The sequence below is a fragment of the Microplitis demolitor genome, chromosome 5 (genome assembly GCF_026212275.2).
Source record: "Microplitis demolitor isolate Queensland-Clemson2020A chromosome 5, iyMicDemo2.1a, whole genome shotgun sequence".
In the NCBI taxonomy this organism is placed as follows: domain Eukaryota; kingdom Metazoa; phylum Arthropoda; class Insecta; order Hymenoptera; family Braconidae; genus Microplitis; species Microplitis demolitor.
Window position 1 is genome coordinate 12555924 of NC_068549.1, and position 576716 is coordinate 13132639.

Below are 576716 nucleotides of genomic sequence, written 5' to 3' on the forward strand. Positions count from 1 at the left end.
CGATTCCTGTTGTCGAAGGATTTTGAAGCAAGAAGCACGAGTGTTAACGACTCTAAAGATTTGGATTCAGATTCGGGGGACTCATTGATGGAATTAGATACACCGGATGGACATAACGCAAATCCGGAAGAAAGATCAAAATTAGTACACACAAAACAGCATGCAACAGACGTCAATGACACTTTTGCTTTTTTTGCACCAGTCAACGGGGATGTGAATTCGAGCTTAACGGATGTGTTGCTCGAGATGAAGTGGATAAATATGACAAATCCGCAAGGAACTCAACTGGAACAAGGCGATATTCTAATAATAAATAAAAGAAAGAGACACGGATTGGGATTGGTCTATACATTGGATGCTGGTGGTCGTACATCAGAGAAAATAATAGATATGATTATGGTGTCATTGGGAATATTGATTAAGCGAGGGTATAGGACATTGAGAGTCCCGGCGGGAAATGAACATTTGAATAAAGCATTACAAGATTATTACATTCGGAAGTCACGTGAGATTGTAAAGGAACAGGATATAGAAATAACAGTGTGCGGTGGAAAACTGGAGGTACCCAAAGTCATTAACAGAAGGTCATTAATGAGAGAGTATCATACTTCCGCGGTTGGAGGACACAAAGGAATGACAAAAACATATCGCCGAATAAGAACTCGATTTTATTGGAGAACGATGCAACAAGATGTGAGGAATTTTGTAAAAAATTGTTTTATTTGTCAGCAACGAAAATCAGTGCGTGTAAAACCTAAGAAGCCGATGATGATTACTGATACGCCAGAGAACAGCGTTCGAAAAAATCTCCATGGATATTTATGGGCCAAGAGAAGAGACGCGACGGGGTTATAAATATATTTTAACTGTGCAGGATTGATTAACAAAATTCGGGATAGCAATTCCACTCAGACAGCAAGAATGTGAAGATGTAGCAAAAGCGTTGGCAGGAAAAGTAATTTGCTTGTTCGGGGTACCAAGAGCGATTCTGACGGACTAAGGAACAAATTTTATGAGTGATATGATACAGTGCTTATACAATTTGTTTCTAATAAGACATTTAAATACAACAGCGTATCATCCGCAGTCTAATGGATCAATTGAGAGGAGCCACCACTCTCTTACGGAGTACCTGAGAGCTTTTATAGACAAATATCGAGAATGGGATGAATGGCTTGATTTTGCGATGTTTTCATACAACACGGGAGTACACGAGGCGACAAATTATACTCCTCACGAACTCGTTTTTGGATGACCCGCGTCAGTGCCATCTGAATTTTCACGAGAAGGATCGACAGGAGGAAGATCGTATCATGATTACCTGAATGAATTGGTTGACACGCTGGAAACAACTCGTAAGTTAGCGGAAGAAAATTTGAAAAAAGCTAAGGAGAGATCAAAGAAATATTACGACAGAAACGCAAAGGAAAGAATTTTTGAGGTCGGCAACTGGGTGTGGCTGTTGAAAGAACCGAGAGCGGATAAAATGAAAGATCATTATGACGGGCCATATGAAATAGTCAGAATATTTGACAACAAGAACGTCGAATTAATCGAAAAAAGTGAAAATAAGAAGAAATAGTGGTAAATAATTCACGATTAGCAAAAAATAAAAAATTATATAATAATGGAACATGATTATTGAATGTATTAATAGTTGCGTACAAAATTAATAAAGAATATAATTAACTTGAATTTGACCCTCCGATTTTTTTTTCTTGTTGTAATAATAACAAGTAAAGCTAGAATGAAGAGAATGGGAAGAAGAATTTAAATATTTCATTGCATGAAAACCCGGTACCGGTAACCTATTCTTCTACTTTTACTTTCTGTTATTTTCTATTGCATGGCTTCAGTTCGTATACTTGAAACTTCAATAGTAATAAATTTATATTAAAAATTGGTAGTATTATTTAGGTTTAGAATATAAATTACGAATACTGTGCATAATTCCACGGGGTATTTAAATAAATTAAGAGGGGAATAAATAAGAGAAGGAATGTAAGTATAAATAAAAGATACATTTTATGCTAAAAAGCGCTGGGGTAAAGGGGGAGTAAAAGAATTATATAATTTTAAAGATAAAATTATTACGAAGATAGATGCAAATGATAGTGGTAAGTAGTGATGATAATTAATTAGCTAGTATACGACTATTTGTGGACAGAGTAACGTTGCAGTCTGGTTATCCTCGGTACACATGGTTCCAAAATTAACGAGTGACGACAGTTTAATTCATCTAAATAAAACATTTTTTTTTATTTTTATGATTAGGTTAATCTGGAAAAAAGAAATTTAAACAACTTACCGATCTTGCGGAATTTTACCTCCCTCACCTTTTTCCTTCGCCATACAGGCTTGTTTCATCTCCTTTCTCCCCAGTTATCTTTTCTCATTAAGTTTGGTTAGTTGTTGATGTCTCTCTTACTTTTCTCGTTCGTAAACCCATATTTTCCTCCCTTTCATTTAAAGTCAATGCGCGTCAGAAATAGATGTTATTCGCACCTATACCGTGGGTATATTAACAAATTAAGGTAGTGATAATATAGCTGATTAAAAAAAAATGATATTGAAGTATAAGTTATAAATTACTCACATTGTATTGGAAAAAGAATCAACCTTACAAATGAATGGGAAATGTACACAGTAGAATTATTTTAACTACAAATTTTAGTTGCTGTTGTGAATTAAACGCCTATAAACGCGGATAATCGTCAATAACGAATTCAATAAATCGGGTCAGAGAAAACTATGTTTTTAGGATTGGCGAGTAAATCAAATCTTTTCCCTTGCTAAATTCACTATTTTTCTCGCAGCATGCGAACAGGTGCGATTGGGGCGGTTATATTAAGTAAAATGTTAATTAAGCAAAACTAGAAAAGTATAAACTATTAATCTTCTCGAAAAAAAGGGGAACAAGAAAAATATTATCACAAAACAATTAAATTTTATTAATAATAATAGGTAACGAGCTATGTACAATTTTTATCGTTATAAATAGACTCATTACAATGATCACTTTAAAAGCACACCAACATTATTTTTAACTTCCCGCTAAGAAAATCGACGATTTTCAAAAATTTCGGGAAGTTATTGTTTTCACCCCGATTTTCAAAAATCGAGTTTTCATCAGATGTCGACGTTTCGAGGTCCTAGGAAGCTATTCTGACTATTTTCAGAATGATGTCCGAGTGTGTGTATGTATGTGTGTGTGTGTGTGTGTGTGTGTGTATGTATGTAAACTCTTTGTAACTTTTGAACTAATGAATCAATTTGGATAGTTGAGGTAGCAATCGAAAGAGCTTGTTGGCAATCAACTTTCCTGGAGATTTCAGATTATTTGATCGAATAGACTCGAAAATATTTGCGAATTACGAAAAAAAAAAAATTTTTTTTTTAGTTTTTTATTGATTTCTCAAAAAACGACTTATACGATCGATTTCAAAATCTAATCAGCTCTAGTACTCAATAAAACGCGTCGATTGCCACCTCAAACATCAAAATCGGATAATTCGTTCGAGAGTTATCGCAGGAGAAAGAAATGGTGAAAAACGGTTTTTTCTAAATATTTTCGAAACGACTGACGCGACCGATTTCAAAATCTAATCAGCTCTAGTACTCAATAAAACGCGTCGATTGCCACCTCAAACATCAAAATCGGATAGTTCGTTCGAGAGTTATCGCAGGAGAAAGAAATGGTGAAAAACGGTTTTTTCTAAATATTTTCGAAACGACTGACGCGACCGATTTCAAATTTTAATCAGCTCTAGAATTCAATAAAACGCGCCGATTGCCGCCTTAGACATCTCAATCGGTTAATTTGTTCGAGAGATATCGCGGGAGAAAGAAATGGTGGATAACGGTTTTTTCCAAATATTTTCGAAATGACTGACCCGATTAATGCCAAATTTTTTTTTTTTTAGTATTTCAAAAGTATTTCAAAAACGACTTGATGAATCAATTCAAAAATCTGATCAGTTATAGAACTCAATAAAACATGTCGATTGTCGCCTTGAACGTTTTAATCGGTTTGTTCGTTTGAGAGATATCGTTTGAAAAAAAATCGTAAAAAACGTTTTCTTTCGAAAACAAAGGCATACAAAAGTATTTTTGAGCTCGAAGAGAGAATGTATCTACAACAATTTTCTGAGCTCAAGGAGCTCGAAATAGGCGGGAAGTTTTGGGGCTGGCCCGGAGGGTCAACCGACAGACCGATTTTTTTTTGTTGTATTGTTGTTACGCGTTAATATAAGGAAATATTGATTAAATATAAGGGAATTCATCTGCTTGCAGAAAAAAGGGGAATTTTTTTTTATTACCCAAATTAGTCAAAAAAAAAAAATTTTTTTTTTCCTCCTCTATGATTTCATGTCTACACTCACTAATGAAGTTATAGGGAAAGAGGGTGCGAAAAAAAAGGGGAAGAGGGAGAGAGAAAGGAAAAACTAGGCGGTTCTATCCAGTAAGTCCTGGATGTTGGTTAGAAGATTTCGGAATGGGCTCAGGTCACCTAAGTAGTGGTAAGGGTGGTGGCATTCCTCCAGGGCAATCTCGGCCCGAATCCACCGCCTTCTCTACACCGCAACTACGCGATTGATGGTGGTGAATAGGTCCTCGAGAATGACTGGAAGTTGTAACCCGGTGAGGCAGGATACGTCATCCAGGAAAGTCAAACCCACAATCGGCGGGTAGCGGGCACGGCACAGGTACCACAGGGTATCCCTAAGCTGTTCAAGGATCTGAAAAGAAATAGAAATATTTAAAGGCATCTTTCAAAACTGTATAGGAATAAACACAATACTTACACTTCGGGGAAGATGAAGCACGCGATGGTTAAAATCTCGCATCGAAACAAAATCCGGCATATTTTTGGTAATTAGTAAACTGTAAAAAGTAGAAGAGGATGGATCAATTTTTTTTTGTCATTTGAAAAAAGGGAAGAAAATAAATAGGCAATGGGAGACAAAAGTCATTCATGTATATAAAGTAGATGTAAGCGTAAATTATATTTAAGCAGTAACAGTTTTCTGCTCGAATTGAATTGATAACAATTAAATTTTTGTAGCGAATGTTCAAATTATTAAGGAAAATTCTATTTTATGAGAACGAAAAATTAGAAGCCGGCAAAATTTTGTTTAGAAATTATTTGAATAAAGAAAAGTACTAAATTTATTTTATCATGGTGATAAGAGAATAATATTTCAATAAATGAGGAATGGGAAGTCGAAAAGAATTTTTGTAGGAAATTAGAGGTATTGATTGAAAATATTAGAAAAAATGAAATGACCTTTTTTTTTCTCCCTCTTCGGGAGATAACAGAATTTTTTTTTTTGAATTATTAAAATTTCGATGAAACGGTTAACAGAAGGTACAAAATTTTAGGGAAAGGAAAAAGAAAGAGAGAATTTTCTCGCTCCTTTCTCCTTTTGAAAAAAAATCATCAGTTAAAGACATGTTAATCTTAAATTCATTAGAGAACTCTAAGCTGTTGTAGAGTTAAAAATAAGGAAAATATGTATTACCTTACAAGATGCCCAGATTTCAAAATATCGTAAAACAAGTTGTATCGCTGAAATGGTCTTAAAAGTTAAACACAAATACTGACACTAAAAAACTAATTTATTTTCCTTTACACAATGGGGAAAACTTGATCGCACCAACTGGTATCATTGAAGCACTGAGCGAGGACGTTTGAAGATTTCATTTTTTTTAATTGGTAGAAATGAATTATTTTTCTTTATATATACATATATTGTAAATTTATAATCACAACCGATGCAATAGTAAGACTTGTTGCTGGCAGCGTTGTGAGTTGGATCTGAATAATGCCGAAGGAATTTGGAAATAGGATATGGATACAATAGATAAGGAAATCATGCAGCGGGAGATGAAGTTAAATAAAATGACGCAGAGAATTAATGATATAATTAGCTATATCGCTCTACATTTGCATGTTTCGATATCAAAATAGATAAATTTTAAACTAGGTAACACAAAAAAAATAATAATAATAATGTACTGGTGCAGTTATTTTCTGTATAGCAAAAAAAAGGGGGGAGGGGTAATAGTCCAATTCCAACAGTTATGATGAAATCATAGCACGTGTTTAAATTTATAATTTTTTCTATATATGCAAGAAATAATTCAATCATCTAAACCAAGATCCCAACAACGGAATCGAGGTGAAAAAAAAAAACATGTGTATGAATATCTATAATCCAAATAGCACAGTTCAATGATATTCACAAAGCGAAGAAATTAAATTATCAAAAAAAATAATATCTGTTCAAAAAGCTTGGGAAGTGCCGACAAAAGAGTAAGTCGCAAATAGTAGTAATTTAAAAATCTAATGTCAATAAATATTCTACAGACGAAAAAAAAATAAAAATCCTTAACCTTAAAATTTATATATATACTTAGGAATAAATTTTTGTACTAGCAGCGAATATTGACTATCAAATTGTAGTCCAAAAAGAGGGAAAATGAAAAAAAAAAAAAAAAGAAAAATTAATTAAGAGAATAAATAAAAGACTTTAGTATGAAATTATAAATTTCAGTTGACTCAAGACTGTTCTTCATTATTATGAATAGTTATTCCATTTAATTAAAAGATTTAGTCTGATGGTAATATTTTTTTTTATAAGAGTCGTCCCCACTACCTTGTTTTGAATCCAGTAGTATCATGAAATAGTAAATCATGAAATAAGATACAATCTATTCCATCTTAATGATTGAAATACGTACATCGTAGTATAATATCAGCTAAGCTGAACGTTACTTGGAAGTAAAACGTTAAAGATTTATAAGAATATATAAATGATAGTAGTAATAGAGTGATGGTTGGGCTGAATATACCTCTTAAATTAATTGAACTATTCAATATACCTTAGTCACAGTAAGGAAGGAGAGCAAATTGGAATGAATAATATAAAATATCGATTGCGATTATCTTGGATGCAAAAAAAAAAAAAAAAAAAAAAAAATAGAGAAAAAAAAAGAAGAAAACTACGAAAACGTTGGGGAGAAATAAATCTATCAAGATCAAAGAGGTCCGTTCGCCACAAATGAAAGAAAAAATTTTTTAGATTATAATGGAAATAAAATTTTGCGATGTTTATAGATTTTTTTTTGATCAATCTATTTGATTCAATTGAAGTAGAGAGGACCTCGTTAAGGGAAGTTTAATGAAATGACGGTAATAGGAAAATTTTGAATACAGAATAAAGGAGGAATCAATTATAAATAATTAAATAGGCAATACCGGGAGGCAAAATAAACAGTCGGGTGCATTAAAACAAATTTGGCTAGTATTAATTGATTATGATTTTTTTTTAATATCTAAATGTAACAATTTTTTTTTGAATAAAAAGAAACAATAATCTCTAATTGTCATAATATAAAAATATTTAAATCTATAATTAGTTAATTTTACAAATATGAAAAAAAATTAATGAACTGATAAATTGAATAAATTATATAAAAATAAAAAAGTAGTAATCATAAAAATTGAGTCAAAGACTCCAAGATAATTAACGAAACAAATTGTGTATATTAATATTAATAATTGCGTTTAAATGTAAAAAAAAAAAAAAGAAAAAAAAATTTTTTTTTTAATTTTTTAAGATGGTATTTGGTTAGCTGACTCTCAGGCCGTCTTATCCAGCAGATCTTGGATCCGGTATAATAGATTCCGGGTGGGGGTTAGGTCGCCCCCGTAGTAGTACGATCTATTGTACTCCTCCATTGAAATTTGAGCACGAGCATGACGGATGGTCCGGAGTTCATCTACGCGCTCCACATGATCGTATAGATCGGACAGGATGGCAGGAAGATGGAAGCCGGTAAGCCGCTCGATCTCGTCCATCAAATTAAGGACCACCAGCGGTGGAAAGTGACCCCGACATAGGACCTCCAAAATTTCCACGAGTTGTCGATTGATCTAAAATATCAAAAAGGGGTGTATTAGGGGATAAATTTAAAAAAAAAAAAAAGAGAGAGAGAGAGGAAAAAGAAAAGCATTAAAAAACTTACATCTCGTGGAGAGTGTAGCACGCGGTGATAGAAAAACCGCATATCCATGAGAACCGGCATGATTAGATTATCTGAAAAAGAGAAAAATGCAATTTTGTTGGTTCCTAGTTCAAAAGAAATGAAAGAAAAAAAAAAAAAAAGGGAATTGTAATTCTTTTATTTCGAGTTTTGGAAAATAGTTACGGTGGAAAAAAAAAAAAAAAAAAAAAAAAAATTCTTTTTAACTTTAAAAATAATTTTATCAAGAAAAAAGAAAAGGAGGTCGGGGGTATTTTAAATACATTTTTTTAAGGAATCCAAGGTATTTTGAAATTTTAATTGCAGTCAAAAAAAGAAAAAAAGGGAAACATGTGATTTTATACCCGATCAAGGTGATAAAGATCTAAATATCAAGTTGTAATTGTTACCTTGTATGGAGAAGAATTGATTTTTTTTCCCTTCAGACCTGGTACCTCGCGTTCACCTCTTGTAATTTATGTCGTACTTGTAGGAGGCACAGAAAAATTGCACTTGAAGCACAGTTCAGTATTTCACTCCAAATAAAAAAAAAACGACGACAAAATAAGAGAGGATTTTTTTCGTTGAATGCAGTGGCAATGAGAGTCATAGCTCGAATGAAGTCATTTTTCTGACTTCGGAATTTAGTAATACGATACGTTTCGGAAAAGATAATGGGACCATTCAACGACCTTGAACGAGCAAATGTAACGAAGAAAATATTTTATTGGATATTACAAAAAAAAAGGAATAATATATTTTTCTTCTCTCTTTCCCCTTGATCTTAATAGTGGTAGGGTCTTATAAAATCACAAATTTTTATAAATTATAATTACTATTAATTAACTTGGACACTAAGAATTTAGAGTAAACTTTTTATGTTAAATGAATCCTTCTTCCTAATAATACATCTTGAAATACCTTAGTTATAATCTTATTTATGTAAGACAGAAAAAAAAGAGACGAACCGGGTTATTTTTAGCTGCTAAAGATTGTTATCAAATACAAATTTTTTTTAACACCATTACGATATAAAGCTATCCAATTTATTAATTAGAAATTTTCGATAAATTATAATTTGGTCATTCGAAAATTTTAAATATTGTCACTTGTAAATGTGCCCATGAAGGATATAAGAAAATTTCATTTTAAAGGCATTTTTATCATAGAGCAGGTACAACATTTCTATTTTTTTATTTTTATGCTGTATAAAAAAAAAAAGGGGGAAGGTCTAGTTACGTTTTTCCATTTCAACCATGACTCCTTAGAATTTTAAATTTGGAAGTTAGGAAAAATAATGAGTACTTGATTTAGCTTAAGAAGCATGGAGTTTCAACATACATAAAATATCTTTTCAGGCAAATTATAAGTGATAGGATAAAATAAAAAAGAAAAAAAAAGTAGTAATTATTTTGACGAAGGATTGTAGATAGAAATTACGATCCAGACAGTAAAATTTTTAATTAAAAATTTATAAATCGTCGTACAATTTTTTTTAAATCGTAATTTTTCATCTGAGAATAGCGAAATTACAGTCATGGAGTTATAAAAAAAAGAAATGTAAATTATTTAATTATTGTAGCGCGAATAAACATGTTAAAATTGGACATTGGAACAAATTGATGAAATATTGAGGAAACCTTTTAACCGACAGAGGACAAAGAGCGAACGTTCTATGCATGCGGGATCCAGTGATCAATAATACCATCCGATAAGTACTAGTCCTATAAGTAACTTCCCCTCCAATATACATGATAGTGTCGCCGAAATCGAAGCAACTATTCGATTGTTCACAATCGAATAGAATCGACTGAAGACAATCGATTATATAATTAATCGCTTCTGAACAAACGTTTATTGACATAATTGAAAAAAAAACCCGAATTTTCTCTCTCCCAACTTTATAGTTGTAGAATCGTTTGAATAAAAATCGATTGTTAAAATCGATTATTTTTTTTTTAATTTTTCAAATAGCGTAAAATTTTAATCTATAAAATTATAAATAGATATCGAACTTTAATCATTTCGCTTGAGTTTTTTATCATTTGTTTGCCGGTATTAGTCAAAAAAAAAATCTTTATAATGTTGAGTTAATTTTTGTGTAAACTATAAAAATAAAAATAAACTATCAATGACAGTAATGACTTTTAAATAATTTTTTTTTAGTTTCAAAATTATTGTCTTACAATTACAATTATAACTATTGTATTTTTGATTTTTGGTATAAAAAAAAAGAGGTTAAAAGAAATAATGAGCGGCTGTTTCCAGATTTTGAGCAGTGAGAAATTGTAACTCAATCAATTTTTTTTTAGTAAACCATTAACGATATGGTTGAATTTCTGAATGCTTGTTAACTCGCAATTAATTCTCTTATAATTCTCTTATAATCATAATATTCTAGGGCTTGGAGTTAAAAAGTTAGGGAATGATAAGAATCACCTGCTTTTAGGTTTCGGGCGACGTAGGACGTAATTGGAATTTTTTTTAAACAAACTATGAATCTTAAGAGTAATTTTTTTTTGTTGATACTTCCAAGTCAATAATTACTTATCGTTTAATTATTTTAATAGTTATCACATCCTAAAAACCTTAGACGAAAGTTAAGGAAAAACAGCGAGTGTCCATGTTGGATTAAAAAAAAAAAAAAAAAAAAAAAAAAGAAAATTTTTTTTCTCTCTGAAATTTATTTTCCTTTAACCTTACAGATTTTTATTTTTACAAGGAAAGTAGGAAATATGTGTAAAGACCTTAACTAATCGACTGCGTCTAATACAGCGAGACGGGAAAACGAGGCCCTGGAAAACACAAAAAAAAGAGGAGTCGAAATTTTTACTTTTGTCTTTCTCCCTATGTTATTTTTATTTTTATTTTTTTTCTCTTTCGAAACTTACTGTTCGCTGAAAATCTTATTGACAGCAATAACTTCAAGGTCGGATGACAAGCGATGCAAACCTTGGAACTCGGTAGTTCGACGAGGTGTAGCCCCCGGTTGTAGTGTTTGAGCATTGAAAAATAACCGCGTTCGAATGACTGACCCTGACAATTCATACTGCTGACCGGGAGGAAGGCACGAACGAATAAGTTGGTCGATCTGGTCACACAAGAAAACACCCCATTGGGGAGGATGTCGATCGTAAGTTAGGGTTCGGAGATAAATGAAAACACGGAGAATGATCTGGAGAGTATATAAAATAATAAATATGTAGTAGTAACTAGGCTTCATTGTACTTTAGATGAATTACCAAGTTAGGAAAAACAGAAAAAATAAAAATGTAACTTACGTCGACAGGGACGAATCACTCGCAACATTGTTCAAGAGTAAGGGGTTGATCCATGTTAATATTTTGTTTAACTTTCACCAGCGTATTAGAACAATTAACTCGGTAGAACGAATGATTGCAATGGTAAAAGACATGGAGAGCAGGCAAAGATATCGCGAAAACCGCAGCATCAGCTCAGGAGGCTGATAGCAACGGACAGATTGTCGAGACGCACACGTGCGAATAGACAATTGAAAAAGAGAAATTAATATCCAGATAAAATTTTTTACTCTCCGAAGAAAAAAATCGAGTAAAGTTACACAAAAACTCATAAAATTTTAAGAATATTAATCTAGCATTAAAGATCGTATTTTATAGTTATGAAAAAGTTACGTGAAAATTCCAGAAGGAAATCAGGATGGTTTTTTATATATTTCTTTTGCCTAAATCACTTTTCCTTGAAAAAAAAAACATAGACATTAGTAAACTGTATGAATTTTCTTTTCTCTCTTCTCTCCCCAGACCAGAAATAATAATTCGAGCAAGTTACTCATATAACTATTTCTAATAAAATTTTAACTTACAAATAAGTTATCAATGAAAAAGGACAAGAGGAATTGGTTGTTAGATTTCGGGAGGAAATAGAATAATTTAAAACGACTATAGAATTTTTTTTTACTTAGAGCGGATTTATTTATATATTCTCACACTTTCTATTTTTGTACGTACATTAGATGTTTTCTTAGGTAGTAAATACGCATACATGAAAGTTGTGGGTAGCACACTTTTTTTAAAAAAAAAAATATATATATATATATATAGATTTTTCTGGAAAAATGATGAAATGATGAATTTTTGTTAGAATTTTTTTTTAATTTAGAGAAACCACTATTCAATTTTAAACCCAAGGGGTTCTATTAATACTTGAGAGAACCAATTTGGCGAAAGCAATAGTTCATTAAACTAGGTCAGGAATATCGTGAGGGGTACAACAAGGATACTTACCTGTAAAATACACTGTAAGTAAGAATAAAATAACGTCGGGCGTGGATGAAAAAAAGTGGTATTTGTAACATTCAAGATCAGGACATTGAATCAGAGGGATTGATTCCATTAAGTAAAGAGAAAACAGGTTCATGCGGACTTCAAATTTTGTTTCTCCCTCTATTTGTTTTCCCCTCCCCTTTTGCCCTTTCCAAAGTTATTTAAAGAGCATTTAAATGAGGAAATCGGGGTAATTAATTTTGAGATAGATAATAAAATACAATAAAATTTGGGATAAATAATATAATATAACAGAATAAAGTAATAAATAAATTTTAGAGAATAGGATAAATCAATGGAATTATGCACGGTTGCAATTAATGATAATAATTTGCTAGATAACAGAGGCTAAAAATTATAAGTTAATAATAAATTAATTGTAACAAGTATACATATTGAATCGCGAAGTGTAGAAACCTTGCTAATTTACAAAAGATTTGTTTGAATAAAGGATGGGGCGCAGGAACGAAATGGTACCGCTCGCTATAATTCTGTTAGCTCAACCCCTACAGGCACTATTGGGGTACGATTGCGGAGGCATATCTATGAACGTCACTACCATATCGGCAATTAAGGTAGGCGAGTGTGACATACCGTTGAAAAATCCAGAGGAAAAGGAGGTATCGCTTCAATTACTCCAGTTAGCAGAGTTCGGCAATACGGAAGTATTTGAATGTCGTGTCACGATCGAAGTGAGTGGAGGCGATGGGCGAAAGGGTAATTTTAAATCTATTATTTGATATCAGAATGCTAATTTTTCCCTTTCTATAACTCAGCCAAGGAGTTCCATTGAACCTCACGTGGTTAGTGTGAGAATATAGGGATTTGAGCACCGATTATTAATTAATAGATTAATGTATGAAATTATTTTTATTCTGTTATCTAACTAAGGAACTGCAATCACGTGGCTGATATAAAAATGTTATAATTTCGTGTTGCTTTACAACTTATTTGTCTATTTGTATCGAGCGGATGTACTATAGACGGTCCCGTTCAATGACCTGCGTGGCGTTAGGGTAGGTCAGGGATTTTCTAAGCGAGAGGGATATTGGGTCGATGAATATGGGCCCTCGAGAAGACCGTGTTCTTTCTCTGTCTTCCTTTAAAGTTACTATGACTTAGTTTACTAGCACTCGAATGCCAGAGAAAAGGACAGTAAATGAAAAGACAAATGTATACAAAAACATGTGTAGTATATTGACAGATTTAATTTTTCAAAATATTATAATAATGAACTTACCGCAATGGGTTAGTATACCTGCACACACACTCACTCCAGATTCACCAATTCGAATTTGTGTACACAGGAATTTTACAATGTTTTATAACAGTCTTTAATTGAGATTCACAGGATGAATCTATTCACACGAACGCACTGCACGCTGAACCGAGAGGCCGGCTTTGCCTTCAAGTTAATTTATAATGATTTTTAGGATTTTATTAACAGGATTAACTGTTCCCGAACAAGGACTCCGGTTGCCTAGGCGGTGGACGTCACGTGAAAGAGTTTGGTTAATTCTATTGCGAACTCAAATGATTTTACTCTAGGTATCCAACCTAGGATTCCAGATGCCGAGGCGCAAGACCTCACGAGGAAAGGTTTTGAGAATCAAATTCAAGTCGCGTAATTTATATTTTAAGTAAAAGAATCGAGTTGCGATTATTGATCTAGGACCCCCGGTTGCCTAGGCGTGGAGCGTCACGAGAACGAATTTTGAAGTCGACTCAGTGAGTCTTACTCGTGGATAAGTCCGATTATCGATCTAGGACCCCCGATTGCCTAGGCTGTGGAGCGTCACGAGAACGAATGTTGGAATCTTACTCGCGGATAGATCCGACAAGGGTTTTAGTAGCTGAAGTAATGACTGACTCTAATTATTTTCCCTGGGTTTATATATGAAAATTTTGGGAGAAAAGTGGGGCTAAGAATATTGAAAGCGTGAGAATAAAGGGGGTAGGTCATAATTTTGAGTGACATTTATTTGCATTCTCGGAAACCTATGTTATGTTAGAACATTTACTAATTATAGGGGACTCAGAGATACAAGCGCTTGATTCATTAGCGACCTACTATTAATTACTTAAATCCATTAGTGGTACATATTTTTACGAGTGATAACTTAATTTTTAAGAAAAGATTTTATAATTTACCTCTGATCTCCGTATTGTAGAATAGTATGGAGATGATAGAAAATAACAGGAAGTCGTAAATTTAAGTGACATTTATCTCAAATTTGGGCCTCTGAAAATTATATCGTAGAAAATTATTGACTACCAGAGTCCATGGGAAACCGTTGAATTCATTAGCAGGCGGATATGAACTCTTTAATTCCATTAGTAGTGAGACAGAAAGGAATAAAATTTTGATTTAAACGACAGGAGCCCCTTACTCTACTTTCCGGGTAAATAATATCAACAGAGAATTCGTGGGAACTGTAACATTCATCGATGTTAGATGATGTTAAATTAAGTGCTCGGGTAATAAAATTTTAAATTCTCCCTCTTTGGGAGAATTTTTGAGCTCACTTAGTTTGGACATTAAAATTTACTTAAGGCTCAAGTGAGGAGTATTAAAAAGAGATCGGTATGGTTCTATATATAGGTTTGCTGTTGAACACTTCATCTAGTAAACCGGCCATCGCGGTGCAGATGCGCTTATGAAAGAGAGAGACAGATATTTGCCTATCCACTTGTTTTTCTTCTATTTCACTCTCTCTTTCTTCATGCCTTATAATATTATATTTTGATATTAATAATCATTGTTCATTTCAGAATACCCTCAACTGATTCAGAGCAAGTCCAACACCTCTCCCTTTTTTCCTGGAATTCATTGGATGTGCTCTGAATAGCAGAAATATTTCAAAAAATAAAAATTTTAAATAATTTGGAATTAAAAGCAATTCATGTGTATCAGTTGTTACAGTCAAGTGGAAATAAATCGAGTGGTAACATATTGTGGGAAGTGGTACCGTGCATTTGTGGTGATAAACGGAAGAAGAGAATACATTTTGAAATTAGAATATAGACAATGCAAGAGGTTACATGAAACTGGCAGTCTGAAGATGGGCTATAATGCAGAATTGGAGGGATTAACAAGAAACGCAACGCACTATAGGACGATCATGTTAGCAGGAACTACTGCGGTGGATGGAAAGTGTGCAGGAACGCACTATAGTGATCCATTTGGCACCTGGGATAACGTAATTGTAGAGGCGACCGTTAGGATAACGGTCAGGAATTACGTTGCCACAGTGGAGCGTACAAGCAATAGGGTAGTTCTTAGCGGTGGAGCAAGATGCGACTGGGCTGAAGGAGGGTGCATAGATCACACAGGAAGTAACACATTTTGGGAAGTCATAAGAGAAGAATCATGTCAAACAGCGAGTCATATAATTTTGTACGAGGGACCTGGTACGTTATTGTCCGGAGAAAAAGGAGAACCGGAAATCTATACAATCAATACAGAAGAGATAACATTTGCTCTAGCGAAAAAGATGGAAAAAAAGATATGTGGGTACACTTTGATACAAACAGAACATCTAAATTATTAACTAGGGTATTCAATACAGGGGAAGAAACAACGAAAGTAAAATCAATCTCGACGCAAAACCTCTATATATATTCACATACATAAATTCGAAATTTGTGTATGTAGAAAAACACATTAAACGGCAGATGAGATCTCTTTATAGAGATATATTGACGCACAATTGCAAAGTTGAACGACAGGTAATATTGAATGCACTGATGTTGTCAGGATTGAAGCCGGAGGAATTCGCTTACGCGATAATGAAAAGGCCAGGATACTACGCAACAGTTGCAGGAGAAATCATTTACGTTATCAAGTGCATACCAGTAGATGTCCAGTTAAGGAAAGTAGAAGAATGTTATCAGGAGTTACCGGTGACTTATCAAAATCAGAGCTGGTTTGTCACAGCTAGATCAAGAATGTTGATTAAACAAGGTACTATTGTAGACTGCAACCAGTTACTCTCGGTTGGACACGAGGTGGATGGGACATGGATTATTATGAGGCCCGGATTCGAAGACACGAAAGAACCACAAATTTTAAAGCCAACGACCATACCAACTTGGGATTACGAGGATACAAGGTATTTAGCAACAAGTAGGATATATACGGAAAAGGATTTGGAAAAATTGAGGAATAGGATAATGCCACCAATAGAAACCCCAGTTTTGGTTAACACTATAGTAAGAGGGGCAACGGGTCGCACAATTGTCGGTAGCACAGGAATATCAATGACACAGTTTATGGATGAATCTGTTATTAAAAGTTATGCAAAGAAACAATGGGATAAATTTCGGGGAGGATTTTTAATGTTCGGAACAGCAAGCGCGGGCCTGATAGGCATAATGATAAGTATAAAAATGCTGAAAATAATAATCGACACAGTAGTACATGGGTACATTTTGTATTGAGCATACGGCTGGAGTTTGTATTTAGTGGGTGCAGTTTTATTATCAGTAACGCATTTATTGTTATAGTTGGCAGAAGAACCGTTGAGAAGCAAGAAAAAGAAAAAGTCAAAGGAACGTAAAAATAGAAGAAAGACGGTTTCAGAAACCGCAAATTAAAATGAGCGGGTGAAAGATAAACGAGAGAGAAATTAATTTAGGGATCGGTTATTTGATTCGGAAATTTCTTTTCTGTCTCACAAAAAAAAAAAAAAAAAAAAAAAGGAGGGAAGGGTGATTATGATTTTAAATTTGATGGTTACAGTGCCACGGTGAGGACGGGAAGAGGGACTACACGAAGGATGATAAGACTGGACAATAAACGGGGATTGTACTTGGAGGATATCGGGGAGTATAGGGTCTTTTCGCACGAGTGGAAGATAATAACATTCATAGACATTTATGAGGAAGAGGCTGAGACGGAACGGTTAGCGAAGAGTTGGGACGAGTTGAAGGAACATGTAAAGAGCAAAGAGCACCTCATGGAATTAGAAAAATGAGTTAAGCTAGTAAAAACCCAGGTGGAGGAGAGTAACGATTGGTGTAAGTTGAAAACAGTGGAATCAACGCCCGAACTAATGAGTTATTATGAGGAAATATCTAAATTCGCGGGGGGTAATAGTAGTTTAGCAAAAACAAAGGGTAACAAAGTCATACTCAAACTCCAAGAGGAATTCATCATTGGAAAAGGGAATGAAGGAGCCGGGATCGACTTGGATCAGTTTGAAGGGGAGTTGGAAGTGCGCAAGTCTGCTAGTAGAAGAGTGTTTTTCGCCTCCTTCATGGTAGCTGAAGGCCAAATTTACAATGGGATATTGTCAGTGTCAGATTTTCAGCGTGCCATCGACGTCATTTTGGAAGACAGTAAGGGGATGGAACTTCCAACTGGAACGGATTCGGACGGGATGAAAACATTGCTGGCGGTTATAGATGCAGAAGTATGGGTTTATAACAAAAAAATCATATACATTTGGAGGGTGCCGTTGATGCTGAAACCAAAACATAGATTGATTAAACACTACCCATTTCCCGCCATGCTGTCAGCAGCGTCAAGGTACGGGATGATCATAATGCCAAATACACCATACACCGCTACAAAGGAAGGCGAATATGTACCACTTACGGAAAACGACATAAGTAAAAGTAAACTAATCGGTAATCGATTATTTGGGGTGGGAAGAGTTGTTACACATGAAATGGAAGACGGAAAAGAGTGTGAAGCAAGGCTGTATGCAGGGAAGAACGTCGATATCAACGAGTGTGAATTGAGGGTGGTCAAGTTGGAAAAGACATTTTGGATGAAGTTATGCAATACAAATGTTTGGCTGTTTGTTGCAAGGGGCGATGATTTGGTAAAAGTTAGCTGTGCGAAAAATAAGACCGAGGAATTGACAGTGAACGGAACGGGAGTTATGTGGATGCGGGAAGAGTGTGAGGGAGTAACGGGCGAAATATTTTTGACTCCAACTCGAGAGGTACATGCTGTGGCCAAAGTTATGGATAGAGAACTCGGTTGGCCAGAGATTGGGAAGGAGTTGGAAGGGATACTGGAAGGAACTCATACTGTCCCTGACGAATTAATGGCTGCGGTAGGACAAATGCAGGGTGATGGGGCCACCATGGAAAAAGGAGGTGTTAAGTTCGCAGAGGTGCGGCAGGAGCTGCTTCATATGGTAGAGATTGAGGGAATACGAGCTGAAATTTTGGAGATCAAGACCTTGGCCGTGTACTTCTGTGTGGGACTGGGCGTCGTAATATTTTTGATTTCATGTGGATGGTGCTCAAGATTATACATAAAACGGAACATTCAAGTAGAGACTGAGAAGCAGGCAGAAGAAGGAAAAATTGCAACAGCAAGGGAGTCAGAGGTATGTACAGATCGAAGTGTCCGGGTGAAAAATGAAAAACGGACAGAAGAAGGGACGACATCGATAGATAAACCTAGGATGGAACCAGTTCGGCAAAAGAATACCGAGTCGGACATTCGGAAAGCGCTGTCAAAATCGAGGCGAACAAAAAAGGGAAAAAGAGTGGATATTATCGGATAACACGACGAGCAGACGTTTTGCGTGGTCAGCAGTTTTGACTGTGGGAAGAAAAGAGTTCCCGTTGGAGACTGCGGAGGGATATTTCCTTATGCAGCAAGAAAAGAGCTCTCATGGGAAACGGCGGAGTGATATTTTCGAGGTAGAGGATGCAATCTCAGGAAAGAGTTAGTTACCATAGTAAAGCTGATTCGAATAGTCGTCTGCTCGCGCATAATTATTGTATCTCCCTTATTTTACCGCTATAATTACAGATCACTATAAGAACACAATTAAGTTTGCTATCGCTAAGTAAAAATACTGTATTTGTATCCATACGATTTATGCTATTTTAGATTTGTAAAAGAGACTCTCAGGGCCTTTTCTGAGTAATCCCATATTTGGGGACGCCCAATAAACAAATATCCATACAATTCACATATAGTCATTCCTTCACTGAGCGACCCACACCCTTTATAACATCCTATTAAATTTCTAGAGACGCTGAGCTAGGCACGGTAAGTTCGGTTATGTAGTAAGAACATTAAGGTGTAAGCTCACTCGTAACATTTTTTTTTTTTTTTTAAGTTTTCTTTTTTAATAGCTGTAACATTTTCATCATCATCATCATCATTATTTGATTTGAACTCCCATGGCAAAGTGTCAGTTCAGTTGTCCAAAAGTTTTCGTTTGTCATCTGTCCAGCTTAAGGCAATTTTATGCTGTGTTACTGTCATCACGTCATGTTTTGAACTTTTGATTAAGTACTGTTTTTTCGTCAAGTTTACGTGATCGTGAAGACATCTCTCGAAATCATCAAACGTGATAGTTTGCAACGTCGGACCTTGGATTACCTTTGCTCGTTTTTTAGTGTTGCTATCATTCATAATTTTGTACGCATATAGTTTGGTCCTAAGTCCGGTGAAATGAGTCATAATTTTCCACATTATTCTCATCTTTCATCAGAACTGGGACCTTTTTGTTTGCAATCGGCATATTGTACGAATTTTGTGGGGGGTAGTCCGACAATCAAATTTTGAAATATCACGTTTCATGATTTCGTAGACGTCTGGTACTGTAAAGTGGTGAATTAAACTCTCAGTGTCCGTGTACATCAACTTAGATTGGTGGTTTGTGAAGTTCTGTTTGACGTACACTACTGGAAAAAATTGAAGGATCAAAAAATAATTCCAAATTTTTGTGTGATTTCCAACAGGCCGTAACTTCGAGAGAAATAGTCATACAAGGAAGCAAAAAAAAGAAATTGTAGCTTCAAGAGCCTTTTATTTGGATTAGAACTTTAAAAATTTTTAGCGTCAGCGGTATTTGAGTAATCTTAGAAAAACCGACGACAAAAAAATTTTCAAATTTTTTTTATTTCTTTTTTTTTGGTCTATGGGCGGGGAAAAATTTTTTTTTGTTTAACTACTCTAAGGATCGGATACCCTTGTTATTTAGCTTTAATTTCATTTTTTATAGACCTTGATACGTACAGTTCAATATGCCCACAGTAATCCTACAAAGAGCCAAATCAACCCCACCAGCCTTTTTTTTGTTTCACTCGATCGAATTTTTGAAAAAAATAAAGGGTCACGTTTTTTGCTCTGAAAAGCTCATAATCTTCAACAAAATGAAAAAAAAATTTCCGAGCTTTGTCCACATTTTCATTCCGAAGAGTGCTCAAATTTTGAAGAAATAAAAAAAATTAAAAACGAAAAAATTTTGTTTGAAAATTTTTTTTTTTGAACAAATTGAAGAAATTTAAGAGACCAAAGCCGAACCATTTTTAACACGTTCCCTTCGCTGCATTTCGTGGTCTCTTAAATTATTGAAAGTCGTTCAAAAAAAAAAATTTTCAAACAAAATTTTTTTTTTTTAATTTTTTTATTTCTTCAAAATTTGAGCACGTTCGGAATGAAAATGTGGATGAAGCTCGGAAAATTTTTTTTTTCGATTTGTTAAAGATTATAAGTTTTTCAGAGCGAAAAACGTGAACATTTGATTTTTTCAAAAATTCGATCGAGTAAAACAAAAAAACGGCTGGTTGGATTAATTTGGCTCTTTGTAGGATTACTGTGGGCATATTGAACTGTAAAATGCACACTCAACATTATTGATTTCCACAATATTTTTGATCCAGCACTTGGTTTTCTAAAAAAACCAGCAAAAGCCCTTTTTTTGTTGCATTTTCAAATTCATGTGACAAAAGAAAAATTTTTTTTTTTTCGAAAAAACAATGGCTAATCATTTAAGAGAATTTATTTAAGTTTTTGAAACCCACCATTAACTTTCGGTGCGATCATTGGTTGCTGAGATATCGATAATCAAAGACAAAAAGATCCTTTTGCATTTGACGACCGATATCTCGGCGACAAGTGGACGTATCAAGGTCTATAAAGAATAAAACTAAAGCTGAATAATGTAGGTATCCGATCCTTAGAGTGGTTAAGCAAAAAAAAAAATTTTCCCCAGCACGTAGACCAAAAAAAAAAGTAAAAGAAATTTGAAGTTGAAAATTTTTTTGTCGTCGGTTTTTATAAGATTACTCAAAAACCGCTGACGCTAAAAATTTTTAAAGTTCTAATCCGAAAAGTAAACTCTTGGAGCTACAAGTTCCTTTTTTTTTCTTCCTTGTACGACCATTGCTCTTGAAGTTAAGGCCTGTTGAAAATCACCCGAAAATTTAGAATTTTTTTGATCCTTCAATTTTTGCCAGTAGTGTAGAACACCACGTCTTATTTAACAACAACGCATTCCTAGTATTAATCAAGCTACATCTCGCTAGTTACTAGACGTCGTAATTAAAATCTACGGAATTCATACTCGCTGAATTATCAGGTATTTCTTCTCATTTATATTTTATCAACTCTCTCTTTTGTTTCCTTTAAGTTAACTCTGTAATCTTTTTGTGTTGACCGCGTGCTAAACTAAACTGCTGGTATATATATATATATATATATATATATATATATATATATATATATATATATATACATTATCTATATATCTATATAAACAATTGCTATCACATGACTTTGCAGTCATAAATAATTATTACTCAAATCACAGTTACATTCTAATTATCTTTTACTTATCACTTATCACTCGACTATTTTTTTTGTACTATGTACTAACTTGTGTGGTTGATGTCATCATTTAATCCACTCAGTTATGTCTATAATATCAAAAATCAATAGCAAATTTTATTTGTAACTGCAAATCATTCAATTTGCGACAAAACTCGACACTCGACTCGTCTCTATAAATTCTTACTCGGTTCAAATTTACATACAACATGTCGCATAATAAAAATTATAATTATAATTAGAAAATAATTGTTATGTCTGTGAACTCTTAGTTGTTAATTAATCACTGCTACTCTGCGCTCCTTATATATCTTTAATTCACGGGTATGGTGCCGCTTAAATTCTTAAAACCTCTACTGAAATCAATCTCATATATAATGTGCTCTGTACAATAAACTCATGATCGATTACTCTACAATAACTTTATTTCAATCAACTTAAACTTATAGCTGTGCTCTGTTAATTGTTCTAGTACTTAATTATGTACTCTGTACTATGATCTGTGATATAATTTTATTAAACATTGAGACAATGTGAATTGTCTTCATCGTCCTCAGCCTCGCGTTTCCCAATTTTCTCCGTCTCGTTGCCGACTGAATTCAGTATGTCATAGTGCCATGGTCACATGACTTAATTTTCACGTCGATGCATGTCCGTAAGGGTGAAGTGGGGACAGAGTCAGAGGCGAGTCCCAGACCCTCAATTATCGGTCAATCACTTCAATCCTGGATCACTTAGTATTTAGACGTACCTTTGTTATCAATTTGCGATACTTAGTAATTATATTGCTATATTTTCTATTATTACTCTGGCAATTTTACTTGCAATCTTATTTCATAACTTTTTATGAATTGTTATAAATATTCTAAATCAATAATTTTAATAGAATTTTTAATATTGTACGTTACCGAGAATTCACTCACGATACTAAATATTCTAATATTCAATAAAAAATCCGGTGTAAAACTGCGTCATTCCACGTGGAGGAATACTGTATCCGGCATCTACGAGGATATTCTGTATATTGTTAAGTGCGGAGCGTTTATTGTAAGTAGCTGAACTTTATTATAATTGGCAATAAAACTTGCATCTTTCTAATTAATTCCTTTCACTCTATCTTTCACTCATATTATTTATTTTCCTATTTTACTGGTAAGAATTATTAAATCGTCTATTAAGAATATTATTAAGTAAGAATTAATAAATCTATTCATTTTAAGAAATCTATTGATAAATCATAGGCCGTGAGGTGGGTTAATAAATTTTACATACGTTGCCGAGTTTGAATAAGTGCGGGTCTTTGCTTTGCAAGAACCCCAGCTCACTGCTCTATCCAGGTAAAATCAAATATTGTTAGAGGCCAGCCTAAGCCAGGGTTCAACCCGCGAATTCTAGTGGCTGCTGGTTAAAATCGCGAAAGTAAAAAGCGATTTGTCTCAACATGAACAAACCACCAAATGAGTGATTTATTATTTCTTCCACCATCCCAATCCAGCACAAATAAATATTTAGAGTAATTTAGTTTAAGTTAATATTTTACACTATTCAATATTAATGTTTGCAGCGTTGCCACAGTTATTGTACTCATCAGTGTGATTGTATTAGTGTGTATCTGTATACTTAAAACTAAAATGTATTGGATACAGTCTCTTACAAAAATAAAGTATTCTGGCATGTACTATCTCTAACTTATTGTAGTTAAGATGATGCTATTCTTTTGGCTACGAATGTGGCGAGTGAACTATCTTAGCGAATTACTTGTTTAAAAATATACGCTTTTACTATTATTGTTTCTTTTTTATTTTTTTTTATTTTCATATTTATAAAAGCAATTAAACTATTGATTGATAAGAACATTAGGCATATTTTATGAAATAAACAGATAAACAATTAGCAACCAAAACAAAGAAAAATTTTCTCCACTTTTATTAATTTTAAACGTATGAATTAATTATGACTAGCACCACCATTTATTGCTGACTTTCTTAACTAAAAATTTAAGTAATTTCTTTGATGAAAATAGAATAATTTAGATGACAAAATTAGTTAAATAAGAAACAACAAAAATATTAAACTTATCATAGCAAGTATACTCCAAAGTCTTCTTTTTAAAGAATTAATCCATATTTTGATGTTGTTTCAACATCTATATAAATAAAAATCAATTGCTGATCGTTAGTCTCACTAAGACTCGAGAACGGCTGAACCGACTTTGCTAATTTTGGTCTTGAATTATTTTTGGAAGTCCAAAAAAGTTTGAAAGGTGAATAAATATGAGTTTAGTATAGTGCCGCATAGCTTAATTGGTAGAGCACTCGGCGCGATACCGACATGGTCTGGGCTATGTTCCCAGTTCGGGCTATCTATATTTTTCGTAATTTATCCATAAATTGTCTTATTGAGACGGTTAGCATGTTTAGGTTTCCACTATATTAAATTGGCCTATAACCGTATGATAGACAGTGTGGCTCAATAAGCTGTAGACCAAGTTGAACGGAATATAGTATAGTGCCGGATCGCTCAACTGGTATAGCACTCGTCGCGATACCGACAGAATATGGGTTATATTCTCAGTTCGGGCTATCTATATTTTTCTCAATTTATCTAAAAATTGTCTTATTGAAAAGGTCCGGATGTTTAGGTTTCCACTATAGTAAATTGGTTTTTTATATAGTGAAAATTAATTTAATATAGTGAACAGCTAAACATGCTAACGTTCTCAAAAAGACAATTTATGGATAAATTGAAAAAAATATGAGGAGCGTTCCATGCCAATTCGGACACCATTTAGCTTATGTACCTCAGATTTTTTTGTAACTTTTTTAACTTTTAGTATAGGTTGAAAGAGGCCTTCATGATTTTTTTTTTATTTTTCCTCCCATACGGTTTCGAAATATTGAATTTTGAAAAATGTAGAGATTTTTTTCCAAATGCCTGTAACTTTGCGAAAAGTGGTTTAAATAAAATTTTCAAAGAGACTAAAAATGTTCATTTTTAAACAACTTTTTAGTAAAGAATATCAAAAAAATTTTTTGAACTACTTTTCTAATGTAACTTAAACTTTTTCGCATAAATTGTCGATTCCCGTGAAAATTGAATCATACCTGGCCATGGATGAACGCTCCATGCATGGTCATGTATAAAAATCGGCCAGACATATCCATATATGACCATGTATAGCCATATATGACCATACATGGCCATGTATGGCCATGCACGGCTATACATAGCTTGATATGGCTATATATGACTTGATATGACTATGTATAGAAATTTTAACTAAGCAAAAAAAAAATTTATCTTTTTAAAAATTATTATGACGACGCAAAGATTATCAGATATGCGAATAATTGAATTCTTAATCGAAATGGAAATTTATAATTCAGAGAAAAAACGCTAGACTTATTAATGACCACACCCGCTTCAGTAGGATTCAAACCCGAGACCTTCCGTACGAGAGACCGACGCTTTGATGACTAGGCTATGCGACCGACTGTTATTACAGAGTTCAGTTGTGCTACGTAAGGTTCAAAGAATATAATCACTTTCGAAAAAGCATAATATAATCATCAATATGCTGTAAGTGATATCAAAATTTCCTATTTTTTTAACACTAGACCATCCTGTTTATAAGTAATTGTAATAGTCAGCTCGAATTCTTATATATATATACCCGTGAAAAATTATTTATAGATGGTCATGCATGACCATACTTGGCCATAAATGAAGCATATATGACCATACATGGACATACCATTTTTTTTAATACAGTCATGCATGGCTATATATGAACCATACAAGGCCATGCATGACCATACATGGTTTTGTATGACTGTAATTGGTCATCTATGACTGTATTAAAAAAGTTTGTATGCCTATGTATGTCCGTCTATGCTCCATGTATGGCCATATATTCTTCATATATGAGCCATATACAGCCATACATGGCCGTGTATGATTCATTTTTTACGGGTTAACCAAAAACACGTACTGATCGATTTCCCTCATAATTTTTCACAGCAAACTCTCATATATTCTTCAACTTTTCCAGCTATGCTCATAATGAGACAACGATGGGATCTATTTTTTTTTAATTTTTTAAATTTCATATCCCAGTTTTTTTTCAAGAAAAATGTTTTGAAATAATAGCATGCTCAGTATTTACTGCTAATAATTATCGGACACATTTATCATTAAAATTTTCTAACTTTATTTCCTCAGAAAAATTATTATTTGTGAATTAATTAGTAGTAATTTTTCTGTGGAAGAAAATTTGAAAATTTTGATGAAAGTTGTGTGTCAGATAATTATTAACAGTTAATCCTGAGCATGCTATTATGTTAAAGCAATTTTCTTCTTCAAAAAAAAAAAAAAAAAAAAAAACTTGAATATAAAATTCAAGAAATCTGAGAAAAAAATAGATCCCATCGTTGTTCCATTATGAGAATAGCTCGAAAAGTTGTAGTATAGGTGACAGTTTGCTGTGAGAAATTATGAGGAAAATCGCTCAGTACATGTTTTTTGTAAATCGACAATTTAATCTTAAAAGTGAAAATTTCAATAGAAGCGTAGTCCAAATTTTTTTTTTTTTGATATTTTTTATCGAAAAGATATCTAAAAACAAATATTTTTTGACTTTTTGAAAATTTTGTTTAAATCACTTTCCGCAAAAATACAGGCATTTGAGAGAAAAATCTCTTTCTTTTTCCAATTTTGAAATATCGTAAATGATTGGAGAAAAAAATTTAAAAAAAATCATGAAGGTATCTTTCAACCTATGTTAATAGATTGAAATGTTTTAAAAAAATCCGAGGTTCAAAAGCTAAATGGTGTCTAATTTGGCGTGGGTCGCCTCATAGATAGCCCGAACTGGGAATATAGCCCAGACAATGTCGGTATCGTGCCCAGTGGTCTACCATTTGAGCTATCCGGCACTATACTGTATTCCGTTCAAACTAAATTTATAATTCATTGAGCCACACCGTCCATCGTACAGTAATAAGCTGATTTTATATAGTAGAAATCTAAACTGAGTTGATTTTTTTATTTTGCCCTACAATTGATTGAGGCAGTACGAAGTCTGCTGGGTCAGCTAGTTATAATTAAATTAAACAAATAAATTAAATAAAATAAATTGAGGAAATCATGATAAAAGTATCGGAAAGTCAACGTGAGAATCACTGTTCGGGTTTTGAGTAACGTGTATAGAGCCGGTGATGAAATATTATTACGTTGAGATAACTAAGGAATTTGTAAACTCGGCTTTACAGATTTATCAATTAAATTGATATAAGTAAAATGTATTCGTAGATAATTAATTAATTATATCAATTTAATTCGGAGAATGAGTGAATTGGAATTTAATATTGTTATAAGTATGCGATTTGTAAAAAGCTCAATTATACAGTTAGTGATAAGGCCAAGGGCCAAGATTGGTGGTGAAATAATTAATAAATTTTGATTACGCAGAGGGTTAAGGGGACCGTGTAATATGTATTAAGGTTAATCACGTAGAGGGTCGAGACCACATGAATTAGTTGTTGAGTCGTTTCGAGGGTCCAGAGAATCGCACAATCTAGGTATAAGGCTTTAGCCACGTAGATGGTCTGGGTAACCGCGTGGAGTAGGTCAAAAAAAGTCGCGTGTTGTGTGTACTAAAGTCTAGAGGACTCAAGTTGTGTGTGTGAGCGTGTGATATAGTCGAAGGTAATTGACTTTGTATAGGCTCATTGGGTTAATGTTTTATGAGGTTTAAAATAAAATACGTCAAAGGTAGTTGACTAGTTGAGGTAATCGGTCAATGTTAAAAAGGTTTAATAAAAGTTTTCGAAGATAATTGACTAAATAGATAAAGAGTAAAAATTTTAATTGTTGATAAATTCGAAATTATTTATAAATTATCTTTTCTCATCCTTCTTTCACCAATTAAATTTACAACGACCCTGACAAATTAGGAACCAGTTCTGGAAGTCCACTAATACTTTCAGTGGTGCCCTTTTTAAGGCCGACCAAGGTAATAGTTCCCTGTTATAATCGAAATAACAAAGTTTTCCATAATTTATTTGTACACCTTATTTATTATAACTTCGATACCATTTCTTTCCACCACGATGGGCGCTCAAAGTTTTCCTGATTTTGACGCAGTGACATTTCTAGATGTTCATAGACCTTAAAAAAATAAAATGATTGATTAAATTACATTTAGAAAAGCCAATAATTCATAATAAAAAGTATACTTTTCCATCAGACATTCCTAAAGGAGAGTTTATTATAAAGTCTGGAGGTGCAAGAACGTCTACAAGTGCAACAGCCTCATCAACAAGTTCTTTCGAAGTTTGCAGAATTCCATCACGTAAAAAGTTGTCTATTTTCGATGAAGTATCAGCAAACCCCCCAGCATATAGATCACCAAGTCTACGTTCAAGGCACAAAGATCCATACAAAGAACACAATTTTTTCAAAACAATTTTTTCTTCAGCGCTCCAACTTGGATCATTGATTTTTTCGATGAAGCATTTCAAAATTGCATGCTATAAATTAGAAGAAATTAATAAAATCTGGACGTTGGTTGGCCCAGCGGGCCAGCTCCGGAACTTTCCGCTGTCAAAGAGCTCGAAAACATTAGTGCCAATATATTTTCGAGCTCTTCAAGCTCGAAAATGCTATTGCAATTAATTGTTTTTTTAATAGCTTTTCAAACTCTAACAAGTTACATTTTATGCTAAAGTTGGAAAATTTAAGAATCGAAAATGATTGATAAAGAAACGGTTTTTAAATTTGTGTTTCGATTTATGTTCAATAAAATAAATGTATTAAGGCAGATATCAAAGCCAGTGATCGAAATAAAAATTTAAATAAGTTTTGACTCAGGTCAGAACAATAATATATTGAATATCCGAGAAAATTATTAAAAACTGTGTTTTTTCATTTTTTTTTTTTTGGTGATAATATGATTTCAACTAAAGAATAAGTTAGATGGTACCATACGATGATCGAAAGAGATTATGAAAAAAAGAGTTGCTATCATTTCTTACACAATTAAGTACATTATATTATGACTTATCCGGAAAAATTTCATAAAATGTTATTTTTTTTAACTTTTCAACGCTGATATCTTTGGAACTAATTAATTGATTTTAACGTTCGAGTTGCAATCGGCGCATTTAATCAAGATTTCGAGCTGATTAAATTTTGAAGACGTTTCATTTAGTCGTTCCATAGATCTTCGTGAAAAACTTATTTTTAACATTTCTTTCCTCGACGATATCTCTCGAACGATAAGTCGATTGTGATGTTCGAGGTAGTGATCGGCGCTTCTTAGTGGGTCTTAGAGCTGATTAAATTTTAAAGCTAATCATTCAAGTTGTGTCTGAGGTATTAAAAAAAAACTAAAAAAAAAAATTTTTTTTAATGTAATTTTCAATTATTTTCAGTTATATTAGATTAAATTATCTGACATTTTTAGAGAAGTTGGGGGCAAACTACATCTTTCGATTTCCGCAAGAACGGTTTGAATTAGTTCATTAGTTTAGAAGTTATAAAAGGTTTACACACAAACACACACACACACCCACACACACACTCGGGCGTCCTTTTAAAAAAAGTCACAGTAGCTTCCTAGGACCTCGAAACGTTGACATCTGATGAAAACTCGATTTTCGAAAATCGGGGTGGGACCAACAACTTCCCGACTTTTTGAAGATTTACAATTTTCTTAGCGGAAAGTTAAAAATTGAATTTTAGTAGTTAGACAAAGAGGGTCACCCCCCCCATAACACGGGCCCTTTCTTACCGACCGCCGCGGGTACATAATGTCGGTAACTTATCATATCTGCTGCCGGTAACACATACACACCTGGAACCGATGAGCGCACGCGTGGTCGGTAAGGTAGGTATTATCATTGCCAACTGTGCCCAATATCGATCCGCAGTCAATTATCATTAAAAAAATACTGTCACACTATCATCAGAGCTGGTACCTTACCATATACCAGCTCTGATGATAGCATGACATGTATTTATATGATGATCATTCAGAGGATTTATATATTTAACCACGGGGTAGGACGAATACTTGCGAGAAGCCTTGATGACACTGCCATCTAGCGGTTCAGTTCATCCCCCACCCCTTCTTTTTTAGCGGATAACGTCATCCTACATGTCTGAACTCCTTTTTATGAGGTAGAGTGGGGGAATACGAACCTGCGCAATTGCGTGTTTTTACCCGATTACATAATCTTCTGCGCCGTTAACCGTCACTAAGCTCTTATTTTAGATCAAGTGGGGAAATATAAGCCTGCGTAATTGCGTCTTTTTACCCCGATTACATCAACCTTTACGTCATACGACAGGTCCAAACTCGTTTTTTCGGCAACCAAGGGGGGGGGGGGTAAAGAGTTGAGTAGGTGACTCTCACGTCTATATGCATCAGTCTGCCTAAGTTTTTTGATGCGAAAACTACCGTTGCCTAATTAAAAACCTGTAAAAAAGTGATTAATAAATCGACCGTCGAATTTTTAGGTATTGTAAAAAAACATATCTTTTTGAGTAAACTAGCGTGCATTTTTTCAACCATATGAACTTGAAAATCTTCCACAGACCTTATGTATGCACCGATCTATGCGATCATTCAGCACAGATTGAGTTCGACAAAGTAAGTGTTGTGAGTGAACAAGCAAAAGAAGGCAATTACACTCAGAAATTAGTTAGTCGAGAGAAAGAAATTGACTTACAGACCTTGTATTGGAAAAACTTATTACTATCTTTCAAAGGTCGTAAAGATTCCAAGCTAGCGTGTCACAGAATTACATACGTTATAACTCATTTAATGTTCAAATTTCACTCATCAAAATAAAGTATAGACACCTCAAATAGATCAACTAAGTGAAGAAGAATTAGATTATCTAATGAACCATCCACCAAACGCTGCATTTGAAACCGATTTATTAACACGTTACTTCGAAAAACCGAATCAAGACTACATTAAAAGGTTTGTACGTGATATTTATCTTCTACAAACTAATTTGAATATCATTTAAACTAGACGTGATAAAAACGTGTGTCCATACTGCTGTGCATTTAAAGAATCTGTAAAAAAACTGCATCAAATGATTGAAAGTATCGAAAAACTAGAAGAACGTACCAACAAGAAATAAAAGACAATGAAATTAATCATAGATTTCGCAGGGTTTGTTATGCCCGATGACACCTGAGTAGTGAAAGAATTGTGTGTAGTTGACATATATGAAAATTCCTCAAAATATATGTGTAAACATTTTGTCTTTCAACCACCATTGGAGTATGATGGAGCAATTATGCAAGAAACTTTTGATGAGAGTGGGTGTGGCCATGGTATCCGGTGGGACTCAGGTGAAACACCATACGACAAACTCCAAGAAATTATTAATGATTTAGTGAGCAAAGCAAGTTATATTAATGTTTACGGAAAGCAAGAAGACAAATGGTTGACGATCATGACCGATTACTCCGCACAAATTATCGACATCCAACTAATGAGACATTATTCATTTGAAAACGTGGATCGCTATAATAAGGTAAAATGTCCGCTGAGGCTATATCATCGTCGAAGAACACATGCATGTGCTTTTCAGAATATTCAACAATTAAAGCGTTGGTTTCTGGAATTCTGGGGTGACAATCGATCATACGAAAAATCTACGCAAACATATTATCAACTGTCTGATTTGAAAAAAATGCATAAACGGGATATCGCTTGCCTTGATTATCACTTTCTTCTACGTTTTGCGAGGACCCAAATACGTCATGTCAACGATACTCTTCCAGTGGAATTACAGAATAATGATAAAATAAGAGATTACTCATTTTGTATGGACCACTACCCAGCTACTGGCGATTGGGATATCTATGGAATATGGCTTTATCCATACCGAAAAGATTGCCCAAAGTGTATAAATAATAGTAATCCTATAAAAATAATAATTCATAAAACAAGTTAAAAAAAAATATATACAATTTAATTAAACTTATGTTATTGAAATGTATTAGGTTAAGATTATAAATAAAACGAATTAATTCATCGATAAAAAAATGTTTATTTATTAAGGTTATTTTTTTCAATCAATACAGGTTCTATAATATATCTTGATCTTTCTATCCTAAGGTTAAACCTTTCTCGATCTCGCGCTATTTGCTCCTATTCACCTTGTCTAGCAGTTTAGTAAAGATACCTCCATGTATACATATAATGTATAGTTGGTGTCAGATCAAATTGCACAACCAGGTTTCAAGTCAATTTTCGTACAGTACTGCTGATAGGGTTATACTCAACGATACGATCGGGGATTATTGAACAATAAGCTGTTGTGTTTTGTGGAAATTGATTTGTGGATTCAAACTCCAATCGAATGTCTACTGGTCCAGATTTAATTGCCTCATTCTGCTTAGAACAGTCTATAACACAGAGCGGATCTTCTTGCAAAAATTTCTGCTTTGTTAACAGTGGCTCAGCCTCTTTATTATAGTATGAAGATTGGAAATCAGTGTACATAGTATACAATAAAGCATACTGATTGTCATTAATGTTCAAATTCAGATCCCCGTACGGATAACTCTGTGAGTTCAGGAATAACTTTACGTTACGGAGCGTACAATGATCAAATCGACTCGCATTCTTCTTTGCGTCGTTTTTTGTTGCTGTGTTGATATCCGTGGACTCGATGAAACCTGGCAGGCAGATTTAGTTGAAATGATCCCATACGCTACATCAAATAAAGGAAATAAAAACATGCTGACGGTGATAGATATATTTTCCAAGTACGCTTGGGCTGAACCAATAAAAAATAGAAGTGCTAGTGATGTTACGAATACAATGAAATCTATATTTCAACAAGGACGTGTTCAAAAAAATCTTCATGTCGATCGAGGCAAAGAATTTTACAATAAAGAGTTCAAAAATTTTATGAAGCAGTATAAAATTAATATGTACTCTACGTTCAGTAACCTGAAAGCATCCATATGTGAGCGTTTTAACCGGACACTTAAAACTAATATGTGGCGTCAATTCTCTGCTCGTGGTAATTATAAATGGATCAACATGCTAGAAGAATTGTTAAATACTTATAATAATACTAAACATCGGAAAATTAAAATGAAACCTGTTGATGTAACTGTTGCTAATGAAAAAGAACTGCTTAAAAATATGTACAAACCTCTTCAAATACAGCAGCGAGTACGAAAATCTAAGTTCAAAGTGGGAGATAAGTTCGAATTAGCAAACACAAACATGTCTTTGAGAAAGGTTACACTGCTAACTGGGCAACAGAGATTTTCAATATAAAATCTGTACAAAATACGGTACCTACGACCTACAGACTTGTAGACTATCAAGAGCAGCCTATAGAAGGTTGATTCTACGATGAACTCAGCAAAGTTAAATATCCGGATGTTTACCTAGTAGAAAAAGTTATAAAAACACGTGGAAATAAATTATATGTAAAGTGGCTCGGCTTTGATAACTCTCACAATAGCTGGATAAATGAATTTGAATTGTGAAAAAATGTATTATATTTTTGGAATAAAACAAAATAATTTTTTAATCATGTATATGTTTTATTTTTTTACTAACTTAAATTTATAAATATTTTTTACATTTTTCGTCTTTCATTTGGTCTCGGAATAGTCATAATATCATCTCTTGGTACTTTGTAACCCGATGGTACGGTACTGGTACTGTTTAACAGAAGCTGACGCTTGTCATCTTCGCAACTTAAAGCTATCTTATTCTGAACTATTGTACAAACACTATGTTTGTTACTTTTAATTACTTATTGTTTCTTACTTTAATTTACATGATCTTCTAAACATCGTTTGAAATCTTCAAAAGTGATAGTTCGCAAAGTCGGACGTTTAATACTTTTGGCTCGCTTTTTTACCTGATCTTCATTATAAATTTTAAAAGCATACAACTTTGCTCTAAGTCCAGTGAATTCAGTCATAATTTTACCATTATTCTCATCTTTCATTAGACCTAAAACTTTTTTATTAACTAGTGGTATATTGTAAACATTATCAGGTGGATAATCAGAGGTGTCAAACTTGGCGATATCACGTTTGATGATCTCACAGATGTCTGGTACAATAAAATGGTAAATAAGACTATCAGTGTCAGTGTACATTAGTTTCGATTCATCGTTTGAAAAATTTTATTTCACATAATTATAATGAAAGTCATATATGTAAGTTTTCGATAAATCTAATATACAAAAACCAACATAGATTTGTTTGTCAAAGCGTACTTTTGCCGCTTTCAATTCAATAATTATCATATTCTCGGGAAAAATAGTAAGACTATAGAAATTAGGCTTACAAATATAGTCAGCAGCACCATACCTACCGGCCCATCTTGTTACTATATGAATCTCTTTGTATTTTCTGACATTTTCCATAGTCTTACCAAGAACAGCATTATTCATAAGTTTATAAAAGTCCTTTTCAAACTCATTTTTAGCAGCTTTTCTACAATCTGTACTTTCATCTATATATGACTTGAGCCAGAGTGACTGTTCAAGTTTTAAAACTCTTTGAATTTTTGTTAATTTTAATTCTGAATCTAAACATTGTCCTAAATTCTTATAATGTATAACATAATTTTTGTTATCATATAAAGTTGTCGGTAATTTAGTATACTTCCTACCCAGTGGTGGAAAATGTTCAGGACATAGTGGTAAATCTTTATGTCGATCATGCAATACCTGAGGATAATGTAGATCAACTTCTAATACATAGCCAACGCTATCGATGTCGTTTAAAAATTGATCTACGTTATCGACGTCAAAAGATAGATCGTCAGGGGGGTTAACCCATTCAAATGAACCTTTTGGTAGCGGCATACTCATAGCAGCACCATACAAATTATTCACATCATAATACATTAAATGGGATTCGGCTTTATTATGATCAAAGCTGGATCCCATGTAACGATTATTGGCCACTGCATACCTATTTGTACACTGAGATACACGACCTCTGATACCTTTTTCAATAGATAGCATCATTTCAGAATCGGTAAATAACTCGGGTTCAATATTTGTATATTTTAACATCGCATCGAAACCAAGTCCCGGCGCTGTATAGTAATGTAAAGGATCTAAGCTATAGGTAGCCATACAATTATGTCTGAAATTTTAAAATATGTCAGCTAAAAGTAGTACATCTGTTTTTAAATATAAATCTGAATATTCCCCTAATGTTTTGATATCAAATTTATTCCACACTAATTGAGCAAGAGCATAATCATTATCAGATACACCATCGTTCGATAATTTAGAATAAAATGAGTCCTGATCAAGCAGCTGTTTGTCATTAAGTTTGTCAATATCAGTTACGTACTCATATGTGAATACACCCTTTCGAGTAACTAATTTAAATTTTTCAGGATCACTGTAATGTTGTTGAGTAATCTGTTTATCGCAATCATTCAGATTAGATGCTAATTTGTCAAGACTAGAAGCCATAAACCTGAATGAATCTATAAAACATAAGCAAACTGATGTATTTTAAACATACTTTGTAAAAGATATATAACGTTCTTTATTAATTGGTAATAATGTAATTTTGCCCTCGAAAACAGTTGATAAAGATTTTATTATAAAATGGGAATCGTAACCAGATAAATTATGAAATACTATTGGTATAGTATGAGATTTTCTATAATTTATATTACAAGATAAGTGAGCTGGGCCGCGATAATTACCGGTAAAATGACAGTGATCGTAGCATTCATCTGTAGCAGAAGTAATAGATCTTTCACAAATATGACAAACAGTTGCTTGCTCATGACTTTCTTTTTGTTGTCTCGACAGAGGTTTCATAGCAACAACATTTTTTAAGTATGATTCGACTTCTAATGCTAAACATTCTAATTTATTCACAACCCACTCGATGCAGGTTTGTGATCGATTGAGTTAAATTTAGATAAATTGTTATTATAACTGCAAAAACGATAAAATGCGATACTATGTGGTATATGTTTGTCAGAATTATCATTTTCGTAAGGCTCAAGTGTATATTCTAGGTCTGCATAGACAACAAATGGTACAATATCTTAATACTGATAATTTTTAAACTTTAAAATTTTATTTTCCTCAGTTGGAAATGTCATGGGAACTTAATTAACATTTAATGCGAAACAGTCTTTTTTATGGTCTTCAAACGATTCTTCCAGTTTAAAATGGTTTAAGCATTGCTCACAAAAAAATAATTTGCTTTTCGAAGCTGATATCTGACTTTTTTACTAATCGCGAAAGATCTTTAATTAGAGCAAAATGATATATAGGCTCATAATCTTTATCCTCATTATTTGTCATATTTAAATTAAAATTAGCTTGTAGCATTAAAAGATGGACTGTTTTTCTGTTGGGTTTACAATATTTACTTAAATATGATGGAATTATAATACTTTTTTCAGATTTTTTCTTTGTAAAATGAGATTCAATACCATATACATTTATTGTTAAATCATTTAATTTTTTCAAACTGTGGGATTTGCTTAAGTGTCATAGAAAATTTAATACCTGTATATTCTAGGACAGCACTATAATGAAGATACGCCAATGTTCTCTCAGGATGTCCAGAGTTAAGAAGATAAATCGCAGCAACGACGCTCCATAGAAAACAATGCTCATCGAAATTTTCTATGTTGAGAACAGCTCGTTTCATCTGGATATTTCGCGGAAGCCTCACAAATGTTGTAGTCCCTCCTTGCAGAGGTATGTATCTTGACATTGTGACCGCCAGATTGGTAATCTCCGTCAAACTCCACCCTGAATCTTTTTGATTAAATTCTTCGACCTTGTTTAACATTTTTTCGTATACAAAGTCTGTATACCATTCAGCTAAAGATGTTGCAGGTAAAATTGCCCGACTCTTGGTGTTGAATGATTTGACTTCTTCTTCGACTGATGTATTTTTCCTGAATTTGCAAAATAGTTCAACGTTTACTTTAACACCTGCAACGTTTTCCAGCATTTCTTGAATTTTATCCAGGACAATGTCTCTAGACACATTCAAAAAATCTGTCAAGTCAATGTGAGAGCGGTTGATTATCGATCCTGTCTTAATATTGTTGGAAAAAGCGTTCTCGAGATCTTGCCATTTAATAGATTGATTATTTACACTTAAATCACCACCTGCTACCTGTCCACTAAGTTTCAGAAACTGATTACTGTACCAACAAAGAACTGTTATGTTTGCTTGCACACTTCGTCGAACTTGAACGGAGGTATTAGGATCTGTCAAAAGTGTATTAAAATAGTCTATTGTATCATTACAAACATTGTAACACCTCTGACATTGCTCTTTATCCACCACCTCTGATTGTAAATTATTATATGATTGTGTCACTGTATTTACTACATTGTGGAGAGCTTTAACTAAACCTTTTTGGGACATTTTTAAATTGTTTTATTTAACACTGTGTTTTAAATCACAAACACTTGTGGATCAGGAATAATTATTTTATATAAAAACTTGAGATGTGTTCACATAAAGATTTACACTTCAACTGTAAATTAAGTGCGTATTCACAAGCTATTTGAGCTTTCGACTATACGAATAATGTCATCAAGGTTTCTGAGTATTTAAAACGAGGAACACACAGAGAGTAAAAAATAAATTTCATAAGTATAAGACTGAGTAAATCAAAGATCGATGATAGTACGAATCGCATTAAGCAGTGTCATAAAAATTGTTCATTTCCGGTGGGTATGTTGGAATAACATAGAAGAGTGTTACATATCAATCGTCTAAAGAAATTAAATAAATTAGAGAATTAATATGTGGATTAAAGTATCAAATATAAGATTTATTATATACACGATTTGGATCATAAAAAATGTTTATGTTGGGTAAATCGTAGAAAAAAAGATGTGAAAATATATTTAATTTAATATATATTTACTTTAGATCGTGAGATCGATAATGATAATGTCTTTTAGGAAATGTATATGTAAAAAAAAAATAAATGACGTTACTAAAGACGGATAAAACTGTAAGTTGATGAAATATTTGTATGAGTTGGATAATACAGTTCTCTCGATTTTTTTTCAGATAGATGGCAGAGTAAACATGATTCCCTATTTTATCGATACATTCAAAAAATTTTCAAATATATCTTTAAAATGTACATTTTTTTATAATGTAAATTTTTAATTAATATGAAAAAAGTAATTTTTACACAAATAGGATAAAAGATAAAGTAAATTACTATAGTTGATTTCGTAGTGGATAATATGTTCACATAGATTTTCAGGAAAAAGTCTTGTAATATAGAATTATATCTATAGTATTCCAAGTTAAAGTGAAACACTCATATCTATCACTACATGTTAAAGTGAGATGCTATATGGGTGTTTCTTACACATACGATCGTTTTATGGGTTTGTTTATTAATTTTGATACTCAACTGTGATTTCATTGTTGAGCTATACATTGATCTCTCATTAGACAAAGTTCAGAGATCGTGAAAAGGTCGATGACAGTTGAAATCAGGCTTTTAAAAAAAGTATTTTTTGAATCGGTTTTAAGAATTATTTTCTGGATTATACTGTTGGTGTTTTTTAAAAGTGTTAATGAAAAAATTTTTTTGAGTTTAAAATTTACTTGAATTGGTTTTTGAAATATACAGTGGGTGTTTTATTGAGTTTTATAAAACAATTTCTTCAATAATATTGCTTAGAAGAATATCGGTTTAAAATCTGCAGTGGGTGTTTATGAACGATTTTTAAAAAAATATCATAACTTGGAAGATTAATAAAGGAGCTTTTTTATAACTTCAAATAAAATAATTAAGGTAAGTTAGTTAGCTTTAGATCTTGTATTATAAAGTATAGGATATTTTTATGCTGAGAAATGTGTATAATTTATAGATGGGAAACACATTTAGTTACGACATTGTCATCCCAATTCGGTGGATAAGATTTCCAAGGTTGATAGATGGAGTAATGAATTTGATAGTGGATGCTTTGGAAAGGGCTGTTCGTCAAGGAAATAATTTGGATGGAACATTATTCCGATTAGAAGGATTGGTGGCTGAATTAAACATTCTGCATAATGATCTTTGTTGGTGGTTCCGTATCCCGTATATAGATGCTCATAGAACTGATCCGCGGTTCTACTACAATGCCACTCGCGATCCATTCTTTAGAATCTTGCGCGGAGTGCTTACTACATTCAAAAACCCCGGTCCTGCAGGTATTATTTTTTACACCTTATGATTTATATATAATACTTTTCTGTTATTGCTTTTTTTTATTTATTACAGAGAATTATTTAGATGATTATTGCATGCGATATGCAGTGTTATTCCCAAAACACTGGGTTGAAAACTTCTCAGTGGAAGAGGTGAGACATTATATTGAGCCTCAGCTGTGGGATAAAGTGTCGGCAAATGAGCCTATCAAGGATATCACCTTTACCTTCTTTGGTGAAGAGTCGTCCTTAGAAATAAATGATGAAATGGTTGCGTGGCACTTTAGGCTCATAGACGGATCGCAGGATTCCAGGGATTATGTAATCACCAATGATTTGATCCCACCATTGTTCTATGTATTAGATGGGGCAATATCCGAGTGGGAGCATCAAGAGTTCCATAACGGTGTTGTTGATGCGGTCACAGAGCAAGAACTTTATTGCTCTGAGGATGAAAATGCCAGTACTGTTATCCTCCCAGATCTGAAGGATGCTAATACTGTAATCCTCTCAGATCTGGAGGATGTGTAACCCGTTTTTATTATAGATTAAATATTACGGAAAAGATAAAATTAAAATACCATTATATTTATTATTATATTTATTGTTATATTTATATTATATTTATTGTTATATTTATTATTATATTCATTATTATTATTATATTATATTCATTATTATTATTATTATTTTAAATATTAATATTAATAAAATTTTTTTCTTTTGTATCTATGGGTTCAAAAACTGATTTTTTAAAGATAGCTTTTCAAATATTTTTTCGAGAAAGTCCGTCAACATGTGGTGCGTTCGATCGGTCGATGTTAGAGTGAGACGATCTATGGGAGAGGGCTGAAGGTTCTCTCTCACTTGAATGTACATCATAGGCTTGTTTTACTTTTTGATTCTGGTTGACAAAACAATGAATGCCTTCTTTCAAGAGCTGCTAGATTTCATTGCAAGTTTGATCATAAGCGTTCCGACAGTTTAAGAGCAAACTACGATATAGTTTTTCTCAAGTTTTTTCAGTGTTAAATGATTTGTGAGTTTTAATTAATCTAATCTAATAGTAAGTATGTATAATTTGCTAAAATTTTAAGTATTGGAGGTGGTGTGTGTTTTTTAATTAATTATGCATTGAAAAAACTTGCTAATTTTTCATATATGTTTCAGTTTTCAAAAATGATAGAAGGTCTTTTATATGGATACATCATCCTGAATGAGTGGACCGATCATGCAATCGGCCTAATATGGCGGACAATTCTACCATTCCTCCGGGATATTATTGAGACAGGACAGCAGCTAAATGGAGCAACAATTACAGCGGGTGGTGTATCCACAATTTCAAGGGTGTGGAACGCTCGGCTGTGTTGGTTTTTTTCAAGACCCGGGGACCTAATACCATCACCACACCACTATCGATTCAGCCCGAATCTACTAGAGGAGCAGTTCCCAGAATTCCAAAGGAAATATGGAATCGAACTTCCACCACTTTCATTGACGGAAGCTCTGAATGGTAAGATGTTTTGTTATTTTATTATTTTTTTAATTATATTTTTATAGTATGGTTTTAAAAAAATATGTATTATTTTTTAGATGTAGTTTTGCTGAACCTGACTCATACTATATTGAATTTTTTCTTAAGTGTATAATGGTAAGTTTAACTCAAGATAAAGAAATTTTTTAACACTGATTTAAATAATGGATTTTTTTCTGTGTTTACTATGTTCACATTTAAAGTATTAATACCCGAATCTATACTGAAACTGGTGATTGTTCAGACACAAATTCAAATTCGTTGTACTTGGTTCCAAGATATTTGAGATAAAGCGAGTCTTCTGTTGCCATTTCGCTCAGGCTTCTTAACTTCCCTTCGTCACCCAGGAGTTCGTTGTTTGTCCGGGTTGGGAAGTAGATGGAGAATTCATTGTTAAAATGTGCAATGACTTTGGGCCCGTACTGAGTCTTTATTTTTTTGATCTCAGTTATTTGATAAAATTTATCCACTTCCAATTCTTGCTTTTTTTTTGTTGGCAAAATGTTTGCCAAACAATTGACTTGATTGATAGCTAAGAGGTCGAATTTGGACACTAAAAGATAGATGACAAAGACATGTTTTAGTAATTATAAGTAAGGAGAATCAATGTACTCGAGAATAATGAGAAATAGTACTTACTGGTGGATCAGTTTTCGATAATGATACACTTCAAAACTTTAAGAAGAAATGCACTTCTGCGAGAACAACGGTAGTTTGTGCTTCACACACTTAGGCAGACTGATGCATATGGACGCGAGAGTCACCCACTCAACTCTTTACCCCCCCCCCTCACTTGGTTGCCGAAAAAACGAGTTCGGACCTGTCGTATGAAGTAAAAGCTGATGTAATCGGGATAAAAATACGCAATTGCGCAGGCTTATATCTCCCTACTTGGTCTGAAATAAGAGCTTAGTAACGGTTAACGGCGCAGAAGATGATGTAATCGGGTAAAACACGCAATTGCGTAGGTTCATATCCCCCCCCCCCCCCCCCCCGTCTCATAAAAAGGAGTTCAGACATGCAGGATGACGTTATCCGCTGAGAAAGGAGAGATGAGGGAAAAACTGAACCGCTAGATGGCCGTGGCATCAAGGCTTCTTGCAAGTACTCTTCCGACCCCCTGTTTGAATACATATAAATCCTCTGAATGATAATCATATAAATACATGTCATGCCATCATCAGAGCTGGTATACGGTAAGGTAACAGCTCTGATGATAGTGTGACAGTATTTTTTAATGATAATTGACGGCCGATCGATATTGGGCACAGTTGGTAATGATAACACCTAGTTTACCGACTACAGATGCGCATATCGGTCGCAGATATGTACAAGTTACCGACAGCAGATATGATAAGTTACCGAGTGTCTGTTATTTTCCTAAATAGATTTTTTTACTTGGCCATGATGTAAATCATTTACTTGTAATCAAAAATAATGAAAGAAAATAAAAAAGTATCTTCTAATGCCGTTTAACCCCGCCTAAGTAATGAAACTTTCCTATTTCAGTAAAATGAGAAAAATTTGATAACTATTAAAAATGAGTGCGCAGCTGTCACAGAGTAAAATAAACTCCCATGATTGAATATTAATATTGAAAATTGAATTTATCCATGGTCGACAACAGGTCCTAATTACTATCCGGTCTTTTTAAATTAAGTGATTCGACGTGTCACCGGGTGTCGCTAATCAGTGAGATCCGAACATTTGCCCTCTCCTTGGCTAATAAATTAGTAGGGGCGAGTTTTCTGGGGGTGAATCGATGAGACCTGAATCGAAGAAGATATGAGGGAGTGTGGAACCAAAAATTTAGAGAATGAGTCAGGCGTCTGAAGGTGATAAATGCATAAATTAAGACCAGGTAATTATTGTAGTCTACGTCCGCTGCACGTGGAACGAGAGGACACATTTTAAACATTATCTTTGATTATCAGGCCCAAAGGCCAATGTCTTAATTAATTGATAGATCATATATTCTAATGCGTACTGATCCTTGACAGGTTACTAATAATTTTTACAAAATCATTGTAGGTGACAATTGGGAGAGACGAGAAACACTGGCAAAAACCTACGAGAGAAAAAGCAGAACAACAGCATTGAGAAAAAGCCGAACAACAGCACTAAGAAAAGCCGAACAATAGCTGGATTCGTCGTAGTTGCAGAAGATTATATCTAGAGGTAAATTATTATTAATTAAGGCCTATAATTAATTTATTAACTGGTCGAATTGATTATAATTAATTACTTAGTATCTGTCCGTTAGTTTCACGTAAACAATTGGTAATTTCAGGTCCGTCGGCCGTTGCAACCACACGTCAAGTCTCGTGTTCTCGAAAGTTCTATCGCGTCTCATTTTGTAGCCATAAATTGTCCGTAACTCTGATTTTATTTCATTCAACGGCTTTCGGCCGGAATAAAATAATTTCTCGCGTATATATTCAGTATTAAAGTTGCTAATTTATTCCAGACTCATTGGTCGTTATAAATTAATTTTCTTTTTGCGACATAATTTAGTTCAGGTCAGAATTAATCGATTGGCCGAATTAATTATTAATTAAATGAATTACTCGATTCCGTCTGTAAAATTTAGTCCCTGATGACGCCAACTCATTAGCCAAATTTCTAATCAATTTATGAACACACTCTAGTCGTAAAAATAGTTATAAAATAATTATAAATAAAATTTCTAAATAAATTGAAGTCATAAAAACGACGGTAGAGTTGTGATAAATTGAAATTGAGTAGAATAAAGGAAATGGATTATTTTTCGTGAAATAAAATTTAATGTATAAAAATAGAGGGAAATCAATTAGTGAAAAGTGTGAGAGAAAAATTAACTAATTAATACTTAAATTAAACGAAATTATTCAATTGATAAATACAAATTAAGTGATTTAAATTAATCGAATTGAATTTAACGGGGCGCTCAGCTTGTGTTAACCATTGTACTCGGGCCCATTGAGGACAATATTTATAGTTGCCGGAGAGGATCGCGGTCCTGTTGATCATCGTTATTACGCCTTGCATTTTTTTGCCAGTTTACCTAACAATGAACTTAGCAAGCCCACTGTCCTTCCGACAACTATATATAATTTAACTGTTGTTGATACTATTATTTGTGAGCTGATAGGTGAAGAAGACATAGTTTTTATTTTGGTGATTCCCCGCCCCGAGTCTAAGGAAACATGTCGTGGGACACAGCCGCTGTCAGTAGTCCCCACTAGTTCAAGAATCGAGACCTGGCATTAGCTTGTGACAGAGAGATTATTCTTGCCAAGTCTGGTCGCACCTAATATTATAGACGAATAATAGGGCGCCACTGGAAGATAGACTCGGCCTTCCAGAACCGGATGTAGTAGGATTTTATTTCAATTAAATTAAATTAATTATTTACCCAAGGTCGTTTGTAATATTTTGTGAGTGAGAAGAGGAATCGTAGAGTAAGCTGAAATAATGTTAATCCAAATTTTATTATTTTAAGCACCTTGCTTTATTTCATTAACCTTGTGACAATAGTTATTTCTTATGGCAAACTAATATACTTATGACAAACCACTGTTCCTTATGACAAACTAATAATTATCTCATCCCCTGGACGGTTTCTTATGACAAACTAATAATTTTCTCGTCCCCTGGACAGTTTCCACACCCACACACCCACTTAAATATACCTCGTCCCCTGGACAGTAACTCTTATTAATTAATAACTCGTCCCCTGGGCGGTAAACCTTAATATTAATTTAAAATCATCCCCTGGATGTAAAATTATTTGAAATAAACTTAACATGTCCACCGGACCTAAATCCCAGACACAGTTTTTCTTTACTTAAAATTTACTGACTCTACTTTACTTTATTTATTTCATGACATCATTTTCTTTTACTCAATTATTAAACTTGATTTTTCAATACAAAAATTTCACTAATAAAATCTCTTGTATAAAAATTTCACAATTATTTAATTTTTAATTATTTTCACTGATTTATTTAATTCATTTTATATTTATTAATTAATTAATTTTGGTGTTAATTTAAATATTAATTAATCAATTTTCCACTGATAAATTAACCTTAACATTTGCTTTTAAAATCTATATATCTAATTTACTCAATCTTTGCTGATAATTATTCCCACTGCAATATCCAACTCAATTTAATGACAAAATAATCCGTTCTTAAATTTCACTCGACACAATTTTACCGTAAATTTTCTAGCGTCTTAAAATTCTGATTTTCGATTTTATAATTTTAATTAGAATTATTTCAACATTAATTTAAAATTTAATATGACTAATTTTACGACTAGAATTACGTTAAAATTGACTAGAATATTCGGCCGGTGAATTGGCGTCGCAAGGCCTTAATTTACGATCTTACAACGCGGACAACTTTTGTCTACAGCGGCCGACAGGCCTGGGATACTTTTACTAAAATATTGAATTTATTTATTGAATAATTTACGCGGAAAAATTTATTTTATTCCAGCCGAGATGCCCCGAATAGAATAAATTAAGAGTTACGACATAACGACGAGTACACGGCAAGGTTTTACGGAAAATACGAGAAGCGTGGTTAAACTAGCCGACGGGCCTTGAGATACCAATCTAATTTCACGAAACTAGCAGAAAGATAGTAAGTAATTTATTTATAATTAATTCGGCCTTCTAATAATTAAATTAGAGGCCTTAATTAATTATAAATTTACCTCGAGAAAATTCCAATGATCAAGGATGAGTCTTAGTTGGTATCTAGTCGTTCTGCTGTTTGAAATTTCCCCGTACTCTCTCTCTCGCTTACAAAATGAAATTTTTCGAATTTATAACCTGTCAATGAACAGTACGCATTAGTATGTCAATTAATTATTATTTATATAAATTATCAGCCTAAAGGCCTCATAATTTATTAACAAGTTAAATATTAATTAACGAATCGCCTCGTTCTATGTGAAGCGTGAACGGACGTATATATTTACCTTGATGATATTAAAATTGCGACCGTAGTTCTCGTCGTCTGGACAACTCTCTGACTATTTTTCATTCCGCAGTCCATTATATCGTTTCACTTCTCCGGAAACCTATTCCCACTTTCTTAGACTAAGGAAATGACGAACGGACAGTCCTTAGTGATCCATGCGACACCCGGTGACTAGTCGCATCACTACTCGTAACTTACGAGGTCGTTGGCCGGTTATTGGCGGGAACGAAATTCAAATTCAAATTAATTTAATTATTTATGTTTATTAAAATTACCCTGTTACAAGCTATGCCCACCGTCATACTCCCGTCACTATGAGTCCTAGCTTCCAGCTGCCGTGGCCATCTTCCGTCGTGTAAAAGTCAGAAAGGTACGTGAGGAAGAGAGTGACGATAGCAGTGATGAGTATTTTTAAGAGATAGCCTACTGCAGCACCAACAGTAAAAGAAAAGGACATCCAATTTGGTGTTTAGATTCTGAAGCAACCCGTCTCATGACCAACGACATTAAATTTTTTGACTATTTGGACACCAGTTATAAAAATAAAGTCAAGGTTGCTAACCATGAGTATTGCGATGTTTATGAAATTATTTCTGGCGAAATAAAGTGCGTGACAGATTGAGGTGAAGACAAAAAATTAAATCTGGAGGATGTACTGTTTGTACCAAGTTCTAACTCGGGATTAATATCAATAAGAGCGCTAAACCACAACGGCTACAGTGTAATACCAAACAAAAATAGAATGACAGTGTTCAAAGACAATGAAGAAATTGCCACATCGGACATTAATAATGAATTGTATATTTTAAGGACACTAGTAAGCGCTCTAAAAGTATCAGTAACCCATAGCGAAAATTGCATACACCAGTGGCACCGAAGACTAGGACACAGAAACACACAAGCAATACAACAACTGTTCGATGAAGATTTAGCTGACGGGATGAAGATAAGTCCGTGTGAAATTGAAATTTATTGTGAAGACTGTATTCGAGGAAAATTAAGTCACATAAAAGATCTTCACATATCGTGCTTTCGTGCACATATCTATAGAAAAGAGGAAGAAACTGGATATCAAAACACGTGAACGCACCATGATAAGATATTTGAAAAAGTCCAAGGCTTATTCTCTTTTAGATAGAGTAACAGGGAAGATGATAGTAAGTCGAGGTGTAAAATTTATTGAAATTGAAAGAAGCAATAAAAAACCAGAGGTGACATTTGGCCTGATTGATGATAATTATAATAAGAAGGAAGTTATTAGTCCTAAAATTCTTTCAGAACCAATGAAAACCAGAAGCAGCGTCAAGGAATAGGAGAAGCTAGAAATTGGAGAGATAGTGTATGGTCTGTTCTCTGCCACAGAAGAAACAAATTCTGAAAATGAAGCTGTAAATCAGAAACTCATGAATCAAGACATTGCTGATCCTGTCATTGAAATTGATAATAATAATAATTTAAACACAAGTAGATCTAGTAATATTACACTGAAAGATGATACGCCTCTGTCACAGAGGATAGCTATGATGGCAAGTGCTGAGAACGAGTTTGAGCCGAGTAAAAGAACATCCAAAGAACCGTCGACATTTGAGCAAGCTATGAATGGAGCAGATACTGAAAAATAACGATTAGCCATGATTGAGGAACTTAAATCGCTAAAAGCTAATGAAACGTAGAACCTCGAACCGGTCCCACGAAACAAGCTACCTATAGGTTCTAAGTGGCTATTTAAAATTAAAGAGAACTCAAGTGGTCAACCCTAAAGAATCAAAGCCAGATTGATAGTACAAGGTATACCACAGCAATATGGCATAGACTACGATGAAATCTTTGCACCAGTTGTGAAGCATACAACATTACACACTTTACTAATCTTTGCAGGGAAACAAGGATTACTATTCAAACACTGGGATGCCAAAACTGCATTTTTAAACGAAGAACTGAAAGAAGTAATCTATATGAAACAACCACCTCGATTTAAGGAGCGACAAGAAGAAAATTGGGTCTATAAACTGAATAGAACAATGTATAGGTTAAAACAATCAGCGAAAGCGTGGCATAAGAAACTGAAAAGTGTATTCACTGATTTAAATTTCAAAGTCTATCACAATGATTCATGCTTATTTAAAACTATCAATGGTGGACCAACAATTTATATGGTTGTGTACATTGATGACATGGTAGTTGCATGTAAGTCAGCTAAAAGAATCGAAATGTTAAAGACAGCATTCAATGAACAATTCGCAATCACAGATCTCAGTAATTAGCAATTTTACCTTAGAATAGCAGTGAGGAGAGATCTGACGTCTATGTCGGTCAGAGTGATTACATATGAAAGACTCTAGAAAGATTGAATTTGACCGATGCTAAGGATTCAGCATATCCATTAGATGTTGGCTATAAAAAACAATGAGTAGAATCAAAAAACATTACAATAGACTTCTACCAGAAATTAATTAGAGCATTGCTTTATGTATCCATTAACACAAGACCAGATATTTCTGCTGCTGTATCGATTTTGAGTCAACATGTAAGGTGTAGCGTAATTACAACTATATTTGAATTTAAATATAGTTACACTTCCGGCAATTGGAGGCAGCACCCACTGGGGCTTAGTGACTACACTATTTAAACTTGTTCATGCGCAGCGGCGCATGCGCATTGCCTGTTTTGTGTCTCGTGTCGAAAAGACTGACGCCATTGTCTTTCGCAACGTAAAATCTTAAGTGTTAAAACGCCTTATCAAAATCTTATTATATTGTGCTCATCTCGAAGAAATAAATTAAAATATTATTAGGTGTACAAAAAAGTTCTACCCGTTTTTTGTCAAAAAAAAATATATTTAAAAATTTTAAATAAAATACAAATTTTAATCAAAATAACCACCATCAGCATCTACTACCCTTTGCCAACGCTCAGGCAACTGATGGATCCCACGGCGATAAAAGGCTTGATCTTTTGTCGAAATGAAATCATCTATTGTTTTTTGCATTTCGTTTTCATTTTGTAAGTGTTTGTCAGCCAAGTAATTTTGCAATGAACGGAATAGGTGAAAATCACACGGTGCAAGGTCTGGTAAATACGCCGGGTGCGGTAAAACTTCCCACTGTAAATCATTTATAGTGTGGTGGACGATTGAACTTCTATGAGGCCTGGCGTTATCATGCTGCAGTATCACTGGTCGAGTTTTTTGTCCCGCAAATCGTCTTTTACTGTTGATTTCATCTGCTAATTTTTTTAATTGACAACTGTAGCGTTCTCCAGTAACGGTTTTTTTTTTTATGTCGTGAAAGCAACGACAGGCAGGTGTCAACTCGTCTCTCTCGTTGTTCTGGAGTTAATTCATGAGGTACCCATTTTCCTTCTTTTTGAATCTTACCTAAAGCATGTAATCTTTCAGAAATAGCTTGTTGAGTAACGTTTAACTTTTTCGCAAGTTCTTGTTGTGTTTGTGCAGAATCTTGATTCAGTAATTCTTCCAATTTCTCGTCACTGATTGTTGAAGGTCTTCCAGAGCGTGGTTTATCATTTAAATTAAAATCTCCGTTTGTGAATTTCCGAAACCATCTTCGACAAGTACTGTCATCAATAACACTGTCACCATAAGTAGCACAGATTATTCTTTGAGCTTCAGCAGCACTTTTTCCTTGATGAAATTCATATAAAAGACAATGGCGGATATGCTCATTACTTACTTCCATTTTTAACTCAATAAAAAAATATATATATCGAAGATTAATATATTAAAAGTTTGCTAACCTATAAATAGCTGTTAGATAACTCCATCTTTGAAAAACGGGTAGAACTTTTTTGTACACCTAATATTTAAAATGAATCAAGAAATCATCGAGCTCTAAAGTAAATTCCTCTATACCCGCTCACTTTTCATTGGAGTGAGATTAAATCACTCAATACAAATTAATAAATAAAATGAAAAACCATATGTTTGTTTATATTTATTTTTTGAAGTTTCGAGTATTAGAATAAAATTTTAGTTTGAATAATCTTAAGTTGAGAAAATGCACAAAAGTGTTCTGGTGTAGGTGTGGTTGATTCAATAGCTAAAGATTAACACAAACATTACAGATTATTAATTAGATGTTTTATTAACAATATATACACTAAAAACCTGTGAGAATTAATATTACTGAGCGAATGCGACGTAAAACTCACGTATAAAAATTAACACGTGGCTCATAGCGGTTAGATTCACGCAAATTAATTTGGATAATAATTACACGCGAATAACAATTCATTTATTCTCAATAAATAGCAGCCTTAATTTACTGATTAAATATTGAGGATAATTAGCAGAGTGTTTTAGACTTATATCACACAAGAATTAAATTAGCAAGGCGAAGAGGTTAGACGGATAGCTGTATTTGTACTGAACAATCCACGATGTCCGTAATGGCTTGAGCAGGCGTCTTCTTCTTCGTTGCCGCTCGATGGTGACGTGGCAGCCTTGCTGTATGAGACGAATTTTCCTATTGGCTTAAAGCGCGCCAAAAGGAAGTAATTGATAGCGAAGTCTCTCATTGGCTGGCCAATATAAAACGAATTATATGATTGGCCGGCTTGTAGCGACTTCTCATGGCGTCTTGATACGGCCATGAGTTAGAAATTGTATGTACCGGGCCCAGATAGTGAGTGAACCGGCACTATTCTGACTTGCTGTCAGTAGCAAGTTCGGCAATTCCCGGACGTAGCGAAAGTACACGAAGCTTTGCAAAAATGATCAAGCTCGTGACTGAACAAATAATAATGTTGAAAATTAATTATTATTATTTTTTTAAATAAGGTCCTTGAGTGTACACATAGTCGCTCACTAAGAGTTGTCATGTACCATTACTCGATCAAAACATGGCCCTATAGTCGCTCAAAGACAATATCAATTAAACTATGATAAGTTTATTGATTTGGAAAATAATTTATAAATTATACTACTTTATTCTATCATAATATAAAAGTTCATGAATTTAAAAATACATTCAATAAAATATAGTTATAACAATTCTTAAAAAATTTGAAGTAACCTAAATTTAATCTAACAAATGAACGTTAAAGTAAAAAATGCCCAGCTGAGCAAGATTTTGTAAACAGTCATTTAATTTAAATTTATTATCTATTATAAGATAATTTGATACATGATAATTAAATACATTTAGATTCACAAATAATTAATTAACAATAATAATGTTTTTAGTTATAATTTTTTTTCTTTGATAAAAAAACGCTTTAAACAGTTAAAGTGAGCGACTAATGGTAATGAGCGGGTATAGGGGCTTTTACTCCATAAATATATAATTATTTATATAATTCCACATTATAACTCACCAAAATAACTAATTAAGAACTCAAGAAATTTCTGCGATCAACGACCACGCTTCTGAAGAGGTTACTTCGATGGAAACCATTACAAGTGCTTTATTATTCATTAATAAATTAATTCAAGTGCTCATATAACTAAGAGACTCAATTTAACAATTACTCTGATTATTCTTACGCTCAATTTATTAATTTTGATATTATTCTCACTTCGTAGTCTTTGTTATCATGCTACCACGTGTTCACAACTAATTTTAAATCAGTGTAATTTATGATAGACTTATTGCAATCAATTAAAATCAGTGCTTAATCTTCTCGAGACTTAATGAACGTAAATATTATGCGTTCGATGCTCTTAAAAAAAGTTATCAAAGTGTTCAATCATTAACTTCGCTCAGTAACCTCTAATTTTATGTTACTTATTATCATGACATTCTTTTAATTAACTAAGTGTTCAACCCAGACTGAAATTAATTATCTCAATGCAATTCAATTAATTACTCGAGCTCAATTCTAAAATTTTGATTTAATTTATCGCGTATTCATGAGCTCAAACATTTTAGAGTATTAATTAAATTAAATCGACGATTTAATCATGTAACTCAGTGATATTATGTGCTGTGACAAATAAAAATATTGTTATATTTTTTATTATGCATATTTTTTAAACATCCCAACCACCAACCAATCCTGGCATGTATTTATTAAATTATTATTATAACAAAAGGATACCAGAGAAATTGATTGGTTAAAATTGAAATGCGTCTACAGATATCTGAAATATACAAAAAATTATGAATTAAAATTAAGCAATCACCAAGCTGAGAGTGGAAAATTTGTTAGCTTCGTGGATGCAAATTGAGCAGAGTGCAGAGATGATCGTAAATCAAATACAGGCTACATATTTCAATTATTCGATGTAGCTATGAGTGGGGCATGTTAAAAAAATCTGCTGTAGCACTTTCAACCACAGAAGCTGAACTAGTATCTTTATGTGAGACTGCACATGAAACTGCGTGGATCAGATACTTACTAGAATTCTACGATGTTCCACAAGAATTTTCAATAGTGATATATGAAGACAAAATCTTGAGCGAGAATGTACGTACCAAGCGGAAAAACAACCAAATAAATATAATGAATAAAATAATAAGGAATAAATATTACTAAAAAATATCCAGGAAATAAACAAATAAATATCGACTATTGGATTTGTATTACTAAGTTATTTGATTCAACTATATGTCGGAGGAACAGGAGGTATAGGGTCACTACCCAAGCTATCAGAATTATTTTGTCCTGACATTTTATTTAAAATATAAACAAATAATAATAACTAGACAATCAGTATAATGAAGATAATATCTCACAAATGTTGATACACACAGAATAGTAACTAGCTCAATAGTTGTTACTCGTAAAATTGAGTAAACTAAAATAACAATAGTAAATGATATTAGCTGTAATATACAATCGCCCGATAATATTGTTAATAAAATCTGATTCAACAATATACGACTACTACGGTAAACTCGGCTCGAGAACGAATCCACGGTCAGCAGGATAACTTGTACTCGCACAACGAATGCTCGATCAGAACTAACTCAACTAGTCGCAAAACTTTGTACTCTTCGTTAAAAACCTTTTTGTCAAAATATTCAAAGGAGGACAACCGTCTTATATCATTTTACTATCTTGTCCTCTGTGTCTTACTATACCTATCCTGTGACCGTGACTACGTTTAGTGAGCAGATGTCGCAGTGAGCCTAAGCCTCCCGCAATAAACATAATTTGCTTAAGTTGTAAATAACTAGAACTTAAATTTTATTATTTAATTGTTACTATAAAAACTAGTCTCGACTGTTGGGAATTTCCCGTCTCATTGGAAAACCCCATTTTATTCTTTCATCTCCGAAATATATTTATAAGTATAAATCCAACAAATTATTACAATACCAAATATCAATTACTTTACATTTATTCTTTACCGTAAATTTCCTCAAACAATAATATGATCATTTTAGCCAAATAACAATAATAATTAATTAAATTATTTTATCCACTGGGGAACTCAAATTACAAATTACAAATTTATCTTCAGAAATTAATATAAATTTTATGCAAATAAAAATTGTAATCTTTTTCTTTATGTTAAATTAATTACTCTGGGGAGAGAAAGACACGGGTACTCAATATAAATTTGGCAACACTGGGTTGCATACCATTGATTAGAAAATAAAAGTTCTGGGACGATAAGAATACCGAATCGGCCCCAGAAAGAAATCGGGCTCATAACTTCAGGGAATTTTCGCACCCATGAAATACTTCGATACAGCAAGTTTCAGATTTTTATTTCCTACGACGTCTGAATAAATCGAAAAATACTGAAAATTAGTAAAAATTAGTATTCTCAGCGTCTTGTTAATCGAATGATTTAGTAACCGGATATGTTTTGGGGCATGACGGTAGCGTTTTAGAGAAAAAATAAAAGCCATGTTTGTCCGTAAGAACCTAAAAAAAAACGAAATTTTATTCTCAATTTTGATTTTTAAGTGTGTTACAATAATCGTAAAAATATGAGATTATTTTCTTTTGATTTCCTATTCAATTTCCGACAAAATTATGAGCTTGGGAATTTTTTTTATAAGGGGACCACATATCGAAAAAAATAAAAATCGATTTAATGCCCAAAAATCGATTTTTTTTCCATGGTTAACTTCTACCCTGACAAAATACAAAGCTTTTGTGAATATTGTACTGGTAAAAACAACGAAATAAATTCAGAACGCGATTTTAAAAGTAATTGTTTACATACAATGAACTATATTTATTATTATAATCTTTATCTCTAAGTATAATAAGTGAATCAGTACCAAATACTTTTGCTTACATAATTCAACTAGTTTTCGTATAATTTATACTTTCTCGTCCAACTTTCAGTTCATTCAGAAACTATGAGATAGCTCTGTAATTCAAAACTGATAACACTGTTTTTTGTTTTCAAAAAAATCCATTATTTCTGCCGATAACCTCAAAATTACGTACTGTTGACATTCTAATCAAAAACTGGTCGTGTCTTTATTTGCATTTAATAGGTCATTTTATCTGGCTATATTTTTATTTAAGGGAAAATATGTCGACACCTTGAGCAAATAATTCAAAGGGTTGCATTTGTTCGGAATTCATAAAAAAACGAAAAGAACTCCGAAACACATACTCTGATAAAGATGCTGAAGATTTTTCAACAATTTTTGATCATCCAATTGTAGTTAGTGATATTTTATGTTTTAATTGTCGTTCCAAAAAATACAAGAAACCGAGACTTGATGAGGATCAGGATACAGCATTGGAGAATTAATTACTTTCAGATTCGAGTGAATTGTTAGAAAGAACTGAATCAAACCTATCAACGATGACTTTGTCTCAGTCAAGTACTGATGATCCATCGTTTAATTTAGAGTTTGTATGTGTTGATGATACAGAAGAATGTGTTGAAGCTCGAGTTAAAAGAACAAATGCAACTCGTAGATATTGTTGTGTATGTTCTGTTTTAAATCGGAATATTGTGGTTCTTCCTCGAGATGCCCGTATGCAATGCTTTATTAAAAAAAGAATTTCTATTTTGGATGGAAATCGATGTTGCAGCGATCATCTAATAAAGAAACGCTTCTATGCTGAAGATTTGAATTCGTTAAGAGTTTATTCTAATTGGAGTTTTCTAAAATCGTCAGAATTAACTAAAATGAGACCAGTAACAATACTCAATACTTTATTCAATAAAGACAATGTCACTACTGTGATTGATGGAGATAGCGAAGAGGACTAGTCATGAGTTCATAAGATTTTTATTGTTAACAGATTAATATAATAAATATATTTTTTCATAGATTACAATTAGATATTAATATTGACGATATTGAATGAAGAACAATTACTCTTATATGAGCGTTCTGAACTTATTTCGTTATTTTTACCAGTACAATATTTACAAAAGCTTTGTATTTTATCGTTGTATCAGTTAATCATGACAAAAAATCGATTTTTGCGCAAAAAATCGATTTATATTTTTTTCAATATGTGGTCTCTTTAAAAAAAAATTCCCAAGCTCATAATTTTGTCGGAAATTGAATTGGGAATAAAAAAAAAATAGTTTCATATTTTTATAATTATCGTAACACGCTTAAAAATCGAAATTAACAATAAAATCTCATTTTTTTTTAGGCTCTTACGGTCAAATATGGCTCTAATTTTTTTTTTCAAAGGGCTACTATCATGCACCAAAACAAATCCGGTTACTAAATCATTCGATTAACAAGCTGCAAAGAATAACAATGTTTACTAATTTTCAGCATTTTTTTATTTATTTAGACGTGGTAGTAGATAAAAATTTGAAACTTGCTGTATCGAAGTATTTCATGAGTAGGACTATTTCCTGGTTATGAGCCTGATTCCTTTCTGGGGCCGATTCGGTATTCTTATCGTTCCAGGGCCTTTTACCCAGAGAAATAATATTTTAAATACTAATGCAATACGAGGAGCCGAATACGCTATCCTCGTCTAATCTTCTAAGGAATTTATTCGACACGTCTATGTACATATTCACTAAACTATGAGAAGTGCGCCGAATATATTCAACTTATTTTTACGATAATAACCCAGATTTAGTTACAGATCAATTATTCATCGCGATCAACTCTATTGAAAGTCCAGCAATAGCCGATGCAACAAATGAAAATACAAATAACTTACTGGCATTGACAGTAAAGTACTTCCCGAGATTTTTACAATAAATAATACGTAAACTGTACTTTTAGTTCATACAACAAAATATCAGGTAACCAAAGTAACTTTTTCTTTAATATTTAATTAATTTATAACGGCAACTGGGCCAAAACAATTTTACTTAAAATCTGCGAACAACAACTCGTCCTATCTTTACAATATCCCGGTCCTCTTTGACTGTATTTTACATCGGTTTTTCGAGGGATGGGTATCACTCATGTGTTATCCCTTCTAATGCCTTTGGACCCGAAATTATTAATTATAATAAAATATTTAAACCTGTCACTCGACCTGAGTTACATCATAATAATAAATTAAATAATATTTTCTAACAATAATCATAAACATAATAAGTATTAACCCTTTAAACAATAAAACAATAATTAGCTCAGTTCACCACGAGGTGGCAGAAAAATATCGATTTTTATCATCACTGTATCGACTTTCTCTCCCTTCGGTCGATATTTTTATATATGCTCTACACACGTGTGTGCTACTGACTGAAATGAAAATATTGATTAAGTAGTTTTTGAAAATACATGGTGCTGTACACATCGTACAAATTATATGCAGTCTTATTACATATTACAGTCATACTATTTTTTGCATTCACTGCCTTCTAACAATTCTTCCACTGATTTAACAACAATTAATCTATTTGTTGAAGAGTTATAGAATTTTGATCGAATTTTAATCGTAAAACATTATTTTCTAAACCTATCAACTTTGTGCTTCGATATCACTTAAATAATTGGATTTGCGAAGAAAATATAAGAGTCCTTTTTTGAAGAGCGGTAAATTTCCTACAAAAATGTGTAATATTCATTGCTATACACTCATTTTTAAATGAGTGATAAAATTTTTCTCATTATACTAAAATGGGAAAGTATATTTGCTGAGGCAGGGTTAAACGGCATTAGAATAAACTTCTTCTGGAGTTTACTCCTTAAGAATCGATTTTCATATAAGGCCGCTGGTATGAAAAAAATATGAGGAGTAAAATTTACTGAACGAATGACCTTCTTACGTTCTTGTGCACAACCTATTCTGCGCTCCTTTCACTTCTCAGGCATGAGTATCAAGACTTACATAGGTTATACAAGTCTAGTCGAGGAGATTCATCATTTGAATGTGTTGATGAACGGACGTATTTAAATCAGTGTATAAAACACAACGTAAACGGAGTAAAAACTAACATTGAGTATGTAGTTTAGTGTAATAACATCGAATAAAGATAAATTTAATCTAAGCCAGTAATCAAAAATAGTTTAAAAATACAAAACAACTAAGAGCGGCAGTAGAACACTCCTTGGCAAGGAGGTTAATCCTCAAGACTGGAGCCAGGCCGAATGAGGCTTACAGAAATTATATACGGAGGAAAACTATTAATTTCAAGTCTTTAATTCAGTGTAATCGTACAAAGTATTCAAGTGATTAATTAAGTCAAACATACAGCCACATTGCAACCCAGAACAATAACGGAAATAATAGCTATGGTATAGAGGTTAAACCTCAGTATTGTGTAATAAGTCTAGACAAACAAGTGAAAAAGAAAAAGAAAAGGAACGTGCTAACGCAGGAGGAAGCTTTGTCCCCGAAAGGGGTTAAACAACGTTGGGGAAGAAAGCCAAAAGTTCAAAACCAGACACCACATAAGATTCAACAAGAAACGCATCGCATACCAGAGGAAATAAACAGTCAGATTTAACAATCACAATATCCTGTTACTCTTTGCATCAATCCTAAACCTTTGGTAAGTCGTAGTTTGAGCCTGTTAATTAAATAGAAATACATATAGCTATAATAATAATAATAATAGTACGTTAGAATAAAACATTAAGTATTTATTAATACTGGGGTATACAACTGAGGGGTTGAAATTGCTAGGTGGTTTATCCACAAAGGAGTCTTGATTGGTGAATAAAGTATTAGTATCTTGAGTAATCTGATAGAAACTTGCAGCTTAATAAACTAATTCATATCAACTATTCACATTGCTCGGCCAGTAACTTAAAATTAAAAAAAACATATGTATATATATATATATATATATATATATATATATATATATATATATATAAATATACACAAAATTTAACTTTTAAAAATATATTGTTCCGAATCTAGAATAGGAGGCAACAACCAGAAGAAAAGAAAGGTGACAAAATCACCCACGAGTGTGGAAAACACCAGGAATATGGAACCGAAGTCTGACTCCAAAATCAACATGGTCCCCATTGAGGATGGGGGAGGAAAATAGGTATGATAAAAAGGACGCAGGTCCATACATAGCATTCGTGGCAGACGAACAGAAAGGGAACAGTCTTGGTAACCTACACATTATGTCAATGGGAAAAAAACTGGAAAGCATTTATAAATCCATAGTCAGTATATCACCTGTTGGGAGAGAAAAATACAAAGTTGTTTTTGACAGTTACCAGGAGGCAAACAAATTCATGAATCTAATCAAGGTGGACATATGTGATTACTGGGTAGCCTACATACCATTCCAAACATTCTCCAAGGTCGAAGTGATGACAGGAGTAGACACCACACTCAGTGAAGAAGAAATTAAGGCAGTGATCAAATTTGAGCAAGAAGATGTGCACTTAGTACGAGTACAACGAATGAAACGGAAGACCACAAACATGCAGAACCCAGTAAACACAGCGAAGAATTCAGATGCACACGGAAAGCTAGAAGACACCACTGCAGTTTAACTGTTCTTCTGGGACAAAACACTACCTAGTAGAGCATTGATTAACAAGGTTAGTAAACCTATCAAAGAATATGTATCCAGACCAATAATGTGTTACAGGTGTCTGAAATTTGGTCACTGGAGAAGGGACTGCAAAAGCACTTACAGTAAATGTCAAAGATGTGGACTGTCAAACCACAAGACTAAAGATTGTACAAGCACTAGCTCAAGATGCCCAAACTGTGGACAAGCATACGAAGCCTTGTCGAAAAATTGTACACAATGGTAGATCCAACAGGAAATTATTAACGTAAGCGTGAAACAAAAAACATCCAGGAACAAGGCCAGAAAAACCATACAGGAATCAAGAAGACGTAGAAGTATTTTGTTTAGTACGTGGGACGCAAATAAAATAACGTCCCCTGACTCCAACGATAGATCAGTATACTTTCATATGGATTCCGACATCACAATGGAAAATACGGGTAGGGAAGGCGAGCAGGAGGCTTATGCAAGTACAAACGAAGACGAGGACGAAGAGTCTATTAAGATCCAGAACCAAAGTCCAGCAAAAATTTATTTAAGTCCTCTAAATGAGCAACAAATGAGGATATACATAGATAGGATAATCGTTAACGTAGTTCCAACCACTGTGACTAAGTGCATGGGGCAAATACTAGGAAAAATCATAACCATATCGGGAATTGGAAAATTTAATGAAGAAATACAGAACGCTATACAGAATGTCGAGGTGGAGGACTCGATTCATACGCAATCACTCCCACCATTAACATAAGAATAAAAAATATAAAAATCTGCCAATGGAATGTGAGGAGCCTTTGGCAGAGATGGGAATTCATACCTCGTTTCATCTCAGAACAACAGATGGAAGATCTGGAAAAGGTAAAAAATATTTCTGAGAACTCGCTGAAAAATGTAAACAAATGGCTGAAACGAGAGGTCTAGAAATATCACCGGAAAAGACAGTACTTATGGCTTTTCCTAGGAAAAGAAAAAGGGAAGTGATCAGTGTTGAGCTAGAAGGAAAGACTATTAAGGAATCTGAAGAAACAAAATTCCTGGGCATCACAATAAATCATAAATTACACTGGAATAATCATATAGCAGCAATCAAAACCAAAGCAAAGCAATGTAACAATATCATCAAGGTGATAGCAAGTTGGAAGTGGGGGGGCCCACCCTTTTTCAGTCCTACCAATATATAAACACTTGGTGCGAGCTGCTATTGACTGGGGACTCATTTTTCATCAGGACACAACAGTGTTAAATCTTGTTAAAATTAAAAGTTCGATACGCCGCATGAAGAATGGCTACAGATAATCTGATAAACACATCACTGAATGTTTTATTACACTTGGCTGCAGAGCCAGATCTAAACAGCAGGGCAAGATATTCGTCCAAGAAATACTTGGCAAGAACAGTGGCAACAGTACAGAACCAACTGGAACCGACATTTAAGTTAATGAGTACAACACGAGAAAGTCTAGTCAGTAAAAATCAGGAGAAAAAGGGGAAGAGATATCTCGCTTCGCTCTCCAAACTGTGGAAATCAGAAATCAACACTATGAATAGAATCAATAAATTTAATAAACCAACGATAGCAATGGTCAGCTACAAAAGTAGGTTCAGTAAAACACAAACAGACCTTGAGATCGGAAGAGAAGCTACTAAGCAACAGGACGTGAAAGGGAAGTGGACTCAACTGGTGGAACGTGCATACCCGAACTATAGTCCAATATACATGGATGGGTCAAAGACTAAAAACGGAGTAGCAGCAGCGGTAATATGTTTGGAAAAAGAATTGGCCGTAAGTGTGGCCATGAACAAGGAAGTTACAATATTCTCAGCTGAAATCCATGACATTAAAATGGCGATTAGAATGGCAGCCAGAGAAGAAATCAATAACGTGTTGATATGTACTAACTCCCAATCCACCCTGATGGGACTGGAGGGACCAGATAACCCCAAAGATTCCATTGGCATGATGGAAATCAGGCAAAGCTTAATGGTAGCTTAAGACATGGGAATAAATATAGTCATGGTATGGACACCGGCACACAAGGAAATTGGTGGCAACGAGGAGGCGGACAAGCTGGCGAAGCAAACTGTTAATAACGACAACCCACAATACAAAATAGAAGGCTTAGAAGCAGAGCACTACAATAAAATGTTCAAGGCGAATCTGCACAAGAAGGCATACGAGGACATGATCAAATATCCCAAGGGGAAGGAGTATTTCAAGTATATCAAAAAGTTAAATAGTAAACCTTGGTTCCATGGACTTGGGTTCACTAGACATTAAATAACAGTCCTAAACAGACTTAGGAGAAGGCATACCCAGGTTAAAGCCCATCTGTACACAATTCAGGTTGTAGAGGATGCAAACTGCGAATGCGGGTAGCGTCCCCGAACTCTAGAGCACGTTTTATAAAAATATGAACTGGTTGATAAGGATGACAGATTAAAATTAATTAACAGGCTTAGTAATATTAAATGTTCTTATGTTGCAGATTGTGCGGTCCAGTCACTGGCCCTCTCATCTTCACCAACAATGACTTATCCCTACATAATTCCATTAAAAACATCTCATTCAACATTTAAAATACCCTAATTGTGTTTAACACCTCACATTTACTGACAATTTCATATCACACAATTCCTTAGGAGACTATACATATATCCATTCATACTTATAAATAAATAAAATTAACATTGAAACAAACACTGCAATTAAATCAAATTAAACTAGTACCAACAACAAAAACAAAGCATCAAGCAACCACAAAGAAGAAAAAACTCTTTAAAGAAACAGGGGAAAAATTACTTTAAAAATAAAATAAAAACGATTACAGCAGTAAGTGGCAAGTGGCCCAATAGGGACGATAGCCAAAAAGAAAAAAAAAGTCTAGTCGAGAAGTTGATTTCTTGTGAAAAATAGTTACAGGTCTCTTAAAAATATGGTTGATGGCTTAAACGCTCCGGAATGGCGTGTAGAAAAAGCCGTTTTTTTTTATTTTTCTGGAAATGAAAACTACAATTGTTATTAACAAAAAACCGTCAAAAAAATTATCCGCCCAGATATTTCACAAAATCACAAAAAGTATAAGTGAAAGCTCAAATATTAAAAATGTTTCTGAGAGCAGAAAATTTTAGTAAAAAAGCTCTCAACTCCCCGAATTGTAGCTCCGATATTTATAATTTTAATTTAACATTGAAAATTGGCTTTTGCGCGGCAGTTTTGGCATGTGCGCGCCGCCACAATAATGAGCGTAGTTTTCAAATAATTTTTTTATGCAATTAAGTATTGATTAAAAAATTTGAAAAAATTCTGGTGTCATCTAGAAACTTCAAAGAATATGTTTCCGCGGCAATAAAAGTTGTATCACCTTTTTTCAAAAAGCTATTCAATTCTTAATCAAAATTTTTTTACGGGTTTGTGTTATCATAGAAGGCGATATAAAAGTTTGAATAATTAATCGATCAATTTTTTTTTCTTAAAGCCTTTATTATAAATATACTCAACAAGATAACGTAATGGGAGTTTATAAAATATTTCTATTTCATCAATTATTAATTTTTCAAGTGATAAAAAAATTGAAAATTTAAGTAAAGTATGTTAAATCATTTTTTTTTTTTGATTTTAAGCTATAACTGATTTCATATTCTTCTATGGCATTATATGATTACTTTACAAATTTTTTCATGTCATTTCTTTACAAATTTTTTATAAACAAATGGATTATTGAATATTTCTAAAAATTCTTTTTCACCATATTGTTAGCGTAAGGAAATAATGATTTAAAAAAGAAAAAGTTCGAAATTTTTGAAAACGATAATTGTAATAGTTGCAAAGTTACAGCAATTTGTTTATTGACACATAGAGTCGGTGCTTGGACTTTGTGGTGCTCCAAAATCCAGATATTTTTGAAAAAATTTAAAACAAAATTTTTTTGACATATTGTTGCAGGTTGCTGTTGTTGTAATTTTTTTATCTTCTATAAAAAAATTAAAGCAAAAAAAATTATTTATACCAAATTGTAAAAAATATATATATATATATATATATATATATATATATATGTAAATTGTTGACGAAAAAATTTTTTTTTTGACATTATATTTAGAAAAGCAAATTATGATTAAAAAAAAAAGCGATTCTCTGATTATTTATTTAAATAATCAAAATATGAAAAAACAATTATATCAATAAGATATTATTTGTAAGGAATTTTTTTTAATCATCATTTCCTTACGATAACAATATAGTAAAAAAAAAATTTTTCAAAAATATTTCAATAATCAATTTGTTTGTAAAAAAATTAGAAACAGATAGCATGAAAAATTTGAAAAGTGATCATGTAATGCCTAAAAAGAATATAAAATCAGTTATAGCTTAAAATTAAAAAAAAAATTATTTAACATACTTCACTTAAATTTTCAATTTTTTTATCACTTTAAAAATTAATAATTAATGAAATAAAAATATTTTATAAACTTTCATAACGTTATCTTGTTGAGTATGTTCATAAAAAAGGCTCCAAGGAAAAAAAAATTGATAGATTAATTATTTAAACTTTTATATCGCCTTTTATGACAACACAAACCCGTAAAAAAAAATGTTGATTAACAATAACTTTTTGAAAAATGGTGGTACAACTTTCTCCACCGTAGAATCATATTCTTTGAAGTGTCTAGATTATAACAGCATTTTTTCAAATTTCTTAATTAATATTCAATTGCATAAAAAATTATTTCAAAAATGCGCTCACTAGAGTGGCAGCGCGCACATGCCGAAACTGTCGTGCAAAAGACGATTTTCAATGTTAAATTGGAATTATAAATATTGGAGCTACGATTTGGAGAGTCGAGAACTCTTTCACTAAAATTTTCTGCTCTCAGAAACTTTTTTAATATTTGAGCTTTCATTTATACTTTTTGAGATTTTGCCAAAAATCTGGACGGCTAATTTTTTTGACGGTTTTTTGTTAATAACAGTTTTAATTTTCTTTTCCAGAAAAAATCCAAAAAAACGGCTTTTTCGAGACGCAATTCCGGATCGTACAAACCATCAACCATATTTTTAGGAGACCTGTAACTATTTTTCACAGGGAATCAACTTCTCGGCTAGACAAAAACTGAATAAAAATTACATTATTTAGGTATTTTCATCAATTCGTTTATTTACCAATTCCTATGGTATTTATCTTTTTCTCAGACTAGTAACACTATTTTGTGCCTATTTAAACAGTCGATCTGTAGGAATATACTTCAATCGTGCGTCGGAGCTGGCACACACACTTTTTTTTTTAATATTTTTGTATCACAAATAAATGATTTATATCGTGACCAAGTGAAAAAATCTAATTTGAGAAATAACGGAACCCTAATACACATATGTACGTACCCTGATTGAAGGAAAAGATTATCTCGATTATCAATGTATATCTACACTGGTCACGAAAAATAAAGGATATAGAAAAATTGTAAATATTGAAGTGATTTCCAACATGCTGCAACTCGGAGGAAAATGGTCGTACAGACAAAATGAAAAAAGCAACTATAGTTTCAAGTTTCTAATTTTTAGATCTGGACTAAAAAATTTTACTCGTCTTAAAAAAGATCTATGGGCTTTAATAAATTTTTTTTGATAATCTAACCTCATGGCTCTTTTAGACAATTTTATGCCTTTTAATTTGCCTTCCTCAAAAATTCACTACGACGGATTGGTGCCGAGTTATCATTGATCACAGCAAACAGTCTATTTTCACTTTGACATTTAATAACTTGAGGCATATTTGTTGTACAGGGAATCAAAGTAGGGTGTAAAAAATTGTGAAACATCCTCTAACAGATACAAACAGTGACTTTCAATAGGAAAAATTATTTCGAAGCGACAATTTTGATTAAAAAAAAGGTAAAAATTCACATATTTAGGGGTATGGGAAAATCTTGGTATAACTTTGGATATCGCGGATGAACGAAGGATACCGTCGGTTGTTTTTCAACCTTAAAGTCTCCCAAAAAAACGCTGAAAATTTCAAAGAGTGGCGATTTTTCTTTCTTAGTGTTCCGAAGGTTTGAATTTATCGTTTTCACCAAAAATTACATAATGAGCAATTCGCAGGTTTTCAATCATTACTTCACTTTCAAAAAGCTTTTTTAGCGACACACCTTATTTCTTTCAAATAGCTCGACAATATCTTTTAAAACATTCGTATTTTTGTACTCTTCGAGCTCCATTGAGCGGCTTTTTAATTTTTAGTCACGATATCGCATAATGAAATTAATTACTTCGTACAAAAATCAATAAATGCGATCAACATAGAAAGTTAAATGAGTTTTGAGTCAGATCAGAGCGTTATAGGAGTATTCTTGTATCGAGACATAAATTTAAAGTGTTTTGTCGGGTGCTATGAATAAAAGACAAAAAATATTTTTAGCATCCATTTTTTAACAAGATATTTATTCATGTTTTAACAATACATAACAAGAAAAAAGTAAAAAAATTGAAAACTTAAAATGTTATAATCTGTTGAAGTGGGGGATTGGGAAAAAATGACGCTCTAATATGTCACGATTGCAACCCTCCAAATGATCTGAAACATAAAAATAAAAAAGATTATTCACCTATATAAATGCTGCTATCGTACTAACTAAGAAAAAACTCATAAAAATTTTTTTTTTCGCTAAATTGCGGATGTCTGAAAAAATAATAAATTTTTTTCAACTTTTCTGAATTTTTTAAAGATAGTAAAAACATTTAATTTGTTATGAATCATAGTTAGTACAATAGACATATATAGAAAAGATTTACACGAAATTCCGAGTAAACCGGTTAAGTAGAACTTGAGAAAGCATGACAAACGTTTTGAAAAAATTAGTTTCAAGAAAAACGCGTTTAAAGTCTGGGTAAAATTACGCCCAATATCAAGGATAAAATGACATTTTATACTTACATTTATTTCATCCGCGATACATTGGGCCTTTCTCTACTTAAAAAAAAGCATTTTCCGCGTTTCTTTTCTCTAAACGAGCAGTTCTGGTTTCATTTGAAGCGTTAGAAGCTCGAATTTCTGAACGATCAATCCCGCCATTATTTCGATGGATGACGAATGTATAAGCTCCCGGACTAATTTTTATTCCCATAAGAGTCATCATTTTTGAAATAGGAATAAAGCTTTCTTTAAATAAGGAAACTGCAATAAAGTTGCGATTTCTATTATGTGTATGCCGGCATGTATGTTTCGGCGCAAAACTCTATATTAGTGAATTCAGGGGCTCATTGTTATTTTAAGTTTCTGAACCTCAATATCGAACCAGTAACTCCTCTGACGATAAACTCTCCTAGATAGAAACTAACCCAAAGTGCCTTTTTTCATGTTCTCAATAGAATCCGGATGCCGAAGAATTGCTAATCCATAATATAAAGACAGTTTATTTATGTCTTTATCAGTTTATTTCCGGTGACTTTTCCACCAATCCCTTTGTTATCTTTTTTTGCTTTCCGTAGTCTTGTACTCATTCGTTTTGAACACATCCCATGCACTCTTTTTTTTAAAAAATGGGTCACCATCATAAGGATCTATGTAAAGAATACCTTTGAAAGTTTTTGTATCACCATCCCCAATATATATGTGATATATTTTACTCGGTGTTTTTGAACTGATTTACTAAACATTTCGACAGTAGCATTAACTTCCATTTTGTCTGCACTTCCTTTATGATTTATCGTACAAAATTTTTCATGGTCTTAAGTCCATTTTCCTAAACCTTAAAGCCTTGACAAAAGCTAGGTTTAACAACTGTATCTACAACTTTTTTGGAATTATTAGCTACGAGTGTGGCAACTCTAAGTAGAGAATTGAAACCTCATTTTTCCAGGCCCCATCTCCAGAAACCGTAAAATTAGTTGGATTAGTATTAGGATCAGAAATTAAAATTGAATCTTCCTTATCATCAACAGTTTTGGAAATAATACATTTATAAACTGCAGATGCGGCTGCATGCACGTTTTCAAGACAACTGTACTATATACTGATGGATATTCTTTGACAAATATCCATTAGACTGCTGAAGATATTGATTCCTTCCTTTCCAACTCCTAGAAGCCTCATTACAAATAATATTCTTGAATTTATTTCAAATGCTATGTTGACGAATGGAGTTGATAGTATATATCGTACACTTTTGCAACAGCATTGTAATGCAATTTAAATCCTAATCCACGATGAACTGCCTAAGAAAATTTAACTTCTTTATTGTCCATAGCACACAAAACTAACGATGAAATAGCTGTGAAAACCGTGAAAAACTCCAAAATACAATATCCGTAATTGTTTTGAATGATAACTTCTTCATCACTTCATTTGCTCAATTATGCTGCTGATGCGCTTATAAAACAAATATCTTCATCTGCAGTAAATCTATTATCGTGCAATTGCCTTTTTTTGATCGATCCGCACGGGAAGTACTTCCGTTTCTAGGTTTTAGATCCATTTTAAAATTATTGAAATTGATTAAAATAATTTAAATGATGAAAAATGATTAAAATACTCGAAAATTCACTAAAATAATTGAAAGAATCACAAAAATATTTTGCTTTCACTCAGAGCACATGCGTCGGCGTTGCGTGAAGGTCAGACTTTAACTGTTAGAAACTGGCTGTAACTAAACACTAAAGTAAGAAAAATCATTTAAAGGACATAAGGGTGACCTCGGATAACTATATTTCAATATATAATACAAGAGTACATGAGGGTTTACGAGAAAATGGGATCGCAGGTGGACGGATGGTCCGTAACATCTTTTGTTCGATTTGTTCCGGCTCAGCCGGTTTGGATGTCGTGTAACTAGAATTGCAATATCTTCGGAAATAATTAAAATATTGACAAATGTTCTTAAGGACATATTTTTTTTTAATTTTCAAATTTATCAATTTTTTCAGATTTTATGAAATTTCTTCATTAAAACACCCCCTTAATATATAAAATATCCGAAAGTACGTTCATTTCAGAAAGAATTACGACTGATTTAATCGGCGATGAAAAATTAAAAAAATAATGATTTACTTTATTTATCCCACATAACACATTATGTAATTCATCATATGTTACAAAACTTCTACCGGCTCTTTGCACTCAGATTGTTAGTTATCGCTACATAAATTATTGCAATTCGTTTGTAAGTTTAAATACCCTAATTAAGAAATCTAATTTGGAATGAGTTGGAAAATTATTCCATATTGCATCATATTATAAAATTATAATTTGAAATAATTCAAAATAATTTGAATCTTCAATTTTGAAAGTCTGCCAGCATTGTTAAATCATGCTGTTTTCAATTATAATTTTTAAATAAATCTTTTTTAATTATGTAGAATCATGAAAAAGGAAAATTTTATATGCGGTGTTACGTTCTGGCTCTAATTAAATTTACATAAAAATTTTATAGAATTTTTTTTTGAAGTCTTGAATTATTTATTCACCACGGTGGCCGAATAAACGGTTCAACGCTTCTTAGAATTATAAATAAATAATAAATTAATAAATCGTTGCATTGTTCGCGATATTATTTTATTCATTGCTAACAATGTAACGGAAATCTCTTGTGATAAGAGAATCGCCATGGCTCGCGGATAGTCTAAACAGATGACGACGTATGAGACCTAGGCCACGAGGATTCTCTCATAGGAAACCTGGGATGCGACGTTAACACTTTGATAAATGTATTTAGTCGAAGAGCAGTAGAATCAGTCAGTTGATCGCGAGATCTCAAAGTGCACGGAACTCTGTACAATTAACTGACTGATTCGCGAGTCTCCATCGGTTTAAGGGAATAAAACCTAAAATTTAACCTATATATAAATCTTTTGCCTAAGAACCTTAAAGGGGCGAGTGCATACTAGCTGTTCCACCCTTCATTTTCTCAGGGCGCTAATCAGCAGTTCAGGCTCCTTCATCATCTATCATAACAACCTTTAAGCCTCGAGGCCAACGAAGCAGGAGATCAGAACGTGTTGTTCAACTTGGCCGCGTAATTCAAGGCGTAATCGCGGACCTTACACAAGGTCGACCGAGAATAAGATCTAAGGAAGTCCTTATCGAGCTGGTGACGCTAGTAATACCGCGAGTGGTTACCAACGATTCAATCTAGATATTAAAATCCTGGGTTGTTGAGCCGTCGAGCTCATGTGTTGTTGAGCGATCAGGTTCTGGCGGTTTAATAGACCAGTTACAATCACTTGTCCTCACGGAGGAGTCGAATCTCCAGAGCTCAGTCTATTCAAACTCAGACGAGGCACCGAAAAAAAACCCGGTCTTCTGAATCGGCATCAGTGACAGTTGGCAGATGGTTTCTGTGGACGTTCCATTCGTCTATCCACCCAGTAAAATCATCCCATTCCACGACCCTTGTTACGGGGATTATTCTGAGGCCTATTTCGAGGCTACCAGCAGGGACGCATACGCACCGCCGGAGGAAAAGTAATTACGTAAGAACGGGATTATTTGGGCCGACTTATGGGGCCCATAATCTCCACCATGGTAAGTCATTAAAACCTCTTCTTGCATAAAATAAAAGAAGGTCAACAGCTGACGCATCTGGGGTCTATCGACACCCTAACGATGTCAACCTGGTCAATTAAAAAAAATCCTGTCTAATAAATAGATTAGCCAGAATGTAACAGCGGATTTATAAAATTATTTAAAATGATTTGAATCATTCTAAATTAAATTGAATTAAAGAATGATATCGGGATTACTGGTTCCTCAGACAATTTAAAATTATTTAAAATAATTAAAACTCTCGAATCATTTCAAATGAAATCAAATCATAAAATATTATTACAATTTCTGGTTACTCGGCAATTCCAGAATTATTTGAAATAATTTAATGTTATTTTCTGATTTAAAATGATTCAAGAGATCAAATTATTTCAAATAATTTTAAATTGTCCGAAGAACCAGAAATCGCGATATCATTTTCTAATTTGATTAAGTTGAAAATGAGTCGAGCGTTCAAATTATTTCAAATATTTCTGAATTGTCCGAGAAACCAAAAATTTCGATATTATTTCCTAATTTGATACAATTTGAAATGATTCGAGCGTTCAAATTATTCTAAACAATTTTTAATTTTTCAAGGAACCAAAAAATTGCAATATTATTTTTTAATTTAAAATGATTCGAGCGAACCGAAAAATTGCAATATTATTTTTTAATTTAAAATGATTCGAGCGTTCAAATTATTTTAAATCATTCTAAATCATAAAATAATATTTTGTTGTTTTTAATTCAATATGATATAAAATGATTCATTCTAAAATTTATACTCAAAAGCAAAATAAATAGACAATTTGGAATGATTTAAAATGATTAAGAGTTACGTAATCTCAAATTATTTCAAATTAGATTTCTTAATCAGGGTAAATCATTACCAAAACTTTTAAAATTTACTGATTTTGATATTAATTTCCATATATTCTATATTTTAACTCGCTGGTTAGATTTGAAATTCACGTTCCTCTCCATGTTAATCAGTTCTATAATATCCTATCCAAAAACATTAAATTTATCAAGCATAATCATGAGAAAGACTTTAAAAAACGATCTTTGTTGATTGTTTTAAATGTTCTTAATTCTCGAAGATGAATATGAAACCCAAAAAGCTTAAACATGTAATGACAATAATGTTATCGAACTCCATGAGCTCGAAAACAATGAAAAGTTTCAGTGTTCACCCGCAGGGTCAACCGGTTTTTAGATTTTTTCTTTTAATTTCCATTATTATTACACTGAGAAAAAAAATACTTTTAATGAGAATATTTACTTGATATAAGAACATATATTCTTGATAATTTTCAAGAATATATTATTTTGTCTCAAGAATTCGTAGAATTGAAGGAAATAATTTTTATTCAATTCAAGTAAAGCTATTCTTTTGCTTACTCGTAGTATAATATCAAATTCATATAATAACAAAAATAAATTTGATGCTCTTTTCTCAAGAAATTAATAATCAAAAATAATAAAATAAATATTTTGCACGGATTTCTTGAACCAAGAAATTCTTGTTTGGAAAATAGTACTTTTTTTCTCAGTGTAGTGGGAAGTTAAAAAAGAAGCAAAGATAACTATTGTACACAAGGTTATGTACGTGTCATACCATATATGATTATGGCTCGAGTGAATACTCAACACTGGTAAATAAAAAGTGGATTTGAATACTGAATAAAAACGAAAATATCAAGGAGACAATTCGTAGTTGTTGTAATAATGATCAAATAAATACATGCCAGGACTGGTTGGTGGTTTGGACGTTTGAAAAATACGCATATTTAAAAATATAACAATATCTTTAATTGTCACAGCACATTTATTACTGGGTTACAAAATTAAATCGTTGATTTTATTTAATTACTACTGTTAATTGATTGAACTCATGAATATGCAATTAGTTGAATAAAAATTTTAGAATTGAGCTCGAGTAATTAATTGAAACAATTAATTTGGGTCTATTTGAACACTGAGTTGATTCCAAAAATGTCATGATAATAAGTAATATGAAATCAGAAGTTACCGGGCGAACCCTGATTAAAATTATTGATTGAAAACAATTCAATCTGGCATGATTCCAATTGTTTTCAACAAATTCTATTTCACGATTGATTTAATTCAGCCAAGAATGAAGTTTTCTGAATAGATAAATAATAGGAAGATTTTAAATCGTTTTAAGTATAAAACAAATTTTTTTAATTTTAATATTTAATTGTCTTCAATAAATTTGAACAGATAAATAGTTTATAAATATGGATCTAATGTGGAATTCGAGAATAATTGAAAAAAATTAATGATTTTGAATGTTTCCTCATTGTTCTCTATGAATACATAAAAATTTTATTATTCATGCGATATAAGTGCTATCTTGGCGCACGCTCTTTTGTTCGCCAAATAGCTGTTTGCCCATTCAACTGTTTCCACGACATTCGTCTGCGTTATACAATTATCTGCGTACGACAAGTAGATTATCGTGTAACCCACAAAAATGTCGCGGCAACAGTTGAATCAGCAAACAGCTACTTGGAGAATAAAACAGCGAGCACTAAACTAGTACTTCTATCGCATTAATAATAAAAAGAAGTATGTTCAATATTGCTGATTACCTACACGAGCAAATGAGTACTCACTTCGTTCGTGCGCTCAGCTTTGCTCTCGTGGGCAATCGACAACTTACCGCACTAGTTGGACAATATACTATTCTGGTTATTTCTTAAATAAAAAATTATTGAAATTCATTCGCAATTTTGAATATCTCTCAATTATTTTCAATAGATAAGGTAAAAGTCCCTACTATGAAATAATGTCTCCATTTATGATACACTACTGAATTATACGATAAATAAAAACAAAAAAAGAGTGCGTGTATCAGTGTGTACACGCGGAAGAAATCAAACTTCTTAGGCTCATATTTATTAAATACTATAATAAAGTTTTATTTTAAATTAATTTTATGGTAAATTGTAGGTAACATATTTATTATTAATGTTATTATTATTGTTTTGAACAGTATATTAAAATGTTATTAGAACGGAAAAGGTATCAGTACACTGTAAAAAATTTGCAGGCTGAACGCGGAGTGAATCCAGAGTGAACGTAGAATTTATGACTTTTTATTTATTCACTCCTCTTTGGCGTAAATTATACTCCGAAGAAGGCTTCCAGAAAATATTAATTATAAAAAAAAATTACTAATACATAGTGAGCTCAGGTCTTTGAGCTTCTGACATTTATATTGAGTACGGAAATAATTACGAGTTTCCTTTCCATATATATTTACGCGAAATGATTTTTAAAAATTATAAGCAGCAGTTAATAAAACTTGCAGAAATATAATTCCACTGAGTCACAAACTGTCGTATGATTTAGATGACCATACCATGAGATAAAATTTCATATTGCACCGAAATATCAAATATTCCCATAAAAACTATGTCATTATAGCTACTCAATAATTTAATATTTTCACTGTGTATTATATGTATGGAATTATAATTTAGTAAATAACTAAAATATTTTATGAATTAAAAACGTAATATTTTAAGTTTAATTATTAATATCTGGATAAATTATTCATTCAAATAATTACGTTTCTAATTAACAGCTGTTTCTATCAAATATAAATTTATTTTAATATAAAACTGCGGGGCGGAGTAAATGTGGATTGAAATAAAATCCACGACACTACGAAATCACTACATTCATGAAAAAGTCCTTATTCACTACGAATGCTGTGTTTTTTTTAAACGTCGGAACTTCGAGTGACGGAGTGAATTCGGATTTGAATAAAATCTGTATCCAATCTGGATTTACTTTCGATTTTTACAGGGTATAAACAAAATTTTCATTTTCAATAAATCATAAATTCAAAATATCGGGAGACACGGCAGTATCTCGCGCCAAGTACACGTTCAACACATATATGTGTATGCGTGTACATCGGCGGCGCGAGATGACTGTGGCTCTATCCCCGAGTCAGAGGCCTGTTTAACCTCACTCATATTTCAAATTAATAATTGTTAATAAATATGGCATATTTTCATATTTTATCGATTTATTTACTAATATTTATTTTATTTCTAACGAATTTACTCATAGTTTTCGTAATTTCATAATCTAATGAAAAAACAAAACTTCGAAAATTTCTCTTGCGCCTATTCAAAGATCCACAAGAAAAAACTCGGATTTTTGCCAAATTTTCGCCTTTCAGCTAACTTCATATCATTGCATGATATAAAAGTTGCTGGCTCAAATTCTTTTTCATAGAAATCTCCTGAGGTTAGCAACTTATCAAAATTAAATTTCTATAGTATGTGTATTTTATGATGTGTTCGGGTCCTCCACCCCGGCGCACTGGAGTGTCTGCCATTTACCCGGGAAAATTGAAATTTATAGTTAAATTATTTAAAAAAAGTGAATAACCAATAGAAAAAAAGTATGAATTATCAAGTTTGCTGAATATCACATATTCACTTTAATTGAAAATCAAGTCAACAGATCTTAGTATCTTGATTATAAATAATCCTTATTTATAATATCAATATAAATATAAAAAAAATGATCATTCATTATTAGGGCCATTTTGAGACAATGCCTCTTACTTTTTCAAATTGTGAGTGTAAACGTAGTAGACATGAGACCATTTTTAAATTACTTATAAAAAAATTAACCAATTTAAAAAACAAAATTAAAAAAAATGTAATTACTGATTTTTTAATTTTCTAAAAGTGCATTTTTTTATTTTTATTATATAAAAATTTTATTTTATTATTTCAAAGTTATAAAAATTGTCAGCTGTTCGCTACCTTTACTATTTTTTTACAATTTTCAATGACTTTCAGTTGTCATAACCGTTTTAAAATTAAATTATTTAGTTAAACAAACATTAAAACTTTAATTGAAAAGAGGACAACGTAGTAGTAATTTTTCGGAGCTATAGAATAAGAAAATAAATTATTTGCAGGTGTAATTAATTAGAGGAATTAAACAAAATTTATTGAATAAATTTAGCCCATAAAATTTAAAAAATCGAATCATAAAATTGACATGAAGATGTTACTGAACTTTACAAAACAAATTTCGTTTAACTCCTAATTGATAATAACTGTAAGTACTTTTTGGATAATTCTATATCCTAGCGAAATGACGACTGGTTATTCATTTTTTCCTAATGAATTAATTATAAATTTTAATTTTCCCAGATATATGGGGACGCCCCAGTAAACTGAGGCAGAGGATCCGAACACAAAATTATTAGCAACCTAATAGATATAAATTACTTTATGTACTATGTATATATATGCGGAGAAAAATGTTGGCTCGAAATCTATCAATTTTTATTATGCTGCCGACCAAACTTGAAATAGGATGGGAAGCATCCAAAAAATTCTTATGCTGTATCACAACACTTACTACGCGCGAGAAACTTATCGATAAGCTTTAATGACAATTACTTTCATACATTATAATAATTGTGATGTGGCAAATAATTTTTTATAAGAGCATAATAAATTTTTGGATGCTTCAATTCCTGCTACAAGTTTAGTCGACAGCATAATAAAAATTGCTAGGTTTTAAGCCAACATTTTTCTTCGTGTATATTCAGATAGCCAAGCTTGCAGAGCAAATGTTTGCTCAGCAAGAGTTATCATCAACTTGACGACAAGCTGTTGCCAATTATGAGATATTCCTACATTTGACTACAACATAAGTATAATTTGAATTACAAGTTGTTGTAAATCGACAGTCAATTTTTGAAGTCAAGTTGACAGGAAGTGTTGACGAAAAGTTGTGGAATGAAACTGAAGAAAAAAAAAGTTATTTTAGATAGGCACTGATAGCCACTTTGATTGCAAATGGACGGAAAACTACTAACGGAGTTTGATGTACGGGCGTACATTGATATCAGACTGCATTAACAGTAATATTTTCACAAAAAAAGTCTGAAATGATAAAAACACCAAAAAACTTAGTTTTTTAAAAATTACAAAAAAATACTTGAACGTACTTGGTGTGCATTGTTAGAGTCAATTTGAAATACACTTATCCAAAAAATTAAAGGAACAAGAAAATTTTATAAAATTTTTAGCGATTTTTGGAAGTCTGTATTTTCGTGAAAAAAAATTGTATCGGAAAAATGAAAAAAAGCAAAATGAAGCCTGAAATCTCTAGTTTAAAGATATTCCAGCAAAGTAATTTTTTGAGCCACGGTTTTCGCGGAATCATAAGAAATAGGTCGAGACAAAATTTTTCTAATTTTTTTGGTTTTGTTTTTTAGGTCTGCGGGGACGGAAAAATTTTTTTTTGAAAAAAACAAGTCATGGCTTGTTCAGAAAATTTGTTCAGCTACAATTTGCTTTTTTTTTGTTTCTCTGTACGATAATTTGCTGCTGAGATATCAGCCTTCAAATGAAAAAGGATCCTTTTCTCTTTGATTATCGATATCTTAGCAACTAATGGTCGCACAGTAATTTAAAGAGCATTTTGATAAACTTGAATAAACACCCTACAAACTCAATTTTCGATTTTTTTGAAAAAAAATTTTTTTTTTATCCTTAATATCAATTTGAAAACCCACAAAAAATGGCCATTTTCTGGTTTTTTAGTCAACTCATCGCTACTTTGTAAATATCGATAAAAAAAATAATGTTGCTAGGTGATTTTACAGCTCAATGTACCCCCAGAAACCCTGGAGATTTTTAGATTGATCCATTAATCTGTTTGTCCGAGCCGATTGCTCAAAGTTTTATAAAACAATTAAAGGAACAAGTTGTGTTACTTAATTTGTGTAATCATTATCAAAATGAAGAAAATAATTTTTCTTGGATTATATTACATTTTACGTTAGTTATTCGGTTAATGTAAGGAAAAGTGAAAAAAAATTTTTTTTGTTCAAATAACGAAATAAAACAAGAGTTTTTTATTTATTTATTTTATTTTTTTTGTTTTATTTTATTTTATTTCATTTTTTGTTTTTTTTTCATTCTTTACCTAACATTTACCGAATAACTAACGTAAAAACGAAAGATAATCCGGAAACAATTAATTTTTTTTATTGTGGTAATGATTACACAAATTAAGGAACACTTGTTCCTTTAATTGTTTTATAAAACTTTAAGCAATCGGCTCGGACAAACAGATTAATGGATCAATCTAAAAATCTCCAGGGTTTCTGGGGGTACATTGTAAAATCACCTAGCAACATTATTTTTTTTATCGATATTTACAAAGTAGCGATGAGTTGACTAAAAAACCAGAAAATGGCCATTTTTTGTGGGTTTTCAAATTGATATTAAGGATAAAAAAAAAATTTTTTTTCAAAAAAATCGAAAATTGAGTTTGTAGGGTGTTTATTCAAGTTTATCAAAATGCTCTTTAAATTACTGTGCGACCATTAGTTGCTAAGATATCGATAATCAAAGAGAAAAGGATCCTTTTTCATTTGAAGGCTGATATCTCAGCAGCAAATTATCGTACAGAGAAACAAAAAAAAAGCAAATTGTAGCTGAACAAATTTTCTGAACAAGCCATGACTTGTTTTTTTCAAAAAAAAATTTTTCCGTCCCCGCAGACCTAAAAAACAAAACCAAAAAAATTAGAAAAATTTTGTCTCGACCTATTTCTTATGATTCCGCGAAAACCGTGGCTCAAAAAATTACTTTGCTGGAATATCTTTAAACTAGAGATTTCAGGCTTCATTTTGCTTTTTTTCATTTTTCCGATACAATTTTTTTTCACGAAAATACAGACTTCCAAAAATCGCTAAAAATTTTATAAAATTTTCTTGTTCCTTTAATTTTTTGGATAAGTGTATTTCAAATTGACTCTAACAATGCACACCAAGTACGTTCAAGTATTTTTTTGTAATTTTTAAAAAACTAAGTTTTTTGGTGTTTTTATCATTTCAGACTTTTTTTGTGAAAATATTACTGTTAATGCAGTCTGATATCGATGTACGCGCCTTGAACGTGTACTGGGTGTAACTTTATACAGAGAATCTGTTTTTGGGGGCGATTTTATTGTCTATATTTACGAAAGTATCATCATTATAGCTCTATTTCAGTTATACTTTTGGGTGTTTCGATATGTACATTTGCTATCAAAGGATAACGATAACGAATAACAAAAATATGTTTTGCCCTGAATTTAATGTAAAAATTTTGAGAACACTCCATCGATGTATTTGATTCCGATGTTGGTATCATTATGTTATTTCCTAAAGATAGACTCCAATTATCTTTTAAAAATTAAATCAATTTTAATGAGTTGTGAATTTTTCCATTAGAAAATTGCTCTTCTTTAAGGAGAAATTTCACTGGACTTTTCTCTCACTTTCAAATAATAAATGGGACTATGATTGTTGCACTTGTATAGTTAATGAGAATTTTAAAACAATTTTTTGGAGACGAATTAGAATTATTGAAATCACGAAATTTTTAGCCCTCTGTTAAAGTTTCGAAAAACGCTAAGAACTCTCTATTTCGGATTTTCAGTATTTGCCCATGAATTAAATTGAATTGTCAATAAGTTGAAGTTACCGGTTAAGGATTTTTTTTTCAAAATTTCAAAAATGATAATAGATTTTGAGTTATTGACGAAAAACTGGGTGCCATTATTTTTTTTCTTAATTTTTTAACAACGATTGGAATTTTTTATGAGCTAATACATCCTTGAGAATATTGTTTTTAGACGTCATTCCAAATCGAATAAGGTATTGTTTATATTTCGAGAGCTTTATCAAGAATTTTCGCGTTTTGGAACTGGTTGACTAGCCTAATAATTTAAAAATACAAACTTATAAATCGCTGTACCACACGTTGACTATAATCAAAATCAATTTTGTAAACGCGCTAATTTTACTAAGGCGTCCATATAATTTAAATACTTGTAAACAAATTAAATGTCTGATATATATATATATATATATATATATATATATATATATATATATATATATATATATACTTATGCCGTAAATTAAAGGAACAAAAAAATTTTTAGAAATTTTTTAGTGATTTTTGCGAGGCTGTAACAACGTGATAAATAATCGTATCGAAAAATAAAAAAAAGTAATTTGTAGCTCGAAATCTCTAGTTTTGACTCATTTTCATCAATTTTTTTTAGACCTCCAGCCATTGCGCAAACATGAGAAATACAGCGAGAAAAAAATTTTCTAAATTTTTTCTTTTCTTTGAGGCAGCCCACGGGCTGCAAAAAATTTTTTCAGCTAATTTAATGCATAGGTCGGCTAGCAAATTTAATCAGCTTAATTTGAATTTCTTCCGAGTTTCGTACGATAACTTGTCGCTAAGTTATCAGCCTTTAAACAAAAATGATCCTTTTGGGTTTGATCATCGATATTTAGGGTACCAATCATCGCACAGTAAATTAAAGGGTGGCGTTGAAAACTTGAATAAATTCCCTACAAGACCCTCCCGACATTAAAAAAAAAATTTTTTTTTGTTTTTAACATCTATTAAAAGTAAGTACAAAAAAATGACTTTTTTGGTTTTTTAGTAAATCGACCGCTACTCTGCAAATATCGATAAAAAAATAATGTTGCCAGAGACTTTTTTAGCTGAATGTATCCCCAATAACCCTGCACATTTTTAAATTGATCCATCGAGCCGTTTTTTGGGGTGGATTGATCAAAGTTTTGCAAAACAATTAAAGGAACAAGTATTGTTCCTTTAATTGTGTAATCATAATCGAAATAAAAAAATAATTTTTTTCCGACTTTTCGTAAATTTTCGAGTTGGTTACTCAGCAAATGCAAGGAAATGATAGAAAACGAAAACAATTTCCGAAAAATCTCAAAAAAAAAATTTCGGCTTGGAATCAGCTTACGGAGCTGTACAACAGTCTTCGTCTGCTTATCGGTGCTCAATTGGACAAACCCCTCAATATGCATGCGCTCACATCACGCTCATCTGAGCAGCTTAGTTATCTCCTGAATACCGTTTCAGAGGTAATCAACGCACTCAAGGCACTAGGTGTTCAATTGAACGCGGATATGAATCCCTTGCTTACGCAATTGATCATATCCGAGCTGGACTCATATAACAAAGAGCTCTCGGAGAACAAAAAATTGGTGCTTCTACTGAATACCCAAAACTTTCAACACTCAACGAATTCTTGCTTAGTCGTGCTCGTGTTCAAGAACGAGTGGAACAGGCATCATTGTCCAAGCCACCGCGATTATCTGGGAAACCAGCGTCATACTCTGCTGCTGCTGTTTTGGATTCACACTTATCTGGCACTCAACCTCCAGCTAAGCAATCATCAGCTGCACTCGCGAAGCCTCCCAAGAAGGTATTCCCTCCTGCACAATATCCGTGTGACTCGTGTAAGAGAGATCACTTTATTGTGCGGTGTACTCAATTCTTGGGACTCACTAATGCTCAACGTACTCGAGTCGTTGTTGACAAGTGGCTGTGTGAGAATTGTTCCGGGCATCATATGCCTGATGCTTGCAACTCACCATTTTTGTGTAAGGTGTTTTAGCAGAAACATCACACTATGATACACCAGGGGCTCAAAAGTACTCAGAAATCATCTAACCCAACCGCTCAACGGACTCAATAAAATCGTCTGCTTCCACATGATGACTCGAGCGACGCTCAACTGAACACAATTGCACTCAACACGTCTGGCACTCATCCTACTTGCACTCATCGCCCAGCAGTCTTACTCACAACTTGCCTAGTGGACTTGATCACCAAGGTAAGTACTCATCTAGTACGTCTTTTGCTGGACCCAGGTTTTGAATTATCGTTTGTTTCATATTCCTTGGTGAATCCACTTAAGCTTAAACGCACTCATTTATCCATACAGATCATTGGTATTGGTGTAGCCAATGCTGGTAGAACTAAAGGTCAAGTCGCACTCAAGCTTTCATCTAGGCATTTAAATGACTCAGTCATCGTCAGTGCTCATATACTAGATGGTCTCACTACTCAACTATCATCTGTTGCACTCAATCAACTCAACTGGGACCAATATAAACAACTACAATTGGCAGATCCAGCGTTCATGAGACCAGGACCAATAGATATTATCATTGGTGCCAATCATAATGGTGTTATCATAAGAGATGCACTCATCAAAATGTCTGAAGGCCTGCCAATAGCTCAAGATACCATCTTCGGGTGGATATTACTCGGTCCAGTCACTCAACACACTCATCGACCATCTATTACTTACCATGCTGCTGTTGAGCAGTCTACTCAACAACTTCAAGACCTTCTATCACGTTTCTGGACTCAAGAAGAAATTCCAGTCAGCAAAATTAAAGAACTCAACCCAGATGAAGAGGCGTATGAAGCGCATCTTCAACAAACTCATTGACGAGACAGTTCAGGACGGTACATAGTCCGACTGCTAGTCAAATCGTCACCTCAAAAACTGGGAAATTTGTACTCAGCAGTATACCGCTGTCTTATTCATCTCAAACGTCGTCTAGACTATGACGATTATTTGAAAGAACTCTATCTTGATTTTCTGAGGGAATACAAAAAACTCAACCACATGGTGGAATCAACTTAATCAACAACAAGTGAACCAGCCTAGTACCTTCCTCATCATGGACTCATACGGAAGAGCAGCATCACAACTAAGCTGCGAGTAGTCTTCAATGGTTCCAAAATCACCAGCTCAGGTCTTTCATTCAATGATGTGCTTCATACCGGTCCAAAGCTTCAACTAGACATCTTCGACGTACTCATAGGAGTTCGCACTCATGAGCTCATCTTCATAATAGATATCACGAAGATGTTTAGTCAGATTTTGGCTGACGAACGTGATCAAAAACTTCAACAAATACTCTGGTTCAACGAACAAGGCCAAATTACTCCATACAAACTCACCGCAGTCTCCTACGGAACCAGACCAGCTCCATACTTGGCTGTTCGTGCTCTACTTCCACTGGTTGAAGACGAAGGACATCGATTTCCTCTAGCCATCATTCCACTCACCAACGGAAGATATGTTGATGATATCTTTGGTGGAACTGATGACTTGAACTCATTACTACAAGTTGCTGACCAACTTGAAGCACTCTGTAAGGCAGGCAGGTTCCCTCTTGCTGAATAGGCAAGCAATCATCCAGAATTAAGACAACTCAATCATGTGGAAGTGATCAAGAATCACAAATTCGAGGATACAGACTCCAGCATCAAAATTTTGGGCATGTACTGGTCCTCACACTCAAACCAGTTTTACTTCACATACTCACCACCATGCTCTACACACAAATTCACAAAAAGGATCGTTTTGTCAGAGATTGTTCAAATCTTTGATCCTCTTGGATTTCTAGCACCACTCATCCTTCGAGCCAAGGTATTCATGTAGAAGCTTTGGCTCGAACAGCTCAGCTGGAACACTCCATTGGCAGCTAATCATCGGCGTAAATGGAGAAACTTCAAGAATGAACTCAAACTAATATCGGAAATCAAGATTCCAAGATGAATCCACACATCCACGTGCTCAACCACCGAGATTCATGGATTCCCGGATGCCTCACAATTGGCAATGGCAGCTGTCGTGTTCATACAAGTCCACACACCTGCTCATAGAGTCAGAGTTACGCTGCTCTGCTCAAAAACCAAGGTAGCTCCGTTAAAGCAATTAACGATACCAAGGTTGGAACTCACTGCAGCTCACATGTTGGCAAAACTCATAAAACACTGCCAGAGCACTCTAAACCTCACTCAATCGCCAACATACCTGTGGACGGACTCAACAATCACTCTCACGTGGATCAAATCTCACCCGTCTGGCTGGAAGGAGTTTATTCGGAATAGGTTGTCACAAATACAAGATCTGGTTCCAGATGGCCACTGGAATTTTATTCCGGGCACACAAAACCCAGCAGACTGCGGAGCACGAGGGTTGACGACTACTCAAGTTCGTGATCATCAACTGAGATGGACTGGCCCACCATGATTGCTTAAGAGTTCATCGTCCTGGCCTAAATGTCCATCAATCGATGATACAGAAGCTCAAGCAGAAGAACGGCCTGAATTGGCCCTATTCTCATCGAATTCATCACTGAAATCAAGGTGGCCGATTATGGAACTGCCAATACTTCTACTCCGCATGTTATGAGCTACTGCAATCTATCTAAACTTCGTGACATGATCAAGAAATCACTGAACTCATCACTCAAGACTCCAATTACTTCTGATAAAGTAATTCATGCACTCAGCTTCTGTATCAAAGAAACTCAACGTATTCATTTTGCAAACGAGATCAACATGCACTCCAAATACACACCATGGCCTAATGGTCATCCATTTGTTCGATTGGTGGCATTCATTGACACCGACGGCATCATTCGAGTAGGTGGACGATTGGAGAATGCTTCAAATCAAGACCAAAGTAAGCATCCTGCTATTCTACCACGGAATGCGGCACTCACTAGACTCATAATCTCTGATGCTCATCAGTGTACCATGCATGGTGGTACTCAACTTACTTCAACTTATTGAAGACGCAGAGGAGCAAAAACATACAAAGGCTGGATTTGTGTTTTTGTCTGTCTTTCTACGTGAGCAGTATATCTATAGGTTGTCAGCGACTACAGCTCTAGTGGATTCATAGCAGCACTACGCAGATTTATCAGCCGACAAGGCATCTGCACAGCACTCTACTGCGATTGCGGAACGACGTTCAAAGGCGCTGAAAATGATCTCAACAGTCTGTGCACTCAAGGAACTCAAGAATCAAGAGAAATACTGGATGACATCACTGTGAACAGTATTGCTTGGCACTTTAATCCACCAGCAGCTCCACACATGGGTGGAAAGTGGGCAGCTGCTGTCAAGTTACTCAAATACCACCTAACTCGAACAATGGGAGAATCTTTATTCACGTTTGAAGAATTTACGACTCTTCTTACGCAGGTTGAAGCTATCTTGAACTCAAGACCATTGAAGCCTATCATAGAAGATCCAGATGACATTGACGCACTCACTCCTGGTCAATTTCTAATTGGACGAGCACTCAACATGATTCCTGAACTAGCACTCATCGATACAAACAGTTCTCGATTGTCAAGATGGTAATTTCTTCAGCAACGTGTTCAACAGTTCTGGAATCATTTGTTTACGAGTCATTTGCAAAGACATCTGGCAATCACTAAGTGGCAACGTCCAACTTATCAAATTCAAGTGCGATCACTTGTATTACTCACCAACGAAAGGTTTCCACCAACCAGGTGGCCTCTTGCTCGTATCATCGCACTCCACCCTGGCGAAGATGGATTGACCAGGGTTGCAACACTCAAAACAATGAACTCTACACTTACTTGTCCAATAACGAAGCTTGCACTCCTACCAGTTGAAACAGAATCTCAAGAAAATGACGACAACTAACTCAACTGGTTCATTGGCATGCTCAACGAAAAACCACGTATTCAAGAACTCATCAATCATCAACTCTGTTGCTGATGGCGGGCGGAATATTGCGTAATTGAAACTATATTTAAATTCAAATATAGTTTCACTTCCGGCAGAAAAAGGCAGCACCTACTGGGGCCTAGACCATCAATTTAAACTTGGACATGCGCAGTGCGGCGCATGCGCATCTACTCTTTCCTGCCTCGTGTCGAGAAAACGGCCGCCACTATCTTTCCCACACATACATTCAAGTAAAAACACGTGTTTTAGATAATCTAATTATTTCGCCCTCATCTCAATTAAATAATTAGAAGTAATTGATTAAACATCTTCAGTGATCATCAAGCTTTATAAAAATATAATTTTTTTATAATTGCTCATTCAAATCAATTAAACTAAGTGATCAATAATACTATAACTCAACGAAGTGAAATATTTATGCATTTTGTGCGATTAGTAAAAAATTATTAAGGGTTCAATTATTAACTTCGCTCGGTAACCTCTGATTTCATGTTACTTTTTATCATGATAATTCTACAATCAAATCAGTGTTCAACTAAATTCAAATCAATTACTTCAATTATTTAAATCAATTACTCGAGCTCAATTTTATAATTTGCATTAAATTATTGACGTATTCATGAGCTCAGACAATTGACAGTATTAATAAATTAAATCAACCATTCAATTTTGTAACCCAGTGATATTATGTGATGTCACAAATAAAAATATTGTTATATTTTTCAGTATACGTATTTTTCCAACATCCCAACCACCAACCAGTCCTGGCATGTATTTATTGAATTATTATTACAACACCTTTAATAATAATTATTATTATTTACATTAATACTTTTTTTGGAACAAATATTTTATAGAAATATTTGAAATTTTGCTGTAAAGTATGAGATGTATATGGGGCGTTCCACGCCGAATCGGACACCATTCAGCTATTGCATCTCGGATTTTTTCGAAACTTTTTCATATTTTAGTATAGGTTAAAAGAGGCTCTCATGATTTTTTTCAAATTTTATCCTCCAACAGTAATTGAATAAAATTTTCATAAAGACAAAATATGTTTGTTTCTAGATATCGTGTTAGTAAAAAATGAAAAAAAAAAATTTTCGAATCACGCTACTTTCGAAATTTCAAATTTTAAGTATAAATTGTCGATTCACAAATAACACGTACTGATCGATTTTCCTCATAATTTTTCACAGCAAACTGTCACCTTTTTCACAACTTTTTCAGCTACGCTTATAATAGGATAATAATGGGATGGATTTTTTTTCGATTTTTTGAATTTCACGTTCCAGTTTTTTTTAAAGAAAAATGTGTAAAAAAAATATTATGCTCAGGATTTACTATGAATGATTATCTGACACACAATTATCATCAAAATTTTCCAATTTTATTTCCACAAAAAAATTATTAAACATGTACGGAAATAGATATGAATTAATAATAATTTTTCTGTGGCAAATGTTGAAAATTTTGATGTAAATTGTGTGTCAGATAATTATTAATAGTAAATCCTGAATATGATATTTTTTTTACACATGTTTCTTTAAAAAAAAACTGGAATGTGAAATTTAAAAAATCGAAAAAAAATAAATTCCATCGTTATCTTATTGTTACGTCCCAGCCTGTACGTCAGATGAGGTTGGCATTTACAACTCTAATTAACGACCTAAAATCTAACTAATTATATCGAATATCAATAACCAAGTAATTTCCATAGTATTTAATTGATTATATAAAATAATATTATATAATGATAGAATAATATTATTTAAGATATTTGAACGTTAAGGATATGAGTAATAGTTGATAAAGTTATTTTTCTATATTTTATCAAATATAAATAAGCGCTGACGCCTCAAGTGAATCCTTAAGACGTACAGCTGCACAAATATCTATTTTGTTTAAGATAACTTGTTAATAGATAAGTGACTCATTTGTTAGTGACAAAAGCGGTGAGATCGTGAGAATCAAGTGTTTTCTGTAATGAGGTAAAATTAAACAAATTTAACCATTTTGAATTTAAATTGTCCTTGAATTCCCCGCGGTTGGTTAATTATCAAAAATCGATTAACCCCGTGATTAAGTTTACCGACAGGTCCCCGGAAGCGCTCATTTTGGAGGCTCGTCCTCTCACACCTATTAGAAGTTAATGAGAGTGGAAAAATTTACGAAAATTGCCGAGGGGTCGCGGACTTAAGTATTATTAGTGAGTGCACGAGAAAAATCTAAACACAGTCGGACGGACCAGCGAGCGCAACTGATGAGTGACCGCACGTCGGACGAACAGATTTAATCATAAATTGAATTAGAGAGTTGAGAGAGAAAAAAAACGAAACAAGGAAATCGGCAGAAGGACTGGGAGAGAGAGAAGAAACGCCACGATACATCGAGAACAACAGAGTATATAGAGGTAAATAAATTATCGGTAGCGGCCATTATTTATTGATAATTAACTTGTAACTAAAATTAATTTATTATTCTTGGGCAGTCGCCATTTCCGAGTTCATTCACAAGTGTAACGGGGTAAGTAGTTGAGCTGGGGGAGCCCCCCCCCCCGATAAAACAGATTGTGGGTTCTAGTCCGGGCTGAGTTACCGACGGAGGGTAACCTGTCGGCGGTTGGTAGATATACTGGCGGTCGGTAAGGTCTGTTTTACCGACAATACTCAGATTGACAATCGGTAAACTCTGATTTGGTCGATGGTAAGCACTGTTTTATCGTCTGTATTGATATTGCCCGTCGGTAAACTTGGTTTGGCTGTCGATTACGTTGTGCTGGCGGTTGGTATTACCCACTAAAACATGCTTTTGAGGTTATTTTTGGATGGTGATTACGTAAAAAAGTAACTTACACGCGTTTTTACAAACTAGATTGGGTCATGGGCAGCCTACCAGATTAAAGGTTGTTGAGTAATTCGCATCACCCCCAGAGCTGGCACTAGCTGCCTACCATCTACAGGTTATGTTAGTGTGTGTACTTACAAGTGTATTAATTTCAAGTTTTATATATTGAACCTGAGGTGTGGACAAGTGCATGTGAGAAGCATGTTGAGAGGATGCCATCTATCGGCTTACCCCCCCCCTTTTTTTTGCTAGATGACGTCATCGATTGCGTCATCCGACAAGTTTGAGCTTGTTTATGAGTTGTAGTGGGGGTAGACGAATAATTTCTGAGCTCTTGAGCTCTCAGCATTCAGTCTACGCTTGAACATTTATGTGAACAGTCTGTAAAAAAGTTTATACTAAAGTTTTTATAATATTTATTGGGTTCATTTTTTATAAACACGTAAGTCATAATTTTATTATACTTGTATATTTTGATGAATATTTTTTATATTTCTCAATGTATGAATTATTACTCTTGATTTATTAATTAATTATTTTTAATTTTCTAATTAATTAAATATCTGTTATAGGATGGATTTGAAAAAAATTAATGAAATTTGTAATTTAGAAAACATTTTGTCAACCAGAAAATTTCAAGAATTGGAAGTTGGCAAAATGTATAAAATTACTGAATTAAAAAAAATTTCAACACAATATGGACCTCGAGTCATTGCTGCTCTCGATAGTCAATTTATGGTCTACTTCCCTACCAGGACAATTAACCAATTAATTACTGATGAAGAGACATTAAAAAATCTCAACAACACTGTCGAGAGAAGAGCATCTTTATCTGCGATTTCACGGGAGCAAATATTGTAAATTTCAATTCGTTCTTTTATAAGCTTAAATGTACTTTTTAGCGAAATAGAAAATTTTAATAATGTAGTAATCCTTGCACTGAATATTTTATATGCCTCGTCGGAGGCATTCCATGTTTTTAATTAAATAATAATGATAATAATAATATTAATAATAATAATAATAATAATAATGATACATTAAACGAAAAAATGTACTTGCACGAAAAAAGTCAGACTGCACATGCGCTGTGCGGAGTCGACGCTGCCCACAAGGTGGCAGCAGGTTTAGATTTGTGGGAATTTTGAAAAAGACTGCTCGCGCACACTCTGTGCAGCGCGCGGTATTTACGGCTATTTCAACCGTGAGGGATAAGTTGGACAGGAGGGGCAAGGATATTTCAATATATAAATGAAAAATATATATATTGGGTACTTTTTTTAAAAAAAAATGGCAAATCTATAATTTTTAATTTGAAAAAAAGGAATACCCAATATAACAAAAATACTTAATATTCATAAAAAACGTGTGTGTGTGTGTGTGTGTGTGTGTGTGTGTGTGTGTGTGTGTGTGTGTGTGTGTGTGTGTGTGTGTGTGTGTGTGTGTGTGTGTGTGTGTTCTTACAAAATGATATTAAATGGTAATAAAAAAATTATAATGAGAAAATGCTAATAAAAAAATTATAAATAAGAAAATGATAATAAAAAAAATTATAATTTTATTCTCCATCTGATGATGACGAATTTTCTCCATCGGACCGAAACCTTTGAGCTGACGATGATGATTGCGGTTGCAGTGGAAGAGGTGATGGCGGTAATGTCTCTGGTGACGGCGGTCGTGATGGTGGTGATGCATCATCATCATCATCATCACTCACCAGCAGCGTTGAAGCCAGTGACGGTGTTGGCGATTCTCGCCGTTGTTGTTGTTGTTGTTGTTGTGATTGATGCCTATCATGACAACAACAACAACGGTCATGACAGCCCTTTGAGATCAATTGATGATCAGCAATAACTCGCTGTTGATGCTGTTGTTGTTGGTGTAAGAAGTTATTGATGTTCTCATCAATTTGACGGTGATAATTAACAACTCCATCACCTATCCAACAAAATATCGCTTCGACGGCAGCCCCCATCAGAATTCTTAATTCCCGGTTCGAATTTGGCACTTGAAGCACCCATTCTTGCCGGGAATCATCAACAATTAGTTCGACGGATATGCCGTCCAAAACGATAAGTGGGCCATCTCGCACCGATTCTCCTCCACTCAAAATGCGGATGACGACTTCGAACATCGCCCGCCAAAAGGTATTCGTCATTGTAGTTCAAGTAAATTCTTAACGGTACTACGAAGAGATAATGCAACCGCCTCTCAATGAAATCCATTTCTATATTGAATTCTCGATCCATCGGCCTGCAATGGCAAAAATACTTGATTGTGTATATGTTTTTCTAAGTGTTTAATTAAAATAATTAGTTGCGTCTAAACAAACTTATTCATAAAATATTTAATAATTAAAAAATCTAAGAAATAAATTTTCCTTATCATGACTTGAATTTTGAGACACACACACGCGCAATTTAAATATGTAAATTAATAATAATCATGAAGAAAATAGAAAAATCAGTTACGGTGAAAAACTATTTTTTACACAGATTAGTAAAAATAATTTAAAAAATTATTTATAAGGTATTTAATTATTAATATACTTAATTTTCGATTATATTACAATTGAAGACTTTACGAATAAGTTTTTTTCCCAATTATTTTTACTATCCTGTGTTAAAACAAAAGAAATTTTCCTATTTCTACATGATTAATTATTTTACATATTTATTTGTGTCTTTGAATAATAAAAAAATTAATTTATTAATACAAAATGAATTTTTAATAAAATTAATTTTCCTTCTAATTATTTTTAATATTTAGACATAATTATTCAAAAAAAAAAAAAAAAAAAGAAAAACTTGTTTAATAGGAAAGAAAATATTTTTTTATTACTTACGTTGTTTTTTTAATGATGACTTTTTCAATCGCAATTGATTTTATCCAAGAACTTTAAATCGTAATTGATTTTATCGAATAACTTCAAACCCTTGTCGCAATAGAAAAACTTGTCACGTTATTTCAGCCCTTTGTCTATCGTGGCAGGTTTTGACAAGAAACTACCCCACCACTTTCTGAAATCTTATAACGAATACAGAAAAAAAATAAAGGGCCAATCGGAAAAAAAATTGATTTTTCTTGACCAATCACAAAAAATTTACATATCTTTTATTGTTGGTCACTATGAGCACGTGGGTAACAAACCCACGCTGGTTTGTTTACATTTTTAACGAAATTGATTTAAACGATGTTTTACAAAAATAATATGAAAATATCAATTAATATTATAGTGTACAATCATAATCATTATTTTTTTATTCATAAATTAATTAAAAATGAATAAATTCTATCTTAGAAAAAAATTTGCGCGCGTAAGTTTAGACGATTAGAATACCGCCATCTATGAGTAAAAAATGTAACCAACATTGTATTCGAATTATCGGCTATAAAATCCCAGCCGTTTGAAATTCATCGATATTTATTGAAATACATCGATATTCATTTAAATAAATTAAAATATAAATTATAATTACCTGTTTTTTTAAAAGATTAAACACTAAAGTAAAAATCAATGTATCTAATCATTAGTTGTGGTACAATCAAACTTCATAAAAAATATACTCTGGTAGTCAGCAAGTTGGCATAAATGACTGAAAATGACCGTAAGTTGTCGTTAAATTGTCATCAACTTATGACACTCAGCATGGTTGCAACATTATGTTGATGACAACTTATCATCAATTAAAATAATAATTAATTATAAAATGTAAACAATTATTTTCTAGGTTATAAAAATGTAAACAATGATTTAACATCTTTTAAAAATAATAATTGTTAGAAAAAAAGTTGAATTGCATCAAATTCAATTTTATTAAATATTTTCCAAAAATGCAAGTAATTATTATTTTTCAAGCGCGGGAAATTTAAAATCGATACATCTGATCGTTAATGTTGGTGGTAAATTCAATCAACTTGTTGTCATCAAAATGTGACAACAAATTATTTCAGTGGATAGATGTCAACTTATCATCAGTTTTTGACTATCATTATGCATGTAAATTATTTGATAATTCAATTAATTATAAAAAGTTAAACTATTTTCTAGGTTATAAAAGTGTAAACAATTACTTAATATCTTTTAAAAATAATAATTGTAAGAAAAAAAAAAAGTTGAAATGCATCAAAGTCAATTTTATTAATTAACTTAAATATCAATTTCTACATTTTCCAAAAGCATGCAAGTAATTATTTTTCCAAAACGCGGGAAATTTAAAATCGATCGTTAATGGTGGTGGTAAATTCCACTTGTCGTCATCAAAATGTGATAACAAGTAGTTGATGTCAACTTATCATCAGGTTTGACTACCAGAATGCATATAAATTATTTGATAATTCAATTAAACGATAATAATTAATTATAAAAATGTAAACAGTTACTTAATATCTTTAAAAATAAAAAGAAAAGGGGGGAAAAAATAGAGAAAAAAATTGAATAACATCAAGTTCAATTTTATTAATTACTTAAAAATCCAATTTTTTAAAATTATTACATTTTCCAGAGCACACAAGTAATTGTTGTTGTTGTTCAATTTACAGTGATATTCACAAAAATTATTGTGCAATAATTTTATATTTTTCAACGCGGGAACTTTAAAATCATCTAAATCAATTACAATTTTTTCGCTTCCAATTAAATCTTGGATCCATAATTTTTTCTCAAAACCTTGTACATAAATATATTTGTAATTATAAGTGACATGTTCAATTGTTTCTTTTAGCTTTAAATATTGCGTTTTTCCAGCATCCCAGGTGATTCCATGATGATTATATGTTACCCAGGTATTTAAGCGTTGACACTGATTTGATAATAATGTCCAATCACAAGGTGGTTTGAATAACGTACATGACATTTCTTCAACACCATCAATTTTATGTTGGACTGTAACTGAAGCAAGTTCTTTTACAATAAACTGATTGTGTGAGCCTTTAAATCCTTGCACATCTATTATCATTTCCATTTTGATAGCTCATATCTCGACAACAGACAATGAATCACTGATTAATTAAAAAATTCAGCACAGCTATTTGTTATTATCCCCCACCACACTATTTTTTAAGTTAATTACATTTTAATTTCATTGGTTAATTTTAAAATTGCGCAGTAGAAAGTTCCAGAAAATTTATTTTTAGACTGATGACTCATTCGTTTGCAGGAATAAACTTGTTTTCTTTGTTTTATTTTATAACTACGCAGTAGAAAGTTCGAGAAGATCTATTTTTAGACTGATGACTCATCCATGTGCAGGAAAAAACTTGTTTTCTTTGTTTAATTTTATAACTGCGCAGTAGAAAGTTCCAGAAGATCTATTTTTAGACTGATGACTCATGCATGTGCAGGAATAAACTCGTTTTCTTTGTTTGATTTTATAACTGCGTAGTAGGTGACGTCATACCATTCGTCGCGCCATCTAGCGTTTTAGGTTATGTTGACACGTTATTCTGGGAGATTTCACTACTTTTTGTTTGGTAATGTTGGTACTTTTGGGGCGACATCTATTTTTTACGGCGTCATTTATGACGTCAGAGGTTGTTCTGGAACTTTCTACTGCGCAGTTGATGAGCCGTTTCCCACCTATAAAAGAGGCGCGTGAGACCATACTCAACAAAAAAGAAGTACGAGTCTCTGAATGAAGTACGAATCTCTGCTGAAATATTCTCTGACGTTTTACTGTGTTAAAGTTTTTTGTAAAGTTCTCTGTGAAGTTCTCTACAGTTTTTTAAATAATTTTTTTACAAAAAATTATAAACAATTTTTTAGTTGAAGTGAAGTGCATAGACATTATTTTTAGTGCAACTGACACTTATTAGTTTTAATTTTTTGTGCAACTGACACTTATTAGTTTTTAATTTTTGTGCAACTGACACTTATTAGTTTTTAATTTTTGTGCAACTGACACTTATTAGTTTTTAATTTTTTTGTGCAACTGACACTTATTAGTTTTTAATTTTTGTGCAACTGACACTTATTAGTTTTTAATTTTTTGTGCAACTGACACTTATTAGTTTTTAATTTTTGTGCAACTGACACTCTTTAATTTTTTTTTTTTTTTTTTTTTTTTAGTGCAAAAGGCACATTTTTTGTGAACTATTGATAAAAAAACATTGTTTAAAAAATGGCGCGATTAGTTGATGCACTTCACGGTTTGGTGAATTCTGTTGCACAATCATACAATGATTTACAGTTAGAGTCAGTGAATGAAGAACATTGTCAGAGGTGCTATCAGGTGTGTGTTGAGACAATTGAATATTTCAAGACTATTTTGGCAGATCCACAATCGAGTGTTCAAATTAAGAGAAGCGTTCAAGCAAGTATAGTGCTTCTGTGCTGGTATGGTGATCAATTCGCTCAACTCAGCGGCTTGGCTATAGGTGGTGATTTGAGAATTCGTCATCGGCTCATCAAGTGGCAAGATCTCGATAACGCTTTCTCGAACAACATTCGAACTGGATGTGTCACAAATCTTGCTCACACAGATTTGAGAGAATTTTTGAATGATTCTCGAGACTTAGTTTTCGAAAAAATCCAAGAAATGTTGGGGGATGTTGCTGGAGTGAAAATCAACGTCGAACTTGTATGTAAATTTAGAAATGAAAAAATTAATGACGTCGTTGATGAAACTAAATCTTTCAACACTACAAGTCGGGAAATTACACCCACAACATCTCTCGCTGATTGGTATGCTGACCATGTCAACGAGAACTTATTAAAAAAGGTCGAAGAGTTCAATCAAAAGGACTCGGGGTGGAGATTACTTGAGATCCATAGCTTGGTCATCACAATGTCCAGATATGTTCCTCTACAAGCTGGAACATCAACTTTTGTTAGACTGCCCAAAGATATCCAGATGAAACGTGCAGTCTTGAACATCGAGAACCACGACGAGTACTGCTTCCTCTGGTGTGTTGTGGCAGCGACACACGAAGCTCACACTGGACATCCGGAGAGGACAACATCGTACCCTCATTACAGCAGCGTACCTCAGTATGAAGGTATTGATTTTCCAATTACCCCGAAAGATATTCCAAAATTTGAAACGTTAAATAATTTGTCAATCAATGTATACGGGATTGAGTCAGAATTTAACGGCTTCGGGAATGAAAAAAGTACAATTATACCTTTATATTTAAGTAAAAATTCTAAGTCTGACGTAAAAAAAATTCATCTTTTAATGGTGCAGGCGAACGCTAATGTGAATATGTCTAATGATAATGATTATAAAAATTATAAGCCTGTTTATCATTTTGCCTTGATTAAAAATCTATCGCGATTAGTAAAAAATCAAATTTCTAAGGCGCATTGCAAATTGTATTTCTGTGATCGATGTTTAAGTCACTTTAAAACAGAAACATCTATCAATAATCACAATGATGACTGTTTTAAATTAAATAAAGTCCGTATGAAATTTCCCACTAATGAAAACAAAATATTAAAATTTAAAAACTATCGTAATAAAGACTCGGTGCCGTTTGTTGTCTACGCAGACTTAGAGTGTACACTAGAGCCTCAGGGGGATGATGATATTCAAAATCACGTTCCACACAGCATTGCATTTTATCGTCACTGTAATTATGACAATAATTTGTCGAAATTTGAAATTAATCAGTCATCTGATTGCGTAAAGTGGTTTGTTAATAAACTTGAAAATTTCGCATTTGAAGTTGAGCAGTATTTAAAAAATCCTGTACCCATGAAACCACTTGACAAACAGCAACAAACGAGTCATGATCGGTCAACTGTTTGTCATATTTGCGAAAAAACAATAGCCTCTGATAAAGAGAAGTGCTATGATCATTGCCATTTTACGGGTAACTATCGCGGACCTGCACACATCTCATGCAATTTAAATAACCCAAAATCTCATGTAATACCGGTAGTTTTTCACAATTTATCTGGGTATGATTCTCATTTTTTAATTAAATCATTAGCAACTGTTTTTGAAGGTAAAGTCACATTATTGCCAATTAATAAAGAGCGATATATCTCATTTACAAAATCTATTGATGATATATCTGTGTCTTTACGTTTTATAGATTCATTTAGATTCATGGCATCAAGTTTAGAAAAATTGGCATCCTATCTTGATGATGACAATAAACAAATCACAATACTTCATTATCCAGATCCGGAAAAATTCCAATTAGTTACTCGCAAGGGTGTATTCCCGTATGAATACATTACAAACATCGATAAGCTTAATGACAAACAGTTGCCCGATCAAAATTCATTTTTTTCTAAATTATCCAATACTGGTATAACTGACGATAATTATTTATTTGCTCAACTTGCCTGAAATAAATTTAACATCAGTACATTAGGCGAGTACTCTGATCTATATCTTAAGACTGATGTACTACTCTTGGCTGATGTATTTGAAAATTTCAGACAAAATTGTTTAAATAATTATAACTTAGACCCGCTGCACTATTATACAGCGCCCGGATTAGCTTCTGATGCAATGCTGAAGTACACTAATGTGGAACTGGAACTATTGACTGACCCCGAAATGGTACTTTTCATCGAGAAAGGTATACGAGGTGGAGTGTCTCAGTGTACTAATAGGTATGCGAAGGCTAACAATCGGTACATGGGTGATGAATTTGACGTTAAAAAACCCGAGTCATAATTGATGTATTTCGACGTTAATAATTTGTATGGCGCGGCAATGAGTATGCCACTACCTAAAGGCTCATTTGAGTGGGTAGATGAAAATGATTTAAATGATGTAAATAATTTTGTAAATACTAATGACACTGTAGGATATATTTTAGAAGTAGACTTGCACTATCCTCAGGAGCTACATGAGCTACACAAAGATTTACCATTGTGCCCTGAGCACTTTTTACCTCCAGGTAGCAAGTCTACCAAATTATGTACAACTTTGTATGATAAAAATAAATACATAATTCATTGTGAAAATTTAAAACAATGTTTAGATTTAGGAATGCAGCTAAAAAAAATTCATCGCGTACTCAAATTTGAGCGATCCCCATGGCTAAAGACATACATCGACAAGAATACAGACTGTAGGAAGGCTGCCCAAAATGAGTTTGAGAAGAATTTCTTCAAACTCATGAATAACGCAGTCTTCGGTAAGACTATGGAGAATGTTAGGAAACACAAAGATGTTCAATTGGTTACAAGATGGTCTGGTCGATATGGAGCATCAGACCTCATTTGTAAACCTAACTTCCATAGTCTTACTATCTTTGACAAAGACATGGTTATAGTGGAAATGAAAACAACCCAGGTATATTTTGATAAACCCATTTACACTGGGTTCGCAATTTTAGATTTATCAAAAATATTTATCTATGATTTCCACTATAACTATGTCAAACAGAACTTCACAAACCAACAATCCAAGTTGATGTACACGGACACTGACAGTTTAATTTACCACTTTACAGTACCAGACATCTACGAAATCATGAAACGTGATATTTCAAAATTTGATACGTCGGACTACCCCTCTCAAAATTCGTACAATATGCCGATAGCAAATAAAAAGGTCCTAGGTCTGATGAAAGATGAGAATAATGGGAAAATTATGACTCATTTCACCGGACTTAGGGCCAAACTATATGCATACAAAATTATGAATGATAGCAACACTAAAAAACGAGCAAAGGGGATTAAAGGTCCGACGTTACGAACTATCACGTTTGATGATTTCGAGAGATGTCTTCACGATCACATTAACTTGACGAAAAAACAGTACTTAATTAAAAGTTCAAAACATGACGTGACGACAGTAGCACAGCACAAAATAGCCTTAAGCTGGACAGATGACAAACGACAACTTTTGGACAACTCAACCGACACATTGCCATGGGGATTCACATCAAATGATGATGATAATGATAAAGATGATGAAAATGATTTATCAATTAAAAAAAGAAAACTTTTGTAAAAAAAAAACTTTTGTAGAAAAAAAAAAAAAAAATGAAAAAATTTTTGTAAAAAATTAGTTTTTTAAGTATGTAAAAAAAGTATGTAAAAATTAGTCTTAAGGATATGTGTGTAAATAAATAAATAAAACATTTTTATATACAAATGAAAAAAAATTGTTTTTTATTTTATAGATATAAGTGTATTTTTATAAGTTTATTTACAGATCAGATTTTTCAATCCAGCTGTTGTGGGAGCTATCGAAGCCGAGCCACTTTACGTACAATTTATTTCCGCGTTTTTTTATAATTTTCTCCACTAGATATACATCTGGATATTTGACTTTGCTGAGTTCTTCTGCATAAAATCCACCTTCAATTGGCTTATCCTGATAGTCTACGAGCTTATACGTTGTTGGATTTGTTTTCTGCACTGTCTTAATTGTAAAAATTTCAGTCGTCCAGTTGGGTGTGTAACCTTTCTCAAACACATGCTTGTACTTGCTGATTCGAACTTTATCTCCGACTTTGAATTTATTTTTTCGTGCTTGTTGCTGAGCTTGAAGAGGTTTGTATATTCTTTCCAGCAGTTTTTTTTTCATTAGCAGCAGTTACATCAGCAGGTTTCATTTTAATTGTCCGATGTTTGGTATTATTGTAAGTATCCAATAAGTCTTCTAGTATATCAATCCATTTATAGGTACCACGTGCAGAAAATTCACGCCACATTTTATTTTTGAGTGTCCTGTTAAATCGTTCACATATGGATGCCTTCAAGTTGCTGAATGTCGAGTACATGTTGATGTTTTTACGTTGCATGAGTTCTTGAAATTCTTTATTATAAAATTCTTTGCCTTGGTCAACGTGCAGATTTTTTGGAACACGACCTAGTTGAAATATAGATTTCATTGCACTGGTGACATTACTGCCACTTTTACTCTTAATCGGTACAGCCCAAGCATACTTTGAAAAAATATCTATGACAGTTAGCAGATATTTGTTTCCTTTGTTCACTGTTGCATAAGGAATCATTTCAACTAAGTCAGCTTGCCAAGTTTCATCAAGTGCTCGTATGTCAACATGACGACGTTGATAATTTCTGCGTGCTGGTCTGTGCAGCTCATACGCTATTACTGATTTTTTGTCCTCCATTGTCAACAAAAATTCGTGCTTCCAATTCTTTTATTCGCTGGGTATTTCTACTGATTAAGTCTTTTTGTAACTTTAAACGTTTAATTTTAACTTTTAGTTCTTGATTTTCTTTTTTTAATAGCTTCACAGCAGAGTCGAGTGTTACCACTTGAGAGTGTAAATGTGAAATGATCTCAGACTGATCATTCCTTATACTATCATCTTTAAATTCTTCTTTGACTTCTTGCTTGATTTCTTGTTTGACTTTATGCTTAGACGACTCGACTAGACTCTGCAGAGGTGTAACAATAGGCTCGAACATTTCACCCATTGCCTTCTCAGCTGTGTCTTTACCCAACTTGAGCATTCTGTGCTTTCGTCGGATAGCATCACTAGCCTGAGATATCTGATGTAAAACATCTCTCTGCTTTGAAAGCTCCTCAGTCTTCATGTTGATGGGTTAAAGTTCACTTAATCTCTGATGACTATTTATCAAGTACAACTTAATTTATACTAATAAAACAGTCAAATCCTTTTCTATATCTACCACTATTTAGTTCACTGTCTTTGTCAATCACGACAAAACCATATTTACTATCGACATCATTCCAACATGCAGAACACAAGTCTTTGAATAAATTGTATGACATGTCAGTATTTACATGATCATCATACACATGCTTCAAGTTCATTTCATCTTGTCGAAAGAGAACTATAAAATTTGCATTGTCACGTATCAAATGCTTAGGAATACGTGTATAAGTCTGACAGAGATAAAAACTGTCAACATCTTTATGTCGACCCATACAAAAGTATGCTCTGATATGATTTTGTTTTTCACAAGCGACATCATCAAATATCATTAATGAGTTTGGTTTTGCATCTTCAGGTTTCAGTACTTCTTCGTGCTCATTGAATGTAAAAAATTCAATACCTTCTATTGGTTTAAGTAGTGATTCTAAAAATTTATATTTCGGTTGGTTCAGAGATTTTGAGTAGAGATAAATATTATCAAATCTCAAGCCATTGGGGTGTATGATGAGTGAGAGCAGAGCATTTGTTTTTCCACAATTTGATGGACCACAAAATATAGCGCGTACACTGTTTAGCAGTAAAGCGCCGTGTCTCTTAACTTTTTTCACTCCGGTACCTTGAACAATTACATCAAAATTTATTACTGGTAACTTGGCTGCTTGACTTTTAAACTCCATGTTGTCAGTTTGCGATCACAACAACAACTCACTCAGCGAGCTATAAGTACCAGGTTTTCTATCATTTTAAGTCAGTCATGATGCTGCTACTATGGAGAGCACATGTGTAAAGACCAGTGGTCGAGGTTTTATAAACAGTCTAATTAATAAGCTACCAGTTGAACTACACATACCTGGATACCAGTACTGTGGACCAGGTACAAAACTAGCCAAAAGATTAGCTCGTGGTGATCCCGGAATTAATCCTCTGGACGTTGCGTGTAAAGAACACGATATCGCATACTCGTATAATCGCGAAAATTTGGCTGCACGTCACGAGGCTGATCAAATACTTGCTGAGAAGGCGTGGCAACGTTATCAAGCAAAAGACGCTGGTATTGGTGAAAAAGCTGCTGCGTGGAGTGTCAATAAAATCATGAAGATGAAAAAAAGATTCGGAATGGGTTTGAAGAAGAGAACAGCTGGCAAGAAAAAGCCTAGTAAGAGAAGGCCTACTAAGAAAAAAACTGGCAAGAGAAAGACTAGCAAGAGGAAGACTAGCAAGAGAAAGACTAGTGTAAAGAAACAAGTAGCACTAAGACAAGTTGTCACAGCTGCCAAAAATTCCATGACTCCTGGAGGTGATCCAATTAAAACGGCGTTGAAAGGAGCTCGTCAGGCTGTTAAAAAATCTGGTGGGAAAAAAAATATTCGGCTGCCACGAATTCTACCGGTTCCATCCAAAGTTGGTGGTGTACTACCATTTTTAATACCACTTTTTGCCGGCCTGAGTGCAACAGGAGCTTTAGCTGGGGGTGCTGCTGGTATAGCGAAAGCTGTAAATGATGCAAGTGCTGCTAAAAATCGATTGGAAGAGAGCAAACGTCATAATTTGAAAATGGAGCAAATATCTATGAGTAAAGGTTTATACTTGAGACCTTACAGACGTGGTATGGGTTTATTTTTGAGACCATATCCAGTAGGCAGAGGATGCAAGTCAAAAAACAAGTAGAGCTACCGCATCGACCACTTACAAACATCGACTTATTGAAATACGCTAAAGCTCTAAAAATTCCAAACTTTCGCGGTGTTTTTATGAGAAATGATTTACCTAAAACTGGTCCGAGAAAAAACAAATCAGCTATTATTAATCTTGATGATAAATTTGGACCTGGTACTCATTGGGTTGCATACAAGAAAATTAATGATAAAGTTGTTTACTTTGACAGTTTTGGTAATTTACAACCACCGCAAGATCTTATGGAGTATCTCGATGTTGGTAGCGTAAAATATAATCACAGAAGATATCAGGATTTTGATACAATTATATGCGGACACTTATGTCTCAAATTTCTCACAGGACAACTATAAATTGATGTGTCTTTGTGTAGAGCACATCAGTCATGGCTGAGTCATTCACATTAACACTGACAGGATCCACATCCGTGTTGGAGGCCAATTATTTTCCTCCAATTGAATTATCACCAAATAAAAATTATGTTCTGGGACTTGTAGAGTTATTAACATTTAATTCAATACCCAATATTGATGTTGGTGCTAATAAATTCTATGTCTCTTATCCTGTGGATAATATTGATATCGAAAAAATTGATACAAATGATAAAAATAATGTTGATGAGAAAAAAATAGTCATGAAGAAAAGAGCTAAAAGAAATGTAGCAATAATTACAAAGTTTGATGACAATGTCGCAGTAACTGAAGATAATAATAATAATAATAATAATATAATGAGTGAAAATATAGAAGCTGGAAAATATGAAACTGTTGAAGAGAGAGTCTTGACAATACCAACAGGAAGTTACGAAATCACTGACATTGAAAAATACATTCAAAAGAAATTACAAAGACTTAGCATCAGCATAAAAGCCAATAATAATGAATTAAGAAGTGAAATTAAATGTGATCAATTTGTGAATTTTACACCCCAAGATTCTATTGGTACACTACTGGGATTCACAAACCGAAAGCTGACACCACATAAAACTCACTCATCAGATTTACCAGTGAAAATATTAAAACTCAATGCTCCGAGAGTTGAGTGCAACATTACATCAGGTGCTTACATAAATGAGCACAGAGTTCACACAATTCATGAATTTTTTCCAAGTGTACCACCAGGATATAAGATTATTGAATTGCCATCTCACGTCATTTATCTTCCAATCGCCGTACAAGCAATACGAAATCTCAGACTAAGAATTGTCGACCAAGACGGAAAACTGGCTAATTTCAGAGGTGAGACGATAACCATAAGACTGCATATAAAGTCTATAAAATAATGGGTATTGTGTATGAGACAAAAAGTGGTGCTGGCTATAAAAAGATAGCAACATGGTCGAGCAACATCAGTCGCCGAGTACCTCACAAGGTGTTAACACATCAGAACGCTCAGTTTCTACAGAGCCTCGGACTAAAATTACGTGGAAAATTAAGAAAATAAAAATTTATTTTTGTTGTTTGACGTGTACACGACCATGGCGGCGGCGGCGGCGGAAATCTTAAATATTCAACGACAAATTATTTTTGATGAGTCAATTGCGCACTATGAAGCGCATGCTCATCTCCCGTATGCTTCATCAACATTCAACAACGGCGATGAAATAAGAATTGCTATTCAACATCAAGATTTGTGTCTACTTCCAAGTAAAAGTACCCTACATGTGTACGGAAAATTCACAAAGTCTGATGGTACAGCTGTAAGTGCAACTACTCACATGGTCAACATGACAGTTTGTCATATGTTTGAAGAACTACGCTACGAGCTCAATGGTGTTGAGATTGATCGTAATAAAAATGTCGGTATCACAAGTCTCATGAAAGGATACACATCACTGAGTCCTGCTCAACAAAATACACTCGAGAACTCAGGCTGGATTGTAGATGAAGCTGTAAACAAATTAGACAATGACAATGGCTACTTTGATGTATCTATACCACTGAGTCTTTTGCTTGGATTTGCTGAAGATTACCAAAAAGTTGTCATCAATGCAAAGCATGAATTAATATTAATAAGATCAAATGCTGATTTGAATGCCTACGTTGTGGCCACACCTGCTGCTGGAGCTCATGCTGAAGCTGTTAAAATTACGCTGCAAAAAATCGAGTGGATTATACCATATGTGACTATGGCTGATAAACAAAAAATTGAAGCTTTGAATTATATCACAAGTGATCCAGCTATCTCAATCAGTTTTCGTGCTTGGGAGCTGTACGAGTATCCTCTGTTGCCAAATACTTCAAAGCACATTTGGGCAGTAAAAACTTCTACGCAGCTTGAGAAACCACGTTTTGTGATACTTGGATTTCAAACAGCAAGAAAAAATGACGCTACTAAGAATGCCAGCGTATTTGATCATTGCAACATCAGAGATATAAAATTATTTTTAAACTCTCAGAGTTATCCTTATGGGAACTTAAACCTCAACATTGCAAACAATCAATATGCTCTGTTGTATGACATGTATATAAATTTCCAAATTTCTTACTACAACAAAGAACCTGAACCACTGCTAACGAAGACGAAATTTTTGGAACAAGCACCGCTGTACGTTATCGATTGTTCAAAACAAAACGAATCGGTAAAATCTGGACCAGTGGACATTCGTCTATAATTTGAATCCGCAAATCAATTCCCTGCACAGACATCAGCTTACTGCCTCATAATACATGATCGCATAGTCGAGTATAATCCTATAAGCAGCATCGTACGAAAACTAATATGAAGACTGTTAAATTTGATCCAACGCCAGCTGTACATCACATGTATGTATGGAGATTTGCACACGAGCAAGCAAGAAGAGGCGAATGGGAACAAGCAGCAAGAGATCGAGAACGATTTAAACAAAGAATTAATAAATTAAATATAATTATTGAACCTGTATTAATTAATAAACTTACATCTATAAATAAATAAACTTTTTTTTATATTGATATATAGTGTTTTTTTATTACTTATAACCTAACATATACATTTAAGTCTTACATAACCTTAAATATACTATAGATATTTTTCTTAACCTAAAATATACATTTTAGTCCTACATAAACTATAGTCTTTTTTCTAAACTTAAAACTATACATTTTAGTCGTACATAACCTCAAATACATAATAAACTATAGTCTTTTCCTTAACCTAAAAAATATACATTCTAGTCGTACATAACCTCAAATACATCATAAACTATAGTATTTTTTTTCCTCACCTAAAAAATATACATTCTAGCCGTACATGACCTCAAATACATAATAAATTATAGATATTTTTCTTAACCTAAAACAATGCACTACAGTTGGAGCAATCTTTTTTAAATGGATATGCAAAGCTATCGGGGATATCATCGTTGAATATATAATGATCCCGACACCTTTGATAGCCCATTAATTTTTCATTCTCTTTTAATTCTTCTGGTAGTTTGTGCCAAACGAAATCGATTTGCTGAGCTGCATTTTCGAGGATAAATGTATCATCGAGACATGCTATATCACGATCATCCATACACAGTAAATTCTTCAATTGATTGAAGATCTGAACTGACTTTTCGTAGGTTGGTTGAATTCCATAAAAATGCCAGAACCATCTCTTGAACTCTTGGACATTTTGAAATGCGCATGAAGTATCCGATTTCTTCAAATGATAAGCATAATATGGACATTGATGTTTTAAGAAATCATTCTTTTGATAGAGTGAGAAAAATCTCATTTTTTCCAAGTCAATAATTGGAACAGCAGTGTCAATTAGATCTTCAAGCCATTTTTTCTTCCATTCACCTTGTACGTAAAAGTATCGTGCATGTTTGACCATAATTTCAAGAATTTCTTTGAATAATTCATATGGTAGCAAACCAGCTATCCATGATATTGAATGTTGATGTCCACAGTGATCAACACTTTTCTGCATTACAGCAACATCGACTTGATCCAAAGGTGGTTCAAACAACCAATGTTCACATCTTGCAAGTCCATATGTACCCACTTTATCATAAATATCAACAGCACACAGTTCTTTCACCACAAACTTGCCATCAGGCATCTCGAAACCCACAAAATCAACGATTAGGTCCATGCTGTTTGTTAGCGTTAAACAATAGCTTGGTTAGCATAAACGTAGTTTTATGGCAAGCCTGTTCGTATTCGCAGCGATCTTTGAAGCTAAGTAATAATTTCTTCCAATGCTTCACTTGTAGATCAATTTCATTCTTTTGTTTGGCCAATTTTTTTAATTTTTCTCGTTCTTCATTATGACGATCAAAGTCATTAACGTTGTCGTCGTCCATTACATCCTCGAAGTCGATCTGCGCATCATGAAAGCATACATCCGTACACACATGGGGTCTGGAAAAGAAGTTAAATTAATTGGTTATTATAATTAAACGACTATAATGCAGGTTATTAAAAAAAATAATTACTACCTACCTTGACGAACGACTCATCGTGATTATTTCTCTGCTATACGCTTTTCCAGTTTCACCAACTTTTCCGTAGTTTTTAATAATCTTCTGGATAAAATCCTTCTGTCGTGGCAGCTTATACACGATGCTTCTAATCGAACACTGTGAATTATTTCCGTGTTTTTTGCGAACGCGATTATATCGTCAATAAATTTACCGATAGACTCTGGAGGAGGAACGTCACCGAAAAACCCTTCAATAAGATCTTCAAGACTTTCCGCAAAAGGGTAATTATTGTGAAGAAAAATCTTTTCACTTTCAGTTAATTCAGCCATAAATACAAGCTCTGGCACGCAAACTGTTCACTTCAACTCTTCTCAGCGTAGACTGACTGAATGCGAGCTCTCGAGCTCAGCGCTCAGACCAGTATCCTCCACTCCAAACTATAAAACAAGTTCAAACTTGTCGAATGACGTCACAAACAAAGGAAAACGAGTTCAAACCTGTTAGATGACGTCATAAACAAAGGAAAACGAGTCCAGACCGGTTAGATGACGCAATATGCAAGAAAAGAGTGGGGGAAACTAAACCAATAGATGGCGTGCACTTCGCAACCTTCTCGCATGTACCCTTACACACCCCAGTTTCAATATATAAAACCAGATGGAGATGTAGATGTACTTTGTGATGACGCTCAAAGCTGATAGACTGGAAATCGTCAGCCTTGATCGCCATCACGAAGTCTTTTTTGTTTCAAAATTTCCCGCTCAGAACAGACTTCAAGCTACATCTAGTCGAAAACGAGCTCAATACAACCGGCAGAGCTATATCATGAGCTCAAAATGGCCTCCATAAGCTCAAAAAGTACCCGAAAATGAGCTCAGGAATGATATACAGTCGGTAAAACAGAGCTTACCGACTGCTAATACGAGCTTGCCGACTACCAAATCAGAGTTTACCGACTGTCAATCAGCGCACCGTCGGTAAAACAGGCCCTACCGACCGCCAGTATATCTGCCAGCCATCGGCAGGTTACCCTCCGTCGGTAACTCAGCCCGAACTAGAACCCACAATCTGTTTTATCGGGGGGAGGGGGGTGAACACCCCCAGCTCAACTACTGGGGTAAATTCAAATTTACCGCGTTCAAATAAGTCCAAAATAAAATCCATTATGTGTACTGTCGGTCATGTGACATTACCACCCAGAGTATTCCGGGTAGGTAGCGACTAGTCGTCCGGAAGTGGAAATTTCAATTGCTCGATCGTCAACCCCACTTAGAATCAAGTAGGAGAAGAAGGACAACCAATGTCAAGAGTGCGCGAGCAATCATAACGGTGACCGAAACGAGAATCGGGCATTAGTGACCGGAACGACCAGACCGAACGGATCTAGTCCAGTCGAGGTAAAGTTCGACAGCTGAGGAGACGCTACGATAGGACTTCATTATAACCGCTGATATTTAGACGCTGCGAGTTATGTTAGGTAAAATTATTTAATTGAGAGCTTGTGTTTTACTGTGGAACCGAGCGATAAATTATTCAAATCTTTTATCAGATACCAGGCGGTTAGCCGGTATCTATTATAAATATTACTGATTGCGTCTGATTAAGCAGGTTGAAGGAGAGAACGGGTAGAGGAGAGGTTAGAGATAGAGAAAGAGGAGAGACAAGGGACAAATACTGGAACGAGGCGGAAAATTTACAATCACCAGACCAGACCAGGACGAGACCAAGACAAACACAACGACGAGAAAGGAACCAAAGAGTTAAATTGTTGTAAAGGTATTTATTTAAAATTTTTTCCAGGCAGGAAGCCGGAAAATTTTAATTAATACATCGTCGTACGTCTGGTAGCGTCGCGTCTTTGCGTTCAAGAATTTATTACTCGTAATTCGAATAATTAAATTCATAAAGCGAAAATTAATAATTTAAACCCGGAATTAAGCTATAAAAAATAATTAATTAATAAACTTCAGGCAGGTAGCCGGAGCCATTGCTTTAGTAAAATATTTCCAGGCAGGTAGCCGGAATTATTCTAGAAGTTTCCAGGTGAATCGTGGAACTTACGCACCGGAAAACTGTAAAATCTAGTCACGAATAGCTAGTCGAGAATATTAATTAATTATAAGTAATTTAAATGATAAAACAAATAAAATAATTATAAATCGAATCAACAGAAAATTGTCTTGATAAAAGTTAGAGAAAAGGTCAAGGTCACTGACATAATTGAATTAAGAAAAATTACGGAAAATAATTAGTTAAATAAAATAATTAATTAAGGAAACTAAGTAAATGAAATAATCATGATGATAAAAGTACCTGAAAGAACGCGTGTAGAAAACAAAACAATTGTCATGGCGGGACTTCGAGTATGAGAAAAAATAAAGAAACGCGTCACTAATTTACTGAGCAGAAAGTCGTGATATTATTGAAGTAAAAATAAGTGATAAAAAAGTGAAAAAGGGAAATCAATTAATAAATTAATTAATAATTATGTAATTTTCTAAATGAATTAATTTATTTATTGCGGGAAAATTATTGTAATTTCAGTGTGTGTAAAATAAGTCCAGGGGACGGAGTGAGTGTGTGAGTGAAATAGATAAGGATTTTAATGGAAACTTTAGTAATTAAGTATCGTGAAGGTTAAGCGATTTTTAACAATTGTGCGTGTGAGTGTGTGGAAATGCCAAAGGTAGTAGGCTAATTTTAGTGGAAAATTTAGTAATTAAGTATCGTGAAGGTTAAGTGATTTTTAACAATTGTGCGTGTGAGCGTGGGGAGTGCCAAAGGTAGTTGGCCAATTTCAATCAAGAAATCATTGCGGGTTAATAAAATAAGGTTTTAATGAAGTTCATATAAGGTTTAAGGTTTGTATAAGGCATAAGGTTATAAGGTTTATAAAAAGTTATAAGGTTTAATAAAAGTTATAAGGTTTATAAAAGCTTATAAGGTTTATAAAAGGTTATAAGGTTTATAAAAGGTATAATATATAAGGTTATAGAAGGTTATAAGTGAATAAGTTTATGAAGGTCAAACAAAGGTTGAAAAGGTTATTGAAGAAATAAAAGGTTCAAAGTGTCAATCAGAGAAGTAAATTATTTATAAGTTATCCTTCCTCATCCTTCTCTTACAATTAAATAAATTACACCGACCCTGACGATCTAAGATCCGGTTCTGGGAGGCCGTTATCACTTCCAGTGGCGCCCTTGAAAAGGTAATTTAAGGACGACCAGAGTAACAGCATAGCCCTGTTATACAAGAAATAAAAGAAGTTCTCGGCAGAAGCCAGAATTCTTTTATTAAATAACCACGCCGTCCGTCGGATAAAATTCTCGGCAAGAGGCCAGAAATTATAATAGTATTAAGTCATTGTTATATTATAATTTAATCGATATTAATTAATAAGAGAAAGTTGATAAGACTGAAAAAATTAATTCCGTAATTAAGTGCTGTGAAAAGTGATCAGAAATTGTAAGATTTAATTATTTAACTGTGAGTAAACTATTGATGTCAGTAAATTAATAGAATCGTTAAAGAAAAATTTAAAGCTAAACGCGAAGAAAGGAAGGCATGAATTAGAGAGAGATAGAATGAGACGTGCGAAGTAGAGAGAGACAGCGTCAGTTACTCGAGTCAGTAAATCTATCACTTGACGGAAAACTTTTACTAGAAAATTTTTGTGAATTAAAGTAAATGGTTATATAAAAGAGAAAATTTAAAAATAACTAAATTTAATATTTAGAGAAAGAAACAATTTTTTTTATTTTGAAGAAAATTTAAATTGTGGGTGTGTGATTAAGTCCAGTGGACAGTAATTGAGAAATTAAATTGGGTGTGTGTGTGTGTGTGTGTGTGTGTGTGTGTGTGTGTGTGTGTGTGTGTGTGTGTGTAAGAAATAAAATAAATTCCAGAGGAATTTTAATTAAGTAGTTCAAAGTAATTAGATTCAGGGGATTAGGCCAGTGTCCAATTAAATATTTTAATTCATAAAGTCCAAGGGACTAATTTTATTAAGTTCCAGGGGATCAGGCAAGTCGCTAAAATTGTATAAGTCCAGGGGACTTAATTTTATATAGATCCAGGGGATCAGGCCAGTCGCCAATTAAATAATTCAATTCATAAAGTCCAGGGGACTAATTAATCAATGTAATAAAGTCCGGTGGACTCCGTTAGTTGTTAAAATAATCATAAGTGAAGTAAAACCCGATGGGCAAAAATTGTTTCTGATAAATAAAATTGTTAATTATATTAATTAAAATATTGTGTAATAAATTTAATTTCTCATCCTTCCTCACTCTTGAAAAATTCGACGACCCTGAATTTCCTAAAATTAACATCTCCGGTTCTGGAAGGCCGAGTCTTATCTTCCAGTGGCGCCCTTATTAAGATCAATTAATAAAGGGGCCACATTTAGCAAGGTCCAAAATTACACTGTTACATTGGCGCCCAACTAGATAAAAACCCAGAAATTTATGAGAGTGAGAATTGAGGAATTAAACTATTCGAGTAAAAGACAGTAAAGAATTTGGATTTTTTTGTTTGTTTGGTAAAAGAAAGAAGCTTGAAAATTATTATCAGTGTAGTTAAAATAAAGTACTTATAATGATTTTATACAAGAAAATCTTGAAAAGAAATTCAAATGAATTTACGAAAAATATTAAAATAAAATAACTGAGTAAATCATCAAGTTATTGAAAATATGTGATAAGTTTTGGAAAGAGAAGAAATGAAATTACTTATATTTAATTTGTTAAATAATTGAAGACTGATTAGACAAAAAAAATACATATTTCAATTAATTAAAATTAATCTCTAATAAGAATTACATATAAAATTACCGGACTTGAAAAAATTATCAAATAATCGCGTAATGAGAAATTGTCGTTGAAAAAATAATACCGGATTTACATAAATTATATTATATTACAATTTACCTGAAGAATTTTAAGTCGAGTCTAAATTTAGCATCAACAAAATTTTTCTAACAAAGAAAAAAAGCTAAAGTAAGAAAATTTAAAGTTTATCATTGTGCTAGAGGATTGAAGTAAAATATTAAAGACTTTATGTAGAAACTTAAATAAATACTGACATCAATTTACTTAAACTTAAGTACCTAAATTCAGTTTTCAAAACAAAGTATTAAACGATAAAATTAAATGTTTAACGGTGGTAATAGTTTCTACCCAGCAAGGGTAACCTGGGTAAATTAAGAAGGCTTCCGGCTGGGATAGTTAAAAATCGTCGAAACGGCACACAAAATCCAGGTTTGTCATCAGCAATACTACCAGTACTGACGATATCGATAAGTACAAACACCACGAACGTGATTACAACCATAACTAGCAGCTGTTATACATCAGCTCCGTTCATGACAAATCCAACAATTTCAAACGCCGCAAACACGTCGGGGGGTATCTTACTTGGTTTGCCGGCTAGAAATAATGGGAATTTTGAAAACGCCACAATTGGGTCGGATGTGAATCCACTCAATGTGCCGGCAGGAAACACGGGAAATTGGGACAACAAAGATAGGTCGGGGGATAACCCACCTAATCTAACAGCAGTGGATGAACAAAATGTGAACAATGCGCTCGGTCGGGAGGAGATACCACCGGACATGCGTATTCGATTTGATCGTATGGATGAAAGTTCAAGGCAAGTCCAGCAAATGACAAGAACACAGAGATTGATTAATGAAGAAAACTCAGCGTCAATAAAAGAATTGTCCAGAATGTAGAATTAAATGATGACAGCGCAAAGTGAATTAACGAACAGGTTTAACCCTCTGGACAACTCGTGGCGTTCTTACTCGCTGGTGGATTGGAGATGAGCTGAACTTCGAATTGGTACAACCATTGCCCCGATGGGTCAAGGTTTGGCGAGGGGGAGTGGTCCAGCTGAAATAAGACCACAACGACAAATAATTCAGCCTCAAATTCAACAACAACAGCAGCCATGAGTTGACAACAATTATCAAACTCAACAACAAACAGTTCAGCTTCAAATTCAACAACAACAGCAGCCGCGAGTTGAAAACAATAATCGAATCTAACAAGTTAGTCAACCTGGACAGAATAATCAACAGACATCAATCGCTGATCAATTAAGTAGCCTTCAGGAACAATTGCGTCAATTACAATCAGACCAGTGACAACAGCCAAATAGTGAACAGGGCCAGATTCCATCATATCACAATTTCCATCAGAGAGTAAGTGTCGGGGATAGGGAACCCACACCTACACAACATCAACAGAATTTCGGCAGGACTATTTCACCTTTTGTAGAAGACAGGCGTTGGAAAGACATCATACAGGGTTTAAAAATGGGCAATATTTTCTATCCTCAAGAAAATTTAACTGTTGACGAATTCTTACATGCAGTTGAAGCTAGAGCAAATCGAGAAGACTGGACGGATAAAGAACTTCTGAGAGCCATGAGCTATATTCTTCAGGGCGCTTCGTCTCGTTGGTATGACTTGAACTACAATAGCTGGTCGGGGTATTTGCAATTTAAAACTGAATTCCGTAAGGCTTTTGGTAATCCTGCAACTGATCATCAAATTATTATGGATATAAGCAAAATGAGGATGAACAAAGGAGACAATGTCACAGAGTTCGTTTTAAAGATACAACAGAAATATCAGTCTATGAACATTCCACCTCCAGTAGAAGATCAAGTAGCATGTATTAGAAATCATCTTGCCTATGAGTAAGACGATCAAGAATATACACAGTGTAATGTCATAGAACCCAACTCTCAATCTACTTATAATAACAGATATGGTGTCCAGATGAAAACTAACAATAATTATAATCATGTACCTTATCAAAATAGACAATAAATGGGGTTCCGGTCACGTGTCAACCAGTTTCCGAGATCACCAGGTTTCAATCAAGCTCCAATATATGTGCCAAGAAGCAATAAGCCGTGTTTTAATTGTGGGATAGTGGGACATAACTTTGAAGTATGTGTAAATCCACGACAAGAAGTATGTAATTTGTGCTTCGGAATTGAACATACTCGGGAAAATTGTGAGCTGATCAAATTCACAGAAGACAATCAAGCTACTGGTGCAAAAAAGAGAGTCTCAGAGCACAAGCGGATAGTGGTGATAATCGGAAAAACGAATAGTACCTGGTCCGAAATCACCGTCGGCTCAGGTTGTTCCGGAAACAGCAGAGGGGTCCAAGATTACCGATTTAAGAATTTTGAATGATCTAATTACCAGCTCAGTGAACTGGTCTGAAGTTTCGCCGGCCAGCGAGGAGAAGCCACGAAACTCAAGACCCGGCAGGATAGAATCATACAGTACAGGAAATTTAGACTTGATAATCTCATGGGTCAGAGATGATAAGTCGGTGAATATTACTGAAGTCGCTGAACAATCCATTCAAATTTTAGAAGATCCAGAATTAAATAATGAAGTTACAGTTTAGCCAGATGCAGATCTTGGTAGTTTAATGGCCATCGCAACAAAAGATACTGATAATGAAGCGTTTGAACCATCTTGGGAAGAGGAAATCGAACCGGGGTTGGAACCAGAGGATATTGAGATGGAATCGGGAGAGTCGCGTTCTCTGGAGCTCGGCAAGGGGGAGAGCCAGCTTTCAGAAGCGCCGGCGGTTGATCCCATTCCCACATCGTCATCAAGGGTAGCTTTTCTTCCTGGAATACTTCGAAGAATCCTATGTCGGCAGCTATCAAAACCCGATTGGCAGGAAGAAAGATCTTCGTTCCTGGTCCAGGTCCTCGACCACCGATAGTGACAGCTAGAATACCAGTTTCATTATGGATCTTTGGCATCAAATTAATTAGGATCCTAGACACTGGAAGTGAAAGATTATACATCAATGTAAAAGTGTATGAAGACATTCGGGAATATGCTTTTGGAGATCTTCAACCAGATAAAACTAAGAAACGCGGTATTTTACGAGTCAACCATACTATCTGTAAAAGCCTAGGTGGGGCTCCGTTCATCATACAAATTGGTTCTGTGGCCGGTGAACAATATTTAAGTGTTTTGGAAGACCTGGGGTATTCAGTGGTTCTCGGTATGGATTTTGTGTTACAATTTGGAGTAATAATTGATAGTAAAAACCGAATGTGGAAGTTCAGTGACAGCACAGAGATTCACTCATTTCAAATCATCTCATGTAAAAAAAATATCACAAACTGTGCGTCCATAACAGCTGAGGGAGAATTGGATTTTGAAAAATTCATGGTACAAGAAATAAAAAGTTTTGAGAATCTACCAAATTAAGGACTAATGAATATTGTCGAACAGGAGATTGTTTTGAAACCGGGGGCAACGCCAGTAAGAATTAAACCGTACAGGAGAAGTCCAATAATTAATGAAGAACTGAATTGTCAAATTGATGAACTCCTGGAGAAAAAATTCATTCGACCTAGTTATAGTGTCTGGTCTTGTTCGCCAGTGATGGTATCAAAACCAAATAATAAATGGCGATTTAGCGTGGATTATCGGCCAATCAACAAGTGGACTATACCGCCAGCTCATCTGTTACCTGACATGCTTAAAATTGTGAGTGCCTTACACGGGGCAATATGGATCAGTACAATGGATTTAAAGGAAGCATTTCACCAAATTCGTATGTCTCCTGCGTTGATTCCTCTCACCGCTTTTTCCGTGGAAGGACGAGGGCAGTACAAGTAGCTACGAATACCCTATGGTCTAGTTGGGGCTCCCAGTACATTCCAGAAAGCTATGGGTGAGCTGAAGGATAGATTACACAAGAAAGTTGATAAAAATTTACCAATGAGTTGATCCGAAAAAGTATTTGCGTACTTAGACGACTGGATTGTCATCAACGAGACTCTAGAAGAACACAAACAAATCCTGAAGCTGGTATTCACAGTTTTCAGAGAAGCAGGTCTATTAATTAACCCGGCGAAGTGTAAATTCTGTCACCCGGAAGTGAAATTTTTGGGGTTCATTGTCAATCAAACAGGTCTACATTTTGACCCGGAAAAGATAGTGCCAATTGTAAATTATCCACGTCTAACGAACCGGAAACAACTTCGAAGTTTCCTTGGCTTAGTAAACTGGTATCATCGTCATCTGCAAGATGTAGCTATAGCTCAGGGCCCGTTAAATAAATTAACCGAGGTGAATACTGAGTGGAAATGGGAGCCGCAAGAAGAAGAGTCATTTCAAAAATTAAAGCAAGCTTCGGGATCCAAATGGCAGATTAGCACGCTGGACAACATAGCTACTATCTCATCAGATTACCATAGAACATCGCCGTGGTACAGAAAACGAGAGTCCAGATGCTATGTCCAGGATGTAGGAGGATCAAGGATTTGAGGACTGGTTGGAGGTTAAAGATCGGCTAGAGGGTGTCCGCCATCTTCATCTCCAGGTGGCGAATTGATATGAAATAAAATTCAACAACGTTCGTAAGAATCCAAATGATTTTCCTGAGTGGAGAATAATTGATGATCGCTTGAAATATTATCGTCTTGACAGCTTCAAGGCAATAGTGGGTGCCGAGAACGCTCGAAAACAAGTCTTGAGAGATCCAGAAATTCAAGAAGTATTGAAGAAAAATCCCGAAGACCCAGACGCTGCGCATCTCGGGAGAGAAAGGATGTATGAACGAATTAAAACTCATTATCATTGGCCAGGAATGTATCAAGACGTTGATAGTTATGTGGGACAATGTGAAATCTGCAAGAAGGCTAAATAAAAACAATCATCATCAAAAGCTCCATTCCAATCAAGGCAACCTATCAATTCTTGGGCATTAGTTGCTGCCGATGTCACTGGACCTTTTACCAGATCTCGGAAAGGAAATCAGTATATACTGGTTGTTCAGGCTTTATATACAAGATTTATAGAACTTTATCCACTTCGACATCACACTGAATCTTAAGTCGTTGATTCACTCCGTCGTACGTTCTCATGAAGGCCTTACCCGCTCTTTCTGGTAACAGATAATGGCCGGGAGTTTTTGAATGAGACTTTAAAAGAATATTTACATACTGTGGGAGTCAAACATACTCCTATTGCGGTCACACACCCTCAAGCGAATCAGGTGGAGAGAATTAATCGGACTCTCAAGCCAATGATTCGTTCATACATCGAAAAGGATCAGTCCAGATGGGATGAGCATCTCGGAAAATTTCAACTAGCGTATAAAAATTCATACCACGCCTCATTAAAATTGTCTCCATACTTTTTAGTGCACGGTCAAGAACCACAATTGTCTGGTAAAATAACTGACCTCGAGTTGGACGACATGAGAACAGACAATGATGAGTGGAAATCACGAATCCAACGACTAGATGAATTAAGATATAAAATTGAAGCAATCATGCGTAAGGAAAATGAACGACAAGAAAAATATCAAAGTGAAAATAAATCTATTCCGGAAGTAAAAATGGGGGGTGAAGTCTTTTATCCGAATAGAAAATTGAGCAATAAAGGTCAAAAATATAGCGTGAGTCTGAGGTTGAAATATTTGGGTCCAGCTATCATAAGTAGAATAAGAAGTCCGTTAGTAGTAGAACTCCGTAGTAGTTCGGGTAAATTATTAGGAAACCATTATACCCCTGATTTAAAATTATCACGTAGAAGTAGACGAAATAAACATAAGTTAACTGATTAAAATGAAATATACTAATAGAATTTTTTTTACAGATGTATCAAAGAGGTCCGACGTTTAATAGAGGCCGGGGGATCCCGTCTCAAGGAGCCGGCAGGCAGCCGCCTCTAGTAACCAAGGAGTTCGTGTCTCGAGAGGTCCAGGAGGCCGCTCAAGTTTCTACCAAGCCGTCAGTTACGAGGAGAGATCGGTGAGCCAACGCCAATCAATTTTCCATCGATTGGGACCGAGAGTGGGAGAGGGCACACCACCATGCCCTAGCCGCCCGGCAGAAGCTCGAGCTGGCAGACTTCAGACTCTGGCAACTACTACGGTCGTGATTAGAGCTCCGGTGAACACCATTATTACCACCATGGCACATCCGCAACGTATGGTAGCCCCTCCAGCTACCATGACAACTAGCTCTGGGACAACAGCTAGGCCAATCTCTCTGACGCGCCCTACGTTTCCTACACCTTCAGCTAGTGGCCTCAGTAAAGCTGGACGTAGGGCGAAGGCAAATCAGAAGCGCAAACAACAACGTCAAGCAAAATTGGAGAGATTGTGTACGGGACAGGAGGTACTGCAGAACCCCGGATCGGAGCAGAAGTTATGGCGTCACATCACTCCGTACACTGAATATCAACGATGGTGTAGCCAGGGACGGCCAACTCTAAAATTTGATGAAGACGAGCCAATGGAAGTGGCAGCTCCAACTCATACAGACACTACCTCCCTAACATCTGGAGTAGAGGAAGCTGTCCCTGGTCCATCATCAGCCTGCCAGACCCAACCCATAAAATTGATAGATGAGGCAAGAGCGAAAGAACCAGCAGTGGAGGTACCGGCCGGGCGGTCAGGTGATCCAATGCATGTCGCCCCAGCAGCCAGTACTCAGGCTTTAGCATCTGGAGAGAAGAAGAAGAAGGGAAAGAAAAGCAAGAATGGTCCAGAAATGAAGGATATGGATTGGGTGTATGGCGATTTACCGAACAAATGGGAGCGAAGATCTATTGACTCCGGGTGGGAGGATGAGATTCCTAGTTTTGATGATCAACACGACGGCAAGGAGGTGTTAGAGCTTGATCTCGACGCCGAAGATGAGAGGCATTTAGGCCGGGGTGATCCCGCCGAGCTTACTTTTACAAAAACAAATTTTCATATTAATGAATTTTCTACTTTCATACCATACAATCAGTCAACTTGTTTGCTTTCGGATAACAACCTCTATCCTCGAGGACGAGGCTCCAAAATCGGCGGACCTGGGTGACAGTCTGGCAGGGGGGAGTGTAGCGGGGTAAAATTAAACAAATTCAACCATTTTGAATTTAAATTGTCCGTGAATTCCCCGTGGTTGGTTAATTATCAAAAATCGATTAACCCTGTGATTAATTTTACCGACTGGTCCCCGGAAGCGCTAATTTTGGAGGCTCGTCCTCCCACCCCAATTAGAAGTTAATGAGAGTGAGAAAATATACGAAAATTGCCGAGGGGTCGCGGATTTAAGTATTATTAGTGAGTGCTCGAGAAAAATCTAAACACACTCGGAAGGACCAGCGAGCGTAACTGAAGAGTGACCGCACTTCGGACGAACAGATTTAATCATAAATTAAATTGGAGAGTTGGGAGAGAGAAAAAAAAACGAAACAAGGAAATCGGCAGAAGGACTGGGAGAGAGAGAAGGAACGCCACGATACATCGAGAACAACAGAGTATATCGAGGTAAATAAATTATCGGCAGCGGCCATAATTTATTGATAATTAACTTGTAATTAAAATTAATTTATTATTCGTGGGCAGTCGCCATTTCCGAGTTCCTTCACAAGGAATAAAAGAAGTTCTCTGCAGAAGCCAGAATTCTTTTATTAAATAACCATGCGGTCCGTCGGATAAAATTCTCGGCAGGAAGGCCAGAATTTTATTCATTATTAATTAAAAATTGAGGGAAAATTCCGTGGCAGGAGGCCAGAAATTATAATAGTATTAAGTCATTGTTATAGTATAATTTAATCGATATTAATTAATAAGAGAAAATTAATAAGACTGAAAAAATTAATTCCGTAACTAAGTGCTGTGAAAAGTGATAAGGAATTGTAAGATTTAATTATTTAACTTTGAGTAAACTATTGATGTCAGTAAATTAATAGAATCATTAAAGAAAAATTTAAAGCTGAACGCGACGAAAGAAAAGCATGAATCAGAGAGAGATAGAATGAGACTTGCGAAGTAGAAAGAGATAGCGTCAGTTACTCGAGTCAGTAAATCTATCACTTGACGGAAAATTTTTACTGGAAAATTTTTGTGAATTAAAGTAAATAATTATACAAAAGAGAAAATTCAAAAATAACTGAATTTAATTTTTAGAGAAATAAAAAATTATTTTTTCCTTTGGAGAAAATTAAAATTGTGGGTGTGTGAGTAAGTCCAGTGAACAGTAATTGAGAAATTAAATTGGGTGTGTGTGTGTGTGTGTGTTGTGTGTGTGTGTGTGTGTGTGTGTGTAAGAAATACAATTAATTCCAGGGGAATTTTAATTAAGTAGTTCAAAATAATTAGATTCATGGGATCAGGCAAGTTGCCAAAATAGTATTAGTTCAGGGGACTCAATTTCATATAGATCCAGGGGATCAGGCCAGTGGCCAATCAAATATTTTAATTCATAAAGTCCAGGGGACTAATTAATCAATGTAATAAAGTCCGGTGGACTCCGTTAGTTGATAAAATGATCATAAGTGAAGTAAAACCCGATGGGCAAAAATTGTGTCTTATAAATAAAATTGTTAATTATATTAATTAAAATATTGTGTAATAAATTTAATTTCTCATCCTTCCTCACTCTTGTAAAATTCAACGACCTTGAATTTTCTAAAATTAACATCTCCGGTTCTGGAAGGCCGAGTCATCTTCCAGTGGCGCCTTTATTAAGATCAATTAATGAAGGGGCCAAATTTAGCAAGGTTGAAAATTATCGATCGGCGATTAGTTGACAAAAATAAAGAAAACGGATATATCGGTGAAAATAAAAATTTAAAAAATAAAAAATCTAACGTCAGACCGTATAATCCATATAAAATAATTTCAAAAACCGAATCAAAAATAAATAATAAAAAAGATAAAAATGATAAAGTAACTAAAAACTTGAAAAATTATAATACTCGAAATCCTTTGAATAAAAATTCCGAGCTTGATAGTGAAAATCAAAATAAAAAAGAAACTAATAAAGTAAAAACTAATAAAAATTTATAAAGTTATAAAAGACAACCTTTCGAAAATTTTGAATCGAATAAGTCTATTGTACTTCCTGATTATTCTGACGGATCATCGTCATCAGGAGAAATTTATGATGCTGTAGCTCTAAGAAAAAAACTCATTAAAAATAACTCTTCGCATTTAAGTGACGAACCTGATATGACAGATTTCGGTTTGTCTTATATCTCCAATAATTCTATAAACTCTCCAAAACATAAGAAATCTCATAACTTATCAGCGTCATCTCAATCCTCACACTCATATATATCTGAAAGTTTTAAAATCACTGATCCTTCATTACCATTATTAACAGACGTACAGACGCCAATTACATCTTCAACCTCAAATTTAAAACTACAGAGAAATATTGAAAATACAGAAGTCGATAAAATAAATCAATACTTTCTCAAATTAAATGATCACATAGAATAGCAGAATTCACACCTTCTCCAGCAGTGCGTATACACAGAAAGATAGATAAAACTAATTCCAAGACGAAAAAAATTATTACTCTAGAAACCTCAGATGACGAGTCAAACACAGAGGAGACAAAAATAATAAATTCAAAAATATATTCAAGTAACTCAAACAACATTGACACTGAATCGCCAATAGAAACTATTCCTATTACCCAAAGAACGCCAACACGAAATGTCACAAAAAGTCCAATTAAATTATGCCCGACTCCCATACGGAGTCCTATAAGAAAAATTAATAATTATAAAAATATGAGAGGCGCAATTTCATGGTCATCAGAAGAAGATGGTAACCACCCGAAAATTTAAATTGTAGAAGCTTTAGTTCATGCCGATCCTTATAATGAATCCAATATTCATGTAAATATGGAAATTGGTAAAACTACTCTTAATGACTCACTCGCACGACCGATGGACATACAAACGTCATCCGATGATAACGTAATACCGTCGACTATTGTAAAGACTGATAGGAATAAAACTAATGTAGAAAATGTAAAAATAAAAAATAATCCTAAAACAAATAATGACGAACCACAACAACAAAGTCCTAGTGAAACCATAGAAAAACATCGTGTAGTAACAAATAGTCAAACGATAAATAATTCCCCTAATAGCGATACGCAGGCTGCGCAGGTCAAAAAGACAACGTAAGCCCAAAACCTGTTCGTGTTGTACAAACAATGATACACATACACCTACACAAAAACACATTCCATGGAAGATACAAAAACTTTCTGAAAATTTTAAGATAAAAACAAAAAAACCTAAAAATAATAAAAATAATTTTCTACCACAATTGTCGAAAACCACGATTACCCTTGAAGCAATTAATCGCCAACAAAATGCAAATGATAAACTTCCAAACAATAATTTAAGTATAATAAATGAGAATATGGAACAGATCAATTTCCGAAATTCTTTTCCTAAATGAGATCCACAAAATCCTGAGCATATGAATTCACCCGCTGATCAAAATTTGAGTTCAGTCGAACGAATAAATTCATTCAATGACCAAAATTTCAATCAACGAGAACAAATAAATTCATTGAATGATGGAAACCTTGATCAAATCGAACAAACAACTTCATTTAATGATGAAAACACTGATCATATCGAACAAATGAATTTATCTAACAATATATCAAATTCTCAGCAAAATTAAACAGAATTAAATTCAGATCGTAATCAAGAACAAATAGATAATGTAATTATCGTGGAAAATAATAACCCAGATAATGAACAAATAGATTCTGACGATGATTCATCTGTAATTTCAGTAATGTCGAACAATTTTAGTAATGATAATATAATAGAGACAAGAGATAATTTAGAAATAAGAATAAATAGTTATTTATGTTTTATTAATGCAGATAGTACACTCCCAAGTGAAATAGGAAAACAATTATTAGAATCAGGATATTTAAAATTGAGTCCATTAGCTAATTATAAAGTAGGGCAGGTAATTAAAATGGGAACAGCAAAAAGAAAAGTACTTGCGTTAGTTACTTAAAACACCAGTACAGATACACCCACCGAAAAATATTATTGTAAAGCTCTTAACAATTTAAAATTATACATGGAAAATATAAAATTAAAATCGATTAGTATTTCTCAAGGTCGAATTAATTTATCCAAAACTGTATGGTCAAAAATTAAAAATATTATAGTTAAAACATTCAAAGGAACCGATATTAAAATAATCATTTGTAGAGATCTGATAATAATACCTCCAGTAGAAGAGAGACAAAAGATAATAGCTGAAAATCATGAGACCCCAATGGCAGGTCATAAAGGTGTAACTAAAACTTACAACAGAATTAGACAAAGATATTTTTGGGATAATATTAAAAAACATGTCGAAGATTTTGTTAGAAAATGTATTAGTTGTCAGAAAAAGAAATTAGTAAGAATAAAAACTAAACAACCGATGGTAATAAGAGATACATCCGCAGAAATTTGGGATAAATTAGCATTAGATATAGTAGTACCTAATAAAACATCAGCAAACGGTTATTCATATATTTTAACGATGCAAGACGATCTTTCAAAATATTGTTTTGCAATACCGCTAGTATCTATGACAGCCAAAGACATTGCTATAGCATTAGTCGAGAATTTAATATTAAAACACGGTTGCCCAAAAGTAATTTTAACAGATCAAGGTCAAGCATTTATAGGTAAATTTATGGGTTGTGTAGTTAAAATTTTCAAAATGAAACAAATAGAAACGACAGCTTTTCACCCGCAATCTAACGGTTCATTAGAAAGACGTCATCAAGCCTTAACAGATTATATCAAACACGTTACAAATAAAAATGATTGGGACAAATAGTTGCCTCATGCAACTTTTGCTTATAATACGAGTGTACAAAGTTTACCCCATCTAGACTATTTTTTGGTAAAGAAGTACGATTACCATCAGAATCTTCATACTTAGACGATATTCCTACATACGCAGATTACATTAAAGAACTCGCAATTCGATTGTTAGAATCAAGAAAAAAAGCAAGAAAAAATTTAGAAATTTCAAAATTAAAATCTAAAGTACCATACGATAAAAAAATAAATCCTGTAAAGTTTAAAATAGGTCAAAATATATTTTTAGTAAAGAATCAGAGAGATGGTAAATTTAAAGACTATTATTTAGGTCCTTATAAAATTACTGAAATATTCCCAGATAAAAACGAAATAGAAATTGAATATAAGCCAGGAAAAAAAAACTCATCCATTGTGACAGAGCTGAGATTGCTCATAAATAATCCGTAATTTTTTTTACACCAGTACCTTTTTAAAAACGCATTTAAGTAACTCTAGGGAACAAAATGATTTATTAAAAGTAACAAAGAAAAATAAACGATATCAAATAATTCATGATCTAATTTAATTAAAATGTAAGAATAACTACGTATAATTAAGAAAAATTAAGTTTTATTTGTAAATAGTTTTGAAAGACTGGAAACTTATAGACATAATTAAAGTTAAATAAATAGTAAAGATAAGATTAGTTAAAAAAATAAATCGAATTAAATGATGCTGAAAATCAAATATTCTAGAATAAGTATCATAATAATTTATAATATAACGCAAAATAGACAATAAACAATAGTGAAAATAAAATAATAATAACCAGAATTTTTGAAGATAAATTATTAAAAATATAAGAAGAATAGGAAAGAAAAAGTAAAATAATTAAGAAGATAGTTAAACAGAATATATCATATAAATATACTAGAGAAAAATAAATAAATAAATGAATAACAAAAAATTACTATGATAAATGAATGATAGACAGATAAAACAATAGAAATTTTTTTTCTTACTCATATGCATAGCTAAAAAAAAAATTATTTAATAATTTAGTTATAAAAAAAAAAAAGGAAAAAAATATATAATATAAAATTTTTTTATAATAATAATCTTAAGGAATGAAAGAAATAAAATTTTTTTTTCCCTGTGCAAGCATTATAGTGAATAAGACATTTATATTATATAGTATTGCATTAATAAATTGATATGTAAACATAACCCTCTAATAATTTGAGAAAAAAAAGAAAATGAACAAAAAATATCATACTAAAAAAATTAAACTTGAACAGATTTCACGTTGGTAAAATAAAATTTTTTAATACTTAGTATCCTTCACGGAAAAGGCCTGAACGAGTGAGGGTACTCGTCTAACGGGTGGGGGTGTGTTAAGTCCCAGCCTGTACGTCAGATGACGTGGGTATTTACTTCTCTAATTACCGACCTGAAATCTAACTCATTACATCGAATATCGATAACCAAGTAATTTCCATAGTATTTTATTAATTATATAAAACAATAATATATAATAATAGAATAATATTATTTAAGATATTTGAACGTTAAGAATATGAGTAATAGTTGATAAAGTTCTTTTTCTATATTTTATCAAATATAAATGAGCGCTAACGCCTCGAGTAAATCCTCGAGACGTGTAGCTGCACAAACATCTATTTTGTTTAAGATAACTTTTGTTAATAGATAAGTGACTCATTTGTTAGTAACAAAAGCGGAGATATCGTGAGAATTAAGTATTTTCATTAAATATTAGAATGGATCAATCGAGAACATGCGTTATCTCTAATGACCCCTCCATATGAATCGATGAGCGGGTCTGATGCCCAAACGTATTGATAAGAGTTACACTACTTTTTCTCGATCAGGAAAAGTCAGTCTGAAAGATAGAAATATTGAGAGCAGTCAGGCTCAATATTAAATACTCAACTTCTTCCTCACCCTCTTGAAGTTATTAGCAGGATAACTTTAACAAATTTATAAATCGATTCAATTGTATATTTTCACATTATTCAAATTATTCTTTTACAGTTGAATAAATTCGATTGAGATATAAAACAAATTATTATCAAACAACAAATTTATATCAATTACCGAATGGTGGCTGTTCAACCGATACTTAATAATTATTTATAATCATATGTAAGTTCTTATTACGTCCAATTCAAATCGACCGCTCAACCACGCCAGCGCTAAAACATCAACCAGGACGTCACACCATTATGAGCATAGCTGAAAAAGTTGTTGAAAAGGTGATAGTTTGCTGTGCAAAATTATGAGGAAAATTGATCAGTACGTGTTTTTTGTAAATCGACAATTTATATTTTAAATTTCAATAGTAGCGTGGTTTAAAATTTTTTTTTTTATTTTTTACTGGAAAGATTTTTTAAAACAAACATATTTTGTCTCTATGAAAATTTTATTTAAACCACTTTTCGCGAAGTAGGCATTTGAAAAAAAATCTCTATATTTTTCAAAATTTGATATTTCGATAACAGTTGGAGGAACAAATTTGAAAAAAATCATGATGGCCTTTTTCAACCTATACGAAAAAATAAAACAGTTTCAAAAAAAACCGAGATGCAAACACTAAATGGTGTCCGTTTTGGCGTGGAACGCCCCATATATTTCATTACAAGCTAACTTTTAGTTATAATTTTGGGATGTTATAATAATAAGGCAATTGATTTTATTAGAAAGTAAAATAAATTACGGAAAAGAACATATTTAAAATATTTAATATTGTTATAAAACATTTAAGCTACGAATTGATCTATTTAATTATTTTCTATAGGATTAAAAAATTAATTACTATTTAATTATTCCGTTTAATGGAATACAAATGTTTTTTAGTTAGAATATTAAAAGTAAGTTTCTAAAATTTAAAATTTTCGGAACGATCACGCGCGCAATTTAATAATAATAACCCGAAATTTAATAATAATAATAATCCGGAATTTTGATCATTTTGTTATAAAAAAATATATTTGCTAAGCACTTTTTTGTTGAATTTTTTCGGTTGTCGTCGTTTTAGCTTATTCTGCATCATCTAGTAAAAAAATTAATCGGCCAGGAAATTTCACCCACATGAATCTTTATCTCGACCGGACTAAATTGATTTATAAGCCGGGCATTGTCCTCAAGTTGTACAAAGCATTAAACCAGTAAATGAAGATGTTAAATAATAATCATACCCAAAACTAGGTCTGGAATAATTCAACAGTTCAATATTTTTGGATTCTGAGCATGGAAAAATTTTGTTCGACTTTCTTCGGATCTTACAATTTTGATGAATTTGGACAAAAGTTTGCATTTACAAAATAACATTGTTAAAATGCAATCGCTTACTCACATCCAGTTGTCATCGCTTCGGTATACATATCTATTTAAGTATTTGTGGTTTAAGAGCGGAAATACAGAAATAAATGCAGGTGAGTTCTAAAATCCTGGGAATTTAGCATTTTAGGAATCATGCATTCCACACTGTGAGGTTCCCTGTTGTCAAAACATAGAAATAATTTTCTGTTCATGGTGCAAAAAAGTCGATGTGTTTTCAGCACTTTTTTCATGAACATCATGATTGCAAAACATCTGTTGCATAGAATCGACATATGAAAAAAAAATCGGTCTGTCGGTTGACCCTGCGGGCCAGCCCCAAAACTTCCCGCCGATTTCGAGCTCCTTGAGCTCAGAAAATTGTTGTAGATACATTTTCTCTTCGATCTCGAAAATACTTTTGTATGCCTTTGTTTTCGTAAGAAAACGTTTTTTACGATTTTTTCTCAAACGATATCTCTCGAACGAATAAACCGATTAAGAAGTTCAAGGCGACAATCGACTTGTTTTATTGAGTTCTATAACTGATCAGATTTTTGAATTGATTCATCAAGTCGTTTTTGGAATACTTTCAAAATACTAAAAAAAAAAAATTTGGAATTAATCGGGTCAGTCATTTCGAAAATATTTGGAAAAAACCATTATCCGACATTTCTTTCTCCCGCGATATCTCTCGAACGAATTAACCGATTGAGATGTCTAAGGCTGCAATCGGCGCGTTTTATTGAATTCTAGAGCTGATTAAAATTTGAAATCGATCACGTCAGTCGTTTCAAAAATATTTAGAAAAAACCATTTTTCACCATTTCTTTCTCCAGCGATAACTCTCGAACGAATGATCCGATTTTGATGTTTGAGGTGGCAATCGACGCGTTTTATTGAATACTAGAGCTGATTAGATTTTGAAGTCGATCGTATAAGTCGTTTTTGAGAAATCAATAAAAAACTAAAAAAAAAATTTTTTTTTTTTTCGTAATTCGCAAATGTCTTCGAGTCTATTCGATCAATAATCTGAAATTTTTAGGAAAGTTGATGGCCAACAAGCTCTTTCGATTGCCACCTCAACCATCCAAATCGATTCATTAGTTCAAAAGTTACAAAGAGTTTACACACACACACACACACACACACACACACACACACACACACACACACACACACACACACACACACACACACACACACACTCGGACATAATTCTGAAAATAGTCAGAATAGCTTCCTAGGACCTCAAAACGTCGACGAAAACTCGATTTTCGAAAATCGGGGTGAAAACAATAACTTCCCGAAATTTTTGAAAATCGTCGATTTTCTTAGCGGAAAGTTAAAAATGAATATTCAATTAACATCAAAATGGTAAAATATTTTTTAAAAATATTTTTTCAAAAATTATTCAATGTACTCTAAGTTTAAAAACAAATTGCTTAATTGACTTGAAGAAAAAAATATTTGTCATTATTTATATTAAATAATTAATTTACACTCTTAATTACTAATATATACATATTATTAATTTTTAATAATTATCTTATTACTTAATGAATTAACAACAATACTAACAGATTATAGAGAAAAAAGTCGGTGACCGGCACCAACACGTTCAAACACTTTTTGGATTTGAGAGATTTTCATTGTCTATTGTCTATACTGTCTTTGTCCAGCATACGCAACCAATGGGAATGCATGATGTATGATGCATGATGCATGATGTATGATTGATTGATTCTCGAAAATAATGCTCAATTTCGCAACAGGATATGCGGTCGATTGTATTTCTGATATAAAGTGGATCAATAAAAATTTAAGTATCGCAAAGGTTAAGCAATTTTTAAAATTATTGTGCGTGTGAGTGTGTGGAAATGCCAAAGGTAGTTGGCCAATTTTAAGAAGGAAATTATTGAGGGTTAATTAATTAAATTAGATTTAAGTGAAATATTGCGGGTTAATAAAAATAAGGTTTTAATAAAGGTATAAGGTTATAAGTTTAGAAAAGGTATCTAAGGTTTATAAAAGTGATAAGGTTTTTTAATAAAGTTATAAGGTTTATAAAAGGTTATAAGGTTGATAAGTGTATAACGTTCAGAAAGTTATAAGATTATTAGGTTCATAAGGTAATAAAGTCATAAGGTTATAAAAGTTGTAAGACCCTGACGATTTAAGATCCGGTTCTGGGAGGCCGTTATCACTTCCAGTGTCGCCCCTAAAAAGGTAAATTAAGGACGATCAGAGTAACAGCATAGCCCTGTTATAAATGTATAATATAATTATTTTTATCATACAAAGTTGTTGATAATTTCGAGTGTTTGGATCCTGGCGGTACAAAGTGCTCAGGACACAAGGGCAAGTCCTTGTGAACCTCGTGTAAGTCTTTTGGATAACTTAAGTCTACTTCTAATATATATCCTACACTATCATCATTATTATTTAAAAATTTATTTACATTATCATCAACATTTTCCACCCACTCAAATGAACCTGAAGGCAGTGGCATGCTCATAGCTGCACCATACAAGTTATTAACATCATAGTACATTAAGTATGATTCAGCTTTACTTGGATCAAAGTCTTCACCCATGTACCGATTATTAGCAGCAGCATAACGGTTTGTACACTGAGATACCCCACCTCTGATGCCTTTTCCAATAAAAAGTACCATTTCAGGATCAGTTAAAAGCTGAAGTTCCACATCAGGGTATTTTAGCATAGCATCATTAGACAGACCGGGAGCAGTATAGTAATGTAATGGATCTAGTTTGTAAGTTTCAAAGCAGCTACGTCTAAAATTTTCAAACACATCTGCTAGAAGAAGTACATCAATTTTAAAATATGAATCTAAGTCGCATATCTTGGCATTATGATGATTAAACTGTGGATTTCAGTTAAACTCCATCCAGAGACTTTTTGATTAAATTCCTCCATTTTCTTTAACAATTTATCATTAACATAATCTTTGTACCAAGTAGCAAGAGATGTTGCGGCTAAAATATCTCGGCTCTTGGTGTTGAATGACTTTGATTCTCCAATCATATTTTCAGCTCTTACATTTCTACATTTGCAAATCAATTTAACATTTACTTTAAGCCCAGCAATATCTCTGAGCATATTCTCGACTTTTTCAATGATAACGTCTTAAACATCATCAAGAAAAGTACGAAGATCTGTATGAGCTTGATTCACCACGCATCAAGATTTGATGTTATTTAAGAATGCATTTTCAAGATCTTGCCGCTTGATGAGACGTCGGTTTGCACGCAAATCACCACCAGTTACTTCTCCACTCAATTGCGCAAATTGATCAGCATACTAGTATAAAAGTACAATATTTGCTCGTACACTTCTTATGACTTGAACATTTATTTGAGGATCTAGCAAGATCTCATTGAAGTAATCAATTGTATCAGCGCACACTTGATAACACTTCTGACAATGTTCTTTAGCTAATGGCTTATCATGTAAATCATTGAATGATTTAATTATTGAATCTACTGGACGCTGAAGCGCCACAATAGAATCGTTTTGTGCCATTTTTTCAAAAGTTCATCATTAAAGTTAATGTTTATATTTACACTTAAAATTATTTTTCAAAGTTCATCACTAGTATTATTTATTAAGTAGTTTTTACATAAATTAATTAGTTTATAAAGTTTTTAAAAAATCACTACGATTGTTCATTAAAAAATTTATCACTAAAACACTTGAATTATTTATATATTGTTCAAATAATCACTTAAATTGTTTATATATATTGTTTCAATAACCACTTGAAAAATTTGTTCATTAAAAATTTTCTAAATGCGCACACAAAGAACTTTAACTCGTTAGAGATTCGTACTTCATTGAGTGAACTCGTACTTCTATTTTGTGAAGTATGCTTCCACGCGGTGCTTTTATAGGTGGGGGAATAACTCATCAATTGCGCAGTAGAAAGTTCTAGAACTCATGAGTACCAACCTTATGAAATAAAACTCCCTAGAATGTTGCGAAAAATTCCCTAGAAAATAACAAAGTACCAGTCTATACAACAGAAATCCCCTAGAATCTTGGCAAAAAAATTCCTAGATTGTATCAACATAACCTAAGATCCAGATGGCGTGACGGAAAGTTTAACATCATCTATTACGCAGTTTTAAATTTAACTGGATGAGTCATGATCTAAAACAAGAATCGAGTCAGTCATCATCTAATAATAAACTCTCTAGAACATTCTACTGCACAGTTAAAATAACAATGGAAAGTTGTTTTCTCGGAACTGGATGAGTCATCATCAAAAAATAAACATTCTACTACGCAGTTAAAATTAAACTTGATGACATAATCTACAGATAGAATCAATCAAACCATAGCTAATAAAGAATATTCGAGGTCGCTAAAAAATCATGTTGTCAAATCATGCAATTTCTAAGTAATCCATGATAATGTTCTTGAAAATGTGCCACACATTCATTCAGTAACTTCAGGAAAAAACAAGCTCGAAAGTTTCAAAATTAATTCAAAATGGCTGAAATAGGTATAATATTTGATTCAAAATAGCGGGAATAGGCATAATATTTGATTCAAAATGGCGGGAATAGGCATAATATTTAATTTAAAATGGCGGATATTGGCATAATATTTCCTTCAAAATGGTGGAAGTAGACATGAAATGGTGGATAAAAACTTTGTATAGCGTCAATTAGCATTAAAACGATGTCAAAAAGGCCCTAAATAAGCTTAAAATGGCGGACGTGAGCATAATACTTAAATCAAAATGGTGGACTAGGCTCAAAGCTACCAACTGTAAGGCCAACGCGAGCATTGATTTTTTCGGAAATTCCCGCTCAAAATATATACGAGGCGCCACCTATAATAACATGAGCTCAAAGTGGCGGGTACTAGCTCAAAATAATAGATAAGAATTCGAAATAGCGGACAATTATCATCAAACGGGCCCTAGATAAGCTGAGATCAGTCGGTAAAAAGGCCCCAGATAAACTCAAAATTATGTCAATTAGCCTCAAAATGATGTCAAAAAGGAGCAAGATAACCACACCAATAGCTGACACGCTATCATCAATCGTCAACTTCTTGTCCGTTGGCACAACAAATCATGCCCATCTTGCCCCTGGTGGACCAGAAACCCTCTTGTCTATCTACCTATCTTCAAAAATATTTCCACTGCTCCCATTCGATTTTTTAAACTGCAAGTATGTGAAATTGTCAAAACACATCTTTATTAAAAAAATCTCTCGATTTTTACGGATTAAAACATGTCTCAGTTATTTCGAAATCAGAGGGGGACACCTGGAAATTTCTTCTTGTCAGACACTCCCAGTATATCTATAGGAGGAGCATTCCCCAGAGAGACCCCCTGGCTGGTCAAACTCATTGATAACGTGAAAGTAGAAAAAAAAACAATGCTTCATGGCCATTGAAAAACGATTCGCGGAGTTTTTAAAAGAGCAAGAAGAAATTGTAAAAAAATTACAGGACGATCTTGATGAGGTACAAACCACTGTTTTAACTTTAACTTATGAATATACTGAAATTAAATCTCACCTAAAGAAAATCGAAAATTTCCTAAACTCTTCATGAGATCTTACCGTGATGTAAATCAACTTGCCGTTTAGAAAATGAAGACTTTCCACTTTTGAAACAAATAACATCTTTTAAAAAATGTCGATAACGATCAAAAAAACTTAATCATACAAAATATTGTTCTTAAGGGTTTCCCCACCCAACCAGCATCTAATCTTACTGAAACCATAGCTACTTTTGCGGTTTTGAAGTTACGGTTGAAACACAGTAGGTTAATAATGATCCTCTATGGGGTCTAATGGATGGGGAGTATCACTTGGACGGATTCCTCAATGTTTTTTTGGTAGATTTCTTCAGAAATCATATGATTACATTGGGTATTATGATGGGATCATCGAAAAATTTTACTATTGTATATCTTATTTTACATGATAGAATAAAAAAAAACATCCAGTCAAAAGTTCATCTATGTATGTATGTATGTATACGCACGCGCATGCGCGCGCATGTGTGTATGTGCATGTATTTTGCTTATATAACTTATTATTTTAACTAATTTGTATTCTTAAAAACTTTCAAAAAAATTGATTTTTACAGATTTATCTTCCAACTACTTCTAAGTGATATCTTAATCCACAATTTCGTAAATTCCAAGTTGTAGCCTATCAAATACGCATTAGTTAACTCTATTATAACCTTATTTTCAATTGATTAATTCATTTTTTGTAGCGCTCAAGGGTATAATCATCGATTTTGTAAGGTTACAATAGAGTCTTTATGATTTTTTCTAAAAATTTTGAAAGATAAAAATGTTATTTGATATAGTAATTTTTCCATGCCACCTTCTCTGAATTGATAATCTTAAAAAAAAATAACACATGAATTATTACTCAAATGATGTTAAAATACAAAATAAAATATGCAGATTTCTTTATGAAATCCATTTAAAAATTAAATTTTCAAATTGATTAGAATAAAAAATATACCTTTCCATTCCGGGTATGGCAGTTTTATTTTATTTAATAAATTTGTTTTTCAATCTCGTAATACTAAACAAGTCCTAACTTTTTGTGAGCTCGAATAGCTCAAAAAACCGATGCATTGGCGCATTGAAGAGTTTTTTTGAGCTAGGCATGCTTGGAAATGTATTTATGATACTGTTTTCGAGCTCCTCAAGCTCATAAACAGCGGAAAGTTTTAGAATTGGCGCGTATGGTCAACCGTTTCCTAGTTTTTTGACAAAATTATATTCTCATAGGATGTTGCTATAAATTTTTCAATCGGATTAAATCAGAGATTTTATGCAGGGATATAACTAAGTTAATTATTGAGATATAATTCAATATAATATTACTTTTTAATGATCTTACCTCTCCATAAATGAGTGATAATGATTTAGCATAGAATGTTTGAGACTCATTTCGAACTATAAATGGATTTTTTCCTATATTCTTCAAAGCTTCAATGCGTTGGCATGTTTTTTCAAAGTAGTAACAAACCAGCCATTGAAAAACCTTAAGTAAATCTGAAGAAAACAATTCAATTCATTATTTTTGCTTTACAAAATATTCTTATAGGGTAGGTGCTTCTAATATCAACACGTTCTAAAATCCGGCCGCTTAAGGACATTCCCACCAAGCAATCGTGCTCAATTTTAAAGACGATTCTCCATGTGTTAAGTTTTATCAATACACTGAAAACTAGTGGAGGGACAGTGCACTTTTTCGCTTGCTCTTACCTGCGAAGAAGTCCAAAAATATTCTCATTGCATTGAATTTCCGAGGCGGCAACGTGTTTTTTTTTCTCTGTTTATTCTTATGTGGAAACGCGAGTCGTAGAATTTAAATGTTTTGAAAAATTTTTAGGAATTACTTTTCGATTAGTGATTGTAAATAAATGTTTAATAAGAAAAAGATTAGTGCTAAAATAACTAAAGCCTTAGCAAGTATGTCTGAGGCGAAAAGCAAAAACATCAAAAAGAAATGCATGAAACAGCTTATAACGTAAACCGTTTTTATTCTGACGACGGAGACGCGAATAAAATCCGGAGTTGTATGTGGTCACCTACGTGTCATAAAAATTATAAATAAAAATAATACATGTAACTAAAAATCATAAATAGTTTTAAATCAATTAAAGGTGTGCCTGGACCAGCTCCTCAGGCTGGGTTAGTGCACGAGGGCGCCAGCCCGTTTTTACAAAACGCACTAAAATAATGACAAATCAGGGGAGAGATCATGGGACAAAATCTCGAGGGAGGATGTATGCACCAAACGGAATGACAACCATAGAAATATGTAATGAACGAAAATAATAATCAATAATATTGCTAAATATATCCATAAAATAAATAAATACTGGCTGTCACTGGACTTTTATTACTAAAATATTCAATTCAAATACATTTAAAAAAAACTCAACAAATTATTACAATACCAAATTTAGATTTACCATTCTTAATTCTTTGCAATAAATTTTTATTAAATTGAAATATGCTCATAGTAGCCAAATAATAATAATAATCAATTCAATTTTAATAATATTATGAAATTCTCCACTGGGGAAGCCAAATTACAAATTACAAATTTTCATTCAATATAATTAATATAGATTGTAAACAAATAAAATGATACTAATCTTTTTCATTATTTCCAATTATTTACTCTGGGGAGAGAAAGACGCGTGTACTCAATATATTTGGCAACACTGAGCTGCATACCATTAAATTATAAAATAAATTTTCCCCAGAGAAATAATATTTTAAATACTCAAATATAACTTTAAAGTAATATGTAAAATATTAGTGTAAGACAAAGCCACACTTTCTGCCCTTATCTAATCCTCTAAGGAATTTATTCGACGCGTTTTCGTACGTATGCACCAAACTCTGGGACGTACGCCGAATATATTCCAATTATTATCACAAAATAACTCAGTTTCAATTATTTATCAAACAAATACCGCGATCAACTTTACTGAGGATCCAGCGATAGCCGATACAACAAATGACGATACAATTGACTTACCGACGTTGATAACAATTTACTTCTGGAACTTTTGGATAATAAATATCACATGAACCATATTTTTTCTTTAGTATAACAAAATACTAATTATCCAAATTAGATGAATTTTAACTATTTAATAACTTTATTACGGCAACTGGGCCAGAACAATTTACCTACCTTTACAAAATCTCGGTCCTCTCTAACTAAATTTTCGCGTCGGTTTTCCGAGAGATGGGTGTCACTCACGTGTTATCCCCTCGAACGACCTAGCACCCGAAATTATCAATTATAATAAAATATATAAATTTGTCACACGGCCTGAATTATATCTTAATAATAAATTAAATAATATTTCCCACCTATAAACATAAACATAATCATTATTATCTCTTTCAAATAATAAAATAATAAATAATTTTGAGCACCACGTGACTGGAGAATAATATTGATTTTTATCCCCACTATATCGACTTACTCTCCCTTCGGTCGATATTTTATCTATAACATAAGTCATAGAGTAAAAATAAAAAAAGCAAATTATAGCCTCAAGTTTCTAGTTTTCAGATTTGGACTTAAAATTTTCGTATCATGCATGGTTCTGGAGTATTTCTAAGAAAACCGACGCAAAACAAATTTTCTAAATTTTTGTTCGTCTTTATAGAGTTTTGAAAACTGCAAAACATTTTCTATGAGTCACAATTAGTAGCTTTTGATAAAAAAAATTTTTTTTAAAACACCAATGTTGTTTTAAAAATACTTAAAAATTCGCATATTTAAGGATATTCAGAAATCATGGTATAACTTTGGATATAACTGATGACAATGGATACCTTCTGTTTTTTTTAACTATGAAGTATCTTGAAAAAACGCTCAAAATTTCAAAGCCCTGCGATTCTTCTTTCTTCGTCTTCCGAAGCTTTAAGTTGATTGTTTTTGCCAAAAATCACGATAATGGGTACTTTCTCGGTTTTTGTTGATTTTTTCAATTTCAACATGGTTTTTTTTACCAACAATCCTAATTTCATTGATAAAAAACATTGATTATCGAATAAAAAGTTTTTTCAAAATTGTTTTTTTTTTTTTTTTGTTGTATCCGTGATGCTTAATCATTGTCAAAAAGAATTCCTCAATTTTTTTTTGCCGGTTGCAATAGCGTTACCCAAATTGTATCACGTGGAGGTTGGTCGGTCGAATTTACGCTTCTTACACTCGAGCTTATGTGTGTGCCTGTTTGTGTGTTTGTTTAGGTCTACTAATGCCGCCAGTAAAAAAATAATTGAGGAACAGTGCATGATGAAAAAATTTAAATTCCAGATCTGAAAGCAAGAAACTTGAGGCTACAATTTGTTTTTTTAATTTTTACTCTTCAACCATTTTTCACCGAGTTACAGTATGTTGAAAATCGATTTAAAATTCTGAATTTTTTTATATCTCTTAATTTTTGTGACCAGTGTGTCTCCTTTTTTTATCGTTAAACTTTTGAAGTTTAGTAAGAGAGGGTGAGGCAGAGCAGCCCCCCTGAAATTTTGATCAAAATAAAATTTTTTTCTTTTTCGTCTAATCACTATAAATCTGATATATTTGCGAATTTTAAGCTCTACGCATGACACTTAGGGCGAAATAGACCAACCAAAAATTGTGAAAAAATATTTCTTTCATTCTTTCATCGTCAAATTACAAAAAAATTTAATATATTAATCCATTTTCGGGCTGATTCTCCATAACTGGGGCAAATTTGGCAACTAAAAATATTTGAAAATAATTTTTTATTTCCTCATTGTTAGAATTTTTTAAATATTGCAAAATTATCTGTAATATAAAAAATCAAAAAACACGTTTTTTGGGTTCAAAATAATGACGAAAACGAAATATAGAATTGTTTATTTTTTTTTTATGAAACAACAATCAGTAATTAAGTTAATCAAGGGGAAACGATGTATCTCGCCTTAAAAATTTTTTTTTGAGTAATCTAAAATCAAAAATATTTGTTAAGAGACAGAATACATTCTTAATTATAAGAACAAAAAAAAAAAATTATCATTTTTTGTAGGGGATCCTCTCTGCCCCACGAAAAATCAGTTTTTCAGAATTTCGGCAAAATATTCATAACTTTGTTCGAAATAGGACGAAAGTACAGTGATTTGATGGTTGAAAGCAACAAAGAGTAATAATTGGCTTAGGTGGCCACTTTCCCTCACCCTTCCCTATATAGACTACATAAAGAATGTTAATTTCGATAAATTCAGTGATAAAGTAAATCATACGTATATTATATTGATGTAAAACAGCTGTCGTAGTACATAGGGGGCATTCCTCGCCAAATCGGACGGTTTCAAAGATAGATTTTTCCAATTTTCTTAATTTTTTGGTATTTTTTAGTACCCCTCAAAAGAGGCTTCCTAGTAAATTTTGAAATTTTTTGATCAATGGTTCAGAAAATATCGAATTTCAGAAAAAACCGCTCTTTTTGTGGTTTTTTGATCATAACTTTCGTAATAATGGTCGAACTTCAGTGTTTTTTTTCAAAATTTTCGTTTTTAGATGACCTTCAGAGCAAAAAATACAAAACAAATATAAGAAATATTTTTAATCGAGATTTTTGAATTTGAAGTGTTCAACTGTGTTTTTAAAAAAAGATGTATGCTACGATTTTCTTGAAAATTTTCTATCTTGAACTTTTAACCATTCTGCAACTTTTAAGCCTGCTCCGGTAATAAGCCTCCCACAATTACTGTTTTTTTTCGATTTTTGAAAATTAAATTGATTTTTTTTTCGCTATAAATGATTATCAGTACCAATTTTTTACACTGTATACTTGTTTTCCTTGCATATTATAAAATGATTTCAATATTTTTTTGTTCTAAGTAGGAATTTAAAAGCATTAAGTGAAAGTTGATACTATTTATGAGCAGTTATAATAAACGTTTTTATTTATTAAGAAGCAACTATTTTGAAGCAAAAGAAAAATTAGATTTGCTAACTAGATTTGCTACAATACAGCTAAGACCATTACAGAAGCTCAAAAATTCTATATAATTATTCGAAAGAGCGACGAAACTCTATTACAAACTAGAAGTGGGTAGTTCCGGACCTGTATAGTTCCATGAGCTATACCTTTTGTCGCATACGTATCCGATCGTTCCTCAAAATTCACTTTAGTTTGCTCACTAGTTCTTTTTTGACCGCCACTGCCGTCATCACTAACAAGCAGTAAAGCAGCAGAATAATTTTTAATGGGTTATTTTTTATGGAACTTTAAGTTGAATACCAATCATAATTTATTCTCTATTTTGTATAAAATAATATAATTCGTCGTGAATGCATCTTAAACACATGTAGGTCGCATAGCGTAATGTTGTGTGTGCTAGAATAATTTGTATGTTTACGTTCTAAATACTGAACATTCATGAGAATTAAAAACGTTAAATAGTTCCACGGATATAATTCCAAGAACTAGTTCCTCTTTGCTTCGGAAACGTTCCAGGTTCTATCCGGAATGTTCCCGGAACTACCTACCTCTATTACAAACGTTTTTAATTATTTCCGTGTTCTTTCGAGAATTTTATATTAACTATTGATTCATAATTTGCGGTTTTTTGCATAATTATATGGAATTATTGAACTCCTGTAATGGTCTTAGCTGTATTGTTTAGCAAATCTAATTTTTCTTTTGCTTCAAAATAGTTGCTTCTTAATAAATAAAAACGTTTATTATAACTGCTCATAAATAGCATCAACTTTTACTTAATGCTTTTAAGTCCCTACTTAAAACAAAAAAATTTTGAAATCAATTCATAATATGCAAGATAAAGAAGTATACAGTGTCAAAAATTGGTACTGATAATCATTTATAGTGAAAAAAAATTATTTTCATTTTCAAAAATCGAAAAAAAATAGTAATTATGGAAGGCCCACTACCGGAGCGGGCGTAAAAGTTGCAGAATGGATAGAAGTTTAAGATAGAAAATTTTCAAGAAAATCGTAGCATACATATTTTTTTCAAAACACAGTTGAAGACTTGAAATTCAAAAATCTCGATTAAAAACATTTCGTATATTTGTTTTGTATTTTTTGCTGTAAAGGCCATCTAAAAACGAAAATTTGAAAAAAAAACATTGAAGTTCGACCGTTATTACGAAAGTTATGATCAAAAAACCATAAAAGGAGCGGTTTTTTCTGAAATTCGATATTTTTTGAACCATTGATCAAAAAATTTCAAAATTTACCAGGGAGCCTCTTCTGAGGGGTACTAAAAGATACCAAAATATTAAGAAAATTGGAAAAATTTATCTTTGAAACCGTCCGATTTGGCATGGAATGCCCCATAGACATCTGATCGGGTAGTATCTCAGATTTAGTTATCTGCTGATGTGTTTACTCAATGAATACATCTGCCGTAATCAATATAAGATTTCAAGACTATAATAAATAAAATGTTTTAATGGCAGATGTGGTCAATTACATTAAAAAAAAGTTTTTTTCTGCATTTTCAAAACTGTCTGCCACAATGTTAAACCCGCAATAATGGTCTGCCATTATTACTTCCGTCAATAATAATAATTAGGGCCGATAAGTTTGCCCGCTAAAAGATGCGCGAAATTTTCGAAACTCTGATTGGCTGTTCGTTTTTTTTTTAATTTAGTTCTACAAGTGAATATCATCTGTCGCAGCTGAATTCAATATGATCGAACTGTCAAAGTATATAACGTTATGTTTGAATTTCTTTGTAGATCCAGCGGTAACCTCAGAGTTGAAAATTTTGAGGGAAGCGCTAAAAGCACCATGACAATTTTGATAGAAAAAAAAATGTAGAAAATTAGATAAGATTTTAGAAGCTACAACATGAATTTAAAAAAACGACTGTGTTTAAAAAAGAAAATTAATAAATTTGTAAAATTGTAAATTAAAGTTAAGCGACATGGAAATTTCAGCAAAATTCAGTCTATTTTCGACAAGGATATAATACCATTGCATTTTAAAGGAGCACTGGCATGGCTTATACTGAAAAAAAATTTACTAACAAAACGCTTGGTCTGTTTTTCCGCTCTGAGACCTTGTTAAAAAGTTACAAGACTTTTTTAGTGAGTGAATAAAATATTCATAAAAAAAATCCGAAGTATTTTTTTCAAGTCGATGAAATAATACTTTGCAGCGGTAGCAAAGGCATAGCTTTTATAGGAAATAAAATTCCCTACAAAAAATCGTTAATGTTTTTTTCTGCTCTGAATCCTTGTTAAAAAGTTACAGGACTTTTTTAGAGAGCAAATCAAACATTGAAAAAAAATCCGAAGTATTTTTTTTTCAAGTGAATTAAATAATTCTTTTCAGTATTAGCAAAAGTATGGGTGTTATAGAAAATAAAATTCGCTACAAAAAAGCATTCATGTTTTTTTTTGCTCTGAGTCCTTGTTAAAAGGTTACAGGATTTTTATAGAGAGTAAATAAAATATTAAAAAAAAAAAAAACCAAAAGTTTTTTTTTTTCAAATCGATGAAATAATTCTTTTCAGTGGTAGCAAAAGCATGAGTTTTATAGGGAATAATATTCTCTACAAAAAAGCATTCATGGGTTTTTTCGCTCTGAGTCCTTGTTAAAAGGTTACAGGACTTTTTTAGAGATCAAATAAAAAATAAAAACAAAATCCAAAATATGTTTTTGAAATCGATGAAATAATTTGTTTCAGTGGTAGCAAAAGCATGAGTCTTATAAGAAATAAAATTCCCTATAAAAAAGAATTTATGGGTTTTTCTGCTCTGAGTCCTTGTTTCAGCCATGTATCTTACAAGTGTCGGACATGTCTCTCACGAGTGTCTCGCGAGTGTGAGATATGTGTATCGCAAGTGTTTTAGGAGTGTTGGACAAATGTCTCACAAGTGTCGAACGTGTGTATCGTAAGTGTCCGACGTGTTTTAGCCATGTGTCTTACAAGTGTCAAACTTGTGTCTTACAAGAGTCGGCAATGTGTCTCACGAGTACCCCGCAAGTGTCAGATATGTGTCTCGCAAGTGTCAGACTTGTGTCTTACATATGTCGGACATGTGTCTTACATATGTCGGCTATGTGTCTCACAAGTGTCTTCAAAGTTTCGGACATAGATCTTACAAGTGTCGGACATGTGTCTCGTTAGTGTCGGACACGTGTTAGCTATGTATCTTACAAGTGTCGGCTATGTGTCTCGCAAGTGTGTTAGAAGTTTCGGACATAGATCTTACAAGTGTCGGACATGTTTCAGCTATGTGTCTTACAAGTGTCGAGCATGTGTCTCACAAGTGTAAGACATGTGTCTCGCAAGTGTCGGACATGCGTCTCACGAGTGTCTCGCAAGTGTCGGACATGTATCTCACATATGTTGACCACGTGTCTTACATATGTCCAATTTTATACAGTGGAAATCTAAAACATACATACCTTCTCAATAAGACAATTTGTAGAGAAATTGAGAAAAATATACATAGCCTGAACTGGGAATCGAACCCAGACCATGTCGGTATCGCGCCGAGTGCTCTACCAGTTGAGCTATCCGACACTATACTATAATCCGTTCTATTTGATTTATAACTTATTGAGCTACACCACCCATCATACAGTAATACGTTACGTATATTATAAATTATAACGAAATAAAATTTTAGAGTGGGTACTTTCTACCCTGTATGCTTGTCAGGGGTTAAATTAATCAACGGCGTCAAAATTCAAGTTTCGGAAATCACAAATTTGAAATGAATAATTTTTAAGTTACTTATGTACTGAATATTGCAATAAGATTTAACTATTTACTTGATGATACAATTTTTTTAAACGAAAGAAATTTTTTTTTCAATTAAAATATTTATTTATTTAATTTGCTCACTAAAAACGTCCTGTAACTTTCTAACAAGGACTCAGAGCAGAAAAACACATAAATGCTTTTTTGTAGAAAATTTTATTTTCTATAAAAGCTATGCCTTTGCTACCGCTGAAAAGAATTAATTCATCGACTTGAAAAAAAATAGTTTAGATTTTTTTTATAAATATTTTATTTGCTCCCTCAGAAAGTCCTGTAACTTTTTAACAAGGATTCAGAGCAAAAAAAAACATGAATGATTTGTTGTAGCGAATTTTATTTTCTATAAAAGCTATGCCGTTGCTACCACTGCAAAGAATTATTTCATCGACTTGAAAAAAACACTTTAGATTTTTTTCATGAATATTTTATCCACTCACTAAAAAAGTCTTGTAACTTTTTAACAAGGTCTCAGATCGGAAAAACAGACCAAGCGTTTCGTTAGTAAATTTTTTTTAGTATAAGCCATGCTGGTGCTCCTTTAAAATGCAATGGTATTATATCCTTGTCAAAAATAGACTGAATTTGGCTGAAATTTTCATGTCGCTTAACTTTAATTTACAATTTTATAAATTCATCAATTTTCTTTTCCTAACACAGTCTTTTTTTTAAATTTATGTTGTAGCTCCCTAAATCTCATCTAATTTTCTACATTTTTTTTTCCATTAAAATTGTTATGGTGCTTTTAGCGTTTTCCTCAAAAATTTTTAACTCCTAGGTTACCGCTGGTTCTACAAAGAAATTCGAACACAAGGTTATATACTTTGACAGTTCGATCATATTGAATTCAGCTGCGACATATGATATTCCCTTGTAGAATTAAATATAAAAAAAATAAACGAACAGCCAATCAGAGTTTTGCAAATTTCGCGCATCTTTTAGCAAAAGAATCTTATCGGCCCTAATAATAATATATTTTGAAATTTCAAAACAGCAGACGTGGTCAAATGCAATCACAATTCGCCAAAAATTGAAACCTGTTTTACCTGCGCACTCGCCGCGTCCACCACTTTGGGCTTAGTGAGTCCTCATGTATGGTAGGTATGGGGCCCTCAATGTGCAAAAACCCAGGTCTGGTCAAATAGATACAGGTATGCGCTCACTGGCTCTTAGAGTTTATTTTTACAAAAACATATTCGTCATATCTTTAATTATTGATTTTTAGTTTTTTAAAACAATCGTAAGAAAATTTCTATTTCTATTCATGAAAACGTGTGCTACCACACTGATCGAGGTAGGGTTCACAATATGCAAATTTAAATAGTTAATAATTACAAATTTAGTACGGCATGGGCTATTTCGCAAAATTTCTACGTATGAAGGATATTCGAAAGTATGTATATTTAAGGTTTCAGGAAGATCGTAAGAACAGTGATTTCAGTGGGAACGTCCTTAAGAGTTATTTTTGCATACTACAAATATTTTAAGCCTAACCTACTAGCCTATCAGAGATGTACTATAGTTATTATTAATAATTTTGACTCGAATCTCGTTTTCGAGATGAACTGATGTAGTTACGCTACCCTCGCCCAGGTGTTGAAAACAAAAACGAGAGAAACTTAAAATATATGAGCAATTAAGGATATTATTGTTATAAAAGAAATTAAAAAAAAACTGTGCATATACATTTATAAAACGTTGTAGATAAATATTTTCTTAAATTTTTTTTTTTGTAATCTAACAAAGATAATGAATTTTATATAAACATATGTTCTCTTTACCAAAGTTCACCAAAGAACATTTTTTTTATAATTTTTAAACTTATTTTAATCCGTTACTATTATTTAGAATCAAGTCTGATCAGATCTTAAGGCCCATGCATGTTCATGTTTGACCAGGCTTGAATTTATCCAATCATTTATTTTGTCAATTACAAGCCTGAGAGATCCGTGACGGTACAGATCTGATCAGGTCTAATTATTTTTTTCGGGTCTGAAACGAAATTAATTTTTTATTTTTACCCTATTCAAAATTGTAAATATACACTACATTAGAACATCTAAATATTATATAATGTAAATTGATCAACATAAGAATTATAAAACAGAGTACCCATTGAACCCATGACCTCAATTTGACGTCATACGTAAGTCATAGAAATATCATGGCATCTTATGTTAATTTGACGTTCTATATGGAGTTAGTCTGATGTAAGAACTTATGACGTGATATTGATCTGAAGCATGACTATTGTGTGACATCTCAATACGATTTATATATTACGGTAGCAGGCGTTTTGATCTCCGGACAAAATATCCTCGACAAAATATCCCCGACAAAATATCCCCAGACAAAATATCCCCGGACAAAATATCTCCAGACAAAATATCTTGATGATAAAATATCACTAAGACAAGGTGAACTTTTGATAAAATATCCTCTTGATCATTGATTAATTTTTTACGCTGCTAGTAATTTGCACATAAATATATGTATGTATTTTCCACACATTCGTATAGATTGAATTTATTTCCTAATAAACATACACAAAATCCATGAAAAAAGGGCACAAAACGATAATAAGCGTATGTGATGGCCTATTTTCGAATAAAATCAGAAAAAATACATGATATAAGGGCACATCACGATAACAAGCATATGTTGGTCTATTATCGAATAAACTTGAAAGTAGAAATGTTGATGACCGTAACAAAAAAAATATTTTTATAATGTTGAACTTACGTAATAAAATAAAAATATTATGATATTATGTACTTGTAATAAGTTGCTGATTTGATTTTCATTATGTAAACTACCCATGCAGAAGCTGCCAGATTTGAACGACGGATCCCTACTTGGCCCAGCACGTGGGAACCTAGCTTTGGCAAACGTGTATTGGCCCATGCTTGGCTCAAGATTGGGTACTCAGTCCTGGCCATTACAATGATTACCCAGACTTGGGCAGAGACTGGGCTGCCTAGCCTTGGCCGTTACAATGATAACCCGGGCTTGGGCCAAGACTGGGTTCCCTTGTTTTGTCCATCCAATGGTCAGGCAGACTTGGGCCAAGGCTGGATAACCTAGTCTTGGCCATCTAATGGCAATCCAGGCTTTGGCCAAGACTGGGTTCTCTTGTCTTGGCCATCCAATGGCAAGCCAAACTTGGGCCAAGACTGAATAATCTAGCCTTGGGCTTTCAGTAAGTAGATCATATAAATGTATCAGTTCAACATTAGTAGGTTTGTCCAGTAGCTAGCTAGAGGCTAAAATTGAATGAATTGAGGCGGAAAAGGGGAGGTAGCGCCAGAGGAGAACCATTAAGTGGAAGTTTAGAATAGGGGAGAAGGGGAATTGCTTGTATGGCAAGCCTCATATATTTTAAAGAGTGAGGGGAGTTGAGAAGAGTCACGTAGAATGGGCGAGTGTAGTGCGCATGCCTCGTAATTTAACCACTTTATCTATCTATCTATATAAATAAAAATCAATTGCTGTACGTTAGTCTCGCTAAAACTGGAGAACAGCTGAACCGATTTGGCTAATTTTGGTCTTGAATTATTTGTGGGAGTCCAAAGAAGGTCTAAAAGGTAAATAAATATGAGTTTAGTATAGTGCCGAATAGCTCAACTGGTAGAGCACTTAGCGTGATACCGACATGGTCTAGGTTCGATTCCCAGTTCAGACTATCTATATTTTTCTCAATTTATCTACAAATTGTCTTATTGAGAAGGTTTGCATATTTAGGTTTCCTCTATATTAAATTGGTGTATTACCGTACGATGGACGGTGTGGCTCAATAAGTTATGGATCAAATTGAACGGAATATAGTATAGAGCCGGATAGCTCGACTGGTAGAGGACTCGGTGCGATTCCGAAATCGTCTGGGCTCGATTCCCAGTTCGGGCTATCTATATTTTTATCAATTTATCTATAAATTGTCTTATTGAGAAGGTTTGCATGTTTAGGTTTCTACTACATTAAATTGGTTTTTCATATAGTGGAAACCAATTAAATATAGTGGAAAGCTAAACATACAAACCTTCTCAATAAGACAATTTATAGAGAAATTGAGAAAAATATAGAGGGCGTTCCACACCAAATCGGACACCACTTAGCTTTTGCACCTCAGATTTCTGTAATTTTTTTAACTTTTAGTATAGGTTGAAAGAGGCCTTCATGATTTTTTTCAAATTTTTTCCCCCAACCGTTTTCGAAATATCGAATTTCGAAAAATGTAGATTTTTTTTTCAAATGCCTGTAACTTCGCGAAAAGTGGTTCAAAAAAAATTTTCAACGAGACAAAAAATGTTCATTTTTAGACATTTTATCAATAAAGAATATCAAAAAATTTATTTGAACCACGCTTCTACTGAAATTTAAACTTTTTCATATAAACTGTCGATTTACAAAAAAACACGTACTGATCGATTTTCCTCATAATTTTTCACGGCAAACTGTCACCTATTCTACAACTTTTCTAGATATGCTAATAATGGGACAACGATAGAATCTATTTTTTTTTTAAGTTTTTTAATTTCATATTTCAGTTTAAAAAAAAAAAAAATTTCTTAAAATAATAGCATGCTTTGGATTTACTGTGAATAATTATCTGACATGCAACTATCATCAAAATTTTCTAATTTTATTTCCTCAGAAAAATTATTACTAATTAATTTATTATTATTATTAATAAAATAATTATTTATCAAGTAAATAGTAATAATTTTTCTGTGGAAGAAAATTTTGATAAAAGTTGTGTGTCAGATAATTATTATCAGTAAATTCTGAGCAAGCTACTATTTTAAGACATTTTTCTTAAAAATAAAGTGGAATATGAAATTTAAAAAATTAAAAAAAAAATAGATCCCATCGTTGTCCCATTATGAGTATAGCTGGAAAAGTTGTAGAATAGGTGACAGTTTGCTGTGAAAAAATTATGAGGGAAATCGTCAGTACGTGTTTTTTGTAAATTGATAATTTATACTTAAAAGTTAAAATTTCAATAGAAGCGTGGTTCAAAAATTTTTAAAAATATTTTTTATCGAAAAGATATCTAAAAACAAACATTTTTTGACTCTTTAAAAATTTTGTTTAAATAACGTTTTGCGAAGTTACAAGCATTTGAAAAAAAAATCTCTTCATTTTTTAAAATTCGATATTTCGAAAACGGTTGGAGGAAAAAGTGTGAAAAAAATCATGAAGGCCTCTTTCAACCTATGCTAAAAGATAAAAAAGTTTCAAAAAAATTCGAGGTTCAAAAGCTAAATGGTGTCTAATTTGGCGTGGAACGCCTCATAGATAGCCCGAACTGGGAATCGAACCCAGACCATGTCAGTATCGCGCCGAGTAATCTCTCAGTTGAGCTATCTGGTTGAGCTATCTATACTATATTCCGTTCAATTTGATCTATAAGTTATTGAGCCACACCGTCCATCGTACGGTAATACGCCAATTTAATATAGTAGAAAGCTGAACAGAGTTGATTTTTTTATTTTGCTTTACAATCGATTGAGGCAGTACGAAGTCTGCCAGATCAGCTAGTTCATATATAAATATATACATATATACAATATTGGCTATTAGGTCTTATCGGGTAGTATAGCTTCGGAAAAAAAATTCTTTGAAAATCAAAATATGTATAACTAGTTTTCAACTAAATGTAAAAATATATGAATATTAATTAAATGTAAAGTTATAAATATATATTGTACAATAAGTTACTATAAAAAATTCGGTTAGTATTTAAAATTTTGTAAAGAATTTTTGTGTGTACTTGAAAATATCTATAATTAAAAAGAACTAAATTAAAAAGTTAATAAAAAGTAATTCTCATAAATAAAGATGTATCTCCATATAAATTATTGTATAAAATTTAATTCCAACAAATAAAAACATAAAATATTAAAAATAATTGTAATTATAAAGGTATAAAATCATTTAAATATATTTTAAATATTGTCTTTAATTGAATAAATGAATAAACGAAAATATGTAATTTTAAAGAAAACTAAAAAAAATTACTATAAAAAAACAAATCCTGAAAACAAACATTCGCATAACTAAAATTGTATATAAGAAAATTAAGTAAAAATGAACATCTCGATAAATAAAATATCTATAAAAAATTAATTGTTTTTGAACATCTCTATAAAATATAATATCAAATCGAATGTGATTATCGATATCATGTTTTATAGAAATGTTCACTAAAAGTTATTTTTTATACATATTTTATTCATAGAGATGTTTATTTTTCATAATTTTTGTATATACATGTTTAGTTATGCAAATACTTGTTTTCAGAACTTTTTTTTCATAGTAATTTTTTTGTGTTCTCTTTAAAATTACATACTTTCATTTATTCATTTATTCTATAAAAAAAAATATTTTAAATATATTGTAGTGACTGGTATCTTAAATTAATATCACTTATACACTACAATAGTAACACACTTATATTAGAAATAATAACACCATAATTAACAGCAGTAAAAGAAAGCAAAGAGATATATAGTTTATTGATATACAGATGTTTGCTGTTAAGATGTCAATATATGACTGACTTAGTCGCGCATCTATGAAAACAAGAGAAGAAGGCATTTGGTTTTTAGCTATTCAAATATTTAAAAACATCAGTTTCACATTCGTTACATTACCCCCTTCTCAATAAATTATCGTCCCGATAAAAATTGTGTTGGGTGAATCGAACCTAATTGGAATTAAAATCATTTGCTATTTTGGTTCGATTACGCTATGGTCCCAGCACACCCTATCTATCACCATACAGAGAAAAAAACACCATAGCAGAAAAAACAACCCTGTAGACTAACGCAAAGATAATAAAAAAATAAAAAAAAAATAATCTATAATTTAATAGAGCTAAGAATTGATAACAAAATAAAATATTCTGCTAAGAAGTTAATCGATACGCGTGACTCTATTTTCCTAATCAACGAATTAAAATAATAAAATTAAAAATGTAACCCTCCTCTTGAATAATGGATTTTCAATGGGAATGGGAACAGGTACGGGATGGGAACAGAAACTCCTTCCTCTCCTCTTTGAAGGACTAGGAATGGACTCCTTCTCTCCTTCCCCAATGAAATTGGAAATATTATCTGCAGATAATAAAGAAAACAAAACGAGTATCTCCAACATTTTATTAGATTTTATTCTTAAACACATTTCATCGTTACATCTTATTATTTGTTAGTTGTTAATTTATAAACTTTCATTATCGTGATCAATTTAATAATTTCGATCTCAAATGATTATGTTCTGCCGTTCGATTCATTCAGATCACTCTCCGATATGTCATCTTGAGCTAACATTCCAATGATTCTGAATAACACACGTTGCAACGAATTTCATTTTTCTCCCTAAAAGCTCCTCGGAAACTCTCCAGGGCATCCACCTATCTTCCAGAAATCGTGCACTACTTAAGGAAGATGTCGATTATGTCAACTCCGGATGGATCCCAAAGCTCCAACCAGGTTGCTCTTAGCCATTGTTAAGTCCTCAGAATCAAACTTGTAACGGGTAAAACTAGGGTTAATTTCAGTTGCCAATTAAAAGTTATTAATTACTTGATAAGTTGAGAAATGAACCATCCAGAACCAGAAAACATAAACTAGTAAATAGATAAACAATATCTGAATGCAAGGAATTTAATAATTAGCCAATATTATTTTAAGTTAACATAAAATATCCCAGAAAGCAAAATTAGAAAATATACAAAACTACCACTTTTTGCTCGGTTTAGCTCGCCGGAGTCCAGGGTTAAAAACAAAAGGGGTTTTCAAGATTGACAGACATTATTAAATATAATACTTTAAATTTTATTCAAATCAACACCTTTACATAAGCTTCGAGCCCTTGTTTTACTACCAATTATTTAAGCAAGGTTTTCATCACGGTTTATTATGATTTTTAAATACGTACACACGGTTACGCGGTCAATTCCTACACACACACACAAAATTACGCGGACTAGTAACGCGGGTCTACCCCCTCCCGGATGCTTCAGGGGTGTCTGGTCGACTTCCCCGTCGGCCCTGCTCGAGTTCCCCTTCCCTGAGGGTAAGCGGATGGTCTCCGTCTAACCCCCACCTACACGGCTAGTTTTACCACCCCTTGGCAGAAGGCCTCAGAGTGGGGACCCTTAAATCTCCCCGAGAATAAAAATTTCGCTTACCTTGGTCCGGTCGGACTCGGGGTAGCCGAAGTTCCAGATGTTGTCCAGGGAATGGTCTTCCTCTAGAGAACGTCTCGGGAGACTAAGTTGCCAATACGAGCTTTACCGAGTGCTTTTATTACCTGAGCCATCCGTCACACATACGGAAAAGGATAAATTTAATCGCCCTCTAGCGTTGCTTTCTGAAGCGTAGCGATCGAGAAATTATTCTAAGTCCAAACCGACAAAAATCAAAGGAAACAGAAAAACGATGAAATACTATTCAAGAGATTGAATTTCTTCTAAGTTTTGTGCTTTAATATCAGTGAGAATTGAAAAATATAATTTAACGAGATATAAAGAATGATTCGGAAAGGAAAAGAATGTGTTGACGACTTTGAGTAAACATCTAAATACGGAGAAGCTTAGCCGTGCGGCTCACACACTCGTGAGCGAAAGGAGAGAGAATGAAAGAATACGCGATTAAAATACTAAGTTAAATTAAAATCTCTCACATTATTTTTTTACATATTTTGTCTTATTTTGTATTTCTTTCAATCTCTTGAATCTTTTGAACGATTTATATAGAATTATTTTTCATGTTTCTTCCCGTTCCCTTTGATTCTCGTCGGCTCGGAACTTAGAACAATTTCCACTCGGCGCGTATTTTACACTCACACTATACACTCGTATAATCGTACTATCACACCAAAAATTAGTAATAATAATACACAACCATAGTAAATAATAAGTCAAAATAGTTATAGTGATAGTTTTTAGTATATCCAAAAGAAATAGAGTCAAATAAATGTTCAATCATAAATAAGTAGATCATAAGTAAACATGTAGTAATTAAGTATTATATAAATAGGTTTTAAGTACAAATAGTAATTATAATAGCACTATAGTTTTTTGGTTTTCGTCATAGTTATAAATAATAATACTAGTTATAAATTACAAGTAGTAATAAGTAGTAATAATTATTCTAGTAATTAAGTCATATTAATAAGAAAATAGTAGTAATTTAAAGTACAATAGGTTAGTATAGTAGTAGATATAAGAAAACAAATAGTCGTAAGAATAAAACAATATTAGTCATACAGGAAACAAACTTGGTCCGCACAAACTGGTCTACCATCACAAACTTTTGATTCTTGTTGAGCTCACTTAGATCAAAAGAAATATCCAGTCTCTCATCAATGACTTAGGAAAGAGATATCCTAGTCTTACCAATTGATTACAGAATCCCGGGAACCCTTTACAACGTCTATACTGAGATCGTTCAGGGCCCCAGTCGGACTTCTTTTTCTTTTCTTTTTATTGATCACAATATGGTGTAAGACGATTTACATGTACGATTTTATATTTTCCATTGGGAATTTTTCTAATTCTATAAACTACATTACTCAGTCTATTTTTAATTTCATAAGGACCCTCTCAATCGCATTGAATTTTCGGAGATTTTCCTTTGACTCTATAGGGGAAATAGAGCCAAACTAATTCTTTTTCTTTAAAAATTAACATATTCATTTTTGAATTGAAATTTGATTTAGCTTTATTTGATTTGATTCCAAATTTATTTCTTGTAATACCGTGAATTGAATTCATTTTCTCTCTCAATTGACTCACGAAGTCAGACAGTGTCTCAGATTCCCCCGAATTCTAGAGGTCTATCGGAGAGCCTCGAAGAAGATCCAAAGGAATTCTGAGTTCACGTCCCATCATGAGCATTACAGGAGAAAATTCTGTAGTTTCAAGTTTAGATGAGCGATAAGCTAACAGGAAAAGTGGTAACCATTTATCTCAGTCTTTTTGATTTTTTGAGATAAATTTTGAGAGGTATTGAAGAATCGTCCTATTCCATCTTTCAACCAAGCCGTTTGATTGAGAGTGTAGAGGAGTAGTTCGAGTTTTCTTTATTCCTAAATATTTCATCAATTCTTTAAAAATTAAAGATTCAAATTCTCTACCTTGATCTGAATGAATTTCCAAAGGAAGACCATGACGACAAATAACATGACAAACTAATGCTTCAACGATTGTGGATGTTTGATGATTTGGAAGAGGAATTGCTTCTGGCCACCTAGTAAAATAATCTGTGACAACTAAAATAAAACGATTTCCTGAAGAGGATTTGGTAATTAGACCGAAGATGTCAATTGCAATTCTTTCAAATGGTGATCCTACATTATAAATTTGATATTCTTCTTTAGTTTTACGATGAGGACCTTTTTTCGAGAAACAAACTTTACAATTTTTACACCACAACTCAACATCCTGCTTAGAAGTTGCCCAATAGAATCTTTGACGAATTTTGTTAAGGGTTTTATTGATTCCAAAATGCCCACCAGATGAAGAGTTATGTGTTTCGTAAAGAACGTCGTTAACTTTATTTTTTGGAACAATAATTTGCCAAACGATTTTCGAGAAATTAGGAGATTCCCACTTTTTATAAATTATATCTTTTTTCAATTCTAAAGAATCCCATAGAGTAAATAAACTTTAAAGGTGGAGTTAAGATGAGAAATAGACTGCCAATCCGGTACAAGATTTTTTTTTTTTTTATCAATGATAACTTTCAGCAATTCATCTTCGATTTGGAGTTTACCCCAATCAATAGGATCTGCGATTCCTAAATTTATTTGTTTGATATAAAGACAATGTTCTGAAATTTTTGAATTTAATTTTTGACATTTTTTACAATCACAAGGACGGCGAGATAATGCATCAGCATTTTGATGATTTTTACCGGGGCGATAAACAATCTCAAAATCATATTGAAATAGAACCTCTAACCAACGAGCCATCTGACCTTCAGGATTTTTAAAAGATAACAACCATTTTAATGCAGTATGATCTGTTCTGATGATAAATTTTCTCCCTATTAAATAATGACGAAAATGTTCAATTGATTTAACAACAGCTAATAATTTTTTCCTAGTAACACAATAATTTCGTTCCGCCTTATTCAATATTTTGTTATAATAAGCTACTACTTTTTCAACCTCTTGCTCCTTACCATCAGGAGTCTTAATTTGATAAACTTGAGACGAAACTACACCTAATTGGAAGTAGGAAGCATCAGTATCCAGAATGAAACGAAGATTCGGATTTGGAGGTGTTAGGACAGGGGCAGTACTGAAAACTTTCTTTAAGTTTTCAAAGGCTTGATGAGCTTTATCATCCCAAATAAATTGTACTTTTTCCTCAGTTAATTTATGAAGATCCTTAGCGATTAGGGAAAAATTTTTTATAAATCTCCTGTTTTATTTTTTCGGATTTGCCAATATCCACTTTTTAAAATCGATGACTGAAATCCAAACCGTGCCAACTATAGAATCAATAATTTCCAATTGATGAGTAATTGGAGTAGCTTTTTTCTTAGTCACTGAATTTAATTGTCGATAATCTACACAAAATCTAAGAGTTTCATCTTTTTTCTTTTTAAATACGACTGGAGATGCCCATGGACTAGAACTAGATTGAATAACACCTTGACTTTTCATATCTTTTAATAATTCGAAAGCTTCTTTCCTATAATGTAATGGAATACGTCTAGGTGATTGTTTAATGGGCAGAGCATTTCCTGTGTCAATATCATGTTCAATATAATTACAAACGCCAATGTCATTTTTATTTTTTGCAAAGTTATTTTGATATTTTATCAGAAATTTATTAAATTTTTCTTTTTGTGAATCATTTAAATTTTGAATTGATGAATCGTAAATTTCTTTCAAAAATTCTGGTAATAAGAAATTTGTTTTAGTTTTTAATTGACTTACATAGATCTTTTTGGTATTATTAAATTTTTTATTTAAAAGTTTATTGAAATTTTTTATTAATTTTGATTTTTTTAGGAAATCATTACCCAGTAAATAATCCTCTTTAATTTCTGCGAAAACAATATCTAAATCAATGGAGAAATTCGAAATTTTAATCTGAGTTTTGTGAATAAACTTATATGGAAATTCGTTACCGGACGAAGTACAAATTTTATAAGATTTATAATTATTGTTTGGTAAATTATTAAATATATTAACATTAGCAACAATAATATCAGCTGCAATATCAATGTTCATTTCACAAGGAATATTATTAATAGTTCCATGTAATTTTAAATTTATATTAGAATCTAAATTATTTAATTTAATTTTTTTAATAGAATAGGTTGATCCGTTCCCCGTCGGATCAACCCCATTTAGTTTCCCTGACGCTGGATAGTCGTATTATTTTGTTTAAATCTAGGTCTCTTATTTTGTTGAAAATTTTGCTGATTATCAATTGGTGGACTTCCACGATCTTTCATAAAGTGACCTTGTTTATTACAATTCCAACATTTTCGATTATTATTATCAAATTCTAGTTTTCTTTTCAAATTAGATTTATAATTCTTTAATTGTTTAAAGTTATTATTTGGATGAATTATGTTTTTCTTTTCTCCATAAACTAATTTTGATATTGATTCTAATTCTAAAGCTCTTTCTTAAGCTTCATTTAAAGTAAAAATTTTTTCAGATCGTAAAGAAAATTGTAATCTCTTATCTAATAACCCACTGATAAAATGTTGAGAGGATTGACGGTCGACTACACTATCTGTTAAATCGGGATACGCGAGGCGAGCGAGTCTGTCTATTGTTTCAGCAAAGCTGTCAAGAGATTCGTCAGATTTTTGTTTCTTATTTTGTAATTCATTTAAATAAACATAAAAAAATTTTCTTATTATTATTATTATTATTATTATTATTATTATTATTATTATTATTATTATTATTATTATTATTATTATTATTATTATTATTATTATTATTATTATTTTTATTTTTATTATTATTATTATTATTATTATTATTATTATTATTATTATTATTATTATTATTATTATTATTATTATTATTATTATTATTATTATTATTATTATTATTATTATTATTATTATTATTATTATTTTTATTTTTATTTTTATTATTATTATTATTATTAATAATAAGGGGAACATCACCAGATTTAGTTCCTCTTGGTTCGTCTTCTAATTTATCCGCAATTCTTCCGAGGAATCCTTACATTCTTGAGGATTTGAATTTTAAGCTGTCGAACCGCTTTCCGTCCTCTTCCCTCTTCTTCTGTAGACATACTCCTTCACTTTGTCATCAAGCTCGTTCCTTATTTTATTGTCCCGAGCGTCTTCGATGATGTCCGAAGTATCATCGGCAACCGTTTGCCTTGTCAGTCGCGGCATTATTTTTTTTTTTTTAAATATTCACTTATCACTTTTCACACGCTTCTGACACCAAATTGTAGTGACTGGTATCTTAAATTAATATCACTTATACACTACAATGATAACACACTTATATTAGAAATATTAACACCATAATTAACAGCAGTAAAAGAAAGCAAAGAGATATATAGTTTATTGATATACAGATGTTTGCTGTTAAGATGTCAATATATGACTGACTTAGTCGCGCATCTATAAAAACAAGAGAAGAAGGCATTTGTTTTCTAGCTATTCAAATATTTTAAAACATTATTTTCACATTCGTTACAATATTGAAATGAATTTATTCTCTTATAATTACAGTTTTTTTAAATTATTTATGTTTTTATTCATTAAAATTAAGTTTTATACAGTAATTTACATGGAGGTATATCTTTATTTATAGTAATTACTCTTTCTCAACTTTTAATTTAGTTCTTCTTAAGTATGAATATTGTCAAATATGCACAAAAATTATTTACAAATTTTTAGACAGTGACCATGTTTTTTTTAGTGATTTACAAATCTAGAGATTTTTCTGATTGTGGCTTTTTTTCATTCCGTCATTTTACAATTCATATTTATAATTTTACATTTAATTAACATAAACATATATCAAAATATTGAATTTTCATCTTACAATTTATTGTTTTTTAAATTTTTACATTTAATAGAAAGCTAGTTATAGAATTTTATTTTCAGAGATTTCTTCGTTTCCGATGCTACACTATCCGACATGATCTAATGGCCAATATTATATATATATATATATATATATATATATATATATATATATATATATATATATATCTATATTTGTATTGATTCATTTATTTATTTAGACAGACTCAATTATTAAAAAAGTTTCACTTCTATTGTGACCTTATATCTGTGAGGCTCACTCGTTTTTTATTTTTCACACCATTTACCTTCTTTAGATAGCTTAAACGTTAATGATCATTAACTCTACGAGGTTGATAATAATAAAATTTTTTTTAAATTAAATTTGTTCGTTTCCTCGATGCATGGGCCAGGCCTGGCAACCAAGCATGGGACAGGGCTGGCAACCAGGCTTGGCCCGAGATTTTCATTCCAGACTTTTACTAGAACTCGACCAAGACTGGCTTACAAGCCTGGCCACAGTTTCTACAAAGTTGAGCCAAGCCTGGTCCCGTGATACTTGTCTCTCTACCTGAGAATATTTAGTATTAAGTATTTAATATTTTTTTATCAGAATATAAATTAAAAAAATATTGACTAGTGCATAGTGATATTTTGTCCAGGGATATTTTGTCGGGGATATTTTGTCCGGGAATCAAAACGCATGGAACCTATATTACGTACAGTTGATATAAGATCTACTTCACATTGTTATCAACAAAATCGATAATAGATTATTAAGATGTTCTAGATTAAATCTTCAGCGTAAGCAAAAAAATCAACTTTATTTTTAACTCCCGCAAAAAAAATTGAAAATTTACAAAAATTTGGGAAATTATTGGTTTCGGTCCAATTTCTGAAAACCAAATTTCTATCAGATCTTGACGTTTAGAGCTTCTAGGAAGCTATTCTGACTTATTTCACGATGATGTCGGAATGTATGTATGTGTGTAGGTACGTACGCACGTATGTAAATATCTTTTACTTTTGTACAGATGAACCGATTTTTATCGTCAAGGTGTCATTCGTCGCAGCTGGTTAATATCTAAAAGCTGTGAAAATTAAGCATGATCGGAAGATTGTGTTCGGAGATATTCCACAAATAAAATTCTTTCGAAAATATCCTTTAGTATGATAAAAAGAATGTTGTAAAAGTTTGAATGCCTTTGATATTAAGATTATAAAGTTTAGTATTACAATTTTTCAATTAATGAAATTTCATGCAGTTTTATGAAATTATTTCATGTTTTGCAAAATTCTATAGAATTTCGTAAATTTCACATGACTTTAAAAGTAATCCGAAAAACGGTTGACACTGTTGGCCAACCCAAAAACTTTCCGCTCTTGTTGTGCTCAGAAAGCTCAAAATTGTTTTGATTGGCAAATTTTTAAGCTCTTCAAAGTCAAAAAATATTTATTTCCTCGTTAAACCAAAAAAAAAATATATTTAACCAACAAAAATTATTATTTATCGTATGATACCTTTGGAACGAATCAACCGATTTTGACGTTCTTGGCAGCAATCGAAAGGACTCGTCAAGATTTGAAACTGTTAGTATTTTTGGGCAAATCGGAGAAGTATTTTATAAGTTATATGAAAATAACTGAGAATAAAAATTTTTAATTTTTTTTTATTATTACTCGTCAACTACCTGACCAATCGACTTGAAAATCGAGTCAGTTCTAAGTCTTGATGATCTTTTTCAATTGCTATCAAAAACGTTTAAATTTGTTAATTCGTTCCAAAGATGGGCGCGCGCGCCCACACATACGTGAGCATCCACCCGGAAATAGTCGGAATAGCTTCCTAGGACCTTAAAACGTCAAGATCTGATAAACACTCGATTTTTGAAAATTGGATGGAAACCAATAACGACCCATTTTTAAAAAATTTTCTATTTGCACGGCGGGAAGAAAAAACAATTGCAAAAAGATTACTAACCAGATGACAAAATAACGTCTTAATGAGTTTTAAATGAGTTCCTATTGATAATTTCGACGTCTCATCAACATCTTAAGGATGTCTTTAACACGTTTTAAAGATGGCAAATGAGCCACCTAGTGAACTCAGTAAGGAGTCTTTAAAAAAAGTTCTTTTTTTTTTTTTTGACTTCGCAAATAAGACCTCAGTATGAATTTACTATGACGTCTTAAGGAGCTCCTAATTTTGACTTCATAAAAAAGTTAAAAATCGGTCTGTCGGTTAACCCTGCGGACCAGCCCCAAAACTTCCCGCCTATTTCGAGCTCCTGGAGCTCGAAAAATTGTTGTAGATACATTTTCGATCTCTTCGAGCTCGAAAACACTTTTGTATGCTTTTGTTTTCGAAAAAAAACGTTTTTAACGATTTTTTCTCAAACTATATCTCTCGAATGAATAAACCGATTGAGACGCTCAAGGTGACAATTGTCGCGTTTTATTGAGTTCTACAACTGATCAGATTTTCCAATTGACTCATCGAGTCGTTTTTGAGAAATTTTCAAAATACTCAAAAATTTTTTTTTTTTTAATTCTTTCGACAACGGTTTCTTTTGAAAGAATTGACCGATTTCGAAGTTTGAAGTGGCATTCGACGCGGCTTATAAAGCTTCAGAGCCCAGTTGATTTTGGAATCAATCCATAGAGCACAGTACAAGTTATCCTAAAAAAACTTTTTGAAAAAATGTTATTTTGGGAATATCTCTGAACGGGGCATACCGATCCAGCTTAATTTCTTTCAGCTTTTAGATATTAACAAGTTGCGTCGAATGACACCTTGACGATCAAAATCGGTTTATCCATTCAAAAGTTATAGATATTTACATACATACATACATACGTACGTACGTACATACATTTGTGCATACACTCGGACATCATCTTGAAATTAGTCAGAATAACTTCCTAGAACCTCCAAACGTCAAGACCTGTTAGAAATTCGATTTTCGAAAATCGGACCGAAACTAATAACTTCCCGATTTTTTGAAAATTTGCAATTTTCTTAGCGGGAAGTTAAAAAAAAATATTTTAATTGAAAAAAAATTTTCTTTTACTGTAAACAATTTGTATTATAAAATAAATATTTGAAACTAATTGCATTGCTAAGTCCATAAGTAACATAAAAATTCATGTAGAATTTGTGATTTTCGAAATATGAATTTTGGCGCCGTTTATTAATTAAATAATGTTGCATTACCTACTGTTAAATCTAAGAAAGATTCACGAATCATTTCAACTTGTTAGGCGTGTCCAGCAGGTTTCGGCATTATAGGTATTGATTGTTATCGATATTTGTCGCAATAAGGTTTTTTGAGTAATATAAATAATTTTTCTCTAAAATTTTATCGATTGTACGTTAATTTATAACTATAAAATGCCGTTACAATTTGTTATTTCACAGAAAGGTAATAAATTATTATTACACTTGGTTATATACAGTTACTGATTGTAAAATTATCATCCATACTGAATTTGAGGAATGTACAGGTTTGTTTATGTGTAACGATAATATATTTTGAATGTTTAAAGATTTAGCTATGCAATATATATATATATATATATATATATATATATATATATATATATAGTGTAACGAATGTGAAACTGATGTTTTAAAATATTTGAATAGCTAGAAAAAAAATGCCTTCTTCTCTTGATTTTATAGATGCGCGACTAAGTCAGTCAGTCTTATATTGACATCTTAACAGCAAACATCTGTATATCAATAAACTATATCTCTTTGCTTTCTTTTACTGCTGTTAATTGTGGTGTTAATATTTCTAATATAAATGTGTTATTATTGTAGTGTATAAGTGATATTAATTTAAGATACCAGTCACTACAATATATATATATATATATATATGGTGGTTCGGCTTCATTCCGCGAATGGCACTCACAACTCGCGCCTTTTGCAATACCTCGTCCCTATACCTGTTTCAATGTATAACATTTCCAACATGTAACTTCCAACACGGCGTCTTAGGTGGGTATACGATAGACACTCCTAACTGAGGAGTCTCAGCTATCGTATACTTAGACGAAACACCTCTCACCCTGCAAATACTTTTTTCCATCTCTCCTCTTCTCATTATCACTCATAACGTTTTACTCTTTGGTAGTTGGCGATTTAGGCAGTGATTATTGCAATCTAAACCTAAATTATCGTCGCCAAATATATATATATATATATATATATATATATATATGTTTGCATATTATTCATGTGGGCAACATTATTGGTGTCGTACCTGTTCATGAGAATCCTACCAATGTTGCTGCTATCAAAACTAAAATTTTGAAAGAAAAAATTTAAATAATATCATCTGAATCTAAAAATAAACCAGCAACTGTTATATCTACTGCGATGTGGAAAGTTTTGTCACCCGTGGCTTTATTGATGCCGACACCTCTTTCACTTTCTCGTGCTGTCCAAAGAGCTCGACATAAAACAATTGTTCCAATTATAAATGCTAATAATCGATTTGACTTTTCTTTAACTGATGAATATAAATATACTCACAGTGGTGAGTTAGTCGTATTACATGACAGTGGTGGGAATAAAAAAAGATTTTTTGTTTTTACTTCTGTAAAGAATTTAAATTATTTAACCACTTGTCAGCAATGGCTCGGTGATAGTACATTCAAATGTGTGTCATCAATATTTAATCAGCTTTACACTATCCTTGGTTATAAACAAGACAAAGCATTGCCTTCGGTTTATTTGCTGGCTTCAAATAAAACAAAACCCTTGTATATAAAATTTTTAGAAGTTTTACGAAGTAGTATCCCGAATTATTCACCAGATCGAATGATGACTGATTCAGAAATTGGATCCATGGTAGCATTTAAAGAGTGTTTTGATGATGTTAAAATATTAGGATGTAATTTTTGTTTTTGTCAATCGGTTTGGCGCCACGTCCAATGATGTGGCTTACAAAAAAATCTGGGCGTCGGTTGACCCTGCGGGCCAGCCCCAAAACTTCCCGCTGTTTTCGGCCTCAAGGAGCTCGAAAACATTAGTGTAGATATATTTTCGAGCTCTTCGAGCTCGAAAATGCTATCACGTGCAATTGTTTTTTACGATCTTTTCAATCTCTAACAAGTTACCTGTTATGCTGAAGTTTGAAAATTTAAGAATCGAAAATCATCAATGAAGCGGTTTTTAAAATTTAGTTCCTGATTATCTTCAGTAAAATAAGTGTATTGAGGCAGAAATCAATGTCAGGGATCAAAATCAAGATTTAAATAAGTTTTGACTCATGTAAGAAACAATAAAATATGAAATATCCGATAAAAATATTAAAAACTACGTTTTATCGATTTTTTTGTTGATAATATGATTTAAACTAAAAACCAAGTTCGATGACATTATATGATCAAAAGAAACCATAAAAAAAATGAGTTGGTATGATATCAGGCACATTTTAGTACGTTATATTATGATTTATCCGGAAAAAATAACATAAAATGTTATTTTTTTAACTTTTCAACGCCGATATCTTTTGAACTAATCAATCGATTTTGATAGTTGACGTGGCAACCGGCGCGTTTTATTGAATTCTAGAGCTGATTGAAATTTGAAATCGATCGCGTCAGTCGTTTCGAAAATATTTAGAAAAACCCGTTTTTCACCATTTCTTTCTCCAACGATAACTCTCGAACGAATTATCCGATTTTGATGTTCGAGGTGGCAATCGACGCGTTTTATTGAGTACTAGAGCAAATTAGATTTTGAAGTCGATCGTACAAGTCGTTTTTGAGAAATCAATAAAAAACTAAAAAAAAAATTTTTGTTTTTTTCGTAATTCGCAAATATTTTCGAGTCTATTCGATCAAATAATCTGAAATTTTCAGGAAAGTTGATGGCCAATAAGCTCTTTCGATTTCCACCTCAACCATCCAAATCGATTCATTAGTTCAAAAGTTACAAAGAGTTTACACACACACACACACACACACACACACACACACACACACACACACACACACACACACACACACACACACACACACACACACACACACACACACACACACACACACACACACACACACACACACACACACACACACGGACACACACGCACACACACACACACACACGGACACACACGGACATCATTCTGAAAATAGTCAGAATAGCTTCTTAGGACCTCAAAACGTCGACATCTGATGAAAACTCGATTTCCGAAAATCGGGGTGAAAACAATAACTTCCCGAAATTTTTGAAAATCGTCGATTTTCTTAGCGGCAAGTTAAAAAATACAATACCAATATTGTGTTCGCCAAAAATGTACGCATGCAAATGGCTTTAGCTTTTGTTCCACCTGATGATGTCATTTCAGCTTTTGATGAATTATTAAGAGCTGATGATTATGATAGAAATACTGACATTTTGGATGATCTAATAATATACTTTGAAGCTACGTGGATCAGCAAACCAAAACATAATAAAAAACGTCACGAATAACCATTGTTTGGCATTAAAGTGTGGAATTATTATTTAGTCGTTAAAAATGGTCAACTTCGGTCGAATAATTCACTTGAAAAATGGCATTTTGGTTTTAATCAGCGTGTATCAGTGGATATTCCAGGTGTTGAGACATTCTTGAATTGTGTAAAAAATGAGCAGGTATCAACAAAAATGGCAATAACCCAAATTAATTCTGGACTTGAGGTTGCAGCTAAACACCACAAAGCATATCGTGATTATAATGAGAGTATAACAGTCATTGTAAATGATTATGATAGCAATAGTAAAATTGAATGCTTAAATAATATTGCAAATATCTTGGTAGTCGACAAGTTTAATTTGGAGTTTATGTTTAATTATTTTCGCTGTTTTCTTTAAATCAATTGACTGTAATATTAAATAATTAAATTATTTATGAAAGTGTTGGATTATTATTTATATATACATATATATATATATATATATATATATATATATATATATCTATATATATATATATGTATATATTGTCGCGCACTGATTTGAACGACAATCGATTAGGGAGTTTTAATTGTCAAGGAGTATTAAATTATTTTAAATCTAAATAATTTTGGATTTTTAATACAATATTTAGTGCTATTAAATCTCTTTATTTCTAACAATAACTATTAACGAAATTTACGATGGTTTACAATGTATGAAAAGATTATTGATTTGAATTTTTTGGGAGCAAGACGTTCGCGTTTGAGTTTTGATTTCTAACTAACTTGTGTGTATTTTAAAAACTGATTCTTCTCTTTTTTGATGTTAGAATACAAGTATTTCTTTTGCGTCAAGAAGGGATGTTTTAGATATTCAAGAGTGTAATTGGTTAAGACATTTAAAGTAGGAGTAACTGGGTATGGACTAATAGATGACGTAGCTTGTAACGTATTAGAGAAAAATAAAAGAGAGAGAGAGCGAGAGTAAGCGCAAGACCCAAAGGGTCTACGAGCGTGGGACGTAAGTAAAAAAAAAAGGGTCTCTGCCTTATTTCGCGTAGTCAGGTCATAAATAATATTTTATTACCATCCGAAGGATATTTGAGTTGGTTTAAAATAAGGATTATATATATAAAAAAAAGGAAAAGTTTCAAAAAATTAATTTTCAGTAAACTCATAAAATTTAGAAAATATATAAAATAAGGTATTTCAATATGAGAGTAAACGCGCAGTAAACTCATAAAATTTAGAAAGCGTGTGACTGAAAACTAAACATTTGGCTAGCAGATGTTGAAAGATAAGATTTTGAGAAATTATATGTTTTAAATTTTGCGTTTATGATTTTTGTTTTGTGAGAAAATAATTTTGTGTAGTTATGTGTGTTTTGGTGCGAAACATCTGGCCCCCCCCTTGAGAGGTTATAGCGATCAAATAGATTTTATTTTATTGTCTTGTTTCTCATCTGGTAATAAAATTGCCAGTCTTCTCCCGTTACGGTCAATAGTTCCATGGGCAGTCTTAATAGTGACCGTACGTGTAATTCCATCTGATCCTGGATGCGTTTGAAGAACTTGGCCAATGGGCCAATGCAGTGGTCGCGTGTTGTCTTTTTTGAAAATGACAACTGTACCCTCCTTTATGTCATGAGTACCTTTCAGCTACTTTTGTCTTACATTCAAGCCGTTAATATATTCTTTATGCCAACGTTTCCAGAAGACTTGTTTTAACTTCTGGATTAGTTGCCACGAGGATAATTTGTTGGATGCTGTATCAGACCAGTCCTAATCGGGCAAAAAATGCCTTTGATATTAAGATTATAAAGTTTAGTATTACAATTTTCCAATTAATGAAATTTCATGCAGTTTTATAAAATTATTTCATGTTTTGCAAAATTCTCTAGAATTTCGTAAATTTCACATGACAATAAAAGTAATCCGAAAAACGGTTGACACTGTGGGCCAACTCAAAAACTTTCCGCTCTTGTTGTGCTTAGAAAGCTCAAAATTGTTTTGATTGGCAAATTTTTAAGCTCTTCAAAGTCAAAAAATATTTATTTCCTCGTTAAACCAAAAAAAAAATATATTTAACTAACAAAAATTATTATTTATCGTATGATACCTTTGGAACGAATCAACCGATTTTGACGTTCTTGGCAGCAATCGAAAGGACTCGTCAAGATTTGAAACTCCTTTATGTCATGAGTACCTTTCAGCCACTTTTGTCTTACATTGAAGCCGTTAATATATTCTTTATGCCAACGTTTCCAGAAGACTTGTTTTAACTTCTGGATTAGTTGCCACGAGGATAATTTGTTGGATGCTGTATCAGACCAGTCCTAATCGGGCAAACTCGTTATCGAATCACCAATCAAAAAATGACCTGGTGTAATCGCTATGGGATCGTTTGGATCTGATGAACTCGGTGTTAACGGTCTTGAATTTAAAATTGCTTTAATTTCGATTACAAAGGTGTTAAGTTCTTCAAATGTGAGAAGTGTGTCGCCTACAATTCTCACTCAATGACTTTTAAATGACTTAACTGCCGCTTCCCACAAACCACCAAAATTTGGTGATCTTGCAGGAATGAATTTCCACTGAATTCCTTCTTCTGTAAGAAATCTATGTACCTTTTGTTGATGTTTCTCTGAATTAATTTGTTGATAGATCTCTTTTAGTTGATTATTGGCACCAACGAAGTTGGTTCCGTCGTCTGAATGGATGCTGTAACACTTGCCTCGACGTGATATGAATCTCCACAGTGCTGCTATAAATTCTTCACTGGTCAGATCACTGACAACCTTAAAGTGTGTAGCCTTGACTGCTAGACAGACAAACACAGCTACATGTACCTTGATTCGGCCACGATTTCGATGTTTCTTTTCCTTGATGTAAAATGGACCGCAGTAATCTACCCCAGTATAGTGGAAAGGACGAGTTTGTGTGACCCGCTCTCTCGGCAGCTCTCCCACCGGGTAAACAGCTGTCTGAGGATTTGATTTTCTGCATCTTACGCAGCGATATGTGACTCTCTTAACATCGTTTCGACCATTTAGTGGCCAGAAGTTTCTCCTCACAACATATAAAGTTGTTTGAGGAACGGCGTAAAAGTGCCTTTGATGGGCTTCTTGGATAATCAAAGTTGTATATGAATGTGATTGAGGTAAAATTATCGGATGTTTTTGATTGTATGAAATATTTGCATGGTTTAGTCTTCCACCAACACGAATTATGTCATAATCATCAAAAATGGACTAAGATGTTTTAATTTACTGTTTTCGTGTATTTCCTTTTTATGTTTCAAAATGTGAATGTCTTTTGTAAAGTGTATATTTTGTATTAACTTGATAATTTTTACCTAAGCCTGACGAAGTTCCTCAAGGGTATATTCACCAATATACTTATTATTTGGACTCCAACGCATGATGCGAGCAATCGCACGATGCAGATTACTTGCTGAACTGAAGAATTTCATAAATAATTCATCAAGTGAACTTGTTTTTATGTACGTTGTAATACAAGTAAGTTTTTTCGTTTCATTGTCTTCGATTGGAGTAGATATTACTGATATAGGCTAGTCGTTCACTGGATATTTCAGCCAAGTTAGGCCAGAGGCCCAAAGTGAATTGTCTATAAATTCTTTTGGTGTTAGTCCTCGTGAAGATGCGTCTGCAGGATTATCTTCCGACTTGATATGTCTCCAACTGGTAATCGGTGTTTTTTCTTGTATCTGAGCTACTCGATTTGCTACAAATGTCTTCAACTGATATGGAGGTGTCTTGATCCGATGAAGAGCTATTGTTGAGTCTGACCAGAATATAATATTGGATAATTGTGCAAGTAAAAGTTCTTTTATAGTATCATATAGATTAGCTAACATGAGAGCTGCACAGAGCTCTAATCGTGCTAATGCTTGAGTTAGTAACGGTGCAACTTTGGTTTTAGCATATAATAGATTCGTTCTTACATCACCTGATGCTGCTGTTCACCTTAGGTATATGCATGCACCATAGGCCCTTTCACTTGCATCTGCAAATCCATGTATTTGGATATCGCAGGTGTCTAACAGTACCAGTGGACGATTGTATAAAACTTGATTGATTGTATTAAATTCAAATGCATATAACGTCCAAGCATTTTGTATACAAGTTGGAAGTTCTTGATCCCAGGTAATTTTCTGACGCCAGCAGTCTTGAAGAATCAACCGCGCGGCTAAAATTACAGGTCCCAATAATCCTAGTGGATCAAATATCTTAGCTATTTCAGCTAAAATCACTCTCATGGTTACGTTAATTGGTAATTTATTAAAGGTATAAGTTAAATCATCTGATTGAGTTTGCCAGTGTATACCTAAAGTTTTTAGCATTGGATATACTTCAATTTGTAGTTTTTTATTGATATGCTCTTCTGGGATTCCTTTTAGAACTTCTGAATTATTTGAAGCCAATTGTCGTATATTAAAACCGCCTCGTTTTAGTAGTTCGGTTAAATCGTTTCTAATTCTTATTGCTTTGTTAACAGTATCAGTACCTGCGATTATGTCATCGACGTAGAATTGCTCCTTTATGATGTCTGCTGCTTCTGGAAATTCACTTCTTTCATCTTCGGCTACTTGCACCAGACTCTGGATTGCCAGGAACGTTGCTGCTGTAGTGCCAAATGCATCTATCGTCAATTGATAGTCCATGATTTTTCCTGTTTGATCTCTCCATCAAATTTTGAGATATTTTTGGTCTTCTGGTCTTACCCAGACATAACGAAACATCTTTCCCAAATCACCTATAAGAATGATTGGGTGTAATCGAAAACGAATTAGGTGAATAAAAATTGGTTTTTGTAACGTGACTCCTGTTAAGAGCGTATCATTTAATGATATTCCAGAGCTTGATTTGGCAGATCCATCAAATACGATTCGTAGTTTTGTAGCGTTACTGGATTCTTTCACGACCGCGTGATGTGGAAGGTAGAATCCTTCAGCACCAGCTGAGTCCGTTGATCGTTCCATATGTCCTAGATCAAGATATTCTTGGATAATGGCCTTATATTGTTCAGTAAATGCAGGATTTCTTTTGAATTTATTTTCAAGAGACTTTAATCGGTTCATAGCTCGAGTCCGGGTTTCTCCGATGAGAGATTTCTTGGAGTTAAATGGAAGTGCTACCACGTAACTTCCGTCTTTATTTCGCTTTGTATGCCTTTTGTAATGTAGTTCACATGCCATCTCTTCTTCTGACAAGTGTTGTTGTTTTGGACCTTCTTCTATGGCCCACGTCTTTGTAAGTTGTTGGAGAGTTTGTGTGGTCGTAATATGACACATTTTTGGATTTGGTTTTGAATTGTTGTATTTTCTTTGAACTGATATTGCACCACCGATGACCCAGCCAGAGTGTGTATTTTGCATGAATAAATCTGGCCCTTCAGGATTTGAAATATCCCTTTGTCCAGGTATGATTAATGATAATGCTGGTCCTGCACCAATTAGTAAGTCAATGTTACTTGGTATATTGAATGTTGGATCAGCTAGTTTTATCTTATTGGATATTGGTATTTTTGTTTTTTCAATATAGTTCACTGGATGTTGTTTAGTTATTTCAGGAACTGAAAAGAATTCTAATGTCTTTCAGAAATTACTGTATCTTGATTGGATAGCTGCCGTAATTTTGAATGACATTGATGTTTGGATATCACCAAGTCCACCAACCGCAAGAGAACATTTTTGTTTTTGTAGGTTTAGAGACGTAGCTAATCGCTCTGTGATAAGGTTGGACGTTGCTGCTGTACCGAGCAATGTCCTGCAGCGTGTTGGACGTTTATTTTCATCGATTGACTCAGGCAGTAACCATTATCTCTTCAATTTTACCTTGATTTAGTAGCACAACGCTGCTGGTAGTTGGACTTGATGACGATGATAGTCAATCGTTCTTTTCTTCTTCCTTGGTTTCTGGTTTATGTAGATGTAGTAACGTGTGATGGACCTTCCCACACTTGAAACAATTAGTTTTATTACAATCATAAGTTTTATAATTGCTTCGAAGACAGTTGAAGCATAAATTGGCAGTTTTTACGGCATTGATCCGTTGTGGTACAGATAAATTAAGTAACTTATCACACCTGTATGTTGCGTGTCCATCTTGTTTGCAAATTGGACAATTCTGAAAAATCATCGTTGTGAATACTTGCTTTTGTTTTTGTTGTGTAGCTTTATCTGGCTTGTTGTTTATTGGTTGACTTGGTTTTGCTAGTGGTTTACTGTCTTTGTTTAAGTTGGTTTGTGATTTCATCGCCTCTTCTCGGAGAAATTCAATTCTCGTTGAAGGTGCGTTTCTTATTGTTGTTTTTTCTGCGATACCACTCTCGTTTAGTTGAATTGTCTAATTTTGAGATAGTGTGAAATAGCAATGGTACGTCCCATTTATCGGTCGGCTCACCTAGAACTTTCATACCACGCACGTGTACTAAGGTTCCATTTACTAATTGTCTGATTGCACCACCTGAATTATTTTGTAATTTGGGTATTGCTGTGAGCAGTTCAAAATGACGCGTGATAATCGCTTCTTCATTGTTATAAGTTGCTTTTAAAAGTTCCATTGCTTCTTTATAATTTTCATTAGTTGCTTCAAGACCAGCTATAGTCTTCGATGATTCACCAACTAAGGTATTTTGTAAGTAGGACATGCGCGTACTATCTGAGATGCCAATACGATCATGTACGTTTGCTTTGAACCATTGATATAATGATTTCCATTCTTCTAGCTTGCCGTCAAATTTACGTAATTCCCGTTTGGGCATTTTAGTTAAATTATAATCTTAATTATTTATATCTGATGATGCTAGAGTGCGTACATTATCTCGGTTTGTTTCTTGATTGTTTGAATTTCTTTTGAGCTGTGCATGAGTTAAAACATCCATGTAATCTTCCATCATTTCCTCTTCTATTGCATCATGACCACCTTCCGGTTCTTTTGTTGCAAGATGCACTGTGATTTCTGGAAGATTTCTCAAATATCTTAGAGTCTATCTAACAAAATGATCTAAAATTCACTGTAAATCAAAGTTCAGAAGGAATCTTTCGAATGCTGCAAGAACCATCTAAATCGGTTCATTCATTCAAAAGATATGAGAGGTTCACATCCTCATACACGCACACACGCAGATACGCACACACGCAAACACACACTCATCGGAAAATATCAGAATACTATCCTAGCACGTTCAAACGTTGACATATTGTTTCGTCCCAGCCTGCTCATTAGATGTCTCTGACTATTTTTAAATAATAATTATTGAGAGACCGATCTGAGACCTAACTAATTAACTAAGATGTCTGTTGATAATTTAGCAAGTGGCATAATCAATAAGTCACTCGATATTATAGGATATAATATAATATAATAACATAAAATAATAGAATATGAAATAGTATAATATTATTTAGAATATTTAAAACATATTGATAAAGTTATTTTTCTCTTAATATTTGCTATGTACAAATAACCGTTGACCCCTCGAGTAAGTCCTTGAGACGTGCAGCTGCACAAATACCTACTTTGTTCTAAGATAACTTTTGTTCATAGGTAAGTGACTTATTTGTCAATAACAAAAACGGAGAAAGCGTGAAAACGGAGAATGGATCATTCGAGAATATTGCTTATCTTGATCCACCCATCTGTATCGAACGATACGTGGGCCTGATGCCCAAGCACCTCGTATTAATAAGAAACTTACTCTAGTTTTTCTCGATCAAGAGAAATCAGTCTGAGAGATAGAATCATTGAGAGCAGTCAGGCTCAACATAAAAACTTAACTTCGTTCTCACCCTTTTGAAGTTATTGTTAAGAGTACGGTAACGAATTTATAAATTAATTCAACTGTAAATTTTCATATCACCTAAAATTATTCCTTTACAATTGGATAAATCGGATTTAGATATAAAAAATAATAAATATAATCAAACAACCAGTTTATTTCAACCACCAAATGGTGGCTGTTCAACCCATACTGAATTATTATTTATAATTGTATGTAAGTTTTCATTACGTCCAATTTAAATCGACCGCTCAACTACGCTAGCGCCAAGCCATCAACTAGGACGTAACAACTTATATATAATTAAAACTGGTGGCAATGGTTGGATTCGAACCCACGCCTCCAAAGAGACTGGTAAAATCTCAAAAATCCGAAATGTTTTGTTTTTTTACAAAAATTGATATTAAGTTCTCGCACTGAAATTGAACAACATAAAAAAATATTACCAAATTTTTTTTTGTTGATATCGAAAACTTTTTTTTTCCTGAATAAAAAAGAAGTAAAATTTTGAAACAAAAGTAAATAGCTTTGTAAGAATTGAAGTGAGTGGAATGAATAATAATAAAAATTTAGATGACTGAAATTAAAAATTCAAAAATAATTAAAAGAAAATAACAAAAAATTTTACGTCGAACACTTGAATTAAAAATTTAAAAAATTTTTTTTTTATTCAAGAGCTAAAATTAAAAAATTTTTTTTAGCTCTCAAATTAAATAATAAATAAAGGAACATATATATGTATTCATAAAAAATGGATATTTTAAGGACAAAAAAACAGTAAAAATTTTGTGAATTAAAATAAAAGTTATAATAAAATTCAAGTAAGTGAAGTTAATAAAGACCCAAAATTTAAAGTAAAATAAAACTGCCGACATCATTCACAACGCCTAACAGACGCAGTTCAACAACAATTATAGCTGAGAAATCGACAGTCATATCATATTCCTGTTCAACGTTTCCATCAACCTTCCGACGGCAACGAAGATTTTCGTACCAACTACAACTACAAACTCATCTGATATTCAAACCTCTAAACAACTAATTGGTAAGTCAATTATATTGTTAAAATTTTTTTGTCTTCTAAAATATTTATATAAATACAAATGAGTCTTGAACAAATGGATATTTCCCTTCCGGAAACCCAAAATGAAGTTACGGCGTTAAATACTCAAATCTAACAATTACTAGCAAAAAAAATCTGGCCGTCAGTTGGCCAGCCCCAAAACTTCCCGCTGTTTTCTAGCTCAAGAAGCGCGAAAACATTTTGCGGATGTATTTTCGAGCTCTTCGAGCTCGGAAATGCTAGTACATGTGGTTATTTTTTTATGATCTTTTCAAGCTTTAACAAGTTACGTTCTATGCTGAAGTCTGAAAATTTAAGAATCGAAAATCATTAATAAAGAATCGGTTTTTAAAATTTAATTTCCGATTATGTCAATAAAATCAGTGTATTAAGGCAGAAATAAATGTCAAGGATCAAAATCAAGATTTAAATAAGTTTTGACTTATGTTAGAAACAATAAAATATGAAATATCCGAGAAAAATATTAAAAATCGCGTTTTTTCAATTTTTTGTTAATAATATAATTTAAAATAAAAAACGAGTTAGATGACATTATCTAATGATCGTAAAAACCATAAAAAGCAAGAGTTGGTATGATTTTATACATAGATATATTTTAGTACATTATATTACGATTTATCCGGAAAAAATAACATGCAATGTTATTTTTTTAATTTTTCAACGCTGATATCTTTTAAACTAATTAATTAATTTTGACGTTTAAGCTAGCAATTGACGCATTTCATTGAATTCTAGAGCTGATCAAAATTTGAAATCCATCGGTTTAGCTGATTCGATGAAATTTGGAAAAAACTGTTTTTTAAAATTTCTTTATGCAATGATATCTCGCAAACGAATGAACCAGTTTCGATGGCTAAGACGGCGATCGACGCGTTTTATCAAATTCTAGAGCTGATTAGATTTTGAAGTCGATTTGTCGAGTCGTTTCTGAAAAATAAATAAAAAACTAAAATTTTTTTTTTTTTCGTAATTTGCAAATATTTTCGAGCCTACTTGATCAAATGATCTGGAATTTTTAGGAAAGTTGATGGTCAACAAGCTCTTTCGATTGCCACCTCAACCATCCAAATCGATTTATTAGTTAAAAAGTCACAAAGAGTTTACATGCATACATACACACACACACACTCGAACATCATTCTGAAAATAGTCAGAATAGTTTCCTAGGATCTAAAAACGTCGAAATCTGATGAAAATTCGATTTTCGAAAATCGGGGTGAAAACAATAACTTCCCGAATTTTTGAAAATTAATAATTTTCTTAGTGGGAAGTTAAAAATTGAGATGAAAGACAAATTTGAAGAAAATTGTCATCAGCTATTGCTCAACAATTAAAAACACGTTTTGACAGAAACCCACCCGTAGATGCTTCATACCAATTACCTCCAAACCCTAATTTAAAAAATAATTTCATTGCAAATAACAAATTTGACGACAAAATATTTTCCAAAACTATACCAGACTTTGATGGTATAAGTTACCCAGTAGGACCATTTAACTAATCTTGCAAAGGTTAGGAAGACACACAGGAAGACGAAATAGAAAAACAGATTACAGAATTAATGTGAATGAACATAATAGACTCTTCAACTTCTCCCTATAAGTCCCCTCTATGGATTGTACCTAAAAAGGCTGATTCTAAAGGCAATAAAAGATGGCGCTTAGGAATTGATTGTCGAAAATTAAACGATAAAACTATTAACGATGCATGTCCACTACCGTTGATAAATGAGATTCTTGATCAATTAGGTGGTGCGATTTATTATTCAGTATTTGATTTAAAATCAGGTTTTCATCAATTAAAAGTAGATCCTAAAGATAAGCACAAAACAGCATTTACGACTCCTCATGGTCATTATCAATTTAATAGAATCCCGTTTGGACTTAAAAATGCTTCGGTAACGTTCCAAAGGTTACTGGATTTAGTGTTACGTGGGTGACAAGGAGCAGATCTCTTTGTTTCCTTAGACAATATAGTCATTTACACACGTTCACTAGAAGGACATAACACTAAATTCGAAAAATTAGCCGAACGTTTACGTAGTGCAAATGTAACTCTACAGGCCGATAAGTGCGAATTTCTAAAAAAAGAAGTAATTTATTTAGGCCATCTTATATCTGCCGCGGTGTCAAACCTGATCCCGATAAAATGAAGCGATCAAGTGTTTCAAATCACCTGGAAGTACAACCCAAGTAAGAGAATTTCTTGGACTTGCTGGTTACTATCGGCGATTTATCAAGGATTTCGTAAAAATCTCTGCGTATCTAATCTTACAAGAACGCAAGATTTACGGGGATACCTGAACATCAGGCAGCTTTTGAAACCTTGCGGGATAAACTATGTATAGCTCCGATATTGCAATATCCAGAGTTTTCGAAACCATTTATCTTAACGACCGATGCATCTCACTATGCAGTTGAAGCAATTCTCTCACAAAGCAAACTTGGCGAAGACACAATTGTTGTAGGAGCTTCTTTTGTGCTTAATAAACACGAAAAAAATTATTCAACCAGTGTTACGGCATAACCTACAAGGCCAAAGTGTCTTATAAAAACTATAAATCAGTAGTTAGATAAAGGGCTGAATTGTTGACATAAGACAGGGATTCCCCAAGTATTTGTTATTTAACATTATTTCTAACCGCTAAACAATAACTAATTGAAATAATAAGAGAAATTCCAAAAACATCTCAAGTATCACCAAGATAATTACTAAAACTATCACCCGTGCTTCTACTCTCAATTTGATAAGTACGAATTCTTCATGTGACCTTTGACATCCATAAAAGAATCTGGTAGTCATAATGTTAAATTAAGAGTAAGATAAGAAAGTAATAAAAGCAACCAAAAATATCTATACGCTAACATATATATATATACATATATATATATATATATATATATATATATATACATATATATATATAGTGCATTTACAGTACCTGATTAAACAAAACGATTTGTGACGATTAAAAATGATTAAAAATTTAATCATCATTAATCGTCTTAATCGTCATGGATATTCAGATTTAATCGTTTTTAATCATCAAAAGACGATTTATTATTTTACGATTAAAAATAATTAATGACGATTAAAATTTAAAATCGTCATGAATCGTCTTTAATCTTTATTCGAAAAATTTAATCGTTTTTAATCATCAATTGACGATTCATGACGATTCCAAACGATTAAAACAGTTTTAATCTTCACAAATCGTTTTGTTTAATCAGGGGTACTTGAGCAAATTCCTCAAGTACTGACATCATCGCTCGGGTGAAAAATTCTTGAATTATTATAATTATTATTTTTATTTATAATATCTGTAAGATATCATTAATTATTATTTATTTTATTTAAGTAACTAAGTGATTTATTTTTGATTTATTTATTTATGCGTACGCCAGCGGGCAAAAATATTATTGCGTTATTATTAAAATTATAAATTATTAAAAAAGTGAAAAATTTATTATTTGAGTGTGAATGAGAAAAATTTTCCGTATTTTTCTTTCTCCCATACGTGTTGAGAGATAAAATAAAATAAAAATATTGTGATTATTTATTATTTAGATGAATTCAAATGAAATAATTATTTCTTTTATTTAATATTAAAATTTAATATTATTAATTAAATTGAATTATATTTATTTTTCTTATATTGAGTTTAAATAATTTGTTTTGTATACTGAAGTTATTGTGTGCAAATTCTACCCCCAGTGGTAAATTGATAAAGATTTTGGATTATATATAACCAGGTATTATTGTCTAAACAACTTCAATTTTGTAAAAAAAATCATTATCTTTATTATTGTTTATATCATTAAATTAAAACTGGGAAACCAACAGCTGTCGGGGAAGTTTAATATTTATTTCTCTCGATCTTTTCCTACTGCTTAATTTTATTTTTCCTAATCTTATTTATCATTGATCTGTAATTTTTTCATTCTTTATTTTCTATTGTTTCATTCGATTGTTCTATCTGCTTTGTTGCAAACCTCTTGCTCGGATTTTCCCTCGTGAATTTCCCCTTGAACAACCATTTTGTCCGTTTTGGGAGAAACGGTCTGGCGCCTGCGTGCACTAACCCAGCTTGAGGAGCTGGTTCAGGCACAACATTTATTTAAAATATTTATAATTTAACTGTTTAAATTTATTATTTTTGTCGATAGAAATTGATTTCATTATTTATTATTTACATTTATTTATTATTTATATTGTTTAATTGTTACACGTGGGTAGCTACATACGATCTACTGGACCGATCCGTGTCTCCGTGGTGAATTTGAGTACAGGATACGTTATACATATTTTTAGTAAAGAATCAGAGAGAAGGTAAATTTTATGATAATGATTTAGGTCCTTATAAAGTTACGGAAGTATTCCCCGATATAAATGATATAGAAATTGAATACTAACATGGAAAGAGAAAAATAATACATTGCAACAGAACAAGAATAGCGCATTAAAATCGAAAATCTTTTTCTCTATCAGCTGTCTTTACCTATCCTACTACCAACCTTTGTTCAAAATTCACAAGAATATTCAAGCAAACCCTATTAAAATTTACGAAAATCAGCCGAGACAACTTTTCTTTTAAATTGTGTAAATTACTAGTATAAATCCTAAGAAAAATATTAATAAATAAATATCAATATAAATACACACAAATAAATTACAAAATAAATTGCTATTAATTGGAATTGAGTAAAAAATGCTAAGAAATTTTGAAAAATAATCTTTCTAACTATAAAATTTTTGTGAAAAATTCAATAAAAAAAAAAAAACAAAAAAAAAAACAGAAAGATAATTTTTCTAAAAAATATGAATGCTCCAATAGAAACATAACACATAAACTTAAGAAAAATATAAAAATAGTTTTTTTTTTCTTTCTTCTAGCAAATATGAACTTATGACTTTAAGTAATAGTAAACAGTAATCCAATTTTTTTTTTAATTTATCTTGAAAAGATTTAGTAGAAATTTAAAAGTAGTAAAATTTTATTTTTTATATAACATTTATAATATCACTATCTAATAAAAAAAAAGATCAATTGTTCAGAAAATATCGAATTTTAGAAAAAACCGCTCTTTTTATGAATTTTGATCATAACTTTCGTAATAATGGTCGAAATTAATTGTTTTTTTTTTTTTTAAATTTTCGTTTTTTGATAGCCTTTACAGCAAAGAATACAAGACAAATATACGAAATGTTTTTAATCGAGATTTTCGAATTTTAAGTTTTCAACTGTGTTTTAAAAAAAAGATGTATCGTTCGATTTCTTTGAAAATTTTCTATCTTAAACTTCTATCCATTCTGCAACTTTTAAGCTCGGTCCGGTAGCGGGCCTTCCATAATTACTATTTTTTCTTCGATTTCTGAAATTTAAAATAATTTTTTTTTCGCTATAAATGATTATCAGTACCGATTTTTGACACTGTATACTTGTTTTTCTTGCATATTATTAATTAATTTCAATATTTTTTTGTTTTGAGTAGGGATTTAAAAGCATTCAGTAAAAGTTGATGCTATTTATGAACAGTTGTAATAAATGTTTTTATTTATTAAGAATCAACTATTTCAAAACAAAAGAAGAGTTAGATTTGCTATACAATACAGCTAAGACCATTACAGGAGCTCAAAAATTTCATATAATTATTCGAAAAAGCGACGAAACTGTACTGCAAACGTCTTTAATTGTTTCCATGTTCTTTCGAAAATTTTATATTAATGATTGTTTCATACGCTGCGCTCTTTCGCATAATTATATGGAATTTCTGAGCTCCTGTAATGGTCTTAGCTGTATTGTATAGCAAATTTAATTTTTCTTTTGCTTCAAAATAGTTGCTTCTTAATAAATAAAGCGTTTATTATAACTGCTCATAAATAGCATCAACTTTTACTGAATGCTTTTGAATCCCTACTTAGAACAAAAAAATATTGAAATCACTTTATAATATACAAGAAAAACAAGTATACAGTGTTACAAACCGGTACTTATAATTATTTATAGCGAAAAAAAAAATTATTTTAATTTTCAAAAATCGAACAAAAATAGTAATTATGGAAGGCCCACTACCGGACCAGACTTAAAAGTGGCAGAACGCATAGAAGTTTAAGATAGAAAATTTTCAAGAAAATCGTAGCATACATATTTTTTTCAAAACACTATTGAAAACTTAAAATTGAAAAATCACAATTGAAAGCATTCCTTGTATTTGTTTTGAATTTCTTGTTGTAAAGGCCATCGAAAAACGAAAATTTTGAAAAAAAAAAAAAAAAAAAAATTGAAGTCCGACCAATATTACGAAAGTTATGATCAAAAAACCATTAAAAGAGAGGTTTTTTCTAAAATTCGATATTTTTGAACCATTGATCAAAAAAATCTCAAAGTTTACCAGGAAGCCTCTTTTGAGAGGTACTAAAAAATACCACAAAATTAAGGAACGCGGAAAAAAAATTTTTGAAACCGTCCGATTTAGCGTGGAATGCCCCATCTACAATCTCACAACCAGTTTAGTACAACCACCATATGGTGGCTGTTCAACCCATACTGAATTTTCTATATAAATAAAAATCAATGATCGTTCGTTAGTCTCGCTAAAACTCGAGAACGGCTGAACTGATTTGGCTAATTTTGGTCTTGAATTATTTTTGGAATTTCGAAAAAGGTTTGAAAGGTGAATAAAGATAAGTTTAGTTGTAGCGGGGCAGCTAGAGGTTCGACTGCTCAAATCGGTTGCACCATTTCAGGGAGCCCCTCACTTCACACACCACCCTTATCAACGCATATTCGCTACCCGGTTCACCGAGACTCCGAAAGAGGCCCATGGGTCAGTGTGCCAAACATCCTAGATGGAAGTTCAGGCGAGGTCACGTGGATGACCCCTCCTCAGATTTATAGCTATATAAGGGCGAGCAATTAGCGATGAACTCAGTTAATACGCAGTTAGCATACACTTAGCATCTAGCAATCAGCTGGGAAAAAAAAAAAATTATTATTAGTATTATTATTATTACTATTATTATTATTAGTATTATTATTATTATTATTATTATCATTATTATTATTATTATTATTATTATTATTATTATTATTATTATTATTATTATTATTATTATTATTATTATTATTATTACTATTATTATTATTATTATTATTATTATTATTATTATTATTATTATTATTATTATTATTATTATTATTATTATTATTATTATTATTATTATTATTATTATTATTATTAGTTCACTAATAATAACAATTTTTTAATGATAAACGTAATTTTTAGTATAATAACTATTAAAATTACATTATATCATGAAGGTCCTTTACTCCACCGTCCATCTTACGGTAGAGAAGGGATAAGGACGCCTAGCGAGGTCCTTAATCTACACTCTCCAGCTCACTAAGCACACATTGCTGTCTATCTTTCATACTAGTCAAGTCTAGTCAATTCGTTGTATTGTAAAGTCCGTTAATTTAATGCCAAGTCCGTTCATTTACTGAAAAAGTCTAGTCAGTTCATTTGTTGTAAAAGTCTAGTCAGTTGATAAATTTCATTTTAATCTATGTAATAAAATCTGTGCCATAATATCGAGTCTTCACCAATAGTCTTGCAAAAGGGTCAATCAAGTATGTTGCAGTCCACGTCCAGAATATCCTACGTAATTTGAAGATCATCGATGTAAGTCTACATGCAGTTAATTATAAGTTTGCCAAACGCGAAGTTATTTATATTTAGAATTTTGTTAAATTTTATTTTTCTTTTAATTCGTTGAAAATTATATATAAATCTTGGAATTTCATTTTGGCTTGTTGATGGAAATAATTAAGATAAATTATTTAAGTTGTTAAATTTTATTACTAGAAATAGTCATATTGTGTAAAATAAATTCTTCAAACCGATTATGTTACGGATGAGATCAGACCCAGAATCTCCTATTTACGCATATCAATACAATAATTCTTTTGGTTTTCCTTCATAATCTAAATGTCCATATATTCAGTAAATCACGTTTGCAAATAATCAGAACATCAATAAAATCAATTAAACAATATTATAATAAAGAAAATCATACTATAAACTAAATTCATTACATCATTCTCTCTATCCTGTAATCAGGCTGCGTACTCAGTCATACTAGGTATTTCAGAACCCAGTTGCTCATAATCGATGCAGCCGGACAAGGAGGATTGCTCGAACTTCCGGGTACAGGGAAGCAAGAACAAACCCTTGCATTGTATAGTGTCGCATAGCTCAACTGGTAGAGCACTCAGCGCGATACCGACATGGTCTGGGCTACATTCCCAGTTCGGGCTATCTATATTTTTCTCAATTTATCTATAAATTATCTTATTGAAAAGGTTTGCATGTTTAGGTTTCCACTATATTAAATTGGTTTTTTATATCGTGGAAACCAATTTAATTTAGTGGAAACCTAAACATGCAAACCTTCTCAATAAGACAATTTATAGATAAATTGAGAAAAATGTAAGGGGCGTTCCACGCCACATCGGACACCATTTAGCTTTTGTACCTTGGATTTTTTTGTAACTTTTTTAACTTTTGGTATAGGTTGAAAGAGGCTTTCATGATACTTTTTAAACTCTTTTCCGTAACCGTTTCCGAAATATCGAATTTTGAAAAATGTAGAGATTTTTTTCCAAATGCCTGTAACTTTGCGAAAAGTGGTTTGAATAAAATTTTCAAAGAGACTAAAAATGTTCATTTTAAGACAACGTTTCAGTAAAGAATATTAACAAATTTTTTTGAACCACGCTTCTATTGAAATGTAAACTTTTTCGTATCAATTGTCAATTCCCGTGAAAAATGAATCATACATGACCATGTATGAAAATTGGCCAGACATGTCCATATATGGCCACATATGACCATACATGGCCATGTATAGCCATGCACGGCTATACATAGCTTGATATGGCCATATATTACTTGATATGGACTATGTATAGGAATTTTAACTACGTTAAAAAAAAGTTTTTTTTTTTTTTCAATTATTTTGACGTCGCAGGGATTATCAGATATTCGAATAATTAAATTCCTAATCGAAAGGGAAATTTTTAATTCAAAGAAAAAACGCGAGACTTATTAATGACCGCAACCGCTTCAGTAGGATTCGAACCCGAGACCTTCCGTACGAGAGACCGACGCTCTGATGGCTAGGCTATGCGACCGACAGTTACAACAAAGTTTATTTGTACCACGTAAGGTTCAAAGAATATAATCACTTTCAAAAAGGCATAATATAATCATCAATATAATGTTAGTGATATCAAAATTTCCTATTTCGGTAACACTACGACATCCTGTTTATAAGTAATTGTAATAGTCAGCTCGAATGCTTATATATATACCCATGAAAAATTATTCATACATGGCCATGCATAACCATACTTGGCCATACATTGAGCATGTATGGCCATACATGGACATACCAACTTTTTTAATACAGTCATGCATGGTCATATATGAACCATACAAGGACATGTATGGCCATACATGGTTTTGTATGACTGTATATGGCCATCCATGACTGTACTAAAAACGTTAATATGTCCACATATGACCATACATGAATCATATACGGCTATGCATGATTCATTTTTCACAGGATGAGCGTTCAAGGCGTGCATTTCCGTGAAAAATGAATCATACATTTATGGCTATACATAGAGCATATACGGCCATACATGGCCACGTATGATTCATTTTTCACGGGTTAACAAAGAACACGTACTGATCGATTTTCCTCATAATTTTTCACATCAAACTGTCATTTATTCCTCAACTTTTCTAGCTATACTCATAATGAGACAACAATGGGATCTTTTTTTTTTAATTTTTTAAATTTCATGTTCCAGTTTTTTTTCATGAAAAATGTCTTAAAATAATAGCATGTTCATTATTTACTGTTAATAATTATCAGACACATTTATCATCAAAATTTCCTAATCTTATGTCCTTAGAAAAATTATTATATATTAATTAATTATTATTGTTATTAATTGGAAGTATTATTTATTAATTAATTAGTAACAATTTTTATGTGAAAGAAATTTGGGAATTTTGATGAAAGTTGTGTGTCAGATAATTATTAACAGTAAATCCTGAGCATGCTATTATGTTAAGGCAATTTAAAAAAAAAAAAAACTGGAATATAAAATTTAAGAAATCTAAAAAAAATAGATCCCATCTTTGTCCCATGATAAGCATAGCTGGAAAAGTTGTAGAATGGGTGACAATTTGCTGTGGGAAATTATGAGGAAAATCGATCAGTACGTGTTTTTCGTAAATTGACAATTTATTCTTAAAAGTTAAAATTTCAATAGAAGCGTGGTTCTAAATTTTTTTCTTGATCCCCGACCCAAAAGTACGAACCTCCTGGCCGCTTTTGGCTCCAGAAAGAACAACTTTTGTGGCTTACATGAACTACAGCACGCTCTGGTGCACTACGTTTTTTTCTGGCTCAGTCGTGTAACTATATTCACAAGCTTGCTTGGGTCAGTATACTCACGCATGAATAATACACTATAAAATGTATAGTATACAGTGCCGGGGTACTGACGGCTCAATATAACCAACAACATAACCAACACAGATCATTTTAAATCATGATAATTACTATGTTTTTTAAGAATTAATACTACTAAGTGTTATTCAAGGCATTCTCAGACTGTACCACTCGGTTTTTAAAAAATTTCAATTGCTTTCACCTATTATAACCATATGAAAATTTTTTTAATTAATTAAAAAAAAACTAAAACCTTAATTGAAAAAAAAGGAACGTCGTCGTAATTTCACCGAGGTATGCAATTTTAAAAAAATGACTTGCAATTGATATCAATCAGAAGTTAAACAAAATTTGTTGAATAAATTTTAGCGTATAAAATTTGGAAATTCGAATTATAAAATTGGTATGAAAATTTTACTGAAATTTATTTTACAAATTTCGTTTAGCTTCCAATTGATATCAACTGCAAGTAATTTTTTTTAAATCTATATCTTAGCGAAATTACGACTACATTTTCCCTTTCTTAATGAAGTTTTTGATTTTTTATTAATTAATTAATATAATTTTAATACGGTTATGAGACTTGAAACCATTGAAATATTTGAAAAAGTTAGGGGCGCTGTCTGAGCTCCAGGAATAGCCTGACGGGTCAATTATTTTTCAAATTTTTTTTTTAGCCTGCCCCGACCAGCAAAACCTCGGATTCGCCTCGGCTTTGCAAAAGTCGGGCGGGCCGCCTCCTCCCCCCAACTTTGTCCGTATTTCCGTACTTTCGGTTGGAGATCAAGACAAATAGTATACAACCCACGGCCAAAATGTTGGATACCCTAACACATGGAGTACAGAAGCCTCGGCTCCTATATCCCATGCGCCAGGAAATCCAACTTTCTGGCCTTGGATTGTTATATACTATTTTTTTGTTATTTTTTAACGAAAAGATATCTAAAAACAAATATTTTTTGACTTTTTGAAAATTTCGTTTAAACCACTTTCCGCAAAAATACAGGCATTCGAAAGAAAAATCTCTTCCTTTTTCAAATTTCGATATTTCGAAAACGAATGGAGAAAAAAATTTGAAAAAAATCATGAAGGTCTCTTTCAACCTATGTTAAAAGATTGAAATGTTTCAAAACAATCCAAGGTTCAAAAGCTAAATGGTGTCTGATTTGGCGTGGAAAGCCTCATAGATAGTTCGAACTGGAAATATAACCCAGACCATGTCGGTATCGCTCCAAGTGCTCTACTAGTTAAGCTATCCGCCACTATACTATATTCCGTTCAAACTAAATTTATAATTTATTGAGCCATAACGTCCATCGAACGATAATACATCGATTTTATATAGTGGAAACCTAAACAGAGTTAATTTTTTTATTTTGCCCTACAATCGATTGAGGTAGTACGAAGTCTGCCGGGTCAGCTAATTATTTATAATTATATGTAAGTTTTCATTACGTCCAATTTAAATCGACCGCTCAACTACGCCAGCGCCAAGATATCTACCAGGCCGTAACAGAGTGGTAGGTACACAAGTAATTTTCATGTCAAGCTAAGAATCTGTGGTGACACCTGAGCAAGAGTAGCGTAACGACATCAGTTAATTTTTTGAAACGAGATTTTCGTCATAAATGTGATTAAAATTAAAATGTTACTATAAAAAGGGTGTCTGAAGAGTGTATGAGCACAATATCAAAGTGAATATAGATAGTGACTGTCTCGCAATAAAGGGAGTTAGGGATGACAATAACTTTGTTGGCTTAAATCATCATTAATAAATTTCCTCTTGAACCAATATTTTTTTTCTGTTTATTTTTTACATTCAAGACTTTAACATAGAAAATTATGTCAATTTTTACGTGTTAGTTTATAAGACCAATGTATTTAATTTTAATATTTGAAGGCAAATATTGATTTAAATACCTTGGTGACATTTCTTTAAAAATTTCCAAATTGATCCCTAGCAACTATAGTATTATTCTGTAAAGAAAAATACACCGATATCTAATGCTCGCTACCATGCTCGTACATGGTCAATAAGAGTATTCATGTTCCATTTTTGGATAAAGAATGCAGTTAGTTATATACCAAAGTAGCATTGCCATCTTGTGGAGCACTCACCCTACTTTGATCGAAAAAATCCGAATTGACTTCTTTTTAATTTCGATCAATTCTCAATTATGACATTAATTATTAAACTTACTTCTAGGTTCCAAAGTTTCTTCTAAAGTCGTACAAGTGAATTTATCTTGAAGAATTTTTTTACCTCGAGCTAAGAAGTCAATTGATTTCAAAGGCGAAGGTATAGATGTACCAGTGGTAAAGTTAGAAGAGAAAGTCAGAAGCCAATTGCTTGCTTGTTGAACTAAAACATTATTCTCACCTTCATATGTACAGTTAGCATCATGATCTGCCCTCAAATCTCCTAAGCGAGCGACTAAAACCATGAGATATATAAATATTTTCTTATGGCTCAAGCCTTTATTATGCATCGTATATTAAAAATTACTTTTAAGATATCCCATCCCACCACAAACTTCTCGGCAATCCTGAATAATGTCTCTAACAGTCCAAGAACAAAGAGGTTTTGTAGCTGAAGAAAGAGCATGAATTTCCAAACCTTCAGCAGCTGCTTTCTCTTTTGTTTCGGGATTTAATAAATGAGCTTGAAATATTTGAACTTGTTTTAAAAAAGTTGTTGAAAAAATAAGTATGGCATATGTAGCTGCTAACCACGGCATTAATCTTCCGTACTGTAAATAGCACAATTAATTAATTTGATAGGACCATAAAAAACAATGATAACAGATAGTTTAATTACTAATGCCTGATATTCTAGAACTGGCCATTCTTCAGTTTCTGGTGGTCCGAATTGTTTACGAACAGCACAGTAACGAACTGCAATAACCATTGCTAATGAACTGTATTTACAACAAATATTGGTTATGTTAGCTCGGCCAAGAGAAAGAGTTCCGAGTGACGCACCTATTATAATTTATTTTCAAATTTATATTTTTATAAATTATGACCTAATATTCAATAATTCAAATTTACCAAATCGTTTCCTTTGATCTTTAATCGTTGATACAAATTTTCCATCTGGTGTAACATCACACATTTTATTCAACAAATTTTTTCTCGGTACTTTAAAGTTGTGAAACATTATAAAACCATTATCTACACCATTAAGTCCAACTTTTTCACCTAAATCACCTATCGTTAACCCTGGCATCGGTACCATGGTATTTGGGTCTCTAATGGGAACGACAAAAATATTGAGACCGTGTCGAATATTATCTGGTGTTATTAATTGAGCGAAAACTACTGCATGTGTTGCTTGTTTACCTAAACCAAATAACAATACAGTGGATAGGGTATTAAAACAATAATAAAAAAAATATTCATAATGTACCTAGCCCTCCGATCCAAAATTTAGCAGCTTCGAAGTCTGGTGTATTTAAAATAAAACATCGTGAACTAACGTCATAAGTCGCAGTCGTTCTCATACCTTTTGCATTTGTCCCATGAGAAACTTCAGTAAGGGCAAAGCATCCTCTATACTATAAATAATAATTCATATAATAATGATGAAATTACTTCGGAAACAAATGATACATGAGCATATATAACCAAACCAAACTTTTTATATTAGATTACACACAAGGAAATGCTCTATTTAACCGAGATAATTCAAAAAATTCAAATCCTACTTAATCTGTTTAAATTTAGAAAAGGCCATTCGGCAGCCGAAACGGAAGGTAGATTTCCCAATTAATCTATATAAAAAGTTTCATACATACATATCTAGTGATACTTGTTAGGATATAGTCATGATATAAAATTAGGCTCATTTTCTAAGAGAGGGGGTAAAAAAGGACAACGACTATTTTTGACAAAGAACTTCAGATAGGTAATTTGACAAAACATTATATAGGTACTGTACCAAACTAACCTTCACGTAGACAAAGTATAGAAAATTTAACTAGTATGAGATCATAATTGTAATCGCTATTACGATGGCAATACCAGTTATAATTATAGGACGTACAGGTACAATTGAAACATCATGCATAATAAAAGGAATACTTTTAAAATTTAAAATAGCTGTAAATTTAACGGCTTATTTTGTGCACACTAAGATACAAATGATAAAATTCTATTGTAATGGGGTATGTATAAGTTACGTGGAATGAAAACCATATTTTCATCTTTCTTTGATTCCATTAAAATTTTCAAGGCTATCAAATTATAGAAAGAAAAGGTCAAATCATAAAGTTTGAGGTCACAAATTAAAGCTTATTAGACAAGCTTTCAGATACTGTTTACGGAAATTGTCTATCAGTTTTAAAATTATATGAACTTGAAAGAGGATAAAACCTGATTTTCCGAAAAATCGTGGAAATTTCAAACAGTCATAACTTCTGAACTAATTGACCGATTTAGCCCATCTTCGAACTTAATCGCGATAATCGTCTATAGAATAAGTGTAGAAAATTTCATTAGGATCTGATAAGAATTGTAGACGCTATTATGATGACAAAACTGTGGTATATCCCACATATATATATATATATATATATATATATATATATATATATATATATATATATATATATATATATATATATATATATATATATATATATATATATATATACGTATAGCTACAGAAATTTACGAAGTATTTTGCTTTCGATATTTTGTCTTCGGGAGAATTTCTTAATCCTAAATTGATTTATAAAACCATCTATCGCGGTGAGTGCAGTGTTGTATGCCAGACATACTACTCAAGGACCTGGAAGGTGCCAGAGGGAAATTTCAAGGAAGTCCAGGGAGTCATCGAAATAAATCGCAGACCCGTACCTCCAGTAAGTCAACCGAATCCCAATAAGTAAAATTTAAACAGACATATATAATTTCTCCGTGAATTATCTCTCTCTCTCTCTTCAACGCGCCCGGGATATTTCCGACACAAAAATTACACTATTCCAAGTCCAGTAAAGTTGTGCGTATTTTAATATATACATTTGTCGCTGGACGCCCAGTTTCATTAATCAATTATATATTAAAATTAAGTTATAAAGGGGAAACTTTGTAGTTATTTAGGAACCTTGGTTAAATAAAGTTTAATTATATATATAATTTAATTCAGTCTCTGAATATAAATTTTTTATCGCCAGCGTCATTTACAATAAGTATCATTTCAGCGGCGTGTCCGGCCAGAACGAGTCGACCTTCATCCTGAGACCTTTTCCCGTCTTCTGAACCAACAATAAATAAATTGTAATTTATATTTACATTAATAATTTAAATTTAATTAATGATAATCATTCGGAAAATTGTTGTGACTGTAGTTCGTGGCTACAGGACACGACATAGCCAGGGCCACCGTTGTACTCGGTAGAGTTTTATAACAGTTTTCGTACTGTTAAGCACTAACGATCACGAATATATTCACGGGCGTTTCCCGACGGCAAGAATTTATATTCATTACTGATTTCATACGCCGACGGAAAATAAAATTATTTTATTTTATTAATACACTGATGGGTCGTTTATTTAATCGATTTAAATAATTAAATTAAAATAAAATTTCATGGGAATACGCGATACCCGAATGGGGAATGACCAACGTCACCGGATTGAGGAGGACTTCCTCGGCAACAATCTCTAGGTGGCGATGTTAGTGAGCTGAACGACTGAGATCCTCGTGGATCGTACGAATAATCCGGCGTAATTGGGCCTTTTTACCTGACCTTCGGCTTCTTGCCATGGATTTTAGGATTTAGGGATTAATTGCTTAATATCATTTCTCAGGCCCGTGGGCCGTTTCAACCACGCGTCGAGTGTCGTGTTCTCGAATGCTATCGCGCCACTCTTATCCACCATCTTGCCCATAACTCTATATTATTTTATTCAAGAGCTATGGGCCGGAATGAAATAATTTCCTGTGTGCATGATCCGGTAAATGATTCCATTAAATTCATTATTACATTATTTCAGGCCCATCGGCTGCTATAAATTAATGTGCTCATATTGTCTATAAAGTAATTCAGGCCGAAATATTCCATTGGCCGAATTATTCAATTATTAAATAAATAAATTACTTGATTCCGTCTATTAATTCAGGCCTGGTGATGCCAATGCACTAGCCGAGTTTCTCGTCAATTTATAACTGATTCTAGTCACAAGTGAAAATAATATTTGGGCCCGAATTAATTGCACATTCTAGTCGTCAAAATAATTAAGTTTCTAAATAAAATAAATTGAAGTTATAAAAGGATGTTAGGAGTTTTGATAAATTGATATTGAGTAAAATTAAGAAAAACAGATTGTTTTGTCGTGAAGTAAAAATTAATGTACTATAACTGTGAGGAATTAATAAGGGAAAAATTACGAGTGAAATTAATTAATTAATACTCAAATTCAAACAAATTTAATTAATTAACGGATGCAAATTCAGTGAATTAAATGAAGTAATAAGTTTATAAGTAGAATAAATTAAAGTGAAGATTTTTACATTGAGAATTTAGAGTCTGAGAGATCGAGTGAAAAAGATAGTGGTAATACTGAAGGTACAAATCGACTAGAGTTTTAAGTAGATTCGGAATTAATCTTAAGCAAATGAAAATGTGTCTGGGATTTAGGTCTGGTGGACAAATAAAGCTAGGTTAAGATTACGTTCAGGGGACAGTTTTAAAATAAATTTCGGTTAACGGCCAGGGAACGGTCTTTTAATTAGTAACTAAAGTTAACGTCCAAGGGATGACATTTTAATCGGAAATATTAAGGTTTGACGGCCAGGGGACGATCTTTTCACATGTGTGGAAGTGTAGGAGTGTCCGTATGACGAATAAAATTAAGCATGATGAAGTGTGGAAACGTCCAGGGGACGATTGCTTATCATAAAAAAAATTTAGTTTAACATAAGAAAGATTTAGTTTGCCATAAGAATATTAGTTTGTCATAAAAAAATTAGTTTGTCTTAAGAATAATAAAATGAATAACAAGGTGCTTATAATAAAGGAAATCAAATTAACTTTTATATATAAATTAATCGAGCTTATTTCACAGTCCTCTCCTCTTTCACAAAATATTGCAAAACAACCCTGATTAATTTTTTTCAATTAACATTAAAACATCCGGTTCTAGAAGGCCGAGCCCATCTTCCAGTGGCATTCTAATATACGACTATAATACTTAGGTGCGACCAGACTTGACAAGGATAACCTCTCGGTAATGTATGTATATATTCAACTGTGAAAATTAGAGTTCTTAACATTAACATTAAGGGGTTCCGCATCGCACTATTCTATTTTCCATAAGAATAACATGGGAAAAATTTTTTTGGTGTCTTCTGATTTTTATAACTAGCTTACAATGCGCCGTAGGAAAAATCTGCAGACTTATTTTTGTAGAGAATTGAATGCTCTCTTCAAGAAAATTATCTTATCGTTTTTTGAGAAATCCATTTGTTGAAAAGTTATTTGAGCTTGAAATCGAATTTATATTAAATTTTAATTTCTTATTTACCAGCGAAACTATCAGACTTATTACAAAATATAATCGGACTTTCTTTGTAGATGATTTTATTCCTTACAAATTATGTCGAACAAAGTTTTTTAAATTTCGCATTGTTTTCTAGTAATTTTCATTTCAATGTCAAGTTCATAAAAAGTCTTTTGATCGATTTTAAGAGCTTAAAATTAAAAAGAAAATAACTAGAATAACTAGTCCCTGTTCTCTTACGTCTGTCTCTTTCTGTATCCGTTGACTTAGGAATGTTAGAGTAAGAGGTATAAATAAGAGAAAGATGATGTTTTAAAAAAAAGAAAAGAATCTGTATATTCTTATAAAATTATAATGTTGTTTTACATGTGTGTACTAAAATTAAACAAATATAATTAACTTACCACTCAGCTTGAGGTGGTTTACAATCTCGCTGATCACACTCTCTCATAATTCACCACTTTGAATTTATGATCGCGGAATTGTTTTTGTTTGATTCGCTGGGACCCTGCCCGTGGCTTAGGGATTTTACTCAGTTGAATTTGATGCACCTTTCGGACTCGGAGCTACTGGGGTGCCAAGCAGATACACTCCCCTATCTGTCGAGTGCGAGTATGAATACTTAATTTTATTTAGGGTTTTGATCTAGAAGTCTGGATTCCTAGGCTATAGACCGTCACGAGACCGATGATCTGGTGAGTCGAATCGTCCGCGATTTTTGCAAGATTAAAATCTAGGTATTTGGCCAAGGAGCCTGATTGCCTAGGCGGTGGACCGTCACATGGACAACGATTAAGATTTTATCTCTGATTCGCGGTACTAGTCGGACTTGGGCCTAGAACTAACCGGAGATTTTGAACTTATAGAACTTAGGAGCGAGAACCGGCAGAGATTACCTGGCGAGTGACTCGAGATCCGACAAAGGTTAGGTCAGATTAGCGATTGACTGCCTTCGTTAGATTTTCGGCAGTTTATATACTCTAATTTTGATGGGAAAGTCATAGGTTTTCTTATGCAACCAACCGGTCCATCTCATCATTTCAGACAACAACATGATGAGTAAGTACATGGATCCGGTATAGGTAAATAGATGTAAGCGTGGATGCAAGATGAGTATACAGCTAAGAGACGTAGTTGGGTTTGAGCATAGACTCTGTCCCTTTTGATGGATAGAGAGAGAGAGAGACAGGTATATTATCATATCTGTCGATCTTCGTCTATTCTTACTCATCGTGCTCGCACTTACATAGGTACCTACGAAAAGTGAAAGGATCTCGATGAGAAGAGTTGGCGCGTAGTTTGGTAAACCCTTCTTGAAAGAAAATAAAAAAAAATGGTTAAATCACGATACGTATATATCGATTGTTACACCTCTACCCTTAGATTCGTTGTCGTCCTCGATGACTTTAATTTATGGGTAAATAAAAATGTAGAGAACTGATTAATACGGATTGCGTTTTAACCTTACATTTGTACATTGTATTGAATGTGAAATATTTTAATTTAGTATATACAGGTGGTCCTCGTTGATCACTTAGATTACGGGTCCCGTTTCTTCCTCTATGGCCAGTTGTTGTCTTTTGGTTGTACTTAGAATTTTATAGCTTTTCTCAGTATTCGGATGCGTTTCCCCTTGAGGGGACGTTTTGGTTGTTGTTCTTTTATATTTATGGTTAATACTCCTCGTTTTTTTTTTTTAAATTAGAAAAATTTCTCTTTTAGTTTTATTAAAATTTTATAGCTTTTGGTATCAGATTGCTCGTTGTGAATGGTGTTCCGTTAATCCTTATCGTTATGGAATCGATCGGTTATGATTCCTTTTTTTTATAGCTTTTCGGATAAATCGCGGCGCTGTGTCGTTGCATTAGACCGAGATGCATCCCTTCCAAAATTTAGATTTTAGTCGACGTCTTCGTTGTTGATTGGCCCTTGATCCCACTTTTCTCGATGTTTTTGGTCTTCGGTAGTTTTCTTCGGTAGCTAAAATTTTTCTAGTCGTCACTCACAAATTTTTTTTACACCGCGTGTTTAAAGTGAAGTTGATCGATCATGTATCGAATTAAAATCGACGAGATTATGTCTGGTGATGATATTGTCGTCACCGAAGAAGTAGTGAACTTCCGTGTCACCGAAGAAGGTGGTGTTCTGGGTGACCGTCTGGTGAGTGGCTTCCTCGGCGAAGATCCACGAGTACAGGTGGTGATCCACGAGCGAGTGGAGTCGGCCTTCGTCGAGGAAGCTGAGGTTCAGTCCAAACCTCTGGATTTGTCTCAGCGGACGAGCCTGGTGGTAATGGGGTACCGTGACCCGTGGCCATCAACTTCGACGAGTGATCAGGAGGTTATGGTGAGTTCTTACTAGAATTTAAAATGTTTTATTTATATTTATATAAAATATAAAAAAATATATTTTTTTTTTCTTTTTAAACTCTTTTTATTTCTCAGTTGTCCCAATTGGAGGAGGGTGACGATTTCGGGAACCGGCGCTTCCGGCACCCTGGAGTGCTAACGACTCCGGAGTTATTGGAGTGGGCGAATAGGCCGCCCCCAATTAAATCGCATTGGTTGGACACTATGGAGTACATCGTAAGTATTCGTTTTGTTGTTGGTTTTTATTTTATTTTTTTTTTTTTTTACCCTTTTCTTTTCGTATAAATTTTTATTTTATTATTAATTTTTTCTTTTTGTAACGACACCGTCCAACGTCAGCGGTGACTGTGCTTAATTCACCCAGGCATAGTCAAGCACTGGTGATTGACGAGGACGAAGGGTCTGGTATGGTGAGCCCTAGAAGTCCTGATCTTCAGTTGTTGGAGCCAACTCCTGGTGGTTCCAATGAGATTCGCGAGGCTTCGCGTGAAGAGGGAGGACCGTCCGTAGCTCGTTCCCGGAAGCGGAGGGCGCCTTAATCCGACAAGGGTCAACCGAGGAAAAGGAAGACTGCCACTCCTACAGCAGCGCACAATCCCTTATTGAACGGGCCACTGGCTTAACCCCCAATAAGTCCTATACTACTGCCGTTGTCGGGGGCATATGTTTTCTTGGGAAGCCGACCGCTGTTTAAAATCCCGTTCAGGATTACGTTCCAGGAGGGTCATGGGTGCGTGATCCCGTATACGGATCCTTTAGTAGCGGCTCTCTCTCCTATGACTACCCAAGATGCCCAGTGGTTGATTGGATGCACGCCATGGCACGTGATGGAATATTTGGTGCATGATTCGATGTTGTCAGTGAGTAATCTATTTGCATTGTTATATGTATATATTGTTGTGTTTTTTTTTATTTATGTTGTTTTCCCAGATTTAATGATATTTTATTGTTTGTTTTCCAGGTGCTGGTCAGCTTATGTCTTCTCCATTTCCATAGTGGAGCCGTGGGCGCTTCCCCGAGGATAATGGCCATCCTGGAGGAACTACGGGGAGTAGGTCACGTACCGGGGGCACTTTGTATCTACTGCGCTCAGGGTATTCGCTCGGCGTAGTGGAGCAAATATACGTGTATTATATATATATATATATATATATATATATATATATATATATATATATATATATATATAAATATATATATACATATTTTTCTTTATCTTTTTTATTATTAAGTTATATATTAGTTATACTTGTACTTTTTATGAAAATTTGGAGTTGTGTTTTAAATAAAAATCAAAATGAAATTGATTTTTATTTACTTGTTCCTTCACTTTAGTTATATTTTTCGTTTTTCCTTTCCTTTTCATTTAAGGTTAATGAGGTCGTTGTTTGTTGTTTCCTTTTGAGTGTTCCAATTCATTGTTGATTTCGCTGGCGGATGAGTTGGTCGTTTTCCTCATCGCACCATGTTGGGATTTTATTTTTTTTTACTGGTTTGATCAAATTAAGATCTTCTGAAATATATATATATATATATATATATATATATATATATATATATTTTTTTTTTCTCTTTTCTTTTTTTATATTTTTCAAAATAACGTCGTGATTTGGACATCCATCGTTTAGTTTAAGTCCGGAATCTATTCCTATATCGGATACCGAATGTCCTTTGTTTAATGGGAACTTCCCCCTTTTGGGAAGAGGAGGGACGTTAGAGTAAGCACGTTTATTCTAAGTGGTCCCTCTGATTATCTCTTCGTTCGTTGTTGGGCCTTGTTGTTATGGCTGCTTGTGACGTCATGCGCAGCATAGGTGTCGCATCGACTACAGAGCCTGTAGATGCGGGAGTTCATCGTCTCAGGTGTCTGCTTTTGTAGATCTCACGCTTCTAGGAGGTTTCCGAAGGTGGTGGAGGGTGAAGGGAAACGTGTCCTAGGTCGTTGGTATTCTTGGATTTCATGATGGACGCCGATGGTTATCTGCGCTTGCGTAGTCCTATCTTATAACTAATTGTATTTATCATTTCTTGTTTGTAAATAGCTTTGAATAAAATGATGCGAAAAAAAAATTAAAAAAAAAATAATAAAAATTTAGTAATACTTATCATTTAAAGATCTTGTAGCTTGTGCTGTCTTCCAGTGGTTTCGATGGATTAGGAATGACGTGAGTTCACAGAAATCGTCGAAACTTTGGCTCAAGTTTTTATGTTGTTGGATCGTTATTATACTAGCGTCTCTTTCTTCGTCAGTGGTAAGTCTATTGTTGGGGAGACCTTTGCACGTAACTTTCTTTCGTAAGAGTCTAAAAATTCCAGGTCTTCGTGGATGTTGGTGTACTGCTGATAAACAGTTATGGTTTTTGGGAAAATTAGTTGTTTGTAGTTCTCTTTTTACTTGATCCAAAGTAAAATCGTAGGATAAAAATCCGTATGAGTCGATGAGAGGTAGATTTGTAGAGTTGTCGTTCGTATAGTTGGTGAAGCTGAGAGGTTCGTAATTGTCTATTTCTGGGAATAGTTGTGTTACGTTTAGTCCAATGGTAGGTTGTGGTTGAAGCGAAATCTCGAGGTCGGAATCCGCAGATCCAAATAAATTTACATAGCCAATCCGTATAGAAGCCTCAGGGCTTAGACTTAAGGTTCCGGTGCCGGATATCTTTATATGTTCTGTAGGTTTTCCTGGATTTTGGACCTGAAGTAAGCTCAGATGTGGTACAGAGTAGATCCAGCCCTTAATTTCTTCTAAAGATTTCCAGTATAAATAGTGGGTCTTGCTGAGTCTTATGTCGCATCTCTGGAATGATTTGAGATTTGAGTTGGCGAGTCGGTCAGGTTCACATGCAGGATGAACGGCAGTTTCATATACTACAAAGTTTGGTTTGCAAATATATGATCCTTCCGATCTTAGACATTGTTGAATTTCGTTCTCTTGAATCAGCGAGTAGCTCGCGTGGTTTGTAGACATCATCAAGTAATCAGATCGAGGTTGGATATAAGCTGAACCCTTAGTGTTATTCCCAAAGATTTGTTGGACGGGATAAGCGTGAAGTCTGTACAAGTTGTATTTTGATGGCTGTATTAGTGGTATTTGAAGTGTCAAAATTAATTTATCATTGAGTGATTCATATTCGAGTTTCATTATCTGAGAAGCTTTTTCATTGTAGAGGTCCTTGACAGTTATAGGCAATTGATGTTGCGGATTATTTTTAATGAATTTTTTTTATGGCTTCTGAAATTCTTTTTGGACTGAGAATCCTGAGAGAGATCTTTCCGGCTAGAACAAAATTAACTGCTTCCAAAACGTCTTCCATATGATTGCGATAGTCTTCGAAACAGCTTCGAGCCTGGGCACTCCAAGAACTCAGTCGCATAACGTAGTGCGAGTAAGTTACATTATTTTTGGCGATTGAACCACTTGTTTCCTTTAAAGGAGTCGTGTATCTATAGTAGTTACCGTGGCGTAGTATTAATTGATTTAAGTCATCGTGTAGGTCTGAAGGAATTATTTGTCTATTCTTCTCGAGTAGTACTGAATCTTCAGGAAAGGAAGCAAAAACAATCTTGTTGAAATTGTCGAGATAGTGTTGAAGAATGGCTAACTTGTTCTGCTCATTCAATGATGATCGATTATTTACTTGTCCAGAACCGACCAGTTGTCTTATTAACTTCATTCACTCAGTTGATTCTCGAAGAATGCGCTTGTAGTCGTCAAGTTGTACGTAGTGTCTGCAGTCGTCTTCTTCAATTGTCGATCGGCAGTTTTGGTCCAGGAGATTTATGCTATGTAAGGGAGTTGCTCTAGAAAAGCTAGATCTATCATAGTGGTTAGTTTCCAGTCGTCTTGAGTAAGGTGGATATCGGCGAGATGTTCATAGTGCAGTCCTGAACTGGGTTCCAGTGGTTTTAGATGGACAGCAGTTCCTTTCGTAGTGCTTATGACGGCGATGAAGATTATGATTATCTTGTTTAGAGTTGCCATGTCGATGATGATTGCACTAAAATTATTCATTTTAATTTTACTGAGTACTTGAGATTTGATAAACTTAATTTAATCTTAAAGTTAGGTTGTAAGGACATAAGGAGCATGCATGAGGTTAGTTTGGTGGCTGTTGTGTATTCTCGGGTTCAGTCCTATGTTCGCGAGGATCCAGGTCTTGAGGAAAGTTATACTTAGTACCAACTGTTCTAGGAGCAGCGTAAATTACTTCTCTAGTGTGATTGAGTGGTGCGTACGGCAAGAACGAGTAAATGTTTTGAGTAGTAATAACTTCAGATTTTTCTTTCTCACTTAGCTCTACGTTGTCTGGCGTAATATCTTTACCGATCTTGGGTAGATGTAGTAGAAGATTTGTGACGGAGTCCCAAAATGCTCCTATTAACCATACACTCCATCCATATTTAGTATGTAGCGCATAGCCGTGGATTAAGATGTCTATTGCAAATTTAATTGCCTTGAACGTGAGATATACTCCAAAGAGTGTTACACTGAAGGTACCCACGGTGTTAAAGAAGTTATAAACCTTTCCCCAAGCTTTGGCTAGGGATAGCCTTATAGCCTCTTGTAACAGGGTAAATTTAATAAACATGAATAATTAAATTAATTTGAATTTGAATTTCGTTCCCGCCAATGACCGGCCGATGACCTCGTAAGTTACGAGTAGTATTGCGACTAGTCACCGGGCGTCGCATGAATCACTAAGGCCCGTCCGTTCGTCATTTCCTTAGTCTAAGGTAGTGGGAATAGGTTTCCGGAATAGTGAACGGGAGTGAAATGATATAATGGACTGCGGAACGAGAAAGAAGCAGAAAGAGAGTTGTCGAGACGACGAGTACACCAGGAAGAAAACCCTCAGGTTATAAATTGAAAAATTGATTTGGAGAGAGAGAGAGGCGGTAAACTTGAGAGGTCCCCAGACATCACCAGCAGAACCAAGACAGCAGCAACAGAAAATTACTTAGCGCGTCTGGATTTCGCAAGGTAAAATTTATAATTGATTAAGGCCTCTAATTTGATTAATAGAGGGCCGAATTAATTATAAATTAATTACTTAACATCTTTCTACTGGTTACGTAAATTAGATCGGTATTTCAAGGCCCGTCGGCCAGTTGAATACGCCCTCGAAATTTCCGTAAAATCTTTGCCGGGTACTCGTTGTTCTGTCGCAACTCTAAATTTATTCTATTCGAGGCCTCTCGGCTGGAATAAAATAAATTTTTCCGCGTAAATTATTTGATAATTAAATTTAATTAAATTCAATAACTTAATAAAAGTATTCAGGCCTGTCGGCCGCTCTAGACAATAATTGTCCGCGTGTAAGATCGTAAATTAAGGCCTTGCGACGCCAACTCACCGGCCGAATGTTCTAGTCAATTTTAACCGTAATTCTAGTCGTAAAATTTAGTCATAAAATATTTATAAAATAATGTTTAAATAATTCTGATTAAAATTATAAAATCAAAAGTAAGACGCTAGAAAATTACGATAAAATTGTCTCGAGTAAAGTTAAGGATGGATTATTTTGTCAGTGAATTAAGTTGAGTGTTAAATTACATAATGAAAATAATTATTAGTAAATTGAGAAAATAAAATATATAAATTTTGGAATTAGATATTAATGGGAAAATTATCAGTGGAAAATTAATTAATTTATAATTAGAATAAAACCAAAATTAATTAATTAATAAATATAATTGAATTAAATAAGACAGTGAAAATTAATAAATGAATTAAATAAATCAGGGAAAATAAATAAGAATTAAATAGTTGTGAAATTTTTATACTGGAAATTTTATTGGTGAAATTTTTATGTCGAGTTTAGAAATTGAGTAAAAGAAAATGAAGTCATGAATTAAATAAAGTAAAGTAGAGTCAATAATTTTAAGTAAAGAAAAACTGTGTCTGTGATTTAGGTCCGGTGGACATGATAAGGTTATTTTAAATAATTATACATCCAGGGGATGGTTTTTAAATTGAAGGCTTACCGTCCAGGGGACGAGATTATTTAAGTGGGTGTGTGGGTGTGTGGGTGTAGTAACCGTCCAGGGGACGAGGAAAATTTAGTTTGTCATAAGTAACCATCCAGGGGACGAGGAATTTAGTTTGCCATAAGAAATTAGTTTGTCATAAGAAATTAGTTTGTCATAAGAATACTAGTTTGTCATAAGAAAAATTAGTTTGCCATAAGAAATAAATATTGTCACAGGGTAAGAAAATAAAGCAAGGGGCTTAAATTGAATAAAATTTGAATTAACATTATTTCAGCCTACTCTACGATTCCTCTTCTCACTCACAAAATATTACAAACGACCCTGAGTAATAAATAAAATTAATTTAATTAAAATAAAATCATGTAACATCCGGTTCTGGAAGGCCGAGTCCATCTTCCAGTGGCGCCCTAATATTCGACTATAATACTAGGTGCGACCAGACTTGGCAAGATTAGTCTCTCTGTCATACTCTTCATCAATGAAATTGTTGATCTTGTTTGTATTATCAGCTACAGATTGTCCTGTTGCTCCTCTGGCAATAGTGTTTAATACAGCAGTTTTTTCTAAGGAAAACATCATATAGTCTTTTAATTTCACGATGTCGTTGTCAGAGTAGATTCCTCCTGTCACTAGTCCTTATAAGTACGGTCGAAAATGCAAAATACCGTAAATAACTGCTAAACATTCTTTTTCGGTTGTTGTGTAATTTTGCTCTGCATTTTTGAGAAGTCTTGATAAATGAGCAATTGGTCTGTCTTCACCAATTTTTCCTTGGCTTAATACCGCACCAATAGCGAGATCTGAAGCGTCAGTAGTTAGAATAAATGGTTGAGAAAAGTCAAGATATTGCAAAACTGGAGATGTACATAATGCTTTGCGTAAGTCGTCAAAACTTTCTTGTTGAGCTGAAGTCCAGTTGAATGGATTATCCTTTTTCAATAGTTCTGTCAATGATTTCGCACGGCCTGAGAAGTTTTCAATGAAGTGACGATAATAACTAGCTAGTCCAAGAAATTGTCTGATGTTCGTAACTGTCTTTGGTCTTGGGAACTTTTCGATAGCTTCAGTCTTCTTTGGGTCTGGGCGTACACCACCATTGCCAATAATATGAACAAGATATGCAACTTCGAGATTTAGAAATTCACATTTATCTGATTGTAAGACTAAATTGGCTTGATCTAGTCGATTGAAGAGTCTTCTGACACGTATGCCGTGTTCTTCGAGTGATGATGTGAAAGTAACGACGTCATCGAGATAGACAAATAGCTCAACGTCTTGTAGACCTAGAAGAACTCGGTCCATAAGTCGTTGAAAAGTAGCTGGAGCGTTTTTCAGTCCAAATGGCATTCTGTTATACTCATAGTGACCATTTGGTGTACTGAATGCAGTTTTCTGTTGGTCCTTTGGATTAGTTTTGATTTCATGAAATCCACTAGCCATGTCAAAAACTGAAAAATACTTTGCTCCCCTTAGTCTATCGAGAATTTCAACTATATTCGAAAGAGGATAAGCATCGCCTATGGTTTTCTCGTTTAATTGTCTAAAGTCAATTACCATACGCCAGCGCTTATTACCTTTCGAATCTGGCTTCTTTGGGACTATGCAAAGGAGTGAATTATATGGAAAGACAGATTCAGATATTACACCATCATTCAGTAATTTATTTACATGTTGAGCGATTTCTTCCTTATCTACAGGTGGAAAACGATACTGACGGACTGATATAGGAATTTCATCAACCGTTGGAATCAAGTGTGTCATCATTGTTGTAGCTGGAAGATCATCTCCAGGGAGATGGAAGAGCATCGGAAATTCGCTGATAAGCTCATGCACATGCTTTCTTTCCAAAATATTTAAATGATCAAGTCGGCGACTAGCACAAATGCGCTCGAATCTATCTTGACCATCTTCCGGTATATCGCTCTCTTCAGAGTCGTCAAAGAAATCCTCTGAACTGCCATCGCATTCAAAGGGAATAATTTCTTGTGGTGGAACGACTAATTTGATATCGTCCTCATATGCATTTATAGCGTAGACATAACAAGTACTGTCATTGGTCGTGACCAAGACATTACCAATGAAAATATTTTCGCGAGTTTCAATGCGAGGTAAAAACCCAGTTTTTAGGTCTGTCTTACGAAAATTGATTCGTATTACTGTTCGAGTTCTAGCTTTTAAAAAGAATACTGAGGGTTCGTCTTCACTTCGAAACATAGTTACTAGGAGTGTATCAAATGGTTCACTTTTGGTATTTTCGAGCGGGATTAGGTTTACCGGTTTGGAATCTGCAACTATGGTATTGTGATGAAAAGATATTTCAACCTTTTCTTTAGTTAGAAAGTCTATGCCGATAATTCCATCAGTTGGAATGGGCAATGGGTTCTCGAGAACGCGAAATTTTTCGGGATTTGAGAAGAATGTAATTTCTGTGGTTCCTAAAGTATCGAGTCGCCCAGTAGTGATTCCTTTTATGGATACTGAGTCCCAGATATCAATTACTGTACGAGGGGCCAGTGCATCTTTTCTGAGAACATTTATGTCAGTGCCTGTGTCGACTAGGAAACGAGCTCTGCCGTTTCGCAACTCAGGGGCTGTTAGAGTAACAACTGGTCCTCTACCCTGGACTTCAGACCACATTATGAATTTTCGACGGTCAGGAATCTGATTGATGATGGACGCGTTTCCGTGGGGTTCGCACTGTCCGACGTCGCGTCGTTCCGTCGAACCGCGTTGGAGTTTAAAGGTTCCTTAGGTGGTGCAGGAGAGGTTGGTCTTGAATTATTTTGTTGGTTTTGTGGGTTACTATTATTACTGCAATTTCCATAATTATTCCTATCATAGCTATTATAACCATTGTTACCGTATCTTTGATTGTTATTGTCATAATTGTTACGATTATTGTAATTATTGGGATTATTGTTGCTATAATTGTTATTAGAGCTGTGCTGATTGTTATCTTGAGGAGGATAACTTTGATAATATTGCAGATTATATGGTACTGGAGGTGGATATGCTCCAGGAGGTGGGTATTGATATGGCATAGGAGGTATATATGGAATTGGAGGGAAATAGCCTGGTGGAGGATAAAATGGATAGTAGCTTCCGGGTGATCGTCTTCGCGAACGATAAGGTGAATTGCCACGCTCAGGATAGTTGCGTTTATCATGTGGTGGTGTCGTACCTCGCACCGGGGATCTACTGTATAAATTAGAAGGTCTGCGATTGTCTTCACGAGTAAATCTGAACGGTATGGTATTTCGACGTTCTTCGTCTTGAAAGCTAACCGTTCGAGTTCTACGCGGTAAATCAAGATTTGCTGATTCAGATTGAGCGTAGGCTAAATAATTGGAGTTACGGTGAGAACTACCTTTCAGGTCTTCTTCGAGCCGTAATGCGATTTTATATGCCTTATCAAGAGTATCAGGGTTTTGTACACTTACTCCGTACATTAGATCGTCTGGTAATCCGCGTTTGAATGACTCGAGTGCTAAACCGTCCAGCATTTTTTTCATCGCATTTACTTCGGCTACATTATTAAAGCTTTCGTTTAATGCGGTTATTGCATTAGCGCGAATTTTCTTTATTCGGGTATAGTAACTCAGGATTGATTCATTTTTTTTAAGCCGAATGGCTTGGATATCCGCGCAATATTGTGGATAAGTTTGTTTAGTGGCAAAATATTCTTTAAGGGCGTCTCTTAGAGCATTCATTGTATTAATTGTCTTCCCCACGATCGCGTCGCTATCCGTGTCCTAGAGTTTAGATTTTACTCCGTTAAAATAAGTGTTTCTGAGATTATCTGGTACGATTGTAAGACCGTTTTCTACATCTAGTAGAAATGCTTGTAAAGGCATGTTTTTACCGTCAAAACTCGGGACTTGCATTAACGCCTGATGCAATGTCATACTTTTCCCGAGGGACGTGATCATTTGATCCGTAATGTTCGGATGTCGGGTGATATTATGGACTTGTTGATCTAAGTCATTATTGTTAGCCGGTGGATTCAACCCGCCATTGCCTCGTGGTCCCAAATTTTCGCCGTTCTCTTCGTGTTCCGACATTTTAATTGATTATAGGAGAAGGTCATAAAAGTAATATAGAGATAGTAAGAGTGTGAATTTTGGGTAAGTAGTATGAAGTTAGCAAGAAAACTATATCTACAATAGTCAGACGCAAGTAAAAATTGCGTTGGTTAAAACAAAAATTTATTTACTGATTAATTGTTGCAAAATTTAAATAGCTTGTATTGAGTTTATAATTATTTTTTTGTAAAGTGAGTAGTGTTTAAGATTTATCAATTACTCGAATGAGATGTTGTGTCTGTCTGTGTTTGTTGATCTTTAGTTTTAGGATTCTTATCAACACTACTGGTGGATGAATTATCTATTTCCTGAATGTTTACAGTATTTGTTAAATTTTTCTTTTTTACAGGATACGGACCCAGTGATCCTTTATCTAGTATCGCTATTAACTTTCGTATCTGAAATTTTCTTCCGGCGCGTTTTCTGTTTCTCATTGAATAGTGTTTAAACTTGTGTGTAAAAATAAAAGTGAAATAGGTTTATTTTATGGTACTACAATTATTTTTCTCCTCTGAATCTGGATGATTTATTTCATGATTTTGTGAGGTGTTCGTTAGATTTTGTAAAGATAACGGTATTGTTACGGGAGGTATGATAACTTCCCCTCTATGGTATATTGCAACTAGTTTTCGTAATTGGTATTTTCTTCCAGCGCTTTTACCGCGTTTCATTAGATATTTCTAAGCTGTATGCACAAGGTACTTTTACGATTGCTCCACTGATCAATTAAAGAGTAAGAGTACTTCAGTAACTGATCTAACGAAATATTACAAATTCCTATGTCTCCTTGAAAATGAGTGGGTGAATGAATAATGAATGAATCGCCTGGAATCCGTCAAAAAGTCTGCGCAATTCCAATTGATTCGATGAAAGATTAAATAGAATCCGACAAAAAGTCTGCGCAATTCTAAGCAACCACAATTAATGAGATGAGTAATGAGTGAGTGATAAATGATTCAAGGTTTAACGAAAAGAATTGCAATTTCGGGTGCAAAAGGTAGCAAGCTGTTTGTACGTAAAACTTAGTAGCTTTACAGAATAAAGAATCACCTTATCCCTAGAAAATCACAATTTATTTTCACTGAAATTAACTCTAATTTTAATAATTGAATTTATCGATAATGAATTGAATTCTTGTCTCATACTTGCATTCGAGGATCTAGACTTGAAAATTTATAATTGAATTTTAAAAATCGTTTGGGTATATCAACTAGTGTAAGTTTGTAATTAATGAAATCTTGTGATCTATTAGCGTGTGAATATTTTTGTATTAAAGGGCACGATGGTGCGTCTTCTATGATTGCAACTAATCTTTCAATGTGAAATTTAATTTTTGTTTGTTTAGTGCGTTTTAGTGTAAATAAGTTAGGCATAAACGTGAAGTGTGGCTAATAAAAATTATAGGCAACAATAAATTGTAAGAGCCTTTGAAGTATTGAAACTGAAAGTGTAAAAACTTCCTCGGATAAGAATTTATTTTAGGGTTTGATAAGAGTTAGAAAAGACTTTCAAAAATAGAAATTGCAAATAGTATTAAGAAAGAAAAATAGTTAAGGTTTTAATTGCAGAGAATTTAAAAAAAGTGTTTTAGAAATAGTTTGGATTTGATTCCAGGATTTTATTTTAGTGAAAAAAAAATAAGAATTGGTATAGAAAAATGTCTCAGGTAAAAGTTAGAGGTTTCGGAATTTAGTTATTCTAGAAGGTTTTGAATTGATTTTTGAAATTGAAATAATAGTTTAAATTGTCGAATTAAGAAAATTAAATCAGTTTTATTTTAAGATGTCAAAAAAAAATTTCGCTTTCTGAGTTTTTAGAATTAGTAAAGAAATTCAATAAAGAAATTAATTTTGAAGAATAGAAAATATTTTTGATTTGATTTAAAATTTCCAGAATATGGAATTTCGAATTTAAGAATTTATTGACTGCATAAAATTTGTAAAATTTGTAATCAAGATTTTTTTTTTTTTTTTTTTTTTTTTTTGAAGATTGAATACTTAAAAATTACAAGTTGAAATTCAGCTCGGAAATTTCAACAAGGCAGGACGTTTATTTTTGTTAAGATTATAAGAATCGAATAATATTATTAATTTATAGTGAAAAGAACAATTCACCAGCGTATCCTACCGCTGTCACCAAATTTTTCGACTGTCACGATCGGAGGGAGTAAAGGCGACGGACGAAGGGTTATTATTAATTAATTATTTAGTAAAACTATCCACAATATTTACTCTATTACTCAACCAAGGAGCCTAACAGGACCGTCACGTGGCTAGTGTGAGAATGTTTAATATTTGACAAGTTTTGATTACTAAAAACGTCTATTTCGTACCGAGCGGAAGTACGATAGACAATCCCGATCGTTAAACTGCGTGGCTTTAGGGTAGATCAGGGATTTTAAAGCGAGAGGAAAGCAGGTAGGTGAATATGAGCCCTCGAGAAGTCCCTGTTCTTTTACGTTTGTCTCTTTCTGTATCCGTTGACTTAGGAATGTTAGAGTAAGAGGTATAAATAAGAGAAAGATGATGTTTTAAAAAAAAGAAAAGAATCTGTATATTCTTATAAAATTATAATGTTGTTTTACATGTGTGTACTATATGTGTGTACTCTCCAAGAAAATTATCTTATCGTTTTTTGAGAAATCCATTTGTTGAAAAGTTATTTGAGCTTGAAATCGAATTTATATTAAATTTTAATTTCTTATTTACCAGCGAAACTATCAGACTTATTACAAAATATAATCGGACTTTCTTTGTAGATGATTTTATTCCTTACAAATTATGTCGAACAAAGTTTTTTAAATTTCGCATTGTTTTCTAGCAATTTTCATTTCAATGTCAAGTTCATAAAAAGTCTTCTGATCGATTTTAAGAGCTTAAAATTAAAAAGAAAATAACTAGAATAACTAGTCCCTGTTCTCTTACGTCTGTCTCTTTCTGTATCCGTTGACTTAGGAATGTTAGAGTAAGAGGTATAAATAAGAGAAAGATGATGTTTTAAAAAAAAGAAAAGAATCTGTATATTCTTATAAAATTATAATGTTGTTTTACATGTGTGTACTAAAATTAAACAAATATAATTAACTTACCACTCAGCTTGAGGTGGTTTACAATCTCGCTGATCACACTCTCTCATAATTCACCACTTTGAATTTATGATCGCGGAATTGCTTTTGTTTGATTCGCTGGGACCCTGCCCGTGGCTTAGGGATTTTACTCAGTTGAATTTGATGCACCTTTCGGACTCGGAGCTACTGGGGTGCCAAGCAGATACACTCCCCTATCTGTCGAGTGCGAGTATGAATACTTAATTTTATTTAGGGTTTTGATCTAGAAGTCTGGATTCCTAGGCTATAGACCGTCACGAGACCGATGATCTGGTGAGTCGAATCGTCCGCGATTTTTGCAAGATTAAAATCTAGGTATTTGGCCAAGGAGCCTGATTGCCTAGGCGGTGGACCGTCACATGGACAACGATTAAGATTTTATCTCTGATTCGCGGTACTAGTCGGACTTGGGCCTAGAACTAACCGGAGATTTTGAACTTATAGAACTTAGGAGCGAGAACCGGCAGAGATTACCTGGCGAGTGACTCGAGATCCGACAAAGGTTAGGTCAGATTAGCGATTGACTGCCTTCGTTAGATTTTCGGCAGTTTATATACTCTAATTTTGATGGGAAAGTCATAGGTTTTCTTATGCAACCAACCGGTCCATCTCATCATTTCAGACAACAACATGATGAGTGAGTACATGGATCCGGTTTAGGTACCTTTCTAAAAATTAGAAAAGTCCATACATGGAAATTGAATCATATTATTTTTGTGTAAACAACAACGGATGAGTAAATACTCTATTGGAAGTACATAGATCCGGGTATGACTTTCGAAATGTCATAGGTGACTCGGAATATGAAAATGAGATGGTCATAGAATTTTTATATATATTTGAATTTTAATTAGAAATCCGGCGCACACGTGCAGGTGTCCCGCTGAGTCGCAGCTAAACTTGTTTTAGGGTACTATACCCGTACACACACACATACACACTCTCTTATAACTGTATTGTAAATAGATGTACGCAGGTAAGCGTGGATGCAAGATGAGTATACAGCTAAAAGACGTAGTTGGGTTTGAGCATAGACTCTGTCTCTTTTGATGGAGAGAGAGAGAGAGAGAGAGAGAGAGAGAGAGAGAGAGAGAGAGAGACAGGTATATTATCATATCTGTCGATCTTCGTCTATTCTTACTCATCGTGCACGCACTTACATAGGTACCTGCGGAAAGTGAAAGGATCTCGATGAGAAGAGTTGGCGCGTAGTTTGATAAACCCTTCTTGAAAGAAAATAAAAAAAAAAATGGTTTAATCGCGATACGTATATATCAATTGTGACAGTAGGAAACAAAATTATCTACAAAAACGCTTCCATAAGATTTTGTAATAAGTCTGATAGTTTCGCCGGAAAAGTAACAAGATATAAAAATATAATATAAATTCGACTTTAAGCTCAAATAACTATTCAAGAAATGCTTTTCTCAAAAAATGATAAGAGACTTTTTTGGTAGATCATTCAATTTTCTATAAAATAATTTGTCTGCTGATTTTTCTGCGGTGTACTGTTAGCTAGTTATAAAAATCAGAAGACGCCAAAAAAATTTTTTTCATGTCATCCTTATGGAAAATAGAAAAGTGTGATGCGAAATGCCTTAATGTTAATATAAAGAACTCTAATTTTTAAAAGCGTATTTTTATATCTAACTTAAACTTTTTAACTTAGTTCCAAGAAGAAAAATAAATTAGTTATTTTATCAAACACCCTAATATATATATATATATATATTGAGACAATCTGAATTCTCTTCGTCCTGCTCAGCCTTGGGGTTCCGATTTTTCCTCGTCTTGTTGCCGTCTGAAACTACACAAGTCATAGTGCTGGGGTTACATGACTAATTATCACGTAGACGCATGTCCGTAAGGGTGAAGTGGGGACACAGTCCCGAGGCTAGCCCTACGCCCAAATTTATCGGTCAATCACTTCGATCCTGAATCAATTAGCGTTTAGACGTATTTTCTTTTATTATCGAATTGCGATAATTATTCTGCATTAGTTAAGTTACAATGCATTCTGTTAATAATCTGGAAATTCTACTTGCGATATTATTTTATTGTTTCGCATTAATTATTATAAATCAAGTTTAAGTAAATTGAATACTACTGTATGTTACCGGCGGTATACTCGCATTATGAATAATTTTAAAATCAAATAATAAGTTCAGAGTGCTGTAATTACGTTGAACACGTAGACAATTATTGAACCTCCAGCGGTATAAACCAGGACAACATCTTGTATTGTATTTTGCGGAGACGTTTATTGGAAGTACTTGAACCTTATTATAATTGGCAATAAAACTGTACTTTTCTAAGAAATACCTTTTACTCTATTTATTACTGTTCATCCTATTTCTGTCCTATGTTATTGTTAAAAGTTATTAAGTAGTTCATTAAAAGTATTAATGATTAAGTAAGAATTGATAATTCAATCAACAAGAAGAAAATAATTTATAAGTAATAAGCCGCGAGGTAAGTTAGCGAGTTTTACATACGTTGCCGCGTTTGAATAAGTGCGGGTCTTTGCTTTGCAAGAATCCTAGCCCACTGCTCTGTCCAGTTAAAATAAGATTTGTTAGAGGCCAGCCTAAGCCAGGGTTCAACCTGCGAATTCTGGTGGCTGCTGGTCAAAATCGCGGAGATAAAAAGCGATTTGTCTCAATATATATATATATATATATATATATATATATATATATATATATATATATTGAGACAAATCGCTTTTTATCTCCGCGATATATATATATATATATATATATATATATATATATATATATATATATATATATATTTTAAGTGACTCTAATTCAGACCAAACTTTTTATTTTTCGTGTTAAAGAAATGATCTTAGAGCCACCTTAAAAAATAATACAAGGCTATATAAATTCAACGGAATTCTCCCAAGGTTGAAGTTGAATTAAAATGACTTAAATAATATAATTATATTTGATATATTATTTTAATACCATTTTAATATAGTGGAAACCTAAAACATGCAAACCTTCTCAATAAGACAATTTATAGATAAATTGAGAAAAATATAGGACTTAAATAAATAAAATGAATAAATAACCTGAATAACTTTCGGAGGAGTGTATTTAGCAAAAAAGGTTAAGGGACTTTTTAGGTAAATTTTTGAAAAATCTAACTATTGTATTTGTTTTTATGGTCGATTTTTCGAGGAATTTCATCATAAGCTATCATAATTAGTCGAGTAGAGTTCAAAAATACCATTCGTTAAAAAATTTATATATGTATATATATATATATATATATATATATATATATATATATATATATATATATATATATATATTGTGACCGGATAGGTAGCTCGACTGGAATCCGTCAGTCGAATTATTCCCGCACAATCTCTTTGGCTTACCTGGTTCGGCTTCTGCAGTTGTTGGGCGCCAGGTGATGTATCAATCACCGAAGTCGATGCTCGGAAGAAGTCGGCTCAGGGTGGCGGATCGGGAATAGGAGAGGCACTTATAATTACCGTCAAATAAATGTCAGATTTTAACAGAATTCATTAGTTGTATATTCAACCCAAAAAAAAAAATCATGAAGTATTCAATGTCACAAAATCAATCGTTTACAGTTGCATATACATTACCGGGGTCGGCGTGACTCGAGTTTATTATGCAACCACAAATACGTACTCCGGGCGGGACCCGGTATCATGACTTAACGGCAAGGTGACGTCAATACACTTGACCGGCAGCCGTCGGTAACTCGATTACGCCAATAATATGCTTCAATTAACATCCAAATGTTTACTTAACTAGCTATACTAATAATGATTATAATACTAATATAATACGAATAATAGCCGGGATTCGGAAAATTCAAAAAAATGAACGCCAATAACGAGACTCGAAAGGCGCGGTAAACAAATAGCCAATAAAGTCTATAAATATAAGTAACGATATCAAATTTCAAATTACAAACAGAAAAGAAAATCCAGATGTACCAGGGGGATAAGTCGAGTTGTAAACGCCTCACCCACTATACGCTATTAGATCAGTATAATTACACCACTCTTCGGCGTCAACTCGAGTTATCCCTCGAAACAAATTGTGCAGACTCGCTCACCGGTCGATGGTCTCGAAGTCCTGAATAACCTTCGGCTCCACGTGGTCGACAGAGGTAAATGACTGGCCGGGAACGGCGTCAGAATATTCCCACAAGAACCGGATGACTCAACCAAACAATTAAAATTTTCCGTCAATCTTGGTGCTGTGACCAGAATTTAACTGTTAGCAACCCGAATACTTAATTGTCAGCAATTACTCGAATATCGAATTGGTTATTTCGCAGTAATTAATAGAACAAATTCTAACTCGAAAGCACGTGTCAGTTACAACGAGGTACGATCCAGAATGGCGTCGTCTGTCTTTCTTTTCAGGCTCCCGCCTTTAGTTCCGGGCTTCCTCACTTGGCGGCGCTTCCATCGGGCCTCAACCAGGCAGTCATCCCCATTGTGACGGTCAGTTTCAACTCCCACTTGAGACGGTCGGTCACTTCGAAGTCACTCCGGTTTTCCGGATAATTACTCGATCCACGCTACTATCTGTTGTAAACTACTTTGCTCTAGCTGTTCGTGTTCATTAACTAGGCTGTTCGAAGATGTTAGTCGTCCGGCAGGCGAAATCACGATCCGCTGTCAACTTCGGACATTTCCGCTAGCGGTAATTTCTATGAGTCGTCTTTCGGCTGGGATTAGCTGTTGATTACTCGGGCCGTGAGATGATGGTCAGCGACTCGGTCCTGTCCTCTTGGGCTCTGGTGACCAGCAAACGAGTACCTATCTTACAACTACTAGTACCAACTTAAACTAACTTAATTCCTAATCAACTTAATACTATTATGACTAGGACTAATTTTGCAAGTCTCGGATCTTTCTCATACCACGCTGCCAACTGGACGAATTAATTAATTAAATGACGCGGGAAAGTCATTCAAAAGCCGGGATCGGCCAAGTCAAAATACGATAGCTGTCAAAATAAACATAACCTTACATTATAAAAAAAAATAATGTAAGAATAATAATAAGAAAATTACGGATTAACAAGTAAAGTGACCACGTGTCGGCGTCGAATTATGTAGTGCAATTGAAAATGTCACAATATATATATATATATATATATATATATTGTGACGTTATTTTTCGTATGGGGGTCAAATCAAAGTGAACGTCACAAGCACCAACTGATTTTTACTGTATTTACGAGCGTGGTAGCTTAAGACTTAGAATTTAGCGTACAGGTATTAACGATTTTGATACAGATTTTTGATTTAAGTTATAGTTTAAGAATTAAATATGGAGTAACGTTTAGCTACAGTTATGGGTTTTGTTAAGAAAAATTATAGCAAAGACTTAGAATCAGAATGATGGGAATTTAGTATGGAATATTGTTTGAGATTTAAAGTTTGAGATAATGATAAAGTTTGAGTTTTAGTTTACAGTTTTGGAATTTTGAGTATGTGGAGAAGTCAGTGTTACCGTGGAGCGGGACTTGAATTAGTCACCCGGTATCATCTGATGATAGAACCTAGTTCTATCCCTATGAGACTTCTTGGTAGATTGCAGAGGTCTAGCTGAAATGCTAGCGCTCCAGTATAAAAGGAATCTGATGGATGCAGATTGGGATCAGTTTTGAGTTTTGGTTTGGCAGGCCTCAACAGTAATATTGTGACCGTTGCTGTTGTGGAAGCCGTTTGGTCATTTTTAATTGTTTTGTCTGACAGGCCTCAGAGGACAAGTCATGACCACTTGTACCGCTGAGGAAGTCATAGGTCACTTAGTTTTAAGTTTTACGATCCCAGCTGAAGTCTGTTCCAGGAGAGCAACTACCAAGGATATCCATACTCAAAGTCAGGTTTAGTGAGTACGTTTGGTGAGGTATAAGCCTCCAGTTATCGATATGGTAGAGTTTGGGAATTGATTTATGGATTTAGGATATAGAGGTCAGTTATAGATAATGATAAGATTTGGTTTTGGATTTTGATGATTGAGAAAAGGAGAGTCGAAGGGAGACCTTCGAAGAGTACGGACGTGAGCATTCAGTTTGGTCGCTCGAAGCGAGCAGACGTGTCCAGAAATGGCGTTACAGTTCATGGCATTGCGGAAGGCTACAGATTGAGTATTGTTATAGAAGTATTATTTAAAACAGTGTAAGACGTTACTCGATATTTTATTCATCAGTAATCAGGTATGAAATAATTATTATAATTATCAATAATTAATTGAGTTCGAGTCAGAGTCTTGAGATACGATGCTACTGTTGTAATTAAAGAAAATATTTAAGAACTGAGAGAATTATGAGAATATTGGTACAGTTTAGAGTCATGTTCACGATTTATTGTTACTATTATTTTACAAATAATTATAAGAAATATGTTTAATTATTAAAGCAATTGTCGTCTAATTGACGTCAATATTAGACCCATGTACGTTAGTTTTATGAGTTTTGTTAAAAGCGAATGTTCTAGAATATCGGTTTTATAAGTTATTGTTCCAGGTTACTGAATACTAGTTGATTGTTAATTAGCTTTAGTAATTAATTAATTTATTTAGATGTCGATTCACCTTTTTGTCAGGATTAATTTCATTATTATTAGATTCAGTATTTTGTTATAAAGAAGAATTGTTCGTACGAAGCTACAGTATTTTGTTAATTGTTAAATGGAGATTTTAGATTATTTGTTGTTTAATAAAAAATTGCAAATTCACTGATAATCTACATGAATTTGGAATGATGTAACCCGGACCACTCCCTCTCTCCATAAACCTACACACTGAGCGACACCATGGCATACCGTAACTCTGTTTTTAGTTTTCCAGTCTCTGTTTTTGTTTTGCTTATAAGTTCTGAGCATTTTGTTAAGCTTTAGTTTTTATTTAGTTGCGTGGTTTTGGTGATAATTCCACAGATCAAAAATTATCCGGTTTTTATTTATGCGTGGTTTTGAGATAGTTCCACAGATCAAAAATTTTATCTAATTCTTAAGATTTACTGGTTTGGTGATTCCAGTGATAAAAATTACCTGGCGCCCTGATAGTATTGAGACTGGAGGCTTAGGATAGAGAACGAAGTTTGTAGCGCGGAATTAATAATTTAATTTTTGTCGTTATAATATATATATATATATATATATATATATATATATATATATATATATATATATATATATATATATATATATTGTAACATGATGAAAATTCGACATCGACTCGTGGTTTGAATTATTCAAAATCATCAATAATTACCGGATAAGTAAGTTCTAGTGACACCTAGAAGCAAAAATGTTGACTTCGACCGAAAAAACGATTGAACGCATGGATGGTGACGAGAGATCTGGGATAGACTTCGGACTGAACGGCCGCGTTTTTGTATTTGAACAATTCGACTCCGACCAACCGACCCATTTCGATTCCGAGTTTTGAACAATCCGATTATTGATCAACGATTATTTAAAGTGACCGACACCGAAATTCCGAGTGAGCGATAGCCCGACGATTGGTAACAAGCTGAAGCCTCGGTGCGAAACCTGAACAAAGTGTGCAACCGATTTGTAAGTGAACTAGTGAACCGTGGTCATGTAATAATTATTAATTAATTCGCCGTGACAACTGTATGATAGTGAAATTACGCGTTGACGAAATAAAATATTATTTTATATTATATTTTGTTTCAATCGAGCAATTCCGAGAATTACGGATTATCTCCTTCTCATTCGTTGCGGCAGCCGAGTCTTGCCATGTAAAATACTCTGACGTCACCGGTCGAGTATTTCGTTAAGAACTACGCCGAGTGGGTTGGTGAAATAAACGACGAGTTTTTTTTCCCTTCGACAACTGACTGTTATTTTTTTTTCTGAGCAAAACTGACTGTTTTCGATCAACTACGTTTTGTTGTACTTTGGTTTATATCGAGTCAAGCCGACAACGGCATTTATTATGTTTGTGTAACCGACAATTTGTGTGAAACCGATCAGTTATTTTGTCTATTGAATATACGACTCATTTGTTTAATTCTGATTACTTATTTTATCGTAATCTTAACTGCCTGACCTTTCCCCGATCCGCCACCCTGAGCCGACATTTTACTAATTATTTATTTGGTGATTATAAAATCACCTGGCGCCCAACTTGAAAAGTTCTGACCAAGGTTGTCAAATAGTAAGTGTACTCGGACTTCACTCCGGTAGATCCCCGGTAGTGAAAAACCCGTTACATATTCTGAATCGAATGTTCTTCAATGTCGCATTCAGATTGGTCGGATGAGTCACTGGTGGTGACGGGAACATCTTGACGAAGTTGATCAAATTAGTCTGGTCGTAAACGGCTTGTTCGAAATGGCGATCGTAATCTCGTGTGGATCCGTGCCTTCTGACCTTTTGAGCCCCACGTTGGGCGCCAGAATATGTAACGGGTTTTTTACCACCGGGGATCTACCGGAGTGAAGTCCGAGTACACTTACTATTTGACAACCTTGGTCAGAACTTTTCAAGTTGGGCGCCAGGTGATTTTATAATCACCAAATAAATAATTAGTAAAATGTCGGCTCAGGGTGGTGGATCGGGGAAAGGTCAGGCAGTTGAGATTACGATAAAATAAGTAATCAGAATTAAACAAATTAGTCGTATATTCAATAGACAAAATAACTGATCGGTTTCACACAAATTGTCGGTTACACAACCATAATAAATGCCGTTGTCGGCTTGACTCGATATAAACCAAAGTACAACAAAACGTAGTTGATCGGAAACAGTCAGTTTTGCTCAGAAAAAGAAAATAACAGTCAGTTGTCGAAGGGAAAAAAAAACTCGTCGTTTATTTCACCAACCCACTCGGCGTAGTTCTTAACGAAATAATCGACCGGTGACGTCAGAGTATTTTACATGGCAAGACTCGGCTGCCGCAACGAATGAGAAGGAGATAATCCGTAATTCTCGGAATTGCTCGATTGAAACAAAATATAATATAAAATAATATTTTATTTCGTCAACGCGTAATTTCACTATCATACAGTTGTCACGGCGAATTAATTAATAATTATTACACGACCACGGTTCACTAGTTCACTTACAAATCGGTTGCACACTTTGTTTAGGTTTCGCACCGAGGCTTCGGCTTGTTCCCAATCGTCGGGCTATCGCTCACTCGGAATTTCGGTGTCGGTCACTTTAATTAATCGTTGATCAAAAATCGGATTGTTCAAAACTCGGAATCGAAATTGGTCGGTGGGTCGGATTCGAATTGTTCAAAGTACCCAAAAAAAACGCGTCTGTTCAGTACGAAGTCTATCTCGGATCTCTCGTTTCAATCCATGCGGTCGATCGATGGCTCAGTTAAAGTCGAAATTTTTTATTCTAGATGTCACTAGAATTTGCTCATCCGGTACTATTGATTATTTCCAATAAATTCAAACCACGAGTCGATGTCGAATTTTCCATCATGTTACAATATATATATATATATATATATATATATATATATATATATATATATATATATATATATATATATATATATATATATATATATATATATATATATATATATATATATATATATATATACATTTGGGTGTTTCAGAAAAAAAAATTTTTTTCATATGGTCTCAAAAGTTAGTCTTAGGTATAAAAAAAATCCTCCCAAGAGAGCAGCTTGAAATCTTAATTCTACTAAGACCTCAACAAATACTTATTTTTGCATTTAAATTGCATGTAAAAAATTTTTTTTTTGTTTTTTAATAATAGAAGTATCGAAAAAATTTTTTCCGAGAATCGAAGCACACAGTCTTGTAGGAAATTAAATTCTCTACACAATAGCCCCTGATTGATTTCTCCGGAGAACTAACAGAAAAAATTTATGAAGCTTTAAACTATATTAAATAGTATAACTTCATATTTCCATTATATTAAACAGTTTTTAATAGAAATTTAGGTTTTTTTACCCGAACTAATGTTATCTGTCAATTTTTTTTTTTTCGAACACATGGGAGAAATTTTCCGTACTTTCAAAACAGAACTTTTTTTTAATTTAAAAATACAGAAAGAAGAAAAATTTTAATTCTTAAAAAAAATATTTTTCTTTCGAAATTAATACGGAAAATAAGTAAAATTTCAGAAATCTTTTTTAAACACCTTGTCCCGTAACGATTCAAACGTGAATCGCTGCGCGCGCTTTTATTTCCCGCCGTGAATTTGACAACACCTCCTAGCTCAAATCAAGCGCATTTATTTATTATAATTTATTATTTATATTATTATGATGGATTATTTTAGTATGATGTGATAATGAACTCATTGATATTATTGTTTATTATGTTTATATAAATGTTTTGGTAATTATTTTGAATTTATGTACTTAACTGATATTTTCATTTCAGTCAGTACTACGCGTGTGTGTAGAGCATGCATAAAAATAGCGACCGAGGTGAGAGTAAGTCGATATTGTGGGGATAAAATTCAATATTTTTCTCCAGCCACGTGGTGCACTGAAATAATTATTATGTTATCGTTTAAAGGGTTAATAATTACTATGTTTATGTTGATAAATAGGAAATATTACGTCATTTATTATTATAAAATAACTCAGGTCATTTCATGACTTTAAATATTTTATTTTAATTGAAAATTTTGGGTCCGAGGTCATGAGAGGGGATAACACAGGAGTGATACCCCGCCCTCGGAAAAATCAACGAAAAATAATCAGAGAGGACCGGGATTTTATAAAGGTAGGACGTGTTGTTGTCCGTGATCATTTTTGAGCAAATTGTTCTGGCCCAGTTGCCGTAATAAAGTTATTAAATAGTAAAAGTTCATTTAATTTGGATAATTAGTATTTTATTCTACTAAAATAAAAATATAGTTCATGTGATATTTATTATCTAAAAGTTCCAGAAGTAAATTGTTATCAACGCCGGTAAGTCAATTGTATTGTCATTTGTTGCATCGGCTATCGCTGGTCTTTCTGTAGAGTAGATCGCGATAAATAATTGATAAATAATTGAACCTGAGTTATTATTACAATAAGTTGAATATATTCGGCGTCCGTCACGGCATTCAGGTGCATATGTACTAAGACGCGTCGAGTAAATTCCTTAGGAGATTAGACATGGATAGCGTATAAGCCGTGAGGTAAGTTAATGAATTTTCATATACGTTGTCGAGTTTGAATAAGTGCGGGTCTTTGCTTTGCAAGAACCCCAGCCCACTGCTCTGTCCAAGTAAAATAAAAATTTGTTAGAGGCCAGCCTAAGCCAGGGTTCAACCCGCGAATTCTGGTGGCTGCTGGTCAAAATCGCGAAAAGAAAAGCGATTTGTCTCAATATTTGGCGACGATACTTGAGGTTTAGATTGCGATAATTACTGCGTACGTCGCCAACTACAAAAGAGTGAAACGTTGTGAGTGATAATGAGAAAAGAAGAGATGGAAAAAGGTATTTGTGGGGTGAGAGGCGTTTCGTCTAAGTATACGATAGCTGAGTCTCCTCAGTTAGGTATGTCTATCGTATACCCCACCTAAGACGCCGTGTTGGAAGTTACGTGTTGAATATGTTTTATATTGAAACATGCATAGGGACAAGGTATTGCGAGAGGCGTGAGTTGTGAGAGCCATCTCGCGAAGTGACGCTGAACCACCACATATATATATATATATATATATATATATATATATATTAGAGTGCTTCGTTTCCGGCGAAAGTATTTTTTTTTTGTTGCTCATCAAGCAGAATATTGTTTTTTGTGCTAAAACAAAACTTCCTGCCAAGTTTGAAATAAAATATAATATTAAAAAAAAAACATGACAATTGCTATTTTATTTTTTTAATTATTAAAACTCCTATAACTCGGAAACTATAGACTTTAGCGACTTGATTCAGAATGCTTTTTTTGGAGGGAATCAAACTTATTATAAAATTCTCATTTACATTTTTGATGTGCATTTAGTAGTTTACGTTCTGCAAGCCAATAATGGTCAATCTGATACGAAAAATGACTCCCTCGGCAGACATCAGTGGAACAGCTGGAACTACAGCTAAGTTACTATGGGCACTTTTGAAGAACACCAAATGCTTTACAATTTGCGACCAAACCCAAGTCCATATCATAAAACGCAGCTGAGTATTAGAAAGTTAAAAAAAAAGTAATTTAATTTACGTGTATTTCAAATGGGAAATCTTGAAAATCAAATGGAAAGTACTTAGGATTGGAATTAAGAATTCAAACTTGACAGGAATTTTTGTTTTAGCATAAAAAACAATATTTTGCTTGATGAGCAACAAAAAAAAATACTTTCGCCGGAAATGAAGCACGCTACTATATATCGCGTTACAGATGCCATAAGGGCGTATAGAAATTATGCGCCCTTATGGCATCCGGGAACCATGAGGGCGTATAAAAATTTTTTTTTTTAGGAATTGATGAAATTATATTCTATAAGTATAATAGAGACAAAAAAAATTATTTTTCAAAAATGAATTTTTTTATACGCCCTTATGACTCCCGGATTTGGTACTGAGAGCCATAAGGGCGTATAAAAAAGTTTACTTCTCAGGAATCGACGTAATTACGTTCTAAAAATGTAATAATAAAAAGAAAATTTTTTCAAAACTTTGTACTTTTTTATACTTAGAAATTTTTTTTTTTTTTTTTTTTTCAAACTTAAAATTTTTTTTCAACAAACCAAAAAATTTTCCCTGGCCATCATCTACAGTGGACTGAGGACGCTTAGCGAGGTCCCACTCTAGCACCAGGACTCATAACAATTTATTTGAGTCGGCCTAACGATATCCAGTCTATTAGTTTGTTATATCTAGTCATTGAGTCCAACATTCGAGTTCAAGACACGATTCAAGTGCAGGCGATGAATTCAAGCGACACTCAAGTTCAAGGATCGACTGAACATGGATTCAAGTTCAAGCGCTGGAACCTACCGCCACGCTTAAGAGTGTTCATTGTTTAAAATTAAATTAATTCTTGTGAATAATTATTTCTATAAACTGGTTCACAAAACTAAATTTTGTAAAGTTTTCGTCTGAGTGATTCGCCAAGTGTCCAGCCCGTCAGCAGCCCAGGAACCTGACCAGAATCTACGCTGAAGATCCACCATGCAGCGATGCCCGATACCGTCAGTACGTCGTACTCAATAAAACCCAGATAAGATTATAATAAAATTTTATTAATTATATATCTCTCTCTTCAACGCGACATTATTTTAATATTTTATAGTTAATTTATTCTTGGTGTGTCCAGTGAAATTTACGCGCGAAATAAATTTATTATCGCTGGACACTCAATTAATTTGAAAAGGATTTAATTTTATATAAAGGGGAATTTTGTAAATATTTGGGACTTGGTTAAATAAAAATCCGGTCAAAACGAGTCGACCCATCTCTGAGATCTATTTCCCGCGTTCAGAACCAGCAACATCATAATTAAAATTTATATTTATTATTAATAATTAATTATTTAATCGGGAAATTTTGTAACTGTGGTTCGTGGCTACTGGACACGAAGTAGCCAAAGGTCACCGTTATAGAATTGTCTTCGTCGTCCTCAGCCTTGCGGTTCCCATTTTTCCCCGTCTTCTTGTCGTCTGAAACTACACAAGTCATAGTGCCGTGGTCACATGACTAATTTTCACGTTGATGCATGACCGTAAGGGTGAAGTGAGGACAGAGTTCAGAGGTGAGTCCCAGGCCCTCAATTATCGGTAAGACTTCGATCCTGGATCAATTAGCGTACAGACATTCTTATATTAATTATTCAGTATTAATTCCGGCAATTTACTTGCAAAACCTAATTATAATTCAGGCAATTAACTTGCAATATTCTGTACACTATTGGCAATTCTCTTGCAATTATATTTTATTGTTTAGTTATTAATTTCTATAAGTCAAGTTAGTTTAAGTATCTATCACTGTACGTACTGGCGAGATCCTCGTAATATAAATTTATACTGTGCTACACATCTCTCTACATTACATCCAGCGCTTGCATTTTCTTGTAAGTAATTTTTATTATTAAAATTGGCAATAAACTTGCACATATTGTTAATCATTCATTTCACCTACTATTTGTTCATCCTATTCATATCCTATTTTACTGGTAAGATCCTTCAATAGTTTAATAAAAGTATCATTACTTAAGTAAGAATTGATAAGTTCGTCAATAATAAGAAATCTATTGATAAGTCATAAGCCGTGAGATAAGTTAGTGAATTTTACATACGTTGCCATGTTTGAATAAGTGCGGGTCTTTGCTTTGCAAGAACCCCAGCCCACTGCTCTGCCCAAGTAAAATAAAAATTTGTTAGAGGCCAGCCTAAGCCAGGGTTCAACCCGCGAATTCTGGTGGCTGCTGGTTAAAATCGCGAAAATAAAAGCGGTTTGTCTCAATATATATATATATATATATATATATATATATATATATATATATATATATATATATATATATATTAGGGTGTGCCAAAAAAAATCGACATTTGTTTTTTTACTCTCACCCGAAAATATCATTGGATGTATCCAAATAAAAATTCTGTCCAAAGGACAGCTCTTCATTTCAATTTTAAGAGGTTCTCCATGATACTTTACGATTTCCTATTTAAATAACAGGGAAAAAAAGGTTTTTAACAGTATTTTCTCCTGCAAGCTGGGAAGAAATTGACAAAAAATTTCATTGAGTCAAATGTCAATCATCCATATTTGCGTTTCTACGGATGTTTAAAATTTAATTTCTCTAATATTTCGCGTTTTCAGCATTTTGCAGCTAAGCTATTGGAGCTAAAATAAACAGTTAAATGCCGATTTTGTAGTTCGTTCGATGTCCTATTAAAAAGTTCTCAATGAATTTTTCATATCATTAACAATAACAAAGTTACCGACTCACAAAATTAACTTTTTCTAATTTTTCGCTTTTATCAATTGAACTATTGATGATAGAACAAAAAATTTCGTACAAATTTTTTAGTGTATCAGATTTGCAACAAAGTTTCAGAGGTGAAATTTTCCGTATTATAAATAGTTGAAAGTTATAGACCCACTAGTTCTTAATTTTATGATTTTTCAACTATGTTATATAATATATTGATGATAGATATAAAATTTGAACAACAAATATAAAGTACCTTCACCTACAGACTATTAATTAAATACGAAGTACAGGAAATTAATTTCAGAAGTAAATTATTTCTATAGTAGAAATTTTAAGAAGGAAATTACGACAGATAATAAAAACACTGGTAAGGACTGCTAAATCATTGAAGAAACATTGTATCTTTCATATCATAATAATGTTTAAAAGTATAAAAATAATTTTTGTCTGTTTTGTTTGTATAGCAATTAAAAATTAATGTTCTCATAATTTGACCTATCAGTGTAAATGTCATTATTAATTAAAATTATAACAATCCACTCGTAATAAACTATTTCAATGAGGACTCGATTTTATTAATACTTTTTATTTCCTTCTTCTGATTTCTACTGAAGGAAGAATTTACTTCTTAAATTGATTTCTGTACTTAGTATTCAATTAATAATCTGTAAGTGAATGTACTTTATATTTGTTATTAAAATTTTATGTCTATTATTAATATATCATATAATATACCCGGGTCGAAAAATTTGATCGGATTTTAGTCTAACTGGACAGTATTTGGAATACTTGGTCTGATATTGAACTTCTATTAGATTTTTAATCTGTTTTTGATAAACCCGGACCGAAAAATTTGATCTGGCTTCAGTCTAATTGGAATATTTAAATTGTTTTTGATCATTTATAAAAGTTTTAAGCTGTTTTTGAACTGTTTTTTTAAAAAACAATTGCGTTACGGGCAGACAAAACTAGATTAATTATTGAACTTTAAAAAATTTGAGTTCTAAAAATTTTTACGGACTAAACTTGTTCAAATCATAGACTTGGAATGTTTTTATATATGGGCAATATTTATCAAAAATATATTAAGTAATAGAATTGATTATATTTCTCATACTATTTATTGAGTGTCTTTTGTTTAAAAATGTCGACAGTTAACGAAAATTTAACAGCTTAATGTTTAAAATAACTTGACAGAATATTAATAATATGGAATAAAAGTAACGATAACTCTTAAAATGTCAAGGAATGTTCCTTATTTACTGGATAAAATCGAAAATATTGTGACATTAGAAACCATCATAATTCTTGTGGCATCTTACTATGGAAGCGCATTAGGATGTTTCAAATATCAAGAAAATTAAAATAAGTTTATGAATCTATATTATTATTATTTATAGATGTAAAAAGTTCTGTTTTTTAACTAAAAGCAATTAAAAACAGACTAAAAATTATAGTAAATTAAGTCTGTTTTTAGACGCAATTTAAAACAGACTAAATATCATACGAAAATGAGTCTGATATTGGTCTGGATAATAAAATGGTACGGGCAAAAAAAGATTAAATCCTTATATAAAATAAATACGATTTACAAACTCAAATTTTAAAAAAATATTTGAACTTATCATTTATTTCAAAACAGATCTAATTTTTTAACCCTGGTAGTTGAAAAATCATAAAATAAAAAACTAGCGGGTCTGTAACTTTCAACTATTTATAATACGGAAAATTTCACCTCTGAAACTTTGTTGCAAATTTGATACACTAAAAAATTTGTACGAAATTTTTTGTTCCATCATCAATAGTTCAATTGATAAAAGCGAAAAATTAGAAAAAGGAAATTTTGTGAGTCGGTAACTTTGTTATTGTTAATGATATGAAAAATTCGTTGAGGATGTTTTAATAGGGCATCGAACGAACTATAAAATCGGCGTTTAACTTTTTGTTCTATCTCTAATAGCTTAGCTGCAAAATGCAGAAAACGCGAAATATTAGAAAAATTAAATTTTAAAGATCCGTAGAAACTCAAACATGGATGATTGACATTTGACTCAATGAAATTTTTTGTCAAAAAGTTAATGCAAAAAAAGATCTATGCATTCATTTTATCAACAAAAAATTTCCTCCCAGCTTGCAGGACAAAATACTGTTAAAAAACTTTTCTTCCATGTTATTTAAATGGGAAATCTTAAAGTTACATGGAGAACCTCGTAAAATTGAAATGAAGAGCTGTCATTTGGATAGAATTTTTATTTGGATATATCCAATGATATTTTCGGGTGAGAGTAAAAAAAAATATCGATTCTTCTTGGCACACCCAAATATATATATATATATATGTATATATATATGTCGGAGATGAAAGATTAAAATGGGGTTTTCCAATGAGACGGGAAATTCCCAACAGTCGAGACTAGTTTTTTATAGTAACAATTAAATTAGTATATTACACACCTAGGGAAGTGAAATAAGAAATGTCTCAGACCACATGTAATTGTTGGCCGAGGCGATGCCGAGGTCAACAAACATGTGATCTGAGGCTTTCTTATTTACTTCCCGAGGAGTGTATACTATTTTTCTCGTCGACAGAGGCGGAAAGCGGCAACTTCGTTTTGCACAGTGGGACGAAAGTTGACGCTTTCCGCCCGGAAGCGAAAAAAATAAATTTTAAGTTCTAGTTGTTTACAACTTGAGCAGATTATGTTTATTGCGGGAGGCTTAGGCTCGCTGTGACCTCTGTTTACCAAACGTAGCCACGGTCACAGGATGGGTATAGTAAGACACAGAGGACAAGATAGCCAAATAATATAAGACGGTTGTCCTCCTTTGAAAATTTTGACAAAAAGGTTTTTAACGTAGAGTACAGAGTTTTGATACTAGTTTTGTTAGTTCTGATTGAGCATTCGTTATGCGAGTACAAGTTTTTCTGTCGACCGTGGATTGATTCTCGAGCCTAGTTTACCGTAGTATTTGTAAATGATTCGATCAGGTTTTATTTGAATATTATTGGACTGTCAAGTATTATTATTATAATTTCCTGCGTAATGAATTATTGCATCAATTAGTATTTAGTGTATTTGATATTCGAGCGACACTATCTTCATTATATTGCTTGTCTAAGTATCATTATTTGTGAATGATACTTTCAATATTAAATCACTGTGTTGCATCATTATTATTTGGTTATATTTTAAATAAAAATGAGATATAATATTGAGGCCAACACTCGAGATGACGCCTAGGCTTGCAATGACTTGCTAACATATATATATATATATATATATATATATATGTGTATGGGATAGAACTGACTTTTGAGGACACAATTGCGTCTACAATTCTTATCCGATCTTAATGAAATTTTCTACACTAATTCTATGTGCGATTACCACGGTTAAGTTCGACGATGGGCTAAATCGGTCAATTAGTGTAGAAGTTATGGCTGTTTGAAATTTCAACAATTTTTTGAAAAAATTAGTTTTTCATCACTTCTAAGTCCATATAACTTTAAAACTAAAACTCATAGATCATTTCTGTAAAAAGTATTTTAAAGCTTTACTAATAAGCTTTAATTTATGACCCTAAACTTTTTGTTTTGACCTTTTTATCGAATGATTTGATAACCTTGAAAATTTTAATGGAATCAAAAAAACGTTAGAAATATGGTTTTCATTCCACATTACTTATGCTAATCCCATTATAATCCAGTTTCGTCAGTTGTATTTTATTGTGCACAAAAAAGCCTATGAATTTCACTGCTATTTTATATTTTAAAAATATTTCTTTTATTACTTATGATGTATCAAAGGTACCTCTACTCCCTACAATTATCACTGCATTTGTCATTACGATAATACCTGAAGTTCTTATCGGATTGTAATGAAATTTTTCACACTCATTCTAGAAGCGATTACCTTGATCAAGTTCGAAGATGAGCTGAATCGTTCCAATAGTTTTGAAATTACGGCTGTTAAAAATTTATATGATTTTTCATAGTAATCAGTTTTCAATCACTGCTAAAGCGTATATAACTTCAAAACTAATATTTATAGACAATATCCGTAAAAAGTATCTGAAGGCTCGTCTAATGAACTTTAATTAATAACCTTAAGCTTCATGTTTTAACCATTTTTTCCAATAATTTGATTGCCTTGAAATTTTAAATGAAATCAAAAAATGTTGAAAATATGGTTTTCATTCCACATAACTTATGCTTTTTCCATTTTAATATAATGCTGTCGAGTGTATTTTATTCTGAACAGAAGAACCTGTAGTCTAGCCGAGAAGATGAAACCCTGCGAAACAGAGTTACAAGTCTCCTTAAAATATGGTTGATGGCTTAAACGATCTGGAATGGCGTCCAGAAAAAAGGATTTTTTGGATTTTTTTAGCAAAAGAAAATTACAATTGTTATTAACAAAAAACCGTTAAAAAAATTAGCCGTCCAGCTTTTTAACAAAATCTCAAAAAGTATAAGTGATAGCTCAAATATTAAAAATGTTTCTGAAAGATCAGAAAATTTGAGTAAAAAAGTTTTCGACTCCCCGAATTGTAGCTCCAATATTTATAATTTTTATTTAACGTTGAAAATTGGCTTTTGCGCGGCAGTTGAGGCATGCGCGTGCCGCCGCTCTAGTGAGCGTAGTTGTTAAATAATTTTTTTATGCAATTAAATATTAATTAAAAAATTTGAAAAAATTCTGGTGTCATCTAGACACTTCAAAGAATATAATTCTGCGGTATTAAAAGTTGTATCACCATTTTTCAAAAAGTTATACGATTGTTAATTTACATTTTTTTACGGGTATGTGTTGTCATAAAAGGCGGTGTAAAAGTTTAATCTATAAATTTTTTGTTTCTTGGAGCCCTCTTTATGAACATACTTAACAAGATGACGTGAAAAAAGTTTATAAAATATATTTATTTCTTTAGTTATTAATTTTTGAAGTAACAAAACAATTAAAAATTGAAATAATGTATGTTACATAATTTTTTTCTTTGAATCTTAAGCTTTTACTGATTCCATATCCTTGTTAAGCATTATATGATTACTTTTTAAATTTTTTCATGCCATTTGTTTATACATTTTTTATAAACAAATGGATTAATTAAATATTTTTGAAAAATTTTTGTTCACCATATTGTTTGCGTATGAAAATAATAATTTTTAAAAAAAAAATTTCTTAAAAACAATACCTTATTATTTATAATAGTTTTTTTCATATTTTGATTATTTAAATAAATAATTACGGAATCGTTTTTTTCTGAAAAATCATAACTTGCATTTCTAAATATAAAGGCAAAAAAAAAATTTTTTTTGTCAAGAATTTATTCATTTATTTATTGAACAATTTGTTATGAACAATTTTTTTTTTCATTGTAATTTTTTTGTAGAACATAAAAAAATATCAAAAACAGTAACCTGCAACAATATGGTAAAAAAAAATTTTTTCAATTTTTTAAAAAACATTTGGATTTTGTAGCACGACAAAGTCCGAGCGCTAACTCGATTTATCAACAAACAAATTGTTGTAACTTTGGAACTATTGCAAATATAGTTTTCGACCTTTAAGTCGTTTTTATACGGTATGAGTTAAGCTTTCTTATCAATCTTTAATCTAACGTTTATCTGCTATAGTTCTCTAACTACACGCATTTATTTATAAAAATTAGTATTTTTCATTTCTTACAATGCTTATATCTCATCAACAAATAATGTTTTGACAAAGATTCATCAAGACTTATTTGTTACCCGATTATTAAACTATTCAAATATATTTATTTTCATATTTTTAACCTTATTTGTTCATGAGATTTTTAAATTTATTTAAATTATTTTCTATTTTTACTCTTATTGTTTAGATGTCCAAAGTATGTAGCGATTGAAACTATAAATTTTTAATGTTTTAGTGTAGACAGCTGTCAAGCATGAGACAGAACTACCCATACAAAATTTGGAAACCGGCCCTTGGATGGTCCATCGTCGGGCGAAGTATGATGATTAACGGCCGTCATTCACAATTTTTAATGACCCATGAACGGCTGAATACACAAATGATAACCCCGACCCATTAATGGCGCTCGACTATCGGCCGATTAATGGCAGTCGGCAATCGGCCAAGCATGCAAATGAATTTAATTAAAAAAAAATTTTTTTGTTACTATCATAGTAGAAGTCCATGGTCATTAACGTTTAATAATTTGAATGACATAAATGATGTTGAAAAATCTCGATGAAAAATACTGTTGGGCTCTTGGCACGAACTGCCGTTCTCTGATTACTGGGTTCGAACGATAGCTACTGGACGAAGCTACTAATGTTAAACTAATACTTTTAAATGGTCTAGATATTTATTCTACTACACACACTCGATTTTATAAAACATGAAGAGCAATTTAATTAATATTTTAAATTATTTAGAAAAAAGAAGAGAATTTCGTACTATTTTATTATAATTACATAATTTTTTAAAATAAAACTTATTAAATTAAATTGATTATTTATTAAGAACCCAGTAAAATTATCTTGCTCTACCAACATTATTAAAAATGACATTTTTATAAAAATGTATGTATTATTTTTTTATTAAATTAATTTTTATAAATAAAGTTATTAAATTGCGGTTGTTGATTGCAAATAATAACGAACAAAAAAATATTTTAATTGTTAGTTGTATATTACTTTAATCGGAAAATTAAAATATATTATTGATTAAAAATTACTTTAAATCCAAGAAAAAGTAAATTAAAGAAAACTATAATAATATGTTGTCTGTATAATTAATAATTGATTAGTAGATTTTTTTATTTGACAAAGTCATGGACCACTGATTCACTAACAGAGTCTCAACGTTGTGAAACGATAATCGGCCAGTTATAAGTAGCCATTCATTGGCCAGCCATCGGCAGCGTAGTTTAAAATATTAAACGGCTGCTGGTAATTAACCATGCTTGAGCCACTACTAATTGCCAATGCTTGGCCGAGTGACGGCAGTCAGACATCGGTCGATCTACAGCATTTTTTGCGTTAACAGCGACTTTGTATGGGTACTTCGGCAAACATCAAATAGTTAATAATTTCAAACCAACAACCATATCAGGAGACACGGTAGTGTCTCGCGCCAAGTACACGTTCAAACAAATGTATATGTGTAAAGTGTCATGGCGCTAGCCGACCGTGTCTCTATACCGTAGACAGAACGGTATTTAGCTCCAATTTTTAAAAACTTGTTCAAAAAACAAAATATCTAGAAAATTCCTTTTGCAATCGAAAGATTGATTGTTCGTCATAAAATTATGAAACTTCACCCATTTTAGTTATGAGAACTAATTTGAATAATTAAATTAGGCCAGCATATACTATAGTACCCCCATTTTTAATCCTTTTACAAATTTTTTCATGCGAAAAGGGCACTGCCAGAGAATAAAAAGTTGTAAGAAATGCCATGATTCAGTAAATATTGAAATTTTTCTGTAGCAGTGATTTGTTTTTTCGCCACCAGCGGTGCTTCAGTCTGTATTTTTTACTATAGTTTCGTATGCACATTTTTTATGAGCATAAATAAATTCGTTTCATAATCATAAATTTTATGAAAAATTCAAGGAAAATTTTATAAGTAAACTTTTGCTAAAGCAAACTGTGCTGTTAGGAATGCTTTTATATAGTTGCAAAAAAAACTTTTACGATTATGTAAAACTCATGTTTAACGTCCTTATGGTGTAGTTCTATTCGCTAAGCAGTATCAACCTTGATAGTCAAGCTGACAGCAAGCTAACGACAATCTATTGTCGCAACTTGTTATCAAGTTGACCGCAGAAATTGGCATTTCCTTAAATTAGCCGCAACTGGTTGCCAAGTTATAAGAAACTTGATAACAACTTATAGGAACTCTTCCAAAAGCTGAAAGTTGTCACAAATTTGGTCGCATTTAATTGACACCAACTTTCTAATTAGTGCTATGTATATATATTTATGTAGTGATCAATTAAAGTATAATGTTTACTTAGTGATTGCGTTGAAAATCCGTATGATTATCTCTAATTAAGTTATTATTATTGACTAAAACTAAATTTTGCGTCAAATAATACCTTTCATGTAGGAAATATAATTTGTGGATTGCTAAAAAATTTTGAATGTTGTATGTTCTCTCTAGTTATATTCGCGAGGTCCCTGATAGCCTCCAACCGTGAGTTAACTTCAAGCTTCTGCCGTATTAGCCAATTCGAAGGAAAAGTGTTGGAGAGCAAACAGTTACCTTCAAGTTGACAGTAAATTGTCTGTAACTTGAATTCAATTCGACCAAGTGTTACTGTCAGACAATGACGTTAAGTTGACTGTAAGTTTCACTTCAAATTGATGGCAAGTTTTTCTGTCAAATTACGTTCAGACGGTAGTTGATTTGCATCAATTTGCACGCAAGTATTATCCAGCCAAGACTTCCCAGAAACTTATTGTTAAGTTACCCGTAAATGTTCCACTGCAGAACTTGCTAAGCAATTATATTTAGAGTGTGGCTTTTAAAGGTGGTACCAAAATCGTGTCATTTAGCGCGATGATAGGTACAGATGTTGTCATTAATGGCCGTATTCGGCCGAACTAAATCCTATACGTGTACCTAATAAGATTTAGTTAAGATTTAGTCTAATAAGTATGCTTTGCTTCTACTATGCTAAATCTTAACTTAATTTACAGAGGACTTAATTCAGCTAAGCACGGCCAATACCTGGAATTACTAAACTTACCCTAATAGCATTGAAATTGATAGTAATTTGATGTTGAAATTACCTGAAATCTGCTGCCTGAATCTGCAGACAATATCACAGCAAAAGTTGAAAATAAAAATTTGCGGTTAATTTTTCTTCAATTTTAAGATAAACTTGTACGAAAAAAAACGGTCGATAATGTTCATTCTTACCATTTCAGAATGTATGCAAATTTCTACGTAAAACTGTCTACAATTTGAGCGTAAAAATATACTTAACAATTTTTTAAGTTAAATTAACGATAAATTGACATAAAATTTGCCTGAAAATTAAAGACAACTTTTTTCTAGTCAACTTTTGAAGTGAAGTTGCATTCAAATTCGGGCAGTAAATTTACGTCAAATTCAATAGTAAGTTGCATACAACTTGTCGTAAAAAATGGAAAAGTCCAAAGTTGACGGAAATTTGAGGAAAAATTCAACGAAACTTTTGTACAGTAAACTTTTGCTCAAGCAAATTGTGCTATTAGGGTTAGTGACGTCTGCCGTAACTGCCCTAACAGTCACTCCAGATTGAAATCGACAGTAATTTGACAGTTGAAATTACCGAAATTTGCCGTCCGCATCTGCCGACAATTTGATAACAAAAGTTGAAAAAAAAAATTAGCGGTTAATTTTTTTTTTTATTTAGAGATTACTTTTTTTGACTAGAAAGAAACCCTAGGGAAAGTTCCTATGAAATTGTTGTCAAATGTCTGTCAACTTCGGGCTATTCCGTTTTTGACGAGAATTTGCTTACAACTTGCTATACAATTTGACGTAAATTTACTACCCGAATTTGAATGCAAATTCATTTTGAAAGTCGTATACGAATTATCGTCAAAAACGGAAAAGCCCGAATTTGACAGACTTTTGACAAAAATTTCATGGGAACCTTTATTAGGGTTTTTTTCTAGTAAAAAAAAAAGTAACGTCTAAATTAAAAAAATAATTAACCGCTAATTTTATTTTCAAGTTTTGCTATCAAATTGTCAGCCAATTCAGGCAGCTTATTTTGATAATTTCAATTATCAAATTACTGTCAGTTTTAATCTAAAGTGGCTTTTAGGGTAATTTCGTACATCTAACAACATTGTGGCGCTACCTGTCAATACCTTATTGGCAAAATTTGGAAATCAGGTTTTTAATCGATGGAAACAAATGATTATTTTTTAAGTTAATTTTTTAACGGAAGATTTAATATCATTACACAAAAAAAAATATTATTTATTGAAGCCTACTAATGGAAATTCTAGTTTTTTAATTACATTTTTGTTATAAATAAATTACTTTTTTATTTGTTTTCACCAACAATCACCGACAAACGGTTTCCTAGCAATTTAAATAAAAAAAAAAAAAAATATCGAAATAGAGGGGTTCAATGAAAAAAATTAAAGGTTAATTTTTATTTACTTTTTCATAATTAAGCAATTAACCCTCAAACAACTTTGATAGGTCAACATTGATCGACAAACGACCAACAAACGATTGCAATTGAAATAAATCGGATCGGTTTATACTGAGTTGGTTTATAATGAGGAGTTAAGTTGGAGCTTAAATATACTTCATTAAGCAATTTCTGATAATCAATTTGGAAGCGAGCTAGTGGCAACCAACTGTAGCAACTTGCTATCAGGTTGGCCGCAAATACTGTTCCAATGTATGCCAATAGCTGGGATTCCCTTAGTTGACAGGATTGACGAAAAGTGCCTTCAATTTTCTCAGAAAGTTGGTGACAGGTTGCGGTAGTAGATTATCGTCAACTTTCTACGAACGTTGGTAACAACTTGCAGTCAATATTTACGTCAAAATTTTAAACCCTTTCGTTGTATATATAGTTATATCCGCTAGACAGTACCAAAATCAGGCAATTTAGTGCTATATATATATATATATATATATATATATATATATATATATATATATATATATATATATATATATATGTATGTAGATCAATTGAAATATTTTTACTTACTAATTGCGTCGAAAATACGCATTGTTTTCTCTAATTAAGTCATTATTATAGACTAACAACTAATGACGCATTAGATGATTCTAAAAATTTTCAAAACCACTTACAACTTTTTTTTCCGTAGAAAAGTGCAAGAGAATAAGTATATTTACAAATATTTGAACGGTAAATGTTAAGATGTCGATGTCAATAATAAATAAAAAATAAAGACTCATCCAACATTACGACGTGTCAACCGAAGCGCGCAAGCGATAGCTAGTGCATATATATATATATATATATATATATATATATATATATATATAAAAGCCCGACGTTGATGAATATATATTTGACGTTAATTTTAATGGGAACTGTCCTTAAACAACTGTAACTATTTGTCGTATAAAAATAGATCAAGCAGGTTATAATGTTTGGCAGTACTAAGTTATTAGTTAGTACTATTATATTGTTTCTAAAAAATAATACTATAAACAGTATACCCTCACGTGTTATATATCACGACTACGCATTACTTTAAGACGAATTCCTTGAGTTTAGTTTGGAAGTCGATTTCTAATAGTATACATTAAAACTATTCACAATCAACACGACAAAAAGAAAACAAATCCTACCAAAAACAGATTTTCTGTATAACATCGCGCCATGTACACGTTCAAAATTTTTTACAAATAAGAACAAATTATTTTTTACAAAAAAAATAAATCAAATCGAAAAAATACCAAATACTTAAAGTCCTACCAAAAACAGATTCTCTGTATTAAAGTCGCGCTAAGTACACTTTTAAAATTTTTTAAAAGTAAAAAAAAAATTATTTTTTACAAAAAAAAAGTCAAATCGAAAAAATACCAAGTACCTAGTATGATGCAAAATCATAACAAACATTTTCATAAAATTTCAAAAAAAAATTGTATAACAAAATTTCAATGTACTTGGTGTGCTTACAAAAGAGTAAAAAAAAAACATGTTTGATTTTATTAAAAATTAATTTTGCTTGAGTACATGTACTAATGCACATTAAGTACATTGAAATTTTGTTATACAATTTTTTTTTGAAATTTTATGAAAATGTTTGTTATAATTTTGCATCATACTAGGTACTTGGTATTTTTTCGATTTGACTTTTTTTTTGTAAAAAATAATTTTTTATTTACTTTTAAAAAATTTTGAACGTGTACTTAGCGCGACTTTATACAGAGAATCTAGTTTTGGTAGGATTCAATGCTTCAATAAGAATAATAATAAATTAAATAGTGAGGTTGAATTAAACAATATAATAAACATTAAAAATTTATAGTTTCAATCGCTACGTACTTTGGACATCTAAACAATAAGAGTAAAAATAGAAAATAATTTAAATAAATTTAAAAATCTCATGAACAAATAAGGTTAAAAATATAAAAATAAATATATTTGAATAGTTTAATAATCGGGTAACAAATAAGTCTTGATGAATATTTGTCAAAACATTATTTGTTGATGAGATATAAGCATTGTAAGAAATGAAAAATACTAATTTTTATAAATAAATGCGTGTAGTTAGAGAACTATAGCAGATAAACGTTAGATTAAAGATTGATAAGAAAGCTTAACTCATACCGTATAAAAACGACTTAAAGGTCGAAAACTATATTTGCAATAGCTCCAAAGTTACAACAATTTGTTTGTTGATAAATCGAGTTAGTGCTCGGACTTTGTCGTGCTACAAAATCCAAATGTTTTTTAAAAAATTGAAAAAATTTTTTTTTACCATATTGTTGCAGGTTACTGTTTTTGATATTTTTTTATGTTCTACAAAAAAATTACAATGAAAAAAAAAATTGTTCATAACAAATTGTTCAATAAATAAATGAATAAATTCTTGACAAAAAAAAATTTTTTTTTGCCTTTATATTTAGAAATGCAAGTTATGATTTTTCAGAAAAAAACGATTCCGTAATTATTTATTTGAATAATCAAAATATGAAAAAAACTATTATAAATAATAAGGTATTGTTTTTAAGAAACTTTTTTACTCAAATTTTCTGATCTTTCAGAAACATTTTTAATATTTGAGCTATCACTTATACTTTTTGAGATTTTGTTAAAAAGCTGGACGGCTAATTTTTTTAACGGTTTTTTGTTAATAGCAATTGTAATTTTCTTTTGCTAAAAAAATCCAAAAAATCCTTTTTTCTGGACGCCATTCCAGATCGTTTAAGCCATCAACCATATTTTAAGGAGACTTGTAACTATGTTTCGCAGGTTTTCATCTTCTCGACTAGACTACTGTAAATTTCACAGCTATTTTATATTTTAAATGTATTACTTTTATTATTTATGATGTTTCAATCCTACCTGTAAGTACTATAATTATAAATGATCTTGCCATCGTTATAGCGATTACAATCATGATCTCATACTAATTAAATTTTCAATACTTTATTTACTAAAGTTCTCTATCGAAAATAATCGTTGTCATTTTTTACCCTCACTTTTAGAAAACGAGTCTTATTTTATATCATGACTATACACTAACATGTATCTGTACACTAACAAGATATGTATGTATAAAACTATTTTTGATATCGATCAATTGAAAAATCTACATTCCATTTCGGCTGCCTAATGGCCTTTCTTTGTAGAGCATTAAATTTCCTTCAAAAAGAGGTATCTTGACCAAAAAAAATTTAAACATTTCTAGTAGTTACAATAATCCAAAATAGGAGCAAAGAATTTAAAAAACAAATCAATATTTAAGGCACGATTACAAGGGAACGGCTCGGTTTACATCAATTTACTACGAGAGATTATTCGTAGGGAATTCAATTTTCTTTAAGAATATACATTGCTCAGATTTTTAAGATAGATGATTTACGAGTTTTGGATAAAAATTGAAATTTCTGTCAAAAAACAAATAGTCGTTACGATGCACCTCTTAATATCAATATTAAGGGCTCAAATTTGTGCACTAATTTTTTTTGGTCATCTGGAATAATATTTTCACAGTATCGAAAGAAAAAAAAATAATCGATTTTTTTGGCCCAGTCATATATATATATATATACAGTGATGTGAAGCTGACCGACTAATCATTTTTTGACTGTCACGTCATGGTCACAAGGCCGTCAGCGGACCGTTCATGAAATGCCAGACTGTCACAATTGTGGCGATATCTTACAAACGCCTTTCTAACTTTCCTACAAATTCAAATTTTGAAACCGCCATTTTCTTAAAAATACTACGAGATAAGAATACGAAGAGAAAAATAAATTTTTTAATCATTTGCAAAAAAGATCGGTTGCCCAATTTCAAAATACAGTTATTGACAAATTTTTTAAAATCTATTTTTTTGTATTTTTAGTTCTAATGGAGTCTCGTGAACTTGATTCAATGCATATTTCAAAAATTTTTTTTTGTCAGTTACCTTGTTTTGAAATTAGGCAACCAAGATTGCGTCTAATCATCTAGCTGGTTGTGACTGAAAAAATTTGTGACAATAAAAATTTGACGGTCCGAAATGACGGACTCTGACCGGAAAACTTATATTGATTTAATTCAAACATATTGTTTTTACTTGACCACTATAGAACTTGCTGACGTAATCTATGTGACGTTCAGTACCAAGAGAAAAAATTACTCCTGGAACCATGGCATATAAAATACCTATAGTCACTGGCAACGAAGAGTCATAATCAATGTAAGCATTTAAACACAAGCCATTCGATACCTAAAAAAAAAAAAAATTAGATACTTTTTTCGTTTAACTACTTTTTAATTCTTGCATCTTACAATAAAATCGTTTTTGAAGAGAATTTTAATCTGATTGAAACATCTTTGTCGATATTCATCCAATGTGAGAGATTTCGTAGGTCTTCGGAAATCGGGTGAATTTTCAATAAACCTGTAAACTTTTTCCTAAATACAGACAAATTACATAAATTTTATAGATCAAATAAAATAGGTAAAATGAAAAATAAATAATAATACATGATACTCAAGATAATCAACACCATAAATATTTAATTTCAATTGTTTCCAATCAAAACTTGCTCGATTCCTAAAAATTCCTAATGGCCCTCCATTTGGAATATCACGGATCAATTCTGTAATTTTGAGCAGCTTCATATCCACAGTTACTGCAACAGAACGGAATTGATTGATGATAACAAGTAAAATATCTCAATTGACAGTGATATACTATAAGACATAATCAATAAAAACAGAAATGACAATAATTTATCAGTGATTGATTGTGGCTTGAACTTTAGAATTCAATTGACTTTAGTATACATATTGAGACTTTAATGAATCGATTTCTATGCAATACTACGGAGTCTCTTTAATCAAATTTATCACTATATAGCTAAATACACTTTAAATAATTTAGTATCAGTATCGTGGAAGTAATAATGTTAGTATTACTTTCGGGACCTAATTTCAGTTTTAGGATTCATAGACACAGTTTTGAAGAAATATGTTAAAGTATACTTTCGATATTATGTTAAATCTTTTCATAATTTTTCAGCTGATTGCAGCCAATGATAGGTAAACTGATAAAAAAACTATTTATTTGTATTCAAATTTAATGAACATATTGTTTATCAACCTAGCTTGAAGCTACGAAAATGTTATGAGCAAACAAAAGAGCCATTAAGAAACACGATTAATCTCATCATAAAAGAAATATCTAAACGAAGTGAATGTATTGTCTACGTATTTGATCCTTTTCATAAACATTTGATTCAATATAATGAGGACAAAAATCTACTATTACCTTATTACAATGTAAATAAAAATCTAGACAATATTAGCAAACAAATTTTTTTTACTGAATATAACTTGATATAGATCTTTGTACGTGAAAGTGAAGAATTCTCTCCACCTCAGCTGGCAGTTCAAACCATTTTAACAAATAGTAAAAATTCTGGCTGTGATAACTACATCATTCTTATTGCTAATGGACTTCAAGTGATCGGTTTTTTACGATACGCAGAAAGGTTTTCAATTTTGTTTTTACCCTAATTCGAAAATATGATTTGTGATGTTAAAAAAAAATTGAAAATTTAATCATCATTAATCACCTTTACTATTCATGATTGAAAACGATTAATGACAATTTAAAGTTCTAATCAACATGAATCGTTTTTAACCCTTATGCGTGACTAGAAATTATAATATTATTTTACGATTAAATACGATTCATGACGATTAAAAATTTTTAATCATCATGAATCATCTTTAACCCCTGACAAGCACACTGGGTACAAAGTACCCACCCCGAAATTTTATTTCGTTATAATTCTTTGTGTATATTTAATAAAGGGGTTTTTTGTTAAATATAGATAGATAAATAGATACAAATAATATTGTATCTATATTATAAAGAATTTTCTCAGCTTTAATTAAAAAAAAAAAATTCTCTAACTTTATTAGGGACCAAGATATTTTGAAATAAAATATGTTGGGTACTTTTCACCCTCAATGCCTAAAGAGATATACCGTTTAGATGTGTGCTTGTCAAGGGTTAATCGTAAAATAATATTACAATTTCTAGTCCGGCATGAGGATTGAAAATGATTCATGATGATTAGAAATTTTTAATCGTTTTGAATCGTAAAATAATATTACGTTTTCTGGTCCTGCATGAGGATTAAAAACAATTAAGATTTTCAATCGTTTTTAATACTCTTTAATTGTCAATTGACGATTCATGAATATTTCGAACGATTGAAACATTTTTACTCATCATCAATCGTATATTCTATATCAATCTATATTTTAATCAGGGTGTTTTCATTATATATGTTATGAATTTTTAATTTATTTTAATAAAAATTTAACAACATTGCAGAGAAAGATTGTTAAATACACGGGGCTCTTTCCTTCTTATGCACGATTCAAGACTTTTTTATCCTGACATGAAATACTTATGGAATAGAATAATAAATGTTATTTTTATTAGACGATTTAGCACACTCAGACCACAATCAGGGGAAAAGATAAATTACGAATGGTTTAACCTGGAAACCGTTCAATATCCTACCCGTAGTAAATATTTTGTTAGAACTTATTATGTCGATACATGGTACAAAGGACGATTTCGTTATAGTAAAAACCATTTTGCGGATAAAACAACAGATATGTCGAGAAACATGTTAGAAGTGGCTATTTTCGAACATACTCCAGCTATTACAATGAATTCTAGAATGTTATATGAAAACTATTTGAATAATAGTGTAAAAGCTTTGGGGATAGAATTTGAGGTAAATATTCTACTACATAGCACAACAAAAAAAAAATTTATTTTTTGGTTATAGATGATAAGAATTATTGCTAATAAAATAAATTTTCAACCGACATTTTATCGTCCTAAAAATGTGGAAATTACGAAGTGGGGGACATTACAAAGCAATGGAAGTTACAATGGACTTCTTGGCGAAGCGGTTGAAGCAAAAGCGGCATTTCTCCTTGGAGACCTTCATTACACTCTTCTTCATCATAAACTTCTTGATCTTTCTTTTCCATACAATACTGAGTGCCTTACTTTCCTTACTCCAGAGTCATTTTCCGACAACTCTTGGAAACTTTTGATTAATCCATTTACGTATGTATTATGAAAAATATAATAACTAACAAGTCGTTAGTTATTCCCTTATCTTTTTACTGTATACAAGCTCTTAAAATTTGATTGTGATTCAAAAATTAGGGAAGCCTATTTTTGATAGTTTTGAATTGGATTGAATGAGATGTTTACATCAGAATTAAGTTTATAGATAAGAAGTCATTATATTGTAGCTTATACTAGGATATATAAATAAAAATTTCTATATACATATATATATGTATATAGAAATCGGGCATTCCATGCCAAATCACCAAGGTTTTGACCCGAACCCCTTCGATTTCGATGAAACTTTTTTACGATTTTCTATCCTACCAAAGACATTTTTATGAATTTTTTCAGATTTTTTAACCCAACCCAGAAAAAGTTACGAATGTTTTAAAAAAACCGCTCTTTTTTTTTAAATTGCTATAACTTTCTCACAAATTAACCTTTCAGCACTTTTATTTTTTTCAAAATTTGTGTTTTTAAATGTAGTTTTCAGAAAAAAATACAAAGAATATTTCGGAAGTCACGATACATGAAATATTTTAGTTTTCTCAAAAAATTCGTCATTTTTTCGAAGCCCGAAACCTTCGAATCTCAATTTTTTTGTCTCAAAAAAAAACTTCATCTAAGAAAGTATTTAACCCCGCTATTCTCATTTTGTGCCGACTTTCCTTCAAATTTTTTTTTTTTCGATTGAAAATAAAAAAATTTCTAAATTTAGCTTATTTTTTATGACTTTGCGCTGAAGTTTTTTTGGATTGTTTTTAAAAGCTCAGAAGTAGAATAGAATTGAACAAAAACAATTGTAAAGTGTATTAGGGGCAAGGATTAATTTTTCGGAGGAAAATTCTCAATTTTTAAATATAGTAAAACCTAAACTTACAATTAACCTTCTCAATAAGACAATTTATAGATAAACTAAGAAAAATAAAGATAACCCGAACTGAGAATCGAACCTAGACCACGTCGGTATCGCGCCAAGTGCTCTACCAGTTGAGATATCCGGTACTACACTATATTCCGTTCAATTTGATCAAAAACTGTCTATAATGCTATCTATATTTTTCTCAGTTTATCTATAAATTGTCTTATTGAGCTGGTTAATTGTAAGTTTAGGTTTTACTATATTTAAAAATTGAGAATTTTCCTCCGAAAAATTAATCCTTGCCCCTAATACACTTTACAATTGTTTTTGTTCAATTCTATTCTACTTCTGATCTTTTAAAAACAATCCAAAAAAACTTCAGCGCAAAGTCATAAAAAATAAGCTAAATTTAGAAATTTTTCTATTTCCAATCGAAAAAAAAAAATATAAAAGAAAGTCGGCACAAAATGGGAATAGCGGGGTCGAATACTTTCTTAGATGAAGTTTTTTTTTGAGACAAAAAAATTGAGAATCGAAGGTTTCGGACTTCGAAAAAATGACGAATTTTTTGAAAAACTAAAATATTTCATGTATCGTGACTTCCGAAATATTCTTTGTATTTTTTTCTGAAAACTACATTTAAAAACACAAATTTTGAAAAAAATAAAAGTGCTGAAAGGTTAATTTGTGAGAAAGTTATAGCAATTTAAAAAAAAAGAGCGGTTTTTTACAAAAATTCGTAACTTTTTCTGGGTTGGGTAAAAAAATCTTAAAAAATTCAGAATAATGTCTTTAGTAGGATAGAAAATCATAACAACGTTTCAGCGAAATCGAAGGGGTCGGGTCAAAACCTCGGTGATTTGGCATGGAATGCCCCATATATATATTTATATATATATATATATATATATATATATATATATATATATATATATATATATATATATTAGGATGGTCCTGAGCAGGGATGTTTTCGAATTTCTTTGCTCCTAAAGGCTAGAATGCTTCCAAATGGATAAAAAAAAAAATTCTCTCAAAATTTAAGCTCTTAATATCAACTCTAAGATAATCCGCATTCCAACCAAAGATTCTTATGAAAATAACATGGGAAAAATTTCTTTCGTTCTTCAAAATTTTATAACTTGGGGGCAGCATATTTAAAAATAATGAAACATAGATATTCTTACAGAGAATTTGACGCTCTACAAAAAAGATCTCTAATGATTTCTCTCTAAGTTCATTGGTTCAAAAGTTATTCGAGCTCAAATTTTAATTGTTGTATAATTGTCAATATTATTAAGTATTTTTATGAGATATCTACTTGTGTTATAAAATTTTGACATTTTTTTTTTAGTTATTTTATTTATGAACAATCCATGTTAATATAATTTTTAACTTCCCGCTAAGAAAATTGTAAACTTTCTAAAATTCTGGAAGTTATTGTTTTCACCTCGATTTTCGAAAATCGAGTTTTCATAAGATGTCAACGTTTTGAGGCCCGAGGAAGCTATTCGGACTATTTTCAAAATGATGTCCGAGTGCATGCGCGCGCGCGCGTGTGTGTGTGTGTGCGTGTGTGTGTGTGCGTGTGTGTATATGTGCAATAGCGGGAAGTTTTGGGGCTGGCCTGCAGGGCCAACCGATGCCCAAAATTTTTTTTGTAACTGCTATTAATACGCATGTTTCGTCGATTAAAAAACTGGAAGTTTCTCAATATTTAAGAATACTAAATCGAGGCACAGATGAAATTTGATACCGTTTGAATACTTAACATTAATTAATTTTCCTATTTTTAACAATTACATTTTTTCGAGTGTCAACATAATATTGCTTATATTCTGTAAAAAAACAACTATAAACTGCTGTTGCTCTGGATTCTTACTTGGTATACAATTTTAATGTTCATCTATCTTCATTTCTACACCATCCAGACTGATTTAGGCTTAAAACATCTGTACTCATTCCTAACCGCTTCAAAAACTGGAGTGACCTTAACGATATGAATGAGACAATGTTCAAATTATACATAAGACACTTATATTTTTTATTTCTTTTTAATGGTGATTACGTTGAAAAGTTCTGACAACGGTTTGGAAAATCGGTACACTTAGAAATTAAAAAAATAAGTGAATTTCGTAACACATAGGTTTATGTTATAAGTATGCTTGATAATTTTAACACAATAACATTAGCAATATGCTTGATAATATCAATTATATACAAATTAAACTTTGAGCTCGAATAACTTTTGAACCAATCAACTTAGCTAGAAACCATAAGATACCTTTTTTGTAGAGCATTAAATTCACTATTAAACTATATATGTCTGATTATTTTAGAATTAGTGGTCCCCGAGTTAAAAAATTTTAAAGAACAAAAGAAATTTTTTTCATGTTATTTCCATAAGAAACTTTGCTTGAAATCCGGACTATCTTAAAGTTAATATGAAGAACTTAAATTTTGAGGGAATTTTTAGTATCCATTTGGAAGCATTTGAACCCCTGGGAGCAAAGAAATTCGAAAACATCCCTGCTAAGGACCACCCTAATATATATATATATATTTTATTCGTGTCACTAAAAGTCTGTCGTTATTGTGAAAAGAGATATTTGGCAGAACTTAAGTACAATTCAACGATTTAGAGCATATTTTTGGCTAAATTTCATGTATGAATTATTCTACTAAAAATTTTCAGGTAAATGAGAAAAGTTAAAAAAATTTACTCTTGTTCAAAAATAACAAATTTGCACTCTGCCTTAAGCAAATAGCATTTTATACGTCAATAATAGATTTTGGTCTTTTTGAACTGAAAATTATTAGTTATTGTTTATCAAATAATCAAAAAATATTAGTGTTATTTAGAAAACGAATTATTATGATTATCGTTGGGTGTGAAAAACTATTTATGATTCAGTACACGAAGAGAATATTATAGCAACTATTTCTATCACGCTTATGATATATGCACCCACAACAGTTGTAACGTGAAATTTTAATACTCAATGCTAAATAACATGAATTCCCAACTTGTAACGTGATAATTTATTATCTTAAAACTCAATACCATAAACTCACTGAATAAAATACTCTAATACTTGAAATGAATAAATTTGGGACTTTAAACAAAGTCAGACCACGTTACACTTCACCCACCGGTCATCACTGTCATCTCCTCCGAATCTTGACCGGCGCCAGTTGACTTTTATTTCCCCGGTATCGACAACCAGTATAAACGTACACGTAAATTAAAATCTAAAATCTAAATACTGTGACGATGAGAGACATGATCGGTTGTAGTGGCATATCCCGGTGCGCTCAGTATGCTGGAAAGAAACTAAATGAAATACCGTAAGTATGACGCAGGAGGGACGCTGAGGACCTAAAAGGCCCGCGGTCTAGTCCTTCCAGCCCGTCAGCCATATAAATATTTTAACATAATATCGGGAACCTTCCGACAGCGACGAATCTCAAACTCTCAATACACTTTCCATAGAAATCTTTGAAAACAAATAAATAATGTGGTAACTCACGGAGGTCCACTTCCGGAACGGTAAACACCACGACAATCGGCTCCTACAGCATAATACCTGGAGCCATTAGCTCCAGAACGACATCAATCAAGGCCTGCGGTCGAGATCCAACTCAGTGGCCCTCCGACTCGCAACCACTCGCTACCAAACTCCAAAATCAACTCTCTAGCACATTTATACACAAACAACTCTAAGAATCGACTGTCTCATTCACTGGCCCGAGTTGGCCATACCTTGCTGTGATTTGTCTTAAAAATCATGGCGCCCAAAAAGCTCGAAGATTAAAGATCACTTAGTAATGGATGAAGGCAAGTTTGTGCAAAGGCGTATCTAAAATCTTTGTGATTATAAGTAGAAGAAATATTTTTTAGAGTATTGAGGTGAAGTTGCGTCTCATCACTAGTCTATGCAACATATCGACCATTATAGGAAATTGGTACCACGGGAGACCTTTCCAAGCCCACTTCGACCGGATTCTCTTTATTTCTTGAGATGGTAGTAGTGTTGGGCCCAAGAAAGGTATGGACTCGTGGTGGTTGTCGGTGGGGCACCCATACACGAAAGGATATTTGATCTGATCACTGATTCTAGGGCAAGCTAATAAGAGTTTATGTTCATATTTCGCTATTATAATATTATGGTGGAAAATAGGGATGTTATGAAACGCGTGTATGCCCAAAAGGGTTAGATAACGGCCTCCTACAAAACGGAGGAGGACTTCGGTCCTGTTACATTAATTAATTATCTCATTCACCGGCATTCGCACAACCCGTGTAAAAAAAAAAGTTTGACATGTCTTCGAAATTTGTTACAAAACCGAACTTTTTTTCGAACTTTTTCGAACTTTTGTAAGACAATACAAATAGCATTACAAACTAAAATCGTACATGCTTTTGAGGGTAAAATGGGCTCCCAAAATTTTTAGGATGAAAAGTGGGGAGGGGGGGGGACACAATGGCTCACTAAGGTAAAACAGACCCCTGGGGTCAAAATGGTACCCTCAAATTTTTAACATTAAAAAAGTTGGGGAGGGGGAGGGGGTGGCCCCAGGGCAAAGTTGTCCCCAAGGGACAAAAAAGTGCCTCCAAAATTTGTGAAATGAAATGTATGTGTGTGTGTGTGTGTGTGTGTGTGTGTGTGTGTGGGAGAGGAGGTGGGAGGGTAAAATGGGCCACCGGGGCAAAATGGCCCCCCAAATTTTTAGATGCCTCAAAATGGTACTCCCCAAAATTTTAGCATAAAAACATTTTTTGGAGGAGGAAAATAGACCCCCGAGAAAAAAATACTCCCCTACAAATTAAGTGAAAGATTTTTAAAAAAGTTCAATATTTCCGGATATTTTTCGATAAAATGTAGCAGTTGTGGAAAAATTCGATATTTTCAGAATTTTCTCGATAATTTCCATCTCAGAACGGTTCGAAACTTTTTGGATGATTTTCATGAAAGTTCTGAAAAAGCCCGATATTTTTAAGCGCAAAAATTCTAAGAAAGTTCGATATTTTTAGAACTTTTTCGATAATTTGATTGTGAAAGTTCAAAAAAGTTCGATATTTTCAGAACTTCTATACTAAAATTATCGAAAAAGTTCTGAAAATATCGAACTTTTTCAGAACTTCTTTAATGAAAATCACCAAAAAAGTTCTAAACCATTCGAATATCCGTGGTAAAAATGATTGAAAAAGTTCTGAAAATATCGAACTTTTTCAGAACTTTCATGAAAATCATCAAAGAACTTCTGGAGCATTTGAAGTTCCGTGATAATAATTATCGAAAAAATTCTGAAGATATCGAACTTTCTTAAAATTTCTATACTTAAAAATATCGAAAAAGTTCTGAAAATATTAGACTTATTTGATTTTCTTTAATGAAAATCATTCAAAAAGTTTCGAAGCATTATGTGATGAAAATTATCGAGAAAATTCTGAAAATATTGAATTATAATTCATATTTTGTTCGAAAGATCATACTTGTAGTAACGTTTCAGTACGCTTATATTTTTCATCAACTTCGGATTATTTAGTAAAAATAAAAAATGAATCTCACTCTCGTCACTTCGATATTCATCTGTTTATTACGTTTTTGGTGCGCTTAGAAACCACACGTCATTTGTTAACAAACAAATTGAATCACAAATTAAATTAATATTTTATTGATTTCTTAATCTTTAAGACTAATTTCTTCTTCATTATGAGTAAACGTCAGAATCAGGAGTCTATTAATAAAATAAATATTTGTGCGGAAAAATTAAAAAAGTACCAGAAACTGATTGATGAAGCTAAGGTTTTATCTTCTGAACAGGCCTCTGATGATGAATCCACTTTTGAAAAAGGTAATTGTTAATAAATATCAAAGTAATCAATTAATTTTTATTCTCGGACAATTTTTCGTAATTGTACCTTTTGATTCAGTCATTTGATTAGAATCAATGAAACTTTAAATAACAAAAAAAAAAATATTTGAGGTGCAATATTTTTATCATAATTGCTTCAAATGACTAGGTTATAATGCAAATTAAAAAATAAAAGAAAGTTATTTCTTCTGATAGCTTCTATAACCTAGATCTTCTGTCTTTACAGACTCTGAGTATGATGATCTGGAGACTGAGATCTCTGATGGTGATAATAATTCACATTCGACATCCAAAGAGTCTCAAGAGATGAAAGGTGACATAGATCAACCAATGAAGCTTAGTGAAAAAGCTTCCCAACTACTCGGTGTTTCCAAACGTCAATTAAAAGATCAATCTTTTAATTTTCATCCCGAGCTAGTTGCTTGCTGGAAAGAAATTTTAGAGTCTGGCTTGGATTCTAAGGTCAAGAAGACGTTTGAGGAAAATTATCCAAACAAGGGAAATTGTCGTTTAAAGGCGCCCGAATGAAATCCAGAGCTGATTCCTCTTCCACATAAGACAGCTAGGAGCAAGGACAAATATTTATCATCAAACCAAGATCTCTGCGGCCGTGGTGTAGTTGCACTTACGAAATTTCTTTGCGCAATTCTCAACGATGCGATAAACCAATTGAAAAAGATGTATTGCTGGAATGGTTATGTGATTCCAGTCAAATGTTCTGTGAACTAATGTTCCAACTTTCCAAGACTAGAAAGTACCAAGTTTATTCTTATGTTGATGAAAAAAGGAAGTCTGTTCTTGTTGATTCGGCGACTGACAATTTTCTCTTTGGAAAAAATCTCGAAAAAAGAATCAAAGCAGCCACTATGGTCGAAAAACTTGGCTTGTCCTTGAAATCTTTACCTGATAAAGCTAGTTCTACCAAACCTCGCCAGTTTTTACACTGGAGGAGCTCAACTGTGACTCAGGGAGGCCAGCAGCAGTCGAACTTCAACCAGAAGGGCCCCAACCAATTTTCCCGTTTGAATCGTGCTCCAGTTCAACAGACATCCATTCGTGCAACGACCAGGTTTCAGAGTCGTCAGAACCAGCAGAGCAACGCACTAATCAAGTAGAGGGGAGGGTTGCTGGGCGTTTAAACTTTTTTACACAAGCTTGGTCGGTTATCACGTCAGACAGTTTTATTTTGTCAACAATTTCGGGGTATAAGATTCCTTTTTTGTACACTTCAGTTCAGTATTCTGAACCACCGGAGTTTTCAGGATCTGATTCAGATATTTCTGTAATGTCGGAGGCTGTAAACCATTTGTTAGATATTGGAGCAATTAGAAAATGTAGTTATACTGAGGGTCAATATATCTCTAGTATTGTTTTAATACCCAAAAGTAATTTAATTTTAAATCTAAAGAAATTAAATACTTTTATTGACACGAGACATTCTAAATTAGAAGATATCAGGACAGTTTTAAAAATAATGACCAAAGGATATTACATGACTAGTATAGATCAGCAGGATGCTTATCTCACAGTAGCTATTGATGAAAATTTTTATAAATACTTAAGATTTCATTGGAAGGGACAGTTGTATGAATACATTTGTTTACCCTTTGGAATTTATACTGGGCCTTGGGGTTTTACTAAAATCACAAAGCCTATAGTTAATTATTTCAGAAGTTTGGGGTGCTTATCAGTAGTGTATTTAGATGATTGGTGGTTAACTTATGAAACGTATGAAGGTTGTACTGAGAATATTACGGCTACGAAAAATTTATAAGAATCATTAGGTTTTATTATTAATAATGATAAAAGCGATTTAATTCCATCTACCACTTGTCAATTTTTGGGATTTATTTTAAACTCTCAGGCAATGACCTCAGAATTAACGCAAAGAAAGAGTGAGCACATTTTGGAGCTGATTAAAAAATTTAAAGCATTCAATTCCTGTGTGATACCTGATTTTGCTTGTTTTTCGGGTAATATTACGGTAGCTTGTCCGGCTGTACATTATGGTTGGTTTCATTCAAAATTCTTTGAACAAAAAAAATATTTATCTTTACTTAAATCTCATGACAATTATGCGGCGGTTATGCATTTGAATCAATGTTTGGAAGAAGAATTTCTCTGGTGGGAAAATAATATTTTGACTGTAAAAAATCCTATTCGTCAGTCTAATTATCAAATAACGATTTTTTCGGATGCTTCCCTGACTGGCTGGGGTGCATCATGTAATGATAACGTTGTATTTGGACAATGGACTTCTGAAGAAAAAGCTTTGGATATTAATTGTTTAGAATTAATTGCTGCTTTCAATGGTTTAAAGTCGTTTGCGAATAATTTATCAAACTGTGAGATTCTCTTGAAGATTGATAATTCGACTGCCATCGCGTATATTAATAAAATGGGTGGTACTAAGTATAAAAATTTAAATAATATTACACGTAAGATTTGGTTACGGTGTGAAGAGCGTAATCTTTGGTTATTCACCACGTACATTCCTTCATAAGAAAATATTATTGCTGATGCAGCTTCGAGAAGTTATAATATCAATACAGAGTGGGAGTTAGCTCCCTGGGCTTTTAAACAAATTATTTTTGATTTAGGTCAGCCACAGGTCAATTTGTTTGCGTCTATCGAAAACAGGAAGTGCGAATATTATTGTTCCTGGCACAGAGATTCAGATGCGTTCTGTATTGATGCATTTACTGTGAAGTAGGACATTTTTTATTTTTACGGGTTTCCTCCTTTTTCTTTAATTTTAAAAACTGAGAAAAATTCAAACGGACCAAGCTTGTGGTATTGTTGTGGTTCCAGAGTGGTGTACTCAACCCTGGTATCCTCTTTGGTTATCCTTGTTGAAGGAACCTCCGATTATTTTCCAAGCTTCTAATAATTTATTCCTTGATTCTTCTAACGAAATAAATCACCCTCTAGCGGAAAAATTAACGCTGTTGGCAGGGAAATTATCCGGGAGTTTTTTAAAAGTCGCAGCATAAAAGAAGATTGTATTGAATTATTAATGTCCTCAATCACTCCATCAGCTGTAATACAATATGAAAAACCAATAGTTGATTGGGTTTCTTTTTGCAAGAAAAATAAGTATAATATTTTTAGCTCTGACGAGCAATGGGTTATGGAATGGTTGATGGAAAAATTTAACAAAGGATTATCATATAGTTCGTTAAATACATATCGGTCGGCGCTATCTTTTTTATGCGGAGATTTTATTGGAAAGAGTCCTTTAATATGCCGGTTTCTTAAGGGGATTCTTAAATTAAGACCGTCTTAACCTAAATACGATCGTATTTGTAGTTTAGATCCAATTTTAAATAAATTAGAAAAAATGTATCCTTTGGATAATTTAAATTTGCAACAGCTAACCATTAAATTGCTTATGATTTTAGCTTTAGTTACTGCCCATCGGAAACAGACTTTTAGTCTTATTAAAAGATCTAACATTTAGAGAACCGATACTGGTTATGAAATTGAAATTTCCAATGCGATCAAAACTTCTAGACCAGGAGTTTGTTACCATTTATTAATTTTACCTAAATTTATCGAAAATCCAAAATTGTGTGTAGTGTTAGTATTAGAAAAATATCTTGATGTTACAAAAATGTTAGTTACCACAGATTCTTTGTTTATTACAACTAAAAAACCCTATCGAGAAGCTTCTAAGGACAGTATAAGTCGTTGGATTAGGACTTTTTTGGGGGAATGTGGTATTAATCTTAAATATGCGCCTCATAGTGTCAGGCATGCAGCAACATCATCAGCTTTGGCTAAAGGTGTTGATGTTGAAATTATTAAAAAATAAGCAGGGTCGTCTGAAAAATTGAACGTTTTTAATACTTTTTATAGTAGACCTATTGTTAAAAATGATAATGTTTTTGCTAAAGCAATTCTTTCATAAATTGAAGGCTTAATAAGTTATTATTGTCAACAATTGTAATTTTACTGTGTTATAAAAAAAAAAAAATGTATCAAGGTTTATTAATGAATAAATATGTGTTCTAAATGACATTTCATTTCAGTACACTCTAAATATCCTACAAGTATGATCTTTCGAACAAAATATGAATTATAATTATTTGATTAACCCGAGAAAAGTATTAAAAACTGCGTTTTTTCTATTTTTTTTTTGTTGATAATATGATTTGAACTTAAAAATGAGTTAGATGACATTATATGATGATCAAAAGAAACAATAAAGGGGAAAAGTTGGTATGATTTTACGCATAGACACATTTTAGTACAATATATTATGATTTATCCAGAAAAAATAACATTTTATGTTTTTTTTTAATTTTTCAGAGCCGATATGCTTTAAACTCATTAACCGATTTAGACGTTTAAGGATGCAATCAACGCGTTCTATTGAATTCTAGAGCTGATTAAAATTTGAAGTCGATCGGTTGAGCCGTTTCGAAGATATTTGAAAAAAACCCGTTTCTTACCATTTCTTTCTCCAATGATATCTCACAAACGAATGAATTGATTTTGATGGTTGAGGCGGCAATTGACGTATTTTATTGAGTTCTAGAGCTGATAAGATTTTGGAATTGTTTGCTTAAATTATTTCAAAGATATTAAAAAATAACTGTTTTTTACCATTCCTTTCTCCCGCGAGGTCTCTTGAATAAATTAACCGATTGAGATGACTAAGGCAGCAATCGACTCGTTCCATCGAATTCTAGAGCTGAGTAGATTTTGAAGTCAATCTTTCAAGTTGTTTCTGAAGAATCACTAAGAAACTCAAATAAAGAATTTTTTTCCTTCGTAATTTGCAAATATTTTTGAGTCTACTTGATCAAATGATCTGAAATTTTCAGGAAAGTTGATGGCCAACAACCTCTTTCGATTGCCACCTCAACCATCCAAATCGATTCATCAGTCAAAAAGTTACAAAAAGTTTACACACACACACACACCTGCGCGCGCATACACACACACATGCACACACTCGGACATCATTCTGAAAATAGTCAGAGTAGCTTCCTCGGGCCTCAAAACGTCGACATCTGATGAAAATTCGATTTTCAAATATTGGGGTGAAAACAATAACTCCCCAAATTTTTGAGACTACGAAGTTTACGATTTTCTTAGCGGGAAGTTGAAAAAATATCGATTTTTTTTGGCACACCCTAATATATATATATATATATATATATATATATATATATATATATGTAGTATACATCTATAGAGTGAGTAGAATGGAAGATTGGAGCGAGACAGTTCCCGTTTAAAAAAAAATTCGAAAAAGTTCGAAAAAAGTTCGACATGTCGAACTTCGAAATTTGTTACAAAACCGAATTTTTTTTCAAACTTTTTCGAACTTTTGTAAGAAAATACAAATAGCATTACAAACTAAAATCTTAGATGCCTTTGAAACTTTGAGGGTAAAATGGGCCCCCAAAATTTTTCGGATGAAAAGTGGGGAGGGGGGGCACAATGGCTCACTAAGGTAAAATAGACCCCTGGGGTCAAAATGGTACTCTCAGATTTTTAACATTAAACAAGTTGAGGAGGGGGGAGAGAGGTGGCACTAGGGTAAAATTGTCCCCTAGGGACAAAAAAGAGTCTCCAAAATTTGTGACATGAAAAATGGGAGGAAGGTTGGGTGGAGGGGGTAAAATATGCCATCGGGGCGAATTGGTCCCCTCAAATTTTTAGAAGCCTCAAAATATTAAAGGCAAAATGGTATTCGCCAAAATTTTAGCATAAAAAAAAAATTTTTTGTGGAGGAGGGGTCTCTGGGACGAAATCGTCCCCTCGAAATTTTTCGCATGAACAAATTGTTGGGAGGAGGAAAATTGACCCCCGAGAAAAAAATAGTCCCCTACAAATTAAGTGAAAGATTTCTAAAATAGTGCACAATTTCCAGAACTTTTTCGATAAATTGTAGCAGTTGCGGAAAAATTGTATGATCGAGCGACCTCGCCAAAGGCAAGCGAAGCTCGAACGTAATTATAACGATTATTTTGTTCGAAAGATCATACTTCTAGTAACGTTCCAGTACGCTTATATTTTTCACCAACTTCAGATTATTTATTGAAAATAAAAAATAAATCTCACTCTCGTCACTTCGATACTCACCTGTTCATATAGTTCAGCGTTAATAGAATTCTTAAAAGATCACGGGCGGGTTGTTATCACCATGAATAAATGTACGTGATACTTACTATTGCTTTTCTTTTAGAAGGGTTGGGAAGTGATCTTTCGAACAAAAAAATCGTTATAATTATAATCGAGCGGGGTATATTCCATCTTCCATTATTTCTGACATAAGTCAAAACTTATTTAAATCTCGATTTGGATCCCTGACATTGATTTCTGCCTCAAAACACGTATTTTATTGAACATAATCAGGAATTAAATTTTAAAGACCGCGTCTTCATTAATGATTTTCGATTCTTAAATTTTTAAACTTTAGCATAAAACGTAACTTGTTAGAGCTTGAAAAGATCATAAAAAAACAACAGTATGTAATGGTATTTTCGAGCTCGAAGAGCTCAAAAATATATCCACACTAATGTTTTCGAGCTTCTTGAGCTCGAAAACAGCGGGAAGTTTTGAAGCTTGCCCACAGGACCAACCAACGCCCAGATTTTTTGATTACTCTCACCCAAAAATATGATTGGATATATCGAAATAAAAATTCTGTCCAAAGGACAGCTTTTAATTTCAATTTTTAGAGGTTCTCCATGGAACTTTTAGATTTCTCATTATAAAAACATGGAAAAAAAGTTTTTTAATAGTATTTTCTCCTGCAAACTGGGAAAAAATTTTTTTCCGATGAAATGAATGCAGAGATCTTCTTTAACATTAACTTTTTGACAAAAAATTTCATTGAGTCAATCATCCATATTCGAGTTTCTACGGATCTTTAAAATTTAAATTTTTTTATATTTCGCGTTTTCTGCATTTTGCAGCTAAGCTATTGGAGATAAAACAAACAGTTAAATGCCGATTTTGTAGTTCATTCGATGTCTTATTAAAAATTCTTCAATAAATTTTTCATATCGTTTACAATAACAAAGTTACCGACTCACAAAATTTCCTTTTTCTAATTTTTCGCTTTTATCAATTGAACTATTGATGATAGAACAAAAAATTTAGTACAAATTTTTTAGTATGTCAAATTTGCAACAAAGTTTTAGAGGTGGAATTTTCCGTATTAGAAATAGTTGTAAGTTACAGACCCGCTAGTTTTTAATTTTATGATTTTTCAACTATGTTATATATTATATTAATAATGGATATAAAATTTGAATCACAAATATAAAGTACCTTCACTTACAGACTATTAATTGAATACGAAGTACAGGAAATTAATTTTAGGAGTAAATTCTTTCTACAGTAGAAATTTCAAGAAGGAAATTACTACAGATAATAAAAACAAAAATACTGGTAAGGACTGCTAAATCATTGAAGGAACATTGTAACTTTTGTATCATGATTATGTTTAAAACTATAAAAATAATTATTGCCTGTTTGGTTTGTATAGCAACTAAAAACTAATATTCTTATAATTTGACCTATTCGTGTAAATTTCATTATTAATGAACATTCTAATAATCTACTCGTAATAAACTATTTCGAAGAGGACTCAATTTTATGAATACTTTTTATTTCCTTCTTCTGATTTCTACTGAAGAAGGAATTCACTTCTTATATTGATTTTCGGTACTTCTTATTCAATTAATAATCTGTAAGTAACTGTACTTTATATTTGTTATTCAAATTTTATATCTATCATTAATATGTTACATAATTTACCCGGGTCGAAAAATTTAATCTGATTTTAGTATAACTGGACAGTATTTGGACTACTTGGTCTGTTATTGAACTTCTATTACATTTTTAATCGGTCCTTGATCAATCTGGACCAAAACATTTAATCTGATTTTAGTCTAATTGGAATATTTGATCTGTTTTTGATCTTTTATGAAAATGTTAAGCTGTTTTTGATCTGTTTTTTTAATAAACAATTGCGTTACGGGCAGACAAAACTAGATTAATTCTTGAACTTTAAAAAATTTTAGATCTGAAAATCTGTAAGGACTAAACTAGTTTAGATTAACTTATGATGCTTATGATTAACTTTCAACTATTTACAATACGGAAAATTCCACCTCTAAAACTTTGTTGCAAATTTGACATACTAAAAAATTTGTACTAAATTTTTTGTTCTATCATCAATAGTTCAATTGATAAAAGCGAAAAATTAGAAAAAGGAAATTTTGTGAGTCGGTAACTTTGTTATAAACGATATGAAAAATTTATTGAAGAATTTTTAATAAGACATCGAATGAACTACAAAATCGGCATTTAACTGTTTGTTCCATTTCCAATAGCTTACACGGGAAAAAAATTCGACGAAAAATATCAATATTTCTATCATAATCCTGGACTATGTTTTTATTATCAGTAACTTTCAAATAGATGATACGAAAATTTACAGTTTCGAAAAAATTTTTTACTATTTACTATCGTAATTTCATAAAGAGTTTGTTGTATAAAATTCAATAAGAAAATTTACAATCTTACTATCGTAAATAGTAAGAGAATAAAAAATAGGATTTAATTATAATATTTATTCGTTTATTCTTCCTCTTAATTTACAGTGCTGCCTCTATCTTTTTACAATACAAGCTACAAAAATTACGATAATTGAATTGTAAATTTTCTGAAATGGTATAGTATATGCCATCTGAAGCGTTTACGTATGAAAGACAAATGTTGTCACAATACCATGATGTAATGCTTGCGTGATAGTATATATGTATATACAAATGATAACATCTATTTCGTCGTATTATGCGTCGTTCAACTATATATATTTATAAATCAGTGCATCTTTACCTACACTGTAATGAAAAAATAGAGGTTATCTTTCATGACATTCTTCGGACAATGATAAATAAATAATTGAAAAAAAAAAAAAAAAATTGTGCTTTCTTCATGACAAACCTACATAAATTAAGGAATATAATATAATTTGGTGGTGTAAGTTTATTTATTACTATTCATTTCTTATTAAACTAAATACTCTGTGGGTATTTCGTTCGTTTTAAAATTATTTATCTGGACATGAAGTTTATTTTTATAAACAAGTAGTATCATTGACATAGAATGAATGATTCTAAAAGAGTAAATTTTTTTTTTTTTTTTTTAATAAATTCAATTCTCCTAATTTTGTTACAGAATATTATTTATTTGTCGGCAATGAATAATTTTATCCGACTTTCCCATTCATTTTATCGAAAAAAATTTTCTTCCCAGCTTGCAGGAGAAAATACAATTAAAAAACTTTTTTCCATGTTATTATAATGGGAAATCTAAAAGTTCCATGGAGAACCTCTGAAAATTGAAATTAAGAGCTGTCCTTTGGACAGAATTTTAATTTTGATATACCTCATTAAAAACTCCGATTGAATCCGATTGAATCTGATTAAAACTCAATCAGAATTCTATCAGTTTCAATCGGAAACAAATTTTCAATCAGAAATGGTAGGGAGCGTGCGAGGTCTCCGATTCAATTTCAACCAGGTTTAACCGGATTGAATCGGAAAAAAATATTTTTCATTTTCTGATTGAATCTGATTGAAATATTTTAATCAGATTTTATCAGATTCAATCGGAAAATAATAATTTTAATTTTCGATCATTTTCCGATTGAATCTGATTAAATCCGATTGAAATATTTTAATCAGTTTTAATCGGATTCAATCAGAAAATAATAATTTATTTTTCGATTATATTCCGATTGGATTTGATTAAATCTGATTGAAATATTTCAATCAGTTTTAATCGGATTCAATCACAAAATAATAATTGTTTAAAAATTATTTTCCGATTGAAACCGATTAAAACTAATTGAAAAAAAATCAATCGGAGTCAATCACATTCAATCGAAAAATAATAATTTATTTCTCGATTGTATTCCGATTGAATCTGATTAAAACTAATTGAAATATTTCAATCAGATTCAATTGGAATATAATCGAGAACTAAATTATTATTTTCCGATTGAATCTGCTTGAATCCGATTGATTTTTTTTCAATTAGTTGTTAGCAGATTCAATTGCAAAATAAACATTTTTTCACGATTATTTTTCGATAGAATCCGACAGAAGATTCTCAATCAGTTTTAATCGGATTCAATCAGAAAATAATATTTTATTTCACGATTATTTTCCGATTGAATCCGACAGAAAATTTTCAATCAGTTTTAATCGGATACAATGAGTGAATAATATTTTATTTTTAAGATTACTTATCATGTTTTTATTAACTCGCTTTCATGTATGTCTGTCCGGGTGCGCGGAGAAAAATGTTGGCTCGAGACCTAGCAATTTTTATTATGCTGTCGGCCAACCTTGAAACAGAAAATGAAGCATCAAAAAAATTATTATACTCATACGAAAATTTATTATGCTGTAACACAATACTAACTATGCGCGAGAGACTTATCGATAAACTTTAATAACAATTATTTTCATACATTTGAATAATTCTGATGCGACGTAACAGTTTTTCGTATGAGTATAATAATTTTTTGGATGCTGCACTTCCTGTTTCAAGGATGGTCGACAGCATAATAAAAATGGCTAGGTCTCGAGTCTACATATTTCTCCGTGTAGAATGTTTTAATTGATTTTGAGCTATCTTCCTGATGAGCTAGATATATTGCTAAAGTCCCTAGTAAAAATGAAACGAAGCACTGGCTAGCGCCTCGCTAGCGTCGCTAGAATCAATGCTAACGGTAGATGACAAACGAGGCGCCCCTTGTTTATTTTTAATAGAGGTGTCCCGAGTCAAAAAACAGATTCCAGTTCGAACCTCAAAATACTACGTGAGGTATTTGAGGGACAAGTTGGACTTTGGAGATTGAGAGCTGTGTGGAAAGTAATTTCAGTTTAGGCCTCAATGTTGTAGTTATGGGCGATTTTACATAATTGAGGGCTAAACTGGTATAATAAAAAAATTTGCGGTGACCTCAAATTCCTCATAATATAAGAAAATTTAGTGCTCCAGATTTAGGCCTCAATTTCTCAAATGATGTAACCTACGCAGATTCCCTCACTTTTTTTCGTAAAAAATAAATACTTTGGACGGAGAATCTCAAAAAAATTGACCCAAAAAAAAAATAATTAATTACAAATTTGCAGAAAAATTACTTTCAAGCTAATCATCGAATTATTATGCACGATAGATATTTTTGTAGTAAATTGAATGCTCTACAACAAAAGTCTCATCATTTTTTGATAAATCTAACTGTTCAAAAGTTAATTGAGTTTAAAGTAAAATTTATAGTAAATTTGAAGATCTTTTTACTTTTTCGGCGAAACTATCAGTTTTATCAGAAAATTTTTTTATCAGAGAATTTCATTAAATACACTAACCTGATGAGGTAACCCTTGAACATCTCTCACAAAAAATTGATTTCCCGTAAATACATTCATCACTCGTACAAAAATTAAACCGTGATCGTAACTAAACTGTAGTTTCAATAGCTAATGCCACTGATATTTTAAAACTCTTAGCAAGATTTTATATGTAATGCGTATACATAGCATAATAAAGGAAATAGTGCCAGAGCACGTACACATACACGTAAGGGGGCTCATACACACATCCTCACGGTCATCTGAAATAGGAGAACATAGAAACAAGAAACGTAGCTGACGTAGCCTGCATGTGAACAGAGTAATAACTTATATTATTCAACACACATACTAGGTACACTCACTCTCGAATTCAGTGTGTCTCTTTTTAATGCTGAGAAGGAAAGAGCAAGAGAGGACCCCTAATTTCACGAGTAAAACTAAAACACACTCGCGTTAGTTCTCTAATTCCTTTATTTCTACTCAAGACCGCAGTCGCGTGATTTATGAGCCATAAGACCTCGGCCCTGACATCATGCTTGTCAACAGATGATTCTAGCTGTCCCCCAAGAGCTCTCATTTTAATTACCCAGTAACAGGAGCCACCCAGTAGCCGCTCTTGTGCTGGGCGATAACTCTTAGATGGCACCCCTCCATTCGTTAACTTGGTGGCCAAGCCGGGATGACGCGTGCCACCAAGAACAAGTCCATGTTTACGCTTCCAGAATCTTCCTAAACTAAACATGCATTAATTCTCACTCTTCTAAGGAGACGCTGAATTTTTTCGGATAACCAGCAGCCGAATCGAAAATATTTTATAAAAAAAAAACGCTCAACTCGAATATCGAATAATTGAAAGAAATGATTTAATTGTTTTTCTTCTCTTTTGACTTGACCTCGGGTATCGCACGTGCAGAATAAAAACCGCAGGCGGAGAAGCACATTTCGAAGTCACTAGAAAACCCATAAAACTAAACGCTGGTACAGCAAGCACCTCTTTCTAGTGTACAAGATCCAGGTGCACGGCTCGGTCCCCCTCGATATCGGACTATATAAACCCGCAGTTTTTCTGTCTAATTGTCCAGTCTTCAAATCTCAGCTAAGCTAAAAACTCCGTCGTAATATTCGTTGTACCACGCATCAAAGAAATTATTCCGCGCGGTCCCCAACCCTCAGCATACTGCCAAACCACATCCACCCAGGGGTACTGACTGAGCAGACGTTGAATACGGGGTCCTAGCCCAGTATACTATACAATTTACAAAAAAATCAACGATCTTCCAACCAACAACAACCATCATTTGTACAACGGAAGCTGAATAAATTTTATAAATAACAATTGTAAGTTATCTAGTCGTTTTTATTATTTCTTTAGAATAATTCTCCATATTGATCTTATTCCTCATACTCATTACCGTAACGACGAGGTCTCCGTCGCCCGAGTAGAGGACTTAAGTGTCTTGACTCGAAACAAAAGACTGTACATGATATTTGTCTTGATTGCATGTTAAACGTAACATCCGATTGAAACTGATTAAAAGTCAATCGGAAATTCCTGATTAACTTTCAATCAGAATCATTCGGAAGTTTCTGATTGAAACTGATTGAATGTCAATCAGATATTTCCGATGAAATCTGATAGGACGTTATCAATCAGTCTCAATCGGAGTTTTTAATCAGGGATCGCGCAAATTTTTTTTTTAAGTGCATGGGAAAAAAAATCATAGTTCAACACAAAAAAAAATTTTCGCGGAAGAAAAAAAATTCTATGTCGATTACAGACCTAGCTCATTGAAAAAAACGATTTCCCGTTTGAATAACACGAGAAAATTTTCTTTTCAAATTTGAGTATTTTTAATTCGTTAACTAATCAATAGATCGAATAGACTAACACATATTTAGTCCACTTAATTTACTCTGAAGTATTGTAGGGGGAAATTAACTACTGGATTTTTTTTATTGATAATATGTAAAAAAATTCCGTAGATCACGAAAATAATAATAAGAAAGCTCAATTCGGCCGTGTTTCTTGAATTAATAATAAAATAACAATAGGGAAGCCGAGACACCGTGTATTTTCATTAAAAAGCTTCTATCTATTAATGTAAAACCCTATGATGACTGGTATTAAATTAAAGGGCGATAAATTCTGAATAAGAAATGTCAAAAACCAATCTCCTGGGGCTTACTATGTTCGTGAAAAAAATTAATGAAAAAAACACAATAATTAGTTGTTTACATTTTGTCACGCTGTCGGTAACAGAGCTGCAGAAACTGAGCTAGAGGGCGCGTGCAAGCCCGGGCGCATTGGTTGTCCTCTACTACAATTTAAGATGTTCTCACCATTGTGTGTTATAGAAATTATTAATTTTTTTTTATTATTTATTAATTCAATTTCATTACAAAAAATTAAATTAATAAATGATAAAAAAAAAATAACTCCACGCGAATACTATTATTACAATGTTGGTGTAAAAACGAACACACAGTGGTGAGAACATTTTAAATTGCAGTAGATGACAACCACTGCGCCCGGGCTTGCACGCGCCCTCTAGCTCAGTTTCTGCAGCTCTGTTACCGACAGCGTGACAAAATGTAAACAACGAATTATTTTGCTTTATTCATTAATTTTTTTCGCGAACATAATAAGCCCCAGGAGATTGGTTTTTGACATTTCTTATTCAGAATTTACCGCCCTTTAATTTAATACCAGTCATTATAGGGTTTTACATTAATAGATAGAAGTTTTTTAATGAAAATATGCGGAATCTCGGCTTCCCTATTGTTATATTATTATTAATTAAAAAAATGCGGCCAAATTGAGCTTTCTTATTATTATTTTCGTGATCTATATATATATATATATATATATATATATATGTGTGTGTGTGTGTGTGTGTGTGTGTGTGTGTGTGTGTGTGTGTGTGTGTGTGTGTGTGTGTGTGTGTGTGTGTGTGTGTGTGTGTGTGTGTGTGTGTGTGTGTGTGTGTGTGTGTGTGTGTGTGTGTGTGTGTGTGTGTGTGTGTGTGTGTGTGTGTGTGTGCGATATGACGCGCCATGTTGCGACGATAGCGGCCACAATTTCCAACGGATCTTAATAAAACTTGGCATACTTATTCAATGAACAATTACTTCGGTTAAGTTCAATGATGAGCAAAATCGGTCAACTAGTTTAGAAATGGTGAGCATTTAAAATTCTGAAAATAACAAAAAATGCTAATTTTTTGGCTTTTTTTCGTAAATAACTTTTAAACGGATATCTCTATGCTTACTTTGTAAAAAAAACTTGGTAGCTGAAAGAATAAGCTATTGTAAATTGCTTTAAACAATTTTTCCTATTTTTTATGTTACTAAAAAGTAGATAGTTCGCGTTTGAAATAATTGTTGCAATGGGATTCAGAATCAATACGTGGCTGAATATTTATTCAAAACAAACTTCGTACTATATAAAATTTCCCGTGAACACATAAGTCATGGAAGTGTCACGGCATCTTATGTAAATTTGATTTCAATCTGATGTTCTACATGACTTTAATATGATGTGAAAACTTGTCACATCATATTGATGTAAACATGACTCTTTTATGACGTCACAGTTATGAGTTATGTATTACGTACGCTTGACATAAAATCTACATCACATTATAACGTAGCAATAAAGTCATCATCGTATATCATAATGACGTAATTTTAAAATCATACATTTATGTCAGTAGCAGAGTCGCGGTTATACGTAATATGGATGTCACTCTTAGATCATATCTCTACATCAGTGGCAAGTCAGTATTTTACACAATGCTGATGTAATTTCCAAGTCATAGTTTTTTATGATTTATTTATTGAAATAAAACAATCATATTATGAATTTTTAAAAATGTATAAATCTATGCAAATAACAACTAAAAGTCGAACATTTTTGGGGCAAAATAATCGACAAACTCGATAATAGATTATTCAGACGTTTTAGATTAAAACATCCAGATGCAAAAACTTTTTGTCTAACTGTAAATGGTTATATATATTCATATACATGAGTGTAAAGTGAGCAAATGCGCAAAAAGAATCTGGTTTAGGTGTGATTGAATTTTAAAAACTAAAAAATTACACAAATTATGATAAGAAATAAATTAGATATTTATAGACACTATGCACACTTAAAACTGTGAGAAGATACTATTAAACAGTAAATGCAACAAAATGTATACGCGATAGCGAATGCAACCAAGAAAATTATAGTAAAGCAGATCGGTTTTAGAGCACGAGGTTGTACTCTTTAATTCAGGAGTGAAAAGATGACGGAGAGACTGTTGTTGAAAGCGATGTTGCCACTTGGTGGTGACGTGGCAGCCGCGATGCATAAAACAAATTTTCCCATTGGCTTAAAAGTGCGCCAACAGGAAATAGTTTGCCACCAATTTTTCTTATTGGCCAGCTGGTAGCGGGTTCTCATGCCGTCTTGACACGGTTATGCGCAAGAAATTGTATGTCGGGCCCAAATAGCGAGTGACCCAGCACTATTCTGACCTTGAAGTCAGTAGCAAGTTCGGCAACTTCCGGATGTAGCGGAAATGCACGAAGCTTTTCAAATTGTCTAAGCTCGTGAGTGAACAATAACCATAAATGATTATATATAATCATATATGAAGTTATATATAATCATGCATGACTATGTATGAAGTCATACACAATTATATATAACCTCATACATAAATAGATCTGATCATACTTGGCTATTATAAGCCCAGACATAATTCTTTACATGATCAGATCTGATTTTATATAAGTCTATATATATTTAGATCTGATTATATATGAGTCTATATATAATTAGATATGATCATATTTGGCTGTTCTAATTCCAAATATAACCATTTATAAGCCTATATATGATCAGATCTAATCCTATATGTCTATATATAATTAGACATGATCATACTTGGCTGTCAACTCCATTTATAATCATATATAAGTCTATATATGATTAGATCTAATCCTATATGAGTCTATATATGATCAGATCTGATAATATATAGGTCTATATTAGACATTGCCAAAGAAATCTACTATTTTTTTTTTTCAGGGTTGAAGTTGAGAAAAAATGACTTAAATAACCTGAATAACTTCGCAAGAAGTGAATTTAGAAGAAAATATTACGAGACCTTTTTTGTAGAGCATGAAATTTTTTTCAAAAATCTGTATCTTGGCTAGAACTAATTTTAATACTTCTAGCAGTTACAAAAATCTAAAATAAAAGTAAAGAATTTAAAAAACAAATCAATATTTGAGGCACGGTTACATGGAAACGGCTCGTTTTACGTCAGTTTACTAAAAGTGATTTTTTGTAGAAGATTTAATTTCCATTTAAGAATGTGCATTGCTCATATTTTTCAGATATATGATTTACGAGATTTCGGTAAAAAATGAAATTTCTGTCAAAAAACGAACATTCGTAACGATATACGTCTTAACATCAATATTAAGGGCTCAAACTTGCAGAATAATTTTTTTTTTGTCATCAGGAATAATATTTTTACAGTATCGAAAGAAAACAAAAATCTGCCTATCGGTTGATCCTGCAGGCCAGCTCTAAAACTTTCCGCTGTTTTCGAGCTCCTTGGGCTTGAAAATACTATTGTGTGCCATTGTTTTCGGAAAAAACCGTTTTTTAGCATTTCTTTCTCCCACGATATCTTACGATTTAATCAACCGATTGAGATGGTTGAGGCGGCAATCGACGCATTTCATTGAGTTCTAGAGCTGATTATATTTCGGAATTGATCGATCGAGCCATTTTTGAAAAATTTAAAAAAAACTGAAAAAAAAATTTTTTTTTTTGTTTTTCTTCTATATCTTAGGGTCTATTTGATCGATCGATTTGAAATTTTCAGAAAAGTTGACGGCCAGCAAACTCTTTTGATTGCCACCTCAAACATTTAAATTGGTCAATTCATTAAAAAGATATTAAGAGTTTACATACATACACACATACGCACGCACACACACACATATACACTCACTCGGACATCCTTCTGAAAATAGTCATAATAGCTTCCTAGGACCTCAAAACGTCGACATCTGATGAAAACTTGATTTTCGAAAATCGGGGTGAAACCAATAACTTCCCGAATTTTTGAAAATTAATGATTTTTTTAGCGGGAAGTTAAAAAATAGTCAATTCTTTTGGCCATATCTAATATAGATCTATATATTATCAGATCTGATCATATATAGTCTCATATAGGATCAGATCTGATCATGCACGGAAAAAAAATTCCGGATTTTTTACGATTTAACTATTGTAATTTTCATTATATGGTATCGTAACGGTGGACTACAAAATTTAAATCGTAATTTTTAAAATAGACTATCGTAAATTTTGTTTTATAATTAATACTACTACAAGATAGAAAATATCAGATACTATAGAGTAAATTATACAAGTTGTGTTAATAAAAATTACAATGCAATTATCGTAAAATGAATGAGTCGGTAATGTAGAATTTCTTTAAATATAAAAGTATAATTAGAAGTCAACAGAGTAAAATTTATTTTCTTAAAAAAGTAGAACTTACAATAAAAAAAAAAAAAGAAAATTTATCATTTTGTACTTTTTTTTTTTTTTTAATAATTAAATTGACAAGGTAAATACAATGTCGGAAGAAAAATAAAACATGTTGAAGTAATAATAATAAAACATTTATTAATATTTTTTGAAATATACTTTTTTGGTATATGAAATTTATTAACTATTATTAATTATTCATTAATTTAACTTATAAGTTATAATATCACATCAGGTTCAAAAAGTATTATTTTTGTTTCTTTTTGAATAAATATAACTCATTCCTTTATATTCAAAATATGCACATGTAGGAAATTAAAAAAATCATAGGTGTAATTTTTTCGAATTTTTTTTTTTTTTTCTTAATTTATCATTTTTAAATAAATTCAAAAATTATTAGGCGTCGGCTAACTTCAGAAAGAAACATTAAATGTCCATAATTTGAGGTTATTGAAATGTTCACCTCATCGCCAAGTCGGATAAAATTATTCACTGTCGACAAACAAATAATTTTCTGTAAGAAAATTAGGAGAATTGAATTTATTAAAAAAAAAGAAAATATTCATTATTTTAGAATCATTCATTCTATGACAATGATACTACTTGTTTATAAAAATAAACTTCATGTCCAGATAAATAATTTCAAAACGAACGAAATACTCACAGCATATTTAGTTTAATAAGAAATTGTAACGGAGAATTTTGAATTTTTCGCGCTCAGTTGCCGTGATTTTCTATCATGTGCACGGTCGATATAATCTGTTACTGCCCCAGGGTTATCCGGGGTAGAGTGCGACTGTCGTCCCAAGCGGAAATCGTAGGGGCTTGTCTGTCAGTCCCATTTAGTGGTAAGTAGGAGTATCTAAGTTTTCCGGAAGTTGCCGAATTCGGTCGAGTGGGTGTACAATTATAAGTGAAGAGAAAACTCAGGCCGAGACACACAACCGGACAAGACGCCGAACAACTAAGACGCTCTCCGTTACTCAGGTAATTAATAAATTATAGACTTGGATTCTTTTGTGGAACCAAGCGATATTTTATTAACTATTATAGATACCAGGCCATTAGCCGGTACCTTTGATCACGATATATTAATTATTTGAGAAAGCAGGTGAAGGAGCCAGCAATGAAACAAAGAAAAATAACAGGAGGAAAAGACGAGAGACAACCGGACAAGACGCCGAACAATTAAGACGCTTTTCGTCACTCAGGTGAACGAGAGATATCTGAGTGAACAAGAAAAGTACGAGAGAGGACAGTACAACGAAAGAAAGACGAGAGACCAGGATCCTGACGAACGTGACGATAGGACAGCAGAGAACCTGACGAGGACAGGAAATCGCACCAAAATAATATCAGGTATTAATTAAATTAATTATCTAGGCCTGAGCCAGAAAAACTAATTTAATTTAATAAATATTTAGTCGTTCGTCGGGGCAATCCGCGTCTAGGCCATTAGTTAATTAATTGGTTATTAAATTCATTAAAATAAAATTTAAGCCAGACGGTTGTCTAACCGGATCCAGGCCCAATCGCTGGGTCCAGGGCGTCGTCTTATAATTCCAGGCCATTGCCGGAATTATATACGTCGTAGAAATTCTAGGCCGATGGTGGACGCCACAAGCCAGAAATTTTCATATTCTAGTCCGCGTTGTTATAAATTAATTATTAATTAAAATTATTAAATTAACCAAATTAATAAATTAATAAAAATTAGTTTCCGTAACTAAACAAAGACCTAAGTTAGGTTTCTTAAATTAATTTACGTCGAACAATAAATAAAATTTAATAATTAAAGTAAAGTAATAAATAAAAAATTAATAATTGGAATTCGTTAAAAAAATTATTACAAAATATACTCAGTACAAAAGAAAGATTGTAAAATAAAGAGTCGAGTGAGGCAAGTGTCGAGTAAGAAAACGGAGATGAGATGTTACTGACCAAAACTTAAAATATTATGTCTAGTAATTTCGAATCAGTATTATATGAAAGGATTAATGTTAGTTGTTGGAAAGGAGTTAAATTAAAATTAATTAATTAATAATAATAATTCTTTTTCAAAAATTAATTAATTTATTTATTAAGTGCGTGGCGGGAACAGCCATTTTAAAATCAGTGTGTGTGAATAAAAGTCCAGGGGACTCGAGTGCGCGTGCGTGTGTAGAAAACGATTTTAAAATGTATAGTATAATTAATAAATAATTCGGGAGGTAACCGATATTTTAATTGTAAGTCCAAAGGTAGTTGGCAATGATTTTAATCGAGTGTGTGAGTGTATGCGATGCCAAGGTAGTGGCTAATTAGTTTTAAGTCGCCAAAGGTAATTGGTAGAATTTTATAAAGTCAAAAGGTATAAAAGTTATAAGATCTAATAGTTATAAGGTATATAGTTATAAGGTATAAAGTTATAAGGTATAAAGTTATAAGGTCATAAGGTAATAAGGTCGAAGGTTATAAGGTTTATGGAAAATTTATAAGGTTTACAAAGTGTATAAATTTAAATAAAAGTGAATATTGGGATAATAAATAAATCTAAGTTATTTATAGAATTATCTTTCCTCTTCCTTCTCTTACAATTAAAATTTACACCGACCCTGAGTATTAAGAACTGGTTCTGGAAGACCGTTTAATCCTTCCAGTGGCGCCCTTAAGAAGGTAATTTAAGGACGACCAGAGTAACAGCATAGCCCTGTTATAAAATGAATAGTTATAAATATACTTACACCACCAAATTATATTATATTTCTTAATTTATGTAGGTTCGTCATGAAAAAAGCACAGTTTTTTTTTTTTTTTTTTTTTTCTTTTCAATTTTTTATTTATCATTGTCCGAAGAATGTCATGAAAAATAACCTCTATTTTTGCACTACAGTGTAGGTAAAGATGCACTGATTTATAAATATATATAGTTGAACGACACATAATACGAACGAAATAGATGTTATCATTTGTATATACATATATACTATCACACAAGCATCACATCATGGTATTGTGACAGTATATGTCTTTCATACGTAAACGCTTCAGATGGCATATACTATACCATTTCAGAAAATTTACAATTCAACTATCGTAATTTTTGTAGCTTGTATTGTAAAAAGATAGAGGCAGCACTGTAAATTAAGAGGAAAAATAGAGCAATAAATCTTATTTTTTATTCTTTTACTATTTACGATAGTAAGATTCGAATATTTCTTATTGAATTTTATACAACAAACTCTTAATGAAATTACGATAGTGAATAGTGAAAAATCTTTTAGAAACTGTAAATTTTCGTATCATATATTTGAAAGTTACAGATAATAAAAGTATAGTCCAGGATTACGATAGTAATATTGGAATTTTTCGTCGAATTTTTTTTTCGTGTGTACAGACTCATATATGGTTATATATGAAGTTATAGCAGCCAAGTATGATCATATCTAATTATATATAAACTCATATACAATCAGATCTAATTATGTATGGAGTCATTTATAATTATATATAATTATATATGATCCCATATCTAATCATGCATGATTATATAGAACTCCATTTTTGATATTATATATAATTCTATATGGTCATGTATATGAACATGTATAATCGTATATAATTAGACAAAAGCTTTTTTCATCGAGGCAATACTTAAAAAATGTTTGAAGGTTTCGGCAACAATTTAAAGGTATTAATATTAATTAATATTAATATAAAAGTACTAATATTAATTTAAAAGTATTATTATTAATCAATATCGACTTACATACGAATATTCATAAGTTTAAACATAATTAAATTAGATTATATGTATCTAATGAATTACATTGTAATTAATGTAGAAAATCATTTTCATCATTAAGTGCAATATTTTTGTAGGATATGTATCAATTTTATTATTTGAGTTAAGTAATATTATAAACTTTTCTTGATTGTAAGTTTATAACAGACTAGAGGATCAAACTACAATACGGCGATCACCAAAGTTAAGCAGCATCGACGTAGGACATTAATTGGACGGGTGGCCTGGTAGTAAAGTAGTAGTCAGCGGATAGTAGTTTTTTTTTTTATTTAAATTTAACCGACATTTATATTGATCAAGACAGTAAATCCTAATTAAATGACTTAATTGATAATTTACAGATATTCTGAATGAGATTCTTAAAATGACTATATTCGTTTATGCATGTTAAGACCCAATCATATATGATTATATGTAATCATATACACTACTGAAAAAAATTAAAGGATCGAAAAAAAATTCCAAGTTTTTGGGTGATTTTCAACAGGCTGTAACTTCGAGAGTAAATGGTCGTACAAGAAATAAAAAAAAAAAAATTGTAGCTCGAAGTATCTTCTTTTTGGATTAGAACTTAAAAATTTTGTAGCGTCAGCGGTTTTTGGGTAATCTTAGAAAAACCAACGACAAAAAAATTTTCAAAATTTTTTACTTTTTTTTTTTTGGTCTACGGGCGTGGGAAAATTTTTTTTTGCTTAATCATTATAAGGATAAGATACCTTTATTATTCAGCTTTAATTTCATTTTTCACAGACCTTGATACGTCCACTTGTCGCCGAGATATCGGTTTTCAAATGAAAAAGGATCCTTTTGTCCTTGATTATTGATATCTTAGTAACCAATGCTTGCACGGAAAGTTAATAGCGGGTTTCAAAAACTTAAATAAATTCCCTTGAATGATTAGCCATTTTTTTTTTTTCAAAAAAAAAATTTTTTTCCTTTCGTCACATGAACTTGAAAATGCAACAAAAAAAGGGCTATTGCTGGTTTTTTGGAAAATCAAGCGCTGGATCGAAAATATTGTGGAAATCAATAATGTTGAGTGTGCATTTCTCAGCTCAATATACCCACAAAAACCCTACAAAGAGCCAAATTAATCCAACCAGCCGTTTTTTTTGTTTCACCCAATCGAATTTTTGAAAAAAATAGAGGATCACGTTTTTTGCACTGAAAGGCTCACAATCTGTAACAAATAAAAAAAATGTTTTCCGAGCTTCGTCGTCTTTTTCGTTTCAAACAGTGCTCAAATTTTCAAAAAATAAAAAAATTTCAAAAAAAAAAAATATCAAAAAAAAAAAAGTTCAAAAAAAAATTTCAAAAAAAAAAAATTTCAAAAAAAAATGTTCCAAAAAACCAGCAAAAGCCCTTTTTTGTTGCATTTTCAAGTTCATGTGACGAAAGGAAATAAATTTTTTTTTTGAAAAAAAAATGGCTAATCATTCAAGGGGATTTATTCAAGTTCTTGAAACACACCATTAACTTTCTGTGCAATCATTGGCTGCTGAGATATCGATAATCAAAGAGAAGGATCCTTTTCCATATGAAGACCGATATCTTGGCGACAAGTGGACGTATCGTCTATAAAAAATGAAATTAAAGCTGAATAACGAAGGTATCCGATCCTTAGAGTGGTTAAGCGAAAAAAAATTTTTCCACGCCCGTAGACCAAAAAAAAAAATTAAAAAATTTTTTTGTCGCTGGTTTTTCTATGATTACTCAAAAACCGCTGACGCAAAAAATTTTTAAAGTTCCAATCCAAAAAGGATACACTTGGAGCTACAATTTCCTTTTTTTTTCCTTGTACTACAATTTCTCTCGAAGTTACGGCCTGTTGAAAATCACCAAAAATTTGGAATTTTTTTTTGATCCTTCAATTTTTTCAGTAGTGTATGATTATATATAATCAGATCTGGCCAATTTTTAGATCCAATTACATATAGATGATTTTATATGATTATGTATAAATAGATCTGATCATAATTAACCAGATCAAGTTATTTATGATCGGTCCTGGCCAATTTTTGGATCTGATCATATATAGACAATTATGTCTATATATGATCAAAATTTTCTTTCATCGGGTTTAACGTAAACAGAAAAAAATTAACTTTATTGTTTTAAATGATGTACCGAAAATATCATTTATGATAAAAAAGAAAATGTAACAACAGTTTAAACGCTTTTGATATTAAGATTATAAAGTTTAGTATCGCAATTTTTTAATCGATTAAGTTACATACGATTTTATAGAATTATTTAATGTTTCGCAAAATTTATATAAGATTTTTTTAATTTTACATCAATAGTGTGAGCCATGTATAATTCCAGTACCATGGGAGGGTATTTTATTCTGACGTATTAAGTAAACTTGTTAATTTTCATTTATCATTTTTTTTAATAATCCTTAACGGCCACACCTCACCCAAGCCAAATAACGGCTACATGGGGTAACTCCCTTTTTTTGAAGGTTTTTTGACGAAGTTATTTGAAAGGTATAATACTTCTAATTCCACATTCTTAAGCCTGGGGTGACTAGTCACCCCATGTGGCCGTTAAGGGTTAAAAAAAATTAAATGAGCCATTTAAATCATTGGGTTGTGATCTGCAAACATTTGATAAAAAAAAATGATTGTAAATTTTATGAATTTCCGGTTGCTGCATGAAAATTGAATCAAAGAAAAAAATAGATAGCTGCAGTAAGAAGGGAAAAGTACGTACTACACAGAAAAAAGGATTACTTTCCGCAAGAAAAATTTTTCATTATGAAATAAAAACAAAAATTTTTGTAGGATTAAAAAACATTTGTTTTCGCTCAAAAACACTTATGGCTCAATAAAATTTGTCCTCACCCCAATAAAATTTTTGTTTTTAATTCATAATGCAAAATTTTTTAGGGCAAGTAAAAATTCTCTTGGAACAAGCAAAAAATTTTTGGGCCGAGAAATCATTTTTTTGTGTATCATTACCTTTTCAGTCATGAAAGTGACACTGAAAATTGCAGACATCAGAAAATTAATAGGTTTTTTTATAAACTCTATTATTATTTTTAAACAATAATTAAGAAACTTTGCATTTTGAGGTGTTCAACTTTTTTTTTATGTATAATGCAACCATTTTATTCAGTTCTTTTAGCAAATTCAACTCGATGTCTGTGACAGTTTTCATAATCAAATTCATGTTTTATGTGAAACTACATACAAAGAAAATAAAAATTTATTTTATAAATATAAAAGAATTTGTTAAAAAAAATATTAATAATTGTTTTTCAAGAAATTTTAATTTTGTATGATTATTTTGCTATACTTTGACAGTTATACCCAATTCTCATTGCATTTCAAGTATTTTATTTGGTATTTTTTTACTTATCATACTTATTTTTTGTTAGCTAAATTGATCATAATCTATAATAAGAATTTATTAAACTTTTCACTTTCGTTTTATATCCATAGAATTTTTTTTAAATCAAAACTTATAATTTATAATGCGAACTCCTATCAAATTGTATGTTCGATGTATTTCAATATCCTCCTTTAGTTCATATATTACTTGATTCTGCTATCGCGCACGGAGCGAATACCATATCTCAGTCACATTGAAATCGGAGAGGGACACGGGATACCTTCCTTGTTAGTGAATCATTAAGTCCATGAGTGATATCTCTATTTTGATAGAGAAATATTAATAGATTCACATTTTCTGTCAACAAACAGTTTTTTTAGCAGAAATAATATGCCCTGCTGCCAAAAAAACTTGTGCTGATAGCATATCCGATGCTGAATTAGCCGAATGTTGTCTAAAAAATTTAGTCAACGAGTTTTTTCGACAGCGGAAAATATTATTTCTGCTGAAACAATCTTTTTGTTGTCAGAAAATTCGAATCTATTAATATTTATCTATTAAATTAGACATATTACTTAAGGACTTAATGATTTAGAAAGTTAAAATTATAAACAAAGCTACTTTTTTAACTCAACAATCTTATAAATTATTATTATTTTCAAATTATTTTATGTATTTATATTACAATTGCTTCTTCAGCTTTTAATTTTATTTGATTTGATTATACCTACTTGTATCCTGATATTGAATAGCAAATTAATCAAAAATTAAATTAACTGTTTAACCGTTTTAACTTTTAGCTAACCAGCTAAGCTAATTTGAGTTAACCAGTTAAGCGTTTAGCTAATGAGTCAAGCTAATTGTTAACCGGTTAAATCAGCTAAGCTAATGAGATAGCCGGCTAATGAACTTGGATAATTTTTTTAACCAGTTAAGACGGTTCAGATGTATAACCTCATTAAGGAATACCAGCAAATCATTTTTGATTTAAGTCATCTTTTCAAACAGCATTGGAAAACTCACAAATGATTTTTTTAGCGCTTTGTGGTATTTCTATGAAAGCTCAAAAATTTCGTAATTTCAAAAAAATTTTGATTGTTCCCGAAAAATAATTGTCTTTGAATTCTTCTCTATTATATAAGTGAAATAATTAATGTAATGGAGGTTACTGAAGAGCTGTTACTTTCAATGCTCACTCCCAGAAGACACTCTCAATCGAAATATATAATCAAGTGATGGCCAAGAGTGGAGATTAACGGAAGGTGAGTCGAAAGAATTCACCCCATTAACACGTGGTGTTTAATCATAACTACCACGAGTCCATACCTCTGTGAGCCTGAAACTCCTTCCACAGTAGGAAATAAAGAGACTGGATAAAGTGTGCTCTAATAGGTCCGTCCTTGGTACCAGTAACCTCTACTGGTGAACAGGCTGCTTTGAGATCAAATAGTAAGCTAGGCCTCACTTTATTACCTTCAAATGATCTCTCTCCATTTATATCGTTATCAAGTTATAGACTAGGTATTACCCATTTGCCCGGCCCCTTAGAGATTAAGCTTTTTCAAGTTTTCAGGCACTTTGATTTTTTAAGCCAAAACAAAGATTGCACCCACTCAAGAGATGTATGAGTACAATAAAAATAAGTTTATTCAATTCTTTGAGTGTGAGAAAATAGATGGTTTACGTTTTACACAGCCGGTCTTTTACCGATCCACTTTTTTGCATCGCTTTGGGTGTTGAATAGTGTTTAAAACGTATCGATTTTTGTTATGCTTTAAAGGGTATGTAACTGCATAATCTATATACTCGCACCATACTCAACAATACGTTTTTTATTAAGTTAACAGAATAATTTTGGGTATGACTGAGAAAAAAAATTCCTCTTTATTTGCGTTTAGCGCGGAAAATTACTTCTGTAAATCTCATTCAATCTGAATTCTAAAAATTGAAAATAATACTCTAAGCTATAATTATATAAATGATTTTCAAATAAAAATGATATTTTTCAGGTTCTGTACTTGGGTAGCGATAGTTTTCGTTCTTTTATTTGTTGCTTATATCCTACGAGGTTTCACTTTGTTGTATCGAAAACAGATTCTATCTTTTAAAAATAATTACAAAAGTTCTAGATCAAGTGTAATATTAGCACGGAAAACAAACGTGCTTCATGAAATAAACAAAAGAAAGGTCAGTGGCTTTTCACTATTTACCAGAATGCAGAATAGTTTACTCTATACTTATAGTATGCTTCTGCAAGTTTCATTACCACGGCTTCCTGAAGTTTGGGCTATCAGAGTGTTTATAGGATGGTGGTGGCTATATACAATCCTGATAACTGTTTCCTATCGAGCCAGTTTGACAGCTACACTGACAAATCCAATTGCTAGGTAATGCTTACATAGTATATAGCGATCTCGAATGAATATATATATATACATATATATATATATATATATATATATATATATATATATATATATATATATATATTGTAGTAACGTACCTTATACATTAATATCACTTATACTACAATGACAACACTCTTATATTAGAAATAATAACACCACAATTAACAGCAGTAAAAGAAAGCAAGAGAGATATAGTTTATTGAATACAAGATGTATGCTGTTACCCCGAATCGTCATCTGAAGTGTTATTCCAACGTCTCGAGCGTTTCAATTGTAAATCCAATGTCTCCGACGTTGCAAATATAAAATCCATGTTTTGAAAGCATTATAAACATGAATTTCATTTTAATTATATTTTAATAATAATAGTAATAATTATTATTTATGATAAAAAATTTATAAAAATAATAATAATTATCACTCTTATTATTAATCTACAATTATTGTTATCAATTTAATCACAAAGGTCATTATTATAATAAATTTATTATCACAAATGAAAAAAATTTGTTTTATAAAATAAAATATTAAATTTAAGTGTTCATTAATTAATTAACTCACATTATATAATTATATATTTAAATACGTAAGCGTCGTTGAATAATTCATAATTAATTTAATTATGATAATAATTTTATTTGTTTGTTGTCAATAATAAATACTAGCACCATTCCTAAAAAAAAACTACTCAAATCGTTACAGGAAAAAATATCTCAGATAATACTCATTATAGTACGAGAGCCGGACATACTTCGACCTTCACCGATCCTGCAACCTAATAAGATATATTTTTTAAAACACTTAGATGAAGGATAAATACGCCTATAATAGCTTGCCTATCAAAATCCTGACCAAGCTTTTTTTAAATAAATTAATAAAAATTAATTTTTTTTTAATTTTTTACCGTTTTCGCAACCTGCCAAATTGTACTCTAACCGACAGCAAATAATGCATAGAATATGCCACGGTAGCCTTGCCTATCCATTTCTTGACCAAACTACCTGGCAAGCGGGTATAAACAGATAAGTCAATATAAAAAACTCCATCGATCTATGAACCGCTTAAATTTTATACCAAAATGTAGTTAATTTTATAACAAATACGATGGTATAGGATTGCCTACGAAAAACCGGTCATTAACATCCATTGTCAGGTTTTGAAGTTTGAAAATCGGAGCAAACAGTAGTGCATGAGAGAGAAAGTCGAGCGGCAAAAGTCCGTGCGTTAGAAGAGGACATAACATGACAGTTGTGCGCGCTATATTCCCGAGATGTTGGATACTGCGCATGCTCTGTCTCATACTTCTTATTATTACTCGGAATTATTTTGGAGTAATCGACAATAAAATTTATTTATTTTATAATTATAAATTATTTTACTTATATTTATAATTATATTAATCATATCTATAATTATAATAATGTTAGTATATATATATATATATATATATATATATAATGTAAAATATATCCTATTTACAAATGAGAATATATATATTCAGTTTTTACAATTTAACTTTTAACTAAGAAAACTTAAGTATAAGTAAAGGAAATAGAAAATTAATTAAAAAAATAAAATAAAATAATATTAATTACATTTGTAATTTGTAAAAATATTTATTAAAAAAAAAAAAAAAAAAAAAAAAAAAAAAAAAAAAAAAAAAAACAGCTTTTGAAGATTTCGTCTTTAAAATCTATTACAGCTTCTTTTAAACAGCACAAAAAAAACACTTTTTATCGATTTCTTATTATTTAATTCAGAACGCGATGCACGTGGTCAATGTTGTTGCTTTAAAATAATTCTGGATAATGATAATAAGTATAGGACAGATCATGCGCAGTAGCCTACAGCTGGAAGACATTGCGTGCACATCAATCATGCTATGTCTTCTTCTAACGCACGGACTTTTGCCGCTCGACTTTCTCTCTCATGCACTACTGTTTGCTCCGATTTTCAAACTTCAAAACCTGACAATGGATGTTAATGACCGGTTTTTCGTAGGCAATCCTATACCATCGTATTTGTTATAAAATTAACTACATTTTGGTATAAAATTTAAGCGGTTCATAGATCGATGGAGTTTTTTATATTGACTTATCTGTTTATACCCGCATGCCAGGTAGTTTGGTCAAGAAATGGAAAGGCAAGGCTACCGCGGCATATTCTATGCATTGTTTGCTGTCGATTAGAGTATAATTTGGCAGCTTGCAAGAACTGTAAAAAATTTAAAAAAATTTATTTTTATTAATTTATTTAAAAATAGCCTGGTCAGGATTTTGATAGGCAAGTTATTATAGATGTATTTATCTATCATCTAAGCGTTTTAACAAATATATCTCATTAGGTTGCAGGATCGGTGAAGGTCAAAGTAGGTCCGGCTCTTAGACTATTATAGTACCATCTTACATAGAAGCCACTACTACGTTACACAGTAACCAGAAATATATAAACATAGACGCAGGCGCTACATGCAGATAGCAGTGGGTAATATATTTAAAAGTAACCATTGCTATCTGACGTACGACAGGCAGCTATGTACATAGAATTGAGTAACATGTAGTAGTGTAATTTGTAAGATAGTCGTGAGTAACATTCGACATGGCGCTGAGCACAATGTAAGGAGTAGCCAGTATTACGTAGATGGGACCCACTGCTATCTCTATTATTTTTTCTACAGATGGCACTGACTGCTATCTGCCATAGTGGCCACTTCTATTTATTTTTTTTCCGTGCAGGGAAAATTCGAAATAGTTTATTGTTATGAAATAAATTTCCTCGAATCAGGTGGTCTTAAATAAATGAATTTATCTATTTTGGTAGTGAAAAATTATTTGTTTTGGTGTTTAGTAAATGGTCTATGATCGAAACTACTTGTTGTATCCGACTTATCGAATTTTCGACTGATCGATTATGTGTGGATCATTTGTGTACATTGTAGTATTGATTGTGACCAATCGAATGTAATCAGTTGACAGGCTGAAAGGCCTGATAATTGTTGTTAAGTGAAGAACATATGGGGCATTCCACGCCAAATCGGACGGTTTTAAGAATTTTAATTTTTAATTTCCGTCATTTTTGGATATTTTTTAATACTCATTAAAAAAACTCATCCTCCTAAATTTTGAGATTTTTTTTATCATTGGTTCAAAAGATATGAAATTTTCGAAAAAAATCGCTCTTTTCATGGTTTTTTGCTTATAACCTTTTGAAAATTTGTTTAAATAAAAAAACTCAGTGAATAAAAAAGTTTCCTTATTCTATGTACTTTTAGAAAAAAAGTACAAATAAATTTTTAGAAAAATTTTTCTGCGTTATTTTGCAGTTTTAAAACTTTGTAACGGGGTAAAATTTAATTTATCATCAAGGAAAATCGTGGTTTCCCACGGCTGGTCAGTTACCCGAGCCGAAACCCCAAATAAGTACCCGTTAGAGTTTTTCGACTTGTCGCCGGGTGCGCTAATTGAAGAAGCTCGGACTTCTGTCCCAAAATTAATTAAGTGGGGAGACCATTTTCCGGAAGTTTCCGAAAATGGCCGAGCTGAAGATATATAACAACAGGGCAGCAGCAAAATCGAGAGAGTCGCTCGAGCCGACAAGCCTAACGGACGTCCATCTGCCGTGAGCCTTCTCCAAAAGACCGGAAACCAAGGAAAGCCCAAGGGAAGCTAGAGAGACGCCAACAGTATCATCCGGTGAATAAGTGTAAAGTTTAATGTAAATATCGAAGGGCTGTGCATAAATTAATTCTCGGCAGGTAAGCCAGAATTATTAAATTAACTTACATTGAGAATAAAGTTATCAGAAGTATTAACAACTTTGTGTCTTGAATAGAGCAAATTCTCGGCGGGGAAGCCAGAATTTATTGTAAAGAAATAAAACAATAATGAACCAGGTGTTTGGTAAAATAATTCTCGGCAGCGAGGCCAGAATTTATTAATCATTAATTGTAAATTAAGGAGTAGAATTTCTCGGCAGGAGGCCAGAAATTAAAATAGTTATTTAGTCCTTGTTGTATAATAAATTAATCGGTAAATTAATAAGATAAAACTTACAAGACTGAAAATCAAATGCTATGAAAATCGCGATAAAAGATTGAGATTTTAATTAATTAAAATTGAGAATAATAAGTTGATGTCCGAAAATTGTTAAAAGCAAATCTAAAGTTTAACGCGAAGAGAGAAAGACACGAATTCTAGAGAGATAGCGTCAGTTATTCGAGAAAGAAATCTAATACTTGATGAAAATTTTTACTGGTAAAATATTATAAATTAATTAAATAATTATATAAAAGAGAAAATTGAATTTAACTAAATTAAGAAAATTTAAAATATTAGTGAGAAAATTTTATGAAAATTAAATTCTGTGTGTGTGTGTGAATTAAGTCCAGTGGACAGGAAATAGATTAATTAAACGTGTGTGTGTGTGTGTGTGTGTGTGTGTGTGTGTGTGTGTGTGTGTGTGTGTGTGTGTGTGATATGAAATAATTCCAGGGGAATTTTTATTAAATATTTTGGAAATAATTGGATCCAGGGGATCTGGCAAGTTGCCTAATTAATTTATATAAAGTCCAGGGGACTAAAATTTTATTTATGATCCAGGGGATCAGGCCGGTAGCCAAGTTATAGTAACAAGTCCAGGGGACAAGAATTGAATAGATCCAGGGGATCAGGCCGGTGGCCAAGTTATAGTAATAAGTCCAGGGGACAAGATTTTGAATAGATCTAGGGGATCAGGCCAGGGGCCAATTAAACATTTTAAATTTATAAAGTCCAGGGGAACAAGTGTTTGATGTAATAAAGTCCGGTGGACGCCTTAGTAATAAATTAATTATAAGTGAAGTAGAGCCCGGTGGGTATAGTTGTTGTGATAAATAAAATTGTGAGGTATATTGATAAAATATTGTGTAATAAATTCAATTCCTCATCCTTTCTTACTCTCATAAAATTCAACGACCCTGAAATTTTCTAAACTTAACATCTCCGGTTCTGGAAGGCCGAGTCTTATCTTCCAGTGGCGCCCTTATTAACAACAATTAATAAAGGGGCCAAATTTGACAAGGTTGAAAATTACCCTGTTACAACTTTAAAGTCGTTTTCCGAAAATCATGCATATTTTGATTTTCCTGAAATTTTCGATCAACAAACTACTATATATTTCACAACTTTTCAGTTGAAAATTGAAAAAATTTTTTTTCCGCTATAAATTATTGTCCGTACAGATTTTTTACACTGTGCACTTGTTTTTCTTACTTATTAAAAATTGATTTCAATATTCTTTTATTCTTAGTAGGGATTTAAAAGCAGTAAGCAAAAGTTAATGCTATTTATGAGCAGTTATAATAAATGTTTTGATTTATTGAGAAGCAACTATTTCGAAGCAAAAGAAACATTAGATTTGCTATGCAATTCAGCTAAGATCATTACACGAGCTTAAAAATATCATATAATGATTCGAAAAAGCGACGAAACTGTATTTCAAACGTTTTTAATTATTACCGTGTTCTTTTAAAAATTTTACATTAATGATTGTTTCATGAACTAGAGTACTTCTTAGTGAATATAGCTCCATCGCTTTATCGAATAATGATATGATATTTTAGAGTTCCTGTGATGGTCTCGGCTGAATTGTATAGCAAATCTAATGTTTTTTTTGCTTCGAAATAGTTGCTTCTCAATAAATCAAAACCTTTATTTTAACTGCTCATATATATCATTAAATTTTGGCAATATTTTAATATTTTTATCAAAAAAAGAGTATATTATAAAATCTGTATATGATTGATTAAGTATCTGCATACTTATTTGAACTTGTGCATACTAAATATGTTTTTAACTTGCCGCCAAGAAAATTGCAAATTTTCAAAAATTCGGGAAGTTATTGGTTTCAGTCCGATTTTCGAAAATCGAATTTCTAAGAGATCTTGACGTTTTGAGATTCTAGGAAGCTTCCTGACTAATTTCACGATGATGTCCGAATATATGTATGTATGTATGTACGTATGTATGTATGTAAATATCTGTTACTTTTGAACGGATGAACCGATTTCGATTTTCAAGGTGTCATTCAACGCGGCTTGTCAATATTTAAAAGCTGAAAAAAATTGACTTTGATCGGCAGGGCTTGTTCAGAGATATTCTATAAATAACCTTTTTTCAAAAAGGTTTTTTTTGGATAACTTTTTATGTTCTTGATGGATCGATTCCAAAGTCGACTATGCTCTGAAGCTTCATAAGCCGCGTCGAATGCCACCTTAAACAAAAATCAATTAATTCGTTCACGAGAAACCATTGTCGAAAGTTTAAAAAAAAAAAAAAAATTTGTAGTATTCTCGAAATTTTTAAAAAATGACTCAATAAATCATTTTCAAAATCGGATCAGTTGTAGAACTCAATAAAACTCGTTGATTGCCACCTTAACCGTCTTAATCGGTTTATTTTTCGGGAGATATCGTCTGAGAAGAAATCGTAAAAAACGATTTATTTTTTCGAAAACAAAAGGATATAAAAGTATTTTCGAGCTCGAAGAGCTCGAAAATGTATCTACAACGATTTTTTGAGCTCAAGGAGCTCGAAATATGCGGGAAGTTTTTGGGCCGGCCCGCAGGGACAACCGACAGACCGATTTTTCTTTTCAGAAGTAATTGACCATGTTCATTAGTTAACCATTTAATAAATTTTACAGTATCTTTTATATTTTTTCCTTTACCTTCTTTTGGACATTTGATTTCTATAAGCTTAAATGGCTTATAATCTTGGAAAACAATACCGTCTGGAGAACAGCCTAACCAAGGATTTAATCCAGAAATAAGCAGACCAAATTGCACTACTTCCGAAGACATTCAATTTTCATATGCTTCACGTGCATAAGGCTCTTGTTCTAAACCATACTTCGTATCATTACTGCTAAATGATGAGCTGTAAGAATAACCGATTTTTTTTTCCAGTCTGGATTTTTATTTGAATAATAAATAAATAACGAATAAGCTCTACTAACTGTTATACGATATTCTTGTCCAGCTAGCCATACAGAATAAAGCTCAGTACTTTTTAAACAAATTTTAAAAGTGTCTGTTGACAGTCGGTTAACAACTTCAGTACAACAGTTTTCAACACGACCAATTTTTTAATTTTTCAATAAAAGAAGTACTTCAGATGACTTTTGGTTATCAATTATTGATTGAAGTTTTTCAGAACATAAAAAAATTGAATTACAGTACTACCTTAGTAAGTTACGACGATTTGGGACCGTCCTAATAGTTTAAGGGGCAATAAAAGTATTAGTCTCCATTGACCTGGAGCTAGGAAGGGTATGTAGGTGTGAGGGATCGTTAGTGTCTGTAAATGCAGGCAAAAAAATTTATCAGTAACATTTAATTTTTCATTTCTCGAAATCAATATAAATAATTATTATTTAATTTTACTTGCAATAATGAGTCAAATGAATTTTTTCTTAAATAAATAAATTTTTAACGATTCTTTTATTAGAAAAAAAATAATGATTAAGTAAATAATGTTAGAAATTCTAAATATTCATTTGTTTTATGATTAATATTAAATCTGATATTAATTTAAAACTTAAGTAACGGCTGAATGGGTTATCTTAAAGTCTAATAAACTAAATTAACTCAAAATTTATCGATTGTATATTTTTTACAATTTTTGCATGCCCACATTACCCCTCAAAATCTCATGAAATGATCAGCTACTTTATAAAATACAATAAACATACTCTCACACACACACTATGAAACTGAAATGTAATATGAGGGTCTCAGGTAGTTCGAAATTTTTTTTTGGTGGTTTAGGGTTAAGCATGGGTTGTAAAAATGAGAAAATTCGTAATAGTGTAAGGTCGTAACTTACTAAGGTAGTACTATATTATTATTAATTTATATACTCTCATGTCTTCCACAACTGCATGAAATTATGTTTATAACGTATATCTATCCTGCAAATCCGCAACGGAGACGCGGAACAGCTCAATATATCGTATGCGGCCACCCACGCGTAATAAATAAATAATAATAAATACTAATAAATGATTTTAAATATTTCCCTCAAATTAAAATAAATAATAAGTTTTAAACAATAATAAAATTATAAATTCTTGGTGTGCCTGGACCAGCTCCTCAGGCTGGGTTAGTGCACGCAGGCGCCAGACCGTTTATCCTAAAACGGACAAAATTTAATTCAGGGGAAAAATCTGCGCGGGAAAATCCGAGCAAGTGACTCACGACAAAGCGGACAAACAATTGAGAAAAATAAAATGAATAATAATAAAAAGAAAAATAGTAAATACATAATAGATAATTATATTACAAATAATAAATAAGATCAGAAAAATGAAATAGAGCAGTAGGAAAAGATCCAGGAAAATAAATATTAAATCTTCCCCGACAGCTGTTGGTTTCCGAGTTTTTAATTTATATAAACAATATAAAGTTTAATAATATTTTACACGATATTTAGTTTCAGTTAAACTTAGAACAATAATAACACTCGGTGATTATAAAAAAAAAAATAACATTACATAAACTCAACCCCAAAATAAATATAATTTAATTTAATTAACAATATTAATTTTGATATTCAACAAAAGGAACCATAATCTCGCTTAATATGTCCAATATAATAAATAATAATAATCTCTTAACTTTATTTTACTCTCTCAGCACTTGTGAGAGGGAGAAAGATACGGGATTTATCCTCACTCACACTCAAAAGATAAATTCCTCAGTAGTAAACCAATTTGTAGATTTTAAAATAAAAATATCAATAATAATTTTCTGACCGCTGGGGTAAACAGATAATCAAAAATAAAAGAATATAACGTTACGCAATTATTTTAAATAATAATAAACATAAATAATAATTGATAATATCGTACAGATATTTTAAATAAAAAGAATAATAATTATAATACCTCGGGAATTTTCACCCAAGTGATGATGTCAGTACTTGAGGAATTTTCTCAAGTACTGCATGCGCTCTATAGCTATATATACTATAGGTGTAGATATAGGTATACCGGCAACGCTTTCCGACGCTGCACTCAACTTATATATATATATAAGTATCATCCAATATCAATTATTTATTAATTATTTTTCCCTAGCCGTGGCGACCAACAACTACCGGGGGGGGGGGGGGGGGGGGGGAGTTATCACATGAGAAAATATGCCGTGAAAGAAATTCAAAGTACTTACTCAAATTATCCTCATTATCCACTTATTTGCACAAAAAAAAACAACTTTATTGCCAAGATATAATATAACAACTGTGTTGTATCAAAACAGCGTCTACCCACAATTCTAGTCCGTATCTTTCTAACTTAATTATCCAAACCTCCACCTGTTGGTCGTCGCACACGTGGCACCACCGTCGCCCTTAATTTCTATTATAATTACTTTTGTCAGCCCTGGGCCTTACTTAAATTAAAAATATAAAATATAAAAACAATTCCTGGACATCTGAATGATACATAATTAATTAATTAAATATATGAACTATTTATTTACAACTTATTCATATTTTTATTTTACCCGGTAACTGAAACAATAATTATTTATAACTTATTAACTTGACATCGGAATCATTAGTCAAGGTATCGATTTGCCGTTATCCGGCGGTCAATTTTCGACTAACTGACATCCTTAGTCGGATGACAAGTTTCAATCAAATAATACCTTAAACAATCGTTGGGGTATAATGCTACGCTGGATTATGCATCCCAACTGTCTCAAAATTATAAACAAGTATTAAAATTTACAAACATCAACCGTTTGTATTTTTAAATTATAAAAATAAATAAATTCACACACGTGCTCTCTCATACTCTATGCGCATGCGCTAGCACTGTGTACAGACTGCCGTCTCATCGGCGAAATGGCGGAATGCCCGTGCAACGACTCAAATTCAAATATAGAATTAAAATATTTAACTTAAAACTAATTAAAATTAAATAATTTGAATCGTTACGTGACATGTTGAAAAAAAAAAAAAAAGAAAATAAAATTAGTTAACAAAAGTATAATTGATATAAAAATCGATTGTCCAAAATGGAGCTTAATTCAAAAAATAAAAAATAATGATAATTTCATATTGACTTGATTTTAGAGTATAAGAGTCATAATCTAAACTATTAAAAAAAAATCATTTACAAAAATCTGTCAAAAAATCAATCAAAATTCATTAAAAGTAAATATCATTTACAAATGCTTCGCTAAAGCTGATAACGGATTCTCATCAACCATTAGTTTACGAAATTCTTCTGCATATACATTTTCATCAAATTGACTTGTATCAATACTTGAACATGGTAAAGGATCAGCACTTTCTTTTTCAGATGACATATTTTTTTCAAGGCTACCTGACTCCGATTTATTAGATTTTTTAACTTTTGCCTCTTCATTTTTTTTCTTTTTTTCATCAAAACAATTATGCTCAAGTAAAGAATTCATGTCATATTTTTCAAGTACTGATTTATGAGGTGCACGCCAAGCACATTTTTTGTCTGTGCACGTCATAGTTTTCAAATTTTCCAAATCATTGCTATGAGTGTAAAAGAATAAAAACATTAATATTATTAATTATTACATAATTCTCATATTTATTATTACTACCCGATAAAAAAAGACTCTATCTTATTATATATCATAAGTATATATGAGTATATATGATTATATGTAAGATCATTTATAAGCCTATATATGATCAGGTCTAATTATATATAAGTCTATATATGATTAGATCTGATTAGATCTAACTGATGAAAGCAAGGTATAATCATATATAAGCCTATATATGATCAGATCTAATTATATATAAGTCTATATATAATTAGATCTGATCAGGCTTCAATGATATGAAATCTATAAATATTTAATTACGTAGGGGTAGGGTGGGGGACAATGCGGGGTACTTCAGGAAATACTATGGTTCCAAGGATTCAAATACGCTAAATCTTTTTGTTTTTTATAATATGCGAAGTAAATAAACAAAAATTTCAGTTGCCGTTGAAACAAAAAATTTTCACTTTGGCGGGCAAATAGGGTATCCCCTAAAAAAGGCCCAAAAAAAAATTTCTGCATTTTAAAAAAAATTGATCAAATTAAATTTTTTTGTGAGCAATTTCTATAATGAAACATTACATCTTACACGATTACTGGACGCAAAAGCAGCAAAAGAACTTTTTACTGGTGTTTATCATAAATCAAAAGCCATCAACATTTTTTGACTGAAAGTCGATTTTTGAAAAAGTTGAACAAAAATATTTAAAATATTACTCAATTATGTTTACAAAAGTGATTTTGGAGTAATTAAAAAATAAAATTTTCTCTTATGATATTTTGGGGGTACCCCGTTTTACCTACCTTACTCCTTTTGCGCCCTCTTCTCCTACATGGGCATATATATATATATATATATATATATATATATATATATATATATATATATATATATATTATACCATAATGTGATAATTTTAATATTAACGTTATCAAATTTTTATTTTGTCAACTATCAATCAAACTTAAATCCCCATTACTTGAAAAATATTCAAAGATGTATCAATTTGATTATCCGAATTAAGTTATACCATAAACTTTTCTTTATTGTAAGTTCATAACAGACTAGAGGATCAGACTACCACCCAGCGATTACCAAAATTAAGTAACATCGGCGTGGATCAATAATTGGATGGGTGACCCCTTAGTACAAAAATAGTTAACCTATGGTTTTTTTTTTTTTTTTTTTTTTTTTTTTCAATTTAAATTTAACCAACATTTATATTAATGAAGACGATAAATACTAATTTAATTATTCAAATAATAATTTTAATATATTTTCAATGAGCTTTTAAAAATGACTATATTTGTTCATGCATGATTATATCTAATCATATATGATTATATATGATCAGATCTGGCCAATTTTTAGATCTGATTATATATATATATATATATATATATATATATATACTGTAACGTATTTTTTTCACTCAAATAACTCGATTAAACTTAACCAGATTACACATAATTCTCATTCAATAAACTTACTCAAATACTCAAACTCAAAATACATAATCGGGCTACGTTACACTTCGCCCACCGATCACTCCTCTCATTTCTTCCAGATCCTGACGGGTGCCAGCCGACTTTCATTTCCCCGGTATCGGCAACCGGTCTACACGTACACGTAAATTAAAACCTAATATCTAAATCCTTCGGAGATGAGAGAAATGAATGGAGGTAGCGGCATGTCCTGGTGCGCTCAGTATGCTAGGTAGTGAAGAGAGGGTCGCGGTTCTTTTTACGCGGAAGAAGCCGATTAATTAAAATTAAATTAAACAAAATAAAGGAATGAAAACTACATAAAATATCGTAAAGAGGACGCGAGAGTGACGCGAGGGGCCCAGTAGGCCCGCGGTCGAGTACTCTCGGTCCATCAAACCAATAAATATTTGAGTATGATATCGGGAACCTTTCGTGGACGACGAATCACAAAACAACACCATTTCAGATTATTAAAATTAAAATTACTAATGTGGTAACTCAAGACGGCAAAATCACGACAAACGGCTCCAAAACAACAAAAAGTGCCACAAGCTCCAACGACATCAGCCAAGGGTGAGGTCGAGGCCTACATTTGGGGCTCTCCGACTCACAACCACTTGCTCCAAGACTCCAAACTCGACTACTGGGTCGATTCGTACTCGAGTGACTCCAAACTCCAACTCTCGGACACCATGGTCAGTTCCCAACTACTGTGCTCTCGTCTCCTACTCCATTCATGTCTACACTCTACTATTTCCAGTCACTCCCATTCTCGCTTCTCCATCCATTTTTCCCCCACCGCATACAACCCGTGGACTCGTGGGCCTTCCCACGGTATCACTCCCCGTGATTTCCGGAGTTAGCAAATCTTTGGCTTCCTCGAGCATCGCAAACGAGGCCTGTCATTCCCAAATAAACGTAAACTTACCCCAGCTAACTCCGGGTACCAACTCGCAGGGGCGGCGACATTTCAGTCGCTTCTCCGCGATCACCACGTCAACCCCGAGAGTTAGGCCTAGGCCTAGTCGTCATCACTGGTCGGGAGGCACGGTATTTTGGCCACTATCCGTGACACAGCTAGACCTTCCTCGTTGAATCCACGCTCAACCACACAGACACTCCAAGACAGGCAACCTAACTCCAACACAGACAACCTAACGTACACGTACTCGTACTCTCAACACACTTACTTCACCACACACGTACGTCATACTCTCTGCTCACTATCCCCTACACTCAACTCCACACACGTACTAACTCTATCTCTCTCTAACATACGGACTCACGTTTACTCCCCTTCTACTGCATCTCCTCGGCAATGTAACGTCACAATATATATATATATATATATATATATATATATATATATATATATATATATATATATATATATATATATATATATATATATATATATATATATATAATTATACAAAATCTTTTTTTATCGGGTAAATATAATTATAAAGAAAAATTTTATGAAGATCATAGTAATTACCGATTACAAAATAAAAGAATTGCCACAATAAGTTTGCACGTGCTTCCTAATCCAGCCTTACATGTATATGTCATTCCAATTATTCGCCCATCTTTTAATATTTGTCCATTTATTTCATGAGGCTCATTTTTTATGCCTGTTGTTTGTAAACAAAAGTTCAGAATTTGGTAAACGTCAATGCCATCACCACCATCCACTATACCACAATTTAACACATGACCACTATCAATATCAATAATATTTTCTCCTGCAGTAAAATTTTTACTAGTAGGTGTACCAAATGTAAGCTTACAAATTTCTTTTATGGATACACGTATTTTTATTGTGTAATTGTTTGAATGTGTATGATTGAAATATTTTAAAAATAAAATTACATGTGCTAGGATACATCAGCTGATTCAATTATCCTACAATTAGCAGTTCCGCTTTAGACCACCAGGCGCTCAAAAAGTAAGCCCCGCCCATCCCAAGGTTCCCAAAAGAAAGTGCGAAATTACAAGATGGTATTACAAAATCGCACAAAAAAACGATTGATGCAAAAATTCTGAACCAAAAACCTATTCTCAGCAAAATTTTTTCATATGAAAATAAATATAATAATCAGGTCAACGGTACTTCTACTTATGTCACATCATATCCTAATCTAACACGAATTTCTCAACCTGAGTATCCTCAGCTACTAGCAAATAATAATTGTACTCACGTGGGAACTAGTACTTCATTTGAATCAAACATTGGTCAGAGAGATCAAACTGATCAGCAATCATACTATGAATTTTCATCTACAGTAAAACCAAGACTAGACTATCAAGTAATTGGAATGAGAAACATTAATGAATCTACTTATACTCAAAATATAGAAACTATACCTAGAAACACCGAGGAATACGAATTGACAAACCGTTATGAAAGTATAACTGCTGCACCAAATAATGATTCTTTAAAATTTTGTTTTAATTCCAAAGTAGCACCTGAGATGAGAAACTTACTTTCTGCGTTGGTTCCAGAAACAAAACGAAATTATGATAATTCAGTTATTTGTGCATTTATAAAAATTTAGAAATCTTGGCCTACTCTACTACTTTACTTGTCAGAATTTCGGATGTAAATAATAGAATCGATTTTATTGTTTTGGTTTGATATGTCGTGTATTTGTAATTTTTAAAAATCCGACAAAACCTTTAGTATTCTTCAGCACTGTGGTTTCTGGCTTATCAATAATGCTAGTGAATCAGTTCTTGTAGTTTAGCGGTACGTCTTGTAATTGTTTCGTAGGAAGCAGCTTAAATAAAATTAATGAGAGAAGTAATTCTTACAATTTAGAAGTTATAAAAAAAAAAAATTTATTTAAATTTGTTTGTTTATATTTTATTTTTATATTAACCACCATTTCATAATTAATTTTGATTTAATTATAGTGAAATTGAAAGTCGTTGAATTTGTTGAAGCACTTGTTTAGTTGTCTGCATTTTTTAAATCAAAATTTTAATAATAAAATTTTTAATATTAAATTATCAACTATAGCTACAAAAAAATGATTATAATTTTAGTACGCATAATGTCTTTTTAAAATATTTAAGTCTATTATTTGCATATTTTATAGTTTTATGAAATAAGCCTGACATCTGCACATTTTTTCATATTCATTTTATTTTAATCTCTTAGACTTATAATTTTTTTGTTTTTCCCAATATTTTATTCCACAAATGTTTTTAAATGACCCCTGGAACAATAACCTGGTTTTCTCAATCTTTTTAAAGTAAGCTAAAATGTAAACTTAAAATTTATCTTTAAGCATTTCTTTACTACTTCATAAAAATATTTTTATATATTTGTCAAATAGGCCATTGTTCATTAAGGTAAATGGTTTTTTGCCTAGGTTTAATCTTTTAAAAGTAAAAATTGTAATCCTCCGTGTTTATGACTCGACGATCTTGCTCAGGTACCTCTATCTCTCAGTCCCGACATCTCACTCCTACGTCACGCCTAACTGAGTCCTGCCCTTCATGGGAGGTCCTCAGTCCCTACTTTCCTAATTATTCTCCAATTACTTTCCTTCATGTCCTTCAATTTCGTCTACTACTCTAAAATTCATCCCCTCCCGGCTTGTTTTTCTAACTTAGTAAGTTTTTGCAATTTTGTGCACGAACACTACACTTTATATATTATTATATTTATAAACAATATATAATCATCTCCCGTAACAAACATATATAAATGACCTGGCCTATATTGTGAGGAGAGCCGAGAATGAGTCAGATAGTGAAGAAGCGATTGGTATGCATCAATCAAATACTTATCTGATGAAAACTTGATTTTCGAAAAACGGGGTAAAAACAATAACTTCCTGATTTTTCCTCATCAGGAAATCCTTATTAAAAAAAAAAAGTTATTTCTTCCCTTTAAATATTTCATTAACAGGCTAAAAATTAAACAAAGTACAAAAGAATATTATGTAAAAATCACGTCAATCATTGCAGCAAGGATTTTTTACTTCTTCATCAGTTATTCTTTCACATCATAATCAATACAATATTTACACTTAATAGATCACATATGGATGTGAACATAGTGGATAGCATCAAGGACTTTAAATCGGAAGGACGTTGGTCCGAGCCCAGTAGTCATCGAGATTTTTCCATTAATAAAAAACATGTTAACTTTCTCTAATTAATGCTCTTAATACAATAGATAACATTCTCGATCGAATTAAAGTTATCTTACTTTTTTCCCATTTTATATTATTTTAAGAATAATTACTAATAAAGCAACCCTGATAAGAATTTGATAAGGATGTCCTGGTAATGACCTGATAAGACAATGTAGATAAGGATCTCATGGGTCTTAAGCATTGCATCCATATCAGGATCCTCGTCAGGATACCCTGATTTGGACCTCATTTGAAATAAGGTTAACCTGGTACCCGTCCGGCAGAAAGATGACATACAGAGCTCTTACAGATAACATTTTGCTGATCTGACATCCGAAATAGTTATCCCGAAGATAACAAAAAGATATTAGAAAATCCTCTTACGCGCCATCTGAGGATATCTTCAAGAGCTCATTGGTTAGACGCCAGAAAGATATCATTTTTTTGAGATCTTAAAGAAATCAGTTTACGGAGATCATAATATCATCACTTTTGGGGTTTTCATATCCATGATATATCCCAATTACAAATGGCTGAGAAACTTTGAAATGAATTTTTGAAAGAATGGGATAAAGTTGACTCGTCGAACTTTCAGCAATCGGCAGCCCATCGACATTAATATTAATGACAATTAAGTCCGTCAGAGTATAATAATCAATAATTCTCAATTGCTCAGTCAAGGCATTTTTAACCCGTGATGAAAATATTGACCAAAAGGAACTTCACGAGTTACTATCAGATTCCGGTGTGCCGAGTAAGGTCAAAGAATCGACAGGTAGATTACTGATTTCTTCTCGATTCGATAATTTCAATATTTTTAGGAGTTTATTCGCTGCTTCACTTGATATATTGAAATCAATCACCCACTGAGTTAGTTTCGATGATAAACTTGTTTCATTGATAACTACTAAAGCATTCTTTTTTTGTGATTACAGATCGATAATATACGTGAGTTAGAATTGCCACTAGTTTCACTGTCTGAACTGTAATTACTTATTTCATTTTCATTACGTTTTTCGCCATCAATATTATTGTCTGTATTAATATTTCTTTCATTATCAACATCATCCAATTCATCACAAGATATATTATTACTCACAAAGCATGAATTATTTTTTACTGTTTCACTTTCATCACTAGATGAATTTTCAAAATTATGTAATTTATTTAAAAAACAACGTATTCGTTTATTTTTTTGACCTTTACACAATTTTTTGAAATTTTTTCTTTTCGATATTTTGCTATTGTATTTATAATAACTAATTATATGTAATTACTTTAGAGCAGAATCAATAAATCATGTTTATAATCATTGGTTCTTATAGGTTACAATGACATTAGCTGACGAAAGTTGAAGTTATAATAGTCTCATAAGAAAGTTATTTTTTTGATGTTCTAGAGACATCCATAAATAGTTATCATTTTGCTAACTTTCAGATTTCTTTTAAATGACCTCAACATAAAGTTATCAAAACGATAACATTTTTCTGAGCTCTTAAAGGTAACATTTTTTGGATAACATTGTGTCATCTTTTTGGCATTGATACCGGACGGGTAAGGACTTCGTCAGGTCCTTATAAAAAATTTTAGTCGGGACAATGTACACAAATGATCCTTACATAATCGATCAGTCGAAAAGTCGATAAATCTATTACAACAAGTAGTTTCGATCCTGACCATCTATTAAACACCAAAACAAATAATTTTTTACTACCTATTATTTCATAACAATAAACTGTTTCTCGACACGTTAGAATAACACTTCAGATTTTGACTCGGGTACATCTATATATTAGTCGATTCAAATTATTTTAAATCATTTCAAATTTTTTCGAATCATTCCATATCATTTTTCGTAAGCAGGGAAGTAGTCATATGAAAATGAAATAAAATTTAATGTGGCTCTAGTTTATTATGACCAGAAGATATCCAATTAGTTCAAAGTCATTTAATGCCGTATTTATATTATCATTGGATGAATTATATGATTGACTCACCACTATTATATATTAAGGAAAATAAAAAGTTAGTTAACACAATTGCATAAAACTTTTCACCAACAACATTTACAAAATTGATTGAAAGAACTCAATGATTTCTATTGACTCAAAACAGTATTTTTTTCAAATTCATAGTTGTTTTCATCATTTTTTTTTTTTTTCTTATTATTAAAAAGGAAGAATGGCTCGAACAATTGAATGTTCATACTACCATTACATAACAATATTAATATAAGTTTACATCCACTCCTCTCTTACCATATTTCTCACGATAGCTTATCAAAATTATAAGAGTACTCAGGTACATATACATAAATTTACAATCACAATGTATAGTCTCGTTTAATTACATCACATTTCAGTCGCTCTGGTGTACACCAGTGACACCTACCCCTACATGTAACTAAATATCTTTTTATGAATCACGAAGATGTACACGACATCTACTAAAACATAGAATAACACTATTTTTTTTTAAACCTATTCTTAAGCTTTCTTTTTTATGTTCCTCTTATTTAAACTTCAGATTACTTAATCACTTTTTTTTTTTTTTAATAAATACATATATCTCTTACTTTTACAGTATTCAAAATATAAACCTTATTCTCTATTTATTTTATTCATTTATTATTTTTCTTTTTTCCAAAAATAAATTTTTTTTTTTTAAATCTTATCAAATACAACTTGATATTTTAACACCCTTTCAAAAATTTACACTAATAGAGTTTATAAACCTAGCCAACATGACTACTACCTTAAAATTCATATCAGTTAAAAAGGATTCGATCTAATAAGGAGGATACTTTGTATCTTTTATAAGCTCATCAACAAAAAATTTCCTTTCTCTTTCAAATAGCGTGCATTGAAAAAATATATGATTGGGTTCCTCTAAAGCTCCAGTCACCCCACATGGGCAGTGATCTGAGTTTACTATTTCACACCCAATTAAGCTATGTGCCAGTGGCGTATGAACGCTACGCAGCCTGCTAAAAGTTACTATAATTTTTTTTTCAAAACTTGAAGTTAGAGAACCATGGAGTTCTACCTTCTGTCCAGTACCTCTCAAAATACTTTTTACCCTTCGTCCTTTCAGTTTCTCTAGACCACTTGATAAATTGGTGCTGAATTCATTCCCTCCAAAGTGCTTTGAAGTCCGAAGCTGGTATCAAGATCTGAGAATCAATACCTCCCTTAATGCTACCCTTTGCTGCTAAGTCTACCTGCTCGTTATAAACAACTCCTACGTGGGCTGGGATCCAAAAGAATTTTACTCTCTTACTTATCATCCTTAACCGATATACGAGATCTTTGATTTCTAAAACTAGGACCCCTTGTTTTTCGCAACTCACCCTATTATTGAATGCCATCAACACACTTTTTGAATCACTTAAAACACAAAAGTCCTCATCTGTCCTTTCAAAAAATTTTCTTAGAGTAACTATTATTGCTATTGCCTCTGCTGTGAAAATCGAGGCATATTTGGCCGTTCTATGTTTCTCACACACGCCAGTTCTCACCTCTAGACTCGCAAAACCAACAAAACTTTTTCCTGGAATTTTTAAGCCGTCAGTGAACCAGCAACTGGAAAACTTAATTTCAAACCAAAATATCTCTTCAAGCTTTCCTCCAGGATCTGATGAGTCCTTAATGATTATTCCCTTCCCAAAATCCACCTCAGGAATATGCTACAAAGCTTCATAACTAAAAGTATAGCACCACGGCTTGTCAAGGCCTGAATCACAAAGGGATCAATTCTTCACCGGTCAAAGCAGGGGTTTTCCCTCCTCTCAATCATTCTTTCCAGGATTTCCTTCATAGAATGCTCCTTATTAACCATTCTTGTGAGGAAATTGAGACCTAATAATTGGAAACGTAGCTCAATTGGTGCGTCTCTAGCTTCAGCCAACATTACGTTTACTGGTGTAGACTGTCGGTAGCCCATAGCTAGCCTGATTGAGCGATACTGAATTCTATTCAGCACCACCGCCAATTTCTTAGAAAGTGGAGAAAACAGAAATGTCCTATACTCTTAAGTAGCTTAAGTAGCTTATTATTGCCACTGGCTTCACGCATTTCTCTCTAACTATCTCTATCTGTTTGATCCAACTTAAGGAGCTTTCGAAGTGCAGGTCCAAAAACTTGACTGTAGATTGCAATTTAACTCTCTGACCATCAATCATCATACACCAGAATTTAGGTGTGATGCGCGTATCCTTGCTAAAAGTACAGAGTTGACACTTCTCTGGGGCTATTGACAATCCACTATCCTCTAAAAACCTTACCACCTCTACCATTGTGTCTTCCAAAAACTTTGTTTTTATTACATATATAGACGACTTCAGCTCCATTTTCTTTTTTTTTTTACTGTAATCTCACATTTCATTCCATCAAGTACATCGTTTTTGACAGAAATATTTCTATAGTAAGCCTAAAATCGTAAAGTCTTTTATTCAAACCTCCCTGTAAATTTGTTTCAATTTCCATGTTTTTAAATCAATTGAAATTCAGTTGATTCAAGTGCAGATAGGCCAAGTACACAGCGTATTTCGGAAGAAAACACGATTTTTAGCAGTGTAGAATTATATATGATTGTATATTATTGTATATAATTATTTAAAAATTTTATATAACTATGCATCACCTCTATCCAATTGTATATAATTCATATATAACTGTATACAGTTATATAAAATCTTTTTTCATCGGGTTGTAATGTAGTTAATTATGTATATATCCTTACGTCAACTCTACTGCTCTTTCGGTTACATCATTAACAACGTGCAGATTCTCAATTATTTTTCAACCTTCCAAATAATTATCATTTATAGCCCCCGTGTCAACATTAAGTTTCAAGAAATTTTCATTCATATTGAATCTGTCAAAAATTTTTGAAGAACTCGTGTTGATGAAAAGTTCAATTTCCTTTTTCTGTAAGTGTTTAATATCACTATCTCTATTTACTATGAAGCCCTTAGAAGAATCAAAATCAATATTTTCACCATCCTCTAAGGCTTTTTAAGTTGATTTTGTCAAATGATACATTTCAATCAAAAAATAAAAGAGCAGCTGTTTTAAGTTTCAAATACTACAGCCGTTTTTCAAATTTATGTAAGACTGCTGATGATATTTTCATGTCAATTGTCCTATATTGATTACAGTTTATTGCTATTTTTTTTACTCTAAACGTTGACTTTTACTTTAAAAAAATTATTTTCACCACTATTAAAATTTGTTCATCTAGAATCATTCTTTAAAAAGGAAAATCTAAAATTATTTTTTGAAACAGCGAATAGTATGGCTAAGTTAAAAAAATGATTTCTAGAAAATGAAAAAATCCCGCGTTTGATTATGGGAAAAGTAAAATCATTTCGGCATGGTTTCAACAACTCATAAAAATGTGTTTGAGTTCAGACTTTATTTTGAAGGTATAAACTTATGATTTAGAGGGCTTGACGATTAAAAAAATAATTTTGGGAGGTAACGGACACCTTCATGTATATCTATGCGAGAATAAAGGTTTTCTACTAAGTGTTCATTATTTTAATAGGGTTACTATAAACACGATAGCAGACCTAGTAAAAAGTTCAATATCTGTTGGAGGATGGGGTGAAGATAAAAAAGAACTATTCAGTTCTTTCTCAGATACTATGCTTAATAAAATTGGCAAGAATTTTGAGGTAATAAATAACGAAGATGAAGCAATTGCTCAAGTTGCAAAAGGAACATTTGCCTACTACGAAAATATTTATACTTTAAAAGAAGTAAGGGCAAAGAGACAACTTTTAGAATTTGATGAAAAAAATCAAGCTTCGAAAAACAATAAAAACCTAAATTTTGATAGAAATTTGCATATTATGGAAGAGTGTATAATCAATATGCCGATATCAATTGGAATGGATAAAAATTCTCCACTAAAACCACAAGTTGATCGTCTAATTAATAAAATAGTGGAATCTGGACTAGTAAAGAAATGGCTGACTGATGTAACAGAGTGGTCGAAAATAGTTGAAATCAAATCTGAATCTCAAGGACCAAAATCTCTAATAGATCTCCGAAAACTTTATGGTATATTCTTGACACTCAGCATTGGATATTTTTTAAGTTTTATAACACTTATCGCTGAAAAAATTTATTGGGAACGTATTATTATAAAAAATTCAAAATATGATAAATACCAAATGGATGTTTTTTATAGCTATTCGAGAAATTAAATTAAAAAAACACATGCTAAATTGCTGGTTACTGAATTTGTTCTATTTCGAGTGAACTAGTGTTATGTTTGTTGAATAAACTTTATTCCAATAAACAGCTTTACAACACAAAATATAACTTACGTTGGTCTAATTGTAATTCCATATTAAATATATCATTCCATAATATTATGAGAAACAGAAATTAAATTGTTAAAAAAATGATGGCGTATCTTTTGAACCTCCCAAGCCTTTAATTAATTTGCTTTGGGTCTCAAAGTTTGACGCTTAGAAGTTATGAAATGACGGCACCCCTCGCGGTTTTGATTAACCCTGGAAACACCCCGGAAACACGATGGAATCACAGTGGATCCACGGCGGTCACACGGTGGGTTTTTTGTCATTTTATCACCGTGATTCCACGGTGGTTACACGGTGTATCCACCGTGATTCCACGTACACCGCGTAATCACCGTGGATACACTGTGGAATCTCGGTGAATACACCGTGGAATCAGGGTGGGTACACCGTGTTACCATCGTGGAAACACCATGTAACCACCGTGTATACACGGTGATAAAATGGCACAAACCCACCCTGTAACTACCCTGGATCCACCGTGATTCCACTCCCAGGGTGTTTCCAGGCTGATTTAAAACCGTCAGTGACTGTCGATTTCTACCTATATATTCTTAGAGAATATTTTAGAGATTAATGGATGTATTTCTATTAGCCACGTTGCAATAATTAAACTAGTAAGATAGTCTAACTTTCATTATTTACAACTGAATTCAGCTATGACAAAAGCAATAATTTTTAAAGACAACACGCGAAATAAACTTCCGGGAAAAAATCATCAGACCTGATCATGCATGATTATGTGTTAATCTCATGCATGATCATGCATGAATATTCGCCAGCCATCAGCATGCGTGATCATACTTGGTCAGGCATGATTATACTTTTTCATGTATGATCACGCATGCTCGTGGCTGGTGAATATAAGGACATAATCATGCTTGAGCAAGCATAATCATGTTTGATCAAGCATGATCAGGCCTATTCAAACATAATCCCAAGCATTATTTAAAAATATAAAAATAACGATAATTCAACTTGAAATTAACTTATTCTGCTAGTATTGCCGTATAGTTTATGTTTACTGGCTGAAAAGTAATATTGAAATTTAACCCATGAGAGGTCTCGAACCCACGACCGTCATATTATGAAGCACATTCGCTGTCCACTAGGCTGACCTGTCTCGTTCAGTTTACGAAGATTTTTAACACCCTTTAAAAACTCAGAGTTGTAAAAAATAAAATATTATTGAATTCAATTTAGATTTGGTCGTTAGATTTTTCTTAGTAATGCATGAAAAGAATTCTGGTTATAAATTACAAGCAAATTAAACACTTAAATTAATCTTAATTATTAATTGAAAAAAAAAGAATGCAGTTGTATTGATTATCATTATTCATTTCGCAAAAATTTATTGATTCAATTCTTCAATTAATTTGAAAAAATATTAAATTGAATTTTAATTATTTAAAATTTTAATTAAATTAAATTTTAAAATTTCAATTATATTTTCGAAAAAAAGAATTAATTTTAATTATTAACTGAATCAATAATTATAAATTAAATTTATTTTAATTATCGATAAAAAAAAACAATTCTAACTACTAAATATCAGACGATAATGAGTTACATCTATTTGAATCACTCAGTATAGATTTAAAATATTACAAATTTATAGCAGAGCAGAAATTCAACGAAAACTATTTACTTCTGAGATTTATTAAACTATAAAAATAAATAGCTTGACAGTAAAATTAACTTTAATTAACAATACTGAAAATTATGGATCAATAAAATTTTATTGTAGAAATGGATAAAATTGTGTGTTTCGTTTTAGAGAAATTTGTTATTGAAAAAAAGAAATTCTTTTGAAATTTAGAACACCAAGTTAAAATAGATCATATAATATCGATAAGTTAAAGTAAAAAATTAACGTTTTTTACTATAAATCAAGTAAAAATGATAAGTCACGTATTGCGTATAGGAAACTTTGTATGTGATAATTTGAAATTATTAAAAAATAACTTCTAGATATTTAATAATTTATTTTTTTGAAATTAGTAAGTTAATAAATTTGGGATAATTAACGAAATCAAATGATTTTACTGTTTAAATAATAAATCTGACGACGTTTTCATCATTAAATTCATGTTATCATTCATGCTCTTGTATGATTATTATTTCATATGAGTATAAATCCGCATAAATATACTCAACCATACAAACTCATAAGCACTCTTGTTAGTACATGCATGATCGTTTCAGTGACGTAAAAAATGGTTGAGCATGACTAGTCTTGACCAATCATGAATTGTCTACGACCATTCAAAGTCGTACATAATCTTGCAAGCTCATATATGATCATATAAAGTACGGAAAAAATAATTGTGAATGATCAAGCTTGATCAAGTCTGATTATGCATACTCATACAAAGTTATACACGGTCAGGTAGGCTGGAGCTCGATCATTCTGGCCGTTAAAAAATAGACATGGATGATCATGTATGATCAAGAATAATCATGGATGTCCATTCAGAGCCATGCGCAGTCGTGCATGATGGTCTTGACTGGGTTAGGTATTATTATGTATGACCATACATATTTTTGGAGGAAATTTCATGCTCTACAAAAAAGGTCTCTTAATACTTTTTGCTAAATTCACTCCTTTAAAAGTGATTCAAGTTATTTAAGTCGTTTTTACTCGACTTCAACCTTGGATAACTTTTGAAGGAGTGAATTTCGCAAAAAATTTCAAGAGACCTTTTTTGTAGAACATTTAATTTCCTTCAAAAATAAATATCTTGACTAGGAAAAATTTTGATATTCCTAGCAGTTACAAAAATCTAAAATAGAAACAAAGAATTTCAAAAACAAATCAATATTTAAGGCACGATTACAAGGAAACGGCTCGTTTTACGTCAATTTACTAAGAGAGATTTTTCGTAGGAAATTCATTTTCCTTTAAGAACATGCATTGCTAAAATTTTTCAGATAGATGATTGACGAGTTTTGGGTGAAAAATAGAATTTCTGTCAAAAAAAGAATAGTCATAACGATACAACTCTTAGTATCAATATTAAGCGCTCAAACTTGCATACTTGTTCTTGGTAGCACGCGTCATCTCCGCTTGGCCTCCAAGTTGCCGGGTGGAGGGGCGCCATCTAAGAGGTATCGCCCAGTATCGGAGACAGTTATTGGGTGACTCCTGTTACTGGGTAATTAATACGAGAGCTCTAAGGGGACAACTAAAATTATTAGGCGACAAGCATGATGTCAGGGCCGAGGTTTTATAGCTCATAAATCACGTGACCACGGCTCCCGAATAGAGAAATAGGGAATTAGAGAACTGAGTGTTTTTAGTTTTAACCGTGAAATTAAGGGTCCCATCTTGCTCCTCCTCCTTCTACGTTACAAAGAGACACGCTTAACTCAAGAGTGAGTGTACCTAGCATCATATTCTTAGACGGGGGATGTGGAGGGCATCAGAGAGATGGCTGATGTATTGATTCAATATCTCGATTAATTAAATAAAAGAAATACAAGTCATATTCGTGATTTAATGTGTTCAAATGTTTTATTACCATAATAATAATAAAATCGCGATATTTGCTTTTAATAAATAATATTTAAACTCAGATATGAGGGAACGCGCACAGTTCTCACCGCTCTAGCTCCCACCACCGCGCGTGCTCTCCCCTCTGACTTGGAGGAGGGCTTCTATAGCGAGAATACCTCTTCTTATGTTAAAAGATATTTTTCTAAGCCAGGATACAATAGAATTTTAATATATATTTTTTTCTTTTAAAGTTTTGTGACCTCCACCCAGGTCGTAACAATCAGAAATAATATTTTCACAGTATAAAAAGAAAGAAAAAATAGTCGATTTTTTTGGCCCAGTCTAATATATACCTATATATTATCAGATCTGATCATATATAGACCTATGTATTATCAGATCTGATCATATATAGACTCATATATAATCAGATCTGATCATATATAAATTATATATAGATTTCGGCAGCAATTTAAAAGTATTAATCGATATCAATTTATATACGAATATTTATGAATTTAAAGATAAATAGATTTGATTATATGTATCCAATGAATTCTATTGTGATTAATGTACAAAAACACATTCATCATTAGGTGCATTATTTACGTAGGATGTGTATCAATTTTATTATTTGAGTTAAGTAATACTATAAACTTTTCTTTATTGTAAGTTCATAACAGACTAGAGGATCAGACTACAATTCGGCGATCACCAAATTTAAGCAGCATCGACGTAGGGCAGTAATTTGACGAGTGACCTCGTAGTAAAGTAGTAGTCAACGGATAGTAATTTTTTTTTTTATTAAAATTTAACTGTTATTTATATTGATGAAGACAATAAATCCTAATTAAATTACTTAAGTAATAATTTACAGATATTCTGAATGAGATTCTAAAAATGACTATATTCGTTCATGCATGATTATATCTAATCATATATGATTGTATATAATCAAATCTAGCCAATTTTTGGATCCAATGATATATAGATGATTATATATGATCAAGTATAAATAGATTTGATCATCTATGATCATATATAAAAAGATCAAGTTATGCATGATCAGGCTTGGCCAATTTTTGGATCTGATTATATATATACAATTATGCATGATCATATACAATTAGACAAAATCTTTTTTCATCGGGTGTGTAATTCATAAGTTATTAAAACTTGATACCGAAAAAAATTCGTGTTTCTATAATAAAAAAAATTTTCAATGCTTTGAAAGTATCATAAAACAGTTAAATTGTCAATCATAGAGCGTACAGGTACATTTGAAACATCATTAGTAATAAAAGAAATACTTTTAAAATGTATAATAGCTGTGAATTTTACAGGTTATCTTGTTCACAATAAAATAAAACTGATGAAATTGGATTATAATGGGAAACGCTTAATTTATGTGAAATGAAAACCATATATTCAACATTTTTTGATTTCATTAAAAATTTTAAGGCTATCAAATTATTAGAAGAAATGGTCAAAACGTAAAGATAAAGATAATAAATTAAAGATTATTAGACAAGCTTTCAGATAATATTTACGGAAATTGTCTATGAATATTAGTTTTATAAGTTATATAAGCTTTAGCAATGATAAAAATCTGATTTTTATGGAAAATGATGGAAATTTCAAATAACCACCATTTCAAAATTATTCAAACGATTCAGCTCATTTCCCAACTTGATTAAGGTAATCGCTGATAGAATAAGTGTGAAAAATTTCATTAAGATCCGATAAAAACTGCAGATGCTATTATAATGACAAGACCAGTGATAATCATAGGGAGTAGAGTTACATTTGATACATCATTAGTAATAAAAGAAATTCTTTGAAAATATAAAATAGCTGTAAAATTCACAGGTTATTTTGTGCGCAACAAAATACAACTGACGAAACTGGATTATATCGAAACATTCATAAGTTATGCGGAATGAAAACCATAGTCTCATCATTTTTTTAATCCATTAAAATTTTCAAGGCTATCAAAATATTAAAAGAAATGGTCGAAACATAAAGTTTGAGGTTACAAATTAAAGCTTATTATACAAGCCTTCAAAAAGTTTTTACGAAAACTGTCTATAAGTATTAGTTTTAAAATTATATGAACTTGAAAGTAGATAAAAACTAATTTTTTCGAAAAATTGTGGAAATTCCAAACAGCCATAACTTCTAAACTAATTAACTGATTTGGCCGATCTTTGAACTTGACGGTGATAATTGCCCATAGAATAAGTGTGAAAAATTTCATCAAGATCTGATAAGAATTGTAGCCACAGTCGTGTCCTCAAAACTGCGTTATATCCCATATGTATATAAATATATATATATATATATATATATATATATATATATATATATATATATATATATATATATATATATATATATATATATATATATTGTGACGTTATTTTTCGTATGGGGGTCAAATCAAAGTAAACGTCACAAACACCAACTGATTTTTACTGTATTTACAAGCATGGTAATTCAAGACTTAGAATTTAGCGTACAGGTATTAACGATTTTGATACAGATTTTTAATTTAAGTTATAGTTTAAGAATTAAATATGGAGTAACGTTTAGCTACAGTTATGGGTTTTGTTAAGAAAAATTATAGTAAAGATTTAGAATCAGAATTATGGGAATTTAGTATGGAATATTGTTTGAGAATTAATGTTTGAGATAAAGTTTGAGTTTAGTTTACAGTTTTGGAATCTTGAGTATGTGGAGAAGTCGGTGTTACCGTGGAGCGGGACTTGAATTAGTCACCCAGTATCATCTGATGATAGAACCTAGTTCTATCCCTATGAGACTTCTTGGTAGATTGCAGAGGTCTAGCTGAAATTTTAGCGCTCCAGTATAAAAGGAATCTGATGGATGCAGATTGGGATCAGTTTTTGAGTTTTGGTTTGGCAGGCCTCAACAGTAATATTGTGACCGTTGCTGTTGTGAAAGCTGTTTGGTCATTTTTAATTGCTTTTGTCTGACAGGCCTCAGAGGACAAGTCATGACCACTTGTACCGCTGAGGAAGTCATAGATCACTTAGTTTTAAGTTTTACGATCCCAGCTGAAGTCTGTTCCAGGAGAGCAACTACCAAGGATATCCATACTCAGGTCAGGTTAAGTGAGTACGTTTGGTGAGGTATAAGCCTCCAGTTATCGATATGGTAGAGTTTGGGAATTGATTTATGGATTTAGAATATAGAGGTCAGTTATAGATAATGATAAGATTTAGTTTTGGATTTTGATGATTGAGAAAAGGAAGTCGAAGGGAGACCTTCGAAGAGTACGGACGTGAGCATTCAGCTCTGGTCGCTCGAAGTGAGCAGACGTGTCCAGAAATGGCGTTACAGTTCATGGCATTGCAGAAAGCTACCGATCAAGAGTATTGTTACAGAAGTATTATTTAAAACAGTGTAAGACGTTACTCGATATTTTATTCATCAGTAATCAGGTATGAAATAATTATTATAATTATCAATAATTAATTGAGTTCGAGTCAGAGTCTTGAGATATGATGCTACTGTTTTAATTAAAGAAAATATTTAAGAACTGAGAGAATTATGAGGATAATGTAACAGTTAGAGTCATGTTCACGATTCATTGTTAATATTATTTTATAAAATCATTATAAGAAATATGTTTAATTATCAAACCAATTGTCGTCTAATTGACGTCAATACTAGACACATGTATGTTAGTTTTATTAGTTTTGTTAAAGAGAATGTTCTAGAATATCGGTTTTATAATTTATTGTTCCAGGTTACTGAATATTAGTTGATTGTTAGTTAGCTTTAGTAATTAATTAATTTATTTTAATGTATCGATACATATCCTTCAGATGTCAATTTACCTTTTTGTTAAGATTAATTTTATTATTATTAGATTCATTATTTTGAATTGTTTGTACGAAGCTACAGTATTTTGTTAATTGTTAAATGGAGATTTTAGATTATTTGTTGTTTAATAAAAATTGCAAATTCACCAATAATCTACATGAATTTGGACTGATGTAACCCGGACCACTCCCTCTCTCCATAAACCTACACACTGAGCGACACCATGGCATACCGTAACTCTGTTTTTAGTTTTCCAGTCTCTGTTTTCGTTTTTGCTTATAAGTTCTGAGCATTTTTGTTAAGTTTTAGTTATAGTTTTTAGTTGCGTGGTTTTGGTGATAATTCCACAGATCAAAAATTATCCGGTTTTTATTTATGCGTGGTTTTAAGTAGTTCCACTGATCAAAAATTTATCTAATTCTTAAGATTTACTGGTTTGGTGATTCCAGTGATAAGAAATTACCTGGCGCCCTGATAGTATTGAGACTGGAGGCTAAAGATAGAGAATGAAGTTTGTAGCGCAAAGGAAATCCGGGCGTATTAACGTATGCTTGGATCAAGATTTTTTTTGTGTTATAATATATATATTAGGGTGCTTCGTTTCCGACGAAAGTATTTTTTTCGTTACTCATCAAACAAAACATTGTTTTTTATGCTAAAACAAAAATTCCTGCCAAGTTTGAGCTCTTAATTCCAAGCCTAAGTACTTTCCATTCGATTTCCAAGATTTCCCATTTAACAAATTAGGGAATATTTGATTAAATAAAATACATTCCTAGAAAATAAAATAAAATCAAATCTTTCCTAAATAAACCACCAGGCATTCTTTTCCTTTGATAATTTATAAGCGCCGATTTCAGAGAAACGAGGTGAGCCCCTCAGCTCACGAAATAAATTAATTAAGTTAACTATAATTACCCGTGGCCAGGACTAAAGCTAGCCAAGCCAGGCCCACCGATTATATTCAATATTAAGATTATAAGGTTTAGTATCTCAAAATTTTATACAATTTGTAAATTGCACGGCGCAACAAAAAAATTAAAAATTTCATGAAACTTAATGAAATTTTATATAATTATCATCGAGGCCAACAAATCTTGTTTTTATAAAATATCATACAAGTTCATAGAAATTTTTTAAATTTTGTAAAAATCCATCAGAAAAACTTATGACTCGGTCTTTTCTGGCATTTCACTCTTAATCCATCAATCAAGTACAAGACGAACTCTTATGATGTGGACCAGTGAGCAACGTTCAGGACTATCAGCCAAAAAGAGCCGTATTCAAACCCAGCAGACGCCGAAGATTTTTAGGTAGATTTTTCTAAAATCTAACTATTGTATTTGTCCGTATGGTCGATCTTTCAAGGAATTTTGTCACAACCTATTACAATTAGTCAAGTAGGGTTCAAAAACACCGTTTGTTAAAAAATTTAAATATGTATGTATATATATATATATATATATATATATATATATATATATATATATATATATATATATATATATTGTAACGGGTTTTTTACCACTGGGGATCTACCGGAGTGAAGTCCGAGTACACTTACTATTTGACAACCTTGGTCAGAACTTTTCAAGTTGAGCGCCAGGTGATTTTATAATCACCAAATAAATAATTATCAAAAAAATTGTCGGCTCAGGGGGGCGGATCGGGGAAAGGTCAGGCAGTTAAGGTTACGAAAAAAAATACTTGATCAGAATTAAACAAATCAGTCGTATATTCAATAGACAATAATTGATCGGTTCCACACAAATTATCGGTTACACAAAAACTATAAATGCCGTTGTCGGCTTGACTCGAGATAAACCAAAGTACAACAAAACGTAGTTGGTCGAAACAGTCAGTTCATTGCCAAAAAAAAAAAATGTCGTCAGTTGTCGAAATAGAAATACTCTTATTTTATTTCACAAACACACACGACGTAGTTCTTAACGAAATACTCAACCGGTGACGTCAGAGTATTCTTACACGGCGAGGCTACAAGACGGTCGATACAAATGAGACACAGATAATCTGGAATGCTCAGAATTGCTCGATTGAAATAAAATAAAATATAAAACAATATTTTATTTCGGTAACGCGTGAAATTTTACTATCATACAGTTAGTACGTATAATCAATTATTAAATTAATTATTATTTCCACAAAACGCGTTGCACTTGTTCATTAAACTAAATCAATCGGTCGTACACTTGATCAGTTTTCGTGCCGAGGCTTCGGCTTATTCACTTGTTCACGACGGCGGTTATTTGTTCACAAAAATGTACTTATCGCAATGAATTGTTTGTTAATCACTCGGATTGTTCTTAAAGAACAAAATTCACGTTGTTCAAGAGTCGTAATCAAAATTGTTCGTTTGGTCGGGTCGAATTTCTCGAATCGTAAAAACGTGACCGTTCAGTACGGCGTCTATTCCTTTTCGATCCATCCGGTAGATCGTTTTCTCAGTCGAAGTCGCACTTGTTAATTCTAGATATCACTATAAATTGCTCATCCGGTAACTATTTCTTATTTGAAATAAATTCAAACCACGAGTCGATGTCGAATTTTCCATCATGCTACAAAATATATATATATATATATATATATATATATATATATATATATATATATATATTAGGGTACTTCGTTTCCGGCGAAAGTATTTTTTTTGTTGCTCAGCAAGCAAAATATTGTTTTTTATGCTAAAACCAAAATTCCCTGCCAAGTTAGAGCTCTTAATTCCAATCCTAAGTACTTTCCATTTGATTTCAAAGATTTCTCATTTAAAATACACGTAAATTAAATTACTTTTTTTAAAATTTTCTAATACTCAGCTGCGTTTTATGATATCAACGCGGTTTTGGTTGCAAATTGTAGGGCATCTGGTGTTCTTTAAAAGTGCCCCTAGTAACTTAGCTGTAATTCCAGCTGTTTCACTGATGTCCGCTGAGGAAATCATTTTTCGTATCAAATTGACCTTTAGTGGCTTGCAGAACGTAACCCAATGAATGCATACAAAAAATGTGAATGATAATTTTATAGGCAATTTTATTCCATTTAAAAAAAGTCCTATAAGTCAAGTCGCTGAAGTCCATAATTTTCGAGTTATAGGAGTTTTAATAATTTCTAAATTTTTGCTTGCGCCGCTTTTGATAATTTTGATAAATTTATAAATCTCTAATTTTTAATGAATTGTGTTTATTTTCATCGATATATATTTTAGTATGTATGTATATTTTCGTTTCTTAGCACATGAGTATACACAATAAATTGTAAACATTTTCATCAATATATATTTTAGACTATATGTATAATTAATTGGTTCTTAGCATTTGTTAAGCAGACTTTATTAAGAACCAGTTTTCTCAAACTGGGTTCGCTTTAATTCGAGTTTGAATCGAAGTGCTGGTATTAATAATATATAGACATGCCAGTAATAATAATTAAAACCCGGATTAATAATAGACTCGGTTTGAAAAACTGATCCAAAATGTAATATCAGTATTTCGGTCTATACATATAATCACGTTTACTCAAGGGTAATTTCTCAATACGAAATTTTATAAATACGTGATTAGATTATTATTGCTTGTACATTCATATGAAAATATAAAAATATACTAGCAATAATTAAGTCGCAGATTCAGAATCTCGGATTAAAAAGCTGGTGTAACAACTTATACACATGAATTACTTTTAATCCCAAATTATTTAAAATTTTTATTTTTGAAATATTTCTGTTATTCAGAGCACATCCAATGAATTTCAGGAAAAAGGGGAGAGGTGTTGGACTTGCTCTGAATCAGTTGAGGGTATTCTGAAATGAACAATAATTATTAATATCAAAATATAATATTATAAGGCATGGAGAAAGAGAGAGTGAAATTGAAGTAAAACAAGTGGATAGGCAAATATCTGTCTCTCTCTCTCATAAGCGCATCTGCACCGCGATGGCCGGTTTACTAGATGAAGTGTTCAACAGCAAACCTATATATAGAACCACACAGATCTCTTTTTAATACTCCTCACTTGAGCCTTAAGTAAATTTTAATGTCCAAACTAAGCTTAAAAATTCTCCCAAAGATTTAAAATTTTATTACCCGAGCACTTAATTTAACATCATCTAACATCGATGAATGTTACAGTTCCCACGAATTCTCTGTTGATATTATATACCCGGAAAATAGAGTAAAGGGCTCCTGTCGTTTAAATCAAAATTTTCTTTCTTTCTGTCTCAATACTAATGGAATTAAAGAGTTCATATCCGCCCGCTAATGAATTCAACGGTTTCCCATGGACTCTGGTAGTCAATAATTTTCTACGATATAATTTTCAGAGGCCCAAATTTGAGATAAATGTCACTTAAATTTACGATTTCCTGTTATTTTCTATCATCTCCATACTATTCTATAATACGGAGATCAGAGGTAAATTATAAAATCTTTTCTTGAAAATTAAGATATCAGTCGTAAAAATATGTACCACTAATGGATTTAAGTAATTAATAGTAGGTCGCTAATGAATCAAGCGCTTGTATCTCTAAGTCCCCTATAATTAGTAAATGTTCTAACATAACATAGGTTTCCGAGAATGCAAATAAATGTCACTCAAAATTATGACCTACCCCCTTTATTCTCACGCTTTCAATATTCTTAGCCCCACTTTTCTCCCAAAATTTTCATACATAAACCCAGGGAAAATAATTAGAGTCAGTCATTACTTCAGCTACTAAAACCCTTGTCGGATCTATCCGCGAGTAAGATTCCAACATTCGTTCTCGTGACGCTCCACATCCTAGGCAATCGGGGGTCCTAGATCGATAATCGAACTTATCCACGAGTAAGACTCACTGAGTCGACTTCAAAATTCGTTCTCGTGACGCTCCACGCCTAGGCAACCGGGGGTCTTAGATCGATAATCGCAACTTGATTCTTTTACTTAAAATATAAATTACGCGGCTTGAATTTTATTCTCAAAACCTTTCCTCGTGAGCTCCTGCGCCTCGGCATCTGGACTCCTAGGTCGGATACCTAGAGTAAAATCATTTGAGTTCGCAATAGAATTAACCAAACTCTTTCACGTGACGTCCACCGCCTAGGCAACCGGAGTCCTTGTTCGGGAACAGTTAATCCTGTTAATAAAATCCTAAAAATCATTATAAATTCACTTAAAGGCAAAGCCGGCCTCTCGGTTCAGCGTGCAGTGCGTTCGTGTGAATAGATTCAACCTGTGAATCTCAGTTAAAAACTGTCATAAAACATTGTAAAATTCCTGTGTACACAAATTCGAATTGGTGAATCTGAAGTGAGTGTGTGTGTAGGTATACTAAACCATTGGGGTAAGTTCATTATTATAATATTTTGAAAAATTAAATCTATCAATATACTACACATGTTTTTGTATACATTTGTCTTTTCATTTACTGTCCTTTTCTCTGGCATTCGAGTGCTGGTAAACTAAGTCATAGTAACTTTAAAAGTAAGACAGAGACAGAACACGGTCTTCTCGAGGACCCATATTCATCGACCCAATATCCCCCTCGCTTAGAAAATCCCTGACCTACCCTAACGCCACGCAGGTCATTGAACGGGACCGTCTATAGTACATTTGCTCGGTACAAATAGACAAATAAGTTGTAAAGCAACACGAAATTATAACATTCTTATATCAGCCACGTGATTGCAGTTCCGTGGTTGGATGACAGAATAAAAATAATTTCATACATTAATCTATTAATTAATAATCGGTGCTCAAATCCCTATATTCTCACACTAACTACGTGAGGTTCAATCGAACTCCTTGGCTGAGTTATAGAAAGGGGAAAATCAGCATTCTGATATTAAATAATAGATTTAAAATTACCCTTTCGCCCGTCGCCTTCACTCACTTCGATCGTAACACTGGCCTTAAAAAATTGGCGTTTATCCTAAAATTTACTTTGCTTGAGAAACTAACTCGAATTAATGTCCCCGATTGTATATATATATATATATATATATATATATATATATATATATATATATGAGGGTGTTTCAGAAAAAAAAAATTTTTTTTTAAGGTCTCAAATGTTAGTCTTAGGTATAAAAAAAAATAACAAGTTTTTTGCGTTAACGCATACCAAATACGTTCAACCAATTTTTTTATTCATTTGTATATTTTCTAAAAAATTTTTTTTTCTTTTTTAATTAAAAAAAATTTAAATACTCGATATTTTGATGATTTCCGTCTGTTTAACCAATTTCTTTTTTGTATTGAGTACATCTATATCAATTGAAACGATCTATCAACTATTTTTTTGCAGAATGTTACATCTTAAATTGGCATTACTTAGTGATTTCAAATATTTTTGTAGAATAGTAAATATATTATTACAATTTGAACATGTACTCGGCGCAATCTATTACAGCCGTGCTGTTTTTGGTGTGATTGATATTATATTTTTTAAATTATTAAAACTCCTATAACTCGAAAATTATGGACTTCAGCGACTTGACTTATAGGACTTTTTTTGAATGGAATAAAATTGCCTATAAAATTATCATTCACATTTTTTGTATGCATTCATTGGGTTACGTTCTGCAAGCCACTAAAGGTCAATTTAATACGAAAAATGATTTCCTCAGCGGACATCAGTGAAACAGCTGGAATTACAGCTAAGTTACTAGGGGCACTTTTAAAGAATACCAAATGCCCTACAATTTGCGACCAAAACCGCGTTGATATCATAAAACGCAGCTGAGTATTTGAAAATTTTAAAAAAAGTAATTTAATTTACGTGTATTTTACATGAGAAATCTTTGAAATCAAATAGAAAGTACTTAGGATTGGAATTAAGAGCTCTAACTTGGCAGCGAATTTTGGTTTTAGCATAAAAAACAATATTTTGCTTGCTGAGCAACAAAAAAAAATACTTTCGCCGGAAACGAAGAAATATATATATATATATATATATATATATATATATATATATATATATATATATATATATATATATATATATTTATTTATATTGAGACAAATCGCTTTTCCTTTCGCGATTTTTACCAGCAGCCACCAGAATTCGCGGGTTGAACCCTGGCTTAGGCTGGCCTCTAACAAATTTTATTTTATTGGGACAGAGTGATGGGCTAGGGTTCTTGCAAAGCAAGGACCCGCACTTATTCAAACTCGACAACGTATATGAAAATTCATTAACTTACCTCACGGCTTATTATTTATAAATTATTTATTATAATTACTTCAATTATCCTATGTAGCTTAATCAATAGGTATTGTATCTTATTAAATAATTTTACCAGTATTTTAAAATATGAATAAAAGATAATAGGTAGAAAGAAAAGTATGCAAGTTTATTGCCAGTTATAATAATTTCAATTACTTACAATAAATGTTTTCGAAGAATACAATCGATATGGTCCAAGCAATGGTTGATGGCCACGTGGAAAGTGTTAATTATCGCACTGAATTTAGTTTTATTAATAATGCGCTGATACTATACATGTATCAGCGGTAACGTAATGATAAACTTAATAACTTAAACGTATTTTATACTAAAATAATAATATATAATAAACAATGAAATCGCAAGCTAAGTTGTCAGTAAAATATAAAGTATAATAATAAAATTGAATCGTAATAGATTGATATAATGCAAGTAAAATTGCCAGCTAACAATAATTAATTTAGAATAGTTAAGTAACTCTGAACGCTAACAGATCCAAGATCGAAGTGTCTGACCGATAATTGAGGGTCTGGGACTTGCCTCTGAACTCTGTCCCCACTTCACCCTTACGGTCATGCGTCAACGTGAAAATTAGTCATGTGAACACGGCACTATGACTTGTGTAGTTTCAGACGGTAAGAAGACGGGGAAAAATGGGAACCGCAAGGCTGAGCACGACGAAGATAATTCACATTGTCTCAACCCCCCCCCCCCCCCCCCACCAAGCCAATGTTACCCTTTTGACCTTTCGTCTAGGTTGTCTGAAAGTATTGCGAGTAGATCGCCAGATATGCAAGTAGATTGCCAGTGATAATTATACAATAGTTATATACAAAAAAGTATGTACATTAAATTATTTACAGAGGTGCGAATAAATCGCCCCAAATTTGCAAGTTACTTGCCAGCATAAAAGAAAAGATTTTTAATTCAAAAATTCTTGCCCAATCGCCAGTTTAAAAAATTTTTTTTTTGCGATTCAATCGCTAGTAGTGCAAGTCAATTGCCAGTGTAAATTTGAATATTTAAAGTGCGAGTCAATCGCCAGCTGTGCAAGTAGATTGCCAGACAAAAAAAAATAATTTGAAAACGATCGCAAGCCGTTAGGAGTATTGTGACTCAAATTCCAAGTCCAGCCACCCTAATCTCGAGTCCAACTCGATTCTGGGACCTCGATCTGGATCAGGAAATCTTTGCAACTTACGAACTAAAAAAAAAAAAAATATACAATAGAAATAAATATATAATTTTAAATATTTGTTTCCCACAGCCTCTGGGCTGTAAAGAAATTATAGTAATTTTTTCTGCTACCAGCTGCTACTGGACTCGAAGCTGTAATTGAAAATTATTACAATTGGCAACAATAATAAAATGAATCAATGATATAAATGTGAGATTATGTGTATGTTTTTATTTAGATTTAAAATCTAAATCGGTAACGTAAGGTAATTTATTCCAGTTTCTTGGTAGCGCGCAAGTGACTACGATGGAAGCGCTCAATGTCCTCTGGAGTGTACTTCGTTGATATTCAATCTTTGTACCCTGGGTATCTGCGATTGCACGCGCTACAGTGCGGGTCAAACAACTGAGCTAGAATCCCGCAGCCTTGACAATGTCCCCGAATGTAGTCTTTGTAGTTCTTGTCGTGTGGACGGAAGCACGTTGCCGTCGTCACTTGGTCCTGATAGCATGCGTGGCACTTGTCAGGTCACCATGGTAATTGACATTCGGCAATTTTGTGATTTCGTTGCCGACAATTTTGACACGCATTGGAAATAAACAACGACTGAGCTTGGGTCGTTACCGTCTGTGTCCATGATTCCCTCAACTCTGTATAACATATCCGAGGCTTGACAGTGACATAAATTTTTTCAATCGCTTTACAGAAGGTCGTGTAATCCAGAAAGTGGACACCGTTATGGATCAGAACTTGTGGTGTTGGATCTGTTGCAGCTGCGATGGAGTTTGAGGCTGGAGCAGGTGGTAAGCCAGACAAGAATTGTTTGTAGGCATTTGTAGGTTGCAATGGAACCTCATACCTTGGCGCTGGAGCTGTCTGCGAATACGGTAAAGAATTGGCAAAAGTTACCATCTGGATCTTGGTCTTGATGTCCTTAGGAATAGCTCCCGAAGATCGTAGTGTCGAAACTTCTTTTTCAGATAACTCTTGACGAGCCATTCGCCTAGCAAGCAGTGATGATGGTGGGAATGTGGCATTTTCCGGCGGTGGACATTGGTAGGCGCCATCGCGAATCTTGAGTCCGGGATTCGGACCGCAAGCGGAAGCTTGTTGAGCCAGTAATGGCAACACCGATTTGTTATTTGGCGTAATACCGATGTCATACTCTACTTTGACTGGGGTAGAGGTTGCAGTTGAGGTCGCTGTTGTCTGACAGCTGATTTCAGTGACAGTCAGTTGCGTTTTCAAATTGACCGCCTGGAGTTTCTTAGCAATTTCTTCTGGGCTTGGCAACTTAATTTCTGATATCATCTGCTGGCCTCGCTGGACTTGTTCCGATAGCTGTTGAAGTTAAGCCGTGAGGTGAGCAGTACCTGATTCTTGAGCAGTTGATGATGATCTTAAAGAATCAAGTTGTGTTTTCAGCTCCGCGACTTGATAAGTGTTGATTTGGATGACAATTTTAAGATCTTTTAGCTTCTCGTCGATACGTTCCATCCACTGGATTTCAAATCTTGATACCCCCGATGGTAGTGACGTGACCGCAGGACGGTGACTTATGGCACGGTCAATACGAGCATGTAACTTACTAAATTCATCTTTCATAAATTTAGTAAGTGTCTCGAACATTGCTGAAGTTGGTGTTGTTGTTGGACTCGACACGTATAGTGCAGATGATGGACGATCAAAGTCAAGGCCAGTCGTAGTTTGCCATGGCGGCAACGCAAATTGGGGTCCAGTTGATGTCGCTGACCCAGTAGACCATGTTGGTGATGCTGCGACGGTTGTTGCAATTACAGGTGCAGCTGGTGATGAAGTTGGTGTTGTCTTCTCAGTAGCAGGGGGTAATTCAGAGGTAGATGTTAATGCAGTGTTGGGTGTGAGTGATAATGAGTCAGATGATGGTATGACTGCATGAATTGATGATAATTCAGTATCAGACACCTCGGTCTCGGACTCATGAGATGAGGCTTCAGTATCTGATCCTGACTTTCCATGTATTTTGACTTTCATGATGAATGATCTGAAATATATTGAGATTAATCAGTTACGTCTTCGAGACCGTCTAGGAATTTTTGAATCATTGTAATAGTATGTGCCAATATCGTTACTGGCATTATCTTGTAATTCAACTACTAAAGGACTTAAAACCTTAGAGACAATCGCGGGTCCCGAATATTTTGGTGCTAATTTAGCACTGTAACCATCAACTTTCTTACTTAATTTTTTATTTAGATAATAAACTTGATCACCGATTTTTAAATCTATGGGAATATCAGAAAATTTTTGTTCATGTTGTTTACGCGTGCGTTCCCGAGCTTTCAACATATTTTGCTCAACAAAATGTCTCAGTTCAACTCCACGGTCCATTCGGGCTTGTCAAACGGTAACGTCAGATATGTCTAGATTTTCAAGAGGATCGATGTCATTAATCAGTCGTGCGTCACGTCCGTGGTTTAAATAGAATGGAGATACACCCAAAGCAGTGTGTACTGAGGTATTGTACGCGAATTTTAAATCATCGAGATGTTCGTCCCAATCATTTTGATTTTCACTCGTAAACGCGACAATCATGGGTTTAATTGTACGATTACAACATTCAACAGGATTTGCGCAAGGGTGACCGATACGAGTTGGTGTAAATTTTATATTATATTGACTAATCAAATTAATTATATCTTTATTTATGAATTCTTTGCCGTTAACGGAAATAATTTGACAAGAAGGACCCCAGTGATTAAATACAGCCATCAAGTGATGTTTTATGATTTTTCCCGATTGTTGTTTCAAAGAAAATATTTCAAGGTAGCGCGTATAAAGATCTTCAATAACCAGAGCATATTGATTCTCCATAGTTGAGCGGGTATATGGACCAATTGTGTCAATAGAAATAATAGACCAAGGCTGAGTTGGTGGTCTTGTTCCGATATATCCTTGCGGTTTTGTCTGATCACTCTTGTTCATTATACAAATCTCACAAGCAGAAACGTATGCTGAGACATCTTTGAACATTCCTGGCCAGTAAAAGTGATCTCGTATCCGTTGATAAGTTTTGTCAATACCAAGATGACCCGATTGAGCTTCACAGTGTGCTTTCTCGATAGCTGGACGAGTTTCTGATTCAGTTAGAACGACTTTCCAAGGATTTAATTCACCAAGTATTTCCTTGACAGCTAATGGACGATGAAAATACAACTTTTCATCTTCATATTTCCATTCACGATAATTCTCCGGATATTTTTGGACAACTCGGACTTTCTCATCATAACAAGCAGAATTTTGAGCAATTACACACAGTGGTGATGGATTAGAATCAGAAACAGGTAAATCAGCAGTCTCTGGTTCTTCATATCGACGCGAGAGTGCGTCTGAAGCTTCGTTTGGTGTACCCCGACAATGAACAACTTCTATGTCATAGGCGGAAATGTCAATTGCCTACCTGGCTAATCTACCTGCAGGGTCTTTTAGCGAGTGAAGCCATTTTAATGCGGAATGATCAGTGTAGACTGTGACTGGTAAACCTTCGATGTAACCGCGTAATTTTCGTAAAGACCACACGACAGCAAGACATTCCTTTTCTGTTGTTGTATAATTCATTTCTGCTTTATTTAACGGTTGACTCAGACAGATGATTAAATTTTCCCAATCGAGTTCTGGATCATACTGAGTTAAAACAAAACCTAATCCAGTGTTGCTAGCATCGGTATATAGACGATAAGATAAATCTGGACGTGGCAATGACAATGTTGCGGCTTTTAACAGAACTTCTTTCTTTTCCTCAAAAGCCTTTTCTTTCACATCTGTCCATTCCCATGGAACTCGAGTACTTGTTAATTTGTTCAAAGGACCTTGAACTTGTGCGACATTTTTAAGATGTTTATGGTACCAGTTGACTAATCCATTAAATCTTCGTAGTTCCTTACGGTTTGTAGTTCGCTTATAATTTTCAATTGGTCCCAATCGAGCTGGATCAGGTTTCAAACCATCTTCATTAATGATGAAGCCTAAAAAATGAACTTCAGAGCATCCAAAATGGCTCTTTTCTTCATTCATTTTTATTCCAGCCTCACGGAATCCTTCGAAAACAGCTTGAAGAAGAATTTTATGCTCTTGTAAATCATCACTAATTATTATCCAGTCGTCAAGATATGCGAAAATTTTATTCTCTACTTCAATATATGAGAACTGGGTTTTTAATGACTCAATAATTTTTCGTCGTACCGTATCGGAAACTTCTTGGTACGTGCTTGGTGCATTTGTGAGACCGAATGGCATCCGAATCCATTCAAATAACCCTCGTCCATCTACACAAAATGCTGTGTACTGACGGCTATTTGGCTCAACTAAAACATGATGGAAGGCATCACTGACATCAAGTACCGAAATTACTTTAGCACCTTGAAGGCTTGACAAAATACGATGCATAATTGGCAGTGGATAAGCAGATTTTTTCGTGACTTTATTTAATGGCCGGTAATCGATGCACATGCGCCAAGTATTGTTCTTCTTGGGTACCATTACTGGCGAATATGCCCAATCACTATTTGAAGGCTGAATATAACCCTTCATGAGTAATTCATCGACTTTGTCGTGCATCGCTTTCATTACTGGTGGACTTCTACAGTATGGTTTAGTACGTATTGGAGTATCATCTGTCAATTCGATACGATGTTGAACTAAATGCGTTAAACCCAACTGGACTTGTTTATTTTTCTCAAATTCTTTTGCTAGAAATTTTTCAAGATCGACGCGTTCAGCTGACGACAGTACATTTAATGACGCTTGATTTATAAATCCGGACCGAGAGAAAAATGAATGAATGACGTTACTGTTATTTAATTTCCAAGTACTCTCCTTGGAATTTACTTGGATGTCTGCTAGTTGCCAGAAATCAAGACCTAGGATTACTGGAGTAGACAATTCAGATAAGACACTTAACCAAGTGATAATAGCATGACCATCGAGTTGAATTTCAAATGGGGCTCCACCACGGGTTTGTGTGGACTTGGAGTTAGTCATGGTTACTCCATGAGTGCTAGTGGGGTCAGGTGTGAGGTCTTGCAGTTGATATTCTTTGACTTGTTCATACGCGATCTCAGAAATATAACTGCGCTCACTCCCACTGTCCAATAATGCTTCGAGCTCATATTTACCGATAAATATATTGGCAATCATGCGACTTACTATTGACGGAGCTTTAAGACTGGCTGAAGAGATCATGTGGCTGATTTTATTATCATTACTGAGCATTGGCAGTAATGTACTCTGTTTATTGTCCGAATTAATTTTAATGGAGAATTTTGGAGCGTAAGCAATGTTTTCACTCGAATCGGATCGATACTCATCAATCTCTGAGTCATATAAAGGACTAGTATCCTCCCTTAGATCACAGAGAGGAGTACCGTATGTCTCCGAGCCATTTTCAAGCTTTGGGACCGTTGGTCTTTGCCGTTCGTTTATTTCAAGGTCTAGTAATGAGGTTTTGATTGGAGATTTTAATTGATATTTATTAATTTTATTTTTAGCATTACGCGACGGATTTATGGAATTTTTAATTTTGGATTTTAAAGTTTTTACAGGATTTTTAGTTTTTCGTCTTTTGGTATTTCTAATTTGTTGAGAAGCTTCTGAACTTGTCTCCCAACTAGACTCTTTATTTACCAACTTGTCGGCAATTTGATCAAGAGGAGTTAAAAAGTCAATGAAATCAGTTTCAGGATTTTTCAAAACGTTACCAACCAGTTTTGAAGTATCGGTAGCAATGGGATAGTTTAAAAAGAATTTTCCATTACTGATAATAAATTCAGGAGCACCCGGATTTAATTGAGTCCATTTAGGTTTATCATCATTAATTTCAATCAGCATATCCGAGTTATTAGTTGACACAGAAGCCCTGGTAACGTGGTGAGTGTCTACCAGGGCGCTTACGCGTTTTTTGGAGACGAAGGGCGAGAACGAAGAGGTAATCCCGCTTTAATGCGCAGTTCATCGGTTACTGGTGCACAGCAAACCTTGGCTACATGACCAATTTTTCCGCAACGACCGCAGACAGGAGCTTTCCTTGCATTATTATTCGGTACCGGAGTTGAATTGACCTTTACCGGTGACGTATTGACAGCATTTTGATCTAATTTCTCCAAAATAGTTTTCATTAAAGACTCAAAATTATTTAATAAAGTAGAAGACTCAAAATTTACATTTTTACTAGATGCATTTGACTGTGCTGAATTTCGAGTGTCTTTAGAATTATGAAAATTTCTATTATTGTTAAAATTATTATTTCTATTAAGATTATTATTTCTATTAAAATTATTATTTCTATTATTATTTGCAAAATTATTGTTGGATGATACAGTAGAAGGCTGTAAAGTCTCTATACTATTTAATTGATCTATTTCCGGGCTTTTGATAGAATTTAATTGACTACGAGTTTTGATTCTACTGTTATTTTCTTTACGATTTTTGGAATCAGGGTTCAGCGCATCAGCCGTTGACTGCCAGGCGCTGACCTACGTATATAATTCTGCGTAAGTCATAATAGTGGTATCCGAAAATTTTTGTAAAAACTGAGAATTAAATCGCGAAGTTATAACTTATTATTCGAATTTGCTTCGCTTGCGATAACGGATCTTCTAATTTTGCAAATTCGCTTTGCATCGGATTAATAAATGCAACTCCTGTCTCGTCGCTGCTTTGTTTGGCCGAATATATCCCCTGCAGCACTGACTCATCCGTTTGCTGAACCTGCCATATCTTAAAAAATTCTTTGAAGGCCACCCAGCTGTGAAATAAACCTTCATTTTGGTAATATTACTCGAGTACGTCGCCGCGAAGCGTGTTAGTTACCACTGCATGAAAATTTTCGAAAGAAATATCATTGCTGATCATCCGCTGCTCGATTACTTTTGAATATTTTCTGGCGTTAATGGGAGAAGATCGATCATGAGACGGAAATGAGACATTCCAAGATTTAACAAGACGACTGAGATCATACAACCGCATAGAGTTAGACCCACTCATATTTGGATTCCCCGCTGCAACTGTATAAGTATTATGCCAGGTTGACAGCCGTGTATGTGGATATATAGTCCGGTCGAAAAGATGGGGGTGGCAAGTGAGCACCTGGGGGTCGTAAGACCGTGCTCGATATGCGAAGCAAATGCTGACGTTCTGCCCGCAAAGCTTCAATTTCAGTCTGGAGGCCCGAAACTACATTTTGCAATACGGCGACGGAGGTCGTATTTTGGGACTCTGAAATTGGTGCAATCCCACTAACGTTGTGGTGGTGGACGCTAACATTACCGCCCGAACTAGTAGTACAAACATTGTTATTATTATTTACCGATTGATTTTGGGTACAAAGGGTACTATTATGTATTTCGTCGTTATGCGTAAAATTGACAAGATCATCCATTGCGCTTGATGCGGTGGGAAAATGAATAAGATTACCCGGATTGTTAACCGAGGTGACTGGGAGAGATGATTGTGGAATCGGCGTTCTCGGTAGTGTCATTTCGGCGGGAAAACTGTCTCAGTAAATTCTTTTCGAAATAATAATTTATAAAATTTTATTATTGATAGTTTTACTTAATCCGATGTTACGTTCCCGTAATATTTTATTGATTAAATTAAATTAATTATTTTCAATTAAATAATTTTATACAATGAAACGGAAATCGGTTATGATAAGAGAGTCGCCGTGGCTCGCGGGTAGGCAAAACAGATGACGATGCATGAGACCCGGGCTACGACGATTCTCTCACAGGGAACCTGAGATGCAGTGTCAACATTTTGTCAACTCTGTTGGCTTTATTATATTTTTATAATAACGAAATAGTCAGTCCTTCGAGAGAGCTCATGGAGCTCGAACCTCTGCTCTCTAGCCTTAATAAATTACAACTAATCCTAAATTAATCCAACCTTATATTGCCTAATGGCAGCCCAATACCCTACGACTCCATGGTTATTTTGGGCGCTGCTACCGGCAGCCCAATAATCCAAAAATCATCAATTAAATATTGGGCGCTGATACCGGCTGCCCAATAATTTATCCAGTCCTGGACACTGCCACCGGCTGTCCAGAATTTCTCAAATCCTGCATCCTCATAAATAATATGGAGACTAGATCGCGAACATATTTTAAAATGGCGAGAATCAAATAAAATTAATAATTAATAAAATAATCGACGACCACGGCCCACCAGGGGTCTATAGACACTCTAACGAGGCCAAACCTGGATAAAATTAAATAATTAAAAATTATTTTGATTTTTAATTAATTTTGGGTAATTTCCCAAAACGTAACAGTGGTGCTGTGACCAGGATGGTCTTAGATTATTTGTAATTATTAAATTGAAACTTTGTGACCAGCGATGATTTGTGATGATATGTGAAAGTTAATTTTTCAATTACAATTCACGAACGTACAGTTATGTTTATTTGTGATCTTCATAGTATTTAAATTTTGGTGAAGTGAGTTGAAACTAATATTTAAATTCATTTATAACTAAAATATTTGTGAAGTGACATTTGTTAGCGAAAATAAATGAAAAGCTGACGTTTATAATGATTTTAGTAATCAGGTGACTATTCATAGGTGATTGATGAAACTAAACGTGTAAAAAGAAAAGTTTTATAAAATAAATTTTTAAGTGGATGTCAATTTTAGAATGTGTCTGAATTGTAAAAACTAAAATTTAAGCAGTTTAAATATTTAACTGCTGGACTATCATCAACATTAAGAGTTTGTTACCTTAGTGTAACATCACAGTCATCGACTAACTGTTTAAAGGTCTAACCTGCCGTGATGCTGTTAAATTTTTATTTTGATAAGCTAGACCAATGGACCAATCTACAAACTCACCAAAAGTAAGATTATTCTTATTAAAAATACGTTTTAATTTACACGTTGGTAACTGATTGCCGTTGGAAGATGCACGTGCAGTAACTACAAATTATATATATATATATATATATATATATATATATATATATATATATATATATATATATATATATATATATATATATAAGTGAAAATATTTTAAAAGTGTTGCTACGGAATTTAAACTAATTTATCGCGAGTTTATAGTAATATCTACGCGATATTATTAAACTATAAATTTTATATGTGAAAAATATTTTTTATTTTTTTAGAACTATTTGACCGCTAGACAAATCACTATTATAAATATTATAATTGAAAATAATTCAAAACTACGGATTTGTAAACTAAAAATGTTGCTACGGACTTTCAAGAATTTCTCGCGAGTAGTGTGCAGAAACAGTTGTTCATTATATTGAACTTATTAATTACTAAATGACCGCTGGACGAATTACTAAGAACATTATAATTTAAGCTAACGATTATGCTTTGAGAATTGTTTTATTTTATTTAAATTAATCTCTATGAATTAATTATTTTTATATTTGAAAATATAGTTAAAATTGTTGCTACGGAACTGTAAAGGTGTTTTCGCGAGTATATTTGAATATATTAGGTGATAAAAATTATTTTATTATTATGCGGAAAATACTGCGTGGATATTTTGGGTAAATATTTTAATTATTGTTTCTTTAGCAATCATTTTAGTTTCTTTTGGGATCAGTTGAGATTCTCGTCGCTGATTTAACGAAGAGTATGTCCAGGTATATTGTGAAACCAAGACGTAGTCGTTATATCACGATCAGGTCTCAAAGCTGATCTCAAGTAATTTTTTTAGCATAATTGAAATATTTGCCGACCACCGGTTATTAATAGGAAATTATTAAATAGCGAAATGTTTCCGGTAATGACTCACGACAACACCTTGTTATAAAATATTTCAGAAATGTGCATAAATAAGTATGCTTATAATAATTTACATTGGAATATGTAGTAAATATTCACAATGAACTATCAATTAAATGTTCCGATATCGGAGACGGAACTCCAAACAGTAATATATAGTAGAATCAAAACTCGTAGTCAACTAAATTCGATCAAGGCTTCAAAAGTAAATTCACTAAACAGTATGGAAACTCTACCGTCATCTACTCCATCATCTAATAATAATTTGTCCAATGATAATTTCAATAGAAACAATAATTTCAATAGGAGTAATAATTTCAATTGGAGCAATAATTTCAATAGAAACAATAATATCAATAGAAATAACAATTTTAATAAAAATAAAATTTCTGATTCACAAACTGAAAAACCGAATTCTGAGCCTTCCGCCCTATCAAATAGTTTTGAGTTTATGATGAAAACTATTTTGTGAAAATTAGATTAAAATAGTGCAAATACGTCACCGGGAGAAGTCGATACTGCCAATTCAACTCCAGTATCACAAAATAATGCAACGAAAACTTCTGTCTGCAGTCGTTGTGGAAGAATTGGTCATATCGCTGAGGTCTGCTGTGGGCCAGTAACTGATGAGTTACGTATCAAGGCAGGGTTGTCTTTTCGTCCACGTTCTCCTAGTCCAAAAAATGCGTGAGCGCCCTGGTAGACACCAATCACGTTACCAGGGCTCCTGTGTCAGACAATAACTCGGACAAGTCCATTGTAAATACTGATGATAAATCTAATTCGTTCAAATTGAATCCTGATGCTCCTGAATTCGTAATTAATCGTGGAAAATTCTTTTTAAATTATCTTATTGCTGCTGATAGTCCAAATATGATTGGTAACGTTTCAGAAAATTTTGACGCTGATTTAATTGATTTTACTTCTCCTTTCGATCGAATTATGGATAAGCCAGTGGAGTCGAAGACTGATAAATTGGTGGATGCAGAGTCCAATTGGGAAACAAGCTCGGAAGCTTCGCAGCAAATTAAAAATCTAAAAAAATCAAAAGCTAAAAATTCTATAAAAACTTTGAAATCAAAACTTAAAAAATCGATAACCCCGTCACGTAATACTAAAAATAAAATGAATAAAACTCAATTTAAACCTCCAACTCAAAATTCACTACTGGACTGTGACATCGAAAAACAGAAACCTACTACAAAGTTTGAAAATGGCTCGGAGACATACGATACCCCTCTTGGTGATCTAAGGGAGGATACTAGTCCTTTATATGACTCAGAGATTGATGAGTATCGATCCGATTCGAGTGAAGACATTGTTTATGCTCCAAAATTCACGATTCAAATGAATTCGGATAATAAACAAAGTACATTACTGCCAATATTCAGTAATGATAATAAATTCGGCCACACGTCTTCTTCAGCCAATCTCAAAGCTCCGTCAACAGTAAGTCGTATGATTGCCAACCTTTCTATCGGTAAATATGAGCTTGAAGCATTACTGGACAGTGGGAGTGAGCGCAGTTATATTTCTGAGATTGCCTATAAACAAATCAAAGAATACCAATTGCAAGACTTCACACCTGATCCCACTAGTACTCATGGAGTAACTGTGGCCAACTCCAAGTCCACGCAAACATGCTGTGGAGCCCCATTTAAAATTCAACTTGACGGTCACGATATCATCACTTGGTTATATACAATACCTCAGTACACACTGTTTTGGGTGTATCCCTATTCCATTTAAATCACGGACGTGACGCACGACTGAGTAACGATACTGATCCTCTTGAAAATCTAGACGTATCTGACGTTACCGTTTTGCAAGCCCGAATGGACCGTGCAGTTAAACTGAGACATTTTGTTGAGCAAAATATGTGGAAAGCTCGAGAACGCACGCATAAACAGCACGAATAAAAATTTTCTAATATTCCTATAGATTTAAAATCGGTGATCAAGTTTATCATTTAAATAAAAAACTAAGCAAAAAAAGTTGATGGTTACAGTGCTAAATTAGCACCAAAATATTCGGGTCCCGCGATTGTCTCTAAAATGTTAAGTTCTCTAGTAGTCGAATTACAGGATAATGCCGGTAACGATATTGGTACATATTATTACAATGACTTAAAAATTCCGAGACGGTCTCGAAGACGTAACTGTTCATTTTCGATATATTTCAGAGCATTCGTCATGAAAGTAAAAATACATGGAAAGTCAAGATCAGATACTGAAGTCTCATCTCATGAGTCCAAGGCCGAGGTATCTGATACTGAAGTGTCATCAATTCATGCAGTCACACAATCATCTGACTCATTATCACTTTCATCAAACACTGCATTAACATCTGCACCCGAATTACCGTCCATTACTGAAACAACAACATCAATTGCGTCACCGGCTACACCTTTAATTTCAATAACCATCGCAGCATCCCCGACATGGTCTACTGGGTCAGCTACATCAACTGGACCCCGATTTTCGTTGCCGCCATAGCAAACGACAACTGGCCTTGACTTTGGTCGTCCATCATCTGCATTAGACGTGTTGAGCGCAACTGCAACACCAACTTCAGCAATGTTTGAAACTTTAACTAAATTCATGAAAGATGAATTCAGTGGACTTCATGCTCGTATCGACCGTGCTATAAGTCACCGTCCTACGGTTACGTCAATATCATCTGGGGTGTCAAAATTTGATATCCAGTGGATGGAACGTATCGACGAGAAGTTAGAAGATCTTCAAATTGTCGTTCAAACCAACACCGACCAAGTTGCAGAACTTAAGACACAATTAGAGTCTTTGAAAATGCCTCCAACTACTCCGAAACCAGAGTCAAGTCCTATTACAAACCTCAAGGCACGACTTGATCAGTTAACTGAGCAGGTCCAAAGGAGCCAGAAAATGATCGCAGAAGTTAAGTTGCCAAGTCAAGAAGAAATTGTACAGAAATTTCAGGCAATTAAATTAGAATCAGGACTCAAGATTCGCGATGGCGCATATCAACGTCCATCGACGGAAAATGCCAGATTTCCACCATCATCATTGCTTGCTAGGAGAATGGCTCGTCAAGAGTTAACTGAGAAGGAAGAATCAACACTACGAGCTTCGCAAGCTATTCCTAAGGATAATAAGACTAAGATCCAGATGGTCACTTTTGCTAACTCGTTACCATATTCACAGACAGCTCCAGCACCAAGGTATGAGGTTCCATTGCAACCTACAGACGCCTGCAAACAATTCTTGTCGGGCTTATCACCTGCTCCCACATCCAACTTCACTGTAATTGCTACGGGTAAAACACCACAAGTTGTAATCCACAACAGTATTCATTTCATGGACTGTGATACCTTCTGCAAAGCCATTGAGAAGATCTGCGTAACCGTCAAGCCTCATATATGTCATACGGAACTGAGAGAATCATGGACACAGACGGTAATGACTCAAGCTCAGTCGTTGTTTATTTCCAATGCGTGCCAAAACTGCCGGCAACGAGATCGTAATGTCACGTAGCGATTCAAAATTATTTAGATTTTAATTAGTTGTAAGTTAAATATTTGAATTATGTGTTTGAATTTGAATCGTTACGCGGGCATTTCGACATTTCGCCGATGGAGACGGCAGTCCGTGCACAGTGCTAGCACATGCGCGCAGCGTATGAGAGAGCACGTGTGTGAAATAATTTTATTTTATAATTTAAAAATACAAACAATTGATTTTTGTTATTTATAAGTTTTTGTTTATGATTTTGATACATTTGGGATGCATAATCCAGCGCTACATTATGCCCCAACATTTGTTTAACATATTATTTTTATTGAACTTGTCATCCGACTAAGGATGTCAGTTGATGTTTGGAAAAATATTGAACGCCGGGTAGGGGAAAATCAATACCTTGGCTAAATTCCTGACGTCAATTCTATGATTTTCAAATAATTATTATTTCATTTATTAATTGAAATAAAAACATGCATATGTTATGAATAAATAGTTCATACATAAAATTAATTATTCATGTATCATTCAGATGTCAAGAAATTATCTTTATAATTTATATTTATAATTTAAAACTAGGTCCAGGGCTAGTAGAAATAATCATAATAGTAATTAAGGGCAATGGGCGCGCCACGTGGGTGACGACCAATAGGTGGAGGATAGAGTAATTAAATTAGAAAGATACGGGCAGTGATTGTGTGTGGACGCTGTCCTTTGAGCAAAATTGTGCATAATTTTTTTTAAAAACGATTAAACGAAATAAGTCGGACATATATTATACTAAGCGTGTAATATGTAGGATCGCATGACAGCTGACAAAGCCAATAGCGATATTATCGACACATAAGGGTACAACGATGAAATCAGAGATGGCGCGAGGACTACGGAATTTCAGTCAAGAAAATAAATATCAATTTAACATGATGTGCAGAGTTGTTGATCGATTGCGAGAAAAAAAGCGTCGTCGTTTTATTGTGGGCGTCGAAAATAATGACAAGTATGAAATATACGAATTTTTATTTCTGTAAAAATTTTGTTTTTTTTTTTCCTCGCCAATAAATATGCAATCTGGTTTCGAAATAATGCTTTCGAAAATTATATCGCAAGCGAGAAAAAAAACGTCGTCGCTATAATGTAGTGAGCGTCGAAAGAAACGTCGGCTCGACAATTTACTAATTTTTCATCGGTTTGATTTTTGTTTTATTACTTTTTTATTCTCTCGCTAATAAGTATGCGGTATGCGTTCAAAATACCTGCAATTGTCAGCACTACGGATGTCATTATATTGCGAAAATTCTAAAATAAAAATTGTATCACGAGCGAGAAAAAAACGACGTCGTTTTATTGTAAGCGTTGAAAAAAAACGTCAGCTGACACTTTTACTAATTTTTTAACTGTTAGTTTCTGATTCATTCCTTTTATTTCCGCTAATAAATGTGCGATCTGCTTTCGAAATACCTGCAATTTTTGGCACTATGAATGCTATTATCTAGCTGAAATTGCTAAATCAAATTGTTTCGAAGGCAAGAAAAAAACGTCGTCGTTTTAGTGCAAGCGTCAAAAAAAACGTCGGCCGATAATTTTACAAGTTTCTCCTTTGTTTAATTTTTGTTTTCTTTTTGTTTTTTGCCCGTCAATAAATATGCAATCTGCCTTCAAAATACCTGCAATTTTTGGCACTATGAATGCTATTATCTTGCCAGTATAGCAAAATCAAATTGTTTCGAAGGCAAGAAAAAAACGTCGTCGTTTTACTGTAAGCGTCGAAAAAAACGTCGGCCGACAATTTTACAAGTTTTTCCTTTGTTTAATTTTTGTTTTATTTTTGTTTTTTGCCCGTCAATAAATATGCAATCTGCCTTCAAAATACCTGCAATTTTTGGCACTATGAATGCTATTATCTTGCCAGAATAGCAGAATCAAATTGTTTCGAAGGCAAGAAAATAACGTCGTCGTTTTACTGTAAGCGTCGAAAAAAACGTCGGCCGACAATTTTACACGTTTTTTCTTTGTATAATTTTTGTTTTATTTTTGTTCTTTGCCCGTCAATAAATATGCAATCTGCCTTCAAAATACCTGCAATTTTTGGCACTACGAATATTATTATCTTGCGAAAATTTTAAAATCCTAATTGTTTTGCAAGCGAGAATAAAAACGTCGTCGTTTTACTGTAAGCGTCGAAAAGAACGTCGGCCGACAATTTTACAAGTTTTTTCTTTGTTTAATTTTTGTTTTATTTTTGTTTTTTGCCCGTCAATAAATATGCAATCTGCCTTCAAAATACCTGCAATTTTTGGCACTATGAATGCTATTATCTTGCCAGAATAGCAGAATCAAATTGTTTCGAAGGCAAGAAAAAAAACGTCGTCGTTTTACTGTAAGCGTCGAAAAAAAACGTCGGCTGACAATTTTACAAGTTTTTCCTTTGTTTAATTTTTGTTTTCTTTTTGTTTTTTGCCCGTCAATAAATATGCAATCTGCCTTCAAAATACCTGCAATTTTTGGCACTATGAATGCTATTATCTTGCCAGAATAGCAGAATCAAATTGTTTCGAAGGCAAGAATAAAAACGTCCTCGTTTTACTGTAAGCGTCGAAAAAAACGTCGGCCGACAATTTTACAAGTTTTTCCTTTGTTTTATTTTTGTTCCATTACTGTTTTTCGCCTGCCAATATATATGCAATATGCCTCCGAAATTTCCGAAATTTTTAGCAGTACAGATGTTATTATCTTGTGGGAATTGCGAAATCGAATTACATCCAGAGCGAGAAAGAAACGACGTCGTTTTATTGTGAGCGTCGAGAAAAACCTTGGCTGAGAGTTTTACTAATTTTTCATATGTTTAATTCTTGTTTTATTACTTTTTTTTGTTTGCCAATAAATATGCAATTTGCCTTCAAAATAACTGCAACTTTTGGTACTACAAATGTTATTATCTTGCCGATATAGCGAAATCAAATTGTTTCGAGGGGAAGAACAAAACGTCGTCGTTTCATTGTAAGTGTCGAAAAAAAACGTCGTCTGACACTTTCACTTATTTTTTTGCTGTTAATTTTTGTTGCATTCCTTTTATTTCCGCTAATAAATGTGCGATTTGCTTTCGAAATACCTCCAATTTCCGGCACTACGGATATTAGTATCTTGCGAAAATTTGAAAATTCAAATTGTTTTGCAGGCGAGAAAAAAAACGTCGTCGTTTTATTGTAAGCGTCGAAAAAAACGTCGGCTGACAATTTTACTAGTTTTTCCTCTGTTTCATTTTTTTTTATTACTGTTTTTTGCTCGCCAATAAATATGCAATCTGCCTTCAAAATACCTGAAATTTTTGGCACTATGAATGTTATTATCTTGTTGATATAGCGAAATCAAATTTTGTCGAAGGCAAGAAAAAAATCTCGTCGTTTTATTGTAAGCGTTGAAAATAACCGTCGGCTGACATTTTTGGTAATTTTCGAAAATTCTGCTGGGCTCTGGGCGCGAACTGCCGCCCGTCTGATTGCTGGGTTGGAACGCCTGCTACTGGACGAACCTACTAACGATGAATTGAAACTTTTACATGTTCTACTTGTTCATTTTACTACAACCACTCGGTTGGATGAAATATAAAGTATAATTTAATAATATTTCCGATCAAGAAAAAAAAATAATGATTTCGTATTATTTATATCATAATTACATAATTTTTTAAAATAAAATTTATTAAATTTAATTGATTATTTATCAAGAACCCAGCTCAATTATCATACTCTACCACCATTATTGAATATAACATTTATTATAAAAATTCATGAGTTATTTTTTGATTACATTTATTTTTATAAGTAAAATTATAAAATTACGGTTGTTGATTATAAATAACAACGAACTAAAAGATGTATTAATTATTAGTTGTTAATAATTTTAATCGGAATGTTTAAATATTTATTCATTAAAACTTATTTTAATTCAAAAATAAATAATTATTAATTTCAAAAACCATGATAATAAGTTGATTGACTAATTTATAAAAAACTAGGATTAGCCAATTTTGGCCCAAGGATGGGAAACTATAGGTATTCCCGAATTTGGATAATCCTATCTTGGCCCAAGTCTGGGTTGCCATCGAATGATCAAGGTAGAGGAACCTTGTCTTGGCTTAAACTTGGGTAATCATTGGGTTGACCAAGGCTAGATTACCCAGTCCTGGACCAAGTCTTAGATTCCATTGGATGGCCAAAATAGGAGAATCCAGTCTTGGCCCAAGCCCGTGTAATTATTGTAACGGATAAGGCTAGGGTACCCAGTCCTGGCCCAAGCCTGGGTCACCACTGAATGGCCAAAATAGGGAAACCCGGTCCTGGCCCAGACACGGGTAATGATTGGAATGGCCAAGATTGAGTAACCATTCTTGACCCAAGCATGGGCCAATATAGACATGCCAAAGCTAGGTTTCCCAGTGCTGAGCCAACGAGGGCCCCTTCGTTCTTTTTAATTGTAGATATTTTTAAGTACAGACAAAATTCTTTACAAATTTTTAAATACTGACCATATTTTTTTTAGTGACTTATTTTACAATACGTCTTTATAATTTTACATTCGATTAATGTACATTAGGGTGTGCCATTTTGAGGCGACTTTTTTTTTTTAACAAAAAAACAGGCTGAAAACTCGTAGGTAGGTAAGAAAGAAAGCCTGTTGAAAGCGAAGCTCTTAATATTAATATTTAGAGGAGCCTATTTCTAATTTTCCATTTCCCATTTAAATAACATGGGAAAAAAAATATTTTGTTTTTTTATTTTTCTAGCTCGGCATTCGCACCTCATATAAATAAGTCTATAACATTGTCTCATAGAGAATTTAACGCTCTACAAAAAAGGTCTCCTATCTTTTTTTGATAAATCCATCCATTCAAAAGTTATCAGAGCTGGAATGCAAATCTGTCATAAATATCCAGACATTTTTACTTTTCCAGCAAAACTATCAGACTTATCAAAAAATGTCATAGAATCGTTTTTCTAGACAATATTATATCCTACAAATTATTTTTTATAAAGGTTTTTGAAGTTCCGCATTGTTTTCTAGTTATTTTCATTTCAAAGCCAAGCTCGTAAAAATATCAGTCTTCTAATCTATTCTGAGAACTTAACATTAATATGAAAATAACTAGAAAACAATGCCGAATTTCAAAGAACTACATTCAAAATAATTTATAGGAAATAAAATTGTCTATAAAAAAGATTCTATGACATTTTTCGATAAGTCTGATAGTTTTGCTGGAAAAGTAAAAAGATCTGGAAATTTATTATAGATTTCAATTTCAGCTCTAATAACTTTTGAATGGATGGATTTATCAAAAAATTATAAGAGACCTTTTTTGTAGAACGTCAAATTCTCTATAAGACTCTGTTATTCTATTATTTAGACTATGCTATAAGACTTATTTATATAAGGTGCGAATGCTAAGCTAGAAAAATAAAAAAATAAAATATTTTTTTTCCCATGTTATTTAAATGGGAATTGGAAAATTAGAAATAGGCACCTCTAAATTTCAATATTAAGAGCTCTGCTTTTAACAGGCTTCTTTTCTCACCTTCCTGCGAGTTTTCAGCCTGTTTTATTGTTGAAAAAAAAGTCGCCTCAAAATGGTACACCCTAATATACATATTAGGGTGGCGCAAAAAAACCGATCATTTTTTTTCGAGTCTTTTATGAAAATTTGTTGGTTTACGATGTTTTAAGAAGACTCTTCAAGAATCAGCTCGATGAAAAATTTTTAAGAGGTCGCTCACGAATTTAGAAAATATCAAAAATGATCAAAATTCGAATTTTTTATTTAGAAATTTTTTCTTTCTCGTGGCAACAATAGTTTATATTTGTAAAATTATGACTATGCTGAAAATTTCAGCCCAAAATTTTAATATTTAATCCTCGCTCAAAAATTTTGAATGTTTCCGAGTGCTGTCTTTTGAACGTTTTCGAGCGACCCTTGAATATTAAAAATAAAGCTTCTCGAATTTTTCACTATCAATTTGCATGACAATAAATGAAAATATAACCCGAGAAATAGAAATAATAAGTTATTTACATACTTTTGTTTTTTAATTCAATTTGTAGGTTTTTCCGCTTACTCAAAACTTAACAAATTTTATTGCTTAAGACTGTGGTGTATATTTTTGGTTATGCAAAAGATATATTTTACTGAAGTAACAAGAATTGAATTATAAAAAAATTCAAAAACTAATTCAAAGTAATAGTTACATTTTATCGGTTAATGTTTAAAATTCTTGAACACCGTTTAAATATTTGAATTTTGGTTAGAAATTTTCAACATAGTCATGATTCTACAAATATAAACTATTGCTGCCACGACGAAGAAAAAAATTTAGAAGTAAAAAATCCGAATTTCAATCATTTTTGATATTTTTAAAATTCGTGAGTGACCTCTTGGAAATTTTTTATCGAGCTGATTTTTGGAGAGACTTCTTAAAACATCGTAATCTAACAAATTTTTATGTGAGATCGAAAAAAAAAAAAATAGTCGGTTTTTTTTGCGCTCCCCTAATACATATATTTTTACATTTAGTAGAAAACTAGTTATCCATATTTTGGTTTTCAGAGATTTTTTTTCTCTCGAAGCTATACTATCCGATAAGATCTAATGGCCAATATTGTATATATGAATGAATAAGGTGGTTAAATTACGAAGCATGCGCACTACACTCGTAAATTCTACTCGACTCTCCTCAACTCCCCCCACTCTTTAATATATATGAGGCTTGCTATACAAGCAATTCCCCTACTTCTCGCCTATTCTAAACTTTCACTCAATGTTTCTTTTCTCGCGCTACCTCCCCTTTTCCGCCTCAAATCGTTCAATTTTAGCCTCCGTAAAGAAGTTTCACTTCAAAAATAAAAAAATTTTTTTCTGGTGATGCCTAACTACTTTTGAGTCTACTTGATTAAATTATCTGAAATTTTTAAGAAAGTTGATAGCCATGAAGCTCTTTCGATCGCCGCAAGAACTATTCAGGTTGATTCATTAGTTGAAAAGTTATAGACCGGTTACACACACACACGCACTCGCACATCATTCTGAAAATAATCAGATTAAGTATCTAGGACCTTAAATCGTTGAAATCTGATGAAAACTCGATTTCCGAAAATCGTGGTGAAAGCAATAACTTCCCGAAATTTTTGTAAATTATTGATTTTCTTAGTGGGAAGTTTAAAATAGTTTTTTTATGACTATCTTTAGTTTTCTTATGACTATCTTGTGATAAAAAAAAAACAATTAATGATGAATATATTCATTTAATATATTGATCAGTATAAACAAGTCCGAGAAGTGCTATAAATAGAATAAGATATATGTGCAAGCAAGCCCTATTTTCCTCAGTTAGAATGGCAATAAATGTAAATTGCATTAGTAAACCACCCAAAAGTGTTAAAAATTTGACACTCAGAATTATAACACACGCTTTTTTTACACTTTGACGATTCGTTTTTTACTGTGCATGCTCAATACATGTCTATTCTGTAATTATTCGATAGCTAAATTTCTGTAATACCTAAAATTTAAACGCATTTCGAAATTCGGGTCTTTGTTTATTTACGACGACAGGAAAAAATAAAAAAAAATTTTATAGATGAAATATTAGTACACTGTGAAAAATTCCCAAGAAATTTTAATATGGGTATAGTAACACCGGACTATAAAAAAAACTGATTCAAAATTTACAAGTGTCCCATAGTAAACGTATGCACATAGGCCACAATCGTGTAGTCTGCGCATACATTTACTATGCGCACACTTATAGTCCGGTGTTACTATGCATCCATAGTAAAAATTATTGGAAATTTTTCACAGTGTATAATGATTACCGGACTTTTTTTCTCGACGCTTAACTTAAAACGTCACCTTGCTTTGTCTTATTCCCAATACAGTGAAATTTTGCAATCCTTCGATTAGTTTATGTCCATAATATCAAAATTTTGCGTATTTCTAAATCTTAGTAAATGTTGAAATGTGCAAAGACATAAGAAAATTTAATAGATAAAATATTTATATAAATATTAGCCAACGTTTCTTCAGTCGCTTACGACAAAACCTCACCGCTTTTTGTAACAAACTCTAACATTTCTTCGGAAATGTTTTTGAAAATTTATGTCTGTAAGGTTTAGTTATTTTTCAATTCATTTACTTTCGTGATACAGGGAATTCTACGTATTTGTAAGGTTGAGTGCATAGTAATAGACGAGGACAAGAAAAAGAAAAAAAAAAAAAAAAAATTTACCAGATAGTAATTCGTATAATTTTTACTCGGCTTTTTTTCGACGCTTAGAATAAAACTTCACCGCTTTCTCTGAAGCTTGGTGAAGAAATTTATAGGAACGGAGAAGCTAGTGTGAAAAAATACGAAATTTACAAACAGAAAATTCGCATAATTTCTCATGTTCTTTTTTATGAGTCTACTAGAAGATGACGTTTTTCAGTTACGCTCTCGACACAATTTGATTTCGCAGTTTTTTCAAATTAATAATGTCCGAGGTGCGGAAAATTCCGGGTATTTCGAAAATAGATTGCATATTTATTGGCGAGAGAAAAAAAAGTAAAAAAACAAAAATTGAACAGACGATAAACTAGTATAATTTTTAGCCGACGTTTATTTCGACGTTTACAATAAAACAACAACGTTTTTTTGTCTCGCTCTCAATACAATTTGATTTAGCAATTTTCCCGAAATAATTGAGCCCGTATAAAAATAACATGTATGGTCAAATATATGATAAATATCAGAAAATACATATAGCAAATTTAACTATAATTTTTGATATATTATTTTTTATATTAAAAAATATAATATTCATCATATACGAGTCCGTATAAGTAATCGGGCCCTTACCAGGATATTCTGATCAAATTCTTATCAGGGTTGTCTTGTTAGTAATTATTTAAAAAAATATATTAAATTGCGAAAGAAAAAAAGAGAATTTGAATTCGATCGATATTGTATTAAGAGGATTAATTAGATGAAGAAAACATATTTTTTATTGATGAAAAATCCCGAATGAGTTCTAGGCTCAAATCTGCGTCCTTCCAATTCAAAGTCCTTGATGCTATCCACTGCGCTGACATACATATGTGATCTTGTAAGTGTAAGTATTATATTCATTATGATGGCAAAGAATAACTGATGGAAAAGTAAAAAATCCGTGCTGCAATGGATGCTGTGATTTTTCTATAATATTCGTTTGTACTTTGTTTAAATTTTAGCCTGTAAATAAAATATTTGAAGGGATTGAGTAACTTTTTTAACTTCCCCCGAGTCAAAATTAAAAAGGTGATTTGAACCTCAAAATCTTACATAAGGGTAAGGAAGTTCAAATCATCTTTTTAGAATATGAAGATCCATGCATTAAAAAGGTAATTTGAACCTAAACGTGGTAACTTTGTCTGCTTTTACCAAGTTTAGGTTCAAATCATCTTTTTAAAAAGGTAAAATAAGCCTCCAGAGCCTAAATTTATAGATTGAGAAAGACTCTCATCGGATCGCGTACAATTGGTGAAGAAACAGAAGGGGGCCACTAATTATAAATGACCACTATGATCGAAAAAAATTTGAAATTTAAAAATTCAAAAAATAATGTCTCAGTAATAAATGTTTTATTGTGAGTTAAAAAATAATAAAATTTTAAATATTAACAATAGTAGCTAAAGTTATACAAGTAAGCGTTCGGAATCGACTAGTACTGTCATTCGAAATTTGAATTGAATAATTAGAGCCTTTGACTTATTAGTATATGATTAATTAATTATTTTATATGAACAATAAATACGAATAATGTATTGAATAACGGAAACTGTCAAAGAAATTGAAAAAAACTGCTGAAAAATAATCTGCTGCTGCCGGGATTCGAAACCAAGACCTACGGAATATGAAGCACAACTACTGCCGCACTGCGACTCGGACGCTCACGATCAGTTAAATATCTTTATCTACTTTGAATACAGCGATTATTATAACAATAATATCATGCTAAAGAATTGAGCTCATTCGAAGTTACAGATTAAAAGTATGGTAGGCCTTGGAGGGTTAAAACATCTTTTTAAAAAGGTGATTAAGTCCTCTATGCGCATCGTTTAGGGTATTGAGGAATTGAATAGCATTTTAAAATATATGGTAGGCCATGGAGGGTTAAAATACCATTTTAAAACGGTGATTTACTCCACCATACGCTACTCTTAGGACATCGAAGACTTAAATAACATTACATTCAGCGGCAAGTCCAACATCAAAAGAACTGAGGGTTTGGAGGCTCAAACTACTGTTTTAATTTTGACTCGGGGGCCCGCTAAGAAAATCGATGATTTTCTAAAAATTCGGGAAAATATTGTTTTCGCCCCGATTTGCGAAAATCAAAATTCCAACAGATGTCGACGTTTTGAGGTTCTAGGAAGCTATTCTGGCTAAATCCAAGATGAAGTCTGAGTGTAAGTATGTATGTATGTACGTGGGTATGTAAATATTCGGTAACTCTTAAACGGATGAACCGATTTTGATCGTCGGGGTGTCGTTCGACGCAGCTTGTTAAATACAATAAACACTGAAAATTTGAACTAAATCGGTAATGTACGTTCGAAGATATTTCAAAAATAAATTTTTTTTTTAAATGTTTATTCGGAATAACTTTTAATCCGCTCAATGGACTGATTCCAAAATCTAATCAGCTTTAAACATCATCTAAAACTTTGTAAACCGCGTCGAATGTCACCTCAACCATCAAAATCGATTCATTCGGTCAAGAGAAACCGTTAACGAAAAAATTAAAAAAATTTTTTTTTTAGTTTTTTTGAGATTTTTCAAAAATATCTCGATATATCAATTTTCAAATTCAATCAACTCTAGAACTCAATAAAACGCGTCGATTGCTACCTCAACCGTCTCAATCGGTGAATTCGTTCGAGAGATATCGTTGTAGAAGAAATGGTAAAAAACGTGATTTTTCAAAAACAAAGGCATACAAAAGTATTTTCGAGCTCGAAGAGCTCGAAAATGTATTCTCCCCAATAATTTTGAGCTCGAGGAGCTCGAAAACAGTAGGAAGATTTGGGGCTGGCCTGCATGGTCAACTGACAGACCGATTTTTTAAAATAAGGACATCCTGAAAAAGTCCTGACAAAAAACTTCTCAGGTCGACCCGATGTCAAATGAGTTTTTTTTTTTATTAAGGATATCCTGACGAGGTCCTGATCAGAAACTCGTCACGTGTGCTTTAATAAGGCAAACGTTATATTAACCTAAAAAAGTCCTTATAGTACTTCAGGCAAATCAGGAAAAAACTCGAGTCAGGAATACAATTTATAACATAGTTTTTTTTGTTGCAAACATATATGACTTTGTATGATTAAACTATACATTGCTTTTGTATACAGAAGTCCATGATAACGAAAATTCCGCGTATTTCGAAAATAGATAACATATTTATTGGCGAGCAAAAAAAAAAGAAATAGAACAGAAATATAACAGATGAAAAACTAGCAAAATTTTCAGCCGACGTATTTTTTGACGCTTACAATACAACGACGACGCTTTCTTTCTCGCTCTCGAAACAATTTCGATTGTGCAATTTCTGCAAGATTATAACATTAAAGTGCCAAAAATTTCGGATATTTCGAAACTAGATTGCATATTGATTGGTGAGGATGAAAAAAAGTAATAAAACAAAAATTCAACAGAACAAACACTAACATAATTTTTATCTGACGTTTTTTCTCTACTAGAAAACGACAATGATTTGTTGTCTTGCTCTCGATACAATTTAATTTTGTAATTATTTCGAATTGATTAAGTCCTCTATACGCAAAATTTCGCGTCTTTCGAAATTTGACATCAATTTATTGGTAAGAAAAAAGGAAAGTAATAATACAAAAATTTGACAGAGAAAATAGTTTAAATGAGTTTCAGCAAACATTTTCTCCGACGCTTACAATAAAACGACGACATTTATTTTCTCGCCTTTGATACACTTCTATTTTTTAAATATTCGAAAAAAAAAGAACGTCCGTTGCACCGAAAATTGCAGGTATTTCGAAAGCAGATTGCGTATCTATTGGCGAGGAAAAAAAACGTAATACAACAAAAATTCAACAGATGAAAAACTGGTAAAATTTTCAGCCGACGTTTTTTTCGACGCTTACAATAAAACGACGACGTTTCTTCTCTTGCTTTAGATGCAATTTGATTTCGCAATTCCCACATGATAATAACATTTGTATTCCCTAAAATTGCAAGTACTTCAAAGAGTATTGCATATTTATTGGAGTGCCGTAGTGCCGAAAATTACAGATATTTCAAAGGCAGATTGCATGTATATTGGCGGGCAAAAAACAGTAATTAAAAAAAAATTGAACGAAGGAAAAACTAGGAAAATTTACGGCCGACGTTTTTCTCGACGCTTACAGTAAAACGACGACGTTTTTTTTCGCGCTTGCAAAACAATTAGGATTTTAAAATTTTCGCAAGATAATAATATTCGTAGTGCCAAAAATTGCAGGTATTTCGAAAGCAGAGCGCACATTTATTAGCGGAAATAAAAGAAATGAAACAGAAATTAACAGTTAAAAAATTAGTGAAAGTGTCAGCCGACGTTTTTTTTCGACGCTTGCAATAAAACGACGAAGGTTTTTTCTCGCCTTCGAAACAATTTAATTTAGCTATTCCGGCAAGATGATAGCATTCATAGTGCCAAAAATTGCAGGTATTTTGAAGGCAGATTGCAGATTTACTGGCGGGTAAAAAACAGTGATAAAAAAAAAATTAAACAAAGAAAAAACTTGTAAAAGTGTCAGCCGACGTTTTTTTTCGACGCTTGCAATAAAACGACGACGGTTTTTTCTCGCCTTCGAAACAATTTGATTTAGCTATTCCGGCAAGATGATAGCATTCATAGTGCCAAAAAGTGCAGGTATTTTGAAGGCAGATTGCACATTTACTGGCGGGTAAAAAACAGTAATAAAAAAAACATTAAACAAAGAAAAAACTTGTAAAATTGTCGGCCGACGTTTTTTTCGACGCTTACAGTAAAACGACGACGTTTTTTTCTTGCCTTCGAAACAATTTGATTCTGCTATTCCGGCAAGATAATAGCATTCATAGTGCCAAAAATTGCATGTATTTTGAAGGCAGATTGCATATTTATTGACGGGTAAAAAACAGTAATAAAAAAAAAATTAAACAAAGAAAAAACTTGTAAAATTGTCGGCCGACGTTTTTTTCGGCGCTTACAGTAAAACGACGACGTTTTTTTTCTCGCTTGCAAAACAATTAGGATTTTAAAATTTTCGCAAGATAATAATATTCGTAGTGCCAAAAATTGCAGGTATTTCGAAAGCAGATCGCACATTTATTAGCGGAAATAAAAGGAATGCAACAGAAATTAACAGCAAAAAAATTATTGAAAGTGTCAGCCGACGTTTTTTTTGACGCTTGCACTAAAACGACGACGTTTTTTTCTTGCCTTCGAAACAATTTGATTTAGCAATTTCAGCTAGATAATAGCATTCATAGTGCCAAAAATTGCAGGTATTTCGAAAGCAGATCGCACATTTATTAGCGGAAATAAAAGGAATGAATCAGAAACTAACAGTTAAAAAATTAGTAAAAGTGTCAGCTGACGTTTTTTTTCAACGCTTACAATAAAACGACGTCGTTTTTTTCTCGCTCGTGATACAATTTTTATTTTAGAATTTTCGCAATATAATGACATCCGTAGTGCTGACAATTGCAGGTATTTTGAACGCATACCGCATACTTATTAGCGAGAGAATAAAAAAGTAATAAAACAAAAATCAAACCGATGAGAAATTAGTAAATTGTCGAGCCGACGTTTCTTTCGACGCTCACTACATTATAGCGACGACGTTTTTTTTCTCGCTTGCGATATAATTTTCGAAAGCATTATTTCGAAACCAGATTGCATATTTATTGGCGAGGAAAAAAAAAAACAAAATTTTTACAGAAATAAAAATTCGTATATTTCATACTTGTCATTATTTTCGACGCCCACAATAAAACGACGACGCTTTTTTTCTCGCAATCGATCAACAACTCTGCACATCATGTTAAATTGATATTTATTGTCTTGACTGAAATTCCGTAGTCCTTGCGCCATCTCTGATTTCATCGTCGTACCCTTATGTGTCGATAATATCGCTATTGGCTTTGTCAGCTGTCATGCGATCCTACATATTACACGCTTAGTATAATATATGTCCGACTTATTTCGTTTAATCGTTTTTATTTTTTTATTTACTGTTAACCCATTCATATATGAACTTTATCCCTCTCCTCGTCTCAAAAAAAATTCCTATAATCAGTACACCTACATTTTTCATTATCTTTAGCTTATTTATCTATATTTTGAATCATCGTCGTTTTTTATTAAAACGTCGACGCTTTCGTGAACAAAGCGACCGACGTTTTGGTGTCGCTCGCATCCACCAGGGAGACATATATATATCTATAGATATATATATCTATAGAGCGCATACAGTACTTGAGCAAATTCCTCAAGTCCTGACGTCACCACTTGGGTGAAGAATTCCCCAAAAATTATTTTTTTATTAAAATTATTTTTTTTGTTTTCACTCAAAGTATTTGTATGAATATTAAGCATTATTATTTATATTTATTATGATTTAAGATAATTAAGTAACTTTACTTTTTTTTCATTTTGATTTATTACCCCAGCGGTCAAAAATAGTATTGCAATTATTTTATTGTAAAATTATAAATTATTTTAACAGCGACGAATTAATTATTTTGAGTGTAAGTGAGGAAAAATTTCGTATCTTTCTCTCTCTCACAGGTGCTGAGAGATAAAATAAGAGATAAAAATATTGTTATTATTTATTAATTTTGGAAAAATTCCAACTGGAATAATTAATTCCTTTATTCAATATTAAGAATAATAGTATTAACTAAATTAAATTATATTAGCTTTTATTAAATGGAGTATAAATAATTTTTTCTAGTTACATTATTTTCCGAGTTGAGTACTGTGTTTTGATGATGCGATAATTATCTAATAAAACTTATCTTCAGTGGTAAAAGTGTATAACGGTCTAAATTTTATTTTGGCAATCACCAGGTATTGCTGCTAGTAATTTAAACCCAAAACTAAATATTGTGAAAAATTATTATTTGTTCTTATTATTGTTTATAAAATTAAATATTCGGAAACCAACAGCTGTCAGGGAGAATTTAATATTTATTTTCCTCTGGATCTTTTTCTACTGTTACTTTTTTTTCCTGCTCTCATTTATTAGTTATATGTTATTATCTTTTGTTTATTTACAATTTTTCTATCATTTATTTAATTTCTATTGTGTCACTCGAGTGTTTTCCGCTTCGCCACAAGCCGCTTGCTCGGAGTTTCCCTCCTAAATACCCCTTGAATAATTTTTGTCCGTTTTGGATAAACGGTCTGGCGCCTGCGTGCTCTAACCCAGCCTGAGGAGCTGATCCAGGCACGACAACAATTAATTATTGTTTATAATTTAACAATTATTTGAATTTATTATATTATTATAATTTGATTTTATTATTCGTTAATATTTATTATTATTTATTTATCACGCGTGGGCGACCGCATACGCTATATTGTACTGCTCCGCGACTCCGTCGCGGAATTTCAGAACAGTATAGATTATAATAAAATTGCCGAATGCCAATTACCATGGCGGCCTGACATGTGTCATGTATGTTATCAAGATCAAGTGACAACGGCAACGTGCTTCCGTCCGCAAGACAAAAACTATAAAGATTACATTCGGGGACGTTGTCAAGGCTGTGGTATTCCATTTCAATTGTTTGATCCACATTGCAATACATGCAATCGCCGATACCCAGGCTACAAGGATTGGATAGCGACGAAGTACACTCCAGAGGACATCGAGCTATTCCATCGAAGCCATCTGCGAGCGATTAAAGAAACTGAATAAATTTATTCATCTTTTTACGCTACCGATTTAGATGTAATTCTAAATAAACACCTACATCAAATCATATCCATCTGATTGATTCATTTTACTGTTGCCAATTGTAATAATTTTCATTTACAGCTCAGAATCCTGAGGCAGTTGGCAGACAACGGTATAAATTAATTCTTTGCAGCTCAGAAGCTCTTATATTCAAAAAAAAAAAAAAAATTTATTATTATTTCTTTTAAGCACAATTGTCCTTGTACTTAGTATTAAGCGTAAATATTTATAATTTATCACTATTATATATTTTCTTTTCTAGTTCGTAAGTCGTACAGATTTCCTGATCCAGGTCGAGGTCCCAGGATCGAGGAGGGCCTGAGATGGGGGCTGGGTTTGAAAATTGTTTTCAGTCTCTAACGGCTTGCGATCGATTCACTTGGCAAGTTACTTGCAGTTTAACTGGCAATCCAATTGCATTACTGACGATTAACTCGCAATTGCTAAAATTTGAGTTTTTACTGGCAATTTACTTGCAATTTTTAAGCGATCTCATCGCAATATTTTAAATAATTCTTCAGGAAATTATTCCTTTAGTTATTATTAAGTTTATTTTTTTACAGTCGGACAACTCAGACGGAAATCCAAAAGGGTAACCTTGGCTTGGTGGGGGAGATTGAGACAAAGTGAATTGTCTTCGTCGTCCTCAGCCTTGCGGTTCCCGATTTTCTCCGTCTCGTTGCCACCTGAAGTTAGTACGTCATAGTGCCATGGTCACATGACTTAATTTTCACGTCGACGCATGTCCGTGGGAATAAAGTGGGGACAGAGTATAGAGGCGAGTCCCAGACACTCAATTATCGATCAATCACTTCGATCCTGGATCCCTTAGTGCTTAGACGTATTTTGTTGTCAATTTACGATAGTTATTTTATATTAATTACATTGTTATATTTTCTACTATTATTCTGGCAATTTTACTTGCAATATTATTTCACTACTTCTTATAAATTGGTATAATTATTCTAAATCAAGTTTTGAATAAAGTTATTAATATTGTACGTTACAAGCGATTCACTCGTGATATTAAATATTATAATATTAAACAATACTTTCTGTGTAAAATTGCGCCATTCTACGTGGGGGAATATTGTATCCAACATCTATGAGGATATTTTATATATTGTTGATTGCGAAGCATTTATTGTAAGTAACTGAATTTTATTATAATTGGCAATAAAACTTGCATCTTTCTAATTAATCCCTCTCACTATGTCTCTCAATCATATTATTTATTTTCCGGTTTTACTGGTAAGAAGTATTAAACCGTCTATTAAGAATATTGTTAACTAAGAAAGAATTAATAAATATATTCATCATACGAAAACTATTGATAAATAATAAGCCGTGAGGTAAGTTGGTAAATTTTACATACGTTGCCATGTTTGAATAAGTGTGGGTCTTTGCTTTGCAAGAACCCCAGCCCACTGCTCTTTCCAAGTAAATCAAAAATTTGTTAGAGGCCAGCCTAAGCCAGGTTTCATCCCGCGAATTCTGGTGGCTGCTGGTAAAAATCGCAAAGAGAAAAAGCGATTTGTCTCAATATATATATAACGAAGCACCCTAATATATATATATATATATATATATATATATATATATATATATATATATATATATATATATATATATATATATATTACATAATGTGACAATTTTAATTTCAATGTTAAAAAACTTTTATTTTATCAACTATCAATTAAAATTAAATCCTCATTACTCACAAAAAAGGTCAAAAGTTTCGCCATTAATTAAAAACATAAATCATTAAAAATCAATAAATTTAATTAATTTCTTAATTTTATGCACATTAATCAATCGATCGTTGAATTATTCAAATAGTTTTTTTAAATATAATTATGAATGAAGTTATATACTATTTAACCTGATCGTGTTTGAGAAACAAGTTATATCTGCAATAATGTGCAAATAATTATATTATTATAATTTAATACTCATATAATTCCTCATAACTACAAGCGGCCAACGGACAAGCAGAGCAGGCTACAATCTATCGATCACATAAGTTGAGTACTATCGAGGAGGGACATGAATTGGATGGGTGACCCATCCTGGAAAAAAATTTAATGGAAAAAATTCGTTTAGAAAAAAATTATTAATATATTTAATATTTTTTGATTGTATATATTCATTAATTTATTATAATAATATAATTCAATTATTTAATTTTAATTTGTTTTAACGAAAATGTGGACTCGGTATTAATTTACTGTGCTAGTGTGAGAAAGGGAGAGTAAGTTAGAATTTATTCCCCAAGAACATATTTTTCTTCAGTCAAAAAAATTTACTCTTTGCTCAAGTCAGTCATACAGCTTACCTGGAGAAACTATATTACCATCAGGAGAACAAAATTTCATTAGTTCAACAAATTTATTCTCTTCAATTAAAAAATATTGTTATTAAATGTAGTAACTTAAGGTTCTTGTTTTAAAAAAAAATTATTTACCTTAATAAATGTATTAACATTAAATGAATAAGTTCACTCTTAATACAAGTAAATAACAAATGTTAAATAAACAAAATTTTTCTTCAATAAATAAAATCAAGTATCTTGAATTAATAAAGAAGTATTTTCATTCAATCGTAAAAGTGTTTTTGACCTAAGAAATGATTTATTAATATAAGATTTACAATTCAAGAATATTTAATACTTGATCGAAGAAAATTCTGGCCTTCCTTCTTTGACCCAAAAATTTTCTTGACTGAAGAAAATTTATATTCAGCCAAGATAATTTTTTTCTCTGTGCGGGGTTTTTGGCATCAACCAGTTAATTTTTTACTCTCGTCGAAGTAATTGTTCAAAAAATTTGAAACTTAGTAGACTCTATCCTTATAATAGTAGCTACTCCTCAAAATTTTTGCAGATTTCTAGCTACTATGATTTGAAGGTACAGCAAAATCAGGAAAAAAAACTTTTTTTTTTATTTTTATCTAAAATTTGTTTTAAATAACATATCAAATCATTCTGCATCGTTATCAGAAGTTCTTCCTTTTTTTTCATTCTCGCACCCAAGTGGGTGAACGGCACATCTTTGTTGCACTAACACAGTAAACCAAGAATTTTGGTCAAGTTTTTCTCATGAACAAACGAATAATTTCAAAAAATTAAAGCTTACTTCGCTAAATGAGACAGTAGTGCTTTAATGTGCAGTAAAGTGTTCGTTAAAAGGATTTTTTGAATTTATTACGATCACCTCACAAACGGCCCGGGTAAAAATATTTCAAACTAAAAAAAAAAAAAAAAATAATTTTTTTATTCGGCCGAAATTTTGCCAAAAAAGGCCTAGGTAGTAAACACGAGGCCGATACTCGTGAGGCCTCAAAATGGCTGAAAAAAGACCGACAATGATGCTTAAAAATAGCTGACGTAAAAGACGACTATTAATAATTGTGTTCATCAAATATTTATTTAATTGTCCGGGTAAATGCATTATATACGGCTATATATTAAAATTTCCAATGCATACATAGCTATGGGTATAAATTTCAACTAAATATAAAAAAAAAGACTAACTCGATTTTTGTAACTTTTTTTTTTTTTGTTTAATCATTTTGGTTATGCGAGAATTATCAGATATGTGATTAATTCAATTTTTAATCTAGTAGAAATTTTTTATGTCCAGGAAAAACGCTATAATTATCAACAAACCGCGCAAGCATTAGTGGAATTCGAACCCAGGACCTAACAAACCAAAGACCGACGCACTAACGAGTAGGCTACGCTACCGACAGTGACAACTAAGTTTAGTTGTGATATAAGATTTAAGATTCATCACTTTTAAAACAGCAAAATATAATTGGATATCTATTATTAGTAATAACAAAAAAATTTTTTATTTTTTTTTAGTGCTTTTTTTCTAGTGCTATAAAATCCGGTATGTCAGTAATTGTGATATGCGTAATTTTGGTTATATAGTTATGTATAAAATTGTTTAATAAGAATATAGACTCTACCCCCACGAGAAAGTTTACAAAAAAATTATATGTTAAAATATTAAGGGCCAGTTTTTCAAACCGAGTTTATTTTTATCCGGGATTTAATTATCATAGCTAGTATATCTATCTATTATTAATATATAGATATATTAGCAATGATAATTAAAACCCGGATAAAAATAAACTCGGTTTGAGAAACTGGCCTTAAGAAAAAATATAATTTTCATATGACAAAAATATGTTAAAAATCCGAGCGTCGGTTGGCCCTGCGGGCCAGCCCCAAAACTTTCCGCTGTTTTCAAGCTCAAGGAGCTCGAAAATATTAATGTGGCTATATTTTCGAGCTCTTCGAGCTCGAAAATCTTATTGCATATGATTTTTTTTAAGAGCTTTGCAAACTCTAATAAGTTACGATTTATGCTACTGTTTAAAAGTTTAAGAATCGAAAATCATATGAACAAGCGGTTTTTTAATTTTAATTTCCAATTATGTTCAATAAATTACATGTATTGAGGCAGAAATCAATCTCAGTGATCGAAATCAAGATTTAAATGAGTTTTGGCTTAGGTCAGAGCAAAAATATATAAAATATACGAGAAAATGATTAAAAACTGTAATTTTTTGATTTTTTCGTTGATAATATGGTTTAAACTAAAGAACAAGTTTGATAGCATTATATGAGGATCAAAAGAGACCATAAAGAGGAAAAGTTTGTAAGATTTTAGACACATTTTACAACAGTACATTTTGATTTATCTGGAAAAAATAACGTAGAATGTTATTTTTTTAACTTTTAAATGCTAATATCATTTGGAGTAATTAACCGATTTTTACGTTTGAGGTGGCGATAGGCACGTTTTATTGAATTCTAGAGCTGATTAGAATTCGAAAGCGATCGATTCAGCTGTCTTGAAGATATTTGAAAAAAACCGTTTTTTAACATTTGTTTCTCCAACGATATCTCTCGAAAAAATTAACCGATTGAGAAGATTAAGGCGGCGTTCGACGCGTTTTATTGAGTTCTAGAGCTGATTAAATTTTGGCATCGATCGTTTGATTCGTTTCTGAGAAATCGATAAAAAACTAAAAAAAAAATTTTTTTTTGTTCGTAATTCGCCAATATTTTCGAGTCTACTTGATCAAATAATCTGAAATCTTTAGGAAATTCGATGGCCAACAAGTTCTTTGAATTGCCGCCTTAAACATCCAAATCGATTCATTAGTTAAAAAGTTATAGACCATTCACACACACACACACATACACACACAAATACAGACGTCGGACATCATTCTGAAAATAGTCAGAATACTTTCCTGGAAACCCTAAACGTTGACTTCTGATGAAAACTCGATATTCGAAAATCGGGGTGAAAACAATAACTTCCCGAAATTTTTTAAAATCATCGATTTTCTAAGCGGGAAGTTAAAAAGAAAAAAAAAACTCGAGTAAAACAAAAAAAAAATCAGTCTGTCGGTTGACCCTGCGGGCCAGCCCCAAAACTTCCCGCTGTTTTCGACCTCAAAGAGCTCGAAAACATTAGTGTAGATATATTTTCGAGCTCTTCGAGCTCTTCACATGCTATCACATGCAATTGTTTTTTTATGATCTTTTCAAGCTCTAACAAGTTACCTGTTATGCTGAAGTTTGAAAATTTAAGAATCGAAAATCATCAATGAAGCGGTTTTCAAAATTTAGTTCCTGATTTTGTTCAGTAGAATAAGTGTATTGAGGCAGAAATTAATGTCGGGGATCAAAATCAAGATTTAAATAAATTTTGACTCATGTAAGAAACAATAAAATATGAAATATCCGATAAAAATATTAAAAACTACGTTTTATCGATTTTTTTGTTGATAATATGATTTAAACTAAAAACCAAGTTCGATGACATTATATGATCGAAAGAAACCATAAAAAAGATGAGTTGGTATGATATCAGGCACATTTTAGTACGTTATATTCTGATTTATCCGGAAAAAATAACATAAAATTTTATTTTTTTAACTTTTCAACGCCGATATCTTTTGAACTAATCAATCGATTTTGATAGTTGACGTGGCAATCGGCGCGTTTTATTGAGTTCTAGAGCTGATTAGATTTTGAAGTCGATCGTATAAGTCGTTTTTAAGAAATCAATAAAAAACTAAAAAAAAAATTTTTTTTTTTCGTAATTCGCAAATATTTTCGAGTCTATTCGATCAAATAATCTGAAATTTTCAGGAAAGTTGAAGGCCAACAAGCTCTTTCGATTGCCACCTCAACCATCCAAATCGATTTATTAGTTCAAAAGTTACAAAGAGTTTACACACACACACACACACACTCGGACATCATTCTGAAAATAGTCAGAATAGCTTCCTAGGACCTCAAAACGTCGACATCTGATGAAAACCTCACATTTACTGAATAACTAGCGCAAAAATGAAAGAAAATTAAAAAAAAATCCATTTTTTCATATTGGTATTGATTAAACAAATTAAGGAACAAAACTTGTTCTTTTAATTGTATTGTGAAACTTTGAGCAATCAGCCCGGACAAAGGGTTCAACGGATCGATCTGGAAATTTTCTGGGTTTCTGGGGGTACATTAAGCTGTAAAATCACCTGGCAACATTAACCTTTCCATTAATATTTGCAAAGTAGCGATAAGTTGACTAAAAAACCAGAAAACGACCATTTTTTGTGGGTTTTTCAAATTAATATGAAGGATAAAAAACTCATTTTTTTTTTAATCGAAAATGGAGCTTGTACAGACTTTATACAAGTTTCTCCAACTGCCCTTTAAATTACTGTGCGGCCATTAGTTACTGAGATATCGATAATCAAAGACAAAAGGATCCTTTTTTATTTGAAGACTGACAACTCAGCAGCAAATTGTCGTACAGAGAAACAAAAAAAGCAAATCGTAGCTGAATAAATTTCTTAATCGAGCCAAGAGTTGGTTTTTTCGAAAAAAATTTTCCCGGCCCCGTAATCTAGAAAACAAAACTAAAAAATTTAGAAAAATTTTGTCTCGGCCTATATCCTATAATTTTGCAATAACCGTGGCTCAGAAAATTATTTGGTTGGAAGATCTTAAATCTAGAAATTTTAAACTTCAATCCGCTTTTTTCATTTTTTCGATACGATAATTTTTCACGAAAATACAGCCTTTCAAAACTCACTAAAAAATTTATCGAATTATTTTGTTCCTTTAATTTTTTGGGTAAGTGAATATTGAAAATATATCTTAGAATATATGAAAAGTACATGTATGAAAATATAACAAAATATAAGCATGGTAATTTGAAAAAAAAAAAAAAAAAAGACAAAAACATATCAGTCATATACACTACTGAAAAAAATTAAAGGATCAAAAAAAAAATTCCAAATTTTTGCTCCAAGTGTTTACTTTTTGGACTAGAACTTTAAAAATTTTTTGCGTCAGCGGTTTTTGAGTAATCTTAGAAAAAACAGCGACAAAAACATTTTCGAATTTTTCTTACTTTTTTTTTTGGTCTATGGGCGTGGAAAAATTTTCTTCTGCTTAACCACTATAAGGATCGGATTTCTTCATTATTCAGCTTTAATTTCATTTTTTATAGACCTTGATACGTCCACTTGTCGCCAATATTTCGGTCTGTAAATGGAAAAGGATCCTTTTGTCATTGATTATCGATATCTCAGCAACCAATGATCGCACAGAAAGTTAATGGTAGGTAAATTAAAAAAAAAGTTAATACCCCTAGCTGAATTTCTACCTTTTTCACACGCTTATCAGAGATTGTTTTTCTATGCTTTGCGAAGAGAGTATTCAAATTTGCAGAACTTAGCCACCTTGGAGCGAGCACTTCAGCAAATTTAAAATACCATTTCACGGCCAATTCAGTTTTCAATAAGAACCTAATAACGGCTCTCAAACGTTCAGCCATGTTAATGCAAGCAGTTTTTTGAGGCTGTAGAATGGTATTTTAAATTTGCTGAAGCGCTCGCTCCAAGGTGGCTAAGTTCTGCAAATTTGAATACTCTCTGCGCAAAGTATAGAAAAACAACCTCTGATAAGCGTGTGAAAAAGGTAGAAATTCAGACAGGGGTATTAACTTTTTTTTTTAATTTACCCACCATTAACTTTCTGTGCGATCATTGGTTGCTGAGATATCGATAATCAAAGACAAAAGGATCCTTTTCCATTCAAAGACCGAAATCTCGGCGACAAGTAGACGTATCAAGGTCTATAAAAAATGAAATTTAAGCTGAATAATGAAGAAACCCGATCCTTATAGTGGTTAAGCAAAAAAAAATTTCCCACGCCCGTAGACCAAAAAAAAAAAAGTAAAAAAAATTTGGAATTTTTTTTGTCGCTGTTTTTTCTAAGATTACTCAAAAACTGCTGACGCAAAAAATTTTTGAAGTTCTAGTCCAAAAAGTAGACATTTGGAGCTACAATTTCCTTATTTTTCTTCCTTGTACGACCATTTCTCTCGAAGTTACGGCCTGTTGAAAATCACCCAAAAATTGGGATTTTTGTTTTGATCGTTTAATTTTTTCCAGTAGTGTATTTCAAATCTGTAAAAAATATCATTGCAAAAATATAAAAAAATGATATAAGAAGTCAATTTTTAGTGGTAATTGTTTAGAATTGCGGCTTCACCTATTTTTGGCTATAATAAATTGAAAAATTGAGATATTGACACGTTTTCTTTTTTTCAAAATATTCTATTTTTCTCGCATTGAAAAATCTTTATTAATAAATCTATATAAGTCATTATTTCCTAGTGTGATGTTAATTTTTAGATCTAAAAAATGACCATTTTTAATGTATTACCTTGAAATTTCTATTAAATAATTTTTTTTTGGAAATTTTAGTTTTGTTTCTTAAAGTTCATTCAACATTGAATAATTTGAAAAAAAAAAAAAAAAAAGTTTTTGAAATTGTTCATTTTTTGATTTATTATCATTTTTCGAAAATAAAAAATTAACAAATTAAGTTAATATTTAAAAAATCAAAAATTCGGGTTAAAAAATTTTATACTGATAAATATATGAATATAAAATCTAACAAAATACAAATTTAAATGTTAATTTTTTAACGGAAAGGCCCTGGGACGACAAGAATACCGAATCGGCCCCAGAAAAGAATCGGGCTCATAACTTCAGGAAACATTCGTACCCATGAAATACTTCGATACAGCAAGATTCAGAATTTTATCTACTACCACGTCTGAATGAATCGAAAAATACCAAAAATTGTTATTCTCTGCGTCTTGTTAATCGAATGATCCCTTGTAGAAAGAATCGAGAGCCGCCTAGATTACAAACTAGGCCCTCGCTAGCAAAATCGAGGCAAAACTAAAAACCGCGCCACCTACAACTCATGCGTAAGTTTTTGATTGAACCAATGTCCGTGTACGGTACTATGTGTGTATTTTATTATATACAATTAAAAACTTATTATATCTCAGTGTATAAATGAATACTTACCCTGATTAAGCAAAACGATTTTTGACGATTAAAACTGTTTTAATCGTTTTTAATCGTCATAAATCGTCAATTGATGATTAAAAATGATTAAATTTTTCGAATGAAAATTAAAGACGATCCATAACGACTTTTAATTTTAATCGTCATTAATCGTTTTTAATCGTAAAATAATAAATCGTCTTTTGATGATTTGGGACGATTAAATCTGAAAATCCATGACGATTATGACGATTAATGATGATTTACTTTTAAATCGTCACAAATCGTTTTGTTTAATGAGAGTAATTTTAATCATCGATGCAATTAAAAGACTTGATCATTGTCATTTGGATGATTTGTTAAAAATATTGCAATGTAGTGTACTTCCAAAAAAATATGTGATATTCAATAGTTAAATAATAATAATAGTTAATTAATGATATTAATGATGTGAAGAAATAATAAATTTAATGTTACCATAATAAATTTAATGTTATCATAATTAATAAATGTTAAAATATTCAAATTTTGAGGCATTAAAAAAATAAATAAATTATATTGTATTATTTTTTATAATATTCGTTTCATAAAAAAGTTTTTAAATTATTCGGATTATCAATAATTATTATGTTCAAAATTAGTAATTTAATTATTACAAATACCCTGATAGAAATAATCTAGACTTTACTCGATTTCAAACCAGTAACTGGCCAGCGAACCCGGCTAAAAACTAGAAATCCCGCCACCTACAACTAAGGCGTACACATTGGTCGCACTAATATATTTTCTGTACCAGTGTGTATGTGTGTGTTTATTTACTTTCAGTTTAACTTATATTTTTTAATGTGTACGTTAATATGTTAATAATTTTATGATAAATAATTAATAATATACACATTAAAAAATGGAATCAATAAAAAAAATGAATACAATAAGTAAATTGCGACTATGAGCAATAGAAACAAATATTGCAGATTGTCATTTAGATGGATTATTAAAAACTGGGAAGGAGGAAGTCGAAAAAAGGAATAATTAAAAAGAAAAAATATTATATATTATTAATAAAAAAATTTTAATTATAGTTAGTTTCTAAAGGTACGATTTAATGATTCACGGAAAATACAGTCCACGTCACTTGGATAGCCTCACCTATTTTTTTTTAATAACTGATTCTTTACTCGCTGATATATAAAATTATCTGTATGTTTTATATTACTTAATTAAGACAAAACAAAATATGTTGTTAGTGTTCGAAAAACAAAGCGAGAATATCATGAGGGGGACATGCCACTGGTCGGCAGTTCGTCACATGGATAACCTCAGTCAAATTTATTGCGCAAAGGAATTAATTTGTTTCATTTTCGTATTATTATGTTTCAATATTATAGCGAGGTGAATAAATTAAAATCGATTTAAAACACCAAAATTGGTGACTATATAAAATAGGGCGCAATAAAATGTTAAGTATTGAAGAAATTAATAAAATTAATTTTTTACTTAATCAAAATTTTTTCCCATCTTGAAATCGCTAGAAGAGTGAATTGAAGTGCTAAAGTCATTAATAATTTCGTGTAAAACAATGAAAACTACTGAAAAAATTATAAAGGTCGAAAGAAATTCGCAACAACGCCAAGGGAACGTCGAATGATAATTTGCGCGGCATTTAATTCCATTAAGACTGTGAGGCAAATAGCGGGAGAAGTTGGAACAGCAGCATCTATTTCAACTGTGACAAGAGTGATAAGACGGGCAAAGCATCTAAAGAGAAAGAAATTGAAGAAAAAATCGGCTTTGAATCAAAAACACATATTAGCACGATTTTTATTTGCAAAATAACACATGGGTTGGATAGATAAATGGCTACAAGTAATTTTTTCAGATGAGATAAAATTTAATTTAGATGGGCCTGATGTATGTAACTATTACTTTTATGATCTGCGGGAGGAAGAAAAAATTTTGATTAAGAATCAGATATTGAAAAAAATAGGTGAGGATATCCAAGTGCCGCGGACTGTATTTTGCAAATAAAAGTCGTGCTAATATGTGTTTTTGATTCAAAGCCGATTTTTTCTTCAATTTCTTTCTCTTTAGATGCTTTGCCCGTCTTATCACTCTTGTCACAGTTGAAATAGATGCTGCTGTTCCAACTTCTCCCGCTATTTGCCTCACAGTCTTAATGGAATTAAATGCCGCGCAAATTATCATTCGACGTTCCCTTGGCGTTGTTGCGAATTTCTTTCGACCTTTATAATTTTTTCAGTAGTTTTCATTGTTTTACACGAAATTATTAATGACTTTAGCACTTCAATTCACTCTTCTAGCGATTTCAAGATGGGAAAAAATTTTGATTAAGTAAAAAATTAATTTTATTAATTTCTTCAATACTTAACATTTTATTGCACCCTATTTTATATAGTCACCAATTTTGGTGTTTTAAATCGATTTTAATTTATTCACCTCGCTATAATATTGAAACATAATAATACGAAAATGAAACAAATTAATTCCTTTGCGCAATAAATTTGACTGAGGTTATCCATGTGACGAACTGCCGACCAGTGGCATGTCCCCCTCATGATATTCTCGCTTTGTTTTTCGAACACTAACAACATATTTTGTTTTGTCTTAATTAAGTAATATAAAACATACAGATAATTTTATATATCAGCGAGTAAAGAATCAGTTATTGAAAAAAAATAGGTGAGGCTATCCAAGTGACGTGGACTGTAAATTGTAGTAATAGCAACAACAACTGGAGTTCCATTTACCACAGGCTGTAGTATGACATGAGACAACTCCGGATTGTGATTAGATTTACTACAATATTGTAATGCGTCAACTATCGAAAAAAGTAAGATATGCCACAGCATGCGGTATTTGTAACTCCAATTGTAGTTCAATTGACTCGATATGCGGTTACGTAAAAATAAACGGTATATAACCTAAAATTTTTATATATTATTTTTAAAAATCTCTTATTGAGTTATTTGTGTATTCTCAACATGGTAATTATTTACAAATAGGGTCCACCCATGCTGGGCCATGTTAAATTTTTTTCGATCAAATTGATCAATTTTTTTTTTAATTGTTCATTGTTTTATGTACTTTAAAAAACCAATACATCACTATTATCAAAAAAGATAAAATAGAAATTTTATCCAAAAACATGAAAGCCAATTTTTTTCTAACTTTTAAAGGCAAAAAAGCTATCGAAATCTTTATTTTTTTTCTTACGACATTTTTTATCATGAATGCGCCGTAAGAACAAGCAGAATAAAAAAAAAATTAAAAATTTTCAATTTTTGGGTTTTAAAAAAGTCAGATGATTATTTATGAGACGCTTCAATGATTGAATATACACAACAAATTAACCTCAAAATGGCGAGATAGCGGGAATTGCTACTTCTAAAGTACTCTCAATTCCTGCCTGGAACATTTGTAACTGCAGTGTGCACTGTGCAGTAGAATTAACCGCAAGATATAAGTAAATTCAACTTATTAACTTAGTAAAATTTATCGCATATTTAGTAACTTTTATCGTTTATGTGGTATTTTTAACTATAAACACATTTACTGCAACCTTGTAGTAAATGATACTACATATTATTTTCCGTGTTACATTTATTTTAAAAATATAATGATGTTGCCGGCTTTATAGTTTATCATTCATAAATAAAACTTTAATTTTTCATGCCTGTCAATGCGGATCAATATTTATTTATTGATCTATATATATCCATGCTTCAGGTTAGATTTATCTATCTATTGCATATGAATTTTTGGAGTAATTTGGAGAAAGATACATTAATTTAAATTGATTTTCAATTTATCTGGGTATTTTTTAAAAAATCGTTTTATTTTTCCGAAGAACTGATAATTTAATAACCTCAAAACCTAAAATTTTAAAGTGACAGTTTTTTCAAAGCCGCCATCTTTCTCTTGGATCTCTAGCAAAACTGGCCAGTTCCTCAATAAAAACTCTATATCCCACAGGCCAGTTTCTGGTTTAAGTCTAGTAAAACTGGCCAGTTACTAGATAAAAACTCGATTTATTTTTTACTAGGGTAATTTCTATTTCAATTTTTTAAAATAATCATTTGTAATCGTTTATTTGCGGTTAATTAATATATAACCTATAATTGGAAATCATGATTTAGTATCGCCATTTTTTATTCAATTTCTAGGCAAAATAGCCGGGCGCTAGCGAACGCCTCGATATTATACTGGCTAGCGCCTGGCAAGGATCTAGTAAAACTAGCCAGGCGCTAGCTGGTGCTTCGAATTCATTTCTACTAGGGATCTAGTAACCGGATATGTTTTGGAGCATGATGATAGCGTTTTAGAAAAAAAAATAAGAGCCACATTTGTCCGTAAGAACCTAAAAGAAAACGAAATTTCATTCTTAATTTCGATTTTTAAGTGTGTCACGATAATCGTAAAAATATGAGACTACTTTTTTTTTTTGATTCCCCATGGAATTTCCGACGAAATTATGAGCTTGGGAAATTTTTTTTAAGGGTACCACATATCGAAAAAAAATGAAAATCAATTTTTTCCGCAAAAATCGATTTTTTACATGATTCACTTCTAAAATGATAAAATACAAAGCATTTGTGAATATTGTACTGGTAAAAAAAATGAAATAAATTCATAACGCTCATATAAAAGTAAATGTTTACATATAATGTGTAACAGGGTATTTGTTCAACCTTGCTAAGTTTGGCCTCCTTTATTAATAGATATTAATAAGGGCGCCACTGGAAGATGAAACTCGGCCTTCCAGAACTGGAGATGTTGATGTAAGAATTCAGGGTCGTTGAAATATATGTAGAGTAAGGGAATTGAAGGATTAAATGATTCAACACAATATTATATTCAATTCGATGATCAAATTTTATTTATCACACAATTATACTGCCCTCTGGGCTTAATTTTACTTATAATTATTTTATCGCACAAAATTAATACTAAACTTTTATTCCTTACAATCATAAGTCCCCTGGACTTGATTAAATAAATCATTAAAAAATTTCCCTGAAGTTTTTAATAAAAAATTGGCCATTGGCCTGATCCTCTGGATCTTAACTGAACTAGTCCCCTGGACTTTATAAATTGATAATACAAAAAAATCCCCTTGGAATTATTTTATTAACCGAGTCCCCTGGACTTATATAAATGATTAATTAAAATGAAGGCAACCTGCCAGATCCACTGGATCTAATAAATTTAAAATTGATTAATTTAAAAATTCCCCTGGAATTAATTTAATTCACACACACACACACACACACACACACACACACACAATTATTTCGCAATTTCAATTTTACGATTTTAAAATTTTTATTTTAACGAATCTAATATTTTCCTTTTATGATTTTATTAAATTACTATTCAATACGACACGACTTTAATTTACAAATTTTCCAGTTTTAATTTTTTTTTGTAATGAAGTAATGGAATTTACTGATGCCAACGACCGACGCTATCTCTCTCCACTTCGCGCGTCTATTGCTGTCTCTCTCGGATTCATATATTTCTTTCTTCGCGTTCACCTTCAATTTTCTTTAACAAATTTTATTATTTTACTGACATCAATTTATTATTAACTTTTATACTTAATAAATTATATCTTTTATCACTACTCACAGCACTTAGTTTTTTTTTTTCATTTGACCTTTCCAGTTTTATTAAATTTTGTACTTGAAAATTTTTTCTTTAAAATTTTATTTTAAGTATTCTTAATTTAATTTGAATTGCTAAATGTTTAATGATTATTTCTGGCTTCCTCGCCGAGAAATCTTATCAGACGAACCGCGTACTTACTTTACGATTCTGGCTTGCTTGCCAAAAATTTCTTATGTAAAATTTTAACCTGGAAGTGTCGATTGACCAAAATCAAACTTATTAACAATTATACTTTCTATTACACTTAGAGAAAATTACTTTTATTAAAAACATTTACTTGATACAAGAACATATATTCTTGATAATTTTCAAGAATATATAATTTTGTCTCAAGAATTCGTAGAATTGAAGAAAATAATTTTTATTTAATTCAAGTAATGCTATTCTTTTGTTTACTCATAATATAATATCAAATTCATATAATAACAAAAATAAATTTGATGCTCTTTTCTAAAAAAATTGATAATTCATAATAATAAAATAAATATTTCGAACGGATTTCTTGAGCCGAAAAATTCTTTTTTGGAAAATAGTACCTTTTTTTCTCAGTGTATTTTATAAATAATGGCGTTCTGCCGACAATTTATTTACCTTCCTTCTTCCGATCTGGTGTCAATCTCTCGTTCTTTCTTCCACTGCTCTCCGTCTCTCCTCCTCGTTCCTTGTACTCCTCTCAGCTCTCTCTCTCTCGTTCTCTCGCCAATCTCCAACTCCTTTTCTCTCCAATTATTTTAATTTATCCGTAGATCTGTGAAAAGTTCAATACAAATTAGATCAAATTCCTAGTTGTATCGGCCTTCTGCCGGATACATAATTATTTGATAACACAAAAGACTTATAGCTTCTGGAAGGTTATAACAGGGCTATGCTGTTACTCTGGTCGTCCTTAATTTCCTTTTTAAGGACGCCACTGGAAGGATTAAACGGTCTTCCAGAACCGGTTCTTACTGCTCAGGGTCGGTGTAAAATTTAATTGTAAGAGAAGGAAGAGGAAGGATAATTTTATAAATAACTTAGATTTAATTATTACAATAATATTCACTTTATTAATTCCCAACCTTTCAATTAAAACCTTATAATTTTATAACTTTTGACCTTAAACCTTACACCTTATAACTATTAGACCTAATACCTTATAACCTTAGACCTTATAACTATTAACCATTTGACCTTGTACCTTTGACCAAATAAAATCCTACCAATTACCTTTGGCGACTAAGACTAATTAGCCACTACTTTGGCATCACACACACTCTCACACTCGATTAAAACATTGACAACTACCTTTGGACTTACAATTAAAATCGGTTACCTCCCGAATTATTTATTAACTATTCTACACATTTTAAAATTTATTTCCTACACACACTCCGCACTCAAGTCCCCTGGACTTTTCTTCACACACACTGAATTTAAAATGACTATTCCCGCCACGCACTTAATTAATTAATTAATTTAGAAGAATTATTATTATTAATTAATTAATTTTAATTTAATTCCTTTCCCAGAACTAACATTATTCTTCAATATAATACTGATCCAAATTTTACGAGAATTAATATTGTCCTTTTTTAGTTAATAAAATCTCAATTCTAATCCTGGCTCAACACTCAACTTTTTCCGACTTTTTACCTTATAGATTTTCCTTTGTACCAAGTATTGTTTATAATAATTCTATTAACTAATTCTACTTATTATTAATTTACTTTAATTATTAATTTGGTCCATTCATTAACTTAATTAATATTTAATTTGGTTATTTTAATTATTTTAATTAATATATAATTTGTAACAACGCGGACTAGAATATGGAAAATTCTGGCTCATTTACGATCGGCCTAGAGTTTTCTATGACGCATATAATTCCGGTGATGGCCTGGAATTTTAAGACAACGCCCTGGACCCGGCAATTAGGCCTGGACCCGGTTAGACAACTGTCTGGCTTAATTTTTATTAATGATTTAATTTTATAACTAATTAATTATTGACTATGACGCGGATACCTCGACGAACGACTAAGTATTTGTAAATTAAATTAATATTCTGGCTTCGGCCTAAAATAATTAATTTAATTAATACCTGATTTCTTTATTCTCGGTGTGTTTTCTCTTGGTTTCACCGTCTCCTCAGGTTCTTTCGTTGTTGTCTCGTTCGTCGCGTCCTCCTGTTTTTGTCTCGTCTTATTTTCCTTCTATTTCTTTCCTTTTTCTGTTGCTGGCTCTTTCACCTGTTTTTCCAAATAATTAATATTTTGTTATCAAGGGTACCGGCTAACGGCCTGGTATCAATAATAGTTAATAAAATTATCGCTTGGTTCCACAAAAGAATCCAAGTCTAAAATTAATTAATTACCTGAATGATGAAGAGCGTCTTGGTTGTTCGGCGTCTTATCCGGTTGTGTGTCTCGGCCTGGATTTTCTCTTCACTTATAATTGTACACCCACTCGACCGAATTCGGCAACTTCCGGAAACTTAGCCACCCCTATCACTAAGTGGGACTGACAGACAAGCCCCTACGATTTCCGCGCGGGACGACAGTCGCACTCTACCCCGGATAACCCTGGGGCAGTAATAGATTATATCGACCGCGCACATGATAGAAAATCACGGCAATTGAGCGCGGAAAATTCAAAAATTCCCTGTTACAAGATTTTGGAATAAATCCATCGAGCGAATTAAAAGTTCCCTGTTACAAGGTTCCACAGTTAGCCTCTCCAAAGCATTATAATAACCTGCAGCTTTCTGGTGGTCGCCCGTCATCTTCTTCCGCCGGTCCGCCTAATTGTGTCCCGTTCACCTCGTGCACTCACTAAAAAAATGTCGGTTCGTGACCCCTCGGCAATTTTTTGTAAATTTTTCCACTCTCGTTAACTCTAATTATGGCGGGAGAACGAGCCCCCAAAAATTGGCGCTCCTGGGGACCAGTCGATAAACTAGATCACGGGGTTAAGCGATTTTGGATAACTAACCTACCGCGGGGAATTCAAAAGTAATTTAAATGCAAAAATAATTGAATTTATTTATATTTACCCGGTTACAAATGACCTATATTAATTATTATAATCTTTATTTCTAACTATAATAATCGAATCTGTATCAAATACTATTGTTTACAGAGTTCAACTAGTTTTCATATAATTTATACTTTCCCTCTCAACTTTCAGTTCATTCAGAAACCATGAGATTGCACTGTAATTCGAAACTGGTAACACTGTTTTTCGTTTTCAAAAAAATCCACTATTTCTGCCGATAACCTCAAAATGACGTAATGTTGACATTCTTATCAAAAACTGGTCGTGCCTTTATTTGCATTCAATAGGTCATTTTGTCTGGTTATATTCTTATTTGAGTGAAAATATGTTGACACCTACCCAGTGAACACATGACCTTGGTTTGACGTCATACGTAGGTCATAGAAATGTCACGGCATCTTGCGTAAATTAGATGTCAATCTGACGTTCTACATGACTTTAATATGATGTAAAAGCTTGACATCATATTGATGTAAGCATGACTCTTATATGACGTCACAGTTATGATTTATGTGTTACATACGCTTGACATCATATTAATGTAAGCATGACTCTTGTATGACGTCACAGTTATGACTTATGTATTACGTACGCTTGACATAAAATCTACATCACATTGTTATGTAGTTATAAAGTCATTACTGTACATCATAATAACGTAGTTTTAAAATCATACATTTATGTCAGTAGCAAAGTCACGGTTATACGTAATATGGATGTCACTCGTAAATCATATTTTTACATCAGTGAAAAGTCAGTATTTTACGCAATACTGATGTGATTTCTGAGTCGTAGTGTTTTTATCATCTATTTATTAAAATAAAACAATCATAGAATGAATTTTCAAAAATGTGTAAATGTGTAAAAACAACTAAATGTCTAACATTTTTGGGGCCAAAGTAATCGATAAACTCGATAATAGATTTCAGTCGTTTTAGATTAAAAAATTAGCGTGAGCATTAAAAAATTAACTTCATTTTTTTAGATCATATACCGAAAAAAATATCATTGAGGATGAAAAAGAAAATGTAACGAGACTTTGAACTCTTTTGATATTAAGATTGTAAAGTGTAGTATTGCAATTTTTTTAACGATTGAATTTCATACAATTTTGTGAAATTATTTAATGTTTCGCAAAATATTAAATAAGATTTTTTAAATTTCACATCAGAACAGAAAATCGAAAAATTTGAAGAAACTTAATAAAATTTTATATAATTTTTTATGATTATCATCGAGGCCGACAAATATTGTTTTTATAAAATTTCACATAAGTTTATGGAGTTTTTTTTAATTTTGTAAAAATCCATCACGAAAACTTATGAACTCTATTTTTACTGGCATTTCTCTCTAAATACATCAATTAAGCACAAGACTTGAACTCTCGTGATGTGGACCAGTGATCAACGTTCAGGACTACCAGCCAAGAGGAGCCGTGTTCGGACCCAGCAGATGCCCAAGATTTTTTCATCATTTGCTGCTAACAATTTTTGTTTCTGAATTTTTAATGCGTTCGCGCGGTGATAATCAAATCGAAAATTCGGTATTTAATTTTTTTTTTTTTTTTTCCAAAAATATTTTTTCCGGATTGATGATTTTGACATCACCCATATGTCATACTGACGTCATGGAATGTCACACAGACACCACATTAACGTCATGTATACGTCATTAGTTTTACGTCATAATCTTACGTAAAAAAGTGTGAAATAATGTCACACCTGACTCATTCGTGATTTATATCTTACGTAAATAATGACATAGCGTAACGTCGCTCTGACGTCAAATTTACGTCAATGAGTTTACTGGCTAGAGCAAATAATTTAAAGTGTTGCATTTGTTCAAAATTCGGAAAAAAAACGAGAGGAACTCCGAAACATATACAATCTGATGAAGATGGTAAAGATTTTTCAACGATTTTTGATCATCCAATTGTAGTTGGTGACATTCTATGTTTGAATTATCGTTCCAAAAAATACAAGAATCCGAGACGTGATGAGGATCAGGATACAGCATTGGAGGATTAATTACCTTCAGATTCGAGTGAATTATTAGAAAGAATTGGAACAAATCTATCAACGATGATTTTGTGTCAGTCAAGTACTGATGATCCATCATTTAATTTAGAGTTCGTATTTGACGATGATACAGAAGAATGTATTGAAGTTCAAATTAAAAGAACAGTTGCAACTCATAAATATTGTTGTGTATGTTCTGTTTCAAATTGGAATATGGTGGTTGTTCCTCAAGATGCCCGTATGCAATGCTTTATTTAAAACAACAATTTTTATTCCGGATGGAAATCGATGTTGCAGCGATCATCTCATAAAAAAGCGCTTCTATACTGAAGATTTGAATTTATTAAGAGTTTATTCTAATTGGAGTTTTTTAAAATCGTCAGAATCAACTAAAATAAGACTAGCAGCAATACTCAATACTTTATTCAATAAAGACAATGTCACTACTGTGATTGATGAAGATAGCGAAGAGAAATAGTCATGAGTTCATAAGATTTTTATTGTTAACAGATTAATATAATAAATATATTTTTTATAGTTTATAATTAGATATTAATATTGACGTTATTGCACAAAGAACAATTACTATTATATGAGCGTTCTGAATTTATTTCGTTGCTTTTACTAGTACAACATTCACAAAAGCTTTGTATTTTATCATTTTAGAAGTTAATCATGACAAAAAAAATTGATTTTTGCGCAAAAAATCGATTTTTATTTTTTTTCGATTTGTGGTATCCCCCATGGAAATAAAATATATAAAAAATATATTTCATGATGCATGTACAATATATGTGGCATATAAATAAAATATAATTAGAATACATGTGAAATATACGCGCATATATTTCACATTTATTTTACATATAAAATAAATATATTTCAAATACATAACTTTCGGCCGTTTTTCGTGTATAAAATATATATTTTTCATATAATCAAAATGTATGTCGCATATATTCTTTTTATACGGCAAATATGTGGGATATATTTTTAATATATTTTTGTTATTTCGCCAGACTTTTGGTGTGTGTGTGGGGGGGGGGGGGGGGGGTGGAGCAGATAAATAATGAGTAAAAAATCCAACTGGTTCAGAAAGAGCACCAAAGGCACTAGCTGTCAGGTTGTAAGGTGATCGAAGGGTTTGGATCATTTTGTGTGTGTGTGTGTGTGTGTGTGGGGGGAGGTGGAGGGGAACAAAAATAAAGATAAAAAAATTCAGCTGGTGTAGGCCGGAATACCAAGGGTACTAGTTATCAGATTGCTCGATGATCGAAGGGTTCAGATCATTTTGACGTTAGGAGGGGGGGGGGGTGTTAAGGCGTAACATGCCTAAATACAAAAGTGGCATGTATATATATATATATATATATATATATATATATATATAACAAAATTAAATATATACATAAAGGAAAATTGAAAATTCTAAATTAAAAATTAAATATATCTAACGTTAGATGAGCTGTAAAAATTGTTGATGCAAACAGGAACCCTATATCACCGGAAACGTAATAATAAAAAAAAAAAACATTCATAATTAAGACGCAATATTCTACAAGAAAATAAATAAGATGGCAATTAACTAACTGCATACGTTGAAGGAGTAGTCTGCTGGTTATGTAGCTTTATACTGAAGAGAATTTTGTCGTGTTGAATAGTTAGTGGCCTTGATAGAGGCCGTTGTCTTGAGAAACACCGTTTGAGAGTTTCTGGTATGCTGAAGACGACAGTGAGAGAGTTCGATTGTGGTCCTTAAAAAAACCGTTGGTTGCAGCAAAGTGGTCTTACAAGAGACCCGAAGGTCTAATTGACTGGTTCTGAAAAGAACTAAGTCAAATTGAAAGTTTCATACGCGACTAGCCCTGAGAAGAGCTAATCAAACTTGAAAGTAAGTTCTAAAAAGAACTTTTGGTTTTGAGAAGTAGCTGGAGAATATTCAAGCCTTGCTCACTCGAATATTTACTATTTAGCGCTGATAGCCTTGCTCGCTATCTGAAGATAGTTCTTTCCAGTAGGACTGATCAAGAACGAATACGCTGCCGTTCTCAGATCCCCTTCTTCTATACCCGAGAGTCCGGCTTCTAGAAAGTTCTCGACAGAGTGGGAAGAATCGGTATCCGCGCTCCAATGAGATGGCTGGCTTTCGAAGAGAGAGAGAAAAGTTAAGAGCTGGCCAATGAGAAGTCTTGGTTGAGGTTTGAGGGGGTAGAGTCTACTTCCATTGGTCTTTAGCGTACTATTACCGAATAGTCTTTCTCATGGTCCGCGTAAAGTTAATGAGTATCAAGGATACTAACTGTTAGATTCTTCAATGATGAAAAGGCACAGATCTTTTTGTGTATGTGGGGGGAGGGCTTTGGCTGTAAAATTGTTCGATGATGAAAGAGCTCAGATTTCTATGGTAGAGAGGAGGGGGGGGGGAAGACAGAGCAGATAAATATCTGAGCACTTCCATCATCGAACAATCTGACAATTAGTACTCTTGGTACTCCGGCCTAAACCAGCTGAATTTTTTTATCATTTTTTTGTGCCCCCCCTTGCCCCTCCTCACAAAAAGATATGTACCTTTCTATCATCTTTCAACCTGACAGCTTTACCAGTTATGCTACCCGACCATTTCATAAACGTTCGTTCACTTTACCCATATCCAGTTAGCACACTGTACAACGTAGAGTCTACATTACCGCCACTTTAGTATAGTACAGTCAGCTTTCCCAAGATAATTTTTGCGTTGAGCCGTGAGCGCAGTTGCTGTTAGTTCAAACGTCTACACTTACTTACCGCAACACAACAAATACTTAAGCCAAGATATTTCTTACCATTGAGTAAAGTACTTTTAATTCTTGACTCGAATCACAAATAAATCTCTCTAAAAAAAACCTCTCGATTCAAAATAAATTATTCTTCAAAAAAGAATATTTTACTTTTCGGGCAATGGATTATATATCGGGGCAAAATATTTATTTTTCTCACTTTAAATAAATATTTCTTACTTGAAGAAACATATATTATATCAGTTGAATAAAAAAAAAATCTTATGCCAAAATGACTAAATTTAAGAAAATTTTGTTCGTGAAGCAAGAAAATTTTCGTTTTCTTTCAAAATTACAAAAAATATTCTTGCGGCAAGAAAAAATTTCTTACGCCAAGATATCCTTTTTTTCTGTGTACAGACAAATATGGCTCTTATTTTTTTTTCCAAAACGCTACCATCATCCCCTAAAACATATCTGGTTACTAAATTATTCGATTAACAAGACGTAGAGAATAACAATTTTTACTAATTTCCAGTATTTTTCGATTTATTCAAACGTGGTAGTAGATAACAATCTGAAATTTGCTGTATCGAAGTATTTCATGGGTACGAATATTTCTTGAAGTTATGAGCCCGATTCCTTTCTGGGGCCGATTCGGTATTCTTATCGTCACAGGGCCTTTTAACAGATTTTTTTTTTCATTATCTTAAATAATATTTTCACTGTAACTAACGAAAAAAAAATAGTCACTTTTTTTGGCCCACCCTAATATATATATGGGGCGTTCCACGCCAAATCGGACACCATTTCACTTTTGCACCTCGGATTTTTTTGTAATTTTTTTTATCTTTTAGCATGGGTTGAAAGAGGCCTTCACGATTTTTTTCTAATTTTCTCCTCCAACCGTTTTCAAAATATCGAATTTTAAAAAATGTAGATTTTTTTTTTTTTTTCAAATGCCTATAACTTCGCGAAAAACGGTTTAAATAAAATTTTGATCAAGACAAAAATGTTTATTTATAGGCATCTTCTCAGTGAAGAATAGCAAAAAATTTTTTTGAACCACGCTTCTATTGAAATTTAAACTTTTAGGTATAAATTGTCGATTTACAAAAAACACGTATTGAGCGGGTGTATGTTCCCTCTTTCCGACCTCATGTTCATGCACAGACTTGCGCAGACTGTTACCGGCTGTTATTGTGTATAAAAGGTTATGTAGAAGCGAATCCCGGAAAAAATAGACCTGGAAAAAATAGACCCTACAATAAAACATCTAAAACAAATTTTATTAATGAATTTGAATAAAGTCTTGAATCGAAAAACATTTTTCATTGATACCATCTAAACTTCATTAAATTCATTGACTTAGTCTTATTATAAAAATTTGTATTTTATCCAAAAAACAAGTTTCTTAACATTATAATGCATGGTTATCATTTAATGTGGCATCAATACACAGCTATTATTATACGAATAATATTTTAATGATACTATTTATTTAATTAACTTATTTTATGTGTGTCTAATTAAAAAAATGTACTCACACACAAAAAGGTGTAAAAAATAGCGTTTTTTTTTACGAATTTTGTGTGCACAATTAAATCAATGTACACACACAGAAAACGGTGTGAGACATAGCGTCCTTTTTTCACGAAATTTGTATGGGTGAAAGACATGATACTATCAAATTGTAAGGCCGAGCATGAAGTTCCTCATGAAATCGGTAGTCAGCTGATAAGTTTATTTGCCAAGTCTATTTTTCTGTATCTATTTTTTCCGGGTCTATTTTTTCTTAAAATATATTTTTCCGAAGTCAATTTTTACTGGGTCGTTTTTTTCCGGGTCTTTTTTTTGCAGGTCTATTTTTCCGGTCTATTTTTTCAGATTACCGTAGAGGCAAAAATTTATTCTTATTAATAAAAATTTTTAAAAACTCTGCGATGAAGAAAATAATTTTTTAATTTATTTTGTGGTTGAATTTATAATAAATTTATTAAAATATTTTTTTCTACCTACTATTCTACCTACTCGCAAAGTTACAGGCGTTTGAAAAAAGAAATCTCTACATTTTCAAAATTCGACATTTCGAAAACGGTTGGAGGAAAAAATTCAAAACAAATCGTGAAGGCCTTTTTCACCCTATGCTAAAAGATAAAAAAGTTTTAAATAAATCCGATTTGGCGTGGAACGCCCCATATATAAATACATATATAAACTTTTGAACCAAATGTATTTCCTGACTAAGCTCGTTGAGTTGAGTTTAAAGGTAACAAAATTTTTGAAAATTTCATCACGAGGACAAAGACAATAGTTAGATTTTTATGAAATTTACGAAAAAAAAAAATGATCCAAATGTACTTGATGTGCGATTGAACAATAAATTTGCTTATTATCGTCATTTGTCTGCAGCGTAGTAATATTCAAAATCAATCATACACTGTAAAAAATGAGGTACTGACATCAAACTCCCTAGGAGTCTGACGAATTTTCTCTTCAGTGAAACCAAATTCATTCGAACCAACAAAAACTAGTTTGTCTCTAGAAAATCATTTTTATTGAATTAAAATCTCTACTCAATTATGAGAAATCGCTTGAGCGTTTATGATAAAGTTTTTAAGTTTAGCCGTAATTAAACAAACGTTTGATTGAATAGTAAAATAAATTTGAATTAAAGTTTGGATGTATTTGATTTAAAAATAAGAAATTGTTGAAGCAAACTTTTCAATTTTGAGAAATTTAACTGAAACTCTTGAAACGTTTGGTTTGATAACTTTACATATTTCAATCAAATAAAAGTTGTTTCCTACAATACTGAACGTGTTGTGTCAACCGACGAGTTTCTTGGAGTGTAACGTCCCATTCTGCTCGGCAGATGTATCTGACTATTTTTAAATACTAATCATTGAGAGACCGATCTGAGACCTAACTAATTAATTAAGATGCATATTGATAATTTAGCAAGTGACATAATTAATAAGTCACCCTATATTATAGAACATAATCTAATATAATAATATAATATAATATAATATAATCAAGTAATTTAATATAATAATATAATATAATAATATAAAATAATTGAATATAAAATAATATAATATTATTTAGAATATTTAAAATATATTGATAAAGTTATTTTTCTCTTAATATTTGTTATATACAAATAAATTCTGACGCCTCGAGTAAATCCTCGAGACGTGTAGCTGCACAAACATCTATTTTGTTCTAAGATAACTTTTGTTCATAGATAAGTGACTCATTTATTAATAATAAAAACGGAGAAAGCGTGAGAACAGAGAATGGATCATTCGAGAATATTGCTTATCACGATCCACGCCTCTATATCGAACGATGCGCGGGCCTGATGCCCAAGCGCCTCGTATTGGTAAGAGACTTACTCTAGTTTTTTTCGATCAAGAGAAATCAGTCTGAAATATAGAATCATCAAGAGCAGTCAGGCTCAACATAAATACTCAACTTCTTTCTCGCACTTTTGAAGTTATTGTTAAGAGAACTTTAACAAATTTATAAATTGATTCAATTGTATATTTTCACATTATTCAAATTATTCTTTTACAATTGAATAAATCGGAATGAGATATAAAATAATATATAATCAAACAACCAGTTTATTTCAACCACCGGTGGCTGTTCAACCCATACTTAATAATCATTATAATTATATGTAAGTTCTCATTACGTCCAATTGAAATCAACCGCTCAACTACGCCAGCGCCAAAACATCAACCAGGATGTAACAGGAGAGAGAATCCGATGAAGTTAAAGAAATAATTTCACGCACTCACATCAAAACTGAAAAATATTCGACAAGAATATAAATGTATTCGTTACCAAATATCGAACTATATTCGAATAAAAGTCTTAATGTTATTGATTCGATAAAAAAATTTATTTATAAAAAGAGTCACATATTTATCTCGTTTAGATCAATCTATAAGCAGTTGACTGTATATATCCATTCAATATGAAAACAAAGTATGAGAAGCACAACTAAACTAAAATTTTCCTGCTGGTTCCGTAGCGTAGCAGTAAGGTGTCTGACTCTAAGTAAACGACGACTGTAAGTACCTCTGAGTTAATTCATTGGCGTGTAACTTTGCTTTCCCGCGTTGGTGGCCATTTGCAAGCGTGTGGATATCACAGAGTTGATGATTATTTATTAATAGATTTTTGCAAGCATATGAGGAAATGAGTATTGATCGAGCATAATGGATGTTTAATTTTTGATCGCAAATATTTATTATTATTTGAATACCGGATATTTATTCTGGAAATATTTTGATATAATTATTATTTTATGTCACGTGGTGAATGATAGTTTTGTTGCGACCAAAACGTATGTGACTGGGTTTTGATAGTCATATATATATATATATAGATCTTACAGTTGCTGAGTTATTAGTTATTATTACTTTGAGTTATTAATTTGATCTATTAGTTAATATTAATTTGAGTTATTATGATTATTGAGTTTCTGGTGAGTTATTATTTTATTATTTACTTATCACGTGAGCGTGATATCAAGGTATAAATATAACTCATAATTAGTTTATTCGAGAGTGCTATTTATTTGTATTATTTGAGTATAGGATAATATTGTTTTGTAAATACCGCAACCTTCACCATTGGAACTGACTGAGAATTCTTATTGGAAATAATTTAAATTCCTAATTAGATTAGTTTATTCAACATTTTCTATGGTCACATGCGAGTGATGAAATAATTTATAATTGTTCCAGTATTATACTGTGAGTGTCACAGTTGATTATATTCAGATATGTTCACGTGCGAGTGAGATTATTAATTATTAATAGTTATATGTTTTTTACAATACATTTATTGTTTATGCAGTATTATTATTATTTGAATTATAATTTTATATGCGCATACTATTATTATTATTTTTTGTAAGTGATTTACTATTATTTTTTTCGATATTATTTATGTGAGTATGCGATATATATTTGACTGATGATTTATTTATTATATTGATAATTAAATGCAAATGGTCAGCAACCCGGTAGTATTTAATTTTTATTATTTCAATTACTGCTGTCTTTTTCTTGCTATCCTATTCCTAAATCTGAAAATCGCTATCCTGTCATTTATTTGTATTTTCATTTTCATTTTTCTCCGTTGTTTTATTTTGAGTTAATTTTGTTCGTGGGGCACACGAACTGGCACCCAACTAGGTTGTCTAACCCAGCCTGAGCAGAGCTGCGGGTCCAGGGAGATTCCGGATATCTCTAGGTGGGACATTTTGTTTCGTTATTAGTTTTACTTTCAGTTTTTCAACCAACTGAGAGCCATAACGGCTATTGAGCGCGAACCACACTCCACCGTGGGACCCGTGAAATAGAAGAGAACGTTATAAATTATTAATGAGATAATTAAAGGCAATATTTATTTGATTCAGATTACTGTTTTTTCGGATCAATCCAATACAGCAATTTGAAATAACTAGATTTTTTATTGAATCAATTGCAAAGAGAGCTTCTGCGGACCTAAAAAGATATTACTTTTAACACTAAAATTCATTTGCTTTAATAAAATTTTGACTTAACTGAAAATTCATACCTTCAATCACCTTACAATTTACTTTGAATGAAATTGTTAACTTATTCATAGAAAACAAAAATCATTATTGTATCAACAGCATAAATGACTTGAACTAATTTTTCTTTTTTTTAACTGAAAAGAGTTATTGAGTTATATCAAATACCATAGAGTTAGCTCTAACGATTCGGTACCTTCCCTCAAGAAACTCACAGTTGGAGCAAAGTATACTGTCAAACGTAGAGGGCGGTAGACTCAATCGCTTGACGCGCTTGGCTGTATCCAAACGCTCGGAGTACTTAAGCCATACGAATCTGGTTTGAAGTTAGGAATCTTTTTTTACAGTGTAGGAATTGACTGTAAAATCAAGCGCGTAGTCAAAGTTTACACACTTGCCGAAAAACATTGAAATGCGGTGACCAAACTATAGAAATTTAACACGCCGTTAAACGTGGAAAGAAAATTCTACCAAAATTAACAATGTTAACATCGTAATCGTGGACTAGACTTTTATTAACGTCATCTTTTAAATGTCTTATTTCAAAATTTACTATGTGGGTTATATTTTTTAATTTTCAACATCGTAATTTTAACAAAGACTTTTAAGATTAAAAATTACTTCAAACATTACAATTTAACATTGTAAAAAAAAAAAAAACCGAATAAAAATTACATTTAATTAAAATTATATTTAATATTTCTATTTACTTTTTAATAAAATAAATATAATAGTGATGACGCTGTTATCCCGTATGGAAATAACATATATGGTCAAAATATATGTAAAAATATATATGATAAATATATTCATAATTCGCAAATAATATTGAGTCTATTTAATCAAATGTTCTAAAATTTCCAGAAAAGTTGATAACCAACAAGCTCTTTCGATTGCCGCCTTAAACATCCAAATCGATCCATTAGTTAAAAAGTTATAGACCATTCACACACATACACACACACGCACGCACACACATACAAACACTCGGGCATCATTCTGATAATAGTTAAAATAGCTTCCTCGGACCTCAAAACGTCGACATCTGATGAAAAGTCGATTTTCAAAAATTGGGGTGAAAACAATAACTTCCCGAAATTTTTGAAAATCATCGATTTTCTTAGCGGGAAGTTAGAAAAATTTTTAAACCAGGCGTTGCTATGGAAGCTATTTTCTAAATATAGTATAGGCAATATACAAAAGAGCATTTTGGAATTGGATCTCTCATTTTATCACTATTATGCAATTTTAAAAATATCATAAAAAATACGTACGTGGAAAGAAAATTATGGGGATGGTTCCCATAATTTTGTAAAATTTCCGACACCAGTATAAGAATTACGACTATCAATTATGAGGACAGTTCCTATAATTATAGGAATGTTACCCATAATATATACACGAAGAAAAAAATATAGTAAAAATTAGAATCTTATAGTAATATTCAAAGGAAAAATATACAATCTGTATTGTAATTATTACTAACCGGTCAGTAAAATTTACTAGTTAGTAATAATTACATAATAAGATATGAAACCTTACAATGCGTAATGTATTTTTTGCTAACACAATTGTATTTTTTACTATCTGTATAGTAAATTTTACTATCAGTATTTTTAATAAATACAAATTTAAGAAAGTTAATTTTCTAATACAATACAGGATTTGTCACTATACAAAATATTAGAAATTACTATACGCAATGTATTTTTTGCTAACACGATTACATTTTTTTACTATCTGTATAGTAAATTCTAATATGTATAGATAAAATTAAAATTTGGTGGGGATAGCATTACAAGTGATTTTTTAAAAAACAAAAATCGACACCAACACTAATACAGATGACATAAATAGCAATAATAATCAAAATGATGGTAATAAAAATAAAAAGTTAAAAGCTAATAAAAATTTAATTTCATTTTTTTCCATTCTAATATAGTAAAATTTAATGAACGGAAGAGTAAAATTTACTAAACGGGATAGTAAAATTTACTAAACGGGATAGTAAAATTCGCTAAACGGAATAGTACAATTTACTAAACGGCATAGTAATTCACTTAACGGGAAAGTTAAATTTACTCATCTGTTTATGAATTTTCCATATAAATCATAAGCGTTTCAAGATTATTATTTAGATTTAGTAATTATTCCCATATTTTTCCCATATTTTTTAGTTAATTTCACTATATTTTTTTCTCTGTGTACTTTGCAAAAAAATATTTTATGATATAATAGGGATGGTTCCCATAACATTATGGGAATAGTTCCCATACTATTATAGGAATACTTCCCATAGCATTATAGGAATGGTTTATATAATGGTGTAGGAATCGTACCCATACTATTATAGAGATGGTTCCTATAAAATATAGGAACCATCCCTATAATAGTATGGTTACAATTCCTAAGCCATTATGGGAACTACTCCCATAATGCATATCAAAACTTCCCATAATTTTCTTTCGTATTGAATAACATTTTGTTAGTAAAATGGGAGTGTGAATAACTAGGCTTAATTTTATAGGTATGTCACAGTTATTGATCCTCATATTTAATCATGATTTCCAATGTTAGTAATAATTAGTTTGTTTATGTGAATAATTATTATTATTAATTTTAATAATTTATAGTATGCATTAATATTCTGCAACATAATTTAAGTTGTTTATGTCTGTGAAAAAATTGTGTCGTATTCATCATAAATATTAAATTCTTCCATTAATTAGCTCAAAGTAATTATTTTGAACTTATGATCTTATCTGAAAATTCTAAGCTTGTTTATTATATATAATATTATTTATTTGAATTGAATTTCATACTATCGATCATAGAATAACCTCAGCTGCCACTCTTAAAGTGTCAGAAATTGGGATCCATACCTTAGTTGATATGTTATAAAATTCAAAACCAGCAAAACCAAATTCTTTGAATTGCATCGAACTTTGACCTTGGATATCTTTTTAATGGCCAAACTTATGCAAAATACATAAAGGACATTTTTTATAGATCCATAAATTTGCTATAAAATTTTTCTATAAAAATTTTTTGTATTTTGATCCATTCAGAGATTGTAAATTTTTCACTATGTTCCTAAATAAAAAATTGAAAATTGTAAACAGCCATCTCTTAATATCTTTATTGAGAGCTCAAATTTTAACTGGTGTCATATTGCAAGATACCCTTTCAATGTTTCAATGTTATTCGAAACACGGAAAAAATAAGCTTTAAAAATTAGTGTTTGAAATTATGACCCGGAACCCGGATGTCAATATGGAGAATTTTAACATTCCAAATAATAAATAATTTATAATTCGTGTTGTCAAGTTTCAGTTACGATTTTTAAAGTTCAAATAGTAACTTTTCTTGCATACACAGTTGAAAATTTTGTGTTCTTGTGTATAAAAATTCAATGGTTGAATATTTTGTGTCAATTATTTGACACCGTCGAGTGTAAATTTAAGTAAATTTGAATGTGTTGTCTGAAGTTAACGAGTTTTTTGTGTTAATGAATTTATGAGTAATCTAGACAACACATTTTTTGTGTTAACTCAAATTTAACACAACTCTCGCAGATTTGAATTACGGTGGAAACACCGTGGGTTTGTTCCATTTTACCACTGTGATTACGCGGTGTATCCACCGTGTGTACATGGTGTTTCCACTGTGATTAGGCAGTGGATACACCCTAAAACCATGGTGGTGAAATCGCACAAAGTCAGCGTAGAATTACGGTAGATACTTCGCGTAATCACAGTGGAAACACGATGTATACACAGTGGTAAAGCTACCGTGGAATCACGGTGGATACACAGCGTAGTCACAGTGGATACACGGTGGTAAAATGGAACAAACCCACCGTGTAACCACGGTGGATCCACTGTGTTCACAATTCCGTGGTGTTTCCACCGTGATTCAAATCTGGAAGGGAAAGTAACGGTTGAGTGAATTTCGATAATTTATACGGTGTGAGGCGAGAATTTATTGCATATTATTTTTGTTTGCTTAACACAATTAAGTTGGTATATATTATAGACAACATTTGATTTGTCTAGATACTAACACAAACATTGTGTTGACCAAATTTCATAACATACTGAAGAAGTAAAGTCAACATTAATTTTGTGTTGTTTGTCGGAGGATGCTCACTCTTCTCGCGTGCTTCGTCCAAAAGTGCAACGAAAATTTGCTTGTTAATCGAATAGTTTGGAATCATTTAATACGTGACTGTGAATACTAGAATAAGAAAAATTTTCACTACTGTGTCAGGTAAATAAATATTAATTTATTAAAATTTTTCAATTTTTATGTCACATAATATCCTTATAATAAATGAATTAATTATGATCATCCAACATAACCTATAAAATCATCATATTGCTTAAAAGTTTATCATTTAGTATTCTTATGGAAATTATTGTTCGTGACTTTTTTTATCCATAATTTAAAGAATATTTTGTGAAAAATAAATAATTATTATTAGGATGGTATAATTTTTTTCAAAAATCGGATGTTTGCGGAGAGTATACTCTGTCGTATTTTCAAGTTAAATAAGTGAGTTTAAAGAAACAAATGTCGTACTAACCGATTATTTTATGTAAAATTTTATAATTTTGAATAAATGATTACTTTATTTTCTAAATATATTGGTGATCGTTATTTGCAACATCGTGACCATTTATTATTATTATTATTATTATTATTATTATTATTATTATTATTATTATTATTATTATTATTATTATTATTATTATTATTATTATTATTATTATTATTATTATTATTATTATTATTATTATTATTATTATTATTATTATTATTATTATTATTATTATTATTATTATTATTATTATTATTATTATTATTATTATTATTATTATTATTATTATTATTATTATTATTATTATTATTATTATTATTATTATTATTATTATTATTATTATTATTATTATTATTATTATTATTATTATTATTATTATTATTATTATTATTATTATTATTATTATTATTATTATTATTATTATTATTATTATTATTATTATTATTATTATTATTATTATTATTATTATTATTATTATTATTATTATTATTATTATTATTATTATTATTATTATTATTATTATTATTATTATTATTATTATTATTATTATTATTATTATTATTATTATTATTATTATTATTATTATTATTATTATTATTATTATTATTATTATTATTATTATTATTTTAAGGAAGTACAATTTATAAAATTCCTATGATAACATTTTAAGAATTAATTAATATTGAACTGATATCTTAATTATGTAAGTCAACTTTTCATTCTTCAACAGTGAAACAATGTAACTTTAACATAGTCATTGACTTAAATTCAATGCTAGACGTATGTTACATTGACATTTAATTTAAGTAAAAATAATTTATAAGTTGCGTTGAATTTTTAAACAAATACTAGAATTTATTTGACACATAGTAGTTTGTTAAAACTATTTTCATAAAAATGTAGATTTAACATACTTTTTTAGTTCAATTTAACACAACAGGTTTGTTGGGCTTACACAAAAAAATGTTAAATTTACGAAATTTTGGTGTTAATCGATTCAACACTAAGCTTGCGTTATTGTTTGACACAAGTATAAAGTGTTAAATTAACACAAAAAATTGAGTGGACCGTTTGGGACATGTGATTTGTGTTGAATTTAACACAAATTTTTCAACTGTGTAGACAATAAATTTTCATACTTATCCTGTAATTATTCGCGTCTTAATCATAAATGAAAAAATTACTATTTAGAATGATAATATTCACTGATCACTTTATTATTATATTACTTCGTCGTTCTCAATTTATATAGTTCATTTTTTTCCGTGAAAAAAATAGTTCCTCAATTTGAAATAGTCCAATAAATGTATAAATTTTTTAATCATTTTTTTTTGGAACATCCTCGACTACTTAGATTATGACGAAATTATTTGAAAAATTTACCATGAAGGCCAATGTGATAGATAGATTTCTGTCATATCTACCTAAAAAAGTATGATTCAGCATTTTAAAGTATCGAAACATGTGAAATTTTTTTCGCGTGATTTCATTTATTCTTTATCAATGTTTTTACAATTTTACAATATGATTTTTATAATTAAATAGAAATAAATTATCCATACTTATCTATAAACAATGACTGAGTAACAATACTGTAGAAAATATATGTATGTACATAAATATATATATGTATATATTTTTATGAGTTAATACTCAACAAGTACGTAAACAACTCAGATAGCCAAGTTAACTGAGCAAAGTACGGGCTGAGCAAAGCGCATTAAAACATGTTAAGCTGATTATTAGAAAAGGAAAGTGCTACGTGTGGCCATTATTTTTTTTTTCTCAATCAGTATCGTAGCTTGGGATCCTGCACCCTAACAAAGAAAAAGAAAGTATACACCTCAATCATTCCTTCAATAATATAAAATAAATAAAAAAATTTTCATTATCAATCATGATAATATAATAATGAAAAAATAACAATGCTAGTAATGAACAACTTCTACGACCCCTTTCAATATTCACAATTGTAGTTTCTATCTGTTTTTTTTTTTATTTAGTTGAAAGTGACGACTAAAGGAAAATTTTTCTATAAAACTTAATATGTATTTTTTCCCCATCGATGATGCTCCCTGATGGGTTTTCCTGTGAGTATATTTCTTTTTTACAATTGGAAGATGATCACTTTCAACGTCACACCTCCTGGTACAAACTGAAAGCGGCTACTTTTTTCGCGGAATAAAATTTCTAAACCGAAATGAAATCTATGGGCGAGATCTAGCAGATCATTTAAATTAAATTGAACACTAAATATATTTGAGTTAGTTTTTTTTTTTTTTTACTGTTAGTTATTAACTATCTTTCTCAGTAGGTAAAAGAGACTTGCCAGTGTCATATTTTCATAAAATACATCGGGTTAATTAAATATATGAAGCTGTTGTTTTAGCTTGAAAAAAAATTCATGGTTCCGAGTCCCTGATTAAAAGAAATGATTCGAAACGATTTGCAATGTTAAATGCCCATAAAAAAGACGATTCAAAGTATTCGACTAGTCTAGTCGAGAAGTGAGTTTTCTGCGAAAAATCTTTAAACCATTCCTAAAAATATGGCGATTGGTGCATTGGATTTAGAATTTCATTCTGAGTAATGGGTATTTTTTTTTATCCGCCATTAAAAATTTCATTTTTTATAAACAAAAAACGAAGAGACAAAAAGGGAATCTCCATTTTTTAGCTATAACTTCAAAAGTATTAAAGATATCTGAAATTAAAAAAAATATCCTAAAAGAGGAGAAAATTTTAGTAAAATAAGTCTCGACTCCCTCAGTTGTAGCTCCGTTATTTATAATTTTAATTTAACGTTGAAATTTGGGCTCCGCGCGGCCATTTCGGTGTCTGAACGTCGTCGCCAAGCATAAGGTAAAAGCGTCCATTATTAACACTATAAGAATGTCTATGATTGTTTGAATTTTTTTTTTGTATTTAAAATTAATATAATCAACTTCCTTTGCATTGGACGTTTTAATTGATGTCTCTACTTGTATACTTAAATTAATTTACTTCAATAGCAATGAATCAAATAAAAAATATATTAATTAAAAACCAACAAGTCGAGTGCTGGTATTATTGACGGGGTAAAATAGTGTAAGAGCCAACCATTGACATATCATGGACCCCATTATTGACAGGTCTCATGCGCATGCGCGGCAGTTTATAAAAATTGATGAAAAACTAACGTCAATTAGGTTCAAATTAATAATAAATATTTTAATTAAAAACGATAAAATACGATAATTACGATTAAAAATTCATCTAGAACACACTTTTATTTTTTATAAATTCGACGACACTATTCTTGATTCGACAATTTTTTATTCAATTTTTTGTTTATTATGAAATTACTAGACAGCGTGTTAACATAAATTTATCGATACGTATGTTGAGAAGGTTGAATTACTTGAGTTTGTGGCCTGTCGCTAGTTGACACACGTGAATTTTTATGTACCGACTATTGATACCCGCTATTTTGGAATGATAATTAAGATTTATCAGTCTAAATCAATGATTCTGAGTTTATTTAGACTATCGATAAACTGAAACAATTTTTAATAATACATTTACATTAAAAGTATATAGGAAAATTCGTTTCTAAAAATACGATCTCTCTGAACGAAATCGTTAAGAAATTTCAAACATTCTAGCGAAGGTGGCCTAGCCGGGAAAATAAATTTTTTTTACAGCGAATAGTTTATACCCAGAAATAAAATTTAAATATTTTTCCATTTAAAAATATCAAAAAATTGATAAGAAGTTTTGAGCAATGTGATTATTCATACAGTTAATTAAAAAATTAATAAATTAAAACAATATGTCAATAGTAGGGGTCCTGTCAATAATGGGGGCTTTTACCTTAGTATGCAACACAAAATAATTTTTTTATATCATAAAATATTAATTTAAAAATCTGAATAAATTATAGTGACATCTAGATACTTAAAGGAATATAGCCTCTCATAAAAAAAAATTTTTAGCTTGATTTATGTTTAAGTTATTTAATTGTTAATTAACAAATTTTTCGGAGACTTGAGTTTTCATAAAATCTTTTAAAAATGTTTAAAAATTGTGTCTATAAATTTTTTTTATTTTGGGAGCTCTTGTTATATAAATTATGAAGAAGATTCCGTTGTAATAGTTTATAAAAGTTTTTTCATTTGTTTACAATGATCTTTAAAAGTTATTAAAAGTTGAAATATCCGGCTAATGTTATGAAAAAAATTTCTTTTCCTAAATCTTCAATTTTGGTTGTTTCTGTATTTATATATTGCGTTTAGTAGCTTGGCTAAAAAATTTTTGACATTAATTGTTTAAAATTTTTTTATAAACAAATAGACAAATTTAATATTTTGAAAAATGTTTATTTTGTCATACTGTTGTCCTCCCTGCTAAAAAAATCTCATAAGTTCCGATTCGCTCTGAGTGAAGCCATGGTAGGGGAAATCAAATTGACTGAAGCGTTTGCAGTGGTTACTTTCGGAGTTACGGGAGGCTATGATTACTGAAATTGTAAGCAAGCACACGTGAAAGTATTTATTTTGTTATCATTTAATTATTTATTTTTCATTTTGATTTTTTCCTCAATATCATATTTTGACTTTGATATGAATTTCAAACAACTCAACCTGAATGCTTACTGCATTCTTTTTTATTTTTTATGATTATACTTACTTATTGTTGATTCGTTCAGCTAAAAAACAAAACTGCAATTACTATAAAACTGTCACATATTTTTTACAACTTTTTTTTTTTAACTATTATTTATAATATTTATTTATTTTTATGTTTCTTGCTATTAACATACGTATAAAAACATACTCTGACAGCCTCCCGTAGTTCATATTTTGTCTGGCGCTGCAGTCACACTCATAGCGAATAGCTTCTTATAAATTCTCATAGGAATTTTATGAGAATCAATCAGTTCCATGGGAAGCGGGAGTCCTTTTCTCATAGAACTTACTGAATTTTATGAGATTTTATAGGAGGTACTTAAAAAAATTATTTTCTCATAGATTCTGATAAGGGATTCTTTATAAGAATCTATCGGAAAATACAAATGTTTATAAAAAATGAGTTTTTATAAGGTTGGATGGGATAAAATATTCACGAGATTTATAGGGATCTATAAGAAAATAAAAAAATTTACAAAATTTCTATTCAGTTGAGAATGTATGAGGAAATGATTTAGTCACTAATAACTGAAATCTATGAGAAAATAATACAATTAGCAAAATTTTTGTTTCAATGAGAACGTATGAAGAAATCATTCCGTCAGCAATGATAGGATTCTATGAGAAAATAATGAAATTGACAAAATTTCCATTTGGATGAGAATGTAGAAGGAAATGATCTCGTCACATACAAGTGGAATCTATGAGAAAATAATAAAATTAGCAAAATTTTTGTTTCGATAAGAACGTATGAGGAAATCATTTCGTCAGTAATAATGGGATTCTATGAGAATATAATAAAATTTATAAACTTCCCGTTTGTATGAGAACGTATCCGAAAATATTTTTACCAGTCACAATTGGATTCTAAAAGAAAATAATAAAATTTACAAAATTTCTGTTTTAATAAGAACGCATGAGAAAATGATCCTGTCATTAATAATTGAATTTTATAAGAAAGAATTTTATAAGAAATTTTATAAGAAAATAATAAAATTCATCATATTCCCGTTTGTATGTTCAATGACTTGTTGTCTCATGTAAGTTACGGTATTTACGCATATAAAAATATTAGTCTAGTCAACAAGTGCCTTTTTGACGAAAATATGTCCAAGACCACCGAAAATTATGATTATGGTCTGATTTGATTCGAAATGGCATCTATAAAAAAAAATTGAAGTGGAAATTTGGGCCTGGCAAAAATTGTAAGTTATGAAGAATTTAGTAAAAAAAAAAGTGGTTTGGTTTTTTACAAATAGTTCAATAACTATTTGAGATATTCAAAATCTGTAAAAAGATCCTCCAAGAGCAGGAAATTTCCAAAAAAAGTCCTGTCTCCCAGAACTGTACCAACAATATTTATAATTTTAATTTAGCGGTGAAAATGGGACTAAAAACGGGTAGCGGCGCATGCACGCGCGTTAATAGAATCAATAGCATAATCGAAAAAAATTATTTTAGCCGATGAAATATAAATATTGAGAAATAAAAAAAATTTGGTTCTTTCTAAACACATGGATTAATAATAATCCACCGAAAAAAAAATTTTACCTCAATTTTTCAATTAATTACACTTTTGTTATTTAGTTCATTTTTACTCGTTCGACGTTTATATAAAAACCCTGATTATTTCTAAACTATGAAACCAGGATTTTTTTCACTTCGTAGAGCTGTTCTTGAAAGGGTTTAGAAAAAATTGCCGTTGGAAAAATTAAAAACTATCGATTTTTCACTTTTTTTTTCACGATCTAAGGAATTGAAAAATTAAAAATGTAAATAAAGCAATCAAAGAATTTTATTTTTTTGATTATTTTGTTTTTTTATTGCTAAAAGCTACTTAACAATAATTTTAAAAAAATTTTTACTTACATCGTTCAAATAATTATTATAAACAAATGGATTGTTAATAATATTTAAAAAAAATTTTTTTTGGGAATAAGATGCTTGATGAGAATAATGATTTTTAAGAAAAAAATCGTCCCTTAAAAAAATTTTTTTTTTGCTAAAAAGCGCATTTGCTAATTATCAATTTTTTTTGTTGCTTAGTATTAATATTAATGAACTATTTTTTTTTTAATCATAATTCATCATGTTCTCTTGTTTTATAAAAAAATAATTTTTCATTTGCTTATTAAACAAACAATGTCTTGTAAACAAATGAATTTTTGCGCTTTATTTTTTTTTTTTAAATACTAAAAAAAATACTAAAAACAACCATGTGTTTTTTTTCATCGGAAAACATTTTAGGAATATTCGAGTCGAATTTAATCTATTTTTTCTTGTAATTTAATCAATTTAATAAAGTTTAAAACTGACATTTTTCAAGATTATGAAGAAAGCAAAGAAACAATTGAGTAACTGTCTTAAAAAAAATGCATTAAATGAATTTAAAACTATTACAAAAAATTAAGAGAACATCATATTATCAAAATTTCAATAATAAATAAAAATAATTTTTTTTAAGCTTAGTCTTGGCCATATATAGTATTGGATAGCTTTAAGTAAAAGAATAAATTTCGATTTCCAAATGCATGTGGTGGCCGAGCGGGCTAAAGCACTTGACTTGAACTGTTTTCAGAGCTTCAATCGAAGGGTCAATCAGTTCGAGTCCCATCACATGTTGGAAAATAATTAAAGATTTCTTCTTTACCGAAGTTGAAAAATAATATATAGTAGACTCTGGTTATAAGTTATATTTCTGTCTATACTCTTACTTACAGGAAAAAATGAAATTGACGTGAGAGTGAGTAGAGCGTCCGATGTAACTTTATAACCAGAGTCTACTGTATAACTCTCGGTGGGTTAAAATGAGTTGTCAAATAGTAATTAAATTATTTTTTTAAACAAAGAAATAAATGATTTTGTTTTCTTATTCAATTCAACTGAAAATAATTTCAAAATTTAAATTATTCCAAATAATTTTTAATTATCTTAGGAAACAGAAATATACGATATTTCTCTCATTTTTTTTTATATTATCTTATAGAACCCCATAAGTATGTCGCCTACGAATTAATGTAAAAATAATAAAACTATTTTCTCATTTATTCTTATACAGCGGTAAGAGTGGTATAAACTTGTACCCATAGAATCTTATAAGTAATTGACGCATTGCAAATTATTATCTCATAGATTCCCATAAGAATATCGCTTACGAATTCACGTGAATAAATAAAACTATTTTCCGATTCATTCTTTTACAACAAGAAGAAACAAGACGTCTATATTTCCAATTGATTCTTTTACGAAATGTAAAAGTACAACGCATTCCTAATCATTCCGATAAAAATGTAAACATGTACAACAAATTTTATATAAGAATGAATGAGACATAAGTTGAAGGATTTGGTAAGTTTCTATCGGATTATGCTCAGGTTTGAATATTCTCATAGGTTCTAATATGGACTATCATTTTTCGATGGGACACTTTACCGATTCATTCTCATAAAAATTTTTTTATGAGAATCTATCGGATTTTTTAAGCAGGGTTAGTAAGATAATGATTTTTTAAAAAAAAAATTTTCCTTAAAAAAATTTTTTTATTGTTTGTAATTGTTTTTTTCAGTTATCCACCATTTAAATTATTTATTAAGAATAATTTTTTTAATTCTCCCATATAATAATGAAAAAAATTTTTTTTCTATCGTAACTTTCATTGTTTATTTTATAAACAATTTGTTATAAACAAATTTTAAATTTCATTATATTTTTTTCCGTAGCTTTGAAAAATTACAAATACAGTCATTTGCATTAAAGTTGTAAAAAAAATTTGTCTCTATTTTCTATTGAATTTTAAAATACTTTACCACATCAAAGTTGAAGCGGTCAACTATTTTATCAACTTATTGATTGTTATAACTTTTAAATTATTGATGAAACGGTCTTGGACATTCAAGACGATTTTTCAGACCTTTTATTGATTTAAATAATACATTTTTCACATGCTCAATATCTATTATGGTTCAATTTTTATAAGCATTTGTTTATAAAAAAATGCATTATTTGAATTTTTAAATAATTATATCTTTTAAACTATTGAAGTTACGGCTTTTATGATTCAAGACAATTTTGTAGAGTAATTATTGGACTACTCAAAGATAATTTTTTTATATTTTTAATTTCATTTGCTTATCATTTTTTTTTATTAATTCAAATTATTACACGGTTAAGGGTATATTTGCTAGAATTTATTGACCTTATTGTTACGTCTTGGTAGATGTTTTGGCGCTGGCGTAGTTGAGCGCTCAATTTAAATTGGACGTAATGAAAACTTACATATAATTATAAATAATAATTAAGTATGGGTTGAACAGCTACCATTTGGTGGTTGCAATAAACTGGTTGTTTGATTATATATATTATTTCATATATCTAAATCCGATTTATTCAATTATAAGGGTATAATTTTAAGTGATGTGAAAATATACAGTTGAATTAATTTATAAATTGTTAGTGTACTCTTAACAATAACTTTGAGAGGGTGAGAACGAAGTTGAGGTTTTAATATTGAGCCTGACTACTCTCGATGATTCTATGTTTCAGACTGCCTTCTCTTGATCGAGAAAAACTAGAGTCACTCTTATCAATACGCTTGGGCATCAGACCCACGCATCGATTCATATGGAGGGGTCATTTGAGATAACGCATGTTGTCGAATAATCCATTCTAATATTTATTGAAAATACTTAATTCTCATGATCTCTCCGCTTTTGTTGCGAACAAATGAGTCACTTATCTATTAACAAAAGTTATCTTAAACAAAATAGATGTTTGTGCAGCTGCACGTCTCGAAGATTTACTCGAGGCGTCAGCGCTTATTTATATTTGATAAAATATAGAAGAATAACTTTATCAATGATTACTTATATCCTTAACGTTCGAATATCGTAAATAATATTATTCTATTATTATATTATATTATTTTATATAATTAATGAAATACTACGGAAATTACTTGGTTATCGATATTCGATATAATTAGTTAGATTTCAGGTCGGTAATTAGAGAAGTAAATGCCCACGTCATCTGACGTACAGGCTGGGACGTAACATTATACTCCTACCTAACGCCAATAATTAATGTTGTTCTTGCCAAATTTATACTCACACACAACAGATATTTACATGTAGATATTTTTATTTAGAAAATCTATACTTGCTAACTGTCAAGGCTACATTTCTGTAAAAAGTTCATTCAATTCTCTGAATGTCTTTCAGGCTGCACTACTGGCAAAATTTTTGAGTTTTTGCTTTGACAAACGTTAAATAATGAATTGAAAATTCCTAAACTAAATGGAAACAGCAAAAACAACATTAATTTTTGGCGTTAGGTAGGAGTATGAGGTCAATAAAATTCTAGCAAATATACCCTTAACCGTGTAATAATTTGAATTAATAAAAAAAAAAAAAATGATAAGCAAATGAAATCAAAAATATAAATAAATTATCTTTGAGTAGCCCAATAATTACTCTATAAAATTGTCTTGAATCATAAAAGCCGTAACTTCAATAGTTTAAAAGATATAATTATTTAAAAATTCAAATAATGCATTTTTTTATAAACAAATGCTTATAAAAATTGAACCATAATAGATATTGAGCATGTAAAGAATTTATTGTTTAAATCAATAAAAGGTCTGAAAAATCGTCTTGAATGTCTAAGACCGTTTCATCAATAATTTAAAAGTTATAACAATTAATAAGTTGATAAAATAGTTGACCGCTTCAACTTTGATGTGGTAAAGTATTTCAAAATTCAATAGAAAATAAAGAAAAACTTTTTTAGAACTTTAATGCACATGGCTGTATTTGTAATTTTTCAAAGCTACGGAAAAAAATATAATGAAATTGAAAATTTGTTTATAACAAATTGTTTATAAAATAAACAATGAAAGTTACAATAAAAAAAAATTTTTTTTCATTATTATATGGGAAAATTGAAAAAATGATTCTTAATAAATAATTTAAATGGTGGATAACTGGAAAAAACAATTTCAAACAAAAAAAAAAATTTTTTAAGGATTTTTTTTTTTTTTTAAATCATTATCTTACTAAGACAACAGTATGACAAAATAAAAATTTTTCAAAATATTCAATGTGTCTATTTGTTTATAAAAAATTTCTAAACAATTAATGTTAAAAATTTTTTAGCCAAGCTACTAAACACAATATATGAATACAAATACAACCACAATTAAAGATTTAGGAAAAGAAATTTTCTTCATAACATTAGCCGCATATTTCAACTCCATTAACTTTGAAAGATCAAGCTAAAAAATTTTTTTATTCGGGGCTATATTCCTTGAAGTGTCTAGATGACACTATAATTTATTCAGATTTTTTAGTTAATATATTATGTTATAAAAAAATTATTTTGTGTTGCATACTATGCTTGTCGACGATGTTCAGGCACCGAAACGGCCGCGTGGAGCCCAACTTTCAACGTTGAATTTAAATTATAAATAGTGGAGCTACAACTGAGGGAGTCAAGACTTATGGTACAAAAATTTTCTCCTCTTTTAGGAAATTTGTTAAATTTCAGATATCTTGAATACTTTTGAAGTTATAGCTAAAAAACGGAGATTTCCTTTTTGTCTCTTCATTTTTTGTTTATAACAATTGAAATTTTTAATGGTGGTGTCACGGCTGCTACATTCAAAAATTTTATTTCTTTTAAGACCGTTTATACATTAACCTTTTTATATAATACGCCGGCTTTTTGACGCCTGCAGTCGTACCGGACAAACATACCTACCTGAGCGTTGTTAACGCTTTACAATTAAGTCGAATTGTACTAATGGGCCACGTGTATTATAGATTTCTCTTTTCTAGAAATTTCATCATTTTTACTTAATGAATTTTTTAAATTTATGTATCCGTTCCCATTTAAGAATCTAAGCATAAGCGCTGTAATCTTTTCTTTGATTTTTCATTTTAAAACTCTAGACCACCTAATTCATGTGCACTTGCATGTGATTCTTTGAAATTAGAGAAAGCTAATGGAAACCTCCAAATTTATGGTTTCCTGCATGAGCGTTGCTCGATAACAGAATGACGCCCGAGTCATCGGCCTACTTCATAGTCAAATCTATGTCCCCGGGATCACACGTATGCATGGGCCTAGAATTATCGGACGAATCCAAGTCTTTTCGTATAGGAAACAAGTTACCACCACTTTTCATATGTGAAGCCTATATAAAAAGACCATGGACTTAAGCTCATCAGTTCTTTTGGGAATCAAACTCTGAACCATACCGAACTCCGGATACTTGACGGTGTTTGTAGCTAGAGAATTGATATCCCGATTGAGCATTCGGTCACGTGATCCCAGATCAGTGGATCGGTCCTTGATCGTCGTAAGCACTCGTATAATCGGTATATTATTTTCTACTAGCTTCAGAAGCATAATCAACTCGATATTAGCATACAGCATCCGATCACGTGAGCTCAGATTCTACGATTAGTCCTTGATCGTTGTCGTGAACTAGTATCAACCGTTTAGCACCGGTACAGCATTGATTATCTTCATCTTATTTTAATCCATTAAATTTCATTTTTTTATATTTAATATTGAATTATATCACGAGAACGTAAAGAATCAAAGAATATGTAACCGCAATAAATGCGAAGATTTTGAATAATATTTTACCGCGAAAAGGCGAAGAATTTGAATATTTTGAAACTATGTTACCGTGAAAATACGCGAAGATTTCATAAAAGAATTTATATTTTATTTTTCCGCGAGAAGCGCGAAGACTTTATTTTAATCTACGAAGATTTAGAAACGAATAAACATTTAAATTGATGCAACAAAGCGTACTAAATAAATAAATAAATCGATAAATTAGAATCATATTAATTAACCGCGAGAACGCGTTGTGAATTAAGTGTCCTGTGTTACCCCTCGTGGACTTGGAATCATTGTAAAATCACAGTGAATTCACAGTGATTTTGAGCCATTTTGTCATTGTGACTTAGTAGTGATTTCACTGCGATTTTACAGTAAATTAATGGTGATTCTATCATGATTCCACAGTAAATTAATGGTGATTTCACCATGATTTCACAGTAAAGTGATGGTGATTTCACCATGATTCTACAGTAAATTAATGGTGATTTCATCATGATTTCACAGTCAATTAATGGTGATTTCACCATGATTTCACAGTGAAGTGATGGTGATTTCACCATGATTCCACCGTAAATTAATGATGATTTTATCGAATTAGATATAATTATGTGAAACGCTGAGAAAAAATTACAGATGATTGCATAAAATTATGTATAGTTATATACAATTATATATGAATATATATAGTTATATATATAATCATATACACTACTGGAAAAAATTAAAAGATCAAAAAAAAATTTCCAATTATTGGGTGATTTTCAACAGGCCGTAACTTCGAGAGAAATGGTCGTACAAGAAATAAAAAGAAAAGGAAATCGTAGCTCTGTGTCTACTTTTTGGATTAGAACTTTGAAATTTTGTAGTATCAGCGGTTTTTGAGTAGACACTTGAACCAAGAAATTTAATCATGATACAAAAAATTTTTCTGATTCAGTTCATTTTTCAAGATTCAGAAAATTAAAATTTCCTTGCACCTAGTAAATAATTATCTTACATCAAAATTATTTTTTCCTCAAGTCAGCAAATTTTTATACCTAAATAAAAAAGATTTTTACTCGTTTTAAGAGTTTTTTTTTTCTCTAAATATGAGAGATATTTTTTTTTAAGACAAATGGGTTAGTTTTCTTAAGCAATATTACATTTTTTTATTACATCATGAAAAAAATCAATCAGTACGTGTTTTTTGTAAATCGAATATTTATAATTAAAAGTTTAAATTTCAATAGAAACGTGGTTCAAGAATTTTTTTGATATTCTTTACTGAAATGATATCTGAGAATGAACATTTTTTATCTATTTAAAAATTTTATTTAAACCACTTTTCGCGAAGTTACAGGCGTTTGAAAAAAAAATATCTACATTTTTCAAAATTCGATATTTCCAAAACGGTTAGAGGAAAAAATTAGATACAAATCAAGAAGGCCTTTCTCAACCTTTGCTAAAAGATAAAAAAGTTACAAAAAAATCCGAGGTTCAAAAGCTAAATGGTGTCCGATTTGGCATGAAACGCCCCACATGTATGTAGGAGAGAGAAGTCACCGGTGCTATAAGCAGTAGCGGAAGTAGTTCGGTACTCGTCACGAGATCGCGTCCACCACTTGTAGTGTCCCTGGTAAGAAACTTATTTCAAAACTGTTAAATTTTAAACTTGAGAATATTCTGGCCCGGGTACTCCTCTGTTATTTGACACAGTGATAAGTATTTTTTTTGATGGCAATATAATAGTAGATAGGCTAAGAGCGTTCTGGACCAGCTGGGGCAAGATGATCATGAGCTGTTGTACCGACGGATGGTAATATAGCAGCTGTTTTTTTACCGACTGAGGGTAACTTATTGACTATTGATAACATGTCAGCTGTTCGTGTGCTTATCTAGAACCCTTTGACATCATTTTGATGCTAATTGTGCTTATCTGCGTCCTTTTTGACATCATTTTGATGCTAATTGACATTATTTGGCAGTCTTTTTACCGTCTGAGCTCACTTTTGAGCTCGTGTTATGATAGATGGTGCCTTGTGTATATTTTGAGTAGGAAATTTTGAAAAAAATATATACAATTTTTAATAATGTACAATTTATGTCAAATTATGTATAATTTCATTAATGACTAGAATGAGTTCCCGGAATGCCTATCAGGTTACAGGTTCTGGCATTATGTTTATGCTTAACCCCAGAGCTGACACTAGCGTTGCCTACTCTGATTAATGCAGTATGTACACGTAAATGTTTGATTTGAAGTTTTATATATTGGAACTGGGGTATGTAAAAGTACATGTGAGAAGCATACAAGAGCATGCCATCTAGTGGTATAGTTTCTCTCCCCTCTTTTTTGCTGATGATGACGTCATCAGGCAAGTCTGAACTGGTTTTTTCCAACTGCGTAGTAACATTTCTTAACTGCGCAATAGAATGTTCAAGATGATGACGTCATCCGACAAGTCTGAACTTGTTTTCGGCCTGGAGTGGGGATACTGAGTTGAGCGTTGAGCTCACGAGCTTGCAGCAGTCAGTCTACATCGAGAAACGTTCTAGTTAACAGCTTGTGCTAATGGATAAAAAATTCAGTGAAAGTGAAAGAATTTTTCTCTTACATAACCGACCATACACCGATAACCTCGACGATATTATTGAATCGTTATTTGGTGACGTGCCTACTGAGGATATTGGAAAATTTATCAATGATGTAATTGCGTTTGCTAAAAATCTTGAAATTATTGAAAGTGTGCGAGAAGTATCGTGTCCAGGCTGTGCTGAAAAAAGAAATTTAGCACAGAATGTATTCGAAATTGGTGAAAAAACGGAAAAACTACAATTACGTACACTTAGGAAATCATAAAAATGGTTCCTCAAGGTTCAAAGAATGTAAGAATTATTATTAAAAAAAAAACAAAAAAATTATTATTTTTTAATTAATTTAACTATAAATGTTTAATTATTAACTTTTATAGACTTCATGTATGCATTGATGAGTGTACCCACGATGCCCAAATCGAATTCGAGAATATAAGCAGCGAAAGTGATATTTTCGACGACGACGCTTGTATCCCTGATTCCTATTATTTTCGGAAAACGAATGAAGAAAGAAACAAAGAATTAGCAATTCGAACGAAAGAAATCGAATTACAATTGTCTCATTGGAAAGAAATATTATCAAACTTCAAAGATCGCAAAGATTATGAACAAACCTGTCATGAAATCACATTTATATTAACTAAGTTATTGTTTAAAGCTAACAAACCGCAATAATAATGGACTTAATAATTGATTTTGTGGGTTTCGAGATGCCTGATGGCAGATTTGTGATAAAAGAACTTTGTGCTACTGATATTTATGATAAAGTGGGTACATATGGTCTTGCACGATGTGAACATTGGTTGTTTGAACCACCTTTGGATCAAGTTGATGTTGCTGTAACGCAGAAAATTGTTGATCATCATAAGCATCACCATTCAATATCATGGATAGCCGGATTGCTACCATATGAATTATTGAAAGACATTCTTGAAATTATGGTCAAACATACACGATACTTTTACGTATAAGGTGAACAGAAGAAGAAATGGCTTGAAGATCTCATTTACCCGGGTGTACCAATTATCGATTTAGAAAAACTGGAATTTTTTTCACTCTATCAAAAGAATGATTTCTTGAAATATCAATGTCCATACTATGCATATCACTTGAAGAAATTGGATACTTCATGTGCATTTCAAAATGTCCAAGAGTTCAAGAGATGGTTCTGGCATTTTTATGGAATTCAACCAACATACGAGAAGTCAGTTCAGATCTTCAATCAATTGGGGAATCTACTTTGTATGGATGATCGAGACATCGCATGATTTGATGATACATTTATCCTTGAAAATGCAGCCCAGCAAATTGATTTCGTTTGGCACAAACTACCAGAAGAATTAAAAAATAATGAAAAATTGATTGGCGATCAAAGGTGTCGGGATCATTACATATTCCATGATGATATTCCTGATAGCTTTGCATATCCATTCAAAAAAGATTGCTCTAACTGTATATTTTTAGGTTAAGAAAAAAGACTCTATTTCATGTAAGACTAAATGTATATTCGAGGTAATGTAAGACTAAAATGTACATTTTAGGTTAAGAAAAAAATATCTATTGTTTATTATGTATTTGAGGTTATGTGAAATGAAAAAAATATTTCAAGTTATGTAAGACTTAAATGTATATTTTAGGTTATAAATAATAAAAATACAATGTATATCAATATAAAAAATCTGGGCGTCGGTTGACCCTGCGGGCCAGCCCCAAAACTTCCCGCTGTTTTCAACCTCAAAGAGCTCGAAAACATTAGTGTAGATATATTTTCGAGCTCGAAAATACTATCACATGCCATTGTTTTTTTACGATCTTTTCAATCTCTAACAAGTTACCTGTTATGCTGAAGTTTGAAAATTTAAGAATCGAAAATCATTAATGAAGCAGTTTTTAAAATTTAATTCTTGATTATGTTCAATAAAATAAGTGTATTGAGACAGAAATCAATGTCAGGGATCAAAATCAAGATTTAAATGAGTTTTGACTCATGTAAGAAACAACAAAATATGAAATATCCGAGAATAATATTAAAAACTACGTTTTATCGATTTTATTGTTGATAATATGATTTAAACTAATAACCAAGTTCGATGACACTATCTGATCGAAAGAAACCATAAGAAGGATGAGTTGGTATAATTTCAGACACATTTTTGTAGGTTATATTATGATTTATCCGGAAAAAATAACATGAAATGTTATTTTTTTAACTTTTCCACGCCGATATCTTTCGAACTAATTAATCGATTTTGACGTTTGAGAGGGCAATTAGCGCGTTTTATTGAATTCTTGAGCTGATAAAAATTTGAAATCGATCGCGTCAGTCGTTTCGAAAAAATTGAGAGAGAACCGTTTTTCACCATTTCTTTCTTCAACGTTATCTCGCGAAGGAATGAATGGATCTTGATGGTTGAGGCAGTAATCGACGTATTTTATTGAGTTCTAGAACTGATCCGATTTTGGAATTGTTTGGTTAAGTTATTTCAAAGATATTTGCAAATAACTGTTTTTTACCATTTCTTTCTCCCGCGATATCTCTCGAAGAAACCAACCGATTTGAATGACTAAGGTGGCACTCGACGCGTTTTATCAAATTCTAGAGCTGATTAGATTTTGAAGTCGATCGTTCGAGTCGTTTCTGAGAAATCACTAAAAAACTAAAAAAAAAATTTTTTTTTTTCGTAATTCGCCAATATTTTCGAGTCTATTCTATCAAATAATCTGAAATTTTCCACCTCAACCATCCTAATCGATTCATTAGTTCAAAAGTTACAAAGAGTTTACATACACACACACACACACACACACACACACACACACACACACACACACACACACACACACACACACACACACACACACACACACACACACACACACACACACACACATACATACACACACTCGGACATCATTCTGAAAATAGTCAGTATAGCTTCCTAGGACCTCACAACGTCGACATCTGATGAAAACTCGATTTTCGAAAATCGGGGTGAAAACAATAACTTCCCGAAATTTTTGAAAATCATCGATTTTCTTAGCGGGAAGTTAAAAAAGTTTATTCATTTATAAATTTAAGTTTTTTAATTAATACAGGTTCAATAATTATATTTAATTTATTAATTCTTTGTTTAAATCGCTCTCGATCTCTTGCTGCTTGTTCCCATTCGCCTCTTCTTGCTTGCTCGTGTACAAATCTCCATACATACATGTAATGTATGGTGGGCGTTGGATAAAATTTAACAGTCTTCATATTAGTTTTCGTACGATGCTGCTTATAGGATTATACTCGACTATACGATCATGTATGATGAGACAATAAGCTGGTGTCTGCGCAGGAAATTGATTTGTAGATTCAAATTCCAGACGAATGTCCACTGGTCCAGATTTTATCGATTCGTTTTGTTTCGAGCAATCGATAACATACAGTGGTGCTTGTTCCAAACATTTCTTCTTCGTCAACAGTGGCTCAGGTTCTTTGTTGTAGTATGAAATTTGGAAATTCAAATACATGTCATACAACAGAGCATATTGATTGTTTGCAATGTTGAGGTTTTAATTCCCATAAGGATAACTCTGAGAGTTTAAAAATAATTTTATATCTCTGATGTTCCAGTGATCAAATACGCTGGCGTTTTAAGTTGCATCATTTTTTCTTGCTGTTTGAAATCCAAGTATCACAAAACGTGGTTTCTCGAGCTGCGTGGATGTTTTGACAGCCCAAATGTGCTTCGAAGTATTAGGTAACAGTGGATACTCGTACAGCTCCCAAGCTCGGAAACTGATTGAGATAGCTGGATCACTTGTAATATAATTCAAAGCTTCAATTTTTTGTTTATCAGCCATAGTCACATATGGTACAATCCACTCGATTTTTTGCAGCATAATTTTAACAGCTTCAGCATGAGCTCCAGCAGCAGGTGTAGCCACAACGTAGGCATTCGAATCAGCATTTGATCTTATTAAAATTAATTCATGCTTTGCATTGATGACAACTTTATGGTAATCTTCAGCAAATCCAAGCAGGAGACTCAGTGGTATAGATACATCAAAGTAGCTATTGTCATTGTGTAATTTGTTGACAGCTTCATCCATAATCCAGCCTGAGTTCTCGAGTGTATTTTGTTGAGCTGGACTCAGTGATGTATATCCTTTCATAAGACTTGTGATGCCGACATTTTTATTACGATCAATCTCAACGCCATTGAGCTCGTAGCGTATTTCTTCAAACATATGCCATACTGTCATGTTTTCCATGTGAGTAGTTGCACATACAGCTGTACCATCAGATTTTGTGAATTTTTTGTACACATGCAGTGTGCTTTTACTTGGAAGTAGACACAAATCTTGATGTTGAACGGCAATTCTTATTTCATCACTGTTGTTGAATGTTGATGAAGCATACGGGAGATGAGCATGTGCTTCATAGTGCGCAATCGACTCATCAAAAATCATTTGTCGTTGAATATTTAAGATTTCTGCCGCCATGGTCGTGTACACGTCAAACAACAAAAATAAATTTTTATTTTCTTAATTTTCCACGTAATTTTAGTCCTAGGCTCTAAAGAAACTGAGCGTTCTAATGTGTTAACACCTTGTGAGGTACTCGGTGACTGATGTTGCTCGACCATGTTGCTGTCGTTTTATAGCCAGCACCACTTTTTGTCTCATACACGATACCCATTATTTTATAGACTTTATATGCAGTCTTATGGTTATCGTCTCATCTCTAAAACTAGCCAGTTTTCCGTCTTGATCAACAATTCTCAGTCTGAAATTTTGTATTGCTTGTACAGTGATCGGCAGATAAATGACGTGAGATGGCAATTCAACAATCTTATATCCTGGTGGTACACTTGGAAAAAATTCATGAATAGTGTGAAATTTGTGCTCATTTATATAAGCACCTGATGTGATGTTGCACTCAACCCTCAGAGCATTGAGTTTTAATATCTTCACTGGTAAATCTGATGAGTGAGTTTTATGTGGTGCTAGCTTTCGATTTGCAAATCCCAGTAGTCCACCAATAGAATCTTGAGGTGTAAAATTTACAAATTGATCACACTGAATTTCACTTCTCAATTCATTATTATTGGCTTTCATGCTGATGCTAAGTCTTTGTAATTTCTTTTGAATGTATTTTTCAATGTCAGTGATTTCGTAACTTCCTGTTGGTATTGTCAAGACTCTCTCTTCAACAGTTTCATATTTTCCAGCTTCTATATTTTCACTCATTGTATTATCTTCAGTTACTGAGACATTGTTATCAAACTTTGTAATTATTGCTACATTTCTTTACGTCTTTTTTTCTTGACTATTTTTTTCTCATCAACATTATTTTTATCATTTGTATCAATTTTTTCCGATATCAATATTATCCACAGGATAAGAGACATAGAATTTATTAGCATCATGATCAATATTAGGTATTGAATTAAATGTTAATAACTCTACAAGTCCTAGGACATAATTTTTATTTGGTGATAATTCAATTGGAGGGAAGTAGTTGGCCACCAACACGGATGTAGATCCCGTTAACGTTAATGTGAATGACTCAGCCATGACTGATGTGTTGTACACAGAGTCACATCAATTTATGGTTGTCCAGTAAGAAATTTGAGACACAAATGTCCACATATAATTGTATCAAAATCCTGATATCTTTTGTGATTATATTTTACGCTACCAACATCGAGATATTCCATAAGATCTTGCGGTGGTTGTAAATTACCAAAACTGTCAAAGTAAACAACTTAATCATTGTTTTTTTTGTAAGCAACCCAAGGAGTACCAGGTCCAAGTTTATCATCAAGATTAATAATAGCTGATTCATTTTTTCTTGGCCCAGTTTCAGGTAAATCATTTCTCATAAAAACACCACGAAAGTTTGAAATTTTTAGAGCTTTAGTGTATTTCAGTAAATCGATGTTTGTGAGTGCTCGATGTGGTAGCTCTACTTGTTTTTTGACTTGCATCCTCTGCCTGCTGGATATGGTCTCAAGAATAAGCCCATACCACGTCGGTAAGGTCTCAAGTATAAACCTTTACCCATGGATATTTGTTCCATTGTAAAATTCGTGGCAGCCTGATATTTTTTTTCCCACCAGATTTTTTAACTGCCTGACGAGCTCCTTTCAACGCGGTTTTGATTGGATCACCTCCTAGAGTCATGGACTTTTTAGCAGCTGTGACAACTTGTCTTAGTGCTACTTGTTTCTTTACACTGGTCTTTCTCTTGCTAGTATTTCTCTTGCTAGACTTTCTCTTGCCAGCTGTTCTCTTCTTCAACCCCATACCGAATCTTTTTTTCATCTTCATGATTTTATTTACACTCCACGCAGCAGCTTTTTCACCAATACCAGCGTCTTTTGCTTGATAACGTTGCCACGTCTTCTCAGCAAGAATTTGATCAGCCTCGTGACGTGCCGCCAAATTTTCACGATTATACGAGTATGCGATATCGTGTTGTTTACACGCAGCATCGAGAGGATTAATTTCAGGATCTCCACTAGCTAATCTCTTGGCTAGCTTTGTGCCTGGTCCACAGTAATGGTATCCAGGTATATGTAGTTCAAATGGTAGCTTATTGATTATACTGTTTACGAAACCTCTACCACTGGTCTCTACACGTCTGCTCTCCATAGTAGCAGCATCATGACTAACTTAAAATGATATAAAACCTGGTACTTATAGCTCGCTGAGTGAGTTAATGTTGTGATCGCAAACTATCAACATGAAGTTTAAAAGTCAAGAGGCCAAGTTGCCAGTAATAAATTTTGATCAAATTGTTCAAGGTACGGGGGTGAAAAAAGTCAAGAGACACGGTGCTTTATTGCCAAACAGTGTTCGTGCTATATTTTGTGGTCCATCAAATTGTGGAAAAACAAATGCTCTGCTTTCACTCATCATACACCCCAACGGCCTGAGATTTGATAATATTTATCTCTATTCAAAATCTCTAAACCAGCCGAAATATAAATTTTTAGAATCACTACTCAAACCAATAGAAGGTATTGAATTTTTTACATTCAACGAGCACGAAGAAGTACTAAAACCAGAAGATGCGAAACCAAACTCATTGATGATATTTGATGATGTCGCTTGTGAAAAACAAGATCATATCAGAGCATACTTTTGTATGGGTCGACATAAAGACGTTGACAGTTTTTATCTCTGTCAGACTTATACACGTATCCCTAAACATTTGATACGCGACAATGCAAATTTTATAGTTCTATTTCGTCAAGATGAGATGAACTTGAAACATGTATATGATGATCATGTAAATACTGACATGTCATACAATTTATTCAAAGACTTGTGTTCAGCATGCTGGAATGGTAAATATGGTTTTGTAGTGATTGACAAAGATAGTGAGCTGAATAGTGGAAGATATGGAAAAGGATTTGACTGTTTTTTTAGTATAAATCAACTTGTACATGATGAATAGTAATCAGAGATTAAGTGAACTCTAAGGCATCAACATGAAGACTGAGAAACTTTTAAAGCAACGAGATGTCTTACATCAGATATCTCAGGCTAGTGATGCTATCCGACGGAAGCACAGAATGCTCAAGTTGGGTAAAGACACAGCTGAGAAAACGATGGGTAAAATGTTCAAGCCTATTGTTACACCTCTGCAGAGTTTAGTTGAATCATCTAAAATCAAACAAGAAGTCAAGCAAGAAGTCAAAGAAGAAGTTAAAAAAAATAATTCAACGGCGAATAATGATACAGAAGTTGATGATGCAAGTAATTATGATAGTATTATCTCTGAAGATAGAAGCAGAACTCTGGAAGAAACACAAATATCCCCTGCTGCATCAAGTACCCCTGCTAAGTCAACTAGCTGTGAAATAAAGTCTTATTTATCGAAAGTGTATAAAAAAAATCGAGATATGGATCTAAGATATGGTGTCCGCCGATGTTACAATGATTTTTATATTGGTGATTCTGAAATAACTTTTGATGATACTGAAATTAATATAAAAAATAAAAATTACTCAGTGACTCCTAGTTTATTGGAATTATTATTTAAAAAATCACCTGATGATTCAAAAGTCACGCAGAATGATAAAAATAAATATCTCGAAATTATAAAGATGACAAATACTCATAGAAAAAATTATAAGCCAGGTGGTAGTTTTTATGAAGACTCGACAGTCAAGTACAATAATTATATTGCTGATTTTCTTGCTAAAAATGCAAACTTATCAAGAGGTAAAGGATTACCTGATTTTATGATTGCGAAAAAGAAAAAAGCACGTATGGATTATGTCTACTGGGATGATCCAAATGAGCTAGTCGATCGTCTTCGTTTACTCATGGCATCTCAAGCAGCTGGGAATCCAAGTCACACCAATGAAATCATATCAATCATCGAAAAGCTACGAGAAGCAGGAATTATTTATTAGCAACCACTGCGTCAAATTTATGTCATTTACTCGCGGACTGTTGAAGTGAAAAGAGCAAAAATGAGTATCAATATTTTTGGACGGTCACTACCAACAGGTGCTGCGATCAGTGGACCACCAGGACCACCTGGACGAGGATTTCAAATAACTGTTGATGGACAGTATGATGCTGATAGCAAGAGACTGTGTCATGTTGGTAAACCAGCTGAAGACAGTGATGCAGCAACTGTAAAATTTACACGTGATCTTGTACACAAAGAGCTGTCTCTATTGTATGATAGTATGAGGAATGATCAATCAGAGATCATTTCACACTTGCACTCTCAAGTGGTAACACTGAACTCTGCTGTGACGGTTTTAAAAAAAGAAAATCAAGAATTAAAAAATATCTTAAAACGTATAAATTCACGAAAAGAATTAATTAGTAGAAATACACAGCGAATTAAAGAATTGGAAGCTAGAATTTTTGTTGACAATGGAGGACAAAAAATCAGTAATAGCGCATGAGCTGCACAGACCAGCACGAAGAAATTATCAACGTCGTCATGTTGACATACGAGCACTTGATGAAACTTGGCAAGCTGATCTAGTTGAAATGATTCCTTATGCAACAGTTAATAAAGGAAACAAATATCTGCTGACTGTTATAGATATTTTTTCAAAGTATGCTTGGGCTGTACCGATTAAAAGTAAAAGTGGCAGTGATGTCACAAGTGCAATGAAATCTATATTTCAATAAGGACGTGTACCAAAAAATCTGCATGTTGATCAAGGCAAAGAATTTTATAATAAAGAATTTCGAGAACTTATGAAACGTAAAAACATCAACATGTACTCCACATTCAGCAACTTGAAGGCATCAATATGTCAACGTTTTAATTGAACACTTAAGACTAACATGTGGCGTCAATTCACCACTCGTGGCAATTATAAGTGGATTGATATATTGGGAGATTTAGTACACAAATATAATACTAGAAAACATCGTACTATTCATCTGGAACCTATTGATGTATCTGCTAAAAATGAAATGCAGATATTTGAAAAAATATACAAACCTCTTCAAACTCAGCGACAAGCACAACAAAATAAATTCAAAGTTGGAGACACAGTTCGAATCAGCAAGTACAAACATGTGTTTAAAAAAAGGCTACACACCCAACTGGACCACTGAAATTTTTACAATCAAGACAGTGCAGAATACAAATCCAACAACGTACAAGCTTGTAGACTATCAGGATAAGCCAATTGAAGGTGGATTTTATGTTGAAGAACTCAGCAAAGTCAAGCATCCAGATGTCTATCTAATTGAAAAAATTATAAAAAAACGTGGAAATAAATTATATGTAAAGTGGCTCGGCTTCGACAGCTCACACAACACCTGGATTGATAAATCAGACCTGTAAAACTTATATTCTAATAAATAAAAACAAAATTTTTAATTGTATATACATTTTTTTTATTTTCAAACCTTAAAACTAATTTTACAAAAAAACTTAAAAATAATATTTACATTTTTTATTTAAATAAGTTCTCTTTTATTTTCAAACCTTAAAACTAATTTACATAAGTTCTTTTTTTTTAATTTTACAACTATTTACATAAGTTTTCTTTTTTTAATTATTATCTCATCGTCATCATCATCATCTACAATTATTTTCTTATTTTTATAGCCCCATGGTAGGGTATTGTGGCTGTCATCAATGAGCTGGCGCTTATCATCAGCCCAACTCAATGCAATTTTATTTTGGATAATTGTCTTTACATTATGTTTCTTCGATTTTATTAAATATTGTTCTTTTGTTAGAGTCACATGATTATTTAAACATTGCATATAATCATCAAACGTGATTGCCCTCAAAGTAGGACCCTTGACTCCCTTTGCTCATTTTTTGGCCTTTTTGTTTTTATATGTTTTAAATGCACATAATTTAGCCCTGAGTCCAGTGAATTCAGTCATGATTTCACCATTATTTTCATCCTTCATTAGACCCAGGACTTTTTTATTAGCTAATAGCATATGATAAACATTATCAACGGGGTAGTCAGAGGTGTTGAACTTTGAGATATCACTTTTGATGATTTTATAGATATCTAGTACAGTAAAATGATAGATGAGAGTGTCTGTGTCTGTGTACATTAATTTCGACTCATCGTTTTTGAAGTTCTTTTTTACATAATTATAATGAAAATCGTAAATTAATGTTTTGGATAAATCTAAAATACAAAAGCCTACATAAATAGGTTTATTGAAACAGACTTTAACTTTTCTCATCTCAATAATTACCATATCAAACATGGTAGGACTATGGAAATTTGGCGTACATATCAATTCTTTGACGCCAAATCTACCCTCCCATTCAATTTTTAATTGCACATCTTTGTGCTTTCTTACATTTTCCATAGTCTTACCAAATACAGCGTTATTCATCAGTTTATAAAAATTTTTTTCAAACTCATTTTTTGTTAATTTTCTACAGTCAGTGTTTTTATCAATATAACTTTTGAGCCAAGGTGATTGTTTAAATTCTAGTACTCTATGTATTTTTGTTAATTTTAATCCTAATTCAAGACATTGTTTTAAATTTTTGTAATGTATTATATAATTTTTTTTATCGTATAGAGTCGTTGATAATTTCGAGTGTTTGGATCCTGGCGGTACAAAGTGTTCTGGGCACAGCGGTAAATCTTTATGGAGTTCATGTAACTCCTCAGGATACTCTAAGTCTACTTCTAATATATATCCTGCACTGTCATTATCATTTAAATTATCATTTAAAAATTTATTTACATCATCATCAACATTTTCCACCCACTCAAATGAACCCGTCAGCAGTGACATACTCATTGCTGCACCATACAAGTTATTTACATCATAGTACATTAAATATGATTCAGCTTTGCTTGGATCAAAGTCTTCACTCATGTACCGATTGTTTGCAGCAGCATATCGGTTTGTACACTGAGATACCCCACCTCTTATACGTTTCTCGATGAAAAGTACCATTTCAGGATCAGTTGAAAGCTGAAGTTCCACACCAGTGTATTTTAGCATAGCATCATTGGACAGACCAGGAGCAGTATAGTAATGTAATGGATCTAGATTATAAGTTTTGATGCAGCTACGTCTAAAATTTTCAAACACATCTGCTAGAAGAAGTACATCAGTTTTAAGATATAAATCTGAGTACTCTCCCAGTGTTTTGATGTTGAATTCATTCCAGACTAGCTGAGGAGAAAAATAATCCTCATCAGAGACACTTTTATTTGTTAATTTTGAGAAGAATGATACTTGATCAGGCAATTGTTTGTCATTAAGTTTATCAATGCTTGAAATATATTCATATGGAAATATACCTTTGCGTGTAACTAATTTCAATTGATTAGGATCAGGATAATGGAGTTTCGTTATAAGCTTTTCATCATCATCAAGATATGAAGCTAATTTTTCAAGGCTGGATGCCATAAATCTGAATGAGTCTATGAAACGTAATGACACTGAAGTATTTTCAATTGATTTTGTGAAAGATACATATTTTTCTTTATTAATTGGCAGTAAAGTTACATCACCTTTAATTAATGTAGCTAAACTTTCAATAAAAAAATGTAAATCATAACCGGATAAATTGTGAAATACTATGGGAATAACATGTGACTTGGGATAATTGATATTACAAGATATATGAGCTGGACCGCGATAATTACCAGTGAAATGACAGTGATCATAACACTTATTTGTATTTGTAGTAATTATTTTTTTGCAAATATGACAAACAGTTGCCTGATCATGTGTCTCTTGCTGCTGTTTGGTGAGTGGTTTCATTGGTATAGGATTTTTTAAATATCCTTCATACTCGATGGCTAATTTTTCTAACTTTAAAATAAACCAATCAATACAAAATTTTGAACGATTTAATTCAAATTTAGATAATTTCTTATTATAACTCCGGTGTTGATAAAATGCTACACTGTGTGAAATATGCTTTTGAGTTTCATCATCTCCTTGAGTCGTTTCTCGTGCTCCAGAAAAAACAGTGTGACAACAACAACAACAACAACAACAACAACAACAACAACAACAACAACAACAACAACAACAACAACAACAACAACAACAACAACAACAACAACAACAACAACAACAACAACAACAACAACAACAACAACAACAACAACAACAACAACAACAACAACAACAACAACAACAACAACAACAACAACAACAACAACAACAACAACAACAACAACAACAACAACAACAACAACAACAACAACAACAACAACAACAACAACAACAACAACAACAACAACAACAACAACAACAACAACAACAACAACAACAACAACAACAACAACAACAACAACAACAACAACAACAACAACAACAACAACAACAACAACAACAACAACAACAACAACAACAACAACAACAACAACAACAACAACAACAACAACAACAACAACAACAACAACAACAACAACAACAACAACAACAACAACAACAACAACAACAACAACAACAACAACAACAACAACAACAACAACAACAACAACAACAACAACAACAACAACAACAACAACAACAACAACAACAACAACAACAACAACAACAACAACAACAACAACAACAACAACAACAACAACAACAACAACAACAACAACAACAACAACAACAACAACAACAACAACAACAACAACAACAACAACAACAACAACAACAACAACAACAACAACAACAACAACAACAACAACAACAACAACAACAACAACAACAACAACAACAACAACAACAACAACAACAACAACAACAACAACAACAACAACAACAACAACAACAACAACAACAACAACAACAACAACAACAACAACAACAACAACAACAACAACAACAACAACAACAACAACAACAACAACAACAACAACAACAACAACAACAACAACAACAACAACAACAACAACAACAACAACAACAACAACAACAACAACAACAACAACAACAACAACAACAACAACAACAACAACAACAACAACAACAACAACAACAACAACAACAACAACAACAACAACAACAACAACAACAACAACAACAACAACAACAACAACAACAACAACAACAACAACAACAACAACAACAACAACAACAACAACAACAACAACAACAACAACAACAACAACAACAACAACAACAACAACAACAACAACAACAACAACAACAACAACAACAACAACAACAACAACAACAACAACAACAACAACAACAACAACAACAACAACAACAACAACAACAACAACAACAACAACAACAACAACAACAACAACAACAACAACAACAACAACAACAACAACAACAACAACAACAACAACAACAACAACAACAACAACAACAACAACAACAACAACAACAACAACAACAACAACAACAACAACAACAACAACAACAACAACAACAACAACAACAACAACAACAACAACAACAACAACAACAACAACAACAACAACAACAACAACAACAACAACAACAACAACAACAACAACAACAACAACAACAACAACAACAACAACAACAACAACAACAACAACAACAACAACAACAACAACAACAACAACAACAACAACAACAACAACAACAACAACAACAACAACAACAACAACAACAACAACAACAACAACAACAACAACAACAACAACAACAACAACAACAACAACAACAACAACAACAACAACAACAACAACAACAACAACAACAACAACAACAACAACAACAACAACAACAACAACAACAACAACAACAACAACAACAACAACAACAACAACAACAACAACAACAACAACAACAACAACAACAACAACAACAACAACAACAACAACAACAACAACAACAACAACAACAACAACAACAACAACAACAACAACAACAACAACAACAACAACAACAACAACAACAACAACAACAACAACAACAACAACAACAACAACAACAACAACAACAACAACAACAACAACAACAACAACAACAACAACAACAACAACAACAACAACAACAACAACAACAACAACAACAACAACAACAACAACAACAACAACAACAACAACAACAACAACAACAACAACAACAACAACAACAACAACAACAACAACAACAACAACAACAACAACAACAACAACAACAACAACAACAACAACAACAACAACAACAACAACAACAACAACAACAACAACAACAACAACAACAACAACAACAACAACAACAACAACAACAACAACAACAACAACAACAACAACAACAACAACAACAACAACAACAACAACAACAACAACAACAACAACAACAACAACAACAACAACAACAACAACAACAACAACAACAACAACAACAACAACAACAACAACAACAACAACAACAACAACAACAACAACAACAACAACAACAACAACAACAACAACAACAACAACAACAACAACAACAACAACAACAACAACAACAACAACAACAACAACAACAACAACAACAACAACAACAACAACAACAACAACAACAACAACAACAACAACAACAACAACAACAACAACAACAACAACAACAACAACAACAACAACAACAACAACAACAACAACAACAACAACAACAACAACAACAACAACAACAACAACAACAACAACAACAACAACAACAACAACAACAACAACAACAACAACAACAACAACAACAACAACAACAACAACAACAACAACAACAACAACAACAACAACAACAACAACAACAACAACAACAACAACAACAACAACAACAACAACAACAACAACAACAACAACAACAACAACAACAACAACAACAACAACAACAACAACAACAACAACAACAACAACAACAACAACGATATTCGGAAGAAGATGACACATCATCACTACCAGATACGATGATTTTGACCGATGATGAAGATGATGAAATTGAAAATAATTCAGATGGCGAGTGGAGTGTAAATACTCAGAGTGATGACGATGATGCAAATTATTAAATTTTTATGTATGACTATTACAATTTCCATTATAATTTCTATAACTATTGTTTTTGATTTAAATTTTTCCACACACACACGCACACGCACACACACACACACACAGCATACATCAACAATCATTATTTGATTCCTGACTACATAAAAAAATTTTTTTTTAATTACGTTTTTTTAAATAAAAACTATTCTTATAGGAATAAAAAAATTTTGTTCGAAATTAACTCCTTTATGACCATAACGTTCTACCATTTTTTCAATCTCAGTTATTTAATATGTCATGTCAGCCTCCAGTTCCTAAAGTTTTTTAACAGGCAACATGTAGGCCAAGGTGTTGACTTCATTAATTTTTGATAGATCCATCTTGAAAACTAGTAATTCAATTAATCAATTTTTCAATTAATAACACATAATGTAAATGATATGAGATTGAATACTTACTTGATATTGAAACACACGATAAGCAATAATTACGAAATAAATGAAATAATCTCTGTAATGAAATAATTTGGTAATAAACCACAAGCTTTTTTTATAAACTGTTAACCAGAACGTTTCTCGATGTAAACTGACTGCTATGAGCTCTCGAGTTCAGCGCTCAGCTCAGGACCCCCCCACTATAGCTCAAAAACTGGTTTAGACTTGTCGAATGACGTCACAAACAATAGAAAAACTAGTTCAGACTGGTCGGATGACGTCATCTACTACGCAGTAGCCAAAAAAGAGGGGAAAGAAACTAAACCACTAGATGGCATAGCTTCTCGCAAGTGCTCATACTACACCTAGTTTGAATATATCAAACATTAATCAGTAAGTAAATTGGCCCCGTGATTACGCTCAAGGCTGATAGACTGAGAAAAGATCAGCCTTGAACGCCATCATTGTGTCATTTTGTTTTCAAAATTCCCACTCAAAATATACACAAGGCACCATCTATCATAACACGAGCTCAAAATGGCGGACATGAGCTCAAAAGGGTCCTAGATAAGCTCAAAAGTGAGCTTGGACGGTAAAAAGACTGCCAAATAATGTCAATTAGCATCAAAATGATGTCAAAAAGGCCCCAGATAAGCTCAATTAGCATTAAAATGATGTCAAAATGTTCTAGATAAGCACACCAACAGCCGACATGTTATCAATAGTCAATAAGTTACCATCAGCCGGTAAAAAAACAGCTGGTATATTACCATTCGTCGGTACAACAGATCATGACTATCTTGCCCCAACTGATCCAGAACTTTCTTAGCCTATCTACTTATAGTACATCCTAAATTACATAATGACAAAAATATTTAGAATCAATGTTTCCATGAATAATCTTTCTTAGAAATTAAACTTGGACTTTCAAAAAAAAATTAGTTGAATAAAAAGTATTGAGTCTCTACTGTACAAAAATTCACAATTTATTCAATTGATTGCATAGGAATTTAATTATATATAGTTCTATAAAATTATAGAGATTTATATATAATTATATAGGGCAATTTTTTATATGCAATTATACATAATCATATATAATTTTTTTACCCGGGATAACAAAATTATTTTTATTTTTTTAGTAAAATCTACTAGATTTTTTTCTGCATGTATTTTCACTGTGAATTTACTGTAAATTCACTGTGAATTTAATGTATGTTAACTGTAAATTCATTGTGAATTCGCTGTGAAACTATTGAATCACTATGGGATTACCATAAAACTACAGTGACCGAATGGCACAAAATCATGGTGATTTCACTGTAATTTCATCATGGTCTCACAATGTATTTACTGTAATCTCACTGTGATTTTACAGTGATTCTAGGTCCGCGAGAGACTGCTGACAGTCCTGACACCTCACCTAAACCTGTTTAGGGTAAGTTTTAAACATCGTAATCATTATCTGGTATTTTTACTCTTATGTTCTTTAAAATATTTGTAAAGCATATGCATGCGACATTTACTTTCATATTTACTATTTTAAATATTGTCATTTGTAACCCTTTGGTAGTTTGAAAATATTCAATCCTCAATAAATAAATACTTGTTAAAATAAAACGTTAGAAAAATATTATTTCTCAGACAATTTTACTTTTATAATGAGGTACTAGCTTCATGAGGCTTTTCGGCCGCATATCTTCCTTTATCCCTTATTTTTCTACCTGTCTAGCCGCTCAGACCGATAGTTCACAGTAGGGGGTACACAATCTTGCGTTGACCGCTCGACGTTCAATTGTGAAATTAGATCAGTCACATTATAAGTTGGAAATCGTTTTGGGTTATTATCAATGATAATAATAATTATTATAATAATAAATATTGAGATTTCCAAAATTCGGAAAAAGATCCTCACGGGAGCAAAAAATTTCCTAAAAATTAATTATACCTCCGTGAACTGTGCCGATAATATTTATAATTTCAATTTAATGTTGAAAATGGGACTAAAAACAAGTAGCAGCGTATGTACGTGCGTCTACCGAATCAATAGCATGAATAAAAAAAATTATTGTAACCGATAAAATCTAAATATTATGGAATAAAAAAAATTTTGTACTTTCTGAACACATGAATAAATAATAATCTACCGACAAAAAATTTGTACCTTAATTTTTTAATTAACTATGCTTTTATTAATTAAATAATTTTTACTTGTTGAAAGCTTACATTAAAATCCTAGATATTTTTTCAATAAAAACCACAGATTTTTTTACTTTTTGGAGTTATTCTTGAAAGGGTTTAGGAAAGATCAACGTCGGAAAAATGAAAAAATTTTGAATTTCTACTTTTTTATTAACAATCTGAAGCATTGAAAAATAAAAAACGTAAATAAACCAATCAAGAAAATTTGTTTTTTTTTATTGCTGAAAGTTACATAATAATAATTTTAAAAAAATTTGAAAACTGCCTAACCCTGTGGGCCAGCCCAAAAACTTCCCGCTGTTTTCGAGCTCAAGAAGCTCGGAAATATTGTTACTTGTGAAGTTTTGAGATCTACGAGCTCGAAAATTTCTAAGGCCGGTAAAACGTACCTTCACTGAAAAATTATAATTTTTGTCCGACGAACTCTTTGGATGGAATGAACCTGTCACGTAACGATTCAAATTATTTGACTTTATTTAGTTTTAAGTTAATTATTTTAATTACAAATTTGAATTTGAACCGTTGCGCGGGCATTCCGCCATTTCGCCGATGAGATGGCAGTCCGTACACGGTGCTCGCGCTTGCGCGAAGGGTATGAGAGAGCACATGTGTGATTTAATTTATTTTTATTTTTATAATTTATGATTTAAGCACAAACGCGTGACTTTTGTTTGTTTTAATTATGTATGTATAATTTTGAGTTAATTGGGATGCATAATCCAGCATTATATTATGCCCCAAAAATTGACAACACATTACTTTATTTAAACTTGTCATCCAACTGATGACGTGAATGGATGTTTATTAGTTGCGTTACTATTATTTAATTTATTATCCGATGTGGAGGAGATAGAGTAATATTTCATATATTTTATTGATTAACTATGTATCATTCAGTGGTCTGAGGATCTACGTTTATATTTCATATTTATTTAATTTAATTGAGGCCCAGGGCTGACAAATGTAATTATAATAAAAATTAAGGGGACACTAGTGTCATGTGTGCGACGACCAACAGGTGGAGGTTGAGACAATTAAATTAGAAAGATACGGACAAGCGTTGTGTACGGACGTGATTTTTTTTTGTTGTACTAAAATTACTATTTTTTTTGTTTAAAATAAGTAAAGTTCACTGGGTGAATTAAGTGGAATACCAAATATTATTATTTCATCATTATAATATTGATTATTATTTCTTTTGCTGATTATTGCGGATTTCGAGTAAGTACTTTGTATTTATTTCGCTGGATAATACACTATCACGTGCTAGCCTCCCCCCCGGTAGTTGTTGGTCGCCGCGGAGAAAATTGTTTATTTGTAGTTATTATTTATTTACTGAATGATACTTGATAGAATTATTATTAATTATCATTGAATATTATTTGATAGGTGATTGAAAATATTTGGCGGTTCAATATATATGTTAAAAAGCGTACGCAACGTCGTAAAACGTTGCCGGTATATATATATATATATATAGATATACATATTGGTGGTGTATATATCTATACGATACACGCATTACTTATAAATTCCTCAGACACTGATGTCAGCACTCGGATGAAAAATTCCCGAGTTAACATACTTATTATTTTTCTATTTTATTTAGAATATTTGTATAAGATTATCAATTATTATTTACGTTTATTATTATTTGGCGTAATTGAATAGCATTGTATTATTTTATTTTGATTATCTGGTACCCCAGCGGTCAATAATATTATTGAATTTTTATTATAAATTATTTAAAAGAGAAAAATTTATTATTTTGAGTGTGAGTGAGGAAAAGTTCCGTGTCTTTCTCTCTCTCAAGCGTGTTGAGAGATAAAACAAAGTAAGATTATTAGTATCATTTTATTTATTTGTATGAAACAAATTTAAGTAAAATAATTGGTTTTTTTTTCTATTGAATAATAAAATTAACAGTGTTAAGTAAATCATATTATAATTATTTTGGATTGAATTTATGTGATATTATTTGTTTTTTTTATAACCACCGAGTGTTATTATTGTGGTTGATTTAACATAAACTATTGATTGTAAAACATTATTGATTATATTGCTTATTGTTTAAAATTAAAATACGGAAACCAACAGCTGTCGGGGAAAATTCAATATTTATTTTCCTGGATCTTTTCCCTATTGCTTTATTTAATTCTTCTGGTTTATTTATTATTTGTAATATAATTATTTACTATTTTTCTTTTTTTTCCCTTATTAATATTCATTTTATTTAATTCTCCTCAATTGTTTGTCCGCTTGTCGTGTGTCACTTGCTCGGATTTTCCCTCGCAGATTTTCCCCCTGAATTAAATTTTGTCCGTTTTGGGATAAACGGTCTGGCGCCTGCGTGCACTAACCCAGCCTGAGGAGCTGGTTCAGGCACTCCAAAAGTTCATTATTTATAATTTCATTATTGTTTATAACTTATTATTTATTTTAATTTGGAGGAAACATTTAAAATCATTTATTTATCATTATTTATTATTTTTATTTTCACACGTGGGTGACCGCATACGGCTTACCGGTTAATCTGCGTCTCCGTCGCGGAAATTAATTACGGTTAACGTTATATGGCGCCCAACGTGGGGCCAGGGGGTCAATAATTTTAAATCGATAAATTATTTGAATAAAAATAAAATTTGCGAGGTTCCACGGAGGAGCAAAACCAAAAATAAAAATTTCATTGGCGGATAAAAATAATTCTGAAGACTTTTTATACACATTTAATTTTACATATATTTGTCTCATTTAATTTATACATTTACATATTTACAAATAATAAAAATGAACGCGTGGGAAAGGATCTTTGCTGAAACCGATCAGTTGATCGCGCGGGCATCTTTGATACGCGTACGAGGTGGCGCTACGGACGATGAATTCATTCCGGGTGAGGATAATAACGCGAACGAAAACGCGAGCGCGGTTGGATCCGCGAATAATATTGAACACCGGGGTACACCGGTTAGCGAGACCGAAGATGAAGGTCTCCGTGAGTTTTTTGAACATAGCCGCGGTCCTCCACAACAACACATGATCCCAACGATCGTACACGGCCCAGTGAATCGTTCTGGCCGAGAGGTAGAGATCGTGGGTGAAGACTCCCACCTTGCCCATGCGACTGACCCTGGGCATAGGGGCCGGGGGCGCGGACGAGCGTCACGGACGGCTAGGGATGTCGGATCACATGACACCTCTACCCCAGTGCCAGAAACTGAGCTCACATGGATGCTGACGCGACCTGATGATGAAATCAGGATGATTTTATTCGGGTTGGGGTTATCCACCGCGGGTGGTCGCAATAAACGCCGGGATCGGCTAAATCGTTATCACAAACGGGCTTTAGGGGTTCCGAACATACCCTGGGATCCGATCAAGGACGAAATATCTCGTGAGGTAGACGCGCGGGCGACAAATCTGACCGACGCAGAGATCCGTCGATACTTGCTTTCGCAGCAAGTCAATCCATCGGGTACCAGTGAGGTAATTCAGGACCGTTTTCGACGATTGCTAAGACGCGAGGACGGGGACTTTGAGGCACCCTGGAACTTGTGGAGCGATGAGCTGATTCCAGTGGGCCCAGAGATGCCTGAGATTCCTGATGGCATGGGTGCATACGTCACAGGGGCGACGTTTGTCCAAGCGTTGCGTATGTTGGAGGAGAAGATGGAGCGTGGGCAACAGAGGTTATTCGAGAGGATCGAGAGACTGTCCGGAAATAATCCGATTCGCACATCTTCCCCACATGGTGGCCCCACTATACCTGCAACCCTTCCGGAAATCAGCGTAATTCCCACGGCTACGACTCGCGCAAGTTCTCGGCAAAACACAGGGCCTGGAGGTCCTTCTAATCCCCCACCGTCGCGTGTGCATTTCGAGACACCCGAAGACCCACGCAGAGGTCGTAATTCTGGCCAACATTATCAGAGTTCGTCTGGCGAGTCAGATTCAGACGATAGTTATACGTCATCGTCATCTGAGTATCACTCACATCGGAGTTCGGGTAGTGAAAAACGTCACTCACCCCGTGTGTTTGCTCGAGATCATGGTGCCATCGCCAGGAACTGGAAACTATCGTTTTCTGGCGATGGTTCCATGACTAGCGATGAATTCCTGAGACGCCTGGTCGTATTAATGCGCAGCGCGGGAATTCGTCGAGCTGATCGCCTCGCCGTATTACCAGAGGTCTTCAAAGGCAAAGCTGAAGTCTGGTTTAGCGCAAATTGCCACCGATGGTCAAATTGGGAGTCATTCCGGTCGGAATTTTTGACGTGGTTCAAGAGTGGTGGTCGTCAACGCGAAATCAGGGCTGATATTCGCGCACGTAATCAGGGTTTAAAAGAAAATGCTCGTGATTACTTAATATGTCTCCAGAATCTATATTCTCGCTTGAGACACCCACCATCGGAGCGAACGCAAGTTAGACGGGCAACAAAGGGATTGTTACCCGCGTATTGGGATCACTGTCCACTCGGTGACTTTGACACGTATCAGTCATTGTTAATAAAAGCCACCCAGGTCGAAGAAAGGTGGAAAGCTGCAAGGAACCATCGCCAACCACCGCCGAGGGAAGAAGCGAACATCAAGGAATGTTCGTACTCTGCCGGTATTCGACCCCCCAGGGATCACCGAGCCGTCATGCACGCGGTGGACACAGCTGTTGAACACTCGGACTCAACCAGCGGTTCGCAGTCCAGCCCAGGGACGAAAAAGAAGCGAAGATCTCGTAGATCTCGCCAACAGAGGGCTGCTGAGCGTAACCTGGCACCGATAACACCTGGTGGACCTGACCAGACGACAAAACAGGTCACCGGTGAAAACATTAAGGTTGCCAATCGGCGTGGGAATTCACAAAACCCGCCAGTGAACCAGCAGCAGAACCTTAATGCTCAGAATCGCGGCGCGATCCCGAAAAATTCGTCCTTACAACAGCCACAACCTCCGAGGGTGTCCAATCCACCTATAAATAGCTCTCCGAGAGGTCCAGTGAATCCATCTGGTGGTAATCGATCGCCTCCTGGATTCAATCATAACAATAATTCGTCGTTTGTGCGTTATCCGGGTCAAATGGGACCAAACCGGATCGGTCGTCCAAGATTCTGTTATAACTGTGGCTCATTGGAACATTTGGGCTACTTTTGCCAAGAACCACGCCGGGACGTATGCATGAGATGCGGAAAAGTTGGAAAGACAGCTGTCACGTGTGTCTGTAACGTCGACAGTCGTCCCAATGCGTTCCAATTGCCAAAAAACGGCGAAGCAGCCCGCCAGTAGAGGGTGGCGGTGCTGGACGTTCATCAATCCCTCCAAAAACAGTCACCAGGGAGCAGGATTCGATGAGTTCACGTCGTATTGTTGTTCAGGCGGATATTCATGCTGTTTCTGATCCACCGTGCGAGGCCAAGTGTGAAGAAGATGCCACACTTGATGAATTAACCGCGGTAGAAGATCGAACAGCTGTCTCAGTGTCTCTCATAAATCAACCTGGTGATGAAAATGACGATTTTTGGCGGTTACGTCATGGTAAACCCCGACCTCAGGTTGTTATTCGCGCGGGTAATCGTAAAAGGATCGCGATAATCGATACTGGGGCCAAAACAACTGCTTTTGGAGACTTCGCGAGAGAATTAATGGCTGACGGTTTTCCATGCATGTTTGAAGCTCGACCGACGCGTTTTGGCATGGCAAACAGAACGACTGACGTGAGTGGAGGCGTGGTAAACGTGAAAATGACTCTCGATGGTGTTGAAGAGGTCATATTTCCAGTCCATTATATTCCTCGGTTAGGAAGTTTGAATTTAATCGGTACTAACTTCATGCAACATGTCAATATGGAGTTAGACCTGAGTAACCGATCTTGGCGTATACGCGGTGGTACCTGGCACGAGTTGGCGTTCGAGCCTGATATTCATTCGAAACCAGAAGATGTTGCAGCTGTACATGAACTCACTGGAGATGAAACCAAACAGTTACATGAGTTCTTGGACCATCAACGGACACTTATGCCACCTGGTTTGGGATTGACCTCGTTGGTTGAGCATGAGATTAGGCTCAAAGACGAGCGACCGATTAAACAGCGGGTTTATCGTCGATCACCAGTCGTTTTACAAGCGTTACATGAGGCACTCGACAAAATGCTCGAAGATGACATTGTCGAGCCTGCGCCAGCATCGGAATGGTCCAGTCAGCCTATCATGGTTAAAAAGCCTGACGGATCATATCGCATGTGCGTTGATTTCCGTGACGTGAATACCGTGACCGAAAAAGACACATATCGACCGCCGGATATGATCGAGATTCTCGAGAAATGTCGTGACGCACATTATATTACGACACTCGATATGAACTCAGCGTTTTGGCAGATTTTAATGAGTCCAAACAGTCGCAAGTATACTGCTTTTTGGGTTCCCGGTCGCGGTCTCTTCCAATACAAACGTATGCCTATGGGGCTATGTAACGCCCCGGCGAGTTTTCAGCGCGTAATGGACAAGATAATTACACCTGATCTATCCCCGTTTGTATTCGCGTACCTGGATGACATAATCATCGTAACCCCGACTTTCAAGAAGCATCTGGAGATGCTGGAAGTTGTTCTGAGTCGGTTACGAGGCGCTGGGTTTACTTTGAACTTCGACAAAAGTAAATTTTGCCAGCAACAGGTACGATTTTTGGGCTTCTTACTGGATAAAGAGGGACTCAGGCCAGACCCTGAGAAAACGGAACCGATATTGAACTACCCGCGACCGAAAAATGTTAAACAAATACGTCGTTTCAATGGCATGATTAATTGGTACCATCGCCATTTGAAAAACGTCGCGTGCGTAGCTGGTCCATTATATCGGTTAACTCGCAAAGATGTACCCTGGCGATGGACTGAGGCTGAGGAAGAGTCTTTCCAGTCTCTTAAGAAAGCACTCGCGGAAGCCCCAGTCTTGTCAACGCCTGACTATACGCTACCGTTCACGTTATATACAGATGCGAGTCAGTGTGGACTCGGAGCGGTCCTAGTTCAACGTAACGGCGATCGTGAGTACTTGATTGCGTGTGCGAGTAAGGCATTGAATAGTGCTGAAGCAAATTACAGTACGACTGAAAAAGAATGTCTTGCGGTAGTTTGGGCCGTGCGTAAATTTAGACATTATTTGGAAGGTTTTAAATTCACAGTCGTGACTGATCATGCTAGTCTCCGATGGCTCATGAACGCTCGGGATCCGACGGGAAAATTAGCCCGGTGGGCTATGGAGCTCTCCGAGTATGATATGAAGATCGAGTATCGGAAAGGTGCGGAAAACGAAGCCCCGGATGCTCTCTCGCGTATTTACGAAGACCAAGAGCCTACCGAGAGTCAAGTCAACGCGCTGGGTGAAGCTGGAAATGACGAGTGGTACGAGGAAAAATGTCGTTTGTTGACTGCTGATCCTGAGGCTCTACCTGACTACCATTACGAAAATGGTAGATTGTATCGACGTCGGCCGGACTCCATGAGGCAGATCCTCGGTGAAGAGGATAACGACTGGAAGTTAGTCGTACCAGCTGACCAACGAGAGCGTTTACTCCAGGAAGTTCATGATCATCCACAATCTGGTCACCTGGGTGTCCAGAAGACATACGCCCGGGCGATAATGAGGTATTATTGGCCCGGAATGTTTCGAGATATACAGCGATATGTCAACAGTTGTGAACGATGTCTCGAGTCCAAGCCAATTCAGCGTAAACCAATTGGTTTTATGACCCCAAGGATACCCAGCGAGCCTTGGGAAGTCGTAGCGGCTGATACGATGTCGTTTACGCGTTCTCGTGCGGGCTATTCATATTTACTCGTGTTCGAAGACTTATACACGCGGTGGATCGAGTGCGTTCCAGTTCGAGCGGCAAACGGGAAAACTATTGCTAAAAGTTTTCGACAGTTCGTTATTAACCGTTGGGGCGTACCGCGCGTGTTCTGGACAGATAATGGCCGCGAATATTTGAATCGAGACGTTGTTGAGCTCATTCAAGAGTGTGGTATTCAGCATACTACCACACCACCGTATCATGCCCAAGCTAACCCGGTTGAAAGGGTCAACCGTAATTTAAAAACAATGATCATGAGTTACTTGGGTGATGATCATCGCGACTGGGATGTAAATATTCACGAATTCCAGTTCGCGTATAATACTGCGGTACATGAGTCACTCGGTGTGAGTCCCGCGTATTTAAACTTAGGCCGTGATCCATGTCCTATTCGCAACTGTCGAGTTGCAAACGACAATAATATTGCTGTCGAGGATAAGGTTGACCGCAGTGGTTGGATTCAACGCATGGATCGTATGGTAGAATTACGCGATATTGTCAATCAGCGTATTCGACGATCCTCCGAACGATACGCAGCTTATTATAATAACAAACGGCGTAGTATTTTGTTTGAAGTAGGTGATCAGGTATATAAACCTACTCACGTCTTATCGAAAAAGAGTGAGCAGGTCGTGGGTAAGCTAGCACCGCGCTATGCGGGCCCATTTGTCATCTCGAAGGTGGTCACTCCAGTTATCGTTGAAATGGAGACCCCCGAGGGCAAATATATTGGTCGTAGTCACGTTAAATTTCTAAAATTAGTTAAAAGAGCTGAAAATGTCCGCCAGAGGCAAGTTGACATAATCGCATGGCTGGATGCTCTATCTATCACTACTACTTGATCTACCTGTGCTTGTCTATGATCACTATCTCTATCTATCACGGCTAATTGACTACTATTCTTATCTATGCCTAACTATCACTATTACTACTATTCTGTCTACCACTATACTGTCGCTGACTATTACGGATCTATTGCTACCTACAACTATCGCTATCGTCTGGCTATGATATATGGTCACCCCAGAGGAATTGGTGTACTAATTAAAGCGTTTATTTAGGAATGGCGTTGAACAGAAGCCAGATGATGCGGTACATGGAGACATACCATGACCAAAGTGGGATTGGTATGATACCCCGGGGGTCAGAAACGTGGAAGGCCCACATGGCGCTCTTGGTGGGCGTGAAGATTCGGGCTCTGAAGAAACAGGGGGTGCGTAGATCTAACCTACCGCCAGGTTGCGCGCGATGCGGCCAGTTAGGACATGGGGCCAAGGACTGCATCAATCAACCCAAGGAGGATCGTCCTTTTTGTAAGGAATGCCTCACCTTTTACTCTGGCGAATGCTCTGGAGCCCATGGTCGGCTACAGCTCGCTGTTCGTGACCGATGTATGGTCTGCAGCCGAAACCTGCGTGGGGGCCGGTGTCCCGATGGACACGGGAACTTGGGAGACCAGTTGAGCGAGTTGCCATGGTTGGGTTGGCTCACGGGCGACGACCGACTACGCCGAGTCTACTGTCTGGACCAGGTGGGTCCCAGCGAACCAAAAATGGCGGGTCTCGAGGCGGCTTAGGACATCAGGCAGATGAGCTCCTAGGACAATGACTGCTGTTTTCCTAATATCCTATTTATTACGTACTTAATATTTATTTTTTTTCATTTATAATAACTTTTAATATTTAATAACCGTTGTAAGACGCCCGGTGCTATAGCCACCCAGGAGTTTTTGTTTCTGGAAAATAAAGACGGCGCAACCCACTAATTACCGAGTGCTTTATTTGTAGCAAAGTTCGACACTCTTACCTTTCCTTTCACCCATGGTCCGAGCAAGTTGGTAAGTGACAGGTTGGTCAGCAATTTGTTGAGTTATTTTTTTGGTTAACATTGATTTTCTTTTGATTTTGATTATTTTATTTTTATACCCGGTACAAAAGATCCAGATATAAGTATTGGATTTAAGGCTTTCAGGTGATTGTGCCGGCGAAATGGAACGCAGAGTCTCGCCCGCATTTTTCGGGGCAAAACACGGCCTGGTGGGGGGGTGTCACGTAACGATTCAAATTATTTGACTTTATTTAGTTTTAAGTTAATTATTTTAATTACAAATTTGAATTTGAACCGTTGCGCGGGCATTCCGCCATTTCGCCGATGAGATGGCAGTCCGTACACGGTGCTCGCGCATGCGCGAAGGGTATGAGAGAGCACATGTGTGATTTAATTTATTTTTATTTTTATAATTTATGATTTAAGCACAAACGCGTGACTTTTGTTTGTTTTAATTATGTATGTATAATTTTGAGTTAATTGGGATGCATAATCCAGCATTATATTATGCCCCAAAAATTGACAACACATTACTTTATTTAAACTTGTCATCCAACTGATGACGTGAATGGATGTTTATTAGTTGCGTTACTATTATTTAATTTATTATCCGATGTGGAGGAGATAGAGTAATATTTCATATATTTTATTGATTAACTATGTATCATTCAGTGGTCTGAGGATCTACGTTTATATTTCATATTTATTTAATTTAATTGAGGCCCAGGGCTGACAAATGTAATTATAATAAAAATTAAGGGGACACTAGTGTCATGTGTGCGACGACCAACAGGTGGAGGTTGAGACAATTAAATTAGAAAGATACGGACAAGCGTTGTGTACGGACGTGATTTTTTTTTGTTGTACTAAAATTTCTATTTTTTTTGTTTAAAATAAGTAAAGTTCACTGGGTGAATTAAGTGGAATACCAAATATTATTATTTCATCATTATAATATTGATTATTATTTCTTTTGCTGATTATTGCGGATTTCGAGTAAGTACTTTGTATTTATTTCGCTGGATAATACACTATCACGTGCTAGCCTCCCCCCCGGTAGTTGTTGGTCGCCGCGGAGAAAATTGTTTATTTGTAGTTATTATTTATTTACTGAATGATACTTGATAGAATTATTATTAATTATCATTGAATATTATTTGATAGGTGATTGAAAATATTTGGCGGTTCAATATATATGTTAAAAAGCGTACGCAACGTCGTAAAACGTTGCCGGTATATATATATATATATATATAGATATACATATTGGTGGTGTATATATCTATACGATACACGCATTACTTATAAATTCCTCAGACACTGATGTCAGCACTCGGATGAAAAATTCCCGAGTTAACATACTTATTATTTTTCTATTTTATTTAGAATATTTGTATAAGATTATCAATTATTATTTACGTTTATTATTATTTGGCGTAATTGAATAGCATTGTATTATTTTATTTTGATTATCTGGTACCCCAGCGGTCAATAATATTATTGAATTTTTATTATAAATTATTTAAAAGAGAAAAATTTATTATTTTGAGTGTGAGTGAGGAAAAGTTCCGTGTCTTTCTCTCTCTCAAGCGTGTTGAGAGATAAAACAAAGTAAGATTATTAGTATCATTTTATTTATTTGTATGAAACAAATTTAAGTAAAATAATTGGTTTTTTTTTCTATTGAATAATAAAATTAACAGTGTTAAGTAAATCATATTATAATTATTTTGGATTGAATTTATGTGATATTATTTGTTTTTTTTATAACCACCGAGTGTTATTATTGTGGTTGATTTAACATAAACTATTGATTGTAAAACATTATTGATTATATTGCTTATTGTTTAAAATTAAAATACGGAAACCAACAGCTGTCGGGGAAAATTCAATATTTATTTTCCTGGATCTTTTCCCTATTGCTTTATTTAATTCTTCTGGTTTATTTATTATTTGTAATATAATTATTTACTATTTTTCTTTTTTTTCCCTTATTAATATTCATTTTATTTAATTCTCCTCAATTGTTTGTCCGCTTGTCGTGTGTCACTTGCTCGGATTTTCCCTCGCAGATTTTCCCCCTGAATTAAATTTTGTCCGTTTTGGGATAAACGGTCTGGCGCCTGCGTGCACTAACCCAGCCTGAGGAGCTGGTTCAGGCACTCCAAAAGTTCATTATTTATAATTTCATTATTGTTTATAACTTATTATTTATTTTAATTTGGAGGAAACATTTAAAATCATTTATTTATCATTATTTATTATTTTTATTTTCACACGTGGGTGACCGCATACGGCTTACCGGTTAATCTGCGTCTCCGTCGCGGAAATTAATTACGGTTAACGTTATAAACCAATTTGAACGTTTTTGAAGGCAATCGAAAGGGCTCAACAAGACTCAAAACTGATTACATTTTGAGGCAATCGGGAAGGTGGTTATAAGTTAAACGCAAAAAATCAAAAACAAAAAAAATTTTTAATTTTTATTTTTCGTATAACTCGTAAAGTACATGACCGATCTACCCCTAAATCTGATTAATTCTAATTTTTGGTGAGCTCTTCCGATTGCCACCAAGTACGTTCAAATCGGTTGATTTATTTCAAAAATATCGTCGTACAAAAAAAGTTTACACACACACACACACACACACACACACACACACACACACACACACACACACACACACACACACACACACACACACACGCGGATCTTCAATAAGTTATTTTAATAACAATGAAGAAAAAAATCGGTCTGTCAGTTGACCATGCGGGCCAGCTCCAAAATTTCCCACCGTTTTCAAGCTCCTTGAGCTCGAAATATTGTTGTCAATACATTTTCGAGCTCTTCGAGCTCAAAAATACTATTATATGCCTTTGTTTTCGAAAAGAAACGTTTTTTACCATTTATTCTCAAACGACATCTCTCGAACAAATAATCCGATTGGGATGGTAAAGTTGGCAATCGACGTGTTTTATTGAGTTCTATAACTGATCAGATTGTGAAATTAATTTAACAAGTCATTTTTGAGAAATTTCGGAAATACTAAAAAAAAAATTTTTTTTAATTCTTTCGACAACGGTTTCTTTTGAAAGAATGAATCGATTTTGATAGTTGAGGTGGCATTCGACGCGGCTTATAAAGCTTCAGAGCCCAGTTGATTTTAAAATCAATACATCAAGAACATTAAAAGTTATCAAAAAAAACATTTTTGAAAAAAATTTATTTTTGAAATATCTTTAAACGAGGCCTACCGATCAAGCTCAATTATGTTCAGCATTTTTGAAATTGACAATCCGCGTCGAATGACACTTTGACGATCAAAATCGGTTTATTCATTCAAAAGTTATAGAAATTTTCATACGGACGAACGTACATACATACACTCGGACATCATTGTGAAATTAGTCAGGATAGCTTCGTAGAACCTCAAAACGTCAATATCTCTTAGAAATTCAATTTTCGAAAATTGGACCGAAACTAATAACTTCCCGAATTTTCGAAAATTTGTAATTTTCTTAGCATGAAGTTAAAAGGAAAGGTAGCGACATGTCCAAGTGTACAATAATTAAAAAAATTATATAAAAAATAACAAAAAATTTATAACGTAAACCACTTCGGCCGTTTTTATTTTCACGACGGAGACGCGAAACAAACATTATAACAAAAATAATAAATAATTATAAATAAATTAAAGGTGTGCCTGAACAAGCTCTTCAGGCTGCGTTAGTGCACGAGAGCGCCAGTCCATTTTTACAAAATGGACAAAAACAATAGCAAATCAGGGGAGAGATCACGGGACAAAATCTCGAGCGAGAATGTATGCACCAAACGGAATGATCACCAAAGAAATATATAATGAATAAAAATAATAATTAATAATATTGCTAAATATATCCAGTAAATAAATAAATAAATATTGGCTATTACTGGATTTTTATCACTAAAATATTCAGTTCCAAATATATTTAAATAAATCAACAGATTATTAAAATCCCTAAATATTGTTTAACATAAATAATTCTTTATAGTAAATTTCTATTAGATAATAATATGCTCAATCTAGCCTATTAATAATGATAAAATTTCATTTAAATTATATTATCCACTGGGGAACTCAAATACAAATCATAAATTTACCTTCAAAAGTTAATATAAATTGTAAATCAATAAAATATTACTAAACTTTTTCTTTATTTTTATTTTATTGACTCTGGGGAGAGAAAGACGCGGTTACGCAAAATATATTTGGCAACACTGGGTTGCATACCACTAAAACAAATTTTACCCGGAGAAATAATATTTTAAATACTCAAATATAATTTTAAAATAATACTAATGTATGACAAGGAGTCACACTTGCTATCCTTATCTAATCCTCCAAGGAATTTGTTCGACGCGTCTATGTACATGGGACATACGCCGAACAAATTCAACTTATTATTATGAATTAATTCAGCTTCAATTATTTGTAAATTCTTTATCGCAATCTACTTTAGCAAAGGTCCAGCTATAGCCAAGGCAAACAATGATAACACAATTGACTTACCGGCATTGACACATAAACTGTATTTTTACTTTATATAGCAAAATACTAATTATTCAAATTAAATAAATTTATCTATTCGATTATTCTATTACGGCAACTGGGCCAAAACAATTTTACTTAAAAATCGCGGACAACAACACGTCCTACCTTTACAAACTCCCGTCCTCTCTGACTAAATTTCCGCGTCGGTTTTCTGTGGGTTGGGTATCACTCACGTGTTAGCCCCTCTAATGACCTTGGACCCGAAATTATTAATTAAAATAAAATATTTAAATTCGTCACACGACCCGAGTTATAATAATAAATTAAAAAATATTTTCTATCTATAAACATAATAATTTATAACCCTTTAAACAATCAAATAATCATTATTTCAGTGCACCACGTGGCTGGAGAAAAATATTGATTTTTATCCCCATTATATCGATTTATTTTCCCTTCGGTCGATATTTTTATCTATAATATACGCGCACGTGTGCTACTAACTGAAATGAAAATATCGATTTAGGACATAAATTCAAAATAATTATCAAAACATAAATATAAGCATAATAAACATTAATATCAATAAATTCATAATTAAATCATAATAAAATAATCCATCAAAGTAATATAAATATTTAAATACCAATAAATTATATAAATAAATGCACTTGATATCAGCTAGGATGTGTTGTTAGACTCACGGCGAGATGGAAAAGCGCGCGCAGCGATTCACGTTTGAATCGCTACGTGACAAATTTGTTCTACAGCAAGAAAAGCGCATGATCGTTTTTAGTATTTCGGAAAAAATATTACGTGGAATACATTTGTTTGTAACACATTGTTTGTTTAATGAAAAAATTACAAAGGAGTGAAAAAATTTTTCTTTTCAAATATAAAAGAACATGATAAATTATGATTAAAAAAAAAAATAATGGTTCCGTAATATTGATATTGAGTAACAAAAAAAAAAATTGTTAACCCTCTCTCCATCGCGCGGTCTTGCCATCCTTCGTTAATCGCGACGCGGCGTTCCGTCGCAATGTATTTAATATCGCGTTGTTGCCAAGTATCATGATTATGATTTTTTAAAATTCAAACCACACAAGCTTATACGACCAGACAATTGTAATTGTTTTTAGATTTTTCTTATTGACATTAAAATTTTGTATCAAATAAAAATATAAAAAAAGAAACAAATTGAATAAGTTGGGAATGAGCCACTAGTGCTAACTTGCAACGCTGTGCAGAAATTTCAAATAAATTCAACGTTCGAGTGCACTCGCGTCAGCGGCAAATTACCGCGTTTCTCAGGTTTTCCAACAAAAAAACTTATTTTTCAAATATTTAAAATATAGGAAAAATAGTTATCATTGATTCATTCGATACTAAAAATTATAGTAGAAAAACTCTTAAAATTTCAAAAGACTAGGAAAGTTATTTTTTTTTTTTAATAATTTTTCAATAAAAATTGCGGCACTGTGCTCATAGTGCGACAGATAAAGGGTTGATTACCAATTCGCTTTTTAGCAATAAAAAAATTTTTTTCAGAATAGATTTTTTTCTTAAAAAGCGTTGTTATGTCCGACTATTATTTATTAAATTATTTTGGTTGCGTGGATTAGGCGTTCGGACTAACCAATGCAATTTTTGGCTCAAATGTTTAGTTCAAGCCTTAATTTGTTTATTTTGGGATGCGTTTCGATGTAGACTTTCTTTCATTTCTATTTCGGTAAAAGCAGAGTTGTCTTTATATGTATATGAACATTAAAAATGCGCTGATCAACACATACGATTTTTAACTTAATAGCTTCCTTATTTCCTCTTAAACTTTTGAGGCTTATTAGAAAAGTTATTAAGAATTGAAAAGAAAAGAAGTCAATTCTAGTTGCCTTACCTTTTATGCTGAAATATATATTTATATTTTTTTTTTCCTTGAGATTATTCCCGCGTTGTCAACCCTTGAATTGGCGGCTCGGTCTCGATGCAAGCAATTTCCTGATGAGGGTGGGGTGAAGACTTGTTGTTTAACTTATTTTATGAATAATACACAAACTTATTGTCACTTATGTTTTTTTTTTATTTCAAACTCCAATTTTAATTTGGCAATAAAAACTCCTTTAATTTTCTTTGAAGAAAATAGAGGTTATACTCTTTAAAGGGATATCTTTATTACCTTGGTCATTAAATAATTACACTCAAAATGTTTGGATTTGAATTTTCGGATATAATAGTTTTCATAAATTTAAATTAACACTTATCACTCACAACCAATAACACTTTTATTATTATTTATTATTTTTTTTATATTTTACCTCTTTCGATACAGAAATTTTTATTTTATATTGAACTAAAAAAAAAAAAAATTCCTTTATTTTCCTTCGCAGGAAATAGAAACTGTGCTCTTTAAAGGGAATTGGTTTTTAACTTTAAACATTTATTTAATACTTATTTTTGTTATACTTGTTTCCGCGACGCGTGATTTTTTTATATATATATGTGACTGTATATATGTATACCTTGATATATTTTCACTGTTATGATTTTTTTTTCCGCGATGCGATTTTAATGATTTATTTTTTGGATTTAATTGTATTATAAAAGCGACGTGATCGGTTTTATTTCTTTTTTTTTTTTATATGAGAGATTTGAGGATACCGCTGTGCCTAGTAATTGACTCTTTGCTGAGGGGTAACTCAGCTACAAACCGCAATGCAAACCGGTGCTCGGTAGAGTGATTTTGAGTTTCAAAATTTTCTTGAACGCCGCAATCATGGGGGTCCGAGTTTAAGAGAAAGGGACATTTTTAGGTGAGTTGCATTTTGTGAGATGTCCGGTTGACGGAACTTAATTTAAGTCAATGCTAATTGTGCGCATTAGAGCGATCTTAGCTGACAGTAAGTGGGGACCGGAGAATAAGAGAATGAAAGACAGAAAGAAAGAAATTTGGTAGAATAGGTTTTGTCACACTCTATTGAACCCATCCTTGTTTCTCTCAAGAGAAAATGGAATATCTATTCCTATGGAGTATTCAACATAGGTGACTGTAGGAAAGTTTGCGAAGTCGGACATAACAGCGTTATTTTCATAAAGCGATGTTTTCCCAAAAAAAACGTTTATTTAAATCTTATTGACAATGCAATTATTTATAACAATTATTTAAGAAATAAAAGTAAAACTTTTTTTAAAATTATTGTTATGTAGCTTTTAGCAATACAAAAACAAAATAATCGAAAAAAAATTAATTTCCTTGATTACTGTATTTACATTTTTTATTTTTCAATGCTTCAGATTGTTAATAAAAAAGTCAAAATTAGAAATTTTTTAATTTTTTTCAACGGTGATCTTTTCGAAATCCATTCAAGAATAGCTCTCAGAAGTAACAAAAAAACGGGGTTTTTAGTTTAGAAATAATCAGGGTCTTTATAACAACTTCCAACAAGTAAAAATTAACTAATTAACAAAAGCATAATTAATTAAAGATTGGGGTAAAAATTGTTCGTCGGTAGATTATTATTTATTCATGTGTTTAGAGAGTATAAAATTTTTTTCATTCCATAATATTTAGATTTCATCGGTTAAAATAATTTTTTTCGTTCATGCTATTGATTCGGTCGACGCACGTGCTTATGCTGCTACCTGTTTTTAGTCTCATTTTCCACGTTAAATTAAATTTATAAATATTACCGGCAAAGTTTGGCAAGGTGAGACTTATTTTTAGGAAATTTCTTGCTCTTTGAGGATCTTTTTCCAAATTTAGACATCTCAAATAGTTTTCGAAATATTTGCGAAAATCCAAACCACTCTTTTTTTTATTTTTCTAAATTGTTTATAACTTTTACAATTTTCGCGAGCCCCGATTTTCCACTTTTACATTTTTTCTTGATGCCATTTGGAATCGAATGAGACCAAAACCATAATTTCCGGTGAGGTTAAACAGGTTTTCTTCGAAAAGGCACTAGTTGACTAGGCTATCTTGCAAATACATATGCTCCCAACAAATTTTTCTCTCAAGTCTTTTACGTTAAAAATCAAAGAAGCTAAACAAAAATTGACAAAATGTCGATACCACCAATCGTCAGCATATTTTTCGAAACGAATTTCTATCGTATCGTCCAAAGACCATTTTTTTTGTTAACTAAAGTTATAAACAAACGTATTTATTCAAAGTCCGGTTCGAATTGAAAAAATCTACCAAATATCAATACTATCAATGGACAGCATTTTCACTCAAGCAAATTCTTATCGTGTCGTCCAGAGACCTTTTTTTCATCAACTAATGTTACACTGATAAAAAGAAACCTTTGAGTTGAGCCAAATACGCTACGACTTTAAGTACGGCAAAACACGCTATGACTTTGGCTAAAAACCCACACGTATTCGGAGGGAATTATCTACTCAAAAACATGGCGTACTTATGAACATGTCATTTGCATTTGCGACGACTTTTATGCACTCATTAAAAAAATATATGTAATTGAGTCAACATACTAGAGACTTTATTCCGCCTACTTTTGCTTTTGTTTCTACAATACTTAAATTTGATGTAAAAAATGATGATATTCTATTTATTTTCTTTTTTTAATTTGAGTAAATTTACATTTAGTCGTAAGAATATAATTTTTTTTTAACTCGATTGCTTATGTTACATTCTGGCTTATCTATTAGTTAGACAGAATAATTTTAAATTGACCAGGTTGACGTCGTTAGACTGTCGATAGACCCCAGCTTCGTCAGCTGTTGACCTTTTTTTATTTTATTCAAAAAGCTTAACAACTTACCATGGTGAAGATTATGGGCCCCAAATGTCGGCCGGCGGCCTGGAAATAGGCCTCGGAATAATACCCGTAACGAGGATCGTGGAATGGGATGCTTTCACTGGGTGGATGGACGGATAGAACATCCACGGAAACCAACTGCCAACTGTCGTTGATGCCGGTCCAGAAGGCCGGGTTTTCCTTTGGGGCCTCGCCTGAGGTTGGACAGACTGAGCTCTGGAGATTCGACTCCTCCGTGAGGACAAGTGATTGTAACTGGTCCATCAGATCACCAGAACCTGATGGCTCAACAACACATGAGCTCGACGGCTCAATAACACACGAGCTCAGAGGCTCAACAACACCAGATTTTGGTATCTTAATCGAATCGTTGACAACCACTTGCGGTATTACTAATGTTACTGGTTCGATAAGGACTTCCTCAGATCTTATTCTCGGTCGAAATTGTGTAAGGTCCGCAATAACGCCTTGAAGTACGTGACCGAGCTGTACGGCACGTCCTGATCTCCTGCTTCGTCGGCCTCGAGGCATAAAGGTTGTTATGATAGGTGGAGAAGGAGCCCGAACTGCTGATTAGCGTTCAGAGCAAAGGAAGGGTGGAACAGCTAGTAAGCGCTCGCCCCTTTAGGTTCTTGGACAAAAGATTTTTACATAGGTTAAACTTTAGGTCTTATTCCTTTAAACCGATGAAGACAGGCGGATCAGTCAGTTAATTGTACAGAGTTTCGTGCTCTTTGAGATCTCGCGATCAACTGACTGATCCTACTGCTCTTCGACTAAATACATTCATCAAAGTGTTAACGTTGCATCTCAGATTTCCTATGAGAGAATCGTCGTGGCCCGGGTCTCATGCATCGTCATCTGTTTAGACTATCCACGAATCACGGCGATTCTTTTATCGCAAGAGATTTCCGTTACATTGTTGGTGATGAATAAAATAATATCGCCAACAAAGTAACGATTTGTTAATTTATAATTTATTTATGATTCTAAGAAGTGTCGAACCGTTTATTCGCCAACCGTGGTGAATAAATAATTCGAGACTTAAAAAAAAAAAAATTTCCTAAAATTTTTAATTAAATTTAATTAGAGCCAGAACATAACACTTAAAATCTTTTTTCTAAAATACCGTAAATTGTACGATATTCATATAACGTTACTGCAATTTATTCGAATTTTCGAGTCATTAATGATCGATCTTGCATCAAAATAATACCTTGTAGAATTGAATGGAACCAGAGTGTATCCAGAGTAAATGAATACTGAAAAAAAATTTTTTTTTAAATTTACCGAAATTTATTATTTTTAGATTATCCAAGAGCATTTATTAAAAACAAAAATTACTTTTTTTTTCACCTGAAACGTACTTTATATTTCTGGATTATAAAAAAAAATTATCCAAGGAAACAAAAAAATACATTGTTGTCACAATGTAGTATAGAATATACTATATTACCATCATAGAGGCACTTGTCACTATATCAGACGACTGAAGAGTAGCGGTGTCAGAATTGTTGTTAAGTATAGAATATAACAACTCTGAAATACATATTTAACCAAGTACAGCACAAGAGGTTGCGTGCGATCTAGTGGCGAGCACTGAACTACTCCTACCGCTGCTTATTCGAGTTCGGTGTCTTCTGAAAAAAATTTTTAAAAAAAAATATATTAAAAATACTTAAAAAGTTCAAAAGTATATGCGGCATTCCACGCCAAATAGACCACTTTTGATCCCGACCCCTTCTACTTTGGCTGAATTTTTTTTTTTCCTTTTCTACCCCATTCAAGTCATTTTTCAAGAAATTTTTGAATTTCTTTACCCAACCCAAATAAAGTTATGAGTTTTTCAAAAATAAGGCTTTATATATTTAAATAGCTATAATTTCTTCAAAAATTGACCAATTGGGACAATTTTTTTTTAAATTTTTGTCTTTGAATGTACTTTCCAGAAAAAAATACAAAAAATTTTTAGATATTAAACTCTATGAAATTTTGGCTTATTTGAGATAGAGTGCCATTTTCGTAAAGTTTGCCATTTTTTATTTTTTCTTTCAATTTCTCAAAAAAAAACTTCAATTAATTCTGCAATCTTTTCCATCAATCCCAGAGTGGGCAGGCTCTTCCTTCTATTTTTTTTATCAATTAAAAAAAAAATTTTTTTTTTCGACTTCTCAAATTTTTGCATTCGTTACTCATCAAATGCAAGAAAAACAAAAAAAAAGAAAAAAATTTCCGAACAATGTCGAAAACAAAATTTCAACACACAAAAGAACAAGTTGCAATTTTTTTTTAAATTTTTTTATGACATTTTTTTGAAACTTTTTTCTTTTTTTTTATCTTTTTCTTGCATTTGATGAGTAACGAATGCAAAAATTTGAGAAAATTCGAAAAAAAATATTTTTTCGTTTTGCTTATGATTGCACATTTAAAGGAAGAAAACTTGTTCCATTAATTGTTTTGCAAAACTTTGATGAATCCACCCCGAAAAACGGCTCGATAGATCAATTGAAAAATTTGCAGGATTATTGGGGGTACATTCAGCTAAAAAAGTCCTTGGCAACATTATTTTTTTTATCGATATTTGCAGAGTTGCGGTTGATTTACTAAAAAAGTAAAAAATGTCTTTTTTTGTACTTTCTTCTAATGAATGTGAAAAATAAAAAAAAAATTCTTCAAAAAATGATGAGAGGCTCTTCTAGAGAATTTATTCAAGTTTTTAACGCCGCCCTTTAATTTACTGTGCGCTCATTAGTACCTGAAATATCGATGATCAAACCCGAAAGGATCATTTTTCGTTTGAAGGCTGATATCTTAACGACGAGTTTTCGTACGAATCTCAAAAAAATACAAATTAAAGCTGATTAAATTTTCTAACTGACCCATGCATTGGTTTAGCTGAAAAAATTTTTTTGCAGCCCGTGGACTCTCTCAAAGAAAAGAAAAAATTAAAAAAATTTTTGTCTCGCGGTATTTTTCATGTTTGCGAAATGGCTGAAGGTATAAAAAAAATGTGTTAAAAATGCGTCAAAACTAGAGATGTCAAGATTTAAAATTTCTTTTTTTATTTTCCGATGTGATTATTTTTCACGAAGTTACAGCCTTACAAAAATCACTGAAAAATTTCTAAAATTTTTCTGTTCCTTTAATTTATGGCATGAGTGTATAAATATTATGATAGCATATCAATATAATTATTGAATTTTTATTATGTACATAATTTTAATTCTAGCAGTTTATTATATACATAATTTTAATTCTAGCATTTTTATCATGCACATTATTGTCATTCCGAATTTTCAGGATGTATTCAGTTCAGGATATAATTTGAATTCTCGCATTTTTATTATGTACATAATTTTAATTCGGAATTGCTGAATATCTAAAGAATTAATATATTATGATGGTATTATTAGCTCTAAAAACTCAAAATTTCCCATTTATTCTAATAGGATAGTACAGGTTGAATTCAACATATTATTAGCATGAAGACTATAATTTTTATAGAACTTATTATAATTATGTCAGTACATAATAATAAATCCTGATTGAAATCATCTGTACTCCCAATGATAATGTAATTAATTTTTATTATGTGGCACCATAATTTCAAATAATCAAAGATATTTATGTCAGGACATAATTATAAATGACCAGATTATTATTATGCCAGGAGATAATAATTACGTTTAATAAAAATTATGCATCATCGTAAAATTAATGTGTCGCATGGTAACGTACAGCTTATAGACATGCATGGTCCATATATGCTTCCTGTGTAGCCATGTATAGACTTGCGAAAAAATTGTTAGTTATAGATGGACTATATATGCCAATATGTCGAACATATATTTTCATTTGTGAGGCATATTTGGCTATACATACCCTATTGTAGTATTATATAGCCATACATAAGGATATCAAGTCATGTATTATCACATATGATGACACATGGATCATATATATGTAAATATATATATATATATATATATATATTTGGCGACGATACGTTACGTTTAGATTGCGATAATCACTGTACATATGTACGTAGACGCGTCAAACAAATTCCTTAGAGGATTAGACAAGGATAGCAAGTGTGGCTTCTTGTCTTAAGCTAGTATTTCACTTATTATTTTAATATGCTATTTCAGTATTTAAAATATTATTTCTCTGGGTAAAATTTATTTTATAAATTAATGGTATGCAACCCAGTGTTGCCAAATATATATTGAGTACCCGCGTTTTTCTCTCCCCAGAGTAAATAATATAAAATAAATAAAAAGATTAGTATTATTTTATTTGTTTACAATTTATATTAATTATATTGGGTAAAAATTTGTAATTTGTAATTTGGTTTCCCCAGTGGATATTTTAATAATATTATTTAAATTGAATTGATTATTATTGTAACCATTTGTTGAGTTTATTTAAATATATTTTGAATTACATAATTTCGTCAAAGGAACCCAGTGATAGCCAATATTTATTTGTTTGTTTCCTGGATATATTTAGCAGTGATCATTCCTTATTATTATTTTTATTCATGATATATTTGTTTGGTTGTCATTCCGCTTGGTGCATACATTCTCGCTCAAGATTTTGTCCCGTGATCTCTCCCCTGATTGGTTATAATTTTCGTCCATTCTGTAAAAACGGGCTGGCGCCCTCGTGCACTAACCCAGCCTGAGGAGCTGGTCCAGGCACACCTTCAATATATTTATAATCATTTATTATTTTTAGTTATCATTATTATCGTTATTTATAATTTTTTTAATACACTTGGGTGACCACATACGACTTCGGGTTTGTTTCACGTCTCCGTCGTGAAAATTAAAAACGGTTCACGTTATAGCTTGAAGACATTCTGTTGATCATCTATCCTAAAATCTTTGAAATCGTTCTTGGATTCTTTGGAAGTGAGAAAGCCTTGATTCCGGTATAGAGGATAACGATGGTTCTGGTATTGTAGTGAGAGCTTCTCCACGAATGAAATGTCCTGGAGTTAAGTCTGAGATGTCATCAGGGTCGTCTGAGAGAGCACCAAGAGGTCGTAAATTGAGTACCGCTTCCACTTGAGCAAGAAATGTGGAAAAGTCTTCGAAAGTGAAAAGAGTGTCTGAGATAGTTCGTTGAAGGTGATGCTTTACTGCTGCTTCCCACTTTCCACACATGTGAGGTGCACCAGGGGGATTGAAAATCCACTGAATAACGTCGTTGGCGAGAATTCGTTGAAGTTCTTGAGATGACTTTGTCGATTGCCTGAATGAGTCCTCGAGTATAGCGTCAGCTCCCTTGAAATTTGTACCGCAATCGCTTCTGAGTCTCTTGCGAATTCTACGACGACTTGTAAAATGTCGGAAGGCCTTAAGAAATTCCTCTGCGGAGTAATCTGAAACCACTTGTAAATGAATAGCTGACGTGGTGAAACACACAAAGACTGCAATCCAGCCTTTGAAGCTTTTTGCACCTCGACCTTGAAATGTCTTTAATGAGCTAGGATCTGCGTAATCTACTCCAGTGTGCTCAAAAACTAGAGATGGAGTTACTCGAGAAGTCGGGAGCAGAGCCATGAGTTGTTGAGCTCGAACCTCACATAGTCGAGCGCACACGAGACATCTCTGAATGAAGGAATTTATTGGAGCTCGGCCAGCAATGATCCAACAAGTCTTTCTGACATGAGCTAATGTCAGTTGAGTGCCGCCATGAAGAAATCTTGAGTGAGCATCTGCAATAATTATTTCTGAGAGTTTGCTTTGTCTAGGCAAGATCGCTGGATGTTTGCTGTTATAACTTATACTGTTCTGAAATTCCGCGACGGAGACGCGGAACAGCACAATATAGAGTATGCGGTCGCCCACGCGTGATAAATAAATAATAATAAATATTAACGAACAATAAAATTAAATTATAATAAAATAATAAATTCAAATAATTTTTAAACTATTAATGATAATTAATTGTTGTCGTGCCTGGACCAGCTCCTCAGGCTGGGTTAGTGCACGCAGGCGCCAGACCGTTTTTCCAAAATGGACAAAAATTATTCAGGGGGGATTTACAAGAGAAACTCGTAAGTGACTTGTGGCGAAGCGGGAAACACTCGAGTGACACAATAGAAATTAAAGAAATAATAGAAAAACTGTGAATAAACAATAAATAATTACAAACAAATAATAAATGCGAGTAGAAAAAAATACAATGAAACAGTAGAAAAAGATCCAGAGGAAAATAAATATTAAATTCTCCTCGACAGCTGTTGGTTTCCGAATATTTAATTTTATAAACAATAGTAAAAACAAATAATAATTTTTACAATATTTAGTTTTGGGTTTAAATTACTAACAACAATACCTGGTGATTGCCAAAATAAAATTTAGACCGTTATACACGTTTACCACTGGAGATAAATTTTATTAGATAATTATCGCATCATCGGAACACAGTACTCAACTCGGAAAATAATGTAACTAGAGAAAATTATTTATACTCAATTTAATATAAACTAATATAGTTTAATTTAGTTAATACTATTAATCTTAATATTGAATAAATGAATTAATTATTCCAGTTGAAATTTTTCCAAAATTAATAAATAACAACAATATTTTTTTCTCTTATTTTATCTCTCAGCACCTGTGAGAGAGAGAAAGATACCGATTTTTTTTCTCACTCACATTCAAAATGATAAATTCGTCGCTGTTAAAAGAATTTACAATTTTACAATAAAATAATTGCAATACTATTTTTGACCGCTGGGGTAATAAATCAAAATGAAAAAAAAAGTAAAGTTACTTAATCATCTTAAATAATAATAAATATAAATGATAATGCTTAATATTTATACAAATACTTTGAGTGAAAACAAAAAAAATAATTTTAATACTTCGGGGAATTTTTCTCCCCAGTGGTGACGTCAGGACTTGAGGAATTTGCTCAAGTACTGTATGCGCTCTATAGATATATATGTCTATAGATATATATATGTCTACCGGCAACGCTTACTTACGCTGTATATGTTATATGTATATGTATATATATATATATATATATATATATATATATATATATATATATATATATATATATATATATATACAATCGAGTCTCGTTTTGAACCCGCATAAAGGGGTGTAGGGGAATATAATTCTAAGAATTTGTGTACCCCCACTCTGTTAGCGCAGGCGACAGTCGTGAGTTGAACTTCCCCTACTTTTCAAGCGTGTGAGTGTGTACGTGATTGTTTCCAGTATCTCGTTATGAGTCCGTTTGACTTGAGTGTTATGTTTCTTATATGTAAATAGGACTAATATGATAAATAAACTCTTAATTTCGTTTCATGAATATACGGTCTCATATCGAGACTCTGAAATTAATTTTTTTTTCACGTTGTGGAGGGGGAAGGTCTTCCGTAGAAATCCTGGTTTACGGACTCATAACGAGCGGACTCATAACGAGACTCGACTGTATATATACATATATATATATATATATATATATATACAGTCGAGTCTCGTTATGAGTGACTGTATATATATATATATATATATATATATATATATATATATATATATATACATATATATAGAAATATCTGGATATTTTTAATAATAAGATAGGACTTATCCAACGATAATTAACAATAATTATTTATAATAAATACCATGTATCATTCAGCAGTCAATTATTAACAACTTAATTTCACTCGTCGCGGCGACCAACAACGACAGGGGGAGGGTATCATGTGAAAATATATGCGGTGAAAGAAATACAAAACAACTTACTCAAAAAAAATAATCTTCCGATGATTAAATCCAAATGATCAAACAATCACTCGGTGAACAACGACTAGTAGCTAATATTAGCGACAATTTTAATTTTTATCAAAGATTAAATAATAAGACGCAATTATGCACAATTTTGCTCAAAAGACAGCGTCCGCGCACAATCACTCTCCGTATCTTTCCAATTTAATTAATCTATCCTTCACTTGTTGGTCGTCGCCCACGTGGCGCGCCTATCGCCCTTAATTACTATTATGATTATTTCTACTAGCCCTGGGCCTAGTTTTAAATTATAAAGATAATTTCTCGACACCTGAATGATACATGAATAATTAATTTCATGTATGAACTATTTATTCATAGCATATGCATGTTTTTATTTTATCTAATAAATGAGATAATAATTTCTTGAAAATCATAGAATTGACGTCGGGAATATAGCCAAGGTATTGATTTTCCCCCGGCCGGCGGTCAATATTTTTCCAAACATCGACTGACATCCTTAGTCGGATGACAGTTTAATGAGTTTAATAAAAATAATATGTTAAACAAACGTTGGGGCATAATGTCACGCTAGATTATGCATCCCAAATGTTTCAGAATCATAAACAAAAACTTATAAATAACAAAAATCAATTGTTTGTATTTTTAAATTATAAAATAAAATTATTACATTATTATTCTCTCATACGCTGCCCGCATGCGCTAGCACTGTGCACGGACTGCCGTCTCCATTGGCGAAATGGCGGAATGCTCACGTGACGATTCAAATTCAAACACATAATTCAAATATTTAACTTACAACTAATTAAAATCTAAATAAATTTGAATCGCTACGTGACACTGTCTTCGGGCAGTAGAGAATTCTGTAGACGACCTCCAACTCGTAATATACCAGTATGGTCTACCATTGCTGTCAGCCGAGAGAGAACATCATTCTTGTGAAGTCCCATGCCAGCTTGTATGGTTTTTATTTCTGAAGAGAAGTATACTTGTTGAGTTGTCTGAATCCAGAACTGCTTAGCAGTTTCTAAGTCCGCTGGATTAATTGATGAGATGGCTAGACTAGAATTCGGAACTCGTTCAAATCTTGAGATGGCTCGCTAAAAATTACAGTGGTTCTGAGTATCTTTGGGAGACCTTTATTGAAGGATTTGACTTGAGGTAAGTCAATAAGATCCCATAATGCTGGTAGAGATGTTACTGCGAGTGAGATGCCAGGTCTTTCTTCCAAATCCTCTTCTGGAGATGGTGCTACCGCTGATGGCCAAAATTCCGGAGGTTGAGAAAACCATGGTGGCCCAGACCACCACAATGCATGTTATATGAGTTGTGAAGCGCTTAAGCCCCGAGAAGCATAATCTGCTGGGTTGAGTTTGCCTGATGTGAATCTCCAATGAGCATGTGGAGTAGCATCATAAATGGCTGATACCCGGTTGCCCACAAACTCTTTCCACCACATTGGATTATTTTTTACCCATGCGAGAGTGACTGAGGAGTCTGTCCATAGGAATATTGGCACGTCATTGAGATTGAGAGTCTTCTGAGTATGTTTGACGAGATTTGCAGGTAGAGCAGCTGCGGATAATTCTAATCTTGGAATTGTCAGCCGTTTGAGAGGTGCCGCTTTAGTTTTTGAACAGACTAGATTGACGACTGAAGAGTTATCTGAGTATGTTACTCTGAGATAGACTGCTGTTGCGATTGCTAGCTGAGAGGCGTCTGAGAACCTATGAATTTGTATTGAGTAGGCTTGAGAATGCAAATGCAACCATCTGGGTATTTTGATTGTCGAGAGTGTCTTGAGGTCTTCCCGAAATTTATCTTATTGATGAATTATTTCTGGCGTTAGTGGCTCATTTCAACCAATCTTTTCCAGCCAGAGTTGTTGCATCGTAATTTTTGCTCTGATTACAACCGGTGATGTAAGTCCAAGTAGATCGAAAAGTTGAGCTACTTCAGAGAGAATCGCTCGTTTCGTAATGGCTTGCTTAAAGGAAATGTTTCCTTGGAATAAGAAGATGTCTTCATGACGATGCCATGAGATACCTAGTATCTTTGAAGTGAGAGCTTCAAATGTATGAACAGGCTGAGCGTCTTGAGTCGATGCACTTGGTAGTGAGTATTGCGGATGATTACTTTTCCATTTGTCGAGACGTAAACAAGCTGAGAGGCACATATCGTTCAATTGCGTAGCAATGGTCTTGAGTTGCTCTAGAATTTCTGCACCACCTGAGATGTCATCAACATTACTACCTTTGAAAATAGAATCAACTGCAAGTAGATAATTAGAGCCTTCGTTAGTTATTAATTGCTTCAGCACTCGACAAGCGAGATATGGAGCTGACCGTGTTCCATACGTTACGGTAGTTAATTGATATGCGCGAACATTTGAGTTTTCATCCAGCCAAAGAATGCACTGAAGGTCCCAATCGTCTTCCTGAACTTTAATTTGACGGAACATTTTGTCTACGTCCGTGATGAAGATATATTTGTGTTGTCTCATGTAGAGCAACATGACGAAGATGTCAGATTGAGTCTTTGGGCCAGTATGCATAATGTCATTGAGTGAAACTTGAGATGACGTTTTACTGGATCCATTGAATACTACTCTGAGTTTTGTTGGGGTGCTCTGCTCACGTAATACTCCTAAATGAGGGAGATAATACGCATGAGAAGGCTCTGGGGCGTTTAATGATACCGTAACCATATGTCCAAGGTCTTCATATTCTTGGAGGAACTTGACGTAGTGCTCCTTAAAAGTTGAATCAGAGTCGAGTCGTTTGAGAAGATGTTGAAGGCATCGCTGTGCTGTGAGTTTTAAATTACCCAGTCGTGACACGTCTGAATTGAGAGGTAGTCGTACAACATAACGACCTGAATCGTCTCGATAATGCGTTGAATTAAAATGCTCTTCACATTCTGAGTCAGTTTTAATGAGGTGTGTCTCTGATGTGGTTGGAACTTCCTCTTGTACCCAGAGTTTAGTGAGAATGTCTTGCAATTCCTCATTGGAAGTTAGGTGAAGAGATAATAGAGGCTTAGTCTGAGAGTTAGTGGATGCTTGACCTAGAACAGCCCATCCAAAAATTGTATGCATAGCCATGGGTTCAGATGTACCCCTCATGACTAAACGAGACGTTCTGAGAATGCTTCTGAGGTTGTCTGCATTGATGAGGATGTCAATTGATTCTGGTGTTAGAAAGTCTGGATCTGCTAACTCTAAGTTGTTAATATGATGCCAGTCTTGATTAGTTACCACTACTGATGGAATGCGAGTGGTAATCCTTGGTAATATATGCGCATCCAAATGTACCTGAGATTGCGAATGTGTGGACTGTAGATTGAGCGTCGCAAGACCTTGAGTGGTTCCAGATGAGGTGCTACCAATTCCCAGTATTGGAATTGCTGCTGGCTTCCTGAGAAGTCCAAACTTATTGACTAGTGTTGAAGGAACTACTGTTAGTTCAGAGCCTGGGTCTAAGAGGAAACGAGCTTGATGTTGAGAGTTGTTTAGTGATATGACAACTACTTCGCAGGTAGCTAGTAGCACTGCTGGTCGTGATTGAACTGTTGACACTAGACGGGAAGTCTGTTTTCTACTTGTTTGAGACGTCAAGTCTTTAATTTACTAAGAAGTCTGCTATTGAACCGATTGAGAAGTCGGTTGTTGAATTGTTTTAGAAGTCTGTTCTTGATTAATTATTTGAGAAGACGTAGAGACAGTAGTTGGAAAGATGAATTTAGTCTGAGTGGACGCATTACACTGTCTCTTGAGAAGTCGACGTAGGCTCCGATAAGTCCTACCTAACTTTCATAGTGGTTGAGCTGTGCTGGTAGTAGCTGGAGTAGTGACTTGAGAAGCTGCTGAGGTGACTTGCGTGGCTGCTGGAGTTGCCTTGGGTCCTTGGTGGAGAAGAGTGTGATGACGCTCTTCACAAATTTTTATAACCCCTTGGGATGTTACATTTGTGTAGGTTGTGTCGTCCAAGGCAATTGACACATAAGCGCTCTTGTATTACGATCTTCATCTTGTCGTCGTAACTGAGTAAAGTGAATGATGGGCAGAAAGCAATGTAGTGAGCTTTAGAACAAGCACTACAATGATTATTCAAGTCTGGCCTTGTTGAGATGTTCAGTACAGTCGCAGATGAGTGAATAGCCTGAGGAGGTTCGGACTGCACAAGATGAGAGTGAGCTGGTTGAGATGCCTGCGCATAACTCCTTCCAACGGGCGCTTATGAGAAGGTCTTAGCTTGAGGTGACTTCTTCGAAGATAGCTGGCTCTCCATACTCTCAAGAGCTCTTGCCGAGCTAGTTAGAAATGTCTTGAGCTATTCGTAGGCCGGGTACTCCGTAGTAGACCCAAGATGAATCTCCCAAGCCTTACGAGTCTTGACGTCTAACAATTGTACGATATCGTACACCAGAAGATCGTCCCAATGATCAGTTGAGCAGCCAAGAGCCTTAAGAGCATTTACACACTCTGAAACAGTGGTAAGTATGTTGTATAATCCACTGGCAGATCGTTGTTCCATCCTTGGAAGTGATCTAAGCTTCGAAAGATAAGGAGTTTTGAGAAGCCTCTTATTCTCATATCTAGAAGTGAGTGTATCCCATGCTGATGCGAATGTCAGCCGATATCATGAGGTTGGCTATTAAGCTGGCTGCGCCTCCCACAAGACTAGCGCAGAGATAGTGCATCTTTTTTACTGCAGAGATAGACTGACTCTCACCAACAAGTGAGACAAATAGGTCTAGAAAATGCCGCCACTCAGAGAATTTTGGTATAGAGATGCCAGGTATGTGCCCGCATCTGCCCACGGTTGTCCACGGTTGTCCGCATCTGTCCTCGTCCTCCGCGATGGTTCAAGGACGAAAATCAAAGTTTCATCCTTGGAGTGAGTAAATTTTCTGTAAATATTAATTTTTTTTTCTAGCCAGGTAGAGGTCGATAATAAGATACCTCTCGGGAGCTCACGTCGGCTAACAGTCTCTCTCATGATCCGCGTAAAGTTGATGACTTACTTTTGAACAATCCATTGCTTAAAAAATTAGTAATTATTTGAAAATGATTATTCATTACTAAAAAAATTAGAAATTACATAAAAACGACTATCCTCTTTTTTAAAAATTAGTAATTGTTGTAAAATAGTTATTTATTATTAGAAAAATTAATAATAATTTCGAAAGAAATATCCATTATTAGAAAAATTAGTTATTTTTTTAAAATAATAATCCATTATTAGAAAAATTAGTAATTATTGTAGAATAATAATTTATTATTTGAAAAATTAGTAACAACTTCCAACCTAATTACAAGTTCTAAAAAATTTAAATAATGAAAACTGATAATTTTTATTTTGCTGATCACTGACTGCAAGTACTGAGGTTCCTGAATCAGAAAACAGAATGCTTGCCATGACGCGACATTTCGGCCAGTGCTAATGAATTAAAATGACGTTTTGAAGTATTGAAAATATGATGAGGTGTAGTTTTATTACTGGGAGTGAGTAACTTACCAGGCAAACGAATTGGCTCACGATACTCTAATTTAGCCGGGGTCGTCTGGATGTCGTCTTTCCAAGCAGTGCGTAAGCTAAGCAAAACGGCTGGTCATGCAACATACCGTGACTCTTGATGACACATAAGTGCTGATTTAAGCTGACGATGTAGACGTTCGACGAGACCATTGGCTTGCGGGTGATACGGTGTAGTATGTAGGTATTTTATTCCATTCATTTTTAATAAGAACTGGAATAACGATGATTCAAATTGCGGACCTTGGTCTGAAGTTATACGTTTCGGTTCTCCGTAACGTGAAATCCAGTGCAGTGATAGTGCATGGGCTACTGTCTCTGGAGTTCCATTGGTCAAACACTGGTCAAAACTTCTTGACAATTTTAAAGACACTAGTTCGATGTGAATGTGCTCGAATCGTTCAGTTGAAGGTTCAAAACTGGCGATCGGTGATGACACGTGTCTTTTAATTTTATTTTTCTGGCAATCGATACAAGATTTCGCCCATTCACAGCAATCGTTATTAATCGACGGCTAGACGTATCGTTTGGAGACGAGTTTAAGCGAACTTTTCGTTCCGGGGTGAGCAAGCGTGTGTAGTGAGTTGAACACTTTTCTCCGCAGCGGTCCTGGAAGGTATGGACGCCCTGTACCTGACGCACTATCACAATACAGTGCAGGTCAATTATCGAGCTGTACCGTCTTTAAATTTAAAGCAGTCGTTTGACGTAACAACTGCTGAAGTTCATCGTCGGTTTCTTGAGCGTCGGCACGTTCTTGCGACGTTATAGTAGTAGCTACTGCTTCAACACGTTACAATGTGTCAGCGACAATATTGTCGGCTCCCCACACATGTTGAATATCAGTGGTGAATTGACCGATGAAATCGAGTCGACGAAATCGCTAACGCGATGCTCTTTTGATGCACTGTTAGTAAGCGTGCTGAAGCGGCTTGTGATCGTTGTAAATTGTAACATGCCGGTCTTCGAAAATATACTGAAAGTATTTTCAGCTTCGTAGATAGCGTTCAACTCGCGGTCCGTGTAAAACGGATTCAATACTGATTTCAGATGCATCGGTATATATTGCCCAGTCAGCATCGATTTTAGGGTTCACCAACAGAGTAGCATCCGCGAGAGCGCGTTCAGCTGACTTAAAAGACTCTTGAAGTTCAGTTGTCCAGTTGACTGGATGAGAGCCTTTGATTTTGGGTCCTTCCGAAGTTTTGTTCAACGGTGCTAGAATTTCTGCAGCGTTCTTGATGAACTTTCTGTAGAAATTCACTGTGCCGAGAAATCGACGAAGAGCTTTTAGGGTGGTAGGAGGCTCGAAATTGACAATAGATTCGACTTTCTCTGGTAACGGCTTAATTCCATCTCTGGTGATGACATGACCGAGAAATTTTACTTCCGGCAGACCAAACTGGCATTTCGGTACGTTAATTACCAGTCCGTATTCACGGAGACGCTCGAATAATATTTTTAGATGCTCCATGTTTTGCTTTCCATCCGTTGATGCGATTTAGATATCGCCAACATATGGAAAGACGAAGTCCAGGTCAAGAGTGACCTCGTCGACGAATCGTTGAAATGTTTGAGCCAAGTTTTTGAGCCCAAACGTCATAAGCCGGAACTCGAATAGTCCGAACGATGTGATGATCGCCGTTTTCGGCACGCCCTCTGGTGCAACGGATATTTTCAAAAATGCCTTTGCGAAATTGACGACTAAAAATATGTTTTTATCGTGCAAAAATGCGGCAAAGTCGTCAAAATAACGCAATGAATATTTGTTGATCAGCGTTCAATCGTTAAGCGGGTGGTAATCACCGCATAGCCTCCATTCTCCGGACTTCTTCTGTGCCAAATGAAGTGGTGAATCCCAGGCGCTGTTGGATGGTCTGCGAATCCCTTCCTTGATCATTCTTTGGAACTCGGATTGTGCAATTTTCAATTTATCTGGAGCCAGGTGTCTTGCTTTACACGAAACTGGCGGTCCAGGTGACGTTCGTATATGATGCACTGTTGAATATTTTTTAGTTTGACGCTGAGAAGCATCAGGTCGTGTAATATCGGAAAATTCTCTTAATAATTCCATACACGCAGAATCGCGATCGACTGCTTTAATACTTGTTTCTGCCGATGTCGTATAAGAATTTCCTGGTGTCAATGTCACAATGATGCCATCGCGAAAGCATTTTTGTTTTAGGTCAACTAATCAGTCATAATGATTCAAGAAGTCTGCACCTATAATTGGTTTAGTGACGTCAGCAATGATAAAATTCCATGAGAATTCACGCCGACGTCCAAGGTTCAATGTAAGCAATTTTAAACCATAGGTTTGAATTATCGAGCCGTTCGCGGCATACAGGTGGTAACCTATGAGTGTACTGATTGATTTCAGCTAGCTACGTGGAATGATAGATAAATCGGAGCCGAAACCGATTAGATATTTCGTTCTTGTAGTTCGGTCTCGGATAAACAGGCAGCGAGAAATCGATTGAGAATCATTGGCCGCCTCTACTGATTCTCTTTTGCGTTTACCTGCTATCTGCAGCAGGGAGTGCATGATCGGGCATTTTTAGCGTGCTTTCAATGGTACTAACAGAAGTCAAACTTCTTCGGTACACGTGAGCGTGATCGACTTCTAGATCTAGCGCATTTAAATTTCAAATTTTTCACTTGATTTGTGAGTTGTGCAATTTCTCTGCGCAGAGCAGCAATCTCGCTATGCTCAACGGTTGATGATGGTGAATTTGCAGTGGCGGCGGCAACTTGTGGTTTGAGCGATATACGCTGAACCTTACGATCAGCAGATTCGGTGAGTTTATCAAGCGTTGAGTCGCTGATAGCTTCAAGACATACTTGAATTCCATTTAGCATATGTGAAAACCAACGTGCTTCAATTATAGCGTCATCAATGCCGGGGACAAGTGTACGCAGATGACGTAAATGTCGCGAAGTAGCCCGATCGCCAAGTCTCTCTCTGCTGTGGAGCTGAGTAATTCGTGCTTCTTCGGACCTCGTGAAGCATTTTATCAGAGCCGTCTTAAGATCGTTGTACGGGGAGGCTCAAGAATTAACCACTCGTCTTCTGCGGTGACGCGAGTGTCGAGCAATGAAATCACCAGGTGAAATTTGGTACCCTCGGTTGTTACCTGGTACGTTGAAAATTGCGCTTCGACCTGCCCAAACTACAGTTTCGGATTATCTATGCTGAACTGGGGTGCTTTGATATTCACGGCCATATTCGTTTTTATCGACTCAAACGACGACGATCCCGATAATTAAGATTTGAATGTGTCTTCGTCTGATGACTCTGATTTTAATTTCTTGTCCAACCAAAAACTATTAAACGCAAGAAAAAAGTGCAACAAATTCAAAAAAGAAAAGAAACAAAAAATCAAGATTTAAATCAAGAAAATGTGAGTAGTTCTTTAAGTTCAGACGAAAATATTGAAAATATAATGAACGAACAGAACAATAATAAAAAATATTCATCAGATCGTAGCGATTCAGATATAAAAGAAAATTTAGAAACGGGAAATATTCGTAATATAGTTGATATTAAAGATTATTTTCATTTCAGAAAAGATAATTTAGCTTATTTTATCAGCACCAATGGTGAACTATGCGATGATGGCGCAATTAAATTAAAGGAATTGAATAAATTACCGACATTTAAAAATTTAGAGCTAGGAAAAGTAGTTGAAAAGAAAATTAAAAATAAATATTATTTTGCTTTACCTATTCGTGAAAAAGAAAAAGAATCAATTGCCATTTTAATTGGAAATTTAAAAGTAATTTTTGAAATTTTGAAAGAAACTTTGGAAAAATTAAAATGAAAAACAGTAAGTTTCGCAAAAAGTGAAAATATAAAAAATTTACCGTGGAATAATATCATAACAGAATTAAAAAATGTTTTTGACGGAACAGATATTAAAATTATGATTTGTTTGGGCACAATTATTTATGTTCCTAATGAAAAAAGAAATGAAATTTATTATGAAATGCATAAATCACCAATTGGGGGTCATAAAGGGGTTACTAAAACTTATCAAAGAATTAAAAAAGACTATTATTGGGAAAATTTGAAAAATGATATTCAACGTAGAATTCAACAATGTTTAGATTGTCAATTAAAAAAATTAGTTCGTGTAAAACATAGAGAACCTATGATTATTACCGATACTCCAGCCACGTGTTTCTGGAAAATTTCTATGGATATTGTCGGGGCAAAACAAAAAATTAAAAGGGGAAATGAATATATTTTAACTATTCAATATTTATTTTCTAAATTTTGTATTGCAGAAGCATTACCTAACACTTTAGCTACAACAATTTCAACTGCTTTTGTTGAAAGATTTATTTGTTATTTTGGTTAGCCAAAAATTATTCTAACAGACCAAGGTCGTAACTTTTTAAGTGCTATTTTAAAATGCGTAGCAAAACGATTCGGTATTAAAAAACTTAAAACTACAGCTTATCATCCACAATCTAACGGTTCATTAGAACGATCGCATCACACATTAAACGAATACCTTAAACATTACCTATCCATTGATGAAGAGTGGGACGAATGGATCGAGTTAGCAACATTTTTATACAATGCAAGTTATCATGAAGCAATAAAAAATACACCTTATGCTATTGTCTTTGGACAACAGTCTAGATTACCTTCAAGCGAACCAATAAGAGAATGTGAACAATTACCTACAATGCAAGGTTATGTAATTGATTTAATCACAAGATTACATGGGATAAGATTATTAGCTTATCAAAATTTAGTTGACCCTAAATACAAATCTAAAAACTATTACGATAAACATTGTAATCCACAAAATTTAAAAGTAGGTCAATATGTATTTTTACAAAGTGGACCAAATCCAGGTAAAACAAAAGATCATTACTCTGGACCACACAAAATTCTTGAAATTTTGGGTAAAGGAAATGTTAAAATTCAAACAGAAAAAAGAATTCCAATAGTTCACATGAATCGATTGAGATATTCATTCATAAATCCAGAAATTACACCAATTAAAAAAACACGAAAACAAAAAAAAATAGCGATGAAGAAAATTCTAATTAATTTATGTTTACAGATGTTTATCAATATCACTTTTGCGATTCATTTTATTTTATTATGGCCATCATCAGTAAATGGAATAATTGGGTATGATTGTGGAAGATTTTCATCAAATTCAACTACAATTTCAATTACAGAGGTGGGAGATTGTGATATTCATCCTAAAGAAATAAATACAACAGAATCATTTATTCAATTATTACAATTAAAAGAATATTCTTTGACAAAAGTTATTCAATGTAAAATCGAAGTAGATCGAAATATTCATTATTGCCGGGCTTATTCTCATATATCAGTCGTACATAGTGGACATATATAATATATTGAAGAAATTTCAAAAGAAAGATGTTTAGATATTCATAAATCGAGTTCATATAGATTCCGTACGTTATCTATAACCGGTTTAAAAATTAATAGCACAACTACGCGTGGTGCAACACTTGCAGGATCAATCGGTAATGATGGGATGTGTAAAGGGGGAAGTTATTCAGATTTTTATGGAAGTTGTATTTTATGGAAAATTATTATTACAGATGAAAATTCCTGCCGGAGTACTCAAACAGATGAAATAAGATGAAGAATTAGATGCATTATATGGAATTCCATATACAAGAATTCCTGGAAGAAATTTAAAATTTTATGCAAGTTTGATAACATCATATTGTACCATGCCAAGGGAAATAGTAAAAGAATTTTATCATAATGACTTTGATAACGCATCTATGTGCGAAAACTGTTTAAAAGACTGTCCAATGATTTTTATGAAGAGATTTAAATATTGCAATCAATACTGGCATCGTTTATATCCGTATAAAATTTTGAGAGATTGTATTGAGTGTGGTGAAGTGTTAATATATCAAAAACCGCGATATATTTGTGAAGATTGTGCAAATAACTGGATAAACTATCGTGACATTTTAGAAAATAAATATTTTATTGATATTTATGTGTAATTTAGCCTGTTAAAAAAAATATAAATATCATTGTTATTAATATTGTTAATAAATAAGTATATATGTATATATATATATATATATATATATATATATATATATATATATAAGGAAAAAAAAGAGAGAGAAAAAGTATAAAAATGAAAAAAAAAAGATTAAAAAAAATAATAATAATAATAGGAAAAATAATAATTAATTATTGATATAAAAATATATATTGCTGAACGTTTATTAATACCTTAATTTATTATTAAATAAAAAAATAAATTAAAACAATATAAAAATACATAAGAAATTAAATATAATAAATTTTATAAGTAATTCTTAATAAAAAATATATATATATATATATTTATTTATCGATTACTTCCAAGGTAGCTTTCTGTAATATGATAAATAATCGATACATTACCATCTTGCGCTGGTAATGTTCTTTGCGCGGGAAGGTAGCGACGCGCGCAGTCGTCGCGAGATTTAAATCTTTACATATATCTATATACATATATATATATATATTCATACATATCCCTTATATACAATACATATGTATAAAAAAAAATTAATAAGGAAAATAAATTAATCAAGAAATATATAATAATATATAAATAACAAATAGCTATGAATAATGAAAATGGGAATAGTGTTCAGTCACGAGCTTGATTAATTTGAATCAAGCTTCGTGCATTTCCGCTCGGTTCGAGAGTTGCCGAGCTCGCTACTGACTGAAGGTCAGAATAGTGCCGGGTCACTCGCTATTTGGGCCCGGCACATACAATTTCTCAGGACCGTGTCAAGAGTCCTGAGAACCCGCTACAAGCTGGCCAATCACATAATTCGTTTTATATTAGTCAGCCAATGAGAGAGTTCGCTATCAACTGCTACCTGTTGGCGCGCTTTTAAGCCAATGGGAAAATTCGTTATATGCAGCAAGGCTGCCACGTCGACACCAAGCTTCTCGACGATTCAACGACGCTACCATTATTTATTCTACGACGTGTCTTTGCTACTTGCAACCTCGTGCTTAAACCGCTTCAGTAATTAATAAAGTTTGTGATATTAAACTAAACCGCTACGCTGAATAATCCTCAATATTTAGTCAGTATATCAAGGCTGCTATTTATTGAGAATATATAAATTGTTCTTTCGCTAGTAATTAATTGTGAATTTATTTCCGTGAACTTAACCGCTATTGACCACGTGTCAATTTATACGTGAATAAAATATCTGAGTTTGCATTTGCTATCGCCTATTAATTTCTAGTCGCATTCGCTTCAATATAAGTTCTCATAATTTTTAAGTGTAAATAAATCTATAATTTATTTATTGATAAAATCTGAGTAATTTTTAATTGTTTAATTCACCTCGCCTAAACCAGATCCAACTGATTTATTCGCTTACTTTACAAATAGAATATGTAACTTAAAAAAAAAAAAAAAAGGAATAGAAACTAAAAAAAAAAAGGTAAATAAGCTACAAAAATATTTATATACTCTATATTATTATAAAAAAAAAATTCATCAAATATTATTTTAATATTTTATGAATGTAAAATTTTATGTCATTGGAATGCATGCTAAAACCAATGCGTAAGTCGCGTTATCGCGAAAGGGACTCGTATGACACCCCTTCCGCATATAAATTCTTTTCAAAATAATTAAGTAGGGATGTTCCTTGGTGACAGCCTGAAAGTTATGCAAAAGTAAAGTTATCAAGTATCAAACGATCTCCAAGGTGAACGTTTCTTAATAAGAAGTTCAATAAAAAAAATTATAAATATAAACTATTATATAAATAATAAAACTAGTAAAAACAACGAAAACAAAACATAAAATAATAAACAAATAATATAAGAAAAATTAAATAAAAAGTAACATATAAATTATTTTGCGCATCTAAATCTAAAAAGGTAATCATAACTATAGTATTATTCATGCATTGTAATTAAAAATTTGTATTTCCTAAAATTACTTCTATTTTTTAAAAAAAAAAATAATAATTAGATACAATGGTAGCAAATAGAAGAAATGGACCAAATTACGTCAAGTTGGAAAAGATCAGCAACATCGATCCCGATGAGGTTCCAATGATTTTCAAAGATATTGAAAGATTTGTGTGTGTAAAGAAAGGAAAAGATGTGAATTGTGTTCTTGTCATAAATAGGGGGCAAATCAATGAAGAAAAAATTTGCTTCACGTGCTTTGTGGATTTGGTGGTTAACGACGAAGATCGTGAATATAACTAATATGAAGGAATCGTAAAATTCCATAAAATAAGTTTAGACGATAAACTAAATTGTGACCACTGTGGGGAAGTTTTGCTTGAAGCCCAACCAGCAAAAAGTTGCGACCTCTGCAAGCAATTGTTTTTGTGGAGAGAAGAAGGATTGTTTGCTAAAGTATTTTTATATATTGATGAACCATGAGGTAAAAACAATTAAATTTTTTTTTTCAATCATTTACTTTTAAATGATTTAATCATTTGGTAAATTTTATTTTACACTGATAGAAGGATTTCTTAGTATTAAAAAAGATTTGTTAATATTTAACAAATTATTTCTTAACGGAGCTTTATTTAAGAAATATTTATTAATATTTAACAAATCATTTCTTAAACATCATTTTTTTGTATTTAATAAATATTTCTTAGCATCTAATAAACGATTTGTTAATATTTAATAAACGATTTCTTTCCATTTAAAAAATGATTTATTAGTATTTAATAAATCACTTTTTAACATTTAATGAATCACTTTTTAATAATTAATAAATGAATATTTTATATTTAATATATTTTTTATTATTTGAACAAATTTTTTTTTTATATTTAAGAAATTATCTATTAACTTATTTATTAAAATTTAATTCATAAAATCACACAGTTCAAGAATATATATCTATATATGTTTTTGCATGCAGCTACACACATTCATTAATATTTGTATTTATAAACAAAAATAACTAAAACAACCATCGTATAAAATTTTCTGTTCTTTTAATTTAAAAATACAATTTCATAGTAATTAACACTATAACTAGAATAAACAAATTAAAATTTCTTATATTAAACTACGCTGAGAAATAACATAAAATCCGTTTGATAGTACATGTGTTTTTAATGGTTTTATATTTGATTAAAATTGAACTGAATAAAATTAACAAGGCTTCCATATTTTCATAGTTATAATATGGATGACAATTTACAAAATACTTCTGATATAAATATTATTTAAGTATATGAGAGCTTCAGTTGTAGGTTACGTTTAACCAACAATGCAAGCTAGAACGGAGTAAACAATATGACGTCGCAACGACACACACATATAGCTCTTTTAATACGTGTACACCACTACAGGCTCGTGTGTAGCCCTCTACCGACAAATTCGTCTAAGAAATATTTATTAAATATTAACAAGCCTTGTTTGGTGCTAACAAATATTTCTTTTATGTTAATAAGGCTTTGTTAGCATTAAAAATATTTCTTAATAATAAAGAAGTTACTTATTTCATTATAATAAATATTGTTAATAATTACTAAATATTTGTTAAATCCAAAAAAGTCAGTTGAGAAAAATTTAATAAATCAATTTATTACTCCTAAACAAATCCTTCTATCAGTGTAATATATTATATACTGCTTAATCATAAATATTTTAATCATAAGAATTATGTGTTTTCATTGTTCTTTCTTATAAATGTTAAAAAAAAACATATGTAGTGACTTAAATACATTTCATTATGTACTAGAGAATCTTTCAAACTATACAATAAAAAAATATATATACAAAATAATAAAATAATACCCATAAAAAAAAAGAAGAAAAAAAAATAATAATAAATCAATTTAAGTTCTGATTATTTATATATAAAAAAAAGAGTAAGTATAATTTAAAATTTTTTTTAAATAAAGAAAAAAAAACAAACTAATAAAAACTACATGAAATAAGAAAAGTTATTATAAAATAAACAAAAAGTATAAAATTAAAACTAAATATATATCTTTCATTATAAAAATAAATTTTTCTTTATTAAAAAAGAAAAAAAAAGAGGAAATATACTAAATGATAAGAAAATGTGTATGAATTATGAAATATAGAAATTTTTAATTTAAAAAAAAAAATAATAATAATAACAATAATAATGATGATAATAACGAATGATAAAAAAAAAATATGAATGAACCAAATAAAAAAAAAAGGAGGGGAAAAACACAAATAAGTATGAATATTGAAATTAAAATTCTGTAATGAATATTTATACATCAAATTAATTATAAAAAAAAATTTTTTTTAATGTAACAATAAAGAAAAAAAATAAATAATAATACAATAAATGAATAAGAAATACTGTCGATGAAAAAAAAAATAATATATTTTTCACAAGTATTTGTCACATATAAAATATATGACAAATAACTAACAGTGGGGGTGTGACGTCACGACGGCTTATTCATTCTGTCAATCAATTATCATACATGCCGGCTATGCATAAATTAATTAATTAGCAAGTGACTTCCAGCCATCATTACGGCTGATGATTTTTGAATTTGAATTTAAATTCAAATTATTTTTATTTGTGTAAGATTATTATTTGAAAAAATTAAATAATAAAAAATGTTGTTTTAAATTTGAATATAAATTCAAATTTTTATATTTGTTAATCATTAATAAATAATAAAATTTATTAATAATTAAATTATTGTTAAATAAAATAAATATTGAAATTAAAAATAAATAAATATGAAAAATAAAATAATGAAAAGAAACAATGAAATAATTTAATTTTTATAAATATGAAATATGAAATAATGAAATGAATTGATGAAAACACATGAATAAATAAATAATTATGATTAATAATTAAAAATAAAATGAAATTATAAAATATGAAAAGAATATTATTATAAAAAGTACAAAATAGAATTTTGAAATAATAAAAATATTGATAAAAAAATTTTGTATGAAAAATAATTATTAATAATAAATGTATTAATAATAAAGATAAAAAGATATGAAATGAAATAATCAAATATTTATAAAAAAAAACAATAATTATTAGTAAACAGGTTAATGATAATTAAAATGTAATAAATTATAAAAAGTTTAAATAATAAAATGAATTTATTGCAATAAAGAAAAAATAATAAGAATCAATAAATATTAATTTGTGAATTCGACTCTAATGCTTTATGCGTTGTTGCTAACTGCATTGGAAGTCATGAAAAAAAAAAAAAAAATATATATATATATATATATATATATATATATATAAATAATCATTATAAAAAAATATTGATTTAATTATAGCCAATAAAATAATTGGTATAATTAAATAATTATTGGAAGGGATGTTACTACCCGGTAACAGCTCTTCTGGAAATTAAAAAAGATTTCAGTTTCCTAAGTGAGCTCATTCGTCATCGACGAAATTTTAATTATTTAAAGGCAAGGTCCTTAATTTTATTAAATCATTGTAACATGATTTAAATATTTATAAACTGAATTATAAAGATATAATTTAGAATATTTTTAAAATAATTATTGAATTATTAGAAGTAATAATTCATTTTAATAAAAAAATAATTTTAATAAATCTTCCATCAATTATCAAGTTCAAGTTGAATTATTTAAATATAATTCATTCAATAAATAAAATTCAATATTGATGAAATTCCATCAATTATCAAGAGTTAAGAAGGAAAAATAACAAATAAAAAAAAATCAAACAAATAATTATTGATAATAATAATAATCATCAAATAATCATGGTAACAAATTAATTGGATAAATAATTAAACATCAAATTTAAATAATAGTTGATTGATTTTGAATAAATTAAATAATAAGTGAAATCGAGAGTTAAAATATTTTATAAAATTTTGAAATTGTAAATTTCATTCAATTGCCTAATGTAAACTAAATTTTGTTTTATAATAATTTTTAAATAATTGTTTTGATTTAAATAAATCTGGAAGTTGTTTTAATTTTGCTTTTATTATTTTACTTAATTAATTAAATTTTATTTTACTTAATTCTTATTATTTTAATTTATCTCTTAGACAACAAAACATTTTTATTTCTATTTTCTTCTAATTTTAAATAAACAGTCATCCTTACAGCTCCGTCTCAGTTATTTCGCTAGAAGAAGGCTAAACAGGAGCGCTACTCTTAATATGTGTTATTTTGACGTAACAGTAGTAATAAAGCACAGCCATAGTAAATTATAAATCATCATAGTTATAGTGATCGTTTTGTATATTAAAAAGAAATCACAGTAGTAGTTAATAAGAGATCATAGTAATCAAGTTATAGTAGTAATAGTTATAATCACAATAGTGATAAGTGAATCACAATAACATGTAGTAATTAAGTAACATAGTTAATCTAGTCATAGTTAATATAAGATAAATAGTTTTTTAAGTACAATAGTAATTAGGTAATCGTAGCAATAAACAATAATACTAGTTATAAGTCATAGTAATATATCACAAGTAGTAATCACGTTTAGGAATAGTCATAGATATAAGAATTAGCCTTAGTCATGAAAATAGCTCATAAGAAATAGTTATAAGTAATACAAATAATAGTAATAGTGAAAATAGTAATAAGTAAATCACAAAAAAAACTGGTCTGCTCGGTCGCACACCGATTCACTATCGCAAGCATGAATATTAAATCGTTACTCAAGAATTTTGAATGTCTCCGAGTACTTACTTTTGGATGTTTTCGAGAGACCTCTAAATTTTAATACAAAAGCTTTATTACTTTACCACTATCACGTTATCTCATAATGAATAAAATCAGAACACGAAACGTGAAAAAAATTTGATATTTACATATTTTTTCTTTCCAAATTCAATATTTAGATTTTTACATTATCTCAATATACTATTTGAGACTGTTCAGTATCTCTTCGATCATTCAATATATAATATTTTGATTAAATTATGATATTTTAGCTATAAAAAAATACGAAAATTAACTTGAAGTTCTACCCTGGTGGTCCTTTTTTGAGGTGAATTAGTGTGATCTAAGGTGAATCAGAATAAATCACGTTAATAAAGTGAAATAACGGTGATTCGTGGTGAATCGAGATAATTCGCGGTCAATCACCGTGAATCTTCGTGAATCACCGTGATTCCCAGTGATGTTTGCATAAGATCACGGTGAGCTTCCATGGTAATTTGCAGTGAAATCACGGTATTTCTCATAGTGATTTACGGTGAAACACGGCAAAATTTTTATAAACTCTTACGATGAGTTTCGGTGATTTCTTACGGTGATTCGACGTAAAATCAAGATAGAATTACAGTGATATCCTATAATCGAGCATGGAGATTTACCGTGATTCATTCTTGGGAACTAAAGTCAATATTGGGGAAGGAAAAGTCACTGGTGGCAGGCAGCAGCAGCAGAGTAGTTCAGTGCTCGCCACGAGATTGCGCCTAGCTACTTGTGGTGTCCCTGGTAAAAAATTCATTCTCGAACGATCTTATTCCAAAGTTGAACTCAATTCTGACACGGGTAGACCTCTGTTATTCGACAGAGCAACAAGTACCTTTTTCGATAACGATAGAGTTTACTCTAATCTATTAAGATAGAATAGACATAGAATAGACTTACATTATGACATTAATATTTGTTATCAATGTCGTCAAGGATAATTTATCCTAGAAATTGGCCTTGCATAGTCCGAAAAATTATTTATCCAACCCAACACGTCAATTTTTCGGAAAGAAATTACATTCTTTTGACTAGTAATAATAATATACTAGGATTAGTAATAAAAGTAATGTCACGGTATTTATTTTTATTTGATTTCACTTAAGGTAATGAATTTTCCAACTATTTTATATTTTTTAAGCATGCCGTTTATAACTTTTTATGTTTCAAACGTATCTGTACGCCTTATAATTACAAATGAACTTGACATCAGGATAGTGCCTACAATTCTTATCAGTTCCGAATAAAACTTTCTACATTTATTTTAAAACTTTTTGTTTTGCTTTTTTTTTTCAATAATTTTATAGCCTTAAATGTTTAAACAAAATCAAGAAAATTACTGAATATGAGTTCACTCCCTGATAAGTTGATGTATTTCGCATTATAATCACGTTCCGGCAGTTATATGTCAATGTGAATTGACTAATCTCTAAATCTCATAGCTATTTTATATCTTAAATGTATGCTATTTGTTACTTATATGGAAAAGTGGGGCAAAATGGGCCCCACAATAAAAAAAGGCTCATATAATCAGTGGTTCTCACTTGTTATATTTTTTTCTAGCCCCTTTTCACGTTTGTGGTCTCAATATGCCGCGTCTGTTGACAATTAAAAATCTTTAAATTTAGGGACCCCCCCCTCCTCCCTCCCCAACCCAAAAAAAAAGTTTTAATGTTTGATTTTTAACTTTCCGCTAAGAAAATCGATGATTTTCGATAAATTCGGGAAGTTATTGTTTTCACCCCGATTTTCAAAAATCGAAATTTCATTAGATGTCGACGTTTTGAGGTCCTGGGAAGCTATTTTGATTATTTTCAGAATGACGAACGCGTGTCTGTGTATGTGTGTGTGTGTGTGTGTGTGTGTGTGTGTGTGTGTGTGTGTGTGTGTGTGTGTGTGTGTGTGTGTGTGTGTGTGTGTGTGTGTGTGTGTGTGTGTGTGTGTGTGTGTGTGTGTGTGTGTGTGTGTGTGTGTGTGTGTGTGTGTGTGTATGAGTAAACTCTTTATAACATTTTAACTAATTATTTGATTTGAATGGTTTATGTGGCAATCGACGGAACTTGCTAGCCATCAACTTTCCTGTCAATTTTACATCAATTGGTTAAATAAACTTGAAGATTTATAAATTAAACAAAAAAAAAATTTAGTTTTTAGTTTCTTTCAAATTTCTAAAAAAGTACTCGATTGATCAACTCCAAAATATAATCAACTCTAAAATTTGATGAAACGCGTTGAATGCTGCAAGAGCCGTCTCAATCGGTTAATTCGTTCGTAATATATATTGTGGGAGATAAAAATTCTAAAAAACATTTTTTTTCAAAAATAATGACATAAAAACGTATTTTGGAGCTCGAAAATGTGTTTAGAACATTGTTTTCGAGCTCCTTGAGCTCGAAAACAGTGAGAAGTTATGAGGCTGGCCCGTGGGGTCAACCGATAGACCGATTTTTTTACGCCTTTTACTTTTTCTAGTTTTCTGTCAAGTATTCATGATCATTGTGCATCAAAAATAAAACATTAACATTTAAGGTAATACAGGCCCTTCGAAAAATTTACTAAATTTCGGTTATTATTTTATTTCATGTTAATAGTATATTACACATCAAAGGACGAAAGTGAATCATTCTAAACCGAGTGTATAATTGTTTACCCAAGCCGGAGACAAGGGTGGCAAACACTTGAATTGGGATTTACTACATTTTCCTGTGGTGTGTATACGATTTTTCTCCGTAGCTGCATCTGAAAGTTTAAATCATTGCCTCTATTAGTAGAAAGGATGAGAAATGAATGAAAAGAATAAAGAAAAAGAATGAGTTTCTTCCCATTAAACAGGACAGAAATTTAAACTTTCAGTGCAGGCATGGTAAGAAAGCTAATTGATCAATTTTTCAGAATATTGATTTTCGCGCTCAATTATTTTAATGTTTTGTATATTGATCCAATGAACTGACCATGGTATAAACTCGAATAGTTCAACTAAAAGAGCACTTGGTACGCAGTCGAAATGGTTTCGATTTAACTTCCACATTATTTTCAAGTTTTAAAGAAAATTAATAATTTAAAATTTAAGTTCAGAAAATTTCTTCAGTTAGACAAAATAACAGAAAACTAGAATCTCAAAAACTTTGCAAGGGTTTTTTATCCATTAATAATTTAACTTGTACAAAACTTTTGAGGGCCCATTTTGCTCCCAGGAGCCCATTATGCCCCCTCTCTCCGACATAAATGAGTGTATTAAATTTTTACATCTTCATGTATGTTTATATATGGCCATATAGAGACACCCGAATAGAATGGTTTCCTGATTTGCTTGAAGTACCATGAGGACCTTCTAAGGATCACATGATAATATACTTATTAATAAGAAAGGCCATTCGGCAGCCGAAATGGTAGTTAGATTTTCCAATTTATCTATATAAAAAGTTTCACACATACATATCTTGTGATATGTTACACATGTTACACATGTTAGTGTATAGTCATGATACGAAATTAGGCTTGTCTTTTAAAAGTGAGGGTAAGAAAAGACAACGACCATTTTCGATGGAGAACTTCAGATAGTTGTATTGACAATACATTATATAGGTAATATACCAAACTAACCTTCTCGTAAACAAAGCATAGAAAATTTAATTAGTACGAGATTATAATTGTAATCACCATTACGATGGCAAGAACAGTTAGTGATAGGACGTACAGGTACGATTGAAGCGTCATAAATAATAAAAGAAACCCTTTTAAACTATAAAATAGCTGTGAAATTTACGGGTTATTTTTTTTACAATAAGATAAAACTGATAAAACTGTATTATAATTATAAGATCTTACGAGCCGGCCGAAGGCCGGCGAAGTTTGATCTAAATTATTTAAGTGTCTCGCACGAGAGATTACGAAAGTAGTATCACTACTTTTATGTCTTGGACCACACTTTTAGTGCAATTTAAATTAAAAGTACCGTACCAATCGCCTATCGTGGCACCGCCTCGCTGCTACTTATTTGTATAAAACTATCACAATTTTTATTTTACCTGAAAGGGCTGGGAGATTAGACAATGATTGGGTGGAAATCTCTGGTGCGAGACACTCGAATAATTTAGATCGAACTTCGCCGGCTTTCAGCCCGCTCGTAAGATCTTCCAATTATCCTTTGTGTTTCGCACTCAAGATTACGAAGGTAGCTGTTTAGAGCATTTTTATATTTATTAAAAATTTTTTATTAGGAATTACAGCGTGAAATAAAAATTTAATAATTTGAACGGCAGCTATAACTTTTAGGGTTTGGGGTGATATTACTCAGGCATACTGGGTGATAACACCGCTTTTGCAAAATTATTATTTTTAGAATTTATTGGTCGATGATAAAACTTGGCGAAAACTGTCGACTCTCGGGACCATCCAGCTACTTTTCTGATCTCTTCAATAGAGACACCTTTTCCATAGGCCTTAGAAGTTGATGTGTGGCGCGTATAGTGCGCCGTGAATCGCCGATCAACTCCTAGCTCTCCCAGCGTTGACTTTATCCAACGAGAAATCGTTTCACTCTTGACTGCCTTGTGAGACTTTTGAAAAGAGATGAAAAGTGAATTCGTATCAGCTCGAAGGTCTTTACTCGCAGCCAAATAGTAGTTTAAGGTTTTCGCAGTGCACAGTTCCGGTTTTTCCCGGAAAAAGTGGATCTTCAACACCGGTTGTGGAGCTCCAGGCCGAGATGTCTTTATTTTATCCGGAATAGGTATCTCAATCCCATCATCCACTGATGATATTCGAGATGAAGATTAAAGCCAGGGTTTGGCAACGATGGGCTGCACCCAGAGCTAAGAGAACCACGAGTTTCTCCGTTTATTGTTTCAAGGACAATTCATTCAGCGGAAACCACGTTGCTAGCTTTCGTAATAACCGATCCACATTCCATGTGGACTCGTATTTGGGATAATTTGACCTTATTTTTGCAGATCCCTTTATAAATCGACTTATTAGTTATATCTTCGCCAGATATCAATGACAGCGCAGCTCTGGCAGAGTTCAACGCACTATAGTCACTGCCCTTACTAAACTTATTTGATAAAAATTTTAAAATCTTCTCCGCAGATACGACATATGGATCCTCATCACCCTGCACATTCCATTGCCACCAAGATTTTATCGTACCATTGTATTGTTTTAGCGTAGACTCTTCTAGAGAAGCCAAAGAGATTTCAATTGCCTCATTTGGCGTTCCTTTAATCAGAAATGCTTCGTTAATAACCTGGCGGCAACCAGGGTAAGTTTTTCAGCCAGGGGATGTTGACGTGACCTGCAAGGGGATACCAATAGATAAGAATTTGCTTCAAACTTAAGCCAGTCATCTATGGTCAACTTTTTGAAGGCTGAGAACCAAACCTGAGTAGGCCAATAGGGTACCACTAAGATACCGTCAGCTTTGTCATCCTTAATTTTTTTAACTACCCTAGTTATTATAGAGAACGGGGAAAAGGCATAAAATACCCAGTCAGAACAATTAATTGTAAACGCATCACCCGGGAAAAAAAATTTAGATCCATTCAGATCAAATTGGATCTGATGTTTCAGATCTGAACAGATCTGCATTTTGGCCAGATCTTTTTAGATCAAATTAGATCTACTCTGATCAGAATAGATCTGCTTGGATCTGAACAGATCAAGGTAAATAAAAAACACTCTTAGATCTGCTCAGATCAAATTTGATTTCATTCGCTAGATCTAAATAGATCTGTTTCTTTATCTCTATCCTAATAAAAATTAATATGTCTGATGAGAAATATATTAAATATATCACAATAATATAAAATATATAGGATTGAAGCCGTTAAAATTAAAAGTAAACGTTTCATATTCCATATGAGATCAGCTTTATCTTCTCCTTTAAATGACACAATTGAAATTTAACTTAATAAAGATTCATAATGAAGATCACTTTTCTCCAAACAATAAAAATTAAAATATCGCGTTACTAAAACCATTAGGGCGTATCTTGAAATATACGCCCTTCTGGTTCTGCAGAACCAAAAGGGAGTATAAAAAAATTTTTTTTCCTCCAATTATTTTAAAAATGTTAAAAACATTAAAATCTATGGAAAAAACGGAAAAAAAATTTTTTGGTTATACGCCCTTTAGGTTTTAAGAAAATATTTTTTTAAGTCATAAGGGCGTATCCTATTTTTTCGGTTTATTATCAATTATAGATCAGAGTAAAAAAAAACTTGCACGGGTATTAAAAATTATTACTCCACAACTTAATTTATCTGAACTATTATTCATTTAAGGGGGTATTCTGGTCTAGAAGCTTAAATTTTAGGTATTTGTCAAAGTAGGATAAAAAAAAATGAAGAACATTTTTACCATCTATTCTTTCATATGATTTTTTTTGATATTTACAGAATGAAAAAAAAAATTTTTTTAAATTAAAAAATAACAAAATCCTTGAATTAAAGGCCGGTGAAGTGCGGGCTGCAAAGAAAAACGGTGTTTCCTGGTTGACATGATTTCAACCTTTGTAGTGATCTAAAACAAACAAATTTAGAAAATTTTTTATAAGTAAACACGCCGCTATCGCATGGACCTTTGCCTAGAAAAAAAAATTTTTTTTGACAAAATGGTGTCTGCTTGAATAAAAAAAAATTTTTTTTACCCGTTTTTTTGACCTTGTCGAATTTTTTTAAATTACTTTAAATTAAAATTTTTCAAAATCTGAGATTGGTGCGATAAAAAAATTTTCACCAAATTTCAAAAGAATCAGTAAGGTAGAACTAGAGATATCATGTCAACCACTTCAAAAAAAGTAGTTTTGAGAAAAACTCGTTTAAAGTTTGAGAAACAGTTTTAGTAAAATAACTCAGATAATATTTAATACTCACTTGGGATTAATCAGCGATCCCAGATCCATATATTGGGCCTTCTTCTTGAAAAGAACGAGTCTTCAAGTCATCCAGCAACATCTGCCGTTCATTGTGTGCTTTGCTGCACTCGGCCGGGTTAGATGCTGCGTCACAAATTCTTATATATCTCCAAAAATAATTCGAATTTCGAAAAATCTGTTTAAGGGCATATTTTTGAGAGTTTAAACTTTAAAAATATACAAGAAAATTGCCGTTGTTCTTGGGAGTTGTAATGACTCGAGAATAATAATATCTCGAAGCAAGTTTGATGGCCTAAATCATTTTTTCGCATCATGCACCGTCCCCCAAACATATCATCAATATTATCAAAGTTTAATTTTCAGCGATGGTAATAGATTTTTAATTGTTTTATTATTATTAAGCTATGTTCGTTAAAAATTAAAAAATTTTTTTGTTATAATCTTAGGTACAGATGATCCTGACGATGGAGATGGTGTAGAACTAATACCCTGATGAATTTATTTTTTCTTCATTTTTCATTCGTTCTTTCACTTAAATAAATATTTGTTCCTATAAATTAAATTGTGAAGTGATAAATTTTACCATCCTTGCAATTTTTTTTTTACTCTGACCTATAATTGATAATAAATCGAAAAACAGAATACGCCCTTATGACTTTGAAAAATTTTTTTCTTAAAACCAAAAGAGTGTATAACAAAATAAATATTTATTTTTGTTTTTTCCATGGATTTTAATGTTTTTAACATTTTAACATTGATTGGAGCAAAAAATTTTTTTCATGCGCCCGTTTGGTTCTGTAGAACCAAAAGGGCGTATATTTTGAGATACGCCCTTATGGTTTTAGTGACGCGATATTTTAAAAGCATTTCTATTATCACTTATTAAAAAAAACGATTTGAAGCAATTAGAAAAAAAAAAAATTTGAAATACTTTTTAATGCTTTTGAATACTTTGAATACTTTTGAATCGCCCTTCTAACAAGCATTATGCATTTCAAATCTTCTCGAATCGTTTCTTATAATCAGGGATGACTTTTAATGTCTCAATCGTTCCTGTTCGTCCTATAATGATAACTGATCTTGCCATCGTAATAGTGAATACAATTATGATCTCATACTGATTGAATTTTCTATACTTTATTTATGTAAAGGTAAGTTTGTTACATTACCTATATAATGTTATGTCAAATTAACTGTCTGAAGTTCTCCATCGAAAATAATGGTCGTCAATTTTTACCCTCACTCTTAGAAAACGAGCCTAGCTTCCTATCATGACTAGACACTCACATGTATCACAAGATATGTGATCTATATGATGATAAGGACGGGCAGGTTATTAATAAATTATAGGTATATGAATTCGTGGTTATAACGTTAAGTATATTCTACGTATATTATAGTGTCTACGTAAGTACAAGATACACGTCCGTTTAGGGTGGTGTACTGGTAAGAACTAACCACTATATCTAAGTCGGCAATGGTCATTAGTAAAGCTAATACATTCTGGTATATTCTGGAACTTACTAGCTCTATGAACCTTGCCCCTCAACACCCTCTCTCAAGGTACATAGTGCGTGCACACTTTTCTAAACATACCCACGCACTAATTTATAATACCTATGTTACTCACACATTTTCTGTGCTTATTATTACTTAGGTTTTTAGTTAACATATCTGCCGGCATTCGTTCTGTACACAGATATTTTACGTCTATCACTTCACATGAATACTCATTCCTTACAAAGTGATGCCGTACATCTTTATGCTTAGTACGCTGGTGATATACATCTTTCTTGATCATACTGATTGCACGCTGGTTATCATTCAGTATCGTGACAGTTTCTGAGTCTTCCTATATACCTAAGCTAACTAATAAGCCTTTCAAGTATAGGGCCTCTTTAGTAGCCTCCGCTACCACCATATATTTTGCCTCTGTACTTAAGAGCGCCTTTGTTTTTTATTTTCGCACCTCCTAACTAATTACAGATCCCGCCAGAATGAATCCATACCCCGTATATGACTTACAATCCGTTGAGTCTCCTCTTCAGTTAGCATTTACAACAGCAAATAGAGCTAGCCCGGTTTGCTCAAATCTCAACCCGTCACTTATTGTACCCTTCAAATACCTCAAAACCTTTTCGCGGCTTTTCTATGATCGACATTGTAATGGGTATTAAATTGACTTAAATAATTGACCGCGTAAATTATATCTGGCCTAGTAGTCATCACAAGATACAACAACGCTCCGATTAAACTTTGGTACGGATACTTATGCATTTCTGACTTACTCGCACATTCTGGTTTTACTAAACTACATTTTGCCTCAATGGGTGTGTCTATCGGTTTACGCTCATCCATCCCAAACGTTTGAGCACGTGACTTTTCATCCCGTTGAAACTCGATACCTATACAACTTTTAGCTACCCCGAGATCTTTAGTCTCGAATGAATTTGACAACGCTTTCTTAATTTCACCTATCCAGGCCTCGTCGTCACTAGCTAATGCTACATCATCAACGTATACCGCTACTTACATCACTCTGTTATCTTTCCGGTTAACAAACAAATATTTATCCTGTGGCACTGCATTAAATCCTAATACATTTAGTCTATCTACTAATTTTCTATGCCACTCAACCTTGGCTTGGCGCAACCCTTACAACGACTTTTTCAGAGCACACATACTGTCACTCCCCGCTTTCAAGCCCTCTCTCCTGCGCTTTACGGTTTCTATTATTTTCCCGTCACTTATTACCTTCCCGCCTAAACCGATGGGCTCACCCGCGATTATCTTTTCGATAATCTCATGCATGCACTCGGGCACTTCCATGTATACACTTTCGCACAATTCACCGTTTAAATACGCAGTCATTATGTCGATCTGGTGAATTTTTAAATCGTATTCTGCTGCTATCGCTGCGATGATCTTCACTGACGTTGCCCTCACTACTGGTGAAAATGTCTCAGTATAATCTTCTCCTGGCCTCTGAGAACACCCTTTTGCAACTCATCTGACCTTTCTTTTGCCATGAGACTTAGTGCAAAATACGTAGCGACTTCCGATTACTTTTCTATTTCTGGGTTTCTTTTCGATTTCCCATGTCTTATTCTTTACTTGGGCTAGCATCTCTTCTTCTAATGCTATCTTCCACGAGTCCGCATTTTCTGTCTTGCTTGCTTGTTTCCACGTGGTCGAATTTTCTGTCACTGTAAGATATGCGAATACGTCTTCGTCCATCGCATTATTCTCTTTTTCTTCATTATCTTCTTCGCTAGCAACTCTGTGGTCATGCCCATTCTGTTCATCTGGTACTGAGACGTATGATTTCTTCGGTCTTCCTGCCGATCCCGTCCGAATATACATCGGGCGTCCCCAGCCTCTCTTGCTGGGTAAATCTACGCCTTCCCATGACTTTGTTGCCCCTCGTTTTCTCTGGGGCCTTTCTTTCTTACTTCGTTTCAGATTCGGGCTTCTACGGCTCTTCGCTTGGCATCTCGAGTTCTTTGCACTGCTATTCGCACTGCTCCTCTGTTACGTCAGTGTTTTTCTTGTTTTCAAATATTTCCTTATACTCGCCATTAAAAACAATCTGGTCAACAAACCTGACGTCCCTCGTAGTTTTTACTGATATTTCTCACGAAAAGTAGATGCGATATGCCTTCGAGGTAAGTGCATATCCTACGAACACTCTTGGTGCTGATCTGAAATCTAGTTTCCCGCACTTTTGCATCTTATCCAAGACGAAAGCCTTTGTTCCAAACATGTGCATGTGTTTAACCATGAGAGGTTTTCCCTTCCACACACAAGACGGTATTTTTTCTTTTAACGCACTGGTTGGACATCTATTTCTTGTATAGTTTGCGTTGTTTAACGCCTCGACTCACAGGTGAGGGGATGCCTCTGCCCACCGCATCATACATCGTACCAGTTCTATCAGTGTTCGATTCTTTCTCTCTGCAATTCCGTTCTGTTTGGGGGTGTGAGCTGCAGTCAGTCTTCTTTGAATTTCATTTTTCCGTAGAGAATCGTCGAATTCCCCGTTACAATACTCCTTTCCGTTATCTGATTGTAACGCCTTTCTTCTTTCTCCAGTCTGATTTTCCACCTCGTTCTTGTATCCCTTGAACTTCTCCAGGGCTTCAGATTTATTTTTCATCAAGTATGTCATCAATGAAAGTGACAAAATATTTTTTCGCTAAGCCAGATGCATGTCGCATTGGTTCGCATACATCTAAATGCACAACTTCCAATAATTTCTCAGTTCTCTGTTCACTGGTCTTGGGGAAAGGTAGTCTGGTCTTTTTTTCCTGTATACACACCTCAAACTCTGATAACGTTTCACTATCGCTTATTTCCAAGCCATACACCAACTAATTTTTGGCCATGAGCTTCAGTTCTCGCTCATTTACATGCCCCGACTTTTCGTGCCATTCGTTTATTCCCAGTTTTTAACTAGTCTCGGCATTGCTAACACTGTTTTTAATGTCTTCCATGAAGTACAAGTTCCCACGTCTCTGCGCGCACATGATCACATCATTGTTTTTATTTATCACAACCGCTTCAGTTTTCCTGAAGGTCACTGTGTGTCCAAAGTCTGTGGCTCATGTCACCGAGAATAGGTTCGTTCTCAAATCTGGTACGTATGACACGTTCATAAACCCAATGTCCCACTGTCTTTTACCGGTCGACACTTTCACTGAACCTTTTACCGTTCTCAATATTTTAGTGTTTTTATCAATTGCCAGATTCAACTCGGCACATTTAGGCTTAAATTCACTAAACTTGTCTCTACTGTTACGTAAATGACTTTTCGCACCACTGTCTATACACCAACAAGCGTCACCACTACTAATGTATATTGCCTGTTCATTGATACTTAACGATGAATCATTTGTATTTTTCGCACTATTGTATTCTTTGGTATTTCTTTCTGGGCAGTTCTTTGCGATATGCCCTCTCTTATGGCACTTGAAACACTCGACTTCTCGCCGAAAATTCTCGTACCGAACTCAACGCCTTTGACTTTCCACCATATTGTCAACGTTGTTTCTTCTGATTTTGCCTTGAATACATTGCTCCTTGTGCTGGCTCAACATGTTGCTCTGCGTGTCCCTGACGGTATTCCAGAATTTTGACCCTGAGTTCTTCCAGTGACAGTAACTCCTTCTGTGTTTCTATGGACGTTTTAAATACTTTGTAACTTTCTGGTAAGCTGTTCAATGACAAGATTTCCAACATCTCATTAGCTATCTCCAGCTAAACTTTTTGCAGTCTTTTCACTGTCTCTATAAACTCGGTGATGTGTTTCCTCACATTATGCCCCTCTGTCATCCTCAAAAAAAGCAGCTTCTTCAACAAGTATGCTTTTCACGCCGGTTTCATACGTCGCTTTGATCTTATCCAAGATTTCATTTAACGTAGTCAGAAGATCTGCCATAGCTCTTCGGTCCTTTTTGACCCACGCTACAATTTCTTCTAGTGCTAACGTTGGTTTGGTCTTTTCGCCAACGATATACTTCCTCATTTCATGACTCATAAAATACTCTTCATCTACATTTCCCACAATCGGTAATTCTTTCTGGTAAAAGGGTCTATTTTTATTGAAAAATCCATTATTTACTGATTCGTTAACAACCACACAAATCGACACTGTTAACTTTTACGCTAGTCACAGCACACAACGGTTTTCCTGCCAAAAATGTTCGAGCTCTTACGCCTAGTGTCTCACAATGACGAATCCCATGCCACTGTACGTTATCGAAACTTCTCGATGCTTCTCGCGCGCTTTTCACGTGCTTCTAAATAATTTCTTTATTTAATTAATAACTGTTTAAATTTTTACAATGGAATACCCGCGTTATCTGGGCCCATAACCTGACGATAAGGTCGGGCAGGTTATTAATAAATAATAGAAATATGAATTCGTGCTTATGACGTTAAGTATATTCTACGTATATTACATTGTATATGTAATTACAATATACACGTCCGTTTAGGATGGTGTACTGGTAAGAACTAACCACTATATCTAAATCAGCAATGGTCATAAATATAGCTAATACATTTTGGTATATTCTAGCACATTCATACTAGCACTATTATCTTTGCTCCTCAACAGTATAAAACTAACTTTCGATATTAATTAATTGAAAAATCTACCTTCTATTTTAACTGCCAAATGGCTTTTTGTTATTTCTTCATCAGTTATTCTTTGATATTATAATGGATATGATATTGATACTTACACGATAACGTGTGTTAGTTAGCACAGTGGAAGGCATTAAGAACGTTGAATCGGAAGGATGCTGGTTTGAGCCTAGCAGTCATCGGGATTTTTTATCAATAAAGAACATGTTTACTTTCTCTGAGTAATGTTCCAAATACATTAGATCATATTCTAAATCTAGTTAAAATTTTCTTTTTTTTTCGCAATTAATACTTTTTTAAAGATAATTACTAATAAGGCAAGTTTAAGAAGAATATGATAAGGATGTCCTTCTAACGGCCTGATAAAGTGGTTCTGATAAGGACCTCATGGGTCATTAGCGTTACTCGATATCAATTCCTCGTAAGAATGTCCCAATCTAGACATTTAGAATAAGGTTAAGCTGATAAAGACGTTGTTGGATCCTTATAAAAAATTTTAGTCGGGCATATGGGAGCTGATATCATATTCCTATATATACGTATACATAGCTATATACGTACTATATATGACGACACATTGCCAGATTGGCTTCATACGTACCAACGCATACGCCATTTATGACTGTGCTTAGCTACATGCGTTTCGTTTCTCATAGAATGTAAAGAAATATTACATCTACAAAGTTTAATGAATGTTTCAATTATTTCGATATATAATTGTTCTTGAATTTATATTTAACAACATAAGAAATAGTTTTACGTTGCCGTTTACAGATTTTAGAATCATATTATATTCCGTTTATAGGAAGACGATTGAAGGAATAACACTTTTGCCAAGTTCGTACATCAGAGACTGTAAAAACATATTCCATACATTCGGATAATTTTTCGATTTCAGTGAGTTTACCGATAATTACTGATTTTTTACCTATATAATTTAATTTTTTTCATGGAAGAGTATTTTTTTTTCTAAATCGTTACAAAAAGTCGCAAGATTGCTTTCTGGACATAACTGCGTAAGTTGTAACTCTGCTACATTGGAAACAGTCAATAGAGCTTTACTAATTTGAAGTTGAGCATAACGAGTACCATTCACTAATCTCTTAATGACACTGTTACGGCGTAACATGCGAAAATACGAAAATGACGTATAATTAAATAAATAAAAACGAAATTTTTAAACTAAAAACTAAACATATCAAAGGTTAGATGAGTAGTGAGAACTTATTGATGTAAACAAAGTATACGGTAAATTTATCATACTATTACTTACAAAGAAATAATAACTAACTAATAAAATTGAGCAATCAATTAAACCATGATAAGCACCCTAATGCTTGGAACCCAAACATTATCACTTTCTAATAATGCCGCGCGATGCTCCTTCGTTTTTTTTTTCTATAAATTCATGTGTCACCACCCCGATAACCTTTACATCTATGCATCGTTGATTTTACATTTAATTCATTTGGTCCCTCTGCATGTCTTTCTAGTATCCACTAGCCCAAATAACTACTATAACTAATATAACTATAACTAGCATAATAGTGATTTATTAACATCCTACAGAGAATAATTAAATTCATAGCCACCTATCTATAACAAGAAGAGTAAATTATAATCGATCAGTAGATAAAGAAAAATAGAATTCAAGCTTAGGTAAAAACCTATATGCTAACTAACTAACCGTAAGAGGTCAATCAAGGAACCTAACTATTTCACTTCACCATTGTCTCTCACTAATGCATACGTAAGCGCATAACTTCTACTTTTAATAACTCAACTAATAAATAAAATAATAATTAGCCAAGATTCCCACGACAATTCACTAGTGTCCCTTTACCGAGGAGATTAATAATAATTGCGAATTATTAAATATTTAAATCAAAAACAGGCATAACTTCTAAACCACTAACGATAGGGACAAATAGTCATAACCCATCGATAGATAAGGAAAAATAAATTTCTAATTACCAAACACTCAAACCTTAATCTCAACGAATAATCTGTAATTAACCACTTAACATAAGCCAATCTAATAGCATAGGATTGCATCTGTTTCTTCCATTAATAGAATTACAACGGCCTGCCTTCTCACGTTCTTAAGGTTCTTCTTGTGACGAACTGCATGACGTATCTCGTCAGTTCTCTCTCTAACCCATACGAGTACATCGATAATTTCTACTTTGATTAACTCGATAAATAATTAAAATAATAACAAACTTAAAATATCAGTATAATCCGGTAAAACACTTTATCGAACCGACTCAATAATAATTCCAAATTATCTAATAATTATGCCGTAATAGTTGAAAAAAGGTATAACATTTAGTCAGTAACAGTAGAAAGAAACGACTGTAATCAATCAAAAGACTAAGAAGAGAATTAATAATCAATAAACATCTACACCTAAAACTTAAATAATAGTCCGTAATTACCCATCCACAATAAGGCTCATCTCAAACCATTAACTCAGATCTATAACTTTCTCTCAAGGGGCGGCTCATGACTCATCTCATTGCTACCACTACTTCTTGTGCCGTATTGCCTGACGTATTTCGTCACCTCTTTGTCTAACTCTCTATATCGATAAATTCTACTTTTAATAACTCGATAACTAATTGAATTAACGACAAACTAAACATATTACAATAATCCGATAAGATAACTTATCTAATTGCATCGATAATAATTCCGGATTATTTAATAATTATCTCGCAATAATTACAAATTGCCGAAGTGAAGCAAAAAAAATTTTTCGATCGTAAAGCATACTCTGATGCTTCGCATCATGAGTCGTGCAAGAGGTAAAACATTTTAACTAATAACAATAAAAAAGAATGCCTATAATCAATTGAAAGCTAATAACAAAAGAATTAATAATCAACAAACATCGATACTCTAATTCTAATCAATTATCGGAAATTAACAATTTAAATAGAGGCTCATCTAATAGCATTGAGTTGGTTTTAAAAGCTTCTTTCTAAGGCGAGCCGCATGATTCACCACTATCATCTTATCTTTCTAACACATACAACTATATCGCTGAATTCTACTTTGAATAACTCGACAGATAATTAAAATAATGAAAAACTGAGATTATCACCATAATTCTCTAGCGCACATTTATCCATGAACCTAATAATAATTGCAATTTATTTAATATTGTAATTAAAAATAGGTGTAACATCTAAACCACTGACGATAGAAAGAAATGACTATAACCAATCAAAAGATAATGAAAAAGGATCAATAATCAATAACCACCTATACCATAAATCTAACTGGTAACCTGTAATTAACAGGCTAAAATAACTTCTATCTAATAACATGGGGTCGAATCTCTTTCTTCCATCCATAGTTCCTAGCATTGTCTTTTTTTGAGTCTTTGTCATTGTTCTAGAAGTTTCGATCCAAGATCGTCACGTACGCCTTTTCTTACGCTACAACCCCAAGTATTCGACTCTGCTCAATAACATTAGATTTCGGTAACAAAATTAAATCTAGGTCACGCGTGCTACCCCTCGCCTATGATTGGTGCCTATAAAAACCGCCGCAATTCGGTCTTCTATGCCCATTGATTATAAAGCTCTTGACTACGTATAATCTTATCATTTTTAAATATTAAAATTTAAATTCTTTGTTTGAGTCATTAAAAATTAAATTCAGTATCTATACCATTTAAATAGAGTTACATTAAATAAAATTAATTTCGATGTTTAATACTTGTATTCAATATTACAAATAATTTAAATAATTAAATTATTTCTATTGAATATCATTCCTGTTTTAAACTTATTATTCACATTCAAATAATTTTTGTCATATTAAGAAGTATATTTAGACAGATTATCAATTACCCAGTATAAGTAAACCCCTTTGCTCATTCGCATCAAAAATTCCCAACATTCAAATAGCGTAACCAACTATCAAGCTACCTGACAACAATTTATTTCGGAACGAATTCCAACCAACAACAATTTAATACGAATCGGATGTCAATCAACAATCTGGTCTCCAGCTCAGTCAAATCTTGTATCCTGAAAAATTATTATATTGAATAAACCAACTGTAGGTTCAATTGCTGTTCATTTATCTAGTGATAAGACCCATCCATTCACTTTGCACAACATATTTTCGTATATTGACATACTCGACACTAAATAGCGAGGTCCCCGTTGCCCGAGTAAATGACTTAAATGCTTTGACTCAAAATTAAGGGACTGAATAACTTGTGTTCGTCATTCTGGACGTAACAACACCATTTAAATCTTTACATTGAAAACAAGAAGTTATACGTAATGGACCAAATTTGTAAGCTGCATTAGATAAGTGAAGTAACTGACTCAAATTGCAAGTCATGCATTGAACTCTGTACAGATCTTTAAATATTTTTAGACATTGGTTTAAAGATTCGGATGCTGATTCAACCATGGATCTCGAAACACCGTATTGGCTAAGAAAACTTATAGCTGATACTCAAAGTTTGCGATGTTCAGTGTGATAGAGTATAATCACATTTTGTTTATGGATTGTTATAAATAATTTCGATGGCTGTATGGTGATTCAGTATCACCATGAGTGTATAAACAATAGATTAACGAAATAGATATAGTTAGTAGAATGGGCTAACTAGTGGCTAGCGGCCCTTTAAATTTTATGAATAAGGTAAAGGGAATCACCGATTGACGTCAATCGTCAGATGACCTCCTGATAAAAATGGTATAAGGGAGGATTGATACGCGGCAAGTAACAGAGGTAGATGCGTTTACTTGAGATTTATTATCAAGACTGAATAAGTATATAGTATTACAATAGATATATAGTCCCAGTACTTAGTAGTATATTCAAGCTAAGTAGGGGTGTGTTTATCTGTTTATGTGTAAGTAAGTGTGAGACGTGTACAATGTTTTATTATGTCTCACACTTCCTGGGTAAGGGTAGACCCGGAAATAGTATGAAAGTGGCTGTTTTCGACCAGAAAGTCAGTTAGAAATTGCTCTCCTTAGAGTCCAAACACTGTGGAATAGACGTGATCAGGAGATGGGTCCCCCGAATCACCAACAATTAGACGGCGAAGCAGATAGCCAGCCCGTACAGTCCTTAGACTGCTGAAATTACCCCTAGGATAGCGTGGCGGGTCACTTACTTCCTAGACTCACTCAACGTCCATCCAGTCAACTCTGCATCGAGGAAGAGAGGCCGGGAAGGTTGCATCCCCAAGCCGGTGGCGTGGGACTAGAGGTGAAGCTGACGGAAATCAAGGCGGGACGCTTGGCTCCGATTTCGTTACACGGAGGGATCCAGTGGACCCACGTGTGTTAAGAAAATACATACAGGGTATGTGCGTTTGGGTATATGTGCCCGTGTGTGTGTGAAATGCGTGTGTGTGTAGTAGTAGTTTATCTATCGAGCGCGATCGTGTTTAAGACGCGAGTGTGAAGATTGGTGCCCGATCCGAAGGCGAGAGTACGAACACACGAGCGTCTTAGACTCGAATGTACAAGATAAATACATTAGTTTTTGTGACAGATATTTGAAATTCACTACATTTAGTGACTATAAATGGCAGGTTATGAGTCCGCGTTTATTTATTTGGTAAGATTGTTTTGAGTATTTGTTGAAAATTAGAGAAAAGTCGGTAAGTGGACGAATTAAAATAATGATAAATTTTGTTACAGGATGGCTCGTTAAGTTACTTTGATATTTTTTGGTTGTTTGCTATTTCACATGTAACCAAAACATATTTTTCGATCTGATGATGACGTCATTATTAGAACAATTAGGTATCTTTTTTACCAGCTGTATCTTATCTAATATTTTTAGCTGCTGGCTATAGGCGCTGAATGTCGTAGATTTCAAGTGTCTGTCACAAAAAATATTAAATGAATAACCAAGAAGGAACTTGATATTGTATACTGATTGCTTTATTCACCTTTCCCTTTTCTAATTTTAATGAACTTCAGTACTGGAAGACCGAGTTAGACACTTTCAGTGGCGCCCTTTCAAAAGGTCACTAGAGTGATAGGTTCAGCTCCTGTAGGAGAGGTTCCCCGTCATATTTGGCGTCCAACGTAAATCAATAATAAATAAAGGAAAAGGAATACAAGTAATCACTATAAATAAGACTCGGATTTATAAACCATATTATTGGCCGAGGATATACCAGGACGTATCTGACTTTGTACAGGCTTGTGAAGTATGTAAAAAGGTCAAATACCAACAAACGTCAGCATAAGCTTCTATGCAGACTTGCCAGCCAATAGCCCCATGAGCTGTGATGGCTGTAGACGTCACTAGACCCTTTACGAGATCAAAGAGGGGGCACCAGTATGTATTGGTAATACAAGACCTATACACCAGGTTCATCGACCTTTACCCACTCCGTCGACACACTGGATCAAAAATACTGGAGTCATTTAAACGCACTTTTCATCTACGGGGTTACCCACTATTCTTGGTCACCAATAATGTTAGAGAATTCTTTAACGAGACTGTTCAAGAATATCTCAGATTAGTGGAGTAAAATTTACACCATTGGCTGTTGATCACTCATAAGCAACCCCCTTAGAGAGGATTAATCGAACTCTGAAGCCTATGATACGGGCTTATATCGACAAAGATCAAACCAGGTGGGATAAACTCCTCCGGGAATTTAAGCTGGCTTATAACAGCTCTTATCATACCGCCTTGAAGTTATCACCATACTATCTGGTCCATGGACATGAATCACGTCTAGCAGGTAAAATGTCGGAGGTCGAGTTCGAGGATTTAGACCTAGATAGTTCTGCTTAGCAACAGAGGATCCAAAGGCTGGGTCAGCTGAGGTACAAGATCGAATGGGTGGTGAAAAGGGAAAGTCAACGCCAAGAAAAATATTATAAAAGCCATAACACCGTACCCCAGATCCAAAGTAATAAAGTTTACTATCCCAATCGGAAACTGAGCAATAAGGCTAAACACTACTCCTCAAGCGTGGGGCACAAGTATTTGAGTCCAGCACTAGTGAAAGAAATCATCAGTCCCCTGGTCGTAGAACTTCACAGCGAAATGGGCAAGTTTTTGGAAGCACACTACATCCCAGATGTGGAAATTCCTCTCTCTAGCCCCCACTTGAAATCTCTAACTCAGTCTATCTGATAAAACCTTAATCCCTCGCTTGACTTACTCCGATTCTCCTGTGTACAGATTATTTATTTAGTATTAACAATAATGCCTCGAAGAAATTATGTAGGCTAAGGTAACCTCACGTTTGACGTTATTTGTTAATAAATTTACAAACTGTTACTTAATGAACTCTTACTTTCAATTGTGGTATGCACTGCAAAAAAAACAAAACCGATAACAGTGATAAAATAACAGCGCCGTCGCCGTAAATATTCTATATCGGAGTCACGAAAATTTCTTGGTGTTAAAATATTTTTCGGTGCTGAAAATATTTTACTTACCTAATTACTACAGTTAAACAGGATTTTCATTAAGCAATCAAATTATTGCTGATTGGTGTGCGTAGAATTGTGTAATTTTTAAATAAGGAACGTATGACACAAATATGTAACGTAACTGAAGTGTGACCGTTAAGGGTTAAACACCGCGATTTTCACAGTGCACTGTTCTCATCAAAAAATAATATTTCAGATAGATATGTACATTTCTTTAAACAAGTGTATCAGTAACAACGATTTTTACACATTATGAGTTGTCATACAACACATTATTGAACCGGTAACCGTATTATTTAGAATCGAATCTTTATCTTCGGAAATATAATCAACTTCGCTATCGTAAATTTCAGAGTACCTGATTAAACAAAACGATTTGTGACGATTAAAAATGATTAGAAATTTCGTTCGAGAAGATACTGTGTAATACTGGTGGATCGTTAACTTAGGTTAGGAAATTTGTTACAAGTTCACTTTCAAAAAAATAGATGTACTCTTTATTTTTAAAATAGTTAGTATTTATATACTGTTTAATAATTTAGTTTATTAATATAAGTGATTAAAAGTAGTTTATTAAAATTACAGAAAAAAAAACCATAAATACCCAGGAACAAAACCACGTATTTCGCACGTGTCCTTGAACACGAACTACAGATTGAAATAACTATTAAACTGAATATAAATAAGGAAAAGGAAACGAAATAATAATGAGATTTAACTGAGATGTAACTGGCGAAAATACTGAAGACTTGATAAAGAATACGTAATACGCGAGGTTATATTTTTTACCTGAGCAAAAAACAATGGCGGCCGCGCTGTAAGATAGCTTATTAGTTTTATTAAAAGAAACAATAAGGTAGAGAAGACCGTTAGAGATGACTTGTTTACGTATGTCAGAAACCTTCTGCCAATGAGAGAATTTCACGTGAAATTTATGCTGCAAATTCTCCAATGAGAAAATTACACGAGATGTGGCACAGTACTTGACCAATGAGAAAATTCGATGACATGATGTTTAGTAGCAATGTTATGGTGCGCAAGCGCGAGTGTTTGAATTAATGACTTTACTATCGGTCAAATTTTCTCGGCAGCCTGATGTTGAGATGTCAGATTGCGCGTTAGTTGCCAAGCCCAAGAGATACCGCCATCTCGACGACTGGTGCGGTTTTCGAACATTCTCCCCCCTAAATTCAGCAACTGGGTTGGAAAATTTTATTAAGAATCCTTGAGAAGACCGATCAGGAGATGTTCGATGCCGTCTTGTCGGGTGGTTGAATTGGTAATATCGCCAGTTTAACTATCGCTCTAGTTAGCGTCGAGGTTGCTGTCCTAAGAGTTACCACTCGAGTATGTCCGTCTTTGTCAGGGTGAAGATGCGTTACCCGAGCGAGAGGCCATTTCGATGGAGGTTTGTTTGTCAGCAAGAAGAACAAGAGAGCCTACTTGAGTTGAGTTCTGAGATTGCTTCCACTTTGGAATTGATTGATGGGTCTGCACGTACTTGGTGGACCATCTATCAAAGAATATCTGGAATCTTTCTTGAATCCGTTAAAAATGAGATAGCCGTGATTCTGTTACATCCAGCCGAAATGGCTCAGAAATGGTGGTCAGAGCATCTCCTCTAATAAAGTGACCTTGAGTGAGGGCAGAGAGGTCGTCAGGATTGTCTGAGAGGGCGCTGAGAGGTCGAGAATTGAGACCTGCTTCCACTTGGGCGTGAGATGAAACTTGACTGATTCAAACGCAGCTTCCCACTTCCTCCCATATGAGGAGCTCCGTGTGAATTGAAGACCCATTGGGTGCCGTCATTGGTGAGAAGTCGGCGCAATTCCTGAGATGCCTCAGTAGTTTAAGTAAGTAGTGATTTTAGAAGTGCATCTGCTCCCTTAAAGTTTGTAGCACAATCACTCCGTAGAGTCTTACGAATTCATCGGTCGCTGGTAAATCGTCGAAATGTCTTTAGAAATCCTTCTGCAGATTAATTTGAGACGACTTCGAGATGAACTGCAGAGGTGGTGAAGCATACAAAAACCGCAATACACCTTTTATAGCTCTTTGCCCCACGTCGTTGAAATGTCTTCAACGTAACTGGGAGAGCATAGTTGACTACAGTTGTTTCAAATACTAATAAGGGCGTCACCCTCGAAGCCGGCAGAGAAACCATCAGTTATTGGGCTCTAATTCCCCGTATCTTCGCATAAGTGAGACATTTCTAAATAAATGTTTTGATGAATGCTCGGCCACCAATAATCCAGTAATTTCGTCTGAGATAAGAAAGTGTCAACTGAGTTCTACCATGAAGGGTTCTAGCGTGAGCATCACCGATGAGAAGTTCAATTATTTTGCAGGTCCTAGGGAGTATGGCAGGGTATTTCTGGTCTTCTGATAACAATGATTTTTGGAGGCGTCCACCAACTCTTAGAGTTCCTGAGTGATCCACTATTGCAGTTAATTTTGAGAGGGCATGGCTTTTATGCAGGAATTGACCAGTTTTGATTAATTTAATTTCAGCTGAGAAATACGCAGTTTAAGTGGCTAGAATCTAGTACAACTTCGCTTGCTCAAGGTCAGCTGGGCCCAATGGTGAGGTGGTCAGATTGGAGTTTGGTATTCGTTTGAAGCAGGAGAGGGCTTGTTTGCATAATGCGGTAATACGAAGCAGCTTAGTTAAATTTCTATGAAATGTCGAGATTTGAGAGAGATCTATGAGATCCCAAAGTGGTGATTGACGTGCGATTACTGAAAGAGGGACCCTGGTCTTTATTCGAGATCTTCTTCAGGAGAAGGTGGTATTGTGGTTGGCCAGAACTCCGGTTCTTGAGATAACCATAGTGGTCCATTCCACCACAATGGATGCTCTATGAGTTAAAATGCACTTAAACCTCGGGATGCGCAGTCTGCGGAGTTGAGTTTGCCGGAAGTAAATCGCCAGTGAGCCGAAGGGGTGGCTTCCTGGATAGGTGAGACTCGATTCTCAACGAACTCTTTCCATCTCATCAGACTACTCTTTACCCATAATAGTGTAACTGACGAATCAGTCCAGAGAAAAACTGGTATGTCTAAGAGGTTGAGAACTGTCTGAGTGTGTCTAACTAGATTGGAGTGTAGCACTGCTGCTGTTAGTTCTAATCTAGGAATCGTGAGGCGTTTGAGAGGTGACACCTTAGTCTTCGGACAAACGAGAGTTACCTTTGATTCAGTATCTGAGAATGAAACTCTGAGGTAGACTGCTACAGCCATAGCTAATTAAGATGCGTCTGAGAAGCCATGGAGTTGAATGGAGATCGTTTGAGAATGCAGATCGAGCCTCCGAGGGATATTGAGAGTGGCTCGCTGATGAAGATCTTCACAAAATGAAACTCACTTCTGAACAATTTCAGGGGTCAGTTGATCGTCCCAACCGAGCTTTTCTAGCCAGAGCTGTTGCATTAGGACCTTCGCCCTGATGACTACTGGTGAGATGAAACCAAGAAGGTCGAAAAGCTGCGCAAATTCAGAAAGAATTGACCGTTTGGTTACCAAAGTTTTAACTGAGATTTTACCTTGGAATGATAAAAGGTCTTGGTGACCATGCCATGAGATTCCTAGGATTTTAGTTCCTTGATTTTCAAATGAGTGAACGTGAGAGAAGCCCACGAGAGCTCCAGTGGGTGCTGAGAAGTCTTTGCAGTTACTCTTCCATTTATTTAGTGGTAGACAAGCTGAGAGACCCATCCGATTTACTTGAGATGCAATCCTTTGAAGATGCTCGGGAGTTTCGGCTCCTCCAGAAATATTATCCACATAACTGCCCTTGAGAATGGGGTCAATTGCTAGTGGGTAATTTTCACCTTCATCTTCCACTAGTTGCTTGAGGACTCGGCAAGCTAAGTATGGGGCTGAACGAGTTCCATACGTAACTGTGATTAGTTGATATGGTCGAATTTGTGTATCACTATCGATCTAGAGAATACGTTAGAGATTCCAATCATCAGGATGAACATTGACTTGTCGGAACATTTTAACTATATCCGTAATGAAAACGTATTTGTGTTTTCTTATCCAGAGAAGAACATTGAAGATGTCTGCTTGAGTTTTGGGTTCGATGTGCATGATATTGTGGCGGTCACGAAATAATTAGTTAAGTTAATAATTATTAATTGCAGTTTTTTTCTCATTATTTTATATTTAAATTTATTTATATTTTAAAGTATTAAAAATAGTCTAGCGTTAAAGTACGAGTAATATTTTTTAGCATTTATTTCACAGTAGACTTAGGAACCATTGTTGTAAAGTACTTTTAAGTTTGTTAAGAAATTTAGTCAAGTAGGATTAAGTAGTAAACATTTGTAAATATTGTAACCCGGAGTGTTTTTTCCCTCCGACCCATGGGTTTTCCCGAACCCATGGGTTTTTCCTAGCAGCTGTTCTACCTTTCTTTTTTTTTACGTTTTCCTAATATTTACGACTTCTTGCTGCTGTCGAGCAATAAACCCAAACGGATTAGGGACCCACGGTCGCCCGGCCAGCGACTGCGGGGCCCACTGACGTCATCGTTTGCGTTTGTTGCCGCGCTCTACCTCTATCGATATATTTTCTTTTTTCCGAAGACGTTCTTTCGACAACTTCCGCAAATCTTCGGGGTTTGTTTTTGCTCCCACTACTACCCTTCGGTACTCCTACGAATATCAGAGCCCTGATACCGAAGGGTCTTTCTCTCCATCAGACACTTCGACCTAACTCCCCGTCTTGAGCATCACACTCCGGGTGACTATCGTCGAATAAAATTGTTAAGTGTATTTCAAATCGTTTTATTTAAAAGGAACCAATATACTGCTCCCTTCCTCACTAAAGTGGTGACCCCGTGAAGACAAACAGTGATCAGAGTGCGGTATATTTTCTTTTTTTGTTTTTCTAACGTAATCGAGTGTTTTTCGTTTTTTTTTTTAATTATTATCGGGTAGTTAGCCATCGACGGGCAAGCAGTGACGTGGTGTGCGGGTAATATCGAGTGAGAGCGCGCGAGCGACAATATTTATGTATTTTATTTTTGAGTGATTTCATTTTCCGTTGGGTTTTTTTTGTTTTTTTTTTCTTTCCGTGCATATTATTCGTCAAAATGTGTCCAACGCCAGACGCCGAGAAAACCCCAGAAGTAGCAACTTTTTCACCGCAGTTGCCAGAGTGTAGGACGAAAGACCTCGAGGTATGGTTCGCGATGGCAGAGGCGGTGTTCGCAATGTCACGGATAACCGCGGAAAAGACCAAGTACTCGATGATGTTACCCAAGTTACCCGCAGACGTCGTAGCAGAAGCGCGTGATTTGATCGTTGCGGAGCCTGGGGACACTCCATACACAACATTTAAAACTGAGATCCTGAAGCGAATGGGAGCGACGGAGGACCAAAGGACGCGCCGGCTGCTAGAAAGCGAGGAAATGGGTGATCAGAAACCGTCGCAGTTTCTCCGCCGGCTCCAGCATCTTGCAGGTAAAAACATGTCGGAGTCGACAGTGCGCACGTTATGGCAAGGGCGACTTCCCAGAGCTCTGCAGCCAATCCTCGTAACCGTTAAGGACCAGTCACTGGAGAAAGCGGCCGAGGTAGCCGATGCAGCGATTGAGTATTTGCCGATTCGACCTACTATCGCAGAGGCAGCACGTGGAGCGGCAGCGAGCCCAGACAACTCGTTAGCGGAGGAGGTAAAGAAGTTATGCATATCTTTCCAGCAGGAGGTCTCGATGCTGCGCCAAGAGGTTGCGTCAGTCAGGTTGTCGCGTTCGCAGGAGCGTCAGCAGCCGCCAGGACAGCAGCAGCGCCGGAATCACTCGAGATCCAGGTCTCGCTCGAGATCGCAAGGTCCACGTCCAGAAGGAGTATGCTGGTATCACTGGAGGTTCCAAAGCAAGGCCACCAAGTGTACGCTGCCGTGTAGCATGTCGCCGGGAAACCTGATGGGAGGTCGTTAATGACGGCAGACGACCATTGCCCTATGAAATCACGCCGTCTATTTGTCTGGGATCGAACATCGAAAGTGCAGTTTCTGGTGGACACGGGAGCAGATCTCTGTGTGTTCCCGCGACAGCGTCTCCGTGGCCCGCACGTAAAGTCCAGTTACGAGCTTTCTGCAGCTAACGGCACGCCGATCGCAACGTATGGATTTGCGACACTTTCACTTAATCTCGGACTAAGACGCGAATTTACTTGGAGGTTCGTCATCGCCGACGTCTCCAAGCCCATCCTCGGCGCTGATTTCCTGGCTCACTACGGACTCTTGCCAGACCTGCAGAAAGGTCAGCTGATTGATTCAACCACCCTGCTTACCTTCAAGGGGAAGATAACAGAGTGCGGCGACCCGAGCATCAAGACGATCAGCGGCTCATCACCCTTTCACGAGCTGCTGCGAGAGTTCCCGGAGATTACGCGCCCTGAAGGCGCCCCCCAGCAGGTAAAACATAATACAAAACATTACATCATCACTTCACCAGGTCCACCAGTCGCTCAGAAGCCACGGCGACTCGCTCCAGACAGGCTCAGAGCGGCCAAGAGGGAGTTCAACGCGATGCTGCGTCTAGGTCTTGCACGTCCCGGCAAAGGATCGTGGGCTTCACCACTGCACATGGTGCCCAAGAAAGGCGACGACGAGTGGCGAGCATGTGGCGATTATCGAGGACTGAATGTCCGTACGTACCCAGACAAGTATGGGGTACGCCACATCCAGGATTTCGCCCAACATCTAGACGGAAAGAGTATCTTTTCAAAGATCGACTGCACCAGGGCCTACACGCAGATACCAGTGGCGGAGGAAGACATCCCGAAAACGGCCATCATCACGCCGTTTGGACTCTTTGAGTTCCCGTTCATGACCTTCGGACTCCGAAACGCAGCACAGACCTTCCAGCGCTTCATAGACGAGGTACTGCAGGGTCTGGACTTTGTGTATGCGTATATCGACGACATCTTGATAGCTTCAGCATCACTCGATGAGCACATGGGACATCTACGAGTAGTGTGCGAGCGACTGAAACAATATGGACTGGTAATAAATCCAAGTAAGTGCGTTTTTGGACAGCCGCAGATAGAATTTCTCGGATATTTAGTATCCGGCGCAGGTACGCAGCCGCTCCCGGAGAAGGTGGAGGCAATAAGGTCCTTCAAGCTGCCAGATACCGTGAAGAAGCTCCGAGGATTCCTAGGTATGATAAATTTTTACCGCAGGTTTATACCTAAAGCAGCCGCAGTCCAAGCACCACTGAACAATTTACTCCAAGGCAACGTCAAGGGCAACGCACCAGTTCCTTGGACTCCGGAAGCCATCAAAGCTTTTGATGCGTGTAAGGACAGCCTCGCGGAGGCTACCTTGCTCGCACACCCTAAAAGAGACGCACCTCTAGCAATATTTTCCGACGCATCCGACTTCGCTGTCGGCGCAGCACTCCAGCAGAAAGTCAATGGCCACTGGCAGCCACTTGATTTTTTCTCCAAGAAACTGAGTCCAACCGAGCAGAAATATGGAGCGTACGACCGTGAACTCCTGGCGATATACTTATCTGTAAAACATTTCAGGCACATGATTGAAGCTAGGCAATTTACGATCTTCACAGATCACAAGCCGATTACCTTTGCTCTCAAGAAGAAGTCCAGCCAGTGTTCACCTCGCCAGTTTCGCCACCTTGATTTCATCAGCCAGTTTTCAACTGATATTCGCCATATCGCTGGGCAGGACAACGTCGTCGCTGACGCGTTGTCACGGGTCGAAGAGTTGGAAGCCACCATCGACTACCCAGCACTTGCCGAATCCCAAGAGCAGGACGAGGAACTTCGGGAGTTGCAGCAAGGTAACACGTCATTGCAAATTAAACAACTGTTGATTCCAGGTACAGACGTCCCGATATTTTGCGACGTATCAACGCCAACAGCACGGCCATTCATTACTAAGCCATTTAGGAAGGTCGCATTCAACGCGGTGCACCGGCTCTCTCACCCAGGGGCCAACGCCACGGTCAAACTCATAACACAACGTTACGTCTGGCCGTCGATAAAAGCAGATTGTAAGGAATGGGCCCGCCAGTGCATTCAATGTCAACGCTCGAAGGTGTCACGCCACGTATCCGCGCCGATCGGAACATTTGCTCCACCATCAACAAGGTTTGAACATGTTCATATTGACATAGTCATAATGCCCACTTCCGAAGGTTGCAGATACTGCCTGACGATGGTAGACAGGTTTACGCGTTGGGCTGAAGCGGTACCCCTAGAAGATCAAGAAGCGCCAACTGTGGCCCGTGCATTTTACGATACGTGGATCTCACGATTTAGTACACCATTGCGAGTAACCACGGACCAAGGGAGACAGTTCGAGGCACACTTGTTTAAACAGCTCAACCACGTGACAGGCACAAATCATTTTCGGACAACGGCGTACCATCCGGCAGCCAACGGCATGGTGGAGCGATTTCATCGGCAGCTAAAAGCCGCCATAAAGTGCCACGAAGACGAGCGATGGACAGAAGTGTTACCAACAGTACTGCTCGGCATTCGAACAGCGTGGAAGGAAGACCTTCAAGCATCGGCAGCAGAGATGGTGTACGGTCAGCCACTGCGTATTCCTGGCGAGTTCCTGGTGTCACAATCAAGATACGGGGAGAACGAGAACGCAGCGGAATTCGTCAAGGAACTGCGACGGCAATTCACCAGTCTACGCCCAGCTCCCGGCTCACGGCACGGTGGTAAGAAAACTTTCGTTTTTAAAGACCTTGCTACCACTGAACAGGTGTTCGTGCGGCACGACGGGCCCAAGGCGCCGTTGCAGTGCCCGTACGAGGGACCCTTCAAGGTGGTCAGCCGCAAGGAGCGGACGTTTGTGGTGCGCATTCGGGATCACGACGTCACCGTCTCCATCGACCGCCTGAAACCGGCGTTCGTGATGGTGAATCCTCCAGGCGAGCCAGAGGAAGCACCTCCAGCGTCTCCAGATCATCCGCAGCTGGACTATCCGGATCTGGGTACACCGGAACCGATTGATCCAGTTCCAAGCCAACCGATATTGGCTATTCCTCCAGCAGCCGAGCCATCAGCATCAACCAGTGCCGAACATAGCTACAACCAGCCGCCTACCCAACCGCAGCCCAGGGACGACGCGTGGCGCACGAGAACAGGGAGACGGGTCCGCTTCCCAGACCGTCTTCAGAGTGGGTTTTCGTGAACTCATTCACTGGTAGGGGGGTGATGTGGCGGTCACGAAATAATTAGTTAAGTTAATAATTATTAATTGCAGTTTTTTTCTCATTATTTTATATTTAAATTTATTTATATTTTAAAGTATTAAAAATAGTCTAGCGTTAAAGTACGAGTAATATTTTTTAGCATTTATTTCACAGTAGACTTAGGAACCATTGTTGTAAAGTACTTTTAAGTTTGTTAAGAAATTTAGTCAAGTAGGATTAAGTAGTAAACATTTGTAAATATTGTAACCCGGAGTGTTTTTTCCCTCCGACCCATGGGTTTTCCCGAACCCATGGGTTTTTCCTAGCAGCTGTTCTACCTTTCTTTTTTTTTACGTTTTCCTAATATTTACGACTTCTTGCTGCTGTCGAGCAATAAACCCAAACGGATTAGGGACCCACGGTCGCCCGGCCAGCGACTGCGGGGCCCACTGACGTCATCGTTTGCGTTTGTTGCCGCGCTCTACCTCTATCGATATATTTTCTTTTTTCCGAAGACGTTCTTTCGACAACTTCCGCAAATCTTCGGGGTTTGTTTTTGCTCCCACTACTACCCTTCGGTACTCCTACGAATATCAGAGCCCTGATACCGAAGGGTCTTTCTCTCCATCAGACACTTCGACCTAACTCCCCGTCTTGAGCATCACACTCCGGGTGACTATCGTCGAATAAAATTGTTAAGTGTATTTCAAATCGTTTTATTTAAAAGGAACCAATATACTGCTCCCTTCCTCACTAAAATATCATTGAGAGAGTATTGAGATGTAGTCTTAGTAGATCCATTGAATACTACCAGCAACTTTGTAGATGTGCTCTTTTCCTTTAGGACTCCGTGATAAGGGAGATAGTAAGCATGACATTGTTCTGGAGAGTCAACTGACACTGAAACCATATGGCCGAGTGTATAGTAGTAGGTAGTATTTTTCTTTAAGAACTGGGTCAGAGGAGAGTCTTCTAAGAAGTCTCTTTAAGGCTACGTCTTTTGAGTTGCCCAATTTTGAGATGTCCTCACTAAGGGGAATCCCAACAATGTGACGGCCTGATTGATCTCGACTGTCGTTGGTCTGAAAATGTTATTCGCAGGCTGCTTCAGCAGATGTTTGGGGCATGTCTGAGGTGGTCGGTACTTCCTCTTGAACCCAAAATTTTGTGAGAAGATCTTAAAGGTCGCAATTATTGAGAAGATGCAGAGATCGAAATGACTGTATCGAATTAGTTGCTGAGGCTGGCCCAATAACTGACCATCCAAATACTGTGTGGAGAGTAATTGGTTCTTTTGCGTTACTGCAGACTACTCGAGATTGAGTAATGATTTTACCCAGATTGTCCGCTCCTATCAGAATGTCCACTGGCCCGGACTTGAGAAAGTCGGAATCTGCAAGTTCTAATTCATTAAGGTGCGTCCAGTCTTGTTGAGAAACTTCGATAGGCGGAATATCAGTTGTAATCTTGTGTAGTACATGAGCGTCGACTCCGGTCTGAAATGACGAATGAATTGATCTTAGTATAAGATGTGTACATCCAAGAGTTTTCCTTGAGAAGGTTTTCCCTACGCCAAGAAGGGGTATACGGCCAGGCTGAACTGCTGCATTCACTCTCTTAACCAGTTGAGCAAATACGAGTGTCAATTCAAAATCTGGGTCGATAAGGACTCTAGCCTGATGACAAGTATTATCATCCAAGATGACTTGAACCAGACTTGTTGCAAGTAACACTGGTGGCCGAGAATACACTTTGTAATGTGGGCGCGAAGCTCTTTTTGAGGTTGATTGAGATGTCCGTTGTTGAACTTGAGATGTCTTAAACTCTTGGGTTTGAGATGACTCGCTGTGAGATTGTTGAGATAGTTGAGAATGCAGTCAAGTAATTTTATCGTCGGCTTGAGATGCCTTCCCTGACCATTATTGTGGTTCAGGTTGCTCATGAGATGGACTGGTCAAAGGACCAGTAGGAGGAGCTGGCAGTGTGTGAGTGTGCCCTTGAGAGGTTGGCGCAGAGGTTGGCTCTGAAACAGGTCCGTCTAGTCTTGCTGTTATGTTCGGTCAAGATGACTGAGCTACTGCTATCAAGTCATGTAGTAGGGTGTGGTGGCGCTGCTGACAGTTTTGCACTTTGCATCTTTTGGGGACGCGGCAGTTCGAGACATTACGTCTCCCTAGACAATTAAAGCATAACCGGAAGTGTTTTGCTAGCTTGAAACGAACTTCGCTTGAGAGGGCTCTGAATTCTGGACAGAAGACGATGTAGTGATTCCTCTGACAGTAACAGCAGGTATTATTCAAGTCGGGGATAAAATCCATTGCTTGTTCTGTTGGTTGAGATGTCCGGGAATATTGTAATTGCTCTGATTGAGCGTGATTTACCACTGCATTAGGTGGCGATATGGTATCTTCTCTAAGAACGTGTGCTCGTGCTCACTGAGATGTCGTCGAAGCAGCTGATTTGTGCGCCTTCTGAGATAATTAAATTGATGACACCTGCTCCTCCATATTCTCAAGACCCCTAGCAGTTCCAGTTAAGAAAGTCTAAAGGTCTTCAAAACTGGGAAATTCTGTGAAAGCTCCCAATTTCATCTCCCAATCCTCTCTGATTTTTGAATCGGAGTTATGTACAATGAGATGGACTAGTAAGAAGTCCTAGTCTTCTACTGGAACTCCTAAAGCTTTGAGCTGACACTTCGCTGAGGATACAGTATTAAGAAGACCATTTAATGCTGCTGCATATCGGTTTTCGAGTTTTGAGATGGCAGTCAGCTTCTCGAGATGTCGAGTGATGAGAAGTCTTTTATTATCATATCTCTTGGTGATCAGGTCTCACGCTGTGGCGAACGAGTCAGACGAGATCTTAAGATCAGCAATAAGCTCTAGGGGTTCTCCTTCAAGACTGCATCGAAGAAAATGCATCTTCTCCACAGCGGAGATGGTTTGTGGAGATCCAACTACTGAGACAAACAGATCCGAGAATGGTCTCCAATCAGTTGCCTTGCCTGAGAATCCCGGTATTGAGATGCCCGGTAATGATGGACGTGAGTTACGATCTTTAGGAAGACTCACGTCAGCAAGAGCTGCGCCAGTAGGTGGATTGGCAGCTTTCAACTCAGCAATTCGTGCCTTCAGGCTTATTTGGCGTTTACGAAGTCCTGCATGGCCTTTTCATAAATTTTATTCTTAAAATAATGTTGGTCAGGAGAGATATCGACTCTAGATGAGGTCAGTTTTTCATGATCTAAATCGAACTCAGTCCAATTTTGTTCCAACATTTCTAGTGTTGATTTAGCCTATGAATACTAGCGATGAGTATCGACTCATTGACAACCTTCGAAGCAACCGAAGAAATGTACGTGTATCTATTGGCTTGCATTGACAATTTCCCAGACGAGGACATCGTAATTATTTATAAGAGATTACACGTAAATAAACACTGCCTCTTTGACCAAACCTAAAATAACTACACTGAAATTTAATTCACACTATTGGTCCCTTTAATTTTCCTACACTAGCGCAGTATCACGTCCTGGATACTCCGCAATGCCCTAGTGGTGTAGGTGTTTTACTATATGCAATGTCACTGCCACGTAATATATTGGAAATAGCAACAGATTTGACCTTAAGTTACCTCCGATCCAGCTTATATCTGACATATCTAATTATTTCAAACTTTTATACATAAACATATATAATTTTAGAAATTTATATATAGTTTTATGTAACGATATATATTTATATATAATTGTATAACCTTTTCTAATTTTCTTATATATAAATATCTATAATCATGTATCTATTTATATATTTTTATATAAATATACATAATAATGTTATCTTATATATAATCATTCATATTTATACATTTGGTTGAAAAAATTTTATACAATTATATAACCTTTTATACAATAAAGTTCTAAAAAATTTTATCGAATGGCGATTTTTTAGTGAATATCAAGCTGTGCGGGTGTGTGAATCATAATATTGTAGAGACTGGTATCTTAAATTAATATTACTTATACACTACAATGATAACACACTTATATTAGAAATAATAACACCATAATTAACAGCAGTAAATGAAAGCAAAGAGATATATAGTTTATTGATATGCAGATGTTTGCTGTTAAGATGTCAATATATGACTGACTGACTTAGTCGTGCATCTATCAAAACAGGAGAAGAAGGCATTTGTTTTCTAGCTTTTCAAATATTTTTAAACATCAGTTTCACATTCGTTACAATGTTTTGTGAAATGATTTAGATACGACCAAACAATGTAAGATCATTTGTAATAACTGCATAATGGTTTATAAAATAAAGTCTATAAAATTTTTCAACTTATTACCCCATTCATAAATGCTATAAAGGGAAACTTTTTTTAAATTCTTGGAAGTAGACTAACAAAACCCAAAGCGGGATGACAGCTAAAAAATTTTGAAGTTTCAACAATGAATTAAGTTATAAAAAAGTGATATATAAAATTAAAAAAGTCTTAGTTAAGTTTGAAAGATTTTAACTACTTTTTTTTTTAATTTGCCAAAAGAAGGAATTATTGCCCCGCTATTAGTGGCATACTGCTATTGGTCTCTTTACCCTATAAACAATAACATAATTGAATACCACACAAAAAAAGAATCAATCATTTGTTAATGTCTTTAATTCGCTAAAGTTAATTTGTATCCAAAGAAATATGTTATGTCCAAATTTTTTTCTTTTATTTTAATTATTATTTAAAAATAATTTTTACAGAGCTCTTCTTTTCAAAAGCGCGTGAAAACGCAGCGTCAGCTTTTTCCAACTTTTTATGCGACAAAGAATAGTGGGAGGATAACTGCAATAAGATACGAATAATTAATAATTAATAAACTGTCGTCACCTTCCACCAATGACAATAAGTAAAAATTCCTCATCAATCGCGGAATCAAAGTTTATAAAAAACCTGAGTATCCATAGCTCTTGGCTAGTCGGTTCTTATAACTTACGGTCCGCGAATATTCGAACGTCGAACTTTCGTGCACTCTTATTGCAGGATTCCGCCCCAGGCGTTGAAAGGTCAATAAGAGGATCTTTAATATTTTCTATCTAAACCTTATTGCAGGTATCCGCTTCGGCGTTGAAAAAGCAATAATCGACCTCTTTATCTATCAAAAATCCTCAAAGATTAATAGAAACTTCCGGTCCGATTGAAATAGTGACGCAAATCACGTGTATTTGTGATTCCATCTCGGGCTGAGTTATTTTGCGCATAAAATCACTTTTCGGGTGTGTAAAAAGGACGCATTAAACATAAAATTAAAAATCATATATAAATATCTGTAAATAATAAATATTTTAAAAATATCAATTGTTTAAAAACTGTGTGAAGGATTCAGTGTACAAGTAAATTGTAGCTAAATCAGTAATAAAAAGTTAAAAATCATAAGTTCAGCCTTCCGAGTTTCATTCGAGAGTAGCACATAAGTTTACATCCTACTACCCCAGCCGCGCCCATCCAACCAAATCCTACAGGAGGAAGCTGTGTAAGCTGAAACGTTCTGAAGGGATCTAACCTGCCGTGACTAGAAAGAAAGAAACATCGAAAGGTAGGTGAAAGATTTACATTCTATTTTTCATAATATAACAGGTTCAACACAAGATCACCAGTCTCTTCGGAGACGTTTGAGTTCTTACTTTGCAAAAGATCCACCATAAATAATAAATTATAGGAAGATACCTCTTCCTCGTATTCTTTAATGTTGTCCGCAACCTCCAAATCACTCGTCTAAATTTTTCTATCGCTACCAAAGGGAGAAATCCCGGATAATCAATTTAAATTTAAGCGGCGGACATAACATAAAGAACACTGGTGGCAGCGGTGGGATTTTCGAAGTAAAAATCCTTCTTGTTGAGCCACAGTTATAATTCTTTTACCTATTTTTGAGAAAACGTAGATTTTTGTGGTTATTTTTCTCTTCTCGAAATTTTCACATCTTAGAATTTCGAGTTTCGTGGCATTTTCTTGAAAGTGCCACACCCTGCTTTCGTGGATTTACCACACCTTAACAGGTAGCAATTCCATGTATTGTAAATTCAGCATTTTTCGCCCCTCAATTCGAGTTGTGAAACGCCTGAGTTCACCGTCCGCGACTTTGCTATCAAATCGCAAAGTCAGCAATAAGTCGCACATCGACCTTCCTTTACAGCTTTAAGCTGTTGAAAAAAAAATTTTTTTTTTGATTCTTTCTTTCTCTTTCTGACCGAGTCAGCGATTTTGCTCAGAATTCAGAGACGTTTGACATCCTTGTCTTACGCTTTACCTTAGGGTGTGTCACCACCATTACCCGTACTACCAAAAACAGGAGGCGAAGAAATTTAACGCCTCCTCCAGTCAGTGGTCTAAGGGGCGAAATGGTCAATAACGAGGAAAGACCTGTTATCCGGCTAGATGCCACTTTGCACGATGCAAACACTCCACCTTCTCAGTATGACATGGCCAAGGAGCTCTATCGAGAGCTCCCTAAATTTAACGGAGAAGGTCCAAATTGAGAACAAGATTTCAAGGAATTTGACGCAATCGTACAGAGTTGGTTACCTTGCATCATCCCGGAACATCAGGACATGTTCGTGACAAAAATCGTAAAAAGAATTTCCGGTCGTGCTAGAGATCAAATTGAATACACTCCGATTCACAGTGTCGTAGAACTTCTCGAGATACTGGGAGAAAGGTATCGAGACGGCGATCCAGCTCTTGTTTGGCACAAACGTCTAGCTTCAGCTAGCCCGAGAGAGGGTGAAACTATCGAAGATTTCTTCTTCAGGTTGCGCAAAATGATCAGAGGCCTGGAAGCCGCGTTACCAGAGGAGAATCGGGAAGCCATCATGTCGCAACAAGAGAAGGTTGCATTCGATACTCTTTATTCCGCTTTGCCTGACCTTCCAAAATGTCTTGCGAGTCTAAAAGATCTAAAGACGCTCGAAGATCTTTATAAGGCAGTAAAAGAAGAACGAACTCGCGAATGCATACGACCAAGGCGTAAATGCGAATCTAACGACTATCAGCGTCAGTTTCAGAGAGACAGAGGCTACGACCGAGACTATAGCAGACGTTACTCAAAAGACGACTATCAGAGACCTCGCAAGCATTATGACGATTACGACGACCGTCGAGAAACCAGAGGACGAACGTTCTCTTACTCTAAAAAGCATTACAGACCGAGTAAATACGCTACAGACAGCGAGGCAGTGTGGACTCCTACGATAGCTCAGCGTCAGCTGACTACCGAACGTACACTTACACCTCGAGTAAAGAGGGACGTGGACGGACCTACGATGATGACTCGACGTCACGAACCTTGAAGAAAAGTTCATCAAGTTCACGAACAGAAGAACCTTCTTTAACGAAGAAAAAGGTTGTGACTTTCGACTCTGCAGACATTGATACAGAAAAACTTGAACATCTGAAATTAGAGGCTCCTTGCTGTAATTGTCCTTTCTGTCCTCATCGCAAGGCAAGTAAATCTGCCTCCTCAAAACACAACGATGAACATTAAAACTCAACGGGCGCTCGACAGACCGAGGCGACTGCGAGTATGCCCCTAGAGTCTCGCCGTCCTACGAATCTTCATCAGAAAACTCAGACGGTGAAGGAGTTCAGAATGCTTTAACGTCCGAAACCCTTACACTCGTCATCGGTGAGGGTCCACGAGTCTGGGTCACATCTCCAGACCTCTTCCAGAACGGATACGAAGTTTTGTTGCATACAGGTTCTGATCTGAATCTCCTTTGCATCGATGCTCTGGGGGATGATACCACCTTTTACCCTGAAAATGGTGACGTGGTGGGCGGCATAGTGACCAGCATTGTGCCAATCATTGGAACTGTGACCCTCAAGATCTTTAACGTAGATGTTTGTTTCCAGGTTGTACCTAGACCACCAGGTGGTTATCTGGGCATCCTTGGAAACGAATTTTTCTTCAAAGAACGAGCTGGCATTTCCTTTTATTGGAATACGCTGGTCCTCAAAAATCGACCTACTCGTCCTATTCCTTTTTCAATGGATAACGACCTTGATGTGAGATATATCCTGTCCCTAGAGAGAGGGCCTAAAGTTTTCACTCATGTTATTCGCTTCATGGAGAATTACAATGCTTTCTCATAGATACAGGGGGGGGGGGGAGTGTGTTTGATAAATTCATCCGCCCTGAAACCCGAGATTAGAGTGGATCGTGGGAATACTATGCTACTCCGTGGTTTGAATGGACAGTCCATGGAAACAATTGGTACTGTAGAATTAAAGGTTTTGGGTTCAAAGATCCGATTCCATGTTTGTGATGGGAATTTACCCTTCCATGGTGTCGGAATTTTGGGCAACAACTTCCTGAAAAATGAACAAGCGGAGATTTCATACCATCATCAATCTCTGAATTTATCATCTCGACCTTCCCGACCTATACCTTTCAGTCTCGGAATAAAACCATCCCGTTCATACGTCATTCCACCCCGTATGCGGATGTCCGTTTCGGCACCTGTTGTAAATCCTGAGATCAAACAAAGCGACCTCCGTAAGTTTCCTCTTAAAGAGGGACTCTTAATGGGCAAAGCCGTTGTATCAGTTGATGACGATCGAGCGATGTGTATGGTCATCAATACCACATCAGATCCAGCAGAAATCGAAATTGAACCTCAAGTGCTTAAAGAATTTGAATTTGATCATCTTGATCCATCCGATGAATTTTCCGACATAGCGGAAACTTCATCTGGAATACACTCACTCTCTAAGCGAGATCGTATCCAAGCAATCTTTGATAAAATTCCTACCAATCATCTAAGTCGCACCGAAAGGGAGCAAATTTTCCAACTTATTCAGAAAAATCATGACATATTTCACCTCCCTGGTGATCACCTGGGACGTTCTAAAAAGTTCACCTGCAAAATCGAAACCACGAGTGACAAAGCGGTCCGAATCAAGCAATATCGGTTTTCTCAAGAACACCGCGACGAAATTAAGAAACAAGTGGATAACCTACTTAAACAACGAATTATTTGGAAATCAAAATCTCCATATTATTCTCCTTTATGGATTGTCCCTAAGAAATCTGACGCTCAAGGGAACAAAAAGTGGAGAACGGTTATCGATTTTCGAAATCTGAATAAGATAACCATTGGGGACGCTTACCCTCTCTCACTCATAATCGATATTTTAGACCAACTCGGTGGGGCCAAGTACTTCAGTGTATTTGACCTTGCCAGTGGGTTCCACCAAGTAACAATGGACCCAAGAGACGCTGAGAAAACAGCGTTTTCCACCCCTAACGGTCATTGGGAATATTACTGTATGCCTTCTGGGCTTGAGTGTGCTCCAGCAATTTTTCAACGTATGATGGATCCTACGTTGAGTGGTTTAAAAGGTACAGAACTATTCATCTATCTGGACGACTTCGTAAGTTATGCATCTTCGCTTGAATAACATGAGGTAGGGGTCCAAAGACTCTTCAACCGCCTTCGGGAGACTGGGCTAACTCTTCAGCCCGAGAAATGCAAATTTCTCTGCACCGAGGTGGAACATCTGGGTCACATTATCACTAAAGATGGTGTGAAACCCGACCCAAAGAAAATTTCATTTCTTAAAAACGCTTCGCACCCCCGAAATCATACAGAAGCGCGAAAATTTATGGGATTGGCGAACTACTACCGACGATGAATTGAAAACTTTGCTGAAAGAGCAAAACCGATCACTGACTTTACCAGAAAAACTAAACCGTTTGTCTGGTCGGTTGATTCGCAAAAGGCTTTCGAGGATATTAAGAACGCGTTATGCGAAAACTCATTCCTTGCCTATCCAAACTTCAATCGACCTTTCATATTGGCAACCAGTTCCTCCGATGTCGGTATTTCAGGCATCTTGAGCCAGGTACTAGAGAACGAAGATCGTACGCCTGGAAACCCCGATGAAAATTTGGAGAAAATTGTCTCCTGTACGTCTAGAGTCTTGCAAGAGACTGAGACAAGATACACACACAATGAAAAAGAGTGTTTGGCTGTTTTGTACGCGGTACAACAATTTCGGCCTTACCTTTATGGTAAGCCTTTCACCTTGTATACAAGCAGCCCTTGTATATCTTGGTTGAAAGACAGCCAAACTGTCACCGAACGACAAATTAAATGGAGATCTAGATTAAGTGAATACAAATTTTCGGTTATCGTTCGACATAAAATCTCAGAACAATATGCCAAAGGGTTGTCCTACAACCCTGAAGGTAGATCTCCAGAGGAAATGGCTTCAAACCAAAAATCGGTCGAGGAAGCAGTGATGCTCCCACTCAAGAAAACTTTTTGTCCTGACGAAGAAGCCATAGCAGCTGTAAAACGAGGAAGAGAACCTGGAAGTAAAAACAAACTTCGGGTTAACAGCGCTCTACAACCTCGTGATACAATTGCATCCTGATTACGAATAAGACGGGCTACGGAACTGACACAAAACCGGAAAAAGGTAAACTATTGTGAAATAAGTACGACCGAACCTGACGTCTCAGAAAGTATCGAAGATGACGTTTTCAAAGTAAATCAACCAGGGCCATCCTCAGCACCTCAGGCTCCAGCCAACCCGGAAGTGAAGATTGGGCCAGAGCCCGGACTAGAACTAGAAAAACAGATGAGGAGGAAGAAGAAGCAGTCCGACTCATGAATGAAGGATATCTGCTCAACGAATCGGAGAAAATTTCCAGCGATCTGAGAGATGAAAGTACTCCTGAAGCGATAAATCGACAGCAAATGCGCAAAGATTTGAGAAAATCATTTGAACGCTTTAATAAAGCCCTAGAAAAACGAGCAATTAATGTTTCAGATGAAGAAGCGGATCGTACTGTTCGTCCAGAAGATTATTACAATCCACTGCCTGTAGTCAGCCCTCAAGTAGTCAAGGAAGTCAGAAAATATCTTGAACCGGGCTACTTATTAGACGAACACGACGATTCTGAAGACTCGGATGAGTCCGACGAAGAAGGAGAAGAAGAATTCCTTTGTGGAAATCAAGATATAGAAAAAATGAAGATTCAAGTGAAGTCAGCTGCTCTGAACCGGAATTGCAAGTGGAAATGACCCCTGCAACTCCACAAACACCGCGAGCTTAAGAAATTCGAGAGAAATCCCTTACCGCAGGTAGAAATCCTTCGACTCCTATGTGGAAGAACACGGTGCTGAAAGGTGCCCAGGCAAATTGCAAGGAACTTGACTATGACGATCATACAAAAAGCTTTTATTAGAAGGACACCGGAAGTTCTGATGACAATACATCTCCAGTCATCGCGAGACCTTCTACCTGCCAAACTCTGAACGCCGAAGATGTTCCTGCAGCCTCATCCAGTATGGCACACGTGGAAACGCCCAAACGCAAAGTGACATCCACAAGTAAAAATCTAGGACAAGAAAAGACCTTGCTGAACGAGAATCAGCAGTCCAGTTCACCAAATCGAGACTCTGCAAATGATCGTAAAATCATAGCGGAGAGATCTTCTCAATCTGACGAATCAGATGCCAGCCAATCTGATGGAGCCACAGTGATTCAAGTGGAAGTACATCGGGAACAAGACGACGGAAATGCTCAGGTAAATGAATCTGACCCTCTCCACACGACTCCACCGGAAGTTGTTGACGAACAACTGGGGGATGAGCCGGAGATGAATGTAGATTTACCTCCTAAACTTCCAAATCAAGCTCCGTGGTACGTATTTGATCCTCCTTCTTCAGATATAGCGGAGGGTCTGAGTGATCAACGCTATTCACCACCGGAAGTTTCGTCTTCCTCGAGCTCCGAGTCTGATAGACCTCGGAAACTACCTGAAAATCGAATCAAATTTAAAGACAGTTGAGATGGAATTACTTATGTGAGTGATCACATGGTACATTTCCTGTCTCTGGATTGTGAGTTGGTGAAGCCAGTTTCACGATTGTTAAGAGATCTCACTTTCATCGATCAGGAAGACCTGAAGACAGCCAAACCAAAAATGGGTGATGTATTAATCATAAAATTGGGTCAGTGCTTTATCTTCACGGTCTTTGTCAAGAAAAATCATTTCGAAAAAATCGATTTAAATAATTTAATTGATGGATTATGAAATCTAAGGGTGTCCATGTTCAAACACAAAATCTATACATTCCGCATGGCGAAACAGGGGAATGAATTCGATGATATAAACATTAAGCCTTATCTTATACATGAATCAGGCGACTGTCCTATCGAGGTAACACTTTGCGAAGAAAATATAGAAGTTCCTACCGAAAAGTTACGCGATAAAATCATTGAAGAAAACCACTGCAGCCCTATTGCGGGCAACAAGGGTGCCGTGAAAACTTATTGGTGAATTCGAGAGAGATTCTACTAGCCAAGCATGAAGGAAAGAATCTATAGATTCATCCGGAAATGTGAAATCTGCCAGAAGAATAAACTCACCCGAATCAAAATAAAACAATCAATGATGATAACCGATACTCCCTTCGAACCCTTCGAGAAAATCTCTATTGATACTGTTGAAACACTTCCTATGACTAGGAGTAGGAATGTCCACATCTTGACTATTTAGGATATTTTTTCGAAAGCCGTAACAGCAATCCCGATACCTGATATCCGATTGACAACAGTGGCAGAAGCCCTTGTGGATCGTTATATGTGCTATTATGGGTATCCGCGAGTTATCCTCTCAGATAAGTTTCCAGACTGGGATCAATACGTGAGTCTTGCGGCGTAGAGTTACAATACCAATGTGCATACTTCAACCAAATTCACCCCATTTGAGCTGATGTTTGGTCGAAGAGCTCGGTTACCAACCCAATTCCCCGATTATTCCAGAATCGAAAGTTATTTCGACTACCTCGCCGATCTCATGAGTAGACTGTCAGAAGTTAGAGAAATCGCTGCTGATTGTCTCAATAAGGCAAAACAAGATTCCAAAATTCGTTACGATCGACACATACACGCCAAAACCTTCAAGGTGGGCGACTTTATTTATGTTCTAAAGGAACCACGAAAAAACAAATTCGATGTTTATTATACCGGGCCCTATGCGATTGTGGAAATTAACGAATTTGGGCGTCTGATTAACCTGAACGACAAAGGGAACCGCAAATTAGTAAACCCTAATAAAGCGAAACCTTCTTTTGACCATAAGGCTAAACCTTTATAAAGTTTTCTGTTTCAGATCCTCAAATCTCTTACCATCATGAGACAATTATTGATATTCCTGATCATCATCATCGAAGGGGGTCAATCCAAGGAAGACCTCACCATCCAGCCACTGGCAGACAACCCGGGTCTACTGTATGACCCGTTAAAGAAGATTCACCTGGTAGAAGAAAGCTGGTGCATCATTTCTTCCATTAACGTCCGAGGATTGGTTGATATGTATCCCTTTGAGTGGGACCATCTCCACTCAGCCATGCTAGGCTGCACCAAAATTATCGGCTCTGGGTCCTGCATGCATTGCCTGAAGATAGACCTTATAACCGAAATACAAACCTCAATAAATCAAGCTAAAAGCCGCTTGGACCAGCTCCTTGAAGAAACAACATTCAAAACTCCGCCGTTTGACCGTAATCAACGAGCTCCATGGTTCGGGTTTGTCGGCACAATTGCCCGAGAACTGTTTGGAACCATGGACTACGAAGACAAAAAACATATCACCAAGGAGATCAACAAATTATATCAAGACAATGCAGAAATGGTGCACCTAGTACAGAACGCCACTCACCTCGTCAAGAATGAGATCAATACTATTCTCCAAAGTGAGGCGCAAATGCAGTCCAATCTGAATAATCTCGCAGATGTTACTACGAACTTTATGAATTCCACCAATAATTCCTTGGGTAAACTCGCATATTTGATGAAAGTCATAATGCTGGGCGATGAACGAAAGGAGATTGCCAGTAACCATCTTCAAGTCCTGAAGGAAGCTGAAACCATCATAGAGGAATCCAAGGCCGGCCGATTCTCCCTACAAGCTATATCACCAAGTCAACTCTACCGAGCAACCGTCGACATCATGAGGAAGCATCCGGATTTGAATCCACCTCAATCATTTGACCGAATGGATATCTCAACCTTGTCATCGGTGTCTACAGTAAAGGTAGCAAGGGTGAAAGGTTATCTACTTATCATAGTAACCTTACCCCTGTTCCATTAAATTCCGTTATTATCATACAAAATGAGACCACTGCCAAAGCTAGAAAATCTGAATGGAAATATTCAAACACTGACGATAATACTATCGAAAAGGTTCCTAGTTACTGACCCAGGCTCGAGGAGATTCTACTTAGCAGATTCTGAATATATTAACAAATGCAAATCTATCGGGGACGATTTGTCTTGTAGTCCCGACATACCATTTCAGTCTGCGGAAGTCCAAGAAGAAGTAGACTGCGCAATGAAGCTGCTTTTGAAGTCGACTGAGGATATCTCAAGAACTTGCAATGTCCGCATCATCCCAGAGTGTAAAACCACTTGGATCAAGCTCAATCGACCACATTCTTGGGCGTATTCGACTTGTAAGGAAGAACGGATAACCTTCAAGTGCTTAAATCCAGTTGAGGAAGAATATCACATCAACGAAACAGGAATGGTCCATGTTCACGGTAGATGCGATATTAGAAGTGAAAAATAAATAATCAAAGGCATAGATGAAGAGATCACTCAGCTGAACATCACCTTGCCAAGGTTAAACTTAATCTTGGAAACGCTATCAACGAATTTAACAGCTGAACCCAAAATATCTGGATTTCTTTTCAAGAAAAACGTCAATCCGTTAAAAAGAGTAGACAAATTTCAACCCTGGGGAGCAGGATTGGAAGAAATGGAAAATCGAATGTCCGAAATATCGTTACACCATCAAGAAGACGATATCCATCGAACGATGACGGCGGGAAACATGTCCATCCTAGCTGTCCTGTGTATCATCCTCGTCGTTCCAATATTCTTCAAATGTTGCGTATGCTCAAGCAGGAAGCGCTGCTTCACCTACAAGAAAAACAAGCAGCCAGGCGAGGTACATCCCGAAACAGTAAAAGAAACCCGACGTACCTCAGACTCCAAATCAAGGTCTGTCCAAATCAAGGACCAACCAGAAGTCATCGAGCTCCAGGAAACTCCACCAGCTCCTTCAAGTCGTGTCGTCTTCTCTGCAAGTAAATTAGCAACTCCAACTCGTACCACGAGTGGCCTTCGCCTCTCAGATTTCAACGCTCCGATCTAATCATCCTAAACAAGGTAAGAATAATGTATAAGTCAAATCAAAATGTCACGAAAAAATAGAAATCCTCTTTTAAAGTACTTTAAATCCAGACCCAAAATAATCCTCGGGTCTTGTAACGGGGTAAATTCGAATTTACCACGTTCAATTAAGTTTAAAATAAAATCTATTATGTGTACTGTCGGTCATGTGACATTACCACTCAGGGTACTCCGGGAAGGTAGCGACTAGTCGTCCGGAAGTGGAAATTCCAATTGCTCGACCGTTGACCCCACTGAGAATTAAGTAGCAGAGAAAAGACAACCAAAGTCAAGAAGGGAGCGAGCAATTATAAACTGGGACCGAAACGAGAATGAGGCATTAGTGAGCGGAACGACCAGACCGAACGGACCTAGTCAAGTCGAGAGTGAAGTTCAACAGCTGAGGAAACGCCACCATTAGACGCCACTATAGACGCCGACATTTAGACACTGCGAATAAAGTATCAGGTCGAAGAAGAGTACAGGAGTCGGTAAAGGCTAGAGTAAGAGCGAGGAAGCAGGAGTTGAAACGAGACGAGACAAAAGTACCTGGACGAGACTAGAAAACTATTGGACGAGACTAGAACGAGACCAGGACGAGACAAGGAAAATTTTAAACGAACACCACGAGGAGGAAGAGATGGAGTAAATTCTGTAAAGGTAATTTTATTAATTTATTCCAGACAGAAAGCCTGAAAAATTAATTTAATACGTAGTCATATGTCGTATATCATCGCGTCTCAATAAATTATTCGTAAAATCAAAATTAAAATAAATTAATCCGGAATTAACAAGCAAATAATTAATTAATAAACTCCAGGCAGGTTGCCGGAGCTTTTACATAGTCAAATATTTCCAGGCAGGTAGCCAAAAATATTCTAGAAGTTTCCAGGTGGGTCGGGTATCTCACGCACCGGAAGCTGTCGAATCTAGTCATAGCCGCTAGTCGAAAATTAATTAATTAGAAGTAAAATTTATAAAATAATTGAATTTAAATGAAATTAATAAGCAATGGTCTCTGGAAAAATTATTAAAAGGTCCGCGGTCAAAGTCACGAAAAAATTAAATAAGAAAAACTAGGTTAATTAATGAAATTATAATTGATTGAATAGAGGAAATAATAAAAGAAAAGGCATTGATAAAAATATGAATAAATATTGTGAGAACCAAGTACCTGAAAAGAAGCACGAGATAAAAGCTGATAAAAAATGGTGGAACTTGAGTCGAATAAATTGGTAACGTCGCGATCAGTGTGTTATTGAAGTTAAAAGTTATTGGTGATAAAAATTAATAAAAAGGAACATTAATCAATAAAGTGATAAAAGGAAAATCAGTTAACAAATTAATTAATAATTATATATTTTTCTACATTAATTAGTTTATTTATTGCGGGAAAATTATTTTAAATTCAGTGTGTATAAAATAAGTCCAGGGAACAGAGTGAGTGTGTGAGTAAAATAAATAAGAATTTTTATGGAAAATTTAGTAGTTAAGTATCGCGAAGGTTAAGCGATTTTTATTCTTGTGCGTGTGAGTGTGAGGAAATGCCAAAGGTAGTTGGCTGATTTTATTAAAGATATTATTGCGGGTAATAAATAAATTAGTAGATTAAGTGAAATATTGTGGGTCAATAAATAAAAGGTTAATTAATGTTTTAAGGTTTATAAGGTATAAGGTTACAAGGTTTATGAAAGGTCATAAGGTTTATAAAAGGTTTTAAGGTTTATAAAAGGTATAATGTATAAGGTTTATAAAAGGTTATAAGAGAATAAGGTTTATAAAGGTTAAATAGGTTATTGAGTAAATAAAAAAGTTTAAATTGTTAATCGGAGAAATAAATCATTTATAAGTTATCCTTCCTCATCCTTCTCTTACAATTAAATAAATTACACCGACCCTGACGATTTAAGATCCGGTTCTAGGAGGCCGTTATCACTTCGAGTAACGCCCTTAAGAAGGTAAATTAAGGATGACCAGAGTAACAGCAATAGCCCTATTATAGCCTTTCTGTGACTCTACAAAATTCTCATACATTTACCGACACTTTACATCGTCTTGAAAGAGGATTCTTATTTTACCGGCATAACAATTATATTACTATATTCTAATTAAGGAAATGTTTAGAATCTAAATTTATAAGATTAAGTTTCGAAAAATTAGATATCTAAATTCAAAATTCATTCAAATTATAACAAATTTTTAAGTCACCTAGGCATTTGAGAAAATAGGAGAATTGGTAATTCCTGTTAAAACTAAAGAAATTATTTTTAAAAATCTAATTCATAATCACCTCATAATGGTCACATGTTCCTAAAAAATTTTAATTAACTTACCTGGCGAATTGCGCCATTTAATAATAATAATAATAAAATTAAAAGAAAAGAGGAAAAGAAAATAAAAACCGCTTTTTTTCCGTTTACACTCGTATATTTATTATATCCGAGATTATATACGGTTATTAAAAGAATGGGTAGGTTCTGGGTTATAAGAAGGAACAAACGATCTTCAAGCTCATTTCCTCTTTATTGAAAAGAGAAAATTGACAGCTAAAAGTCTCTCGAGAGTGATAACATCTCCTGATTCACCCAGCAAACGTTGGCGATGACCAAATTGCACCATTTTAGTCCAATCCCTCGAATTTTTCCCTCTCTGGCTCATCTTTCCTATCCCCCTCAGAGAGCCGAAAGATCTGTATCCAATCTTCCATCCAATCATCTAAATCCTCGTCCTTTTCCCTCCAAAGATGTTTACTCCAGGCCAGGAAAAGCTCACGCTTCAATCGGTCAGGACAGTAGGGCAGAGAACCACAGCTTAAATAATACTGGACAAACGAATAGAATCATAACGTTATAAACACAATTGACCTTAACTTAACACTTAAACACTTACGTGTAACAAGTTGTTGCGTACACCACACGAGTAATAACACCCACAAATATGAATTTTGGGATCCCAGATTGCAAAAATCCTCCGAATATAAGGGAATTTGGCATATGTTCTTACAAAATAATAAATAGGATCCCTAAGGTCGTACTTCTGACCAAAAGACACGCTCATTATGCTAGCTTCAAACCAGATGACTGAATGACTGACTTTGCGCATAAATGGCTAGTCAGCAGTAATAAGACGCTCTAGCCGTGAGAGAGTTATATCAGTAAAAGAAGTAAAAGAAAAAAAAATTAATGATAACACTCTTGAGAAATAACAAAATCAAAAATTGCAACATTTTGGAAATCCATTCAGAAAATTTTTATTCCCCAAAAATTTACAATCATTGACGCCTTTTGAATAATCAGGCGATAGAGGAACCTTTTAAACTTTAGTTCAATAATCGCAAATCATTCTTGTTTTCTCGAACGTCACGAAAATTTCTTAAAACTTCCAATAAATAACTGTCACGAACCTCGGCATTATCAGTAAAATGCAAGTGCAAATCGACCACCATATACTGAAATCCATAAGTTAACAAAATATAGAGGGAAACTTCCTTCTCTCATTATAGTTAAATCATTTTTCAAAAAAAAAAAAAAAAAAACAAGACAAATCCGTTTACCTCTAATAGAGTAAGAACACGACCATCGGCATCCAGCGGGAGTGACGGTGGTGCCACAGAATGGATCCAATCGATCTCACACTGGTTGGTCACGAACAAAAAAATTGGGTCCGACTCCAATTACCAGCGGGCTTGTACTTCGATGAGAATCTCCTCCAGTGGGATCGGTAAGGGATCCAATTCTGGATCGACAATCTCGACAGGTGGGCGATTAAAACACATTTTCAGCAACAAATCCTGGAATTACCGAATTTCAGATCGTGAACTGAACCAGATACTACCAAATTCCGTATTTTTAAAATTGAAAATGGATTTTAATAAAAAATAGCCAACTTACCCCTTATTGCAACGAACGTCCACTAGCTATAAGAACAATTCAACCAAACACTATATTCAAATATTATCTTTTCCTCCAAAAAGAATAAATTAATTAAAATTAAACATGCCCTTGCTAAATCAGCGGAAAAATTCATGTAATATGACAAATCAACTATAACTTATACTAAGCTGAGCACGAATTTGTAATAATTCTTAAATTTAAGATATTGCCAGGAAGCATAGAAAGGAAATTTTTCGCCTATATTACAATCCCAAAAACTTGTAAAAACCTCTCTCCATGCATTCCACATTCATACATGACAATTATTCTCTATTTTAGTATAATTTCATCTTTTACTATTATTAAAATCCATCCAATATGAAGATTATTCATGTAAAAATCGTATAATCTATGTCGTCAACGAAATAGGGACCATAGTACAAATACGAAATAAAAGAAATGTGCTGAAAAGAAAGTCAGTTCAGGTTGACAACGCCCAGGGATACCTGAAGTGACCAATAATGACAATACGCTAGAGAACAATACCCAACGAAGAATAGAAAAAAGGGAGAGAAACAATTCTCAATTATCCACCTCATCTGAATAGGTTTTTTTCTTTTAGGCAGAAGAGAATAAAGATTTGGAGGAAATAAGAGAATTGGTGGAATGGACAGAAATGTTAACCGAATTGATGAATTCAAGAGACCTGAGTCCTGCCAACAAATGTATTTAGCTGGCTCTAATATTAAGAAATTTGTGGAAGAATGGTGCAAACCCAGATTACATAGAGAAAAAAATAGATAAGTTTATTAGAAACGAAATGGTACCAGCTTTGAAACGATTGGAAAAGAATAATGATGAGAGAAGAAATGTCAGTAACTTTAATGGGTCCGGAATTGAGAAGAATAAGAAAGGGAGGTCTAAAGGGAAAAAAAAAACCAAAATACTAAAAAGCACATGAATCATGCTCAGAGAAAAAAATATCAGTATGCTAGATATCAAGAACTATACAATAAATGTCCTAAGAAACTGGCAGAATTTATTGCAAATAGTGATCTGTCTTTTCTGGAAAAAAAAGAAATCTTACCAGATGGTAAAGATGTACAAGAAGTTTACGAAAATGTATGGGGTCAAGTAGGACCTTATTATATTAAGTTTAAGGAACGTCAAGCGCCGATAATTTCTATTAAAGATTTAGTGCCCTCCTTTAAAGTGCGCGAAATCAAAGCCAGAATAGCTGGTACTAAAAGTGGATCTACGTCTGGGCTTGATGGAATTGAACGAGCACACGTAAACAAAGTAGGAGTTGGAGAATTATTAGAATTGTTGTACGATATTGTTGTTAGAGAAGGCATCTATCCATCAAGTTAGAAAGAGAATAAAACAACACTAATTCCCAAACCTGACCATGATTTGGAAAAGGCGAAAAACTGGCGGCCAATAACAGTAGGTTCCCTTGTAGAACGTCTATATTCGTCGATACTGGACAAGGAAACGAGGAAATTTATTTCTCAAAGTCATCGCCACAAAGGCTTTACAGCTGATGATGGATGTAGATTGAACATTTTAATCTTAGGACAAGTAATGGAAGCAGTTAAATCAAAACATGGGGGTGTAATTACAATATTGAATATTTATCTAAGGCATTCGATACCCTACTTTATGCAGTGATTAAACCAGCATTAGAAAGAAAAGGCAAACATCATCACATAATTAGACATTACCTGGAATTGTATAATGGATGTAAAACTAAAATTATAACCAGGAATGAAGTGGTTAAAAGAGAATTGAATAGGGAAGTAAAACAAGGTAACCCTGGTTTACCACTTTTGTCTAACTTGGGTATCGAAGAACTATTACAATTACTAGAGAAAAAGACAAAGGGTGTATTAATCGGTGGCGAAAAAAAGTGACAGCTAGCGCTTTCGCTGACGATATAATATTGTTTGGAAGAAACAAGGCAGAGAGCGAAAAACAAATCGAAATCGTAACTACCTATTTGTTGTCATTAGGTATATCGCTGACGGCCACAAAATGCCAAACTTTTGAAATAATCTCAGGCCAAAAAACCTGGTGTATAATAGACTCTGCATTCAAGATCGGCGATCAACATATTCCTTTAGTAAAACCGGATATTCAAGTATCTGAAGCAAAATTTAATCCATGGAAAGCACTTCCGCAAGGTCAGGAAGTGCCCATAATCTTGAGAGCAGTAAAATTAGTCAAAAGATTGGCTCTAAAACCATGGGAAAAACTAGACCTGTTGCAAACATATAAATTTCCTATATATATATATATATATATATATATATATATATACATATATATATATATATATATGTATATACATATATATATATTAGGGTGTTTTGGAAAAAAAAAATTTTTCTTATGGTCTCAAAAGTTAGTTTTAGGTATAAAAATCTGGCCGTCGGTTGACCCTGCGGGCCAGCCCCAAAACTTCCCGCTGTTTTCGACCTCAAGGAGCAATTTTTTGTTGATAATATGATTTAAACTAAAAACCAATGTTATGTCGGATTTGCAAAAAAAAGCAGGCTTTGAGTCCTGACTATAATATGGCAACGGGGTTAAGGATGCCAAATTATGAGCGAGAAACTCAACCTACTTTAAAATCGGACTTTTATAAAATATATTCAGCCCTAGTCTTTCGACCAATAGACCGGGGACAAGAAATTTCAATGAGGGAATATGAAAATTAAAAGCATGAATTTAAATTGTAAATAAATAGATATATTGTTACAAAAATTTCAATGAGATAAATAATGGAAAATGAAAATATAGAAGTCAAGGTTGTTTTACTAGATTACTCGGAATTTTTAAATTGTTAATTCTCAACAACTGACGCTTCATAACGTAACACTAGTATTTTTGTTAAATCATTATTTTGAACGATGTGATTATTCGACGTTCTTATTTTTCTATTGTTTTATTCGGGGAGAGTTGATTGAGGTCCTTATTTTCCAAATCAGGTGGCTACCAGCCCACTCTGTGTGATTATTTACTTGAATATTATTTTGTTTAAATAATGGCTACCAGCCTATTTTATATTATAAACTGTTGAAAATCTTAATAAACAGCCTATATGGTAAGAAAATGGATAATTTGGATATTGGGAATAACGGGTAGTTCGGGACTCACAACACAACTGACTGTTTTTGGGGCCGCTTGTTAGGCCTGCGGAAAAAATAGGTGGATACTCCAGGTTTGGTATTTGGGGGAATATCTCCTCCCACGTTCTTCCACTTCCACCCGAAGTTTTCCACTTCCTTACGGAAAACCGCCGTTTAGGGGCCGCACTATGCCTTCCACGTTGATTTTCCTGTCCCTCTCTTCCGGTTTTTGCAACTCACCCCGCGCTTTTTATTTAATAATAAATGTAATCAAAATAATTTTAATGATAATAATACTAATAATAAAAGTTATTCGACTAAATTTCCGTTAAATAATGGTTGAATGAAATTGTCATCCCTTTTTATTTATTCTAATATTTTATTTATTTAATTTCTAATATTTTACTGTTTATTTTATTTAAGTTATCATAGTTTAATATTCTTTTTGTTTAGTTTTTTATTTGATTACTAATATTTTATTCAAACTATTATCTTTTATTATGTTATTAATTTATTTTAAGTTTAAATATTTTTATTTAACTATCATCCTTTACTATTCTATTGTTTTAAGTTGGGTATTAATTTGATTTTAAGCTTAAATATTTTATTTAAATTATTATATTTTATTATTTTAAGTTGAATATTAACTTGATTTTTAAGTTTAAATATTCTGTTTAAACTTATTATTTTTATCAGTTTATGGTTTTCAAGCTGAATATTAAATTTGATTTTACGTTTTGAGTATTTTATTTAGACCATCATATTTTATTATTTTATTACTTTTAAATAGTGTACTAACTAAAATTATTTTTAAATATTGGCAGTAAAAATTATTTGTTTCTTTTCTTTCTTTTCTCTGTTTTTCCAGGTATAAAGTTTTATTCTATCGTATCTTTATTTCAGTATTTTTATTCCGGACGATTTAAAAAAAAAAAATTGTTATATTCCATTGTAAAAGAAAAAGCAGAAAAGAAGGTCTGTTGCTTTTATTTATTTAAACATTCCTTTGTCTAGACACCATAAATTACTTTTAAGTATTTTTCAATTTGGAGACATTAAAACTCATTACAATAGTACTATTTGCTTTACTTATTTAAAGTACAGTAGCGATAAAGAAGTGCGTCAGCTGCCACTCTGACCTTGGTGAGGATTAGAAATCTTTGTGATTTGGGAAAATATTTGGACATAATTTACGTGTCTAGACAAATTTTTTAACGACTAAGGTAAAGATAAAATAGAATAAAATAAAATATAATGAAATGACATAATAATATGAAACGACCGCAAAAATTGAAAATGAAAAATAATTCGGACGCAACAAGTTCAATGACATTATATGATCAAAAGAAACCATAAAAAAGATGAGTTGGTATGATATCAGGCACATTTTAGTACGTTATATTATGATTTATCCGGAAAAAATAACATAAAATGTTATTTTTTTAACTTTTCAACGCCGATATCTTTTGAACTAATCAATCGATTTTGATAGTTGACGTAGCAATCGGCGCGTTTCATTGAGTACTAGAGCTGATTAGATTTTGAAGTCGATCGTATGAGTTGTTTTTGAGAAATCAATAAAAAACTAAAAAAAAAATTTTTTTTTTTTGTAATTCGCAAATATTTTTGAGTCTATTCGATCAAATAATCTGAAATTTTTAGGAAAGTTGATGGCCAATAAGCTCTTTCGATTGCCACCTCAACCATTCAACTTGATTCATGAGTTCAAAAGTTACAAAGAGTTTACATATATATATATACACACACACACACACACACACACACACACACACACACACACACACACACACACACACACACACTCGGACATCATTCTGAAAATAGTCAGAATAGCTTCCTAGGATCTCAAAACGTCGACATCTGATGAAAACTCGATTTTCGAAAATCGGGGTGAAAACAATAACTTCCCGAAATTTTTGAAAATTGTCGATTTTCTTAGCGGGAAGTTAAAAAAAATCCTCCCAAGAGAGCAGCTCGAAATCTTAATTCTACTAAGATCTCAACAAATACTTATTTTCCCATTTAAATTGCATAATTTAAATGAGAAAATTAATATTGGTTGAGCTCTTAGCAGGATTGAGCTTTCAAGCTACTTTTTTGGGAGGATTTTTCTAATATCGAAGACTAACTTCCAAGACCATAAAACTTAAAAAAAAAAAGAAATTTTTATTTTGAAACACCCTATAACATATATATATATATATATATATATATATATATATATATATATATATATATTTATATATTTATATATATATCATACAGAATGTATTTTCAAATAAATAGGCTCTGATAAAAAGACTGAAGAAAATTGGACTGTTACGTTTAGTAAGCACTTGGAAACATGGCCAGATTATTATTAGGAAATTAATGGCACTAGCTTTGTTTCCTCCAAACGACGCCCTACAAGGATACAACTGGTTAATAACGAATATTTCTGAAGACATTTAACTTTCATTGTCCGAATTTATTTTGTATTTTTACAATCAATGGATTATTAGAACTTCAATATCATTATGGAGTGTCCACGACCATAAACAACGTACGAATAATTATTCAGAAAGCTATCATAAATAAGCAAATATTAGTTTTGGAGTTCACCCGATTATATGGGACTTTACCGGTAAGAATAATCAATTAACTTATTACAGTCATACACGGAAAAAAAGGCGCTGTTCCAGGACGCAGTCCTGTGCGAGCAACAGAATAAATCCTGTGGGAGCAGCAGGACAAATCCTGTGGAAGCAACAAGATTTTTCCTGTGGAAGCAACAGAATTTTTTCTGTAGAATCAATATGTAAGGAACAAGTCTCATGTACTAATTTTTTTGTCCGTATAATGAAATTTAAAAATTTAAAAAAAAATTCAAAGTTAGGAAAAAGAGTAAAATTTTTTTCGGAGTTAATTTTTCTTTCCAAAATTGGAATTTTCTTTCAAAATTTGAATGTTTTTCCAAATTTCTATATTTCATTATACTGACAAAATATTGGTATATGAAACTTGTTCTTTATCCTCTTGGTAAGACAGGAGAAAAATCCTGTTGCTTCCACAGGATTTGTCCTGTTGCTTCCACAGGATTTGTCCTGTTGCTCCCACAGGACTGCGTCCTGTTGCGGCGCCTAATTTTTTTTTCGTGTGGAAGAAGTATCAAGAGTATTACAGAGTATCATATATTCTCTATATTCTCTATAGAGAATATAACGGGGATAGATATAATTTTAGTTTACTCAAAAAAATCTGAGAACAAAAAATATATTTTGCTTTTATGTTTAATTAATTGTTGAAAGTATGACTCTAAATAAGTAGTCCGTGAAAACTTCTCTAAATAGTCTATAAAGTTCAGAAACATGGATAATTAATATTTTCATATATATCTACCTACTAGATTTCAAAAATATTATTAAATATTGCTTTCATACTTGACAGACACCAGTTATAAACTTGGTATAAATTGTATTATCAAAATGAAACCATTAACTGTTTTAAAATGTTATTTATGTATTCATTTATTATATTTTTTAACATCAGCCGTACACGTGAATATTATATTTGTCTAGTTATTAAATGATTCATTTTATTTTAGAAAATCTAACTTGTTTGCAAGCTATTACTTGAAAAGAGTATGAATCGTTGCAAAATGGCGAAGGTATAACAAGGTCAACTCGATCAGAGAATTTAGATATAAATATGAAAATTAAAAAAGCTTGGCGTTTGTACAACAACAATGTACTGGATATACCCAGTTTTTTTTGGCCTGCGCCAGCAATTTCTCACGAGCTTTTCAAGGATATGTCATTTATGACGAACCCCATCAGAACAATGTAGCAGGTATTTACAAAAATATTTTGACGTTCAGGATGTATGATAGCACGTTACTACCTCGATTGAAAAAATGATTTGGAATAATTCAAAACAATTTGAAATGATTTAAAACAATTTAATTCGACTAATATATAGATATAGACTTAACCTGGAGCAAATCATTTTTCTTAATCAGGGTAATCCCAAAAGGACTTATATTTATACGCTCTTTACGTTTCAGGAAATTATCTGCAGCGAAAAGAGCGTATAATTTGGTTCAGAAGAAGTCTACAATACGATTAGCGATTAGAAGGGAAGTTATACTGCCTTTTGGTATTAAACTAAAAAATTTAAGTGACTAAAGTCAAAGGGGCAAAGAAAAATATGTCCTTTTGAATTAGTGACGTGATATACATTAAAACAGTAAAATGATTGAAAATTATATCAATTCATTATATCTATTCTTTATTGCAGATATTTACGCTAACAACATTGAAAATAATTACGATGACCACTTGATATTTTTAGAGTTAAATATAATGGAAATTCAATAACAATGATTTTTATGTAATTGTTAATTTATTGATCATGAAAAATCTTTTCCTTCTATTATTGGTTCTGTTGAAACAATTTAATGTTTACTATTTAATTTATTTAGTGGCTTATATCTACTTTAATGTTTCGTAATTAACCATTTTATTAAGATTAGTTTACTTAGTTCTTGTCAAATGAAGTTGTAATATTAAAAGAATAGCATTGTCATTGTCTTCATCAATAATACTAAACAGTTATTAATTTAAACGAAACAAAAAAGAGTACAACAATTTGATGAATAACAAATTAAAATTTTAATTTGTGTTTATCTTTTTTATTTAACTATCACTCCACATGATCTATATTTTAAATAATAATGTGTTATGGCAGCTATGAATAAAGTCAATTATGATTTTTTACTTAAATTTTTATTTTTAATTAATTTTCATGCATACAATTATATCGATATTATAAATTTTGTATGCTTATTTAAAATTTAATTATATTGTAAGAATCATTTTAATCAGTTTCATCAATAAAAGTGTTTAAAAACTTTTTAAAATAAATTTGTATCATAATTAAAAATTAAAAAAATTTCATGAACTTATCTAACTTTAGTTCTTTATTATTATCTCATCTCATAGAGTTATCATTCGAAAATAATTTACCAACATAAATGTGCAATTACAGCAGTCGGTATCAATTGCAAAGATTGACTTATACTGAGTCTAGATTATCTTTGTACTATCGCTCAATCGTACTCGGGCGTTAACTAGTATTCTCTCTTCAAACGTAACTTGTAAATCGCTTACTTTATTTTATTACTAGCATAAATTGTTGGAACATCCCAATTAGTCTAGTTTAAAGTGTATTTAGCTATGCATATTGATACCTTTTCAATATACTCTAACTTTTACATCCAGTCAAAAGATCATATTTAATTACAAATTGATTTCCTAGATTTCTATTAATAATTACTTGTAATTAATTCTCATTGAATTACGAAGTTAGTCAACGGAAGTAATACGTTGTTTATTTACTAAAGGTTCGACGTAAAAAATCTCTAATCATAAGATAGCATCGAGTTTTGAAAGTTGGTATTGTTATTGTACCGCTTTCACCAGTGATATAGATTACAATAATATGGTATTTAAACTAAAATCATTCTATAAATGTCCTTCTCAATCAAGTACTTTCATTGCTTGAATTCTATTCGCAATATAACTTTTCTCACTGTAGTGATACATCAAAAAGTATCTATAATTTTTGTTTCTGTAATATTACCGTCATTCGGATAAAATCATGGCACCCGTTGTCTTGGCCAAAGGTCTTGCAGAGGGCTACGACCGGCCTCGTGGGGGGGAAGGGCTGTCACGATATTTAAATATCGCAGCAGTCTCGCACCCGGTCGGTGGGTAACAGATGGCAGCACACGCTGCTTACACGTCTTTCCCTACATATATTTTTATGATTATTTTGTGTATATGTAAGATTTTATTTTAATTATTGCGTTGCTTCTACTTAATTGTTTTCTTAGGTAAAAATTGTGTTGGGATCAAGAAAATTCACTAATTGAGATACGCATATAAGTAGATTTTTGGAATGCTAGGAACAATAATTGGATATTTCACTTATATGCTTATAACTATTTTGGTTGGTCGGCGCATGCGCGGCGATGCTACAGTTGGCATCCGTAAATTCATTTATCATAAATAAACTTACTAATTTGCGGATAAATCATTGATTGATTTACTATCAAATCAGAGTAATAATTAATTATGAAATAGATAATTAGTCATTGAACGTTGGGAATGGGCAAGGTTACACAGTTGACATCATGTATTTAGTTGTCGGTACTGTTAAAATTAACATGAGACAGGTATAAATCTCCAGTGGTTGAACTGAGACAGACGACTAAGATGGCGCCGGCCGAGGTGCCAGCGTGAGATTCACGTGCTGTCATGGTCAAACGTGGATAATCTGCTGTACAAGCGGGGTGTGTGCCATTGTTGCATTATAATAATTAATATAAACGCCATTGTTGGTAGTGTTAATTGACAAACTGTGCGATTCGACATTTGAATTATTTTATTCGACAATATCGCAACGTATGTAGTTATAGTGGAAATCATAGATAAATATTTTTAATAAATCTAAAATCCCGAACCCAGTGTAAATAGGTTTATCAAAGTATACCTGGGTGGTTTCCATTCCACTATAACCATGTCTTTGTCAAAGATAGTAAGACTATGGAAGTTAGGTTTACAAATGAGGTCTGATGCTCCATATCGACCAGACCATCTTGTAACCAATTGAACATCTTTGTGTTTCCTAACATTCACCATAGTCTTACCGAAGACTGCACTATTCATGAGTTTAATAAAATTTTTCTCAAACTCATTTTGGGCGGCCTTCTTACAGTCTGTATTCTTGTCGATGTATGTCTTTAGCCATAGGAATTGCTGAAATTTGAGTACGCGATGAATTTTATTCCACTGCATTCCTAAATCTAAACATTGTTTTAAATTTTTACAACGAATTATATGTATTTATTTTCATCATACAGAGTTGTACATAATTTAGTAGACTTGCAATCTGGGGGTAAAAAGTTCTTTGGGCACAATGGTAAATCTTTGTGTAGCTCATGTAGCTCCTGAAGATAGTGCAAGTCTACTTCTAAAATAAATCCTACAGTGTCATTGGTATTTAAAAATTTACCTGCATCATTTAAATCATTTTCATCTACCCACTCAAATGAGCCTTTAGGTAGTGGCATACTCATTGCCGCGCCATACAAATTATTGAGGCAAAATAGATCAAGTATTACCCAGGGTTGTTAACATCAAATTTATCACCCATGCATTGATTGTTGGCCTTCGCATACTTATTGGTACACTGAGACACTTCACTTCGTATACCTTTCTCGATGAAAAGTACCATTTTGGGGTCAGTTAACAGCACCACATTAGTGTATTTCAGCATTGCATCAAAAGCTAATCCGGGCGCTGTATAATAGTGCAGCGGGTCTAAGTTATAATTATTTAAACAATTTCGTCTGAAATTTTCAAATACATCGGCCACGAGTAGTACATCAGTCTTAAGATATAGATCAAAGTACTCGCCTAATGTACTGATGTTAAATTTATTCTAGACAAGTTGAGCAATGAATAATTATCGTCAGATATACCAGTATTGGATAATTTAGAAAAAAATACAGATACATTATCCATAGACTTCGTAAATGAGATATATCGCTCTTTATTAATTGGCAATAATGTAACTTTACCTTCAAAAACAGTTGCTAATAATTTAATTAAAAAATGAGAATCATACCCAGATAAATTGTGAAAAACTACCACTATTACATGGGATTTTGGGTAATTTAAATTGTGTGAAATGTGTGCAGGTCCGCGATAGTTACCCGTAAAATAGCAATGATCATACCATTTCTCTTTATCAGAGGATATCGGTTTTTCGCAAATATGACGAACAGTTGACCGATCATGACTCTTTTGTTGCTGTTTGTCAAGTGGTTTCATAGGTATAGGATTTTTTTAAGACTGCTCAACTTTAAATGACAAATTTTTAAGTTCATTGACAAACCACTTTACGCAATTAGATGATCGATTCATTTCAAATTTTGACAAATTATTGTCATAATTACAGTGACGATAAAATGCAATACTGTATGGAACGTGTATTTGAATATCATCATCTCCCTGAGGCTCTAGTGTACACTCTAAGTCTGCGTAGATAGCAAACGGTACCGAGTCTTTATTACGATAATTTTTAAATTTTAATATTTTGTTTTCATTAGTAGGAAATTTCATACAGACGTTATTTAATTTGAAACAGTCATCATTGTGATTATTAAAAGATATTTTTGTTTTAAAGTGACTTAAACATCGATCCCAGAAATATAATTTACAATGTGCCTTGGAAATTTGATTTTTTACTAATCGCGATATATATTCTTAATTCAGGCAAAATTATAAACAGGCTTATAATTTTTTCAATTATTCTCATTCGACAGATTTAAATTTACGTTCGCCTGCAAATTTAAAAGATGAATTTTTCTTACATCAGACTTAGAATTTTTACTTAAATATAATGGTATAATGGTACTTTTTTTATTCCCGAAACCGTTAAATTCTGACTCGATACCGTATACATTGGCTGAAAGATTATTCATAGTTTCAAATTTCGGAATATCTTTCGGGGTAATTGGAAAATCAATACCTTCATACTGAAGTACGCTGCTGTAATGAGGATACGATGTTGTCCTCTCCGGATATCTAATGTGAGCTTCGTGTGTTGCTGCCACAACACACCAGAGAAAACAGTACTTGTCGTGGTTCTCGATGTTTAAGATTGCACGTTTCATCTGGATATCTTTGGGCAGTCTGACAAAAGTTGATGCTCCAGCTTGTAGAGGCATATATCTGGATATTGTGGTGACCAAGCTATGGATCTCAAGTAATCTCCACCCCGGGTCCTTTTGATTGATCTCTTCAACCTTTTTTAATAAGTTCTTGTTGACATGGTCAGCATACCAATCAGCGAGAGATGTTGTGGGTGTAATTTCACGACTTGTAGTGTTGAAAGATTTAGTTTCATCAACGACGTCATTTATTTTTTCATTTCTGAATTTGCATATAAGTTCGACGTTGATTTTCACCCCAGCAACATCCCCCAACATTTCTTGGATTTTTTCAAAAACCAAGTCTCGAGAATCATTTGAAAACTCTCTCAAATCCGTGTGAGTAAGATTTGTGATACATCCAGTTCGAATATTGTTTGAGAAAGCGTTATCGAGATCTTGCCACTTGATGAGTCGGTGACGCATTCTCAAATCACCACCTGTAGCCAGGCCACTGAGTTGAGTAAATTGATTGCCATACCAGCACAAAAGTACTATACTTGCTTCTCTTAATTTGAACACTCGATTGTGGATCTGCCAAAATAGTCTTAAAATATTCAATTGTCTCAACACACACCTGATAGCACCTCTGGCAATGTTCACCCTTTACTGACTCTAATTGTAAATCATTTTATGATTGTGCAACAGAATTCACCAAACCGTGAAATGCATCAACTAATCGCGCCATTTTTTAAATAATGTTTTTTTATCAATAGCTTACAAAAAAAAAATGTGTCTTTTGCACTAAAAAAAACTGTTAATGAGTGTCTGTTGCACAAAAATTAAAACTAATAAGTGTCAGTTGCACAAAAATTAAAAACTAATAAGTGTCAGTTGCACTAAAAACAATGTCTATGCACTTCACTTAAACTAAAAATTGTTTATAATTTTTTGTAAAAAAATTATTGAAAAAACCGTAGAAAACTTCACAGAGAACTTCACAAAGAAATTTAACACACATAGTGAATGTCAGAGAATATTAGAGCAGAGATTCGTACTTTATTCAGAGACTCGTACTTCTTTTTTGTGGAGTATGGTCTCACGCGCCTCTCTTATAGGTGGGAGATGGTTCATCAACTGCGCAGTAGAAAGTTCCGGAACAACCTGTGACGTCGTAAATGACACCGTAAAAAAATAGATGTCGCCCCCAAAGTACCAACATTACCAAACAAAAAGTAGTAAAATCCCCCAGAATAACGTGTCAACATAACCTAAAACGCTAGATGGCGCGACAAATGGTGTGACGTCAAATGATAATAGATGTGCAAGTATCTAAGAAAAAATGATGGATCCAAGATTTAATTGGAAGTGAAAAAATTGTAATTGATTTAGATGACTTAAAAGTTCCCGCGTTAAAAAATAAAAAATTATTGAATAATAATTTTTGTAAATATCACTATAAATTGAAGGTGACACGCTTAAAAATCCGTGGACAAAATATCCGCGGACAAAAATCCTGTAGACAAAATATCCTGAAAAATCTAATTATTTATTATGACTTATTATTATAATCATATGTAATTTTGCATCAAGTATTCGATGAATTGAATGATAAATGTTTCAAAAATATGATTTTAATAACTTGCTTTTACTGTTATTTTAAGTATGAAAAAGTTGATGTGATGAATTCATCCCTTTATTACGTCAGTTTTTAGGATATTCTGTCTGTAAATATTTTATTGCACATACAAAAAATTCGTGAAAAAAGAGCACAATCGTTCACATCATTTTATGAGTGGGTATATATTTGTAATTGCGCACACACAAAATTTGTGAAAAAAGAGCGCAATGATTTACACCTATTTATGTATGCATGAATCATATGTATTTTCGCATTAAGGATTTGATGAATTAAAGATAAATGTTAATAAAATATTATTTTAATAACTTTCTTCTGGTGTTATTTTAACTATGAAAATTTTGATCTGATGAATTCATATCTTTGATATGTTCATTTCTAGGATATTCTGTCTGTAGATATTATTTCCGTGGATATTTGGTCGTGTGGTTATTTTGTCGTGTAGTTATTTTGTCTGCGGATATTTTGTCGCGAATATTATGTCGCGAATAATTTTTCCGCAGATATGTTGTTACGCAAGCAAATTGACCAATAATAATTACTTTTGTGCTCTGGAAAATGTAATAATTTTAAAAAATTGGATTTTTAAGTAATTAATAAAATTGAACTTGATGTTATTCTATTTTTTCTTGTTTTTTTTTTTACCCTTTTACGACAATTATATTTTTTTTAAAGATATTAAGTGATTGTTTACTTTTTTTAAAACCTTATAATTAATTATTATTTTAATTGAATTATGAAATAATTGAAATGCATCCTGGCAGTCAAAACTGATAGTAAGTTGACGTCAACCTACGAAAATATCTTGTTATCACATTTTGATGACAACAAGTTCGTAGATTGAATATACCGCCACCATTTACAATCAGATGTATTGATTTTATGTTTCCCGCGTTTGAAAACAAAAATAATTACTTGCATTTTTTTTTTGGGAAAATGTAAAACTGGTTTTTAAAATAATCAACATGATTAAATTCGATGAATTGTTGCTTTGTTTTTCACTTTTTCCCGCGTATTATTCTTGTGTATCAATTCGGATTAATGAAACTGATGATCATCTTCAGAACTGATTAGTTTAATGATTAAATATGTCAGTGATTACTTTTTTTATGTAATGAATAATTAATTAATTAATGTAACGAGACCGTTAGGTCCACCTCCGTTTGACGGGAGGCCGATACCTCACCCTTTTAGGCATACTTGCGCTGCGTAACCCTATTTGTATATTATGACTCCACCATATATTATAAAAGCGAAATATGAGCATATGCTCACATTAGCTTACCCATCAGGCATGCAGTGCATATGGGTGCCTCACGCACATCCACCACGAGTCCGACCTCACATGGATCCAAAAACTCCTCCCATCTCAGGACATAAAGAGACTCTGGTCGAAGTGGGGCTTGGAATGGGTCCCCCATGGTACCAGACTTCAGCTCTGGTCAACTGCTTGCGTAAGATAAGTGGTGGGACGCAAGTTCTCCCCAACCCATACGAGTTACCTCCATTTATAGTCACTAAGGATTTAAGACAAGCCAATATATACATTCGCCATTATATGTCACATAGTGTTCACTTATCTCTGAGCTTTTTGGGGATACCATTAGTGTTTTAAGTCACAAAAATGGCGGCAATAGTCCCGCTCGGGAATTATGTAATGAATTAATTAATTAATGTAACGGGACGGTTAAGTCCACCTCCGTTTGACGGGAGGCCGATACCACGCCCTTTTGGGCATACTCACGCTGCGTAATCGCCTATCCACTACCATAATATTATAAAAGCGAAATGTGAGCATAAGCTGACATTAGCTTACCCATTAGGCATGCAATGCATGTGGGTGCCTCACCAAAAACCACCACAAGACCGTCCTCACTTTGACCCAAACACTCCTCCTATCTCAGGAAATAGAGAGACTCTGGTCGAAGTGGGGCTTGGATTGGGTCTCCCATGGTACCTTTTCCATGTATTGGTGGACATGCTGCAAGATTAGTGGGGAGTTACAGCCTGCACTCGTTACCCCAAAAAGGGTTTCTTTCACATTACACTCACTCAGGCTTAAGACAGCAGTTAAATAAACTTTCCCTCGTTTATTATTATTACCGAGTGATTATCACTATATGCTAGTGATAGTATTATGTACGGGCTATTACTTAGAATTTTAAGACGTTCTAAAGGGGGTTCGCTTCGCCCACGTAGAGGTACCTATTGGCTTCCTGCAACCAGGGAGTTGCCGCATGTTACGGGTGCACGACATGCGGGCACTGCTAACGGTTGGAGTACTGGTCCCAGAACCCACGAAGAGGGTGGTACTTGCAAGTTTTGACGTCCCCTAAAGGGCACCGAAACCACTTCTGGGATTATATAATGAATGTGGATAATTGTTTAATTACATTTATTATGAAATGTATACATAGCAGCATGTACGAGCACGTGGGTATCTTACCGCCATTAGATAGCCGGTTGAAAATTTCCCTCCTATAGATATGTGTTTTCATAAGGACAGAACGAGGAAGGTATTTTTTTCTGGTTAAAACTTATCACATAAGACAAAGAAAACGTTTTTTTTTTAAAGTGTTGGAAATCAACCAACGAGATTGTCCAATTCAACGTAAGTGATATACTATTTTATCGATAAAAAAATTATTTAAACATCTTGTTAAATAAATTAGCATATTTGTGATAATTAAGTGAATATATATATATATATATATATATATATATATATATATATATATATATATATATATATATATATATATATTTTGACATTTCAAATTGCACTACATAATTCGACGCCGACACGTGGTCACTTTCCTTGTTAAGCCGCAATTTTATTGTTTATTCCTACAGCTATATTTTTTTGTAACGTAAGGTTAAGTTATTTTGACAGCTGCAGTACATTTACTTGGCCGATCCCGACGTCCGAATAATTCTCCCGCGTGAATTAAAAGTATTAATTCGTCCAGTTGGCAGCGGGGTACGAGAAAGATCCGAGACTCGCAAAATTAGTCCTAGTTATAATAGTATAAGGTAGTTAAGTTGGTCTTATTAGCTGTAAGAAAGGTACTCGTTTGCTGGTCACCAGAGCCCAAGAGGAAATGGCTGAGTCGCGGACCGTCATCTCACGGCCCGAGGAGTTAGCAGCTGGCCCCAGCCGAGGGACGACCTCTGGAAATTACCGCTAGCGGAAATGTCCGAATTTGACAGCGGATCGTGATTTCGCCTGCCGAACGAACAACATCTTCGAACAGCGTAGTTAATTGACACGAACAGCTAGAGCAACGGATTTCACAGCAGATAGTAGCATGTAGCGCGTAATTATCCGGAAAACCGGAGTGACTTCGACGTGACCGACCGTCTCAGTGGAAGTGGAAACTGACCGTTACACTGGATATGACTGTCGGGTTGAGGCCTTATCGACGCGCCGCCAAGTAAGGAAGCCCGGAACTAAAGGCGGGAACCGGAGAAGAAAAACAGACGACGCCATTCTGGATCGTACCTCGAGTTAACTGACACGTGCTTTACTGTAATAAAATTGCCGGTGGTCAATTGTTTAAGATAAAGAGTATAAATTGCTTGTGATCAATCTTTTGAGATAAAGAGTACGAAAATTGCTTGTAATTAATTCGTGATAAATATTCCGACTTCGGAAAGTAAATTCGGGTTGTGACGATTAATCCTGGTCATCACACCAGGACTGCAGTACGAGTTAATTGTTGGGAGGAGTTTCCGAATCTTGCGGAGGTATTCTGACGTCGTTACCGGCCAGCCAATTAACCTCATTGACCACGTGGAGCCGAGAGTATTCAGGACTTCAAGATCATCGACCGGTGAGCGAGTCTACTAAACTTGTTTCGAGGAATAACTCGAGTTGAAGCCGAAGAGTGGTGTAATTCCACTGATTTAAATCTTATAGTGGGTCAGGCGTTCACAACTCGACTTATCCCGCTGGTACAATTGTTCTGTTGTCATTGGAAATTTGATATGATTACTTGTGAATTACCTTAATGGATAGTTGTTTACCGCGCATTGCGAGTCTCGTTATTTGCAGTTCCGATTCTTTGTATTCTGAGTATTATAACCGTTATCAGCCTAGTAGTTAAGTAAACATTTAGACATTAATTAACGTAGTAATCCGAGTTACCGACAGGTGTTAAGTCAAGGGAATTGACATCACTTGGCCGCTAAGTTGCGAATCGCGGGATACCCGGAGTTTACGTGTTGTTACAATAATTATTTCGAGTCATTAGAATAAATAGCATAAGTCAGTACGTTGTGATATTATAATTTGTAGTTGTTTACATTATATCGAGTCACTTGCCGAACCCGGCTAGATTACCATAAGGATTGACTAGTATGTCGAGTTAGTCGAGCAATACTACAGAACTTTAATTGTCATCGATTTGTTACATTAATTTACTTGCTGTCAAATATACTATAGAATTTGTCTAGTTGACTGTAAGTTATTTGACGATAATTGTAAGTGCCTACCCTATTCCCGATCCGCCACCCTGAGCCGCCTGCGTCCGAGTATCGAATTCGGTGATTGAGACATCACCTGGCGCCCAACAACTGCAGCAGCCGAATCAGGTACGTCAACGAGATTGTGCGGGAATAGTTCGACTGACGGATTCCAGTCGAGCTAATCTTCGGTCGCAATATATATATATATATATATATATATATATATATATATATATATATATATATATATATATATATATATATATATATATATATATATATATATATATATATATATGTGTGTGTGTGTGTGCGTGTGTGTGTGAATAAATTAAAATCGACATAACTAAATAGAAATTAGATCGACACAAATAATTTATTTATTTAACGAGATATTAAAATTTAAAAAGAGAAAAAATAAAGTGTTTGCACTGCATAGTATATATATATATATAACAAAAATAATTATTCTGGATAAACGCTGCGAGGAAAAACTGTGTGTGTGTGTGTGTGTGATTATTTTGCATGTTCTAATAATATTAGTTTTTTTTTTTGGAAAATTAACAACAACAACAGCAACATAAGCAGTTTAAGGTAAATTATACAGCCATCAATCATAATTCAAATTTATGTTTTAATATAATAATGATAATAAAATTTTCTTTACGCAGATGGTGAACACTCTGACTTATGAATGTATTGTCCCTAGAGATTTTGCTAATGTTCCAGAACAGGAACTGGAAACTGAGATTTCAGCGCAGCTTCGTCTCGTGATTCTCAGTGGTCAGAAATTTGATGGGAACGATTCAATCATCAGAGGACTTGCTATAACACGAACCATCATTCATGATAAATTTTCATGGTGGTTAAAAGTTCCTAGGGATGTAGAACACATAAGTTCGAAGTATGAATTTACGGGTAACTTACTCTTAGAGCAAAGGCCAGAAATGATTCCGGCGGAAAATAATATTCAAAGTAATTATTATTATAAAATTTATGCATATTCACCTTATTATCATTATCACTGTAAATGAATTTACAGGTTTGCAGTCGTAGAGAAATTTTTAAAACTATTCAATAATATGGCCAAGGCGATGGTCAAAAAACACCGAAGCAACTATTAATAGCTTCATCAAGCAATTAGTAACTTTTAGAGTAAATAATCATTAATGGGAGGGTAGTGTTTTAACTATTCGCGATGAACAAGTGATGTTAACCATCGAAAATAAAATGCTGACGTGATGCTTACAAAAAATTGAAGATGATGATGATGCACTGGCGACATATTATTCTGTTGTTGGTGAAATTCCGGAATTATATCGCAACATTCGTGACGCTTTTGACTAATATGAAGCAAATCGACAGTTAATAGAACAACAACAACAGTTATTAAAACAACAACAACAACAACAGCAACGAGAACAACGAGTACACCAATGGTTGTTGAACCGATACGATGACGACGATTCTGATGATACAATCATCTTAAGAAATAAATCTGTTTTTTATAATTCTTGTGGTAAGTGGAGTCCTGCAGAAATGAGTGACTCTGAAGTAGAAACTCCATGAACACATAATATTTTTTTTTTTATAATTTATCATTTTTTACAATATGTCTTTTTTATAATTTATCATTTTTGCAATAAGTCTGTTTTATAATTTATCATTTCTGCAATAAAGTAAAGGCCCCTATACCCGCTCACTTTTCATTGGAGTGAGATTAAATCACTCAATATAAATTAATAAATAAAATGAAAAACCATATTTTTTTTATGGTTATTTTTCGAAGTTTTGAGCATTAAAATAAAATTTTAGTTTTCAGAATAATCTTGATAATTAATTATTATTAATTATTTAAATAAGGTCCTTGAGTGTACCCATAGTCGCTCGCTAAAAGTTGTCATGTACCATTACTCGATTAACACATGGCCCTATAGTCGCTCAAAGACAATATCAATTAAACTATGATACGTTCATTGATTTGGAAAATAATTTATAAATTATACTACTTTATTCTTTCATAATATAAAATTTCATAAATTTCAAACATGTATTGAATGAGATATAGTTATAACAATTCTTAAAAAATTAGACGTAACCTAAATTTAATCTAACGAATAAACGTTAAAGTAAAAAATGCCCGGCTGAGCTCGATTTTGAAAACGGTCATTTAATTTAAATTTATAATCTATTATAAAATAATTTGATACATCATATTTCAATATATTTAGATTCATAAATGATTATTTATCAATAATAATATTTTTAGTTGTAATTTGTTTTTATAAAAATTATAAAAAAACGCAATAAATAGTTAAAGTGAGCGGCTAATGTTACTGAGCGGGTGTAGAGGCTTTTACCTTAAGTTTTTTTCATAATTTATCATTTTTTTGCAATAAGTCTTTTTTATGTTAATTTCAACTAATCGGTGTATGCGATAAATGTTTTTGATAATAATTTATTCTAATTACTATTATTTGAAAGAAGTATATCAAATCTAATGTTTTTTCATATTAATTTATTATTTTTATGTGATGCTAAGTCATTCTTAGTATTTAATCTGAGCGATGTATGAAATAAAATATTTTTTAAAAAATAATCAACAATGATTACTATTTGAAAATCACTAATAAACAGTGCTCAACACACATATCATGTGTGAGTGAGTGTGTACGTGTGTGTGTGTGTGTGTGTGTGTGTGTGAGAGAGAGAGTGTTTGTGTGTGTGTTAAAAGACCCTTAACCCCACTATCCTCTTTACCCCGCACAGTAGAGATATCCTCGTGATTCTAACATCCATAAATACCGCGCGCGCTGTATAGAGCATGTGCAAGCCGACTTTGTTTAAATTTCCCGCGTATATGACACTGTCTCATAACCTGCTGCCAACTTCTGTTCGGCGTTAACATCAAGACCATAATGCTTTCTACAGCGCATGCTCAGTCGAACATTTTTTTTTTAATTTTCTTGTGTATAAATTGATTATTTAAATTTAACTATAATCATAGAATGACTATGATAAGGTCAATGAAATAATGTACCTAAAGATTCGAACGTTTTTTGTGCAACGGAAATGGAAAATTTTATGAAATTATACTGCTTAAGGGTAATTTGAGGGGAAATTTGGGGCAGCTGCAATTTTCGGCTGAGGTGCGAAACATTTCAGAATTCTAAATCCAGTAGATTATGTACTTTTTATTTAGCTTTTTTATTTTCGTTATGCAAAAAACGTTCCGATATTCAGATACATATAAAATAATCAGTAAAATGATAATTACATTTTGAATTTTATTTTTTAGTTTATAAAAGAAAAGTACATGTTGTGTGAACCAGATAGCAAATTCAAATTGGCTGTATTTACTTCCATGAAATCTCAAATAAAGATGCTGTTCTCCGACAGTGATGACAAGGTTTTTAAATGTGTCTCCATCGGCAATGAATCGGTTATTCGTCTATGTTGGAAAAAAGACTGTAAATTTACCATCTAGAGCAGCAACCACTCTGGGTCCCTACTGCGTTGTAATTATTTTTAATTCGGTAATTTTGTACATTTTGCCAACTTCTAATTCTTTAAATTTTCTGGTTGGCAAAATGTTTTCTAAATTACTAATCTCATTGAGTTTCTTCAAATCCATCCTAAAAAGAGAATTAATTAGTTAATAAATTAATAAGTGAGTTAATTCATTGATAAATATCCAGAATATTTAATCAAAATGTATAAGTATTATAAGATTATGACTTTCGTGTTTTATAAAAAAATGAATCCAATAAATATTATAAGCAAATTTAAAATGAACTTTTCACAGACTGATCACATGAATGTTTTAGTATAGACTGAGTGATGAGAGCTCAAGAGCTCAGAAATTATTCGTCTACCCCCACTACAACTCAGAAACAAGCTCAAACTCGTCGGATGACGCAATCGATGACGTCATCTAGTAGAAAAAAAGAGAGAGGGAGCAATTTAACCAAAAGATGTCATCCTCTCCGCATTCGAATCGCATGTACTTGTCCATACCTCAGTTTTAAAGTATAAAACTTGAAATAACTACACTTGTAAGTACACATACTAACACAACCTGTAGATAGTAAGCAGCTAGTGCCAGCTCTGGGGGTGATGCGAATTACTCTACCACCTTCAATCTGGTAGGCATCCCATGACCCAATCGAGTTTGTAGAAGATGCGTGTATGTTACTTTTTTACGCAATCACCATCGTACATAACCTTAAAAGGGTGTTTTAGTCTGTAAAATAGATTTTACCGACCGCCAACACAGCCCAATCGACAGCCAAACCAAGTTGACCGATAGGCGATCTCAAAACAGACGATAAAACAGTGCTTACCAACTGCCAAATCAGAGTTTACTGACTGCCAATCCGAGCACTGTCAGTAAAACAGGTCTTACCGACCGTCAGTATACCTACCAACCGCCGATGGGTTACCTTCCGTCGGTGACTTAGCACGGACTAGAATCCACAATCTGTTTTATCGGGATGGAGGGGAGGGTAAACTCCCCTAGTTCAACTACTGGAAAGTTCTATCAAAATGATTTGCCTTTTGGGAGTATTAATCTTTAATTACCTATATTACCCTCTCAAAATTTTAGAGTTTCTCAAAAATTTATTTTGAATTTGTTTTACAAGCCAGTTTTTACTAGTCTGGCTAACATTAAGTGCCGACTAATAAATCTGGCTTTTCACGTATTATTTCTTTACATATCTGACTTAAATATATATAAAAATCAAAGTGCCTCAAAAACATTTTTTGAATAAGGAAATTTCCCTTTTCCAAAAATTAAGGGGTTGCTAGAGGCCGCTACCCTCTAGCCATACCTCGATTATCGTTTTTAGGTGTCTTTCAGGGGCACTCACAAAATTTTGCGAAGTGCCTCAAGAACCTACCCAAAATTGTTAACCAGGTCTCGGACTAATACAACACCATTACACCGAAATTTCTGAGAAAACTATAAAAAAATCCGGGCGTCAGTTTGCCCTGCAGGCCCAAAACTTCCCGCTGTTTTCGAGGTCAAGGAGCTCGAAAATTTTAATGTAACTATATTTTCGAGCTCTTCGAGCTCGAGAATCTTATTGCGTGCGATCGTTTTTTATGAGCTTTTCAAACTCTAATAAGTTACGCTTTATGCTAAAGTTTCTAAGTTTAAGAATCGAAAATCATTAATGAACTCGGGGTTTTTAAATTTTAATTTCCGATTATGTTCAATAAACTAAATGTATTGAGGTAGAAAATAATGTCAGTGATCAAAATCAAGATTTGCATGAATTTCGGCTTAGGTCAGAGCAATAATATATAAAATATCCGAGAAAATTATTAAAATCTGTGTTTTTTCGATTTTTTCGTTGATGATATGGTTTAAACTAGAGAACAAGTTTGATGGCATTATATGATGAACAAAACTAGACCATAGAGAGGAAAATTTTGTAAGATTTTAGACACATTTTAGTAAAGTACACTTTGATTTATCTGGAAAAAATAACATGGGATATTATTTTTTTAACTTTTCAACGCTGATATCGTTTGAACTAATTAACTAATTTTGACGTTTAAGGTGGCAATAGGCGCGTTTTATTGAGTTCTAAAGCTGATTAGATTTTGGCGTTGATCGTTCAATTCGTTTCTGAGAAATCAATAAAAAACTAAAAAAAAAATTTTTTTTTCCGTGATTCGCTAATATTTTTGAGTTTGCTTGATGAAATGATCTGAAATTTCTAGGAAAGTTGATGGCCATCAATCTCTTTCGATTGCCGCCTTGAACATCCAAATTGATCCAGTAGTTAAAAAGTTATAGACCATTTACACACACACACACACACACACACACACATACACACACACACACACACACACACACACACACACACACACACACACACACACACACACACACACACACACACACACACACACACACACACACACACACACACATACACATACAGACTGACACTCGGACATCATTCTGAAAATAATGAGCTTTGAATAATGAATAGCTTCCTAGGACTTCAGAACGTCGACATCTGATGAAAACTCGATTTTTGAAAATCGGAGTGAAAACAATAACTTCCCGAAAGCTTTGAAAATCATCGAATTTCTAAGCGGGAAGTTAAAAATCGATTTAGCAGTTGACCCTGTAGGCCAGCCCCGAGACTTTTTTACCATTTCTTCTTCAACGATATCTCACGAACGAATTGACTGATTGAGACGGTTGAGGTGGTAATCAACTCGTTTTATTAAGTTTTGGAGCTTTCAAATTTTGACATTGATTCATCTAGTCGCTTTCGAGAAATTTCAAAAAATTTAAAAAAAAAATTTTTTTTTTTTAATTCTTTTGACAACGGTTTCTCTTAAACAAATGAACCGATTTTGATTGTTGAAGTGACATTTAACGTATCTTATAGAGTTTTAGAGCTGATTAGATTTTGGAATCGATCCATTGAGCCCGTTAAAAGTTATCTAAAAAAAACATTTTTGAAAAAATTGTATATTCGGAATATCTTCGTACGCACTCGACTGATGAAGCTTAATTTTACAAGGCTTCTAGATATTAACAAGCCGCACCAAATGACATCTTAACGATCATAATCGGTTCATCCGTTTAAGAGTTATAGGTATTCATGTAAGTACGTATGTACGTTCCTACATTCATACACACATATAAACACTCGGACATCATTGTGAAATTAGTCAGGGTAGCTTCTTAGAACCTCAAAACGTCAAAATCTGATGGACATTTGGTTTTCTGAAATCAGATTGAAACCAATAACTTCCCGAATTTTCGAAAATTTTCAACATTCTTGGCGGGTAGTTAAAAAAAGAAACCATAACTGATCGATCCCATAACGATAAGAACGAACAGAACATCATTCACGACAAGCATTCTGATACCAAAAGCTATAAAATTTGAATAAAACGAGAAGAGAAACTTTTCTAATTTAAAAGAAAAAACGAGAACATTAACTATAAATATAGAGAAACAACAACAAAACGTCCTCTCAAGCGAAAACGCATCCAAATACTGAGAAAAGCCCTAAAATTTTGAAACACAACTGAAAAATAACGATTGACCATAGCGAAAGAAACGGGACCTGTAATCAAAGTGATCAACGAAGACGACCTGCATATGTATGTACAATTTGAAAACTTCATACTCAATATAATATACAAATATTAGTTCAAAGCGCAATCCGTATCAATCAATTGTCTTATTTTTATTGCATAAATTAAAGTCATCGAGAGCGAAGACGATTCTAAGGTTAGAGGTGTAACAATCGAACCATACGTATCGCGATTTAACCGTTTAATCTCATTTTCTTTCCAAGCTAGGTTTACCTAGCTGCACCCCAAATCTTAGCATTGAGACCCTCTCACCATTTCACAGGTACCCATGTAAGTGCATGCACAGTGAGTAAGAACAAACAAAGATCGACCGATAGGATGATACACCTGTCTCTCTTTCTCCATCAAAAGGGCAGAGCCAATTCTCAAACCCAACTACGTCACTTAGCCGTATACTCATCTTGCATCCATACTTACCTGCGTACATCTATTTATAATACTGTTTCAAGAGAGTATATAAGGTGAAAGTCCCTATTATGAGACAATGCCCCCATTTATGATACACAACTGGAATATACGATAAATAAAAAAAATAGGCCAGGTAAACTAAAGTATAAAAATTAAAATAAATAAATATTTCACTAAGTTCCTAAGGCGATTCATTAATTTTATAATTTATTTATTAGATATTGTTTAAAAAAATTCCTAATAGCGAGGTTTATAATCTGCACTCAAATTGATATCTAAAGAGAGTGAAACAATGACAACTATGTAATTTTTCATTCTAGTCAATAAACTTTGTTTTTGCGATTTTTACATGTATGTTATATATCAATTGAAAGCTAATGAATAGTAAATTTAGTCCGTATGAGCATTTTTATGTTATCTATGACGAAATTATTTTATTTTTCAGTGTCTTATAATACCTACAATTATTCGCTTGCATGTACGGTTTTATGAGACACTTTATCAGGTGTATCGCGTAACACGGACATATGTTTCTACCTGTAGTCCCGGTTCCATGAGACAGTAAATATTTATAGTAATAATTGCTAGTATTAAATAATAATAAAAAAAAACAGTGTGAACATATAATTTAAGAAGTTATTGATGCAAATAACTTTAAATTATAATTTTTAAGTAAGTATATCACATTTATTAGAGTCAAATTATAAACCTAACCTATACAATAATGACAGCATGCTGATTCTCCAAACTAAATTTGGACTTCCTTTATTTAAATAGAATTGTTTAATTATATAATATTTCCAACATTTATATAAATATTAATTTGTATTATGTTTCAGATTATAAGACAACAAAAAATTATTTAAGAATTTTTCATAAACATGGCAAAAAAATCAACACAACTGGAGATTTGAAAACAAACAAAGTCGGTAAAAAAAATGTGTTGACTTCTGATAATATCAATGTTAATTTAAAGAAAAAGAAAATTAGAAAATTAAATTATAATCGAGATAATATTGAAAAAGCTTTAAAAGCTATAAAAGAAACGGGAATTCCTTTAAGAAAAGCTGCTGCTGCTTTCAGTATACCAGTAGCGACTTTAGCCAGAAAAAAAATCTTGATCCAGAGAAAATTAAAGATAAAACCGGCCCTGGAACAGTTTTGTCAAAGGATGAAGAAGATAGTATTGCTAAGTGGGTATTACATCGAGCAAAGATTGGAGCACCTGTTACTAAGAGTGAGCTGTTGGATAATGTACAGAAGTATGTGAAAACTATTGAAAAAGAGACTCCGTTTACCGATAATCGTCCTAGTCGTCATTGGTGGGAAAGATTTAGAAAACGACACCCGGAGCTCTCAATTAGAAAACCGCAGCAGTTAAGCGCAAGTAGAGCGGCAGTTACTCAACAAGACCTCCAAGATTGGTTCAAAAACAACCAGGAATATCTACAAAAAAAAAATCTATTAAATATTCCCTCAAACAGAATCTTTAATTGTGATGAGAGCAGTATTCAGTTGTGTCCTGATGCTGAAAGAGTGCTTGCTGCAAAGGGAACTCGTGCGGTCTATAAAATTGTTGATGGAGGGAAAGTAGCCTTGACAGTATTATTCATGTACAGAGCCGATGGTATTCGTGCTCCTCCAATGCTCATGTACTAATACAAGAAAAATGTGCCAAAGAAAATCATTGAAAATACTCCGAAAGGCTGGGGAATTGGTATATCTGATAATGGCTGGATGACATCCGAAACGTTCTATGAGTACATTACAAATGTGTTCTACCCTTGGCTGATGAAAGAAAACACACAATTTCCTGTTCTTGTGTATATGGATAATCACTCATCTCACCTAAATTTACCACTGGTAAATTTTTGTCGTGAAAAACAAATTGAGTTAATTATGTTACCACCAAATTCCACGCATATCATGCAACCTCTTGATATTGCGTTCTTTCATCCTTTTAAGGAAATTTGGCGAAAATGTGTGCCGAAATGGAAAAGTCAGCAAGGTGTTACACAAATCACAAAAGAAAATTTTCCTCTTGTTCTTCAATTTACGTTAGATAATATGCCTAATGCAGAGAAGGTCGTTCAAAGTGGATTTCGAGGAGTGGGGCTCCATCCATTCAATGCCAAAGCGGTGGATTACGATGTTTTGAATAAGGGAAAAAAATGTAAACAAACTGTCACAAATAATGACAGTGAAGATTGCAATGAGGTTACCGGAAAACAAGGATTTTTACAAGTGTTCGAGCAAAATTTACCCGCGGAAATACTTTCTAATTTTAAAAAAGCAGCCAGCAATGGATCGTGGACTGGTGATATTGAAAAAAAAGCCTTGTTCGATTATTGGTTTAATATTTCTAAAAAATCGACGGGTATTTCAGACTAATAATAACTTTAATTGATTTTACAATTATTAATTATATACTTAAATATTTTTTTATTTTCTTTACAATTAAATTTTTCAAATTTTATATTTACAATTTTTTATATTTAAAATCCATTTTCAAGCTAAGATGAATTTATTCTATTATAAATATTTTACTATTAATATTAATCACTTTCTTTTTTTTGTAGTTGAAAATATTAATTCACTTTTTTTCGTAGAAAATTAGATTGAATAATTTGATATAAATTCTTTGTATCATACATGTATACATTATTTTATTAATAGATGAAATCCCGAAACAGAAGCCAATAATCACGAAGAATGAAGTTTCAAATGACCCTAGTATTCTCGAAACTTTGAAAAATAGGTTGCGTACTAATCAACAAGACTCATATGAAGGTATTGATTTAGGGATTAATCCCTTAATAAATAATACATATGCGAATAATGAAGAAGATTCAACCAAGTTTAAAGTACACGCTGATGTAGAAAATAGTGATGAAAGATTGCAGCCTCTTATTATTTTTGAGGAGCATCTTAACGTTGTGAGTTGCGACCAAAATGATCTTGTTGGGAATAATGATACTTATGAATTTGTATGCGATCTGCCGGTTCAGATAATTAATGAAGAACCATTGATTGATACTATTCACACGCCGGAGACTGTTCGCAATTGTCACCCAACCGTTATAAATTCGATAGTTCCTTCGGATAACAAGAATTTTCATTTATTAAAACAAAATGATTCCAATAATGTACAACTTACAATTGAAAACTGTCCCATTAACTACAATCAGCAGCCAGGTATATCAATCTCGCGTTGTGTTAATTTTGATGCAATTAATAAAAATGAAAAATTTTTAGACCTTAAAGACAATCAACAAAATAATTGTGAAGCAATTGATAAACAGAATTCAAGCAAGAAAGAAATTTCACCAAAAGCTGTAAAAAAAGGTAATATAAAATCTTTTTTAACGAATTATTTATAATCAAAAAGTTTTTAAATAAAAATTTTATAATCTTATAATTTTAGATAATTCGCCTAAAAAACCATTAAAAGAAATTTTTACTTTACCTATCGAATATTTACCTAAAAAAAAAAAGGAGCCGAGTTGAAAAATCTGGTAAGTCCAAATTACCTTCCGTTGGGACTTCAGACGAATGGTATAATCTTCAGATAGAAAAAGAAAATTTAAAAAAGCAGCAGGAGGAGAAGAAACAGAAAAGAAAACGATTACAGGAAGAAAAAAATAAATTAATGGAAAAAGTAAAGGAACTCCAAAAAAGAATGAAAGAGGAAAAATAAATAAAGTTATATCTTGTGTTAATTAATCTCGTTTACTGTGTGGAAAATTTTAATTTTCTGTTTTAAAAACATTTCAATTACTTATTTTATAAAAAAAAAATTGATCTCATATTAATAAAAATATAATTTGAAATTCGTTTTGTTTATTTTTCAGCTGTCTCATAAATAGGGACCTCTATCATGAGACAACAGGGCCATACGCCTTTAAACTGTCTCATAAAAGGGGTCATAAAGCTTGCTTGCAAAAATCGTTTATTTTAATTTAGTTCTTAGTTAAAATTGAGTTTAAATATTAAATACCAGTTTAATAATCATAGAACAGTCCTCTAATAATATTCAAATTGTATTTTTCTTTCAAATGTATTTTCAAACAGTAAAAATGTTCAAACTACCGTGAAATATGTCTCATAATAGGGACTTTCACCTTACATGTGTTTCGGCGTAGTGCCCAAAAACAAGTTTAGCTGCGACTTAGCGGAACATCTGCACGTGTACAACAGACCTCTAATTAAATTCAAACGGTCGTAAAATTTTTATGACCATCTCATTTCTATATTCTAAGTCACCTCTGATATTTTGAAAGCTCTACCTGAATCTATGTACTTTTAATAGAGCATTTACTCATCCCGTTGTTTTCTACGAACGATATCATCCAACTTCCATAAATGGACTTTTGAAAGGTACTTAAACCGGATACATCTACTTACTCATCATGTTGTTGTCCACAATGATGGGATCGACCGGTCAATTCCATAAGAAAACATATGACTTTTTGATCAAAACTAGAGTATATAAACTGTCGAAAAACTGAAAAATGCAGTCAATCGCTTATCAGAACTAATCTCTGCCAGTTCTCGCTCCGAAGTTTTACAGATTAGTTCTATCGGGCCAAGTCTGACTAGTACCGGATATCAGATATAATATTTTAATCATTGTCCACGCGACGGGTCTCCGCCTAGGCAATAGGGTTCCTTGGCCAAAATCTAAATTTTAAACTTTCTAAAATCTCGGTTGATTCGACTCACCCAAATCACGATCATCGGTCTCATGACGGTCTCCAGCCTAGGAATCCAGGCTCCTAGAAATCCTAAATCAAAATCAAATATTCGTGTTCGGATTCGATAGATAGGGGAGTATATCCGCTTGGCACCTCAGTAGCTCCGAGTCCAAACAATGTATTTAATTCCGCTGGAATAAAATCCCTAAGCCACAGGTAGAGTCCCAGCGAATTTGACCATAACAATTCCGCGATCAACCACCTTAAGCTACGTGATAAGTTTAGTTGTATTTATTTAGCTTTAATACACACATGTAAGAACAACATTATAATTTTATACAAGAAAATACAGATTCTCTTCTTTTTTTTTTTTCATAAAATATCTTGTAACCGGGAAATTTAAATTTCATTTTCATTGTATTATTAAATTTGCTTCGTTAGTCATAGTACGACGGCGCACTTTGCTTCAAAATTTACAGTAGTTCGTATCCAGTTCTTGTCGACTACTTAAGTCAAGATCCTGAGAAAGGCTTCAAGTGCGCAAGTCCAAATTATAGAGGGCGTTTCACCAGTGGATAGAAATCAGGAGCTCTCGGCCTCTTCCTCTTTCGTCGGCCGGACACTATCCTGGAAGGACTTTCTATTCCATCAGGTCTGGTAGGCCTCAATCTCTGTCACCACCTGAAGACACCATATTTGGGTGGTGGTGAAACTTACAAAACATCAAGGAAACATCGGTCGTATCATTGTCAACTTGGATACGTGAGCTGGACGAGTCTTGCCCGGGGAGAGAGTGTTACGTCTAGCATGCAAATATTTATATACAGTCTCTTATTTCGAGTCAAGACACTTAAGTCCTTTACTCGGGTGACGGAGACCTTGTCGTTACGGTAATGAGTATGAAATAGTAACTAATATAAGGAATCACTCTAAAAAAATAATAATAAAAAAAAAAAAACTTGAACTAACAATTGTTTCTGTAAATTTTTTTCAACTTCTGTTGTACAATTAAATTGTTGATGTTGGTTGGAAGATTGCTGTTATTACAAATTGTAACCAGGTAGAGATTCCACTTTCGATTTCTATTTGATTTGTCCCCCTACGCTGGGTTCGCGAATTAATAATACCTGAAGAGCTGACAACCTCGCAGAGTAATTTCTTAAAACCGACGTGCAATGAAAAAAAAAGTATCGTGCCGGAATCGAGCTAGAGTAAGATTCTAACAGACTGAAGTTTTTAGGTTAAAGAACCGTGGATTTATATAGACCAAAGTCGAGGGGAAATTGTCCTTAGTCAGGGGCCGGGCTCCCTGTTCTTGTACAAAAAGAATTGCAAGTTGTATCAGCATCTAGTTTTCTTTGTGGGTTCCTGGTGACTTCTAAACATTTCTCCTCTGTGAGTCATTTCTGCATGTGCGGTAACCGAGACCAAGAAGAGGAGAGAAAAATATACTGATGTTTGAAATATATCTTTTAAAAAATTTTATGTTGGGATGTTCTTTTCATATTTTTAATTCGGATACAAGTTATTTAAAAGAGTCGTCATCCCCTTGGGGTGGGGGGGGGGGGTAAGAAATTATACAATTTTGTGTAAGAAGGTTCCGGAAACAGTGACCTTGGTTGCTAAATATAGACTTGCCCCTGAGGGCACGCGTCATCTTGGCTTGGCCTCCAGGTTAACGGATGGAAGGGTGGCATTTTGAGAGGTACCGCTTAGCACCGGAGGTGGTAAGAGAGTCGTTCGGGAATTGAAGTGGATGCTTTTGGTGTGATGTCAGGACCAAGGTTTTATCACTCATGAATCACGCGATTGCAGTCTCAAATGAAAATAAAGAAATAAGAGATAACAGAGCTAATAACAATATCCGTATCGTTACCTTCAATAAATAAAAATTGAACCCGAATATGGAAGAACGTACACAGATCTCACCGATCTAGCTCCCACCGCTGTGCGTGTTATTCTCTCCGTCCTAGAGTTGGGCTGCTGTGGTGACAATACCACTATTTATGTACCGTAATCGTTTCTTATATCGGAGTACGATGAAATTTGATATTTGGGATGCTGTGTTCTCCACTCTGGTCATAACATAATTAGTCTGTGTGCATTAGGGTATTTCAAAAAAACAGACAATTTTTTTTTTATGGTGTACAAAAATTAGAAGGATAACTAAAAATAAAAATTTCTGCACCAATCCGGGCACCTAATAATGATATTAAGGTTTGCCTCAGTCCATTTTTCTATTTTCTATTTAAATAACAAGGGAAATAAATTTTTTTTTTTTTAGAATTTTCTAGCTCCCAAACTAATTAACGGATTTTCATGCACAAAATATTTTTTTGTAGGAAATTGAACGCTTTACAAAGAAGTCTCTCATCATTTTTTGATAAATCCCACTGTTCGAAAGTTATTTGAGCTTTAAGTCAAATTTATAGTAAATTTTAAGATTTTTTTACTTTTCCGGCGAAACTATCAGTCTTGTCAGAAAATGTTACTTAAACTTTTTGTAGATAATTCTATTCCTTACAAATTCTGGTGAATAGAGTTTTCCGAAATTTCGCATTGTTCAAGAGCTATTCTCATTTCAATGTTAAGCTCTCTATAACATAGATTTCTGATTGATTTTAAGAGCTTAACATTGAAATGAAAATAACTTGTCAACAATGCGGAATTTTTAAAAACTACATCTATAATAATTTGTAAAGGATAAAATTATCTACAAAAAGTTCTTATTTGACTTGAGGCTTAAATAACTTATGAACAGTGGGATTTATCGAGAAATGATAAGAGACTTTTTTTGTTGAGTGTTCCATTTTCTACAAACAATGTATTGTGTATAAAAATCCGTTAATTAGTTTGTCAACTAGAAAATTCTAAAAAAAAAAAACATTTTTTTTCCCTTGTTATTTTAATGGAAAATAAAAAAATGGATTGAGGCAAACCTTAATATCATTATTAAGAGCCCGGATTGGTGCGAAAATTTTTATTTTTAGTTAAACTTTCGATTTTTGTGCACCATAAAAACAAATTGTTTGTTTTTTTTAAATACCCTAGTGTGCATCAATACGCATATACCTGTAGTGTTGCTACAATAATTACGATCGATTAATTTCGGCAATCTGCGCCGAACATCGATTTTTCCATATTCCGTCTCTACCTCATTCGTAGAGACATAATAAGATACACTGCTGAACTCCGTACACTCATTTAAGCATTTTTCATTTTCTCATACTTTCTTATACTGTGTTTAAAACGTTGGTAAATGAAACATTTATTTAACATAATTAGTTGGTTTGAATAATTTATTTTAATAATATTAATTTTTACCCTTAACCGCTAAAATGATGACCCCGACGTAATATCTTTTTAAGGGAAGCGGCGAATACGCGCATTACACAGTATGGAAATTCCACAAGTTCTTTCATCGTTTTGCCGTGAATATTTTGTCGCGTTGCCGTTGAATCGGCGATACCGTGATTTTTTATTTACAGTTAATTTTGTGTGAATTCGTTTGTGAGTTAATTTGTGCAGTGATTTTTCTTTTATCACCGCTGGTGCATTGCTGGGCATCTTATGGACGTTATCCCGCATCAGTATTGGGTCGAGGGACCTTTGGTGCGAATCGAATAGTGAATAGCGAAAAGTTTTCGCGAGCTGTGATAAATTAATTGTGATTAATTTTTCGTGCAGCGTCGCGTATAATTTTTCCGTTACTTGAAATACTATAGAGGATTAGGCCGATCCACCAGTTACACATTCCTGAGCCGTGCATTATCGATAATCTTTCGGTAGCACAGTACTGATTTACAGACATTGTCGACGGGTGATGTCAGGCTCGAAATTGACAGTCAAAAGAAAATAAAATCCGAGTCATCAGACGAAGATACATTTACATCTTAATTATCGGGATCGTCGTCGTTTGCGTCAATAAAATTAAATATGGCCGTGAATATCAAAGCACCCCAGTTCAGCACGGAGAACCCGAAGTTATAGTTTGCGCAGGTCGAATCGCAATTTTCAACGCACCAGGTAACAACCGAGCGTGCCAAATTTGGTCTGGTGATTCCATTGCTCACCACTCGCGTCACCGCAGAAGTAGAGTGGTTAATTCTTGAGCCTCCTGCGACAACTCCATACAACGATCTCAAGGTCACTCTGATAAAATTCTTCACGAGATCCGAAGAAACACGAATTACTCAGCTCTTCGACAGAGAGAGACTTGGCGATTGGACTCCTTCGCAACATTCACGTCATCTGCGTACACTAGTCCCCGGCATTGATGACACTATCATTAGAGCACGTTGGTTTCTGCATATGCCAAATAAGATTCAAGTATGTCTCGAAGCTATCGGCGACTCGACGCTTGATAAACTCGCCGAGTCTGCTGATCGTATGGTTGAGCGTATATCGCTCAAACCACAATTTGCCGCCGCAACTGCAAATTCATTATCATTAACCGTCGAGCACGGTGAGATTGCTGCACTGCGCAGAGAAATTGCGCAACTCACCAATTAAGTCAAAAACTTGAAAGTTAAACGCGGTAGATCCAGAAGTCAATCACGGTCACGTGTACCGAAGAAGCGAATTCTGTGGTACCACTATAAGCACGGTAAAAATGCCCGATCGGGCATTTCCGGCTGCAAATGGCAGGGAAACGCAAACGAGAGTCAGTAGAGGCGGTCGATGATTTTCAATCGATTTTTCGCCACCTGTTTATTCGAGACCGATCTACAGGAATGGAATACCTTGTCGATTCCGGCTCCGATTTATCCGTCTTCCCACGTGGCTGGCTAGAATCAATCAGTACACCCATAAGTTATCAATTATATGCCGCAAACGGCTCGATAATTTAAACCTATGGTTTAAAATCAATTACATTAAACCTTGGCCTTCGCCGTGAATTTTCATGGAATTTTATCAATGCTGACGTCACTAAACCGATGATAAGTGCGGACTTCTTAAGTCATTATGACTTACTAGTTGACCTGAAACAAAAATGCCTTCGTGATGGCATCACTGGTTTACTGACACCCGGAAATTTTCACACAACATCGGCAGAAACAAATATAAAAGCAGTCGATGATAATTCTGCATATATGGAATAATTGTAAGAATTTGCCGATATTACACGACCTGACGCTACTCAGCGTCAAACGAATAAACATTCAACGGTGCATCATATTCGAATGTCACCTAGACCGCCAGTTTTTTGCAATGCAGGAAGCCTGGCTCCAGATAAATTAAAAATTACACAAGCCGAGTTCCGAAAAATGATTGAGGAAGGTATTTACAGACCGTCCAACAGCGCCTGAGCTTCATCACTTCATTCGGCACAGAAGAAGTCCGGAGAGTGGAGGCCGTGCGGTGATTACCGACCACTCAACGATCGAACCTTAATCGATAAATACTCGTTGCGTTATCTTGACGACTTTGCCACATTTTTACATAGTAAAAATATATTTTCAGTCATCGATTTTGCAAAAGCATTTTTGCAAATACCCGTTGCACCGGAAGACGTGCCGAAAACGGCGATCATCACACCGTTCGGATTATTCGAGTTCTGATTGATGACGTTTGGGCTTAAAAACGCCGCTCAAACATTTCAACGATTCATCGACGAGGTCACTCGTGTCCTGGACTTCGTCTTTTCATATGTTGACGATATTTAAATTATAAGTTTGAATTTAAATCGTTATGCGGGCATTCCGCCATTTCGCCGGTAGAAACAGCAGTCCGTTTACAAGACTAGCACATTTGCGCGGCGTGTGATTGAACACGTGTATGAAATAATTTTATTTTCTAATTTAAAAATATAAACAATTAATTTCTGTTAGTTTTAAGTTTTCGTTTATGATTTGCAAATATTGAGGATGCATAATCCAGCAGGACATTATGCTCCACATATTGTTCAATGTATTTTGTTTGCTAAACCTGTTATCCGGTTACTGATGTCATTTGATGTTTGGAAAAATATTGACCACCGGGTAGGGGAAAAATTGATAATTGAGCTAAATTCTCGACATCAACTTGATGATATAAAATGATTAATACTGGATTTATTATATAAGTTGTTACGTCCAGCTCAAATGCTGAAAATTATTATTACTCTTTCTTTTTTTTTTTTAATTTATTTTACTTAAATTTATCCATCGAAAAATACGTGGCGACCAGATTTTATTTTTTTTATAACCCTAGAGTGATAAGAAATAATGTGGTTGTAAAAAATGTCTAGAATTAGAAAATTTGTTTGCTCTGACGCACGTAGAAATCCTAGAGCAAACAACCAAGTGCATTTTTAATGACCCCTCGGGTCATAATAGAATGAAAAAACATCAAAAAACATCTGGAAACACTTTTCGTAAAAATTAACAAAAATATTTTATCAACAAAAGTGTACTTGAAATATTTTAAAAGAAAATTGAAAGTTTAACAATGACTCATTGTTAAATAAATAAAATAAACAAAGTATAATCTTATAAGCCCTCATATTTTTAAGTGCATTTTTGTAGATAAAATTTTTTGTGTCTACGTAAACGTAAAACAAATACCTGAAGAAATGAATTTAATGACACGTGGTCCAGAATAATCAAATAAACAAGTTAATTAATTAAATTCAAATAAATGAAAATTAAGAGAGTAAATATAAAATTTTACATAAATAATTAAATAAATTAATAAACCTCAAATAAATAAAAATTATAAGGGTAAATATGAAAGTTTACATAAATAATTAAATAAATCAATAAAACTCAAATAAACAACAATTATAAGAGTAAATAAAAAAATTTTACATGAATAATTAAATAAATTAATGAAATTTAAAGAAATACAACTATGAGAAAAAATTATAAAGTTTTATATGAACAAATAAATTAATTAATAGAATTTACATAAGAAAAAATTCATGCAAACAGATATAAATTTTTTTTTTAATTAGTAAATAATTAAACCAGTAAAATTTAAATAAATAAAAATTTATATAAATCAATAAAAGTAAATAGTCATAAGGAAAATTTATAAAATAGATATAAATTTCTATTATTATAAATAAGTTACAATATTATAGATCATTGTGTATGTGGGTGTATGTGTGGATGCGCACACACATAGGTCCGCATCAGGGTATGCTTTTACCACTTCCTTAGCGGAAAATCTTAGGGAAAGAGAAAGGACCCAAGTAGACTGTGTTTCGATTGGACACAGTTTTCCCCCAAACGATCCACCAAATAGGACCCGATCGGAAAATATAAAAAGTATAGACACACATCAATGACTCTCAGTTGTTAGTTCCGGGTCAGTAACGACAGGAAAATATACACAAGTTCCGTACTAGTTTTCTTTTACAAGTGTTCTCAGACTTGTACAGTATAGTACAGTAAACTCAGTGTAAGCCAGAAGTATACTCTAGTCTCAACAACTTCAGGTACTGTAGATTTAAGTTATATTTTCTTTGTAATCAAACAAGTTTCCAACCAACAAAATCTCCTTCGAATCATTTTACGTTATCGAAGTAATCTAATAGCGAATATTTTACTAAAAAATTCTAATTATACGAGAAAGAATAGGCATGTGACCACCTTTATCCCCGTATTAATTTTGAATTTATGATAATTGTGTCTATGTAATTAGCGTTAGCGTGTCACCTCCTAATACATTTATCAAATATTTCAAATTTTGAGATCTATTGTAATCATAGCATTAGAAATTTTAATAGTAGAATATATAATAGTTGAATTCATATTTACAACATTTTTTTTATTTCGAAAAACCTTCGAGATAATTACTCAGTGTGATCCCGGTCTATTGGTCGAAAGACTAGGGCCGAAAATAATAATAATAATAACTTGTCCAACATCACAGTACAAGCTACTAGTTGGACATAACAAAGTTAAAAATATCAATGTTAAATAAATAGATAGTTCATGCATTCAAATAATTATCTATGTATCATTCAGGTGTCGCGAAATTACTTTTATATTTTATATTTTTAATTTAAAATTAGGCCCAGGGCTAGAGTAAATAATCATAATAATAAATAAGAGCGACTATTGCGCTACGTGAGCGACGACCAAAAGGTGGAGGATAGAGTAATTGAATCAGAAAGATACGGGGTATCCAGTTGAACGGACACATCCTCTTGCAACGTACGCGCCATTACGTTTGTGATTAATCAATATTATTATAGCTAATAATTAAAGTTGTGGTGATTACTAGTTATTGTTCACCGGGTGATTCATTGACATCATTTTGGATTTGTTTATCTGGAGATAATTACGAGTAATTACCTTGATTTTCTTTCATCGCAAATTTCTTTTACGTGATAACCTCCTCCCCGGTACTTGTTGGTCGCCGCGGTGAGTATAATTAATTCGCTTGTAATTGCGAGCTAAATGATACATGATCATTACGATAAATAATTATTATTAAATATTATTGAAAATTTCTTTTTTTATATATTTGAAAATATCCAAATATATACATATATATATATAAATATATACAACGTTCATTAAACGTTGCAGATAGGTATAGAGATATCTATAGGTATATATCTATAGTGTACCTACAGTACTTGAGCAAATTCCTCAAGTACTGACATCTTCGCTCGGGTGAAAAATTCCCAAATTATTATTTACTCAGAATATCTGTAAGATATTATTTATTATTATTCAGTTTTATTATTATTTAACATAACTAAGTAATTTTACTTTTGTTCTTTTGATTTATTCATATACCCCAGCGGTCAAAAATATCATTGAATTATTATTAACATTATAAATTATTTAAAAAGACAAAAGTTTATTATTTGTATGTGAGTGAGAATAAAAAAATGCCGTATCTTTCTCTCTCTCATAAGTCTTGGGAGATAAAATAAAATAAAAATTTTGTTACTATTTATTATTTAGGTAAATTCAACTGAGATAATTATTTCTTTTATTTAATATTAAAAATAAATGTTATCAATTAAATTAAATTATATTATTATTTCTTAAATTGATTATAAATAATATGTTTGCATATTGAGATTATTGTGTGATAATTATACCCCCAGAGGTAAAAATTTATAACAATTTCAAATCGTATTTTTGGCAACAAGCAGGTATTATAGTTATTAATTTAAACAAAACTAAATCTTGTGTTAAAATGATTGTTCTTACTATTGTTCATATTATTAAATAGTCGGAAACCAACAGCTGTCGGGGAAAAATTTAATATTTATTTTTCTCTGGATCTTTTCCTACTGCTTTATCATATTTTTCCAAATCTTATTTATTATTTGTATGTAATTATCTATTATTTATCTACAATTTTTCGTTATTGATTTAATTTCTATCGTGTGGCTCGAGTGTTTATCCGCTTTGTCACAAGCCGCTTGCTCGTATTTTTCCTCGTAAATATCCCCTGAACGAGTTTTGTTCGTTTTGAATAAACGGTCTGGCACCTGCGTGCACTAACCCAGCCTGAGGAGCTGGTTCAATCCTGATTAAAATTTATTTTTTTATTATAATTTGATCTCAGTATTTATTAATATTTAATATTATTCATATTTTCCATTTATCACACGTGGGTAGCTGCGTACGCTATATTGAACTGTTCCGCGTCTCCATCGCGGAATTTCAGCAGCGTATACGTTATAACTTTCCATTTGATTTCCAAGATTCCCCATTTAAAATACACGTAAAATAAATTTTTTTTTTAACTTTCCAATACTCAGCTGCTTTTTATGATAGCGACGCGGTTTTGGTCGCAAATCCTAGGGTATTTGGTGTTCTTCAAAAGTGTTCATAGTAACTTAGCTGCAATTCCAGCTGTTCCACTGATGTCCGCTGAGGAAGTCATTTTTCCTATGAAGTTGACCTTTCTTGGCTTGTAGAACGTAATCCAATGAATGCACACCAAGAATGTAATCGGGAATTTTATAGGAAATTTTATTTTCTTCAAAAAAATCCTTGAGTCAAGTCTTGAAAGTCCATAGTTTCTGAGTAATAGGAGTTTTAATAATTTAAAAAATATAATGTAAACAAAAAACAATGACAATTGCTATTTTATTTTTTAAATTATCAAAATTCTTTTAACTTCGAAACTATGGACTTTAACGACTTGACTCATAGGGCTTTTTTTGAAGGGAATAAAGTTTCCTATAAAATTTCCATTTACATTTCTGATGTGCATTCATTGTTTTACATTCTGCAAGCCAATAAAAGTCAATTTCATAGGAAAAATGACCTCAGCGGACATTAGTGAAACAGCTGGAATTACAGCTAAGTTACTATGGCCTCTTTTGAAGAACACCAAACGCCCGACGATTTGCGAACAAAACCACATCTATATCATGAAACGCAGCTGAGTATTAGAAAGTTAAAAAGAAAGTAATTTAATTTACGTGTATTTTAAATCGAAAATCTTGGAAATCAAATGGAAAGTACTTAGGATTGGAATCAAGAACTCAAACTTGGCAGGAAATTTGGTTTTAGCATAAATTACAATATTTTTCTCGATGAGCAACGAAAAAAATACTTTCGCCTGAAGCGAAGCAACCTGATATATATATATATATATATATATATATATATATATATATATATATATATATATATACCTTTACTCTAAGGGTTTTAGTATATTTATTAATTATTCTTATGTTCTTTTATATTTTGTAAATAGTTTTTTTTTATTTTATTATTTTTTTGTGGTCTTTGCCCTGGTCATAACAGAGATCCCTTATTTACCTAGATTATGGTTAATATTGTATCAAGTGCACTAAAAAGTCATGTCGTTATCGAGCATGAACACCTCGGGTGGAAGCCTGGACACCTCGCCTTGGATTTGGGATCACAAGTGTGGAGTAAGATTATATCAGTGTATTGTACGCGAGGCAAACCATTAATTGAAGTTTTGTCATTGTAATTAGTTTTCCAAGTAAATTAATAACAGTGAGATATGTGAGAGTAAGTCAGTCACGTGGGTATGGGTTTAAGTACGCCATTTTCAGCACATGTTACATTGAGTGAAGTAGAGTCTGTTTAATACTGTCAAAATTGAATATTAATATTATAGAGTGACGTAGATTCTGTTAATGCTTGAATTTTATTGAATCAATGGTTGATTCACTGTTTATATTATAACCACTGGGTATCATCGATTAATTTCTTATCCTTCAATTAATTATTTTTAGTGACCAGGCAATGGGTGGATACCGGTCCCTGACAGTTTCATTATACATAAGCTCGCCTAATTAGTCGACTCAGTATCAAGTGGCTGGGTTGACTGTTAATAATAAAAAAAATCTCTTAATGGCGCCTAACATGTAATCCTTGCCAGTCACCATTGTTATCGTGTGTTAAGTCCAGAATGACGAACACAAGTTATTCAGTCTCTTAATTTTGAGTCAAAGCACATAAGCCATTTTAACGGGTAGCAGAGTAGATGAGTAGGGATGATTCACCGGCCTGATAAAACGGATTGTAGGTTTGTGCCCATGTTAAACTGTTTTACCGGCAGATGGTAAGTTGCTGGCAGTTAATTTGAGCTTATCCAGGACCTTTTGTCAACCATTTGATGCTAATTGACGTCATTCTGAGCTTATCTAGGCCTTTTTGAGCACTTGTCAGCCATTTGATGATAATTGAGCTCGTTTTGAGCTTCTTTCATTCATTCGTGAGCTTGCTTTGAGCTCATCGCCATTTTGAGCTCGTGTCATGACAGATGGCGCCTTGTGTTTATTTCAAGCGGAGGAAATTTTTAGAAAAAATTATGTACAATTTCATTAATGACTAGAGCGGGTTCTCGGCTTGCCTATCAGGTTTCAGGTTCTGGCTAGTGTTTGTGCTTAACCTTAGAGCTGACACTAGCGTAGCCTACCCTTATTAATGTAATATGTACACGTAAATGAATGATTTGAGGATCGATAATTTCAAACTAGGGGTAATATTGGTACTTGTGAGAAGACATACCATCTAGTGGCATAGTTTCTCTCCCCTTTTTTTTTGCTGGTGGTAACGTCATTTGACAAGTCTTAATCTTTTTTTTTGTTCTATTTCTAACTGCGTAGTAGATGACGTCATCCGACAAGTCTGAACTTGTTTTTGAGATAGAGTGGGGAAAATGAGCTGAGCGTTGAGCTCGCGAGCTCACAGCATTTAGTCTACGCAAAAAGTCCTTAGCGGTTGGTCAGTGGCGAAAAAAAATTTTTTCATAAGCGACGGTATATAAAAAAATCAAGAGTTAGTTATTTATACCTTATATTGTAACTGAAATTTAAGAAAAACATCATCTGCATTAATATCAAGCAAGTACGAATAATTACAACTCAAAAAATCGTTCAAATTAAATAAATTATTATTTTAATAATTAATTTCTTTTTGTTTAATTTAAGAATGGACCTGTCCGAAATTAATAAAATCAACTGCTTGGCGCATATTCTGTCAGTTAAAAAGCTTCAAGACTTGGAAGTAGACAAATCATACAAAATTACTGAGATAAAGATCATTAAAACTCAGTATGGACCTAAAATTATTGTTCATGTTTAAAATCAGTTCACCATCAACTTCCCAACCAGGATAAACAACGAGCTGATTGGTGATGCGAAGGAGGTAAAAAATCGCAACGACATGGCTACCGAAGCATGTCTTTATATTTTATACCACGGTTCGAAATACAACAAATTTAAATTCGTATCACAGCCATCTTGAATGTATTTATTTTTATTCAATAAATTCAAAATTAAAATATCTAAAATGTTTTTAATTATTACATATACCCCATATACACATTATAGATTTAAATATATATATATATATATATATATATATATATATATATATATATATATATAATCAAAATTATTAAACATTAGAAATAAAAAAAAAATATTTTTATAATTAATTAATCTAACGGGACTGTTAGATCCATCTCCGTTTGACGGGAGGCCGATACCACGCCCTTTTGGTCATACTCGCGCTGCGTAGCCCTATTTGTATATTATGACACCACCATATATTATAAAAGCGAAATATGAGCATATGCTCACATTAGCTTACCCATTAGGCATGCAGTGCATGTGGGTGCCTCACGCACAGCCACCACGAGTCCGACCTTACATGGACCCAAACACTCCTCCCATCTCAGGAAATAAAGAGACTCTGGTCGAAGTGGGGCTTGGAACGGGTCCCCCATGGTACCAGACTTTAGCTCTGGTCAACTGCTTGCGTAGGAAAAGTGGTGGGACTCAAGTTCTTCCCAACCCACATGGGTTACCTCCACTTATAGTCACTAAGGATTTAAGACAAGCCAATATATACATTCGCCATCATATGTCACATAGTGTTCACTTATCTCCGAGCTTTTTGGGATAACCATTAGTGTTTTAAGTCATAAAAATGGCGGTGAAAATCCCGCTCGGGAAAAATGTTTATATGATATAATGACAAAGAAAATTAATATAGAAATAGATAATTTATTAATTGTAGTTAGATAAAAAGAAAAAATAATAATGTTATGTCCACCGCTTTGATTTAAATTAATTATCCGGGATTTCTCCCTTTGGTAGCGATAGAAAAATTTAACGACCGATATGGAGGTTGCGGACAACAATAAAAAATACGAGGAAGATTTTAACTTCCTATATTTACTATTTAATGTGGGTGTTTCGAAGAGTGTGAACTCAAACGCCTTCGAGCTTGGTTACGTTGCATTTATTACTCGATAAACAGAGAGCAAAGATATTATTATTGTCTCTCACTTACCTTTAGCTGATTCTTTCTTCTAACACGGCAGGCTTTTATCCCTCCAGAACTTTGCAGCTCACTCGGCCTCCTTCGAATGGATTTGGTTGAATGGACGTGGCTGGGGTTGTAGGATAAAGTCTTATGTGCTATTTTTAAATGAACTCACTAAGTTAAGATTGTGTTCTTTTGTCTTTTTATTCAACTTTTCAATTACTGCACTTATGCACTATAATTGTTACAATGGATTTCACTTATAAAAGATGTAAAACCATTTAATTGATTATTATTATTTTTAATATATGCGTCCTTATTTAGCCTCATGGCTTTTTATGCGCAGATTATCTCGACCCGAGATCGGAAAATAATTACATTTGCTTTTTGTGTCACTATTTGATCGTGCCGGACTGAATTTTATAATAATTGTAAATAACAAAATAATACCGCTACACGATATGAAAATATCAGCCTAGTACCTTTATCAATTTACAACTTGACTGAATCTAAATATAAGATAAACCGCTGTTAAGAAAATAATACCGCTGCACGATATGATATCGGCCTAGTACCTTTTATTAAGGACGGTTACTTATTGCTTTCTCTAGGAGAGATTTTTGCAATGAGATTACGGGCTATCGACGCCGTTTACTCGGACCGTAGTACTCGAAATTTAAAGATCTGATCAACAACCATGAACCCGTATTACGCGGACCTTAGGACTCGAGATCTGAAAATTTGATCAACAACTAAGGCACTGTGCCATGGTGCTCAGGCTATTTAAAAACTTTTGGTTGATGTTCAATGGGAGTAATTAAATTGTTGTCATTGGTGGAAAATGACGACAAGTTTTTATTTATTCGTCAATCGTTTTTGCAAAAATCGTCGTGCTACTTTCATACGCTTAAATGATGGTAAAACTGACGCTGCGTTTTCGCGTGCTTTTGTAAAGAGGAGTTTTGTAAATTTATTTGTTGAGATAACATAAATTTGAATGATAAAAAAAATTAATTGAACATAACAATAATAATAATCATAAAAACATGCGGGAAATTTAAAAGTCAGTTTGCGCGATAGACGCTCACCCTGTCGTCACCTGCTGGTACTATCGGTAACGCTGCCACTGAAGGACAGAAATATAAACGGGAAATTCAAAGGCAGTTTGCGCAAAAGTAGGGATGTAAGTGATGGTAGGAGAAAGATGTATAGTGAAGCGGAGGAGCGAGCAGCAACGAAGCTTTTAATATGTTAAAAATATGATAGTTAAAAGCATAATTGAAATGTAAATAATTAATTCATTCATTTTTCAAAAGATTTATTCTATTATCATAATTATTGTCTATAAAAAATTTCAACTTCAACAACAGTTATTTTTTTTTTTTTAATTCGATTTTATTTGAATTAATCTTATCATTTAAAAGTTCATAATTATAAATCTAAGAAAATTCTTTCTCTTATCGATAAAAAAAATATATATATTGATTTAATAAATAATAATAATAAATATTCTTATAAGAAATTGAATCCTTAATTAATGCAAGCAATTATTTCATAACAAAAAAATCGAGTTTTGAAAATACATAATTGTAAGATTAATAACTTATGCTTGTTTACGTAAATTAAGCCTTAATTATTACATTTTACTTAAGTAATATCAAAACTTGAGTTATGAAAATTTTCAAAAAAAAATATAATATCATATCAATAATTGACTAAAGACAAAAATATTAAAACAAAATCTCATTTCAAAATTTAAACCTTAAATTATTATGAATACTCAAGTAATATAAAATGATATTATCAAGTGACATTTTTTTTTTACCAAACTTTTAACATAAAACTTTCGTGCTTAAAAGATTTTTGTGGTGAAAAATTTGTTGATAAGTGAATAAAAAACTCTGTGTAAGAGAGAGAAAATTATTTTAAAAATAATTATTTATAAACAATTGTGAATACAAATTTTTATTCTTTCTGTGTTAAAGAACTGTTTAAACTTTATACAGTTATTTCGTACATTCAAATACTTTAAGCAGAAATATTCTATCGAGTAAATTAGTGATTGAATAAGAAATAATTTCACCAAAGATGGCGCAATCTCGTGGTATTATTGATGCAATTCAAAGTTTAGTGGACACAGTAGCAAATTTATTTAATGATTTGCAACAAGACGCAGTGAATAAAGAACAATGCCAAAAGTGCTACCAAGTGTGTGTTGACACAATCAATTATTTTAATGACATTTTGTTGGACCAGCAAACAAGTGTCCAAGACAAAAGAAGTGTGCAAGCGAATATTGTACTACTGTGCTGGTATGGCGATCAATTTTCTCGTTTCAGTGGTCAAGTTACCGGTGGTGACTTGAGTGTAAAAAATAATTTAATAAATGGCAAGACCTGGAAAACGCATTTGCGAATAACATCAAGACTGGCTGTGTGGTGAATCGAGCCCACACCGATTTGAGAACTTTTTTAACTGATTCTCAAAATTCAGTGACTGCAAAAGTTCAAGATATGTTGAATAATGTTGCAGGTCTTAAAGTCAGTGTAGAATTATTTTGCAAATTCAGAAATGCCAAAAATGAAAATACTGTTGAAGAAACAAAATCATTCAACATTAAAAGCAGGGAAATTTTACCTGCAACATCTCTTGCTGACTGGTATACGGACAATGTGTATGAGAAATTGTTAAAAAAAGTTGAAGACTTCAATCAAAAAGATTCTGGGTGGAGTTTGATTGAAATAAATAATTTGGTCATCGCGATGTCAAGATATGCACCTGTTCAAGCTGGTGATTCAACGTTTGTCATGCTGCCCAAGGATATCCGGGACAAAAAAGCAGTATTAAATATACAGAATTTTGATGAGTTTTGTTTTCTATGGTGCGTCAATGCAGCGTTACACCAGCCTGTTTCAAACCCCAAGAGAACTTTACAATACAACCATTTCAGCTCAATTATTGAGTATAAAGGTATTAAATTTCCTATATCTATCAAAGACATTCCTAAATTTGAAAAATTAAATAATTTCTTCATTAATTAATTTTTATGGTATTGAGTCTGAATATACTGGTAAAAAAACTGAAAAAAGTGTAGTTATTCCTTTGTATTTAAGTAACAATTTAAAATCTGATAATGAAACTATTTATCTTTTAATGGTTCAAAAAAATGTAAATTTAAATATATCTGAAGATTTAAAAAATTTTGAACCCAAATTTCATTTTGCATTGATAAAAAATTTATCTCGATTAGTTAGAAGCCAAATATCAGATTCACAGTCAAAATTATTCTCTTGCGACAGATGTTTAAATCATTTTAAATATGAAAAACCTTTTGAAAATCACAAAGCAGACTGTTATAAAGTGAATAAAGTTCGAATGCAATTTCCAGATGAAAATGATAAAATTTTGAAATTTAAAAATTATAAATGTAAAGACACTGTTCCGTTTGTTCTATACGCGGACCTAGAATGTGCACTTGAATCACAAGATGATGAAACATAAAAGCACGTCCTGCACAGTATAGCTTTCTATCGTCATTGTAGTTATGATAATAAATTATCCAAATTCGAAATAAATCGATCACCAACATGTATTGAGTGGTTTACAAAAAGACTAAAAAAGTTAGCCATTGAAGTTGAACGATATTTAAAAAATCCTATAGTTATGAAGCAACTAACTAAACATCAGCAAGAAAGTCATGATCAGGCAACTCTTTGTCATATGTGTGAAAGATCATTTTATTCAAATAAAGATAAATGTTATGATCATTGTCACTTTACCGGTAATTATCGTGGTCCAGCACGTATTTCTTGTAATGTTAATTATCCAAAGTCTCATGTTATACCCATAGTTTTTCACAATTTATCCGGTTATGATTTACATTTTTTAATTAAAAGTTTAGCTACATTAATTAAATGTGATGTAACTTTACTACTAACAAATAAAGAAAAATATATATCTTTCACAAAATCAATTGAAAATACTTCAGTGACATTACGATTTATAAACTCATTCAGATTTATGGCATCAAGTCTTGAAAAATTAGCTTCTTATCTGGGTGATGATGATAAGCAAATCACGAAACTTCACTACCCTGATCTAGAAAAATTTGAATTAGTCACACGTAAAGATGTATTCCCGTATGAGTATGTTAACAATGTAGATAAACTTAATGACAAACAGTTGCCTGATGAAGACAAATTTTTTTCTAAATTAACTGATAATGATATTTCTGATGAAGATTATTCTTTTGCAACTTTAGTTTGGGATAAGTTTAACGTTCAAACTCTCGGTGATTACTCATATTTATATCTTAAAACTGATGTACTTCTGTTAGCTGATGTTTTCGAGAATTTTCGGAGCAGCTATTTCAAAACTTACAGTCTAGATCCGCTACATTTCTATACTGCACCGGGACTTGCTTTTGATGCGATGCTGAAACACACTGGTGTTGATCTTGAGCTTCTGACCGACCCTGAAATGTTACTTTTCGTTAAAAAAGGAATCAGAAGTGGAGTATCTCAGTGTACAAACCGGTATGCTGCTGCTAATAATCGGTACATGGGCAAAGATTTCGATCCTAGCAAGGCTGAATCTTATCTCATGTACTATGATGTAAATAATTTGTATGGTGCGGCAATGAGTATTCTACTACCAAAAGGCTCATTTGAGTGAGTAGAGGATGTAGATAATTTAGATAAATTTTTTAATGATGATGTAAATATAGGATATATATTAGAAGTAGATTTAGAATATCCTGAAGAATTACACGAAGTCCACAAGGACTTGCCTCTCTGTCCTGAGCATTTTATACCGCCAGGAAGTAAATATTCTAAAATATCAACTACTTTGTATAATAAAAAAAATTATGTAATACACTATAGAAATTTGCAACAGTGTCTAGAGTTAGGATTAAACTTACAAAAAATTCACCGAGTTCTTAAATTCGAACAGTCTGCTTAGCTTAAATTATATATTGATAAAAATACTGACTGCAGAAAATTAGCCAAAAATGAGTTTGAAAAAAAATTTTTTTAACTGATGAACAACGCTGTATTTGGTAAGACTATGGAAAACGTTCGAAAATACAAAGATGTTCAATAAAAAACTAAATGGACCGGAAGATTAGGTGCCAAAGCTTTGATTTTTAAACCAAATTTCCATAGTCTTACCATATTTGATGAAAATATGGTTATGATTGAACTAACGCAAGCAAAAGCCTTTTTTAATAAACCAATTTATGTTGGCTTTGCAATATTAGATTTATCCAAAACTTTTATTTATGACTTCCATTATAATTATATGAAACAAAATTTAAAAAATGAAGATTCTAAATCAATGTACACTAATACAGATAGCTTAATTTATCACTTTACTGTACCAGATATATTTGAAACCATCAAATGTGATATTTCAAAGTTTGATACTTCAGACTACCCGGCTGATAACATTTACAACATGACGCTAGCAAATAAAAAAGTTCTGGGTCTAATGAGAGATGAAAATAATGGTAAAATTATGACTGAATTCACTGGACTTCGGGCTAAATTATATGCATTTAAGACATATAAAAATGAAAAGGCCAAAAAGCGAGCAAAGGGAGTGAAAGGTCCATCTTTGCGAACAAAGCGATGCTTGAAAAATCATTTAAATTGAACGCAAGAACAGTATTTAATTAAGAGTGGAAAACATAATGTTAAAACTATTGTACAAAATAAAATAGCGCTAAATTGGGCTGATGATAAGCGCCAGCTTATTGACGGTAGCCATGACACTTTGCCATGGGGACAAAGTGCCGAGTGTTGATGATATAATTGTCGATGAAGAAGGAATAACTATAAAAAAGAGAAAGCTAATGCGAATAGTTATAAGTTTGTAAAAATTGTTATTAAAAATGAAAATTTAATGGAAATAATTATATATATTTATTATCTAATTTGTAAAATTAGTTCTAAGGTTTGAAAATAGAAGAAAAATAAATGTATATATACAATTAAAAATTTTGCTTTTATTTATTAGAATAAAATATAAGTTTTACAGATCTGATTTATCAATCCAGGTGTTGTGAGAGCTGTCGAAGCCGAGCCACTTTACATATAATTTATTTCCGTGTTTTTTTATAATTTTTTCTATTAGATAGACATCTGGATGCTTGACTTTGCTAAGTTGTTCAACATAAAATCCACCTTCAATTGGCTTCTCCTGATAGTCTACAAGTTTGTATGTTGTTGGATATGTATTCTGCACTGTCTTGATTGTAAAAATTTCAGTGGTCCAGTTGGGTGTGTCGCCTTTTTCAAACACATGTTTGTACTTGCTGATTCGAACTTTGTCTCCAACTTTAAATTTATTTTTTCGTGCTTGTCGCTGAGCTTGAAGAGGTTTGTATATTTTTTCTAATATCTGCATTTCATTTTTAGCAGTTACATCAATAGGTTCCAGTTGAATAGTACGATGTTTTCTAGTATTATATTTGTGAACTAAATCTTCCAATATTTCAGTCCACTTATAATTTCCACGAGCGGTGAATTTACGCCACATGTTAGTCTTAAGTGTTCGATTAAAACGTTCACATATTGATGCCTTTAAGTTGCTGAATGTTGAGTACATGTTGATGTTTTTACGTTTCATAAGTTCTTGAAATTCTTTGTCATAAAATTCTTTGCCTCGATCACCATGCAGAATTTTTGATACACGTCCTTGTTGAAAAATAGATTTCATTGCACTAGTAAAATCACTGCCACTTTTACTTTTAATTGGCACAGCCCAAGCATACTTTGAAAAAATATATATGATAGTTAGCAGATATTTGTTTGCTTTATTTACTGTTGCATAAGGAATCATTTCAACTAGATCAGCTTGCCAAGTTTCATCAAGTGCTCGTATGTCAACATGACGACGTTGATAATTTCTGCGTGCTGGTCTGTGCAGCTCATACGCTATTACTGATTTTTTGTCCTCCATTGTCAACAAAAATTCTAGCTTCCAATTCTTGTATTCGCTGTGTATTTCTACTAATTAATTCTTTTCGTGACTTTATACGTTTTCTTATATTTTTTAATTCTTGATTTTCTTTTTTTAAAAGCGCAACAGCAGAGTCCAGTGTTACCACTTGAGAGTGCAAGTGTGAAATGATCTCTGATTGATCATTTGCCATACTATTATACAATAGAGACAGCTCTTTGTGCACAAGATCACGTGTAAATTTTACAGTTGCTACATCACTGTCTTCAGCAGGTTTGCCCACATGACACAGTCTCGTGTTCTCAACATCATACTGTCCATCAACAGTTATTTGAAATCCTCGTCCAGGTGGTCCTGGTGGTCCACTGATTGCAGCACCAGTTGGTAGTGACCGTCCAAAAATACCGATACTCATTTTTCGCTCTTTTCACTTCAACAGTTGGCGTGTAAATGACATAAATATGATGCAGCGACTGCTAATAAATAATCCCCGCTTTTCGTAGCTCTTCGATAGTTGATATGATTTCATTGGTGTGACTTGGATTTCCAGCTGCTTAAGATGCCATGAGTAAACGCAGACGGTCAACTAGTTCATTTGGATCATCCCAGTAGGCATAATCCATACGTGATTTTTTCTTTTTCGCAAACATAAAATTCGGTAACCCTTTACCTCTTGATAAGTTTGCATTTTTATCGAGAAAATCGGCAATATAATTATTATACTTGATTGTCGAGTTTTTATAAAAACTACCATCTGGTTTATAATTTTTTCTATGAGTATTTGTCATTTTAATAACTTCGAGATATTTATTTTTATCATTCTGCGTGACTTTTGAATCATCCGGCGATGTTTTAAATAATAATTCCAATAAACCAGGAGTCACAGAGTAATTTTTATTTTTTATATCTCATTATCGTCAAAAGTTATTTCAGAATCACCAATATAAAAATCATTAAAACGTCGACGAATACTATATCTCATATCAATATCTTTACTTCTTCTGTACACTTCAGCTAAATATGATTTTATTTCACCGCTCACTGGCTTAGCGGGGGTACTCGATGCCGCAGGAAATACTTGTGTTTCTTCCAGAGTCCCACTTCTATCTTCAGAGATAATACTATCATAATTACTGGCATCATCAAATTCTGTATCATTATTCACCGTTGAATTATCAGCTTCAAATTCTTCTTTGACTTCTTGCTTGATTTCTTGTTTGATTTCATGCTTAGACGACTCGACTAGACTCTGCAGAGGTGTAACAATAGGCTTGAACATTTCACCCATTGCTTTCTCAGCTGCGTCTTTACCCAGCTTAAGCATTCTGTGTTTCCGTCGGATAGCATCACTAGCGTAAGATATCTGATGTAAGACATCTCTCTGCTTTGAAAGTTCATCGGTCTTCATGTTGATACCTTAGAGTTTACTTAATCTCTAATTACTATTCATCAAGTACAAGTTAATTTATACTAATAAAACAGTCACATCCTTTTCTATATCTTCCACTATTTAGCTCACTGTCTTTGTCAATCACTACAAAACCAAATTTACCATTCCAACATGCTGAACACAAGTCTTTGAATAAATTGTATGACATGTCAGTATTTACATGATCATCATACACATGTTTCAAGTTCATCTCATCTTGACGAAAGAGAACTATAAAATTTGCATTGCCGCGTATCAAATGTTTAGGAATACGCGTGTAAGTCTGACAGAGATAAAAACTGTCAACATCTTTATGTCGACCCATACAAAAATATGCTTTGATATGATCTTATTTTTCACAAGCAACATCATCAAATATCATCAATGAGTTTGGTTTTGCATCTTCCGGTTTCAGTACTTCTTCGTGCTCGTTGAATGTAAAAAATTCAATACCTTCTATTTGTTTGAGTAGTGATTCTAAAAATTTATATTTTGGCTGGTTCAGAGATTTTGAGTAGAGATAAATATTATCAAATCTTAAGCCGTTGGGGTGTATGATGAGTGAGAGCAGAGTATTTGTTTTTCCACAATTCGATGGACCACAAAATATAGCACGTACACTGTTTGGTAATAAAGCACCGTGTCTTTTGACTTTTTTCACCCCCGTACCTTGAACAATTTGATCAAAATTTATTACTGGCAACTTGGCCTCTTGACTTTTAAACTCCATGTTGATAGTTTACGATCACAACATTAACTCACTCAGTCAGCTATAAGTACCAGGTTTTATATCATTTTAAGCTAGTCATGATGCTGCTACTATGGAGAGCAGACGTGTAGAGACCAGTGGCAGAGGTTTCGTAAACAGTATGATCAATAAGCTACCATTTGAACTACATATACCTGGATACCAGTACTGTGGACCAGGCACAAGGCTAGCCAAGTGATTAGCTCGTGGAGATCCTGAAATTAATCCTCTGAATGTCGTTTGCTCTCCTCTAATCGATTTTTAGCAGCACTTACATCATTCACAGCTTTTGCTATACCAGCTGCACCTCCAGCCAAAGCTCCTTTTGCACTCAGGCCGGCAAAAAGTGGTATTAAAAATGGTAGTACACCACCAACTTTAGATGAAACTGGTAAGATTCGTGGCAGCCGGATATTTTTTTTTTCCACCAGATTTTTTAACTGCCTGACGAGCTCCTTTCAAGGCTGTTTTGATTGGATCACCACCAGGAGTCATGGACTTTTAAGCAGCTGTAACAACTTGTCTTAGTGCTACTTCTTTCTTTACACTGGTCTTTCTCTTCCTAGTCTTTCTCTTGCCAGTCTTTCTCTTGCTAGGCTTTCTCTTGCTAGGATTTCTCTTGCTAGGCTTTCTCATGCCAGCTGTTCTCTTCTTCAACCCCATACCGAATGTTTTTTTCATCTTCATGATTTTATTTAGACTCCACGCAGCAGCTTTTTCACCAATACCAGCGTCTTTTGCTTGATAACGTTGCCACGCTTTCTCAGCAAGTATTTGATCAGCCTTGTAATGTGCTGCCAAATTTTTACGATTATATGAGTACGCGATATCGTGTTCTTTACATGCAGTGAAGATATTAAACCTCAATGCTCTGAGGGTTGAGTGCAACATCATATCAGGCGCTTACATAAATGAACACAAAGTTCACACTATTCATGAATTGTTTCCAAGTGTATCACCAGGATATAAGATTGTTGAATTACCATCTCACGTCATTTATCTGCCGATCGCCGTATAAGCAATACAAAATCTCAGACTAAGAATTGTTAATCAAGACGGAAAACTGGCCAATTTTAGAGGTGAGATGATAACCATAAGACTGCATATAAAGTCTATAAAATAATGGGTATCGTGTATGAAACAAAAAGTGGTGCTGGCTATAAAACGACAGCAACATGGTCGAGCAGCATCAGTCGCCGAGTACCTCACAAGGTGTTAACACATTAGAACGCTCAGTTTCTTTAGAGCCTAGGACTAAAATTACGTGGAAAATTAAGAAAATAAAAATTTATTTTTGTTGTTTGACGTGTACACGACCATGGCGGCAGGAATCTTAAATATTCAAAGACAAATGATTTTTGATGAGTCGATTGCACACTATGAAGCACATGCTCATCTCCCGCATGCTGCATCAACATTCAACGACAGCGATGAAATAAGAATTGCTGTTCAACATCAAGATTTATGTCTACTTCCAAGTAAAAGTACACTGCGTGTGTACGAAAAATTCACAAAGTCTGATAGTACAGCTGTAAGTGCAACTACTCACATGGTAAATATGACAGTATGTCATATGTTTGAAGAAATACGCTACGAGCTCAATGTTGTTGAGATTGATCGTAATAAAAATGTCGGCATCACAAGTCTGATGAAAGGATATACATCACTGACTCTAGCTCAACAAAATACACTAGAAAATTCAGGTTGGATTATGGATGAGGCTGTCAACAAATTACACAATGACAATAGCTACTCTGATGTATCTATACCACTGAGTCTTTTGCTTGGATTTGCTAAAGATTACCATAAAGTTGTCATCAATGCAAAGCATGAATTAATATTAATAAGATCAAATGCTGATTTAAATGCATACATTGTGGCTACACCTGCTGCTGGAGCTCATGCTGAAGCTGTTAAAATTACGCTGCAAAAAATTGAGTGGATTATACCATATGTGACTATGGCTGATAAACAAAAAATCGAAGCTTTGAATTATATCACAAGTGATTCAGCTATCTCAATCAGTTTTTGGGTTCGGAAGCTATACGAGTATCCACTATTACCTAATACTTCGGAGCACATTTGGGCTGTCACAACATCTATGCAACTCGAGAAACCACGTTTTGGAATCCTTGGATTTCAAACAGCAAGAAAAAATGATGCAACTAAAAATGCCAGCGTGTTTGATCACTGCAACATCAGAGATATAAAATTATTTTTAAACTCTCAGAGCTATGCTTATGGGATAAATGTATTATCAAAGCATGCGATATCTCGATTAACCATACAAAGTAAATTCCGCAATCGATTGAAGATCTGAACCGACTTCTCGTATGTTGTTTGAATTCCATAAAAATGCCAGAACCATCTTTCAAACTCTTGGACATTTTGAATTGCACATGAAGTATCCAACTTTTGGACGTGGTAGGCATAATATGGACATTGATGTTTCAAGAAATCATTCTTTTGATAGAGTGAGAAAAATCTCTTTTTTTTTAAGTCAATAATTGGTACAGCAGTGTCCATTAGATCTTCAAGCCATTTTTTCTTCCATTCACCTTGTACGTAAAAGTATCGTGCATGTTGGACCATAATTTCAAGAATTTCTTTCAATAATTCATATGGTAGGAAACCAGCTATCTATGATATTGAATGTTGATGTCCACAATGATCAACACTTTTCTGCATTACAGCAACATCGACTTGATCCAAAGGTGATTCAAACAACCAATGTTCACATCGTGCAAGTCCATATGTACGCACATTATCATAAATATCAGTAGCGCACAGTTTTTCTACCACAAATTTGCCATCAGGCATCTCGAAACCCACAAAATCAATTATTAGGTCCATGCTGTTTGTTAGCGTTAAACAATAGCTTGGTTAACATGAACGTAGTTTTATGGCAAACCTTTTCGTATTCGCGAGGATCTTTGCAGCTGAGTAATAATTTCTTCCAATACTTCACTTGTAAATCGATTTCGTTCTTTTGTTTGGCCAATTTTTTTAATTTTTCTCGTTCTTCGTTATGACGATCAAAGTCATTAACGTTGTCGTCGTCCATTACATCCTCGAAGTCGATCTGCGCATCATGCAAGCATACATCCGTACACACATGGGGTCTGAAGAAGAAGTTCAATTAATTAGCTATTATAATTAAACGACTATAAAGCAGGTTATGAAAAATAATAATAACTACATACCTTGACGAAAGACTCATCGTTATTATTATTATTTATTTGTTGTACGCTTTTCCAGTTTCACCAACTTTTCAGTAGTTTTTAGAAATCTTCTGGACAAAATCCTCATATCGTGACAGCTTATGCACGACGCTTCTAATCGAACACTGTGAATAATATCTGTGTTTTTTGCGAATGCGATTATCATCAATAAATTTACCGATAGGCTCGGGAGGCACGTTACCAAAAAACCCTTCAATAAGATTTTCAAAACTTTCAGCAAACGGGTAATTATTGCGTACAAAAATCTTTTCACTTTCACTTAATTTAGCCGTAAATATAAAATCACGGGGAGCAAATTGTTCACTTCAACTCTTCTCAGCGTAGACTGACTGGATGCTAGCTCTTAAGCTCAGCGCTCAAACCTGTATCCCCCACCAAAACTTTAAAACAAGTTCAGACTTGTCGAATGACGCCACAAACAAGTTTAAACCTATCGGATGACGTCATAAACAAAGAAAAACGTGTCCAGACCTGTTAGATGACGCAACCTTTAGAAAAAAAGTGGGGAGAACTAAACCATTCGATGGTGTGCTGTTCGCATGCTTCTCGCATGTACCCTTGCACACTCTTGTTTCAATATATAAAACATGGGTTGGGGATGTGGATGGACCTCGTAATGACGCTCAAGGTTGATAGACTGGAAATCGTCAGTCTTGAGCGCCATCTCGAAGTCTATTTTGTTTCAAAATTTTCCCCACTCAAAACATACTGTAAGCGACGTTTCATCAAAAACGACCGGAAAAATCAACATGAGCTCAAAATAACAACCAAGACTGCCAATATCCACACCAGCTGCCAATGTCTATACTGACCGCCGGCATGTTACCCTCCCGTCGGTAACAGAATGGACACGAACCCACAATCTGTTTTATCGGGCCGGTGAACCATCCCTACTCATCTACTTACCAGGGACCTTGCTATTTAGTGTCGAGTATGTATATATACGAAAATATGATGTACGAGGTGAATGGATGTGTCTTATCACTAAATAAATAAATAGTAATTAAGCTTACAGTTGGTTTATTTAAAAAAATAATAATTTGTCAGAATACAAGATTTGGCTGAGCTGGAGACCAGATTGTTAATTGAGATTCGATTCGTATTAAATCGTTGTTAGTTGAAATTCGTTTCGAAATGAATTGTTGTCAGGTGGCTTGATAGTTAGTTACGCTTCTTGAATGTTGAGAATTGTTGATGTAAATGAGCGAAGGAGTTCACTTATACTGGGTAATTGACAATATGTCTGAATATACTTTTTAATATGATGAAAATCATTTAATTGTGAATAATCAAGTTTAAAACAGCAATAATATTCAATAGAAATAATTTGATTATTTAAATTATTTGTAAAATTTAATAAAGAATTGAGAATCAAAATTTTTTTTATTTAATATAATTCTATTTGAATTGTATGACCTTTGAATTTAATTTTCAATGAACAAGAATTTGAAATTTTATCATTTAATATAATAAGATTATACATAGTCAAGAGCTTGATAATTAATGGGCATAAAGGACCGATTTGCAGTGGTTTTTATCGACACCAACCATAGGCGAGGGGTAGCACGTGTGACCTAGAATTAATTTTGTTACCGAAAACTAATGTTATTGAGCAGAGTTGAATACTTGCGGGGTGTGGTGTAAGAAAAGGCTTACGTGACGATATTGGCTCAAAACTTCTAGAACAATGACAAAGACTCAAAAAAAGACGATGATAGGAGCTACGGGTGGAAGAAAGGGATCTGACCCCATGCTATTAGATAGGAGTTATTTTAGTCTGTTAATTATGGGTTATTAATTATATTTATGGTATAGGTGGTTATTGATTATTGAGTATAGTATAGTATAATAAACGTGAGTACTTCGTTGCTCTACTTCTGCTTGATTTTAAGTTTTTTAAGTTAAATTAAATTAGAATTTTTATGATAATTAAGCTTTTGTGATATTAATCTGCTTTTTTACTGGCAGATTAGTTTATTATCATTTGAATAAATGTGCTTCACTGTGAAAGGTTAGCTGTTGTGTATCTGTTTAAATTACATAGTTTATGTTCTCGAACTAAGTGACATCTAATTTTCAATTATTAAGTTATAATCTACTTATCGACATGTAGTGTGGTATCCGTTATACAGCTGTTAAAGATAGTCAGTCCGAGGTTCAGACTTTTACCGAATGTAAACATCGCTTGCACGCGCAGTGTGTTAAAATTAGACTTGGTTTATCGTCAAGAGCTACCGCCGGAGAAGCTATCAGATCAAAATGCGTAGTTTGTGGCCCTAATTTACCAGATGATTTGGCTTTGAAATTAAGTAAGCTTGATAACTCAGATAAACTTGATAAACTGGACAATCTAGATCAAATACTTTTATCCTTAAATAATGTGAGTGCCAATGTGAATTCATTGATTCAATCAAATAAAGTTCTAAGCCACAATTATCAAGAATTAAATAAATGTGTCACTGATTTAGAAAAAGGCAATTTAGGCGATAGTGAGTGCATCTTAGAACGAGTTGAAAAAGCTGCTGAGGTTATTGTAAGCAGTGATTTAGAACTGCGAACACTGCAACTTGAAACTTGCGCGCTTAAAAATCAGCTGATGCTTTCTGGCTTCCCAGAGACAGCTGATCCCGAAGACAACAAAAATCGCAATGGGATTATCAAAGCTTTTAGATCTGTCAGTTACTGAATAAGATATTACATCAGTGAATCGAATAGGCAAAGTAAAGAAAAACAAAATTCTACGTGCAATTCAAGAGATATACTTATTCGACTCAATTCGAAACAAGAATTTAATTTTTCTATTTCAGGGATTTTTCTTTGAAAAATCAGGTGTTTTTACATCGCAGGTATTCATTAGTACTTTACAAGCTACGAATGGACATAAAAAAAAAATTTCCGAAAATTTCACCACGAAATCTGTGGATTGCCAAGGGTGCGGTTTTTATCAGAATTGCAAGTGATAAAGAACCAATAAAGCTAGTGCCTTCTACAGGACTAAATAAGATTAGTGAATTACCAGCCTGACTTCATGAAGTTTCATCATCTCAGCATATAAATATATGTCATCTTAATGCTCAGTCACTTCATTGTTATTTCGATGAATTTAAACAATTCTTTAGATGTCATAGTTTTGATATCTTTGCAGTTTCTGAGACATGGTTTACTAGCAATGCCTCGGATGAACAGTTTTCATTGCCTTCGTATACAATATATTGTAATGACAGAAACAGAATTAGCAGTGGAGTAGCATTATATGTTAAGAATAATTTGTGGTCACGTTTCCTATCTTCATCTGAATATTTTCTGATTTATCCTGAATATTTGATGGTGGAAGTCTGGTTTTCTATCAGGGAAAAAATTTCGGTTTTTGTAGTCTACAGGCCACCGAATACTGATCATATTGATTTATTAGAATCAGATCTCGAAGAATTCATGATTAGCTACAAACATGTGATTATTCTGGCAAACTTTGACGCAAATTTGAATATGAATGATTATAAATCTAAGCAGCTACGAAGATTCTGTGACAGTCTTGGTCTTCAGTTTGTTAATTTTCATTCGACTCATCACACAGCAAATAGTGACACATGGATAGATATGTGCATGGTTAATGGCATGAGTCATGTGTCTTCCTCCGGACCATCGGAAGAAACATTTTTATCTGGCCATGATCTGATCTCCATTGCATATGATTACTGTGTGCCTCATCAAGGATTTGAATTAATCCAATATAGAAATTGGAGTCTTGTTGATAAATCAAAGCTGCACGAAGCTTGTAGCAATATTAACTTTAAATCATTTGAAAGGGTGGAATCAGTAAATGCATACATATGGCCATTGATGAAGTCATTAACAAAGTTGCACCTTTAAGATCGAAAAAAGTTTCACGTCCAATGGCTTCGTAGATTACCCAAGATATCAAGAATCTACAACGTCGACGAAGGAAGTTATATAGAATATTCAAGAGAACGGGTTTTACTTATACCAAGTTTAGTAACATTAGAAAGCTCATTAAGAAACGAATAACTAGTATAAAAAAAAACTACTTTGAATCGCGATTTTTGTCTGCAAATAATTCACGAGCTATCCGGAATGATTTCAGAAGCTTGGGACTAGTAAAGAAAAAAGAAAATAAAGAGCAATTTGATCTAGATATTAGCGAAATTAAAAATTACTTCGTACATTCTGCGGATGACTTTGTTAATAATGATGTTTTTGAATTTATAGAATCGGAATATAATGAAGCTCAATTTAATTTGTCTTTATTATCAAATGAATCGGTAAAAAAGGCGATAATGAGAATTGGCTCTAGCTCGGTTGGGCCTGATGGCTATTCAATTAAACTCTATAAAACTTTACTTCCGTACTTCCTTGACTCAATCACTTTGTTATTTAATCAATCATTATTAAGTAAAGAATTTCCAGATCTTTGGAAGCGGTCATATGTTATACCTTTGCCTAAAATAAAAACCCATGTGGTTTATCTGATTATCGCCCAATTTCACTCCTATGTGTACTTTCTGAAGCACTTGAAAGGTGCGTATATGACCAAATCTGTAAATATTGCACTGATAATGATAAACTAGACCCATATCAAACAGCTTTCCGAAAGGGAACGAATACACAAACTGCTGTAATACGCTTCCCAGACGATGTTCGCCTTTCTATTGTTCTCTCTAAAGCAACTGTTGCTATTTTCTTCGATTTTCTGAAAGCCTTTGATTCAGTTAATCATGTTAAAGTATTACGTAAATTACGTAGAATAGGTTTTCCGGAAGGGTTATTACGTTGGATATTTTCATATTTGTATAACAGAAAGCAGTCAATTCGTGACAGCAGTAATGGTGCGACATCGTCTTGGATTGATATATAGCGTGGTGTACCCCAAGGAAGTGTTTTGGGTCCTCTCTTATACGCACTGTTTGTCTCTGACTTAGGACAGCTTCTCAACTGTAAATATTTATTCTATACAGATGATTAAGTAATTTATTTGTTGTGTATTCCTAATGTAATTAACGATTGTGTAGCTAGACTAAATAGTATTATTAAAACTATCTTAAACTGGTGTACAGATAACCATCTTAAGTTAAATGCTACAAAAACAAAAAGTATTATTTTAGGTAGTGCGCATAATATTAAGCAAGATCTATGCATAAATGCAGATAAAATAATTATTAATGATGTAGTTCTGGAATATACGAAATCTGTGAAATATTAAGGTATGATCTTTGGTGATATCTTGTCTTGGAATGAACAAGTTGACCATGTATGTAAGCGTAGTATGCTCATTCTAGCTCAATTAAAAATGAATAATGAAATATTCAATGAGAAGATTAGGATAAAATTAATCACTACGTTGATTTTCCCAATTTTTGATTATTGTGCTGCGATGTAAACTAACCTAAGTCAATCTTTACAGCATAAATTACAACGTAAACTTGATGCTTGTGTGCGCTTTATCTTCAAAGTAAGTAGGTATGAGCATATAACATCTCATTTTCAAAGACTTGGTTGGCTTACTTTGAAAAGCAGAAGAAATTTCATTCTATCGTGTTTATTATATAAAGCAATACATGCCAATCAGGGTTATCTTTTTAAGAACAAACTTAAATTATCAGAACCGATGTTACGTAGAGGTGATGTAAGGCAAGACTATCTGCTCTTGCCTCTAAGTCATTTAGTCATGATTGGCAAATAATCATTTATTGTTACTTCAATTAGTGTATGGAACTCGCTACCATCGGGTCTCACTACTCTTTTTACATTTGCCGAGTTTACAGTGTCATGCTATAATTATTTATTTAATAGAGATCACACTGAATGAAATATAGGGAGAGTGATGAAACTTTAAAACAAAAATTGAAGGACTATAACAAATAAAAATGAAACTTTTTACATTTGTAAACTTAAAATCTTGAGAAATTAATATTACGTATTAATATTAGAATATACTATCTATATGTATTATAATTGTACTTTTGTAAACTGTATGGCCACAAGGAGTCTCCACTTCATGGCCAAATAAAATTCATTCATCTATCTATCTATCTATCTTTTTGTCATTATCCTTCGATTAGTTACAGCCATTTCTTCCTATCGTCAGTGGTTTAAATGTTACACCCATTTTTAATTACAATATTCAATAAATTGTAATTATTTTTAGGTTCGTGGATAGATGTGCACTAGAAAATTATGTTAATAATTTCAGTTTTCTATTATTTCAATTATTTGTCGAGATTCAAAGTAGAATTTAGCGATATAGTCGTATGTGTTAGAGAGAGAGAGAGAGAGAGAGAGAGACGATAATAGTGGTGAGTCATGCGGCGCGCCTTAGAAAGAAGCTTCTAGATCCAGTTTAATGTTATTAGATGAGCGTTAATTTAAGTTGTTAATTACCGACTATAAATTAGGATTAGGGTATAGATATTTATTGATTATTAATTCTTTCGTTATTAGCTTTCGATTGATTATAGTCATTTCCTTCTACTGTTCTTGGTTAAAATGTAATACCTATTTATAATTATTGCGGGATAACTATAAAATAAATTATTATTATTATCGAATTATTATCGATTCGATTAGATAAGTTATTTTATCGGATTATTGTGATATGTTTAGTTTGCCGTTATTGTAATTAGTTATCGAATTATTTAGGGTAGAATTTATCGATATAATTGTAACTATTTGAGAGAGAGGTGACGAAATACGTCAGACGATACGTTACAAGAACTAGCGGTAGCAAGAGGATGAGTCATGAGCCACGCCTTGAGAAAAGGTTTTAGCTCTGAGTTAATTGTATTAGATGAGCCTTATTTTGGATGGTTAATTACGGATTATTAATAAGGTTGAAGGTAGAGATGTTTATTGATTATAAATCCTCTCGTTATTGTCTTTCGATTGATTATAGTCGTTTCCTTCTACTGTTATTAGTTACATGTCATACCTATTTATAATTATTACGGGATAATTATTAGACAATCTGGAATTTGTATTGATTCGGTTATTATAGCGATATTTTTTCTTTGTCATTATTTTACTTATTTATCGAGTTAATTAGCGTGTAAATTATCGATATACTCGTATGAGTTAGAGAGAGAAATGATGAAATACGACACGCGGTACGTCACAGGAAAAACCTCGGAAACTCGGGAAGGCAGGCCGTATTAATTCTATTAATGGAAGAAAGAGATGCAATCCCATGCTATTGGATGGGCTCATTTTAAGTAGTTAATTACAAATTATCCGTTAAGATTAAAGTTTGCGTATTTAATAATTAATACTCTATTTTTCCTTATCTATCAATGGGTTATGATTATTTGTCTCTATCGTTAGTGGATTATAAGTTACGCCTGTTTTTGGTTTTAAATAAATAATAATTTGCGATTATTATTAATCTCATCGGTAAAGGGACACTAGTGAATCGTAATGGGAACTTTGACTAATCACTATTTTATTTATCAATTGAGTTATTAAAGGTAGAAGTTACGCGCTTACGTATGCATTAGTGAGAAACAATGGTGAAGCGAAATAGTTACGTTCCTTGATTGACCTCTGATGGTTAGTTAGTTTGTATCTAATCTTGAATTCTATTTTTCTTTATCTACTGATCGATTATAATTTACTTCTATTGTTATAGGTGGGTGGCTACGAATTTAATTATTCTCTGTAGGATGTTCAGAAATTATTAATATGGTTATCTGCTCCGTTATGGTATGTTATGGTTGTCTGATGTTATGGAGTTAGTTAATTGTTATCTTATTTATTTCTTTATCAATACATTGGGATATTGCGTCTCAATTTATTAATATTTATTCTACTAATAAGTTTCTTCGGTTACGATGCAGTAGTACTGTTGCGTATTAAGCATTATTTATGATTTTACTTTCTGTCAACTACGTCAATCCTAGATTTTATTACCTTGTTTCTGTTAATAATTATCAGTTTGTTTTATAGTTTATTTCAAATTTTTAATGGATTTCGATATTATTTGGGCTAGTGGATACTAGGAAGGAATGCGGAGGGACCAAATGAATTAAATGTAAAGTCAAAGATGCATAGATATTAAGGTTATCGGAGTGGTGGCACTTGACTTTATAGAGAAAAAACGGAGGAGCATCGCGCAGCATTATTTGAAAGTCGTAATGTTTGGGTTGCAAGCATTAGAGAGCTTATCACGGTTTAATTGATTGCTCAATTTATTAGTAAGTTTATTATTTCTTCATAAGTGATAAAAAGGGAAATTTATGGTATTCTTTGTTTACATCAACAATTTCTCACTACTCATCTGACCTTCAATATGTTTAGTTTTTAGTTTTTAAGAATTTCGTTCTTTTTTATTTAATTATACGTCATTTCGTAATTTCACATGTTACGCCGTAACACGTGACTTGGAGGTGTGGGTCATCTTAGCACACCGAAGGGTCCACGGTTATAATCTTTCTCTTCTTTATACCTCTTAATCGAACATTCACAAGTCAACGGGTACGGAAAGAGACAGATGTTAAGAACAGGGACTTCTCGAAGGCCCATATTCACCTACCTGCTTCCCTCTCGCTTTAATACCCCAGACCTATCCTAAAGCAAGACGGTATAGTACGCCTACCATTAAAATCATCATCCAAGAAGCTCGGAGAATCCCGTCATGTTGCACAGCGCTGTCTCAGCCGTCTCGACAAGAGCCTGTCTCAGGATCCCGTATTCCAGGATAAATACAACACATCCCTCAGTGAGTATGAATCACTCGGATACATGCGTCGAGTCCCACAATCATCGCCTAAACCTGCTCAGGCATACTACCTACCCCATCATAGAGTAGTTCGTAAAGGTAGCGAAACGACCAAGTTGAAGGTAATTTTAACGGTTTAAGGAAGACCTCATCAGGTGCATTTTTCAATGACCAGCTTCAAATTGGACCAAGTCTACAAATAAATATATTGGACGTGCTTCTTTACCTTAGAAAGTACAGATTCATCTTTTTGATAGACATTGTAAAGATGTTCCGACAAATTCATGTTCACCCGCCAGATTGGGACCTTCAGCGTATCCTCTGGACTGACAATAATCGCGTAGTAGCGTATCAACTCATTACCATTACCTACAGCACTCGTTCAGCACCGTATTTTGCCGGCCGAGCTCTCGAACAACTTCTCATTCACAAAGGCGCTAATTATTCACTTGCAGTTGAACATTTTGAAAGGCAGTTTCGTCAACGACATCGGTGGTGGAGCTGATAGCCTCAACCATCTCAACAACATCTCGAAGCATGTCAAATGTCTTTGCAGTTCAGGTTGCTTTCCATTATCCAAGCGGAAGACTAATCATCCTGAGTTTTGTAGAATCTCGTCATCTCTCAGCCCAAAAACTCTCACACATTCTTTGATTTTACATTGAAGATTTTGAGCCTATCTTGGAACTGTCAGGATGACGTTCTCATATCCACTAACAAGACGACACAAGCTCTGAATATAATCAAGCGAACGATTACCCCAGAGGCTGCTCAATTATTTGATCCACTTGGGTTAATCTCACCAGTTATTGTCAGAATAAAAATTATAATTCAGAATCTTTGGCTTCAATATGTCGACTTGGATTATGCATTATTACCAAAGATCGTTGACAGTTAGAAAACTCTTCGGAGTGAACGTTTTCAATTGTCTCATCTCAGAATTCTCCGTTGGATCCATCTCAACTTAGATACATCCCAAGTCGAGATGTGGGGATTTTCCAATGCTTCTCATTCCGCAATGGCTGCAGTTGTCTACCTGAGAGTAGTTCAACAAGACAAACAAGCTAACATATCTCTCGACTTGAGCTCTCAGCTGCGTTACTGCTCGTAAAATTAGTGTCACACGTCAAAACAACGCTTAAACTGAGTCATGTTCCTACTTATTTGTGGATTGTATTCTATCACGTCTCATCATCGCAGATTCTCATAAGTGCATGCTTCATGGCAGTACTTAACTTATTTTATATTATCTACGTAAGAAGTGCCGGATAGTGAACGGACGTGCTCTGATAAAGGTATTGATGCATCGCTGCATTACCTGCGCTCGAATGCGAGGGATACGGGCTCAGCAACGTATGGGTTGGGTCGACCGTAATGTCTCCATCTTGGCCACGTTTTTTTTTCATGTATTGTATGATAATCAATCTCAGTAAACTAATATAAACAAAGTCTCATCTAACATTACAATAATATTACAAGCTGTAAATAATGTAAATAAAAATAGTTAATAATTTTACACAAGTCTGTGTGAAGTGAATAATAGAGTTACGTTAAATCGATTCCCGCCGACCAGATCCACCACTCTCATCTCTCAATCCTATCTTTAGCATTAATCGTACCACTACTTTCTAGAACTCCTTACCGCCGCATTTATAACAGCCTCAAGTCTTGCGTAATTTGTGATAATGAAGACTTTTCAATCAGAATATTTATAAATACATAAACATTATAATTGTACAATCTGTAATTTTCGTCCATGTTTCTTATGGTCGTGTTACAGTGCGTTTTTTATTTTCGACTTGAAAATCAAGCGCAGAAGTCCAATTGACCCTACGGACATCTATTCGAATAGTTATATGTTAAATGACACTCTTTAGTCACCCGGGGCCATATCAGATGCTTCCCTGATCAAATTCTACTTGATTTTGCCCTCAGAATTTTCCTTTAAATATGCCAACAAGCAGTTACTCAAAGACTTAGGCCCTGGCTACCACCCAGAGTAGACCGGTAGAGTGGTGGACTGATGGCGCTTAGCGAGGTTCCTACTCTACAACTAGAGCTCATGACAATATATCTGAGCTGGCCTAACGATAAGTCTAGTCATATCTAGTCATTTAGTCCAGTAATCAGTTTTATTTAATTTATTTTATATCTTTGAATTTGGTCGTCCAATATTAATAGCCGCAGTAATTATTATAAAATATTTATTTGAAGAACATAAAATTAGCCACATGAATAAATTTCAAGTCAAATTTCTGCACGCGTTGATTCAGTAAAGTTAAAGTTAAAATTGAATTGTACCAATAAAATCTGCGAGTGTTGCTACATCGTTGCTGTTTATTTCCTGCAATTTTCTACCACCGAAGATTGGGCCCACATCGTTGCTGCCTACGCTTCTTGAGGGTCATTTTCTACCTGCACCGACAAGGATGGAACACGCAGTCAGGTACAACGCAAGTGGGATTCCGTTTCCCCGATCTTCATTATACTTGGTCTCCTCCCACGTAAATTAAAATATTAAATCTTAATTACTACATTTGATCTACATGAAAACACATAAAATGAAATTAGAGAATCCGTATATGTAACAAATTGGGGAAAATTTGATTAATTAAAATGCTTCTCTTGGAAATAAAATCAAATCAAATCTTTACTGACTAAACAACTAGTCTTCCTTTCCTTTCATAATTAATAAGCGCAAATTTCAGTTGAACGAGGCGAGCCCCCCCCCTCCTTAGCCCATAAAATAAATTAGTTAAGCTACTTATAAGTAATCGTGACCAGGACAAGAGCTAATCCAGCCAGGCCCATCGATTATAGTTGTTAGGGGACATAGTTCCACGATCAAATAAATAAATAAGTAAAATAAATCAGTTGTATACAAATAAAATACTAATCTATTTCTTTATTCATATTATTTACGCTGGGAAGAGGAAGATACGGTAAGTACTATGCGTTTGGCAACACTGGGTTGCATATGTTCTGTCCGACTATTATTGGTTTAATTATTCTGGTTGCGTGGATTAGGCGTTCGGACTAACCAATGCAATTTTCGGCTCAAATGTTTAATTCATGCCTCAATTTATTTATTTTGGGATACATTTCAATGTGGACTTTCTTTCATTTCTATTTCGGAAAAAACAGAGTTATCTTTATAGGTATATTAACGTAAAAATAATGCGCTGATCAATACATACGATCTTTAACTTAATAGCTTCCTTATTTCCTCTTAAACTTTTGAGGCTGATTAGAAAAGTTATTAAGAATTGAAAAGAAAAGAAGTCAATTATAGTTGCCTTACCTTTTGTGCTGGAGTACATATTTATATTTTTTTCCTTGAGATTATTCCCGCGTTGTCAACCCTTGAATTGGCGGCTCGGTCTCGATGCAAGCAATCTCCTGATGAGGGTGGGGTGAAGAGTTATTGCTTAACTTATTTTATGAATAATACACAAAATTTATTGGCACTTATGTTTTTTTTCATTTTAAACTCCAATTTCAATTTGGCAATAAAAACTACTTTAATTTTCTTTGAAGAAAATAGAGCTAATACTCTTTAAAGGGATATCTTTATTACCTTGGTCTTTAAATAATTACACTCAAAATCTTTGGATTTGAATTTTCGGATATAATAGTTTTCACAAATTTGAACTAACACTTATTACTCACAACCAATAACACTTTTATTATTATTTATTATTTTTTTTTTATATTTACTTCTTTTGATACAGAAATTTTTATTCTATATTGAACTTAAGAATTTCTTCATTTTCCTTCGCAGGAAATAGAAACAGTGCTCTTTAAAGGAATTGGCTTTGAACTTTGAACATTTATTCAATATTTATTTCTGTTATACCTGTTTCCGCGATGCGTGATTTTATATATATATGGCTGTATAAATGTATACCTTGATATATTTTCACTGTTATGATTTTTTTCGCGATGCGATTTTCTTTAGTATTTATTTTATTGATTTGTAAAAGCGATTTTTATCGGTTTTATGAAATATGAAGATTTAGGATATTGCTGTACCTAGTTTGCGGCTCTTGACTAAAAACTTCAAATTCAGCTGATAACCGAAATGCAAGCCTGTGCTCGGTAGAGTGATTTTGTGATTCAAAATTTTCTTAAACGCCGCATCCATGGGGGTCCGAGTTTACGCGAAAGGGAAATTTTTAGGTGAGTTGCATCTTGTGAGATGTCCCGTTGACGGAACTTAATTTAGTCAATGCTAATTGTGCGCATCAGAGCGATCTTAGCTGACACTACATGGGGACCGAAGAATATGAGAATGAGCGTGTTCAGCCGAACAAAATAATGAGTAATTTTAGTCAGTTACTCAGTGCACTGAGCTAAGTGTTCGGCCTGGACACTCGACGCATACTTAGGAACTTTTTTCTGGCCGCCATTTTACTTGGTATACCTTTTTGTGTCTTTTACCGCGTAACAACGTCTACATCAAAATAGTAATTAAAGTGCAAATCGTAAGCTTTATATAAAATTCGCCGTAAAAAATGGATCAAAATAATTATGTTGAACGTTATGAATTCAGTGATTGGATATTTGAAATACCCGGCACAAGAGAGTTTCATTATAAAATGATGACAGGTAAGTGAAAGTGAGGTTACAAAGAGACTTTTGAACTGTTTAAATAAATAAATAAAATATTTGTTCAGCTATGAACTTAGAAGGCACTAATAAATTAAAGAAATAATAGTTAGAAAATTTTTTAAATGCACATGAAAAAATTTAGTAATTTGTACGTAAATTCTTTAAAATTTTATTTTTTCAAACGATTTATTAATTACTACAAAACATACTTATGTTTTCTAAATGTATACGCATATATTTTTATAAAATCTATTGAAAATTAAATTATATTTATTTAATATTTATTATGTAGATTTGGATTACTTCAATTCTTATTTAAAACAACTGGTAGAGAACAAAACTGTTGACGGTGAAACTACTGATGAAAATGTTTATCACGACAATGAAGAGAATTCGAATGTCGATCAATTACTGGAAGACACAAAATCAATTACAGAACACGAGTTTATGGAGCAAGAAGTCGCTGAGCAAGACCATGCAGAAGAAGAAGTCTACGTTGAAGTTCCTGAAACATTAACTCAGGAGGCTATTCAAAACCTCGATGACGAAGGTTTCATAAATTTTGTGATGCAATGCTAAGTCTCATATTTATCAGTTTATTGTTATTAATTAGTTTTTTTCCTGTAATTTTTTATTATAGAAGAAAATGTTTGGGATAATGCCTCTATAAAGTTGCTGCTCCATTCTTACCTAATCAGAAAAAAACAATTCAGAAACTCCAGAATCAAAAAAATAACACTGTGGCGTGAAATATCAGAGGTTTTTAAAAAAAAGAAGTTGAATAAAACTGCGGATGCATTATCAAGGAAATTTGGTAATATGAAATCCACGTATGCTTCTAAAAAGAAGAATAACTCCAAGAAAACAACAGGAGCTGGCCGTAAATCATGGCCATGGTTGAAAGCTATGGACGAAATATTTCACGATGATATATCTATCAATTTTAAGCAGGATGCTGTTACAAGTATGCCCACGGATGGAATTGATGGGGTTTTAAACTTAACGAAGTCGTCGTCTGGGTATGGTACTAAAATAATTTAATGTATATACTTTTTTTTAGGTGGATTTCATTTGAAATTGGTCGAGTTCAAAGATGAGCAAAATCGGTTAATTAGTTTGGAAATGGTGACAATTTAAAATTTTCAAAATTTTGTGAATTGCAAGTTTTGTGAGTTTGACGATAAAAAAACTTATTACATCCAAATTAAAACTTATTTCTAAACCTTTTATGTTTAAGTTTATGAAATTACCTTTAATCCGACCTGTAATTTTTATATTTTATATTGATTTTTAGTCATTTGATAGGCGTTTAAAAAAAAATTGTAGTTTTTCCAAATTACGTGGTAAATAACTTTGTACTGATAAATATGAAATCCACCTTCCATTTCGGGTGTGGCCGAATGGCATTTATTTAATATTATAACTACTATCTATAGTGAATGATCTATTGTAGCCTAAAGAATGGTGAATCTATTTCATCTGTCGCCGATAATGCCAAAGCTTCAAGTTCAGGTTTACATTCAAGTAAAGTTAATACTTGTGATAATACTGAAATAACTTCATCCAAATGTTATAAATCTACTAGAGGAAAAAATATCTATTATCACCGACAAAAACAGTTGGACTTAGACACTGACAAGTTAGAAGTTCTGCGAGGTTTAAAAGAGACTCTTGAAGATTGTAAAAAAGTACAAAAAGAAAATGTATTGATTTGGACTGAAAAAATTGGTGAATTGACCCAAGCTTATAAAGAACGTAATGAAATTTTGAAAAAAATCGCTGACTCTCAAAAATGATATCTATTTGATGCATATTTTAAGTATTATATACAATATTCAATTATCAATAAGGTATGGCATTCAAGAGACTTAAAAATCACTAGTCTTTTAACTAAGAATAAGATATAGTTCGAAATTTCCTTAATATCAAGTTTAATTTTAATTTTAAATAAGTATGATAGTAATATTGAAGTATACCAAAAAATCTCGGTTGTAAGTTCTACAAAGACTTAAGAAGTAACAGTATTCGTTGCTGAGTAATATATATTATGTTGTTAAATAAATAATATTTTTATTAGAGCTCGAGTAAAAATTAAACTGTCGATATTCAATATATATTAAGAATTTAAAGATACTATTAAATAATTTTATGAGAATATTAAGGTAAAAAAGTACAAAATAATTCAGTAAATATGTGATAAATAGTTAATTATTTGTGAAATGTGATAATTTTCATATTCAGTTTACCTGAAAATGAAAAACGTATCTTTAAGTCTTATATGTTTAAAAGAAAGTTTATACTGTAGTAATATAAAAAGTTTACTTCATTGTTTGTACTAAAATATTCAATGTAAAAAATGTCATTCAGTTATCTGCGTTATTAAATTTATAAGCATGCTCTACTAACTTGATATTAAGAGATTGAGTCAAATGAAAAACTACAAATAAGTGACAGTTTTTTAATCTTGGTAAAATTATTTTTGTTTTTAAACTTATATTCATGAACTAAACAGATCTTACATTTTATATACTGTCAACAAATGTTACACTAAACTACCTAAAAATAAAGAATAGATTGATTTTCAAGAATCTTGTAGTTTTTTCAACAGTATTTTTATTAAAACAGATTTAATTATACAATTGTTATTTTTTTGCTATTTACATAGAATTCATGATGTTATTTCGCTTTACTTTTGCATCGGCATTTTCATTTTCCGCTTCTTCATTCATATCTACGTCCATTCCATTATTGTTATTACCATTATCATCATTATTATTGTCGTTATTATTAATATTTTCGCCAGGAAAATTATTCCTAATATTTACGTCACCCTGAATTAGAATAAAATTGTGCAAAGTACATGCTGCGGAAACTATTTTAATGGCCATATCAACAGATTTGACGTTTAAATATTGTAATCTACGAAATTTTCCTTTTAGTAAACCAAACGCGCGCTCAATTATTGATCGCGATGATGCATGTTTTACATTGTAATTGACTTGATGTCTGGTGAGGTGACCATTGTCTTTAAAAGGCGTTAGAAGGTTCACCATTAACGGATATGCAGAATCACCAAGTATATGTTGGTTAGGCCGTAATAGTGGATTCTCAGCATCTGCTAGTCGGGTAAATAAAGTTGAAGATCTAAAAACAGATGCATCGTGTGCTCTACCAGGTCTTCCAATTAGTACGTCTATAAATTTCCCATTATGATCACATGTACCTATAGAATTTAATCAAATGTTTAATTATATGAACAGTATTAAATGTGATTTGTAAAAATTCAGTGAGAAAATAAGAATATCATAAATGTTTTATTCTAACATAGACACATAATATTAATATAGATATATAAATATATGATAATTTATCATAATACCTTGTAATATTATAGAATGTTTCTCTTTTCGATTATAATAATCGTTTGCATTGCCTGGAGGCTGCAAAATTTCAATATGAGATCCGTCGATAGCTCCAATAATTCCGGGAAACCCTTGTGGCTTTGAAAGAAATCCCTAAAGATCATTTAATCAGAAATCATTACATCTATAGTACTGTCATCAATACATACAGCTTCAATAACTTCGCATTCATTTGCATCGGGCCAACGGATGAACTGAGGTAGAAGATAAGACAATACATCAACAATTTCTGTAAATATCAAGTGAGCAGTAGACTTAGGTAGTCCAAATCTATCTGCAACTGATCGAAAACTATCTGGAGTAGCTAAAATCCAAATTGTTAATAAGATTTTTTTTTTCACAGGAATTGAATCATCATCATTATCATCATCGTCTTCATTATTGGGAATGTGTCGCCTGATGACATTTTCTAGCTCCTATAAAAACAATTCCAAATTAAATCTTCACAAATTCAGATTGGTGTAATTTTTTGCTTGCCTCGAAGGATTCTCGTGACATACGAAAGTGACTATAAAAATCGTAATCTGTATAGTTTGGAATTACCTCCTCGTAATAATTCAATATTCTAGCGGGTGCATCATTACGAGGATTTATTTCAGCACCATTTCCTTCCAACTCCATGATCAGAGCTTCCGCTTCGTTCGTAAAGTTTGCAAAACCTAAATAAAAAAAAACTTCTTAATCGTTCAAAAATGAATGTTAAAATTAACTGATATTTACGATAATTTATTATTTTCAGTTGTTAAAAAACAAATTTTTAAATGATCTGGAGTTTTTATTAATTTTAACATCACCCACTTAAACTAATTTATCTACTTACCGTTTAATGGAAATTGATGCACTAAATTATTAATATCTTCGAAAGGATCAAATACAATTTCCTCCATTAAAATATTGTTTATAATATTCTCCATTGTAATTCACTTATTTCAATAATAAATAATATCATAAATATGACAGCATGAAAAATTAGGTTATGACACTTTTAAACTATAGTAAGAGTTAAACAGTGTGTCCAGGCGGAAAACACACTGTGCTCAGGAGCTCAGGATAAAATTTCTTTTAGTCTGACTAACTGACTAAAATTACTCAGTATTTTGTTCGGCTGAACACGCTCAATGAAAGACAGAAAGAAAGAAATCTGGTAGAATAGGTTTGTCACACTTCATTGAACCCATCCTTGTTTCTCTCAAAAAAAATCGGAATTTGTATTCCTATGGAGTGTTCAACATGACTGTAGTAGTCTAAGAGCCGGTGGGAGATCGACCTTCACCCATCTGATAACCAGATGGGACATATTTTTTATCAAATATAATTTATTAACAAAAATGCCTATGATGGCTTGGCTATCAAAAAGTGTTCATGGCTATTTTTAATTAAATTAATTTTAGTCAATTTTTTTTCATCACCTTCACATATTTGATAACCGAATGAATTTCATTTCAACTGATAGTTTTTAATACACAGAATATGCCTTTGTAGGCTTGTCTATTTATTTCTGTTCATGGCTACCTGCCAAGCAGATGTAAACAGGTAAGTCAATATAGGAAACTTTAGTGTTCTGATAACCAATCGAAATTGGTATCATAAGTAAGATATTTTAATTACAAAACTAATCGTATAGGCTTGTCTGCAAAAAATCGTTGATGAAATATTTTTGTCAGGCTATAAAATTTAAAAATTGGAGCAATTTGATAGGTGTGAGAGAGAAAGTAGAGCGGCCGAGGTCCGTGTAATAGAACAAGACACAACATAGCAGCTGCACGCTACCTGACCGTTGAATGTGTCCGAGTGCGCATGCTCATGTACAGGCGCAGAAAATTTATTAGTGACAAACAACACGTGCTAAATAATTTTAATATTTATCAAGATGTCGAAAAATAGTAAAAAGTGTTTTTTGTGTGATACAAAAGAAGATATAATTAATTTTAGTGAAAATTCTTATAAAATATGCCATTTAAAATTGGCTTTCCGTAAAAAAAAAAATTTTAAGTATGGAAAAATTAAATTGAGCAAAGAATCGTTGGATTTTGTTGGTTATCACTCCACGTGTTACAACAAAATTACAGTTTTACAAAACAAGTCCAAAGAAGAATTTGAAAATTTCGTCAAAAATTATCAAGTACGTAAAAGCTTTTGTTTATACTTATTAAAAATTTACTATTGGCTATTTTTTTTATATCAATTTTTGCTTTAAAAAAAACCGTACATTCAATTTCAAATATGTCATTTTTGTAAATGTAAGCTTTTTTTTTATTAAAATTTTGTTGACTATATTAAAATTTAAACAATTTATTGTAGCTATAAACTTGACCCTTGTGAAAGTTATGTCCATTAATTGACAAATTTAATATAAATATACATTTTACCAATGAATAAATTTCCTTACATCATGTGAATTGATTCAATAACATTAAAATTTTCATTCTCATTATATAATTATTTTTATCTAATTTTTGAAGCTTCCAACGACCTCAAGAAGTCTTTGTTCAAGTGATAATGAACCTTCAGAGACAACAGCTCTTCAAGATAACGAAAATAATACAGAAAACATTGCAATTTCTGAGGATTCGAACGAGGTAATGATTTATTATTTGCTACAGAATCATTGAAATATTGTTTAAGCACAGTATTAGATACCTCGTATAATAGAAATTACTTTATATATCTCATTTATTTTACTTTTACTGCATTTATTTTTTTTTTATTGACAATATATATTTTTTTATTTTTGAACATCTTAAAATAGTAAACTAGAAACTTTAAAGTTTTCTGTTTATTTTAGATGCCGTCAACTTCAACATCTTCTACATCAGCTGGCCAAGTTGTCTGTATATTGTGACAGGGTAATTTTAATGAACATAAATAAATAAATAAATTTGAATTTGAATTTCGTTCCCGCCATAACCGGCCGATGACCTCGTAAGTTACGAGTAGTGTTGCGACTAGTCACCGGGTGTCGCATAGATCACTAAGGCTCGTCCGTTCGTCATTTCCTTTAGTTTAAGAAAGTGGGAATAGGTTTCCGGAGAAGTGGACGGGAGTGAAAAGATATAATGGACTGCGGAACAAAAAGAAGTTAAGAGTTGTCCAGACGACGAGAACCAACGGACGCAAACTTAGCATCATCAAGGTAAATATATACGTCCGTTCACGCTTCACGTGGAACGAGGCGATAATTAATTTATATTTAACTGTTTAATTAATTATTAGGCCTTTAGGCCGACAATTCTAATAATCGATAACTTAACAAAATATTAATGCGTACTGTTCCTTGACAGATTACCAATTGAAATTCCTGGGTGACGAGAGAGAGAGAGTGCAGACCAGCGGAGAGAAACTTAGAGGAGGCGACGAGACCACTTGATACCTTCTCATCGTGACTGTTGGAGTTTCCTCGAGGTAAAAATTATAATTAATTAAGGCCTCTAACTTAAATAATTGAGGGCCGAATTAATTATAATTAATTTACTTAATATCTTTCTGCTGGTTTCGCGATATTAGATTGATATTTCAAGGCCCGTCGGCTAGTGTAATCACGCGTCTCGGAGTCCCGAAATTTACGTAAAATCTTTGCCGTGTACTCGTCGTTCTGTTGTAACTCGAAATTTATTTCATTCGAGGCCTCTCGGCTGGAATAAAATAAATTTTTCCGTATAAATTATTCAATAAATAAATTCAATAATTTTAATAAAAGTATTCAGGCCTGTCGGCCGCTCTAGACAAAAGTTTTCCCGCGTTGTAAAATCGTAAATTAAGGCCTTGCGACGTCAATTGACCGGCCGAATGTTCGAGTCAATTTTAAAGTAATTCTAGTCGTAAAATTAGTCATAAAATAATTATAAAATAATGTTAAAATAATTCTAATTAAAATTATAAAATCAAAAATAAGACGCTAGAAAAATTACGATAAAATTGTGTCGAGTAAAACTTAAGAATGGATTATTTTCTCAGTAAATTAAGTTGAGTAAGAATAATTATCAGAAAATTTCGAGTAAATTAAATATATAGATATTGGAAGCAAATGTTAAGGGAAATTTGTCAGTGAAAATTAATTAATTAATAATTAAATTAAAACCAAAATTAATTAATTAATAAATATAATTGAATGAAATAAGACAGTGAAAATTAATAAATGAATTAAATGAATCAGTGAGAATTAAGTAGTTGTGAAATGTTTATACTGGAAATTTTATTAGTGCAATTTTATATAAAATATCAAGTTTAATAATTGAGTAAAAGAAAGTGATGTCATTGAGTACGAATTAAATAAAATAAAAGTAGAGTTCAAAGTCGAGTCAGTAATTTTTAGTAAAGAAAACTGTGTCTGTGATTTAGGTCCGGTGGACATGTTAAGTTATTTTAATTAATTATACATCCAGGGGATGATTTTTTAAATTAATATTAAGGTTTACCTTCCAGGGGACGAGGTATAAATTAAGTGGGTGTGTGGGTGTGGAAAACCGTCCAGGGGACGAGAGAAATTTAGTTTGTCATAAGTTACGGTCCAGGGGACGAGAAAATATTAGTTTGCCATAAGAAATTAGTTTGTCATAAGTAACCGTCCAGGGGACGAAGAATTTAGTTTGCCATAAGTAACCGTCTAGGGGACGAGGAAATTAGTTTGCCATAAGAAATTAGTTTGTCATAAGAAATTAGTTTGTCATAAGAAATTAGTTTGTCATAAGAATCCTAGTTTGTCATAAGTAAAATTAGTTTGCCATAAGAAATAAATATTGTCACAGGGTAAGAAAATAAAGCAAGGTGCTTAAATTAAATAAAATTTGAAGTAACATTATTTCAGCCTACTCTACGATTCCTCTTCTCACTCACAAAATATTACAAACGACCCTGAGTAATAAATTAATTTAATTTAATAAAAATAAAATCATACAACATCCGGTTCTGGAAGGCCGAGTCCATCTTCCAGTGGCGCCCTAATATTCGACTATAATACTAGGTGCGACCAGACTTGGCAAGATTAGTCTCTCTGTCATAATATTTTGCAACCAGAAACAGAAAAAATCAGGAAAGCGAGTCCTCAATCTTATCGTTTTCTCGAGTAATGAGCTATATGAAAAAATAAAAAATGTAGCAGAAAGCTTAAGTGATCATGAGTTTCTTGTAAAGCTGAAGAATCAACCGGTTGCTTATCATAAACCCTGCTATGCTTCTTTGTTAACGAAAGAAAAACGAAGTTATGATCATCCTTCAGATTCCAGTTGGCATACTCATCGAAACCTGCATAAACAAGCTTTTGAATGGATTGCCGATTTTATTTCAAATGAAATAATTAAAAATAATCGAGTAATGTACTTCTCTCAATTATTTGTAAGATACCAAGCTCTATTATTAGAATTTGAAAAAGATATAATCGATTCTTTTGATTTTCAGGATTACCGATCTGAAATGCTGGAAAAAAAAATTTTTTAAAAATTTGGTGATGCTTTAATAATTGAAGCATCGAACGGTCCTCGTTATCAAAAAATAATATATAAAGCAGACATGAACATTTCAGTTATGGCTAATAATACAACATTTCTGGAGAAAAAAAACGAAGAAAAATTTGATGATGTTGCTTTTCACTTAAGAAACTGTATAAAACAAATTGATTCGAAGACGTTGCCTAAACGCTTCACAGCAGAAGACGTCATTCGCGGAGAATGTGAAATCCCACCATTGTTATTTGATTTTATGTGTAATCTTATTAAAGGTCCTCAGTTTTTCGATAAAAACTCAACCCAGGCTACAACACAAGTTATATCAATTTGCAGTGATATAATTTACGCTGTCACTAAGGGCGCATGTAAACCAGCAAAAAATTTAACACTTGGTTTAGCAATAAAATCAATAACAAATTCGCGTCAAGTTATTACGATGTTAAATAAATATGGTCATACTATCTCTTATAATTTTGCAGAAGAACTTGAAACTGAAATGACATATACTTCGGTTCAAGACAACAAAGTTCTACCACCCGGACTCAGCACAACAAATAACTGTAGCACTCATGTAGCTTTCGACAATCTTGATCGTTTTGTCGATACGAATTCCGGAAAAGATACCATGCATGATACAGTTGGAATAGTTTACCAATGCGACACTCAAAACGAAGATTCTGAGCTTGAACCGATGAGAGCTTCAACACCTGTGCTTCATGACAATGAAGAAGATCACGAGCCTTCACGAAAAAGAAGACGTTTCGTTGGAATCTCACGAGATATTCGAGCTTCATACTTCAAATCGACAGTTAGTATGAATATACTTGAAGTGGATTCAATCACTAGCACAATCGAACTTTGCAAAGGCGCAACAGAGATAGCAAAAAGCAAAGATATTTTATGGGTTATTTCGTTACTTGGTCAAGATTCAATTCCCTTGTGGTTAGGTTATAACTGTAAAATATCAACCGATCTCAGTGAAGTTCAGAAAATAGAATATCTCTCACCTATTAACTCTTCTCCTACCTCGTATGCTGTAGTGAATGAAACACTGATCATGGCCAATGAAATTGCAGAACAATGTCACCAAAATCAGATTATTGTAACATATGATTTAGCTATAGCTAAAATGGCAATGCAAATTCAAGAGAAAGAACATCCAAAATTTGATAATATTTTTATCAATTTGGGTGCGTTTCACATGCAGATGGCATTTTTCAAAGCTATTGGGAAATTCATAGATTCCTGTGGATTGGTTGAAATTCTAACTCAAGCTGAAGTATAAGCTACTGGTTCGACTAACAGCTTTTTGGATAGTAAGCATTTTAACCGGTGCAAGCGTTTACATCCGCTAACTGCTGCTGCTTTACAAACATCACATTTTCAACAATATTCATTAACAACTAACGTATATTTGGAATTGTTAGACAATTTATTACAGACGGTAAGAGAAACCGCTTCGTTTAATACAACAGCATCTAACGTTCATGATGCTATTGAATTACCACAGGCTTTAGACAAAATTGTTAATGGGTATAAAGAGTTCTGTAGACAAACTTTGGCTGGCGAAAAAGGGAAAACTGCTCAGTACTATTATCTATACTGCAAAATATATTAATTTATTTCTTCGTTTTTCAAGAAGTATACGCACATGTAATATTGAATTGTACATTGACTCGATTTATAACATTTGTGATTTATTCTTTGGACTTAACCAACCAAACTATGCCAGATGGGGTCTTTTATATGTAAGCAATTTAATCAGACTGTATACGAGAAATTCGCCTTTGGTTACAGAATTTCGACGAGGTGCATTCGGAGTCCGGCGTACTAAAGCGAATTTCTCGAGATCACCCGTTGATTTAACTCTGGAACAAACAATCAGCTCTGATGCTAGTGATGAATTAACAAACAATCTTGCAGTGGAAGCAATATCAGCTTGACAGCGATGGGCTCTTAATCACAGCATGAGAACAAAAATTCTAACAAGTCTAAAAGAAAATATTGGCATGTCAAAAACTGACGATACATCATATTGCTTACAGAAAAACAGAATAATCAAAGATCAAAAAAGTCTCCACAGTATAATTGAGGCAATAAATAATACAATGAATCCATTCGATGATAATATTGATAAAAATGTTTTATTCAATATTTCAACAGGCAGAGCCGCATCAGAAAATGTTACCAATTTTCTACAAAATATTAAAGAAGAAGGTCATAAACAAAAACTCAATTTTATTTCCGAATGCTGCTCAGTTCCTGGAAGATTTGAAAAACCCATATCTCGTAATAAAATTTTT

General features: G+C 33.1%; 6 protein-coding genes across 18 annotated transcripts; 2 read left to right on the top strand and 4 right to left on the bottom strand.

Annotated features, from left to right (window-relative positions):
• Positions 1-27763: 27763 nt before the first annotated feature.
• LOC103574506 (peroxisomal acyl-coenzyme A oxidase 3) lies at positions 27764-370930 on the bottom strand. Of its 13 annotated transcripts, XM_053739242.1 has the most exons (14): positions 370799-370930; positions 370466-370660; positions 367519-367729; positions 231741-231889; positions 231543-231668; positions 231328-231480; positions 182516-182663; positions 182158-182448; positions 181925-182088; positions 181613-181856; positions 181307-181540; positions 130789-130943; positions 28155-28448; positions 27764-28086 (listed from the first exon to the last, which is right to left on the bottom strand). In XM_053739242.1, exons 4-14 carry the CDS (start codon positions 231876-231878, stop codon positions 27997-27999), a joined length of 2037 nt encoding a protein of 678 aa, XP_053595217.1. In that variant the 5' UTR covers positions 231879-231889; positions 367519-367729; positions 370466-370660; positions 370799-370930; the 3' UTR covers positions 27764-27996. The 13 variants fall into 13 exon arrangements, 12 of the variants coding, with proteins under 12 accessions (XP_053595217.1, XP_053595221.1, XP_053595222.1 ...); XM_053739246.1 differs by lacking the exons at positions 367519-367729; positions 370466-370660 and adding an exon at positions 351844-352000; XM_053739247.1 differs by lacking the exon at positions 367519-367729 and having other exon boundaries at positions 370620-370660.
• Positions 370931-425998: 55068 nt separating this feature from the next.
• LOC103578321 (uncharacterized) lies at positions 425999-426688 on the bottom strand. Its single transcript, XM_008559343.1, has one exon. The coding sequence runs from the start codon at positions 426686-426688 to the stop codon at positions 425999-426001; it is 690 nt and encodes a 229-aa protein (XP_008557565.1).
• Positions 426689-472730: 46042 nt separating this feature from the next.
• Positions 472731-473579, top strand: LOC103576957 (uncharacterized). Its single transcript, XM_008557447.1, has one exon. It carries the CDS (start codon positions 472731-472733, stop codon positions 473577-473579), a length of 849 nt encoding a protein of 282 aa, XP_008555669.1.
• A 72286-nt stretch (positions 473580-545865) lies between these two features.
• On the bottom strand, positions 545866-547210 carry LOC128667825 (uncharacterized). The gene is made up of 3 exons (XM_053739528.1): positions 546770-547210; positions 545974-546606; positions 545866-545919 (listed from the first exon to the last, which is right to left on the bottom strand). Exons 1-3 carry the CDS (start codon positions 547208-547210, stop codon positions 545866-545868), a joined length of 1128 nt encoding a protein of 375 aa, XP_053595503.1.
• Positions 547211-550290: 3080 nt separating this feature from the next.
• LOC106693512 (uncharacterized) lies at positions 550291-551292 on the top strand. Its single transcript, XM_014441476.1, has one exon. The coding sequence runs from the start codon at positions 550291-550293 to the stop codon at positions 551290-551292; it is 1002 nt and encodes a 333-aa protein (XP_014296962.1).
• Positions 551293-568207: 16915 nt separating this feature from the next.
• Positions 568208-569600, bottom strand: LOC128667826 (putative nuclease HARBI1). The gene is made up of 4 exons (XM_053739529.1): positions 569516-569600; positions 569122-569388; positions 568930-569065; positions 568208-568773 (listed from the first exon to the last, which is right to left on the bottom strand). The coding sequence occupies exons 1-4, from the start codon at positions 569591-569593 to the stop codon at positions 568208-568210; spliced, it is 1047 nt and encodes a 348-aa protein (XP_053595504.1). The 5' UTR covers positions 569594-569600.
• Between the last annotated feature and the right edge of the window lie 7116 nt (positions 569601-576716).

Bases quoted from the DNA above. Each gene is read 5' to 3' on its own strand.
- LOC103574506 (XM_053739239.1), bottom strand. The intron at 182,089-182,157 runs GTAAATTTGAAT...AAATTATAATAG, and splicing joins AGATCAAAGGAAACGATTTG to GTGCGTCACTCGGAACTCTT. The intron at 28,449-130,788 runs GTAAGATCATTA...TCTAATTTATAG, and splicing joins TATCACTCATTTATGGAGAG to CATGCAATTTTGAAATGCTT.
- LOC103578321 (XM_008559343.1), bottom strand. From the start codon at position 426,688: ATGGCTCTGCTCCCGACTTCTCGAGTAACTCCATCTCTAGTTTTTGAG.
- LOC103576957 (XM_008557447.1), top strand. From the start codon at position 472,731: ATGTGTCCAACGCCAGACGCCGAGAAAACCCCAGAAGTAGCAACTTTT.
- LOC128667825 (XM_053739528.1), bottom strand. From the start codon at position 547,210: ATGAGTATCGGTATTTTTGGACGGTCACTACCAACTGGTGCTGCAATC. The intron at 546,607-546,769 runs GTATGAGCTGCA...ATTTTTTCAAAG, and splicing joins GACAAAAAATCAGTAATAGC to TATGCTTGGGCTGTGCCAAT. The intron at 545,920-545,973 runs GTCTATCTAATA...TTATATGTAAAG, and splicing joins GCAAAGTCAAGCATCCAGAT to TGGCTCGGCTTCGACAGCTC.
- LOC106693512 (XM_014441476.1), top strand. From the start codon at position 550,291: ATGGCGGCAGGAATCTTAAATATTCAAAGACAAATGATTTTTGATGAG.
- LOC128667826 (XM_053739529.1), bottom strand. From the start codon at position 569,593: ATGGAGTTGGAAGGAAATGGTGCTGAAATAAATCCTCGTAATGATGCA. The intron at 569,389-569,515 runs GTAATTCCAAAC...TTGTTTTTATAG, and splicing joins TATTGAATTATTACGAGGAG to GAGCTAGAAAATGTCATCAG. The intron at 569,066-569,121 runs GTATGTATTGAT...AATGATCTTTAG, and splicing joins AATGCGAAGTTATTGAAGCT to GGATTTCTTTCAAAGCCACA.